The sequence below is a fragment of the Bos grunniens genome, chromosome 2 (genome assembly GCF_055505025.1).
Source record: "Bos grunniens cultivar Pamir isolate PY7600 chromosome 2, Bosgru_T2T1.0, whole genome shotgun sequence".
NCBI lineage: Eukaryota > Metazoa > Chordata > Mammalia > Artiodactyla > Bovidae > Bos > Bos grunniens.
The window spans coordinates 74,688,534-75,265,249 of NC_141166.1; the positions used below are offsets into that span (position 1 = coordinate 74,688,534).

Genomic DNA, 576,716 nt, shown 5'->3' on the forward strand with positions numbered 1-576,716 from the left:
TTGGCATCAGCCTACAAAAGTGGGCTCGCCTAACTCAAGAAATGCAAAATAAAGCTAGTTCGTATTCACATACATAACTTCTTTGCCAGCAGTGTTTCCCCTGGGAGCTTGTGATGTCTGACCCATGGTCATTGATAAATTCCCCAAGTGAAGGCTGACGTACAGCAGGGACCATTCCCAGGCTGAGCTTATCTGCTCAGGTAAGCAGCTGGACAGAAGACCCCTCCTTGGTCCCCACCCAGAGAGGACAGGACTTGGCACAGTCCCTGACTCGTTCTCTGGGGTCATGCTCCTCTTGGCCCCTCCCCAAGGCCAACCTCACTAGTTCCTGGAGGAGATCCTGATTCCGACTCAGAGGCACATGCCCTCCCCCCCACTTTCCAGCTAAGTGAGCCTCTCTAAGAAAAGTACATGTCTTCCCTAACAGGCTGAAAAAAAAGCTGAAATTTTTATTCCATGAAGAACCATGATAGAATGTTTGTTTTCTTCTTAAGTTTTGCAGATTTGTTTTCATCTTTGTTCCAGAACAGGTAAAGCGAATTACTTGTGAGGGAGATGTTTGCAGGCTGGGCTGGTTCGTGCTGGAGATGCTGTTAGTTGGGTTCAAAGCTGTTAAGTTTAGTGTCTGCAGTACATAGCAGGCTTGTGATAAAAACTATTTCCCAGAAGAGAAAAAGAATTCACCACTGTATTCATTTCCTAAGGTTGCAGTAACAGAGTATCGCAAACCGGATGATATTAAATGGCAGCAATTTATTGTCTCATGGTTCTGGAGGCTCCCAAGTCGGAAATTAGAATGTTGGCAGGACCATGCTCTCTGAAGCCTGTTGGGGAGGAGGCTCCTTGCCTTTTTCTGGCTTCTGGTGGTTGCTGGCATACTTGGTGATCCTTAGCTCCCAGCTGCAGCACTTTAGTCTCTGCCTTTGTGGTCACAAGGCAGTATATGCCTCCTACCCCCGTGCGTCTGTGTCTCTTTTTATGACACCAGCCACCCCACTCCAGTACAACCTCATCTGAACTAGCTACCTCTGCAGTGACCTTATTTCTGCACCAGGTCACAGAGATACTGGAGTTAGGACATCAGCATATCTTTTTTTCAAAGGGGGCTGAGGTCACAATTTCACCCATGAAAGCATTGCCCAAAAGCCATCCAGATGGACGAGGACTGCTCTAGTTACTGGTGAGCCCTGGGACCTGATGACAAAGGCAGGGGCCTGGCTCCAGAATGTTGGGTTCCAAACCTCTGCCTTCTCATCAGCCACAGACACTGAGCTGCTGCTGAACCTCCCCCTCCACTTAAGTGGAGACAAAGTACCCAACAGATTGTTACAAATATTCAACAAGATGATGTCTGAAAAGCACCCAGCATGGCTGGGTACTTAGGTACTAAGTGGCCTAGCTGTGGATGCTAGTGACTGCTTAGCTGTTGGCTACAAGTGGAGACACATCCAGTGTTCATAGAGATGACAAAACAAGAAGAGGGACCCTGAAATCTCTACCCGCTCGTCAGGTGGGTGGTTTTCTTTTGATTCCCTTCCCCTTCCTTGGCTCACAGGCTCCATGGAACAAGTTACTTAAGTGTAAAGGCCAAGTAGACACTGTCGAGGCAGATGGCTGGGGTGCGCAAGTTGGGGAGAGTCGTGCCCCATTCCAGGCCTCGGGCTCATCTGCGGAGGCCCCCATCCCTGGTGCCTGTGCGGCCAGAGTGGAGAGGGAAGCGGCGGCTGGTTCATGATCCTCACAGGCCCCACTGGGGAGTTTGGAGCTGATTGAGTGAGAGCAGAGAAGCTCTGGAAATTTTTCAGTGGAGTGACAGAGGTGCAAGCCTAGACTCAGACCCATCATAAACTGGTGATCACCACAGTGACCCCTGTGTGACGTGGTGGTGGCCTTGACCATGGTGGTGAGGCAGTGAGAGATTGAGCAAGCAACACCAGCAGGACTTGGAGAAGCCCGGGAAGGAGGCAGTGAGAGCCAGGGTGGGTCTGGATGTCTTGCTCTGACCCAAGGGCCCAGTTGCTTGGTTGGGAGAGGGGTTTGTGCCTTGTATCCAGCCTGGCACAGACACCTGCCCGCACAGCAGCCCCCAGCAAGGGCACTGCTCTGTGCGCCCCAGTGCGATCAGCACCCTGTCAGGTGACACAGGATGGGCTGCTGTCTCCTGAGGGATGCCCTGTGCTCACAGCGTCCAGGAGCCCCCGTCCCATCGCTGGCTGGTGATGGGTGGGAGCGTGCGACTTTTCCTTTGCCTGAGCGAGTGGCCTTCACTGCACATGGACTCTCTTGTGTCAAACACTTGTCAGGAAGGTGACCTGGGCTGCTGCTGGGGGCCAGTCAGACCTGTCTAATCAGCGATGGAGACATGGATCAGAACTTTTCTTAACTTCTTCAGCCATTTGATAGTTTGAGTAAATAATGACTTGTCAGTGCTATTTATTCCCATTCCTCTTTTTCAGCCCTATTTTTGGCCCAGAACACTCTTTATTTTTGTCTGTGTTACATAAGGAGGGAACAGCATTCTTAGTAACCCACTGTCACTCCTGTGTTATCTTGCCTACACGAAAAAAGGAAGTATTTTTAGAGAGTGAATTTCCCAAACGTTCTCAACTATTCTGGACTGGAGGGATAACGTCATGGTGGGAGGGCAGCGTGGGGAGAGGCCTGGCCGTCTTCTCTTTGGCTGGGGCTGACCCCTGCACCTCAGGAGCTGGCTGGACCTCCCGCCTACCTGATGCTGCCCTGGCCAAGAGGCAGGGGCTCCTCTCTGCACCGGTCTAACGTGTTCAGCTGGTTCTGGAGCCTAGGAATACCCTTAGTTGAGATTCTTCATTATGAAGGTTAGAGGGGGTACAAAACGAGTACAAGCAGTGAACCCCTCTTCTTCAGCATTCAAGTGACAGGCTGGATCCCCTTAGTGGGATGTCAAACCAGGGAAGCCAAAGTGCTCTGAATAAGTTTAAAAGGCTCCTTCCTGGCAGCCCTGGGAAGGCATATGTAGCTTAACTGGCTCTGGTGTCAGAAGGCAGCTTCCATGAAATGGGTGTGAGCCGGGCGAGCACAGTCCCAACAGGATGGGCTCAGCTGAACCGCAGAGTCTAAAAATAAACCTGTCCAAAGAGCCTGAGAGTTTCAGGTCTTGCCATCTGATTGGAGAGCTGGACATGTTTCCTTGCTGTGTTTATGAGGTTCCATAACAGTGTCCTGGTTGAAAACCACCCTCAAAGCTGGTGCACAGCCTCCTATGGGAAAAGCCTACTGCCCTCTAGGCACAGGGCTGCAGCTGGGAGGAGTCTGAGACGGACCTCCCGGGGTTGTCATGGGAAGCGTTCACCCAGTGAGTCCTGTGGGAGAGTCAGGATACTCAGGTGCTCCCACCCTGAGGAAGTGCGCCTGGGCCCATGGGTGCAGGTGTTCCCCTAGCCCTCCCCCTACCTCTGTGCAAGAGGAGGATTCTAGGTCTACCTGTGACCATCACGTGCCGCTCAGGTTTAGTGATGGGAGGAGCTGGGCAGGGTGCAGCGTGGCTAGACTGTGAGAGCTGACAGGCCTGGCCAGATGCACAGGAAGGCCAGAGGTTCAGCCATGCACATGTCTCAGGTGCAGCATATGCTGGCTGTGGCATGTGTCACTTGGCTGATACATGGGTTTGAGTCATGCCTAGAAGCAAGAAGGTTAGTGGGTGACTCTAGTTGACCACCCAGCATCAGCCTATCCCTCAGTGTTCATATAGGTTTCATATGAAAAAACTGGCCCTAGAAAGAAAGCAAGCTAGAGAAGAGATTTTAAGATTTTTATTTACTTTCGGCTGTGCTGGGTCTTCATTGCTGCATGTAGGCTTTCTCTAGTTACAGCTAGTGGGGGCTACTCATGGTGTGTAGGCTTCTCATTGCAGTGGCTTCTCTTGTTGCTGAGCATGGGCTCTAGAGCTCATGGGTGTCAATAGTTGGGGCTCGCAGGCTCTACAGCGTGAGGCTCAGTAGTTGGGCACACGGGACTGGCCACTTCTTGGCATTTTGGATCTTCCCAAACCGGGGATTGAACCCTTGCATTGCAGGGCAGTTTCTTAGACACTGGACCACCAGGGAAACCTGAGAGATTTAAATAAAAGGGTGACTGGATGTTTGTGTTCCCTTAGAATTCCTGTGTTGAAATCCTAATCCACAGTGTGATGGCATTAGGAGGTGGGGCCTTTGGAAGGTGATTAGGTCATGAAGTGGAACCTTAATGAATGGGGTTAGTGTTCTTACGAAGACACTCCAGAAAGCTCACTGTTCCTGCCACATGAGGACACAGCAGGAAGTCAGCAGGTGGCATCCCAAAAGAGGGTCTTCATAAGAGCTTGGCCATGCTGGCACCATGATCTCAGATTTCCAGCCTCCAGAACCATGAAAGATCGATTTCTTTTGCTGATTGGCCATACAGTTTATGTTATTTTGTTAAAGCAGCCCAAGCTGACTTAAGACCAGCTGGCTTTACAGAGTGGTTTTCAAATCTTTAGTTGGTTAGTGATATGGTTAAAACAAAATACAGCATTAATGGCCGAACTGTATAAATTACTTCAGGCTTATATTTACAAAATCATTAAGGATCATATATTTTTCAATTTCATGGGGAAAAGCATTGGTTAGTGGGATGCAGTTGGGTTCTTTTGCTGGTAAGAAATAAAGGATCCCCAGAGAGCAGTGAGGACCATGGAATGAAATTGAGCCACCACAGGCCTGACCATGGAGTCCAGAACCTGGGTTTTGGGATTTGGGTCAGCTCTAGAGAAACTCGGCAGTGGGAATTCGCAGCTTCTCCTCCTAGTGTTTGACTATGAAGGCAACTTGGCTCTGAGTAACGGTCTTTCTGTCCCAGTCCCAGCTGGCCTCCTCTTCTTGCCCACCTTGATCCCTCTGGGAATCAATGCATGGCAACTTTTTTGCCCTTTACATCACCACCTTTCAGTACCAGTTTCTGTTGATAACTAGCTTGATCATTCACTTTGCCAGTTCTATAGAGAAACACCCAATCAGTCCAGTTTACCTTTTCACCCCAGCCCCATTTGGGCATAATTTGTGGGTCACTCTCCAGCCTTGGGTTGTCCCTTCAGCTGTGGTGAGAAGTGTTCATGGATGTGACATGGTCACTGCTCCCTTAGGAGGGTCATGAAAAGGAAAAAGTCCTTTAGAAAACGGTGTGAAAAAAAAAAAAAAAAGACGGTGTGGCTGTAATTCCAGTGTGCTTGTGTTTATGACTTTAGTTATTCCTGAAGGTTTTTATTTAACTTTTTGTTTGGAAACTTAGAGAGTTGGAAGGATAGTACAAAGAAGTCCAGAACATCCTTTATCCAAATTCACCCATTGGCAATATTTTGCCATTTTAGTTTTCTAGGCCAAGTTTTTAATACATCTGTGTTAGATAGAAACTGTGACTCCTCCATCCCCCCTCTGTCCACCTTAACTTTTTTCCTCCCCACCATGTTCTGATGGAGAGAAATGACAAAAACTATGTTGGGTAGACTCTAAGGAAAGAACTTGTCAGAACAGTAATGGAGCTGATTTAGGAAACAGGTTTTCAAATTTGAATCCTCTTTACTAGATGTTGTGTTACATATCTAGTGATATTCTTATTGCACATGACAAAATCAGTGCAATTAAAGTTTAAGGAAGATAAAGAAAACAGCATCCTAGGTACTCTGAAAAAACCATAAGCAACTGAAATCCTGGTTAAATATTCAATGTCTTTTTAAACGTATACTATACAACAGGAGATCTTGCATTATGAGATAATAAGACATTATAATGTTACAATAATTAACACTGTTGACTCAGAGTAGTTCAACAGAACAGATAAGAGACCCAGACATAAAAGGAAACTTAAGTTCTGATAGAGAGAGTAAGACAGGTCAGTGGGGAAATAAGATATTCAATAAATAGTGCTTGGACAAGAGGTTAGCCTTGTATCTTAAGAGGGAAAAGAAATGAAATTTGACCCATACATCCATGCTAAAAAATAAATTTCTGGTGGATTAAAAACTTATGTAAAAGGAAAACACGAAATGTTTAGATTACTATGTGGGAAAGTAGCTTTAAATTTTTCAGGTAGTGAGGTCTTCTTAAATCTCTTCCATAAAGGAAAAGATTGATAAATTTGGGTACATTAATATTAAGGACTTCTGCTCAACAAACACCGTAAAGAATGAGAGACAAACTACAGACTGGAAGAAGATTTGTCACACTGAGAGACTATTTCACACTTACCAGATAGGCACAGATTTTAAAATCAGATGATACTCAGGTGTTGACAAGGATATCCAGCAACAGGCACTCTTATCCATTGCTGGCAAGAGTGCAGGTTGGTACAGCTTTGGAAAACAGTTTTTCATTCCCTGATAAAATCTGAACAAGTACATACCTTACAACCCAGTAACCTGCTCCTGAGCATGTGCTCTAGGGCGTGGCTCTCAAAGTATAGTCCCCAGGCCAGCAGCTCAGCATTTCCTAGGAACTTGCTGGAGATGCACGTTCTCCATCCCCTAGACCTGCTGAGCTAGATGCCTGGGGCTGAGGACAGTGGTTCTGTTTGTGGGAAATGGAAGACAATGTAACTGGGGGACAGCACAGGTGTTAAAGCCACTGAGGATGTTGGGTTTATTGCTGTTCATATGACTTTTAAAAAACAGTATACTCACTGGGAACTGAACGTTTCAGTCACATAAGATGTATGAGTGTATGCTGTGCGGTGTTCAGTTGTTTCTGACTCTGCAACCCTGTGGACTGTAGCCCGCCAGGCTCCTCTGTCCATGGAGATTCTCCAGGCCAGAAAACTGGAGTGGGCTGCCATGCCCCCTCCTCCAGGGGAACTTCCCAACCCAGGGATCGAATCGAATCCAGGTTTCCCACATTGCAGGTGGATTCTTTACCATCTGAGCCACCAGGAAAGCCCCAAAATACTGGATTGGGTAGCCTATCCCTTCTCCAGGGGATCTTCCCAACCCAGGAATCGAACCGGGGTCACCTGCATTGCAGGCAGATTGTTTACCAGCTGAGCTCGCAGGGAAGCCCTACCACGGCTGTGTGATTGAAAGGTAAATGAAATGACGAGCAAGCTGGCTCAGCTTGTGGGCCAGTTCTGGGGTCTCACTGCAAGAGCCAAACTGGTCCGTGAGGCAGTTTGATGCCAACTTGTGGAGGCTTACATATCTACCTTGGCTTAAGTGTGGATGAGGACAGTTGTGGATCTTATCTCTGGGTGGGACTTCAGACGGATTTGTAGAGAGGGTTGAGAAATGTGGACGCCTGCTCTTAGAGCCGCCTGCCATTTTGCCACCTGCCTCACCTGCCCCTCGGTGTCTCCTCTCACACAGGATGACACCTGTGGCTAAAGGCCATATGGTGTCTTATATGCGCCTTTTTATAGGTAGGGAACAACAACAAAAGGTTTTGGCTCTGAACAGTCATTTTTAAATTCTCTTAGTTAATTTACATGAGATATTTAGAAAGGTCATCTATCTTTATCCCCGAAACCCTTGTAACAAATATTTCCCTGCAATAATGAGAGATGGTAAGTAGGTCATTCAGCCACATGACAGAGGAGATTTAACCTCTTAGCAATAATACCCACCTATAGGAATGTCTTCCAGACAGAACTTGAAAGTGTAACACTGCCACCTCGTTGGTGAATTCGGTCTCTCTCAGTAATTATCTTGGACTAGATCACTGAGCAGAGAGAAAACTTGCTGTTTGTAACCGCATACTTCTTTGAGTTTGGATTCTTAAAACAGTTCTTGACTCCAGACAGAAGGGAAATAGCCTGGATGTGGCATCTGCTGGGTCCTGTTGGCCGCCCACGACTCAGCCCCATGTGCCGAATCCCATACCCAGTGGAAAAGTCCTCTCTTAGGTCAGTGGGTCAGGTGGTATTTCCCGAACAGTCAGAAGAGACTCTCATTGGGGAACAAACATGGATGGAACAAGGATCAGAGTGCAAGTCTGAATGACATTTTCAACACTTTAAAGACAGTGTCCACTAGTTGGGGGCCCTTTTGGGCTTTCCCCTCAGACTCTCTGGGAGTGAACTGTCCACTTTGCCCCATGAGGGGTACTCTGCTTGGGTAGAAAAGTTTACAACACATTTCATAAGGTAGGGAGTGAGAACTCACTAACATTTGTCCTGCGATTAGGCTTTTAGGCCAACGGATTGTGAGTGAGAATGAGGAGAAGGCAGGTGAGGGCCCAGCCCGCCTCCTTCCTTTCCCCACAGAACAGCCCAGAGGATGAATTCCAGTGGTGACGGGAGGAGTAGGAGAGGGTTGCCTGACTCACCCTGGGCTTTCAGCAGAGAATAAGCCTTGTTTTGTTAAGCTACTGTGTGTGTGTGCATGCTCAGTTACTAAGTCATGTCTCACTCTGCAGCCCCGTGGACTGTAGCCCAGCAGACCCTCTATCCCTGGGATTTTCCCAGGCAAGAATACTGGAGTGGGTTGTCATGCCCTTCTCCAGGAGATCTTCCCAACACAGGGATCAAACCCACCTCTCCTGTGTCTCCTGCATTGGAGGCAGGTTCTTCACCACTGAGCCACCTGTGAAGTGAAAGTCGCTCAGTCGTGACTAACTCTGCCACCCCATGGACCATACAGTCCATGGAATTCTCCAGGCCAGAATACTGGAGTGGGTAGCCTTTCCCTTCTTCAAGGGATCTTCCCAACCCAGGGATCAAACCCAGGTCTCCCACATTGCAGGCAGATTCTTTACCAGCTGAGCCACAAGGGAAGCCCAAGAATACTGGAGTGGGTAGTCTTTCCCTTCTCCAGTGGCTCTTCTTTACCCAGGAATTGAACCAGGGTCTCCTGCATTGCAGGCGGATTCTCTACCAGCTGAGCCACCTGGGAAGCCCACTTAGGATTGTTTTTTTGACAGGGCAGCTGGTGTGAGTATCCTAAAGTGATTAATAATGGAAAACAAGGGAACTGATCCCACTGATGTTTTATAACGACCGTCCTCAGTGGTCATGTGGAGGGGATCAGAGGAGGCAAGCCTGGAGATGTGGTCCTGGGAAGATATGCCCACTGTCCCTCTCCAGGTATGTGGATGCTACAAGTCCCTGAGTGTCAAAGGTAAGTGCCGCCAAAAACTTAGTGTTTTGGGTTGTTCCTCATGGAGACTTCTATTGTTTGTAGCTTAGGTTAAAACAGTGATGTATACAAAAGAGCTGAAGTCTCCCAGAGCTCAGGAGGGATGGCCTTCCTCCCAGGATACGTCCGTCCTTCAGGGACAACATCCAAGGCAAGTATTTTATGTGAGGACTGGGGTGGAAAGGACTGCATGAGCCCTTTCAGCGAACACCTTCCCTAACAGCCTTTTCCAGAGATCCTGTCATGGGGCTGCTGGCAGAGATCAGGATCTGAGGAACAAGTGAGGCATCTTGGCAGGAGGCTTCTCAGGGAAACGTCCACTAGGCATTCTTCCACAGAAGTGTCACATTTAACACCAGGAAAACGGTATGTAAGTTTCCCGAACTCAGACCTAGGATCAGGGTCAGGATGAGAAGGAGGCAGGCACCCAGGAGAGTGGAAGGAGCCCCTGGGCAGGCCCAGCACCTCCAGGTAGGCAAGCGCACTGATGCTCCTTAGAGATGCTTCTGTGCCACCAAGTATTTCTGAACAGGGTAAGCAGTCATTCAGCTGGCAAAATGAGGAGATGGTGTCTGCCTTTCGTTTGCCATAGCGTGCCTAACATTCGGGGCAGCTTTACAGCAAAGCTGTGCAATAGGTGAAGCCTATCTTAGATATCCTGCTGTTTGGGAACCCCACCCTTCTGTCTAGTCATCCAGCTCCCCAGCTGATCAGGTCCCTTCCTTATACACCCCATCCTGCAGGCCACCTCCAGTACATTTGCCCAGCTCTTCACAGCCTTATGCTAGTTAATCCAATGAGTTACCTCCTGCTAGTAGAGAGGAGGCCTGCTGTGACTGTCAGGACACGTTATACAACGAATAGAAAAGCTCTTTGATTCTGCTAGGTTGCAGAATCTTGAAGGGCATGGACCGTGTTTTACTTGTATCTTCCTTTAATCCATTGAACCTTTGCACTATATAGGACTATTCTGCTTTAAAAAAGAAAAAAAAAAAGTCGACAAAAAGTACATTTACTGTTATTTTTTTTATCTAAGCCAGGTACCATTTTTACTATGAACTAGTTCAGATTCCAAACATGTATATGTTAAAAAGCACAAAGGATGCTAATGATCACCTGTAACCTGAACCTGGTTTTAGAAGGAGAGCATTTTCCAACATTGAAAGGCTCCTGTTCCCCTCCTTGATCGCGTGCCCTTTCCTCCACCCCCCAAATGTAACCACTCTCTTTGAGTTTCCTGTGAGCTAGGCCTTGCTAGTCTTTCTACTTTCACCACATAGGAATGTGTTCCACAGTCTCAGTGTACTCCTCATCACGTTTTGTGTGTATAGCAAAAACTGTATAGTCTTCCTGATCTGCTTGGATTGTAGTTTCTTTTGTGAACCACTCTTACGTTGATGTGCATGACTGAAGTTCACTAATTTTCACAGCTGTGCACTATTTCGTTGTGGAATATTTCCAGTTTATGAAGTCTTCTGTTACAAATATTTGGGTGGTCCAAGAGGTTTTGCTACTGTAAACGGGGCTCTGTGAACATTCTGGGGACGACTACTCGTCCACACCTCGTTTCTCCAGTGTATGTACCTGGTGAGGGATGTGATTCATCAGCTTCATTAGAGGATGTCATGTTGTTTTCCAAAGTGGTTGAACTAACCTATACTCCCACTCGTTCTGAATGAGACTTCTTTTTTACTCCATATTCTTGCTAGCTCTCAGTACTGACAAAGATAATTTTTTTTATCAATTCAATTCATGTGAAATAGTATCTTATGGTTTTAACCTGCATTTACTGAGGTTTACCATCTTGGGTTCAGTTCAGTTCAGTTCAGTCGGTCAGTTGTGTCTGACTCTTTGCGACCCCATGAACCACAGCACGCCAGGCCTCCCTGTCCATCACCAACTCCCGGAGTTCACTCAGACTCATGTCCATCAAGTCGGTGATGCCATCCAGCCATCTCATCCTCTGTCGTCCCCTTCTCCTCCTGCCCCCAATCCCTCCCAGCATCAGAGTCTTTTCCAATGAGTCAACCCTTCGCATGAGGTGGCCAAAGTACTGGATGGAGTTTCAGCTTTAGCATCATTCCTTCCAAAGAAATGCCAGGGCTGATCTTCAGAATGGACTGGTTGGATCTCCTTGCAGTCCAAGGGACTCTCAAGAGTCTTCTCCAACACCACAGTTCAAAAGCATCAATTGTTCGGTGTTCAGCTTTCTTCACAGTCCAACTCTCACATCCACACATGACTACTGGAAAAACCATAGCCTTGACTAGACAGAACTTTGTTGGCAAAGTAATGTCTCTGCTTTTGAATATGCTATCTAGGTTGGTCATAACTTTTCTTCCAAGGAGTAAGCGTCTTTTGATTTCATGGCTGCAGTCACCATCTGCAGTGATTTTGGAGCCCCCAAAAATAAAGTCTGACACTGTTTCCATTGTTTCCCCATCTATTTCCCATGAAGTGATGGGACCAGATGCCATGATCTTCGTTTTCTGAATGTTGAGTTTTAAGCCGACTTTTTCACTCTCCTCTTTCACCTTCATCAAGAGGCTTTTTAGTTCCTCTTCACTTTCTGCCATAAGGGTGGTGTCATCTGCATATCTGAGGTTATTGATATTTCTCCCGGCAATCTTGATTCCAGCTTGTGCTTCTTCCAGCCCAGTGTTTCTCATGATGTACTCTGCATATAAGTTAAATAAGCAGGGTGACAATATACAGCCTTGATGTACTCCTTTTCCTATTTGGAACCAGTCTGTTGTTCCATGTCCAGTTCTAACTGTTGCTTCCTGGCCTGCATACAGATTTCTCAAGAGGCAGGTCAGGTGGTCTGGTATTCCCATCTCTTTCAGAATTTTCCACAGTCTATTGTGATCCACACAGTCAAAGGCTTTGGCATAGTCAATAGAGCAGAAATAGGTGTTTTTCTGGAACTCTCTTGCTTTTTTGATGATCCACCGGATGTTGGCAATTTGGTCTCTGGTTCCTCTGCCTTTTCTAAAACCAACTTGAACATCAGGAAGTTCACGGTTCACGTATTGCTGAAGCCTGGCTTGGAGAATTTTGAGCATTACTTGGGTTAGGTATCTTTTAAAAAAAAAAAACTAAAAAAAAAAAAAAAAAAAAGCTGAAGTTCTGTCTTGCTCATTCAGCAACATTATAAACAACTTTCTTTGAAGCAGCTGGGGTTCACAGGTCGATCCCCACAAACGGAGACAGATCTTCAGGGGTGTAAAGGGAAGCTGAGCTGCTACCATCATTGTTACTCAGAAGTGGTGGGCTCCTTGCTAGATTGAGTGTGAACATCTTGCTGCTTCTGAAATGGAAGGCAAGTCCCAGTGACTTGTGTAGACCCCAGCCCCTTCTGGAACCATTCACCCTGAAGATACAACTCATTCATGTCTCATTTTATTTTAGTCTTCCCTATTTTTTCCTTAGTTAGCTTAGCTAAAGAATGGTCAGTTTTGTTTATCTTTTTAAAAAACCAGTTACTTTTGTTGATCCTTTCTGATCTATATTTCATTAATATCTTTTCTGATTTTTTAATTCCTTCCTCCTGTTAATTTTTGGACTTAATTTGTTCTTTTTCTAGTTCTTGAGGTGTAAGTTTAGGTTGTTTATTTTAATCTCTTACTGTATGAATTTTTGCTGTAAGCTTTCCTCTGAGAACTGCTTTTGCTGCATCCTACAATATTCAGTATGTTGCATTTTCATTTCCAGTTTTGTTTCTTCTTTGACCCAGGGGTTGTTTAGAAGTGTGTTTTTAGTTTCCACACACGTGTAGATAGTCGCACTTCTCTCTTATTTTCTTGTTTCATTTTATTGTGTTCAGAAGAAACAGCTGGATGATCTGTCGTAAATCTGCCAGCACTTTTGTGTGTGTCGTCTATCTTGTGATCTAGCCTAGATGATGTTCCACATGCACTTGAGAAGGATGTGTATTCTGCTGCTGTTGGATAGAATGTTCTGTATATCTGTTAAGTCAGTTTGTCCCAACATGTGGTTCAGTTCCAACACTGCCTTTGATTTTCTGTGTGGATGATCTATCCATTGGTGAGAGAGAGGTATTGAAGTCCCCTACAATTACCGCATTGTTGTCTGTTTCTCCCTTAATGTCTCTTATTATTTGCTAATATATTTTGGTGTTTGGGAGTTGGGAGCCTATCTATTTACAATATTGTATTTTCTTTTTAAGTTATTTTATTGAAGTATAGTTAATTTTCAGTGTTGTTAGTGATTCAGCAAAATGTTTCAGTTATACATGCACTTTCTTAACATGTGCTGTGCTTAGTTGCTCAGTCGTGTCCAGCTCTGCGACCCCAAGGATTGCGGCCCGCCAGGCTCCTCTGTCCACGGGGATTCTCTAGGCAAGAACACTGGCGTGGGTTACCATGCCCTCCTCGGGGGATCTTCCCACCCCGGAATTGAACCGTGGTCTCGTGCAGTGCAGGTGGGTCCTTTACCAGCTGAGCTGCCAAGGAAGCCCATGTATTCTTAATACATGTTATATATATGCACAATATGTACACTTTCTCAGATTCTTTTCCATTAAGGTTGTTATGAGATACTAAATGTAGTTCCCTGTGCTATACAGCAGGTCCTTGCTGTTTACCTCTTTTGTATATAGCAGTGTGTATATGTTAATCCCAAACTCCTGGTTCATCTCCCCTCACTCCCACTGTCCCCTGTGGTGACCAGAAGTTTGTTTTCTGTGTCTGTGAGTCTACTTCTGTTTTGTAAATAAGTTCATTTGTATTATTTTTTTAAAATATTCCACAAATAAGTGATATCATGATATTTGTCTTTGTCTAACCTACTTCAGTTAACATGATAATCTCTATGTCAATCCATGTTGCTGCAGATAAAATTATTTTATTCCTTTTTGTGGCTAACAGTCTTTGTATATACATATTTACCACATCTTCTTTACCCATTCATTCATCTGTCAGTGGACATTTAGGTGGCCTACATGTCTTGGACACTGTAAATAGTGTTGCTGTGAACACCGAGGGATATGTATATTTTTCAAATTTTTGTCTTTTCCAGATGTATGTCCAGGAGTGGGTCTAGATATTACAGTAACTATTTTTAGTTTAAGGAGACTTCATACTGTTTTTCATAGGGGTTGTACTAATTACCTTACTCCTAACAGTGCAGGAGGGTCTTTTTCTCCTCACTCTCGTCAGCATTTATCATTCACTATTTGTAGACTGGTGATGGTCATTCTGACTGGTCTGAGGTGATGCCTCTTTGTAGTTTTGATTTCCATTTCTCTAATAATGAGCAATCTTGAGCATCTACCTTTTCGTATGCCTGTTGGCCATCTGTATATTTTCTTTGGAGAAATGTCTGTTTAGGTCTTCTGCCCATTTTTTGAATGTTTTTTTTTTCCACATTAAGCTATATTAGCTATTTGTCTGTTTTTGGAAATTAATCCCTTGCTGATCGCATTATTTGCAGATATTTTCTGCCAGCCTGTAGGTTGTCTTTTTGTTTTGTTTATGGCTCCCTTTGCTATGCAAATTCTAAAATTCATTTTAAAATTTTTATTGGAGTATAGATGCTTTAAAATGTTTCTGCTGTACAGCAAAGAGAACCAGCCATATGTATACACATATCACCCCATTTTAAAATTTTCTTCCCATTTAGGTCACCACAGAGCACTGAGTAGAGTTTCCTGTGCTGTATATGTTAATTATGTGTTTTATACATAGTAGTGTATATATGTCAATCCCAATTTCCCAGTTCACTCCACCATCGCCCCTCCCCACCGGCTACACCCCTCATAGCCATATATTCATAAATAAGAAAAAAATAATGCCATTTGCAACAACATGGATGGACTTAAATATCATACTAAGTGAAATAAAAGACATATCATATGATATCACTCTGTGGAATCTAATTAAAAAAATGATACAACTGAACTTATTTACAAAATAGAAACAGACTTACAGATATAAAAAACAAATTTATGGTTACCAAAAGGAAAATGTGGGAGCAGGGATAAATCAGGAGCTTGGGATTAACATATAGTATGTATAAGATTAACATACTACTATATATAAGATAGATAACCAAACAAGGACCTAGTGTCTATAGGACAGGGAACTCAGTGTTATGTGATAACCTATATAAGAATCTGAAAAAGAATGAACATATATATGTATAAAGGAATCACTTTGTTCTACATCTGAGACTAACAACATTGTAAATCAACTACAATCCAATAAAATTTAAAAAATAGACCCACCTACCTATGGTCAATTAATCTGTGACAAGCAGGGGAAGAATTTACATTGGAGAAAGCCTTTTCATTAAGTGGTGCTACAAAAACTACATGCAAGAGTGAAATTTGAGCCCACTAGAACACCATACACACAAAAAACTCAAAATGGACCAAAGACCTAAATGCAAGGCTAGATAGTATAAAATTCTTAGAGAAAACATAGAACAATTTTTTTTTTTTTACAGTTATATTAGGATATAAATTTTCTCTTTTTTTTTTCTAATTTTATTTTATTTTTAAACTTTACATAATTGTATTAGTTTTGCCAAATATCAAAATGAATCCGCCACAGGTATACATGTGTTCCCCATCCCGAACAACAATTTTTGATATAAATTGCAGCAGTATCTTTTTTGATCTACCTCCTAGCATAATAATTAAAAATAAAAATAGGACCTAATTAAACCTAAAATCTGTGCATAGCATAGGAAACCATAAAAAAAGGAAAAGACAACCCTCAGAATAGGAAAAAAATATTTGCAAATGAAGCAACTGACAAGGGATTAATCTCCAGGATATACACACAGCTCATGTAGCTTGATATCGAAAAAACAACCCAATCAAAAAAATGGGCAGAAAAATGGTATGTTTGTTCTACTTTCTCAAGATTGCTCTGGCTACTGGTTCCATACACATTTTAGGATTTTTTTTCTATTTCTTCGAAAATGCCACTGGAATTTTGATAGGGATTGCACTGAATCTAGAGATTGCTTCAGGTGGTATGGCTGTTTTAACAATATTAACTTTTCTGATCCAGGAACATGGGCTTTCTTCCATTTGTGTCGTCTTCAGTTTCTTTCACCAAAGACGTGTAGTTTCAGTGTACAAAGCTTTCATCTCCTTGGTTAAATATACCCTGAGTGAGTGAGTGAAAGTCACTCAGTTGTGTCCAACTCTTTGCAACCCTGTGTAGTTGTCCATGGAATTCTTCAGGCAAGAATACTGGACTGAGTTGCCATTTCCTTCTCTAGGAGATCGTCCTGATCCAAGGATTGAACCTAGGTCTCCTGCATTGTTGGCAGATTCTTTACCTTCCGAGCCACTAGGGAAGCCCTATTCGTAATTTTCTGATGCTCTTATAGCATTTTTAACTGGCATTTTGAAATCTGGCAAAGAGAGAAACGATCTTCATGGGTCATTTCACCTCCAACTCTCATATAGTTCCCACACTGAAAATTTTCTCCCTAGAATTACCACTTTAGTTTGATCTAAAGAGCAAGCTCCACTCAAGTCTGACCTACTTAGACCAATCTCACTTGCACGTATCTCATGCTGGAGGAAAAGTAGCATGCTGGCTTCTCAGCTCTCAACTGTGAGAGATCCTTGGTTACCCTGGCAATGAGGCAGAAAACTGCAAAGAGCCTGACCAGCAAAGCAGAAAGAAGGCCAAAGAAAGCCCAACTGATTTTAAAACTGAACGGTAAAATCTGATCTCATACAAGGGGCTTCCCTGGTGGTGCAGGTAAAAAACCTGCCTGCCAGTGCAGGAGGCGAAGAGACGTGGGTCAGGAGACGTTTGATCCCTGTGTCAGGCAAGCCCTGGGGAAAGGGAATGGCAACTTAATCCAGTATTCTTGCCTGAAAAATTCCATGGACAGAGGAGCCTGGCAGGCTACAGTCCACAGGGTCACAAAGAGTCAGACACGACTGAAAACACGCATTACATCATGTCAATGAAATATTATAAACTTAAAAAAAAAACTCTGGAAGATTAATGATTGTATAATATTTATACAAATATAAGTCCTCCATGTTGTGAAATACAAGCTACTAATTAAAACTAAAGAGTACTCAAACTAATGTTACATCCAAACAGTATTTGCAAACAGGGCTTTTGTGAATGTGGTTCTTCCTTGACCCTGTACTTTGTGAGTTTTGACGTATTGATTCTGATTCTCTCATGATTCTGACGTATTGCCAGATTATGTCTTGGTTTTCTTTCATCATCACTCTTTTATGTCTGAGTATCAATTACATTTTAATGTTACCCTTGCACTTTTTAAATATTTATCTCCATCTGATGATACTTTAGAAAAAGTGTTTTATCATCATCATCCCTTTTAAAAGAGATTTCAGGAATACCCTTTTAATAAAATAGGACTTCAAAACCAGAAAATGATAACCTTGAGACAAAGAATGCTTTAACAGTAAGTCTAGTTTTATGCATTAAGACAAATTAAAAACAAGTTTAAATGGCATTTTGATTTTTTTAAAACATGATTTAACAGTTACTTCAGCCAGAATCCCTGAATTGTCCACAAACACCATGGGTCTAATTAGGTTATTTTCAAAAGCATCTTTTCAATAAAGACAACTGGCTAAGAAATAAAAGGAAGACAACACTCAAAATATGCACCCTGGGTTCATTTTGGAGGCATTTAGTGAACAAGAATCTCTACTGCATACTAAGCAAGGAGGTCATGATTGGTCTAGAATTCCTGAATAATGATTTTGCCTACAAAATTTCCCTGATGTCTTTACAGTGTTGCATTTTTGCATATAGCAGTCCATGACCAACACTAACCCAGCAGCATTTTTCAAGTAATTGAGAGTATATTTTTCAAAAACAATCTATGCATAATACAGTGATTAAGGTATAGTCAGGGAAAATTGAAAGCTTAACAAAACCTTACTGAAATATAATGGATATCAAGAAGATCATAGAAATATCTAGTATTGCATTTCAGTTTGTTAAGTACTTTAAAAAAGTATTAACACTAAAAGCATTTAACATGAAAAGGAAAGATGAATTCTTGATTTGTGTTTTGAAATTTTCCACTTTTAAAATATTAGACAAGCACAAAAAAATTTTGGTGAATTCTCCACATATAAACCATATGTCATCCATTTAAAAATGTTTATGCTTCATTTCTTTACCAAAAATCGTGTGATGTCTGATCCATGCTTTGATGCTAGAGATTGTCTTCTCACCTGGCTTCTTTCCTTGGCTTGTTGGGCAGTTCTCTAAAAGTTAAAAAAAGTAAAGCATGTGTACATATGTTAGAATTAAAGTACCAGCTACAGCAACTCAAAAGCTCTGTGAATTCTGAAAAAAATATACATTATCACCACACTCGTGTACCAGTGCTTTGCCCTCAGTGGGGTTACTAAGCCAATAACTCTGAGGTTTAGGTGTGTGCAGGGCCCGCCCACCTCCTGTTCTCTGGGCTTAAAAGCCTTTCCCAACCTAACAGCCAAGCCAGTGCAAAAAACCAAAATGAGTAGAACAGAATTGGATTCTTTTGCTAATATAAATAACATTTTTCATGAGACTCTAAAAAGGTGATTACAGAAGAAGGCACAGCATTTTCTTTTGCTGTATCTTAATTTTCTTACAGATCTTGACTGTGCTAACAGTTTGCACAGTTGAGAAATCAGATGATCTTTTGCCCAACTGAAGTCCATGTATGTGTGAAGTTATCCAGGTAGAAGGGGTACGGAGAGGAAAACAAGGTTAAAACTAAAACAAAGCCCTTTTTATGACATGATCCTATTTATGTAAAAGTTATTTACATAGTTTTTACACAATAAAATTTGTGACTAAATTGAGGAATCTGAAATATTAAAAAGAGGCTAAGAAAGTGCTCATATGATATGAACACTGGCAAAGGATCTGAACAATTCTCACAATGTAGATACAGTTGATTAGCATTTTCATAAATATCAGGGTCTTTAAAATAAAGTAAAGCCTCTAGGTTAGCAATTTGAAAACAATAAAAAATATGTTTCTGAAAAAGATTTTTTTCCCCCCTTACCTAACCCATTTTGAAAAAATTACAAGTAAACAAAATAATTCTTTTTTCACCACAGCCGCAATACCAGTGCAATTAAACAGGCACTTTTCACCGCCAGGATCGAAGGAGCATATCTGAGTACAATCCTTTTGGAAAACAGCATGGAGGGAATTCATCTCCTGCAGTCTCAAAACTTGACTCAAAATCTTAAAACTTGACTCAATGATTTTACAACTGAGTATCTTAAGGAACAACCTCGAAATGTAAAAAATAGTTTGTATGCAAAAAACTGTGGTTGGCAGCATTGTGTATATGAACCAAAGAATGTATACAACTTCAGGTTCATCAGTATGGGAATGGCATAATTAACCACAGTAGAAGGCAATGGCACCCTACTCCAATACTGTTGCCTGGAAAATCCCATGGACGGAGGAGCCTGGTGGGCTGCAGTCCATGGGGTCGCACAGAGTCAGACACGACTGAAGCGACTTAGCAGCAGCAGCAGCAGCAGCAGCAGAGATGTACTCAATAGACTACTATGCAGCCATTTTAGATGATAAACACTGAATGCTTATCATGAGAACATGGGGAAATGCTTAAATTTTGCCATAAGTAGAAAAAAAGTTGGGTACAAAGTTGCACATTAAATGTATGCTGCTTTCTAAGATTATATCTTAACAGGTAGATCCTGGGACCTTTTGCTGAACTACCTGTTAAAAATTCATCCTAGTTGACAGACCATATTATGTTATTCTTTCCTTTCATTTTAGGCACTAGGTAATTGCTCCAAGATGTGCCAAGATTAATAGGTTTCATATTTAGGTCAACAGTGTAATGCCTGTATGTGGAGCTGAGTTGGTCCTAGAGATAATTTATTCATGTTCTCAGATATTTCAGGACATATTTAGTTGCAGATGCAAACATATGCCACTGTCCCAATTCACTGAACTTCTAGTTTGAGGGTCTGGGTCTTTTCAAAACTGTGCAATATGTAAGTTGTATTCATTTCCTTCTAGGTAGTGGTGAAAATTTCCTGGTCCTAGAATAAATCGAAAGGGAAGCAGTTTCTTTTTCATCTGTGAATGAGAACTTGCATGCTGCTGCTAAGTCACTTCAGTCATGTCTGACTCTGTGCGACCCCATAGACGGCAGCCCAGCAGGCTCCCCCGTCCCTGAGATTCTCCAGGCAAGAACACTGGAGTGGGTTGCCATTTCCTCCTCCAATGCATGAAAGTGAAAAGTGAAAGTGAAGTTGCTCAGTCGTGTCCGACTCTTAGCGACCCCATGGACTGCAGCCCACCAGGCTCCTCCATCCATGGGATTTTCCAGGCAAGAGTACTGGAGTGGGGTGCCATTGCCTTCTCTGGAGAACTTGCATAGACCTCAAGAAAAAACTCAAGTGGTAGGTAATGAAAAGAATAAAACACATCTCAGATCCCAGACAGGATAGAGATTCACCCTATAATCCTCCACACCTGTATGCACAATTTCCAATTGGCTGTCTTAGGATGGAGTCAGATGTGTCTGCGAGCATCACTGACCTCTCTGTGGCAGACTGTGCAGAGGGTCTGCAGGTTGTCCAGGGAGCACTGCCCTCCTCCACCAGACACGGGCTTGATGTGGTCCACCTGCCAGAAATGCCCTTCCCCTGGGCTTCTTATCATCTCATTAAGCTGTAATAAGAACACAGCATCAGCAGTTTTCAACACACACTGTGGGAACTGTTGGTTCTCAATTGTGCCGTCATGTTTACACAGCAAAATCACAGGGAAAAATACATTAGGGTGGTTTTTTATAGCTTTTATTGTGAGTAGGAAAAACCCTCTAGGTTAGCAATTTGAAAGCAATAAAAAAAAATGTCTCTGAAAAAGGTCCCCCCACCCAGCCCCCGCCCCACTTACCCAAACCCATTTTGAAAAAATTACAAGCAAGTATAAAATATCAAGCCTCCTTACAGACTGGGAAAAATCAGTTGCTTATGCACCTTTGAACTAGTTTATATAGTTACTAAAACAAAACTGATAAAAAGATTAGAAATGGAAAACTTCTGAGTATTACTGAACTCAAGTCTTTAATTGTTGACCTAAATGCATGTGTATTTGTACCAATGACAGTTTAATAGTGATCATCTAGAACTTTTGCAATTACCTGAGAACCTCCTAAGTTACATGGACTGGAATCAAATTTCTAGAACAAACTTCTGTAACTTGAATATTTAGAATAAACAAAGATATTCATTTAAAGTAGACATTACCTAGGCCAGTCCTTGTAGACACACTTTATATTTAACCAGTGATGATTGACGTTTAATTGGTATTATTTTAGCATTTGATATAAGGTCACAGCTCACAGCATAGCAGTGTAGATAGAGTTGTTTAAATGGGACAAAGATTAGTGTGAAAGTGGTTTTTATTTCCTTGGTCTTGAACAAGGAAGACTCTATAATCAACTTCATGGCTGCTGGCCATGGGAACCTGTGACACATCTCTGAAGTGCTTTAGGAAAGTTGTCAGGCCCACAGACAGCACAGGGACCTTAACAGTGTCTGGCCCAAGAGCACAGCCCTAGGAGGCAGCAAACTGGAGCAGTAAACGGTCTACCTGAACTCCACTGTAGATGGACTGACTTTCTCTCTTTTATACTGAACTTCCCAACTTCGGTTAGAAGATATATATTGATTTTTCTTTTTGAGGTTGGCATTGTTAGAGGCAATGTCATATGGCAGCCTTGTGCATAAAGCAAGTGGCATACTCTCAGGGAAAAAACATCCATTATGGTCGTCTCGTTTGTAACCAAATCTTTTGCCCTGAGCAGTCTCCACTGTGACATTTTGTGATCCAGAAGGTGCTTCTTTATTCTTCCCAAGAATTCTAGATCACTTGGGGCCAGCTTTCTACGTCCTAAACTTACCTCTGGAAAGAATCACCCCTTCTCCCCCTGGTCGTCCCCATCTGTACCCTAGGCCCTGCTTATTCCCTAAGCGCTCCTCTTCTAGACTTGTGCTACGTTACTTCTGTATTCTTGGACAGACTAGATGTCCATGCGTCATTTCTTTGTGTCTTTTGGAAGTCTCCACATGGAGGCAGCAGACAGTAACTGGAGTCTGGCTGATGTTTCTGGGATGGGTGTCACATGCTGCTCACCAACTAGACTAGATCTCTCAGGAGCTCTGGATAATGTTAGGGGAATAGTGTATTTCTCTAGCTCTGAAAGTCATGCTACTTCATCTTTGCAGAAATGCTTATTAGTTAATTCAGCAATACTAAGTAAATAAAATTGTAGGATTTTTGCTGGAATTTATCCAATATTTTTGTAGAGTCATTTTTTAAAATGAAGCATACTACAAATTTACACATTTTGCTCTAGTTTGAAGTTTAGAGGTGCTTGGATCACAACATTGGAAACCCAACTGAGTTTTGGGAGTCAAAGTGGATACTAAGAATACTGTGCTGAGAAGAGTATTTTATAATAAATTACATTTTACAATGGGATAAACAAATATAAGTTTCTTTCACATTGTAATGAACTACATTTTAGGGATTATCTATTTACCCCTTGTCACTCAATATTAACATCATGAAAAGTGGAATGACCAGACCCTAAGTGCCTCCTAATGCAAAGTGCCATCTGTTAAGATCTCTTCCCAAAATAATCTAATGAGAATCTAGTTAGGGACTTCCAGTGGTTCAGTGGTTAAGATTTTGTCTTCCAGTGCAGGGGGTACAAGTTCGATTCCTGGTGGGGGAGCTAAGAACCCACATGCCTTGAGGCCAAAGAACCAAAACATAAACGATACTGTAACAAATTCAGTAAAGACTTTAAAAAATAGTCACATTAAAAAATGTTGAAAAAAGAATCTAATTAAACTTCTAGATCGTATAACCATTATTCAGTAAGTCAGGAAGACAGAGAAACACGTCAAACGACATCATGAGGATACAGGTCCAAAATGTGGACCACACACAAATCCAGAATGTGGGAAATCCTACAGGCAAATGACCAGGTTTCTTCAACAATCAGTGGTGTAAAAAAAGGAAAGGGGTTATATTACAGATTAAATGAAACATAAGAGGTATAATGACCAAATGCAATGTGCAGGTCATATTTTGATCCTAATTTGAACAAAGCAATTGTAAAAAGGCATTTTTGAGATCATCTGGGAAACCAAACATGGCCTTATTGTAACTGGAATTATAATTATGTTGGGTGTGATCATGGATATTGGGCTATGGGTTTATATTTAAAAGAGAAAGACAAAGGGGAGGGAGAAAGAAAGTCTTCATCTGTGAAAGGTATATAATGAAAGTATCTAAGGGTGAAATGAAATGCTGTATGAGATCTACTTTAAAATAATTCCAGGAGAGAAGAAGAATCGAAGTGAGGGAAACATGAAATGAATAGCAAAATGTTGGTAAAGTCGGTTGACAGGTGTGTGGGTTCATTATTCTGCTTTTGTAAATGTTTCTGAGAATTCCCATATTAAAAAGGTTTTAAGAGGAAAATTAGTCAATATTCATCACTCAGTACAATGCTGTCTTTATCAGTCAGTGATTAAAACTTACCTGTTCTAATGGGAGCTTTGAGGTCCAGGTAGCATCCAGAAGACTCTTCCTCTGACTTTTAGGGGCATCTCTCAGACGTAAAAAGAGTTCTTGTGCATTCAGATTACACAGCTGACACACACCATGTTCAATTTCAAATACTTTGGCTCGCAGGTAACTATTATTAGATCGAATCCAAAACTCCTCCTGACATTTCAGAGAACAGAACCGTGAATCCCAAGCATCTGCTTTACGCTCTTGCTTAGTTTGGCAAGTGGGTTGCTGACAGCGAAGGCAAAGTGGATTTCCTTCGTTATCCACAGCCTGCAAATAGCCTTTGGATGTAGAAGCCTTCAGAATGAGATCACCTTGGGCTGTGCAGGGATTTAGAAATGGGACACGTTCTCCACCTTCAAGAAATTCTCTAGAAGGGGCAAAACATTGAATAGGTAATTAATTAAGGCTCACTCTATTTTAAATCGTTGTTACTTCATTTACAGGTCTTCAAAGTTTCTGTGCTGACAAACAGTAAACACAGGGCACGCAGATTCTGCGATCCACTGTGGAGACAAAATAGTAATAGCTATAGTCGGCACTCTGTTACACTCCAAGGAAAAGAGAGGATGGTGTGTTCAGAAAAATTAATTTGAATACAAATACGCTGCCTCTCTTTGGAACTTAGATGTCTTCAAGTTACACAGACTCTGAGGCGTCTGGAGAAGATGGAAAATGAAAAGTTAGAAAATCCTTCTTCAGTCTGGGAAAGACAGGCTGCCCTGCTCACTCAATGTGTTGGGTCACACACTTCATTAGGACCAGGAGGCCATTACCAAGATTTCCATGAACATCTATCTGAATATTGCTGGCCTTCAGGAGACAGACTGTTCACATCCATTCAGTGACAGAACCAGGGAACCAGCAGTGCTGACAGGAATTAGAACGGGAGACTTGCTACATGTGCCTCCTACAGGTAAACTCAGACAGAATTAAAATTAGAGATGAAACATGGCAGGACATAAGCTCACTTTGTTAAACTAAAGGAAAAGGTACATTACTCAAGAATGTTGTAAAGTCCTGCATGGGAATTACAATAGCTACTTTGCTGTTAGAAGTGTTAAAAGAAAAACTTTTTATGATAGAAAGAACTCAAGACTGGGGAGCAGAGCCCAGATTGGACCCCAGGACTAGTATCTGGTAGCCTGGGGCACGTCTTATAACCCACTTGGCCTCAGGTACCTTCTTGATCTCTAATTTCTAAGATAAGGGCATCAGGAGCCTCGCAGCGTTGCTAGGACAGAAGAGCTATTACATTGTGAAAGCTTTTAGTAACGTGTAAACTGGTCACACAGTGGTAAACTATTGTTATAGAAATTAATACATTCATTTAAAGAAAGAGTCTTAGTACCACTATGCCTGACAAGTAAAAAACCTCTTACTTTGTAGAAGGGTCCCCTGGCTTGGGCCCCTTTGTGATCAGTCGGACATGGCCCCCGTCATTCTTCACCTTGTCCATCGAGGCTGCAGCAACATCTTCTTTCGTTATATATCTGAAACAAATACACATGAAGTGGATGTCCTTTAAGAGTTTCTCTATTTCATGTTCACATTGCTCCTTGCAAAAGCAGTAGGAGAAAAAGGAATATATAAGTCTATTCACCGTGCTAATACTTAAATTAGGGAACAGGAGTTTCTTCCTCTACATTGGTCCCCATGTGTGCTAAACACATCTCTTTGTGCCAAATAAGTTTTCTGAAGATTTATTTTTCTAAGAAATTCAAGAGTCAGTCAATATCCTTTGGACCAATTTTCACTCACGGGAAAAAAGGAGTGGGTGTGGGAATAAGAAGTGATCAAATTCATGTACCACTGACAGCTGTAGGTAAACTGCTTGCCAAGCCATGCAGAGCATCTCCAACTGCATTTTTACCTCCTCTTGGCCTTCTCTTCAAGGCTCCTCATTCACCTTAATCAGTTATAACAGTGTAGCATCGTATTTGGATAAAGTTATTCTCTTTAATCAGGTTCAATCACATTGTGTATAATCTCAAGGTTGTTTCCATTATTATCAGCTCATACAGGGTTTATGGAATCCTCCACTGACATAAAGCCACTTTTGATGAGGGATTCAGAACCTTATTACACAACACTATCAATACCACATAATGGTTTAGGGACTGGAAGGAGAGAGGAAAGTTACTTCAATTACAGGTGATGGGGGATTTTAAGTAGGTGAAATGCAATTACCCAATTAATTCCTTCTAATTAGCATGCCCTAGTTTCTCGAGTGGTTTACAGTTTTCTTTAAAAATTGCAGTTTTCTTTAAAAATTACTCTAAACGTGCATTTCTTCATATTCTCAAATACTTCATTTGGTAACTTGACAATAATACCAAAGTTAAATCACAATGGAATTGTGCAGTTTATAGGTAAATTTTTTTAATTGCTTTTATATTGTTAAAGTATATTTAATAATTAACAGATTCCCTTTCTATAAAGTATGGTATTTTTGATTAGGTGATACAAATGCATATTTCAGGATTTTAAAGGCACACACTTCTGTATGTGGTGAATAATAAGCCTCCCTTCCATTCCCATCATTTTCTCCCCACTTCCCCAAACTACATCTTTTGCCAGCTTTCAATACATCCTTTTAGAAACAGTTCATTTTTTTTTTTTTTGTAAAGGTGTATAACTTTAATTTGGGGGCTTCCCTGATGGCTCAGTGGTAAAGAATCCACCTGCAATGCAGGAGACACAGGAGACATGGGTTTGATCCCGGGGTCGGGAAGATCCCCTGGAAGAGCAAATAGCAACTCACGCCAGTATTCTTGGAAAATCCCATGGACTGAGGAGTCTGGTAGGCTACAGTCCACGGGGTCACAAAGAGTTGAACACGACTGAGCACAGGAGCATGCATACCTTTCTTTCTTTGTATTTTTATGGTCATATAATTCACATATCATAAAATGTACCATTTTAAAGTTTACAATTCAGTGCATTTTAGTACATTCACAAGGCTGTAACATCATGATTATCTAATTACAGAACATTTTTATAACCCCAGAAAGAAACCCATAGTCATGAGCAGTCACTCTCCAGTATATTTTTTATTTTTAAAGACAAATAAATGGGACCTAATTAAACTCGAAAGCTTTTGCATGACAAAGGAAACCATAAACAAGATGAAAAGACAACCCTCAGAATCGGAGAAAATATTTGCAAACTAAGCAACCAACAAGGGGATTAATTTCCAAAATATACAAAGAGCTCGTGCAGCTCAGTATCAAAAAAACCACAAACAACCCAATCAAAAATGGGCATAAGATCTAAATAGGCATTTCTTCGAAGAAGACATACAGATGGCCAAGAGGCACATGAAAAGATGCTCAACATCACTAATAATTAGAGAAACGCAAATCAAAACTACAATGAGATACCATCTCACACTGATCAGAATGGTGTTTATCAAAAAATAATCTACAACAATAAATGCTGGAGAGGGTATGGAGAAAAGGGAACCCTCATACACTGTTGGTGGGAATGTGGAGAACAGTGTGGAGGCTCCTTTAAAAAAAATAAAAATAGAACTACCGTACGACCTTAGCAATCCCATTCTTGGACATATACCGGGAGAAAACCATAACTCCAAAAGATACATACATGCCAGTGTTTACTGCAGCACTATTTACAGCAGCCAGGACATGAAAGCAACCTTAATGTCCATCAGCAGAGGAATGGATAAGAGGATGTGGTACATACATACAATGGAGTATTACTTAACCATATAAAGGAAAAAACCTGCCATTTGCAGACACAGATGGACCGAGAGACTGTCATACAAAGTGAAATAAGTCAGAAAAAGAAATACCGTATATAAATGCATATAGGTGGAATCTAGGAAAATGGACAGATGAACCTATTTGCAAAGCAGAAAGAGAGACACAGATGTAGAGAACAAACATGGACACCAAGGGAGGGGGAGAAGGGGTGGGATAAATTGGGAGATTGGGATAGACATATATTTACTATTGGTACTGTGTATAATATAGATAACTAATGAGAACCTTCTGTATAGCAGAGAATTCTACTCAGTGCTCTGTGGTGACCTAACTGGGAAGGAAATCCAAAAAAGGCTATATGTATGTGTATTAATATAACTGATTGACTTTGCTGTACAGCAGAAACACAACATTGTAAAGTAGCTATACTCTAATAAAAATTAAAACGAAAACAAAAGATAGAATAATATACACTAATCTTCACCTTGCTCTTTTTGCCTAAAGATACATTCTTGGAGATCTTTCCATATTAGCACACATAAGATTGCTCTATACTTTTAATGGTTTCATGTTATTTCATTATCTAACTAGTCTCTGATTAATGCCCATTTAGGTTATTCTAGACTCTGCTATCCTAAATAATGCTGTAATAAACAGTCCTATCCCAAATATCCCTATTTTCTATACAAGAACTATCTGTAGTATAAATTCCCTGAAGCAGACTTGCTAAGTCAAAGATCTTGGGTGCTCTAAGTTTGGATAGATTTTGACACATTGTTCTCTTCTGGGATGGTACCAATTTATACAGTGCTCAGTTGTACTCTTGCCTGGAAAGTCCCATGGACAGAGGAGCCTGGTAGGCTGCAGTCCATGGGGTCGCGAAGAGTCAGACACTACTGAGCGACTTCACTTTCACTTTTCACTTTCATGCATTGGAGAAGGAAATGGCAACCCACTCCAGTACTCTTGCCTGGAGAATCCCAGGGACGGGGGAGCCTGGTGGGCTGCTGTCTATGGGGTTGCACAGAATCGGACACGACTGAAGTGACTTAGTGGCAGCAGCAGCAGAAGTTGTGCCTGACTCTTTGCGACCTCCTGAACTGTAGTCTGCCAGGCTCCTCTGACCTCTTGCCTCTAAAAATTCCCCTAAGGAGTTTTCCAAGCAAGAATACTGGCGTGGGTTGCCATGCCCTCCTCCAGGGGATCGTCTCGACCCAGGGACCTACATCTCCTGCACTGGCAGGTGGATCTTTTACCACTGGGAGGCCCTACCAATTTATAGACCCCACCAGCAGTGGAGGACAGTCCCTCACACTTTCACTAGCACAAGGGATAGCAGTTAAAACGTCTCTGCCAACAGTGACTGGTCTGCTGTTATAGCTTTAAATTTGAATTTCTCCTATTAAGAGGAACGATGACTATCTTTTCACGTTTGCATTTCTTTTGTGTGTCTTTCTTAAAGCAAAAAGAGATCAGAGTGAATTCTTTTAGTATTCTTTAACTTGCCCTTTTAGCTCCTAAATTCCCCCTACACACACACACACACACACACACACCCCATTTCTTCAATCATTTTGTTCGCTCCACAAAAGCATTTTGCTAAAGTATTCCAGCAGATTCTAAATGAACTTAAAAGCTTCCTAGCTTTGAGGGGCAATGAGATATTAAGCCTTGCCTTTGGTATTATTCAATGTTTAAAAGCTTAGAAACTTAATTCAGTAACTTTAAAAGATGCTGAGAAATTTATTCAGAGATTTAAGAACTAAAAATAACCTCTGGCTTTCCTACGAGACGTTTAAGTACAAATGTTTGGAAACTACAAGAAACAGATCAACCAGCCTCACAGTGGGTTTGTTGACAACTTTTCAAATGTAGTTGTGTTACCAGTATTTAATTTTCCATTGAGGTTTGCTCAGTTCATAAGCATACCAACTCTCAAACGGATTATGGTGAATCCCAATTTTGACAAATAGTGAAGGAAGATGTCTCCTGAAGGAATTCTGGGATGAGGACGGTCATGGAAGATGGACCACGGAAGTTTTGCAATGAGAGAGGAGTGAGTTGGAAAGCAGCCTGCACCAGTGAGAACGGTGCTGGGCTCAAGGCTGCCGACCTGACCAGCTATGGCTATATGGTAAAAAGTTGGTATTCTAAACCCACAGGTTTCCAACTGAATCACGCCTGCCCTCCAACAAGTGGGAACCCACTTAGGAACCTATACAATGGCTGGTGATACTGGCTTTTAGAGTGAGCCGCTCAAAAGCTGACTGCAACCTCTGAGCTTGGGTGTAGCCTGCAAACAAGTGGACAAATAATCACTCTGGGAGACCTAGTTATTGCTTTTGGGAGAATTCCCCCAAAGTAATATATCTTTGTCTTCATTCTGAGGCTAGTCCATCTTTTCAGAGATGACTCCTCTAATCTCCTGCCTATTCTAAAATATGGCTGTTGGTGTGGCAGCTGAGCCAATACAGGGATCTAGTGAGTGTAGTTTCTAGCGTAACACTTCTCTCTTTGTCTCCACTAAGCCTGATGTTTCCAAGACAGCTGCCTCTCTGGTATAGTTTCTCTGGAAAGAAAACTATATTTTCTTGGGCTCCAAAATCACTGTGGATGGGGACTGCAGCCACAAAATTAAAAGACGCTCTTTGGAAGAAAAGCTATGTCAAACCTAGATAGTGTATTAAAAAGCAGAGACATCACTTTGCCAACAAAGGTTTATATAGTCAAAGTTATGGTTTTTCTAGTCGTTATGAAGGGATGTGAGAGTTGGATTATAAAGAAGGCTGAGTGCCAAAGAATTGATGTTTTTGAACTGTGGTGTTGGACAAGACTCTTGAGAGTCCTTTGGTCTGCAGGGAGATCAAACCAGTCAATCGTAAAGGAAATCAACCCTGAATATTCATTGGAAGGACTGGTGCTGAAGCTGAAGCTCCAATACTTTAGTCACCTGATGTGAAGAGCCGCCTCACTGGAAAAAACTCTGATGCTGGGAAAGATTGAGGGCAAGAGGAGAAGAGGGCAACAGAGGATGAGAAGGTTGGATGGCATCACTGCCTCAATGGACAAAATTTGAGCAAACTCTGGGAGATAGTGAAGGACAGGGAAGCCTGGCCTGCTGCAGTCCATGGGGTTGCAAAGAGTCAGACACGACTTAGCAACTGAACAGCAACAGAAGGTAAACTGGCAGGACGGTGAGAGGGCGAGGCATCCAGCATCTGCCTGTTCCCCACACAGACTTCCATTCAGTGCTCTTGTGTTGCCCCTTTTACACCTGCTCTCAGGGAGACACACTTCAGTTCACTGCGACAAGGGTTCTGCAGCCAGAATCAGCATGCTTCCTCTGTCTTCACCCTCTGCGGAAGCATGTGTTTCATTTTCCTGGACATAAGTCCATGTCCCTGGAGCCCTCTCTCCCACCTCTCTCTCATTAGTGACCAAGGTCTTTGGCTCTGTCTCCTTAATACCTCTCCTCAATTCCCATTTCTAATGCCTCAGTATAAGCCCCTATCTTTTTTTCCCAGGTCAACTGTAATTTAAAGATATCTCTGTCTAGGAGTCCCATCTCCTGATACTCAATTGAACACTCACCCAGGTAATGTTGCAAAGGGATTTTGCAGATGTAATTAAGGTTACTAATCAGTTAACCTTAAGAAAGGGAGCAATTCCGCCCCCCCCCCCAAAAAAAAACCCAAAACAAAACAGAAAGGGATTAATTCCAAGCATGAGAAATATTTGACACATCATTGCTGATTCTGAGACACAGGGGCCTATGTGCTAGAACTAAAAAAAAAGCCTCTAGAAGCAGAGGGTGGCTCCCCTGTCAATAGTCAGCAAGGAAAACAAAGTCCCACAGCCAGAAGAAACTGAATTCAGTCAAAAACCTGAATAAGTGTGGAAATGTATCCTTCCCAGACTATCATTAAGAACCTAGCCAGCCAGTATCTTTTTTTTCAGTCTATAAAATCCAGAGCAGAGAAACAAGTAGGGTCATTTCAGACTCCTGACTTAAAAAATTGAGAGATAATAAATTCCTGTTATTTTAAGCTGCTAAATTTGGGGTGATTTGTTAGGGTGGCAACAGGAAGCTAATGCCACTCGTCTCCCACTTCAAGTCTTGCCCTTTCAATCTAATCTTCCAACTGGGGCCAGGGGGAGCTCTTACTAAATACAAATCTGACTACTTACTCCACTGCTTTTTAACACAGCTTTATCTTTAATATATCACCTACATATAATATTTATAAATAATACTGTGTATCTGACTTAGGCTTGTACTGATTTTATGACTTTTGCTTTTACACCCTGACCAGCTGTCTTTCTTAGGCGGTGCTTCCATGTCTGCTGGAGAAGAAATAACAGGATGTGTTAGAAGTGGCTGGAATGAGCTGTAAATTCAGTTAAGAAGGGAACTATGATTGTGTAAAGAGAAGACCATACTACTATGGTTACAAAAATGGAAAGAAGGAGAGGACTGGAAGAAGTATTGAGAAAAACAAAATAGGTATGTTTTTTGTTATATGTGTGTAGGTGTGTGTATATGTATATTTTTATATAAAGTAATACATAGTCATGGAAAAAGCCAACCAGTACAAAAGAGTTGAGGCAAGAGTCCAAAACAGGCAGCTCATGGATAAATACAACTAGTCGAAGGGCTTTACATGACTCATACAGTGTTTAATTTTTAAATCTAAATTTGTGTGACGTTATATAGGTTATTACTTTCTAATTTGCTATAGTTTTACCCCTACCCCATCCTTTTCTAGTTTTACACCTGACCTCATTCATTCGTGTATGGTTCCTTGTTTTATTTTTAGTCACATGAGTCTGTAATCCCAGCGGGAAGTATAAAGTCCCTACAATCTTCACAAATCCCCTAATCATATGGTCTAGAGTCAGATTTCGCAGCAGTGGCACCAGTGACATTGTGAAACAGGTTACTGTTTGGAAGAGTGGCCCTGTTCACTTCAGGATTTTTGGCAGTACCCCAGGTCTCAGCTGTATCCCCTAATCATGAAAATCTAAAAAATGACCCCTAAGATTGCAACCACAGAAGAAACTGCCTCCAGCTGAGGACCATGTGTTAGAAAAACCTCTGACACCAGTTCCTAAGCTATCTTCCCCAACGCTGTGTCGCTAATAGCAATTACATATATTTGTGTCTCCATCCTTTTTTTTTTTTTTTACAGGCCTCCCAAGTGGCACCAGTGGTAAAGAATCTGCCTGCCAATGCAGGAGATGTGGGAGATGTGAGTTCAACCCCTGGGTCGGGAAGATCCTCTGGAGGAGGGCATGGCAGCCTACTCCAGTATTCTTGCCTGGGAAATCCCATGGGCAGAGGAGCTTAATGAGCTTTGCAGTCCACGTGGCTGCAAAGAGTTAGACAAGACTGAGTAACTGAACACAACAACCTTTTTATACACTTATTTTTACCCTTAACGATTTTCCATGTTCTCACATATGATATTTTGAGACAGCAGAAGAGGTCTTCACAGTATAACGATTTAATGTACTTAACCAACTGTATTGGATACAGTTAATGGATTTCTGTCACTCATGTGCATAGAAAAAGCTAGAGATGATAAAAATGCTAGATGTGAGGATGAAGAGAGATTACAGGTATATGAAGAAAGCAAGAGCTAAAGAAAGGGCCTTTTCCTGCCAATAGTGCTGCTTGGTTTGGTGCTTTGTGATTCTTCCAAAACGAGAGCTGGGCTATAGAACAGCTGCCCGCTTTTCCTGAGTATCTTTGCTTCACGCTGACAAAGAGTCTACAGAGACTGGGGATTTCAGATCACACAAGGGGATGTCTCTGTGAGGCAAAGATGGTGCTGCTGTTGCTGCTGAGAAAGGAAACGGAGTGTGTACAGATTTGAAAGGCAAAGTACATCATGAGAAATGCTGGCCTGGAAGAAGCACAAGCGGGAATCAAGATTGCCGGGAGAAATATCAATAACCTCAGATATGCAGATGACACCACCCTTATGGCAGAAAGTGAAGAGGAACTCAAAAGCCTCTTGATGAAAGTGAAAGAGGAGAGTGAAAAAGTTGGCTTAAAGCTCAACATTCAGAAAACGAAGATCATGGCATCTGGTCCCATCACTTCATGGGAAATAGATGGGGAAACAGTGTCAGACTTTATTTTTTTGGGCTCCAAAATCACTGCAGATGGTGACTGCAGCCATGAAATTAAAAGACACTTACTCCTTGGAAGAAAAATTATGACCAACCTAGATAGCATATTGGAAAGCAGAGACATTACTTTGCCAACAAAGGTCCGTCTAGTCAAGGCTATGGTTTTTCCAGTGGTCATGTATGGATGTGAGAGTTGAACTGTGAAGAAAGCTGAGCGGCAAAGAATTGATGCTTTTGAACTGTGGTGTTGGGGAAGACTCTTGAGAATCCCTTAGACTGCAAGGAGATCCAACCAGTCCATTCTAAAGGAGATCGATCCTGGGTGTTCTTTGGAAGGAATGATGCTAAAGCTGAAACTCCAGTACTTTGGCCACCTTGTGCGAAGAGTTGACTCATTGGAAAAGACTCTGATGCTGGGAGGGATTGGGGGAAGGAGGAGAAGGGGACGACAGAGGGTGAGATGGCTAGATGGCATCACCGACTCGATGGACATGAGTTTGAGTGAACTCTGGGAGATGGTGATGGACAGGGAGGCCTGGCGTGCTGCGATTCATGGGGTCGCAAAGAGTTGGACACGACTGAGGACTGAACTGAACTGTCATGATGAAGGTGAAACAGTTACAAACCTGAGATATTCAACCTTTCTTATTACTTTGTTTCCAACCATGGGCATGATAATTGCCACCTTCCCCTAGTAGGGGCTTCCCAGGTGGCGCAGTGGTAAAGAACCTGCCTGCCAGTGCAGGAGACACAAGAGACACAGGTTCGATTCCTGGGTTGGGAAGATACCCTGGAGGAGGAAATGGCAACCCACTCCAGTATTCTTGCCTGGAAAATCCCATGGACAGAGGCGCCTGGTGGGCTACAGTCCGTGGGGTCACAAAGAGTTGGACGCAGCTGAGCACACATGCACAGCTTACTTGGGTGGTGGAATGTCAAACAGAAGCAGCTACCACGCTGTATCGCACCCAAGATTCACATCCCAAGGGCACGATCAACCTGTGAGTCTGGCCTCTCTCTTGATGAGCAGGACTCATAGTGAGTAAGATCCAGACACTTTGATTTTCCCCAGCAGATGTGACCAAATTCACAAAATATCTAATTATGTTGCTACAAAATACGCTGTCTTTTTATGTATTCTCTTAATCCATCAGAATTTTGTCAGTGGTTACATAAAATGTCTGACACTCCTGTGGAAATAACTATGACAAACAATAAAATACGAAATGAAGAAAGACAACTCATACCTCTTAGTACTGTTTTGTTTGGTTTGCTGCTTTGCGATCTCTTCCAGAGCCAGAACTGGGCTGCGGAACAGCTGCCCGCTTTTCTTGATTATCTTCTGCTTCATGGCAGTTAGACTACTCCATTCTCGAACAAACCTCAAGATCTGGCGGAAATTGAGATAATGAAAAGAGTGTACAGCTCGCCAGGCATCTTCCTTTGAAAGCGAGGCTACGTATAGCATCTGAAAACGGATGTTTTATCATAACCCCAAACAGGCTTTGAGTCTCACAGTTTAAGGTTTTCTTCAGTTTGATGCAGTTTTCCTACCTTTATTGTGAACCATCTACGGCCAGTTCTGCAGAGGTCACTTCCAAGCCATCAGCTGTCTATAGACACCATTTAGGACACTCAGCACATGTCCTTCACGCACAGAGACCAACAGCAATAACGTGCTCGCTGACACCAAAAGCGCACATACCCCAACGGTGGCCGAGGCAAAACTGGATTCTGGGGACAGTGGATCTTTGGTGGTGACAACGCAATATCTGGGCATCGTTTGTACCTGACTGCCTAAACTCTCACGGGAAAAAAGCCATCAATAATAAATCTGGGACATTTTATTAGGGCTACTGTTACTTATTAGTCAGTTATACATAATTGGCTATTTTCTGGTAATCTGAGCATCAGCATTAGATGACAGCAAAGAAAACAGCTCATAGCTACTTTTTCTTTTAAGATGGGTGTAGCCGACCATGGCCAATGTTTTCATTTCTGCTCAAATGCAAAAACATAATCACTGTATTCTTGTAAACAGCACCATGCTGCATGCTGGCTCAGCCCCCACACATGCTGACCCTCCTTAGCAGTGAAGATCAATCAGCACAGATCAGAACTAAGGCCTCCCCAGCAGGTACATGGCCTGTGGCTGCTTCCCATAAGGAATGAAGTCCCCCCACATGGTGTTATCCCTGCTCTCAGAGCTTGTCAGTGTTAGAACTTAACCTACAAAGATAAAGTGTGATTCTGTCAGACACCAACCTCACAGCTGCTAATCCTGTGAATGAGGAAATAAATGACGTGAGGATGAGTCTATCCACAGAAACAGCAACCTGAGGTGTGATCGTTCGCCAGGCTAACAGATTTCACATTTATCCTGGTAATTCATAGGCACTGCCTGGACTGATTAAAGTGCACCCAGTGATCTGACTGCAGCAGGCCACAAGCTGCTCTGCTTTTATCAAACTCAAAAATGGTCTTTAAAATTACTCAACAAATTTTCATTCAGAACAAATGTGCAGGATGGTTCTTACCAGGGAGCGATTTTGTTTCAGCTGAAAGCTTGCTGGTAAATCTTCCCACAGGTCTAATTTTATATCCAAAGGAATGAAATTACAGTTCATCTGGTTTCCATCCTGATTATAGATGAGGAAGGCAGTATTAATCCATTTTGTCTGTAGGCACTAATAATTATTTTAAAAGTAAAGAATGCTATTATTGCATTTCATGCCCAGTCTTCTAAACTGATAAACTGAGGCAGGTCATTCCAGACAAGATTCCACCCGTACTGCCCCCACTGAGAGGATACGGAGCCCAGGAAGGGGCCAGGCCCTCTGAGAGCCCCCACTACATTTGGTCTAAGGGTAAGCCATACCATGTAGAGAGGTGTCATCAGTCGAACATGAAGTATTTTTTTTATAAAGCGAAAGAAGAATCTCTGTATATAGAAATCTACTGTATAAACAAAAGTTGAACCCATATTCTGCCTAATTCTCTCAGCCAGAAAGAAACGTTACAGTTACCACAATCACTTTGGGGAAAGAAAAATACACAAAAAGTACTTACATAGTGATTAAAAGTTCAGATGTGTAATTGTTATTCTGGCTGGGGTTCTGGCTGAAGTGAACTCCCATTAGACATGGGGTTCTGGCTGAAGTGACAGTTTAGAGGTATACTACTAACATGACATAAGATGCTAAACATCTGTTACTGCTCTTCCTTTTAAAGAGTGTTCTTTTAGGCACTGAATGGGGGTTTTTATATGAATTTCTGTTTCTAGATTTTATTTCAGGTCTCCTAAGGTGAACAGAAAAGCTTTCTTCTGAACTCTCCTGTAGCTGTGAAAATCCCTGTTGACATTTGACCTGCTTAGTGTCTCCAGTTTGGAAACTTGATTGAATAATGTTTCATGGCAAGGGGATACATAAGTATTTAGAAGAGTGGTAAAAATGCACTCGAGACTGTTGAGAGAGGTCAGGAAGGTGGCTGAGCTATTTGCTTGGTGGCAGGCACATTGCTTTTCATACTGCTCAGGGGTTCTCGTAGGATGTGAATTGGACCATAAAGAAGGCTGAGCGCCGAAGAATTGATGCTTTCAAACTATGGGTTGGAGAAGACTCTTGACAGTCCCTGGGACAGCAAGGAGATCAAACCGGTCAATCGTGAAGGAAATCAACCCTGAATGTTCATTAGAAGGACTGGTGCTGAAGCTAAACCTCCAATACTTTGGCCACCTGATGCTAAGAGCCAACTCATTGGAAGACTCTGATGTTGGGAAAGATTGAGGGCAGGAAGAGAAGGGGGCACCAAAGGATTAGATGGTTGGATGGCATCACTGACGCAGTGGACCTGAGTTTGAGCAGAGTTCTGGGAGATGGTGAAGGACACGGAAGCCTGGTGTGCTGCAGTCCATGGGGTCACAAAGAGTAGGACACGACTTAGCAGCTGAACTACAACGAAGGCATGCTCTACCGTCTACCATTTGCAGCTTCTCTCCAGTCTCCAGCAGAGGAGGAAATACCCTGACATGATGATCCAGGATGCAGAGCCTTCACCGTGCACAGTAAGAAGTTTAAGGGCTTCTGAACTTGTGTGTGTGCTCTGCCTGGGGTCTGCCTTCCGGATTCTTGACCTTCTAGCCCCTGGGAGAGCCATTCTCTGTTGTTCTTAGGTGATGGTCTCACAAGGGGCAGGAGGTGGCTCAGACACTCAGACCTGTCTCTAGAGGAGCGGAGGGCTTCTTGGTGCTCCCCGAGTCAAAAGTTCCACATGGCAGACCAAGGCTGAAGCCTTTAAGGGAAACGTGTCCTGCCTATTTGCATTCTTGATGTTGCTCTTGGCAGTGGTCCCACAGTGGAGGCTGCTTGGAGCTTCTGGTATTCATGATCCTAGCCATCTCCTAATCTTCTAGCAGTATCTTCTAATATTCAGTTAGAACTAGAGATTATTACATGGTACAGCATCTATCTGTATCTAATAATTTGGTTTAGCAGAAAACCCATAATTGAGTTTGGGCAGGCCCAACCTAACTTATCTTTAAAATGACATTATTTCAATAGAATGGCCCATGTGTTTAAAAACTCACAAATCCTATTTTATGATACTTGTAAAGATTAGAAGTTTGAAACTGTAGGTCAAGCAAAAGTGTTCATAAATCTCAGTAATTTTTTTTTTCTCAAATACTTATACTAGTGAACCTTGGCCAAAGATTCTCACATGGTCTCCAAGACCCTTTCAGAAGATCCAGAGAGACATAAGTTTTATAATACTAGTGCAATACCATTTGCCTTTTCCACTGTTATTCTCTTAGGAATGTCCAGGGAAGTTTTCCACGCAGAGGCAGATCTGAGAATCCCACTGTCTTCTATTATGACTTCAGGAGAAACTGCTAAAGATGTAAAACAGCGCCACTCTTCTCACTAAACATTGTTTTGGAAATTATAATTATTTTTCACAGAGATATGCTTCTTATATCAGTATACAGTGGATTTATTATTGCTAGTTTGTTAATTACTGTTTATTCCTTTATTTTTGGTTGTGCTTGGTCTTCGCTGCTGTGCCAGGATTTTCTCTAGATGTTGGGAGCTGCTCTTACGGGCACAGGCTTCTCACTGTGGCGGCTCCTCCTGTGGCAGAGCACAGGCTCCAGGCGCATGGGGCTCAGTCGCTTCAGCGCGCGGGCTTGGCGGCTGACGCTCGCAGCCTCTAGAGCGCTTGTGGGCTCAGTAGTTGTGCAGCACAGGCTTAGCTGCCCCACGGCATGCGGGATCTTCCTGGCCCACGGATTGAACCCGTGTCCCCTGCATTGGCAGGCGGATTCTCATCCACTGCACCACCAGGTAAGCCCTGTTACTGCTAGTTTCACGTGGATAAATATTTTAAAGTGTTTCTATTTTAATTTCACAAGAGATATAACCCACATGGGGTTTCCCTGGTGGCTCAGTGGTAAAGAATCTATCTACCAATTCAGGAGACATGGGTTCCATCCCTAGGTTAGGAAGATTCCCTGGAGAAGGAAATGGTAACCCACTCCAGTATTCTTGCCTGTAAAATCCCATGGACCAGAAGCCTGGTGGGCTATGGCCCATGGGGTTGCAAAAGGTCTTTGGGTCCCCAACAAATTTTAGGAGTGCTAAGAGGTCCTGTGACTGAAAATTTTGAGCACTGCTAACTCAGGCCATGAGCAGTCATATTATTAAAGCTTCCTAGAGTTACTCAACCCACTCCAGTGTTCTTGCCTGGAGAATCCCAGGGAAGGCGGAGCCTGGTGGGCTGCTGTCTATGGGGTCACACAGAGTCGGACATGACTGAAGCGACTTAGCAGCAGTAGCAGAGTTACTCAGCATGTGTAGGCAGGCTTAGGCTTCTGTGAGAATCCTACTGCTGCTGTTGCTGCAGGATCAGTGCAGGAGGCGACTCGGAGTGAGAGTTCACCAGGGCCAGGCACTGTGCTAATGGCCTCCCAGGAGTTAGCTTATTTTGTCCTGGCAATGACCACTCCATATTTTACAGCTGAGGAAACAGGCACAAGATTCCACAGGCAGTAACAGATCTGAACCTAGGCACCCTGGCCCTAGAGTCTGCACTCTAACTACGAAGCTGTTTGCCACTCTTTGTCTTTAGATTTAACAGAGGAATCTGAGAATTAGCTTTAAGTAGGAAAAGAACTCACTACCCATCTCACTGCTAATAAAATTATCTCCATTGGAACATGAAAAAAGGAAGCCTTGGGTATGTTTCCAGAATCCACATGATGCCTACCTTAGTATAGATGTGAATCCGGTCAGTATTCTTACTTGCACAAAACATCAGGGTATCATACACTGGCCAGTTCTTCAACTGTTCTAATGAAGAAGATAAAAAAGAACCTGAAGGCATATCTACCCTCTACCCAGAACAGCTTACTTTAATCCTATGTGGGTTAGGATAATGAAAGAGTTTTATCAAATATATCAGCACACTGAACAAAGAACATGTACCTGGGCATGAAATAAACATGGCAGGTGATCTAAGAGCATACTGGTTTATATGGTAACCAGTTGCTTTGGAACTTTTGCTAATGACACAACAAGAAAAAAAAAAAAAACGAAATTCAGCATTTGCTTTATAAAAGATAAGCATTAGGCATAAGGGAGAATTTCTTACCCTGAAAGAGTCCCTATCAGTCTTGAAAGAGTCTAGAATCTATTCCTATTGCTACAGAGGGTTTAAGTTGAGACCGAATGAACACCATTTTGATTATCCGCAGCAAGACTACCATGTCGAGAGCTACTTAAATGACTGATGCCTTATGGCCTGGTGCCTCACATTCACAAAAGGAGATGAGTGAACAAGACGTCTTTCTCATCATCTCTGTTTATTTTTTTCTCAGTCCTACTGACCAATATATTCTGTGGAAAGGATAGGGTTATCCAAGCAGATCTAAATAATAATTAGTTAGCACTTATCAAGCACTAACAATGAGCCTGGTACTGGTCTAAGCCCTTATATTAACACCTCTCAGAAACAAGTTGTGCGTCTTACAGAGGAGGGAAGCAAGGCACATCAGTCTGCCCAAGGCCACTGGTAACAGAGCCCAGTAATCTGGCTCCAGAGCCTATGCTCTTAACTTCTGCCATGGTTCCTCAGTGACCCTTTCAAGTATTTTTCCAGATATACAAGTCTATGATTTATTTGCAGTATCATCTATTTGAATATTTCTAATCGAGACATCAGTCACTTTACAAACTTAGACTGTGGATTATCCCCATATTTCATAAATTCAAAAATGCATGCTTTCCCCACACTTGAATATCTCTGAAATTGGCATATCTTCCAGTCAACAGCCTTGGCATTTTACAACTATGCTTGGCCAGGTGACAGCTGTAAGGTAGTTTTCACTGCCTGGGCATGAGCTTAGTCATAACTACAACACCGTTTTCACTTCGACACTACGCTTGAGATATATGCATTGTCATTTCTGAGTGTTGATTTTGATTACCTTCAAAATGTCTTCAAAATGTTTTACTGTGGTTTGGGATTTAAATGAAAAGTTATCATGTACACCAAAAACTTGCATACAGGATGAGAAAGCATAAATTTGTTATTAAAGAAGCAAACATGCATCGCTGCAGGGATAACCAGTTACTGTGTCATAGCGAAACCGGCAGTTTGTTTCTTTATTTTGGCTGTGCGTCTTCATTGCTGAGCAAGCTTCTCTCTAGTTTTGGCAACTGGGGGCTACGTTCTAGTTGCAGTGCTCAGGCTTCTTATTGGGTTGACTTCTCCTGTGTGGAGCACAGGCTCTAGTCTATGGGCTCAATAGTTGTGGCACAAGGGCTTAGTTGCCCCAGGGCACGTGGAATATTCCCAGACTGGAGATTTAACTTGTGTCCTCTGCATTGGCAGGTGGATTGCTATCCACTACACCACCAGGGAAGTCCCATCTTTTTCTTTCTTAATGTACATAAAGTAAGTGCCTACCATAATCACTGTCTCCAGATTTGAAGAACTGTGGTTAATGCTTAAAGATCAGAAGTCACTCTTTGATAAAAAGCCTTATGAGAACAACTCCAAATCAGCTGATGTTTTTTGGTAACTACTAGTTACATCAGGGAATGTATTTTTCATTTTTTTCGTGTAGTATAATTTAATGGTTCCAAACACCAGATAGCATCTTATGAAGATACGGCCTTCCTTCCAGACCCTTAGAATTCCAGTTAGAATGAAGCTGCAATTCCACAGTGGTATACGTCACTCTGGTTCTAAAAGAGCATATGTGGGTAGAAGCATCTTACTACAATGTCCCTTCTCTTTCTTGTTTTTTAAGGAAATCCATGTCAGTGGGAAGATGTGAAGAATTACACTTTTGCAGCCCAGTGATCTGAGAAGTAAAGAGAGAAAAAAAGAAGAGGGAATAGGTGTAGGGGAAAACACCAGCATTGTTTACTGGATGAGGCCAATGCAAATTTCACCAGCAGAATAGAATTTCTAAAAGTCTGGTGATTTTCAAAAAGAATGTGTAGGTAAAGCTAACATACATCTTCATCAAGGGACCAATTTGTAACTAACAAGCATTTCCTTGCTGTAGATGGAGAGTCTCATGGCCCAGCTGACAACAATTGCCAGTCGCTGATTCTGGGTCTGATGTTTTGTTCACTGACCTGGACACTGTCCGAGAGCAATGGTTTCATCCTCAATGGGGGCACTGTCAGAGTACACACAAGGGAACTAGAGACAAGACGCCTGAGTCCAGATTGTCTACTTAAAGGCCGCTAAAATTAACAGACCTGAACAGAATCTATTGTGAGATAGTTTTGGGAAGACCTTGAGGAATTAGAGGAAAGGAAAGCTGAGCACAGAAGGAAGATGCCTAGAGTTTAGAAATACTTAATAAACATTTCATTTTAGAGCTATGAATTCAACATGGAATTATATCTATGTTTAACTTCCCTGGTGGCTCAGAGAGTAAAGAATCTGCCTGCCGATGGGAAGAGCCCTGGGGGAAGGGAATGGCACCCCACTCCAGTATTCTTGCCTGGAGAATTCCATGGACAGAGGAGCCTGGTGGGCTACAGTCCATGGGGTTGCAAAGAGTTGGATACGATTGAGTGACTAACACTTTTATCTTTTTAGAGCTATGAATCCAACTCTAAACTATATCTATGTTTAACAGCAACTAACTTAAAAACTTTGACAATCCATCCTGAACACTTTGGGGTTGTTATAATGAAACATCAACCTGTTGGTTACTATGGTCACAAACTGAGTAACAAAGAAAATAACCCCACAGTACTCACAATCTTTTGCCAGCTGGCCCATAAAGATTGTGATGGATGACATACAGGCTGGTATTTGCCAACCACTGCAGCCATAAATAATGAATGGAATCAAGGAAAGAAGTAAATAAACCTGAGACACTACATGGTTGGTTGGTCATGATTCACATAGTCTTGAAATTATGTTCCTTAAAAACATTTTACTTAAAAAAACAACAACCCTCAAAACTCAAAATATAAAATATGCTGATTAATTGTAGCCACTTAAAAGAAATTCATGTGTATGGGTTCATGGTGGTACAGTGGTTTAGAATCCGCCTGCTAGTACAGGGGACACAGGTTCGCTCCCTGGTCTGGGAAGATCCCAGATGCCGCAGAGCAATTAAGCCCGTGCACCACACTACTGAGCCTGTACCCTTGAGCCTGCACACTGCAACTACTGTGCCCATGTGTTACAGCCTGTTCTCCACAGCAAGAGAAGCCACCGCAATGAGAAGCCTGCACACCACAGTGGAGAGAGGCCCCAGCTTGCTGCAACTAGAGAAAGCCCACATGCACCAACAAAGACCCAGTGCAACCAAAAATAATAAAAAATAAAAGAAATTCACTTGTAAAGGATGAATGATCTCCTAAGTGGCTGTCAATCATCTGTCAATCTTAAAGCAATCCATGGTGTCCAAAAGAACCCCCAAATATCAAAACCATGCTCTCACTGCAAGAATGGGCCGAGCTTGGTGGAAGCTGGGCAACAGGCCGGAGACAGCACATGTAGCCCATATGAGTTTAGCTCTCTCTGTAACATCTGAATGCCAACAGCTCTGCTTTTCTAGCCATCTGGTGTTTATGTATGTAGTTACAAATGGTTGGTATTTTTAATATAAAAGGGAATACAAGGAACCTGGAACAAGGTAGTAATCGCAAACCTATTAACAGTGTTCCACGTCTAAGCATATGGTTATTACTTGGATCCTGGAAATGGAAAGACTTACCATCACCTGGCTGGGGGGTGAGTCTGTCTTCACTCTCAGTTGTTGAAATTTCTTCCTTGCTCTTAGCTAATGGTTCAGGTGTTGAATGTGCCAGGACTTGTTTCTCCCCGTCAGAACTAGTCTGAATTTTTTTGGAGGTGTCCTGAGAATCATCTTTCTCGTTTTTGTTTTTATTCTGGGTCTGGCTGAGGCTATCTATTTGTGGAACAAATTTGTACAACAAACAAAATAATTCATGAAAAACAAATAATTTACACTTATATTTAGCTAAAGTCGTTATGTACCCTAAAGCCAGTACAGAAAGTAGAGTTTAAAAATGTCACAGCTAAGTTGTACAAAAAGAAACAAAGTCAGCAACATCTGTTCATTCTTTCTAAATATTTATTGGGGATCACCAAGTACCACTCTAGGTGCTGGAAAGGCAGAGGGAACAAGTCAGAAAGGTCCCTGCTTCCTAGAGATTCCATTCCAAAGGCAGAGATAAACAGGCAAACAGATAGGATCTTTTTTGCTAAAGAGAATACGTGAGCTTTGTTAGCGCCATCTGCTCGCGGCGCCGCCTCCTGCTCCTCCCGCCGCCGCCCTGAGTCACTGCCTGCGCAGCTCGGGCCGCTCGGCTCCCCGCGCTCGCCACCGATATTTGGCATTTGTACAACATGGCAGACATCGACAACAAAGAACAGTCTGAACTTGATCAAGATTTGGATGATGTTGAAGAAGTAGAAGAAGAAGAAACTGGTGAAGAAACAAAAATCAAAGCGCGTCAGCTGACTGTTCAGATGATGCAAAATCCTCAGATTCTTGCAGCCCTTCAAGAAAGACTTGATGGTCTGGTAGAAACACCAACAGGATACATTGAAAGCTTGCCTAGGGTAGTTAAAAGACGAGTGAATGCTCTCAAAAACCTTCAAGTTAAATGTGCACAGATAGAAGCCAAATTCTATGAGGAAGTTCATGATCTTGAAAGAAAGTATGCTGTTCTTTATCAGCCTCTGTTTGATAAGCGATTTGAGATCATTAATGCCATTTATGAACCTACAGAAGAAGAGTGTGAATGGAAACCAGATGAGGAAGATGAAATTTCGGAGCAGCTAAAAGAAAAGGCCAAGGTCGAAGATGAGAAAAAGGATGAAGAAAAAGAAGATCCCAAGGGAATTCCTGAGTTTTGGTTGACCGTTTTTAAGAATGTTGACTTGCTCAGTGATATGGTTCAGGAACATGATGAGCCTATTCTGAAGCACTTGAAAGATATTAAAGTGAAGTTCTCAGATGCTGGTCAGCCTATGAGTTTTGTCTTAGAATTTCACTTTGAACCCAATGAATATTTCACAAATGAAGTGTTGACAAAGACATATAGGATGAGGTCAGAACCAGATGATTCTGATCCCTTTTCTTTTGATGGACCAGAAATTATGGGTTGTACAGGGTGCCAGATAGATTGGAAAAAAGGGAAGAATGTCACTTTGAAAACGATTAAGAAGAAACAGAAACACAAGGGACGTGGGACAGTTCGTACTGTGACCAAAACAGTTTCTAATGACTCTTTCTTTAATTTTTTTGCCCCTCCTGAAGTTCCTGAGAGTGGAGATCTGGATGATGATTCTGAAGCTATCCTCGCTGCAGACTTTGAAATTGGTCACTTTTTACGTGAGCGTATAATCCCAAGATCAGTGTTATACTTTACTGGAGAAGCTATTGAAGACGATGACGATGATTATGATGAAGAAGGTGAAGAAGCGGATGAGGGTTATCAGCTCTTTGAAGAAGTCAAAAGCTGCAGTAAACTTTTTCAACGTTGGCTGCAGTAAATCTTTTCAATAAAACCTGTCTGGATGTCTCAAAAAAAAAAAAAAAAAAGAGAATACGTGAGTTAGAGGATGGGGTGGGAGGCTCCCTGGAGCTGAGAGCTGCTCAGGGATCTGGGAAGCCTGGCCCCAGGGGGCCTGTATTCTTGACTTAGAGCCTTAGTGTCACTGGAAGCCATTAAAGGGTTGTAAGCACAGGAATGTAATGATCTAAGTTTTTAAAGGCTCCCTCCATCTGCTGTGGAGAGAAGGACCAGCCTCAGGGAGGCTTCAGAGAGATGCTGGTGGCTTCCAGTGTGATGGTAGCAATGAAGATGTAGTGACTGGAATCAAGGCACTTTGTAAAGGTTACACTAGCAGAACTTCATGAAGATGGGAGGACAAGGAAAAATCAAAGATGCTGCCTCCAGGTTTTTAGCACAATGTAGGGAAGACGGGGGAAGAGAAGCTTTGGTGTTAGATGTAGTGACTGTAAATCAAGAATTCCATTTTGGACATGTTAAACTTGAGGTACCCTTTAGACATCCAGGTGGAGATGTTATGTAGGTCACTGCATACATCCAGTCTGGAATTCAAATGAGAGATACAAATCTGGGAGTATGAAGTATAAGATGCAGAGGATAAGCAATAGATGTTAAGAACAAAGCACAAGAGAAATGTTACATACTGACAACTCTAGTGATCAATGCTTTTGAATCGTGGTGCTGGAGAAGACTCTTGAGAGTCCCTTGGCCAGCAAGGAGATGAAACTAGTAAATCCTAAAGGAAATCAACCCTGAATATTCATTGGAAGGACTGATGCTGAAGCTAAAGTTCCAATACTTTGGCCACCTGATGAGAAGAGCCAACTCACTGGAAAAGATCCTCATGCTGGGGAAGATCGAAGGCAAAAGGAGAAGGGGATGACAAAGGGTGAGATGGTTGGATGCCATCACTGACTCAATGGACATGAACCCGATCAAACTCTGGGAGACCATGAAGGACAGGGAAGCCTGGCATGCTGCAGTCCATGGGGTCACAAAGACTCAGGCATGACTTGGTGACTGAACAACAGCAAGTATTCAATGTAAGCAAATTAATGTACTAGCTAACGTACTAGAGACCACTAGTTAACAGCTTTATAAGACTTTCCAGTCCTGTATCCTAATATTGCTCGTTTAATGTTTTGAATTCACTGTTTCCTCAAAGTGTTATGTGGCAGGTATTGATTTTAAAATTTAGATGAATTGGAATTCTGCTTTTTAATACTTTGGGGATGCATCCAAATCAAGGTTGGAAATGATTATGTTAAACTGTAGTATTATTAATCTAATAATTATGACTACCAGATATGGTAATATCACTGTTACTTGGAATGTATTGTTCTTAAATCAGATTGTTTCATATTCACAAAAGGTGTTTTGTTTTTTTAGACTGCTTGACAGTTTGCTTATTAAATCATGGTTCTAGAAATCTTCATTGTTGCTCTTGGTATCATAAAGAAAAATCAGAACTTATAAAACCCTATTAAACCATGATTTTTATTGCTCAGTCATTCAATTTATAGACTTTGTGTGAACTAATATTATTTTGTAGTCATGAGATACTTTATTTTTATTGCCTGTAGCAGTTGGAAATTGAATGAGATAATGCAAATTGTGGGAGATATTATATGGGATAAGCTTGTGGCTCCAATTTAGTTCATAGACAACAGGTGTCCACGTTACAAATATAATCACCCAGATGGCAGACTTGTCAGTTTTGGGAGGAACACCCAGAATCAAAGGAGGAAAGACTCAGCTACTGATTACATTTTCTTTCAGATCAAAATTAAGGCAGAGGAGAGCAAGGCAAGCAGGAAGGAACTGCAGCATTAGAGCTTCTATCTTTGCTGAGACTCTGTTAATGTCAAGACTCTGGAGAATTCAGATATGATGGGAAAGTGTGTATAATCATTACACACTTTGATAAGATTTTATTTATAATTTCTTCTAGTTTCCAAAACCATACACTTGGCATTTTTAGTGACCATAAAAATGGTCTCTAAAACTGGAAAAAAAGGAATACTGATGATGATTTTCTTAAGACAACCACAGTTGTTAATAGTCACTTCAAAAATAAAACACCAGCAAGCATATCATATCACGCAAGCAAAACATACTCTGAGGTATGTTTATAATTTCTTTTAAATAGCATGTTTTAGAAAAGAATAAACTCATAAAACAGACGTGAGATTTGGTTTTTAAAAGAAGATCAAGAGAGGAATTTTTATGATTTTTCATGGGAGAAACATGGCACAATAAATATTTCAGTAGGCGAAGAAGCTACACTGGATTCATTCTGCTATTTAAACAAAATAATCTACAATTTCTTTAAAAACAAGTATATTCTACAGAGGAAAGAAAACAGCAGGTCTATGGCTATAAGGCATATTTGCTGCCATAGCAACAGAGCTTCTATTCCTGCCCACTGAATCCACGTCCTGCTGGCATTAATCAGAAATGTCCATTTGTGCCAAATTAATGCCATGTCACAGACGCCAGGGGATATATATTCTTGACAGAACTGGGAGCTTTTCACATTCCACAAGGGGATAAATTCACAGTCTTCACTGTGGAAGCTCTTCCTCCAGCTTAAACACTGAAGTTGGAACCCAGTCATGGATCTCTGATGACAGCAGTTGTCTCTAAACACACAGGTTATCTGAAGACACCACTGCTACTCGCCTCAAGGTCGCCCTCCATGTACTCACCAGCGCCGCCCCGTGGATTCTCACACATTTCACAGTAAGGTAACACTGAGTTATTGATGTAGGTGCAGAAAGCACACTGCCAGCCCTCACCACAAAAGGCTGGGGTAGTGGCCTGGGCCTTGGCCTTGCAGATCCCGAACGTGAGCAGAGCTTCGGCCTGCCCAGGCCGGCATGGCTGCTCCTCAGGGGGCCTGCAAGGGTCATCGATGGCGACCGATTTCAGTTTTTTAGCTTCAGGTTCAAGATCACTTTCATCACCTCTGGTGGCTGTTTTTACAGGGTCTGCTGGCACTATAGTATTTTTCTCCTGGGATACCCTTGATTCATCACAGGAGGTCTCCAACTGTCTTTTCTTAGCGTTTGGTAAAAAGAATGATCGAATATCACGCTGTTTTTCTTTTTCAAACTAGGAAAAAACAAAGTTATTAAATTAAGAGGCTATTGAGTGTGTTCTTCCTAAATGAAATAGCTTAACAAACTTGTCATTAACCATATTCCTCTATCTTTTGAATACCCTATTGGAAATGAATTCAACCCTGCGATGACTCTTCATATATACATACATGTAGAATACCACTATTGTCTCCATGTACTTTGTGTCTAACTTTTTTTTTAGCACTTACAACGTGTGAAGCATTTTATGTATATCAACTCATTTAATCTTCATGCTAGCTCTGTGAGGCAGGTAGTATTACTCTTCCCAAATTTCAAATGACAACACTAAAGCATTAGAGAAGTTAGGTCACTTGGCTATTGCTATTGCTAAGTCACTTCAGTCGTGTCCGACTCTGTGTGACCCCACAGACGGCAGCCCACCAGGCTTCCCCATCCCTGGGATTCTCCAGGCAAGAACACTGGAGTGGGTTGCCATTTCCTTCTCCAATGCAGGAAAGTGAAAGTGAAGTCGCTCAGTCATGTCCGACCCTCAGCGACCCCATGGACTGCAGCCTTCCAGGCTCCTCCAACCATGGGATTTTCCAGGCAAGAGTACTGGAGTGGGGTGCCATCGCCTTCTCCGCACTTGGCTATAGAAGTCATATAATAAAAATGTACTTTGGCCTCTAGATATATGTCAGGGAAAGGAAGCAATTATGTGTTTAAATATTTCAGGTCAATAAAGACTTGAAAAATGTTTTCATGCCCAAACTATAAACACAAACAATGTTCATAAACAATATATTTTTCATATTAAAATAGTTTCCTGACTAAGGAATATTTTCAAATAGCAGTAAAGATATGAATTAGAACAGTTTCTTTAATAGAGATAGTTTAATAATTATCTTGTTCCTAAGAAACAGATTTCTCTTTTCTAAAAGCAGCAACTTCATGATCTCATGTTTTCCATCTTCTTTTCAACATGTAAATTTCAACCTCCTAATTAAGAGAAAGGATAACAGCCATTTCCACAGCTGATTAGCCAGCAGTTAAGGTAAATTAAAGGAGTTAATTTTAGAGAAGTCCTGCTAAGGCCTGAACTGGGTACATGGTGGACACACGCTGTGGCAGACTGCACAAAAATGGCCAATTCTTATCCCGTTTAACACACTTGTCTCTCAATGTCACACTGACACACCTACATTTAGAGGTGGGGTCTGTGTTCCTTTCCCTAGAACCTGGGTGGACCTTTGTAACGGTGTCAGTCAGCAGAATGCCATGAAAGCATCGCTGTGTGACTTCTGAGGCTCAGTCATTGAGGCTGATAGGGCTTCTGGCACTCTCCCCTTCTCCTTATCTTTCGGGAGGGACACTAGCCTTTGGAACACAGCCACCGTGTTGTGGGGAAGCCCAGGCCACACTGGAGAAACCACGTATGGGCATTCAACTCTTCAGCCGCACATGGGCCCCCCAGTGACGGTCAGCATCAGCTGTCAGACATGTGAGTGAAGAAGCTTTCAGATTCCAGCTCCCAGTCTTGGGATCGATCAGCAAAGGCCCCACTTCTCAGGCAGCAGACATGTCATCTCCATTGTACCCAGGCTGGATTCTTTATCCACAGAAACCATGAGAAAAAATACACAGCTATTGTGGTTTCAAGGCACTAAGTTTTGGGGTAAATTGTTATGCCACAATAGATTACAGATACTATAGTGACATGCAAATGTTGCAAAGAGAAAGTTTACATAATAAATCTTATCTGTATTCTTTAGTAGTGCTGAATAAGAAAGATTTTAGCAAATTAATCAAGACAGAAGGAATAGTGGTTACTGGGAGCTGTGAGAAAGGGAAAAATAGAGTTATTGCTAAATGGTTATGGAGTCTCTGTATGGGGTTTGAAAATAGTGGTGTCAGTTGCACAACACCATTAATATAATACACGTCATTGAATTATACACTTAAAATAGTTACGATGGCAAACTTTATAATAATGTACATAATCACAAGTATTTTAATTTCTAAAAAAGGAAAAAAGGTAGGAAGAGAAGAAAGAATACTTATGTTGTTCCTATATTGGAATAATTAAAACATATATTTTAGGAAAAAAGTCCTCCTCAGTAACGTACAACTTTGATTTTGTATGACTACTATTTATATACTCATATACTATTGCAATGGCACCCCACTCCAGTACTCTTGCCTGGAAAATCCCATGGACGGAGGAGCCTGGTAGGCTGCAGTCCATGGGGTCGTTAAGAGTCAGACACGACTGAGCGACTTCACTTTCACTTTTCACTTTCATGCATTGGAGAAGGAAATGGCAACCCACTCCAGTGTTCTTGCCTGGAGAACCCCAGGGACGGTGGAGCCTGGTGGGCTGCCGTCTATGGGGTCGCACAGAGTCGGACACGACTGAAGCGACTTAGCAGCAGCATACTATTACAAAGTTATCTAGAAAGTTGTGGAAGTTACAGAATTTAGACAAAAATATAAAGAATGAAATCAACCATGAGACAAGATTTTTAAAACCACGCACAAGAGAAATTCTAAGAAAAGGGTGGAGGAAAGCAAGGAGATTATCAGACTCATGGAGTTTGGTGTTAAAAAGGTAACAAAGAAACAAATATAGTTATACATGTAAAGAGAATGTTCTATTTCATACAACAGCACTGCAGAGAACTCCTTGAACTTTGAAAATATTGGCAAATATTCAGCAAATGTGAACAAATTCTACCAGCTATTTCTAGTTAAACAACAATGATTTTACAAGAGAGGTTAACTTTCTGAGTCCTTGTACATGTCTCAAAATGACCTGATTTTGCCCTAACTCTTAGTAGTTTTGCTGGGCAAACAATTCTCAAAAATCTTTAAAGAAATTGCTTGATTTCTTCCAACATCTGATGATACTGACAATGTTCCTTTGTAGTTGCAAACTCTTTCTTCATTTTATAGAGGCTTTTGGAACCTTCTTTTCATCCCTGGTATTCTAAAATTTCACAATGACCTAAGTCTACATACTCTATCTGTGTCATCTGTATCTATATGATTTCTGCTCAGCACCTAGGATACCCTATTAATTTTGTATAGTATTGATCATCTCTAGTTCTTGGACATTTCTATTCTTTTTTGATAGTTTCTCCCTCTTCATTTTCTCACTTCTGCTTTTCTGGAATTCCTGTTAGCAGAATGTTGGACCTGGACATTTACGTCATCTTTTACTTTCATATTTTCCTTCTTTGTGTCTTTTTACCCTCTAAATGGGTTTAGCTATTTTATCTTTCAATGCTTCCATAAAACTAGTTTGGCAGTCATATTTTTAACATGTAAAATTTCCTTCTTGTTCCTTTTTCATAGTATTTTGATTTTATTTGTATGTGCAGTATCATCTCAAATCTGAAAATACAAATTAGTTTTTTAAAGTTATCTCCAGGATCAATTTTTGTACTAGTTTATTTTGTTCAGCTTTTCCACACCACAGATTTCCTTTTCAAATGTCCGATGACCTCACACAGAAGAACGATGGAATAGGAGGGCTGCCTGGGAAATCAGGACACATGGGCTACTGACTGAACGGGAGGGGTGCGGAAGATGGAAGGGACTGGAGTGCTCCTCAGACTCCTAAGTTTCTGACTTCTGACACTGTATGGATGACATTTTGAATTATCATAACAGAGAATATAGGAAGATAAATGGGCTTATTATTGTCTCATTATCTTAGAATAGAAGGCAAAAAGAGAAGAGATAAGGAAATAGAAGTTTACTTTTAGATATGTATGAGGACTGGTGGGTGCCAGGGTGGTGAATTCCAGGAAGCAGGTCCACAGTTGAAGGGAAAGAAACATCTGGATGCCTGTGTGGGAACCAGTGACAAGCAGAGGTGGTTCCAGTCAGAGGCCTGGATGTCACGAACAGAGGGAGGAGGAGGTAAGAAGTCATGGATGGAAAGCAGAGGGATGTTGAGAGTGGAATGAGGAGGAAGAGATACCAGGGAAGGAAACAGTAGGAACAGTAAGAGGGTGGAAAAGCCAGGGGATCAGTGGCTCCTGTGTTTTGGTTTCTACTCATGATCCCAAGCACCCAGAAAAACCCATGTCCTTCAGATATTTTTAATCAGATCTGGGAGATTTTCTTATATTTTTTTCCCTCTGTTTTTTATTTCTGGAATTTCTATTAGGGAAAATCTTCCGAACTGATCATTTGATTTTCTTTGCTTTTTCTCACATTTTTTTCCTACCTCTGTTGTTCTACTTTCTGTATGATTTCCTCATTATCTTCCTTTTAGTCCTTGTCAGATTATTATTTTCTGATGTTATAGTTTCACTTTCTAAGAGCTTTTCCTTGTTCTTTGATTATTCCCTTTCCTTATTCCTGTTTTGTGGGTACAATACTTTTACTTCTTGTGAACATGAATAGAAGGTTTTTTGTTTTCTTCAGTTTAGTTCAGTTCAGTCACTCAGTTCCAACCCCTGGAGGGTGAGTTGCTAATCTGAATTTTTTTCAGCCTGAGAACTTGGGACACAGTTCAGGGCTTGTGCTTCCCAGAGGTGTGCTTCTCTTGGGCCGTGTCTCCACCGGAAGCGAGCCCTGTAACCTTCTCTGCTGCTCACTTTGGGGTGAGAAGTAGGAAGTCCCATTATGGCCTTGGGTTTTGGCTGGTTTCTTTCATACACCTTTTTACCAAATTTTCCTGGGGTGCTTTCAGGCACTTACAGGTCTATTAATAAAGCCAGTTCCTTTTTATTCACAAGGCTATTACCAAATGGAAGTCCCCTTTGTCAGGGACTCCCAGCTGGAGTCTGGGGTACTGAACTCCACCCTGAACTCCTAACAGTGATAGTGGTAACCGAGAAAGAAAAACTGCAGACATTTCACAGGTAATATCATCACAGTGAGGCCTGGGAGGAACTTGGCAGCAGGTGCAGGAGAAGCAGAAGGAATTGAAGCGGGCATGTAAAGGAGATTCCATAACTAGAGGCATGCAAGTAGGTAAGGGCAGGACAAACGGAAGCCACAGGAAGTGATCCAGTTTAGTCTAAAACTGAAGAGTCCATAGCAGAGGTGTCTGTGTGTGTGCTCAGTCGCGTCTGACTTTTTATGACTCCACAGACTATAGCCCACCAGGCTCCTCTGTTGAAGCCTGGCTTGGAGAATTTTGAGCATTACTTTGCTAGCATGTGAGATGAGTTCAATTGTGCAGTAGTTTGAGCATTCTTTGGCATTGCCTTTCTTTGGGATTGGAATGAAAACTGACCTTTTCCAATCCTGTGGCCACTGCTGAGTTTTCCAGATTTGCTGGCACATTGAGTTTTCTTCAGCTCATTACAATGTTTCTGCTTCTTTTCTATCCTTTTTTTGTTTTACATACTAGTCCTCACATATTTTGGTTTCTGCTTTGCCTGTGAGAGGATTTCTTCCAAACCTGGTGACCTTCACTGTCTTTTCACAGTTTTTTTTAAACTTTTTATTTCATATTGGAGTATAGCTGATCAACAATGTTGTGATAGGTTCAGGTTGAAAGCAAAAGGATTCAGAAATACATATACATGTATCCATTCTCCCTCAAATCCCCTCTCATGCAAGCTGCCACTTAACACTGAACAGAGTTCCCTGTGCTATACAGTAGGTCCTTGCTGGTTACCCATTTTAAATATAGCAGTGTGTCAGTTTGGGATTGACATGTTCCCAACGGAGTTGTTTTTTTTTTTTTTTTAATAAATTAATTAATTTATTTTAGTTCAGTTCAGTTTAGTCATGTCCGACTCTTTGCGACCCCATGAACTGCAGCACGTCAGGCCTCCCTGTCCATCACCAACTCCCAGAGTTCACCCAAACCCATGCCCATTGAGTCAGTGATGCCATCCAACTATCTCATCCTCTGTCATCCCCTTCTCCTCCTGCCTTCAATTTTTCCCAGTGTCAGCGTCTTTTCCAATAAATCAGCTCTTTGCATCAGGTAGCCAAAATACTGGAGTTTCAGCTTCAACATCAGTCCTTTCAATGAACACCTGGGACTGATCTCCTTTAGGATGGACTGGTTGAATTGCTTGCTGTCCAAGGGACTCTCAAGAGTCTTCTCCAACACCACAGTTTCAAAAGCATCAGTTCTTTGGTGCTCAGCTTTCTTTATACTCCAACTCTCACATCCATACATGACTAATGGAAAAACCATAGCCTTGACTAGACAGACATTTGTTGACAAAGTAATGTCTCTGCTTTTTAATATGCTGTCTAGGTTGGTCATAACTTTCCTTCCAAGGAGTAAGTGTCTTTTAATTTCATGGCTGCAATCACCATCTGCAGTGATTCTGGAGCCCCCCAAAATAAAGTCAGCCAGTGTTTCCCCATCTGTTTGCCATGAAGTGATAGGAGGCTAATTACTTTACAATATTGAAGTGGTTTTGCCATACATTGACATGAATCAGCCATGGGTTGTACATGTGTTTCCCATCCTGAACCCCCCTCCCACCTTCCTCCCCATCCCATCCCTCAGGGTCACCCCAGTGCACCAGCCCTGAGCACCCTGTCTCATGCATCGAGCCTGGACTGACAATTTGCTTCACATATGATAATATACATGTTTCAATGCTATTCTCGCAAATCATCCCACCCTTGCATTTTCCCACTGAGTCCAAAAGACTGTTCTATACGTCTGTGTCTCTTTTGCTGTCTTGCATATCGGGTCATCATTACCATCTTTCTAAATTGCATATTTATGCGTTAGTACACTGTATTGGTGTTTTTCTTTCTGACTTACTTCACTCTTTATAATAGGCTCCTGTTTCATCCACCTCATTAGAATTGATTCAAATGCATTCTTTTTAATGGCTGAGTAATATTCCATTGTGTATATGTACCACAGCTTTCTTATCCATTCGTCTGCTGATGGACATCTAGGTTGCTTCCATGTCCTGGCTTGTCTATTCACATTTAAAAATAAGACATTAAAATGCCAATGTAAGCTCCAAGTGGGGGACCTCACTAAAGGTCATTGGTGACTGCTAGTCTGGGGATTCCTTTCAGGCTCCACAGCCTTTTCTTGGTCCGGTCAGTTTATCCAGAAAGGAGTCCTCCAATCTCCTGCCTGGAGGATACAGCACTAGCTAACCAGTGACCTGGAAGTTGATCAGAAGTGAAGTGATCAAGAACAGGGTGCTAAGGATTTCACCACTGATTAAGGAGTCTTCCAGTTAATGTGTTTGTTTTCAATTTACTGTCTTACCCCACTCCCTCAACTGGTTCTTCTCTTACATCTTAAAAGAGGAACAAATAAAATAGCTAAATAAATGAATAAAATGTCAAAAACAAAGACTACAAAAGATAAAATATACAAAGCAGGGCACTGTCATCTCCACTGAATAATGTTTAATAACACCAGCATCTTTTGTCTCCTTCTACATTTCAAAGAATTTGATTCCAGTTGTCTAAAACATTTTAAGCTCCCCACCAAAAGATAAAACAAAAGATTATTTCAGATTTGTTTATAAAAGAACAATACAAAACAGAAACGTAAGAAATCTTTCATTAAAAAGTATTCTCGGAGGCGGTCGTAAGATGTTGGAGGAATAGGACAGGGAGACCACTTTCTCCCCCACAAATTCATCAGAAGAACATTTAGACGCTGAGTAAATTCCACAAAACAACTTCTGAATGCCGGCAGAGGACATCAGGCACCCAGAAAAGCAGCCCATTGTCTTCAAAAGGAGGTAGGAAAAAATAGACAAAAAAAGAGACAAAAGAGGTAGGGACAGAGCTCCATCCTGGGAAGGGAGTCTTAAAAAGAGAGAAGTTTCCAAACACCAGGAAACACTCTCACTGTCGAGTCTGTGGCGAGCCTTGGAAGCACAGAGGGCAACATAACAGGGAGGAAAAATAAATAAATAACTAAAACCCAGGGATTACGTGCCCAATGGTAACTCCCCCAGTGGAGAAGCAGCACAGATGCCTGCACCTGCCACTAGCAAGCGGAGGCTGGACAGGGAGGTGTGGGCTGCATTGCTTAGAGTAAGGACCAGGCCTGAATGCCTGAGGGCAATCTGAGCGAACTAACTTGGGCTAGCAAACCAGACTGCAGGATAGCTACCACGCGCAAAGCCCTAACCTAAGACATCACCAGGCCTGTGCACAGAACTAAGGACTGAACAGAACTAGCCAGCTACAGACCATCCCCCTCTGGTGACAGGCAGCCAGAGCCGGAAAGGGGCAATCACAGCCCCAGAGAGACATTATCTACCAACCTGCAAGCAGGCTTCTTTGCTAACTAAGACTTCTTGTGGTTCTGGACATCTGCCTGCGAAGGTGCGCTGGTTGTACCCCCAGAAAACCGAGCAGCAGGGACTGGGGAGGCATTAAGTCACAGCGACCATGCTTGCCAAACACCTCATCACCTGAGCTGCTCGGACCTGGGAAGGGCACAAAACACAGCCCCAACTGAGTCTGCATCTCTGAGGACTACCCGAGCGCCTGGACCTGAGCAGCTTAGACCTGGGAGGTGCATGCAGCCCAGGGCCGGCCTCAGACGGTTCCCGGTGGAGCAACCTAGAGCCTGAGCAGTATGGGCAGGGAGGGCACAAGCGCCATGACGGGGGCAGGCCCAGTGTGACTGAGATACTGTGAGCACACGCCAGTGTTATTTGTTTGCAGTGTCCCTCCCTCCCCACAGTGTGACTGAACAAGTGAGCCTAAAAAAAAAAAAAAAAAGTGTCCACCACCACCCCCCTTGTGTCAGGGCAGGAATCAGACACTGAAGAGATCAGCAAATAGAAGAAGCTAAAACAGAGGAAACCGCCTTGGAAGTGACAGGTGCAATAGATTAAAACCCTGTAGTTAGTACTGACTACATAGGAAGGGGCCTATAGATCTTGAGAAATATAAGCTGGACCAAGGAACTATCCAAAAAAGAACTGACCCCACCCTGCCCACAACACCACCAGAGAAAGTCCTAGATATATTTTTACGATCATTTTTTTTTTAATTTTTAAGTCCTCTATTACTCTTTTAATTTTCATTTTTATAACCTACTATTACTTTGCAAAAAAAAAAGACCTTGTTTTTTAAAGCAAACTTCATATATATATATATTTATAATTTTTGTGACTTTTTTCTTTAATATTGTATTTTTGAAAATCCAACCTCTACTCTAGATTTTTAATCTTTGCTTTTTGTTATTTGTTATCAATTTTGTACCTTTAAGAACCCAATATTCAGTACCCATTTTTACTTGGGAGTGAGATTACTGGCTTGACTGCTCTCTCCCCCTTTGGACTCTCCTTTTTCTCCACCAGGTTGCCTCTGTCTCCTCTTTCCCCTTTCTCTTCTCTACCCAACTCTGTGAATCTCTGTGTGCTCCAGATGGTGGAGAACACTTAAGGAACTGATTACTGGCTGGATCTGTCTCTCTTCTTTTGATTCCCCCCTTTTATCCTCCTGGCCACCTCTGTCTCCTTCCTCCCTCTTCTCTTCTCTGTATAACTCTGTGAACATCTCTGAGCGGTCCAGACTGTGGAGTGCACATAAGGAAGTGATAACTGGCTAGCTTGCCCTCTCCTCTTTTGATTCCACCTCATCTCATTTGGGTCACCTCTAACTCCCTCCTCCCTCTTCTCCATGTAACTCTGTGAATCTCTCTGGGTGTCCCTCACTGTGGAGAAGCTTTTCATCTTTAACCTAGATGTTTTATCAACGGTGCTGTATAGAAGGAGAAGTCTTGAGACTACTGTAAAAATAAGACTGAAAACCAGAAGCAGGAGGCTTAAATCCAAATCCTGAGAATACCAGAGAACTGACTCCAGGGAACATTAATCAACAGGAGCTCATCAAACGCCTCCATACTTACATTGAAACCAAGCACCACCCAAGGGCCAACAAGTTCCAGAGCAAGACATACCACACAAATTCTCCAGCAACACAGGAACACAGCCCTGAGCTTCAATATACAGGCTGCCCAAAGTTACTCCAAACCCACTGACATCTCATAACACATTACTGGACACTTCATTGCACTCCAAAGAGAAGAAATCCAGCTCCACCACAAGCTTCCCTAACCAAGAAACCTTGACAAGCCACCCGTACAACCCCACCCACAGCGAGGAAACTCCACAATAAAGAGAACTCCACAAACTGCCAGAATACAGAAAGGCCACCCCAAACTCAGCAATATAAATAAGATGAAGAGATAGAGGAGTACCCAGCAGGTAAAAGAACGGGATTAATGCCCACCAAACCAAACAAAAGAGGAAGAGATAGGGAATCTACCTGATAAAGAATTCCAAATAATGATAGTGATAATGATCCAAAACCTTGAAATCAAAATGGAATCACAGATAAATAGCCTGGAGACAAGGATTGAGAAGATGCAAGAGAGGTTTAACAAGGACCTAGAAGAAATAAAAAAGAGTCAATATATAAAGTCAATATATAATATATAACGCATAATGCAATAAATGAGATCAAAAACACTCTGGAGGGAACAAATAGTAGAATAATGGAGGCAGAAGATAGGATTAGTGAAATAGAAGATAGAATGCTAGAAATAAATGAATCAGAGAAAAAAAGAAAAACAAATTAAAAGAAATGAGGACAATCTCAGAGACCTCCAGGATAGTGTTAAACGCCCCAACATTCGAATCATAGGAGTCCCAAAAAAGACGACAAGATCTTTTTTCATCTTTAACCTAGATGTTTTATCAACGGTGCTGTATAGAAGGCAAAGTCTTGAGACTACTGTAAAAATAAGACTGAAAACCAGAAGACTGAAAACCAGAAGACTGAAAACCAAAATCACAGGAGTCCCAAAAAAAGGCCATGAGAAAATACTTGAGGAGATAATAGTTGAAAACTTCCCTAAAATGGGGAAGGAAATAATCACCCAAGTCCAAGAAACCCAGAGAGTCCCAAACAGGATAAACCCAAGGTGAAACACCCCAAGACACATATTAATTAAATTAATAAAGATCAAACACAAAGAACAAATATTAAAAGCAGCAAGGGAAAAACAAATAACACACAAGGGGATTCCCATAAGGATAACAGCTGATCTTTCAATAGAAACTCTTCAGGCCAGGAGGGAATGGCAAGACATACTTAAAATGATGAAAGAAAATAACCTACAGCCCAGATTACTGTACCCAGAAAGGATCTCATTCAAATATGAAAGAGAAATCAAAAGCTTTACAGACAAGCAAAAGCTGAGACAATTCAGCACCACCAAACCAGCTCTCCAACAAATGCTAAAGGATATTCTCTAGACAAGAAACACAAAAAGGGTGTATAAACTCAAACCCCAAAACAATAAAGTAAATGGCAACGGGATCATACTTATCAATAATTACCTTAAATATAAATGGGTTGAATGCCCCAACCAAAAGACAAAGACTGGCTGAATGGATACAAAAACAAGACCTCTATATATGTTGTCTACAGGAGACCCACCTCAAAACAGGGGACACATACAGACTGAAAATGAAGGGCTGGAAAAAGATATTCCATGCAAATAGAGGCCAAAAGAAAGCAGGAGTAGCAATACTCATATCAGACAAAATAGACTTTAAAACAAAGGCTGTATGGAACAGTCTTATGGACTCTGTGGGAGAGGGAGAGGGTGGGAAGATTTGGGAGAATGGCATTGAAACATGTAAAATATCATGTATGAAACGAGATGCCAGTCCAGGTTCAATGCACGATACTGGATGCTTGGGGCTGGTGCACTGGGACGACCCAGAGGGATGGTATGGGGAGGGAGGAGGGAGGAGGGTTCAGGATGGGGAGCACATGTATACCTGTGATGGATTCATTTTTATATTTGGCAAAACTAATACAATTATGTAAAGTTTAAAAATAAAATAAAATTTTAAAAAAATGAAAAAAAAAAAAAAACAAAGGCTGTGAAAAGAGACAAAGAAGGACACTACATAATGATCAAAGGATCAATCCAAGAATATATAACATAAATATATATGCACCCAACATAGGAGCACCGCAATATGTAAGACAAATGCTAACAAGTATGAAAGGGGAAATTAACAATAACACAATAATAGTGGGAGACTTTAATACCCCACTCACACCTATGGATAGATCAACTAAACAGAAAATTAACAAGGAAACACAAACTTTAAATGATACAATAGACCAGTTAGACCTAATTGATATCTATAGCACATTTCACCCCAAAACAATGAATTTCACCTTTTTCTCAAGTGCACATGGAAACTTCTCCAGGATAGATCATATCCTGGGCCATAAATCTAGCCTTGGTAAATTCAAAAAAACTGAAATCATTCCAAGCATCTTTTCTGACCACAATGCAGTAAGATTAGATCTCAATTACAGGAGAAAAACTATTAAAAATTTCAACATATGGAGGCTGAACAACACGCTGCTGAATAACCAACAAATCACAGAAGAAATCAAAAAAGAAATCAAAATTTGCATAGAAACGAATGAAAATGAAAACACAACAACCCAAAACGTGTGGGACACTGTAAAAGCAGTGCCAAGGGGAAAGTTCATAGCAATACAGGCATACCTCAAGAAACAAGAAAAAAGTCAAATAAATGACCTAACTCTGCACCTAAAGCAACCAGAAAAGGAAGAAATGAAGAACCCCAAGGTTAGTAGAAGGAAAGAAATCTTAAAAATTAGGGCAGAAATAAATGCAAAAGAAACAAAAGAGACCATAGCAAAAATCAACAAAGCCAAAAGCTGGTTCTTTGAAAGGATAAATAAAATTGACAAACCATTAGCCAGACTCATCAAGAAACAAAAGGAGAAAAATCAAATCAATAAAATTAGAAATGATAATGGAGCGATCACAACAGACAACACAGAATACAAAGGATCATAAGAGACTACTATCAGCAATTATATGCCAATAAAATGGACAACGTGGAAGAAATGGACAAATTCTTAGAAAAGTACAACTTTCCAAAACTGGACCAGGAAGAAATAGAAAATCTTTACAGACCCATCACAAGCATGGAAATTGAAACTGTAATCAGAAATCTTCCAGCAAACAAAAGCCCAGGTCCAGATGGCTTCACAGCTGAATTCTATCAAAAATTTAGAGAAGAGCTAACACCTATCCTATTCAAACTCTTCCAGAAAATTGCAGAGGAAGGTAAACTTCCAAACTCATTCTATGAGGCCACCATCACCCTAATATCAAAACCTGACAAAGATGCCACAAAAAAAGAAAACTACAGGCCAATATCACTGATGAACATAGATGCAAAAATCCTTAACAAAATTCTAGCAATCAGAATCCAACAACACATTAAAAACATCATACACCATGACCAAGTGGGCTTTACCCCAGGGATGCAAGGATTCTTCAATATCTGCAAATCAATCAATGTAATACACCACATTAACAAATTGAAAAATAAAAGCCATATGATTATCTCAATAGATGCAGAGAAAGCCTTTGACAAAATTTAACATCCATTTATGATAAAAACTCTCCAGAAAGCAGGAATAGGAGGAACATACCTCAACATAATAAAAGCTACATATGACAAACCTACAGCAAACATTGTCCTCAATGGTGACAAATTGAAAGCATTTCCCCTAAAATCAGGAACAAGACAAGGGTGCCCACTTTCACCATTACTATTCAACATAGTTTTGGAAGTTTTGGCCACAGCAATCAGAGCAGAAAAAGAAATAAAAGGAATCCAAACTGGAAAAGAAGTAAAACTCTCACTGTTTGCAGATGACATGATCCTCTACATAGAAAACACTAAAGACTCCACCAGAAAATTACTAGAGCTAATCAATGAATATAGTAAAGTTGCAGGATATAAAATCAACACACAGAAATCCCCTGCATTCCTATACACTAATAATGAGAAAATAGAAAGAGAAATTAAGGAAAGAATTCCATTCACCATTGCGATGAAAAGAATAAAATACTTAGGAATATATCTACCTAAAGAAACTAAAGACCTATATATAGAAAACTATAAAACACTGGTGAAAGAAATCAAAGAGGACACTAATAGATGGAGAAATATACCATGCTCATGGATTGGAAGAATCAATATAGTGAAAATGAGTATACTACCCAAAGCAATCTATAGATTTAATGCAATCCCTATCAAGCTACCAACAGTATTCTTCACAGAGCTAGAACAAATAATTTCACAATTTGTATGGAAATACAAAAAACCTCGAATAGCCAAAGCAATCTTGAGAAAGAAGAATGGAACTGGAGGAATCAACCTGCCTGACTTCAGGCTCTACTATAAAGCCACAGTCATCAAGACAGTATGGTACTGGCACAAAGACAGAAATATAGATCAATGGAACAAAATAGAAAGCCCAGAGATAAATCCACACACATATGGACACCTTATCTTTGACAAAGGAGGCAAGAATATACAATGGAGGAAAGAATCTCTTTAACAAGTGGTGCTGGGAAAACTGGTCAACCACTTGTAAAAGAATGAAACTAGAACACTTTCTAACACCATACACAAAAATAAACTCAAAATGGATTAAAGATCTCAACGTAAGACCAGAAACTATAAAACTCCTAGAGGAGAACATAGGCGAAACACTCTCCGACATAAATCACAACAGGATCCTCTATGACCCATCTCCCAGAGTAATGGAAATAAAAGCAAAAATAAACAAATTGGACCTAATTAAACTTAAAAGCTTCTGCACAACAAAGGAAACTATAAGCAAGGTGAAAAGACAGCCTTCAGAATGGGAGAAAATAATAGCCAATGAAGCAACTGACAAAGAATTAATCTCAAAAATATACAAGCAACTCCTGCAGCTCAATTCCAGAAAAATAAACAACCCAATCAAAAAATGGGCCAAAGAACTAAATAGACATTTCTCCAAAGAAGACATACAGATGGCTAACAAACACATGAAAAGATGCTCAACATCACTCATTATCAGAGAAATGCAAATCAAAACCACTATAAGGTACCATTTCACGCCAGTCAGAATGGCTGCGATCCAAAAGTCTACAAGCAATAAATGCTGGAGAGGGTGTGGAGAAAAGGGAACCCTCTTACACTGTTGGTGGGAATGCAAACTAGCACAGCCACTATGGAGAACAGTGTGGAGATTCCTTAAAAAACTGGAAATAGAACTGCCTTATGATCCAGCAATCCCACTGCTGGGCATACACACTGAGGAAACCAGAAGGGAAAGAGACACGTGTACCCCAATGTTCATCGCAGCACTGTTTATAATAGCCAGGACATGGAAGCAACCTAGATGTCCATCAGCAGATGAATGGATAAGAAAGCTGTGGTACATATACACAATGGAGTATTACTCAGCCATTAAAAAGAATTCATTTGAATCAGTTCTAATGAGATGGATGAAACTGGAGCCTATTATACAGAGTGAAGTAAGCCAGAAAGAAAAACACCAATACAGTATACTAACACATATATATGGAATTTAGAAAGATGGTAACAATAACCCTGTATACGAGACAGCAAAAGAGACACTGATGTATAGATCAGTCTTATGGACTCTGTGGGAGAGGGAGAGGGTGGGAAGATTTGGGAGAATGGCATTGAAACATGTATAATATCACGTATGAAACGAGTCGCCAGTCCAGGTTCGATGCACGGTACTGGATGCTTGGGGCTGGTGCACTGGGACGACCCAGAGGGAGGGTATGGGGAGGGAGGAGGGAGGAGGGTTCAGGACGGGGAACACAGGTATACCTGTGGCGGATTCATTTCGATATTTGGCAAAACTAATACAATATTGTAAAGTTTAAAAAAAAAACAAAACACAATGAGGTACCATTTCACGCCAGTCAGAATGGCTGTAATCCAAAAGAATTTGTAGAATCCAAAAATTCTACCAGCAATAAATGCTGGAGAGGGTGTGAAGAAAAGGGAACCCTCTTACACTGTTGGTGGGAATGCAAACTAGTACAGCCACTATGGAGAACAGTGTGGAGATTCCTTAAAAAACTGGAAATAGAACTGCCTTATGATCCAGAAATCCCACTGCTGGTCTTACACACAGAGGAAACCAGAATTGAAAGAGACACATGTACCCCAATGTTCATCACAGCACTGTTTATAATAGCCAGGACATGGAAGCAACCTAGATGTCCATCAGCAGACGAATGGATAAGAAAGCCATGGTACATATACACAATGGAGTATTACTCAGCCATTAAAAAGAATACATTTGAATCAGTTCTAATGAATTGATGAAACTGGATACTATTATATAGAGTGAAGTAAGCCAGAAAGAAAAACACCAATACAGTATGCTAACACATACATATGGAATTTAGAAAGATGGTAACGATAACCCTGTATGCAAGACAGCAAAAGAGATGCAGATGTATAGAACAGTCTTTTGGACTCTGTGGGAGAGGGAGAGGGTGGGATGATTTGGGAGAATGGCATTGAAACATGTATAATATCATATAAGAAAAGAATCGCCAGTCCAGGTTCGATGCAGGATACAGGATGCTTGGGGCTGGTGCACTGGGATGACCCAGAGGGATGGTATGGGGAGGGAGGTGGGAGGGGGGTTCAGGATGGGGAACACATGTACACCCGTGGCAGATTCATTTTGATGTATGGCAAACCAATATAATATTGTAAAGTTAAAAATAAATAAATAAATAAAAATAAAATTAAATGTAAAAAAAAAAGTATTCTTAGAGCCTTGAAATATCAGCTTTTACAGTTGATATCTTTGTTGTTCAGTTGCTATGTCCTGTCTGACTGTTTGCAACCCCATGCACTGCAGCACATTAGGCTTCCTTGATGTGATCTTTTTTTTTTTTTTCTTGATGTGATCTTTAAAGATCATTAAAGCTGTTTTAAAAGAACTGCTTTTACTATGTAAGCAGTGACTAGAGTTTTGGAAACTAGCATTTGAGAAAGTCGCATGAATCAGAAGCAGGTTCACAGTAAAGGTTAGCAGTAACTGACAGCAAAAGGAAACTGATTGTGTATCTCTGCCGGGAGGAGGGTTAACTTACAGTGCCTGCGAGAAGTCAGCAGAGGGGCTATTTTGAAACCACTGCTGCTTGGGTAATAATAAAGAGACTGGAGAACATGAAATCCAGAAAAGGACTTGTGGGTGGAAAGAGAATCATTTTATATAATTTTGGGAACCAAAGGATACATTTGGGGTATAATTTTAGAAGAAGGACAGGACAAGACTTTAATGCTGTGATGGCTAAATTGGACAATGATGATTGTGGTTTCAGCTAGTGGACTGAAGGTCCAAGGTAGTGCCCTGGCCACAGGGCTGGCAGAAGTACAAGCTTTAACAGGAATAATCAAGACTTCATCTGAGATAATCAATTAGAAACCTGGTGCATATTATCAGTTATGTTTTCAGATTGAAGGCTTTGAACAATCAGGCATGAAGCTGGCTGGTGTGGTTTCTCTGAAAATAAGTGGCTATAACTGACAGAGAAACAGGTGAGAAGATCTCCTGGACACATCCTGATGATAATTACATGCATCAGAAGGTGAAGGGTTGAAGGTTTACTGAACATGAGTTAAGACTTAAGATCCACGGGCCTCTCACAAGACCTCGGATGACCTTCAGTGAGCCTGAGAAACCCCTGAAATTGTCCATAAAATGTTGTCTGTACTGTATGTGCATTTTTGGAGAGCAGTTCTTTACCTTCTCTATGGTCTCAAAGAGATTCAAGAGAAAAGTTAAGAGCCACTGGATTAGAAAATGCACGTGCAGTTTGATTAGCTCCATCTGTTTCTTAATTTTCTGTTGGAAAAAGAGATTGAGGGTTCATTTGTGAACGTACATTTGAGTGGTGAACAAACGCTTTTAAGTGGAAACAAATACGTAAGTTCTCTTAAATTCTTAATGAGAATCTCTCTCACATCTCTCAATACTTAAAAAAATGGATAATACCAGGGCTTCCCTGGTGGCTGGCTCAGTGGTAAAGAATCCACCTGTCAATGCAGGAGACACAGGTTTGATCCCTGATCCAGGAAGATCCCATCTGCCGCAAAGCAATTGAGCTTGCGCACCACAACTACTGAGTCTGTGCTCTAGAGCCCGGGCGCGGCAACTATTGAGCCCATGTGCTGCACCCACGGAAGCCCATATACCCTAGAGCCCATGCTCCGCAACGTGAGAAGCCACTTCAATGAGAAGCCTGCGTGCCTCAGCTAGAGAGTAGCCCCCGCTTATGGTAGCTAGAGAAAATCCGGTGGAGCAATGAAGACACAGAATAGCCAAACATAAAAAAATAAAATTATGTATTAAAGAAAAGCTGAATATTAAAGAATACCAAATGGAGTGACTTCTGTGCAGGCATGACACATCACTGAGCTCATTTATCTGTCCCTCTAACTGGACTCTGAATAGTAAGAGAGCAAATGACACGAGAGTCTCACACAGTCAAAAAAAAAAGAGAAATCACTGATGAGGTGAGAAAAAAGCACATGAATCATAATGACTGGGGAGTGATAGGAGACACTGCTGTGCTGGCAGGACTCAAAGGCGTAATGTCACATAGGTCAGCTTAAAACAAAACACACCCTCCGTGATGTTCTGAGACAAGGGTCTATCATCATCAGCTTTCTCATGGAGATCCCGGCAAGCATTTGGGACATGTCTGGTTAACAAGAAGGAAATGACCTTCAACAAGATTTGTAGACTCAAATATTAAACGTGAATGCAAAAGTCTTGCATTTTAGTAAGATGATGATATAATTACCTTTCTTTTGTCCTTTTTCTATTAATTTTCATAAAGTGAATGGTAGATCTACTGATTAAAGCATCTGAATAAAAGGGGATAAGAAATGATTGCAAACAAAATGTTCCCCACATAAGCATGTTTTCTAAAAAAAATTAAATTTATCAATAAATGACATGACTCCTTAGAGGGACAAACTTTATCAGGCTCACCAAAACAAACTAGAAGCCCCAAGTTACAACAGCCATACTGACAGTTATATACTCAGCACCCAGACTCTTGTGGCAGATTTATGATTGAAAAATTACCAACTTTGTTCATGTTATCAGCATTTCTCAGTGGTAAAGATATCAGGAACACAGAAAGACAATACTTTTATGACTTAGGAAAACTCTGTTACTTAATAGCAAGATTGAGCTAAGAAGTCTTTTGTCTTTTATAACTACATTCTAGCATTCAGAAGAGACAGTATAGGAACAAATTACTGACAAATGCTTTAACTCATCATGACTGTTCTTATAAAGAAATAACTATATTAAGTGACCCTTTTAAAATATGATAAAAAGGAACTTAAAAGTACATGTTTCTAAATAGGAAGAGTAGTCTAAGCTTATGGTAATTTTTATCACAAGGCTTTGGGGAAAATATAGTTAAGTCAACATGCCCGTGTAATAAGAAGTGTAGGAAAGAGAAGAACATATTCCTCTCCTCAGTTATAAAGCTGACACTGAGTTATTATGTTCCTGCCTTTTGTTCAATATTGTTTTTGAAAAGCAAAAGAAAAAATATTGCTTTTGGTGAGAAGCGCTGGGAACAAAACCTGCAAAATGCTTAAGGTGGCGAAATGTGTGTGTTTATTTGAAAGGTTCAGGGACCTAAGATGTTTGTTCCATTTTGCACCATGGTAAACAACTGCTTTTTAGAGACAAATCCCCTGCCATGATGACAGGATTAAAAGTTAGTTATTAGAACTGAAGGAAAGGAAAAGCAAATCTGGTAAAACTCATACAAAAAAACAATAAAGCACTTCAAAGCCTGGTGCCATTCCAGTGCAGCACACGCCACCAACAAAAGCCCTGGTGTCGGGGTTAATGGACTTTGATCAAAGGGCAGCTCTGGGAGAAAGCAGCACCGCCTCATGCCTGTCCTCTCCTGCTCCCCAAAGAGTGAACAAAACCATAGTTTACAAGTGGGCGACCATGATATCTTGCTGGTCTCCAGAACAGTGGATGATTGACGATTGGAACTGGAACTAAACAGCCAGTTCACTAACACTTATAAACAAGCCAGGCGATATTGAGTGAGAAAAGTAGAGTGGCAATCATCTGACTGAAGAAATGAATTTAAATTCTCCTTAAAAAGAAATGACTTTTTCAAATTTCGCACAACGTCCATTCCCATGTACTAATTAAAATTTTGGCAGTGAGCAGCACCTAGGCACAGCACGTTTTCTCAGTGGGCATAGAAGAAACCAACGAAATGCCTCACAGACATCAGCTAAGCTGTTCAGAGGTGCCTCAGACTCCGGAGGGGCTGAGTGGGTCTTCACCCTGTCCGCAGACCTGCTCACTTCCCACCATCACAGTCCTTGGCTCTTCCCTGTTTATCAAATTAACATGAAATCCTCTGTTAATGGGCTTCCCAGGTGGCACAGTGGTAAAGAATCTGCCTGCCAATTGCAGGAGACCCAGGAAGACATGGGTTTGAGATCCCCTAAGGGAGGAAATGGCAACCCATTTCAGTATTCCTGCCTGGAGAATCCCATGGACAGAGGAGCCTGGTGGGCTATAGTCTGTGGAGTCATAAAAAGTCAGACGCGACTGAGCGCACACACAGACACCTCTGCTATGGACTCTTCAGTTTTAGACTAAACTGGATCACTTCCTGTGGCTTCCGTTTGTCCTGCCCTTACCTACTTGCATGCCTCTAGTTATGGAATCTCCTTTACATGCCCGCTTCAATTCCTTCTGCTTCTCCTGCACCTGCTGCCAAGTTCCTCCCAGGCCTCACTGTGATGATATTACCTGTGAAATGTCTGCAGTTTTTCTTTCTCGGTTACCACTATCACTGTTAGGAGTTCAGGGTGGAGTTCAGTACCCCAGACTCCAGCTGGGAGTCCCTGACAAAGGGGACTTCCATTTGGTAATAGCCTTGTGAATAAAAAGGAACTGGCTTTATTAATAGACCTGTAAGTGCCTGAAAGCACCCCAGGAAAATTTGGTAAAAAGGTGTATGAAAGAAACCAGCCAAACCCAAGGCCATAATGGGACTTCCTACTTCTCACCCCAAAGTGAGCAGCAGAGAAGGTTACAGGGCTCGCTTCCGGTGGAGACACGGCCCAAGAGAAGCACACCTCTGGGAAGCACTAGCCCTGAACTGTGTCCCAAGTTCTCAGGCTGAAAAAAATTCAGATTAACAACTCACCCTCCAGGGGTTGGGGGAGGAAGCCCTCAGGATGGAGACAGAAAATCCCTTTACCACAGACTCAAACTGGATGGGAGGGAGGCAGAAGTAATCCATTCCCCAATTACCATTGCCTCTAAGAACCTCTGTCTCTTCTCCCTCCTGTTCATTTCCCACACTGCCATGAGGAGTATCTTTAGAAAACAAATCTGATCATGCTATTCATCTGCTTAAGAGGCTCTGATGACACTACACTACTTCTAGGATAAAGTCCAACTTCCTGGCAGGGCATGCATGGGCCCCCCTCCATCTGATCAGTGCCAAAGTTTCAGGCTTCCTCTACTTTGACTCACTTCTCATCATACGCTCACATTTGCACGGAATTCCCATTGTCAGGATGTCTGTTCCTATCACTAGGCTTTGGCACATGCTTTCAGTGTTTCTCTGCCTGAACCAGGACCCATTTCTTTATTATTATTTTTTTAAGTGAAGGAAATACACTTTATAAACAAGATGGGGGCCATCTTGGAAGGCAAGAGAGGCACCAGGGTATGGGACTGTCAGTTTTTATAGGGCTGGGTAATTTTATAAGCTAATGAGTTGGAGGAGTCTTCCAGCTATTTTGGGGAAGGTCTGGGGAATTCCAGGGATTGGGCATCACCCACTTTTTGACTCTTATGGTTGGCCTTGGAACTATCATGGTGCCTGTGGGTGTGTGGCTCCACTTTCTTTTGATCTCATCCTTCATAATCCAGCTCATATGCTTCCCACAGGTAGTTATTTATTCTATCCTATGTTCCCAGAGCCTGTTTTCACATTTATTACACTGCATTAAAATGATTCACTTACAATCATCTTTCCCAGTTAAAGAGTAAGCTCCAAAAGAAAGTTAGTTGTTTTCCTTATTTTTGCACCTAGGAGACAGTCTTTTTAAAACAACCGATGTAGTGAGATGTAATCTATTTATATACTATTACTAATTAACTCTTATAAAGTATCCAATTCAGTGCCTTTTAGTATAATTATATAACCATCACCACTCTTGTAAAATACTTCCATCACCCTCAAAAAGAAACCCCAAACCAAGTAAGCAGTCTCTTTCTTTCCCTCCCTCTCTCAAGGCCCTGGCAACTACTAATCTATTTTGTATCTCTATGGACTTGCCTATTCTGGCCACAAAATATAAATGGAACCAAATAATATATGGCCTTTTGTGTTTGTCTTCTTTCACTTAGTATAACATTTTCAGGGTTAAGCTATGTTATAGCATGCATCAGAACTTCACTCCTTTTTATGGCAGAATAAGATTCCATTGTATGGATGGATATATATATACACATATGTATAGGGCTTCCCTAGTGGCTAAGACAATAAAGAATCTTCCTGCAATGCAAGAGACCTGGGTTCGATCCCTGGGTTGGGAAGATCCCCTGGAGATGAGTATAGCTACCAACTCCAGTGTTCTTGCCTGAAGAATTCTATGAACAGATGTGCCTGGAGAACTACAGTTCATGGGATCACAAAGAGTTGGACAGGACTGAGCAATTAACACACACACACACGCCATATTTTGTTTATCTGTTAATCAACTGATAGACATTTGGACTGTTCTCAACATTTGGCTATAATGAGTCATGCTGCTATGACATTTACGTGTAAGTTTTTATGTGGATATATGTTTTTAATTCCCTTAGAAGTAGAATTGCTGGGTCATACATTAAATTTGTGTTTTCACACTTTAAGAAACTGTCAGGCTGTTTTTCAAAATGGCTACACCATTTTCCATTCCTAGCAACAGTGTATTAGTGTTCTAATTTTTCTACATCTATGCCAATATACATTGTTTCTCTTAATTTTAGTCATTCTAGTGGGTGTGAAGTGGTATTCGTGGTTTTTGATTTGCAATTCATATAAATTTTTTTAAATTAATTTTTATTGGGGTATGATTGATTTGTATATATTTATAGTATTAGTATTACTCTTGCCTGGAAAATCCCATGGACGGAGGAGCCTGGTAGGCTGCAGTCCACGGGGTCGCTAAGAGTCAGACATGACTTTCACTTTTCATTTTCATGCATTGGAGAAGGAAATGGCAACCCACTCCAGTGTTCTTGCCTGGAGAATCCCAGGGACAGGGGAGCCTGGTGGGCTGCCATCTATGGGGTCGCACAGAGTCGGACACGACTGAAGTGACTTAGCAGCAGCAGCATAGTATTAGGTTCTGCTGTACAGCAAAGTGAAACAGTTATATATAATAATCTTAATAAATGTTTATATAATGAATAATCTTTGAATGCCCTGTGGTAGGAGAGACAGGGTGGGACCTGGGACCCTTTGCTGCAGCCCTTGCAACTGGACAAATGGCTCCTTGAGCAACAAAATACAAAGAAACTACAAGGGACTAAAAATAACTGTGTGCACTGTGCAGTTGGGGCAGGATACAAAAAGATCAAACAACCCAACTGCTACTTCTGAAGACCAGGAGCAAAACCTGGGTGTTGGGAGCAAAAGCAGGGTATTGTGCATGCCCCCTGTACTCAGTACTACCTAGGAGCAAACTACCTAAGCCACCCCTCCAGCCAAACCTCTGGACACACCCCTGTTCTCACTCCAGCTTGCTCCTCCTGAATGGGAGAGCTAGCAAGGGAACCTGTTGCATATTCTTGCTCCCTTCTACTGCAGCAGGGGTCCCAGTAAAGCTTTGCCTGACTTTCTTATCTGGTCTCTGATCAATTTCTGTTGATTAAGGAGGCAAAAAACCCTGGTCCATAACAGTAGTACACATCCTATAAACACTGGTTAAAGAACAATTTCAGTTTTCTTTTCATTCCACAAATAATTGGGGATCCACAATGGGCTAATGCATTTGGTATAATTTGGCAAGGTTATGAAGGTATTAAAAGATGCTTACTCCTTGGAAGGAAAGTTATGACCAACCTAGACAGCATATTGAAAAGCAGAGACATTACTTTGTCAACAAAGGTCCGTCTAGTCAAGGCTATGGTTTTTCCAGTGGTCATGTATGGATGTGAGAGTTGGACTGTGAAGAAAGCTGAGTGCCGAAGAATTGATGCTTTTGAACTGTGGTGTTGGAGAAGACTCTTGAGAGTCCCCTGAACTGCAAGGAGATCCAACCAGTCCATTCTGAAGGAGATCAGTCCTGAATATTCTTGGAAGGACTGATGTTGAAGCTGAAACTCCAATATTTTGGCCACCTGATGCGAAGAGCTGACTTATTTGAAAAGACCCTGATGCTGTGAAAGATTGAGGGCAGGAGGAGAAGGGGACGACAGAGGATGAGATGGTTGGATGGCATCACCGGCTCAATGGGCATGGGTTTGGGTGGACTCCAGGAGTTGGTGATGGACAGGGAGGCCTGGCGTGCTGTGGTTCATGGGGTCACAAAGAGTTGGACACGACTGAGCCACTGAACTGAACTGAACTGATGAAGGTAGACTTTGTAGCTGAAAGCCCTGAGTTCAAATCCAAACTCTGCTACTTATTGGCTACATGAACTTAGGCAGGTAATCTTTAATCTTTCTGAGCTTTATTGGGGCAGGGTAATATTATCTGACTCTGGTACTGCCCTGAATGTTAAATAGTCTTGAGTTTTTAAGGGCTTGGAATACTGAGTACAGTACATGTTAATTATTATCACCGAGTGAACTGAAGTTACAAAGGCAAACAAGAAAAATGCCTAATAATAGCACTATGTGATGTAAGCTGTGACAGAGATATTTATATGTTTCCACAGTAATGAGGCTACCCTCTTGTCATTATTAGGCTATTATGCAAACTAATTACATCATGTTTACATAGTGGCTTGAATTCTAAAATACATACTAAATAAATATTCTGATTTAAGATGTGTTACCTTCAAGAAGATCCAACCAGTCCATTCTGAAGATCAGCCCTGGGATTTCTTTGGAAGGAATGATGCTAAAGCTGAAACTCCAGTACTTTGGCCACCTCATGTGAAGAGTTGACTCATTGGAAAAGACTCTGATGCTGGGAGGGATTGGGGGCAGGAGGAGAAGGGGACGACAGAGGATGAGATGGCTGGATGGCATCACTGACTCGATGGACGTGAGTCTCAGTGAACTCTGGGAGTTGGTGATGGACAGAGAGGCCTGGCGTGCTGCGATTCATGGGGTCGCAAAGTTGGACATGACTGAGCGACTGAACTGAACTGAACCTTCAAGAAAGTAGTGCTTTAGCATACTGAGAAACAAGAGATTTTTGGATAAGAATGATTTATACTTCATGAATAAAGAGCTCCTGTGATCAATTTTCTTTTTTGCTGTCACAATTTTTCTTCCAACTAGACAGTACGTGGGAAACAAAGTAATTTTTTATATGTATGACATGATTTCTTATTTGCAGTTCTTAGGTCAACAAAACAAACATTTTTTACAATGTTGGCATTTAATAAAAAACGTAAAGTTTGTTTTGAATTTGGAGTGCATATTTTTAAATTTCAGTGTGCTAAAGAGCTCTCCTTTTCAGTTCCATAGAATTTTTTATCAGCAGACTGGTAAGCATGCTATAGATTTTTAATGCAAATATGGGTGTTTTAATGCAAAGGTAAATTTGCCTTGGGTGAAGGCCATTCTAGATGGCCTTGAGGAGAGTGGACCAGGGGACTTGAAGACTATGACAGAGAAAAGGCAGGCTGTGAGCCAGGTCAATGATGAAGTTCTACGGCAAGGAAAGAAAGATGAGACAATCAAGGAGAGGCTCGTGAGGAGAAAGAATTAGGAGATGTTGAGCTAAAAGCCTTCAAAATGAAAACAATGGCTGAGGGAAAGCAGAGACTGCAGTGTGACTGAAACTGGAAACTGTCTGGAGATTTATTCCACAATGGAAAGAACTGCTGTCTGAAGTAATGAAATAGAAGCAGCTCTGGCTCAATGGGGCTTCCCCAGTGGCTCAGATGGTAAAGAATTCACCTGCAATGCAGGAGACCCGGGTTTGAGCCCTGGGTCAGGAAGATCCCCCTGGAGGAGGAAATGGCAACCCACTCAAGTATTCTTGCCTGGAGAAACCCATAGACAGAGGAGACTGGAGGGGCTAAAGTCCACGGGGTCACAAAAGAGTCAGACCTGACTGAGCATGCACATGCTGGCTTAGTGACAGGAGAAGAGAAGCCACGCCCAAAGAAGATTTATCCTAAGCAGGAGCTGGATTTGTCACCCATATGAAGTTAGAGTCCTTTCTTTTGCTTATCTGTGAATCTCTTATGCACCAAGTTTCTCTTCAGCTATTTTATTTTGTATACATATATAATGAATGAAAGGGACCTCAGAGCCATCTAGTGATCTAGGGACTTAAGTAGCTGGGCAAATGATGCTGCTGGCTCTTATGCATTAAGAGCCAAAAGAGGATGAGAAAAGAAGAGGTGAAGGGAAGGGCCCAATTTCCCACAGCTGTCGCTAAAGCAAGAGATACCCATGAGATGATGGCAGGAGAAAATGAAAATTATAGAGGCAGGCTTTTTATATGATTACTCCACTCATTCTATTTTATCCAGAAACAGCTTTTAATTACTTGGAAATGACAATATAGACTGCTATAGCCCATACCTTTCTCTCCTTCCATCTGGAGACGCCCTACTTTATCACTCCTTGGAAGCCAATGTAGGAAAATCGAAACACTGCAAAACCAAGAGAACTGAGAAGTCATGTATGTGGAAGAAGGTGTAGAAAGAAGGAAGAATCTTGAGAAAGTGGATCCTATCTGAGACAGTGACCTTGGTGATGGCCTCTAGAAGGAATTGGTTACTGAAGGGACAGCCAACTGGGCTGTGCAAAAAGTCACCCTGCTTCGTGGTGGTAGAAGTACTTCTTTTCGTTTGAGTTGGACTTCAACTTGAGCTTCATTTGGGTTAATAAATAATCTTTTTAAAATGTAAATATATCTAGGATGGGTAAAGAACTGTGACTCATACATTTATATGGATTAATTTTATGCAGGGTGTTATTTAAATACTTAATAACAGCTACAGCAGAGGTATTAACCAGAGTCCTTGAGGCCAAGGCTGTGAAGGATCACGGGAGGTCCAGGTGGTGGGTGAGGGAGTACAATGAAGGGATTGAAGACGTGGCTGTTTACTGTTACCAAATACTTAACATTTAACAGCCAGTACACTTATACCCATATACACTGGTATAGTGCTAGCCCTGGTTCCATACATTTTTAATAAGCTGAGTTCTGTGACAAAATATTCTGATTAAGAGAGGAGGGAGACAAAGATAATGCCAATGTCATTCTGAATGAACACCAGGGGAGAAAAAAGACAAGAAAGAACAAAATTAATATAAAAATTCTGTCCAGGAAAATATTCTTTCATTTTCCTCCTCTTCCCAATCACAGGTCTCCCTGTACCCAGGACCCATAATCATACTAATACTAGCTCTATATCAATCCACAGGGAACAAATTTGCCAAAAGCCCATATGCTAAAGACTAAGCCAAGGTGTCTTAGACAGTAAAGAATCTGATTGCAATTCAGAAGTCCCAGTTCAATTCTTTGGTCAGGAAAATCCCCTGGAGAAGGGAATGTCTACCCACTCCAGTATTCTTACCTGGAGAATTCCATGGACAGAGGAACCTGGCAGGTTACAGTCCATGGGGTCGCAAAGAGTCGGACATGAATGAGCAACTAACACTTTCACATGCTAAATGTCAGTCCACCTGAAACCCAAATCACTGGAGACCAATTTGTCAGATGCACCACATTCACTGGCTTTCTAAAAATCATTCTTAGAGTCCACAACGTTTTGAATGTGATGAACTGGAAGAGTTAAGATGACTGTGGCGAACCAGGGACCCAGGCTCCTTCCTGCCTGGGTTCATCCTCTCTCTGCCCTACAGGTTCTCTCTCTGCTCCTTGGAGCCTCCAAGTCTCCCTTACTCTAAAGCTGACAGCCTGGGCAAGTCTCACACTAACAAGCACAATCTATTCCTCTGGCCTTGGGAGGTCCTTCTTTGCCCTAACTCTAACCTCCAGATGCAGCAGCCACACGCTGGGACAGAGATAAAATGAACATTCCTTAAAATGCTGACACTACAGAAATATTCGTAAGCTATTAAAAACCATCCAATTAGAACTGTTATCAACATTTCAGTTAAACAAGTTTTTGATGACAGTGGGCAAAGTTAATTTGGCAAAGTTTAATCGGTAAAATTGGAAGTATCCTAAAAATGCTAAATGTAGGCAACTTTTTTTAAAAAGGCTTTAAAAAAGGATCTGAAAGACATCAGTATAAATAGAAAAATTCCCATAGGAAATGCTGAAATTTTGGCAGCACTCAGAAGAACGTGTTGGTTAAATTTCCTTAGGATTTCTCAACAAATTGAACATTTCTTAAGATGCATGAAGCTGGAGGGTATAAAGACAAAGGGATAAGCAGCTACCTCACCTAAGGTCCTTAAAGCACACTTCACACCTTGGCCAACAAACAAGGAAACAAATACAAAGCAAATCGAATAAAATGGTCTCTTCTCATTTTAAGATTCCCATCTATACAAAACCATCTGTGTAAAAGGCATGCATTGAGAAATCTGTGTGAGTTAACACTAACCTTTTGAAAGGTTAAACACCTAATTCAAGAAAAGCAAGATTTGCTAAGGGTGATAGGTGATTTTTTTTTTTTAACTTTCTATACAGATACATAATTTTCTTTGGAGACACCTAAAAACAATAAACATATATATATATACACACACACACATATGTGGGAACATGTGTTTCAAGTTCTTAATATTTATCTTGGGAAGGAACTCAGACATAGTTCAACAGGAAATTTTAGTGGAAAAACAGCTACAAATCATGGTTTTAGTTATATATTTTTAAAATACCTAGCATATCTATTGATTTTTATAGACCAAAATACAACATAATAAACACTACTAAAATAAAAGTACTTTTTAAAATAAGAGAAAAATATCTTGGAAATAATTCTTTTTTTTTTTTTTTTAAACAAATGTGACAGAATGGCATTCTGGTATCCTAGAAAAGAAAAATGTACTAGCCCTCCAAATAGCATACAAAAAAATGTAAGAAGGTTCCACATAAAAAACATTATATATTTTATGGAACTAAACTTGAGATTAAAATTTTAATTTTGCATTATGAGAAAATGTGTACAGACTTCAATTTCATTCCTATAATAGTGGATCAATTCTTTCAGAAATTACAATTAAACTTCCCATTAACTCTCATACCATTTTGAACCAGAAGAGCTAGGAAAAAGACAGTTTGAATGACTATATGCTCCTCTAATATATTATCTCTTATTCAGTTGCTATATGGCCTCCAAATAGCATTTGTGATTGTACAGACAATATAACAAATATCCATATACCCATCATTCAAAATTTACAGATACTAACATTTTAATATTTACTTCTGAACTTTTTTAAAATAAAATACTTCTGATAAAGCTGCTGCCACACTTTTAGTCTCCCTTAGACTCATTCTTCTCTTCTTTCAGAGGCAATAAGTTTAATATGTATTCTTCCAATCTATGTTTACATATCTTATTTTATATATATGTATTCACAAATACATAATATTATTTGTGTGTTTGTGTGTGCTGTGCATTAAAAAAATAACATCATGTTTTCAAAATATGGTCATGTTCATACATATAAACCTAAGTCATTCATGTTAACTTCTAAGTAGTATCTTGTGACAGTTGATTTAGCCATTGTCCTATTGATGGACATTTTGGTTGTTTCCAATTTTTTGCATTCCAAAAAGGATCACTGAGTACACATCTTTGTACATGTATCCTTACATATATGCAGAAGAATGTATTCCTTGCTATGAAACTATTTTAGTTGTAGGAATGAGGTATTACCTCATACCAGTCAGAACCACCATCATTAAAAAAGTCTACAAAAAATAAACCCTACTTTTTTTTGTAATTGTAATCCCACTCCTAGGCATGAAGGAGGAAACAGACAGAACAGGCTTCGTCTTGAAAGCAGGACTCCATCTTGGGCTGGATCATGGACTTTGATCTATACGCCCAGTATCTATGGAAACGACATACCAACTGGAAAACCAGACCCCCGCCCCCGCCCCCATGGAAGAGCCCCAGGGCTCATACCTAGGCTCTCGTCAACTAAAAGAATACCCTAATTATCTGTGTAACCGAATAGAATCATAAATTCTATTATGCTTATTGGGGTATGACCACAGGCCTATTGATAATTGTCCACTGTTAACTACCTAGACCTAAGGCATATGAATCACGGGTTATCTTTGACCGTATCTTTCTTTTCCTTTGTTCAGACTAGTTTCAGGGAATTTGGGGAGGTGGGTTTGGGCATGTACACTTAGGATATATAAGGTTTTCACAAAAACTGGTCGGGGTCCTTGGCTAAGAGGAGACTCTGACTTGGGCCCGCGGATGTAATAAACTGCACTCCACTATCTACATTGTCCTTCTGAGTGAGTTTGTTTCCCGGAACACGTGGCTACAACAGGCATGTATCTAGGAAAGAAGAAAACTCTACTAGAAAAGATACATGTACTCTAATGTATCGGCAGCACTATTTACAACAGCCAAGACATGGAAGCAACACAAATGTCCATCAACAGATGATTGGTTTAAGATGTGTCATACACAAACACACACACACAATGGAATACCTGTGTACTCAAGAATCTTCACAGCTTCTATTGGACATGTTCTCTTTTTAAGAATGAAGGAAAATTCTCCCATTTTTGAGCCATTCTTTTATGTCAATTCTACAAAACTGCATGCAACTTTACAAATATTTTTTAAAAGATATAGTTTTGTAAATATTTAATATCCTGCTAATTTGATTTTGAATTGTAAATGTCAAGAGTTCTGTTTGGGGTTTTTTTATGTTGTATTATGCTTTGTTAAAATGGAAAAATTATACATTTTTAGAATGTTTTTATGAGTAAATTTAACATACTGTAAAAACATTTTTTTAATGAAAAAAGAATGAAATAATGTCATTAGCAGCAACACAAATGAACCCGGAGATGATCATACTAAGTAAAGTAAGTCAGACAGAGAAAGACAAATATCAAATGATATCACTTATAGGTGGTATATATATATATATATATAAATAATAAATGGAAACTAAGGCACACAGAAGTTAAGTGACTTTCCAAGATCCCCAATCAGTGGTAGAGAAAGGATTTGAACCAGGCAGACCAGCAGCAGAGTCCTTGCTGTTAGTATTTTGCTCTACGAATTCTTTACATTGCCTTTTGACAGGGTCTGTGTGATACCCGTTGGGAACACTTGACAAAATATAGTTGATTTGGAAAAAGAAAGTTGTTCGTTTTTTTTGTCTCTTTGTTTGCTTTTGTTTTGCCCATTAGCTGAGTATTTACCAAGTATCAGAACTGGGGTAAGCTCTCTCTCATACAGTTCAGTTTAGTTCAGTTTAGTCGCTCAGTCGTGTCCGACTCTTTGAGACTGCATGAATCGCAGCATGCCAGGCCTCCCTGTCCATCACCAACTCCTGGAGTTCACTCAGACTCAAGTCCATCGAGTCAGTGATGCCATCCAGCCATCTTATCCTCTGTTGTCCCCTTCTCCTCCTGCCCCCAATCTCTCCCAGCATCAGAGTCTTTTCCAATGAGTCAACTCTTCGCATGAGGTGGCCAAAGTACTGGGGTTTCAGCTTTAGCATCATTCCCTCCAAAGAAATCCCAGGGCTGATCTCTTTTAGGATGGACTGGTTAGATCTCCTTGCAGTCCAAGGGACTCTCAAGAGTCTTCTCCAACACCACATTTCAAAAGCATCAATTCTTCGGTGCTCAGCCTTCTTCACAGTCCAACTCTCACATCCATACATGACCACAGGAAAAATCATAGCCTTGACTAGACAGACCTTTGTTGGCAAAGTAATGTCTCTGCTTTTGAATATGCTATCTAGGTTGGTCATAACTTTCCTTCCAAGGAGTAAGCGTCTTTTACTTTCATTGCTGCAGTCACCATCTGTAGTGATTTTGGAGCCCAGAAAAATAAAGTCTGACACTGTTTCCACTGTTTCCCCATCTACTTGCCATGAAGTGATGGGACCGGATGCCATGATCTTCGTTTTCTGAATGTTGAGCTTTAAGCCAACTTTTTCACTTTCCACTTTCACTTTCATCAAGAGGCTTTTTAGTTCCTCTTCACTTTCTGCCATAAGGGTGGTGTCATCTGCATATCTGAGGTTATTGATATTTTTCCCGGCAATCTTGATTCCATCTTGTGTTTCTTCCAGCCCAGCGTTTCTCATGATGTACTCTGCATATAAGTTAAATAAGCAGGGTGATAATATACAGCCTTGACGTACTCCTTTTCCTATTTGGAACCAGTCTGTTGTTCCATGTCCAGTTCTAACTGTTGCTTCCTGACCTGCATATAGGTTTCTCAAGAGGCAGGTCAGGTGGTCTGGTATTCCCTTCTCTTGAAGAATTTCCCACAGTTTATTGTGATCCACACAGTCAAAGGCTTTGGCATAGTCAATAAAGCAGAAATAGGTGTTTTTCTGGAACTCTCTTGCTTTTTCCATGATCCAGCAGATGTTGGCAATTTGATCTCATACTGTATCTGTCACTTAATACCGACAACCTATGAAGTAAGTAATATTCTAATCTGTGTATGTGAATCCAAGGCCCATAGCAGTTCCATAGCATGCTTAAGGTCTAACAAAGGAGTCTGCATGTCCAGCACAGATGTTTGGGCAAATGTACCAGGAAATGGATCCTGGTACAAAATAAAAATTGTTGGGTCCCATAAAAATGCTTGAGCTGCAGTGCAACATCACAAATTATTATAGAATACAAGTCAAAACCACAATGAAGTATCATCTCACAACCAGTCAGAATGGCCATCATCAAAAAGTCTACAAATAATAAATGCTGGAAAGGGTGTGGAGAAAACGGAACCCTTGTGCACTGTTGGTGGGAATGTAAATTGGTGTAGTCATAAGGAAAAATCAATATGGTGATTCCTCAAAAAACTAAAAATGGAGTTACCATATGATCCCAAATCTCACTTCAGGGCATACCTCTGGAGAAAACTCTAATTCTAAAAGATACATGCACCCAATGTTCATAGCAGCACTATTTACAATAGCCAAGACATGGAAGCAACCTGAATGTTCATCAACAGAGGAATGGATAAAGAAGCTGTGGTATAGATAGATATAAATAGGCTCATTGAAAAAGACTCTGATGCTTGGAGGGATTGAGGGCTGGTGGAGAAGGGGACGACAGAGGATGAGATGGCTGGATGGCATCACCGACTCAATGGACGTGAGTTTGAGTGAACTCTGGGAGATGGTGATGGACAGGGAGGCCTGGCATGCTGCGATTCATGGGGTCGCAAAGAGTCAGACGTGACTGAGTGACTGAACTGAACTGAACTGAACTGAAACATAGCAATACACCTCAGCCATAAAAAAGAATGGAATTATGCCATTTGCAGCGATGTGGATGAACCTATAGATTACCAAACAAAGTCAGAGAAAGACAAGTATCATATGCAAGCACTTATAAGGACTCTAAAATGTGATACAACTGAACTTACTTACAAAGCAGAAACAGACACACAGACAGAAAACAACCTTATGGTTATCAAAGGGGAAAGGGGGTGGAGAGGAATAAACTAGGAGTATGGGATAATTTTCACAGATATAAACTACTATACATAAAATAGATAAACATAAGGTCCTGCTGTATAGCACAGGGTTCTATATTCAATATCTTATAATAACCTATAATGGAAAATAATCTGAAAAAAACACATAACTGAATCACTTTGCAGTACATCTGAGACAAATTCAAATATTGTAAACCAACTATTCTTCAATAAAAATCCCAAACAACAACAAAAACCCAATAAAATAAAATAAAGGTGCTTCCTGCAGCCAGATCTTAAAAAAAAGGCCCAGATTATAACACACTAAATAATAAGAGAATCCCAAGTTCATAGTGATATTTTTTAAAAAGGAGGAAATCAGAAATTTTTCTCTACAGAAAAAATGCCAGCTAATGAAGAAGCAATGATGGAATTCAAAAAATCACTATTTCAAAACTGCTTCAGGCAAAGATCAATGAATGTTAAAACCAAGGCGTGAAAGGTTTTGGAAACAGTAATAGTCATGTGATCTCAAAGTATCACACCATAGATTACATACTAATGGTAAAGAGAAAAGGGTACCTTTATAAATTTGTCTTATTTTGGAGAAGCTAGTTTCTCTTCATGTTTTGTCTATTCAGGCCAGTCTCCTCTGACGCTCTCATTGTTTGCCTATTTTTTCTACTAGCTTGTTTGTTTTACTAACTGAATTGTATAAAGTTATATACTTTGAACACTGTAATGCAAAATATCTTTACTGAGTATGAGACTTGTGTATGTCACTTTTTGTGGCAAATTTAATATATCTTTCCCTACCCTCAGGGTCTCAGAGATAGTCTCCCATATTTTCTCCTGAAGGCAGGAATTCTACTTGGCTTGTTTTTATAAGGAGCTGAACAGTGAGCCCTGATCTATTACTGTTGAAAAATACAAACCACTCTTGCAGCCTCCTTATATCAAAGTCATCCTTTAGTTCTCAGAGCTTTTCCACCTTTACATGGAGACTCCTTTCAAAAGCATGAACAACTGAAAATTACTATTTAAAATAATATATGGTAAAGTCATAGTTTCACGGTATTAAAATAAATAGAAAAGAATATAATCTTACATGAGTGAACAACATTTCATCCCTGAGCTCTTCAGACCTTTCATTTGGAGTCCAAGCTTCAGCAAACTGCAGGAAATCCCATTTTTCTTTATCACCCTCCTCGGCCTGAAGTTTTTCCTTCCTCCCATTCAGTGTGCTTCCTGTAACCTGAGCCTGTAAGATGGAAAAGCATATAGATTTTACGACAGGTTGCCTTACAGATGACATTTACTAAGCAGTAACCTGGTTTTGCATTTGAGTCACAAGCAATCCAATAAAGAAAATCTTATTTTTTCAATATATCATGGGCTTTAGCAATCAAGAATCACTCAAGGTTCAAGAATGCTTTTGAGAAAGTGTATGTTCTCAGCTTACAAAAAGGACTTGGGGTTTGAAAATGTTTTGTTTCCTTACTAGCTCATCCTCCCCTGGCCTCTAAAATGGTAGAGAAGGACTTGGAAGACAATAGGAACACAAGTAAATTCATGTTGCTCTCTTATTACCAAGGACAGCAGGTAAAGTATTACCAACTGAAGCCTTTTCTGGACTTGGTCTCTATCAACATCAATATCTCAGTGTATGTATATATGCTTTGCCTGAAAACACCAAAACTCAGCCTCTTAACTCATACAAGCTATGGATAATAAGCTCTGAGTAAAAGTTGGTAACCTGGTTTAAATTCAAGTTTTACCTTACGATTCAACATTCCCCACATAAGGGTGTCTAGAGTCCCATTTGCAATAAGGTAGTGAATATTCACAGAACTGCACTGTCCAATCCGGTGAGCACGGTCTTCTGCTTGTTTTATATGTCCAGGGTCCCAGTACAACTCAGCAAACACAACATGAGTTGCAGCAGTAAATGTCAAACCCTAAGCAAAATAAAGTGAAGAAAAAAAGTGAAAAGTGAAAGTGTTAGACACTCAGTTGTGTCCGACTCTTTGAGACCCCCTGGACTGTAGCCTGCCAGGTTCCTCTGTCCATAGAGTTCTCTGGACTGAGTGGGTAGCCATTCCCTTCTTCAGAGGATCTTCCTGACCCAGGAATCAAACCTGGTCTCCTGCAGTGCAGTCACCCCGGAAGCCCAAAGTAAAGAAACTGAGATGCAAATAAACTGAGAATTTAACATAGAGCCATGTATAATAAAGTCTTTCTGAGTACGTTCACTGGACAAGAGAACACTGAAGGACTTAAAAACAAATCAGTCTTTCATTTTAAGTCAAATTAAGAAAATTTAATTCAGATAAATGAAGACTGCTTACTGCAAATTAGTCAGGTGAACTACAAAGTACATGTTTAAAAGGTATTTCAGTATTTCAAAAGTCAGTTTGACGGATGTATACATAAACAAAATCACTTTATCCTCTGATGTATACTGGGTTCACATTACCATTGGAAAATCTAATAAAATACATTATAAATGAGAATATAATTCTAACACATGGTATCCATAGCAACTAGGCAGAGAGCAATGACATCCTCTATTCATTTAATTTATTCTGTTTTATAAAGCAATAAAATCATGTCTACAGTCAAAACCTTTTCTATCTTTGGAATTTCTCATGTTGCATCCCAAAGACTGATGTTTACTGATTTGTATCTTGATGTATGCAATACAGTTGCATCTTTGTGCAACTGTATTTTATATCAGTTTGAAACAGTATGACATTAAAAGTATTAACTAGGTCTTGTTTTATAACTAATATATGAAATAATGCAAGTCTCTTTAAACTGTGTTAAAAAATGCATGACTTTAAAGTGGGTAGGTCAAGCGAAATGTGGACCATGCTTATTGCCACACAGTAGTGGGTGGTATTACGTGGTCAACAGGAACACCTACCATATTATGGTAGTGTTATCTAATCCATGGCTGTTGTTCACATGCCCTGGAACTTCTGTGAGTGACTTCCATGACTGCTGTGCTGCTCTGATGTTATTTTAACTTAAAATATTTTCATATCACATAACAACATCATATTAGCATTCATTAAACAGTGGCACTCATTCTCAAGCTGAAGATCAACCACTTTGGAACAGAACTTAGAAGTAATAAAAACATGGACAGAGTCAAATAAACACCATGTTAAACTGTGCTGCTATTTAGGATTTGAAAAGCTGCAAAATATCAGAGATAACGCAAGAAAATTAAGTAGCATTTAAAGTAAAAAGTATCATAGAAGTGTAAAAAGTATCATATGACCATACAAGAAAAAAGGGAAAATATGTTGGCAAGATCAAATCACTCAAAGATGCTATTAATACTAAACTACAATGGAAGATTCAGAAACCTCCAGGACAAAGCCCTTTCTACTTTCCTTCATTCTGATGAAGATTTTATTAATAGTATTCAAGGGTATTAAGTTTTGAATTATACAAGGCCTTCAGGAATACAGCCTTGAATAGAATGTGAGTGCCTTGTACAATCTTAATTTCAGAAAGTCTTTTATCAGGTCACTCCCAGACTCTCCTGCCCAGATTCTTCCTACTTATCTACTCCCAAGCTATTGGTACTCCATTTCTACTTTTAAGCTCTTTTTTATAATATTTTCTATGGCTGAAATATTCTAACAGATATAAAACTCAGACTACTAGAAATTCAATCCAACATGAAAGTGTTGAGACAACCATCTTTTTGATTAGAACTCCTAGTGAGTTCTACAACTTCTTCATCTTCATGGATTCTCTCTATATAGACAATTTTATATACATCAATTAGCTCACTAAAAGGAGAACTTTGGCCCTGGTCCAGATTCCAGAATCCACAGAAGTTGCCAGATTTGCCATATACCAGGTTGGATATTTAACAACAATATGCCCAATTGCTTTTCCCTCTGTTAAATATCCTGGCTTAGATATTTACATCAAAATATTCTAGAATGCTAGTAGGAAAAATGTTCAGAAGCGTCCCCTTCTACAGTGGGTAGTACAGACCAATATCTATTCTTTTCTTACCCCTTTGTAACATAACACTTGACCAATAAAGGCTACTGTTTCCAGTTTCATTTTAAGACAGTTGTGGCTCTGGGAATAACTGCAGGCCAGTGAGATGTAGCATGCCTTTCTCCACTCAGCTGCCTGGATCATAGATATCAGCTCTAGCAGAACTCTTAGATGAGATACCTGCTAAGAGTGGTAAACAGCCTTGGACTGTCTGTATCCAAGAGTGAAATTTTGTGTATTTAAGTCATTGTTAATTTGGATTTACATTTACTTGTAGCCAAACCTAATTCTAAGAAACAAACTAAGGGCATTCCACAAAAAACTCAGAAAGACAGGAGAGTTCTTTTTTCCTCAGGCCACCTTGCCTCACAGACTCTGATGAAAACAACCAAGTAAGATGAGTGCTGTAAGAAAGGGATGAGAAAATGCTATACAAAAGTTCATGGGAAAGCATTATAATGAAATTTAACTTTACTCTTTCAGGAAATTCTTTACTTGAAAATTCAGGAAGCTTATAATCAGAGGTGTTGAGGTCTCCTTCTGTTACACTTTCTAGCACTCTTCAAGGTGGAATGAGTATTTATCACACCAAATAGGAAGTTATAGTTAAGGTTAATGGCCTTTTTATTATCTCAACATTTCATTATCAAATTCAGACGTGAAACTTCTTACCTGACCAGCAGCCTGAATGCTGAGGATAGCCACACGAGTCTCAGGATCCTTTTGAAACTGATTAACCAGATGTATTCTTTCTGAAGATGGAACACTTCCATCTATCCTGATGTAACGAGTCTACCATCAACAACAAGGGAAATGGCAAAATTAGGACAAGCTCCATCTTATTATATACATGTTACAGCTTATTTTTATGTTCACACAATAAAACCGAAACTGGTGAAATGATTGGTTAGTAAATGTTGTATAAGACTCTTAACCAGATTTCTTAAACCTGATTATAAAAATTTCTTATTTTTAAATATTTTAAGCTACTTGAGAATGGTATCTAGTCTAATTCATCTTCATACCATCAATGCCAAGTGTGATGTCACAGGAGTGACAGATATAACAGGAGTTCCATAATCGTAACTGGATTATTGTCTTCAATAATGTTCTAGGTAAAGTGATATACAAACTTTAAAAGATGGATCAGACTAATTTTAAAGTTACAGGACCACTAATTCCAAAGTGAAAATAAAGTCAGACATGTGAGAAAAAGTGGATTCAGCCCATGTATTTGGGATTCAGGAACAGTAGTCCTGAAATGTTGCAACATTAACTGGGAAAACATCTTTTTTAAAGTAGCATTTGAGTCATCTTTTTCCCATTTTTAAATTTAAAAGAAATATGTGATTTGGTCATCTCCACTGAGGTAAGAACCAAGACACACAAACACATTTTTAAAAAAGAAGTAAATATTAAGTACTAAATTGAACCGTGCTGTCTTTTAGGAACAATATGAGTTTAGAAAATATAAGCAGTCAGTGTACGTCAGAATAGTTTTTAAAAACTTATTACTCAAATTTGTAAAAACAGGCATAAGCCCTGAATTTCAAACTGTCTCATTTTTATATGCACTTTTATGGAAAACATTGCCTTAAATACTTGAGACACAGTTTTATAAGTAAACCAGCAAATTAATGATTTAATAGAATGTCCCTTATCAACTTTTCTATGTCCTCATAAACAGATATAAATTGACCAGTGATCCATCAACAGAGACTATAAAATCTTCTGAGGGTCTTTCTAAAGAAAACATACTGTCAGGCAAAGGAGAGTTTGGGAGAAATTAACCTCCAACACCATGACTACCTACATTTTTAACTCTTAGTGGCATTAAACAGAATTCTAAACACACCAATAAAGTGGGAGTGGGAAGAAGAGACACATTTGGAATACATCCCAATAGTTTTAAGGTATAACGGAATCAGAATTAAACATCTAATATTGTTCAATCATTTCAAAAATTTCTAAGGCTAATTAATCCTTCCTCAGAGGATCTATCACAGATACTATATGATAATGAGAAAGCATCCCTTTAATATATAGTACTTTACTATGTTATATTATTATAAATCATTCTATGAAGGAAAGACTAGAATTATTTCTTTGGTAATGTTAATGACTATTAGCAAATACTTGAAAAAAGTACACAAAGTTTTAAAAAACATGGCTTTATTCCTCCCTTTAAAAAAGCTAACTGCACCAGCAAGTGGTTCTGATGTTACACGGATATTAAGCTCTTATAATTTGTCAGGAACTTCCTCTGGCTGATCCAGAGCATCTCAAGAAGGCCTTAGCACACACAGAGGGGTGACAGGTTTAAACTTGGAAAGAAAAAAACGGCAGATACTGTTCTGATAGTGCTGTTGGGGAACAAGGTGGACCTAAAGGCAGTGAAGCCAGCATGTTTCAGGGGGCTTACCTGGGTGTATGTTTCAGACTCACCCATACTAAATCTTAATATTCTATAAAGTAGGCTGCCTAGATGTTTAAAAAGTATGACTGCAGCTGGATAACAAAACTGTCTAAATTTATTCTTCCTTTCCCCTCAAAATCACCCACATTCTAGGCCACCATGTGGGTAAACAACAATTTTAACTGCCTATACCAATCTCAGGAGAAGGCAATGGCATCCCACTCCAGTACCCTTGCCCGGAAAATCCCATGGATGGAGGAGCCTGGTAGGCTGTAGTCCATGGGGTCGCTAAAAGTCAGACACGACTGAACGAGTTCACTTTCACTTTTCACTTTCCTGCATTGGAGAAGGAAATGGCAACCCACTCCAGTGTTCTTGCCTGGAGAATCCCAGGGACGGGGGGCCTGGTGGGCTGCCGTCTATGGGGTCGCACAGAGTTGGACACGACTGAAGTGACTTAGCTTAGCTTAGCTTAGCTTAGCTTAGCTTATACCAATCTCAGATGGTTTATCCAATAACAAAAACAGAATTCACATGATAGTCTATTAAGGCAGCAGAGTTTAATCCATGCATCCAATTTGATCAGTGGAGTATTATGACTGGTATAAAAGACAAATATTAGTAGTATATTATCAACACAGTGGAAATATAATATTAGTATATGTGTGCATGCTCGGTTGTGACCAACTCTGCGACCCCATGGACAGTAGCCCGCCAGGCTCCTCTGTTCATGGAACTTTCTAGGCAAGAATACTGGAGTAGGTTGCCATTTCCTACTGGGATCTTTCCAACACAGGGATCAAACCTGTGTCTCTTGCATCTCCCACATTGGCAGGATGATTCTTTACCACTGTGCCCCGTTGATCCCAATATTAGTACAATTTAAAAAATATATACATTTGTATAATTTGCAATAAAATATGTAATAATAATTTATATATATACATCCCACAATCTGAAGAAGGCAAAAAAAAATCCACCTCAATTATAAAAACTACAGTTGATGTTTAGCATATAAAAACTGCATCCTACGTAGTGTTTTATAAATAAAACCTACCTTGTTTTCTATAACGGCTTCTGTGCAAGCTTGGAGCATGCTTAAATGGTGAGCGAAAACCAGAAATTTAAGTGAATCATTCTGAAGCATCATCTTAATATAATCCTTTACAGCACCTGCCTAAATATAAAAAGTTAAACCTCATTAATGTCATAAGAATGTTTATAAGAAATCATGCCACTTTAATAACGCAAGGAAAGCCTGAAAATCAGTAAGTTTCTATGAACTTTAACTGTTTTGTCCTCAAGGCAGCCTATAGTAGAAGCCCACACCTAAAGCGACGCGTGAAACGAGAGGAACATGAGAGGGAAAAAACCGAGAAATAAAATAAAAACAAGATAAGAATTTAGATGGAAAACAACAACAACAAGATAGGGAAGGAGTCTCAAAGCAAAGTGGGCAGTCAAGCAAGCTGTGGTGAGGAAGCGGTTGGTGGTTTTGTTAAGAAAGTAATTTTCAAAAAAAAAGCTCATACAGAGGAGTACGTGGAACAGAGTGAAGGAGAAAATGGAAGATAAAAAGGCAAACAAATGGCACTGTGTGTGTGGGAGAGAAACTGAAAAAGAATAAGAAAACTGAGCTCAAGTTTAAGGGTTAAGGAAAGTTGTTTTTTCATTTCTTTTTAACTAAGAAACTAAGGTAGATTTACAAAAAGGCTGTTAAAGGTGTAGAAAGACTGAGAAAAATAAGAAATGAGGGGACTGTGCTTGTCTCCAGGATGGAGAAGGTTGCAGAACAGGCTGGCGTGATGGGATTAAGAGATCAGTAGGGAGGTGAGAGAGAACAGGGAGGGAGACAAAGAAATCCTGAGGCAGAAGGGAGAAAAATCATGAAAGCTCATACTGAATAGGCTTTTCTTAGCTAGCTAGAGGCCAGGTTACTGGTTAAGCATAAGAAATCAATATGAGATGAATTAAATAGGAGTTAAATTTAAAATGGATAGCCAGAATTAAATTTAAAACACGAATACAATATCTCTTAACTGTTAAAATAAATTAGTCAGACATTTTGGGAAAAGATAGCAGGCTGAATATATTTAACCTCCACTCCTCAGTGCTATATTTAAATGATAGAAAAATGTATAGAGAAAAAGAGGTTGGAGAGGGATCAATAGCCACAAAACCTTGCAAGTGAAAAAGCAGACAGACGCCTGGTAACTGATTAGCCAACCTGACAGTTCTTAAGCTGCCAGTATGGAGTGTTGAGAAGTACCTGGTTTAAAATGGCGTGATCAGAAAAGGATCAGGAAATGTCACCTCTGGAAGTGAGGATAGGGATGTGGCTAAAATAGGAAGACTGTTTGAAAAAATGTTTAAGTAGCTAAATATGTGCTGTGCTGATCCATTCTCTACCCATTCCACATAAGAGGTGATCTCCCAATCCATCCTGGAAGAAAACTATAAATTTATTTTCTGGAGAGGGCAAAACAGAGGTTATTCAGGTGGAGGAATCCTACACTGATGTTAGGTCATCCTGCAAAAAATCAAGGGGATTAGATGTAAGTTACATAACAAATGGTGAGATCTGACCCTCTCTCTCCACTTTTTTTATTCCCTAGGGTCCCCAAATAGAGACTGAGGCAAGGGAGAAGAATCGTGTAAAATGATTCTTTTTGGGAAAAGCAGACCACTAAAAAAAAGACTAAAGATACTGATATTGGGGTTCCTCAACAAGACATCCCAATCAGATCACTCAATTATTATCCTTCAATAAACATGGAAACTCTACATATCCATTCAGAGTTCCTAGTTAGTGTTTAAAATCTTGTAAATAAAAGCAAGCAAACAAACAGAAAAACCCACCAGACATTTGTGGAAAGCAACCTACGTGAATAGATCAACAGTGCAGAGAGAGAAAAAACCAAACTAGAACAGGACACTACAAAAAGAAGAAAAAAAAAAGAGTTGGGGGAGTGGGGCAGAATTCTCTTGGAAATTAAAACTATAATAGCAGAAATGAAAAATCTACTGGTTACTAAGCTGAGAAAATCTTCCAGGAAGTAGATGGAAATATAAAATAACAGAGAAAATATAAAATATAATCAGAGAACCAGACCATGAAAACAATATGTGAATAATAAAAGTTCTAGAAAACAACATAGAAAAAAATAGAAATTAAAAAAAAAAAAAAAGAATATTTTACAGAACTTAAAACTGGAAGTTCCCAAAATGGAAACTAGAAAATGCCCAATGAAGATCCTTCATAACAGACGAAAATGGACCCAGAGCAAGGTCCATAATCATGAAATCTTAGGACAATGGGAACAAAGAAAGAACTCTACAAGTCTCTAGAGAAGGGAGGAACAGATTTCACAGAAACAAAACAGAATAAAACATCTGAATGGCACTGGTTATCTCAACATTGATACTGAATGAGAGAAAACGATTTTTAACAATTCATATACAGCCAAATTAAAAATCAGATATAAAAGTAGAACAAAGGCATTTTCAGATATGCAGAGTTTCAAACAATTTACTGCCAACGTACCCCTTCTTGGGAGGCTACTGGAAAATGTACAGCAAAACAAGGGAATAAAAAAATAAAGAAAATTATATATATATATATATATATATATTTGAAAAAGAAGTAATTCAGTACAAGGGAGAAATAGATAAAAATCCCTGATAAGAGTTTCACAGCAAACCTAAAGAAAAACTGTCCAGACTGCAGTTGATCAAATGGTACAGGAGAAATTTCATTAAGTGGATAAAATTGATGTAATGCTAACATTTAAAGATATTGCAAGGAGTCTGGACAACTAAGGTAAGAGGCTGAATTAGTGAAAAATGAGTCATAAAAGAAAAAACATCCATAGTATATTGTATTGTTCATCTGTAAATTATAAACATGGTTCTAATACTGTACAAGTTGAATACTGATCAAGCCAAAATTAGTATAAATTTATATAAAATTTGTAAAACTGTAACTTTCTCCCTCTCTTCATCCATTTCTATCTATTGATCCATCAATCTATCAATCTGTCTATCTCCCTATCTATTGCTGTTTGAAGAATGGGAACAGGGGAAAGGTCTGGATGTGAGGGTGGGGCTGAAGACCAAAAGAGCTAAAATTTTATCTTACCTATAGAGAAACCAATTGATGATGCCTAAAATGACACTTGCTGCAAAGCAAGCAGTAATACCAACCAAGAAGTAAGATAAACCCATTGCTGAGGGATCTGAAGTAAATCCCTCAAAATCAGCTACAAGAAAAGAACGTGGTTGCCTCCAGGGAATAAATTTAGGAGACTGTTACTTTTTTCGAAATTTCTATTTCTCCTCATTAAATTATGATCATATGTAGCTTTGTAATAATTAAAAAAATTTTTTAATAGGAAACAGTTTAAAACATTTTAAAATTGAAAAATACCAATTTAAAATTCATGCATATGACTATCAAGTCACAAGATTGATTCTCTCCAAGCTACATTTTGTACGTCTATGTTTTCTAAAGACTAAAAATTCATACAATGAGATTGGAGGCTGTTAAGAACTTTAGCCTTGGATTTCAGTGCCTCAAAAGGTGGAAATGAAGCCCTCTCAAAATAAGGAGCTATAAATTCCAGATATGTTGCCATGGTAACTGAACCACTTTAATAAACTGCATGTTTGCCTAAAGAGCTATATTTACTGTGATAAGCCTTTCAGAAAGTACATGTCAAGTTGGAGTATTTTTAAGGTACATTCATTTTCCAACCACTGCAGACTTCAGACTAAATAACCACTGCAGCCCTAGTCTCAGATGCATTCCCCACTTCTCCACAAGCGAGCTGTTTCTACCAGTCTCCTCCACTCCCATCACCCCTCCTCAGTACAACCAGAAACTGCTGGTGCCAAGCGCTCAAGCCCCTTTCCATCTATTCCTCCCCATCACAGGTCCAGAAAGGCTTATGGTTACTATTAATATTATAAATTCAACTAGATAAAGTTCAATGGGCTAAACAATCTCTTGGGACTAACCTGTTATCTAGCATTGTGATGTTGCTTCTGAGGAGAAAATGTGTTTGCAGAACCAAAAAATCTACACAGCAAAGGGATTTTGGGATTCTCTTAGGTTCTTAGGTCGGGGACTGCACAGGTTTGCATTTTAAAATGAACTATACATGCATTTTCCCTGTTCTGATTCTAGTCTGATTAAAAGTCACTGCATTGTCATATTTTAAGTTATCTGAATAGAAGTTTGCTTTTGAAGTATCTTAAGTGCATTTTATATAGGTACGGCAGGTCCTGTTAACGATCAGTGATTTGGTCACACCGGTTCAGGTTTTATAGCAGCTATAGTACTCACAATTTCATTTCATTTTACTAAAATTGGTCTGTTAGTAATGTGCCTGTGAGCCAAAGTTCTAATTTAAATAATTAATGAAGACTACACACTATGTCTCATTTAAGGAGATGCAGAAATAATGAGAATATGTTATATGATTTATTTCTTAAATTTTTTTTTCAGTGAATAGGTACACATAATACTTTTTGAAGTAAAAGTAAAGAAAAACCTACATTGCATTAAAGGCCTGAGGAAAGTTACTTTAAGTTGTCAGTCTTTCATCAAATAATAAGAGGGGAAAAGAGCAAAAAAAACACCAAACTTGAGCTATGACAAAGAGTTTCTCCTTGTCAAACTTCAGTTACGTTCCTCTTAGCCCTCTTCTTAACTAGGCCTCAATTTTGGCCTTCCAAGTCTCTCTTGCCCTTTCCAGGTCCAATTTTAGCAAGAATCCTGCTAAGCCAATTTATCAAGAATGCCCCTACTCTTGATACCTGATTAACTCTTGATACCTGATCAAGTTCCTAATCCTCACTATTTACAGCTAATTTCTTGGCCTTCTTTTTGCAAGAATTCTGTTTTGACCTTGATTTTGATCTGATAAATGCACACATCCCTGCTGCAAGAAAGTCTAGAATTACCAGTTATCCAAGTAGAAGAGTGAGTGACCAAAGGAACCATAACCGATTTAATAAGCAATCCACAGTTTCACTGTACCAGCCTATGCACTTAGACATGCATAGTTTAATCTTTGAGACAAGCATGTGCTGCTGGCAGGAGCAATCAGTTTAGCAAAATCTCCCTACCTTGATGTCTCCTCTTACTAATTTTCTGACCACCGACCCCTTTACCCTGCTTGTTGGCTATAAATCCCCAGCTCTCTCTGCTGTGTTCAGAGTTGAGTGATCTCTCGCCTCAGTTGCAATAGAGTTGACTCCTATTGCAAACTCTAGTGAGATAGAGTCAACTCCTTGAATAAAGTCTTCCTTACTGTTTTAACAAGTATCAGAATAACTTTTTCTTTAGCACCTATAACTTGTAGCTAAGGGAGCATGAGCTAAAAAAAGCTTCTCCTTAAGTTTTGAAGTCCTCAACCCCAGACTAATGGCAGATCTATTTAGATATCTGGTGTGCGTGTGTGTGCTTAGTCATGTCCAACTCTTTGTGCCTAGATGGACTGTAGCCTGCCAGGTTTCTCTGTCCACGGAATTTTCCAGGCAAGAATACTGGAGTGGGTTGCCATTTCCTGCTCCAGGGGGGGTCTTCTTGACCCAGGGATCAAACCCATGTCTCTTGCGTCTCCTGCACTGGCAGGCAGATTCTTTACCACTGTACCACCAGGCACATGATTTAAGGACACCTCTTCAAGCCCATATTAGTCAAGAAGAGGTGAACTGTGATTGGTCTCAGCAAGTCTAGTACTTTCATTCCCCAATGATTCTGCCTTATAGGGAAAATGGGAAGTCTGCTGGAGGCTTCAAAAACAAAAACAAAATAATGCTCAGTGACAAACGGACATTACGGAAAACTTCCTTGCTTTGGATGTTACGACCTGCACTTGACACCAGGGCCTCCCTGGAAGCTCAGCTGGTAAAGAATCCGCCTGCAATGCGGGAGATTCCGGTTAGATTCTTGGGTCAGAAGTTCCCCTGGAAAAGAGATATGCTACCCACTCTAGGATTCTTGGGCTTCCGTGGTGGCTCAGATGGTTAAAGAATCTGAATGCAATGCAGGAGACCTGGGTTCAATCCCTGGGTTAGGAAGCTCCCCTGGGGGAGGGCAAGGCAACCCACTCCAGTATTCTTGCCTGGAGAATCCCCATGGACAGAGGAGCCTGGCAGGCTACATTCCATGGGGTCGCAAAGAGTCAGATATGACAGCACAGCACACTGCAGCAATTACCCTGGGGCTACTATGGAAGCTCTTGAGCAAAGTGGTGAACCACAGCAGCCAGAGTAGAAAGAAGAATCCAGATGCTTTAAAAAAAACAAAAACAACCCTTTATTGAGATATAATTCACACACCATAAGACTCACCCATTTAAAGATTACAATTCAACAGTTTTTAGAACATTTAGAGATGTGCATCCTTCACAATTTCAGAATATTTTCATTTCCCTAAAATCTTTCATCTCTTAGCAATCACTCCACCTCCACTGCAGGCCCCTGTATCAACCTAGCTCTAGGCAAACACTAATCTACTTTCTGTCTCTATGGACTGGACTGTTTTGACAGTTCATACAAATGGAATCACACAATATGTGGTCTTTTGTGACTGGCTTATTAGCACAATGCTTTCAATCCATGTTGTAGCATTTTTCAGTGTTTAACTCCTTTTTTTATTCCAAGTAACATTCCACTGTGAGGACATACCACATTATACTTGTCCATTCATCAGTTGACAGCCTCTCTGACTCTTGTTTCTATTCATTTATCTATTTCATCCTACAATGTTTCTTACTGATTTGTAAATTTATGATAGTTAATTCATCTTTTATCCTTTAAAACTATTTTAAATGAGGAAAGGAACATAATAAGTAAAAGAGAACATTGCTTATTTACCCCTCTAACATCCCTAGTGGCTCAAGATGGTAAAGAATCTGCCTGCAGTGTGGGAGACATGGGTTCGATCCCTGGGTTGGGAAGATCCCCTGGTGAAGAGAATGGCTATCTACGCCAGTATTCTCCCTGGAGAATTCCATGAGTCCATGGGGTCACAAAGAGTCAGACATGACTGAGTGACTTTCACTTCTCTTCACCTGCCCTGCAGACCACCACAAAGAAAGGCTAGGAATTTGTCTTCTGCTAGGGCACTAAGGCTGTCACCAGGTATACCAGCTCCAAGTAAATATAATATGCCTAGCTGCTGCTAACAGAGAAGGCAATGGCACCCCACTCCAGTACTCTTGCCTGGAAAATCCCATGGACGGAGGAGCCTGGTGGGCTGTAGTCCATGGGGTCGCTAAGAGTCGGACACAACTGAGCGACTTCACTTTCACTTTCACTCCCTTTCCCCCTGCCAATGGTTGTTAATTTAGAAACCATTTCATCAACCTGAAAAAACATTTTCAAATCTGGTAGAAGACAACTTTTTAGGGAAGAATGGTCACTCCATACTCTTGTCAGAACCCCATGCCAAAATTTTCCCACAGGAAACTTCCAAAGATAACTTGGGTGAATTATAAGAAGTGTGATTTTCTTATTGCTAGGCATGCTTATAAACACATCTGTAAATAGAAATCTAACATGTCTAATACAGCTAATCTTTTGACACTGACCAAGTTCTGCAAGCAGCCTATTTCACACCAAGAAGCAGAAGGGCTACAATACTGTATGTAAGAAGAGAGTAACCCAAATTTAATACCTTAACCAAGACAATTTTACAAAAGAACCTGGGATCCTAAACCTTTCCATAAAACTTTTTGGAACAAGATATTATTATAAAGCAATTGTTCAATCTAATCTATCTTTTTATCTATCAGGCAAAGATGGATGAGAGAGACTATTCCCATGAATAATCTACTCCACTGTGTTAACCAAATTTAGGCAAAGTTAGAAAGTAAAGGCAACATTACTATGGACTTTAAAAATATTTTTCATAAAAAGTTTATTTCATGTGAGTTTGATCATAAAAGTCATTGATCAAAAGAGCTAATCTAATTCTTTAAAAACTGAATCAATTCTGAAAAACATTCTCAATCTCTTTCTAAACTCCATCCATTGATCACATCAATAAGGTAACCAATTTTGTATGACTCAGCATGAATAAATCTTATTTGGGCGTTTAAAATGACAACACATAGAATGTATAGATTTTTAAATTCTATATCTTCTCTTGCCATACCTGAACAGAGATGCTAAAAAATCAGTAACAGGGAAACAGAAGTCACCTTAAACCCATGGTCACCAACAAATATTACAATTATTCTGCTACCTTAGGGGAATGATAGGCAAGTGTATGTACTTAGTAGCCAAACTGTGCACGTTCAAATCCTGCCTCACTCGTTTACAATCTGAGAGTCTCTGAGCAAGTCACTTAAATGCTGTACCTTGGTTTCCCCATAAAAGGGGATAAAAAGTACTTATTACACAAAGAGTAGTAGTAAAAATTAAACGAGTTAGTGAATAAAATATGCTGGGGACAGTTGGCACATGGTAAACACTGTAAGAGTGTTAGCTCATATTTTTACTATATTTCTCCGGTAAACAGCAAAAACAATTTAAAAAAATCAGAACCTATGTCTCTTAATTCTTAAACTTACCACTGCCCAGAGAAAATAGAATTCATCATTTGAGAATTCTGTTACTTTTCCTTACTTTTTTTTTTTTTACTCATTGTTCACTTCCTTTCCTTTCATACAAGAGACGTATTTCTTCTCTTCTTCCTCCACCTGTGGACTTAGCCATTCCTGCCACCTCAAAATGGATTCCCTGATAGCTCAGTTTGTAAAGAATCCGCCTGCAATGCAGGAGGTCCCAGTTTGATTCCTGGGTAGGGAAGATCCACTGGAGAAGGGATACGCTACCGATTCCAGAATTCTTGGGCTTCCCTTGTGGCTCAGCTGGTAAAGAATCTGCCTGCAATGAGAGAGACCTGGGCTAAACCACTCTTAGTTCTTGAGTGGATATCTTCACATCTTTACTAAAGCCTTCCTCCATTCCACATAGCCACATAACTAACATACCACCTTCCTCCTCTAAAAAGAAAATATTGTTTTATTTGTACTTTACTATTACTGACCATCTCCTTACTAATACAGGAACCCTACAGCACCTGGCTCAGGCAGGTTCTTTACCACTGAGCCACTAGTGAAGCCCTCAGAGCCAGAGACGCTTTCCTCAAAAAAAAAAAGAACTGGCTCAGGAAGAGGCACCCTAGTCTCACAATATCTCAGTCCCTGTGCAGCAGGGAACACTGCAGTGACCTCACTGAACCTCATTGCATGGTATAAGTAGGATTCCCCCTGTTTAGCAGACAGAAAATCCGCTTTGTGTTGAAAGTAATTTGCCTGTGCAAAGTTTTTAAAGCACTAAGAAATGCTGCCATCCCCACAGTGACAGGAAATTTAAAGTTATGGGTTGATTTCATCATTTTCTTAGGAAAAATAACTGGCATTTCTCTTAAAATGGTTTTCTCTAAAGAGATAAGATTGCAAGGTATCAGAAAATAACTGAGAGTTAGCTAACCACGCATACAACTTACATCTGTTTTATTTCTAGGACAGCATTAGGCTGATCTTAAATCTAAAGAATCTGTTCAAGACTTGTTGCTGAGAAGGAGGGAGAGGATGTGGGAGTGACGGATTGGGAGTTTGGGATTAGCAGGTGCAAACTATTACACAGAGACTGGATAAACAACTAGGTCCTACTGAATAGCATAGGGAACTACATTCAATGTCCTGTGGTAAACCATAATGGAAAATATACAAAGGAATGTATAAATATGTACAGCTGCATCACTGTGCTGTACAGCAGAAACTAATACAACATTCTCAATCAACTACAATTTAAAAAAAGAATCTGTTCATTTTCACCTGTTAATATTCTCAACAAATATCACAGAGGAATAAAAATAATGGTATAGAGAAAGAAAAGTAATTGTAATTACCTCAGATTCTTCAACAATTGACTTTGTACTAGCAACATTAATTATTTTATGGTCATTTCCTTGGTTAGCACTTATCATTATCACTTATGCTTACCATTATCATTATTAAATTTCTTGTTAAGAAGTATCTGAAAAAGAGATCTCAATATTATAAAAGCAAACATGTTAAAAACTTCTACAGAGACCTCCCTGGTCAGGGAATTGGATCCCACATGCTGCAATTAAGCATTTGTATGTCACAGCTAAAGATCCTGTACAGCCAAAAAATATTAAAAAACCAAAACTTATACAGCCTCTATCCCCCTAAGAAGTACAAGTATTTAAACTCAAATGGCAGAACAGCATAAATGTCTGTACAGCACATGGATGATATATGTCAACACCATTATATAGTACTGCATTGTATATATTAAAAATTATCATATTAATATGGCCTAATTTGCTGACATGACCTAATTGGAAGCACTGGAATTGTTATTCCCATCTGCTTAAGACATTGTTAAGGTGAAAATGAAAGTTGCTCAGTTGTATCCAACTCTTTGCAACCCCATTGACAGTAGCCTGCCAGGCTCCTTTGTCCATGGAATTCTCCAGGCAAGAATACTGGAGTGGGTATCTCCAGGGGATCTTCCCAACCCAGGGATCAAACTGGGGTCTCCTGCATTGTAGATTAATTCTTTAGCATCTGAGCTACCCGGAAAGCCCTCTAAGACATTGTAGGGTATGAAAAAAAGAGAGAAGGTGAGAAAGAAATCTATCCTGGAGGTTTATAAAAATAGGATAGATGGAGATCCATTTGTCTGGAAGACTTTACATGGTAACTCTGCCTGGAGTAAAGTAAGAGGCCAGATGGCCCGCAGAGGTCCTTTTGGGTCCATTGTTCCCTAACCACAATGAATAGAGAGTGTAAAAAGAGTGATATAAATGGACGTGGGAAGTACTTATTTCCCCAGAAGAGCTGACAAGGACAAGATTTTAGGCAGTAATTAAATATATGCCTCTAAAAATAGCATATCCTAGAGAATTCCCTGACAGTCTAGTGGCTAGGAGTCCATGTTTTCACTGCCAGGGGCCTGGGCTCACACCCTGGTCTGGGAACTAAGATCCCATAAGACTTGTGTCATGGCCAAAAAAAGAGAAAAAAGTAAATAAAATAAAATTGCATATCCTATAAATATACTTTTATACTTATATCCTATAAGACAGGGAAGCCTGGCATGCTGCAGTCCACGGGGTCACAAAGAGTTAGGCACGACTGAGCGACTGAACTGAACTAACAAGTATACTCACACAAATACATTTACTTGAAAACTCATTATTTTCTTCAAATTCCTTCTTTTTCTCATCAAGATTTTCAAATTTATATAAACTATCATTAGATAGTTATAATTATCTTTAAATTTCTCAACATAATTCTTCAAGTGATTCAATAAAAAGTAAAGCACTTCCAATATGATGCTCCAGAGTATAAAACAAACCTGTTACCTCATGGCTTGAGTCTTGCTGAATTTGGCACAGATCATACTTAACAGGGAACTGTGTTCACAAACATCAATCTAGTCAGCCAAGCAAAAAATCTAGATCCTACTTTTACCAAACTCTCCTCCACATTCAATCAATCACTAATGTCTTAATATATTTTGAATTATTCCTTTCTTTCAATTTAAGATGTGGTACAGCCACCACCCTTAGTTCAGATCATCTAGATTACCAGTGCAACATCCCTGCCTACAGGATTACTCCTTCCAGTGCATTCTTTACACACAGGCATACCTTGGAGATTCAATTGCAGATTCAACTCCAGATCACAGAAACAAAGAAAATATTTCAAGAAAGGGAGTCACATGAATTTTTGTTTCCCAGTGCATTCAAAACTTACATTTACACTATGCTGTAGTCTGTGAAGTGTGCAATAGCATAATGTCTAAAAGAACTATATACATACTCAACTGAGAAATACTTTGTTGCTGAAAAATGCTAAAAATCTGAGCCTTCAGCATGGTATAATCTTTTTGCTGATGAAGGGTCTTGCCTCAGTGCTGCTGGCTGCTGACTGGTCAGGGTGATGGTTGCTGAAGGTTGGGGTGTCTTTAGCAACATCTTAAATTAAGACAACACTGAAGTTGGCTGCATTAATTGACTCTTCTTTATGTGCACAATTTTCTTGTGCATGCAATGCTGTTTAATAGCATTTGACCCACAGCAGAACTTCTTTCAAACCTGGAATCAATCCTCTCAAGCTCTGTTGTGGCTTTTCCAACTAAATTTATGTCATATTCTAAATCCTTTGTCAGTTCAACAACTTTCACAGCATCTTCACCAGGAACAGGTTCCATCTCAATAAACCACTTTTTTACTCATCCACTGAAGTGACTGCTTCTAATGAAGAATTATCATGACTGTCTGCAAATCCCCACTGATGGCAATCTGTTCTGAGACTTAAGGGGCTGGGCCTGTGCTCTTAAAAGAAGTTCAGGCTTTATAAGGGCTCAAACAGAATGGACTCCAAAGGAATTGTGCCTATCCTGTCGAGACCCTAGTCCTAGCGCATCATCCCTCAGCAAGTTGAAAACAAGTGGTGTGGCTGCTCTGTCACAGTTTAGGCTCCTTGATTAATGGCTCTGAGGACACAGGCCATAAGAGGTGGCAGAAATGGTAAGTGCCCCAGATTTGGTTTATGCTTTTATTGTGGAATGGAAGAGTGCTTGTCACATAATAAATACAGTTTTATCATGAGATTGCAGCATTCAGTTACATCTTGAGGCTCCACTTCTAGTTCTCTTGCTATTTCTGCCACATCTGTAGTTACTTCCTTCTTTGAAGTTTTGAACACCTAAAAGTTATTCACGAGGGTTGGACTCAAGCTTCTTTCAAATTCTTGTTAATGTTGCTATTTAGACCTCTTCCCATGAATCACAAATGTTCTTAATGTCATCTAGAATGGTAAATCCTTTCCAGAAAATTTTCAACTGAATTTTTCCAGATCCAAATTAGGAATCACTATCTGTGGCAGCTACAGCTTTATGATATGTATTTCTTAAAGAAAAATGTTGAAAGTTGAAATTACTCCATGATTCATGGGGCTGAAAAACTGATATTGTATTAGCAGGTATAAAAACAACATGAAGCTCAACATACATCTCCATCACACCAGGTACTCTCAATGAGCAGTAGTATTTTGAAAGGAATCTTTTCTGGGCACTGTTCTCAACAGTGGGCTTAAAATATTCAGTCAATCATGATGTAAACAGATCTAGTCAACCAGGCTTCCTTGTTCCATCTGTAGAGCACAGGCAGAGAAGATTTAGCATAATTCTTAAGGGCCTTAGGGTATACAGAATGGTAAATGAGCACTCAATAGGTGAGAAAAGAGAAGCAAAAAGCAAAGGAGAAAAGGAAAGATATACCCATTTGAATGCCGAGTTCCAAAGAACAGCAAGGAGAGATAAGAAAGCCTTCCTCGATGATCAATGCAAAGAAATAGAGGAAAACAACAGAATGGCAAAGACTAGAGATCTCTTCAAGAAAATTAGAGATAACAAGGGAACATTTTGTGCAAAGATGGGCTCAATAAAGGACAGAAATGGGATGGACCTAACAGAAGCAGAAGATATTAAGAGGTGGCAAGAATACACAGAAGACCTATACAAAAAAAAATTTTCATGACCCAGATAACCACAAAGGTGTGATCTCTCACCTAGATTCAGACATCCTGGAATGCAGTCAAGTGGGCATTAGAAAGCATCACTAGGAACAAAGCTAGTGGAGGTGATGGAATTCCAGTTGAGCTATTCCAAATCCTGAAAGATGATGCTGTGAAAGTGCTGCACTCATTATGCCAGCCAATTTGGAAAACTCAGCAGTGGCCACAGGACTGGAAAAGGTCAGTTTTCATTCCAATCCCAAAGAAAGGCCATGCCAAAGAATGTTCAAACTACCACACAATTGCACTCATCTCACATGCTAGCAAAGTAATGCTCAAAATTCTCCAAGTCAGGCTTCAAGAGTATGTGAACCGTGAACTTCCTGATGTTCAAGCTGGATTTAGAAAAGGCAGAGGAACCAGAAATCAAATTGCCAACATCCGATGGATCACTGAAAAAGCAAGAGAATTCCAGAAAAGCATCTACTTCTGTTTTATTGACAAGCCATAGCCTTTGACTGTGTAGATCACAACAAACTGTGGAAAATTCTTCAAGAGAATGGAATACCAGACCATCTTACCTGCTTCCTGAGAAATCTGTATGCAGGTCAAGAAGCAACAGTTAGAACTTGACATGGAACAACAAACTGGTTCCAAATTGGGCAAGGAGTATGTCAAGGCTGTATATTGTCACCCTGCTATTTTACTTATATGCAGAGTACATCATGTGAAATGCCAGGCTGGATGAAGCACAAGCTGGAATCAAGATTGCTGGGAGGAATATCAATAACCTCAGATATGCAGATGACACCACCCTTACGGTAGAAAGCAAAGAAGAACTAAAGAGCCTCTTGATGAAAGTGAAAGAGGAGAGGGAAAAAGTTGGCTTATACTAATCCACATTCAAAAAACGAAGATAATGGCATCCGTTCCCATCACTTCATGGCAAATAGATGGGAAAACAATGGAAACAGTGATGGACTTTATTTTCTTGGGCTCCAAAATCACTGCAGGTGGTGACTGCAGCCATGAAATTAAAAGACATTTACTCCTTGGAAGAAAAGCTATGACCAACCTAGACAGCGTATTAAAAAGCAGGGACATTACTTTGCTGACAAGGGTCCATCTAGTCAAAGCTATGGTTTTTCCAGTAGTTATGTATGGATGTGAGAGTTGGACCATCAAGAAAGCTGAGCACTGAAGAACTGATGCTATTGAACTGTGGTGTTGGAGAAGACACTTGAGAATCCCTTGGACTGCCAGGAGATCCAACCAGTCAATCCTAAAGGAAATCAGTCCTGAATATTCATTGGAAGGACTGATGCTGAAGCTGAAACTCCAATACTTTGGCCACCTGATACAAAGAACTGACCCATTGGAAAAGACCCTGATGGTGGGCAAGGTTGAAAGCAGGAGGAGAAGGGGATGACAGAGGATGAGATGGTTAGCATTACCAACTCGATGGACATGAGTTTGAGCAAGCTCCAGGAGTTGGTGATGAACAGGGAAGCCTGGCATGCTGCAATCCATGGGGTCACAAAGAGTCAGACACAACTGAGCAACTGAACTGAACAACCTGAGCACTGGCTTCAACTTAAGTCACCATCCACATTAGCTCCTGTTTAGGAGAGTAAACCTGTCCCTTTAAGCTTTGAACACAGGCACTGACTTCTCCTATCTAACTGCATAAGTCCTAGATGGCATCTTTTTCCAATATAAGGCTGTTTCATCTACAGTGAAGATCTGTTGTTTAATGTAGCCACCTTCATTAATTATTTTAGCCAGATCTTCTGAATAACTTGCTACAGATTCTACATCAGCACTTGCTGCTTCATCTTGTATTTTTATGTTATAGAGATGACTTCTTTCCTTAAACTTCATGAACCAACCTCTGCTACCTTCAAACTATGCTTCTGTAGTTTCCTCATCTCTCTCAGTCTTCAAAGAATTGAAGAGAGGTAGGGCCTTGCTCTAGATGAGGCTTAGGCTTAAGGGAATGTTGTGACTGGTTTGATTGTCTTTCCAGACCACTAAAACTTTTCCCATATCATCAGTAAGACAGTTTTGTTCATTGGAGCAACACTTTTAATTTCCTGCAAGAACTCTTCCTTTGTGGTCACAACCTGGCTAACTCTTTGGTGCAAGAGGCCTAGCTCTCAGCCTACCTCAGTTTTCAACATGACTTCTTCACTAAGCTTAATCGTTCCTACTTTTGATGTAAAGAGACACATGTGCAGCTATTCCTTTCACTTGAACACTGCTGAGGCCATTATAGGGTCATTGACTGGCCTATTTCAGAATTGTTGTGTCTCAGAAAATAGGGAGGCCTAAGGAGAGAGAGAGAGAGAGACAGAGGAATAGCTGGCTGATGGAGCAGTCAGAACACAAACAACTATCTTAGTTAAGTTAACTGGCATATACGGACACTGTTCAAGGCACCCCCAAAGAATTACAAAAGATAACTGATCCCATCAGAGATCACCATAACAAACATAACAATAATCATGAAGTTTGAAATATTATGAGAATTGCCTAAATATGACACAGGGACATGAGTGAGTGAATGCCATTGGAAAAATAATGCCAAGAAGACTAGTTTGATGCACAGTTGCCACAAACTGAATTTGTAACAACAACAACAAAAATGTAATCTGCAAGGTGCAATAAAGCTAGGGTCAACAAAACGTGGTATACCTGTAGCCGCTGTTCTTTTTGTAAAGTGCAAATCATATCATTTTACTCTATTCCACGATATCTGATTGCTCAGAACCCTTAGGATAAATTACACATCTTACTTGTTCATTCCTTGGAATCTTGAACCTCAAGACTTGACCAAGTGTTTTCTCCCATGTCCCTCTTCAATATCCTGTTTTTCAGGCACTCAATATGCTCTATTGTAGTTGAACATTTATTTTTACTGTCTTCCCCAACAGACTCCAAATTCTTTGAGAGGTAGACACCAGGTCTTGTTCACCATGCCTCTCTCACACTAAGCATAATCCTTGCCACATAGTAGGCACTCAATAAATATCTGCTGAATTAGTTAGGAAAACACTTAGCCAAAGAAAGGAAGCTACATAACATGATTACCAATTTATAATGTGTGGTATTTTAAAAGTTCATTAACAGATAGATTTGGGAGAACTCTGAAACACATTTTCCCATAGAAACAATATTAAATGTAAGATACCTCCCTTCAATGTTACCTACAACTACAACGTAGGTAAACTGTATTATCTATAATTACTTTGGACTCTACTGCATACCAATAATATTTCTGGGGACAATACATTAAGAAATCCAATCTGGTAATGCTATGAACTAATTATTTCTGGTTATAGCACACGAATTGACATAACAGTTATAACTTCATAGGTGGCTGAGGACAGAGGTTCTAATAGGCAGGGAAAGTAAAAGGACTGAAAACTAGGAAGTCAGGGTAGCCTTCTGCTACCGATAATCTTTGGGAATATGTTCTAAGCTGGAACAACTAACTTTTTTTCATGTCTTTACTTTTCTTCAAGGATTCTAGGAATTAGGTGCAACTTCCTATTGACTATCAACACTTCTGACTTCCAACTAGGGTTTCTTACCATATGCAGGAAATTATCTAAACTGTTCTCATATATAAAGGCTTCTCCCAGCAGGAGACGTGGGAAGATCCCCTGAAGCAGGGCATGGCAACCCACTCCAGTATTCTTGCCTGGAGAATCCCAAGGACAGAGGAGCCTAGAGGGCTACAGTCCATAAGGTTGCAAAGAGTTGACACAACTGAAGCAACGTAGCATCCATACATATCAACACTTCTGACTTCCAACTGGGTTTCTTATCATATGCAGAACATTATCTAAAAGGGTCTCATGTATGTTTTCCCTGGTGGCTCAGACGGTAAAGCGTCTGCCTACAATGCTGGAGACCCGGGTCCAATCCCTGGGTTGGGAAGATGTCCTGGAGAAGGAAATGGCAACCCACTCCAGTATTCTTGCCTGGAAAATCCCATGGATGGAGGAGCCTGGTGGGCTACAGTCCACGGGGTCACAAAGAGTCAGACACAACTGAGAGACAAAGAGTCAACACAACCAAAGTGATGTAGCATCCATACACATCAACACTTCTGACTGCCAACTGGGTTTCTTATCATATGCAGGAAATTATCTAAAAGGTGCTCATGTATATTCTTTTCTTTTCAGCTGTATTCTACAGTTGGTACTAAGAACAAAGAAAGCTAAGTGAGCAAGCAAACAAATGAAAAACAAGATAGTTATCGACTTTAAGAAAAACAACAGTTGTCAAAGAAAAGAAATGTAATTATAGCTCATTTGTGAAGTGTTTAACAGAGTCATTATACTGTAAACAATGAACACTGATCAAACCAAAAATTATGATATGGGAAAATGGAACTGGGGGGACGTATTGCAAATATTCTCTTCCCATCTATATTTTGCATTTGCATTTTCAGTGCCGCAGTGTCTTTCATATGTAACACTTTGAAACACCGTAATTTTAAGGGTTTGAGTAACACTTTTAAACGACATAAACCGTAAGGGTTTGAGTCCCATTTGCTTTTCCTTTAAAGAATGTACTCTTTGTATCCTATCTAAAAAAAATGTTCCTATCCAAAGGATGGGATATTTTAAAATATGTACGCTACTAAAATTTTACAAATTAACTTTTATACATGTATGATTCGCTTCAAGTTAATTTTTATGCATGGTGTGAAATAATGATCAAGGCTCATTTTTTTTCCTTTTGTTTATCTAACTGCCCTAGTATGAGCTGTTGAAAAGACTATCATTTCCCTATTATCTTGTCCCCTTTCTTAAGATCAGTTGACAATCAATATGAATATCTCTAGCCTTTGACTGTGTGGATCACAACAAATTGTGGAAAACTCTTAAAGAGATGGAAATACCAGACCCCCTGACCTGCCTCCTGAGAAATCTGTATGTAGGTCAAGAAGCAACAGTTAGAACTGGACATGAAACAACAGACTGGTTCCAAATTGGGAAAGGAGTACATCAAGGCTGTATATTGTCACTCTGCTTATTTAACTTATATGCAGAGTGAAAGTGAAAGTGAAGTCGCTCAGTCGTGTCCGACTCTTTGCGACCCCGTGGACTGTAGCGCACCAGGCTCCTTCGTCCATGGGATTCTCCAGGCAAGAATACTGGGGTGGGTTGCCATTTCTCGACTGGATGAAGCACAAGCTGGAATCAAGACTGCCGGGAGAAATATCAATAACCTCAGATATGCAGATGACACCACACTTATGGCAGAAAGCAAAGAAGAATTGAAGAGCCTCTTGATGAAAGTGAAAGAGGAGAGGGAAAAAGTTGGCTTAGTATTCAACATTCAGAAAACTAAGATCATGGCGTCTGTTCCCATCACTTCACAGCAAATAGATGGGGAAACAATGAAAACAGTGACAGACTTTATTTTTTTGAGCTCCAAAATCACTGCAGATGGTGACTGCAGCCATGAAATTAAGACACTTGCTCCTTGGAATAAAAGTTAAGACCAACCCAGACAGCATATTAAAAAGCAGAGACATTACTTTGCTAACAAAGGTCCATCTAGTCAAAGGTGTGGTTTTTCCAGTAGTCATGTATGGATGTGAGAGTTGGACCATGAAGAAAGCTGAGTGCCGAAGAATTGATGCTTTTGAACTGTGGTGTTGGAGAAGACTCTTGAGAGTCCCTTGGACAGCAAGCAGATCCAACCAGTCCATCCTAACGGAAATCAGTCCTGAATATTCATTGGAAGGACTGATGCTGAAGCTGAAACTCCAATACTGTGGCCACCTAATACAAAGAACTGATCCTTTGGAAAAGACCCTGATGCTGGGCAAGATTGAAGGCAGAAGAAGAAGGGGACAACAGAGGATGAGATGGCTGGATTGCATCACCGACTCAATGGACATGAGTTTGAGTAAGCTCTGGGAGTTGGTGATGGACAGGGAAGCCTGGCTTGCTACAGTCCATGTGGTCACAAAGAGACGGAAACAACTGAGAGAATGAACTGAATTGAACTGATGAACATCTACTGCTAAGCTCTCTTTTCTGGTTCATTAGTTTAAATGTCTATTGCAATGTTATAGTAACTTTATTTTATATGGTGTGAGTCTTCCAACTTCATTCAGAATTATTTTGGCTACAGGAAGTGCTTTGTATTGGTTGCCACATAAATTTTACATTTAGTTTGTCAACCTGTATAAAAAATATTACAGGGATTTTGATTAGCATTATATTGAGTGTATAAATTAATTTATATACAAGAATGGACATCTTCACAATATCAAATCATCTGATTCATGAAAATGATCTATCTTGTCATTTAAGTTTGCTTTGTATTCTCTAAACAATGTTTTATACTTTTCAGTGAAATTTTTTTCTTGAATTTATTCCAAAATTAGCTCATACTTATTGATACTATCGTAAACTGTATTTTACAAATTTGAATTTCCAATTTTCCATTGCTAGTAATATAGAACTACAAATCCTTTTTGTATCTTGAACATGAATTCTGCAAACTTGATAAATCCACTCAGTTCTAGTAGGTTGAAGTGTTGTTTGTTTTTCAATGCAAAGAATCACGTTGTCCTTTTCAATCTGCACACATTTTCTTTCTTTTTCTAGCCTATTACCCAGCTATAGAAACAATGTTGAAGTAAACAGTGATGAAATGAATTGATAAGAGCAGACTCTTATTTTGTTTCTGATCTTAGGGAATAGTATTCAGTCTTTGAGCATTAACTATGATGTTGATAGTAAGTTTTCCAAAAATGCCTTTTATTGGGATGAGGAAATCCCTTTCTACTTCTAGTTTGCTGAGATGTTTTATCATGAATGATGTGGAAATCTATCAAACTGTCAGATTACATTAATTACATAATTAATGTAATCTCACCGGAGAAGGCAATGGCACCCCACTCCAGTACTCTTGCCTGGAAAATCCCATGGATGGAGAGGTCTGGTGGGCTGCAGTCCATGGGTCACTAAGAGTCGGACACACCTGAGCGACTTCCCTTTCACTTTTCATTTTCATGCATTGGAGAAGGAAATGGCAACCCACTCCAGTGTTCTTGCCTGGAGAATCCCAGGGGCGGGGGAGCCTGGTAGGCTACTGTCTATGGGGTCACACAGAGTCGGACACGACTGAAGCGACTTAGCAGCAGCATAGTGCAATTAAACACTAGAAAATTACATTGGAATAATGATATTTTCTATCACTGTAATTCTATCATATCATATAATTCTATCATTTTGAAAATGTAAAAATGGTGCCATGATGTATGTAAACTTTTGATACTGGCTTCTGTCACTTAGTACAATGTTCTTGAGATTCATCCAACTTGTTGCATTTGTCAACAGTTCATTCCTTTTAATTGAATATTCCATTATATTAAAGTACTACAATTTGTTTGAAGGGCATTTGGGTCGTTTCCAAGTTTTTGGTTATTATACATAAATTCCTGTAAAGATGTTTGTGTAAAACCTAAGTTTTCATTTCTCTAGGATAAACATCAAGGACACTTACCTTGCATAATTTTGTTACATTTTAGGTGTCTTCTTCTTACCCACTTTTATGGTAGCTACCTTCTTACTAACACTGCTCTGACAAAGGAAAACACTTTCTATGTCTCATCTCTCCTCTCAACAAACTACTAAAAGAAGGAAATTTTCTCAGCTTAAAAAAGAGCATCAATAAAAATCTTAAAGAAAACATTGGAATTAATGGCAAAAGGCTGAATGGTTTCATTCTAAGATTAGCAGCAAGGGAAAGTTATTTAACACTACCATTTCTGTTCAAAATTATACTTCTGTTCCTTCAATGTGATACGCAATAAAAATAAAAGGCATACAGATTACAGGGAAAAAATAAAAGTATCTTTATATGCAGACAAAATGATATCTATGCACAAAATCCCAAAGAACTTACCAAAATGTCATAAGAACTCATAAGTGAGTATAGCAAGATTACAAAGTAAAACGTCAATATATAATAATTAATAATCTATATTTAGCAGTGAAAAAGTAGAAATTTAAATTTAAAAATACTATCTACAACAGCATAAAAGACATGAAATAGCAAGAAAGAAATCTAACAAAATGTATTCAAGAAAATCAGAAAACATTGCTGGGAGAAATTTAAGACCTAAACCAAAGAAGAAAGAAACTCTTTTTATGGATCAGGAAATTCAATAATATTAAGAAAAGAATATTCAATACCATCTCACATCTGTTAGATTGGCTATTATCAAAAAAGGGAAGAAAAAAATGGTGCTGGGAAGAAAAAAATGGTGCTGGCAAGAATGCACAGAATGGGATCCCTTGTGCACTACTGGTAGAAATGAAGATTGGTACAGCTACTATGGAAAATATAAATTCCTTGGGATCTCACTTATATGTGGAATCTGAAAAAAACAAACCACCTTCCCTCCACCCCACCACGCTCACACTACAGGGAACAGACTGGTTGTTGACAGAGGCAAAACAAAGAGGGGCAGGTGAGTGAAAGAGGTAGAAGAGGTCAAAAGGTATAAACTTCCAGTTATAAAATAAATGGGTCATGGGATATAGCTACAGCATGGTGATAATAGTTAATAACACTACATTGAATGTTTGAAGGTTGCTAAAAGGGTGGCTCTTAAGGGTCTTCACCACAAGAAAAAAATTTTGTAAGTATATATGATGATGGATGTTAACTGAATTTCTTGTGATAATCAATTTGCAATAGACATAAACATCAAATAATTCCGTCATATACCTGAAACTAATAGAAACTGTGTTGACTATATCTCAATTTAAAGACAGTCAATTCTTACAAATTACAGATTCAAAATAATTCCAATGAAAATTGTACATATTAAACTAGCTAATTCTATAAATCATAAGGAAAAGCAGAAGACATATAAGAGACAGAACAATTTTGAAAAAGAATCAAGTAGAGGTGAACATTATGTGATTTCAAGCCTTATTATAAAGATAGAGTAAATCAAGCCAGTGTAGTATTCCTCTCAGGTCTGATGCATAGATTAATGAAACAGAACAGAGTTCAGAAACAGATTTATACATACATAACCAAGTGATTTTTTATGAAAGTACCAAGATAATTCAATAAGGGAGAAACTGACTTTCCAACTAAGGAGGCTGGAACAATATGAAAATCCATATGTAAGAAAAACAAAAAACCAACTGAACCTCCACCTTTACTTTACATCACACACACACAAATCATCTCAGGATCTCCCTGGTGGTCCAGTAGCTAAGACTCCTGCGCCCAGTGAAGGGGGTCTGGGTTCAATCCCTAGTCAGGAAGCTGGTTCTATATGCTGCAACTAAGGCCAGGTGCAGCCAAATAAATACACAAATATTTTTAAAAAATTGTCTCAAACTAGCTCACAGACTTACATATATAATGTAAGGTTATAGTACTTCTAGAAGAAAACATTGGAGAAAATCTTTTTGAATCTGGATTAAGCAAAAATCAATTAGGACTCAAAACGCATAAAATATAAAAAGAAAATTGAGGACTTCCATGTTGGTACAGTGGATATGAATCCACCTGACAATACAGGGGACATGAGTTCGATTCCTGGTCCGGAAAGATTCCACATGACACAGAACAACTAAGCTTGTGTGTAACACCTACTGAGTCTGCTCCCCAGAACCTATGTGCTCAACTACTGAAGCCCACGCAGTCTAGGGCTCATGAGCCACAGTTACTGAGCCCACATGCTGCAACTACTGAAGCCCATGCCCCTGCAGCCTGTGATCCACAATAAGAGAAGCAACCACAGTGAGAAGCCAGTGCACCGTAACAAAGAGCAGCCGTGGCTAGCCACAACTAGAGACTGCCCATGCACAGCAATGAAGACCTAGTGCAACTGAAAAAAAAGTAAGTAAATAATTTAGAGATCTCTAGTCTCCTCAAGAGACTAGAGATCTCTTCAAGAAAATTAGAGATACCAAGGGAACATTTCATGCAAAGATGGGCTCAAAAAAGGACAGAAATGGTATGGACCTAACAGAAGCAGAAGATATTAAGGAGAGGTGGCAAGAATACACAGAAGAACTGTACAAAAAAGACCTTCACGACCCAGATAATCACGATGGTGTGATCCCTCACCTAGAGCCAGACATCCTGGATGTGAAGTCAAGTGGGCCTTAGGAAGCATCACTACTAACAAAGCTAATGGAGGTGATGGAATACTAGTTGAGCTATTTCAAATCCTGAAAGATGATGCTGTGAAAGTGCTGCACTCAATATGCCAGCAAATTTGAAAAACTCAGCAGTGGCCACAGGACTGGAAGAGGTCAGTTTTCATTCCAATCCTAAGAAAGGCCATGCCAAAGAATGTTCAAACTACCACACAATTGCACTCATCTCACATGCTAGCAAAGTAATGCTCAAAATTCTCCAAGCCAGGATTCAACATACATGAACCATAAACTTCCAGATGTTCAAGCTGGATTTAGAAAAGGCAGAGGAACCAGAGATCAAATTGCCAACATCCGTTGGATCATCAAAAAAGCAAGAGAATTCTAGAAAAGCATCCACTTCTGCTTTATTGACTATGCTAAAGCCTTTGATTTTGTGGATCACAAAGAACTGTGGAAAATTCTTCAAGATATGGGACTATCAGACCACCTTACCTGCCTCTTGAGAAATCTGTATGCAGGTCAAGAAGTAACAGTTAGAACTTGACATGGAACAACAGACTGGTTTCAAAGTGGGAAAGGAGTATGTCAAGGCTATATATTGTCACCCTGCTTATTTAACTTATATGCAGAGTACATCATGAGAAATGCTAGGCTGGATGAAGTACAAGCTTGAATCAAGATTTCTGGGAGAAATATCAATAACCTCAGATATGCAGATGACACCACACTTATGGCAGAAAGTGAAGAGGAACTAAAGAGCCTCTTGATGAAAGTTATGACCAATCTAGACAGCATATTAAAAAGCAGAGACATTACTTTGCCAACAAAGGTCCGTCTAGTCAAAGGTGTGGTTTTTCCAGTAGTAATGTACGGATATGAGAGTTGGACCATGAAGAAAGCTGAGCACCAAAGAACTGATGCTTTTGAACTGTGGTGTTGGAGAAGACTCTTGAGAGTCCCTTGGACAGCAAGCAGATCCAACCAGTCCATCCTAAAGGAAATCAGTCCTGAATATTCATTGGAAGGACTGATGCTGAAGCTGAAACTCCAATACTGTGGCCACCTGATGCAAAGAAGTGACCCATTGAAAAGACCCTGATGCTGGGCAAGATTGAAGGCAGAAGGAGAAGGGGATGACAGAGGATGAGATGGTTGGATGGCGTCACTGACTCAAGGGACATGAGTTTGAGTAAGCTCTGGGAGTTAGTGATGGACAGAGAAGCCTGGCGTGCTGCAGTCCATGGGGTCGCAAAGAGTCAGACACGACTGAGAGACTGAACTGAACTGAAGATAAATAATTGATAAACATGATTGTTTCAAAACTTAAAATTTCTGTTCTTGAAACAGACAATGTTAAGAAAACAGAAATGGATCCACAGACTTGGAATAATTATTTGTAAATGACAGATATGTTAGAGAACTTGTTTCTAAGATATATCAAGGGCTCATATAACCCAGTATAAATATGGGCTTGATGTGAGCAGACACTTTACAAAAGAAAATGAATGGCTAAAAACTAAATGAAAATATGTTCGATATCATTAGACATTAAGAAAAGGTAAGTTAAAATAACCAGGAGACACCACCCATACCAAAAAGAATAACTAAAATTTTAAAAAAGATTGACAATACCAAGTGCTGACAAAGATGGAGGACACTGAAACTCTCCTATGTTGATACTTGGAATGCAAAATGCTATACCACTTTGAAAAACAATTTGGCAGCTTTTGATGAAGTTAAGTCTATGCTTTCCATATGACCCAGTAGTCTTTGTTCCAATTATTTACTCATGGCAAATGAAAATGTGTTCATATAAAGACTTGCACATGAATGATTATAATACGCATGTCCATAAAAGCACAAATTGAGAATACTCCAAATAACCACTAACTGGTAAAGGAAGTTCTAAAAATTGTTACATTAATATAGATATATAAATATTAATATATCCATATATTGAAATACTATTCAGCAATAAAAATGAAAAAACTAATTTAACATGCAAAAACATGGATGAATATTCAAAAATTTTATGCTAAGTGAAACAAGCCAGACACAAAGCTATATACTATGGGATTCCATTTTTGTGACATTCTGAAAAACACAAAACTATAGTGGTAGAATACTTTGGCCACCTGATGCAATGCCAATACTTTGGCCATCTGATGTGAAGAACTGACTCATTGGAAAGGACCCTGATGCTGGGAAAGATTGAAGGCAGGAGGAGAAGGGGACGACAGAGGATGAGATGTTGGATGGCATCACCGACTTGATGGACATGAGTTTGAGTGAGTTCCAGGAGTTGGTGATGAACAGGGAAGCCTGGCATGCTGCAGTCCATGGGGTTGCAAAGAGTCAGACACGACTGAGCTGAACTGAACTGAATAGTGATAGAAACCAGATCTGTGAGCACCAAAGTCTAGAGGGAGGTGTGAAGGAAACATCCACAAAGGTGCGTGAGGAAACTTGGGGATAATAGAAATGTTCTCTATCTTGATTGTACTGGTGATTAACTATATATGTTAAGTTTCATCAAACAGTATGTTTTAAAAAGAATTTCACTATATGTGAATTATACCTTAACAAACCTCTTTTTAAAAAGTTATGTTATAAAGGAAATCTCAGATTTGGAGAAAGATGACATATTAGCATGTATAAGTTCAATGATGCTGGTAAAAACAGCAACAAACAATGTGTGATGAATCTATTTGATAGTCATTGAGATTTAAAAACTAACTCTCTAACTTGCACCTTTGGACAAACAGAATGTAAACACAACTATATCTGGAGGAATGTAAAAACATAATACCAATTAAAAATGATTGACATATAAAAAAGATTACTAGTAGCCATTTTGTAGTAAGACCATGGCAAAAGCTGGCAAAAATGATGAATATATGTAAGTCCTTTCAATGAGAAAGCATAAAATATACTCCCTCATCAAAGTATACCCATCTAAAGAAAAGGATCAATATATGAACAGGTATAGGGGATTTCCCTGGTGATCCAGTGGTTAAGAATCTGCCTTGCAATGCAGGGTACACTGGTTTGATCCGTTTTTGGGAACTAAGATCCCACATGTTGCAGAGCAACTAAGCTCACACCACAACTTACTGAGCCCGCATGCCACCACTAGGCAGTCTGTGAGCCATAACGAGAGAGCCTGTGCCCCACTGTGAAAGACCCCCCATAACACAACAGAGATCCCACGTGCTGCAACTAAGACCTAATGCAGCCAAATAAATTAATAAGCACAATCCTACTCCACATTTATATATATGAATATGAATATATATATATAAGAAAACAGGTATAACAGTGCTCATTATACTGTTTACTTTGAATCTGTCTGAATTTTTCCATGATAAATACTTAAAAAAATTAAATGGCAAAGACATGATGCAGTATGCAACTAGGTCGCTTAATTTTAAAAATTAAATACATTAAATAATTTGTATCAACACAAACACAGGATGGTCAGGTAATGTGTACCTTGGCAATAGCAGTTTGTTTAAACATGCGAGTAATCAACCCCATGACAGTCTCGGTAGCACCTGAATATGGATCTCTCATTAATTTTTCCCACTCTTCAAAGCTGGAATTCAATTCCTATGTAGGAGAAAATAACAATGTTTAGAAATACAGTATAAAGATGACAGCAATTAATGTAATAATGAATCATGTCCTTCTTTTTTTATATATAAAAAATACATATATATATATAACTTCTCAAAGATACCAGTGTGTTCATTTAAAAACATCAGTGTGGAGGTAGGTCAGACACATGTTTGTGCTAATGACAGAAAGCGATGAATAGGTGTGGGAGAAAATCAAGCCCTTTGCTAACACCATAAATCAAACAATTGCAGCCTTCTCTTACAAAGGGACATTTAGTAAAGAAAAAAATAAAAATTTAAGAAAAAATTTAAATAAAATAAAAATTTTAAGTAAAAACAGAAACAATGCACAGTAGCAAAAATATATATGGTAGCAGAGCATTTAATTTAATGGTATGATTTTATTTAAATAAGCATAAAGACTTGGGGAATATTGTCACATAAAAATGTGATATGATATTGACACTTTTATGTTTCTTTTCTTAAAAAAATGGATACAGAAAATAAGACCATTTTTATTTTACTTATACTGCTCAGTGTTTTTTTTTAATATACAAAATGCTTATTTTAAGCTTTCAAGATAAAACAAGGCAATAAGTAGTATTTGCTGATAGTTATGTCCAGATGTGAAGAAATTTCAGAGATTACACAAACATCGTACTCCTCAAAAGTAAATGTAGATAAGGGCTGGGGAAAATACAATTTTGGTTTTCTAGCAAGTTGAACTTCACATTACAACATGGTCACGAAGTTTTAAGATTTCCAGAATTAGGGGATGCAACCAAATTATTCTAGAAGACAGTTACATGTACTTAAGAGTAAGAAACTGAACTTTTCTTGCTAATTACTGGGCTTCACACCCTACAAATACTTAGAATTCTTAGTACTAAGTCTATGCAGCAATTGAAGTGTTTTTTTCACCATTCAGCAGAAATATATTTTTTAAAGACTAAGATACTAAATCTTTTCACATTATTTGATGACTAAATTTAAATTCTTCCTGCTCTTTTCTTGAAATGATATAAGACAATTCATATGGCTTTTTAAATTAAACCTATTTTAAGACAGTGAATTTTTTCCTTCTGTGAAATATGAAATATGTGCAATCTTTCATAGTATAATTTCAAATGATTTCAGATAAGACTTTCAATCAAACATGGGTTCTCACCTTGGCTGCTGCTGATGGAAGATCAAATGGAATACGCTGTCTGATTTTAGGGGGCAGCTGGGTTAAAACTTCAGTCTTTAATCTTCTAATCATTATGTCACTTAATAGCTGATGAAGTTCATTAAGATTTGATGCCCCTCTGCAATCCCACTGAGATCTTCTACCAAAATATCTGTTAGTATGAAGAAAAAAAAAAATGTAGCAAAGCTGGATGCTAGAGTAAGAAAACAATTTATCCAATGTTTTCTTCCTTTTAAGATAAGGAGCGATGATACTGTTTTTAGTTTTATTACTGAATGCAAATTAGTTTCAAAAAACTCTTCTTTAGAAATAGTAATGAATAAGATTATACATTACTGTCAGCTATAGGAAATGTTAATGTTTAAGCATAGTGTTTATGTTTAGTTAATATAAGGCTGACTCATTGGAAAAGACCCTGATGCTGGGAAAGATGGAAGGCAGGAGGAGAAGGGGACAACAGAGTATGAGACAGCTGGATGGCATCACTGACTCAATGGACGTGAGTTTGAGCAAGCTCTGGGAGTTAGTGATGGACAGGGAAGCCTGGCGTGCTGCAGTCCCTTGGTTTGCAAACAGTCGGACATGACTGAGTGACTGAACTGAATATAAGGCTGAGCAAAACTGATAACCCTGAATACCACTGGCATTTTTGGTGACCTCACATAAGGCACTATGTTTAGCAGATCTAGCCCTAACTAAGCACTAACCACCAGAACACCAGTCAGGCTATGTAACAACCAAAACCACCTAAAACATTTTCTACAATTATAGGAGGCAATATTATCTCCCACTGAGCTTTTATGCCCAGCAGACAGATCACTTGGTGAGCTCTTCTTCCTTTGAACCACTGAAATGAGAGCAAAGGCAGGGAAAAAGGTACAAATGCCTTATGAACAAGAGATTGGGAAAGAAAACATCAGAGGATATTCAACAAACGTTTAGAAGTCAGACAAGCAGTAGATGACTTGACAAAAGAAAGCAAGTGACACCTCAAAAATGTTTGCAAAAGGGAACTTATCCTCTAGATCTTTGAGATCAGGAGTTGGAAGCACCAAGCACGGGGGGTAGGTATTACATTTGGTGGATGTACTGAACTTGGACATCAAGACAGCTAGCCTAACAGCATCCCTTTATCATTGTGACAACCCCCACACAAGTCCACAAAATTCACAATGGTCTTCTGGGCGCCAAAACTACTGAAAATAGCTACCAGAGAATAATTAACAAAGGAAAATTTCCTGTTGGGTTGCATTACAATTATTAATATTAACAATTAAATAGCTTCATTTTAGTGGGATTTGGTGGTATTTTAATACAGAGTGTTATTTTGAGAAACTTGTAAATTGCTGATACTGATTTTTTTTTTAGGTTTATGTATTTTTATAGCAAACATACAGGAATAGTACGCAAAACATTAAAAACATGTATTTGCATGTAGAACTGATTAGAAAAGTATAGTGAATGGATGAAACTTCTGTGTGATAAAATGACAGACACCATTTAGTTGTCATCAATAAGAAATTCTTGTTGTTTTTTTTTTTTTTAAAAAAAAACTAAGTGCTGGCATTGTAAAAAAAAATAAATTTAGTTATAACTGCTATAAGTTGAATTACTGAAATCTGTTTATTGAAGTATTTTGACTTCAATGCTTTATGTCTGCACATAATTAAAACTTTACACACTAATAACCCCAATGTTCAATGCAGCACTATTTGCAATAGCTAGAACATGGAAGCAACCTAGTTGTCCATTGGCAGCTGCATGGATAAAGAAGTTGTGGTACATACACACGGTGGAATATCACTCAGCTATAAAAGCAAATGCATTTGAGTCAGTTCTAATGAGATGGATGAACCTAGAGCCTATTATACAGAGTGAAATAAGTCAGAAAGAAGACACATACCATATATTAATGCATATATATGGGATCTGAAGATGGTACGTATGATCCTATGTACAGGGCAGCAAAGGAGACACAGATGTAAAGAACAGATTTTTGGACTCAGTGGGAGAGGGAGAGGACGGGATGATTTGAGAGAACAGCATTGAAACACACGCAGTACCATATGTAGAGCAGATAACCAGTGCCGAGTTTGCTGTATGAAGCAGGGCACCCAAAGACAGCACTCTGTGACAATCTGAAGAGGCAGGGTGGAGAGGGAGTTGGGCAGGGGGGTTTACGATGGAGGCGACACATGTATATCTATGGCCGATTCATATTGATGTATGGCTAAAAAACATCACGATATTGTAAAGTAATTGTTCTCCAATTAAAATAAATTCCTTTTTTTTTCAAAAATAGAAAAATATTTGCCATTACTCAATTCTGTCACAATCAAGATAATTACATTTTGACATTATGGTTAAAAAAAACTAATACCTGTCAAATGTATCTTAATAAAACTGAGAAAAAATAGAACAGGAAAAAAAATCTAATGTTTAGAATTCCATATAAGAGAAAAGATACTACTCAGTGCTAAAAAAGAATGAACTATGAAATCATGGAAAGCTGTGGAGGAAACTTAAATGCATATAACTAAGTGAAAGAAGCTAATAGGAAAAGGCTACACTGTATGATTCCAACCACCCGGTACAGTCAAGAAGGCAAACCTATGGAGACAATAAAAAGATAAATGGCTCCTAGGGACTACAGAGGAGGTAAGGATGATTGGGTGGAACACAGGGAATTTTCAGGGCAGTGGAACTATTCTATATGATACCACAATGGTGGATATATGCCATTGCACCTCTGGCAAAATCCATAGAATGTATAATACTGAGGGTGCACCCTAACATAACCTATGGACACAGGATGATAAGGATGTGTCAGTGGAGTAAAATGATTGTAAAAACGTGCATTATGTTGCAGAATTTCAGTGGTGGGGGAGGTTGTAGATTTCTGAGGACAGAGGGTATATCAGAACTCCCTGTACTTTTCACTCAATTTTGCTGTGAACCTACCTCTGCTCTTTAAAAATAAAGTTTATTAATATAAAAAAGTGTGGAGGATTTGCATTTCAGTCTCTGCCCTGAACATTTCCAGGATTCCCCTGTACCAGAGCCCACTAGAGAGAATGATCTTAGCAAAAGGTGCCTGAGCTGAGGTCAGACTGCTTTAAATCTTGGGCTAGGGGCTTTTTAAATGCCTAGGGCCTGTCTCATGCATGAGACAGGGTGCTCAGGGCTGGTGCACTGGGATGACCCTGAGAGACGGGATGCGGAGGGAGTTGGGAGAGGGGTTCAGGATGGGGAACACATGTACACACACCCATGGCTGATTCATGTCAGTGTATGGCAAAAACCACTACAATATTGTAAAGTAATTAGCCTACAATTAAATAAAGTAATAAAAAGAAATAGAGGTTTAAATATATTTAAAGCAATTAAGTAAGAAATAGAACTTAATGTACTATAATAAAAAATGCAAAGACGAGACCAGGGAAAGAAAAATGGAGGCTGATGTAATTAAACTAAGTTCTTATTGTTCAAAAAAAAAAAAAAATGCCTAGGGCCAAGGAATTTTCAAAGGCATGTGAGACTTTTTAAAAAGTATCAGAAATGAAGTAAAAAGAAAATTTTTGGCTCCAAAATGCCAAAACAAAGTGCAAACTTAATATGTATTTAAGAAATACCTACACAATTATAGCATTAAAGGCCATGGCAATAGCTTTAGTAAGGGTATTCCATGAAGTAATTCATTTAACTTTCAACAACACTAGAAGACAGCAAAAGTACCAGTTATCATCCCTATTTTATGAATGAGGAAACAGATGCAAAAAGAGGTTGAGGAATTTGTCCACAGTATCACAGATGGTAATGGTGGTAATGGAATTTGAGATTAGTAATGTGACTCCAAAGTCTGACTTGAATAAAACTCAACTTTCATATAAGAACACGAACATTATATTTAATGTTCTTGGGATTATTTTGATATGCTTGAGTTTGTGTGTGTGTTGGAGGGTGTGGTGTACAAAAACAGGAGATTCTAGGACTAAGAAACATTTCTGACTTTAGGTCTTAGCCTTCTCTTTCTTGATTCTATTGCTAAAATGTGTAAAATGAGAAGGTCCATTCTTTTGGGGGAATGGTTAAATAAAATGTCAATCAGTCAGTTCAGTCACTCAGTCGTGTCCAACTCTTTGCGACCCCATGAGTTGCAGCACACCAGGCCTCCCCGTCTAGCACCAACTCCCAGAGTTCACTCAGACTCACGTCCATCAAGTCAGTGATGCCATCCAGCCATCTCAACCTCTGTCATCCCCTTTTCCTCCTGCCCCCAATCCCTTCCAGCATCAGAGTCTTTTCCAATGAGTCAACTCTTCGCATGAGGTGGCCAAAGTATTAGAGTTTCAGCTTCAGCATCGGTCCTTCCAAAGAACACCCAGGACTGATCTCCTTTAGAATGGACTGGTTGGATCTCCTTGCAGTCCAAGGGACTCTCAAGAGTCTTCTCCAACACCACAGTTCAAAAGCATCAATTCTTCAGCGCTCAGCCTTCTTCACAGTCCAACTCTCACATCCATACGTGACCACAGGAAAAACCATAGCCTTGACTAGACGGACCTTTGTCGGCAAAGTAATGTCTCTGCTTTTGAATATGCTATCTAGGTTGGTCATAACTTTCCTTCCAAGGAGTTAGCGTCTTTTACTTTCATGGCTGCAGTCACCATCTGCAGTGATTTTGGAGCCCAGAAAAATAAAGTCTGACACTGTTTCCACTGTTTCCCCATCTATTTCCCAGGAAGTGATGGGACCAGATGCCATGATCTTCATTTTCTGAATGTTGAGCTTTAAGCCAACTTTTTCACTCTCCTCTTTCACTTTCATCAAGAGGCTTTTTAGTTCCTCTTCACTTTCTGCCATAAGGGTGGTGTCATTTGCATATCTGAAGTTATTGATATTTCTCCCGGCAATCTTGATTCCAGCTTGTGCTTCTTCCAGCCCAGCGTTTCTCATGATATACTCTGAATATAAATTGAATAAGCAAGGTGACAATATACAGCCTTGATGTACTCCTTTCCCAATGTGGAACCAATCTGCTGTTCCATATTTGGTTCTAACTGCTTTTTAATATGCTGTCTAGGTTGGTCATAGTTTTTCTTCCAAGGAGTAAATGTCTTTTAATTTCATGGCTTCAGTCACCATCTGCAGTGATTTTGGAGCCCAAGAAAATAAAGTCTGTCACTGTTTCCATTGTTTCCCCATCTGTTTGCCATGAAGTGATGGGAACGGATGCCATGATCTTAGCTTTTTCAATGCTGTGTTTTAAGCCAGCTTTTCCCCTCTCCTCTTTCACTTTCATCAAGAGGCTCTTTAGTTCTTCTTCACTTTCTGCCATAGGGTGGTGTCATCTGCATATCTGAGGTTATTGCTATTTCTCCCTGCAATGTTGATTCCAGCTTGTGCTTCATCCAGTCCAGCATTTCACATGATATACTCTGAACATAAATTAAATAAGCAAGGTGACAATATACAGCCTTGATGTACTCCTTTCCCAATGTGGAACCAATCTGCTGTTCCATATTCGGTTCTAACTGTTGCTTCTTGGCCTGCATACAGATTTCTCAGGAGGCAGGTCAGGAGGTCTGGTATTCCCATCTCTTTAAGAATTTTCCACAGTTTGTTGTGATCTACACAGTCAAAGGTTTTGGCATAGTCAATGAAACAGATGTTTTTCTGAAACTCTCTTACTTTTCTATGATCCAATGGATGTTGGCAATTTGATCTCTGGTTCTTCTGCCTTTTCTAAATCCAGCTTGAACATCTGGAAGTTCTCGGTTCATGTACTGTTGAAGCCTAGCTTGGAGAATTTTCAGCATTACTTTGCTAGCATGTGTGGCAATGAAATAAGGTGTATCCATGAAAGAGGAAACATATAAATGAATAAGAAAAAAAGGAGGTGGATGAAACTGGAGCCTATTATACAGAGTGAAGTAAGCCAGAAAGAAAAACACCAATACAGTATACTAACGCATATATATGGAATTTAGAAAGATGGTAACAATAACCCTGTATACGAGACAGCAAAAGAGACACTGATGTATAAAACAGTCTTATGGACTCTGTGGGAGAGGGAGAGGGTGGAAAGATTTGGGAGAATGGCATTGAAACATGTATAATATCATGTATGAAACGAGTCGCCAGTCCAGGTTCGATGCACGATACTGGATGCTTGGGGCTGGTGCACTGGGACGACCCAGAGGGATGGTATGGGGAGGGAGGAGGGAGGAGGGTTCAGGATGGGGAACACATGTATACCTGTGACGGATTCATTTCGATATTTGGCAAAACCAATACAATATTGTAAAGTTAAAAAATAAAATTAAATTAAAAAAAATTTTTTAAGGACAAAGTTGCAGTAGTTTGGCTTAGGGTAGAAATAAACATTTAAACATAAAGGAAATTCAATTCCTAACAACCTAAAATTAATAACAACAACAAAATTTCAAAGATTTCTAAAGAAGTAATGAAGCATGAATCTTTAAATTTCTTTTGGGATTAATACAGCCATTTCCTCATTCACATTTACAAGGTAAGTAAAAATTTGTTTCTCCTTTGCTCTCTCTCTCTCTCTTAGTGGCTAAGTCGTGTCCAACTCTTGCCACCCCATGGACTGTGGCCTGCCAGGCTCCTCTGTTCATAGGATTCTCCAGGCAAGAATACTGGAGTGGGTTGCCATTTCCTTCTCCAATTCTAAACAAGAATAAATAGAAACTTCTTTGTATCTTTCTTTTTCACCATGTATAATTTAAAAGAGGCATTTCTTAATAAGCACTTAATAGTAGCTTACAAGGGGTTTCCCAGGTGGCTCAGTGGTAATAGAATCCACTGGCCAATGCAGGAGACACGAGTTCAATCCCTGGGTCAGGAAGATCCCCTGGAGGACGAAATGGCAACTCACTCTAATGTTCTTGTCTGTAAAATCCCACCCATAGACAAGCCTGGCGGGCTGCAGTGCATAGCTACAAAAGAGACAAACATGACCGAGCACAATCAGCTTAACTGATAAAATAGGAAGCATGGTAAAGAACGTGTACACTTATCTTTGTTCCTGAAACATGTACACACAAGCATACATAGAGTCAACTTTGGAAAACACTTTCTGACTTTTTTTTTTCAAAGTTAACTTCTCTTTTGTCCTTTTGTAGCAATCCCTTTCTTCCACTCCCAGTTCCTGGGAAACACTGATCTGTTTTCTGCCCCTCGGTTTTGCACAGTCCAGAACGGTACATAAACAGAATCATACAGTATGCAGCCTTTAAATCGGATTTCTTTCACTTAGCACACTGTATTTAAAATTCATGTGTCCTGCTGGATATATTAGTAGTTCATTCCTTTTTATTGCTGAGTAATATATCCCACTGCATGGATATTTTATGATTTGTTTGTACATTTACCAGCTGAAGGACATCTGGATTGTTTCAAGTTTTAAGTGACTATTAAATAAAACTGCTGTAAACATTTGCATACATATTTTTGAATGAACATATGTTTTCATTTATCCCAACTAACTATTCAAAATGGGATTGCTGGATTGAATGTTAAGTGTATGTTTAACTTTATAAAAAATTGCCATACTTTTTTCCATAAGTTTATATGCCATTTTACATTCCCATCATTAATGTATGTGAATTCCAGTTCTTTGGCATCATGCACTAACATCATTTGGTATTTTCAGTTTGTAAAAGCTTTATCTATTCCAATGCATGTATTTCATTGCAGTTTTAACTAGCATTTCTCTAATGACTAATGTTGCATCTTTTCAAGTGCTTTTTTGATCTTATCTTTTTGATATCTTTTTGCTTTATAACTGAGTTTTGAGAGATCTGATATGTTCTTTTACATGTTTATTTTGTATATTTTAAAATACATGTATTTATACACATATATTAATTTATATACCCCTTTATCAAATATGTACTTTACAAATATTCTCTTCTTGTCTGTGTATTATCCATTCATTGTCTTACCAGTGTCTTTGGAAGAGACTTTTTCAATTTTTATAAAGAAAATTCATCACTTTTATCTTTCACAATACATGTTTTTTGCATCCTGTATAAAACTATTTGCCTAACCCTAAGTCACAATGTATTCCTTTGTTTTGAGTTTTATAGTTTCAGGTTTTACAATTTACTTTACAATCCATTTTAAATTGATTTTTTTATTTTTTAAATTGTGATCAATATACATAAAACTTACCATCTTGACCATTACTAAGTATGCCATTCAATGGTAATTAAATACATTCATAATGCTACATAACTATCACCACTGGTTATCTTCATAAATTTCATCTTGTAAAACCCAAACTATATACCCATTAAACATAACTCCTCATTCTCTCCTACTCGCACCCCATGGCAAGCACCATTCTACTTTCTGTCTCTATGATTTTGATTAGGTAGATCACATAAGTGGATTCACACAGCATTTGTCTGTTGGAGACTGGTTTATTGCACTTATCATAATGTCCTCAGGATTCATCCATGTTGTGGCTTATGTCAGAATTTCCTTCTTCTAAGACTGAATATTCCATTGGATGTATAAGCCACATTTTGCCTATCCATTCATTCATGGATACTTGATTTGCTTATTGTGAATAAGCTGTTTAACTTACTGTGAATAATGCTGCTATGAATAAGGGCACAAATATCTCTTCACTACCCTGCATTTAATTATTTTGGGAATATAGCTGGAAGTGAAACTGCTGAATTACATGGTATATCAGCTCACTGACTTCCGGCCTCCAAAATTTCTGATTAAGACATCAACTAATAATCATTCTAAGGATCCCTTCTACACACTGAGTTGGTTTGCCCTTGCTATCAAGATTCTCTTTGTCTTTACAAAGCTGGATTATAATGTATCTGGATATGGGCCACCTTTGGTTTATTTTACTCTAGAGTCCGTTGAACTTTCTGGACGTTTATAATGTCTTCCATCAAATTCGGGAAGTTTTCAGTCCTTATTTCTTCAAATAATCTCAGCCCCTTCCTTCTCATTTCTCTTGGGAATCCACAATGCACAGACATCCTATGGGTTCTGTTCACTTTTCCTCATTCTTCTTTCTTTCTTTTCCTCGGACTTGAAAATTTCCATTGTTTTATCTTCAAGTTCTCTGATTCTTTTTATCTTTTAATTTTTAAAAAAATATATATTTTATTGAAGTATAGTTGATTTACAATGTTTCAGGTACACAGCAAGGTGATTCAGTTATACAAATACACATATATGATTTTTGAAATTATTTTCCATCACAGGTTATTACAAGATATTGACTATAGTTCCCTATGCTATTCAGTAAACCTTTGCTGCTTGTTGTGTATCTATTTTTTAATTAGAAATCTAGCATTCTATTCATACTAAGTCAAACAAGTGGAATCAAAATGTCATAATCTTTTTAGTTATGCAAAAATTTGTAAGTTCTCTAAAATATAAATATTATACATATTTATATCAGATCAGATCAGTCGCTCAGTCGTGTCCGACTCTTTGTGACCCCATGAATCGCAGCACGCCAGGCCTCCCTGTCCATCACCAACTTCCGGAGTTCACTCAGACTCACATCCATCGAGTCAGTGATGCCATCGAGCCATCTCATCCTCTGTCGTCTCCTTCTCCTCTTGCCCCCAATCCCTCCCAGCATCAGAGTCTTTTCCAGTAAGTCAACTCTTCACATGAGGGGGCCAAAGTACTGGAGTTTCAGCTTCAGAATCACTCCTTCCAAAGAAATCCCAGGGCTGATCTCCTTCAGAATGGACTGCTTGGATCTCCTTGCAGTCCAAGGGACTCTCAAGAGTCTTCTCCAACACCACAGTTCAAAAGCATCAATTCTTCAGCGCTCAGCTTTCTTCACAGTCCAACTCTCACATCCATACATGACCGCAGGAAAAACCATAGCCTTGACTAGATGAACCTTTGTTGACAAAGTAATGTCTCTGCTTTTGAATATGCTATCTAGGTTAGACATAACTTTCCTTCCAAGGAGTAAGCGTCTTTTACTTTCATGGCTGCAGTCACCATCTGCAGTGATTTTGGAGCCCAGAAAAATAAAGTCTGACACTGTTTCCACTGTTTCCCCATCTATTTCCCAGGAAGTGATGGGACCAGATGCCATGATCTTCGTTTTCTGAATGTTGAGCTTTAAGCCAACTTTTCCACTCTCCTCTTTCACTTTCATCAAGAGGCTTTTTAGTTCCTCTTCACTTTCTGCCATAAGGGTGGTGTCATCTGCATATCTGAGGTTATTGATATTTCTCCCAGCAATCTTGATTTCAGCTTGTGTTTCTTCCAGTCCAGCGTTTCTCATGATGTACTCTGCATATAAGTTAAATAAGCAGGGTGACAATATACAGCCTTGATGTACTCCTTTTCCTATTTGGAACCAGTCTGTTGTTCCATGTCCAGTTCTAACTGTTGCTTCCTGACCTGCATACAGATTTCTCAAGAGGAAGGTCAGGTGGTCTGGTATTCCCATCTCTTTCAGAATTTCCCACAGTTTATTGTGATCCACACAGTCAAAGGCTTTGGCATAGTCAATAAAGCAGAAATACATGTTTTTCTGGAACTCTCTTGCTTTTTCGATGATCCAGAGGATGTTGGCAATTTGATCTCTGGTTCCTCTGCCTTTTCTAAAACCAGTTTGAACATTAGGAAGTTCACGGTTCACATATTGCTGAAGCCTGGCTTTGAGAATTTTGAGCATTACTTTACTAACATGTGAGATGAGTGCAATTGTGCGGTAGTTTGAGCATTCTTTGGCATTGTCTTTCTTTTGGATTGGAATGAAAACTGACCTTTTCCAGTCCTGTGGACACTGCTGAGTTTTCCAAATTTGCTGGCATATTGAGTGCAGCACTTTCACAGCATCATCTTTCAGGATTTGGAATAGCTCAACTGGAATTCCATCACCTCCACTAGCTTTGTTCGTAGTGATGCTTTCTAAGGCCCACTTGACTTCACATTCCAGGATGTCTGGCTCTAGGTCTGTGATCACACCATCATGATTATCTGGGTCATGAAGATCTTTTTTGTACAGTTCTTCTGTGTATTCTTGCCACCTCTTCTTAATATCTTCTGCTTCTGTTAGGTCCACACCATTTCTGTCCTTTATCGAGCTCATCTTTGCATGAAATGTTCCTTTGGTATCTCTGATTTTCTTGAAGAGATCCCTAGTCTTTCCCATTCTATTGTTTTCCTCTATTTCTTTGCATTGATCACTGAAGAAGGCTTTCTTATCTCTTCTTGCTATTCTTTGGAACTCTGCATTCAGATGTTTATATCTTTAAGCTTTTCTACTACACTTGATAAAGGCTTGAAAAAGAACATCAAAAAAAAAAAAAAAGAAGGGATGGAAAAATTGGAGACAAGTTCTGCCAGATCAAATCTGCTTTTGAATTCCTCTAGGGAATTTTTCTTTTCAGTTATTTTACTTTTAAGCTCTTCTTTTTAGAATTTTTAAAGTTTTCTCTTTATTAATATTTCCATTTTGTTCATTCATCATTTTCTAGACTTTCCCCACATCTTCCTTTAATTCTTTGAGAATATTTTTTTTTAATTAAGCACTATTTTTTTTTAAAAACCAAACCACTAGGAAAATATACCACAGCCTAGAAACAGCAGACAGACAGGCTATATTATCATTTCAAGCAATAAGTTGGTAAAAAGACAATAAGGTCCTTATCAAAATGATAAGACTGGGGTGAGAACAATGCATGTTATAAAGGCCCTGACACAAGTGGTATTTGGTAATGGAGGACTGTCCCTTTTTTTGCTCTAAAGGAGTCATATCTCACCCCTGAGTTGCTTACTTTTCCTCCCCTGACCTGTGTATTGCCAGAAGATTACCTCACTAGACCTCTGTTATTTTAAGGAGCAAAGTAAGCAATATTGGGTTTAGATTTTCTTTCAATTCTGGTTTATGAAAACCAGATTTTCCAAAGCCAATACTTCATATTGCTCTTACTTAAGCAGTTCTTTCACTGTTTCAATTCCTCTCTCACTGTTCATTCCTGATTCCTAGCATACAGCACAATCAAAGTGCCCTTTTCCTTCAAGGGTGAGTGTCACTGCAAGATTGTCTCGTCACCATGCTGACTCTGCTGCAGACAACCTCAGGGCCCATCATGGCTGCCAGCAAGAGGGAAGGTTTGCTTCCCCTATCAGTGTGGTATTGCTTCTCGTATTTTTGCAGGTGGAAAATATATAACGTGTGAGAATTTTAAGAAATGTGCATCCACATCTTGATGGCCAGAAATGAATATCCACAAGGACCCTTTCAAATTTTTTATCCAAACCACTTCTCCTAACTCTACATCTTAAATTAACTTTGTATCATTGTATATAAAACAAAACCAAGCAAAATGAAATTGCAGAAGCCCCATTTCCTTCTAAATTAGCAACCTTATGGATTTTGTTTTAATACACTTTGTGGAAAATGCTGTAGTGATCCTTCTGTTAAACAGGAGATTGACAACAAATAGAAACACCTCTCCTCACATTTCACCAGATCATAAGCAAGTTAGATGAACCTGCCAGCCTCTTGGTGTCTGTGTATTCAGAGAATCTGGTACCTTGGAGACTATGACTTGGTACAAGGGAGACTTCCTATTGCCAGATATGCACCTGCAGCGTGAAGAAGAAGTACATTTTTTTTTTAAATTCTCTTCCTTTTTCTATAATCAAAAGCATGTTAGCAATTTGATCTCTGCCTTTTCTAACTCCAGTTGGCATTGGGAAAGACTAGAGATCTCTTCAAGAAAATTACAGATACCAATGGAACATTTCATGCAAAGATGCGCACAATAAAGGACAGAAACAGACCTAACAGAAGCAGAAGGACCTAACAGAAGCAGAAGAAATTAAGAAGAGGTAGCAAGAATACACAGAAGAACTGTACAGAAAAGGTCTTAATGACCCAGATAACCACGATGGTATGGTCACTCACCTAGAGCCAGATATCCTGGAGTGTGAAGTCAAGTGGGCCTTAGGAAGCATTACTACAAACAAAGCTAGTGGAGTGATGGAATTCCAGTTGAGCTATTTCAGATCCTAAAAGATGATGCTGCTAAAGTGCTGCACTCAATATGTCAGCAAATTGGAAAACTCAGAAGTGGCCACAATTGGAAAAGTTCATTTTTCATTCTAATCACAAAGAAGGGCAATGCCAAACAATGTTCAAACTACCACACAATTGCACTCATCTCACATGCTCGCAAGGTAATGCTCAAAATCCTTCAAGTTAGGCTTCAACAGCATCTGAACTGAGAACTTCCAGATGTTCAAGGTGGATTTAGAAAAGGTGGAGGAACCAGAGATCAAATTCCCAGCATCCACTGGATCATAGAAAAAGCAAGAGAATTCCAGAAAAATATCTACTTCTGCTTCACTGACTAAGTTAAAGCCTTTGACTGTGTAGACTCCAACAAAGTGTGGAAAATTCTTCAAGAGGTGGGAATACCAGAGCACCTAACCTGCCTCCTGAGAAACCTGTATGCAGGTCAAGAAGCAACAGTTAGTACTAGACATGGAACAACAAACTGGTTCCAAATTGGGAAAGGAGTACATTAAGGCTGTATATTGTCACCCTGCTATTTTAACTTACATGCAGAGTACATCATGCCAAATGCTGGGCTGGATGATTCACAAGCTGGAATCAAGACTGCCAGGAGAAATATCAATAACCTCAGATATGCAGATAACACTATCCTAAAGACAGCAACAAAAGAGTCCGAAATGCAGTACTTGGATACAATCTCAAAAATGACAGAATGATCTCTGTTCGTTTCCAGGGCAAACCATTCAATATCACAGTAATCCAAGTCTATGCCCCAACCAGTAACACTGAAGAAGCTGAAGTTGAACGGTTCTATGAAGACCTACCAGACCTTTTAGAACTAACACCCAAAAAAGATGTGCTTTTCATTATAGGGGACTGGAATGCAAAAGTAGGAAGTCAAGAGATATCTGGAGTAACAGGCAAATTTGACCTTGGAATACGGAATGAAGCAGGGCAAAGACTAATAGAGTTTTGCCAAGAAAATGCACTGGTCATAGAAAACACCCTCTTCCAACAACACAAGAGAAGACTTTACACATGGACATCACCGAAATCAGACTGATTATATTCTTTGCAGCCAAAGATGGAGAAGCTCTATACAGTCAGCAAAAACAAGACCAGGAGCTGACTGTGGCTCAGATCATGAACTCCTTATTGCCAAATTCAGACTTAAATAAAAGAAAGTAGGGAAAACCACTAGACCATTCAGGTATGACCTAAATCAAATCCCTTATGATTATACAGTGGAAGTGAGAAATAGATTTAAGGGCCTAGATCTAATAGATAGAGTGCCTGATGAACTATGGACTGAGGTTCATGACATTGTACAGGAGACAGGGATCAAGACCATCCCCATGGAAAAGAAATGCAAAAAAGCAAAATGGCTGTCTGGGGAGGCCTTACAAATAGCTGTGAAAAGAAGAGAAGTGAAAAGCAAAGGAGAAAAGGAAAGATATACACATCTGAATGCAGACTTCCAAAGAATAGCAAGAAGAGATAAGAAAGCCTTCTTCAGTGATCAATGCAAAGAAATAGAGGAAAACAACAAAAGGGGAAAGACTAGAGATCTCTTCAAGAAAATTAGAGATACCAAGGGAACATTTCATGCAAAGATGAGCTCGATAAAGGACAGAAATGATGTGGACCTAACAGAAGCATAAGATATCAAGAAGAGGTGGCAAGAATACACAGAAGAACTGTGCAAAAAAGATCTTCACGACCCAGATAAGCACGATGGTGTGATCACTGACCTAGAGCCAGACATCCTGGAATGTGAAGTCAAGTGGGCCTTAGAAAGCATCACTACGAACAAAGCTAGTGGAGGTAAAGGAATTCCAGTTGAGCTATTTCAAATCCTGAAAGATGATGCTGTGAAAGTGCTGCACTCAATATGCCAGCAAATTTGGAAAACTCAGCAGTGGCCACAGGACTGGAAAAGGTCAGTTTTCATTCCAATCCCAAAGAAAGGCAATGCCAAAGAATGCTCAAACTACTGCACAATCGCACTCATCTCACATGTTAGTAAAGTAATGCTCAAAATTCTCGAAGCCAGGCTTCAGCAATATGTGAACCATGAACTTCCTGATGTTCAAGCTGGTTTTAGAAAAGGCAGAGGAACCACAGATCAAATTGCCAACATCTGTTGGATCATAGAAAAAGCAAGAGAGTTCCAGAAAAACATGTATTTCTGCTTTATTGACTATGCCAAAGCCTTTGACTGTGTGGATCACAATAAACTGTGGGAAATTCTGAAAGAGATGGGAATACCAGACCACCTGACCTTCCTCTTGAGAAATCTGTATGCAGGTCAGGAAGCAACAGTTAGAACTGGACATGGAACAACAGACTGGTCCCAAATAGGAAAAGGAGTACATCAAGGTTGTATATTGTCACCCTGCTTACTTAACTTATATGCAGAGTACATCATGAGAAACGCTGGACTGGAAGAAACACAAGCTGAAATCAAGATTGCTGGGAGAAATATCAATAACCTCAGATATGCAGATGACACCACCCTTATGGCAGAAAGTGAAGAGGAACTAAAAAGCCTCTTGATGAAAGTGAAAGTGGAGAGTGAAAAAGTTGGCTTAAAGCTCAACATTCAGAAAACAAAGACCATGGCATCTGGTCCCATCACTTCCTGGGAAATAGATGGGGAAACAGTGGAAACAGTGTCAGACTTTATTTTATGGGGCTCCAAAATTATTGCCAATGGTGACTGCAGCCATGAAATTAAAAGACGCTTACTCCTTGGAAGGAAAGTTATGTGTAACCTAGATAGCATATTCAAAAGCAGACATTACTTTGCCAACAAAGGTTCGTCTAGTCAAGGCTATGGTTTTTCCTGTGGTCATGTATGGATGTGAGAGTTGGACTGTGAAGAAGGCTGAGCGCCAAAGAATTGATGCTTTTGAACTGTGGTGTTGGAGAAGACTCTTGAGAGTCCCTTGGACTGCAAGGAGATCCAACCAGTCCATTCTGAAGGAGATCAGCCCTGGGATTTCTTTGGAAGGAATGATGCTAAAGCTGAAACTCCAGTACTTTGGCCACCTCATGTGAAGAGTTGACTCACTGGAAAAGACTCTGATGCTGGGAGGGATTGGGGGCAGGAGGAGAAGGGAATGACAGAGGTTGAGATGGCTGGATGGCATCACTGACTCGATGGACGTGAGTCTGAGTGAACTCCGGGAGTTGGTGATGGACAGGGAGGCCTGGCATGCTGCGATTCATGGGGTCGCAAAGAGTCGGACACGACTGAGTGACTGAACTGAACTGATCTGAAAAGCAGAAAGCAAAGAGGAACTAAAAAGCCTCTTGATGAAGGTGAAAGAGCAGAGTGAAAAAGCTGGCTTAAAACTCAACATTCAGAAAACGAAGATCATGGCATCCATCCCCATCACTTCATGGCAAATAGATGGGGGAAAAGTGGAAACAGTGGCAGACTGAATTTTCTTGGTCTTTAAAATCACTGCAGACAGTGACTGCAGCAATGAAAAGACGCTTGCTCTTTGGAAGAAAAGCTATGACAAACCTAGATAGTGTATTAAAAGTCAGAGACATTACTTTACCAACAAAGGTCCATAGAGTCACAGCTATGATTTTTTCAGTAGTCAAGTATGAATATGAGAGTTGGATCATAATGAAGGCTGAGCATTGAAGAACTGATGCTTTCAAACTGTGGTGCTGGAGAAGAGCTGCTTGGACTACAAAGAGATAAAACAAGTCAATCCTAAAGGAAATCAACCCTGAATGTTCATTGGAAGGACGGATGTGGAAGCTCCAATAATTTGGCCACATGATGCAAAGAGCCAATTCATTGGAAAAGACGCTGGTGCTGGGAAAGATCGAAGGCTGGAGGAGAATGGGTGACAGAGGACGAGATGATTGGATGGCATCACCAACTCTGTGAACATGAGTTTGAGCAAACTCCAGGAGACAGTGAAGGACAGGGAAGCCTGGTATCCTGCAGTCGCTGGGGTAGCAAAGAGTGGGACATGACTTCTTGACTGAACAACAACAAAGGCTATAAAAGGGAGTGACAGAGACACAAAGGGAGAAAACAAAATAAGAGAGATAAAAGGAGATAAAAGTGGGCAGCTGGGCTGCCATTACAGTCCTAGCTGGAGGCAGAAAGTATGGTATACTAAAATTTCCAGTGAGAATTATTCAATTATTGCATTGAATCTATATAACGATTTGAGGAAAATGGTTATTTAAAAAATATTGAGTGTTCTAGTCCATGAACACAGTGTTTCACTTCATTTATTTAAATCTTTCAGTTTTTTCCTTAATGTCTTATAGTTTATATTTATCTAATTTATAAGAAAATGTTTAGAAATGGGAATAATTTAATGTAAATAAACCAGAGGGAAAAAGTGAAGTAGGAAAGCTCTATTATAGGAAGATAGACTAAATAATGGGAACTATTCAGAGTGAAAAGACTAAGAGAGATTATAAGTAGAATTGATAAAGAGCAACAGTCTAGGTAAATAGAACATAAACTTGTTCCTCAAATCCTGAAATATTAGGATGCTCTGAAACTTAGGAAAAGTGTCACCATGAAAAGAACAAAATGCACATTACAATGTAATCAAGCTGCAGAAAAGAGGAACCATCAAATTGTGTTATTTTTTTCACCCTAAGGTGATGGCATAAAGGTATGGAAAATGCTGTTAGAAAACATGAAAAATTTATCTCTTCACTGCAGTCACACAATTGGCTTTGGAAATGTTTAACATTTAGTGAACTGACTTTAAGATGAAGGATTTTGCAAAGTCCAGTGTTCTGAAACAAAATAGGTGGCTCAGAACACCTTATATGTTTACCAGTATAACTGGACACTCGAGTGCTCTAAACTTGAAATTGAAGGAAAAAATATAAAAGGCTGCTGTATCAGTTAAGGGAGTATAGGGTTTCAGATGCAGCCAAGCCATGTGCATGGGACAGATGGCTTCTCAAGAGTGCACTCATTTCCTGTTAGTAAAGTTCCTTGAGCTCTGTAAAACAGGAGATTCTGAAGCGCTCGGAATCAATTCGGTGAAAAGGAGCTCAAATGTGTGGAAGAAATTCACATAAATGGAAGTAATGTTTTATGTTTCTTAAGCAGAGCCAATCTCCACATGTATGTGAAGTATCAAAGTAACCGTAATCAGGACAAAAAGCAGCTGAATAAGCTGAGGCAAACTACTCACCCAAAGTACTTCTGCAATTACAGAGATAAACAAATACGTGAATCCAAGAACTATTTTGCTGGCTATTTAGATAAATTTAGGAGCAAGTAAAAAAAACTACCTGGATAAATGAAAATATGTTATTTCAAGAAATAACTCAAGGTTATAACGTAATTTAACAGCAGCATGCAAACCTGAGTTTAGAATCATGAATACCCTGAGTGTAAGCTTCTTAATGGCAAGGACCATGTCTTATCTATCTTTGTATTCCTAGCACCTAGCATGGTGGCTACCATATAATAAGTAGCTTATGAATTAATGAACAAATGGATGAACTGACTAATGAATACACCACACAGTTATTGAGGAGAGCAATTCTTTAGCAAGCAAAAGCTAAAGCAACAACCAGAGTTTGGAAAGAGATGTGGTTAAACATAACAAACTAATCATATTTATCACTTGTTTCTATTATTATATCATGAAAGGAAAGGAATTTAAAAGCTATTACATAACAAGAACAACAAAGACAATGAGAGAAAAGAGAGAAAGGGGGAAAGAAATAGAAGTTGAGTATTTCATCCAATTTTTGGAAAATGGAAAGTAAATAGAGGAGATGTCTTGGTTAAAACATGGTGCACTGAACAAACAAGCATTCACCCTCAATCAAAATGAGTACAAAGAAATAAAAATACATGAGCCTACCAGGAAAAATGGAATGAAAATCATACAACAGCAAACAATGTTAACATATTTTTACAAGCAGGAAAAAAAAATGTGAAGACGCTAACAAACAGAGAAAGCTGAATATCAGGGACCTAAAGAGTGGTGTGCACAAAATTTTAGAGTGTGTCAGCAATGAAAAAGATCAGGTACTTTAGAAGGTGGGAATAAGTGTGACATGATAGCTAAAAATAGGAACATTGGCTCAATCTCTGGTCCAGGAGGATCGTACATGCTGAGAGCATCTAAACCCAAGTGCTACAGCTACTGAGACTGCACTCTACAGTCCATGAGGCACAAGTATTGAAAGACCGAGCACCCACAGCCCGTACTGTGCAATAAGACACCGCAATGAGAAGCCCGCACACAGCTGGAAAGCAGACCCTGCTCACTGCAACCAGTGAAAGCCTGAAGGCAACAAAGCCTCACTGCAGCCATAAATAGATAAAAATTTTATAAAGCCTTCATTGAACACTACTAGAGAATGCTAGCAAAACAACTTATTATTTTGAAAACTCACAAAGAGGAGAAACTAATCATTTTACCCTCCCTTTTACATTTTTTAATCTATTTAAAAAATTTTTATGTATTTATTTTTGGCTGTGTTAGGTCTTCGTTGCTTTATAGCTTTTCTCAATTTGCAGCAAATGAGGGCTACCCTCTAGTTGCGGTCCTCAGGCTTCTCACTGCAGTGGCTTCTCTTGTTGCGGAGCATAGACTCTAGGGTGCAGGCTTCAGTTGTTGCGGTATCCGGGTTCTAGAGCACAGACTCAATAGTTGTGGGGCATGGGCTTAGATGCTCTGTGACACGTGGGATCTTCCTGGATCAGGAATTGAACCCATGTCTCCTGCACTGGCTGACAGATTCTTTACCACTGAGCAGCCAGGGAAGCCCTATTCTCCGTTTTAAACAAACAGAACCACTGAATGTCTAAATAGTGGATGAGGTGTGGATCCTTTACAGAGGTATGTTAGCTAACAAATGAAGGAAGAGTATCCAAATATTACCATTTGCAATGTCTAGTGATTTAATACGGAGAAGGCAATGGCACCCCACTCCAGTACTTTTGCCTAGAAAATCCCATGGACGGAAGAGCCTGGAAGGCTGCAGTCCATGGGGTTGCGAAGAGTCGGACATAACTGAGCAACTTCACTTTCACTTTTCACTTTCATGCATTGGAGAAGGAAATGGCAACCCACTCCAGTGTTCTTGCCTGGAGAATCCCAGGAACGGGGAAGCCTGGTGGGCTGCCGTCTATGGGGTCGCACAGAGTCGGACACGACTGAAGCGACTTAGCAGCAACGGCAGCAGTGATTTAATAAACAGTGTACTGAATATTAACAGCTACTAAGATTACAAAAAGGAAGGCCTTAGATATCATAGGCCTTCTAATGGAAAAATACAACATCCTTAGAAAAGCAGAACTGCTAAAAAAATTAAAGTCTCTGCATCAAATACAGAGGACAGAGGAACATCTTAAACACCACCGTGGAGATGCAAACAGCAAAACCCAGATTACAGCAACAATATAGTTTTTTCAATAAATTAAAAGTAATCAAACTCAGAAATTGAGGAGAAATCTGAACACTAACAGAGACTTAGGACATCAAGAGTGGGATCTATGATTTGTAACATGTGAGCCTTATTTGAGTACTGACTCAAACAATGGGGGAAAAGCTTATGAAACTGTAAAATTCTGACATTCACAAAATAACTGAGTACTGAAATACTGATGAGGGTTTTAATGTTATTAAGGGATTATTATTAATTTTAATCTTTTTATGCATGATAATACTATAATACTTTTTTTCTTAAAAAGAGTCCTTACTCTCTAGATATATTTATTAAAATATTTTATGGATAAAATCTGATATCTAGGCTTTGCTTCAAAATAACATGGGGTGGTAGAGGTAAGAGGGTCAGGAAGATCCCCTGGAGAAGGGAATGGCTACCCACTGCAATATTCTTGCCTGGAGAATTCCACGGACAGAGGAACCTGGCGGGCCACAGTCCATGGGGTTACAAAGTTGGAAATGACTGAGTGACTAACACACTTTCACAGAGGTAAGTGAGAGTATAGCTTAACCAAGGCTGGCCATAAGCTGACAAAGGCTGATGCTCTTTGGGTACGTGAAAAGTACACGGGGGACTCTTTATTTTGTTCTCTCTACTTTTGTGTATACTGAATTTTTTCCATAATAAAACATTAAAAAGACCAGAAAATAAACTAAAAAAGAAAAGTCTTCGAATACAGAAATGCAAAAGAAAACTCAAAAGACAGCTTTGCACCATGCCTAAAGAAAAACCAATCCAGATTGGAGCAGAACAGAAGGCTATGGGAAGGAGGTCTCCAGGAAATAAAAAGGAAAAAAGGAAAAGATTATTTTATGTGCTTGTATGACCTTTTGGAAGTTGACAGATCTGTTAGAGTCTTTGAGTAAAAAAAAAAACCAAACCACTGATGGCAATATAAAAACCAAAAGATAGAATAAAAGAGAATAATTAAAGATAAAAAGTTGACCAAGAAAGGAACACTCAACTATTGGATTTACTAGAGAACATTAATTTAGTCTATTTATTCTATTTAGTCAACCATATAAACACGGATACTGAATTACCAAAAAATTCAAATATAGGAAAGAGAACAGAAGAAAAGTGGTGACAAAAAGTGTTTCAACTTCTCTTTCACCTTTTAGTTTTGTGATTTGGACAAGTTCCTTAACCTTTCTAATTTCAGTTTACTCCTCTGTAAAATGGACATATTATCATCAACCTTGTAGAATTGTTGAAAGAATTAAAGATAATATATCTAAAATACATGGCATTGTATCTTTTTTAAAAAATTATTTTGTTTATTTATTTTTAGCTGCATTGGATCTTCGTTGCTGTGCACAGACCTTCCCCAGTTGTGGGGGCAGGAGCTTCCCTTTGTTGCAGTGCATACGCTTCTCACTGCAGTGGCTTCTCTTGTGTGCAGGCTCTAGGCATGCGAGCTCAGTAGCTGTGGCATTTGGGCTGTAAGGCATGCAGGCTTTAGGGTAAGCAGGCTTCAGTACTTGTGCACACAAGCTCAGTAGTTGCGGCCATGGGCCCCAGAGCACTCAAGCTTCAGTAGTTGCAGAACCAGGCTCTGTAGTTGTGGCTTCTGGGCTCTAGCACACAGGTTCAGTAGCTGTGGTGCACTGGCTTAGCTGCTTTGCAGCCTGTGAAATTTTCCTGGACGAGAGACTGAAGCCATGTCTCCCATCTTGGCAAGCAGATTATTATCCACTGTGCCACCAGAGAACTCTGGCAGAGTATCTTATATATAAAATGTAATACCATGTAGCCAATAAAAATGATGTATTTTAGTTATTGATAAAGGATGACAATGTAAAATTGTACTCAATGAAAAAGCATATTACAGAAAAGTATGCATAATACGACCTTATCTACATAAAATTGCCTATCTATCCACCTGTCTCCCTACCCCCATGAATCTAATAGAAAGGCTACGTAGAGGGAAAGTTTAAAAATATTAATACATTAGGTACTGATTATCTCTGGACAGTGAGAGTTCAGTTGATTTGTTCTTATTTAAAAACACTTTTCTCTTTGTATTGTTAAAATAATTACAAACCATTTTCCCCAAAGTAATCAACTATCTTTATCTTTAAAGAATCTGCGTGCAATGCAGGAGACCCAGGTTCAATCCCTGGGTTAGGAAGATCCCCTGGAGAAGGGAATGGCTACCCACTCCAGTATTCTTGCCTGGAGAACCCCACGGACAGAGGAGCCTGGTGGCCTACGGTCCATGAGGTTGCAAAGAGTCAGCACAATTGAATGACTAACTCTTTCTTTCATCTTTACAGCAGTAAAAATAAAGAAAATAAAACAACTGATAAAGACAATGGGATAAGTGTTACACTAAGTGAAGTAGCAGATGATAGCATCAAATGTAGGCTATGTTAAAATTTTTTTATATATAAATTTATTAAATTGGAGGTTAATTACTTTACAATATGGTACTGGTTTTGCCATACATCAACATGAATCTGCCACAGGTATACACGTGTTCTCCATCCCAAACCCCCCTTCCAACTTCCCTCCCCATACCATCTCTCTGGGTCGTCCCAGTGCATCCAGCCCCAAGCATCCAGTATCATGCATCAAACCTGGACTGACAACTCGTTTCATATATGACATTATACATGTTTCAATGCTATTCTCCCAAATCATCCCACCCTCGCCCTCTCCCACAGAGTCCAAAAGACTGTTCTATACATCTGTGTCTCTTTTGCTGTCTTGCATACAGGGTTATCATTACCATCTTTCTAAATTCCATATATATGCGTTAGTATACTGTATTGGTGTTTTTCTTTCTGGCTTACTTCACTCTGTATAATAGGCTCCAGTTTCATCCACCTCATTAATTTAAAACTATATAAAATTATTAGATATACAGATAGGGGTAGAATTACAGGAAAAAAGAAAACAATTTACCTGTTAGTATAGTTGGGATTATGCTATTTTTCCATTCCATTTTTATTGTATAGTGTTATATATTTTATTGTCATATACACATGTATTGTTGTTGCATAGTCTCTAGGGTTAAAAGTGTTAGTTGCTCAGTAGTTTCTGACTCTTTGTGATCCCATGGACTGTAGCCTGACAGGATTATCTCTGTCCATGGAATTCTTCATGCAAGGATACTGTAGTGGGTTGCCATTCCTTTCTCCAGGGGAGCTTCCCGACCCAAGGATTGAACCCAGGTCTCCTGCACTGCAGGCAGATTCTTTACCGTCTGAGCCACCAGGGAAGCCCTGTTCAGTTGCTAAGTTGTGTTCAACTTTTTGTGACCTCATGGATTGCAGCAGGCCAGGCTTCCCTGTCTTTCACTATCTCCTGAAGTGTGCTCAAACTCATATTCATTGAGTCAGAGCTGCGATCCAACCGTCTCATATTCTGTTGCTCCCTTCTCCTACTGCCCTCAATCCTTCCCAGCATAAGGGTCTTTTCCATGAGTTGGAACTTGCATCAGGTGGTCAAAGTATTGGAGCTTCAGAATCCATCCTTCCAATGAATATTCAGGGTTGATTTCTTTTAGGATTGACTATTTGATCTCCTTCCTGTCCAAAGAACTCTCAGCACCACAATTCGAAAGCATCAATTCTTTGGCACTCAGCCTTCTTTATGGCCCAATTCTTACATCCACACATGACTACTGGGAAAACCATTTGTTGGTGTTATTCAGTAGCTTAGTTGTGTCTGACTTTTTGGAAACCCATGAAGGGCAGCATGCCAGGCTGCCCTGCCCTTCAGTATCTCCTGGAGTTTGCCCAAACTCATGTTCATTGAGTTGGTGATGCCATCCAACCATCTCATACTCTGTTGCCCTCCTCTCCTCCTGCCCTCAATCTTTCCCAGCATCAGGGTCTTTTCCAATGAGTTGGCTCTTTGCATTAGTCGGCCAAAGTATTGAAGGTTCAGCTTTACCATCAATCCATCCTTCCAATGAATATTCAGGACTGATTTCCTTTAGTATGGACTGGTTGGATCTCCTTGCAGTCCAAGGGACTCTCAAGAGTCTTCTCCAACATCACAGTTCAAAAGCGTCAATTCTTTGACATCAGCCTTCTTTATGGTCCAGCTCTTGCATCTGTACATTGTTACTGGAAAAAACCATAACTTTGACTATGAGGACCATCTTCGGCAGTGATGTCTCTGCTCTTTAATACACTGTCTAGCTCTGTCATAACTTTCCTTTGAAGGATCAAACTTCTTTTAATTTTGTAGCAGCAGTCACTATCCACAGCGATTTTGGAGTCCAAGAAAATAAAATCTTCCACTGTGTCCACTTTTTCCCCATCTATTTGTCACGTAGTTATGGAATCACATACCATGATCTTAGTTTTCTGAATGTTGAATTTTAAGCCAGCTTTTTCACACTCCTCTTTCACCCTCATCAAGAGGCTCATTAGTTCCTCTTGGCTTTCTGCCATTAGAGTGGTATCGTCTGCATCTCTGAGGTTGTTGATATTTCTCCTGGCAATCTTGATTCCAGCTTGTGATTCACCCAGCCTGGCATTTTGCATGATATAGTCTGAATAGAAGTTAAATAAGTAGGGTGACAATATACAGCCTTGACATACTCCTTTCCCAATCTGGAACTAGTTCATTGTTCCATGTCCAGTTTTAACTGTTGTTTCTTGACCTGCATACAGGTTTCTCAGGAGACAGGTAAGGTAGTCAGGTATTCCCATTTCTTTAAAAATTTTCCACAGCTTGTTGTGATCCACACAATGAAAGGCTTTAGCGTAGTCAATGAAGCAGAAGTAAATATACATATGCCTATTTTACAAGTTCTTGTATTAAGCCAACACCTACCTCCCCATTAAGTTTCATTCCTTGATAATAGTTTACTCTCTGAGGCCACAAAGCAAAAGTCTAATTCCTTTAAAACATGACAGATCTTTAAATATTTAAAGATTTGTTCCCTCTAGGTCTTTCTTTTTCAAATTTCTATAAGCTTCGTAAGTTCAAGCACTATGTCTTACTCATCTTTGTATTGCCAGCAGCTCTGAAATAATGCCTTAAATATACCAGGCAATCAATATTAGGCACTTGTAGAGATGAATATGAAATCCCCTCAGTATTCTGGTAACATTTTTCCAGATATGTTTTCATTTGTTAACATGCTTCTTAAAATATGACTTTTAGTTTTCTTTTATTTCCTTGTATTCCTTGTCTCTGGTGACCTTCTAAAATCCACTCCAATCATTCCACTCCTGTGGCTATAACCAATCCTGAAAAATAGCCCTACCTGGGAAATTCAGACCTTCCACTCTCCAGTACTCCCGTCCTTCTAGCCCACTTGTTCACTCACACCCAATGTAGCCTATCTCACCAGTACCTCTCAGTCAACTTTAACCATGTCCACAATATACTTCCTCACCTTGCTTTCATTTCTGAGTCTATACATTACTTTTGTTTTTAACAATATAGCATAATTTCCTTTGGCCGACAGTCCATGCATTGCAAGCTAGTATAAAAAATACCTTGGATGGCTCCAAGACTTTTCCAAGTCTCTACCCACAATGCTGGGAAGCCATACCTTACGGAAGACTGGTTCCATTACAAATCTTGAATTGCTGAGCTCAAATGGTTCCCCAGTGCCACACTGATTCTACCATGCTAATCTCATTATCTCATTCCCCCATTCACCAAAATCTCACACCACGTCAACATTCATCAAATTTTTAATCCCCAATTTTACCATTTCTCTGAACATGTAACTGTCACTCCACTTTCCTAGAAAAAATAAAAGTATACAAACTTCCTCAACTTCTTGCCAACCAGAAACCATGGATATTCTCAATAACAAAGCCACTAAAAAAAAAAAAAAAAAAAGCTAAAGGTATCTACATATACAAAGAAAGGACAAATGAGTACAAAACAATGTGTATGTCTGTAACAACCAGTGAAAAATAAAAATTTGTTTGAAAAAGCATACAATTTCTGTGGAAAGACTAAAAACCTGTACACAGTTGCCTAAAGTGAAGGAAACTGCAGTGAAAGGGAGATTTTTTCCAAGTATACACGCTTCTGTAGGTTTAGAATTCTGAATCATACGAAAACACTGTCTTAAAAAATAACAAAAAAAACTTGTGAACATAATCATGCATGTCCTTTCATGCTTTAAAGTCCCTAATGCAGTGCCTGGGGTGCGGGGTAGGGATGGGAAATTACTCCTTAATGAGCACAGAGTTTCAGTGCCCATTAAAGTTGTACAGATGGATGGTGGTGATAGCTGCACAGCAACATTAGTAAGTGTGAATGTACTTATTATCACTGAACTGTAAACTTTAAAAGGGTGAAAGTGAGAGATTTCCTCAAGCATATTTTACTGTAATTTAAAAAAAAACCCACAATAACTAAAAAACAACACAAAACACCCTCCAATGCCTTCTTACTGCTATTATGATGAATAACAAGACTGTATAATGATGACCCCTTGCCTAATTCCATCTTGTCTTGAGATCCTCTCAAGAGGATCAATTAGCTCAAGAATATTCAGCTGAACTGAACTGCTTTTAGTTCCTCAAAAGCATAGCCGTCTCTCTTGCTCTGGGCCTTACCATAGAAAATTCCTCTTCCTGGAATGTAGATGAGTATCACTTACTCACAGGATGCCTCTTCAGTCCTTTCTGACTTGCTTAGTTCATTTCCTTTACTTCCCTTTTATGATGCTCAATACAACTAAAATTATCTGGTTAGTGTTTGACTAGAAAATTCAATGAAGGCTGGGATAACTTGGGTTTCATTCTCTAATGCAGGGTTCCCCAACCTCCAGGATCTAATGCCTGATAATCTGAGATGGAGCTGATATAATAATAATAGAAATAAAGTGCACAATAAATGTAATGCATTTGAATCATCCTGAAACCATTCTGCTCTTCCTCCTTCCCCCAGGTCTGTGGGAAAACTCTCTTCCATGAAACCGATTCCTGATGCCAAAAATGTTGGGGACTGCTGCTCTAATGCACACTTGATACCTAGCATATAGCATCACAATAACAGGTACCCTATAAATATTTTTTGAATGAATGGATTAATTCAAAATTTAACCATACTCCAGCTGTGGTCTAATCAATGAGCAGAGTAGAACCATCCTATATACTGGATGTTATTCTGATTAGTGTGCCCTAACATTACTTTATTTTTATCAGTTATGATAGACACTTGACTTTCATTTAGCCTAGGGTTATTCAAAACCAGAAGTCTTTGTAAACTGAACTACTGATAATAGGTGAGGATTTCTCAAACGCTTTCATACAAAGCAGACATTCTAAGCACAAGTGCAGAATTTATCCTATTAGTTTTTAGCTACTTATTTTTCAAACTTATCTCTGCCATCCCGTATATTAAGTATTTTTCTCAGATTTGAGCTATTCGCAAGTGGAACAGACCTGATCTCTATGTAGCCACGGCTGAGAATATTGAGTTCAACGCTGCTGAGGACAAAGTACAGTGCATTTCCTCATAAGACATTTACTGATGTTGACATGACCTACTAATTAACACTTTTGTAGAAACGACCATGCTGCTGCTAAGCTGCTAAGGCGCTTCAGTCGTGTCCGACTCTGTGCGACCCCATAGACAACAGCCCACCCGCTCCCCATCCCTGGGATTTTCCAGGCAAGAACACTGGACTGGGTTGCCATTTCCTTCTCCAATGCATGAAAGTGAAAAGTGAAAGTGAAGTCGCTCAGTCGTGTCCAACTCTTAGCAACCCCATGGACTACAGCCCACCAGGCTCCTCCATTCATGGGATTTTCCAGGCAAGAGTACATGAGCGGGTGTAGAATGACCATGCTGCTGCTGCTGCTAAGTCGCTTCAGTCATGTCTGACTCTGTGCGACCCCACAGAGGGCAGCCCACGAGGCTCCCCCGTCCCCGGGATTCTCCAGGCAAGAACACTGGAGTGGGTTGCCATTTCCTTCTCCAATGTGAAGGAATGACCATACACATACCTTTAATATGTACTAATCACTCAGCATTTTTCCTGTCATAAAAATTTAGACAACTGATATATGGCAAAACCAATACAATATTGTAAAGTAAAAAAATTTTAAAAAAAATTTAGACAACTATTTCTTCTGAGAAGTGGAATGGGCACAAAATACGAGCTAGAAAGAAAGTTCATAAAATTTGATAAATTACTATAAAGATATTCTTAACCTTCAACCATGACATCAGGGAGGTGACTGCTGCTAACAGGATGCATGGTTGGACTATCTTGTGCCTTTTTTTCTTTATAAAAGAACATTTATTAAAGTTACCCTTGCCTAAGTCTTTCTTCGGAGAAGGCAACGGCACCCCACTCCAGTACTCTTGCCTGGAAAATCCCATGGATGGAGGAGCCTGGAAGGCTGCAGTCCATGGGGTGGCTAGGAATCGGACACGACTGAGCGACACTTCACTTTCACTTTCCACTTTCATACACTGGAGAAGGAAATGGCAACCCACTCCAGCGTTCTTGCCTGGAGAATCCCAGGGACGGAGGAGCCTGGTGGGCTGCCGTCTATGGGGTCGCACAGAGTCGGACATGACTGACGTGACTTAGCAGCAGCAGCAGCAAGTCTTTCTTACTGCCAGGAAAAGTGAAAAATAATGTAAGAGGAAGTCACACAGACGGCAAGCCATTTAACCTCACCAGGTATCTATAAGATGACAGAGGGGGACCACTTGATCATAAAGTCTTTCTAGCTCTAATGCGCTCCTGGTTGAAAATTGAATGTGCTGTCTTCTTCAAATCATATTTGAATTTATAGCTTCCTCTAAATATAACCCAGTGGTGTGAATGATGTAAGGAATCTTGAAAATGAGATGCTCTGATTCAGTAATACTTTCTCTGTACCTTTCAAAGCAAGCCAGCTAAGTAGTTACCTATACCTAGACTCTTGTCTCAAAATCACTTCACATAAGTATTATAACTGTTTGCCATCCTTTATGTATTTAATATGCTTTACAAAGGCAAAGTTCTGTTTTACCTCAAGCTTCATTTAACTTTATTTTTAATATAGTCATGACATTTCAAATATAAAATAAGGGTTTAGAACTGAATAACTCACCATAATTTGGTTTCTGCAGAATTATAGTGTGAAAATGACAACTTCATAGATTCAGAACATTACAGGAAAAAAAAAATTAACATTCTACAAACTAACTTAAAATTCCAGGAAATGCCTTGATCTGAAACAGAGTCTATGGAAACAGTGCTTCCAAGGTAAAGAAGTAAAGGAATAACTTGAAACTTATGAAATGGAATCTGAAAGAAAATGCCTTAAGAGGCATGATAACAGTCTTGAAATGACTTTCTCTAGTAAACATGAAGGGCTTCCCAGGTGGCACAGTGGTAAAGTATCTGCCTGCCAATTCAGGAGACACAAGAGATTTCGGTTCGATCCCTGTGTTGGGAAGATCTCCTAGAGAAGGAAATAGCAACTGACTCCAGTACTCTTGCCTAGAAAATTCCAGGGACAGAGGAGCCTGGCAGGGTAGAGTCCATGGATTGAAAGAGTCACAACACCACTGAGTGACTGAGCATACACACACAGTAAACAGGAAATAGAACACAATCTCCCCAGTCAAGCATTGCATACAGATAAACTTTTCTTTCAAATAGTGTCTACATTCAAAAGCAAGAAAAGGACAGGCTTCCACTTCAAACACTTATATTTTCACGTGGTAAGTCCTAATCAGAAAAGAAATGTATTCTGACCACTTAGGTTTTCCTAGTCCCCAAAAGGCAAATGTATTAATGTGTTAATGTGTTTGTTTTATGTAGGCAAATTTTTGGCATTTATAATCTGCAAGAACCATGATTAAGGACTCCCTAACAATATCCAGTATTGCATCTATTTGGTATTATATTTTAAAACTGTTTATTATCTGTATACAACTTTTTCTTTTTTTTTTTTTAATTTTATTTTATTTTTAAACTTTACAATATTGTATTGGTTCTGCCATACACTGAAATGAATCCGCCACAGGCATACATGTGTTCCCCATCCTGAACCCTCCTCCCTCCTCCCTCCCCATACCCTCCCTCTGGGTCTTCCCAGTGCACCAGTCCCAAGCATCCAGTATCGAGCATCAAACCTGGACTGGCGACTCGTTTCATATATGATATTATACATATTTCAATGCCATTCTCCCAAATCATCCCACCCTCTCCCTCTCCCACAGAGTCCAAAAGACTGTTCTATACATCAGTGTCTCTTTTGCTGTCTCGTATACAGGGTTATTGTTACCATCTTTCTAAATTCCATATATATGCATTAGTACACTGTATTGGTGTTTTTCTTTCTGGCTTACTTCACTCTGTATAATAGGCTCCAGTTTCATCCACCTCATTAGAACTGATTCAAATGTATTCTTTTTAATGGCTGAGTAATACTCCACTGTGTATATGTACCACAGCTTTCTTATCCATTCATCTGCTGATGGGCATCTAGGTTGCTTCCATGTCCTGGCTATTACAAACAGTGCTGCGATGAACATTGGGGTACACGTGTCTCTTTCCTTTCTGGTTTCCTCAGTGTGTATGCCCAGCAGTGGGATTGCTGGATCATAAGGCAGTTCTATTTCCAGCTTTTGTGCTAGGATACCTTAATGAAATCTCTCTGGTTTTGAACATTTTTCAGCTCATTATCTCAGGTCTTCTAAATAATGGTATCAGCAGCAAATAATGATAATTTTGCCTTTTTCTTTCTGAATTTTACCTCCTGCTTTTCTTTTGAGTAGTTAAACGAATATCCCCAGAATAAAGGTAAAGTGCAAAGACAATTAACCCCTCGCCTTGGTATTAGTGTTTCATGTGATGGTTGCTTTAGACTTAAAACACACACACACACATACACATAAAATATGTATTTACATTTATATAAATGACATACATGAAATGAATAACTTATATTCAAAACTTTAATCGAAGATAAATGCTGAACTTCATCAAATTATACCTCAACATAAATGGAGGAAATGAAATGAAGCTTTTCCTTTTCATTAGTAACATGGCTAATTATATTAACAAATTTCCTAATATTAAACAATGACTGCATTCCTGATATAAATTCCATTTCCATATGGTTAATGTATTAGGCTTTTTAATGAGTTTATGGTTTATATTAATACTGAATATTTCTCCATGTATAGTCTTAATCCGAGCTTTCACTGTCAAGGGCCCAGTTTCTATCCTTGATCAGGATTAGGGAACTAATCCTGCTACTGTGTGGCACTAGAATGGAATGGAATGGATCAGAACATCTCAACTGCATGGGGTTATCTCAGGGAACTGTAGAAAGGAAAAAATAAAATACACATACACACACATATATACTGAGAAAAAAGGTGGGATTCATATCAAATATCAGGAGCTGACTTCCACTATATATAAAGATTTCCAGTATATTATTAAGGTAAAAGAGCCAATAAACTTAGTGGAATGAAGGGCAAAGAATACAGACAACTGACAGGAAAAAAGTATAAATGACTCTACAAGTATGAAAAAATGTTAAGCTGCATTTAATAACATAAGAAGACTGATGTGCATTAAAACTGCTATCAGATCACATTGGCATGAGAAATAATTTCTCTCTGAATATGTTAGTAAGGTGTGAGGAAAGAGATAATCATGCTGCTGGTAGGAATATAAATTGGTATAAATTTTGAGAAGCACAATTTGCAAATGCTTAAAAAATATAAAAATGCAAATGCCCTTTGTATGAGCAATTCCATTTATAATAAATTTATGTTACAGACTTATTCCCATGTACTGAATATATAACACGGAACACTAAAATACCTAGTAATTATTGAGTGCTCACTATGTGCCAGTCACTATTCAAGACTTCATAATATAAGCTCATTTAAGTCACATAATAACTCAAAGGAGGGAATAATTATTCTCTTTTTTGAGCTGAAGAAATTGAGGGATAGAGAGGTAAAGTTACTTTCTTAAATGAAATACCTGGTAGGTATTGAATGTGAAAATAAAACACAGGTAGTCTAATTCTAATTTGCATGCTCTTTGCCACTATAATACACAGTAGATTGCATAAATAAATTACAGTGCATCCAAGCACTGAAATACACAGCAACATTTTAAAAGAATAGCAAAGCTTTTCTAGTAGCTGATATTCAAAGATCTCTAATATACAGTAGGTAAAGACAGCAAAGTGCAGAACAATGTGTACAGCATAATATTATACATGTAGAAATAAAATGAAAGAATATTATACATACATAACCATATGTGTTTTTCATGCATAGAGTACCTATAGAAAAATACATAAGAAATTGCCAACACTGGTTACCTGGGAAGGGAAATGGTTAACTGGAAGACATAAGCAAAATGGCCACTTACTTATCATTTCTGAACAATGTGCACATCCATCTGGTCGATACAAATAAATAATTTTAAAAATGAAAGGTAAAAAAGAAAGAAAGAAAAACTTCCATTATCTACTCCTTTTTTTCATTCTATATATGGGTCATTCACCCAAGATTTTACTTCAAATTGTTCCATAGCTACCATGACTTTATAAAACCCTGGAAAAAAAAATTTAAGAGAGCTTAATGTTCACGGTAAATAGGATTAAAACTTACAGAAAAGAGTTTTTCGTACCTGACATGTGCATTACAGTATCTTTTGGCATACTCAGTCCATGTTCCAAATTTTTGTGGAAAGAGAGCTTCAATCTGCATGAAAAGCTGTAACAATATAGGTATTCTCAATATGCTGTAATATTTTCAAGTTAATTGCTGTTATTGTAAGTCCAGTTAATGAAATAGTAAAAACAAAAATGCACCTCTTTTTCCTCAAGGCTCTTCCTTCCCCTCTACCTACCCATCCTGCCATCCTATTTTTCAGGACTAACTCCTATCTCTTTCTTCAATATATATTTATATGTTTTGTATGCCTATATATGCATCTTTATATATTCTCTTTTATTTACATGATCATATAACATACACAATTAGAATTTTTCCACCAAGCCTATTTTAGACATCATGAAAGTACATATACATCCATCAATCACCTATCCATCCATCCATCTCCCATCTGCATTTCTAATAGATGGGTTTATACAGTACATTTTTAGAAATTATGGCATGTTTTTAAAATTTTGATAGATGTTACCATGCTGCATTATAAAAGGATGATACCAATTTATACTCCCATCAATAGAATCATAAAATCTTTTAATTTTTATAACTTAAATAGGCTGTATACAGCATTTCACTGTTAATAAGCGTTTTAAAAAATGACTGTTTTATTGAGATATAAATTCATATACCACTTTTACTGTTCATTTTTAAAGTGTATATTTCAGTGGCTTTTAGTATATTCAAAATGTGCCTTGATCACCACTATCTAATTCTGGAACATTTTTATCACTCTGAAAATAAAATCTATACCCATTACTAGTCATTTTTTGTTTCCACTCTCTCCCAAACTTGGCAACCACTATTATATTTCCATCGCCTAGAATTTGCCTATTTTGGACATTTCATATAAATAGAATCCTAAAGTATGTAGTCTTTGTGTCTGGCTTTCCCTTAGCATAATGTCTTCAAGGTTCACCCATTTTGTAGAGTATGCTGCAACTGCTGCTCCTAAGTCACTTCAGTTGTGTCCGACTCTGTGTGACCCCATAGACGGCAGCCCACCAGGCTCCCCCGTCCCTGGGATTCTCCAGGCAAGAACACTGGAGTGGGTTGCCATTTCCTTCTCCAATGCAGGAAAGGGAAAAGTCAAAGTGAAGTCGCTCAGTCGTGTCCAACTCTCAGTGACCCCATGGACTGCAGCCCACCAGGCTCCTCCGTCCATGGGATTGTCCAGGCAAGAGTACTGGAGTGGGGTGCCATTGCCTTCTCCCTTTGTAGAGTATATTAGTATTTTACTCCTTTTTACAGCTGTATTTTGTTTATCCATTCAGCAGTTATAGACACTGGCTTTTTTCTACTTTTTGGATTTCATTATGATCAGCTATATATTCAGTTCTCTTGGGTATATACCTAGTAATGGGATTGCTAGGTACTATAGTAATTTGATTTTCAATTTATTAAGGAACTGCCGAAATGTTTTCCAAAGTGGCTTTGTTGCTTTGAAAATCGTGAAAGTGTTAGTCTCTCAGTTGTGTTCGACTCTTTGTGATCCCAGGGACTGTAGCCCATTAGGCTCATCTGTCCATGGCATTCTCCAAGCAAGAATACTGGAGTGGGTAGCCATTCCCTTCTCCAGGAGATCTTCCTGATACAGGTATTGGATCCGGGTCTCTTGCATTGCAGGCAGGCTAAGCCATCTTACCATCTAAGCATCCAGGAAAGCCTTTACATCCTTTTTATATGACAACATACTCCTAAGTAACAAATTGTCCAAAGAAGAAGAAACAAGGGAAATTAGAAATTAGACAAGACTTTGGAATAAATGAAGTTGAGACAATAACATACCAAAATTCAGATCCAATGAAAGCAGTGCTTAGAGTAAAATTATATCTGTATATGTTTATTATTAAAAAAGAAGAAAGTTCTCAAATTAATCATCTAACCTTTAACATTAAGACACTGGAAAAGAAGAGAAAACTATACCCAAAACAAACAGGAGGTATAATATAATTAAGACTAGAATGGAAATAAAATAAAGAAGGGAAAATACAGAAATAAATCAACAAAGCAAAAAGTTGGTTCTTAAAGAGATCAACAAAATTGACAAAATTTTAGCTATAACTGAGAAAAACAAGATGACTCAAATTACTAAAATTAAGAATGAAAGAGGGGACACTACTCTTAGCCGCACAGAAATAACGAAATATTAAAAGAGAGTTCTATGCACAAATGTATGCCAATATACTAGATAATTTAGATGAATGGACAAATTCCTAAAAAAGATACAATACCAAAACTGATTCTAAACTAAATAATCAATCTGAATAGACATTTGATCAGTGAAGAGAATGAGCTGTTAACCTAAATCCATCCACAAGGAAAAGTTTAGACCCAAATAGCTTAACCATCAAATTCACCAAATATTTTTAAAATACAATGTTTTGCAAAATCTTTCAAAATATAGTAGAGAAGAGAACATTTTCCACTTCATTCTTTGACACTAGTAATACTTTAATAACAAAACTGGACCAAGATACAATTTAAAAAAAACCCACTACAAATCAATCTCTCTAATGAATAGAGACACAATGATTGTCAACAAAATATTAACAGACTGAATCCAGCAGTACATGAAAGGATTATATATTATGACCAATGAGTTTTATCTTAGAATGCAAGGTTGGCTTAATATGTGAAAGTCAATTATTATACTATAGCCTATCAATAAAGGACAAAAACATATGAGTACCTCAATAATGAAGAAAAAGCATTTGACAAAGCTCAACATCCTTTCATGATTAAACACTCAGTAAACAAGGGGTAGAAAGGAACTTACTCAACCTGATAAAGGAAATCTTCAAAAACCCACCATTAACAAGGGTTTAGGAGGAACCAGAAATCAAACTGCTAACATTCTTGAGCTCATAGGGAAAGGAATGCAGTTTCAGAAAAACATCTACTTTTGCTTCATTGTCTGAGCTATCAGGGTTTCCCTGGTAGCTCAGACAGTAAAGAATCTGTCTGCACTGCAGGAGACTCGGATTCTATTCATGGTCCAGGAAGTTCCTCTGGAGAAGGGAATGGTAACCCACTCTAGTATTTTTGCCTGGATGGAGAATTCAGTGGAAGAGGAACTGGCAGGCTACATTCCATGGGGTCACAAAAGAGTCAGATACTACTAAGCAACTATCACTCTGCTTCATTGACTAAGCTAAAGGCTTTGACTGTGTGGATCACAGCAAAATTCTTAAAAAGATGGAAATACCAGACCACATTACCTGTCTCCTGAGAAAACTGTATGCAGGTCAAGAAGCAACATAACTGGACATGGAACAACGGACTGGTTCCAAATTGGGAAAGGAATACATTAAGGCTGTATACTGTCACCCTGCTTATTTAACTTATATGCAGACTACATCATATAAAACAACGGGCTGGATGATTAACAAGCTAGAATAAAGGTTGCCCGGAGAAATATCAACAACCTCAGATATGCAGATTATACCATTCTAATGGCAGAAAGTGAAGAAAAACCAAAGAGCATCTCGATGAGGGTGAAAGAGGAGAGTAAAAAAGCTGGCTTGAAACTCAACATTCCAAAAGCTAAGATCATGGCATCCACTTCCATCACTTCATGGCAAATAGAAGCAGAAAAAGTGGAAGCAGTGATAGATTTTCTATTTGGGGGCTCCAAAATCACCGTAGACAGTGACTGCAACCATAAAATTAAAAGATGCTTGCTCCTTGGAAGAAAAGCTGTGACCAACCTAGACAGCATATTAAAAAGCAGAGACATCACTTTGCCAACAAAGGTCCATATAGTCAAAACTAATAGTTTTTCCAGTAGTCATGTATGGATTTAAGACTTGGACCATAAAGAAGGCTGAGAGCTGAAGAATTGACAGTTTTGAATTGTGCTGTTAGAAAAGACTCTTGAGAGTCCCCTGGACAGCAAGGAGATGAAATCAGTCAATCCTAAAGGAAATCAACCCTGAATATTTACTGGAAGGACTGATGCTCAAGCTGAAGCTTCAATACCTTGCCCACTTGATGTGAAGACCTGACTCATTGGAAAAGGCCTTAATGTCGGGAAAGTTCAATTTAGTTCAGGTCGCTCAGTCGTGTCCAGCTCTTTGTGACCCCATGGACTGCAGCATGCCAGGCCTCCCTGTCCATCACCAACTCTCAGAGTTTACCCAAACTCAGGTCCATTGAGTCAATGATGCCATCCAACCATCTCATTCTCTGTCGTCCCCTTCTCCTCCCACCTTCAATCTTTCCCAGCATCAGGGTCTTTTCCAAGGAGTCAGTTCACATCAGGTGGCCAAAGTATTGGAGTTTTAGCTTCAACATCAGTCCTTCCAATGGATATTCAGGACTGATTTAGTTTAGCATGGACTGGTTGGATCTCCTTGCACTCTAAGGGACTCTCAAGAGTCTTCTCCAACACCACAGTTCAAAAGCATCAATTGTTTGGTGCTCAGCTTTATAATCCAACTCTCACATCCATACATGACTACTGGAAAAACCATAGCATTGACTAGACGGATCTTTGTTGGCAAAGTAATGTCTCTGCTTTGTAATATGCTAAGTTGGTCATAACTTTCCTTCCACGGAGTAAGTGTTTTCCTTCCATGGAGTAAGCATCTTTTAATTTCATGGCTGCAATCACCATCTGCAGTGATTTTGGAGCCCCCAAAAATAAAGTCTGTCATTGTTTCCACTGTTTCCCCATCTATTTGCCATGAAGTGATGGGACCAGATGCCATGATCTTAGTTTTCTGAATGTTGAGTTTTAAGCCAACTTTTTCACTCTCTTCTTTCACTTTTATCAAGAGGCTCTTTAGTTCTTCTTCACTTTCTGCCATAAGGGTAGTGTCATCTGCATATCTGAGGTTATTGATATTTCTCCTGGCAACCTTGATTCCAGCTTGTGCTTCCCTCAGCCCAGCGTTTCTCATGATGTACTCTGCATATAAGTTAAGTAAGCAGGGTGACAATATACAGCCTTGACATACTCCTTTTCCTATTTGGAACCAGTCTGTTGTTCCATGTCCAGTTCTAACTGTTGCTTCCTGACCTGCATACACATTTCTCAAGAGGCAGGTCAGGTGGTATGGTATTCCCATCTCTTTCAGAATTTTCCAAAGTTTACTGTGATCCGCAGTCAAAGGCTTTGGCATAGTCAATAAAGTCAATTCCAATCCCAAAGAAAGGCAATGCCAAAGAATGCTCAAACTTTCCCACAATTGCACTCATCTCACATGCTAGCAAAGTAATGCTCAAAATTCTCCAAGCCAGTCTTGAACAATATGTGAACCGTGAACTTCCAGATGTTCAAGCTGGTTGTAGAAAAGGCAGAGGAACCAGAGATCAAATTGCCAACATCTGCTGGATTATCAAAAAAGCAAGAGAGTTCCAGAAAAACATCTCTTTCTGCTTTATTGACTATGCTAAAGCCTTTGACTGTGTGGATCACCATAAACTGTGGAAAGTTCTGAAAGAGATGTTGGGAAAGATTGAAGGCAAAAGCAGAAGCAGGTGGCAGAGGATGAGATGGTTAAATAGCATCACTGACTCAATGGATGTGAATCTGAGCAAACTCTGGGAGATAGTGAAGGACAGGAAAGCCTGGCATGCTGCAGTCCTTGGTTTCACAAAGAGTCAGACGTGACTTAGTGACTGAAGAACAAAACAAGGGCAATACTTAAAGGTGAAAGACTGAATGCTTTCTCGTAAGATTAGGAACAAAATAAAGATGCCCACACTTGCCATTTCCATTCCAAACTGTACTGGAAATTCTAGCCAAGACAATTAGGCAATTTAAATACAATCTTGCATACAGAAAATCCTAAGCAGTCCACTGAAAACTATTAGAAGTAATGAATGAGTTCACCAAGGTTGCAGTATACATGATCAATATGCAATCAACTGTATTTCTACAAATGAAATTAATAAAACAATTCCACTGACAACAGCATCAAAAAGGATAAAATATTTAACAAAAGATGCAGAGGAGTTATCCTATTATAACTACAAAGCACTGTTAGAAATTTAAAACCTAAATAAATTAAAAGATATCCCAAGTTCATGGATTAGAAGACTTAATATTGTTAACATGGCAATACATTCCAAACTGATCTACAGGTCCTACACAATAACTATGAAGCTGGATTGTCTACAGAAGTCGCCAAGTTATTAAAAACAATTCTTAGGAAAATTCAAGGGACCTAGAATATTCAAAATCATCTTGAAAAAGAAAAACAGAGTTGCAAGACTCACACTAGTTTCAGAACTCCTAATTTAGAATTTATAATCTTCTACTTTTTTGGTGAAGAGTCCCAAACATCCCCAATTTGTATAATCATCATAATCTACAAAACCGGGATTTACCCTTGCTTGGAATAGCACCTATCCTGGGTGAGGCATGAAGGTACTGGCATGTAATTACATGCGACACAAGGACCACTACTGTATTGTCAGGGTTCTCTTTCTTATGGTAAGTAATCAATAAGTGATTAGTCATTTTACTATCATCATGCAGAATACACATATCTTTTACATACTCCCATTCTGAAATGATATATTTTGCATATTTTTATAAAGATATAATGAACCCCACAATCCAGGAACATAATTTTGGAACATAAGGAAATTACCTGGGGTCCACTCTTCTACTTCTAGTATTTACAGCAAAAATATAAAAGGTAAAATTGAGAATTTTACCATCATTATCTATGTACTTTTATGTGTCTTTCAGAAGACTTCCAGAGCAGAGAACAAATGTAGAGCCATGGTAATACTCGGAGAGATGTGACACCATAGCTGTCTCTCAGAGTTGGCTTATTACAAATGTATACTAAATGTAAAAATCTTATAATAAAGGTAAAAGACATTTATAAATATACCTATAAGCATGGCTAAGGTTCACACATACATAGATAAAAACAGTCATGGTAACAGATATATTTAGCCATAAATAGATGCCTAGAATTTTCCAATGTGCTCTTATGGCATTTGAAGCATCTAATTTAAAAATTATAAAAACAGTGATTGATGCCATTTTTTTTAAGCCCGAAATATAAGGAATTTAATACCTCTTCGGGTCTTCCCAATGCTGGAGTTCCTGTGAGCAGAATGGCTCGTTTGGCTTTCTGTACTACTGGCAATAAAATCCGGCTGCGAGTTGCACTTCTGGACTTCATGTAGTGTGATTCATCTACAATAACCACTTTGAAGTTCTGATTATTCAGTGCATCTATCAGAGTCTCCGCATCTGTGGTTAAAAGTCCATAACCCAGAACTGTCACTTTGCTGGTTGATATTCTCCTAGAAAACATAATCCATGTACTTAAAAAATATTTTGGTAACCAATGTATCATAGACAATACATTTCTTAGGGAAGAGATACAGAGGAGAAAGAAGAGGAAAAATAAGAAGAGATGATACAATGCTGAAACCCAGTGTCTCTTAATTTACCATCTTTAAATATGATAAATCAGAATCCAAATTTAAAATTTGGTTAAGAAAACGAAATTTATAGTTAAATGGTCTTTGGAATATTTTGACATCCAGGTCGCCACACTTTACTGGGATAATAAGAAAATTACTTTCTGGGAATATTTGCTTCAATGCATCTAGAATTCTTGTATATAAAGTAGGTAATTCGAAGATTAGTTGACTATTCAGTGAAGACTTCCCACCAACGGGATAGCGGTGTTTTTCATCTCAGGCACTACTGTGATTATAAGCAAGACGATAATGTTACAGGTATGTCCAGAGCACTGCAGGGCATTTCACATTTTGAACCCTCTCATTAAAGGCCAGTAGAGTCCCTATCACTGTGACAACAAAAGTGAGGCCCTGGCCCTGGGGTGATATAATTCATATATTTATAATATTCTTTACCACACTGTATGAAATTATTCATTTATATATTTATTTCCCTTATTCTATCATAAGATGGGTGAGGACAGGGAATGTGTCTTATTCTTATTTGTATATACAGTGTTGTGCTCCCCATGAGTCTGTAAAATGAGATAATTAGAAAAATATATTCATTAACAATAAAATGTATCACTTTTGCATTTTCTATATGACCAGTGAAAAACACAGGACAGTGTCAAGTCTTTTGCAGTTCTCTAGTCTCTAACAGAAAATTCAGATCTCCTAAAGAGCCTAATATGAGAAGGCAATGGCATCCCACTCCAGTACTCTTGCCTGGAAAATCCCATGGACGGAGGAGCCTGGTAGGCTGCAGTCCATGGGGTCGCTAAGAGTCGGGCCTGACTGAGCAACTTCACTTTCACTTTTCACTTTCATGCATTGAAGAAGGAAATGGCAACCCTCTCCAGTGTTCTTGCCTGGAGAATCCCAGCGACAGAGGAGCCTAGTGGGCTGCCGTCTATGGGGTCCCACAGAGTTGGACACGACTGAAGCGACTTAGCAGTAGCAGTTTCTAACAGAAAATTCAGATCTTCTAAAGAGCCTAATATGGGTACTAATATTAGTACTAATATGACAATTTTTGCTTTTTTTTTTTTCTGAAGGACAACCGCATTTATACCTTGGATAAATCTACTCAATAAAGGGACTTATGGCACCCCACCTTACATAGAGGTTGCCCAGCCTTACATAGAGGGGAAGGCAATGGCACCCCACTCCAGTACTCTTGCCTGGAAAATCCCATGGACGGAGATTTTCCCATGGTTGGACACGACTGAGCGACATAACTTTCATTTTTCACTTTCCTGCATTGGAGAAGGAAATGGCAACCCACTCCAGTGTTCTTGCTTGGAGAATCCCAGGGACAGGGGAGCGTGGTGGGCTGCCGTCTAGGGGTCGCACAGAGTCAGACACTACTGAAGCGACTCAGCAGCAGCAAGAGCAGCAAGACATTGGGTAAGTTTTTCTGCCCTTAGCTATCATCCTGCAGAAAAGTTACATGCTAGGGTTGAAGCACTATCTAACATATGCCAAATGTTATTCATTTAAAAATATTAGCCACTGTTTTAATTGCAAGAGTATAGTTCCAAAATAGTAATAAAAACTAGAAGGCTTAAATGCTATAAATATGATAGAGGAATATTTTAAGACTACTTCAATGTAAACTTTTTAATAAAGTATAGCTATAGAAAATGATTATAGAGGCTATAATAAATTCTACATTCTCTAAACTATTGTCTTAAATTTCATGCAGCTTTATTAAAAAAGAGGAAAATTTTCATAATTATTATCTACATTTTATTTTGTCCATACAAATATAGTGTCTAAATTTTCTGGGGCCCAAGAAGACATATTTTACTGAATTAGAATTCCAAGGCTGAAAGAGAAAAAGGCAGCTATCTATTTTGTCTGGTTCCTCTTTCTACATTCACAAAGGCCAACTTTATTTCTACAAATACATTTTATGTTAACAATCTTAGAGAATAAAATATAGAAGAATAATACCACACACAAAAGAATCTAACAAAAATCTATATATTTATTTCTAGTAGAAACATAACTTTATTTGTGACTCAGAAATGGTAATTTTGAACTTCTAGGAACATGACAATTTGTATAATTCACCTAGAAACTCAATGTAATAAACTATTAATATTCAAATTGATTGGTTTATTCCAATGGCTGGAAAACAAAATGAGAAAAAGACAGTAACTATACTATGATTTTAGAATAAGGACTTCAAACAGTGACAAAACAAATGTTTTCAATACAGAAAATATTAAAACTATAAATTGAAATAATAAAAAAGTAAAATTGCCTAACATTAATTTTGAGTTACACATAAAACTTGCATATAAAGTAACAACTTAGAAGGCAAAACCTGCCATAGTTGCTGATAATAAAACCTCACAAACTTCAAGTTAATCACTGAAAAGTTGGAAAATTTATTTTTCAACTTCAAAATAGTCAATTTAAAGTATATTTAAGGTATATACAAAGTAGGTATATTCATACGTTTTTAAAGCATGTATATTTTACATTAAAAAAAATACCATAAAGGAACATATAACATTAAATATATGGTTGGTTTTTAGATGGGTAATTCATATTTTAAAATGGAAAATAAAATTCTTTACATTACTTTCTTATGGAGAAACAATGGAAATAGTGACAGACTTTATTTTCTTGGGCTCCAAAATCACTGCAAATGGTGACTGCAGCCATGAAATGAAAAGACGTTTGCCCCTTGGAAGAAAAACTATGACCAACTTAGCATATTAAAAAGTAGACACATTACTTTGCCAACAAAGGTCTGTCTAGTCAAAACTATTGTTTTTCCAGTAGTCATGTATGGATGTGAGAGTTGGACCACAAAGAAGGCTGAGCACTGAAGCACTGATCCTTTTGAACTGTGGTGTCGGAGAAGACTCTTGAGAGTCCCTTGGACTGCAAGGAGATCCAACCAGTCAATCCTAAAGGAAATCAGTCCTGGATATTCATTGGAAGGACTGATGCTGAGGCTGAAACTCCAGTACTTTTGCCATTTGTTTCAAAGAGCCAACTCATTAGAAAAGACCCTGATGCTGGGAAAGATTGAAGGCAGGAAGAGAAGGGGATGACAGAGGATGAGATGGTTGGATGGCATCACTGACTCAATGAACATGAGTTTGAGCAAGCTCTGGGAGATGGTGAAGGACAGGGAAGCCTGGCATGCTGCAGTCCATGGGGTCACAAAGAGCTGGATATGACTGAGCAACTGAACAACAGCAACATTACTTTCTTAATTCTAAATTCTGCGATATTTCATTCCAAACACTGCTATACATTAATTATACACAGGAGGGCTTTTTTTCTTAAAGATTAAAAAAGTTGTTTTTACCCAACATCAGTTTTATTCTGGATAACATTGATTTCTTCAGGACTCAACTCCGGGATCCACTTCTCTATTTCTTCAGTCCAAGGATACCTCAGAGATGAAGGGACCACTATTAGAAGAGGCCATTCCTCCTTATAGAAATAAGCGATGCCAATTGCCTGAACTGTCTTTCCTAGACCCATCTAAATTAGAAACAAATAAATAATGTTCAAATATTAAACATTATTAAACAAATTTATTAAGCAAATTACTAAAAGTTTTCCAAGAGCAGTTATATTACTAGTTACCATTTCAAAGTTTTAAGGCATAACATTCAAGTACAGAGTCAAAAGTTTTCAAAGTTGAAACAAGATCCAGATGAAGATAAATTTTTTCTATCTTGTATTTTAACAACAAATAGAGGATAAGTTAGGCAGGACATGGGAACAGGTAAAGGTAACTTAGGAATGGACACACATGCATACACACACACACACAAAGCACAACCTACACATTTTACTATCAGATCAGATCAGATCAGTCGCTCAGTCGTGTCCGATTCTTTGCGACCCCATGAATCGCAGCACGCCAGGCCTCCCTGTCCATCACCAACTCCCAGAGTTCACTGAGACTCACGTCCATCGAGTCAGTGATGCCATCCAGCCATCTCATCCTCTGTCATCCCCTTCTCCTCCTGCCCCCAATCCCTCCCAGCATCAGAGTCTTTGCCAATGAGTCAACTCTTCGCATGAGGTGGCCAAAGTACTGGAGTTTCAGCTTTAGCATCATTCCTTCCAAAGAACACCCAGGGCTGATCTCCTTCAGAATGGACTGGTTTATCTTAATATTCTATACCTCCTTCCAAGAAATAGCACACAATCCAAACTTTAGCTCTACATAGTCGACCTAATGGTAAATTCTAGCTCTAAGAGAAAAGAACAAGCTTTTACAAAATTTACTTTTGTAAATCTGAACCAAAGAATGACTATGTACCATTAGATATGTTTCCTAGTCCTTGAAGCCTTCCAATCCTTAGAGCTGAAACCCACTTAAATTAGGTTCTGGGACCAACTTAGTTCCAAGACAGTAGAGATTTAAGATTTGAGAGATTCTTTAAATCTCTTAACAATTTAAGAGATTTAAGAATCATCACCTGGCTTGGGATCATTAATGTTGCTTCTTTCCTGCAACAACTCTGACCACGGGCACAGTTCCAGGAACTGAGTCATGGCCTTATTTTGTGTGTGTGGACCATACCACAAATCTGTGCCATAGTTGTGAGTTCCTGGTTTTGCTTCCTTTCAAGGTTTCATAACTCATTTTCTTAATCTCAGTTTCTCTAGATATAGGGCTCTCTTTTCTTCTGCAATATCTTAGGGAATAGAATGCTTTCTTTGGGACTCAGATTCTACCATCAGGTCCTTATATTTCGCTTGCTGCTAAATTTACATAGTATCAATGAGCTGCCTACCTGGACTTTGGTGCATTTCACTTAGTGTGATTAAGAGTGGTCTGTTTTGGCCTGCCAGGCATCAGCTGATGAACCAGTGTTTAAAATTTCCTAATACTGTCTGCTCCTGAGGTCAAGGATGTAGGTCTTCCCAGATACTGTAAAATGTAGAGGAAAACAGGCAGGACATTCTGAGATAAACAGGAGCAATATTTTTTTTCAATATATCTCCTGGAGTAATGGAAACAAAAGCAAAAATAAACAAAGAAGACCTAACTAAACTTAAAAGTTTTTGCACAGCAAAGGAAACCATAAACAAGAAGAAAAGACAATCTACAGAATGGGAGAAAACAGTTGTAAACAAAATGACTGACATGGGACTCATTTCCAACATACACAAAAACAACTCATGTTTCAATATCAAAAAGACAATCCAGTCAAAAAATGAATAGAAGATCTAAACAGACATGTCTCCAAGGAAGACAAACAGATGACCAACAGACATGAAAAGATGTTCAACATCACTAATATTAGAAAAATGTAAATCAAAACTGCAATTAGGTATCACCTCACACTACTCAGAATGGCCATCATGAAAAGGTTTACAACTAATAAATGCCGGAGAGGGTGTGGAGGAAAGAGGAACCCTTCTACACTGTTGGTAGGAAAACAAATTGGTGTAGCCACTATGGAAAAGAGTATGGAGGTTTCTTATGAAGCTAAAAATAGAGTAACCATATAACCCAGTAATACCACTCCTGGGCACATATCTGGAGAAAACTGATTTGAAAATATACACACACCCCAGTGTTTATAGCAGCACTAAACCCAATTAGGAGAAGGCAATGGCACCCCACTCCAGTACTCTTGCCTGGAGAATCCCATGGATGGAGGAGCCTGGTAGGCTGCAGTCCATGGGCTCGCTAAGAGTCGGACACGACTGAGCGGCTTTACTTTCACTTTTCACTTTCATGCATTGGAGAAGGAAACAGCAACCCACTCCAGTGTTCTTGCCTGGAGAATCCCAGGGACGGCAGAGCCTGGTGGGCTGCCGTCTATGGGGTCACACAGAGTCGGACACGACTGAAGCGACTTAGCAGCAGCAAACCCAATTAAAAACCAAATCAGTCTCATTTCCTTGGAGAGCAAAGGAAAGTCATGTCTTAATATATATCAATAAGGAGGCATTGTGATTTAAATGAAAAGTTTTCCTTGAGTTTTATAGCTTGAGCGAGAAATTTCAGAATCTAACTTGGAATCACCGAAAAGAACAAATTTCTGAATCTGCATAACTGATCAGGTATCTGAATTATCTGAAGATAATACCCTATCCTGGTTGGACAATTCACCTAAAAAGTGAGATTCCAGTCTGTTTTTATCTAGTTATCTTTCATGGAAACAACCCTAAATTCATCATCTCTTTGTTAAAGATCATTTAGTTAAATGAATAATGGTGATTTCGAGAAACTAGAAAGATTTACCTACACAAAGTAAAGCAAGCAAAGCAATCAGTTGTTAATGTTCTCAAGTATTTATTTTTTAGGTATTTGCTGTTGCTTGTTCCTTTTTTGGGAACCATCAGTACAAGATAGTTTAATAGGACAAATTCAAACAAAAGATGATTCCAAATTAAAAAATAAAAGTATATTAATGTAGTCTCATGTTCCCATTAAGGAAAGAAATGATCCATAGCATAGAATAGCTGTTTTTTAGATAAAATTTATCAAAAGGAAAATAACTGTATGAAACTATTTTTATTGGAGAAATAAACTTTCAAATTATGTACTTAGGTTTCAATACTTTGCAAATAAGTTTAAATAGCCTAACATTCAGTTATAAAAGCAATAACACACTTCAAGTAACTTAAGCATAAAGAAGTAACCCCATTCAAAAGGTGGTTTAAAGCTCTTGGCTTTAACTACCATAGCATTTGTTAAAGTAGAATAACACAATGTTTCAGAACAATTAAGCCTAAATCACCTATTTGGAACAAAATCCTTGACTCAATAATAATACAGCTGTTTAGGTAACTACCTAGGAAGAATTATATAAAGAATATACTAACTTCAAGAGAACATTTTATCAATATTTTCATAATAATCAATCATTGTTATACTAGGGAGAACAATTTTACATTTTCTAAATGTCTTTTTCCATAAAATTATTAAGATCAACTAAATAACAATGGTCCTGACATGCTAATGTCTGTTTCTTTCTTTCTTTTTTTTTTCATCATGATAACTTTTAGATAGCAACTATATACAGAAGATGCCTGGTGATTGAAAAATTTTTGAAACATAAAATTTTTGCTGATTTTCAAGTTATAAGCAGCTTGTAGCTTTTAGGGTTGAGATCTGGATTGTTTTTAGAATAGGTGGTCTATTTGTTCTAGAAGATACCCCTTTGGAGGACCCTTTTAGGTGTGTAGATTTAAAATTTTAATGAAGAACTGAATTAAAGAAATCCACATAGAAAAATTAAGAAGTATTAAATGCAGAAAACGCTTCCTCCTTTGCACCTAAAGGCAGGAAATAAATTCTCCTTCTGGCCACAGACTCTTATAACTCCAGGAAGGAACCAGACGAATCTACAAACAAACCTCATTAAACTAACCCTTATCTTCCTAGTTATATTTTCACCATATACCAGCCCTAGCCCAAACCCTGTTGCCTTGTCAATTTTTCACAAATTTACTGTTTCATTATCTAAAAGGTATACCAATTTCCTGTTCTGGTCACTTCAAGTCCTCATTTTCTTGTGATGGTTCTCAAGTACATGAAAAAATTCAGCATAATTTGCATATCTTCCTGTTATCCAATTTATCTTGGTCAGTTTAGTTTTCAGACCCAGCCAGAGACCCTAAGAGAGTCAAGGAAAACTCTTCATTTCTCTGCACTAACCACTTGGAAATGTAATAAAAGTAGGTCTTTGCCTCACCCCTCACTAGAAGACAATTTCCAGAAAGATCAAATATTTATGTACTAAGAAGGAACAAAGAAAGGTAATAGAAAAATATGTGTAGAAATAAAAACAGAGTAGACATTTTAATTCACTATACCAAATCCAAAAAACATAAAGGAAAATACAGTGAGAATTACATGGAAACAAAACAACAACAAAATGTAATACAAATGACAAAAGGCCAAGTTCCTCAATTTATGAAAAGCTTCTATCAAAAGGGGAAAGAAAAAAAAAAGACAAACAATCCAATGGAGAAAAGAACTGAATGACCAATTTATATATGTTAAGTACGCTTAACAACCATCAAAAAATGCCCAAGGTCACTCATACTTAGGGATGAAGAAACCAAAACCTTGAGAACCCATTTTTTCACCTATAGAATAAGATGAACAAAAACTAAAGATATGATAACAGTGTTGGAGAGAGTACGAAGAAATCTGCACTTATACACTGTTGCGGATCTAAACCAGTAATGTGGCCATCCAGCAAGTCCAGTCATTTCAGTTTATCCAGGGATATGCTTGCATAGTACACAAAATCACTAAAGAAGATATTGGTTAGAGAAATTATGGTACCTCCATATAATGAGACATTAGGTAATATTCTTATATGGAAAGACTGGAAAGCCATAGGATGCAAATACTGTACTGAAAGAAAAATAGAATGGTGAATATAATTCAGTTAGTACTGAGAAAGGAGAGAGAGAGAAGAGAAGACAGAGAGGGGAAGAAAGGGAAAGAGGAAAGAAAATAGGAAGGAAGGATAGGAACTATTGATAGCATAACCATTGGAGGGAGGGCTTGCAGGGGTAGGACTGGAAGGAAAATACTGACTTTGAGCTTGTATTGTCTTCCATGCAGTGTACTTATCCCCCTGAATAAATATTACTTGGAGGGGGCAGTAAAGAAGAGACAGAAAAGTTCTTTTAAAAATACGCAAGAGTGGGAAGGAGTCAAGATGGCAGAACAGGAGGACGTGGAATTCGTCTTTCCTCTTAAGTATATCAAGAATACATCTATAAATGGAACAACTGCGGAGGGAGAAATACTCCAAAACTCATTCTAAGAGGTCACCATGACCTGGATACCAAAACCAAACAACGATATCACAAAAAAAGAAAATTACAGACCAATATTACATTTGAACACAGCCGCAAAAATCCTCAACAAAATACTAGCAAACAGAATCCAACAACACATTAAAAGGATCATATACCATGATCAAGTAGGATTTATCTCAGGAATCCAAGGATTCTTCAATATATACAAATGAATCAATGTGATATATTAACAAATTAAAGAATAAAAAACAAATGATCTTCTCAATATATACAGAAAAAGCTTTTGGCAAAATTCAATATCCATTTATGATAAAAACTGCAGAAAGCAGCACAGTGGGAACCTACTTCAACATAATAAAGACCTTATATGACAAGTCTAGAGCAAACATCATTCTCAGTAGCGAAAAAGTGAAAGCATTTACTCAAAGATCAGGAAAAAGACAAGTATTCCCACTCTTTGCCACTCTTACTCAACATAATTTTGGAAGTCCTATCCACAGCAATCAGAGAAGAAGAAATAAAAGGAAAACAAACTCAAAAAGAAGTAAAACTGTCACTGTTTGCAGATGACATAATAGTATAAAAAGAAAATCCTAAAGATGCCACCAAAAAACTACTAGAGCAAATCAATGAATCTGATAAAGTTGTAGGATACAAAGTTAATGTACTTCTATACACTTACAACAAAAGATCAGAAAGAAAAATTAAGGAAACAATTTACCATTGCAACAAAAAGAATAAAACTACCTAAGGAGGCAAAAGATTGTACTCAGAAAACTATGAAACACTGATGAAAGTAATCAAAGATGACACCAACAGAGAGATATATCATGTTCTTAGATGGAAAGAATCAATATTGTGAAAAATGACTATACTACCCAAAGCAATCTACAGGCTCAATGAAATCCCTATCAAATTACCAATGACACTTTTCACAGAACTCAAACAAAAAATTGTACAATGTGTATGGAGACACAAAAGAACTTGAATAGCCAAAGCAATCTTGAGAAAGAAAAATGCAGCTGGAGGAATAAATCTTCCTGACTTCAGACTGTACTACACAGCTATGGTAATTAAGACATTATGGTACTAGCACAAAAACACAAATATAGATTAATGGGAAAAAATGGAAAGCCCAGACATAAACTCATACACCTATGGTGACTTCATCTATGACAAAGGAGGCAAGAATATACAGTGGATAAAAAAGTCTCTTCAATAAGTGGTGCTGGGAAAACTGAACAGCTACATGTAAAAGAATGAAACTAAAACACTCCCTAACACCATGCATAAAAATAAACTCAAAATGGATTAAAAACCTAAATGTAAGGTGAGCCAATATAAAACTCTTAGAGGAAAACTTAAAACACTCTATGACATACATCATAGCAAGATCTTTTTTGACCCACCTCCCAGAGTAATAAAAATAAAAATAAATAAATGGGACCCAATTAAAGTTAAAAGCTTTTGCTCAGCAAAGGTAACCATAAACAAAGCATAAAGACAACCCTCAGAATGGGAGAAAATGTTTGCAAACAAAGCAACATAGCATTAATTTCCAAATATATACAAATAGCTCATGAGGCCCAGTATAAAAAAAAAAAAAAATCAAAAAATGGGCAGAAGATTTAAATAGGCATCTCTCCAAAAACATACAGCTGGCCAAGGGGCACATGAAAAGATGCTTAACATCATTAATCATTAGAATGCAAAACAAAACTCCAATGGGGTATCACCTTACAGTGATCAGAATGGCCATCATGAAAAATCTACTAACAATAAATGCTGGAGAGGGTGTGGATAAAAGGGAATCTTCCTACACTGTTGGTGGGAATGTAAATTAATACCACCACTATGGAAAACAGTATGGAGGTTCCTTTAAAAACCAAAAATAGAACTACCATAGGACCCCAGCAATCCCACCTCTGGGCTTTTATCCAGAGAAAGCTCTAATTCAAAAACATACATCCACCACAATATTCATTGCAGCCCTACTTTCAATAGCCAGGACATGGAAGCAATCTAAATATCCAACAACAGATGAAAGGATAAAGAAGATGTGTATACATATACATGAGTCTGAGTGAACTCCGGGAGTTGGTGATAGACAGGGAGGCCTGGCGTGCTGCAATTCATGGGGTCGCAAAGAGTCGGACACGACTGAGCGACTGATCTGATCTGATCTGATACATATACAATGAAATATTACCCAGCCATAAAGAGGAAGAAAATTCTGTCATTTGCAGAGACATGCATGGCCCTAGACACTGACATACACAGTGAAGTAAATCAGAAATAGAAAAACAAATATCATACATTAATACAGAAATGGGGAATCTAGAAAAGTGGTATAGATGATCTTATTCACAAAGCAGAAATAGAGACACAATGTACATTAAAAAATGTATGTATACCAAGGGAGAAGGGTAGAGTGGAATGAATTGGGAGATTGGGATTAATATATATATAATACAATATATAAAACAGATAACTAATAAGAACTTACTATACAGCACAGGGAACTTCACTCAGAACTCTATGGTGACTCAAATGAGCAGGAAATCAAAAAAAGAGGGGATATCTATATCTATAAACATATATACATATATACTGACACAGCAGTGTACAGCAACCATATTCCAATTTTTTTTAAAGTAAATTAAAAAATATGCAAGAGACCATTTGAGAAGTAGCAAATTTCTGAGTATTGGTAATGTTTATGGCAACATCTGGGCATCTACTATGACTTTCTAAAAAAGTCACAGTATACTGAAGTACTGTAACTTTTAGCTGGAGTGGTAGGGTGGTGAAGGAGGGAAAAGGAAAGGGTAGAACGGGAGAGGAATGAGGAAAGGGAGAGATGTGAACTAAACACACGTATTTAAGTACAGAATGAAAAAAGTCCTTTTCCAAAAGAAATATTGGTTAAACCCACACTCAGGGAAAAACAAAGAAGCAAAACGAAGAAGTCCAGGGTGGCTTGTTTCATCCTATTTCTGCTGATGATTATTAGGTCTAGACTCAAGGTAAGTCACTTTTCCTTAATATGCTTGGATTTTCAATATGTAACAGTGTGGTGGCTATGTATTATAATACTCATTTCAAGGGAATAAGTGGGAAAATGTATAAGGAATAATTATTGTTTCCCAGGAAAAAAACGATTTAGGTCAATAAAAAAAACAATCATGATGTTTTGAACTACAAAACAGAATGAAAAACAATTAACATAGACTATAACATTTTAGAAGAATTTCAAGTTATAGTTGTATTCTGGGAAGCAATCTGTTCATACCATATTCAAAATCTTCACCACCCCAAAATAAGCCTCTTTGGAATAAGGATTATTTTGAGCTGTATTTTTGAGAAATAGCACACACAGGAGAAGCTTTGAAGTTGAAGTAAAAGCTACCCTTTTGAAAGGAAAATCTACATTTATAAAAGAGATCTCTATTTTTAAGGTATCTCCCTCTTAATATCTGGAATAGAGGGATCACTCTAAAATTACGACACTCTTAGCAATGGAGAAGGCACTGACTGAAATCCGCATAACAAATCATACCCTTGCTAACCATGGTTTTCTCGGAAACTTCCTATAACCCCTCTTCCCCATCCCTGGCCCCTGTCATATTTCCTTTGTGTTTAGCTGAACATGGTATTTAAGGTGGTGGCTTGAGTCATTTAAAGAATTTTACTCATTTTCTAGGTATCTCCCTTGTATATATGTTAATAGACTGATCTTTGTTTTTCTCTTGTTAATCTGTCTTTTATTGCAGGGAGTCTCAATCAAGAACTGAAAAAGGTAGAAGAAAAATTATATTTCCTCTCCTACATTCATATTTAATCTTGAAATGATCACAAATTAGTAAAAATGAGATAACTTTAATGTAAAATGCTCAAAAATGTATGTATTATCATTCAAACAGTAGTACTCCTAAGGTAAAATATGTATTACTAAAAGATCATGACAGAAAAATATAGGTTGGTAACACTAAGTAGTTCAGAAGTAGATATTTCATATATTTTTCCTATCTTTAAAAAACCTGCTTTGTAAAATCAAAATTAGGTGAGCAAACTCTAATAAGATTCTTTTCATTTTCCCCATATGTATTATAGGATTAGTGCCTTGGCAATTTCTAGAAAATGAGAGCTCAACACAACACAAAGAATACAATTACAGATGCTTAGAATAAAAAGAAAGAAAAGAAAAGGAGAAAGAGAAAAAGTGAACCAATCTTTTGTTAATGTTCTAGGTTCTTAAAATCTATTAAACTTATGAATGGCTTGTATACTAATTAAAAATTTAGACTTTGAGGCACCAAATTCCCAACCCTGACTTAAAAGAACTGGACTTCTAAAATAAGGACCCCTAAAAAAAAAAATAAGGAGCCCTAAAGTGATTCTCATACGGATGGCTCTCAGACTGCATTTTGAGATTAATTACTCTAAAGATTAAACACTGGAGAAAAATATCAGAGTGCTTTTGCCTAATTTTTTTGCCATATTCTTCTCAGAAAAAAAAAAAAAAAAGAGGAAACCAAAATTAACACTTTCAGGACTTCCCTGGTGGGTCTAGTGGTTACAAATCCACCTGCCAATGCAGGTGACATGGTTTCAGTTCTTGATCTGGGAAGATTCCACAGGCCATGGAGCAACTAAGCCCGTGGGCCACAACTGTTGAGCCCATGAGCCCTAGAGCTTGTGCTCCACAACAAAGAGAACCCACCACAAGGAGAAGCCTGCTCACCGCAACTACAGAGAAGCCCCCGCTAGCCACAATTAGCTAAAGCCCTCATGCAGCAACAAAGACCCAGTGCAGCCAAAATTAATAGTTTTTTTTTTTTAAATAAACACTTGCAGGATTTTATTCTTGAACTTCTTATTAATTTCTGGGGACTCTTGTTCCTTAACTGATTTTCAACTACATTTCTGAGGCAGTATAAACACAGTACTTTCTATTTCACGATAATATACTATACAGAGTAACTTTAAGAAACACAGAATTTGGCTACTAACTTCACAATCTATTTAGATTAATTTATTAAATCTATGATAAACTAACAATTTAATAGAAAAAAATTAATTTGAGCAGTTTAATACAGGCTTTGAGAAGGAATCTAATTTGTGTATTAATTTAATTATTTCAGGTAAACAAAGTGCTATATTTAAGTCAATATAAACAAAACTTAATTGTCTTTAACAGCTAGAGGAATAAATTAACTTACATCACTAAAATTTACATTTGTAATGAACAGAGAAATAAAAGTGCATTAAAGAAAAAAAGTATGAAAAATACAAAATTACCCATGTTCTATAATAATGCTGTGAATGCTGATCACAAAAGTAAATAATAAGGTCTCTCAAAAGCATATGAAAACAAAGACTAAGAAACAAAGGACAGACAGTGAATATCTACACTCAGCACACTTATTATTGCCAATAATGATCACAAATCAACTCAGCTAGATATTTGATAAAAGAAAAATTAGTAAATCCTTTGCCTGGGTAGTGTAAATAATTACAGCATGATGTTTTGTATCCTTTTTTTATGTGGCAAGACTATAATTAATTTGAAGACAAAGAACAAAGAACCTCATGTTGAAGTTCAGATAGTATATTAAAATAATATTTTCTTCAATTATATAATGGCATAGAAATCATGCTGGAAGTGAAGTAAATAAATAAGGTCACCACTTATTTCTGACAAGAAGGAAATTACTTTTGTTTTCAAATAAGAAATTAATGTAAATCAATCAAATGTTTCAGACAAAATTTTTACAAGGTTATTAGAATGCCTTCAGTTGAACAAGTACTTGTATTTTATCTGTCAATTCTTGTGTTGACACATACCAATCACTTTACAACCATTAGAATGAACCTGAAACTTCAACCCAGGAATTTTTGAAGTAATTTAAGCAATATCAGATTCACTACTCAGATTCAGAACTGAGACTCATTTAAAAATGGGTCTTTACATGTATTACAAAGGAAGTACACAGGAAGTCTTCCCAAGATAACATTTCACTCATTGGAAAAGACTGATGCTGGGAAAGATTGAGGTCAGGAGGAGAAGGGGGCGACAGAGGATGAGATGGTTGGATGGAATCACCAACTCAATGGACATGAGTTTGAGCAAACTCTGGAAGACAGTGAAGGACAGGGAAGCCTGGTGTGCTGCATTTCATGGGGTCACAAAGAGTTGGACATGACTTAGCAACTGAGCAACAACAACAAACAGGAAGGCTTTCTAAGATATTTGTTTTTTAATTTTTTTAAAGAAAAGTAAGAATAATAAGTGGTTACATAAAATGAAAAGAAAACAAGGAAAAAGAAAACAAAAGGCTAAACACATCTTCTACCAGTTGCCAAAATGCCACTAATGACTGAAGACAGAGCCCTAAGGAGTGAGGTAGATAGCCTTCAAAGGTTAAAAAATAAAGGACGATCACAAAAGCCCGAGGTTAGGCATTATTTGCTGGAAAGGAAACAAGAATGTGAATCATATAAGGCTGCAAAATCAATCTGTCATTCTAAGAAAAAGACACGAGATGTTACCAAAAATAAAAATTGCAGTTTAAACTGAGAGGCAGTAAAGAAAAACTCAGGACTCTTAAGGAATAAGACAGAAAATGATGAATGTTTTGAAAACATTAAATACTGAAAAATTAATTTTTGTTTGTGGCACCCCACTCTAGTACTCTTGCCTGGAAAATCCCATGGATGGAGGAGCCTGGTGGGCTGCAGTCCATGGGGTCCCTAAGAGTCGGACACGACTGAGTGTCTTCACTTTCACTTTTCACTTTCATGCATTGGAGAAGGAAATGGCAACCCACTCCAGTGTTCTTGCCTGGAGAATCCCAGGGACGGGGGCGCCTGGTGGGCTGCCGTCTATGGGGTCGCACAGAGTCGGACACGACTGAAGCAACTTAGCAGCAGCAGCAGCAGAGAATCTTTAAAGAGATGATTTGGGGGGCTAAAAATCAACCATACCACATTAAGGCAAAATTTCCTGGGTTCAAACCAGTTTTCTCCACTAGAGTAGAATCTGTATAGGTTGTTTCAGTGTTAGAGTTACAGTTTCCTACAATGTAATGTCACATGAACCCCAGGGAAGTATTACAGCAAGGAGAAATATTTTTGATTTCTGACATTTTTATTAGATAGGGATGCACCTTGTTTTCCCAATATAATTAAATATATTATTGGATCACTTCACTCTTCTTTCTCTTCTGTCTTCTGTTAGAACTAATAATGGCCCCAAATTTCTTAAATGAATCTATGTACAGAATATGCTCAAGAGTGTACAGCCTGTCAATTATTACTTAAGGAATTCAATTTTAATCTATAAAAAGAAATGAGATATGTCAAAATTATGATAATGGCATCATATCCGAGTCACAGTCCTCATTTATTAAATACTATTCATGTCAAAATAAAAAATTGACTCTGGTTTTATAGAACCAGTTGACTAGAGAAAATGTAATATATCTGAACTTCAGAAATTTTAAGGAAATGTTATCTAAGAAAATCTTCCAAGACACAAAGTCAAATTGGGTCTAGAATCAAAATAAATCCTACTTGCAAAGTACTAATAACTAACAATAAAAAATAAATAATAAAAGTTAATTTTAAAAGATTTATTTATTTTTAATTGAAGGAAATTTGGTTTACAGTATCGTATTTGTTTCTACCAAACATCAATATGATCAGCCAAAAGTTAATTCATATGGCAAAGTTACATATGTTAAGGAAAATTAAAATACAATGAAAATGTTGGAATAAAAAAAATAATACAGGAGTTCCCTGGTGGCTCAGTGGTGAAGGATGCACCTGCCAATGCAGGAGACATAAGTCTGATCCCTGGTCCAGGAAGATCCCATGAGCCATAGAGCAACTAAGCCCATGTGCCAGAACTACTGAGCCTGTGCTCTAGAGCCCAGGGGCCCCAACTACTGAGGCCATGTTCAGCAACTCCTGAAGCCCATGCACCCTAGAGCCTGTGCTCCACAACAAGAGGAGCCACCACAATGAGTAGCCAGAGCATCACAGAGAGTAGCTCCCACTCGCCGCCACTAGAGAAAGCCCATGCACAGTAACAAAAACCAAGAGCAGTAAAAAACAAAGAAAAAAATATTTTTAAGTAATACATGTTAGGAATTAATGGTAGAATTTTTAAAGTAAGATAAACTCAATTGATAAATTGATATATTATGAAATAACCTAAAATATAAGGATCCCTGGTAGCTCAGATGGTAAAGAATCTGCCTGTAATGCAGGAGACATGGATTTGATCCCTGGGTCAGAAAGATCCCCTGGAGAAGGAAATGGCAACCCACTCCAGTATTCTTGCCTGGAGAATTCCATGGACAGAGGAGCCTGGTGAGCTACAGTCCATGGGATCGCAAAGAGTCAGACACGACTGAGGGACTAACCTAGCCTAAAATATGGACTTTAAATAAAAGTATACTGAAAAGTGATGGAATAACTGATAATATTACTTCATCTATCTATTCTAATGTTATTTGTCATTAATACCCTCAGTACTAATACTAACAAAATATATAAAGAATCATTTCATTTTACATGTAAACTCACACAGGACAGGAAAGAAAAAGGTCTTGGAGCAGCAAAAGTGAAGAGTAAGGAGACACCTAACTTAGAACTGTGTACGAGATTTAAGTAAAGGGCCTAACTTGTCTCAGAGCTGATAATCTTGAGTAACTAAAAGCAGGTTAAACTATGCTTAGTGGCTCAGACAGTAGATTCTGTCCACAGCATGGGAGACCCATGTTCGATCCCCAGGTCGGGAAGATCCTCTGAAGAAGGGAATGGCTACCCACTGGAGAATCCCAGGGACGGGGGAGCCTGGTGGGCTGCCGTCTATGGGGTCGCACAGAGTTGGACACGACTGAAGTGACTTAGCAGCAGCAGCAGCAGCCAGTATTCCTGCCTGGAGAATTCCATGGACAGAGAGACTGGCAGTTACAGTCCATGGGGGCCCAAAGAGTTGGACACGACTGACAGAGTAACAGTCTCATGCTTAGTGTACAAAGTTTAAAGAAGCAGGAATATACAGAAAAAATTTGAAAAAAAAAAAACAAAAAAAACCTCTGTCTTTCAAATGTTATGACAAAAATAAAATTGAATACCTCACTGTCCTAAAAACTTTTACTCTAGAAATATGTCATTTAAGCTTAAATACTTAAAATTTTAAAAAGCAGGAAAATAATATCATTAAAAATATACTGAAGCAAATTCCCTGGTGGTCTGGTGGTTTAAGACTCAGTGCTTTCACTGCTGTGGCCCAAGTTCAATCTCTGGTTGGAGAACTAAGATTTCACAAGCCACATGCCATGGCCAAAAATATGCATATATGATATAATACGGGAGAAGGCAATGGCACCCTACTCCAGTACTCTTGCCTGGAAAATCCCATGGACGGAGGAGCCTGGTAGGCTACAGTCCATGGGGTCGCTAAGAGTCAGACACGACTGAGCGACTTCTTTCACTTTCCACTTTCATGCATTGGAGAAGGAAGTGGCAACCCACTCCAGTGTTCTCGCCTGGAGAATCCCATGGACAGAGAAGCCTGGTAGGCTGCAGTCCATGGGGTCGCACAGAGTCAGACACGACTGAAGTGACTTAGCAGTAGCAGCAGCATGATATAATACGGAGAAGGCAATGGCACCCCATTCCAGTACTCTTGCCTGGAAACTCCCAGGGACGGAGGAGCCTGGTGGGCTGCCGTCTGTGGGGTCGCACAGAGTCGGACACGACTGACGTGACTTAGCAGTAGCATGATATAATAATTTACACTAATATGTTATTAATATATGATATATACTTATAACATATATTAATAATATAGTGACATATTAATAATATAAATATTTATATATTATATATGATATAGTATGTATCAATATATATTAAATATTATATATTAAAATAAAATTTCTATTATATTTTATATATTTTAATATGCTTTATTATATATATAAATTAATATATATTTTTTTCTTTTTTTGTTAATGCCCTAAGTTTATTTAATTTTCCCTGGTGGTTCAGACAGTAAAGAATCTGCCTGCAATGCAGGAGACCTGAGTTTAGTCCCTGGATGGGAAAGATCCCCTGAAGATTCCCCTGAAGAAGGGAATGGTTACCCACTCCAGTATTCTTTTCTGGAGAGTTCATGGACAGAGGAGCCTGGTGAGTACAGTCCATGGGGTTGCAAAGAGTCAGACATGACTGAGTGACCAACACTTTCTTTCACTTTATTTACAAACATATCTAGTATGCTGAGTTTAAGACAGATCTTTTTTCAAAATGACGGCACCTCTTCATACATGTTTCATGGATTATTTTTTAAGCAGTTGGTGTCTTACTACAAAGAAAGGTACAGCAAATCCAGATTCAAAGTACAAAAGAATCGTAACTAGTAACTACCGCTTGTTTTCCACTAAAAATACTAACGCTTATTTTGGCCCTCCTCATGGTAGTTTCTACAGATCACAAGCATTGTGAGCCTCCCAACACAGCGCTGTCAAAAGCTCTGTGAAAGGCACAGACGCTGAAGGTGGAAGAAATGGCGGCAGCACTCCAAGCCTTCCTTTCCTCACAACCTTGTTCCCTGGTGTCTAGTTTAACTTTCTGAATCAACTTTATAGCTTGAGAGAAGGAGAATGTGATTAAAACTTGCAGAAAATGCCAGAGTGAATCATTCTATTGAAAACTTGTGGATCACTTATGAGTAAGCTTAGATAAAGGTTAAGAAAGATACACATTTCATATCACCAATACAGAACAAGATGCTAAGAATAGAGAAAAGCAGTTTTTAAACTTTTAAAAAAGCAATGTAAGCCATTTTCAAATAGAACATTATTACATAGAAAATCAACATTGATCAAGTAGAAAAAGTGAGGTAGCTGAAGTAAGGTAGAAACTTTGTAGGATCATACCCCAAGTCTCAACCTCAGTTCTGTGAAATACAACTCACAATCCATGGTAGGTTAATAAACTCATCAATTTTCTTTTTTCTGTTTTAATGCTGATTTTATACTTAACTTTTCTATAAGATCCACCTTAAATCTACCTCCTTCACAAAGCATTCTGACTTCCTCAAACTGGAATTAATGTTTCCTTCCACAAAAGTACCCAGAATTTACACTGTAAACTTAATTTCTAACATTCCCAGTATCCTACATTTTATATATAAAACATAGAGACACATACCAAACACTCATTTCCTGATTGAAAGCTTCTCTGAGAGTGGACGTGTTTTAATTCACATTCATAATAACTTGTCAAACAGAAGACCCTCAATAACAGATAGGAGTAAAAGGTAGGTTAATCAATGGCTTCCTACTTTTGCATTCCAGTCCCCTATAATGAAAAGGACATCTTTTTTGGGTGTTAGTTCTAAAAGGTCTGGTAGGTCTTCATAGAACCATTCAACTTCAGCTTCTTCAGCATTTCTGGTTGGGGCATAGACTTGGATTACTGTGAAACTGAATGGTTTGCCTTGGAAACGAACAGAGATCATTCTGTCATTTTTGAGATTGCATCTAAGGACTGCATTTCGGACTCTTCTGTTGACCATGATGGCTACTCCATTTCTTCTGAGGGATTCCTGTCCGCAGTAGTAGATATAATGGTCATCTGAGTTAAATTCCGGAGAAGGCAATGGCACCCCACTCCAGTACTCTTGCCTGGAAAATCCCATGGACGGAGGACCCTGGTGGGCCACAGTCCATGGGGTTGCTAAGAGTCAGACAGGACTGAGCGACTTCACTTTCACTTCTCACTTTTATGCACTGGAGAAAGAAATGGCAACCCACTCCAGTGTTCTTGCCTGGAGAATCCCAGGGACGGGGGAGCCTGGTGGGCTGCTGTCTATGGGGTCGCACAGAGTCGGACACGACTGAAGCGATTTAGCAGCAGCAGCAGCAGAGTTAAATTCACCCATTCCAGTCCATTTGAGTTCGCTAATTCCTAGAATGTTGACATTCATTCTTGCCATCTCTTGTTTGACCACTTCCAATTTGCTTGATTCATGGACCTGACATTCCAGGTTCCTATGCAATATTGCTCTTTACAGCATCGGACCTTGCTTCTATCACCAGTCACATCCACAGTTGGGTATTGTTTTTGCTTTGGCTCCATCCCTTCATTCTTTCTGGAGTTATTTCTCCACTGATCTCCAGTAGCATATTGGGTACCTACTGACCGGGGGAGTTCCTCTTTCAGTATCCTATCATTTTGCCTTTTCATACTGTTCATGGGGTTCTCAAGGCAAGAACACTGAAGTGGTTTGCCATTCCCTTCTCCAGTGGACCACATTCTGTCACATGGACATCACCAGATGGTCAACACCAAAATCAGATTGACTATGTTCTTTGTAGCCAAAGATGGAGAAGCTCTATACAGTCAACAAAAAAAAGACCGGGAGCTGACTGTGGCTCAGATCATGAACTCCTTATTGCCAAATTCAGACTTAAATAGAAGAAAGTAGGGAAAACCACTAGACCATTCAGGTATGACCTAAATCAAATCCCTTATGATTATACAGTGGAAGTGAGAAATAGATTTAAGGGCCTAGATCTGATAGATAGAGTGCCTGATGAACTATGGAATGAGGTTTGTGACATTGTACAGGAGACAAGGATCAAGACCATCCCCATGGAAAAGAAATGCAAAAAAACAAAATGGCTGTCTGGGGAGGGCTTACAAATAGCTGTGAAAAGAAGAGAAGTGAAAAGCAAAGGAGAAAAGGAAAGATATAAGCATCTGAATGCAGAGTTCCAAAGAATAGCAAGAAGAGATAAGAAAGCCTTCCTCAGCGATTAATGCAAAGAAATAGGGGAAAACAACAGAAGGGGAAAGACTAGAGATCTCGTCAAGAAAATTAGACATACCAAGGGAACATTTCATGCAAAGATGGGCTCGATAAAGGACAGAAAGGGTATGGACCTAACAGAAGCAGAAGATATCAAGAAGAGGTGGCAAGAATACACAGAAGAACTGTGCAAAAAAGATCTTCACGACCCAGATAAGCACGATGGTGTGATCACTGACCTAGAGCCAGACATCCTGGAATGTGAAGTCATGTGGGCCTTAGAAAGCATCACTACAAACAAAGCTAGTGGAGGTGATGGAATTCCAGTGGAGCTATTTCAAATCCTGAAAGATGATACTGTGAAAGTGCTGCACTCAATATGCCAGCAAATTTAGAAAACTCAGCAGTGGCCACAGGACTGGAAAAGGTCAGTTTTCATTCCAATCCCAAAGAAAGGCAATGCCAAAGAATGCTCAAACTACCGCACAATTGCACTCATCTCACATGCTAGTAAAGTAATGCTCAAAATTCTCCAAGCCAGGCTTCAGCAATATATGAACCATGAACTTCCTGATGTTCAAGCTGGTTTTAGAAAAGGCAGAGGAACCAGAGATCAAATTGCCAACACCCGCTGGATCATGGAAAAAGCAAGAGAGTTCCAGAAAAACACCTATTTCTGCTTTATTGACTATGCCAAAGCCTTTGACTGTGTGGATCACAGTAAACTGTGGAAAATTCTGAAAGCGATGGGAATACCAGACCATACCTGACCTGCCTCTTGAGAAATCTGTATGCAGGTCAGGAAGCAACAGTTAGAACTGGACATGGAACAACAGACTGGTTCCAAATAGGAACAGGAGTTTGTCAAGGCTATATATTGTCATCCTGCTTATTTAACTTATATGCAAGAGTACATCGTGAGAAACGCTGGACTGGAAGAAACACAAGCTGAAATCAAGATTGCTGGGAGAAATATCAATAACCTCAGATATGCAGATAACACCACCCTTACGGCAGAAAGTGAAGAGGAACTAAAAAGCCTCTTGATGAAAGTGAAAGAGGAGAGTGACAAAGTGGGCTTAAAGCTCAACATTCAGAAAACGAAGATCATGGCATCCGGTCCCATCACTTCACGGGAAATAGATGGGGAAACAGTGGAAACAGCGTCAGACTTTATTTTGGGGGGCTCTAAAATCACTGCAGATGGTGACTGCAGCCATGAAATTAAAAGACGCTTACTCCTTGGACGGAAAGTTATGACCAACCTAGACAGCATATTCAAAAGCAGAGACATCACTTTGCCAACAAAGGTCCATCTAGTCAAGGCTATGGTTTTTCCTGTGGTCATGTATGGATGTGAGAGTTGGACTGTGAAGAAGGCTGAGCGCCGAAGAATTGATGCTTTTGAACTGTGGTGTTGGAGAAGACTCTTGAGAGTCCCTTGGACTGCAAGGAGATCCAACCAGTCCATTCTGAAGGAGATCAGCCCTGGCATTTCTTTGGAAGGAATGATGCCAAAGCTGAAACTCCAGTACTTTGGCCACCTCATGCGAAGAGTTGACTTATTGGAAAAGACTCTGATGCTGGGAGGGGTTGGGGGCCGGAGGAGAAGGGGACGACAGAGGATGAGATGGCTGGATGGCATCACTGACTCGATGGACGTGAGTCTGAGTGAACTCCGGGTGTTGGTGATGGACAGGGAGGCCTGCTGTACTGCAATTCATGGGGTCGCAAAGAGTCGGAAACGACTGAGTGACTGAACTGAACTAATGTAAAGAAATAAGACTTGGATTGATAACAGTCCCTAACTGCTATATACCATAGGGCTGTAGCATTTATGTATATTCAGAATTGTCTAATTCTCCATGCAGTTGTGGCCCCTTTCAGCTGTTCAAGAGCTGTGGACACTTAAGTCCATTACTGTAAAAAAAAAACAAAACAAAAAAGGCAGATTATGGGATGATAATTAACTTTAACCTCCTCTCCAGATTTAAATAATTTCTATGCCATTAAGAACATTTCATTTAATAAAAATCGGAAAGGTAGGAACGTTTGTAGCATCCTCCTCACAATGGACTTGGGAGTATTAACGTGTAATAACCGTGCCTCAGGGTGAGATAATGGCATTAGTGCTTTGTGTCTTTCAGTGCGTGATATTCCAGGAAGATGCCTTGTGTCTAACTCTATCTGGGTTTGGTTTAACCTTCCTACCACTGCTGTCACCTCTGCATTTCATTTTGAATCTTATCCAAGACTACCAAGAGAACACTGTAATAACCCAGCTGTGCAAAACAGCAGGAGCCCTGAACAAAATTACATCCCCCTCAAAGAAGTCAGGGTAAACTTCTCAAAAATTGAAAATGCAATCAGTTGCATTCATACATTTCAAGTGTTCAAGAAGAAAAGAATTTCAGATGAACTGCAGAAAAACAAGACAACCCCTTGCTGGACATTTTTTTTTTTGGCCACACCATGTGGCATGTGGGATCGTAGTTCCCCGACTATGGATCAAACATGCGGTCCATGCATTGGAAGCGCAGAGTCTTAACCACTAAACTTCCAGGGAAGTTCCTGTGCTAGTCATTTTAATACAATTTTAAAACACTTAAAGGAATATTTTCTCCATTGACTCCATGCCAAGAATAACTGGAGGTGGGTAGTAGTGCATTGTGGACCTAATTTAAAGTACTGGTGACTGTAAATAAGATGTCCCTCTTGTTCAGATAAAGAGATATTTATCTGAGATGAGCCCAGAAGGTCTCAAGTCAACAACAATTAATGATACAAAAGTTCTGTTTTCTCTCTTCTTCACTCATTCAGAAGGCATTAACTGGAAATCTACTATTCCCTAGACACTGCTCAGTACACATGGTTTGAATCCTAGGAGTTCCAGTATTTGGGAGAGAACCAGATAATACAGCATAACATGATTCAATCTAAAGTAGAAGTAAGGGGACTTTCTTGATGGTCTAGGGGCTAAGACTCTCAGCTCCCAATGCAGGAGACTGGGGTTTGATCCCTGGTTGGGGAACTACATTCCACATGCCACAAATAAGAATTTGCATGCCCCAACTAAAAGATCCCACATGCCACAACTAAGACCCAGCACAGTCAAATAAATAAATAATAAAAATAAAATAAATAGAGTAGAAGTGAGAGCCATAGGAACCAAGAGGCTCAAAGACTGGTGATACAGATGTTGAAACAGAGGAAGTGATACCTGAAGAGATTCTGAATTAGGTTTTTGTTAGGTGAACTTAGGGAAAGAAGAGGACACAAAAGGAAAGGAATTAATCAGAAAAAGAACAGCATATATAAAGATAAAAAAGTGTAAAAAGTCATGGTGTTTGGACATTGAAAAGGGGAATGTCTGAGATATATTCCATCTGTTCCTTCCATAACTAATTTCATGAGACAAGTATTATTTCCAACTGTACCCAAAGAAACAAGGCTCAGAGAGGTTAACTGTGTAATCCAACCCTGGTAACAAGTGGTAGATTTTATAATAGGTAGGGAGATGGAAGTAACACCACAATTTATGCCAGAGAAGGGCAGAAGAGAATGGAAGACACGGGTAGCAATTACATTGTGAAGTACTTTATTCCATAGGCAACAGGAGGAAATGGAGAATTTGAGGAATATAACTCTAGCAGCAAAGGGTAGCTATTTTCATTTGACTCAGCTTTGACATTTGTAAAACAAGGGAAACACTTCCTAACTTATTCTACAAGGTCAACTTTATCTGAAACCAAAAACAATATTAAATTAAACACACACACGCACACACACAACAGATCAATACTCTGTAGGTACACAGATGTAAAAATCCTCAACAAAATATTAGCAAATCAACTCTAAGAACGTATAAAAAAGAATTATATACCATGACCAAGTAGAATTTATCCTACATATGCAAGACTGGTTCAACACTTAAATATGAATAAACATAATCCACTAAAGAAACAGACTAAAGAAGATAAAACCATATAACTTTATCAACTGATGCAAAACATGCAGTTGATAAAAATCAAATCCCAATCATGACAAAAGGTCTCAGAAAACTAGGAAGCCAAGGGACTATCCTCCACTTAATTCTTTAGAGTTATAAAGAGTTATCTACAAAATACCTACAGCAAACATCATACTTAATGGTAAGAAAACTGGACATTTTCCTCCTTAGGCTGAGAACAAGACAAGGATGTCCTGCTTTACCTCCTATTCAACACTGTGCTAGAAGAAAATAGGTAGTACAAAGATAAGAAAAGGATATAAAAGGTATCGTCCATGGGATTTTCCAGGCAAGAGTACTGGAGTGGCTTGCCATTGCCTTCTCCTATTATATATACAGAAAACCCAAAAGACTCCACGAGAAACTATGAGTGTTAATAAACACACCCAGTTAAGTTACAGAATACAAAATCAATACACAAAAATTTGTTGCATTTCTATTACACTAACAACAAATTACCAGAGAGAGAGATAGGGGGGAAACATCACTAATGACATCAAAATGAATAAAAAACCTTGGAGGTGAAAGACTTTTACTCTGAAAATTACTAGGACACTGATGGAAAAATAGAAGACACCAAAAAGAGGAAAGATATTTCATGCTCAAGGAGTGGAAAATTTAATATTGTTAAAATATCCATATTATCCAAAGCAATTTAAGATTCAGTGAAATCCTTATCAGAAGTACAATGGCATTTTTCACAAAATAGAAAATTTTCAAAAAATAGAAAAATTCACAAAAATTGTAAAATTTGTATAAAACCATAAAAGACCCTGAAAACCAATGCAAATCACGAGAGAGAACAAAGCTGTGGCATCATGCTCCCTGATTTTGATGGCATCTGGTCCCATTACTTCCTGGCAAATAGATGGGGCAAAAGTGGAATCAGTGACAGATTTTACTTTCGTAGGCTCCAAAATCAGCATGGATGGTGACCATAGCCACAAAACTAAATGATGCTTATTCCTTGGAAGAAAAGCTATGACAAAACTAGACAGAATATTAAAAAGGAGAGACATCACTTTGCTGACAAAGGTCCCTATCATCAAAGCTATAGATTTTCCAGTAGTCATGTGTGGATATGAGAGTTGGTCCATAAAGAAGGCTGATCTACAAAGAATTGATCCTTTAGAATTGTGGTACTGGAGAAGACTCTTGAGAGTCACTTGGACTACAAGGAGATCAAACCAGTCAATACTAAAGGAAATCAACCCTGAATATTCATCGCAAGGACTCATGCTGAAGCTAAAGTTCCAAATACTTTGGTCACATGATGAGACAAGCCAACTCATTGGAAAATACTCTGATGCTGGCAAAGATTGATGGCAAAAGGAGAAGGGGACTACAGAGGATGAGATGGTTGGATGGCATCACCAACTCAATGGACATGAGTTTGAGCGTGTCCAGAAGACAGTGAAGGACAGGGAAGCTTGGCATGTTGCAGTTCACGGAGCCGCAAAGAATGGGACAAGATTTAGTGACAAACAACAAAAAGTGATAGCAATCAAAGCACTGTCGTATTTGCATTAAAACAGACATATTGATCAATGGGACAGAATAGAGGCAAAAATAAACTCATGCCTATATGATCAACTAATTTGTAATAAAGAAACCAAGAATACACGGAGGGAAAGGATAGTCCTTTCAGTCAACAGTGTTGGAAAAAATGGACAGTTACTCACACGCAAAAAATTAGTTTTGACCACTATCTTACACTACACACCAAAGTTAAGTTAAAATGAATTAAAGACTTAAATGTAAGATTGGAAATCTTAAAACTCCTCGAAGAAAATGCAGGAGGATCAGTCTTGCCTATGATTTGGAATTTGACATCAAAAGCATAGGCAAAAAAAAAGCAAAACTTAACAAGTGGGATTACCTCAAACTAAAAAGCTTCTGCACAGCAAACAAAACCATCAACAAAATAAGAAAACAACCTATAGAATGGAAGAAAGGGCTTACAAATCACATATTTAATAAGAGGTTAATATCCAAAATATGCAAATGACTCCTACAGCTCCACAGGGGGTGGAGGGACCCACAAACAAAAACAAAAAGCCAATTAAAAAAGGGACAAAAAACCAAATAGATATTTATCCAAAGAAGACATACAGATGACCCACAAGTATGTGAAAAGATGATCAATATAACTAATCATCAGAGAAATGCAAATCAAAACCACAATGAGATAACACCTCTTACCTATTAGAGTTTGAGTGTATGTTCAGTCACTAAGTCATGTTTGACTTTTTGCAACCCCATGGACTGTAGCCTGCCAGTATTCTCTGTCCATGGAATTTTCCAGGCAAGAATACCAGAGTAGGTTGCCATTTCCTACTCCAACATATTAGAATAGGTATTATCAAAGTAAGAAATAACAAGTGTTGCTGAAGATGTGGAGAAAAAGGAACACTCCTACACTGCTGGTAGGAATAAAAATTGGTACAGCCACTGTAGGGGGTTGTTTCTCAAAAAATTGGAGGTAGAACTATCACATGATCCAGCAACTCTATTTCTGGGTATTCATCCAAAGAAAATGAAAACACTAACTCAAAAAGATACATGTATTCCCATTTTCATTGCAGCATTATTTACAATAGTGAAGACATGCAAATAACTTGTGTCCAACACACACATAAATAGAATATTATTCAGTCATTTGTCACAACATGGATGGACCTTGCAGGCATTATGCTAAGTGAAATAAGTCAAAGAAAGAAAGACAAGTATTGTATAATTCCATTTATGTGTGGAATCAAACAAACAAACAGAGTTCATAGATACAGAGGACAGACTGGTGGTTGCCAGAGGCGTGGGGTTGGGGTGGACGAAATGGATAAAGAGAGTCCGAAGGTACAAACTTCACATTATAAAATAAATAAGTCATGGGGATACAATGTATACCTTTATGTGACTGTAATTAATAATACTGTATTGTATATCTGAAAGCTGCTAAAAGGGCAGATCTTAAAAGTTCTCATCACAAGGAGAAAAATGAACAACTGGATAGCAACTGATGCCAATTAGACTTATTGTGGTGATCGTTTTGCAATACACGCAAATATCGAAACATTATGTTGTATACCTGAGACTAACTATAACAGTGTATGTCAACTAGACCTCACTAGAAAACAAAAAACGTACTAATGAGCAAAAAAAATCAAAGAATTCCTAAATAAATGGAGAGAGAGTCTGTGTTCCTCTGTAACAGAAAGGAAAGGGGCACGACACAACTTTTGAAAGAATAACATAGCCCAAGGACACAACATAAACCGATTAGAATCAATAGGGTCCAAGATGGCAGACAAGTCCACTTTGACTTCCCTTGTGGCTCAGACGGTAAAGTGCCTGCCTACAATGCGGGAAACCAGGGTTCGATCCCTGGGTCGGGAAAATCCTCTGAAGAAGGAAATGGCAACCCACTCCATTACTCTTGCCTGGAAATTCCCATGGATGGAGGAGCCTGGTAGGCTACAGTCCACGGGGCTGCAAAGAGTCGGACACGACTGAGTGACTTCACTTCACTTGATCCTCAATCAGCAAGCTAAATGACACACCCAAAGGGGCCATGACAGTTTGTTCAAAGGATTTGTTAACAAAATAAGCCACTCGTTATGTACAAATAAACAATACAGATATTTATTAGAGAATTATCTAGCTTACTTTTAATACACTAACATTAAAAGAAAAGAGAAATAGGAAGAGCAGAGGACACATCACTAAATTGGGTTCTAACATCCAGACTTAAACAGAGGTGGGAAGTTCCAAATCATAGCACATCTGGAGTCCCAGTTGGGAAAGAGTGCCAGGCAGCATATCCATTCTGGGTGAGACTTCAAAAGTTGCAGTTCGGGGTTCCTGCTTATAATTCCAGGACAGACTCAAATCGGTATCATCATCAATCTGTGACCAAATTGCAGCCCGGTTTTATGTTGTTTGTTTTCTCTTGTAAAACTCGGAATATTGCTAGGGTTTGGTTCGTCAGGCCCCTCAAGGGGCTCAAAAATCTCAAGATTCCTTCCTGATCTTATCTATGGTGCTGCAAGTCTTCCACTAACAGCAGGCAGTCACTCATAGTCACTCCCAGGAAGGGCAGTGTCCAGCCAGGTTAGAAGCAATGTCAGAGGCTGCTCTGCTTTGTCTCTGAAGCCTAAAAAGACTATTTACTTAATTTCCCTAACACAGTTCCAGTCAGTGTCCCACTCTTTGCAACAGGAGCTTGTTCAAATTCACATCCATCGAGTTGGTTATGCCATCCAACCATCTCATCCCCTGTTGCCTCTTCTCTTCCTGCCTTCAGTCTTTCCCAGCATCAGGGTCTTTGATTTCAAATGAGTCAGTTCTTCCCATCAGGTGGCCAAAGTATTGGAGTTTCAGCTTCAGCATCAGTCCTTCCAATAAGTATTCAGGACAGACTTGCTTTAGAATTGAGCAGTTTGATATCCTTGCAGTCCAAGCGACTTTTGAGTCTTCTCCAACAACACAGTTCAAAAGCATCAATTCTTCAGCGCTCAGCTTTCTTTATGGTCCAACTTTCACATCCATACATGACTACTGGAGAAACCACAGCTTTGCCTAGATGGACTTTTGTCAGGAAAGTAACGTCTCTGCTTTTTAACATGCAGTCTAGGTCTGTCATAGCTTTTCTTCCAAGAAACGAGCTTCTTTTAATTTCATGGCTGCAGTCACTATCTGCAGTGATTCTGGAGCCCAAGAAAATAAAGTCCATCACTGTTTCCATTGTTTCCCCATCTATTTGCCATGAAGTGATGGGACCAGATGCCGTCATCTTCACTTTTTGAATGTTAAGCCAGCTTTTTCACTCTCCTCTTTCACTTTCATCAAGTAGCTCTTTAGTTCCTCTTGCTTTCTACCATAAGGGTGGTGTCATCTGCATATCTGAGGTTGTTGACATTTATCCTGGCAATTTGATTCTAGTTGTGCTTCATCCATTCTGGCATTTCACAAGGGCTTCCCTTGTGGCTCAGCTGGTAGAGTCCACATGCAATGTGGGAGACTTGGGTTCGATCCCTGGATTGGGAAGATCGCCTGGAGAAGGGAAAGGCTACCCACTGTAGTATTCTGGCCTAGAGAATTCCATGAACCGTATAGTCCATGGGGTTGCAAAGAGTCAGACATGACTGATACACAGCCTTGACGTACTCCTTTTCCAATGTGGGACCAGTCTGTTGTTACATATCCAATTTTAACTGTTGTTTCTTGACCTGCAAATAGATTTCTCAGGAGGCAGGTAAGGTGGTCTGGTATTCCCAACTCTTGAAGAATTTTCCACAGTTGATTGTGATCCACACAGCCAAAGGCTTTGGCATAGTCAGTAAAGCAGAAATAGATGTTTTTCTGGAACTCTCTTGCTTTTTCGATGATCCAGCGGATGTTGGCAATTTGATCTCTGGTTCCTCTGTCTTTTCTAAAACTAGCTTGAACATCTGGAAGTTCTTGGTTCCCATACTGTTGAAGCCTGGCTTGGAGAATTTTGAGCATTACTTTACTAGTGTGTGAGGTGAGCGCAATTGTGTAGTAGTTTGAACATTCTTTGGCATGGCCTTTCTTTGGGATTGGAATGAAAATTGACCTTTTCCAGTCCTGTGGCCACTGCTGAGTTTTCCAAATTGGCTGGCATATTGAGTGCAGCATTTTCACAGCATCATCTTTCAGGATTTGAAATAGCTCAACTGGAATTCCATCACCACCACTAGCTTTATTCCTAGTGGTGAGTCCTAAGACCCACTTGACATCACATTCCAGGATGTCTAGCTCTAGGTGAGTGATCACACCATCATGGTTATCTGGGTCATGAGGATCTTTTTTGTATAGTTCTGTGTATTTTTGCCACTTCTTCTTAATATCTTCTGCTTCTGTTAGGTCCATACCATTTTGCCTTATTTGTGCCCATCTTTGCATGAAATGTTCCCTTGGTATCTCTAATTTTTTGAAGCAATCTCTAGTCTTTCCCACTTTATTGTTTTCCTCTATTTCTTTACATTGATCACTTAAGGAAGGCTTTCTTATCTTTCCTTGCCTTTTTTTGGAACTCTGCATTCAGATGGGTATATCTTTCCTTTTCTCCTTTGCTTTATGCTTCTCTTCTTTTCTCAGCTATATGTAAGGCTTCCTCAGACAACCTTTTTGCATTTTGCCTTTTTGCACTTCTTTTTCTTCATGATGGTTTTGATCAATGCCTTCTGTACAATGTTACAAACCTCTGTCCATAGTTCTTCAGGCATTCTGTATATCAGATCTAGTCCCTTAAATCTATTTCTCACTTCCACTGTATAATTGTAAGGGATTTGATTTAGGTCATACCTGAACGGTCTAGTGGTTTTTCCTAATTTCTTCCATTTAAGGCTGAATTTGGCAATAAGGAGTTCATGATCTGAGCCACAGTCAGCTGCTGGTCTTATTTTTGCCAACTGTATAGAGCTTTTCCATCTTTGGCTGCAAAGAATATAATCAGGTTGATTTCGGTATTGACCATCTGGTGATGTCCATGTGTAGAGTCATCTTTTGTGTTGTTGGAAGAGGGCATTTGCTATGAGCAGTGCATTCTCTTGGCAAAACTCTGTTAGCCTTTGCCCTGCTTCATTTTATACTCCAAGGTCAAACTTGCCTGTTACTCCAGTTATCTCTTGACTTCCTAGTTTGGCATTCCAGTCCCCTATGATGAAAAGGACATCTTTTGGGGTGTTAGTTCTAGAAGGTCTTGTAGGTCTTCATAGAACTGTTCAACTTCAGCTTCTTTGGCATTAGTGGTTGGGTCCTAGACTTGGATTGCTGTGACACTGAATGGTTTGCCTTGGAAACAAAAAAGAGATTACTGTTGTTTTTGAGATTGCACCCACGTATTGCATTTCTGACTCTTTTTTCTTTTTTTACCTATGAGGGCCACTCCATTTCTTCTAAAGGATTCTTGCCCACTGTAGTAGATATAATGGTCATCTGAATTAAATTTGCCCATTCTAGTCCATTTTAGTTCACTGATTCTTAAAACATCGATGTTCACTCTTGCCATCTCCTGTTTGACCACTTCCAATTTACCTTGATCATGGACCTAACATTCCAGGTTCCTATGCAATACTGTTCTTTACAGCCTCAAATTTTACTCCCATTACCAGTCATATCCACAACTGGGTGTCGTTTTTGCTTTGGCTCAGCCTCTTCATTCTTTTTGGGGCTATTCCTCCATTCTTTTTCTCTATTTCTCCATTCTTCTCCAATGGTATATTGGGAACCTATTGGCCTGGGGAGTTTATCTTTCAGTGTCATATCTTTTGGTCTTCTCATACTGTTCATCGGGTTCTCAAGGCAAGAGTACTGAAGTGGTTTGCCATTGCCTTCTCCAGTGGACCACGTTTTGTCAGAACTATCTACCATGATCTTAGGTGACCCTATACAGCATGGCTCATAGCTGCATTGAGTTAGACAAGGCTGTGATTCATGTGATCGGTTTGGTTAGTTTTCTGTAATTAAGGTTTTCATTCTGTCTTCCGTCTGATGGATAAGGATAAGAGGCTTGTGGAAGCTTCCTGATGGGAGGGACTGACTATGGGGGAATCTGGGTCTTGCTCTGATAGGCAGGGCTACACTCAGTAAATCTTTGATCCAAGTTTCTGTTCATGGTTGGGGCTGTGTTCTCTCCCTGTAGTTTGGCTAAACTATTCTAGGGGTAATGGTGGTAATGATGACCTCCTTCAAAAGGACTTATGCTAGCATGCCAGGGGCTCACAGGCACTGTCAGTTCCAATACACAGTCAAAAGACCAAGGAGTGGGCGGTGGCCCAATTCCTGGAAATCTCTACCCCTTTCCAAAATTAGTTGGAATAATCCTCCCACTCATTAGCATGTGAAATTACCCAGCCTATAAAAACTAACCATGCCACATTTCCCGGCCACACTTGCCCTCTGTGACAGTTCACACTCTGTAGAATGTGCTTCTCTCTGAATCTGAATAAATCCATTTCTTACATATCACTTTGTCTCTCACTGAATTCTTTCTGGGAAAAGACATCAAGAACCTGAGCCTCATTAGGCCCTAAAACCAGGTACTGTGGGTTTTGGCTGGGTTCAAGTCCCAGCCACATGGGTTGAAGTCCCAAGCAGGGTTTTGGTTGGGTGCGAGGCCCAGCCATGTGGGCTCAAGTTCTAAGCAGGGTTTTGGCTGGGTTCAAGTGCCTAACTGGGTGTAGCTGGGTTCAAGTCCCAATCTGAGGTAAACAGTTTCACATGGACTAAAGATTCACCTTGTTGAGGTTTCTTCCCAACTTGGTCTATAAATCTATAGATTTATAGATTCCACCCATCTTTATCTATAAATTCAATGTAATACCAATCAAAATCCCAGCAAGCTGTCTATGGAGACTGAGATACTGATTCTAAAATTTCAAGGATTATTATAAAGCTATAGTAATCAAGACAGTGTGGTATTGGCAAAAGAATAGACACAGGTCTTGGGAACAGAAGAGCACAGAAATAGACCCATAGAAATAAAGTCAACTGATCTTTGAAAAAGAAGCAAAAGTAATTTTTCCAACAAATGGTGCTGGAACAACTAGACATTGATATGCAAAAACAAAAAATATTCAAGGCACTAACTTTATAAAATCACTGCAGGTGGTGATTGCAGCCATGAAATTAAAAGACACTTACTCCTTGGAAGGAAAGTTATGACCAACCTAGATAGCATATTGAAAAGCAGAGACATTACTTTGCCAACAAAGGTCCGTCTAGTCAAGGCTATGGTTTTTCCTGTGGTCATGTATGGATGTGAGAGTTGGACTCTGAAGAAAGCTGAGCATCAAAGAATTGATGCTTTTGAACTGTGGTGCTGGAGAAGACCCTTGAGAGTTCCTTGGGCTGCAAGAAGATCCAACCAGTCCATCCTAAAGGAGATCAGTCCTGGGTGTTCGTTGGAAGGACTGATGCTGAAGCTGAAACTCCAATACTCTGGCCACCTCATGTGAAGAGTTGACTCATTGGAAAAGACCCTGATGCTGGGAGGGATAGGGGGCAGGAGGAGAAGGGGACAACAGAGGATGAGATGGCTGGATGGCATCACCGACTCAAGGGACATGAGTCTGGGTGAACTCCGGGAGTTGGTGATGGACAGGGAGGCCTGGCGTGCCGTGATTCATGGAGTCACAAAGAGTCGGACATGACTGAGTGACTGAACTGAACTGAACTTTATACCCAAAATCAATCGTAGACCAAAGTGTATTGTAACACTATAAAACTTCTAGAAGGTAACATAGGAGAAAATCTAGGTGGCTTGGGTTTGGCAATGAGAAATAAGACCAAAAGGGCAATCAATGAAAGAAACAGTTGATAGGTTGTATTTTATTAAAGGTAAAAACTTCTGCTCTGTGAAAGAAACTTTTAAAACAATGAAAAGATAAGTCAAAGTCATTGGAGAAAATACTTGCAAATCACATATCTGATAAAAGACTTGTACCTAAAATATACAAAGAACTCTTAGAACTCAATAGCAACAAAAATAATCTAATTAAAACATGGGCAAAAGAACTGAACAAAGACCATGCCAAAGAAGATTCATAGATGGCAAATAAACAAATGAAAGGGTGCTCAAAATCATTTGTTATTAGAGTACTGGAAATTAAAAGAACAATGAAATTCTACTATATGTAGTACAATGGCTAAAAAAAATTTTTTAATCTTTTTTAAATGGACATTACCAACTGCTGGTGAAAATGCAGGGGAAGGGGAATTCTCACTCACAACTAGTGGGAATGCCAAATGGTACAGCCATGTCTAAAGACAGTTTGACAGTTTTTGACAGAAGTGAACATATTCTCACCACACATTATGGGTTGAACTGTGTCTGCTCACCAAAAGATAGATTGAAGTCCTACCCAATCAGTATTTCAGGACATGACCTTTTTTGGATAAAGGGTTGTGCAGATGTAATTAGTGAAGAGAATGTCATATCACAGTAGGGTAAGCCATTAATCCAATCTGACTAACGTTCTTTCAAGAGGATTAGAGACAGACAGAAGGGGAGAATGCCTCATGAAAAGGGAGGTAGGGATTGAAGTGACACATCTACAACCCCAGAAATGCCAAAGCCTGCCGACCTACACCTGAAGCCAGGAGAAAGGCTTCAAAGAGATTTTCCTCAGAACCCTCGGAAAAAAAAAACAAACTTCCTGACACCTTGATTTCAGACTTCCAGCCTCTAGAACTGAGAGAGGATAAATTTCTATTGTTTTAAGCCACCAAGTTTGTGGTACTTTCTCATGGCACCCCTAGGAAACTAACACACCATATAATCTAGCAATTGCACTCCTAGATAGTTACTCAATTGATTATATCCACACAAACACTTACATAACTGTCAAAACTGGATACAACAAATACATCCCTTCATCTTGGTGAATGGAAAAACAAACCGTGGCACATCCATATCATGAAATTTTATTCAGTGATAAAAGAAAAGCTATCAAGCCACAAAAAGACATGGTTGACACTTAAATGCATAAGGCTAAGTGAAAAAAATCAGTCTGAAAAATCTATAAACTGTATGCTGCCAATCGTATGACATTCTGGAAAAGGCAAAGTGACAGCATCATTAAACATATCTTTGGTTGTTGGGGGTTTTGGTCTGAATGGAATTAAGTAAGTGAAGCATAGGGGATTATTTAGAGCAGTAAAATTATTCTGTATTATACTGTAATGGTGCCTAAAAGACATTAAGTACTTGTGAAAATCCATAGAACATTATAATACATTACAAAAAGTAAACTTTGATATATATACAAAATTTGAAAATAATTTAGGAGGTGAGAAGATCTCATGATGCAATGTAATGTGTGATACAATAATTGGACTGTATTATAAGTGTATGAAACAACTTCACTGGATCACAAAGAGAAATAATTCTGAAAATGAATGGAACCTATAAAAATAAAGGTAAAAGGAACTGTACAGAAGCACTGAACTCTAGTTAATAATTTTCTTTCCTGTGAGGGTACAGGTTAATAATACTGAAACCACCATGCCTGTATACTAGAAATACATAATTAATTAAAGAGATATCAGACGGTGGAAGCTAAGATTCTCACTGATGGAATGGGAAGTTACAGTTAAGCAAGGGGAAAAGATAGAATGATCCATATGGTAAAGGATTAGAGCTGGAGAAATCAAGAATTCATGTTTAGCTTAAATACAGATAACAGCTGGTTGCATTGATAAATATCTATAAATATGTACATACACACACATGACTCAGAGGTTAAAGCATCTGCCTGCAATGCGGGAGACTCGGGTTCGATCCCTGGGTCTGGAAGATCCCCTGGAGAAGGAAATGGCAACCCACTCCAGTATTCTTGCCTGGAGAATCCCGTGGAGGGAGGAACCTGGTGGGCTACAGTCCACAGGGTTGCAAAGAGTCGGAAACGACTGAGTGACTTCACTTTCACTTCTGTCAGCTGAGAGGATCTAGAAGAAATGACACCTCAGTAAAAATGAGTACACCTACCACCTAGATCTGATTTCAGTATCTTTCTCCAATAAGAAGAACCAGGATTTCCTGGAGAAACGGCTGATTCAAGGACTGTGGTAGGAAATATACAAGAGAACTCTGGAGCATCTTATAGTGCCAGAAAGTAAGAAAATACTGGAAAAAAAAAAACAACAAAGAAAACACAAAACCCCAAACAGAACAACCTATAGAGAAGCGGGCACGTCATGGAACACAGGAGTGAATTAAAAGACCTCCCAACGGCCAAAGCTGGAACCATTTGTGTAACACAATTTAAAAGTACTGATAATAACCCAAAATATAAGATGAATGTCCATGAGTCCTACCTATATAAATACACAGTAAAGTAAGTGAGTGAACAAATGAATTCCAAATAATTTATGTATTTGTTGTTGTTTAGTAGCTCAGTTATGTCCTACTCTTTTTGTGACCTAGATTGCCAGGTTCCTCTGTCCATGGAATATTCCAGGCAAGAATACTGGAGTTACTAGAGTGGTTTGCCATTTCCTTCTCCAGGGGATCTTCCTGGATTTTCTCCAGGGATTGAACCTGCGTCTCCTGTATTGGCCGGCAGATTCCTTACCACTGAGCCACCAGGATAGCCCAATTTATATATTTACTCTGCCTTTAAGGAAGTAGAACATAAATCCCCATTCCTTAAGTATGGGCTACATACAGTTATTTTCTTTTAAAAAACACAGTATGGGAAGGAACAACAACAATAAACCCAGTAATTTTACAGGGTAAAACCCTGACAAACATTACATCAAGCCAGGTAATCAAGGTTAACATCAATAGTGATAAGTTAAATTGATATTATGTACCCTTGCTATTACATGGTGACAATGGGACTTTACCTCTGTGGTCTTTTTGTCAAAACACATTACCCCAGTCTGATCATGAGAAAACCATCAGACAACATATCCCAATTAAGAGACATTTTACCAAATACTAAACCATTAATTCTCAAGACTGTAAAGGTCTTCAAAAACAAGGGAAGTCTGAGAAACTCACAACCAGGAGAAGCTATTGGTTAGTCATGTGGATGTGAGAGTTGGACCATAAAGAAGGCTGTGTACTGAAGAATTGATGTTTAGAACTGTGGTGCTGGAAAAGACTCTTGAGGTCCCTTGGACTGCAAAGAGATCAAACCAGTCAATCCTAAAGGAAATCAACCCTGAACATTCATTGGAAGGACTGATGCTGAAGCTGAAGCTCCAATACTCTGGTCACCTGTGCGAAGAGCCAACTCATTAGAAAAGACCCTGATGCTGGGGAAGATTGACGGCAAGAGTTAAAGGGGACAACAGAGGACAAGATGGTTGGATGGCATCACCAACTCAATCGACATGAGCTTGAGCAAGCTCTGGGAGATGGTGAAGGACAGGGAAGCCTGATGTGCTGCAATCCATGGGGTCACAGAGTTGAACATGACTGAGCGACTGAACAACAACAACCTGTCTATTTAAAACACATAATGGAGTTATATGTTATAAAACATGGATGGACTCCTGCAAAAGAAAAAGGACATCAGTAAAAACCACAGGATGTCTAAATAAAGTATGGTTTTCAGTTAACAGTACTAATATATGAATATTGGTTCATTAATTGAGACACATTACTATTAGTATAGTAAAGTAACTAATACTGGGGGACTAGCTTTGGGGCGTAAAAGAGTTCTCTGTACTATCTTCACAATAACTGTATAAAACTAAAAGTGTTACTGAACTTTCCTGGTGGGACAGACAGTGGATAACAATCTACCTGCCATCGGAGGGGTCACAGGTTCTATCCTGGTCCAGGAAGATTCCACATGCCACAGAGCAACTAAAGCCCGTTCACCACAACTACTGAGCCCATGCTCTAGAACCCATGAGCCACAACTACTAAAGCCCCCGTGCCCTGGAGCCTGCACCCCACAAATACAGAGTCAACCTGCTGCAATTACTGAAGCTCAATGCCTAGCGCCTATGCTCCACAACAAGAGAAACCCGCACAATGAGAAGCCCATGCACTGCAACAAAGAGTAGCCCCTGCTCTCCACAACTAGAGAAAGGCTGCGAGCAGCAACGAAGACCCAGTGCAACCAAAAAAATTAAAAAAAGACTATTCTAAAATGTAAAAGTTATTTTTAAGAAAGGACATTCAAAAAATAGTAAAGCTGGCCTTAGAAATGAGGAACAAGCAGGCAAATGATACCATTTTAGAGAACAGTCTCAACAGCACAAATGCTGTCACTTATCGTTCAGTTTCATCCATTTGAGCACTGTATCTTACAGAGTCTTCTGTATTTAAGAATCCTTTCAAAACAGAAAGTCTGGTGCCTGCAGACTTTGTACAGAACAGCAATAATGGACTTGGGAGCTGGATTATTTCAGATTCGATACCAGCTCCTAGCATGTGTTAACATACCTGTACTTCAGCTTTCTCATCTAAAAAATGATGGTGGTAGTAATAATCATAACATTCTATTGGGTTGTCCAGAGGTGAAATAAATGAATACATCTAAATCAGTAGAACAGAATCTGGCACATATGTGTTAATTAAGTATTAAGATTTTAATCAGTCTATTCACTCAACAAAAATGGACCACCACGCCAAAGGGGTTATGTTTCTGCTTATCAGAAACAGTAAAATCTCAGAGAGGATTCAATTCCACCAGGGTCTCGTAAAGGGAAAGAAGGATTTGTAGAAGCAAATGGAATAAAAACTATCATCTCAGCTCACTTTGTCAAACCAAGGTCGGCTTATGTAAAAGGAAAACTAAAATTCTTCACGTTTGGTTTAATGTTTTAGTCCTCAAACCTAAAATGTTGGCAGAGTCTATATCACAGTATCAATTTTAAGGTATTCTGCTCAGAAATAATCTTCTAAAGGGGGTTCTTTGGTGTTTTGAGACACCTACAGATTTCTGCCTGCAGAGAAAATCACAAGGCTTTTCAAACTTCAGCCTCCAGAAAAACTTCTGCAAGCATTCAACAGTTTCCACAGCCTTTCCCCTCCAAACTTCTCTTCCAGAGAAGCACCTTGACAAAAAAAAAAAAAAAAAGATTATCCATAATGATAAGTCTCTGGTCTCTGTTCCAAATATTTATCTATTAATCCCAAAATAGTCACAAAGTAAGCCAAGCCAAGTGGCTTAGCTTTGACAAACGGTTTCCTTTTCTTCTGAAAAAGGAAGGAAAGCAATACTTTATTTGGTATACCATCCCTCTGCCTCCAAATGTTTTCTCAAGTAACAGGAAGGAAACTTAGGGAAAAGTGTAGGGGGAGACGACTAAAGTAGAGTACTAACAAAAATATTACAAACGAGGAAAGTAGGAATTTTCTGACTCTGATAATAGATTCAATACACAGAGAAGACAGATCCATGTCCTGACAACATTTTGTCCATAGCTGCGAAATTATTAAGCTATTCATCTAAACCCAGGATGTTAATCTCATTTTCTTAAGTAAAAACAAACATCACAAAAATTTGTAAACACTAAGCTTCTACAAAAAATAATTGCCTTTAAATCCCTGAAAATAAGGTATTAAGTGTGTAGGTTTAATATTTTGCTCATGTGTATCCACTTAAATTACCTGGTATATGTTAATGTGAAGTTATTTTTCACATTTAAAATCTTTCTGTGAATAAACATTTTCAACAGAACAAAAACACAGTGGTTAAAAAACTATTAAGAAACAGCAAAGGTAATAGTGCAAGAGCCTGACTACAGACTGTGGCCCAAAATTCCATTATTAAGGGAACAGTACTTCAAAAGAGTTTCTGTATGTTTACTGTATAGCTCTTGAGACAACACTTAACTACGGTAAACCAAGAAAGGGAAACAGGAATTAAAAGAGCTTAAGCTAAGTCTGCAAAGTTAATTTTATTAAAAGTTGAATCTTTGTTGGTTATCTGAAACATAGTTTTATAATAAATACTCAAAGATCACACAATTAGACAAACAAATAAGTCACCATTCCAATTTTATACGTAATAGAGAGATTATATAATTCCACAAAGATTTGATACATTAGAAAAGACATTAGTAGAAAGATAGAAGAAGAGGATGCAGTTATACCAGTGAAGGAAGTCATTTGCTTCTAAAGCTAGGGAGGAAAGATTACAGCAGACAGTTAAATTATACAAGACTCCAAGTAGGTATTCAAGCATTTAAAAAAAAAATAAAAGAGGTTAATAATACAGATGTAAAATTGTTCTCCTAAAGCTCTATCTATTGATAAGTCAAAAATTCATTCATATCAAAATATATTTTTTAAATTTAAAATCAAAATTATAAGCTGCATTTCCTTCTCTGACTTCACTACTGTTTTGTGATAAGAGCAAGAGAAGGAGAACAGTATTAGAAAATAAAATGAAGGTCAAACCAGAGTTCATATAATTTACATATATACAAGTTCTTTCTATTTCAAGACTTTTAATTTACTCACTTTCATCCATATTAGCTCAATAAGACTCCACAGAAATGGCATTTCAATTCAATCAAAACACAGAGGATGTTATTATATTTTGAGCTGTGATCTTAGAATTTAATTTACAACACTATGCTATTTCTGTGACTACTTTTTGTACTTATATGTTAAACTGAGGATTTTTCCTTAATTAACCTTATTGATAGGGGATTCAACATAATGAACTTTGGAAAGTCAAATAAGTGTAAAAACTAAGAGTCTTTAAAATGCTGGTGAAAAGGGAGGAGATATGAGGGACACAAAAGGGGAATCTTCTTTTAAGTACTGAAATATTAAATGGTTCTTTTAAATTTATTAAATTAAAAAATAATAGTTTCAAAAGATTACCACAAATCCTTCAACATGTGACAAGTGTAACTGTAAATAATAGGTGATGAAAAGTGAAGAGTATAATGAAAAACTCTTGTTGGCTAAAGCATTCATCGTGAACTCATCGTGCACCATCCTTAGTCTAATGTTAACTGAGAAAACAGGGAAATATAAATGCTAAGCAGAGTTCAGGTGCTAATCAAATGTTTATTTCAATCCATGAATGATTCTGCACATTTAAGGCATATTCAAACCACTATAACACCAAATTGAGGAACAAGGTAGCAATGTCATAGCCAGTAAAATGTTCCCCATGAATCACTTGAGGAGATTACCAAATAATACTGCATGTTATATTGACTGTGAACATAAAACTGGTCTGTTTAAAAAATAATTTATACATACATCAATACATGCAGCACCGATTTATACGTTATATAAAATGGTTATACCTAGTTTTGAGGTTTTGAAGTATGAATTTATACTATTTGGTGAAAACATATTCAGGGACTAAAAACCTAAGCCTCTTTTAGTAATTTTGGACTCTCAAATCTATAAATTTATGTAGATTCTTTCGGAATTCATCTTGTTCCAAAATAGACATTTCTACTTTTTTTCCAAATGTCCATGTCCTGTCTCTTTAATTACACCATTGAACTTTTTCACAGGCAATGACTATGTTTCTAACTGTAACATTTAGTCTAAACAAATGTCTATAAAGAGTTCAAACTAAAAACTTCAGTAATTATAAGTCAGCATGAACCAAGAAGCCGTATATCAACCTTCTGCTTGGCATTCATTTGCATGTTATACTCTTATTTACTTTTTTCCTAGAGATACACCATTGGTGAGTCTACATGTAAATTAAATTAAAAAATAGCTAATTGGGAGAATTTTTTATGGTCTCACATATCTTTTTAAAAAATTCAGTATCCATTTTCTTCATCTCTGACATATTTTTAAATGTATATGTTTTGCTATTATCATTAAAGATATCATGAAAACATGTTTCAAAATGATATAAAAAATCAGAACTTTATTGACTTAAATTTACTTAGAATGCATGCAGAGTACTGCAGCTTATTTAGCAAGAGCTTCCCTTTCAGTGGAAAAATCTGAATATGAGTATATACAAGTACATGCCACTCAAAGGTATCAAATTGATTAGTGACAATAAAACACCATTTGAATAGTACATTTCACACTTATACAAAACAATTAAAAATAATCTTTAGAGCAAAATCTTAAAAGTCCAGGTTCTAAGAAAGCAGCATTTTGACAAGTAAAGAAGAGTTCAGCTTTGTTTGGGGTTGCATTCATTCTTCTGAGGCCACAAATACAGAATTTTTGGATCACTAATGTTAATACTAACATGTTCCAAATGCATGCCCTGCATGCATGCACACACAAACACACACGCACATTCTCTTTCCCATTCTTATTCTCTCTGCTGCTGCCCTGCCACCCTCCTCCAAGCCCTCCCCTTCTCCTCTCCATATGCAGATGCACAGTCACATGAGAGAGAGTACAGGGTAAATAGCAGACAATAAAAACTGGCTGGGGAACTTTATAAACCACATAAAAATCATGGAAACACTTACTTCATCAGCCACCATACACCTGGAAAAAAATAAAAATAAAACCAAATTAATGTCTTAATTACCAAAGTCAACCATTTAAAAAGTTTTGATTAAGCGTTGTTAAGTAGCTTGCCACAAAACAGTTTACACATTATAGCACTAAGCCAGAGAGAGGTGTTTATAAGTGTGCATAAGAATAAGGGCCTTTCCTGACTTACAAGACTCTCCAGCTGCCAACGGCATATGGTTATGTGGGACTGTTAGTTTCAGATACGCTGTTTCCCAATGCCCACCCATGACGATAGCTACAATGACCCTTCGAAAACGTGAGCAAAACAGCAAGTGATTGTACCAATGACTTCCCTCCTTACCAGTAAGTAAGGTTTACTGGTCTCCCCTAGAGATTAGACAGATGCTGTATTAAAGTGCATTAACATGTTTTACAAAAAATTATATTAATATATGCTATATTATACATGCTAGGCCACTTTCAAGCTGAATTTTGTATTCTACTATTATTTCACTAAATTTTCTCCTCCCTATTCTTTCTTATTAACCTACAGAAGTAAATTCTATCCACTGGAAATTGAGGAGAGGGGCATAAACTAAGGTCATAATTAGAAGAAAAAAGCAAAGAACAAAACAAAGGCTAGCAGATACGGTCCAGATCACGAGGGGTCCTTTAGAGACAGTGAGTACATCATAAGGGGAAAAACCAATCTCTTAACCAAGGTGATATCCAGGAAATTTGGAAAAAAAGAAAAACTGGAATATTATAAAAATCAGAAAGGAAAAAGTCCCTATTTGCATTTTTCTCATTCCTTTAATCCCAACGGCCTTGACATTATACTATATTACATGCTTTCTTTTAACATAAAACACAAATTAAGAATTTGGTAATAAATACATTATTAAGAAATAACCTACAGGTAAAATGGAATTTTGTTCTTAAAATGAAAAAAAGATGGTAGGTTATATATTAAGTTTTTATGGGAAAATAAAATATAAATAGTCTAACTGAAATTTAAAACATATGCAAGAGTAACAAGTTTATTACATTTTTTCCAAACAGGCTGGAAAAGTAGAAAACTAAAAAGCAATACTTTGAAAAATATGACTTATTTCCAGGAAGATTTACATGTATACCTACTTTTTCATTTTAACATCCAATTCAAATTTGATAAAGATGTCATTTGAAGTATATATTATTTATTGAGTGCCTGTTAAGTAACTCAATAGGGAAGAGAAGGGAGTAACAGAGGATGAGATGGTTGGATGGTATCACCGACTCAATGGACATGAGTTTGAACAAACTCTGGGACATAGGGGAGGACAGGGAAGCCTGGCTGCTGCAGTTCATGGGGTTGCAGAGTCATACCCAACTTAGTGACCGAACAACATTATGTGACTAGCACTACCATAAGTTTGTGTGCTCAATCGTGTTAGACTCTTTGCGACCCCATGGACTGTAGCCCGCCGGCCTCCTCTTCCATGGGATTTCCCTAGCAGCAATACTGGAGTCGGTTGCTATTTTCTCCTCCAAAGGATCTTCAAGACCCAGATCAAACCTGCGGCTCTTGCATTGGCAGGCAGATTCTTTACCACTGAGCCACCTGGGAAGCCCAAGTCCTAGGGATAGAGCATTTAAAGGTTTTTCCTCATACAGGGTGACTGGAAGAACTTCTGACAATGAACAAATAAATGGTCTTAGTGGTGATACGTGCCATTAAAAAAACTGAAACAAGGTAAGTGGAATAGGGAAGTAAGGGAGTTTCTACTTTATATAGTGGTCAGGAATAATCTTTACGATAAAGCAATTCAAACAGATCTGAATAAGTTGTCATAAATTTAATGCGGAAGGGAATCATGAGAAAATCTGGAGGAGGAGAACTCTAAACAAAGCAATGAGCAAATGCAAGAGCTCTGAGATAAGATGGTTATGATGTAGTTAAGCAAACGGAGGGAGTCTAATGTGATTAAAATGCACTGAGTCATGGCAAATGGTAGAAAATAAGGTTGGAAGCACCTTAGGTCCTGACCATGGACAGCCATAAGCAATGGCATGAAGTCTAGATTTCCTTAGAATCCTTTGGAAGTAAGCAACATTTAACTTTTTAAAAACATTACTCTGGCTTCTAGAGAATAAACTATAGAGGACAAGAGCAGAAACAGAGAGAGCAGATAGGAGGCACCTGAAGTAGAACAAGAGAGGAACTACAATATATGGATGCATGATAGAGACAGAGTTGGTGAAAAGTGGTCAGTTTAGACACATTTTGAAAGCACAGTCAATAGGATATGCTGAACAATTGGGATAGAGATATCATGGATATGAAACAGGGGAAAGAAGTCAAAAATGAATCTTAAGATACTGGCTTAAGCAATTAACTGTGAAAAAATGGTGGTAATGCATTCACTGAGAAGGGAAGGGTGGGGAGAACAGCAGGTTTGGAGGTCACAATCAAAAGTTCTGTTTGGGGGACTTCCCTGGTGGTCCAGTGGTTAGGACTCCATGCTTCCACTTCAGGGGGCAGAGTTCAATCCCTGGTTGGGGAGCTAAGATCCTGCAAGTTGCAGCAAGATTAAAAAAAAAAGGTTTGGATCTATAGCCTTTCTGGTATCCATTAGATACCCCAGTTGTACTGTTGGGTGGGGCACGGGATATGTGAGTCAGGGGAATAACAGGGACTGATATAATAAATCTGAGAGTCATTAGAATGTAAAGGCATTGGAATGAGAAAGGATCAAGGATAGTCTGTAATATAACACCTTGACTGTGGCTTATTTTCTATGCCCAACTCCAAGTTTCTTAACTTTCTAAAGTTAAGCAGCTACTGTGACCTGCAGGCTGCTAGATGAGGTTTATGACTCTAGTGAAGTAACATCAGAGCAAACTGTTAGGCAGCTAAATCACCCCATGGGTGGTTAACCGACTGAAAAATAGCATCAGAGCCCTGGGCAACAATTGACACGACTGATGGCTGCGGATCACTGCCTTGGCTTGGCTTTTAAGTATCTGAAGACCTCAGTTGTAAGATTGTCTTCCAGCCCTCTGGTTATGCTGGATTCTCCTAACATGAGACAGGTGGGTCTTCCAAACTTTGGAAACCAGGACAGTTCAAGTCCATCAAAGAGCACTGAGCTTCCTTCAGGTACTTCTAGTGGGGCTGACTGTCCTTCAAATTTAGGCACTATATCTGTCCCAACCTCTGGCAGTCCTGCTATTTACAATAGTTCAGCAACCAGACTTGATTTCCAATGAGCTGTCATAGAAACAGTCATCATTGAAGCTGAAGCTCCAAAACTTTGGCCACCTGATGTGGACAGCTGACTCATTGGGAAAGACCCTGGTGAAGACTGAAGACAGAAGGAGAAGAGCATGACAGAGGATGAGAGACAGTTGGATGGCATCACCGATTCAATGGACATGAACTTGGGCAAACTCCGGGAGATGATGAGGGACAGGGAAGCCTGGTGGGCTTCCATGGGGTCTCAAAGAGTCAGACACAACTTGGCGACTAAACAACAACAATAACAATCATAGAAAAATAACTGATCATGTGAGAGGCCCCATCATCTGAAAGAACAGAATACAAGTAAATAATCAGAATATATATCTAGTGAAATAGCAGTGCTAGAAAGACTAAACACCTGCACAAAAATTGTTATAGCACCTAAATAAATTCTAATGCAACAAACACACACACTCCCTTGCATGATTTCCAAACTAAATTGAATATATAAATTTTTAAAAAAGATGATTATTACTGACAGCTAAATCAGTAGACTATGAGATGAAGTGCAAAGAAAAAACACTTGAAGAACAGAACCTGAAAACTAATGTGAAAAATTGTTCAAAAGGAGAAAGGACACAATATACAAAGGAGAAGCAAAAATTAAAGAAATTTCTTTGGGCTAAAAAAAACACTTCTGATGGATAACTGAAATGGAGAACCTCATTTCAGGGTGAGCTGAAAAGAAAAGACAAATATCTACTCACATCCTCATAAAATTCATTAATCTTATGAATAAAAAGAAAACCTTGTAAGTATTTAGACTGAAAGAAAAATTATCAATAAAGGGAAAAAAAACAACTGCATTGCACTTTTATCATCAACATCAGAAAACTAAAAAACAACAGAAACTAATCTAGACTACTTGAAAGGAAAGCAGAACTCATGAATCTTATATCCAGTTGCTAAGTCACTTCAGTCGTGTCCGACTCTGTGCGACCCCAGAGACAGCAGCCTACCAGGCTCCTCTGTCCCTGGGATTCTCCAGGCAAGAACACTGGAGTGGGTGGGATGGCAAAGAGACATGCAGCTAATCAAGATCACCAAGATTATATCACTTAGGCAAACCATTTGAAGAAAAATATTTGAGAAAAATAATCAAACAACTGGGTTCCAAAATCACTGCAGGTGGTGACTGCAGCCATGAAATTAAAAGATGCTTACTCCTTGGAAGGAAAGTTATGACCAACCTAGATAGCATATTGAAAAGCAGAGACATTACTTTGCCAACAAAGGTTCGTCTAGGCAAGGCTGTGGTTTTTCCTGTGGTCATGTATGGATGTGAGAGTTGGACTGTGAAGAAGGCTGAGCACCGAAGAATTGATGCTTTTGAACTGTGGTGTTGGAGAAGACTCTTGAGAGTCCCTTGGACTGCAAGGAGATCCAACCTGTCCATTCTGAAGATCAGCCCTGGGATTTCTTTGGAAGGAATGATGCTAAAGCTGAAACTCCAGTACTTTGGCCACCTTATGCAAAGAGTTGACTCATTGGAAAAGACTCTGTTGCTGGGAGGGATAGGGGGCAGGAGGAGAAGGGGATGACAGAGGATGAGATGGCTGGATGGCATCACTGACTCGATGGACGTGAGTCTGAGTGAACTCTGGGAGTAGGTGATGGACAGGGAGGCCTGGCGTGCTGAGATTCATGGGGTCGCCAAGAGTCGGACACGACTGAGGGACTGAACTGAACTAACTGAATACAGATTCAAGATAGAAGACGAAAAGGAAATGTGATTGGCAATGAAACTATATATACATGAATTGAGTGGATGATGTATATTCTAAATGAAGACTCTGCAAGTGGAAGGACCTCATTCTGCAATCTGAAAGTGCAAAACTGAAGGGTGGTAACAACGGAGAGAGGCAGTACTAAAATTATTCTAAAGCAGAATACTAAATTTGTTCTTGTTGTTTAGTCACTAAGTTGTCTACAACTCTTCTGCAATCCCACGGACTAAGTAGCCCACCAGGCTCCTCTGTCTATGGGATTTTCCAGGCAAGAATACTGAAGTAAATTGCCATTTCCTTCTTCAGTGGATCTTCCTAATCCAGGGATCAAATCCACATCTCCTGTACTGGTAGGCAGATTCTTTACCACTGAGCCACCAGGGAAGCTCCAGAAAACCAAACTGGTGATATTTAAAGTCAGGAGACTAAATGGGATCACCTAGGAAGAAGAGAGCTACTTACAGAAAGCCCTGGAGCACTCCAACAATAAGAGGTCACAAAAGGGAGAAAGATCCAGCAAAGGAAACTGAGAAGGATCCAGTAATATAAAAAGATACAAGAAGAATGTAGTGACCTTGAGGCCAAGTTAAGAAACTGTTTTGGGACGGCGCTAATGAACAACTATGACAAATGCTGCTGACAAGTCTAGTGAAATTCGGTCTAAGAATTGATCATTTGATTTGGGAAGAGATCATTCACAGCCCTGACAAGAGCAACTTTGATAGAACAGTAGGGAACAAAAGCCTCACCTGAAAGGGTTCAGGAGACAATGGAAAGAGAAGAAGGGCAGAGACTGAGTAGAGATTACTGTCTAAAGGAATTATTCTGTACGGGGAACACATAAATATGGTAGTACTACTGCTCAAAAGAAAAGTAGGGAATAGAGAAGATATTTTAAAAAGACAAAATACTATACATAACCCAATCACTGACTCTATGAGCGTAACATCTGTGGATCAGACACTTGGCAATCAAGTTAAGACAACAAATAAAAATGGTCAAGTAGCTATGCATGAAGATGGTAACAGAAGAAGTAGAAGATGGTAACAGAAGAAGTAGAAAAGAATGGGGTTCTCCTGCAAAAACTGTAAAAAAAAAAAAAAAAAAAAGGAAGGAATTTTTTTCATGCCTACAACCTTGGGAACCACTCTTATTCTGAAAGCAAAGGGAAGGAACTAAAAATATTTATGGAGGTAGAGAACAAGGTTCAGGGACTAAGAAGTCCAGGGGATACACATTTCAAAACAGGGTAAATGGGTTAACAGTGTCAAATGCTGCAAAGGATGACTAAAAGGACACCATACTAAGCTCATATGTAAGCTCACTTGCAGTTCTCATTTGTTGAGAGGACTGTGGATAGTTTAAAAAAAAAAAAGGGAGGCAACAGATACAGAGTAATCAGAAAGGAATTTTGGTAGCAAAAAACAAGAGAAAAACTAAAAATAGGGAAGTAGCCATATAACATGTTGAAAACCTGAACAATGGGCACAGAGTCAACATTGAGAAGGAAAACAATAAAAATGACTGATGGAGACCATAATATAAAAAGTGAAAATACAGCTAATCCAATTTCTCACTTCATAGAAATTTTATATCATGTCTGAATGAAACTAAAGCCTAAACTTCATTTGTAAATGAAGGACTGCCCATTATCACATTATTACACAGAATTACATTATATCTATGGAAATATAAACAGTTTTTTTCTCCCACTGGGAAATAGCAAATACAATCCATATTATAGGGACTTTAACCTACAGCTAGAATGAAAACCTTCATTAAAGAATATGCATTTTATTTGTCAAACCTGGTTTGGTATGCCAGTAGCTATACAATTTTATCTGAATTTAACAAGCAGTTCAGTTTTCCGTTTTCATAAAAAAAAATAACATTTCTTTGTTCCAAATTCATTGTTAATTGCTTGAATCATAGCTTATCCAGCATGGCTGCAGACATCAAAAAAGCAACTTTCCATTTCACTGAGTTGTTTCCAAAACCTTGAGGCTCCTTACATTAATCACCACTTACAGTATCAAGACATATATATTCTGGTATTTGCAGCAGCCATATCTATGGATGTACATGTTCAGTGTTAGCTATTTTAAACCCCAATTCAAATACAGGTAGAAAAGAGAAAACTGAACAGCATTATACTTTCCTAACAATCACTCTACATACCAGCTAAATTTCTCTTCTAAGACTCATAGAACAAAATAATGTGTGTTTAACTGGAAGCTTTTCTCCAATTTCCTTATATTAAAAAAAAACAAAATACCTTTTCAATAATTAACACCCATATCTCTTTTGAATAAATCATGTCAAAAAGAAAATAGAAAAACTCTCCAAGAGAATATTTTGATGACATTCAGAACTTAATGCTCTAATTCTGTATGAAAAACCTAGTTGAAAAGCAGAGACATTACCTTGCTGACAAAGGTCCATTGAGTCAAAGCTACAGTTTTTCCAGTAGTCATGGATGGATATGAGTTCAACCATAAAGAAGGCTGAGCACCGAAGAACTGAGGCTTTAGAACTGTAGTGCTAGAGAAGACTCTTGAGAGTCACTTGGACAGCAAGGAGATCAAACCAGGCAATCCTGAGGGAAATCAATCCTGAATATTCCTTGGAAGGACTGATGCTGAAGCTGAAGTTCCAATACTTGGCCACCCGACTGATGCTGGGAAAAATTGAAGGCAGGAGGAGAATGGGACGACAGAGGATGATATGGTTGGATGGTATCACTGACTCAATGGACATGAGTTTAAGCCAACTCAAGGAGACATAGAAGGACAGGGAAGCCTGGTGAGCTGCAGTTCATAGGGCTGCAAAGAGTCAGACACAACTCAGTGACCGAACAACAAATTCTGTTTTGAATCAGAAGTACAGAATTCAGGACTCAGTACATGAAAACAGAATCTGCTTAATCAATTACCATGCATGCTGTGACCTCAGATGTGGGCTATTATCCCAGGAAGAATACTGACTTTTTGGATATTCATATGAAACCGTCCATAACAATTTAATATGGTTAATATACTACCATATCACCCTTTAGTATGGTATATTTGACCAATGCTAACTTAATGTTAGTCAACAAAGGTCTGTACAGTCAAAGCTATGGTTTTTCCAGTAGTCATGTACAGATGTGAGAGTTGTACCATAAAGATGGCTGAGACCAAAGAATTGATGCTTTCGAATTGTGGTGCTGGAGAAGACTCTTGAGAGTCCCTTGGATAGCAAGGAGTTCAAACCAGTCAATCCTAAAACCAGGTTAATCCTAACCCTGAATATTCATTGGAAGGACTGATGCTCAAGCTCCAGTACTCTGGTCACCTGACGGAAGAGCCAATTCATTAGAAAAGACTCTGATGTTGGGAAAGATTGAAGGCAGGAGAAGAAGGGGCAACAGAGGATGAGATGGCTGGATGATATCACTGACTCAATGGACATGAGTTTGAGCAAACTCTGGGAGATAGTGAAAGACAGGGAAACCTGGTGCACTACAGTCCATGGGGTGGCAAAGAGTTGGACATGACTTAGCAACGGAACAACAACTTAATGTTACTTTAATAAACCCACCCACTATTCCCTATAGACTAAGCCACAGGGCCAGGAGTTCAGAGAAGCAAGTCACAACAATTTTTCTAGCTAGAGCCGTATCTTAAAATCCCTTTCCCCATAACTATCAAAGTTCAACATGATAAAATGGCCTGTGTTTTATTTGTTTACTTTTAATATTATTTACTTGGGGATACATTATATCCACATGCTTTAAGAGGTACAAAAATAGAAAACCTTCCTCCAATCGCTATTCCTCAAGGGTGTTCCAGACATTGGCTGTAACCAATTTCTTGTGTAGTTTTCTGGAAACAGGCTCTGTGAATACAAGTTAATATACGTGTGTGCACGTGAATACAGTATGTACGTATGTGTGTGTGTGTGTGTATAGATATGTATGTGTGTCACAACTAATAACTTAAGATTTACACCTTTCCTAATCTTATGTAAAATCCCTAAAGTCCACAATATAATACTGTAACATGATATTAACATGCAACATAAAAGAGAAAGGCGGGGGGGGGGGGCGGAAATTGAGATTGAAAATTAGAAAAAAAAAATTTCTTGCTTTGACAAATGGTAAATATATGTGGTCAGGAAACCCTCTGCTTCAGCTCTCAACTAGCTTGATTTTTCATACTGTCTGCGGTAGAACAACATTTTCTGGAAAAGATCTCCTGGGCCTCCCAGCCACTCCTGATTCTCCTACTAGCTTTCATCTCTGCCCCATTTCCTGGTGCCTCCTCTGCTACTCCACTTCTTCTGTGTTCAATCTTCAGTCACATTCTCCTTGTGCTCCTCTTAAATTCCTAAAGCTGTCATTCATCCTCATAGTTTTAAGTACCACACATACACAAGTCCTAAATCTGCACCTAAGGCTTTTACAATATACTCCAGATAGATGCATATTTAAAACCGCTTTTTGGAACTTTTCCCTGAATATCCTGAAGTTATTATGGCATAGGATACATGTTTATATTTGAAACTGAAGCTAATTAAGCACTTGATTAAAACAAAAACAATCAAACCTCTAGAGGGATTATTTAAACAATGGATTTGAGTCTGTGACTCTTACCCTTGGGTTAGAAATTTCTGTTAAAAACAAAAGCTACAAAACAGAAGCATTTATTTTGTTTGTGAATCAAATTGGTCTGCCTCATATCTGTAAAAGCTTAAAGCAATGCTCTTATTTGCAAGCATATAGTTAAACATATCTTAGACCTCTATCGCCAGTTTCTTAAGTCTCATCTGTTTTATGAAATGACTAAGCCAAGTTTGATATCAAACCAGTTAATCCTAAAGGAAATCAACTCTGAAAATTCACTGGAAGGACTGATTCTGAAGTTGAAGCTCTAATACTTTGGCCACCTGATGTGAAGAGCTGACTCACTGGAAAAGACCCTGCAGCAGGTGAGAGAGGATGAGATGATTGGATGGCATCACAGACCCAATGGACATGAGTTTGAGAAAACTCTGGGAGATAGTGACAGACAGGGAAGTCATGAGTGCTGCAGTCCATGGGGTTGCAAAGAGTCCAACATGACTTAATGACTGAACAACAAGTCAAGTAAGCTATGCTGGGATAAAATGAGATAATACATTGTAAATAAAAAGATACCATAAAAACTTTAGTGCTGTTATGATGGTGATAATAAGTTCTGTTCAATAAACTCCAAATAACTATGTTCACTGTCAAAAAGTAAGTACTGGCAGTGAACAAAGGGAAGATACAAAGGACAATGGGCTTCCCTGGTGGCTCAGTGGCAAAAAATAAGCCTGCCAATACAGGAGACGTGGGTCCCATTCCTGGGTCAGGAAGATCCCCTGGAGAAGGAAGTGGCAAACCACACTAGTATTGTTGCCTTGAAAATTCCACAGACAGTGGAACCTGGTGGGCTAAGTCTGCTGCTGCTGCTAAGTCACTTCAGTTGTGTCTGACTCTGTGCGACCCCATAGACGGCAGCCCACCAGGCTCCGCTGTCCCTGGGTTGCTAAGTCTATGGGGTCTCAAAAGTGTAGGACATAACTTAGTGACTAGACAACAGAGGACAGTGGCTTCCAATTTAGCCGTTAAAAATGGAAGGAAATGTGACGACTTTAAAAACTGGTTTTATAAACACTGTTTTCATGAGGATGCAAGGAAAGAAACAACTCAAAATGGCTTAACCACTAAAGAGAATTAATATATCACATAATATATAATGAGAAATCCAGGGTGGGATGATTTCCAGGTGTAGTCTACTCATGTCATCGTTCTGCTGGTTCATCCTAAGTAGCTCCAGAGAACATAGCCTTACCCACCATGTTCAGAGACACATGGAAGGTACATCCAAAGAATTCTAGGCTCTGTTGACAGGGAAGGAGAGAAGAAAGATTTTACATGAAGCAACCCATATCTGCTGTACATGTTATGACTTTGAAAAACAGACTAAGATAACATTTAGTGATTTCTTTTGTGTCAGTTCTTTTTACCCATTATGAAACACCAATCACACACAGGAAGGACATAAAAGTCTGGTAATAATTTCAAGGTACATAAGAGATGTGGGGGAGTATAAACAAATCTGTGTGTATACCAACAACCCAATGAAGTTTCAAAAAGAATTGCTCTTCCTGTTCATGAGTTTTTTAAAAATTAAACTAACCCCTAATGCGTGATAATATCTTGAAAATATTATGCTTCATTAGTCTGACTTCATTAGCACAAAATTACCCTGTAACTTTCAAGAATAAAGAGCAAAACAGGAAATAGTGTCTGCATCCTCCTAGGGTTTAAAAAAATGGTGTATCTAAGCTATTTTGAGAGAATTATTATTGTTTTCAGGGTGTATAATAATTTCCCCTGGGCCATTATATCACATGTTAGTTTTCACACAATTATTTGTAACTATTTATACAACTGCAGGTCAAAAAAAGTTGAATATTCCTGCAATAATTAGTGGGAGAATTTTAAGGGATTAGACAATAACATTCATTAGAATATTTTGGAGTTAAAAACAAAAATATAGTTCATATAAAAAGCAAATAAGAAGTAATTCAGGTCTGCCTGATCTAGTCTAAAGTGACTTTGTGTGCTTAGTCACTCAGCTGTATCCAACTGTTTGTGACTCCATGGACTGTAGCCCGTCAGGCTCCTCTGTCCATGAGATTCTCCAGGCAAGGATACTTAACTGGAGTAGGTGGCCATTCCCTTACCAGGGATCTTCCCAACCCAGGTCTCCCTCATTGCAGGCAGATTCTTTACCAGCTGAGCCACCAGAGAAGCCCCATTTATAAGTAGTAAAAATTATTTACAGTAATAAAATTACTTAATAAAGACATGTACACCATTGATGGGGAAGCCCCCTTGTGGCTCAGACAGTAAAGATGCTTAAATATCGCTAGGTAGATGGAGAAATAAGTTAAATAGTTTTATTACAAACAGAATTCTCTCAAAACATGGAAATAAAATAATCTTTTGCTTACAAATTCCTTTTAGCCTATATTTTAGATTTATTGAATTATATATTAATAAAGCCTGAGCACTTTTATTACTGTCTCAAGCTTGTGGAGCTGTGAGGCTGAATTAGTGGAGTGAGTGAGTGAGTGAGTGAAGTTGCTCAGTCATGTCCGACTCTTTGTGACCCCATGGACTGTAACCCACCAGGCTCCTCCATCCATGGGATTCTCCAGGCAGAATACTGGAATGGATTGCCATTTCCTTCTCCATGGGATCTTCCCAACCCAGGGATCAAACCCAGGTCTCCCACATTACAGGCAGATGCTTTAACTTCTGAGCCACCAGGGAAGCACATATTAAATTAGTGGAAGGACATATTAAAAATTATTTTAAATTTCAATAACCACCAAGCACATGATATTCATTAATATTGATTTGGTCATTCACCAGATATACCTTTGAGCACCAGGCATAGTGCTAGGCCTTTTATCTGAGCAAGATGCAAATATATTAGCAATAAGTGTACCTGAAGTCCTTTCAAGGTCAAGACTAAGGCCAAAGACAGGAGTAGTCACTTCTATGTAAGTGTGCAATGAAAGTTACATTCAAAAGCATATGACGAAGCATTAAAATATTGACTGGGTTCAGAATGAATGCCTCAAGCAGGGCTTCATATTTGAGTAATCATCAAACTTATTTCAAAGGAAAATATTCTCCCAAAACCTTATTATTAATTAAAAAATTTATGTCAAATAAGTACAAACCCAAAACTAGGAACAAACTCCTTATACTTACAGACTTTAGAAAATATTTTAAAAATGAGAACACATTTACGAAATGAGGAATAAACCACAAAATAAAAACAATTCAATTTAACAATATTAATTTGATAGATGGTATCATTTTGCAGAAATAAAATTGATGCCTTGGGATTTTATGGTAAAAAAAAATAGACTTCCGTCTACTTAATATTTAAGCTGTATCATATCCTGTATTTACTTCTGTAATGAGAGGGAATTGACAACAGCCACACAAATAAAATGCCACAAAGTAATGACCAAAATAGATAGGACTATTTTCCCCATTACTTTGCCTCTCCTGCTACTTATCAGGAAGCTTGGAGTTAGTAGCACCTGCTAGAGCAGCAGCCAAGATGTCAAAGCCACACCTCTACAATCTTCTCATTCTTTCTTCCTAGTAGGCCATAAGGTAGCTGCTACAGTTCCAAGTTTGGCATCCTTGTTTGATGCAGGAAGAAAAGAAAAGGACAAAAGGGTACATCCCAACTGAGTTGACCCTATTTTAACAAGTTTTCCCAGAATCACTATCCAGAAACTTCTACTAATGTTTCATTGGCCACATTGTGTCACAGAACCACTCCTAGTTGAAATGGAGCTTAGAAAAGAGGAGTTTTGGCTGGGCATTTAGATTCCACCCCCCAGGGTTGAGTCAGTGAGGGTATAGGGAAGAGGGATTTGGGGAAAGTAACATCATTGTTGTTGTTGTTCAGTCACTCAGTCATGTCCCACTCTTTTTGACCCCAAAGACTGCAACACACCAGGCTTCCCTGTTCTTCACTATTTCTCAGAGTTCGCAAAAACTCATGTCCATTGAATTGGTGATGCCATCCAACAGGCTCCTCCATCCCTTTCTCCTGCCCTCAATCTTTCCCAGCATCAGGGTCTTTTCTAATGAGTTGGCTCTCTGCATCATGTGGCCAAAGAATTGGAGCTTCCTCTTCAGAATCAATGCTTCCAAAGAATAGTCAAAATTGATTTCATTTAGGATTGACTATTTTGATCACCTTGCAGTCCAAGGGACTCTCCAACACCACAGTTCAAAAACATCAGGTCTTTGGCATTCAGCCTTCTTTATGGTCCAACTCTCATATCCATACATGGCTACTAGAAAAACCATAGCTTTGATTAGATGGACCTTTGTCGGCAAAAGGATGTCTCTATTTTTTAATCTGCTATTTAGGTTTGTCATGGTATTTCTTTCAAGGAGCAAGCATCTTTTAATTTCATGGTGGTAGTCACCATCTGCAGTGATTTTGGAGATTAAGAAAATGAAGTCTGTCACTGTTTCCATTGTTTCCCCATCTATTTGCCATGAAGTGATGGGACTGGATACCATGATCTTTGTTTTTTGAATGTTGAGTGTTAAGCCAACATTTGCACTCTCCTCTTTCACTTTCATCAAGAGGCTCTTCAGTTCCTCTTCACATTCTGCCATAAGGATGGGACTGTCTACATATCCAAGGTTATTGATATTTCACCCTGCAATCTTGATTCCAGCTTGTGTTTCATCCAGCCCCGCATTTCTAATGATGTTCAGTTCAGTTACTCAGTCGTGTCTGACTCTCTGCAACCCGGTGGACTACAGCACTCTAGGCTTCCCTGTCCATCACCAACTCCTGGAATTTACTCAAACTCATGTCCATTGAGTCAGTGATGCCATCCAACCATCTCATCTTCTGTTGTCCCTTCTCCTCCTGTCTTCAATCTTTCCCAGCATCAGGGTCTTTTCAAATAAGTCAGTTCTTCGCATCAGGTGGCCAAAGTATTGGAATTTCAGCTTCAGCATCAGTTCTTCCAAAGAATATTCAGGATTGATTTCCTTTAGGATGGACTGGTTGGATCTCCTGGCAGTCCAAGGGACTCTCAAGACAGTACACTTCTCCAACATCACAGTTCAAAAGCATCAATTCTTTGGCATTCAGCTTTCTTTATAGTCCAACTCTCACATCCATACATGATTGTTTGAAAAACCATAGTTTTGACTAGATATATCACTTCATGGCAAATAGATGGGGAAACAGTGGAAACAGTGGCTGACTTTATTTTGGGGGGCTCCAAAATCACTGCAGATGGTGACTGCAGCCATGAAATTAAAAGACGCTTACTCCTTGGAAGGAAAGTTATGACCAACCTAGACAGCATTTTAAAAAGCAGAGGCATTATTTTGTCAACAAAGGTTTGTCTAGTCAAGGCTATGGTTTTTCCAGTGGTCATGTATGGATGTGAGAGTTCAACTATAAAGAAAGCTGAGTGCCAAAGAATTGATGCTTTTGAACTGTGGTGTTGAAGAAGACTCTTGAGAGTCCCTTGGACTGCAAGGAGATCCAACCAGTCCATCCTAAAGGAGATCAGTCCTGGGCGTTCATTACTGGGACTGATTTTGAAGGTGAAACTCTGATACTTTGGCCACCTGATGTGAAGAACTGACTCATTTGAAAAGACCCCGAAGCTGGGAAATATTGAGGGCAGGAGGAGAAGGGGACGACAGAGGATTAGATGGTTGGATGGCATCACCGACTCAATGGAAATGGGTTTGGGTGGACTCTGGGAGTTGGTGATGGACAGGGAGGCCTGACATGGTACGGTTCATGGGGTCGCAGAGTCGGACACGGCTGAGTGACTGAACTAAATTTAACCTTTGTTGGCAATGCAGTGTCTCTGCTTTTTACTATGCTGTCTAGGTTGGTCATAGCTTTTCTTCCAACCAGCAAGTGTTTTTTAATTTCATGGCTGCAGTCACCATCTGCAGTGATTTTGGAGTCCAAAACAAAGTCTGACACTGTTTCCACTGTTTCCCCATCTAATTCCCATGAAGTGATGGGACCGGATGTCATGATCTTCATTTTTTGAATGTTGAGTTTTAAGCCAACTTTTTCACTCTCCTCTTTCACTTTCATCAAGAAGCCTTTTAGTTCCTCTTCACTTTCTGCCATAAGGGTGGTGTCATCTGCATATCTGAGGTTATTAATATTTCTCTCGGCAATCTTGATTCCAGCTTGTGCTTCTTCCAGCCCACCATTTCTCATGATATACTCTGCATAGAAGTTAAATAAGCAGGGTGACAATATACAGCCTTGACGTACTCCTTTCCTATTTGGAACCAGTCTGTTGTTCCATGTCCAGTTCCAACTGTTGCTTCCTGACCTGCATACAGGTTTCTCAAGAGGCAGGTCAGGTGGTCTGGTATTCCCATCTCTTGAAGAATTTTCCACAGTTTGTTGTGATCCACACAGTCAAAGGCTTTGGCATAGTCAATAAAGCAGAAATAAATGTTTTTCTGGAACTCTCTTGTTTTTTTGATGATCCAACGGATGTCGGCAATTTGATCTCTGGTTCCTCTGCCTTTTCTAAAACCAGCTTGAACATCTGGAAGTTCTTGGTTCACATATTCTTGAAGCCTGGCTTGGAGAATTTTGAGCATTACTTTACCAGCGTGTGAGATGACAGCAATTGTGCAGTAGTTTGAGCATTCTTTGGCATTGCCTTTCTTTGGGATTGGAATGAAAACTAACCTTTTTCCAGTCCTATAGCCACTGCTGAGTATTCCAAATTGCTGGCATATTGAGTGCAGCATGTCAACAGCATCATCTGTTAGGATCTGAAATAGCTCAACTGGAATTCGATCACCTCCACTAGCTTTGTTTGTAGTGATGCTTCTTAAGGCCCACTTGACTTCACATTCCAGGATATCTGGCTCTGGGTGAGTGATCATTCCATCGTGATTACCTGGGTCGTGAAGATCTTTTTTGTATAGTTCTTCTGTGTATTCTTGCCACCTCTTCTTAATATTTTCTGCTTCTGTTAGTTCCATACCATTTCTCCCCTTTATTGTACCCATCTTTGCATGAAATGTTACCTTGGTATCTTTAATTTTTTTTGAAGAGATCTGTAGTCTTTCCCATTCTAATGTTTCGCTCTATTTATTTGCACTGATCATACCCAGGGTTTCTTATCATACCCAGGGTTTCTCATGATGTACTCTGCATATAAGTTAAGTAAGCAGGGTGACAATATACAGCCTTGACATACTCCTTTCCCAATTTGGAACCAGTCCATTGTTCTATGTCAGGTTCTAACTGTTGCATCTTGACCAGAATACAGATTTCTCAGGAGGCAGGTAAGGTGACCTGGTCTTCTCATCTCTTTAAGAATTTCCCACAGTTTGTTGTGACCCACACAGTCAAAGGCTTTAGCGTAGTCAAAGAAGCAGATGTTTTTCTGGAATTCTCTTGCTTTTTCTAGGATCCAATGGATGTTGGCAATTTGATCTCCTTTTGTAAATCCATCTTGAACATCTGGAAGTTCTCGGTTCACATACCACTGAAGTCTAGCTTGGAGAATATCATGGTCTACCACAAATTCCAAGGCTAAGTTTAAGAAGTGATTTGGAAACAATGTAGACACCTCTATCACATAAAGATCAAGTTTTCTCCAAGGTGCTACAGAAATCTATATCAAACAGATATATAACTATGCCTGTAATTCAGAGGAGAGAGTCTTCATCATAAGGACTATTATAATTACCAATATGTTAAAGTTTGGAAGCTAAAACAAAGCAATCAGTTCCATCACAAGTATAATGTTCTACATTGCATGTACCCCTATGTGCCAGGTGATAGCTCAATTAGTCCCCTTTTCTCTATTCTATCTTTCTTAAAAACAGTAAAATCCTTTCTTCATTCAGCATTGCAATAAGATCCATTTTGTATAGGTGTATGGGGGAGGAGAGATGCCTCATACAATCCTAAATGCAACTGGGAGCACCAAATATACACATCTGATTTTAAAGCAATTATTCAGATAATCCAGAATATTCTTATAGTACTGTTCTTTGGATTATATGCTACTAGAAAACTCAGCACCTAAAGAGAATTTTCACTCCCTTAAAAGAAGATTTTGCACATTAGTCTTCATCAGTCAAACCGAGCCTATCAATTTTTTAAAATAAAGTTTTATTGGAACACAGTCCTGTTCATTCATATAAATAGTATTAAATGGCTGCTCTTGTGCAACAAAAACAGAAATGAGTACTAGAGACTGTATGACACACAAACTCTAAAATATTTATTCTCTGGCCCTTTTAAGAAAAAGTTTGCAAATCTCTATCTTAGAATGCAACTGTGGTGACCTGAAGGTAATTTCTGGTACAGAGTCAATGGATTATGATTTTGGCTTGATACTTAAATCTTTCTATTAAGACTGGATGAAGAAAAAAAGAAATGTGGATTTATCAGAAGAGTGAACACACAGAGTGCATGCCAATAGATGTAATTTTATAAGTTAATTACAGAGCACTGTGCTTGAGTATATAAACAGAATTGTTATAAATTCATAATTGAAGAATACAAAATAATAGTTGAAAAATAAATAAGATCCCATAGATAGAAAGAGCTACAATGTTATGGAGATAGCCAGTTAGAGAAAAGTTATCTCAAACTGATAGAATCTTACAGTTTACTCCCTCTGACTAAATACTGAGATCTTTCTCTTTCAAAAGCATATTGTCAACATTCTTTACAAATAACACTCAATTATAAGTGAACAAAGAATATTAAGCAATGATTTATAATATCTTGACATCATAATCTTATGACTTAAAATATCTAAAAAAAAATCTTCTAATTTTGTATGCTTTTAAGAGCATATTGAAAGACTATAAAAGGCAATCTAGAAATTGAGGTGAGATACTCAACTAAAATTCATGTGTCTTCATTTTAATTCCTTCCTACTCCATAAACTTTGAATCTGTGGTCTTATTTCTCACAACAGGGTACATATTTTTAAAATCTGTGAATTTCAGTTGATGGCATACTTAATATGTCATCTGTTGAATGAACCCTTAAAGATCTAATGCTATCTGAGGTTGCTGTTTAAAAATACCATATTACTTTTCTTTCTTCCAGGTTTTTGAGGTATGACTTGCAAGTAAAAAAATGCATATGTTTAAGATATACAGTATGATATTTTAATATATGTATGAAGTGTGAAAGTGAAAGTCGCTCAGTCGTGTCTGACTCTTTGTCACCTCATGGACTATACAGTCCATGGAATTCTCCAGGCCAGAATACTGGAGAGGGTACCCTTCCCTTCTCCAGGGGATCTTCCCAACCCAGGGATGGAATCAAGGTCTCCTGCATTGCGGGCGGGTTCTTTACCAACTGAGCTATGAGGGAAGCCGCATTATATGTAAAACATCACAATCAAGTTAATTAACATAATCATCACCTCCCACAGTTACCATTTTTTGTGTGTATGTGGTGAGAACACTTGAGATCTACTCTCATAGCAAACTGCATGTATTTATTAACTATAGTCACCATGCTGTAAATGAGGTATCCAGAACCTATTTATCTTATAACTACAGTTTGTACCCTTTGACCAGTATCTCCCCTTCCTCCCACTCCCTAGCTCTTGCTAACCACCATTTTATTCTCTTTTATTATGAACTGGACTTTTGCTTTTTTAGATTCCACATATAAGTTAACCATGTAGTATTTGTCCTTTTGTGTCTAGCCTACAATACCTACCATGTGGGAGACCTGGGTTCAATCCCTGGGTCGGGAAGATCTCCTGGAGAAGAAAATGGCAACCCACTCCAGTATTCTTGCCTGGAAAACCCCATGGATGGTGGAACCTGTTAGGCTACAGTCCATGTGGTTGCAAAGAATCGGACACGACTGAGCGACTTCACTTTCACTTTATCTTATTTAGGATAATGCCCTTCATATCTATGTTGTCATAAATTAAAAGACTACCTTCATTTTTAAAGTTGAATAATACTCCATTATATATAGAAATAATATTTTCTTTATTTACTCATCCATCAATAGATATCTTATTTTAGTTACTGTGAATACTGCTACAATAAAGATGGAAGTGCAAATATCTCTACCAGACAGTGATTTCATTTTCTTTGGATATATATACCCAGAAATGACACAGCCTGATCATATGGTAATTTTATGTTTTCTTTCTTTTTTTTTTTTTTTTGGTAGTTCTATTTTTAATTTTTTGAGGAACCTCCATACAATTTCCCATAACGGGTATATCAATTTACATCGCCACTAATGGCACACAAAGACTCACTTTTTCTCCATATCCTTACCAGTATTTGTAATCTTTTGACATTTTGATAATAACAGTTCTAACAGGTATGAGGTGATATCTCATTGTGATTTTTATTTGTATTTCCTTGCAGATTAGTGAAGTTAAGCACCTTTTCATACACCTGTTGGCTACTTGTATGTCTTCTTTGGAAAAATGTCTATTCAAGAGCTTTGCCATTTTTAGATCATATTATTTTTTTTTGCTTTGGTGTTTGTTTTTTGTTTTTTTTTGCTATTGATTTTTATGTGTTCCTTATATATTTTGGATATTAACCCCTTAATGGATATATGGTTTGCAAATATTTTCTTCCATTTCATAGGTTGCCTTTTCATTTTGTTAATGATTTCCTTTGCTGTGCAGAACACTTTTTAGTCTGATGTAATTCCACCTACTTATTTTTTGCTTTTGTTGTTAAACTGAAACAACTCATTACCTTGACCAATATCCAGAAGCTTACCCACACGTTTTCTTTCAAGAGTGTTGCAGTTTCAGACCTTATGCTTAAGTCTTTAATACATTTCCAGTTGATTTTTGTATATGGTATAAGATAAAGATACAATTTTGTTCTTTTGCACATGGAAATCCAGTTTTCCCAACATCATTTATTGAAGAGACTGTCTTTTCCCCACTATATATTATGGGCATCTCCACTGAAGATTACTTGAATGCACCATGTATTGCTTTATTTCTGGGCTCTCTATTCTGTTCTACTGGTCTATATTTACGTTTTTATGCCAGCACCATAATTTCTGGATTATTATACCTTTGTAGTACTATTTGACACTTGAACAACATGGGCTCAAACTGTGTAGGTCCACTTATACATGGTTTTTGTTTTTTGTTTTTTCAGCAGTAAATACTACAGCAGGACACAATTCCAGGTTGGTTGAATCTGCAGATGTGGAGGAACAGTGGACGGGGAGGGCAAAGGATAAGTTATGCACTTTCAACTGTGTCTCCAACCTCTGCATCGTTCAAGGGTCAACTGTAATTTGAAATCAGTAAGTGTGATTCCTCCAGCTTTGTTCTTTTTCAAGATTATTTTAACTACTCAAGTTGTTTTGTGGTTGCACATGAATTTTAGGATTTTTCTTGTGAAAAATGCCATTGTAATATTGATAGAGATTTTCACTTAATCACTAGATTGCCTTGGGTAGTACAAACATTTTAATAATTTTTCCAACCTATGAACACAGAATATATTTACATTTATTTATATCTTTAATTTCTTTCATCGACATTTTATAGTTTTCAGTGTATAGATCTTTCACCTCCTTATATAAAATAATTATATGTTTTTGATGCTATTGTACATGGAATTTTCTTAATTTTATCTTTCTGAAAGTTTGTTAGCAGAGTATAGAAACACAGCTTAATTTTGTATGCTGATTTTGTATCCTACAACATTACTAACTTTCTTAGCTTTAACACTTTTATGACATAGTCCCTATGGTTTTTCATACCTAAGGTCATGTTATCTACATTTTATGTCACCTACATGTCAGAGGATTTTACTTTTTGGATTTGCGTGCCTCCTATTTCTCTTTTTAAAAATTTTACTTCATGTTGGAATATAGTTGACTAACAAATACTGGGTTAGTTTCAGGTATACAGCAAAATGATTCAGTTATACCATGTATATTTACCTATTCTTTTTCAAACTCTTTTCCTATTTAGGTTGTTATATAATATTGAGCAGAATTTCCTGTACTATATAGTATGTCCTTGTTGGTTATACATTTTTAAAAAATTATTTATTTGTTTGGCTGAACCAGGTCTTTTTGCTGCTTCACAGCATGTGAAATCTCCCTGGATCAGGGATCGAACTAGTGTCTCCTTCACTGGCAGGTGGATTCTTTACCACTGAGCCACCAGGGAAGATCCAGTTATCCATATTAAATATAAGAGTGTGTACATGTCGATCCCAAACTCCCTCACTATCCCTCCCCTCCACCCTTCCCCTCTGGTAACCATAAGTTTCTTTTCTAAGTCTGTGAGCCTGTTTTTGCTTTGTAAATAAGTTCGCTTGTATCTTTTTTCTTAGATTCTACCTATAAGGGATATCATACAGTATTTCTCCTCCTCTGTCTGACTTACTTCACTCAGCATGACAGTCTCTAGGTCCATCCATGTTGCTGCAAATGGCATTATTTCATTGTTTTTAATTTCTGAGTAGTATCCCATTGTATATATGTAACACATCTTCTTCATCCATTCCTTTGTTGATGAATATTTAGGTTGCTTCCACATCTTGGCTATTGTAAATAGTGCTGCAATGAACACTGGGGTACATGTATCCTTTCAAACCATGCTTTTCTCTGGATATATGCCCAGAATGGGATTGCAGGATCATGTGCTCAGTCACTCAGTTTTGTCTGACTCTTTGTGGCCCACCAGGCTTCCCTCTTCTGTCCATGGAATTTTCCAGACAAGAATACTGGAGAGGGTTGCTGCTTCCTACTCCAGGGGCTCTTCCAGACACAGGGATCGAGCCTAGATGTCCTGTGTCACCTGCACTGCCAGGTGATTCTTTACCACTAGCACCATCAGGGAAGCCCCCTGCAGGGTCATACGGTAGTTTTATTTTTAGTTTTTTAAAGAACCTCCATACTGTTCACAGTGGCTATACCAATTTACATTCCTACAAGAGTATAGGAGGATTCCCTTCTCACCACACCCTCTCAAGCATTTACTGTTGGTGGGTTTTTTGATGACAGCCATTCTGACTGACATGAGGTAATGCCTTATAGTTGTTTTGATTTGTATTTCTCTAATAATTAGAGATGCTGAACATCTTTTCATGTGCCTCTTGGCCATCTGTATGTCTTCTCTGGGGAAATGTCTAATTGCTTTGGCTAGGACTTCCAGTACTATGTTGAACAGAAGTGGCAAAAGAAAAAAAAAAACTCTGGTCTATGCATATGCACATAAGCAAAACAATTTAAAGCTCTCTAGAGGATGTAGGGGGAAAATGGTTCCAGGGACTACTTCTGAGAAGAAGAAATGGGAGCTTGGGGGCTCAGAGAGCAGGTGAAGGGGACAGGGAGACTTCACTGCATATTCTTTCGTGCCTTTTTAGTGTTGTTCCATGTACATGTATTACCATTAAAGTAAGTAACTATTTTTTAAACCTGTATCTTTTCCAGAATCATTTTCAAACCTAGGCATAGGCCCTTCTCAAACAGAAGATTTCCTCTGGAAATGAAACAATCAATCAATGCAATTTTAACAAGCCAAAGATGGTAATCAATATACCCAATGCCTTTGTTTTCACTACTTTAGAGGAAATACTTTTCATTGGTTAGTTAGGTCCATGAAAGCCATTTTACATAAAAGAAAAAAATCCAATAAGAAATGATCAGTAAAAGATATAACAAACTTAAGAGATTACTTTCTTTTTAAAAAGAAGAATATAGGTAAAAGGATGCAATAAAATACATAGCACAGAACTTGATACCCTTAACAGCAGAAAACAAGAATCAGAAATCAAAAGATTAAATTAAAAATAATCATGTAAAATATGCAGGGCAAATGGCCATGTTGTTTAACAGTGCAGCTCTCAAAAAATACCTGAAGTATTTATGTGCAAGACATGAAGAAATAGCCACTTCTGCTACATGTGAAAACAATGACTAAGTAGAAATGTGTTTGTTATTGTTGTTGGTTTTTGTGGGAGGGCAGGTAGGAAAAATGATTAAATGATAACTTCAGTATACTTTTGATCTAGGGCTGTAAAGCAACAGAGTATCATTCTGAGCAACCAGCACAATGCAAGAGTACAGCAGGGTACAGGGTACAGTCTAGGCAAGTCCACAATAGCCCACCTGTAATCACAGTTACTAAAGAAAACAATGATTTTAAGCATTAAAAAAAAAAAAAAGGTCAGATTAGCATTGGGTACTTGGCTGAAGAAATGACTGTTTAACAGCTAATAATATGAAAGAATTCAAAACACAAAACAGAAGCAAATTTAAGGAAACAGGACTATTTAAAAAGAAAAGAACTCAAGAAAAGTCATCATTAACATCCTCAGAGAATACATGTCAGCCATGAATCAAGAACAGAACACTTGTGTGAGGGTAGGGAGAGAATGCTAGTAAGAGGAAATATTCAAAGAACAAAAAAAAGGGATGTTGGTAATTAAAAACATAACAACAGATCAAAAGCTCAATGAAGGAACTAGAAGACAGAGTTGAGGAAAATTCTCACAAAGGAGGGAAAAAAGACAATGGATTGAAACATAGGAAAATAAGATTTTAAAAAATTAGAATACTGCCTCAGGCTCTCCAATATCTGAATAATCTAGGGGGAAAAAAAGAAAAGCAAAAAGAGTGTGAAGAAAACTGGAAGGATATAAATAATGCTAAACATTAATAATTCTTTTAAAATTCCTCAACTAAAAGGAAATGAGCTTCCACTTTCAATTGACCAGCCAGGGCCTGGCAAAAAGTATGAAAATAACCCAATGTCCCAAACTGGAAAATAAAAGTTGCAACATAAGCATATATTTTGAGATATATGAATAACTAAAGACTGAAAGAACTGACAGCGCTGCGGAACTGCAAACTGTGTAGAGGAAGGCTGACCAATACCAGCAGATGGCTGTTTCTTATAGAGCTGATGGTTTTTTAAATAATGGACACAGAAGGAAACTTAAAATTCAATCAAGATCTTTCCAGTGGGTAAAAACAAACAAGTGACAATGCAATTGTCCAGAGAGATTCATTTCTTGATCAAGAGAATCATGGCTCCTTAATGACATGAATATCCCCAGAACTACGTTTTTTCACTATGTTGAACTCAACTAATCTGCTTTAAGGACACTAGTAAACAATTATCCAGAGTTCAATTCAATTCAGTTCAACAAATATCTATTGAACTCCAATTTGTCATTAGCTCTGAATATAAAACAATATAGATGTCTCAAAATGAAAAGGTCTAGAGTTTACAGTTCAAGTTAAAATGTGTGAATATTTATTCAAATAAATATGTCCAAGCAGGCTTAGCCATGTCTGACTTTTTGTGACCCCAAGGACTGTAGACTGCCACCCTCCTCTGTCCATGGGATTTTCCAGGCAAGAACACTGGAGTGAGTTGCCATTTCCCCCACCAAGGGACCTTCCCAACCCAGGGATAGAATTCTCCTCTCCTGAATTGGCAGTTAGATTCTATACCACTGAGCCACCTGGGAAGTCCATCCAAAAAAATGAGGGAGTGTCATATAAAATAAGAAGTGGTCTTATTCTGAAGGGCATATACAGTATCAGTGGGAAGAAGCTACAGATAGAAAATCCTCAGCTAAATACCATTTTTCCTGTAATATGGATATACCAATTTCATGACTATACTACAGAGTTACAGTGATCAAAGCAATGTGGTATGTGCATAAGAATGTGTATGAATATACGTATGAATCAACAGGGGCTTCCCTAGTAGCTCAGTCGGTAAAGAATGCCTACAATGAGGGAGACTGGGGTTCAATCCCTGTGTCAGGAAGACCCCCTGGAGAAGGAAATGGCAACCCAATCCAGTATCCTGGTGGAAAATCCCATGGATAGAGAAGTCTGGCAGGCCACAGTCCATGGGGTCACAAGAGTCGAACATGACTTCGCAACTAAACCACCACCACGAATCAACAGAAAACAACGAAGTTAAGAAATAAACCCTTAGATACACAGTCAATTGACTTTTGACAAAGGTGTCAAGGGAAAAGAACAGTCTTTTCAATGCTAGAATAGTTGGACATGCATATGCAAAAGCAAAACAAAACTCTCAGCCTAAATACACCTCACACTATATATAAAGATTAAGTTTAAATGTATTATAGAACTATATATAAGAGCTAAAACTATTAAATTCGTGGAAGAAATCATAGGAAAAAATATCTTTGTGATCTGGGATGGATGTTTTCTTCAGTTCAGCTCAGTTCAGTCGCTCACTCGTGTCCAACTCTTTGCGACCCCATGAATAGCAGCACGCCAGGTCTCCCTGTCCATCACCATCTCCCAGAGTTCACTCAAACTCACATCCATCGAGTCAGTGATGCCATCCAGCCAGCTCAACCTCTGTCATCCCCTTCTCCTCCTGCCCTCAATTCCTCCCAGCATCAGAGTCTTTTCCAATGAGCCAACTCTTCGCATGAGGTGGCCAAAGTACTGGAGTTTCAGCTTAGCATCATTCCTTCCAAAGAACACCCAGGACTGATCTCCTTTAGGATGGACTGGTTGGATCTCCTTGCAGTCCAAGGGACTCTCAAGAGTCTTCTCCAACACCACAGTTCAAAAGCATCAATTCTTTGGCACTCAGCCTTCTTCACAGTCCAACTCTCACATCCATACACGACCACAGGAAAAACCATAGCCTTGACTAGACGAAACTTTGTTGGCAAAGTAATGTCTCTGCTTTTGAATATGCTATCTAGGTTGGTCATAACTTTCCTTCCAAGGAGTAAGCGTCTTTTAATTTCATGGCTGCAATCACCATCTGCAGTGATTTTGGAGCCCCAAAAAATAAAGTCTGACACTGTTTCCACTGTTTCCCCATCTATTTCCCATGAAGTGATGTTTTCTTAGATAAAACCAAAAAAAGCACAAAACTATTGAAAAATTGATAAATTGGACTTAATCAAAATTAACATCTGTTCTTCAAAAAGGCAAACCTAAGACAAGCCACAAGCTAGGAGAATATGTAATATCTAACAAAAGACTTGTATTCAGGATATATAAATGTCTCCTACAATTCAATTAGAAGATAACCCAATTTTTTAATGGGCAAACGATTTGAATAGACACTTCAACAAAAATATACAGATGGCCACTAGCAAACAAAAATGTGCTCAACATCATTAGTCATCTGAAAACTGCAAACTAAAACCACAATAAGAAATCATTACACACCTACTAAAATGGTTAACATGGAGAAGATGTATAATTCCAAATATTGGCAAGGATGCAGAGTGACTGGAACGCTCATATATTTGCTGGTGGGAATGGAAAATATACACCCACTTTAAAAACAGCACATTAGTCCCTTATAAAGTCAAACATATATTTACCATATGTCCAGCAATCCTACTCCTAAGTATTTACACAAGAAACAAAAACATATCCTATGCAGGGGACTTCCCTGGTGGTCCAGTGGCTAAGACTCTAAGCTCTCAATGCAGAGGGCTTGGGTTTGATCCCTAGTTGGGGAACTAGATGCAACTAAAGATCCCATGTGCCGAAACTAAGACATGGCACAGCCAAATAAATAAATATTAAAACAAAATCGATATCTCATACAAATATCTGCATATAAATGTTTACAATAGCTTTATTCATAAATATGAAAAACTATAAATAATCCAAAATGTCCATCACCAGGTAAACAGCTAAACAAATTTTGGTATACTCATACAATGGAATATTTCTAATTAAAAAGAAAAAAAAATGACACATTGAACAAAGAAGAATGAATCCCCAAGATAGAAATCAGAATTAAATGAGCAGTTGATCAACAGATGGGACACACCAGCTCCCTTTCAGAAAGCACACCATGTGGTGGAAGTTTAAAATTCTCAGACTCCAGTTAAAAATTCTAGACAGGAAATTCCCTGGCGGTTCAGTGGTTAGGACTTCAAGGTTCCACTGCAGGGGGCATGGTTTTGATCCCTGGCCAGGGAAATAAGACCCTGTAAGCTTCTCACCTACCCATCCCCCAGAAGAAACCACTACCACAACAAAAAGAACTCGAGATAAGTCTGGCAAGTAACAGCTTTTGGGTGGAAAATTGAGGCAGGTCAACGTCAGTAACGGCTGACCATAAGGAAAGGTTATTAAACCTCCAAACCTTGACAAATGGATGTAACTCCCTGTTTATTAATTTATGGAGATACTCTGGCAAGGGGAACAAAGTCTAATAGCTGCCCCTCCCCGCCCCCTTCCCCAACCCCCACTCCCGACAAAATGAAATAGGTTATTAGTAAACAAAGACAGAGGGCTTCCCTGGTGGCTCAGATGGTAAAGAATCTGCCTGCAATGCAGGAGACCTGCATTTGATCTCTGGGTCAGGAAGACCCCCTGGAAAAGGGAATGGCAACCCATTTCAGTATTCTTGCCTGAATAATTCTTTGGACAGAGGAGCCTGGAAGGCCGTAGGGTCCACGGGGTCACAAAGAGTCAGATATAACTGAGCGACTAACACTTCAAATTTTCATACAAAGAGTGAACGGTGCAAAGGCTTGAGAGGTAAATTAGAATACATGTAGGATTACATCTAAACAAAGCCAGAATTAGAGGGCATGTCCTAAAATACAGACTTGTGGGCAAGTGGAGAGGTTAGCATGCACACACAGGAACATATCCATCAGCTAATGATGCAACTGTACATTTTAAAAAATTTATTTATTTTGGCCACACAAAATGGCTTACAGGATCTCAGTTCCCCAAGCAGGGATCAAACCCATGCCCTCAGCAGTGAATGAAAGCAAGGAGTCAACCACTGGACCACCAGGGAATTCCTGGTACATCTTATTATACACAGGGCCAGAAGTGAATATTTTAAGGGATGGAATTTGTTTCATAGCTTAGGTATCAGGTTCAAACACTGTTATTCTTTACCCTTTGATTATTATCCCACACGCTACTGGGAACCTGAAGAGACATTAATTTATACATATCCAGAGCTTTACTCTCACCAGTCTTGTTTTGCCATTTAATACCAAGTATACTGCATAAGCCAAACTATGTATTTTTTCAAAAGGTGGAACAGAAATTGGTGCAAGCCTCACTATCCATTGTGAAGCTGTACAATAGAGGGATATACCACATATATATTCTTAAGACCACACACAAGACTTTTGTAAATGAAAAGCTAATTTCATGCTTATTCTTAAAATCATTTAAGGTCTGACTGTAATTGCCTTGGCAATAACTCCTAAACTTAAATTTCAGCCAAACCTACAAGAAGAGCTATGTACAAGAATGTTCATAATAGTATTCTTCACAATAGACTAAAACTGAAAACAGTATAAATACCTATCAACCAGGGAATGGATAAATAAATTGCAGCATATCCTTAAAATCTAATTCCACACGGCAATGAGGATGAGCAAACTAAAACCACACTATGTGACAGGATGAACGTCACAAACATAATGCTCAGTGAAAGCAGCCAAAGGTAAAGGAGTGTATAACGTACCAGTCTATTTATATAATGTTCAGAAACACAATGAAACAAAAATCTATAAAATGGTGTTCAAGGGCAAGACTGTGGTTAGAGAAGGAGAGGACAGTGACTGGAGACAGCATAACTGGGCTTTCTAGTGTCAGGCAAGAGAGTATTCTTGACCTGAATGCCGGCTACATAGGAGTGTTCCCTTTCTGAAAAGTTAAGATAAGGGCAGTTTTTGTATGTATGATATACTTTAGTAAAGTGTTCACTTTAAAAAATCAGTAAGAAACTTCTTAAAAGGATAGTCTTTAAAACTTTAGAATTATTTTTAATATGAAGACATCCTAATATGTCAATTTTATGAATGTAAAATTTCATCACATATTATTTCAAAATAAGAGATAATACTTTTATAACTATTAAACTTTTAAACCAAAATGTTCATTACCATAGTTTTTACTTTTAAAAAGAGCATTGTACCAACTGTCTCCACCTTCATCCCTCCTCGCCCCCTAGTCCCACTCCAACTCCCAAAAGGCAACCTTCATAATCTTAAAGTAATACACTTATTGTGCAATCTCAGTATTCATAAACTCCAGATGTTATCTATTAAAGTAATATACTTATCATGCAATCTAATTATTCATAAACTCCAGATACTCTCTATTAACTTCTGTGGAAACAAAATCATAAACTCACTCTTTAGCTTGACTGGAAAAGAATGTCTGAGGTCTGAGTACCAGGCTACAGTTAGTAATTATTAATGAAGAACTTTAAAAAACATGATACTGACTTTTGAATTTTCCCCAAGGAATTCCAATGCATTGCCAAGGTTGATAAAGCCTGAAGCAATTAGAGAAGAAAAGGTTGGAATGTATTTACATTCCTACTACTATTAAATTAAAAAAAGAAACATAATTATTTTGTACCTCAAATTCAGAAAGCTGAATTTCTGCTCAATTTGTTTGCTAAGAAAGACAAATTGACTTCATTGACATAATGAAAGTTTTGTTTATAAGGACTGTTAACACTATCAACACATAACATTGTGTCTAAAATGTTTGTCAGAAGAAATGGCATTTGTTAAAATCTTTTATAGAAAACTATTTTTAAAAAATATAGTTTACCACAGGAAGTTGATTTTAACATCCAGGTAAATAATTATTCATAATGACCTCACTGATCTAGCTCTAATTAATTGAAACTATTTATAAAAAGACAGTACAGATTTTAATAAAATTAGGAACATGACTAAAGGGACATTTCCTCTTTGCAAGTAAAACAAAATGATTACCAGACTAACTTGGAAACAAAATGAAGAATCTTTCTTTTTTCTTTTTTTCTGACCACCATGCAAGGCATGTAGGATCTTAGTTCCTCCACCAGGGACTGAACCCGGACTGCCTACCTTGGAAGCACAGAGTATTAACCACTGCACAGTCAGGGAAGTCCTAAATTGCAGAATTCTGACTCATCACCAAAGAATATTTGGCTTCCCTCTAAGGAATATCAGGCTCACTTCCAGCAGCCTCCTACCTCACCATTTCCTTCTCTGTCCAACAGTAATAGTTATAAGAAGGATTCTACTATTTATCACATTTATAACTTTAGAAAAATAAACTTCCAGCTTCTAGCTATAGTTCCATGAACTATAGACCACTGGTTCTCAAATTTGATTACACTCTGGAATCACTTGGCAAACTTAAGACAACAAACAAGCTGATGCCTAGTGATGTGGGTTTAACTGGTACGATGCAGTTTGATGTGGTGGGGGTATCAGTATTTTGAAAGCTTCCAAGATAATCACGATGGTATGATCACTCACCTAGAGCCAGACATCCTGGAATGTGAAGTCAAGTGGGCCTTAGAAAGCATCGCTACGAACAAAGCTAGTGGAGGTGATGGAATTCCAGCTGAGCTATTTCAAATCCTGAAAGATGATGCTGTGAAAGTGCTGCACTCCATATGCGAGCAAATTTGGAACACTCAGCAGTGGCCACAGGACTAGAAAAGGTCAGTTTTCATTCTAATCGCAAAGAAAGGAAATGCCAAAGAATGCTCAAACTACCGCAAAATTGCACTCATCTCACAAGCTAGTAAAGTGATGCTCAAAATTCTGCAAGCCAGGCTTCAGCAGTACGTGAACCATGAACTTCCTTTTCTAAAACCAGCTTGAATGTCTGGAAGAGGAACCAGAGATCAAATTGCCAACATCCACTGGATCATGGAAAAAACCAAGAGAGTTCCAGAAAAATATCCATTTCTGCTTTATTGACTATGCCAAAGCCTTTGACTGTGTGGATCACAATAAACTGTGGAAAATTCTGAAAGAGATGGGAATACCAGATCACCTGACCTGCCTCTTAGAAATCTATATGCAAGTCAGGAAGCAACAGTTAGAACTGGACATGGAACAACAGACTGGTTCCAAATAGGAACAGGAGTTCGTCAAGGCTGTATATTGTCACCCTGCTTATTTAACTTCTGTGTAGAGTACATCATGAGAAATGCTGGGCTGGAAGAAGCACAAGCTGGAATCAAGATTGCAGGGAGAAATATCAATAACCTCAGATAGGCAGATGACACCACCCTTATGGCAGAAAGTGAAGAGGAACTAAAAAGCCTCTTGATGAAAGTGAAAGAGGAGAGTGAAAAAGTTGGCTTAAAACTCAACATTCAGAAAACGAAGATCATGGCATCTGGTCCCATCACTTCATGGCAGATAGATGGGGAAACAGTGGAAACAGTGTCAGATTTTATTTTTCTGGGCTCCAAAATCACTGCAGATGGTGACTGCAGCCATGAAATTAAAAGACACTTACTCCTTGGAAGAAAAGTTATGACTAACCTAGATAGCATATACAAAAGCAGAGACATTACTTTGCCAACAAAGGTACATCTGGTCAAGGCTATGTTTTTTCCAGTAGTCATGTGTGGATGTGAGAGTTGGACTGTGAAGAAAGCTGAGCGCCGAAGAATTGATGCTTTTGAACTGTGGTGTTGGAGAAGATTCTTGAGAGTCCCTTGGACTGCAAGGAGATCCAACCAGTCCATTCTAAAGGAGATCAGTCCTGGGTGTTCATTGGAAGGTATGATGCTAAGCTGAAACTCCAGTTCTTTGGATACCTCATGTGAAAAGTTGATTCATTGGAAAAGACTCTGATGCTGGGAGGGACTGGGGGCAGGAGGGGAAGGGGATGACAGAGGATGAGATGGCTAGATGGCATCACTGACTCGATGGACGTGAGTTTGAGTAAACTCTGGTGTTGGTGACGGACAGGGAGGCCAGGCGTGCTGCGATTCATGGGGTCACAAAGAGTCGGACATGACTGAGCGACTGAACTGAACTGATGGTAATTTTAATATGCAACCAAGTTTGAGAACTGTTATACAGAATGAAGGTTTTAGTAGTAACTATCATTCCTGTCCTACCCACGTTCTGTAACATCTAATTTTTTTTTTAACATATCTTATGGTGATACAATAAAACTTAAGTTGCATTCTATAATTATGACTTTCACACTTTGGCTATAAAGCCAATTCTTTCTTTAAAAAATGAAAAACATTGTAATATATAGTAGAACTATATGTAACTTTGTTCTGTATTTTCCAGTTTAGTTCAGTTCAGTCAGTCTGTCATGTCCAACTCGCTGTGATCCCATGGACTGCAGCACACCAGGCTTCCCTGTCCATCACCAACTCCCGGAGTTCACTCAAACTCATGCCCATTCAGTCAGTAATGCCATCCAACCATCTCATCCTCTGTTGTCCCCTTTTCCTCCTGCCTTCAATCTTTCCCAGCATCAGGGTCTTTTCAAATGAGTTAGTTCTTTGCATCAGGTGACCAAAGTATTGGAGTTTCAGCTTCAACATCAGTCCTTCCAATGAATATTCAGGACTGATCTCCTTTAGAAAGGACTGGTTGGATCTCCTTGCAGTCCAAGGGACTCTCAAGAGTCTTCTCCAACACCACAGTTCAAGAACATCACTTCTTTGGCGCTCAGCTTTCTTCCCAGTCCAACTTTCACATCCATACATGACTACTAGAAAAACCATAGCGTTGACTAGACAGACCTTTGTTGGCAAAGTAATGTCTCTGCTTTTTAATATGCTGTCTAGGTTGGTCATAACTTTTCTTCCAAGGAGCAAGCGTCTTTTAATTTCATGGCTGCAGTCACCATCTGCAGTGATTTTGGAGCCTCCAAAAATAAAGTCTGCCACTGTTTCCACTGTTTCTCCATCTATTTGCCATGAAGTGATGGGACCAGATGCCATGATCTTAGTTTTCTGAATGTCGAATTTTAAGCCAACTTTATCCCTCTCCTCTTTCACTTTTATCAAGAGGCTCTTCAGTTCTTCTTTGCTTTCTGCCATAAGGGTGGTGTCATCTGCATATCTGAGGTTATTGATATTTCTCCCAGCAATCTTGATTCCAGCTTGTGCTTCATCTAGTCCAGCACTTCTCATGATGTATTTTCCAAGTCTCCTGTAAATGTGTTATCATACTTTCATAACTTAAAAAGTAAAAAAAAAAGAAAAAAAAAAAAAGAAAGGGAATTCTACTCAATGCTCTATGGTGACCTAAATGGCAAGAATATTCAAAACAGAGGGGACATAAGTATATGTATAGCTGATTCACTTTGCTATACAGCAGAAAACAAACACAACATTGTAAAACAACTATCCTCCAATAAAAATTAAATAAGCAAATAATAAAAAATGACAAACAATACACAACATAACCAATATCAGGGTTTATATGAACACTGCTTGGAGAAGAAAAAATCAGTATGCTCAGGACATGACCTTCTCTTCCATGCTAACACAAAGTCACAAGAAATCTCTTTTCTTCCATTCAATTAATTTTTCAAAATCATATTACTTTGAGCTTACCCAATATCTGGATGGTTACTTTCTTATCTAGTTATTTTCTTTCTATCTGAACTTTCCACCATCTTTCTTGTCTTGACTGAGATAACAAACTATTTTACTACAGTTCCAATATTATCCCGCCTCATATTAATTCTAATTTATCAACTTTTATTCCATTCTTCTTCAGTTCAGCCACTCAGTTGTGTCCGACTCTTTGCAACCCCCATGAATCGCAGCATGCCAGGCCTCCCTGTCCATCACCAACTCCCGGAGTTCACTCAGACTCATGTCCATCGAGTCAGTGATGCCATCCAGCCATCTCATCCTCTGTCATCCCCTTCTCCTCCTGCCCTCAATTCCTCCCAGCATCAGGGTCTTTTCCAGTGAGTCAACTCTTCACATGAGGTAGCCAAAGTACTGGAGTTTCAGCTTTAGCATCATTCCTTCCAAAGAACACCCAGGGCTGATCTCCTTCACAATGGACTGGTTGGATCTCCTTGCAGTTCAAGGGACTCTCAAGAGTCTTCTCCAACACCACAGTTCAAAAGCATCAATTCTTCGGCGCTCAGCTTTCTTCACAGTCCAACTCTCACATCTATACATGACCACTGGAAAAACCATATCTTCTTGGACACAACTAAATTCCTACTTTAATGTAATTGTTTTTCTTGACTGCTGAATGAACATCATCTGGAGCTTGGAACAATTGGATTTGGGGGTTTCACTGATTATTGTATCCTCTCTTGGTTATCATCCTTGTCTTGATAAACAAAATCCTCAACTCTTTTAAAGAGAAACATCATTTATCTCTTCATTTATCTTCAACATTTGCATGTGTGAAAACGACTGTATTTTGACCTCATATTTAAGATAGTTTGGGTATAGAATTCTAGGTTAATATTCCTTTTTCCTCAAAATGTTGGTAAAACAGTCCCGTTGTCTTATATCCATGCTGCATGGCCTTCTAGCACCGTATGTGCTAATTTGCAGACTTTCATTTCTTTTCTCTAAAAGCTTTTGGGATCTTCTTTACAACTGATGTTTTGAAATATCCCAAGAATGCGTTTCTTTCATTTTACTTATTACTCAGGGAGACCTTTTACTCTAAAAATTCATGCTTTTTTTCATCTTCACCTTTCCCTCTAAACATTGTATACAGTGCAAGCTTAAGTGCGGGGCTCTATTTTATGTTCTACGAGTAGTAATATATACTAAAAAAAAAAAAAAAAAAAAGTCTGCCCTCATGCAACTAACGGAGAAGGCGATGGCACCCCACTCCAGTACTCTTGCCTGGAAAACCGCATGGACGGATGAGCCTGGTGGGCTGCAGTCCATGGGGTCGCTGAGGGTCGGACACAACTGAGCAACTTCACTTTCACTTTTCAGTTTCATGCATTGGAGAAGGAAATGGCAACCCACCCCAGTGATCTTGCCTAGAGAATCCCAGGGACGGCAGAGCCTGGTGGGCTGCCGTCTATGGGGTCGCACAGAGTCGGACACGACTGAAGCGACTTAGCAGTAGCAGCATGCAACTAAACAGGGAAACAGTAAACGAAATTAATTAAATGTATAGTACATAAAATAGTAATAAGTGCTCAGGTTAAAATATAAAGCAAGACAGTAGAATAAGAAATAATGGGGCAGAGGCTTCCCTGGTGGCTCAGTGGTAAGGAATCCACCTGTAGGAGACAAAGGTTCGATCCCTGGGCTAGGAAGATCCCACATGCTGCACAGCAACTAAGCCCATGTGCTGCAACTATTGTGCCCGTGCTCTACAGGAGTCCCAACTACTAACTCCATGTGCCACAACTACTAAAGCCCAGGCAACCTAGAGCCTGTGCTCCACAACAAGGGAATCCACCGCAATGGGAAGCCTGTGCATCACAGTAGCCCCTGTTCGCTGCAACTAGAGAAAAGTCTGCACAGCAACCATGACTTGGTAAGGCCAAAAATAAATAATAAAGTGACTCAAAAAAAAAAAAAAAGAATGGGGCAGAACTTCTCTGGTGGTCCAGTGGCTAAGACTCCCAAAAAGGAGGCCGGTGTTTGATCCCTGGTCAGGGAACTAGATCCCACAAGCTGACACTAAGAGTTCACACGCCACAACTGAAATATCCTGCATGAATCAATGACGATCAAGGATCCTGCATGCCATAGCTAAGACCTGGCGCAGCCAAATAAGTAAAAGTTTTCAAAAAAAGAAATAATGGGGAAGAAGTCATAGAAATTTGGACAAGGTGGCCAAGGATGGCCTAATGCAGAAAGCCAATTTTGGATAAAGACCTAAAGCAAGGAAGGAAGCTAGGGCATGAGGAGAAGTGTGGTTAGGGGAGGCCCCTCCAGGAAAAGGGAAAATAAGTAAAATGGATCTGAGACAGATTCATGAGTGAAGGTCTGCGGGAGCAAAGTGAGCTGAGGGAGGGAGAGGAGGAGATTATGATGTTAGAAAGGTAAGGCGGAGCAAGATTCTGGAGGATGCAGTGAATTTTGGTAAGACTTTGGTCTTACTCTGAGTGCAATGAGAAACCCTTCATTAGGAGAATCTGAGCAGAGAAGTGAGAAGATCTCCCTGATATTAGACAGGATCATTCTGATGCTTTACTGAGAACATATTATAGGCGCAAAAGACCATTAGAAGAAAACAGTTGGAAACTTCATAATCTCAGGTAGAGATGCTTGTGGTTCAGATGGTAAAGGATCTGCCTGCAAAGCAGGAGACCCAGGTTCAATCCCTGGGTCAAGAAGATCCCGTGGAGAAGGGCATATCTACCTACTCCAGTATTCTTGCCTGGAGAATTCCATGAACAGAAGAGCCTGGTGGGCTAGAGTCCATAGGATGGCAAAGAGTCAGACACAACTGAGCAACTAATAGAGATGATGGTGGCTTGAAAGTGATGGTAGCCGTGAGAGTGGTGAGAAGAGGATCACATTCTGTGCCTATTTTGAAGGCAAAATTGGCAGGATATTTTGATGCGGTGGCCTTACAGCATGAAAGAAAGGAGTCATGAATCTACCAAGGGACTTCCTCAGTGACTCAGTGGTTAAGACTCTGGCTCCCAATGCAGGCAGCTCAGGTTCGATCCCTCGTCAGGGAACTAGGTTCCATATGCTGCAACCAAACATTCTGCAAGCCACAAGTAAAAGATCCCACATGCCACAACTAAGACCTGGCACAGTCCAAAAAAACGAACAGACCCAAAGTTATCAGCCTGACAAGGTAGAATAATGAAGACATGAATAACTGAGATAGGGTAGACTGAGGAAGAAGCCAGTTTCTGGCAGCACATATCAGGAGTTTGGTTAAGTTTGAGATGTCTATTAAACATCCAAGTAGGCTGTCATGTAGACAGGCAAATATACAAGTCTGGAGAGTAGGGAAGAACTTGGGTCAGGAGTTACAAACTTGGGAGCCACCAGCATACATATTAATATTTAAGGTGTTGAGGCTTGATAAAATATCCTAGGGAAGCCATTAAAAAGAGAGAGAGAGAGAAAAGGCCCAAGAACTATGCTGTAGGACCCTATCATTTAGGAGGAAACCATGAGTGACAACCCACAGGAGACTCTAAGAAGGAGCGATCAAGGAAGTAATATCTAGTTATGGTGGCGTGAAAAGGTCAGTGATTCCTCTCCACAAAAAAACAATAATTAAACTAGACAGAATTCTAAAGCAACCATTTCAGGGCTGTAGCCTGATGCAGAAAACAAATTGAGAACATTTATTCTTAAAATCAGACTGAAGCTTCAGGTAAGAATAGCGAAAGACTGTGGCCTTTTTGCCTGAGGCTGGCTACATGTGCACTGCCCTCCACTCTCCCAAATCGTTGGCAAGAACAGTAGTTTCTCTGTTTTTAATTTTTAACTGAGTAAACTTATAGCACAAAATTCCCCAACCTAAGTGTGACAGTTTAAGTGTACAGTGTTAATTATATTCTTACTGTTGGGCATCCAATCTCTAGAACTCTTCATCTTACAAAACAAGACACTCCATATATACCCATTAAACAAAAACTCTTCATTCCTCCTGTCCCTCTCATTTTACCTTCTGTCTCTGTGAAGTTGCACTCTCAGAACAGTAGTCAACCACTGATAGGCTGGCAGTGAAACCAGGAAGGGCTGAACTCCATTACACGTGGAGGACAAAACAACCCATGGCTTTGGCCTTTCAAAGTGGTAGACTTACAGTGTGGTTAAAGTTTGAAAAGCAACAGAAGGGGATATAAAATAACATACTAGAATAACATTTTAAAAGTGTTCACTGTGTAACAAATATACTGGAATTAGCATTAGATGCCAGCCTTGTTAACACTTCAGTAGGAACATGCTGGCACTCTGCCTTGAAAATATATTATCCTATTAATAAAAAACCACAAGTGGTAAAACTAGTAGTAGACTTAGATGAAAATGAAGAGGAAATCTGCAGCTCTACTCATCCCAGGCTGTAGTCCCAACTGGGAAAAGCAACAGACAAACCAAAAATTTCATTGGGAATTCTAGAAATGAGAGAGTTACGAAAGGACTGAGATAAGTTTCTGCCCACAGTTCCTGGCCGATGAGGAAACTACAGACACGCACACAGGAGAGATGTGAGAGCCTGGTGAAAAGTGAGAACCAAGGAAGGCTTGAGTACTGACTGCAGTTCTGAATGAGTACCTCAACCCACACACAAATTGATAGACAGAAGGTGGGAGGCATAAGGTTCAAAGCATTTAAACATAATCTCTACCCAAATCACTGGCTGATGACTATACTATACACACAAAGGAACAAGACCTAGGGATCTAGGCGAAAAACATAAAAATAAAATCATTGAGCAGAAATATCATTGTCTGCACATTGTGGGGAACAAAGAATATAAAAGAGAATCTGGATCTGCTACAGTATATTATCTAACATCTATAGTTTTAGGGAGTTCCCTGGGGGCCTAATGGTTAGGGTTTTGGGCTTTCACTGCTGTGGTATGGGTTCAATTCCTGGTCAGGAAACTGAGATTCCCACAAGCAGTGAAGTGCAGAAAAAGAAAAAGAAAAAAGTGCAGTTTTCAACCAAAAATTACTAGGCAACCAAATTAATGGAGCAAAAAAAAAAAAAAAATCACTTAATAAAAACTGAGTGGACCCAAATTCAGCAAAGTCAATGAACTTATTATAAATATGTTCAAAGAATTATAGGAAAATATGACATTATTCAATTAGGAAATATTAATAAAAATATAAAACATTTTAAAAATAACCAAACTGAAATTCTGAAACGGAAAAGTACAAAACAAAAGTAAAAATTTCTTCAAGGGGCTAATGGCAGGCAGAATTTTAAGATGGTCCCCAAAGACCTCCCTCTCACCCTCATATGCCTATCCTGTATAAACACAGAGGAGTGATCAAAGGGTTCCTACGCGAGAAAATCATGGTATTAGCCTAAAACAATATGGAGCTGGCACGCTGATGAAGAACTAGTGATTTACAAGTCTCAGCTGGCAGCTAGAAGAATGCCAATACAACTTGCCAGAAATAAGGTACTTTGGGTATGGACAAAACAGCTTACAGAAAAAGAACGTAGATGGAAAACTTCATAAATTGTGTGTGTTGGGGGTGGGAGGGCACCAACATTTTATGTAAAATGTTCATACACATGCACAGGGATAATAGCTTGCAGTGGTGAACTGTATCATCTAAAAATGACTGCATCAGTACCTCCCATTTCACACCTGTTCTTCTTTCAAGGTGATGTTGACTCTCCTCTTGAAATAAGGTTGGTTATGACCGCAGACAAAGGAACACTAGGAGACTTCTGAAGGTGTCACAAAAGCAGATACAGCTTCCACATCCAGTCCTCTTGGGATGCTAGTTCTTGGAATTCAGATACCACACTGTGAGGCAGTAGAGAGATCCCAGCCAAGAGCCTGAATCAACAGCTTGATATGTGACTAAGAAAGCTTTTGAGAAGACTGCAGCCCTGCCACTGTCTGATTGCAACCGCCTGAAAGACCCTGAGTGAAAACTACCTATCTGGGTCCAGAGACAATCATTAGAGACAATAAAACACTAACTGTTGGACTTCCACAGTGGCACAATGGATAGGAATCCACCTGCCAATGCAGGAGACATGGGTTCGATCTGTGGTCCAGGAGGATTCCATGTGCCACAAAGCAACTAAACCCATGCACCACAACTGCTAAGCCTGAACTTGAGAGCCTACAAGCTCATCTTCTGAGCCTGAGAGCTGCAACTACTGAAGTTTCATGTGCCTAGAGCCTGTGCTTTGCAACAAGAGAAGCCAACAAAATGAGAGGCCATTGAACCATATACGGAGTAGCCCTCGCTCTCTGCAACTAAAGAAAAATCCTCGCAGCAGTGAAGACCCAGCACAACCAAAAATAATTAGAAGCTCTTAAAAAAAAAAAAAAAAAAAAACCTAACTGCTGTTCTAAGCCACTAAACTTTGTGACAATTTATTATGTAGCAATAGATAATCAGAATATAACAATCAGAACATCTACTCTCTGCCAGGGACTGTGCCAAGTGCTTTACAATTATTTTATTTCATTCACACAAATATTTAATGAGTAGATGTGATTATTACCCATTTTTGGTAATGAGTAGAATGAGATTAAAAGAGATTAAATAAGGCCACAATAAGTGGTAGAGCTGATACTGAAACAAAGATCCCTCTCACTCCAAAGTCAGGGTTTTTGGCATTAGAAATTTTCTATGATAATAACACTGATAAGTCACGTATTCAGAGCTTATATGCAAGTCACTTTTTAAAGCATTTCACATGTACTATCTCTTTTAATCTTCATAAGCACAATGCTGGGAACCAAATTTGCCACACCAAAAATGTGTCTCTTAATTTAGGCTAATAATTTTTAAGAAACCTAAGACTCAAGAAGACTTTCACTTTACCCCCACCCCCCACCCCTTAGCTAAATAAAGACTTTACATAAAAGGCTCATTTCTGGAACAGAATGATCAGCAGAGATATTTGCAAAGAGCAAGTGCAAGATGTGAAGGGAGAAACTCCAACAGGGCCTGGAGTTCAGATCCACTCTATGTCCCATTGTCTCTGAGCAGCCCAGCAAACATTTGTTTATCAAACATTTGCTTTTTCATCTCCACGTGAATTGCCTTCCTGCCCTTTGAAGTCCTAAACCACTACCCCCAACATCCTTTTTGTCTTTAGCTGAAGATGGTAGTTAAGGTGAGGATTTCAACCATTTCGACAAGTTACTCAGTCTTCCAGGGTCTTTCCTATGTATACGTGTAATTCTCCAGGCAAGAACACTGGAGTGGGTTGCCATTTCCTTCTCCAGTGCAAGAAAGTGAAAAGTGAAAGTGAAGTCGCTCAGTCGTGTCCGACCCTCAGCGACCCCATGGACTGCAGCCTTCCAGGCTCCTCCATCCATGGGATTTTCCAGGCAAGAGTACTGGAGTGGGGTGCCATTGCCTTCTCCCAAACTTTTGTTTGATTTTCTCCTGTTAATCTATCTCATGTCAATTTAATTCTTAGACCAGCCAGAAGAACCTAGAGGGGTAGAGAAAATTTTCTTATTCACCAATAGACATATAATGTAAAAAAAAAAATTATTTTCCTTTTATTGACTAGAAAGTTAAGGCACAAAGAGCTTTGCCAACAAAGGTCCATCTAGTCAACGCTATGGTTTCTCCAGTAGTCATGTATGGATGTGAGAGTTGGACAATAAAGAAAGCTGAGCACCGAAGAATTGATGCTTTTGGACTGTGGTTTTGGTGAAGACTCTTGAGAGTCCCTTGGACTGCAAGGAGATCCAACCAGTCCATCCTAAAGGACATCAATCCTGAATAGTCATTGGAAGGACTGATGCTGAAGTTGAAACTCCAATACTTTGGCCACCTGATGCAAAGAATTGACTCCTCAGAAAAGACCCTGATGCTGGGAAAGACTGAAGGCAGGAGGAGAAGGGGACAACAAGCAAAGCAAAGCAACGAAGATCCAGGGTCGTCAAAAATAAATTAATAAATAAATTAATTTTTTAAATGATTTCTTAAAAAACCACTGATCAAGAGAGGCTAAGCCACCTGCTAAACCTAATCAACATCAGAACTAAAACTAGAACCCACATCTCTTAACAGTTTGTCTAACAGACATTATGGTTGAGATTTCTAATCTAGATTTATTGAATCTTCTTTTCACCAATGATGTCACACTTTATAATTTCCCTTTGAGTAACAACAACAACATAACCAAATGAAAGTTATGACAAACATATTCTCAGATTCTCACATTTCAGAGGATCATAGTACCATAATGATGGAACTGGTAGTCATATAAGGAATAATCATTCTGCTTTGTTAACTCCTTCTGCCTCATTCTTCTCTCAGTTAAAACCTAGGACTATTCTCATATACATGAGATATTTTGGGCTGCAATGCCATCAATGTGCTAATAAAACTTCTCTCTTCATTTCATTTTAATACATTTTCAGCTTATTCTAACCGACTGTGTTAGTGCCTCAATCTGTCCAGAGCAAAATTTAAAGCTCAAATCAAAAGAAAAAGAAAGAAGCATGCCCAGAGAAGAATGAATATTACCAGAAATTCCTATTTCAAATGTTCTATTATTATTCTGTTGAAGAGAGACCTTGAGAGAAGAAGCCAGGATCCTTTGCTTCACCAAGAAATTATGTTTATGCTTGATTAATTTTTAGAAAAACACATTACTTTACACTTCTACTTTCAAAATCTGAAAAAAAAATAAAGATCTTAAAAATAAACTGAATGAAGAAAAAATAGTTTTCATCCAATTTCAGAAGCATAACACATCTGGAAATTCTCCTAATGAATAAAACTTTTTTGCAACATAGTTCTCATTAGCTGGATCTATTATTTGCAATGATAACATAATTTTCTAGAGTACCAACTTTGGAAAACAACTAAGAAAAATTAATCAGCTGGCTAATTTATCTAATCTGACATAATTTATCTAATCGGACAGTGGCTGTGAAAAAAATTTAAGTTAAAAATAGAAAATGTTAAATAACATATATTTAGGTGATTCATTCCAAATATTAAAGTTTAAAACTATTTGAGATTTTAAAAATTGTCTTCCTGAAAATCCTCTGAAGGTCAAGGGGTTAGGACTCCAAGTTTGCACTGCAGGGGCACAGGTTCAATCCTTGGTTGGGGAACTAAGATCCCATGTGCCTCACAGTGTGGCCAAAAAAATAAAAAGTCCTTCTGATCTAAGATTTGCTGTTTCAAAATGATTTTATAAATATAGCCACAAGAAGTCCCTACTGCAATGATAATTTTTATTTTCTTGTCTATTGCTTCAAAAGCAAATAGACCAAAAGGCTAAGAACATGTGAACTTATAGTTTTCTACCCATCCAGAAGCATCATCATCAGTTAAATAATATTTCTAACTTCCTGGTTAGTAAGTTTTTACATAAAATAAATGGAAGTAAGTTTAATTCCAAAGATCTCTGGTATCTGAATAAGGGCAATTTCTCATTGGCTTCCAAGATATTAGGTGTTGAATTTAATAAATTATGCTCCTTGCTCCAATAAGGTTTCTCAAGATGAAATTCATTTAAGGACTCTACTTTTGCCTTAAAACACCTAAGAATTTTACAACACATAAGAATCATATCTAATACAAACTATAATCCCTTAGAGTTATGCTGTCCATTATGGTAGTCACTAGCCAAATTAAATTAAAATTAAATAAAACCTTACAATTCATCCCTTATGTCACACTAGCCACATTTTAAGTTCTTAAGCCATAAGAGCTAGCAGATACTATATTCAATAGCACAGATATACAGCATTTTCTTCATCACAGAAAGTTCTTATGTAGTGACATATTGTACAGGCTTGAAAACGATTGCTGAAGTTGATATGCCCATTAAAGATGCGTGTGTAAAACTTGTAATGATTACTTTCATCACTCCAGATAGTTGATGGATAAGAGACTCAAATTACACTACCAATAAGAATAGCAGGTTTGACCTTTGCAACCAAATAAGTGGTAAACAAAATACCTATAACTTAGCTTTGGTGACAAGTTCATAAAGCAGGTTTTTTTGTTATAAATAAATATAATCAGTATTAATATAATAGTAAATTATGTTGCAGAAGGGAATGGCAACCCACTCCAGTATTATTGCCTGGAGAATTCCAAGGACAGAGCAGCCTGGAGGGCTATAGTCTATGGGGTCCTAAAGAGCTGGACTGGTGAAGGTAATGGCAACCCACTCCAGTATTCTTGCCTGGAGAATCCCATGGACAGAGGAGCCTGGTAGGCTACAGTCCATGGGGTCTCAAGAGTTGGACATGACTGAGTGACTAAGCGCACGCAGCACAGCACAAATTATGTTAGTATAATATGGTACTAGAAGTATGGGTCTAAAGATGTGAGCTTATAAACCACAAATACTGCACTTGCACTGCTAGTACAAGTCTCAGTAGGCCCTTTGGTACTGGGGTATGATGAAAAGACATTATCTGATGTCAAACTAGGCAAATAGGAGTTCTGCCATTTTCTGGCTGAAAAACATCAAATTTACTGAGCTCAATTTACACGTTAACAAAACTTAGACAATAGTATATGTCGCAAAAAGAATGTTAGGATTAAATAACTTTACACCTGTAAATAATTTAGCAGAGTCTCCAGGCAAAGTAAGAACTCAAAAAACATTCCTAGCCTGGGAAAGACTGAATTCAATGTGAATTAAAATTAGAAAGCAAATGTAATTTAAGGTAGAAAAAACAAACGTTAATTATTTACTCAGTCTTCAGATAGATGCACTTGTATGTACATATAAATCAACTGCCACTAATAAACACAACTACTAGGCAAAAACATAAAAGCACCAATACAGTCTCCCCAATAAATCTTGCAAAGGCATTTTCATTACTTTAATTGATCACAAATATTACAAAGCCCCTACTTGCCTGTAAATGAGACCCCCCCTCAAGGTCGCATTAAAGACATGTTCTCAAAGGGTGCATCCAGTTATAGAAATAACCTCTCTGTATAACTAAGACAAGCACACACATATAACTATGCATAGCACTTAAAAGCCTGTGATTTGCTTTAAAAAAAATCCTGTGGGGGGGATTGGGCATGGGAGATCTACCTGGGTTATCACACATATACATACTTGAAAAGATTGACATAAACATTTTAAATAATTTTATGGGATGATGACGTAAGAAACTAGAAATTTTTACGGGGTCATTTGTAGTAGTCTTATCTTTCCAGAAACTGCATTAGGTCTTGCTTACGAATGCCAATTAACCCCCTTTTTCCTTCTATTTTCCCACAAAACTGTCAGAACATTTCTTTTTGACTGACATTAGAAATTGGCCACTGATACTGACTTTAGAGTTATAAGACTGGGAACTAAGTTTAATTCAGGCAATATCACTTTTACCTTGAAAGGAAAAGTTTCAAATCCATTCATTTATAAAATCATGAGTTTCTACATGTTAAAGTTTGCTGCATCTGTGAAAGATGCCGATATCCACAACTCTCATAATTTTAGGAAGCAAAAGAGATAAGAAAAGGGCTGAACTATTTTTATCTCAAAGATAATCTCAAAGATGTGCTACAGTCAATATCAACAAAGAAATAAGGTCAATTCTTGAAGACAAATTAAGCTGTTATTATTTTGACTTCAACTTATCCCAGAAAAGTGTTTCTCAGAGGAAAATGGGATTTTCTTTGCTTAACACTTTCCTTTTCAAAAAGTGTAAGATCTGACGTAATATAACTTAAGTAGGTTCTCACCTCCTTTTGTTCTTCTTTCTCCTACACAGCCCCAGACCTTCAGGTGTCTTCAGAGCAAGGGTAAAAATGGCAGTGGTAGCACTGTGGGCAATGTGAAGGTCTAAGATCCATGTCACATTCCTTAAAATAGAAGTGGCAACCTGGTGGCCAGGCCTACAGGAGGATTTGCTTCCACCCCTGGGTGCGTTTTGGAAATTCACATTAGTTGCTAACATACAAGAACCAGAGTGTCACACACACAATCTTTGAAAAACTGGGAAATCTGGCAATGTTAGATGAGTCCTCTGACATGACAACTGGCTGCACCCAGGTAGCTGCTGTCCCCCTGACATATGACTTAGCAATCAACTGACCACATTGGGATGTGTTACTTGCCTGGCCCTGCAAACTGGTTTTATGAAAACTTGAGGGGCAGTTCTGAAGGATCCAACGAAGAAAGTTAAGCAGTACATATGCTGATTTTACAGCCTGAATATGCCACTCATCTACCTTCTGTGGTTAGCAGAATCTTTCTACCACGTTAAAAGCTGATGACAGTTGCTAAAAAGGGTTTCCCAGATGGCTCAGTGGTAAAGAATCCGCCTGCAGTACAGAAGATGTGGATTCAATCTCTGGGTAGGGAAGATCCCCTGGAGAAGGAAATAGCAACCCATTTCAGTATTCTTGCCTGGGAAATCCCATGGACAGAGGAGCCCGGAGGGCTACAGTCCACGGGGTCGCAAAGAGTCAGACACTATTGAGCAGGCATATATGACAGCTGCTAAATGGGAGACTGTTTAGATGTGTTTGGACACTGGCTCTGCTTGAAAAGGAAGCTGTATCAATGACTTCAATACCGTTTAATTAAAGACTTTTGTAGTCTGGGCAGGCAAGATGAGCTCAGACAGCCCCAGCCTGAGTGCCAACTAGCACTAAGAAGAACTAAAGATGGCAGGGGTGTGGGGGTGTGGTGGGGAACTGAAATGAAGTTACTTCAGTCTATAGAAGAGCAGAAATAGAAGAGAATAAAAGAAGCTTAGGAGTGGATGGTGTCTTCCAGTTTGAGGTGCACAGTAGGTATGATGTAATGATTCCTGCATATACGGATCAGGTTCTTCTATTGATGAGGAAAATAATCCTAAGCTGATTTGTCACAGGGCACCCATGCGAATTTTTACATTCATAAATCTTTAGTTCTAGTTGCTTTTTAAAGTTTGTATATATATTTCTCCCTTAACTGGCAGTTACCTAATTCTGTCATCATCCTACCATCTGTCCCTATGAGCACTTAATGAAATCTATATCCAGGAGTACAAGTCTGAGTCATTAAACATTTATTTTCAACTTCACATAATCAGTTTCATGTTCTGCAAATTGATTCAATCCACCAACAGAAATAACTAGAATTTGGAAAAAACATTAAATGTCATTGCTGTATTTGTTGACCAAATTCCCTCTGGAATAGCCAGTCTGATTCCATCTGAGAAAAATGATGAACTGTCACTTGACCTAAACTTTTTAGATTTTAAAAGGTTTTTTTTTTTGTTTTGTTTTTATCATTTAGTGTTTATTTATTTTTTTAATTTTATTTTTAAACTTTACATAATTGTATTAATTTTGCCAAATATCAAAATGAATCCATCACAGGTATACATGTGCTCCCCATCCTGAACCCTCCTCCCTCCTCCCTCCCCATACCATCCCTCTGGGTCGTCCCAGTGCACTAGCCCCAAGCATCCAGTATTGTGCATTGAACCTGGACTGGCATCTCGTTTCATACATGATATTTTACATGTTTCAATGCCATTCTCCCAAATCTTCCCACCCTCTCCGTCTCCCACAGAGTCCATAAGACTGTTCAAAGATTCCTAAATGAGAAAAATTAAAGTTAGGATTAAAATTTTAAAAAGATGCCCTGATATAATTTTTCAATAAGGTAATTAGAATGTCAGTTAATAAGAAAATAGCATATTCACTTGGAAAGTATTTATCCTATGACATCATAAATATTAATTGGGTGGCAAAATAAAGTTGACTGCTTCATCTAACAGATATTTTGCAGACCAAAGTACTTCACAATCTAAATAAGACACTAGAAAAGAAATATCAATTAAATGCTGACAACGCAGAGGAGAGCGACTAGGATAGTAAAGAATTTGAAAACATAACACATGAAGACGGAGAAGGCAATGGCACCCACTCCAGTACTCCTGCCTGGAAAATCCCTTGGACGGAGGAGCCTGGTGGGCTGCAGTCCATGGGGTCGCTAAGAGTCGGACATGACTGAGCGACTTCACTTTCTCTTTTCACCTTCGTGCATTGGAGAAGGAAATGGCAACCCACTCCTGTGTTCTTGCCTGGAGAATCCCAGGGACGGGGGAGCCTGGTGGGCTGCCGTCTATACGGTTGCACAGAGTCAGACACGACTGAAGCGACTTAGCAGTAGCAGCAGCAACACATGAAGAATGGATGAATAAATTATTATAAAAGGAAAAATGTTTGGAGAGGTGAGGATCAGGTATGATAGCAATATTCACATGCACATAAGGGCCTTGCAAAAATAGTTTTAATAATGTGTTAAAATGGGAGACAGCATCCTGTGGAGAAAAGAACAGTAATTTGTGAGTTAGAAACCTGCAGTTCAAGTTTGGATCTTACTAGAAGCTGTGCTTCAGATCTTAGCTAACTGCTGTGGATGGGTCTCAGGTCTCGCTTCTATTAAATGGACAATAATAGTATACAAGGATCCCTCAGCTTTAGAATTCTATATCTGAAAAGTGAATGTATATAAAAGGAAAAAGCTCTTAGAAAAAGTTTAGATTCTTTAGATGTAATGCTATCACTATTGTTGCAGATAGGTTTTCACTTCCTTTAAAGTAGATGAATTGTAGGTGGCATGTCTCTTTTTGTCCAATTCCTCTTCCTATGGCTTACTTTGTATTTCTTGTTACATTTTCTTCTGGACTCAGCTTGAGACTGTGCTAAGTGGTTTAATTCTCCATATAAACAAATGAGCAGAGTATTACCTCATTTTCTCCCTTGTACTATGCAGTCACAGCTTCCCCCCTTAAAACTCCTCAATACAAACCCATTCTCTTCTGGGAGTAGTTAGACTCCCAGACGAGCACATCTAAACATATGTGGTTGTTCTTTCAGGTGTATCACAGAGACCAATTAAAGATGAAGTGCACAAGTAAAGCATCACTAAAGGCTGATACATGTGATATATTAACCACCTCTGAAACTAACTTCAGTTCATCTGTATCTGTACCATGATGCTCTTTCCTCCCTCTTAAGAGGGATGATGCCCTGTCTTACTTTCTCAGAAGTACTGACGATTATTTCTGTCATCCGTGCCTTCTGATTCTCTGTCTTGGCTGGATCATTTTTATTAGCTATCATTTACACATGATACACACTACCCACCTTAAAAATACACAAGAATGCCTCTGTGGTCCTTACTTTGTCACTCTAAATTCAAAGCCAAGCTTCCGGCCTCATTTTTTGCCTCTCTCACTCCCTCAGTACTCCAGATCAACTTACCCTCTGACAATTAAAAAAAAAAATGCACACATTTATTTATTTTTGGCTGTGCTGGGTCCTTGCTGCTTCGCAAGGGCTTTCTCTAGTTGTGGCGAGTGGGGGCTACTCTTCATTGTGATGCTCTGACTAGTCATTGTAGTGGCTTCTCTTGTCATGGAGCACAGGCTCTAGGGCCCATGGGCTCTAGAGCACAGGCTCAGAAGTTGTAATGCACAGGCTTAGCTGCCCTATAGCACGTGGGATCTTCCCTGAGCAGGGATTGAACCCGTGTACCCTGCACTGACAGGTGAACTCTTAACCACTAGACTACAGGGAAACCCTTTTTACAACTTCTTTAAGCATTGGCTCTGGAAACAAAATATATGCTGGCTCCTCCTTTTACACTAGTAAGTGTAAAAAATTACTTCACCTCTCTACCTTAGTTTTCTGGATTGTAAAGTGGAAATAATCATTTTCAAAGTGGGGACACCAGCTCAATATATATATGTGTTGAAAATTAAATCTTGTGCAGAATGTATACTTAAAAACTTTTTTTTTATGTCTGATCTTATTTATTTGTTACTCTTAGAACATCTAACACTATATACTTTAAATTTTCAGGGAACCATAACATGTGTGTGTTAGTCACTCAGTTGTGTCCAACTCTTCATGACTCCATGGACTATAGCCCACCAGGCTCCTCGGTCCATCTTGCCTCGGATTCTCCAGACAAGAATACTGGAGTGGGTTGCCATTCCCTTCTCCAGAGGATCTTCCCAACCCAGGGATCAAACCTGGGTTTTCTGCATTGCAGGCAGATGCTTTACCATCTGAGCCACCAGGGAAGCCTCGAAATATAATATAGTGATATATAAAAAGTCAGCAAATAATCCAAGCATCTTATCCTTCTGTCTCCCTCTTATTACCTGATGTCTCCTTGCTGTATCTTTCATTAGTGCCACCATTAATATTTAGCAACCATCACAGATGGTTGGAAACTTAGACCAGTGTAAGTACTATTTGATAAACACTCTAGTTACTGCAATGTTTCGCTTGATAAGCAAGAAAAAAACATATTTAAAATAATGTTCTGGAATAACAGTGGGCTCTTCTTCCTTATGATACTTCCTTAAGCACTTAGTTTGCTGAAACAATCCCATGAAAACTCTCTACCTATACTCCACTCAGGTAGTAAATGTGTATTTGTTCTTCAAAACCCAACTTAGTCCCCTGAGAGACATTCTCAGACAACCTCTGTTCTATGCTTCCATCTTCATTCCATATCCCCTATATACCTTGAACATCCTCCTACTGTGACATCCATCACAATGTAATAAAAATTCTGTATGTATGATCTGCTATTTAATACTAGGCGGTGGTATTGCTTGGAGATAAGACACTATTTTACTTATTTGTGCATTTCAAGGGCCTCTCTCAGTGCCCAGTGCAGAGCCATTCAATGAATATTTATCTGAAATGACTTCAGAAAATAAACAGGATAGTTGGACCCTGTTTGAGAAATAAAGTTCAGTTGTATGAAATGTCATTCCAACTGGGAATTTATACTGGAAAGTAGTGATTTCTTTGCCTTTATGTGATTTTTGTTTGTTTTTAAATTTTTTTGCTACTCTGGTAAAATAAATAAACATTAAGATTATGGTACATGTAGACAAAGCTCATTCTGCTTCTAAAAAAATTAGTCCTCATGGTTAGACTTTTGCTATCCTGATGTCCTTAAAACATAGTAACAGTCTACTCCTAAATCAGAGAATTAAAAATGGGTGAACAATAGCTGTAAATCAAAGAGTCAGAGCAAATCAAAGATGGCCGCTTGGATTTTCCTGGCTCCCTGACAAACCTTCCCTTGTGATTCAGCTGGTAAAGAATCTTCCTGCAGTGCAGGAGACCTGGGTTTGATCCCTGGGTTGGAAAGATCTCCTGGAGAAGGGAAAGGGGGCCCACTTCAGTATTCTGGCCTGGAGAATTCCATGAACTGTACAGTCCATGGGGTTGCAAAGAGTCGGATATGACTGAGCGACTTTCACTTCAATGGAAATTAGATTTTACCTCTGGAACTTACTTGTTTTAATTTAATTTAATTTTTTTTAAATTTTATTTTCTTTTTAAACTTTACAATATTGTATTACTTTTGCCAAATATCGAAATGAATCCGCCACAGGTATACATGTGTTCCCCATCCTGAACCCTCCTCCCTCCTCCCTCCCCATACCATCCCTCTGGGTCATCCCAGTGCACCAGCCCCAAGCATCCAGTATCGTGCACCGAACCTGGACTGGCAACTCATTTCATACATGATATTATACATGTTTCAATGCCGTTCTCCCAAATCATCCCACCCTCTCCCTCTCCAACAGAGTCCATAAGACTGTTCTATACATTAGTGTCTCTTTTGCTGTCTCGTACACCGGGTTATTGTTACCATCTTTCTAATTTCCATATATATGTGTTAGTATACTGCATTGGTGTTTTTCTTTCTGGCTTATTTCACTCTGTATAATAGGCTCCAGTTTCATCCACCTCATTAGAACTGATTCAAATGTATTCTTTTTAATGGCTGAGTAATACTCCATTGTGTATATGTACTATAGCTTTCTTATCCATTCATCTGCTGATGGACATCTAGGTTGCTTCCATGTCCCGGCTATTATAAACAGTGCTGCGATGAACATTGGGGTACATGTGTCTCTTTCCCTTCTGGTTTCCTCAGTGTGTTGTTATTTAATTGAAAGATAATCTGGAACTTATTTTTCATCATTAAGATAAAAAGACAAAATAAAAATTTTTTGTGAAAATAACAAACATATTTGCAAACACTGATTTTGTAGTGAGAATATCAGCTATCATAAACAACCTGAATCTGGTAACAATCAACATTGAGAAAATCATCAAGAATTAACTATCTCAACATATCTACCTGCATACAGTTACATCTAAATATGAGGAGTAACATCTAAAATGAGATCATAGAAATTAAAGTATAAATGATGAAACATACATAAATCCAAGGAATGATAACCACAGATACAAGTATAATTGATCATATTTAAAATTAAACCTTTATGGTTCCTGCTGACCAAATTAACTTTTCATTGACTAATTTTATCTAATGCACACAAAGATAAATGTATATACACATCTAATATATCTATATCATATCACAGAAATTGAAATTAATTAAAATAGTTTTGTACTTCCTCTTTACTAAAGCAAACAGCTCACAAAATAATATTGGTTATTTGATCACTATTTTGGCTACATGATTAGGTTTGAAGATTCTAGGATAAAACTATCTGACCATAAGGAGAGTTATTTTAATCATTATCAGATCAAGAAGATGATTAATAATTTTAAATTCATCTTAAACATATAACCATAATAATCATAATAGAAATCAGTTTGCATAGAATCTCAATTTGAGAGGATAAAAGTGACAAACTGCTTGTTTGGATTTCTTTAAAAATAAAGTCTGAGATGGGAATGCAATGCAATAGAAATCACATATATGCTACATCTGTAAGCAGCAGCAATACAACTCTCAAAAATAGATTTATGTACTAATGTAGATATATTATGGTTAAACAGAATAGAAATGGAGAACAGAGGTTTCATATAAGTTCAAACCCTAACTCTGTCATTAAGTCAGCAAGTTACTTAATATATCAAAGCCACAGCTTTCTCTTGAAAAAAACAAAAACAAAAAACTGGGTAACACCACCACCATTGTAGAGATCTTATAATAATTAAGGAACATAAACAAAAATGTTTTTTTAGAGGCTTGTTTTACAGCAACAGTTGCCCTTTCCCTATTTTCAAATGAAGTTAACATTCTTGTCAACAAAATAGAAACTTTTTTTAAGTATTGGTTGAGATTTTGAGTTTGGGCAAAGAATTTTTGGTAAAAGAGGAAAGACAATTCCATTAAAACAATAAGGCTAATTTAGCATGTGGTGAAAGAACCTGGAAAGTGAAAGTGTCTCACTCGTGTCCAACTCTTTGCGACTGTATACTCCATGGAATTCTCCAGGCCAGAATACAGGAGTGCATAGCCTTTCCCTTCTCCAGGAGATCTTCCCAACCCAGGGAACAAACCCAGGTCTACTGCACTGCAGGAGATCCTTTACCAGCTGAGCCACAAGGGCAGCCCAAGAATACTGGAGTGGGTAGCCTATCCCTTCTCCAGTGGATCTTCCCGACCCAGGAATTGAACCAGGGTCTCCTGCATTGCAGGCGGATTCTTTACCAACTGAGCTATGACGGAAGCCCCCATTCTTTAAAAATCAAACAACAAAACCTCCGTACAAGCAAGATATAATTTGTGGACTCCTATCCTCATGCAAAAGGCCAGGCTGGATGAAGCCCAAGCTTCAATCAAGATTGCCAGGAGAAATATACGCAGATGACACCACCCTTTTGGCAGAAAGTGAAGAGAAGCTAAAGAGCCTCTTGATGAAAGTGAAAGAAGACAGTGAAAAAGGCTGGCTTAAAACTCAACATTCAAAAAACAAAGATCACTGAATCCGGTCCCATCACTTGATGGGAAATAGATGGGGAAACAATGGAAACAGTGACAGACTTTATTTTCTTGGGCTCCAAAACCACTGCAGATGGTGACTGCACCCATGAAATTAAAAGATGCTTGCTCCTTGGAAGAAAAGCTATGACCAACCTAGACAGCATAGTAAAAAGCAGAGACATTACCTTGCTGACAAAGGTCCATATAATCGAAGTTATGGTTCTTCCAGCAGGCATGTATGGATGTGAGAGTTGGACTATAAAGAAAGCTGAGCACTGAAGAATTGATGCTTTTGAACTGTGGTCTTGGAGAAGACTCTTGAGAGTCCCTTGAAATGCAAGATCAAACCAGTCAATCCTAAAGGAAATAAGTCCTGAATATTTACTGGAAGGACTGATGCTAAAGCTGAAGCTCCAATACTTTGGTCACATGATGCAAAGAACTGACTCATTGGAAAAGACCCTGACACTGGGAAAGATTGAAGGCAGGAAGAGAAGGGGACAACAGAGAATGAGATGGTTGGATGGCATCACCGACTTGATGGACATGAGTTTGAGCAAGCTCTGGGAGTTGGTGATGGACAGGGAAGCCTGGCATGCTACAGTCCATGGGGTTGCAAAGAGTCAGACAGGACTGAGTGACTGAACTGAACTGATCCTGGTGGCTCAGATGGTAAGGAATCTGCTTGCAATGCAGGAGACCTGGCTTTGATCCCTGGGTCAGAAAGACTCCCTGGAGAAATGAATGCCTACCCAGTCCAGTATTCTTGCCTGGAGAATTCTATGGACAAAGGAGCCTGGTAAGCTACAGTCCACGGGCTTGCAAAGCGTTGGACACAACTAAGTAACTAACGTTTTCATTCAAACAACATTTTGATTAATATAACATATATAAGAATATTTAATGTTAAAAGTAAATAAAAATAAAACAATCTTATGACTAAAAAAATAATATTTAATATTACTACAAATCTACCATTCACTCTCCCAGTGTGCAGTTTTAACTGCTGCCAGTAACAGTTAACTACTGATCAATACAACATTCTTCTCTTTTTGTCACTATCAATAAAACAGCATAAGCTAGCTATTTATCAAGAACCAGAATACTACTTGTTAAAAGATATATAATTGTGTTTCTTTAGGATTTAGTAAATATTCTAAAACATTTCCAAAGTAGGTGTGTTTTATTGTCTTGATTTTAACTAACAAAAAAATACCCTCAAAATGAAACCAGCCCAGAGAAGTGAATTACTTCAAATACTGAATCAAACTTTTTGTCCAATGAACAATAATTTTGCAAATGATGAAAACAAAATGTCATTTCACTTTTTTTTTTAAACAGGAAGTTTGCACCAAGCCATGAAGGAAAGTATAGCAATTTCTTAATGAATACAGTTCCATTAAGCAGCCCACTGGAACACGGTGTAAAGAGAAATGGCACATATTGGCTTTTTCAAGTGTGGGTGTCCTGGTATTCTTGGGATTTTTCACCCACTCATATGAGTCAGCTTTATATAACACTGTAACATATAATTTCCCTCCTACTAACAACCCAACACTTCAGAGATAACATCTCACCATGAGTTATTTAAAGAATATGGTAACTAACAACATTTTAATATTTTATAAAATGTGCAAACAACCAAATTATTACTATGTCAGCAACAAGCTCCTTGGCTTCCAAATAAGCATCCCATAATATTTCAGTGTTGTAAGTGTTTGGGGGCACTTGTTAAGAAAAAATGTAAATTGTTTCTGCATAATCAGAAATATCATGTCATTTTAAAATCTAGGTATTTTACCAAATATCAGGCATTTTTGTACATAAAGGAAATCAACTAATTAGGTAGTGATTTAGCAATTACATTCTTTCTGGGAAATTATTTCCATAGCTACTAAGAATAGTTAAGTACTAGGGTTCAAGAGATGTAGGATTGAGTTTATGGTGTATCAAATGTTCCAGTTCTGAAGGGTAATTGGAAGGGAACATTTGTAAAATCAGATTACCACGAATAGAAATCCTTTTTTGTTGACAGAACTCCAGAACTCCAAATAGAAATCCAGATCCTTTTTTGTTGTTTATTCTAAAATGCTTGTGTTTATACTATTTTGGAAAACACTGATTCTATGACTAGAGTTTGAAAAATCCTAATTATACTGAGATATTTTCTATTAAATTATTTATCATGATGAGATAAGTTTCATTTTCTTTCATGAAAGGAATGCATCTGCCCAAGAAAAGCAGACAGCAATAAAAAATGCAATTTAAAATAGCAAACAGATTGCACAACAAAGGAAACTATAAGCGAGGTGAAAAGACAGCCTTTAGAATGGGAGAAAATAATAGCAAACAAAGCAACTGACAAAGAATCTCAAAAATATATAAGCAGCTCCTGCAGCTCAATTCCAGAAAAATAAATGACCCAATTAAAAAATGGGCCAAAGAACTAAACAGACATTTCTCCAAAGAAGACATATAGATGGCTAACACACACATGAAAAGATGCTCAACATCACTCATTATCAGAGAAATGCAAATCAAAACCACAATGAGGTACCATCTCAGGTCAGAATGGCTGCTATCCAAAAGTCTACAAACAATGCTGAAGAGGGTGCGGAGAAAAGGGAACCCTCTTACACTGCTGGTGGGAATGCAAACTAGTACAGCCACTATGGAGAACAGTGTGGAGATTCCTTAAAAAACTGCAAATAGAATTGCCTTATGACCCAACAATCCCACTGTTGGGAATACACACCGAGGAAACCAGAACTGAAAGGGACACGTGTACCCCAATGTTCATCACAGCATTGTTTACAATAGCTAGGACGTGGAAGGAACCTAGATGTCCATCAGCAAACAAACAGATAAGAAAACTGTGGTACATATACACAATGGAATATTACGCAGCTATTAAAAAGAATGCATTTGAATCACTTCTAATGAGGTGGGTGAAACTGGAGCCTATTACACAGAGTTAAGTAAGTCAGAAAGAAAAACACCAATACAGTATATTAACACACACACACATATATAACACATATATATATAGAATTTAGACGGTAACAATGACCCTATATGCAAGACAACAGAAAAGACAGAGGTGTAAAGAACAGACTTTTGGACTCTCTGGGAGAAGGCGAGAGTGGGATGATTTCAGAGAATAGCATTGAAACATGTATATTCAGTTCAGTCGCTCAGTCGGGTCCGACCCCGTGACCCCATGAACCGCAGTACACCAGCCATCCCTGTTCATCATCAACTCCTGGAGTTTACCCAAACTCATGTCCATTGAGTCAGTGATGCCATCCAACCATCTCATTCTCTGTTGTCCCCTTCTTCTCCTGCCCTCAATCTTTCCCAGCATCAGGGTCTTTTCAAATGAATCAGCTTTTTGCATCAGGTGGCCAAAACACTGGAGTTTCAGTTTCAACATCAGTCCTTCCAATGAATACTCAGAACTGATCTCCTTTAGGATGGACTGGTTGGATCTCCTTACAGTCCAAGGGACTCTCAAGAGTCTTCTCCAACACCACAGTTCAAAAGCATCAACTCTTCTGTGCTCAGCTTTCTTTATGGTCCAACTCTCACATCCGTACATGACTACTGGAAAAACCATAGCCTTGACTAGACAGACTTTTCTTGACAAAGTAATGTCTCTGCTTTTTAATATGCTGTTTAGGTTGGTCATAACTTTCCTTTCAAGGAGTAAGCGTCTTTTAATTTCATGGCTGCAGTCACCATCTGCAGCGATTTTGGAGCCCCAAAAAATAAAGTCAGCGACTGTATGTTACTATATGTGAAATACATCGCCAGTCCAGGTTTGATGCATGAGACAGGGTACTCAGAGCTGGTGCACTGGGATGACCATGAGAGATGGGATAGGGAGGGAAGTGGGAGGGGGGTTCAGGATGGAGGATGCATGTACATCCATGGCTGATTCATGTCAATGTATGGCAAAAACCACTACAATATTGTAATTACTTTCCAATTAAAATAAATAAATTTTTTAAAAATTAAAAAAAATAGCAAATAGAAAAAAATAAAATAGATAGAAGAATCTTTTCCCTTAGAGATTCATGGTATACTAAAGAGAAGCACCAACTTTATATCTGATGGGAAACTAATTTAAAATAAAAAATACTGTAGTTGATGACCTCATGGTACATGAGTCATTTCCACCATACACTACTCAAATTAGACATGAACTGCTTCAAGCCCACAGACATTACACACAGTTTGGGGCTATCTCAGGGTTCTTGCACTGCTGCTCTATGAGCTTTTTGTTTCCAGTCTGGAACCATAACATGTGAGAATCTACAGTATAACAGAATGCCACATCAGCTTTTTAACATGAAGCTGCAATATTCTCATAGAAGGCAAGGATATAGAATAGGAAGAGCACCTGCCCTAGAGACAAGCAGAAATAGGTCCAAGTCTCCGCTACATCTTTTACTGACTTTGGGGGAGACAGAGAGTGTGTGTGTCTGTGTGTGTGTGCACGCGTGTGTGTGCACGCTCCATCACTCAGTCATGTCTGACTCTTTGGGACCCATTGGACTGTAGCCCACCAAAATGCTCTGTCCATGGGACTCTCCAGGCAGGAATACGGGAATGTGTAGCCATGCCCTCCTCCAGGGGATCTTCACGACCCAGGGACTGAACCTGTGTCTCTTTTATCTTCCGCATTGGCAGGCAGATTATTTACCACTGTGCCACCTGGGAAGCCCTGTAAGTATTGTACTTCAGATAAATCATCCTGAGAGCTAAACAGTGCACTGTTCATAAATTTGTTACAAACAAACTTATCCAAGTTTTAGTTTCTTAATAGGTAGAAGAAAATTAGTAAAAAGTAAATACCTCATAGGATTCTAGACTTATACATGTAAAGTTTCTGGCACCTAACATGTGCTTTTCAAAATTAAGTTCATGTACCTACTCATTCCTATGCCCTAAGAAAGGGAAGCATTCAACACTAGTACACAGTAATACATTTGTGATTGTGGTAAAACATATAAAACTTCAAATTTACCATGTTAACCATGTTAACCATTAAGTGTATAATTCAGTGGCATTAAGCACAGTCACATTGTTGTGTAACCATTACCTGAACTTTTTCATCATCCAAAACTGGAACTCTGTGCCCATTAAACAATAACTCCCTATTCTCTCCCTCCTTTCACCAACTCCTGGCAATTCTTCTTCTACTTTCTTTCTCTATGAATTTGACTATTCTAGGTACTCCATCTAAGTGCAATAATACAGTTTTCATTCTTCAGTAATACATTTTAAAATATCAAATAATCCAATGGCACTATATTAAAAAAATCATCTTTCAGAAAAACATCTAAAATAAACAACTGCATTCATATCAACATTATAAAAATGTTTATATATGCTCAAAATATTTGGGCTCAGAAAAGGACATTCATTGACTAATCCATTTTGTGGTACAAATTGGAAACTATGACCAGTATCAAGGCTGTATATTGTCACCCTGCTTATTTACCTTATATGCAGAGTACATCATGAGAAACGCTGGGCTGGATGAAACACAAGCTGGAATCAAGATTGCCCGGAGAAATATCAATAACCTCAGATAGGCAGATGACACCACCCTTATGGCAGAAAGTGAAGAGGAACTAAAAAGCCTCCTGATGAAAGTGAAAGAGGAGAGTGAAAAAGTTGGCTTAAAGCGCAACATTCAGAAAACAAAGATCATGGCACCTGGTCCCATCACTTCATGGGAAATAGATGGGGCAACAGTGGAAACAGCGTCAGACTTTATCTTTTTGGGCTCCAAAATCACTGCAGATGGTGACTGCAGCCATGAAATTAAAAGATGCTTACTCCTTGGAAGAAAAGTTATGACCAACCTAGATAGCATATTGAAAAGCAGAGACATTACTTTGCCAACAAAGGTCCGTTTAGGAGAAGGCAATGGCACCCCACTCCAGTACTCTTGCCTGGAAAATCCCATGGACAGAGGAGCCTGGTGGGCTACAGTCCATGGGGTCACGAAGAGTCGGACACGACTGAGCGACTTCACTTTCCCTTTTCACTTTTAGGTATTGGAGAAGGAAATGGCAACCCACTCCAATGTTCTTGCCTGGAGAATCCCAGGGATGAGGGAGCCTGGTGGGCTGCCGCCTATGGGGTCGCACAGAGTCGGACACGACTGACACAACTTAGCAGCAGTAGCAGCAGCAGTCAAGGCTATGGTTTTTCCAGTGGTCATGTATGGATGTGAGAGTTGGACTGTGAAGAAAGCTGAGTGCCGAAGAATTGATGCTTTTGAACTGTGGTGTTGGAGAAGACTCTTGAGTCCCTTGGACTGCAACGAGATCCAACCAGTCCATTCTGAAGGAGATCAGCCCTGGGTGTTCCTTGGAAGGAATGATGCTAAAGCTGAAACTCCAGTACTTTGACCACCTCATGCGAAGAGTTGACTCAATGGAAAAGACTCTGATGCTGAGAGGTATTGGGGGCAGGAGGTGAAGGGGACGACAGAGGATGAGATGGCTGGATGGCATCACAGAATCGATGGACGTGAGTTTGAATGAACTCCAGGAGATGGTGATGGACAGAGAGGCCTGCCTGGCATGCTGTGATTCATGGGGTCGCAAAGAGTCGGACACGACTGAGTGACTGAACTGAACTGATGACCAGTATGCATAAAATACTGTTAATAAGTACTAAGCAGCAGAATACATATAAAAGGATCCAGGAAAACTACATTAACTTCGTCTCAAGATAGTAATATCCCCAAACACAGGGGGAAAGTCTAAGACAGCAAAAAAGGTAATATGGAAGTACCACATTCAATTTTTAAATGTTTTCATTACATAACATTATATCATATCACATCACTAGGTAAACCAACAGCATTATTTTCATGCCTACATACAGATAATAGTGTTTTGGTATGTGTCTTAAAAGAACCAAGGTCAGTATCAAAGATTTCTGGCTCTGACTATAACCCATGGCAGACTTTTATTAGCCCCCAGGTGGCAGTGTGACCCAGAGCAGTAGATAGCACTTTCTCAGCTCCAGATCTCCCAATACAAAACCACATCCTTTCAAAAAGGAATCTTACTTTACCCATAGACAAATGTACGTACAGGAACAAATCAAGAACAATTTCCTTCCAGTTTGAGTAAAAATGAATCCTTTGGATTCTGCCACATACTTCAGTTCAGTAGAGTTACTCAGTCATGTCTGACTTTGTGACCCCATGGACTGCAGCACGCCAGGCTTCCCTGTCCATCACCAACTCCCAGAGCCTACTCAAACTCATGTCCATCGTGTTAGTGATGCCATTCAACCATCTCATCCTCTGTGGTCCCCTTCTCCTCCTTCCTTCAATCTTTCCCAGCATCAGGGTCTTCTCCATTGAGTCAGTTCTTTGCATCACGTGGCCAGAGTATTGGAGTTTCAGCTTCAGAGCATCAGTCCTTCCAGTGAGTATTCAGGACTGATTTCCTTTAGGATGGACTGGTTGGATCTCCTTGCAGTCCAAAGGACTCTCAAGAGTCTTCTCCAACACCACAGTTCAAAAGCATCAATTCATTGGCACTGAGCTTTCTTCATAGTCCAACTCTCACATCGATACATGACTACTAGAAAAATCATATCTTTGACTAGACGGACCTTTGTTGGCAAAGTAATGTCTCTGCTTTGTAATATGCTGTCTAGATTGGTCATAACTTTTCTTCCAAGGAGCAAGCGTCTTGGTCACCGTCTGCAGTGATTCTGGAGCACAAGAAAAAGTCTGTCACTGTTTCTATTGTTTCCCCATCTATTTGCCATGAAGCAATGATCTTAGTTTTCTGAATGTTGAGTTTTGAGCCAACTTTTTCCCTCTCCTCTTTCACTTTCATCAAGAGGCTCTTTAGTTCTTCTTCGCTTTCTGCCATAAGGGTGATGTCATCTGTGTATCTGAGGTTATTGATATTTTTCCCAGCAATCTTGATTCCAAGTTTGTGCTTCATCCAGCCCAGCATTTTGCTTGATGTACTCTCCATATAAGTTAAATAAGCAGGGTGACAATATATAGCCTTGACACATATTTAACACAACCTAAGTTTAGCCCTGAATTTCCTCTTACAAGAAAATGGATGCTGAATTATTTTCAACAATACCTGTGGTTTGGTTTCTATATAGTTCAGTTACCATGATAAACAGAAAGTTAACCAACTAAATCTCAGACATTACTTGTTTTAAGATAGAAGTCTTAAAAAAAAGGGAGGTGGGAAAGGGGATGAATATATATATATATGCAAGGTATCACAGATCCAGAACTGAGATGCAACTCAAGAGGATCCAAATATACACCACCCACACCCTCCATTCACACACCAGGTTACAGAAGAAAATTGGCCATCTGCCTCTGCCTTCATGAGCAAATAGAAATGGTGGCATTTTTCTTCTGCAAACCAAAGGGCTGTTTTACTTTGCACTTCGTTTGGTGGTTTCTCCTCATGGAGAAGACTGAAATCAATCAGTTACTCTCTCAGTGACCAGTTTTAACTGAAGTCCAAAACAGTAACACTGATCAACGTAACATACTTCTCATTTTTGTCACTATTTTCACAAGTCTAGTTTTTCAGTAAAAAAAGATTTGTTACTGATAAAAATTCCCTGTTCCTCTCTGTACAACAGACTAATCAGGCCTATCCTTTGCGTCTATACTTAAACATGGAGTGTTCACTTAATTTTGGGATCTCACTTACTGTGCCTTCACTGGTAGAGTATGCTCTTCTGGCCCTCCATCTACTTTTCTGTCCACAGTCCTTCTGAAAGCCTGAGGCTTCCAGAGATAACTCATCTACTCATGCATATTTAAATAAGTAATTCATGATCATTAAATCAAATATTTTTGAGTACCTCTTTTGAACTGGGCTTCATATTATCATCCCCAACTTCAAAGAATTTTAAGAATATACCCATTATCATAATGGTAGAATGGGTGTAATAGACTGACCATGAGCCCAGCTATGACCAAAGAATATGCTGCTTCTGCTCCACTCCAGTGCTACTAAATGCGCAGGATCATAGTAGGCACTACAGAAATAATTTTTGGAAAAGCAGCCATTAAAGTATTACTTTATTCCATTAGGTTATTTTGAGGATTCATAAAAAAATACAAAAGTGCTGGTGAATATTTAAATTCATCATAGAATTTCTTATATTAAAAATAAACTGAAGGTCAACCAAGGAAAAATTTAAAAGGTTAATAATGCAAGTATACAAATGAAAACACTATAATATTCCTATGATTTGTTGATCTAAAAGTGAAAGAACCATGTGGCAGCCTGGATGGGAAGGGAGTTTGGGGGAGAAAATGGATACATGTGAATGTATGGCTGAGTCCCTCTGCTGTGCACCTGAAACCATCACAGCATTGTTAATCAGATACACCCCAACATAAAATAAAAAGTTAAAAAAAATAAAAGAGTCAACCAAGTGCAGTATATGGCCCTTGTCTAAAAACAATTCAAAACAAGCCAACAGTACAAAGAAATTTTATGATAAGTGGGGAAGGATATATATATATACAGAACTTCCTCAACTTATATTGCTGGAATTCAATCTCAATAAACTCATCTCAAATAAGTTGAAAATGCATTTGAAACACCTAAGCTACAAAATTAAACATGTTCAGAACACACGTTAGCCTTTATTGCAGCAAAATCAGTTAACACAAAGCCTAATTTATGATAAAGTACTCGATATCTCACACAATTTATTGAATACCCTACTGAAAACAGGAGGGTGTATAGGTACAGGTGGTTGGAAGTGCATCAGTTGAGTACCCCTGTGATTATGTGGCTGATTAGGAGCTGCATAGCTCAACTGGTAAAGAATCCGCCTGCAATGTGGGAGACCTGGGTTTGAACCCTGGGTTAGGAAGATCCCCTGGAGAAGGGAAAGGCTACCCACTCCAGTATTCTGGCCTGGAGAATTCCATGGACTGTATGTGTATAGTCCATGGGGTCGCAATGAGTTGGACAGACTTAGCAACTTTCACTTTCACTTTCAGGAGCTGCAGCAGCAATAGTCAGAGCCCAGCATTGCAGGAGAGTATGGTACAGCATATCACTAGCCTCAGACAAGATAAAAAATCAGATAAAATCTTCACACCATCGTAAAATTGAAAACATAAACTTAACCATCGAAAGTCAAGGAATATCTGTAATGAGGAATTAATTACCTTTAAGTTATTAGATGTGATAAAGACAATGTCTTTTTTAAGTCCTTATTTGTTAGAAATTAAACTGAAGTTTTTATGGGTACAATACAACATCTTATATTATAAAACATTATAGTACAATATCTTTTATATATATTATATAAATAGTTTCTTTAAAATACTCCAGAAAAAGAAAAGTATATTTGTAGGTATAGAAGGCAGAACAGAACAATCAATACCTGGCAAAATGTTCCTAATTATTAAAACTGGGTAATAACTACATGTTGCTGCTGCTGCTAAGTCGCTTCAGTCATGTCCGACTCTGTGCAACCCCATAGACGGCAGCCCACCAGGCCCCGCCATCCCTGGGATCCTCCAGGCAAGAACACTGGAGTGGGTTGCCATTTCCTTCTCCAATGCATGAAAGTGAAAAGTGAAAGTGAAGTCACTCAGTCGTGTCCGACCCTTAGCGACCCCATGGACTGCAGCCTACCAGGCTCCTCCGTCCATGGGATATTCTAGGCAAAAGTACTGGAGTGGGGTGCCATTGCCTTCTCCAAATAACTACATGTAAGTTCCTTAAAATACTCTCTCCGTTTTTTAATACATTTGAAAATTCCCATAATGTAATCTTTGGATAAAATAAAGTACAGTACTGCACCTTATAAACTTTCTAATATTGGTTTCCCATAACAGAAAACCCTGAATGAACTTTTTGGCTAACCCAATACAAAACTTAGGGTAACTGTGTTACAAAACTCAACTGAGAGAGAACCTGAAAATCCAACAAATACTTAGCCTTCATTGTCCCAATAACTTACATTTCTTTTATTGTTTTAAACTCTTACCATCATGTGCATGTGTGCATGCTCAGTCGCTTAGTAGCCTCTGACTCTTAGGGATCCTCTGTCGCCCACCAGGCTCCCCTGTCCAAGGGATTCTCCAGGCAAGAATACTGGAGTGGGTTGACACTGCCTCCTCCAGGAGATTTTTCCAATCCCAGGATCAAAAACCTGTGTCTCCTACATCTCCTGCACTACATGCAGATTCTTTACCACTGAGAATAAATCACTGTTTTTAATTAGTGATTTGAAATTTAGTGTTAATTTTCACTTTACTTGCTATGAAGTGTGTGTGCACATGCACAGAATGAGAGAGAGAAAGAGAGAGAGATGGATGAATGGATATGTATATGTAACATGAAAGTTACCCAAAATGGAACTTTAGAGGCAAAAGGTAAATAGAGATCAAAATATTATACTCTATACAACTTTTCCAGGAGTACTCCAAAGTCCAAAGTTGCACTGATTATGGGTGGGTTCACACAGAGTTTTGCCTATGGGGGTACCAGTTGGAGATAATGGGAACAGTTAAGTCTAGAAAGTCAAGAACAGAAAGTCTAGAAATGACTGGGTCCCTCCAGAACATCAGGTTCTGCCTGTGCCCCATCCCCCTTAGCTTCAGTGCTCACTGAGCTCCCATAATACTATCTTCTCCCTTTGTATTCTCAGACATGGGAGTGAGCATGACTGGCTGCTAACAATTTATTGCTGGTTTCTTAGGGGCTCAAACATATTGGTGGCTCTTTAACCTTACCACAACTCCTATGAGTCCCCTCATTAAAACCTCTTAAATTGAACCATTTGAGTAAAATTCCTTTTCATGCTAAATTTACCAGTGAAGTAGTACAGCCTTATTGCACTTCCCAGGTATGTGTGTGTATATATACACATATACATATGTATGATGTGATGATCTGATATATACATATATTTTGAAATGATTACCATAAGGTTAGTTAACATATCTATCATCATATACAGTTACCATTTTTGTATCTGTGCTGAGAATACTGGGACTACCCTGGTGGCTCAATTGGTAAAGAATCTTAAGATTCATTCTCTTAGCAATTTTCAAACATACAGTGTAGTACTGCTAACTGTAGACACCATGCTATACACTAGATTCCAGAATTTATTCATCTTACAACTGAAACCTTGTACCCTTTCACCAGCAACACCCATTATTACAACTTTACCCATTTATCTATTAACAGACACCTAGGTTGTTTATACATCTTGGCTACTGTGAATAATGTTGAAATGAACATGGGGTCACAAATATCTGTTCCAGGTAGTGATTTCATTTCCTTCAGATATATTCCAAGAAGTGGAACTGCTGGATCACATGGCAGTTCTATTTTTAATTTTCTTAGGAAATTCCATACTGTTTTCCACAATGGCTATAGCTATTTATATTCCCACGAACAGTGGACTAGGATTTCCTTTTCTCCATATTGTCACCAACACTTGTTATGTATTGTCTTTTTAATAAAACCCTTCCTAAAGGTAGAAAGTGATGGCTTATTGAGATTTTACATTTGTATTTCCCTAATGACTGGTGGAAGCAGTGTCAGACTTCATTTTTGGGGGCTCCAAAATCACTGCAGCCATGAAATTAAAAGACGCTTACTCCTTGGAAGAAAAGTTATGACCAACCTAGATAGCATATTCAAAAGCAGAGACATTACTTTGCCAACACAGGTCTGTCTAGTCATAGCTATGGTTTTTCCAGTGGTCATGTATGGATGTGAGAGTTAGACTGTGAAGAAAGCTGAGCGCTGAAGAATTGATGCTTTTGAACTGTGGTGTTGGAGAAGACTCTTGAGAGTCCCTTGGACTGCAAGGAGATCCAACCAGTCCATCCTGAAGGAGATCAGCCCTGGGATTACTTTGGAAGGAATGATGCTAAGGCTGAAACTCCAGTACTTTGGCCACCTCATGCGAAGAGTTGACTCATTAGAAAAGACTCTGATGCTGGGAGGGATTGGGGGCAGGAGGAGAAGGGGATGACAGAGGATGAGATGGCTGGATGGCATCACTGACTCGATGGACGTGAGTCTCAGTGAACTCCGGGAGTTGGTGATGGACAGGGAAGCCCGGCGTGCTACAATTCATGGGGTCGCAAAGAGTCGGACACGACTAAGCGACTGAACTGAACTGAACTGAATGACTGGTGATGCTGAGCATCTTTCCATGTACTTGTTCTCTATCTGTATGTCTTCAGAAAAATGTCTATTTGGGTCCTTTGACTACTTTTTTTAATGGGATTATTTATTTTTTGAGTTGTATGAATGTACATCATTGGAAATGCAGGGCTAGATGAAGCACAAGCTGGAATCAAGATTGCAGGGAGAAATATCAATAACCTCAGATATGCAGATGACACCACTCTTATAGCAGAAAGAAACAAGGAACTAAAGAGCCTCTTGATGAAGGTGAAAGAGGAGAGTGAAAAAGCTGGCTTAAAATAGCATTCAAAAAACAAAGATCATGGCATCTGGTCCCATAACTTCAAAGCAAATAGATGGGGAAACAAAGGAAATGGTGACAGACTTTATTTTCTTGGGCTCCAAAATCACTGCAGATGGTGATTGCAGCCATGAAATTAAAAGACGCTTGCTCCTTGGAAGAAAAGTTATGACCAATCTAGATAGCGTATTCAAAAGCAGAGACATTATATTGACAACAAAGGTCCATCTACTTAAAGCAATGGTTTTTCCAGTAGTCATGTATGGATGTGAGAGTTGCATGATAAAGAAAGTTGAGCACTGAAGAATTAATGCTTTTGAATTGTGGTGTTGGAGAAGACTCTTGAGAGTCCCTTGGGCTGCAAGGAGATCCAACTAGTCAATCCTAAAGGAAATCAATTCTGAATATTCATTGGAAGGAGTGATGCTGAAGTTGAAGCTCCAATACTCTGGCCACCTCATGCGAAGGGCTGACTCATTAGAAAAGACCTTGATGCTGGGAAAGATTCAAGGCAGGAGGAGAAGGGGATGACAGAGGATGAAATGGCTGGATGGCATCACTGACTCAAATGGACCTGAGTTCGAGCAAGCTCCAGGAGATGGTGAAGGATAGGGAAGCCTGTTGTGCTGCAGTCCATGGGTTGCAGAGTCAGACGTGACTGAGCGACTGAATAACAACAATGAATTCCTAATATTTTGGGGGTACTAACCCATATCTGATATATGATTTGTAAAAATTTATTCCCACTTGGTAAGTTGCTTTTTCATTTTGTTGATTGTTTCCTTTGCTGTATAAAAGCTTTTTACTTTAATGTAGTCTCATTTGTTTATTTCTGCTTATGCAAAAATGTATACCTGTTGATGTATGCAACAATAATGCTTTTTTTTTTTTAATTTTTATTTTATTTTTAAACTTTACATAATTGTATTAATTTTGCCAAATATCAAAATGAATCCACCACAGGTAATGCTTTTTTTAAATGTATTTATTTTTCATTGAAAGATAATTGGGCTTCTCTGATGGCTCAGTGGTAAAGAATCTGCCTGCAGTGTAGGAGACAAAGGAGATGTGGGTTCAGTCCCTGTGTTGGGAAGATCCCTTTGAGAAGGAAAAAAGGATAAATGCTTTACACTATTGTGTTGGGTCATAATGCTTTTTAACATAGTCAAGTTTCTCTATAGGTATTGTTATAGAGCCCTCATTGTTTGGGGAGGGAGCAAAACAATGAATGAAGTTATTCTACAACTCAAATTAATACTATTTAGAAGGTCAAAATTTCAATTCTCATGAATTAGATGACTCTGGTTGTATGAAAATAATAGGTAAATTTTTGTTACTTTTTTCTTCAGCATTTTATACCCATTCTTCAAAGTTCATTCAAACTTTCACCTACTTATCATATTGAGATGATAGGCATGGTGATATACCCTAATATTAAAATAATTTAACAAAGAAACTTCTTATAGTATAACCACCAGGTGTTTCAGTATTTTTGTTCACTGATGCAAAAATTCCATCTATATTCAGCCAAAGAAGAAGGGATTATAACACTACAAAAGCAGTATATCTAAACGGGTAATATAACAAAAAACTCTTCAACTTTAGCAAAGAAAACAATGAAAGAAATTACACTGTCAAGTGATACTTTTAAAGACTACAAATGACTACAAAATCATTTCTTATACTTTTAGTAAAAGCCTTAAATAACACAAAGTTTTCTCTTCCGCCATGCAGACAAATAATTAGAACAACTTGCTCTCCAGAATTTCCAGAAGAAATGAAACGCAGTTTATTTCAGAACACCATCTATACAAAGAGTATTAACTAATTATGAAGGTACCAATGATGGTGTACAATGCTAAGCCTAATAATTCATTCAGTGACAGATGTCTTACATCTCATCAGATGTGAATAAGTAAATGACATTTATAGCAAATCTTACTATTCAAGTATATACTAGAAATTTATTTATGTTTTGGCCACCACTGACCACCAGGGAAGTCCAAAATTTCATATATTAATAATTTTGTGGGGCTTCCCTGCTGGTGCAGTGGTTAAGCATCCACTTGCCAATGCAGGGCACAAAGGTTTGATTCCTGGTGAGGAAAGATCTCACATGCTATGAAATAACTAAGCCCATGCACCACAACGACTGAGACCAACTGCCACAACTACTAAAGCCCATGCACCCTAGACTGTACTCTGTAACAAGAGAAGCCACTACAATAAGAAGCCCCGAGCACCACAGCTAGACAGGAGCCCCACTCTCTACAACTAGAGGAAGCCCACATGTGGCAACAAAGACTTAGTACAGCCAAAACTAAAATATATTTAAAAATGTGTTTGTCAATTATTTTTAACCATGTATATACATTCTTAACCAGACAGAAATACATATATATATATAAATCACTTAATAATTACTTAAGCAATGTATATAACACTGAGTTCAGTGGAGCACAGATTCAAAAATTTAACACATGGTTATTAATCAATTTGAACACTAGGCAAAACAAAGATAACTGTGCTAAGTTCTTTAGTTGTGTCTGACTCTTTGCAACCCCAAGAACTGTAGCCTTCCACGCTCCTCTGTTCATGGTATTTCCCAGGCAAGAATACTGGAGTGGGTTACCACTTCCTCCTCCAAGGGATCTTCCTGACCCAGGGATCAAACCCTTGTCTCTTATATCTCCTGTATTGGCAGGTGGGTTCTTTACCACCAGTGCCCAACAAGATCTAAAGGAGTATATCTAGAAAAAACATTCTGGCTTCACATCTCAGGGAAACAAAAGAGTAGGATGAATTTCCAAGGTGAGGAGAACACTTGCATTACCAGGTCAAGAATCCCTTCTTTAAATCAACACAACCGGCTAGACAGACTGGCAGCCAGAATATCCCTGGGTCCAGTCTGGCTGCAAGGAGAAGCAGGGGAGGCGAGGCTCAATGATGAAACCCCAAATGGGAGAAGTAGAGAGAAGCTAGGAGAAGACTGAGAATCTCTACATCATTAGTTTCCCTGCCATGTGGATTTCTTCTGCTCAGGTAATACAACCAAAAGAAATGTTACATATAAAAGTAATGTCATAAACATGAAACCATAAAACTCCTAGAAGAGAAAAGAGGCAAACCAGTCTTTGACATTAATCATAGAAATAGTTTCTTGGACCAGTCTCCTAAGGCAAAATAAATAAAAGCAAAAAAAAGCAAAAAGGACCTAATTAAACTTAAAAGCTTTTTCACGGCAAAGGAAACCATTGACAAAACGAAAAGATAACCTATGAAAAGGGATAAAATATTTGCAAATGATGCATATGACAAAGGGTTAATATCCAAAACATACAAACAGCTCATACAACTCAATATCAAAAAACCAAACAATCCAAACAAAAAACTCCCAGAAAATTTGAATAGACATTTTCCCAAAGAAGACATGCAGATGGTTTACAGGCACACGAAAATATGTTCAGCACCAGTAATTATTAGAGAAACAGAGATCAAAACCCAAATTAGGTCTTCACCTCATACCTCACACACACTTTTTGACGACTATCATCAAAAAGTCTACAAACAGGGGACTCTCTAATGGTCCAGCAGCTAAGACTCCAAACTCCAATGCAGCAGTCCTGGGTTTTATCTCTGGTCAGGGAGCTCGATCTCGCAGGCTACAGCTGAAGATCCCACATATCATGAAGAAGATGGAAGATCCTGTCTGCTGCCACTAAGACCCAGCACAGACAAATAAATTAATAAATATTAACAATAAAAAAAGTCTGTAAGAAACAAGTGTTGGAGAGCAATGTGGAGAAAAGGGAAGCCTCTTATACTGCTGGTGGGAATGTAACTATGTCACTATGGAAAACAATATGGAGTTGCCTTAAAAAAACTAAAAATAGAACTACCATATGATCCACAAATTCCACAGAAAAGATACATGTACCCCAATGATCACAGCAGCAATATTTACAACAGCCAAAGACACAGAAGCAACTCAAGTGCCCATCGGTAGACAACTGGATTAAGAAAATGTGACACATGGAACTTCCCTGTTGGTCCAGTGGTTAAAAATCCACCTGTCAGTGCAGGGGACATGGATTTGAACCCTTGTCTGGGACGATCCCATGTGCCGTGAAGCAACTACGCCTGCATGCCACAACTACTGGGCCCAAGTGTCACAACTACTGAAGCCTGTGCTCCACAAGAAAAGCCACTTCAGTGAGATGCCTGTGCACTGTAACTAAAGAGTAGCGCCCACTTGCTGCAACTAGAGGAAGTCCACATGCCGCAACAAAGTCCCAGGGCAACCAGAACATAAAATAAAAAAACAGAAGATGTGATACATTACACACACACAAGCATACTCTCATAATGGAGTATTACTCAGCCATAGAGAAGGATGAAATACTACCATTTGCAGCAATGTGGATGGATCTAGAGAATATTATGCTCAGTGAAATGAGCCAGAAAGAGAAAGACAAATGCTATATATTACTTATATGTAAAAAAATAACACAAATGAATGTACTGTATATACAAAATGGACTCATAAATACCAATCTGTGAAAAACAAATCTGTAGTGACCAAAGGGGAGAGAGAAAGGTCGAGAGGGACAAATTAGGGATATGAGATTAATAGATAAAAACTACTATATACTAATGAGATAAGCAACAAGGATATACTATATAGCACAGGGAATTATACTCATTATCTTATAATAACTTATAATGGAATACAATCTGCAAATACACTAGACCATTATGCTATGTACCTAAAACACAATATTGTAAATCAACCATACATCAATAAAAATAAAATAATATTTTTTGTAGAAATAGTGTCATAAAGAGAATGGTATTAGTTTAGAACAATAAGCCTCTCTGAGGTGATCTTTTGCAAATAGTAGGCTTAAGAAAAATTTTCCTCATTGAATGATGAATAGTTATTTTTTTTTAAATCAATGTTACAAATATAAAGAAGAAAGAAAAATAGAAATCAAAAGGAAAAACACACATGAAAAAAAATACCCATGAAGCAGATGAAAATCATAGTTAAATAGTTAGCTATAAATTTAAATTTTAATTACCTCTGTGACACAAGACTGTGAAGAAAGCTGAGCACCAAAGAATTGATACTTTTGAATTGTGGTGTTGGAGAAGACTCTTGAGAGTCCCTTGGACTGCAAGGAGATCCAACCAGTCCATTCTGAAGGAGATCAGCCCTGGGATTTCTTTGGAAGGAATGATGCTAAAGCTGAAACTCCAGTACTTTGGCCACCTCATGCGAAGAGTTGACTCATTGGAAAAGACCCTGATGCTAGGAGGGATTGGGGGCAGGAGGAGAAGGGGACGACAGAGGATGAAATGGCTGGATGGCATCACTGATTCGGTGGACATGAGTCTGAGTGAACTCCGGGAGTTGGTGATGGACAGGTAGGCCTGGCGTGCTGCGATTCATGGGGTCGCAAAGAGTCGGACATGACTGAGCGACTGAACTGAACTGAACTGATGACACAAGACAAATAAAGCAGAGATACAGAAATTTAATGAAGCTATAGCAAAAAAAAAAAAAAAAAAAACGAAATTAAAGATGAATTGACAGGTCAGAGAACTAAAAGAAAAATAAACACCACTGAAATGAAGACCAAATGGAAGCAGAAATAAAAACAGGCACTGCTAAAAAATAAAGTACACACAGGACATGATTGAAAGAAAATTTTCAAAGGGAATGAACAGACCAAAAAAGTTTTTAGAGAAAAAAATAAATTATGAAAGAAAATGACAGAAAATACAAATGATAAAGATGGTAAGCCAAGATGAATCAACAAACATAAGCATACCTGGTGGTTTAATTTTAAAAAGTGAAAGAATTGAAAAACTGTTCTCCATATAATTCAAGTAAATTTTCCAGAAATGAAAAAAAAATGTAAACTAGAGATTAAAATAATATAGCACATCCAGGAAAAAGACATAGAAGCATCAACACTAAGACATATTCCAGTACTAGACGGCCAAAAGGGTAGTGAAACCAAAAAAAAATCAATCATCTCTAAGGAGAAAAAAAACCCAGAATATCTACAGCAAACAGTGAAGGAATGCCTAGAACATCAGCCAGAAAAGAAAGTGAGACTGAGGAATTTCTTACCCAGCCAATTTGTCATTTAGGATAAACTCTGTGTAAAGACATTTTTAAAATGTAAGAACCTAGGAAACTGGTTTCCCATGAGCTCTTCTAAAAATTTTTAAAAAGTTAACTTCAACCAAAGAATACTATACAGAAACAAGAGAAGGGAAGCAATGAAATTACTTAGTGTTTTAATAATCTGCATATAGAAGAGAAAGTAACAGCTATAGACAACAACAACACAGAAATTACATACCTATCAAGAGGTAAGAGAGGAAAAAGGCAAACCTCATTTAAAGTTGGAAAGGAAAATAATCTAAGTATATAGTAGGAATAAATTATAAGTATTTTTTAAAATCCAAAGGTGACATCAAGAAAAATAACCAATTACTATGATATATGCTGAGAAAGACGGTAGAAAGGGAGAAAAATGAACTACATCAACTATCACTACACTGGGAATTAGAAAATGTTGTCTAATAAAATAGAGATCCAAGTAATATAAGCTATAGTTATACATATTACCAGTGAATTCAAACTCTATACCTTTTGAATAACTAAAAACTCATTCTAAACAGGAAGAAAATGTAAATCACATGTTTATTAGCTCACACAAAGATTGTATAGTAACATATTTTTAGGAATAGAAATGATAACAAATACTATGATGACAGAATTAAGAGCAAACATAGCTCTAAAGTCAATGAATGAAAGTGAGCTTAATAATTCTTAAGAAAAAAGACAACTGATTCACAAAGTGAAATCTAAGACTTAAAAATTCATCTAAAGAAGTGTCTCAAAAATGGTGAAAATAGAAAGATAGTTAAAAAGTATGCTAAAAAAAAAAAAAATGTATGGTCTGAAAGAAATAGAGCTTCTCTGGTGGCTCAGAGGTAAGGAATCCACCTGCAATGCAGGAGACACAGGTGTCATCCCTGGGTTGGGAAGATCCCCTGGAGAGGGGAATGGTAACCCACTCCAGTATACTTGCCTGGAGAATTCCATGGACAGAGGAGCCTGGCCAGTTACAATCCATGGGGTTGCAAAGAGTCGGACATGACTAGTAACTTAGCATACATGCACACATAGCAGAAATTAATACAGCATTGTAAATGAACTGTACTTCAATAAAATAAATTTTTTAAATTTAATTAAAATTAAAGAAATAGTTGTTGGGATATTACACAGTTGTTGGATAATCACACAACTGTGGATAATCCCACAGTTGTTGGGATTAAATTTAGAGTATAAAGTGAAGTGAAGTCACTCAATCATGTCCGACTCTTTGCGATCCCATGGACTGCAGCCTACCAGGCTCCTCCATCCATGGAATTTTCCAGGCAATAATACTGGAGTGGGTTGCCATTTCTTTCTCCAGGGGATCTTCCCGACCCAGGGATCGAACCTGGGTCTCCCGTATAGCAGGCAGATGCTTTACCATCTGAGCCACCAGGGAAGATTGTCAAATTTAGAGTATAAAATGAAAGAATTAACTAATTTTATAATACAGATATTTTATAATGATAAAGAGTATAATACCAAATGAAGATTTAACAGTAAGATTAAGATTTATGCTCCCAGTACTATTGTGGTTTAGATATTCTAAAAACGCTTTCCTTTTCAAACACCTAAAAATAGTAATTCAGTGTACATCATGAGAAATGCCAGGATGGAAGAAGCACAAGCTGGAATCAAGATTGCAGGGAGAAATATCAATAATCTCAGATATGCAAATGACACCACCCTTATGGCAGAAAGTGAAGAAGAACTAAAGAGCCTTTTGATGAAAGTGAAAGAGGCGAGTGAAAAAGCTGGCTTAAAACTCAACATTCAGAAAACTAAGATCATGGCATCCAGTCCTATCACTTCATGGTAAATAGATGGGGAAACAGTGGAAACAGTGAGACTATTTTGGGGGGCTCCAAAATCACTGCAGATGGTGACTGCAGCCATGAAATTAAAAGGCTCTTGTTCCTTGGAAGAAAAGCCATAACCAACCTATGCTATGCTAAGTCACTTCAGTCGTGTCCGACTCTGTGCGACCCCATAGACGCCAGCCCACCAGGCTCCCCCGTCCCTGGGATTCTCCAGGCAAGAACACTGGAGTGGGCTGTCATTTCCTTCTCCAATGCATGAAAGTGAAAAGTGAAAGTGAAGTCACTCAGTTGTGTCCGACTCTTAGCAACCCCATGGATTGCAGCCTACCAGGCTCCTCTGTCCATGGGATTTTCCAAGCAAGAGTACTGGAGTGGGGTGCCATTGCCTTCTCCTACAGCATATTAAAAAGCAGAGACATTACTTTGTCAACAAAGGTCCATCTAGTCAAAGCAATGGTTTTTCCAGTAGTCATGTATGGATGTGAGAGTTGGACTATAAAGAGAGCTGAGTGCAGGAGAATTGACGCTTTTGAATTGTGGTGTTGGAGAAAACTCTTGAGAGTCCCTTCAACTGCAAGGAGATCAAACCAGTCCATCCTAAAGGAAATCAGTCCTGAATATTCACTTGAAGGACTGATGCTGAAGCTCAAACTCCAATACTTTGGCCACCTGATGTGAAGAACTGACCCATTGGAAAAGACCCTGATCCTGGAAAAGACAGAAGGCAGGAGGAGAAGCAGATGACAGAGAATGAGATGGTTGGATGGCATTACCAACTCGATGGACATGAGTTTGAGCAAGCTCTGGGAGTTGGCAATGGACAGGGAAGCCTGGCATGCTGCAGTCCATGGGATGGCAAAGACCTGGACATGACTGAGTGACTGAACTGAAAAATAATAACTAGATAAAATTCTATATTTTATTATAAAATGTAGAGCTGGCCTGAAGAAAAGTAAAAAAAACTTTACAATGACCAGAAACAAGAGAGAAAGTCAAACTCAGAGTAACAAGTTAGTGATAAGGCTACAGGCCACATTGAAGGAGCCTGCAGACACCACCAACAGGGAACCTGAAGACTTAATAGTCAAGCAGAGCAATAGATATATACACAGTGAACAGTGGAAGTGAGGATCCTAAACAAAACGTGAGCCTAAGAAAGCTACAACATAAGTGAAAATGGGGAAGGGGTGACAATAGAGACAGAGTTATAAGCAAAAGGAAACCAGTTGGGAAGTAAGTAGATTTATACATGTTTGGTCAATTGCTTTGCCACAAGGGCACAAAGGTAATTTATGGAAAAGAATATATAGAGACTTTTCTACAAACGGTGCTGAATAACTGGATATCAGAGTGAAAGAAATCTGAACCTAGAACTCTCATCTCACCCCATATAAAAAAATTAATTTGAGGTGAAAAATATATCAAAACACAAAAGCAAAAACTATAAAGCTTTCAGTACAAAACACAGGAGACCATATCTGTGATCTTGGGGTAAGAAAAGACTTATTGCTGACAACATAAAAAGCACTACAATAAACCTATTGTATAGCACAGGGAACTCTGCTTTTTTAATATGTAATATATCTATCCACTCTTTTTAGATTCTTTTCCCATATAGGTGGTCATTACAGTGTATTGAGTGGAGTACCCTGTGCTATAGGTAGATTTATTGTAGTGCTTTTTACGTTTTCAGCAGTAAGTCTTTTCTTGCCCCACAGATATGATCTCCTATGGTGGCTCAGATGGTAAAGAATCTGCCTGCAATGAAGGAAACTGGGTTTGACCCATGGGTTGTGAACCCCTAGAGAAAGGAATGGCTACACACTCCAGTCATCTTGCCTGAAAAATTCCATGGACAGAGGAACCTGGTGGGCTACAATCCATGAGGTTGCAAAGAGTCAGACACAACCAAGCAACTCACACACACACACAGACACACACGCATATAATGGAATCACTTTGCTGTACAGCAGAAACACAACACTGTAAATCAATCAACTATATTCCAATAAAAATTAATTTTAAAAAACCACTACAGTATAAGAACTGGATAAATTGGATTTTATCAAAATTAAAAACTTCTATTTATCAAGGGATATTTGGAAGGAAATTAAAAGGCATGGGTAGAGGACTTCCCTGGAGGTCCAGTGATTAAGACCATGCTTCCACTGCAGGGGGCGTGGCTTTGATCCCTGGTTGGGGAACTAAGATTCCACATGCTGTGCAGCACAGCCAAAAAGTAAAATAAAAGGCAAGGTACAGACTAGGAGAAAAGACTCATAACTCACATATCTGACAAAGGTCATTTATGCAGAATATGAAAAGAACTCCTTCAAATCAGTGATAAAAGTAAAACACAGGTAAAGCATTAGTATAAGATTTATCTATCTCATGTAGAGAGATAGACAGCAAATAAGCACAGGGAAAGATGTCAACATCATTAGCCATTAGGAAGACACAAATTAAAATACAATGAGCTTCTTCTTGAAGATCTATTAATTGTGAGTAGCTAAAATGATATAAGCTGACAACATCAAATGTTAGCAAAGACTTCAAGCATAAAGAACTCTCATATATTGCTGATGGGTTAGGAAAAAAGTTGGGCAGTTTGGCAGTTTTCCTACAAAGTTAAACAGACACCAACCCTAAAACCAAGCAAGAGAATTGAATGCATGTCCAAAAAAGGACTTGTAGCAATGTTAATACCTACCATCTTTATTATGACTCCTAAATTAGAAGCAACACACATGTCCATCATTAAGTTAATAAATACCTAACACTCATAGATCAAAAGAATGTATATGAATCTCAAAAACATGTTGAACAAGAGAAGTCAGATACATATAAACTGTATTCCACTCAAAACAAGTTCCAAAAGAAAGAAATGTAAGCTATGGTACTGAAAGGGATTAGAACCCATTCAATGTATATAGTATTCCATGGTCCCATTTTGAGGAGGGATGAATACAGCAGAGACAGAGAGAAAGAAGTTGTTGGGCAGAGGGAGGGCTCTTCCTTAGTGCCAAATGCCAGTCGATAAATCAACATTTTAACAACTATATGGCAAAAATTATTTTGAGCAACGATTATCTATGGATATTAAATCCAAGAGGAAAAAATGAATAAGAAATATATTTGTATGTCTTAACATTTCTTGTTAGCTGTTTGCTAAATAGGCAACAACTGAGAGAGGGGAAAATAATAACAATATATAGAGAAACTACAGCACTGACTAGCAATCAAAATTAATACTACCAGTGAGGGGTTGACAGATACAGTGTGTCTACAGAAGCAATATCCTGACAAGGACAGGACCTTGATCTCACATACTAATCCAGACAGGACTAATCTAAATCCTGTCATGAGAAAATATTAAAAGAAATTGAAACATTCTATAAAATAAACAGCCCTATATTCTTAAAAGGGGGCTTCCCGGGTAGCACTGCTGCTGCTGCTGCTAAGTCGCTTCAGTCGTGTCCGACTCTGTGCGACCCCATAGACGACAGGCCACCAGGCTCCCCCGTCGCTGGGATTCTCCAGGCAAGAACACTGGAGTGGGTTGCCATTTCCTTCTCCAATGCATGAAAGTGAAAGCGAAGTCGCTCAGTCATGTCCAACTCCTAGCGACCCCATGGACTGCAGCCTACCAGGCTCCTCCATCCATGGGATTTTCCAGGCAAGAGTACTGGAGTGGGGTGTCATTGCCTTCTCCCGGGTAGCACTAGTGGTAAAGAATCCACCTGTCAATGCAGGAGATGTAACAGATGCCGGTTCGATCCTTGGGTCAGGAAGATCCCCTGGAGGAGGGGATGGCAACCCACTCCAGTATTCTTGCCTGGAGAATCCCATGGACAGAAGAGCCTGGCAGGCCAGTCTACACTGTCACACAAAGTCAGACACGACTGAAGCAACTTAGCACGCATATTCTTAAACAAAACAAAACACTAGTGTCATGAAAGGCTGTGGAAATGTCCTACATTAAAGGAAAGAGATCATTAAATGCAAAAATTGATCTGGGACTGGATCTTGTGCTAAAAGAAAAACAATGCCATAAGGATATTACTAGAACCAGTGACAACTGATGTGTAGATTAAGGACTTCCCCAAATGGCTTAGCAGGTAAAGAATCTGCCTGCAGTGCAGTGGACACAGGAAATGCAGGTTCAATCACCGGGTCAGGAAGATCCCCTGGAGGAGGGTATGGCAACTCACTCCAGTATTCTTGCCTGATAAATCTAATGGACAGAGGAGCCTGGAGGGCTACAGTCCAAAGGGTTGCAAAGAGTTAGACATGACTGAATGACTAAGCACGCACACATGCATGCACACTTCCCCATGTAGATTAAAGAATTATATAGAACTTAAATTTCTTGAATTTGATAAATGTACTGTGGCTATGTTAGAGAATATCTGTGCACTTAAAAAATACATACTACACTGAAATATTCCATGTTAAAGGATCATGATATATGCAACCTACTTTCAAGTGATTCAGAAAAAAAAATAAATAAATAAACCCATGTATGTAGAGAGAGAAAGGGAAAGGGAGAGAGAAGTAAAAAAGTAAAACTTAAGTGCAAAATGTTTATAATTAAACTAGGTAAAAGGTATATGAAAGTTATTTCTATACTTTTCAGAATAACTTTTCTATAAATTAAAATTACTTCAAAATAAAATGTTAAAAAAAATTAAAAGAGAGCATCAAGTAACTATAAAAAAAGTACATTCTGGTAACAGAAATCAGATCACTGGTTGTCTAACTCAGGGGGAAGGTGTTGACTAAAAAGCAACCTATTCTGGAAAATGGAAGTATTTTATGTGCTGACTGACATGTCTGAAAAGAGAGGTATACATACATACGTATATATACATATGTATATATATATACATACATAGCATATATACACAGCAGCATCCACTGAACTGTATATTTAAAACCTGTGCATTTTATTAAATTTAATTATACCTAAATAATTTTAAAAGCCATTAAGGAGACGTAAGGCTTGGCATGGGGAGAAAATCAATGATCAAAACTTATAATCATCAGCCTACCTAAAAATGAATTAGATGCTGCCCATGTGACCTGGAAAATGCTAAACCAAATATTTAACTTTGTCAATTCTCCCTAAAAGAATTTACCCACCATTTAGGTTTCTTAAAGTTTCCAGAAATTAAGATTACCTGATTATTTAAAAATTTTTTCAACTAGCAAATAAGCTATCACAAACAACAATAACAACGAAAGGCAAAATGAGCCTCCAAAGGACTTCAGATAATGTAAGTCTGTTCTAGATATTTACAGAAATAAGAGATGGAATTAAAACATGGCAAGAAAAGGGATAGCAACAACATACCAGGCAGACAGAAATTGGATATACTATCTGACATTAGGAACAGAAAACAAAATGCTCCTATTCTTCAATTTCAAGAAAGGAAAGGACTGACTGTTCTTTGACATTAGTCAGCTAATCTCTATAAACTATACTCTGAAATTCAGCAAGTTCTTAAATAATCCTGCTTTTTAAAAGCCTACAGACTTCCCCCAAACCAGATACAATACCAACTTCTCGCTTTGTTTAGACAGCCAGTCTAAGAAGCAAAAGAAGTCTAAGAAGTCTAAGTCTTCCTTGCTTAGCAAGTAATAAATTCAGCTTCCTTGTTTTAGACATACTGCATGGGTTTTGGTTGCCAGTACTTTCAGTGATGTCTCTTCCTTAAGAGAAATCAATAGATTAACTTAACAGTGAAACATAACAAAAGTTAACAAAACTATGGCTAAACAAAAATATCCAACTGAAGCAGAGAAACTTAAGGTAAGAAAATACAAAAAAATGCAATAAGAGATATGTGAGACACTGAGAAAAGGTCCAGTGGATATAACTGGAGGCATGGAGAAGGAAATGGCAACCCACTCCAGTTTTCTTGGCTGGAAAATCCCATGGACAGAGGACCCTGGTAGGCTACAGTCCATGGGGTTACAAAGAGTGGGACACAACTGAGTGACTTCACTTTCACTTTTCACTTTCAAGGAGTATTAAGAAGGAGCAAAAATAGTAGTTGAAGAGATAATAACTGAGAATTATGCAGAGCTAATGAATGACATCAGTCCACAGATTAAGAAGCATAAATGCAAAGAAAACCACACATAGGCACATCATAGTCAAATTTTGGAGAGCTGAGCAAAGAAAAAACAAGAACAGCAAGGGGAGGAGAAAGACAACTTATAACAGCACCAAAAATATTAAACACCTAGGGGGAAAAGATAATTTATAGCAGCACCAAAAATATTAAGTACCTAGGAATAAATTTAATGATATATGTGAAAAATTATATACTGAAAACTATAAAATTTTATCAAGGGACTTCCCTGACAGTCCAGTGGTTAGGACGCCATGCTCTCACGGTCATGAAGTTTGACCCCTCACCCGGAAACTAAAATCCCAGAAGCCGTGCATAGTGTAGCCAATAAACAATAACACAACAATGAACAAAAGAACTCAAAATACTTTATTGAAACAGAAATTAAATAAGGGGAAGATGATATAATAATTGAGGTGAAAGTAAACAGATGGAAGAGATGGAAGAATAATTCACATTCATGGATTAAAATACTCTCTATTGTAAAGATATCAAATCTCTGCAAACTGACCTATATATGCAAAACAATCCTATTCATGATCCTAGCAACTTTTTTGTGAAAACTGAATAATGAGTTGTAGAATTTAAGGGCAATGCAGAAAGTCAACAATAGAAAAAGCAATTTTGAAAAAAGAACAGGGTTGAAAAACTTATACTAAAATATCTATTATAAAGTTATAGTAATTAAGAAGTATGGTACTGTCATGAAGATTGGCAATCGTTCAAACAGAAAAAAGAATCTACACCTACACAGTCCCATATGGTAGCCACTAAACATATGTAGCTATTTAAATAAATTAAAATTAGTTAAAATAAAAAATTCAGTCCTTTTGAGCACTTGCCATATTTCAACATCTCAGCAGCCAGCTATTAAATTGAATAGTACATATACTAACATTTCCATCATGGCAGAAAGTTCTATTCAACAGCACTTATAATAGAGAGATACACATAGAATTACTTGATTTATAACAAATGTGACACTCTAGTGCAGTGGGGGAAAGCTGGTCTTTTTAATAAATTGTGATAGTGCAATTTTATGTTCATATATAAAAAATTAAATAAATAAATGACCTATTAATCCACCATCACCTCTACCTTACACCTAGGGTCCCCAACCTCTGGGATTTAATGCCTATATGATCTGATGTGGAGTTGATGTAATAATAATAGAAATAAAGTGCACAACAAATGCAGAGCTCTTGAATCATCCCCAAATCATTCCCTTCCCCTACCACTATGTTCTGTGGAAAAACTGTCCTCCATGACACTGGTCCCTGGTGCCAAAAAAGGTTGGGGCCACTGCCTTACACCATATATAAAAATCAATTCCAAGTAGACTGCAGGGAATTCCCTGGCAGTCCAGTGATTGGGGCTCCGAGCTTTCATTGCCCAGGGCCTGGCTTCAATCCCTGGTCCAGGGATTGAAGCTCCCGCAAGTCAAGCAGCCAAGCAAACCAACAAAAAAACCAAGTAGATTGTCATTCTAAATGTAAAAACGTAAGACAAAGAAGTTTTTAGACGAAAACACAGGAAAGTATCTTCACAACCTTATAGTAGACAAAGATTTCTTAAATAGGACACAAAAAGTGTCAGCCATAAAACACAATACCAGTAAAGAATATTTAACAGGAAATTAAATTTGAGAATGTCTGCTTATCAAGGCATCATTAAGAGAGTGTAAAGGCAAGCCATAGCCTGAGAAAAATCATTTGCAACACAGATACCTGACAAAAGACTCATCCAGAATATAATCTGATAAGTCTCTACAAAACGGTAAGAAAAAGGCAGGCAGATAACCCAGTAGAAAAATGGATAAGACACGAACAAGCACTTAACAGAAGAGGATATCCAAACGGCTAATAAGCATTATGAAAAGCTGTCAAGCTTCGTTTACCATCAGAAAAATGTACATGAAAATTCAGTGGATATCACTATATTCCTACAAGAACCTAAAATGAAATTACAGGTAAGCAAAACGAGGTATTGGTGGTACAAATGGAACTCTTACACACTGGGGACACAAGTATAAATCGGTAAAACCACTTTGAAAAATGTATGGTCAAGTTATGGGTTGAACTGTAACCCCAAAATTCATATGTTGAAGTCTTAGCACCCAGTCCCCCAAAATGTGAACTGATTTGGAAACAGAGTCACTGCCTATGTAATCCGGTCATTTAAGGTGGGCCTGAATCCAATTACAACTGATGTCTTTATAAGATGGGAAATTTTTGACACAAATAGAAGGAAGATGATGTGAAAAGACATTGGAAGAAGACAGCCAACACAAAGCCAAGAAGAGAGACCTGAACAGATCTTCCTCTCACAGTTCTGAGAAGCAATCAACTCTGCCAACATCTTGATTTTGGAATTCTAGACTCAAGAACTGTGAAAATAGTAAGTTTCAGTTGTTTAACCATCCCCCAGCCCCAGTCAATACTTCATTTTGATAGTACTGACAGATTAACACAGGTGGCATCTACTTAGTGGAATATATGCATATTTATAACCCAATGATTCCTCTTCTTGGTATATGCACAATAAAAATGTGTATATATTTTTACCAATAGTCTAAGAATGTTCACAGCACTGTTATCTTTAAAAGCCTCAAACTAGAAACAACCCAAGTGCTCATCAACAGTACAATGAATAAATAAATTATGGTATATTTACCCAATGGAATTTTATATAGCAATGGGAATGAACCAATTACAACTACATGCAACAATACTGAAGGATCTTGCAGTGATGGTGAATGAGAAAAGTCAGACACAAAAGAGTACAAATTGATGATTCAGTCCAGTTCAGTTGCTCAGTCATGTCCGACTCTGCAACCTCATTGACTGCAGCACTCCAGGCCTCCCCGTCCATAGCCAACCCCCGGAGTTTACCCAAACTTATGTCCATTGGATGATTACAATAATACAGTTGAACGTGTAAAAGTAATGTGTGGCATAATAAGTCAGGATGGTGATTACATTTGGAAAGGAGGCAGCCAGTAGGGATTGTGAGAGGGCAAAAGGAAGGTTTCTGGGATGCGGGTAATGTTCTACTTTGTGATTTTGGTGAATGGGTATCTTCAAGTTGTATGTTTATGATCTGCACATGCTTTTCCATATACTTTATTCATCATTTAAAAAGTTTTTAAAAACTGAATATGTGAGTAAATAGATTAGAACAGTTCAGTCATATATATGAGAGATTTTTAAAAACAACCATAATGTAACACAGATAATGAGACATTAATGGAAGCATAGGACAAAGAGAAAAGGTCAAGTATAAGTCTAACTGGAGTAGCAGAAGAAGATACTGAAGAGAATGAGTAAGAATTGATATTTGAAGACTGAAAATTTCCCAGAATCAACATGACACAAATCCCACATTAAAAATGTAAAATACCAACCAGGATAAATAAAAAGCAAATCATATAGAATAAATTATAGTGCAACTGTAGTACTCCAAAGACAAAGAGAAAAATAAAATCAGATACAGATAAAAGACAGATGATTTATTAAGGCATGAAAAATACATCCATTTCTGTTTTTTGGACTTTTTTCTCATGTAAAAGTGAAAAAGAGTAATATGATGAACACACTATAATACCACTCAAATGTTCACAGTGTTAATATTTTGGCTGACCCCTCAGAGTTTCTCTAAACAAATACACGCCTTTCCTTTTTGGGAAAATGTAGAAGATAGGCTTTAGATAGCAGGATTCTTTATCCCCAGATTCTTTATCATGCATTTCTCAGGAACAAAAACATTATTCTGTTCAACTATAACACTATCACTGTATCTATAATTTGATAACATCACTCTAAGAGTCCAGTTGAAGTTTTCCCAGTTAACCCAAAAATGTCCTCTAAAGCTTTTGTTTCTACTTATTCAGGATCTAGCTATTATTTCATGATCCAGTAAAAAAAAAAAAAAAAAAAAAAAATCAAATCAATGGGAAGACAGACTGTGTATACACAAAAAATTTTTTTCATTGTTGTTTAGTCGCTCAGTCACATCTGACTCTTCGCTACTGAACAACAATGAAAAAATTATACACACACACATACACACACACATGACAGATTTATCATTTTACCATGTCTTGAAAAAAGTACTTACCTGCCATCTCTTCTCAGGGCAAAAGTGATGCCATCTTTCTGGAAAGGAAGTAGCTTTGCTCTTAGTTTGTCAGGCAAAAAATCCAGCTGTTTATAAGATTCACTTGTCGAACAAGAAATGTGAGGTGTAAGAGACTTTTTTATGTTATGACCTCTGGACATGATGATCCTAAAAACAAAACAAAACAAAAATCACAAGGGAAGGGGTGAAGGAAATAGATATTACTAAGTGTATTAGAAAATTAAAGATAAATAATAATAGTAAAGTACTTATTAGTAGTCTTGATATACCAGATATAAACTGGTTAAATCATGTTCTCAGAATAAGCAATTAAGAAAATACAAAGCACTGAATTCAAAAGCAATTACTTGTTCCACTGTCTAGGGACCAGCATTTTCTATTTCATTTATACTTCTATTAATAGTTGAGCCATAATGTAGCAATAACCCCTGTTATAAGCAATAAATGTATTACTGAAAAGTTATAAATCAACTAGAAATATATAATGAGATATATTACTTTTAAAATAAGGAATGAATTTGTTACAGAAATATGAAATTCCTTTTATAGTTGATCCTTTTATAGATACTCATCTTCACATTATACCAGATTTTCTAAGAATGAAGTCAAATTAAATTTTATCATTTATTTATTTATTTATTTGGGCCTACCATGTGGCTTGTGGCATCTTGGTTCCCTGATGGATGGAAGTTGGGCTCTCAGCGGTCAAAGTGGAGAGTTGTAACCACTGGACCCCCAGGGAATTTCCTAAATTGCACTTTAAAAATGGTAAGATACAAAGACACTAACCCCAAATTTATAATTATTAAATTAGCTCAATATTATTAAATGAGATTTATTTTTAATATTAAAATGAATTCTTTAACCACTTGAATCCACAGTATAAACACAGCCTGATTAGCACCTTTCTCACCAGTGGGTTTCCACAGATATAGTTTTAATTTTCTAACATAAAAATTTCATATATCTTCAAATTCTTAGAACTCTGCAAGAAAAAAATCCTATTAAATCACTGAACTATAAAGCTTCTTTAATATGACACTTTGTATTTAGATTGCAACTTTCATCTATTTATAACCTCATTTCATTTTAAAAACAAATTTGCTTTAATTATCAATTACTTGCAGACTTTTAAACTTTAGCCTCCCACTCCCCTAAAAAAGTAATTAATCTCTGTGTATAATGTTTAAGAATATCAAAAATTTGACAAATATATATTATTAACAAATAGGTACAACATGCCACAATCTAGAGAAGCAAGGATCACACCCCCACAGAGCTTACATTCTTGAGGGGTAGACTGAAATTAAACAAATAAACAAGGAGATTAATTACAGTATATAGTACCAGTATTCGGAGAAGGCAATGGCACCCCACTCCAGTCCTCTTGCCTGGAAAATCCCATGGGTGGAGTAGCCTGGTAGGCTGCAGTCCATGGGCTTGCTAAGAGTCGGACACGACTGAGAGACTTCACTTTCACTTTTCACTTTCATGCATTGGAGAAGGCAATGGCAACCCACTCCAGTGTTCTTGCCTGGAGAATCCCAGGGACGGGGGAGCCTGGTGGGCTGCCGTCTTTGGGGTCGCACAGAGTCGGACACAACTGAAGCGACTTAGCAGCAGCAGCAGTACCAGTATTATGAAGGACCTTAAGAGGGTAACAGCTATTTTAGGCAAGCTGACCGGGAAAGTCCACTCTTAGGTGATGCTTGCTCTACAGTCTAAAGGATGTGAAAGAACCAGTCAGGTTCAGAGTTGATAGAAGAGCACTCCAGGTGAACAGAATGAGTGAAACGACCCTAATTTGAGAAAGGGTTTAGTGATTTCTAGAAACAGAAAGCAGGCCAATGAGGTTAAACCAAGGGATAGAATGGCATGAGATGAAGCTATTGAGATAAGCAAATGTCAAATCACAGAAGGCTGTCATAAAGACTTTGGACTCCACTTTAAGAATGAAGGTAAGTCGATGGAGATGTGTTGCCAAATACACTATTAAGCAGATAAAGCTATTTAAATGTAATTAAAATAAAAAATTAAATTCTTCAGCTCCATCCACCATGTTTCAATTCTCAACAGCCACATATGGCTAGTGGCTATCATACTGAATGGTTCACATACACAGAACACTTATTCTTCACTGAAAGTTGTATTGGATAGCAATCACTGGAAAGTTTTAAGCAGGGCAGGAACACAATCTGACTTACAGTGCAAAAACTACCAGATGAGGATAAAGCTGTCAATAGAAAGGCAGGGAGAAATGTTCTTATTGGACTTGGCCAGTCCACAAAGCCCATACTGCCTGAATTTAGAGGTGATTTATAACTCAGACCTGTTCTCAGAAGCAACACTGAGTCAGTATCCCCAGTACCTTGTCAGCAATAATAACAAAACTCTGAATAAAGAATAGAAAAATGGCTCAAAAGGAGGGAAAGCATGAAGCTCTTTATCATGCTGCAAAGTACATGGCAAAAATATTCTTAACAATGGAACTATAGAGATTTAGGAAATCTCTTAGAGGTAAAGCTAATAGGACTTGCTGATGGAGTACATGGGGAGAATGAGGGAAATGTGAAATCAAGATGTATGTTTAGTGTAATGGAGTTAGGCTGCACAAGTTACTTAAAAGGCTAACGAACAAATAGATTGGGAAGAAAAAAATCAACAGATCTTTTAGGAATATATACAGTTAGAGATGATCACAAGATATGAAGTGGATATGTCAAACAGACTTGAAAATATATCAATCTGGAACTCTAGGGAGAGAATAAGGGTAGATACGTACTGGGAGTCAACTTGGGATAGTAAACCTGTATCATTTTTTGCAGCCACCCAATATCTGGGACCCCTGCTATATTTAGAAATTTCCTTACATTACATATATGAGTGGGAGTCAGGTATCACCTTCCAAAAATAAAGCTGGAAATTACAGATTCTTGCTCTCCCAGCTTGCCTTACACTTATAGATTTTGCTAATCAGATATACCCGTTTCAGTCTTTAACCTAGAAAGTAAAAATTCAAAAACATTGGAATTAAGTGAAATTTACTCTGGTAAGGGCAGTAGCAGCAGAAAGAGTCATGTCCACTTTCCAGAAGGAATAGGGGCTTAGAAACCTTTAGGGTAAGTGGCACAAGGGATACCATGTTTTAGTGACGGACACTGGCAAGAAGCTAAGAAAAATATACAAAAATCATTTTACTACCTATTATCTTTGCTTTTTAATATTGTAAAAAAAATTTAACAAATACTCCACGCAAAAAAAAATATCCACTATGTTGAGGTCACATTGCAACTTTTATGAGGACTGAATCAGGCACTGTAATTAGTAAAAATAAACAATGAAACTAAAATAATCTTAATAAAAAAACTGTTCTAATAGAGTAACAAGAGAAAAAATAATTATTCAATATGAAGATGGAAGAACTCTGAAACAGTACAGCAATGTTGAGAAAAAATTAAACTAAAATTATGAGCTGGCTCACTGATAATTCAAATAGGTACCTGAATGCATAAGGAACTTAAAAATGTAGCGGTACAATCTAATGAATAGAAAAGGAATGTTTACTTAATACTCAAAAGAAAAACACTTTTCGAAAGCCCTTTCCCATTTATACTATCTTTCTAAAAGAAGTACTTATACTTCTTGGTTGTAAAACTTACTATGAAACCACATAATGAAGTCAGTGTAGTACTAGCATAATGATAGACAGAACAATGGATTAGAATTCAGAGTCCATAATTAAACACTTAAGAGTCAACTGATTTTTGACAAGGGTATCAGAATAATTTAAGAGAAAATGAATAATCTTTTCAAGAAATAGTGCTGGGACAACTAGATGTTCATATTCACATATAAAAGTGAAACCAGACCCCTAACTCACACCATACACAATATAAGTAAAAATGATCAAGGGCTAAAACTAAAAAACTGTTAAAAGAAAGCATAAGAATAAATCTTGGTGACTGTGAGTTATGCAATGATTTCTTAGATACAATGCCAAAAATAAAAGCAAAAAAGATAAAATAGATTTCACCAAAATTTAAAACTTTGGTGTTGCAAATAATACCATCCAAAAAGTGAGGGCAATCCACAAAGGGAGAAACGATCTGCAAACTATATCTAACAAGGGACTTAAATCTAGAATATACAAAGAACAATTATAACTCAATGAAAAAAAAAGACAACCCAATTTTTAAATGGGCAAAAGATCTGAATAGACATTTCTCCAAAGAAGATATACAAATGGCCAATAAGCACACAGAACAACATTCAACATCATGAATATTAAGAAAATGGCAAATTAGAACCATAGCAAAACATCACTTTGTACTTATTAGGATGGCTAATTTAAAAAAGATAGATGACAAGAAGTTTGGCAAAGTGTGGAGAAAATTAGAACCCTCAAACACTGATTGTAGAAATGTATACAAGTGTAATCATTGTGAAAATCAATATAGCAGTTCATCAAATGTGAAACATAATTGCTATCAAACCTGCAAATTCTACCTCTAGGTATACACCCAAGATAAATGAAAATATACATCTACATAAAAATTCACATACAAACTTTCATAGCAGCATTATTCATGATAGTTAAAAAATAAAAACAACCTAAATGTTTAACAACTGATGAACTGATAAAGAAAATATAGTATATCCATGCAATGGAATATTATTTGACAGGAAAAAATGAGTAAAATATTAATACATGCTACAACATGGGATGAATCTTGAAAACATGCTAAGTGACAAAAGCCAGTCACAAAGAACCACATACTGTGTGATTCCATTTTTATGAAAAATCTAGAAGAAGCAAATCCATAGAGACAGAAAGTAAATGAGTGGTTACCTAGGGCAGGAGTCAGGGGAGTGTGAGGAGGGTAGGAATACAGGGTAGCAGAATAAAGAGCAACATCAAATGATTACTGGGTTTCTTTTTAGAGTGAAGAAAATGTTAAAAAATTAGATCATGATAATGGTCCTACAACTCTGAATATATCAAAACCCACAGAACTGTAAAATGAATGAATTTTGATTTTATTTTTGGGTGAATTTTATCTCAATTAGGCTGCTTTTTAAAAAAAAAAAAATTGTAAAAACCTCAATCAATGTAATTTTCAAGAATAAAAAAATAAAGAAAATTTATATGGTAATCTTAATGGTACAGGGAGAGAAGCATTTGATAAAATTAAAGATCTGTTCAGAGGAAAAGCTCCCTGACACAGGAAAAACAGAAGAAGACACTTCATATGATGAAAAGATTTTACCAAAAACCTTCAGTGAACATCTTAAGGTAAAATATTGACAGCTTTCCTTGCAAGGTCAGAAAAGTCACAAAAATGCTTACTATCTCAAGTTTTATTTAACAATGGAAATCAATTGAATAAGGCAAAAGAGGAGAAAAAAAATTGTTAATTCACACATGACATAGGATTATGCACAGAGAATAAAAATAAACTAGGAAATTTATAAGCAAATTTAGTGAAGTAGATGAATAGATGACCAATATACAGAATCCCTTATGTTTCTCTTCATAGGTAAAAATGAGAAAATAAAATGTTAAAATTGATACCATTCTTAAAAACATCAAGAAATTCAAAGATCAGAAATAAATCTAAAAAAAGGATGCACAAGCCCTGTGTATGGAAACTATAAAAGATTTCTTTAAAAGAATGTGTAAAACAAAGAACTGATAACCCTGTTACTAGATTGGAACTGATAAGAGTATCAACAAACTCTTCAGATGATGCTTATGCCACTGAAACAACACAAACAGTGAAAATAGGCCCTGGGGCTTCCCTGGTGGCTCAGAGGATAAAGCATCTGCCTGCAATGCAGGAGACCAGGGTTCGATCCCTGGGTTGGAAAGATCCCCTGGAGAAGGAAATGGCAACCCACTCCAGTATTCTTGCCTGGAGAATCCCATGGACAGAGGAGCCTGGTGGGCTACAGCCCACAAGGTCGCAAAGAGTTCGACACGTTGAGTGACTTCACTTCCTTTCTTTCTTTCTTTCTTTCTTTAATTCTGAAGGTGGGGAAAGAATATTTCTGGAGTGTCTGTTTTGTGCCAAGAACTTGAACATATGCTATCTCATGTAATTCTGCTAAGAACCCTATGAAATAAGTATAGTTCAGTTGGTAAAGAATCTGCCTGCAATGCAGGAGATCCAGGTTCAATTCTTGGGGTGGGAAGATCAGCTGGAGAAGGGACAGGCTACCCACTCCAGTATTCTTGGGCTTCCCTTGTGGCTCAGCTGGTAAAGAATCCACTTGCAATGTGGGAGACCTGGGCTCAATCCCTGGGTTGGGAAGATCCCCTGGAGAAGACAAAGGCTACCCACTCCAGTGTTCTGGCCTGGAGAATTCCATGGACTGTATAGTCCATGGGGTCACAAAGAGTCGGATTCGACTGAGTGACTTTCACTTTCATATTCACTAATGAGTAAACTATAACATGGTGGATAAGAAAGCCAGGATTCAAATACAAGTTTTAGTTCAGTTCAGTCACTCAGTTGTGTCCAACTCTTTGTGATCCCATGGATTGCAGCACGCCAGGCTTCCCTGTCTATCATTAACTCCTGGAGCTTGCTCAAATTCATGTCCATGAAGTCGGTGATGCCATCCAACCATCTCATCCTCTGTTGTCCCCTTTTCCTCCTGCCTTCAATCTTTCCCAGCATCAGGGTCTTTTCCAATGGGTCAGTTCTTCACACCAGGTAGCCAAAGTATTGGAGTTTCAGCTTCAACATCAGTCCTTCCAATGAATATTCAGGACTGATCTCCTTTAGGATGGACTGGTTGGAACTCCTTGCAATCCAAGGGACTCTCAAGAGTCTTCTCTAACACCACAGTTCAAAAACATCGATTCTTTGGCACTCAGCCTTTTTTATGGTCCAACTCTCACATGCATACATGACTACTGGAAAAACCATAGCTTTGACTAGATGGACCTTTGTTGGCAAAGTAATATCTCTGCTTTTTAATATGCTGTCTAGGTTTGTCATGGCTTTTCTTCTAAGGAGCAAGCATCTTTTAATTTTGTGGCTACAGTCACCATCTGCAGTGATTTTGGAGCCCAAGCAAATAAAGTCTGTCACTGTTTCCATTGTTTCCCCATCTATTTGCCATGAAGTGATAGGATTAGATGTTTGTATGGCTACAAAGCCTGAAATGAGGGAAAGTCTCATCCAAAGATTTAAAACACAAACAAAATCAATCTATCAAATAAGCAATTCTTGTCTTGATATATGCCTCAATGGAGTATATATACAGTCACTTAGAAAAATACTGATAATCTGATAATTTCTTCAATAACTATACATTCAACTATCATATGATTCAGCAACTGTACTCCTGGGCATTTACCCTAGAGGAAAAATGTCAAAACTTACGTCTACATAAAACTTACAACTATACCTAAATGTGAATGTTTACAGTAGCCTTAGTTATTATAGTCAAAACCTCAAACCAACCTAACTGGAATGGACCATTCTATGAGGTAAACGGTTAAACAAACTGGTACATACATATCATGAAATACTAGTCAGCCCAAAAAAAAAAAAAAAAAAAGGCACAACTAACACACACAACAATATGGAGGAATCTCCAGAGAACTGTGCTGCTGAGAAAGTCAATGTCAAAAGGTTACATTTCTTTGACTCCATTTATGTAACATTCTTCAAATGACAAAATTGTAGAAATGGAGAAGAGATTGGTAGTTGCCAAGGGTTAAGGTGGGGAAAAGAAAGAGCAGATTGTGACTCTAGAAAGGCAACATGAGGGACCCCTATGAGATGGAGATGTTCTCCATCTTGATGGTGTCAATATCCTGGTGGTGATACCGTGTTACAATTTTACAAGATATTACCATTTCAGGAAACTGGGTAAAGCACACAGGATTGTACCTCCATTATTTCTTTGCATTATTTCTCCCAACAGCTATGAATTTACAGACTTCAAAATTAAAACTTCAGTTTTAAAAGCTGGAAAGCAAACACACTGGCTTAACATGTAACGATTAATCTGAAAGTTTGGGATAATGACCAAAAAGATAAAACAGGATCATGTAGCTAACGGCTGAGGTAATACATCTGGGTCTTTACTCTCTTTTCAACACAAGAATGGTCCATCTCTGCCTCAGGGCTAAATCCAGGGGAAAATATCTATTTTAAATAGAATATTTGCTCTGTAAAGAATTACAGTTAAAAAATATTCACTTAATGAATTTCATTTTTTTATGTATTCAACAACAAAAAAATACTTGCATGTTTCTGTGGAGCAGACACTGCAGAAGGCTCTGGATATAACATAGAACACATGCAATTTTCAAGAAACACTACAGGGAACGTACCAGGCAGATGTTAGTGGAACATATAAGAGGGACAGTGTTCAGATTTGGGGTTTTGGAAGGCTTCTTAACAGATACACACATCAAGGCTGAGAGCTGAAGAACAAATACACAATAACCAGATAAGTTTATACAAAGGACTTTCTTGGTTCAGTGGCTAAGACTCCATGCTTCCAATTCAGGGGACCCAGGTTTGATCCACGGTCAGAGAATTAGATCTCGCATGCCACAACTTAGACCTGGTACAGTCAAATAAGTAAATAAAAATAAATATCTTTTAAAAAAAAGTATAAAGGAAATGAATTGGAAGTAAAAGGAAGAGAGAATGAAGGAATTCTCATTTCACATCTTAATATCAGTAAATCATTCCCCCTTCATTAAATCACTTTTTTTTTTCATTTAAATTCTGGAACACTGTTCTGAAATCAGACTGATTATATTCTTTGCAGCCAAAGATGGAGAAGCTCCATACAGTCAGCAAAACAAGACCGGGAGCTGACTGTGGCTCAGATCATGAACTCCTTATTGCCAAATTCAGACTTAAATTGAAGAAAGTAGGGAAAACCACTAGACCATTCAGGTATGACCTAAATCAAATCCCTTATGATTATACAGTGGAAGTGAGAAATAGATTTCAGGGACTAGATCTGATAGACAGAATGCCTGATGAACTATGGACGGAGGTTCATGACATTGTACAAGAGACAGGGATCAAGACCATCCCCATGGAAAAGAAATTCAAAAAAGCAAAATGGCTGTCTGAGGAGGCCTTACAAACAGCTGTGAAAAGAAGAGAAGTGAAAAGCAAAGGAGAAAAGGAAAGATATAAGCATCTGAATGCAGAGTTCCAAAGAATAGCAAGGAGAGATAAGAAAGCCTTCCTCAGTGATCAATGCAAAGAAATAGAAGAAAACAACAGAATGGGAAAGACTAGAGATCTCTTCAAGAAAATTAGAGATACCAAGGGAACATTGCATGCAAAGATGGGCTAGATAAAGGACAAAAATGGTATGGACCTAACAGAAGCAGAAGATATTAAGAAGAGGTGGCAAGAATACACAGAAGAACTGTACAAAAAAGATCTTCACGACTGAGAAAATCACGATGGTGTGATCACTACCTAGTGCCAGACATCCTGGAATGTGAAGTCAAGTGGGCCTTAGAAAGCATCACTACGAACAAAGCTAGCGGAGGTGATGGAATTCCAGTTCAGCTATTCCAAATCCTGAAAGATGATGCTGTGAAAGTGCTGCACTCAATATGCCAGCAAATTTGGCAACCTCACCAGTGGCCACAGGACTGGAAAAGGTCAGTTTTCATTCCAACCTCAAAGAAAGGCAATGCCAAAGAATGCTCAAACTACCACACAATTGCACTCATCTCACACGCTAGTAAAGTAATGCTCAAAATTCTCCAAGACAGGCTTCAGCAATATGTGAACCGTGAACTTGCAGATGTTCAAGCTGGTTTTAGAAAAGGCAGAGGAACCAGAGATCAAATTGCCAACATCCACTGGATCATGGAAAAAGCAAGAGAGTTCCAGAAAAACATCTATTTCTGCTTTATTGACTATGCCAAAGCCTTTGACTGTCTGGATCACAATAAACTGTGGAAGATTCTGAAAGAGATGGGAATACCACAGACCACCTGACCTGCCTCTTGAGAAACCTATATGCAGGTCAGGAAGCAACAGTTAGAACTGGACATGGAACAACAGACTGGTTCCAAATAGGAAAAGGAGTACGTCAAGGCTGTATATTGTCACTCTGCTTATTTAACTTCTATGCGGAGTACATCATGAGAAATGCTGGGCTGGAAAAAGCACAAGCTGTAATCAAGATTGCCTGGAGAAATATCAATAAGCTCAGATATGCAGATGACACCACCCTTATGGCAGAAAGTGAAGAGGAACTAAAAAGCCTCTTGATGAAAGTGAAAGAAGAGAGTGAACAAGTTGGCTTAAAGCTCAACATTCAGAAAACGAAGATCATGGCATCTGGTCCCATCACTTCATGGGAAACAGATGGGGAAACAGTGTCAGACTTTATTTTTGGGGGCTCCAAAATCACTGCAGATGGTGACTGCAGCCATGAAATTAAATGACGCTTACTCCTTGGAAGGAAAGTTATGACCAACCTAGATAGCATATTCAAAAGCAGAGACACTACTTTGCCGACAAAGGTTTGTCAAGGCTATGGTTTTTCCTGTGGTCATGTATGGATGCGAGAGTCGGACTGTGAAGAAGGCTGAGCACCGAAGAATTGATGCTTTTGAATTGTGGTGTTGGAGAAGACTCTTGAGAGTCCCTTGGACTGCAAGGAGATCCAACCAGTCCATTCTGAAGGAGATCAGCCCTGGGTGTTCTTTGGAAGGAATGATGCTAAAGCTGAAACTCCAGTACTTTGGCCACCTCATGTGAAGAGCTGACTCATTGGAAAAGACCCTGATGCTGGGAGGGATTGGGGGCAGGAGGAGAAGGGGACGACAGAGGATAAGATGGCTGGATGGCATCACCGACTCAATGGACATGAGTTTGAGTGAACTCCGGGAGTTGGTGATGGACAGGGAGGCCTGGTGTGCTACGATTCATGGGGTCGCAAAGAGTCGGACACGACAGAGCAACTGAACTGAACTGATACCCTCATGGATTTTATCATGTATCATTCCTTCTTGGTCTAAACTTTTCCCTTTTCCTCATCTTCCTGTCTTCTTAGAGAGTACCAGGGCTCAGGTTTTAGCATCTTCTGCTCTCTCCTTTAGAGATCTCATTAGTTTCATGGCTTTAAATACTATTTCTATGCCAATGACTCCCATATGCTATGCTATGCTATGCTATGCTAAGTCACTTCAGTCGTGTCCGACTCTGTGCGACCCCATAGACGGCAGCCCACTAGGTTCCCCCGTCCCTGGGATTCTCCAGGCAAGAACACTGGAGTAGGCTGCCATTTCCTTCTCCAATGCATGAAAGTGAAAAGTGAAAGTGAAGTCACTCAGTCGTGTCCGACTCTTAGCGACCCCATGGATTGCAGCCTAACAGCTCCTCTGTCCGTGGGATTTTCCAAGCAAGAGTACTGGAGTGGGGTGCCATTGCCTTCTCCGAATGACTCCCATAGGCATATGCAAAGATCAGACCTCTTCTTAACTTCAGATTTGTTTGCATATTCAACCAGACATATTTACCTAGAAGTCTAACAGACATCTCAAACTTACTCTGACCAAAATGAACTCTAGATCTTTCTCTCAAACCATACGCCATCAAGGGTCTTCCCCATCCCATCTTGCCAGTTACTCACACTAATTCCTAGACTTCAGGCTTTGCCTCACAGTGCACATCCAATCCACCACCATCTCCTGTTGGCTCTACATTCAAAACATATCCTGAATCCCACCATTTCGTACAACCTCCACATCTACTCGCCTGATCTGAGCCACCATCCTGTTACCTCTAAGCCTGAATTCTTGCAACAGCTTGATACTCCAGATGCCACTGTGCTCCTCTCAATTCAGCAGTCAGTGAAATAAATACTTTTACAAAGTAAATCTGATCACATTACTTCTCAGAACTCCTTGGTGACTCCTGATTTTACCTGGATAAAATCTGTGTTAATAGTTTACGAGCCCTTCTACACTCTGCACCCTTCTCCTATTACCTCCCACCTCACTTTTTCCTGTCAAACTTATGTTCTTACATGTTTCTGCTTTGGACTCCATACCAGCTGGTCCATCTGCCTATACCTCTCCTCATCCCCATCTCTCACTGCTTCCTCTTTGCATGGCTACTTCCCTTTTTGCCTTCTAGACTTTCCTAAAATGCCAATCTCTCAACGAACACTTAACTTGACCACCTTATTTAAAACTACAATGTTTCTGCTTGCTTAGGCAGCACATACAGTAAAATTAGAACAATACAGAGAACATTCACATGGCTCCTGCACAAGAAGGACACACAAATTCATAAAGTGTTACATATTTTTGAGAGAGAATTTTAAAGTAAATATGACAAAACATTAACAACATGTGATTCTGGGTCAAGAGCATATTTGTACCATTCTTGTGACTATATATCTTAAATTTTTTAAGACAAAAAAATTGAACTCCCTTTTATCTCTTACCTGCTCTAGTTTTTCTTTCTTGATAACACTCATCAACTTGTAAAACACTATATAATTTACATACTATGGGTTTTTTGTTTTGTTTTGTTTTTGTCTCTTTCCACTAGGCTATAAACTCTCCAAAGGGCATAGATTTTTGTCTGTTTTGCTTCTGGTGTATTCCATGCACCTAGACCAGTGCCCGGTACTATGCACTTGATATTATTTGTTGTATTAAAATTTCAGGAGCTTCCCTGATGGCTCAGTGGTAAAGAATCAGCCAGCCAATGCAGAGGACATGGGTTTGATCCCTGATCTGGGAAGATCCCACATACCTTAGAGCCACTAAGCCCATGGGCCACAACTACTGAGCCTGTGCTCTAGAGCTCAGAGGCCACAACCACTGAAGCCTGCTGTCCTTAACGCCCATGCTCTGCAACAAGAGAAGTCACTGCAATAAGCCCGCACACCGCAGCTAGAGAGTAGTCCCCCACTGTTTGCCACTAGAAAAGCCCGAGCAGCAACAAGAACACTGCAGCACAGCCAAAAAGAAATTAAAAAAAAAAAACTTCAAAGGACAGGGACCATGATTAAACAGTCTAGAGGTAGAATAATTCCTAGAGATGAGACAGTAGAAGATGGGACCACTGGAGTGCATAGCTGAACTAGTGTGAAAATAAAGTTCACCAGCAATATGGCAGTTGAGGAACTAAAAACCTAACATACCAGATTAGCTAAGGTGTGCATTCAAATGTAGAAGTCAGAGTGTAGGTAGACAGAAAGTAAACTAAGTTCAAGTTATAGCAGGGAAAATGACACAGTTTGCAAAGTGATTAAGATTAGAGAGGGGGTAGTTTATTAAATATGGATTAAATATGGCTTCATGTTAGAATATCAAGGTATTAGAAAATTCTAGGCTACATAGTATCAAGCAAATCTTCTGTTCAATTTAAAAACAAGTTCAGGGTTTTCCATGGTGGTCCAGTGGCCAATGCAGGGGGCCCTGGTTCAATCCCTGCTTAGGGATTTAGGTCCCATATGCCACAGCTAAGAGTCTGCATGCCAAATCTAAAGATTCTACATGTTGCAATTAAGACCCAGTACTGCCAAATAAGTAAAATTAAATGTAAACACAAGTTCAGTTAATCTAGGTAACTAAATTTTATAAATTCATCCCAAACAAAAATTGTTAGTGGAAATGGTCCTAATTACTACAGCAATTTGGTTACATGGACACAAATAAATGTAAAAATATTTTAAATAAATCTTGGGTGACCTATGACAAGCAATTTGATTACTCATTCCTCCTCTCCTTCCATCCACTGATAATAGGAAGCAGGTAGTCAAAGATGAGGGAGGAGGACTACAAGCTAGTAACACCAGTGCTTTCCCAAGTACAGAAATAAGCATGTATTAACAGAAATAATTCCAAGTTCCTTATTGGAAATACAAATTGAGCTAAAATAAATTGCTACTTCCCACAAATGGTGAATATGGAAGTCTACTGAACAACTCTGCTCTAAAGTACACAGATCCAGCAAACACAAGTTACCAAAACAAACTCGGGTCCACACGCTGACATGCAGTAAAGCCAATCTACTGACACCAGGCTGTGATGAAGGAAAGTGTAGTGCTCCAAAAGCCTGAAATCCGCAAAAGGTTTCAGCAAACCATTTTTAAAGGCAAGGAAAGGGAGGGGCATCCCAGGGCATGTGATCAGCTGTGCATAATTCTCTGACTGGTTGAAGGTGCGGTAACAGGGTGGTGTCACAGGGGTTAACATTATCAATCCTTAGGCACCTGTAGGCTGTAGGGGCTATGTACTCAAGGTCAACAATTAAGTAGTTAATTTCTTCCAGTTGGTGGGGGTTTTAGCAGCTGTAAAGAATCAAACAGTAAAGATCCTGCCTGCAATGCAGGAGATGTGGATTTGATCCCTGGGTCTGGAAGATCCCCTGGAGAAAGGGATGACTACCCACCCCAGTATTCTTGCCTGGAGAATTCCATGGACACAGGAGAGTCAGAAACGACTGAGCAATTAACACTTTCACTTTAGCCGCTGTAAAACCACTCAGGAAATGGGCATCAGAGACTATTATCTAGGTAACACAGAGGAGCTAAAGCAGAGGATATGACAGAGGGGTCTGTCCTGGGAAGGCCCTACAGGGTCCTGTTCAGTTACACACACGCTCACAAAAACAACAGCACTTTGAATATGAGTTTGAAAAGGCAGTCTATGAAGATGTCACTTACCTACTCAGATACTTTCAGTTATTACCCACAAAATCACATACTCAAATCTTAGAAACTCTTCAGATTTCATCAGAATTTATAAATGTACCTATTCCATATTTTACCATACTTCATAGTTTCATAATAAAGTAGATTCAGCTTTGTGTTTTATCTGAGATAGGTATATTTAAGGATTGTCAGTAAGTTACAAACTAAATTTAATAAATTAACATCACATTTTGTTAATAAAGGAGAAGGCAATGGCACCCCACTCCAGTACTCTTGCCTGGAAAATCCCATGGATGCAGGAGCCTGGTAGGCTGCAGTCCATGGGATCGCTAAGAGTCAAACACGACTGAGCGACTTCACTTTCACTTTTCACTTTCATGCATTGGAGAAGGAAATGGCAACCCACTCCAGTACTCTTGCCTGGAAAATCCCACAGATGGAGTAGCCTGGTGGGCTGCAGTCCGTGGGGTCGCTAAGAGTCAGACATGACTGAGCGACTTCACTTTCACTTTGTTAATAAAATTGAATTATATTCTAAAATGATAAAAGATCAAGTTCAGGAAACTATAAAATTACATATTTTTAAAATAACTGATGGGACTTTAATATTTCCATATCTAATGTCTAATTACTTTAAAAGCAAGGACACTACAATCTTTCATTCTACAGGGAACTGTTTTCAGAAAGACAAAACAACTCCCACTAATGAATGATCTCTTTCTGTCAGGCAGTACACTAGGAAAATTTAGAAAATCTATAATTCTCAAAACAACTCACAAAGATAAGTTATCATTATCCTCACATTAAGGACAAGAAAACTAAGGTTCAGAGATATTTAATCATTTATCACTAGTTAGTAAGTGGTGATATTAAGTCTAGAACTCTGATTGGTCTAATGTAAAGTCTGAATTTTGCTATTATGCAACACTGCCTCTTAAAATCATTCATTCAACAAATAATTGTTAAGTGTCTTTTATGTATTAGGCATTGCAGAGGGTGCCAGGTAAACAAAGATGACTTTGTGCCATTGGAGCCTTACACTCCAGCTAAATCTAAGACAGAAATAAGAGTTATAAACAAATAATTGCAACACAATGCAGTAAGTGCTATGAAAGAAATACATATAACAATACCACACATAAGTGGGAGTGTTGAACCATGTGAGGCAGCAAGCAATCAAAGAAGGCTTCACTTAGAAAAAATGCTTGGAATGCTGTACACCTTATTTAAATACTTGATGTAACTCAAAACTTGAAGAAGAGGGGAGTTTGCTGATGGAAAATCAAGGAAATTCTAGAGAGAAACAGGCCATATTTGCAAAACCATAAAGTTTCAGAGAATCTTAAGCAGTTTAGCATAGCTAAAAAATTAGATGCTTTGTGACAAGTGGTAAAGAAGTAAAAATAGGTCAGGTCAGGGAGGTTTCCTTATGCCATATTAAAAAAGGAGTTTAGGCTTTATTCTGTAAGAAATTGGGAGCCTTTCCTAGAGTTTAACCAAGTCACTACTTTACAAAGATTACCTTGTCAAATTTGGAAGAATGGATGTGGGGACAAGGACAATCTTTTAGAGGGGTACTACAAATAGTCTGGGTAATACATTATATAATCTCTTAGCTTCAGACTCCTACATCTAATTACCTGCCTTGGTCACCTTGGATGTCTCAAAGTGCTGGGCTGCACCCCACAGGCCTATAAGGCCTGCACTTTCCCAGTTTTAAGATAGAAGAAAGAGCCTGGAGTTAGCAACAGAGACAGCAGTTTAATGGATGAGGGCATTTACACATCTGAAAGCAGGGTCCTGGAGAGGTATCCCACCACATGCTGTTAACAGCAGGCAGGACAAGGCAGCAGCCTTTGCTCCCTGGGGTTAGGTGGGGAATTGATGTCTGGTGGGTGTATTAGTTACCTGGGAAACCAGGAGAGAAGCCCACCCTCAAGATCTCTTTGATAAAAGCAATCACTAGTTGGCCAGACGAAATATAAGCAGGAAGGTCAGTCAGGTAAGTAGGCTATAGGTGAAGTATATATATACTCACCTATATATTATACTTACCTATATATAGACTTACCTATATAGGGTATAGGTAAGTGGGTATAGGTGACTGGTGGAGCAGGCAGGGCGCAGAGCACAACAGAACAGCCATCTTGGCTGGTCTGACCACACATACAGACATCTCTAGCCTAAATGTCCAAAACCAAAGTCTTCTATTCTCTACCAAACTGTGTGCTCCCTGACCAACTCTCTCAGTAGTAGTGCGATCATGAAGTTACTCAAACCAGTAAATTGAGTTCATTCTTGATTTTTACTTCTTCTTTAACCACATTAAATTGATTAATTATTAACTATTCCCCAAACATATCACAAATCCATTCATTTCTTCCCACTCTGACAGACATCACCCACCCCAAGCCTGTGTGCAGTACTTCCCAGTAGGACTCTCCTACATTTACCTTAGTATCAGTTCACTTCCTTTATGCACTTCCTGTGATTGAAAATTATTTTCATTTGTTTTCTCTCTCATTAGACTGTCTTTATAAAGTCAAGGACCACAAACTTTTCATCCTGTTTTACTTCAGTACACTAGTATTGGGTTTCCCAGGTGGCACTAGTAGTAAGGAACACACCTGCCAAAGCAGAAGATATATGAGAAATGGGTTCAATCCCTGGGTCAGGAAGATCCCTGGAGGAGGGCAAGGTAAACTATTATTTATCCTTGTATTATTGCTAGGAGAATCCTATGGACAAATAAGCCTGGGAGGCTACAGTCAATAGGGTCGCAAAGAGTTGGACAAGACGGAAGTGACGAAGTAGGCACACACTCACTCTAGCATTGTGGTTCAGTCGCTAAGTTGTGTCTGACTATTTGCGACCCCATGGACAGCAACATGCTAGGCTTCGCTGTTCTTCATCATCTCCTGGAGCTTGTTCAAACTCATGTCAATTTTAAAACTACCATATCTAATATCTGCTATACCAATATGAGTCAGTGGTGCCATATCAATATGTGTCAGTGATACCATCCAACCATCTCCTTCGCTGTCGTTCCATTCTCCTCCTGCCTTAAATGTTTCCCAGCATCATTGTTTTTTCTAATGAGTTGGCTCTTCACATCTGGTGGCCAAAGTATTAGAGCTTCAGCATCAGTCCTTCCAATGAATATTCAGGATTGATTTCCTTTAGGAGTGACTGGTTTGATCTCCTTGCAGTTCAAGGGACTCTCAAGAGCCTTCTCCAACACCACAGTTAAAAGGCATTGGTTCTTTGGCGCTCAGACTTCTTTATGGTCCAACTCTCATATCCATACATGACTACTGGAAAAACCATAGCTTTGACTAGATGGACCTTTGTCGGCAAGGTAATGTCTCTGTTTTTCAATATGTTGTCTTGGTTTGCCATAGCTTTTCTTCCAAGCAGCAAGTGTCTTTCAATTTCATGGCTGCAGTTACCATCTGCAGTGATTTGGGAGCCCAAGAAAATAAAGTGTCACTGTTTCCATTGTGTCCCATCTATTTTCCATGAAGTAATCGGACCGGATGCCATGATGTTACTTTTCTGAATGTTGAATTTTAAGCCAGCCTTTTCACTCTCCTCCTTCATTTTCATCAAGAAGCTCTTTAGTTCCTCTTTGCTTGCTGCTATAAGGGTGCTATCATCTGTATATCTGAGGTTATTGATAATTCTCCCTGCAATCTTGATTCCAGCTTGTGCTTCATCCAGCCCTGCATTTCACATGATGTACTCAAATATAAGTTAAATAAGCTAGTGACAATACACAGCCTTGACAAACTCCTATCCCAATTTGGAAGCAGTCCATTGTTCCATGTCTGGTTCCATGTCCGGTCCTGTTGCTTCTTCACCTGCATACAGGTTTCTCAGGAGGCAGCTAAGGTGGTCTGGTATTCCCATCTCTTTACGCATTTTACAGTTTGTTGTGATCCACACAGTCAAAGGCTTTAACATAGTCAGTAAAGCAGATGCTTTTCTAGAATTGTCTTGCTTGTTCTATGATCCAATGGATGTTGGCAATTTGATCTCTGGTTCCTTTGCCTTTTCTAAATCCAGCTAGAACATCTGGAAGTTCTTGGTTCATGTACCGTTGAAGCTGGAGCCTAGCTTGGAGAATTTTCAGCATTACTTTGCTAGCATATGAAATGAGAGCAATTGTGTGGTAGTTTGAGCATCCTTTGGCATTGCCCTTCTTTGGGATTGGAATGAAAACTGAACTTTCCCAATCCTGTGGCCACGGCTGAGTTTTCCAAATTTGCTGGCATACTGAATGCAGCACATTAACAGCATCATCTTCTAGGATTTGAAATAGCTCAGCTGAATTCCATTACCTCCACTAGCTTTGTTCACAGTGATGATTCCAAGGCCCTCATATTGAACAAGAGAATCCGAAAAGCAGTACTTGGATGCAATTTCAAGAATGACAGGATGATCTCTGTTCGTTTCCAAGGAAAACCATACAATATGACAGTGATCCAAGTCTATGCCCCAACCACTAATGCCAAAAAAGCTGAAGTTGAATGGTTCTATGAAGACCTAACAAGACCTTCTATCAGTTCAGTTCAGTTCAGTCGCTCAGTTGCGTCCAACTCTTTGCGATCCCATGAATTGCAGCACGCCAGGCCTCCCTATCCATCACTAACTCCCGGAGTTCACTCAAACTTATATCCATCGAGTCGGTGATGCCATCCAGCCATCTCATCCTCTGTCATCCCCTTCTCCTCCTGCCCCCAATCCCTCCCAGCATCAAAGTCTTTTCCAAGGAGTCAACTCTTTGCATGAGGTGGCCAAAGTATTGGAGTTTCAGCTTCAGCATCAGTCCTTCCAATGAACACCCAAGACTGACCACCTTTAGGGTGAACTGGCAGGATCTCCTTGCAGTGCAAGGGACTCTCAAGAGTCTTCTCCACCACCACAGTTCAAAAGCATCAATTCTTTGGCACTCAGCTTTCTTCACAGTCCAACTCTCACATCCATACATGAGCACTGGAAAACCATAGCCTTGACTAGACAGACCTTTGTTGGCAAAGTAATATCTCTGGTTTTTAATATTCTATCTAGGTTGGTCATAACTTTCCTTCCAAGGAGTAAATATCTTTTAATTTCATGGCTGCAGTCACCATCTGTAGTGATTTTGGAACCCCAAAAATTAAAGTGACACTGTTTCCACTGTTTCCCCATCTATTTCCCATGAAGTGATGGGACAGGATGCCATGATCTTCGTTTTCTGAATGTTGAGCTTTAAGCCAACTTTTTCACTCTCCTCTTTCACTTTCATCAAGAGGCTTTTTAGTTCCTCTTCACTTTCTGCCATAAGGGAGGTGTCATCTGTATATCTGAGCTTATTGATATTTCTCCCGGCAATCTTGATTCCAGCTTGTGCTTCTTCTAGCCCAGCATTTCTCATGATGTACTCTGCATATACGTTAAATAAGCAGGGTGACAATATACAGCCTTGACGTACTCCTTTTCCTATTTGGAACCAGTCTGTTGTTCCACGTCCAGTTCTAACTGTTGCTTCCTGACCTGCATATAGGTTTCTCAAGAGTCAGGTCAGGTTGTCTGGTATTCCCATCTTTTTCAGAATTTTCCACAGTTTATTGTGTTCTTCTGTAACTAACACCAAAAAAGATGTCCTTTTCATCAAAGGGGAAGGGAATTCAAAAGTAGGAAGTCAAGAGATACCTGGAGTAACAGACAAGTTTGGCCTTGGAGTACAAAATGAAGCAGGACAAAGGCTAACAGAGTTTTGCTAAGAGAGCAAAACTTGGCAAACTTGTTTGGTCATAGCAAACACCCTCTTCCTACAAGAGATGATTCTACACATGGACATCACCAAACGGCCAATACAAAACCAGATTGATTATATTTTTTGCAGCCAAAGGTGGAGAAGCTCTATACAGTCGGCAAAAACAAGACCAGAGTTGACTGTGGCTCAGAACATGAACTCCTTATTGCAAAATTCAGACTTAAATTGAAAAAAGTAGGGAAAATCACTAGGCCACTCAGGTATGACCTAAATCAAATCCCTTAAGATTATACAGTGGAAGTGACAAATAGATTCTAAGCAACAGATCTGATAGACAGAGTGCCTGAAGAACTATGGATGGAAGTTCGTTAACAAGTACAGGAGGCGGTGATCAAAACCATCTCCAAGAAAAAGAAAGGCAAAATGGGTGTCGGAGGACGCCTTACAAAGAGCTGAGAAAAAAGAGAAGCTAACTTATATGCAGAGTACATCATGAGAAATGCTGGGCTGGAAGAAGCACAAGCTGGAATCAAGATTGCCGGGAGAAATATCAATAACCTCAGATATGCAGATGACACCACCCTTATGGCAGAAAGTGAAGAGGAACTAAAAAGCTTCTTGATGAAAGTGAAAGAGGAGAGTGAAAAAGTTGGCTTAAAGCTCAACATTCAGAAAACGAAGATCATGGCATCCTGTCCCATCACTTCATGGGAAATAGATGGGGAAACAGTGGAAACAGGGTCAGACTTTATTTTTGGGGGCTCCAAAATCACTGCAGATGGTGACTGCAGCCATGAAATTAAAAGACGCTTACTCCTTGGAAGGAAAGTTATGACCAACCTAGATAGCACATTCAAAAGCAGAGACATTACTTTGCCAACAAAGGTCCATCTAGTCAAGGCTATGGTTTTTCCAGCATGTATGGATGTGAGAGTTGGACTGTGAAGAAAGCTGAGCGCCAAAGAATTGATGCTTTTGAAGTGTGGTGTTGGAGAAGACTCTTGAGAGTCCCTTGGACTGCAAGGAGATCCAACCAGTCCATCCTAAAGGAGATCAGTCCTGGGTGTTCTTTGGAAGGACTGATGCTAAAGCTGAAATTCTTTGGCCACCTCATGCGAAGAGTTGACTCACTGGAAAAGACTTTGATGCTGGGAGGGATTGGGGGCAGGAGGAGAAGGGGACGACAGAGGATGAGATGGCTGGATGGCATCACTGACTCGATGGATGTGAGTTTGAGTGAAATCTGGGAGTTAGTGATGGACAGGGAGGCCTGGCGTGCTGCAATTCATGGGGATGCAAAGTTGGACACGACTGAGCGACTGAACTGAAATGAACTGAACTGAAAGGCAAAGGCGAAAACGAAAGCTATATCCATCTGAATGCAGAATTCCAAAGAAAAGCAAGGAGAGATAAGAAAACCTTCTGAAGTAAACAATGCAAAGAAATAAAGGAAAACAACCAAATGGGAAAGACTAGAGGTTGCTTCAAGAAAATTAGAGATACTAAGGAACTATTTCATGCCAAGATGGGCAGAATAAAGCACAAAAATGGTATAGACCTAACAGAAGCAGAAGATATTAAGAAGAGGTGGCAAGAACACACAGAAGAACTGTACAAAAAAAAATCTTAAGGACCCGGATAACCACAATTAATGATGTGATCACTCACCTAGATTCCAACATCCTGGAGTGTGAAGTCAAGGGGGCCTTAGGAAGCATCACTCTAGTATTAGCCCAGGTCAATAAAAATAATATTAACAAAATCCAGAACCCACTAAACACCAGGCATATATTAAATGTTTTACATATATTAAATCATTTTAGGTTAACAATGGCCTGCAATTTCCTTTGTCTCAGTTTTACAGATACGAAAACAATGGCACTGGATAGTTAAGTATTCTGCCAAAGGTCACTGAAGGAGTACAAGGAAGATCTCACAATCAAGCCTTCCCAGCCTGGAGCCCATCTTCTTGACCATTACCTAATACCTTTCATAAGAGATGCTCAATATTTCTTGACCAAATATACAATTGATATAGAGAGTAAAAAAGAAGATGAACACATTAAGGAGATAGGGTGAATGTGAGGTACTCTGAAAAGACACAGTAGAATAAGTAGTTACAAATAGAAATAAAAGCATTCAGAAGTGATCAGATCCTACAGAAAGCCCCTACAAAATATTAGCCTCTGTATAAAAAGTAAGTATATAAGTTTAAAAATTACATGTGCTCTTAAAGTATCACCATTTAGATCTAACTCTAATAAAAACATATTTTAACAAAGCACAGAATGCCCCAATTAACCTTGACTCTACAATGAAAAATTCTGTATTGTTAATATGAAATGAAATATGCCTTTAGGTAGTATTCTACATCTGTAAAAATGTCAAACTTGTATTTTGTTAAAATATAAAAGTACAGATATTGAGACTTCCTTGGCAGTCCAGTGTTTAAGACTCTGCCCTTTATCTCCAGGGTGAAAGGGTTCGGTTCTAAACTGGGAGCTAAGATCCTGCATGCTACACAGTGGAGCCAAAAAATAAAATGTGCAGATATTTGTTTTTAACTTGACAAAATGACACCAAAATCCACCTAATAAAAAGCAAGAAAATGTGAGAACGGCAAGAAAATATCTAAAGTAGTGAAAGCACACCATACCAGATACAAAAACATAAAGTTACAGAAATTAAGAAAATGGGTATGGTACGAGTCAAAGAAAAGACAGAACAATCAAAGAGAAGAGAACCCAAACAAAACCAAGTATATATAAATTGTGAAACTGAAACAGGTGGGAGGAGGGCAGGGCACAACCTTTAAAAGAAGAACATCGTCTGACGATATGACATAAACTTATTGGAACCAAATAGGTTCAAGACAGCACATATTTGACTTCCACTAGACCTTGAGCCTCAGTATATATTCATTGTAACATATCAACAAGCTAAATGATACATACACAGGCACCATGACAGTTCTAACGCTAACCATAAAGGACCAAAAAATGGGCAGTGGCCCAATTCCTAGAAATCCCCACTCCTTCCCCCAAATATTTGGAATACTCTTCCCACTCATTAGCCTATGAAATTACCTGATTTAGAAAAGGAAGAGGGACCAGGGATCAAATTGCTAACATCGGTTAGCTCATAGACAAAGCAAGACAATTCCAGAAAAACATCTACTTCTGCTTCATTGAAAAATATCCATGGTGGCTCAGATGGTAAAGGCGTCTGCTTGCAAGACGGGAGACCCGGGTTCAATCCTTGGGTGGGTAAGATCCCCTGGAGAAGGAAATGGCAACCCGCTCCAGTATTCTTGCCTGGAGAATCTTATGGACGGAGGAGCCTCGTAGGCTATATAACCCATGGGGTCACAAAGAGTCGAACACGACTGAGCAATGACTATGCTAAAGCCTTTGTGTAGATTACAAAAAACTGTGTAAAATTCTTATCAAGAGATGGGAATACTAGACCACCTTAGCTGCCTCCTGAGAAACCTGTATGCAGGTCAAGAAGTAACAGAACTGGATATGGAACAACGAACTGGTTCCAAATTGGGAAAGAAGTACGTCCAGGCTGCATATTGTCACCAGCTTATTTAACTTATATTTGAGTACATCATGTGAAATGCAGGGCTGGATGAAGTACAAGCTGGAATCAAGACTGCAGGGAAAAATATGAATAATCTCAGATATGCAGATGACAGCACCCTTATGGCAGAAAGAGAAGAGGAACTAAAGAGCCTCTTGATGAAAGTGAAAGAGGAGAGTAAAACAGCTGGCTTAAACTTCAACATTCAAAAAACAAAGATCACGGCATCGGTCCCGTCACTTCATGGCAAATGGGGAAACAATGGAAACAGTGACAGACTTTTTCTTGGACTCCAAAACCATTGCAGATGGTGACTGTAGCCATGAAATTAAAAGATGCTTGTTCCTTGGAAGAAAAGCTATAACCAGCCTAGACAGCATATTAAAAAGCAGAGACATTACTTTGCCAACAAGGGTCCATCTAGTCAAGGCTATGGTTTTTCCAGTAGTCATGTATGGATGTGAGAGTTGGACTATAAAGAAGGCTGAACGTCGAAGAATTGATGCTTTTGAACCGTGGTGTTGGAGAAGACTCCTTGAGAGTCCCTTGGACTGCAAGGAGATCAAACCAGTCATTCCTAAAGGAAATCAACCCTGAATATTCATTGGAAGGACTGATGCTAAAGCTGAATCTCCAATCCTTTGGCTACCTGATGCGAACAGCTGACTCATAAGAAAAAACCCTGATACTGGGAAACATTGAAGGCAGGGAAAGGGGACAAGAGAGGAGGAGATGCATCACTGACTCAATGGGCATGAGTTTGAGCAAGCTTGGGAGATGGTGAAGGACAGGGAAGCCTGGTGTCATGCAGTTTATGGGGTTGCAAAGAGTTGGAGACGAATGAGTGACTGAACAAAACATAAAAACAAATAGACTCAAAGGATTAGATCTGGTAGACAGTGACTGAAGAACTAAGGATGGAGGTTTATACCACTGTATAGGAGGTGGTAACCAAAACCATCCAAAAGAAAAAGAAATACAAGAAGTCAAAGTGGTTATCTAAGAAGGCCTTACAAATAGCTGAGAAAAGAAGAGAAGTAAAATGCAAAGGAGAAAGAGAAAGATATACCGAACTGAATGCAGAGTTGCAGGGAACAGTATGGAGAGATAAGAAAAAGTCTTTCTTTTTAAGTGAACAATGAAAAGAAATAGAGGAAAGCAACAGAATGGGAAGGACTGGAAATATCTTCAAGAAAGTTAGAGATAACAGGGGAATACTTCATGCAAAGATGGGCACAATAAAGGACAGAAACAGCAAGGATCTAAGAGAAGCAGAAGAGATTAAGAAGAGGTGGCAAGAATACAGAGAATAACTATACAAAAAAAAAGGTGGTAACAACTCAGATAACCAGACAGTGCGGTCACTCACCTAGAGCCAGACATCCAGGAGTGTGAAGTCAAGTAGGCCTTAGGAAGCATTACTACCAACAAAACTAGTGGAGTAATGGAATATCAGCTGAGCTATTTCAAATCCTAAATGATGATGCTGTGAAAGCACTGCACTCAATATGCCAGCAAATTTGGAAAACTCAGCACTGGCCACAGGACTGGAAAAAGTCAGTTTTCGTTCCAATCCCAAAGAAGGGCAATGTGGAAGAATGTTAAAAATGCATACAACTGCACTCATTTCACACACTAGCAAGGTAATGTTCAAAATCCTTTAAACTAGGCTTCACCAGTATGTGAACCAAGAACTTTCAGATGTACAAGTTGGATTTAGAAAAGGCAAAGGAACCAGAGATCAAATTGCCAGCATCCATTGGATCGCAGAAAAAGCAAGGGAACTCCAGAAAAACATCTACTTCTGATTCATTGACTACACTAAAGTCTTTGACTGAGTGGATCACAATAAACTGTGGAACATTCTTAAAGAAATAGGAATACCAGATCACCTTACCTGACTCCTAGGAAACCTGTATGCAGGACAAGAAGCAACAGTTAGAAATGGACATGGAAAAACAGACTGGTTCAAAATCAGAAAAGGAGTATGTCAAGGCTATATACTGTCACTGTACTTATTTAATTTATATGCAGAGTGCATCATGGGAAATGGAAGGCTAGATGAAGCACAAGCTGGGATCAAGATTGCCTGGGGAAATATCAACAACCTCAGATATGCAGATGTTACCATATATAGAAAGTGAAGAGGAACTAAAGAGCCTGTTGATGAAAATGAAAGAGGAGAGTAAAAAAGCTGGCTTAAAACTCAACATTCAAAAAACTAAGATTATGGTATCCGGTCCCATCACTTTGTGACAAACAGATGCAGGAAAAGTGGAAACAATGGCAGATTTTATTTTCTTGGGCTCCAAAATCACTGCAGTCACAAAATTAAAAGACACTTATTCTCTGGAAGAAAAGCTATGACAAACCTACACAGTGTATTAAAAAGCAGAGACATCACTTTGCTGACAAAGGTCCATATACTCCAAGCTATGGTTTCCAGTAGTCATGAATGGATGTGAGAGTTGGACCATAAACAATGCTGAGTGCCAAAGAAATGATGTTTTCAAATTGTGGTGTTGGAGCAGACTCTTGAGTCCCTTGTGCAGCAAGGAGATCAAAGCAATCAATACTGAAGGTTCATTGGAATGATTGATGCTTAAGCTGAAGACCCAATACTTGGGCCACCTGATGCAAAGAGCTGACTCATTAGAAAACACCCTGATGCTGGCAAAGATTAAGGGCAGGAGGAGAAGGGGTGACAGGATGAGGTTGTTGGATGGCATCACCGATTCAATGGACATGAGTCTGAGCAAACTGTGGAAAATAGTGAAGGACAGGGAAGCGTGGTGTACTGCAGTTTGTGGGGTCCAGAAGTGTCAGCCATGACTTAGCAACTAAACAACATAAAAACTGTCAACCCCACAGACTGTGGCCTCTGTCACCTTTTGAGATGGCCCACACTGCCTATGGACTGTGTTTCTCTCAAAATAAATCCATTTCTTGCCTATGGGTTTCTTTCTCATTCAATGCTTGCTGTGATAAGACATCAAGAACATGAGCTTTACTAATTCCTAAGATTATGTGTGCTCTCAGCTAAAAGTCTGTGGATTCAAGTCCCAGTCTGGGTTTTGGCTACGTCCAAGTCCCAACCCATGGGTTCAACTCCCAATCTGGTTACATGGTTTCAAAATCAAATGTAAAAACAAATAAAAATTGCATATACATATTATGTTTTATTATCTACTTTCTATTCATCATAAAGCTTTTTTAAGTATCACAAATAATCTAGAAACCATAAGGGAAAAGACATAAATTTCAACACTAAAATAATTTATACTATGTCATAGAAGAACAGAATTAAAAAGTCAAAAACATCAAATTCAAAATGAGAGTAAAAGCAAAATACATGATGAGTTAAAAACCTATGAAGTAATTTCTTTAAAATTACTAAGAGTCTATGAAAGATAACAGTCTACTCAAAAGAGATTAAACAACAATGGATAATGTACACATAAAAGATGCTCAACATCAACCAAATTCAACTATATAGAATTAAGTAAATGATGGATCACTTTTTACAATCAGACTGAATAGAATAAAAGATGGGAAACTGGTGCTCTGAAACACTGTTAATAGGAAAGAAAACAGGCATAATCTCTCTGAAAAGCAATTTAGGAATTACAGTTTTGTATTAGTAAATAAATAATTCAAAATCACACTATTCCTAAAAAGTTAGATTTAAGGGATAATCAGGAAAGCATAAAAAAATGATACTCATGATAGCACTGCTTTTAAAAATTAATAGTTGATCCCACTTCTGGGTGTAGCTATATACCCAGAAGTATACATATGTATATACATATATCCAAAAGAACACATATGTCCAAAAGAACTAAACAGAGGATCTTGAAGAGACATTAACATTTACTGAAGCATTATTCACAACAGCCAATAAGTGGAAGCAACATAAATGTTCACCGGCAGATGAATGGATAAATAAAATACTGATTATACAAGCAATGAAATATTAATTCAGCCTTAAAAAAAAAAAGAGAAATCCAGCCATATGCCACGACATGAACGAACCACGACAGCATGATGCTAAGTGAAATAAGCCAATCACAGAAGGACAAATACTTCATGATTTCACTTATATGAGGCATATAAAGTCAAACTCTTGCAAACAGTAAGTAGAATGGTGGTTGCCAAGGGCTGTGAGAGGCAGGAAAAGGAGTCAAGTTGTTCAGTAAGTAAAGAGTTTCAGTTTTGTAAGATGAAAATTTTCCACAGATCTGTTGCATGACAAGGTGCATATACTTAACACTACTGTACTGTACACTTACAAGTGGTTAAAATTGTAAAGTTTATATATTTTTTACAATTAAAAATAGTTAGGAAATGGTTGTTAGAAATATACAATCTAATTCTATATAGCCATCAAAAATGATAATACTGATCTTCAGTCATAGTCACAGACTACTTTTTGAGTCAAGAAAGCTTACAAAAGAGCAAAGTAGTCTCATACTATTCATTCACGTCTGTATCTATTAAGATAGAGATCTGAAAAGATACTCATCAAAATTTAATAGAAGTATCTTTGAGCAATAGGAATATTAATGAGCTTTACTTCCTTTTTTACATTTTCCTGTGTTTTTAAATACAATGAGTATGTATTATGTGATGCCAAAGGAAAACCAAAAGAGGAAGTGACTGCCACTATTGGTTCTAGAATCCTAGGATGAAATTTCACATTTCTCACTATATGCCTGGCACATATTGGGGAATTAATAAATAAGAGGCAGGGTGAGCAGTGGTTAAGAATTCAGGAATGAGACAGAGCTGGATGTGAATCTCAGCTCCAAAGTTTGCTGACCAAGGCCTTAAAGTCTTATTGAGGGTGAGGACAGATAAAGTGGGAGACTGGCATTAACATATGTGCTGTGCTGTGCTGTGCTGTGCTTAGTCGCTCAGTCATGTCTGACTCTTTGCAACCCCATGCACTGTAAGCCCTCCAGGCTCCTCTCTCCATGGAATTTTCCAGGCAGGAATACTGGAGTGGGATGCCATGCCTTCTTCCAGGGGATCTTCCCAACCCGTGAATTGAACCCAGGTCTCCCGCACTGCAGATGGCTTCTTTACCAGCTGAGTGACCTGGGAAGCCCATTGACAAATACACATTACTATACATAAAACAGGTAACTAATAAGGGCCTACTGTATAGCACAGAGAACTCTACTCAATACTCTGTAATGACCTAAAGGGGAAAATATTTACGAGTGGATATATGTACATACGTAACTGATTCACCTTGCTGTACAGGAGAAACTAACGCAACATTTGAAATCAACTAATACTCCAATAAAAAAAATTTTTAGTCTTCACTGAGCTCCAATTTCTTCACCGATAAAATGTCACAGAACAATCCTTGCAGATTGCTGAAGGAGACACTCTTGAAAGCACTTAACACCATTCCTGGCTCAGAGGAAATAGTCAATAAAATGAAAACCATCATTATTATTTATTGACTTGATTTATACTGGAAGCACTCATGACAAAAAAAAATCTAAGCATCTATAGAACTTTCTGCTAAATTATAAGAAATCCCCAATTAGCATTAAAAAGACAGAGGCAACACTCTGAAGGACTCAGAACACTGTTTGGCTGAAAAGTGAGATGACATTCCTGTATCTACCAGTATTACACTATAAAATTTATCATCTAGTTGATGTATAAACACCACTCATGAGTCTAGGAAACAAACCTATCAGTGTTTCAAGTGAAAAAAAAAAAAAAAAAGAACCCAGAGAAAATATGCTTAGTTTAGTCCACAGGTAGAATGAAAAAACTAGCAAAACATGACTAATGAAGATCTGACTTAGAGATACAACAAGTAACCCTACCATTAATTTTGTTTGGCTTCTGTCTTCCTCACTACTTTTGGATAAGGAGCCTGTCTTTTTGGCACTGCTATTCCTAAATCTGGCATAGTGCCTGGTTGGCCTGGGTTTAATTGCTCAGTCTAGCAATTAAACTAGACTCTTTGCAACCCCATGCACTGTAGCCCGCCAGGCTCCTCTGTCCATTGGATTCTCCAGGCAAGAATACAAGAGTGGGTAGCCTGTCCCTTCCTTCTCCAGCGGATCTTCCCAGCCCAGGCATGAAACCCAGGTTTCCCGCACTGCAGGCAGATTCTTTACAGTCTGCGCCACCAGGAAGGCAGCATAGTGCCTAACACAATATTAAATTCTCAATAAATATTTACAATATAACTTCTAAGACAAAGTCTCAGCGAAAGAAGAGAGAAAATTGAGTAAGAACTTATCGGAGAAAGTCTGTCAAAATGACGGTGAAAGCCATCAGGTTTGGGGAGGGAGTCCTGTTTTTGGAGGGGTTGGGGGGAAGAACTTGTCTTATACCACCTTCTGCATTTCCTTTGATCAATGAGTTATCCAAGGAACCTCAAAGGGAACGTTCAACGGTAAACACACACACACAACTTAGCACCCGGACAGGGGCACAAACAGGGCCTAGTGTGTTCAACTTTTTAGGCTTTTGGCTCCAACGCCTTTCTGATGATCTGTATTCATCGGGGTACTATAGTTGGCATCCTGTCGACCCTTGTTTAATGTCTGCTTTACTAAAAAAAAAGTAATGCGCTTATTCTCAAGTAGCAATCATGAGCCCTTCTGCAGTTTTTCTTCGAACCAGCCTTCAGTTGGTTTGTAAAAATGGGAAGACTTCGCTCAGAACTTCTGAGTCGCTTCCTTTTAGTCAAAGTGAAGACGTGAAGGTTTTAGAGGCACACTCCCCAAATTTATGCGTGCAATCTAATACTTGGCAAGTCAAAAGACAAGTGAGACTCCGGGAATGACAAGGAGGCTGGAGAACCGCATCTTGGACTTTGGAACTACCCCCATCCCATTTTACCCACTCTTTCTCAAAATGCAATTAAATTCTGTTCAACTTCCTATCACTCACGCAAGAAACTACCAACTACCCCGCCACGCCACTCCCGGACGACCACACCTGGTGTATCCGCTGCAGAATCTCCAACTCCCGCCACGGGTTTGGCCTGTGTCCGTCCCAAAGCGGAAGTGACTTCAAAGGGACAAACTGAAAGTAATAGAATGCAAATAGCAGGAATCTAAAACCCCTACCACGTTGCGAGAAAATACTCTTCCCCGACTCGCTTTTCTAACCCTTCTCGCTCTTCTATTAGGGTGGCGAAAAGGCTTCACCTCAGCCCTGGGGTTATTTCCCAGCCCCAAACTCCAAATCATTCAGAAATATATTCTTTTTCATTGGCCGATGAGGCGGCGTGGGTACCTCCCATGAACTACAATTCCCGTCAGACTCCGCGGGAAGCAAACTGAGGAAAGGATATGGGCGGGGACAAAGCACTTTGGGAGCTGTAGTCGGCTGCAAGCCGAAAAGGGCAATCACCCCGCCTTTTCCCATTGAGGCTGGAGAAACCAGGTGTTGGTCTTAGAGCCCGTTACCGCTGAGAGGAGGAGCCAAATCCTTCAGCAGCATTCCCCACCTCCAACCACATGGAGGACGAGAATTTTCCTTTCCTCCTATAAAACAGTATAAATACTCTTGAGGAAATATAGTTGTCTTTCCAATATATTCAGGTCAGTAAAAATTCCCAGAACTCCCCCAACCTCAGGTTCCAACTCGTGGGAAAAGGTGGCTCTTTCTCGAGTGGGCAAAATGGCTGTCCTCCTAGGTTTATTATTGGTTGTCCTCTGCGTCCTTCAAGGGCGGATACTTATAGCCGATTGGCTCTTTTTCCCTTGAGGGTGGAGAAAGATTTGGCACGGCTCTCCCGCGGCCCGGGAGGAGATGAAGGGGTGGAGAGAAGGCCGTTTGTTGAGGTGTGATTGGATACTCCTCCTGCCACTCCAAGGATGTACATCCTATGATTTGTCGACTGCTCTCAAAGAGAACGAGGAGGCGGGGCTAGTGCGTGGTGGGAAGGGGCGGGATTCTGCCAGCCGCGGCTGCCGCTGGAGCCGGTGTCCGGGCTGGTGATGGGGTTAATTCCCTTTCGTAAGACTCCTACTTGCACCCACCCAGCCCCGCCGTCGCCCCGCCGCGCCGCGCTCCAACCGCCGCCTCCTCCTCCTCAGTAACGCGGGTAAGAGATGCCCTCCCCTCCCCCCCTTCAGCTCCCCGGGAATAACGCGCCTCCCTCCCCTCCCCCGCCCGCCAGCCGGTAGCGCTAACGGAGAAGGAGGCAGTCAGGGGAGAGATGTGGTGTGTGAGAAGGTGGCCTTCCCCGCCGAGCGGTCGACGCTCCAGCCAGGGCCCCGCCGAGGTGCTGCTGCTGCCAGCCCCGCTGGGAGGTCGGGTTCTGAGGGAGCCCCGGCTCGTCTGGCCCGCCGCTGCGCCTGCAGTTGCATCTAGTACCTTGCGCCCACCGCCCCCACCCGGGGGCCATGTGAAAAGCAAACCCCTCGAGGCCTAGCGGAGGAGACGGGGGAAAGGTTCCCGAGTCCCTGCTATGGCTGCTGCTGCTGTTCTTGCACCCCCAGGGACTGGGGAACCAGCCACAGCAGGCCTGCCCGGAGCGGGTGCCTTGCGGGGCTCTGCTCTCCTGGGTGGCTGGCGCCCGTGCTCCAGGATCCTCGGCCCACCCCGCGGCCGCTGCCCCCTGGCCTTGCACCCTGAAAATTTTTAGGAAGGAAATAAGACATTCCGACTGGTTGATGAAATGTTAGTGGTACATTTTGCGTGTGGTAACAGAAAAAGCACAGTGGGAATATTGGAAAGAAAGTTGAATGACTGTCAATGCCACAGACCTCGGGGATCAGATTTACACCCATCAGGGTTGAGCCTTCGGCTCTGCCCCCCAGGTCCCTGTGTGTTTGAAGTTTTTTGTCGTTCTCTTTTTTTTGTTGTTAGGTGCAGAGGAGAGTGCCTCTGTTCTTTGAGCTTGCTTTTATGCAGAAACAAACTGTTGAGGCTCTCAAGGTCCCGTGTATAATTGGGATAGCAGGTCAACTAAGTAAAAGGCGAAGAGGTGTTTGCTCAAATAGGAAGGCTTAGTAAGTAGCAGATGGTTTTTATAATATGATTTTCCAGAGTAGAAAAAAAAGTGTGTGTGTGTGTATATATGGTTATATGTATATGAATATATATGCATGTATATGTAAGTATATATATCTCTCGAGATTATGGTTTGCATAACTGTAATCTGAAGAAACTGCTTTTAGCCTAAATGTCATTGATTACAAGAACTTTTGAATAACAAAAAGATGGTTCAAGTCGAACTCTGCAGCCCACCTACTTGTAATATTTGAAACAGTAAACTCTGTGCCATGTTTTAGTAGGATACCAGTATGACTAGGTTAATTGGACACACGACTTGACAAAATTTGGTACATTTGGCCGTACTTGAGAGGGATTTCTTTTTCCTCACATGTTGATTGAGTGCTCATCTTTTCAGTCCTTGCTTTTTTGTCTGGGTGAATATGTCCTTAAATACTGGATTCTGTAGTTTTTTGTGGACATGTTTGTAATCACAGGTGAAACCGTAGGCCCACTTCTGAGGCTTACTTGGAACCAGCATAAACTAGGGTTCTGAAGAAATACTTGAGTTTTGACTGTGTTGGACCATTTTCTTCAGGATCTGAGAAGACTCTACTGGCTTAATGATCTTCCATAATCCATAACTAATATACCTAGGTATAGAATTGACTTGTATTCATAGATTCAGTATCTGAAAGAAATTTGGTTGTGTGTTAGAATTAAGAAATGAACCATGTAACCCTGAAAGGTAAGTTCGCTCAGCTCCCCACAAAAAGTACCCAGAGCATACATTACTCAGCCCAGCATTTTCTAAAACTTGTTGGTTAATTGATAAATATATAATGCTTTCAGATCTCATGTGCCTTATGTACAGAAAGGGCCGATGAAAATATAGGCAGCTTCTTCTGTATTCTCTTACTAGCTACAGGACCCCTCTATGACCCTCATAGTTTCCTCATCTATAAAATGGGAATAGTTATGCTCAGCTCAAAGAGTTGTGAAGATTTTAGAGATGAAGTATTTAAAACCCCTAGTCACCTAACACTTAGTATGTATGTTAAACATTAACTGTTGTTACCGACAGGCATATTGAAAGAATGAGTTGGTTTCTCAAATGCCTATGGGTGTTGTTGGAGCCTCAGGACATGTTCTATTAGTGAGGAGTTCTGTGGAGGTTTTCATTTATATTGTAACTTAAAGTACAATTTTTAATTAGCCATTTTCAAAGTGGAAGATGTGAGAAATTGGTTATCAGGCACAGAAGAGTTATTATTTTATAGATGATTTTTTGATTTTGCATTAAAGTGTAGGTGTTGAGTTTCAAATGGATTATCTGGAGTAAAAGTATGTGTCAGGTTATTTAAGTGATAAATAATTATAATACCTCTAAAGTGTTATTGAGCTGTTATGTTTTCAAGATCAAGTTTATGTACTCGCTATCCATATTCACCCGGGGCAGGCAGCTATTGAACTTTTTATAGTGTTAGTAAGATTAAGTGAGGTATTTGAATTTGTTATGGCCATAGATTGACTACTGTTTTGTTGCTGCTTTGAATTCTCATTATTTATCAGTTCTTAAGTGTTTCTTTTCTGTGTAACAACATTCCAGACACACTGTTCCTTTCTCCTCCCAGGAACTTTTGAAAATGTACTGGGTCTTCACACATAATGGTGTCCTTGGAGTGTGTACAGTGAGACAAATTTAAGGTTAGCTTGAAAACAGTTTTTTTATGGAGTCTTCTGACAGTAGTGTCTGGCCAGGGTTCAGGGCAGCTCTACCTGATGCTGAATACGAGCTGAAGTATATAGTGTGACACGCCTGCCAGGTTATTGAACCCATACTGTTGGGTCCTCCTTTGAGGGACCTTACATGGCGGCAGCAGTAGAAAATATTCTAAAATTGAAATAAGCTTTTAAAAATACTATGCATAAGACAAGAATTGTTGAGTAACGAAAGATTCTCTAGTACTAGCACTTTAGAATACCTAATTATACCTATTTCAGTTAATGTTAAGTTCTAATTCCTCAAAAATAAAGAAGTACTAAGAGTTGATAGCAGGTTTTGTGGGTGTTTTTCCATTCTTGAAAATGTTACAGTAATAAACACTTTAAGACTGATGGGTTTATATTATATTGTTGCTGCTTGGATTAGAAAATCTCACAATTACCACTTTCATGGTCTATTATAAATATGTTCAGTAGTCCGTACGTCAAAAGAGGTGTGGTTACAAATGGTAGCGAACTTTTCAGATAGCACTTGCTGCTCCAAACCACAGAATCAGTACACTGTTTAGTCATATCCACATACAATGATGATACCTTACTGCTTATCACTTAAGATAAATAAACTAAGATGGTTATCATAAAGAGAAGGGAGTGTGTCCATTCTTCTCAGAATAATAGTCTTTTTCTAAAAAAGTAAAATCTTCCACTTGATCCATGTGAATTCTGATAATGTGTACTAATATTACAGACATGGGCAAAGAAATAATAAAATCAAACAATTTTATTAAGTTAACTTTGCTTTCCAAATAAGTATATGTTATATAATTAAACAGATTTGCTTATACCTGGTAAGCATGTGTATTTTTTTCAGGATTTATTTCAATTAGTTATTGACTGATGGTTGAACTAAGAGATGAGTTATTTAATCCTGGCTCAAGACTAGTTCTTTACCTTATTTTCCAAAAATTTGTTTTTTTGTTCCCAGATTTTATTCTTTATTGCCTCTTCTTTCTTCCATAGTTAACACATACTTATTAAGTTAAAATTTTTTTGTATGAGTTTTGCAAGCCTACACTTGATAATCTTTGTTATTCTCTCTTTGCCCTCTGAATTGTAGATTAGTGACTTTTTTCTTAGTTTCTACCTGTAAGCTCCTTTCTCCAAGCAAATTGTGAGGTTTTTGTTCCTCCTCTTTTCATAAATGCTAGCTCACATAACACGTTTAAATGATTGTTCTTGTAAGCCTGCTTGACTAATGTTTTCATCCACAACTCCCTAAAACTACTTTCTCTCCAAAAGAAATTAAATGTGGAGCATAAACTCCATTTGTTTTTAATTCTTGACATTTTTTTCTTAAAAGTCAATAATTTGATATTATTTGATATTGTCTTAAGAGTTTAAAGACTATAATTTGACTTCTGCCAACTTTAGCTTAATCAGTGACAGATATAAATTACTTTTGTGGACTAGATGTGCAGTTAATGTCACTAACCTGCCTTCTACATGAAAGAAGTTCCATGCTAGTATAAAATAACACGTTATAGTCTGAGTTAGAGGTCTAACTATCTGCAGATTTACTTTGTTGTTTTGGCCCTCACTGAAGAGGGAGGCTGTGGGATTTAATTTTTTTTTTTAAGGTTTAATGTTGGGGGGGAAATCTGTGTGTATGTGTGTGTGTGTATATATATATGCAAAGAAGCAGTTTAAATAACCATAAGGCCTTCATGTTAAAAATCCTCTTGGGTAAAAATAAGTATCTTTTTTACTGGAAACAACCCAGACACCCTTAAGTGAGTGAACGGTTAAACAACCAGTGCTGTCTCTATACCATGGAATGCTATGCAGCAATAAAAAGGAACAAACTGTTGTACACAGCAACTTGGATATATCTTAAAGGAATTATGCCAAATGAAAAACCAATCTTGAAATGGAACTACCATGTGGTTCCATATATATATATATATATGCTGCTGCTAAGTCACTTCAGTCGTGTCTGACTCTGGGCGACCCCGTAGACGGCAGCCCACCAGGCTCCCCTGTCCCTGGGATTCTCCAGGCAAGAACACTGGAGAGGGTTGCCATTTCCTTCTCCAGTGCATGAAAGTGAAAAGTGAAAGTGAAGTCGCTTAGTCATGTCCGACTCTTAGCAACCCCATGGACTGCAGCCCACCAGGCTCCTCCATCCATGGGATTCTCCAGGCAAAAATACTGGAGTGGGGTGCCATTGCCTTCTCCGATATATATATATATATATATATATTTTTTTTTTTTTCATGTATATATAGCATTTTCAAAGTGACGAAAGGTGGATGGGTTGGCAATTGCCAAGTATTGCTGGGTGGGAGGAGCAGGGTGATTGTGATTGTAAAGGGTTAACATGAGAGATCTTTGTGGTAATTGAACAGCTCTGTACCTTGATTGTGGTGGGGGTTATGTAAATCTATATACATGTGATAAAATTACATAAAAACACACAGTGTGTGTAAAATCATTAAAATCTGAATCAAATTGTGGATTATATCAGTGTCATTACCTGGTTTTGATATTGAACTACACTTACACAGTCATTCCTTGGTATCCACTGGGGATTGGTTCTAGGACTGCCCTTGAATACCGAAATTCACAGATGCTCAAGTCCCTTGTATTAAATGGAATAGTATTTGCATATAAACCTACATATATACTCCTATATACTTTAATCTACCTCTAAATTACTTATAATATCAAATACTTTGTAAGTTGTTGTAAATACAATACAAATACTATATAAATAGTTGCCAGTGCATGGCAAGTTCAAGTTTTACCTTTGGAACTTTCTGAAATTTTTTTCCTAAATGTTTTCTGTCTGAGGTTGGTTGGATCCAGAGATATGAAACATGTGGATAAGGAGGGCCAATTGTATAATGTTATCATTGGGAAAAACTGGATGAAGAAGAGTACATGGCTGGTTGCTGTACTATTTTTTTACGACTGAAGTTATCATCATTTTAAAATTATTAAGTCAATTACAAAAAATATCCAGTACTTATATATGTGTCCCTGTATAGTATTGGGAGGCAGAAGCATCTGTTTTTTAAAAGTTATTCTCTGCAGAATATCAATTCATATATTTCTTACTATTCATTTATTTATACTTTCTTGTTCACATGCATCTGCACGCAGTAGAAATACTTCTACATTAGACGTATCCAACATGTAGTTTCTGTTTTCATTTTATATGCTTTGTTTTCCGTAAATGCCAGTTCATTCTTCTTTTTAAATTTTTTATTTTTTAGGCTGTGCTTTGTGGCATGAAGGATCTTAGCACCCACAGTAAGATGAGTGGGATTGACTAAGGGATTGACCCTTGCCTCCTGCATTGGGAGCATGGAGTCTTTTAAACTTTTCTTTCTTTCTTTATGGCTGTGCTGGGTCTTGCTGTGCGCTGGCTTTCTCTAGTTGCGGTGAGCAGGGGCTGCTGTTTGTTGCAGTGCACAGGCTTCTCAGTGCTGGGGCTTCTCTTGTTGTGGAGCACAGGCTCTAGGCGCGTGGGTTCAGTAGTTGTGGCGCAAAGACTTAGTTGCTCGACTGCATGTGAGATGTTTCTGGAACAGGGATCAAACCCATGTTGCCTGTATTGGTAGGCATATTCTTCACCACTAGACCACCAGGGACGTCCCCATTTTTCTTTTTTTCAGGCTTGCTGCACTTTTTCTTTCCAACCTTGCTTCATATAAACTGGAAGGAATCTGATATTGGTCATCTATATTATTTTGTTCATTTTCCAGTTGCTATAAAAGAATTTTGGTTTTGTCAAGAGAGGCTGTACATTCATTATTCAACTGCTAAGTCACCTCAGTCGTGTCCGACTCTGTGTGACCCCATAGACGGCAGCCCACCAGGCTTCCCCGTCCCTGGGATTCTCCAGGCAAGAACACTGGAGTGGGTTGCCATTTCCTTTTCCAATGCATGAAAGTGAAGTCGCTCAGTCGTGTCCAACTCTTAGCGGCCCCATGGACTGCAGCCTACCAGGCTCCTCTGTCCATGGGATTTTCCAGGCAAGAGTACTGGAGTGGGGTGCCATTGCCTTCTAGATAGTTGCATTTTGAGTTGTTGAAATCTGTAAAACAAGAGATTTTGTTCCTTGTAAAGACAACAAATGAGATATAATTTGAGGGAAGAAAGTTATATTTAGTTACACTGTGTTTATTGTGTGACCATGAACCTTTTAGTACAAAAGTATTAAATGTTTTAAAGCAATGCAGGAGGAATGTGAGGAGGTCAAAAATAAAAGTCATAGGTCACCAACTTGGAGAGGATACACTTTGTGTGATATGCATGATCTTGATCCATTTTGAGTTAATTGTTGTGTATGGTGTGAGGAAGAGATCCAAATGCATTCTTCTACATGTGGATATCCTTTTTTTTTTTTTTGTCTCAGCATTATTTGTTGTTCTTTCCCCATTGAATTGTCTTAACACATTTGTTGACCATAAATGTAGGAGACTTGTTCTCATTTCTATTCCATTGATTTATTTGTCTGTCATTATTCTAGTAGTCCCACACTGTAGCTTTGGAAAAAGTTTCTAAATTAGAACATGTGAGTCCTCTAACTCTGTTATTCTTTTCCAGGATTGCTTTGGCTATTCTGAATGCTGACCACTTTCTTTGAAGAAACCAGCTTGATTTTGATAAGATTGTATCAAATAGGTCAATTTGGGGAGTATTGTCATGTTAACAATATTGAGAGGATTTCTTTAATATTTAGTGATTCATTTTAAAAGGATAATAAGTTTATTGCTTGTAATATAAATACAGTTGAACCTCCATATCTGCTGGACTGCATACATAGGTCAGCCGGCAGTGGATTGAAAACTAGTGCTTAAAAAAAAATCCAGAAAGTTCCAAAAATGAAATAGTTTGCCATGTTTGGATGACTATATAGCATTTATATTATATTTATGATGGTTTACATAGTATTTGCTTTGCATTAGGTATTGTAAGTAATCTAGAGATGATTTCAAGTTTAGGGAAGGATGTGCAAAGGTTATATGCAAATACTGTGCCATTATATATGAGGGACTTGAGCATTTGTGGATTTGGGAACCAGAGGGTGACTCTGGAACAAATACCCCATGGATATTGAGAGACAGCTGTAATGTATTTTGTTAAAAATATATTTGCAAAATAAAAATGAGAAGAAAGGCATTGTTCTACTTTTTTGCAAAACTCCATAACGTATGGCTTATAAGAAAATATCTATTCTCGTATCTATTTTTCCATTCACTCTGACATTATATGTGATTTTGATAGAAGTATAAGACATGGCCTCATACAGATATGTAGAGGAAAGGGGACGGATCTCATGAACGCTTTGAAAGCATCTTGATCTGCAGTGGTCATTGGACCACACTTTAAGAATAGCTTGTCCAGTGGAAAGAAGTATCTTTGGAGACTCAGAAACTTGGTTGAAAATCACCAGTCTGCCACTTAACAGCTCATGTGGTTTTTGAGCAAGTTACTTAGCCTCTCAGTCTTCCTTCACCTTTTTTTTTTTCCCCTTCACCTTTTAAATGAGGGTTTTTATAAGGAGGAAACATGATCATGCCTGTAAATTTGTGTATGTGTTAGTTGTTCTGCAACTCCATGGACTGCAGCTCACCAATCTCCTCTGTCCATGGGGATTCTCCAGGCAAAAATTCTGGAGTGTGTTGCCATGCCCTCCCCCAGGGGATCTTCCCAACCCAGGGATCGAACCCAGGTCTCCCACATTACAGGAGGATTCTTTACCATCTGAGCCACCAGGGAAGCCTAACTTTTGGGTGTATAAAAACCACCAAAGGCTTGAGGCTTGTCTTTTTTCATTTATATTTGTCAACCTCTGCTATATAGGATTGGCTTCCCTGGTGGCTCAGAGGGTAAAGCGTCTGCCTGCAATGCAGGAGACCTGGGTTCCATCCCTGGGTCAGGAAGATCCCCTGGAGAAGGAAATGGCAACCCACTCCAGTATTCTTGCCTGGAGAATCCCATGGACGGAGGAGCCTGGTAGGCTACAGTCCAGGGGGTCGCAAAGAGTTGGACACAACTGAGCAACTTCACTTTCTTTTTCTTTCTTTTCCCAGGTGGCTCTGGTAAATAATCCGCCTGTCAGTGCAGGATACGCAGGAAACACTGGGTGGGGAAGAACCCCTGGAGTAGGAAATGGCAACACGCTGCAGTATTCTTGCCTGAAAAATTCCACAGACAGAGGAGCCTGGAGGGTTATAGTCCATAGGGTTGCAAAGAGTCGAACATGACTGAATGACTGAGCACACTCATACACGCACATTCTATAGGATTGGCTAATTTTTTTTCCCACTGAAAGTGTACATACCATAGCATGGTAACTTTCATGTAAATTTGGTTCATTGTAATAGTAGTATTTATTTTAAAAGCTGAACTTTGTTCATATAATTTTCTACTTAACTACAAATTACAATGGCAAACAAGTAAGGATGAGAAAGGGCCAACAAAAGTAAAGAAATTATTCAGAAATCAGGGTAAACTGATGTCTCCTTTAAGGCAGTTTGTTACCTTACTCCAATCCTGCTATTAACTTTTGGAAGACAGAAGGAAATTGCAAAAATTCTGCCTTAGAGAATGGTTCTTTAGCGTGTATTTTCCCAGTAAAAATTAATTAGGTTAAAATATAAGTGATCCTCAGTGATTGTATAAATACTGAACCAAATATCCAATCGACATTGCTGCAGTTTTGTGTTTTTTTTTTCAACAAAGCAGGTTGAAAAACAGAATGAGATGTGGGGTCCAATTTGGATATGGTGGTCAGAAGGCCTCTTGACATAACTGATAATGTGAGGGAAGAACATTCTAAGTAGGAGGAACAGAAAGTACAAGGGCCATGGCATGGGGGCATACTTGGGTGGAGATGGAAATTGCACTTATTTACTGAAGTTCAGCGGTGTTCTCTCAAATTCAGGATTTAAAGGAGCAAGAACATTGGAACACTTTGAAGTGTGGCTCTGGGGCTGTCATCTACGCGTATTTATTAGCTAAGTGAATCATTTCCTCTGTCAGATCAGATCAGATCAGATCAGTCGCTCAGTCATGTCCGACTCTTTGCGACCCCATGAATCGCAGCACGCCAGGCCTCCCTGTCCATCACCAGCTCCCAGAGTTCACTGAGACTTACATCCATCGAGTCAGTGATGCCATCCAGCCATCTCATCCTCTGTCGTCCCCTTCTCCTCTTGCCCCCAATCCCTCCCAGCATCAGAGTCTTTTCCAGTGAATTTTAAGGGACATTTTTAAAGCCTAAACCCAAGTCTTTAATCTGTACTTGTTAAAGGTTTCTTGTCTTTTCGGTGCTAAAACAAGAGATCTGGTAGTTTTTCTTAGAATTACCTACATTTACATACTGTTTGAGCCGCTCAGTTGCTACGTTGTGGCCAACTCTTTTGAGACCCTATGGACTGTAGCCTACCAGGCTCTTCTGTCCATGGAATTTTCCAGGCAAGAATACTGGAGCGGGTTGCCATTTCCACCTCCAGGAGATTTTTCCAACCCAGAGATTGAACCCATGGCTCCTGTTTGGCCAGCAGGTTCTTTACCACTGAGCCACCTGGGAAGCTTCACAAGATAAATTGTTCTCTCGGGATGTTGAGAAGTCATCTGGTCCAACCTTAGTAGTTCTCAAGGACTGGTCCAGTTACCTAAATAGCTTTTCATAGTTAGCTGCTTTTCCTTACTTTCTTCTTTCAAAGGATATTAGAATTGAGGAGATAGCCGACTCATGCCTTTTTGAGCAGGCTTTTGTGGGGAACGTACATGAGAGGGAAATCAAGCAGATAGTGATTTAGCCTTTTCTGGAACTATTCTAATGACAGGAGTGCATTCTCAAGGGACTTGTCTCTTCTACATATAGAGTATGTGTATAGGGGGTGGTGTAGGAAAGGAAGGCATAGTCAGAGGAGAGAAGATTCAACTGGTCCCAAACACAATCGAAAAGTTACCATAAAGGTGTCTCAGTGTCAATGACACCAGTCGCCTCTCTCCATCCCCCACATCCTCAGAGAGTAAAAATGTTGGCAGGGATGAGAGACTTATTTGCTCAGGCATAAGACCCTCTTGTTTGGCCCTGTTGTCTAAAATGAGAGAAATGGTGGAGGACTAATCCTACAGATGTCCTGAGTACGTACTTGGCTCCTTTGTATTCCCCCTGGCTGTTTAGCACCATCCTTAGACTTGCTGGGTTATAGTCCTTGTTGTTACTGGCGGAGGAGCTCCAGCTAGTCCTCAGAGCTCATTAGATCTTGTCAGAGAACCAGGCACCTAGACCATGATGGTGTCTTTATGATGTTAGGTTTTGTTTTATTCAAGATGGTATGATCACAGGAAATGAAAGTCTTAGAGACAGTTTTTACATCTATTTTTAGAACATTCTGGTAACAGTCAAGTCGATTTGAGAAAAATGATGCTCACTTCTAAATGTTTTTACACAGGTAATATTGCCAACATCTGTTCAAATCAAAAACATTTCATGTCTATTCAGTACACTCAACAGATTGTAAACTAGTTAAACTTTAAAAGAATCAAAACAATGTAAACACAAAAAAATCAAACAGTAAAGTGGATCTATAATTGATTATCATGCCTTTGTCTACTGTTATCAGAATTGATGAGTCCCTTGAAGACACTTCATTTCAGTCGCTCAGTCATGTCCGACTCTTTGCGACCCCATGAACTGCAGCACGCCAGGCCTCCCTGTCCATTACCAACTCCCGGAGTTTACCCAAACTCATGTCCATTGAGTCGGTGATGCCATCCAACCATCTTATCCTCTGTCGTCCCCTTCTCCTCCTGCCTTCAATCTTTCCCAGCATCAGGGTTTTTTCAAATGAGTTAGCTTTTCGCATCAGGTGGCCAAAGTATTGGAGTTTCAGCTTCAACATCGGTCCTTCCAATGAACACCCAGGACTGATCTCCTTTAGGATGGATTGGTTGGATCTCCTTGCAGTCCAAGGGACTCCAGAGTCTTCTCCAACACCGCAGTTCAAAAGCATCAATTCTTCTGCACTCAGCTTTCTTTATAGTCCAACTCTCACATCCATACATGACCACTGGAAAAACCACAGCCTTGACTAGACGGACCTTTTTTGGCAAAGTAACATCTCTGCTTTTGAATATGCTATCTAGGTTGGTCATAACTTTCCTTCCAAGGAGTAAGCGTCTTTTAATTTCATGGCTGCAGTCACCATCTGCAGTGATTTTTGGAGCCCAAAAAACTAAAGTCAGCCACTGTTTCCACAAGTAGAATGTTATAAGCATCAAAAGTCAAATAGATTTTTTTTTAAACTTCCATCAATTTGTCAGTATCATGCAAGTTTGTTTTGTTACACATTAAAGGCGTAGATTTCCTTAAAAATATTTTTTCCAGTTTTCCTGAGGTTTCTAATTTTCCTTTTTTTCTGATGAACAAATAATAATGTACCATCACTTTATCCTCAGTGTTATTCAATGTCTGTTTCATGGAGGCCTCTCTCAGATTTTGTCTTGCATTCTGTGTCCTGCTCTCAGCCTAGGACTTGCCTTCACTGCCTTCTTAGCTTGAATCAACTGTTTGCTGGATCCTGTAAATCCTTCCTCTCTCTTGATTTTCACACTCATTTTACTAGACAGGAGCCTGAAGTGTTTTCTCAAGAAAGATTGCTTAGAAAGTAAAGCTGTCTGGCCCTTATATGGCTGAAGTCTCTATCCTGCCATCATACCTGATTGGCAGTATAGAATGAGAAGTTCAAAGTCATTTCTCTCTTGTACTTAGACATATCACTAGTGTCTTCTATACTGATGAAATTTTCTAAGCATACAAAAATTTGATGGATGACTCACTTAATAACTACAGTTATTAACATTTCGTTCCTTTAACTTTATCCTGTATCAATCTGTCTTATTTTTTGATGCATTTCAAAATACATTGCAAGGATCGGTATACTTCAGTCTTGAACACTTGGGCATGCATATGGGTAACTAGAGTTCAGTGTTCAGTTACTCTTTTTTTTTTTTTTGACCGCCATGCTTTTTATGAGTGTTAATTTTCTTGTTAGTGAATGCTAATTTTGAAATTTAATTCAAGTTATAAAAGCGTAAAGTGGTTTTTAAGCATAATATTCAAGCTCTATTTTACATGTGAAAATTATTTCGTGGTTTTTCTGAAAGCACAACTTTTCAGTTGTGTTTACCTTACTACTAAAATGGAAAACCCAATGATAAAACAAGCGAGTTTAAGAGGATTGACGTAAATCCTGCATTGTAGGCAGACACTTTACTGTCTGAGCCACCAGGGAAGTCCTATATCTACTTTACTCGCATCTAATACTGATAATTTTAGAAAGGACCTATTTATCTTTGCTCATGTCATTTTTTTTTGTTTGTTTTGATGTATGTGGCATTTGTCATTAAGCTTACAGAAATGCTAGTAAGGGATAATTGATGTTCTTATTAAACTAAGATCACAGAAAGGGCTATAATTGAATTGCTTTTGTCCTTAAAGACATATCTTTGAAAAGCTCATGATTTATCAGGAATCCACCTGAATCAAAATTTCCATATTGTAAATGGCTGCTGCTTCCATTCCTTTTTCTCCTTATCCTACTTGCCCTTCTCTTCTTTCCCCTAGTCTTTGGACAGGTTAAAGAGAGAGAGGATTACTGGAACTATGATAAAGTAGGAACAGTGGTGTCTGGTGGTCTTTTCCAAGGATTATGTGAGATTGACACCTTCTAAATGCAAAATAGAGAACCAAGTGAAAGTTGGTGGTCAGATAACCATTAATTGAATTGCTTTTACATATCCTGTTGTAAAATTGGAATACATGCATTTTTGTCCTGCCCTCATTTCTCTTACAGCTTTTCGCCTGGCATCCTATATTTCAGACATACAAAATTATTTACCCAAAATTAACATGGCCCAGCCAGGACTCTACTGCAAGTTCAGCTTTATACTGTATCAAGTATAAAGGAATTAATAGGTCAATTAATGTGCCTATTTTTTAGCCCCAGAGTAGTATAAGGGCATTTATTGGGGAAGATTTCAAAATAGATAGCTAGCTTGTCAGAATTATTGCTATCAAACTCCATACTTTGTTGTTCTAGACTTTATGTTACTCCTAGAATTGCCAGTTGCTTAAAACCACTTACTTACATACTTAGAAGACCTTCTGTCTTGACTCAAATGCTGGTATTATAACTAGCACTTGAAAATATTTTTCCAGTTTTCCTGGGGTTTCTAATTTTCATTTTTTTCTGATGAACAAATAATAATGTACCATCAATATATCTTCAGTGTTATTCAGCGTCTGTTTCATGGAGGCCTCTCAGATTCTTTCTTGAATTCTGTTTCGTGCTCTCAGCCTGGGACTTGCCTTCACTGCCTTCCTAGCTTGAATCAAGTGTTTACTGGATCCTTTAGGTCCTTCCTTTCTTGATTTTCACACTCATTTTACTAGACAGTAGCCTGAAGTGTTTTCTCAAGAAAGATTCCTCAGGAAGTAAAGCTGTCTAGCCCTTACATGCCTAAAGTCTCTAGCCTACCATCGTACCTGATTGGTAGTATAGAATACAAAGTTACTGTATTATATTGTAATTATTGTTTTATATTGTAAGTGACCCTGAGCTACTCAGAGTGTGCTAATTATAAATTGAAATGTTAGCATAAGTTGTCCATGTAATAACAAAAATAATTTTATTTAGTAAAGAGGTTTTTTTTTGTTTCTACCCTGCAGGAGTTTTTCCTTTCAGCATTAAATGAGATTTAATGGTAAGGAAATAGACCCTATAATAAATATGAAAGTGTACCTGCATTTCTTTTTAACTTGATAACTTGTTCTAACCCCAAATTTTCATTCTTCACACAGTAGACAAAGTCAGTGAGTCATAGTTAAGTAATGTCCTACTTATTTTGTAAACCAGGATGTATTTGTTAAATAAAGTACGTTTTGTGAAGTAGAATATTTTCATAGCTACTTTGTTGTTAACATTGCTTGGTATTCATTCCATGAGTAATTTTCTTTGTTATCTAGGTTGTTTTTGTTTATACCTGAAATAGTCTTTCTGAACTAAAATTTAGCCAAACTGGAGGAAATTCAGTATATGTCATATTGAAGTGAAGTATTAAGATTTGTCATATTTAGGATCACAGCAAATTTGTTCTGACAGTAGCCAGACATCAGTCATTTGCGTGAATTTTCCACTAATCTAGGTTAGCAATATTTACAAATCATCACCATGATAGGAGGAGTAGGTAAGAATTGATATGAACAGCGTTTGCAGAAATTGAAGCTTGAGGAACATCAGAATGTGGCTCTACAGGTGTATTATGATCCTAAAGGTAATGAGTTTGACTTGGCTTTCATGAGCCAGACTTTGAATTCAGGTCAGTCAGATGCTTTTGATGAAGCAGTGTTAACAAATTTATACAAAAAAAAAAAAACATTTATACAAAAAAATTTGAAAATGTGGTGTGGGCTCTTTAAAGAGTTAATATAAAACCTGGCATATAAATCACATTGAAATTTATTGGCCAATGTTGACTTTTTTATACTGATATTTTAAAGTAACTTTATTGAAATACAGTTCACAAACCATAAAATCCACTGACTTAAAATTTACAGTTCACTGAGTTCAAAAAGTTATGCAACTATCACCATAATCTAGTTTTAGAACATTATCATCACTTCATAAAGAAACCCCATATCCATTAGCAATCATTCTCCTAGCCCCAGACAACCATTAATCTATTTTCCGTCTCTATAGATTTGCCTCTTCTGGAAATTTCATATACATGAAATCATACAGTATGTCATTTTTTGTGACTGTCTTTCACTTAAGCATAAAGTTTTTAAGGTCCATCCATGTGGTAGTAAGAATCAGTATTTTGTTCCTTTTTGTGGCTGAATAATATGCCACAATATGAGTAATACCACATTTTTTTAAATCAGTTCATCAGTTAAGGGCCATTTGAGTTGTTTCTACTTCTGGGCAATTATAAATCAGATCAGATCAGTCGCTCAGTTGTGTCCGACTCTTTGTGACCCCATGAATCACAGCACGCCAGGCCTCCCTGTCCATCACCAACTCCCGGAGTTCACTCAGACTCATGTCCGTCCAGTCAGTGATGCCATCCAGCCATCTCATCCTCTGTTGTCCCCTTCTCCTCTTGCCCCCAATCCCTCCCAGCATCAGAGTCTTTTCCAACGAGTCAACTCTTCGAATCAGGTGGCCAAAGTACTGGAGTTTCAGCTTTAGCATCATTCCTTCCAAAGAACACCCAGGGCTGATCTCCTTCAGAATGGACTGGTTGGATCTCCTTGCAGTCCAAGGGACTCTCAAGAGTCTTCTCCAACACTACAGTTCAAAAGCATCAATTCTTCGGTGCTCAGCCTTCTTCACAGTCCAATTCTCACATCCATACATGACCACAGGAAAAACCATAGCCTTGACTAGACGAACCTTTGTTGGCAAAGTAATGTCTCTGCTTTTGAATATGCTATCTAGGTTGGTCATAATTTTCCTTCCAAAGGAGTAAGCGTCTTTTAATTTCACTGCTATAAACATTCTTGTCCAAGTGTTTGTGTAGACATATGTTTTCATTTCCCTTGGGTGTGTGCCCACCAGTGGAATTGCTGGGTCAGATAGTAATTCTTAAACCATTTGAGGAACTGATCAACCGTTTTCCAAAGTAGCTGTAGCATTTTGCATTCCCAGCAGCAATATAAAAGGATTTCTATCTTTTCCACATGCTCACCAGTTCTTACTATTGTCTGTCTTTTTGATCATAGCCATCCTAGTAGATGTGAAGTAGATTTTTCATTGTGTTTTAGATCTGCATTTCTCTAAGGATTAAAGGTGTTGAGAATTTTCTCATGTGCTTATTATGTGCTTTAATTTTATGTAAACTTTGATATCTAAATGTTTGTGTAGCTCTTATGTGCTCTACTGTTGATGAGTACTTAGGTTCCATATTCCATATGAAATACCAGTATGTGTACAAACACATTAAAGGCTTAGCTCTAAGACATTGGAGGATTGAAATGATACTGATTCTTGAGTGTTTTCCAAACTTAACTGATAAATAGGTAGTTACCAGTTTGCCTGGGACAGTCCCAGTTTATGCCTGTTGTCTGACTTAATTGTAAAAGTGCCATCTTTCACTCGGAAGTATGCCCTGTCTTGGACAATAAATCATATGGCCAACCTACTGACAGTTACCTTAGAGTGTTTCGGAGTGGGTAGCCATTCCCTACTCCAGAGGATCTTCTGACCCAAGGATCGAACCTGGGTCTCCTGCATTGCAGGCATATTCTTTACTGTCTGAGCCTCCAGGGAAGCCCAAATATACACTTGCTGTCTACTAAGTTAGAATCTCCATAAAGGGGGCCTAGAAGTATGTTTTTAGCAATTTCAAGGTCAAGCACAGTTGTAATGTATTATTCTAGCACAATGCTTGTGTTGCTGTATGACCCCTAGCCCGTTATCTTTATTTTAGTGAGATAGTGAGTCCCAAGTTAAAATTCAAGAAAAATAATCTAATCTGATAGCCTACTACCACCCATCTATTTAAAGTGGTGATAGGGGAGGAGTATTAACATACACATTGGACTGTCTTGTAGGGGCAAGAGAGTATAGGACAGTAAGTAAAGTGAAATAATTTACTGGAAATAGGATGATCTCAGGACTGAGCTCCAGCAAGAGGCAATGAGCAAGGCTCAGCTTCTCAATAGTATTTTCCTTTGAGTTCAGTTCAGTTCAGTTGCTCACTTCTGTCCAACTCTTTGCAACCCCGTGAACCACAGCACGCCAGACCTCCCTGTCCTTCACCAACTCCCAGAGTCCATCCAAACCCATGTCCATTGAGTTGGTGATGCCATCCAACCATCTCATCCTCTGTCGTCCCCTTCTTCTCCTGCCCTCAATCTTTCCCAGCATCAGGGTCTTTTCAAATGAGCCAGGTCTTCGCATCAGGTGGCCAAAGTATCGGAGTTTCAGCTTCAACATCAGTCCTTCCAACGAACACCCAGGACTGATCTCCTTTGGAATGGACTGGTTGGATCTCCTTGCAGTCCAAGGGACTCTCAAGAGTCTTCTCCAATACCACAGTTCAAAAGCATCAATTCTTCTGCGCTCAGCTTTCTTTATAGTCCAATTCTCACATCCATACATGACTACTGGAAAAACCATAGCCTTGACTAGACGGACCTTTGTTGGCAAAGTAATGTCTGCTTTTTAATATGCTGTCTAGGTTTGTCATAACTTTCCTTCCAAGGAGTAAGCGTCTTTTAATTTCATGGCTGCAGTCAACTATCTGCAGTGATTTTGGAGCCCCAAAAAATAAAGTCTGCCACTGTTTCCACTGTTTCCCCATCTATTTGCCATGAAGTGATAGGACTGGATGCCATGATCTTAGTTTTCTGAATGTTGAGCTTTAAAAGCCAATCTTTTCACTCTCCTCTTTCACTTTCATCAAGAGGCTCTTTAGTTCTTCTTCACTTTCTGCCATAAGGGTGGTGTCATCTGCCTATCTGAGGTTGTTGATATTTCTCCCGGCAATCTTAATTCCAGCCTGTGCTTCTTCCAGCCCAGCGTTTCTTATAATGTACTCTGCATATAAGTTAAATAATCAGGGTGACAATATACATCCTTGACGTACTCCTTTTCCTATTTGGAACCAGTCTGTTGTTCCATGTCCAGTTCTAACTATTGCTTTCTGACCTGCATACAGGTTTCTCAAGAGACAGGTCTGGTGATCTGGTATTTCCATGTCTTTCAGAATTTTCCACAGTTTATTGTGATCAACACAGTCAAAGGCTTTGGCATAGTCAATAGTTAGGTGAGAGTAAGAGAATTCATGAAGTTGTTCTTCGTACCTGAGAACTAACAGCAAGAATTAATGGGGATAGAGGGAGGCAGAAGTACTTTCAGACTTTGAGGCCATGTTAGAGGGAAGATAGAATGTGATACTGTTCGTTTATTTATTTGCGTGTCAGTAGAATTTGATAATATTTGCACATAAGGTTGTTTGTAAGTTAGGCACTTCTAAGATATCTACATAACAGGTGACAGAGATGGCCCTCTGGGTTTTAAGATAAATATTGTTTGTTAACTGTATAGTATTTGTCTTCAAGGTGAGAGTTAACACACTTGACTCAAATTAAAGCACATTCACCTTAAGAATGGGCTTCCTTGGTAGCTCAGCAGGTAAAGAATCCATCTGCAATGCAGGAGACCCCGGTTTGATTCCAAACATCCACTGTAGAAGGGATAGGCTACCCATTCCAGTATTCTTGGGCTTCTCTGGTGGCTCTGCTGGTAAAGAATCCTCCTGCAACGCGGGAGACCTGGGTTCAATCCCTGGTTTGGGAAGATCCCTTGGAGAACGGAAAGGCTACCCACTCCAGTATTCTGGCCAGGAGAATTCCATGGACTGTATAGTCCTTAGGGTTACAAAGAGTCAGACACGACTGAGCGACTTTCACTTTCAGCTTAAGAATATCTCCCCCACCCCACCCCCCTTTTTGCAGGAGGGGGAATGTCAAAGATTTTGAGATTTAGAGATTATAAATGTAGAGTGAGGGTAAAATGAGAAGAGTACTTTCCTATTTTCATCTCATTGTTTGCTTTCTTAATTCAGATATACAAATGAAAATACTGTGCTTAAAATACGGAGAAATACACATAAACAGTTCAAGCCAAATTCATAACTCTAAGAGATGGTATGAAAATCTAATAATATACTTTTTTCAATCTAATAAATCATTACAAATCCACTTGATAAGTTTGTTTAAAAAAAAAAAAACAAAAACACCCCAGCAGGGTACTCTCCCATTGTTCTCCCATGCACTGTATATATATGTATATATATGTGTGTGGGTGTTATTTTCATATCAGTTATTGCTTGTACTTGGTACTATGTGTAATTCACCACGTACTCAACCCTCACCTCCTCTACCACCTGCTGTCCCCCTACACCCGGTCATAGACACTGCCTCAGTTTAAAATTACCTTTATCAGCTTGATTATAATACCTTGTATGCAGTTGAACTTTATAAATGTTTGTATCAATAGATTTAAATATAATTAGGTATCTTAAATTGATTTGAGATAATTATACTTACAGTGCAAGAAAAGTTATTCAGAGAAAGATTTAGAAAAATAAACTTTGTTTTCAAAAAATTCAGATGTATTCTACTTCAAGTTAAAATTCTATCAAAACTTTGACTTGAATAAAATTTCTTTCCTTTATGTCTCAGATGAGAAGTGATGACAGTCTGATAGCTGAGAGATAACTTTATGAAATGAACTGATGACTCAATCCTGATGTCTGTGTCCCAGTGAATACCAAATCCCAGTCTCAGCACTGGCATCAGCTGATTTGATCGTTAGCACTGAACTGTCCTCATCCTTCTTGATACTCTCTCATATTTTTCCTGTAGGCGGAGGCATGTCTTAAGAACTATTTAAGGAACTTGTGTTTCTACTAAAACTTGTGTTTAACTAGAACTTGTGTTTCTAGTTAAGAGAATTGGTTTTCAAAGCTATGCTAATTAACATTTTCCTGTTTTGAATTCTACCGTAGAAGGAACTGGTAGTGTAATTTCTATGGATAAAGAATGTTGGTTTAGTCGCTAAGCTGTTTCGGAGCCCGTCAGGCTCCTGTGTCCGTGGAATTTTCCAGGCAAGAATACTGGGGGGGGTTGCCATTTCCTTCTCCAGGGGATCTTCTGGACCCAGGAATTGAAGCCAGGTCTCTTGCATTGCAGGTGGATTCCTTAGGGAAGACCTAAGGATAAAGAATATTAACCCCCCCAAAAATGTTTTGTAGTATGCTCTTGTTTTATCAAGCCTTATTAAATTACCTCACGGAAGAACTTTTTCACAGAGCTTGCCATCTTCTCACCCATTTTGTTTCACAGTAAATGCATCACGCTCTCTTACTTCACAGAGGCCAGTGTCCTGACCTTAGTTTCTAGATCACCCACATGGTCTCATTTTTATGCTTTTTCTGATATGTGGGGGTGGTTAAAAGAAGATGTAGAACTAAGCATGTTTAACCTTTTTAAAAACTTAAAAGTTTTTTAAAACCTTAAAAACCTTTTAAAATCTTTTTAATCAATTCCTGTTTTGACTTGGTGATTGTAATCCTTGTATAACTATCTTTTGTATGTCTAGACTTGAATTTACAATTGGCTTTTCTCCTTTCTCTTTAAGCCCCTTGCTATCTCCTGCCCTTATTTTCATAAATGATTTTTTCTCCTATCTTTGTGAAGATATTGAGGCTATTTATAACAGTTGGAGGGTCACTGATTTATCCATGGGTAATTTAAAAACCTCTCCGAGTACTCACTCTTTTTGTCTTCTACCAGTCTCAAGTGAAGGAATGTCCCTCCCTTTTGTTCAAACCTAGTCCATTTCTCTTTAGAATGTGTTGATCCCTAACTGTATACCAGGGACTGTGATAGGATTTCTAGGGGACACAGTAGTGACTAAGAATTCTTACTTGCCCTAAAACTTACTGACCTGTGCTTGTGATCCCAGTTCCTGCCCCTTCCATTATTCTTATCCTTGTCATTTGTGCATTTTTCTTTATATTTCTAGCATTAGAGAAATTTTAAGTGGAAAGGGAGAAGATTGCTTTCCCTCAAGGAGATAAGAAGAGGGAGAGTCATTCAAATTATACCTTTTCTTTCTTCCCATTTGGGAAGATTTCAGAAAGGAGTATGTTAACCTCTCTCAGGCCGTCAGGTATGTGGTGGCAGGAAAAGAGGCTGAAGCTGTCTGTGGTAAGGATTCTTGTATCTGATTTATTAATCCCAACCTCTCAACAAGTTTAAATCCAGTAATTCCTTATTTCATTTGTATGAGCTATATATGGGTGTGAAGTTTACATATATTTCTACTCCATTTATATACCAATACATTCCTCTTGAAATCTGATACTAATGTATAGTTTAAAGTGCTGTTTACTTTTATGAGTTTGTGTGTTCAGTCCTAAATTTAGGGCAAAAACCAGCTTGATCCTGTTGGTGGGTGAAAAGTGGTTTTTATTGTAGTAAAAAAAACACATAACACAAAATTTACCATCTTAACCACTTTTGTGTACAGTTCAGTGATGTTAAGTATGTTCACATTGTGAAACCAGTGTCCAGAACTCTGGCAGAACCAAAGCTGTATAATTAAATACTCTCCATTCCCTTCTTCCCCAGATTTTGGCAGTAAGCATTCTGTTTTGTCTCTATGAATTTGATTATGCTAGGTATCTCATCAGAGAAGGCAATGGCACCCCACTCCAGTACTCTTGCCTGGAAAACCCCTTGGGCGTAGGAACCTGGTAGGCGTCAGTCCATGGGGTTGCGAAGAGTAGGACACGACTGAGTGACTTCCCTTTCACTTTTTACTTTCATGCACTGGAGAAGGAAATGGCAACCCACTCCAGTACTCTTGCCTGGAAAATCCCATGGACGGAGGAGCCTGGTAGGCTTCAGTCCATGGGGTTGCAAAGAGTCGGACATGACTGAGCGACTTCACTTTCACTTTTCACTTTCATGCATTGGAGAAGGAAATGGCAACCCACTCCAGTGTTCTTGCCTGGAGAATCCCAGGGACGGGGGAGCCTGGTGGGCTGCCGTCTATAGGGTCACACAGAGTCAGACATGACTGAAGCGATGCAGCAGCAGCAGGTATCTCAGTATTTTTCTCTTTGTGACTGGCTTATTTCACTTAGCATAAGGTCCTCAAGGTTTATCCTATTTTAGCACGTGTCAGAATTTGCTTTTTTACGGCTAAACAATAATATGTTTTCTCTATATACCACATTTTGTTTACTTGTTCATCTCTTGATGGGCATTTGGGTTGTTTCCCTCCTTTGGCTGTTGTGAATAATACTGCTGTGAACATGGGTGTACAAATGTCTATTTTCAGACCTCGATTTCAGTTCTTTTGGGTGTGTGACCTAGAAGTGGAATTACTAGATTATATAGTACAGACATACCTTGCTTTATTGCACTTCACAGACACAGCGTTTTGTTTTTTGTTTTTTTACAAATTGAAGGTTTGCAACAACCCTTCATCAGGTGAGTCTGCCAGCACCATTTTTCCAACATTTGCTCATTTTGTGTCATATTCTGGTAATTTTCCAAATATTTCAAACTTTTTCATTATTATGTTACAGTGATCTTTGAAGTTACTACTACAACTGGGTAAAGGGTCAGATGAGAGTTGGCATGTTTTAGCAGCAAATGATCTTTTAATTAAGATATATACATGGTTTTTTAGACCTAATGCTATTGCACACTTAATTGACTATTTGTGACTTTTATTGTTTTAGTTGCTAAGTTGTGTCTGACTCTTATGGGACTCTCTGAACTGTAGCCTGGTAGGCTCCTCTGTCCATGGGTTTTTCTGGCAAGAATACTGGAGTGGCTTGCCATTTCCTTCCACAAGGGATCTTGCCTACTCAGGTATCCAACCTGCATCTCCTGCCTTGCAGGCAGAAACTTTACTACTGAGCCACTGGCAAAGTCCTTCTAGACTCTGGTATAGTGTAAATATGACTTGTGTTCTAGGTGACCAAAAGGTCTTTTTGACTCGCTTTGTTGTAGTTGTATGGATCTGAAACTGCAGATATGCATGTAATTAAATTCTTAAGTTTTTGTGGAATAACCGTACTATAAATTAGGTGCCTGTACCATTTTACATTTCCACCAATGATGCACAGGGGTTCTAGTTTCTCCACATTCTCACCAACTCTGTTATTTTCTGCTGTCTTAATAGTAAGAATCATAATAAATGTTGGATGTTATCTCTTTCTTGTTTGTATTTGTATTTTCCTTGGGATCATCAAGGCCGAGCATCTTTGCATGTGCTTCTTTAGCCATTTGTGTATTTAATTTGGAGAAATTTCTGATCCTTTTCCCATTTTTTAGCACAGTTGTTTGGTTTTTTGATTGTTGTGTTAAAGGTGTGTTTTTTAATCATGGCTTTCTTGGGCTTCAGTTTTAAATAATTATTTTTGAAAATGAGACTTTATTGTTATTTAATGACACAAAATGTATTAAAATGTGCTGTACATGTAGCTAGAAGCCTAAATATTGGGCCCTTCATAAAGTAATAATATAATGAGGCATATTAGTATTTTTTTTCTTAGCACAATTGAAGCTCTTTATCATAGTAAAATTAAATACTGTGTAGCTTCAAGCTGTTTCCAGAAGTTTACATTGGATATGAAAAAATACACATTATATGTAGTTTTCAGATTAGCTAATGTTCAGTCAGTTCTTAATAAATCAATCTAAGAGTGTAATTACAAGGTTTTTTATTCTCAGTTAAAATTCTGCCTTAATAGATATTTAAGAAGCATTATAAACTTTTATAATTTGAACTTTTTAAGTTTACCACTCAGTCATATTAAGGTTAAAATGTAAAGCATGGGGAGGGCGGTGGAGGGGGGTTCAGGATGGGGAACACGTGTACACCCGTGGCAGATTCATGTTGATGTATGGCAAAACCAATACAATATTGTAAAGTAAAAAATAAATAAATAAATGGAAAAAAAAGTAAAGCATCTAAGAAATGCTGATACTGAAATTTAGATACCTGTGTCAGTTGGCTATTTTATAATTATCTAAGTTTGTACATCTGGGATAAATTCAGTATTTTTAAAAAACCGTTTTAAATTTTGTTTCTGGCCTTCAAAACTTTGTCTTTAACATGCCATATGTTAAGCTTTTGTAGTTGAGAAAAATTAATTTTCACCAGCATACAATGGGCTTCCCTGGGCTTCCCACGCTCAGATGGTAAAGCGTCTGCTTGCAGTACAGGAGACCTAGGTTCGATCCCTGGGTTGGCAGGATCTCCTGGAGAAGGGAATGGCAACCCACTCCAGTATTCTTGCCTGGAGAATTCTGTGGACAGAGGAGCCCGGCCGGCTGTAGTCCATGGGGTCGCAAAGTCAGACATGACTGAGCAACTAACACTTTCAACGTACAATGAGAAGTAAGGCAGATGAAAAAGTTGAAAGCTGATGAACTGCCAATAACTTCTGAAATACAGAGATAACTTTTTTTTTTTTAAAGAAAACCTCTACTTATTGTATTAGCTTCCTTTGATTGCATGGACAGGAACAGTTTATGAACCAAGCCCGGTGATCACAATAAAGATCCCAGGCTTCTATTATTACTGGAAAATGTTCATAGCAATACCAGTAGAAATCATAGCCATGGAAAAGACATTTTGACAGAGCAAGATTTATTTTTAAAGAATCTAAAATGTTAGATTCTTTAAGACCTTTCCTCCAACATCATTTTTTTTAATAATTTTAAAAATTTATTTATTTTTGGCTGTGCTGGGTCTTCATTGCTGCACAGACGTTCCTCTAGTTGCAGCAAGTGGGTCTACTCTTCATTGCATTGCACAGGCTTACTGCAGTGGCCTCTTCTTTGTGGACCACAGGCTCGAGGGCACTGAGCTTCAGTAGTTGCGGCACATGGGCTCAACAGTTGCAGTTCCCTGGCTCTAGAGCACAGGCTCAGTAGTTGTGGCCAGTGGACTGAGTTGCTCCGTGGCATGTGGGATCTTCCTGGATCAGGGATCGAACTTGAGTCTCCTGCATTGTTGAGCAGATTCTTTACCACTGAGCCTCCAGGGAAGCCCCCAACATCACCTCTTTTAAGTCATAAATTCTTACAATATTATTATGGGATGAATTGTGCCCTCCTCCCCCCCAAAAAGAAGCTTAAGTTGACATCTTACCCCCAGTACCTCAGAACGTAACCTTACTTGTAAATAGGGTCATTGCAGATATCATTAGTTAAGATGAGGTCATGCTAGATTAGAGTGAGCCCTTAATTCAGTATAACTAGTGCGCCTATAAAAAGAGGCAATTTGGAGAGCCATCTGTAAGCCAAGGAGAGAGGTCTGGACCAGACCCTCTTGGGGAACCAAACCTGCCCTGTTTATGTCAGTCCCAACGTCCCAGTTTATCCCTCCCTTTCCTGTCCCCTGGTAACCACAAGTTTGTTTTCTACATCCGTGATTCTGTTTTGTAAATAAATTCATTTGTACCATTTTTTTTTATATTTCACATATAAGCAATATTCTGTGATAATTGTCTTTTTCTGTCTTACTTATTTCATTCAGCCTTTTTTCTTTCTTAATCAGTGACTTAAGCCCTGACTTGACTCTAATTTAGAGACACAGGGCTAGGAGTCTAGGACAAGTGCCCTTTGGTCCCCCTGTTCTACTGTAGTAATTATCAATACAGTTATCTTAAGATAATATTTTGTTGTTGAGTTTGCTTCTTTCTTTGTTTTTGGGTTTTTTTGCATTTACTTTTCTAATGGGGAAATTATGCAGTCTATTTCTTGTAGTAATTACCGTTTTTAACCATGCATCTTCATTTTATTCTCCTTCCCAGACAGTTCCAAGGATCTCTACACTCTGATCTTTCATTAGTCTTCCCTTGTTCCTTTAATTATAAGCAGTAGAAATCTAGAACATACTAACTCAACAAAAGTAGAACTTCCTAACTCATATGCGAGGTCCAGACCTCAAATGGTATAATCTGACTCTTAAGGTCCTCTCTGCAGGCGTTCTGTGGACAGCTTCATCCATGTTGCCAGGAAAAATTCCTTGCCTGTAAATCCTGGCTTAGTTAATCTTTAGATTTCTTTATCTCTATAGGAATGAGCTGGTGATTGGTAACAAGGAAGATCTTATGGCACATTTCTGAATGACTCACCTTAAGTCACAAGTTCAACCCTGAAAATGTCCAATATGGGTTGTGATGTATGTAGTATATGCCTACGTCATATATTCACCCCTGGGGCTGTAAGTGGAGGTTGAGTCAGGTACAGGGCAAGGCCACTGGTGTGTGATACCAACACCAGAAGAAATATAGGAACTGGGCCTTCAATAGACAGAAATAACAGCAGCCAGTATGTATATAGTCGTCATTCACTGAATAAAATAATGGACCCATAAATGAAGGAATGGGCTTCCCTCATAGCTCAGCAGTAAAGAATTGGCCTATAGTGCAGAAAATGCTCTTTGGATCCCTGAGCTGGAAAGATCCCCTGGAGAAAGGAATGGCTGCCCACTCCAGTATTCTTGTCTGGAGTATTCCTTGGACAGAGGAGTCTGGCAGACTACAGTCCAACAGTCTATGGGGTTGCAGAAAAGTCAGACACGACTTAGTGGATAAAAACAACAAAACAGTCTTAAATTTTGATATAAGCTTTTAAAATACATTAGCACTATATTTCTTCAAATTGAAGCCTGGAGTCTAAAGTGCTGGCGAGATAACACATTTTAAGAGATTCAGTGTGGTAGATGTCAATAATGATAATAAGTTGGGGTGGAGAGGAATAACAAAACACTGGAAATATTGAATTGTAGGTTAATTGGTTCACATATAATGCCAATTCTCTAAGCACGCATTGCTTTTCACATACAAGAAAGGAATACTGTGTAGTGACTAAGATTGCAGACAGATCAGTAGTATCCAGTAGAACTTTGTACAACAGTGGAAATGTTCCCTATCTGCACTGCCCAGCATGGTAGCCCCTAGACACATGTAGCTGCTGAGCTCTTGAGATGTGGCCATGTAACTGAAAAACTGAATTTTATTTAATATTAATTAAATTTAAATAGCTACATGGACTACTAGCTATCTTATTAGGCAGCACAGCTCACTAGTCTTGAAATACCTTGAATAGTATCCTACCCCCTCTTATTTGGTAGCTTTAAGGCATTAGGCATTTTGCAAAACCCTCCTTGCCTTTATTTCCCCCATCTGTATAATGGGGGAAATATATACCTAGCTCAATGGGCTCTTTTGAGATTAAATGACTTCATTTATGTGTGTTTGGCACTCATTATTTTAGTTTGAGCTGCTACAACAAAATAACATAGGCTATAAAAAGTGAAAGTCACTCAGTTGTGTCCAACTCTTTGTGACCCCTTGGACTGTAAACCACCAGGCTCCTCTGTCCATAGAATTCTCCAGGCAAAAATATTGAAGTGGGTAGCCTATCCCTTCTCCAGAGAATCTTCCCAACCCAGGGATCGAACCCACGTCTCCTACATTACGGGTGGATTCTTTACCATCCGAGCTACCTGGGAAGCCTATAGACTGGTGACTTGTAAATAGCAGAAATGTATCGCTCACAGATTTGGAGATTAGAGTACAAGATCTGAGAGCCAGCATGATTGGGTTCTGGTGAAGGCTGTCTTCTGGGTTGCAGGTTGCGGACTTCTTGCAGGGAAGAAGGACTGAGGGGTTTCTGAGGGGTTTCTGATTTATAAAAGCTCCATTTCCATTCATGAGGGCTCCGTGAATTAATGACCTTATGGCCTAAGCACCTTCCAAAGGCCCTACCTCCTAACACCATCACATCAGATTCAGATTTCAACGTAAGGATTGAGGGGAACTAAACATTTAGACCATAGCACCTGGCATGCCATGCTCAAGTGTTAGTCATTATCGTCTTTATGGTCCCCATCCTTTCACCACCCTTGAAATGGACGCCAAAGAAATTAAGGGCCAGTAGTCCCAGCAATTAAAATTTCTCATTGAAGGTCTTTTAGCTGTAATACTTGGGCTATTTATTCATAATGTATACGTTATTGTTCACTAAGTACAGAAAATGAAGTTACAGTGTAGCTTGGGGACATTTCAGGAAGAACATTTCGATACTAAGTATTGTGAATTGGAATTGGTTCTTGGAATTGGTTGCCAAGAGAGATAGGGAATTTTTAATTTTTATCAACCGAGGGTCCCTGGACATGCTTCATGGTGTTTTGGTTGGTATTTTTCATTTTTAAGGTAAATAAATGTATTTAAAAATCTTTAAAATGATAATCATGTTTTTAAATATTTTCAAGTTATTTGCCAGTAATACCTATGGCCTTCCTACTAGACATGTTTAGCAGAATTTTTCTTTAAGGATATCCTTCCTCTAAATGCCAAAATACAATTCCACAAAACTTAGAGGTTACTACTTTTTAATCTACTTCCATTTTAAAGTCATTTGTTCAATGAAACTTGAAAACCAAAGCGTCTATCACGGGTGTTGACGATTTTACAGAGTATGTTAGTTGTCATCCTTCTTTTCATCCCTTGGTATCAGTTTATATTTTGTCCCCTACAGTGTTTTCAGATATTGAAAAAATCACTGGGTTCATTTTTCATTTCTTCAGATTTCTTTGATATTTGTAATTTTTTCCCGATCAACTCTGCAATTTAATATTTTAAACAACTGTTTTGTTTTTTATTATTTTTTCATTATGTCTTATTAATAATAATTTGAAAGATTTATTCCAATTAATACTTGTAGTATGCCCTGACAGAACCCTTTAATCCTTTTTAAATGTGCAGCTGAAATCATTTTCAGGTTTTTAGCTTTCTCATGGTAATATTGGTCAATTTTGTTTCGTTTAAATATTTCCGTGCATCCTCTTACTTAATTTCTCATACTTTCTGCCTCATTTTTGCATATTGACAGTTGATTATTAATATTTTATGAATTGCAATCCTATTTTTTGTGATTTGCTTGTGAGCTGTAGACTCTTAAACTTGTTTTTCTGTCTTCCTAGTATAACAGCATATTCTGGTACAGTTAAACTGGTTTTGAACTGGAAACTAATTTTATCAAGCTTGGTGAGTTTGTATAAATGAAGTCTTACCATGTAATACAACATTCACTTGCTAGATTAAAGGGAAAACAGCTACTCTAATTTATGTCTTTTAGTATGCCCAGTAGATATGGCTAAACAATCTGTAAAATATTTCACTATCATCATGTATAATTTAGCTTGCAGCTGTTTCATACTGACTAAATCAATTCAATGAGAAGTGTTGAGATTTTGAAATGACCAAATTAACCAAGTTTTCCCTCAGTGATGGCATAGAACTTACTTTATTCTCATTTACAAAGTTGGTACACGTATATATTTTTCTGCAAGACCTATCAATTCTTCTGTTCCAATCATGTAATGTTTAAAATTTCAGGTTGTTATGATTCATTAGTACCATTGAAGCATGCTAAAATGTGAAATCTAGGCAAACTGAAGGAATTTAATCTACACATGCTACATATGATATTTAGTTTCCTTTGTTTTACTTCTAACTCAAATATAAAGCATTTTTGCTCTACCACCAGCTGTGATATTTTGAAACATTTCTTTCTAAATCAATTTTAAAAGCATTTCATTATGATATGTACTAAAAATGAAAATTACAGTTGAAATATTTAGAATCATAGAATCTCGGAGTTAGAATAAAATAATACAAGCGGTGGTGGAGACTTATGATGCTTTCCCATGTTGGTATTCTTCTGCTCCCTTGGGTATCTGGATCAGTACATTTCCCAGCCCTGTTGCAGTTGGTGGTGCTGCATAACTCATTCTGGAGCGTGACCAGAAGAGACCATGGTGGAGACTACTTGTTGAGATGGCAGAGCTATAGAGAAGGAAGGAGCCATGAGGTGGAAGTAGCCAAATCTCTGAATCACTGCATAAAAGGCAGATGATGTTTTATGTGGCTTTGCAAATAACGTACCATTTCTGTCACATGTTCTTTTGTTGTGTTTTATATTGTTTTCACAAATCTTTAAAATGAAAAAGCCATTTATAGCTGAAAGGACATATGAAAACAAGCTGTGGGCCCCAGTTTACTGTCTACTAGAGAGTCACCTGACTGGTATCAAACATGTGGTGCCAGACAAAAAGTTTGTATTAACCCAGTAAGTTGTAGGTGCTAATTATCACAGCATGCCTGACTAATACACCTGTGATCTCATCCAGCTCCCTAACCACACCAGATTCCTGAAGAATGCTTCTGATGTCAGAAGTCTGTATACTACACTCTATGAAATGGCCTATTCCACTCTTGAACAATTCCATGTGTAAGAAACTATTCTCTTTTTAGTGAGCCAGAGTCCTGATTCCATTTTATCTGTTGATTCCCCTTCTACCTATGGATAAATTTACACTTTATGGCTGCTTTTTATTATCTGAAGATAGGTCTCCCCTGGTCTGTTAAGTTAGAAGAAAACAGAATAGTATATTAAGCAATAAAAAAAGAAATAGACTCAAAATAATAAAAGTAATGTAAACTATTGTGTTGGCCAAAAGGATCACTTTTTAATACATGCATTTTAAGTACTTACTCCAAAAAGTGAATGTTTGCTTTGCATTTGATCTTTCAAGCCAGCATTTTCCTGTGTGTGTTTGAGCATGAATCTCAAAGCTTCCATAGAATATTTGTTTGGCCAGTAACTTATTTGAAATCGTAACTCATAGAGTCTGCAGTATATTAACTATTTAGTAACTCTGTCAAAAAAGATACACAGTTCAGTATTACATGATTTACTCTGTCTGTGCTAGTTCATAGTAGTTAGTTATCTTTTTCTAAATTACCTTCTATTGGAGTAAAGTTTAGTTGCTTTACAATGTTGTGTTAGTTTCTACCGTGTAGCAAAGTAGAGCAGCTATACATATACATTGTTGCTGCTGTTAGTCACTTAGTCTTGCCAGAGTCCTTGTGTCCCCTACTGTAGCCTGCCAGGCTCCTCTGTCCATGAAATTTCCCAGGCAAGAATACCGGAGTGGGTTGCCATTTCCTACCTCTCCTCTTTTCTGGATTTCTTCCCAGAGGGAGTAGAGCTCCCTCTGCTATACAGTAGGTTCTTATTTGTTGTCAGGTTTTATAAAATTGTAATAAGTGATTATGTATTTTTTAATTGCTTTTTTTGTAATAATTTTCTTGGGGAATGATACCACTTTTACCAGTCCTTAACATCATTTGTTGAAAATTGGGAGAGCTCTTATCAATACCTAAACTTTTGAAAATTTTTATCGTCCCAGTGTTATAAAACTTTTCATTTCTGATTTATTTACAGTTTCAGGTTCATGAAAACCTGAACAGTTGAACTAATTTTAAGTTGGCTAGGTGCTGTTGTTTAGTCGCTCAGTCAGTCTGACTCTTTGCGACCCCATGGACTGTAGCCTGCCAGGCTCCTCTCTGTCCATGGGATTTCCCAGGAAAGAATACTGGAGTGGGTAGCCATTTCTTGGTTAGGTGCATTCATTTTCTTATCCCTGCCTTATTCCTGTACTTTCAACAGGTAATTTTAAACCCAACTGTTGTGAATAAACTAACCTTGTTTCCCCAGGACAGACTCAACTATAGGAAAGGTACACGTCCTGTTTCAACTTCAGTAGGTGTTCATGTTCATTTCACTTAATTTCTGGTGGAAATAAATGAACTATTCCTTCTTTTACTTCCTACCTTTACTGTTTGCTGTTAGGTTGATAACCAGGGTGACCACATACACCAATTTACACCTGTTGCATAACAAAATAACATACCCCCTTTTACTCTGCCCAGTTTGGAGAAAAAAAATTATATGATTATCTTATTGATCATTGACTTTTGACAGTGATTGTCAGAAATTTCTTGTATTAAAGTGTTCCATTTTGTTTGGCTGATAGCAACCTGATTCCTTCATTTATCTCTTACAATAGCAAGTAGTCTATGAGATGATATTTGGACATTCTGAAATCCTTAAGATGGGGAATAATTCATGAATGTGTGTGTCATCCTTGTGCAAGGGCCATATAATCTAATTTTTGCTTATAAGCTGCAAAAGCAAATACAAGAATTACCTTTTAAAGAAACATTCTCTCTGTTCTTAAAGATTTGGTACATTTTCTCATTTTCTGAGAATGAGAACTGCATACCTGTTTCCCTTTTGCCTTTCCTGCTATAACACTCACACCCAAATATGTTGGTCAGTCAAGTATCTCTGGTAGCTGTTTTGATGGTTAGTGTCTGCCTTCCTTTTAGTGAGAGTGATTTTATAATGTGTATACTCTTTGGTTCTTTGTTAACAATCATAAGTTTTGGGCAAGGTATTTGATAATAAAATCATAACAGGTACCTTTTCAGCACTCAATAAATGTCAGTCATTACTGTTTTTGAGGCTGAGTGGGGAAAGTCCCCAAAGCCCAGTGGAATACTTTTGAAACCCTGATACAGAGGAGAAAAGACCGATCATTAAAAATAAGCTAGCCACACAATATTAGCCTTAAAGTAATTTGTAGTACTTACTACAAATTGGGCTCTTTATTCTGTATTATCCTGTGTATTTTGTATTTCTACGTTGGCAGTTAGTTGTGAGCAGTTGCTTACTTACTATGTGCAGTCTTAGAAAAGAGAGCTGTAAGATAGACATGAGAGTCACATTTCCCTAAGTATAAATCTGAGCACATAGATTTTTGTTGATATTTTTATAAATAAATACATAATATACATCCACAGAAGACAAATAAGAAAATATAAACAAAACTATGAAAACTAGCCACGAGTAAGTTACTATCACCCAGAGAAAGTAAGTCATTCTTTTTTTTTTTTTTTTTTTTCTTTTACAAATAAACCAGATCATATTGTATGTACATACTGTTTCAGGAACTAGTTTTTTTTCTTTTACCTGAAATTTCATCATCTTGGCTGCCAACAAATGAGTTTCTGCAACTTACTGAATGTATTTTCATTTAGTTAGCCAGTCCTGTAGTGTTCCAAATTTTTCACTTTTACACAGCACCATCATTTACGCTCTAACTCTTTCTTTGGATTAAAATCATCCCAATGGTCTTAACTGGATCAAAGGTGAGGCTTTTGATGATAAATACTGCTAAATTGGCCTCCAAAGAGTTTGGGCCATTTTTCACTCCCACAAACAGTGTATAAGAATGCCATTCACTCGGCAGAGGCGGAGTTCTCTTGTATCATTGCTAGTGGAAAGTGCTGTTTTTTAAAAATTGCTTTTCTTTAATCAAAAAATCTTTAATTTCTTTTCTGTGAAGTACCTATTTATTTCTTAAGCTGTTTTTCACAGGTATGTTCATCTTTTTCTTTATTGCAAAATAACAAATAACCTTTAATAATAATCGTTACTACACAGAGCTAACTGAAGATTCTTTACAGCCTCAGTAATAATAATTGGCTAAATTACCACCTTGTGCAGTAACAAATATTTTTGCAACTTAAATGCAGATATATATTTAATAAAATTTAAACTTTCCTTTTTTATTGAGGTATAATTTGCATACTACATTATATTATACATAATGATTACATACAATCATTATATAGAACACAATGATTCAGTATTTGTAAAATGATCACCACAGTGAGTCTAATTAACATCCATCACCATGCGTGCTTAGTCACTCAGTCTTGTCCAAGTCTTTGCGACCCCATGGACTGTAGCCTGCTGGGTTCCTTTGTCCATGGATTTCCCAGGCAAGAATACTGGAGTGGGTTGCCATTTCCTCCTCCAGGGGATCTTTCCAACCCAGGGATCAAACTCGCAGTTCCTACACTGGTAGTCGGATTCTCCTACACTAAGCCACCAAGGAAACCCTGATCACCATACATATTTACAAAAAACTTTTATATTTTGAAGAGAACTTTTAAGATTTTACTCTCAGCAATTTTCAAATATAGAGTATTAGTAACTATAGTCACCCAGCTGTACATTATGTCCCCATGACATGCTTACTTTATAACTGGAGTTTTGTCACTTTTAATTCCCTTCACTCATCACCACCACCACCACCACTCCGGCAACTACCAAATCTGTTAGTTATATCTATGGTCTTAGCTTTTGTTTTGAGTTTGGTTATAGATTTTTGCATATTATTTAAATGAGATTATGCAGTGCAGTAGTTCCCTCTTACCTTTTGAGTTCTCTCTTTCCTGGTTGTAATTACCTGCAGTCAACCAGCATCTGAAAGCATTAAATGGAAAGTTCCAGAAGTAAACAATTCATAAGTTTTTAAATTGTGTGCCGTTCTTAGTAGAGAGATGAAATATTGTCTTGTCTTCCTCCGTCTCACTCTGGATGTGAATCAGCCCTTTGGCCAGTGTATCCCACCCGTTAGTCACTTAGTTTCTGTCTTGGTTATCAAATCCACTTGCCCAGCATCACAGTGCTTATGTTCAAGTAACCCTTATTTTACTTAATCATGCCCTCAAAGCACAAGAGTAGTGTTGCTGGCAATTTGGATTTGCAAAAAAGTACTTCCTTTAAGGGAAAACGGTAAAAGTTCTTGACTTGAAAGGAAAAAGAAACCAAACTGTAGGTTTGCTAAGGTTTGCTAAACTGTAGGTTTGTCTGAGGTTGCTAAGGTCTACAGTAAGGATGAACCTTCAATCTGTGAAGTCGCAAAGTAGGGAAGAGAAATTTGTGCTAGTTTTGCTATCACACCTCAGACTGAAAAATTATGGCCACATGATAAGTGCTTAGTTAAGATGGAAAAGACGTTGAATTTTGGGGTGAGAGGTGATTGACAGCAGTGTGTTGTGCCAGAAAGCATTGAGCTTATAGGAATACTTCAGCAAGGGAAATGAGTGAACCGCATCATTTACTGCAAGTTAGGGAGAAGGCGATGGCACCCCACTCCAGTACTCTTGCCTGGAAAATCCCATGGACAGAGGAGCCTGGTGGGCTGCAGTCCATGGGGTCGCTGAGAGTCGGACACGACTGAGCGACTTCACTTTCACTTTTCACTTTCATGCACTGGAGAAGAAGTGGCAACCCACTCCAGTGTTCTTGCCTGGAGAACCCCAGGGACGGGGGAGCCTGATGGGCTGCTGTCTATGGGGTCGCACAGAGTCGGACACGACTGAAGCAACTTAGCAGCAGCAGCAGGGAGGTTACACAGATTCTGGAATGGGTTTGGACTGAAAAATGAAGTTACTGGAGAGTCTGTCTGCTGCAAAGAAGCTACTACTGCTTTTCAGCAGAGGTGAAGTTAATTAAGGAGAAAAACCACAGTCACATAAATTTTATTACAGTGTATTATTTTAATTGTTCTATTATTAGTTATGGTTGTTAATCTCTTACTGTCTCTATAAATTAAACTTTGTCAAAGGTATGTATGTATGTATTGGAAAAAAGATAGTGTATATAAAGTTTGCTTCTGTCTACTGTTTCAGACATCCCCTAGAGGCCCTGGAATGTATCTCCCATGAGTAAGAGGGGACTACTGTATTTGTCTTGCTCTCTCTGACTTATTTAACTTAGCTTAATACCGTCAAGGTTCATCCATGTGGTTGCAAATGGCAAGACTGCATTTTTTTTAATGGCTAAATTATACCCTATTGTATAGGTATGTCACAGCTTTTTTATCTGTTCATCCATCAATAGACACTTGGGCTGTTTCCATATCTTGGCTATTATACATAGTGCTGCAATGAGTTAAACCTTTATTAACTAATTTGGGATTCGCGTATCACTCTTGCATCTTATTTTATCCGAAATGCTCTCTTGTACAACTTCTACTCGCCCTGAGCTAGACATTTGTTATTTAAGTTAATAGAACACTAGATTTTCTTTCTTTGTAAACTCAGCCATTTCTTTGGAATACTGATCTAGGATATGTGTGTAACTCTTTGTTATTTTACGTGTTCCCAATATTAGAAAAAGGATGAGTTAGATGTAAGAGTGGCACTGTCCCGAGACCTCACAGCACATTTTTGTCAATGGCTTTGCACAGCTCTAGTGTTTAGGAGACCTCAGTTTTGAAAACCCAAGAGTTTGTTTTTATAGGCTCACATAAAGTAAAGCAAATACTCAGGGCATATATGTTAATGAAGTTTATGGAGACTGAATATGTGAATGTTGGTTACTGTGAGAGTTGAGTACTGCTTGTGTCAGCATGAATAGTGTATTCTCTTCAGGTTAATCTGCATGGACTAGGCCGGTTGTAATTAGAAGGCTGTTGGTTAAGCAGGGCTTCAGATTAAGGTGAGTTTGGTTGGATAGACGGTGTGCTAGGAAGATACCTGTCACAGGCAAGGAAATGGTCAAATCTGTAGGCCTGGGCAGAATGTTTTCTCTGTTACTGAGATTGGCACAATGGGCACTACTGCTTGCCTCCAAGGTTAGGTTCTCAACTTTCCCAGTTGTTAAAAAACTTTCTTATTAAGTTCAAAAAAGATCAGTAATAGTGCTTTGGATGTAGGTGGATGTAAGAGTCCTTTGCTATAACTCAGCAGTACCTTAGCAGTTTGCAGCCCATAGTCTGGTAATCCATGCTGCAGCCTAACAATCCTGCTTCTCTTTGTAGACTTGGTCCAGTTAGGGCTCACTATAATTAATTAGTATTCACTGCTTTAGATTATACACCCAGGTTCTTTGGATACTATTGAACTCTGGAATCATGTTTACAGATTTATTCTTAAGCATGGATAATTGCATCATGTGTGTGCACAAGGACATACACATAAGCTTTACTTCTCACTTCCAAAGTGTAGTCTTTACCACTGCTGGTAAAAAGCCCCTGGAGAGGGCCAGGGGCTCCCTGTTTGCTTGAAATGCTGCCACATTTGATGTATACCAATAGGGTGACTATCCCAGAGTAGATCAAGATGCAGCTATTATATCTTTCTTTTGGGGAAAAAAAGGAAAGTTAGCTCTTCTTACTTTTAATTAAGTGTCTAAATTGGCATGGTATGCATAACAGCTTCTTCTCGTTGAAAGGCTAAACCATGCCCAAGAATCATCAACTGGTCTCATTTCTGGTTTATTTCTGGATGGAGTTTTCCTGTGTTTTTCTTTTTTTTTCTTTGAAATGTAGTTCGGTGTTGATGTAAGTTTAACAGTTAAAAATAATTTTTTGTTGTTGTTGTTGTTACATCAAGTCTTAGTTGTGGTGCATGGGTTTAGTTGCCCCATGGCATATGGGATCTTAGTTTCCTGACCAGGGATCAAACCAGCATCCCCTGCATTGGAAGGCAGATTCCTTACCACTGGACCACCAGGGAAGTCCCAACAGTAATTCTTAAATTTACTTTTTTCACTAAAAGGAACCCTATTCAAAGGGATTATTGGTGACCTGTTAGAGAGGAAGGAGGTTAAGGAGTTATCACTTGGCTGCTAAGGGAACAGTTTGCATATAGGGAACCAGCTCAGGGAGATTAGAGGTCTAACCACTGAGTCCTGGGGTGTCTTTGCCCTCCAAAGCCAAAGAATGTACAAGGAAACAGCAAAGGGAAGACTTCCCATTCCTCTACCTCCTCCCCAGGAGTCCTGATCTTAACAAAGTTCACCTCTGTACACTCAGTTGCACAAGCCAGAAACTTGAGCATTGTATTTTCTCTATCCCCTAATCTGATCATTCCCAAGTCCTGTCGATTTTACTATGGATGCTAGTTTTTAAATTTCTGCTGGCTTGATATTCTTGAGTTTATGGACCAGGCTTGCTCTACTCTGTACCACAGGAAGGAGCAAGTAAGAATAGGTGGTAATGTCTGTTAGCTAAACTAATTCAGAATGTGGAAGACGTTTTAAATATTATACAATCAGAAATAGGTGATATGTCAAAGTGATTAAGCTCATGAACTCTAGAGCCAGACTGCTTACTTCACATTCTTCTCTGCAGCTCACTAGTTGTGTACCCTTGGGCAAGTTACTTAATCTACCTCTATCTCCATTTTCTCAATTCTGAAATAAGGATACTTAATACTATTTGCCTCACAGGAAATGCTTCAGTTCAGTTTAGTTAAGATCAGTTGCTCAGTCATGTCCGACTCTTTGGGACCCCATGAATTGCAGCACGCCAGGCCTCCCTATCCATCACCATCTCCCGGAGTTCACTCAAACTCATGTCCATCGAGTCGGTGATGCCATCCAGCCATCTTATCCTCTGTCATCCCCTTTTCCTTCTGCCCCCAATCCCTCCCAGCATCAGAGTCTTTTCCAATGAGTCAACTCTTCGCATGAGGTGGCCAAAGTACTGGAGTTTCACCTTTAGCATCATTCCTTCTAAAGAAATCCCAGGGCTCATCTCCTTTAGAATGGACTGGTTGGATCTCCTTGCAGTCCAAGGGACTCTCAAGAGTCTTCTCCAACACCACAGTTCAAAAGCATCAATTCTTTGGCGCTCAGCTTTGTTCACAGTCCAACTCTCGCATCCATACATGACCACTGGAAAAACCATAGCCTTGACTAGACGAACCTTTGTTGGCAAAATAATGTCTCTGCTTTTCAATATGCTGTCTAGGTTGGTCATAACTTTCCTTCCAAGGAGTAAATGTCTTTTAATTTCATGGCTGCATCACCATCTACAGTGATTTTGGAGCCCCAAAAAATAAAGTCTGACACTGTTTCCCCATCTATTTGCCATGAAGTGATGGGACCAGATGCCATGATCTTAGTTTTCTGAATGTTGAGCTTAGAACCTACCTATCACATAGTAAAGTGTTAGCTTTTGGTCCTTTTGTTGTTTTTGTTCAAGAATGAAAAGAATCTGTTCCTCAGCTGATGAAGTTGATTCTAACTGTTAATTGTTAACAGCTCTTTTACTCAATAGGGTATTTCAGATGAGTCATTTTAAGATATAGCAATTAAATTATCCTTATTATCCTTACCCTTTTCCATTCAAGTTTGTATTCCACCATTTGATTCTGGATTAATTCTGTGTTTGTTAATGAGTTAAGTGAGCTGAATGTTATATAGGATCATAAAGCATTTTCTAAAGTGTTACTTTGCATACATGATGCTGTCTGTGATGCTGCCTTGGCAAAGAATTATCTTTTGTTTGTAGTTAGTGATTAGATGACTGCATCATCGTTGGTTACCTTCTGCCCCTCAGAAGTCTATTTGGTGTAATTTGGGTCTTCTGCACTGCAGCCAGATTCTTTACTGCCTGAGCCACCAGGGAAGCCCCAATTATCAGCTAAGAAGGGAGTGATCAGCACTGGGAAAGTTAGTTCATATAACCTAATGGAGAGAAAACTTTGGGGCATTGGGGAGGGGTGTGGTTATTAATTACATTATGCATCCCACACCTACTCTAAGAATAAGAATCAATTTCCCTTTACAGCTCTGTGGTTCTCCCAGAGTTGTAGAAAGGAGCATGAGAAGAAAGAAATTAAGTAATTCTCAGAGACTGTTGTATAATAAAGCTTTTTGCCAGCATTGCCAGAGGCCTTGTTGCTCTTACATGATATCAGATGTGTATTTTCATTATTCTAAATCCCCTGGCTTTTGATTCCACTTTATTTTCTCATTTTCAGAACTTTTTTTTATAAATTTATTTAAACACCTGTGGTGTGCTGTGCTTAGTTGCTCAGTTCTGTCCAACTCTTTGGGACCCCATGGACTGTAGCCTGCCAGGCCCCTCTGTCCATGGGATTCTCCAGGCAAGAATACTGGAGTGGATTTCCATGCCCTCCTCCAGGGGATCTTCCGAACCCAGGGATCAAACCCAGGTCTCCTGCATTGCAGGTGAAGTCTTTGCCGTTAAAACTATTTTTGACATATATGTCCTTTGAGAAAACTCATTTAGGCAATGACTTTATCAAAAACTACCTCTCTACCCCTCAAAAAAAAGTCTGTGTATACTTTATTAGCATTCTTTGATTCATTTCTTTTGAGCCCAAAGATGACTATACATTGTTCTTTAAAACATATTCATACTACCAGAATTTCTAGAATCAGTATGTATTTTTAAGTTAATCAGTAGTATAAAATGTTTTTTGGAAATTGTTTCTCGAATATAGATAAATTACACTTCATCAAATTTAAAAGTTTTGTATTTCAAAGGACAGCACTAAGAATGGAAAAGAAAAAACCTAGAAAGGGAGAAAATATTTGGAGTATTTATCTGGTAAGGGATTTATATACAGAAAATACATAAAAAATTCTCTTAACAACTCAGTAGTTAAAGACACATAATTTTAAAATAGGTAAATGATCTGAATGAATAGAGGTTTCCAAAGAAGATACGCATACAGACAATAAGTAAATGGGAAAATACTCAACATCATTAGCCATCAATTGAAATATAAATCAAAAACACAGAGAAGTACCACTTCATACTCACTAGGATGATTGTAATTGAAAAGACAACAATAAATACTATCAGGGATATAGAAAATGGGAGCCCTCACACACTCGTGGTGGGCATTTAAATTGTACATCCACACAGTTACTGTTTTACCCAACAATTTGACTCTTAGGTATATAATCAAGAAAAGTGAAAACATATGTCCACACAAAAATTCATGATGAATGTTCATAGCATATTCATAGTAGCTAAAAGAAATAACCCAGATGTCCATCACCTGGACACCTGGAAAATTGGTTCATAAAACCAAATGGATAGAAAACTTTGGGGCACCGGGGAGGGGTGTAGTTATTAATTACATTATGCAGTTAGGCAATTACTTTATCAAAAACTACATCTTGCAGAATAGGGAAATCTATAGAAACAGTAGATTAGGGATTGTCCAGGGGTAGGTGGTGGATGGAGAGATTAGGAGATGAAAACTAAATAGTACAGGTTTTCCTTATGGGACGACTTTTACATTCTGAAATTGATTGTGGTTATAATTACACAACTCTGTGAATATACTAAAAGTTATTGAATTGTATATTTAAATAGGCAAATTATATGATATGTGAATTATATCTATTACCAAACTAAAGCTGTTACCAAATATAAACGTCAAGGACTTCCAGATAACTGAAGACAGTGATGGTCTTCTAGCTACTGCTTCCAAGTTTTTCTTCAAAAAATAGAACAGTAAAAAGAAAAATTTAAAGACATAGCATAATTTGAGAGAATTTAAAACTTCAAAGTAACTTGAAACAAACCAACAGAAATTCACCAAATTCTACATGTGATCTCTCACACTCTTACTCCATTCCTGCCTGCCATAAAACTGTGGCAAGCAAAGGCTAAAAAAAAAAGTGGGGGTGGGGTGGCTCAGCTGGTAAAGAACCTGCCTGCCATTGCAGGAGACACAAGAGACTCAGGTTCAATCCCTGGGTCAGGAAGATCCCCTGGAGAAGGGAATGGCAACCTGCTTCAGTATTCTTGCCTGGAAAATTGCCATGAACAGAGGAGCCAGGCGACCTATAGATCATGGAGTCAAAGGGTCAGACACGACAGAGCACACACACATACAGTCATAAAAAAGACTGAAATTCTGTCATTTGCAACAGCATAGATGGACCTAGTGAGTATTATGCTTTGTTACATAAGTCTGACAGGGAAAGATAAAGAATCTCTTATCAGTTGTTTGGAATCTAAAAGATAAAGCAAACCAGATGTATGTAAAAACCAGACTCACAGATGTAGAAACAAATGGTTGTAACCATTGGGGAGAGGAAAGGGGGGTGATAATGGGACAAGAGATTGAGAGATATAAACTACTATATATAAAATAAATAAGCAACAAAGATACACTGTACAATACAGGAAAATGTAGCCATTAATAACTTTAAATGGAGTATAATCTATTAAAATATTGAATCAATAGTTGTACACCTGAAAATAATATAATATTGTAAATCAGCTATACTTCAATTGAAAAAAAGGAGGCATCAAAACAGCGGGAAGCTAAGCTTGAACACTCAGCCAGAAGGACTAAGTTTACCTTGAAAAATTCTAGAAGAAAAAAAAAATCTAGATTGGAACAGGAATTCTAGGGAAGGGACTTAAAAACACATGCAGTTCGAAGTGGCAGCCTTCAAAATACATAGCTTCTAGAGGAGACAAAAAGGCACATAATAAAGAGAGAAGTACCCTTCAGCAGGTGAAGGGAGAATAAAGCAAAGGGAGAGAATTCATAATGCAGCAAGACAGAGAACCACAAAATTGTGGATTCATAACCAACTTCTCCCCTCAGAATAAAACAACTGGCTGAAATAATCTGGACTTTGCAATATTGACAGAAGAGGGCACCATTAAAATAGGACTCTGTAAAACATCCCGATAAAGTAGTGTGCAAATGAAAAATTCATAGCAATAAGCAGATTTATCTGTAAAGATGAAAATAAGTGAGGTACATTTCTAGCTCAAAACAAAATCTAGGAAAACAACAACAAAGTAAACCTAAACAGAGTACAAGGAAGGAAATAATAAAGATAGAAAGTAGGAAGTAATGTAGAGAATAGAAAACCAGTAGACCTAATTAATCTATACTATGTTTTTTAAAATGATCAAATTAGACAAATCACTAGCTACCTTGATCATGTAAAGGAAGAAAGCGCAAATATGCAAAGTAAGATAACAAGGTTGAAAATGGTTATTGAAAACAATTTTTTATTTTAAAAAGTCACAAGATAGGGAATTCCCCAACAGTCCAGTGGTTAGGACTCCGCTCTTTGACTGCCAAGGGCCCTGGTTCAGTCTCTAGTCGGACATCTAAGAAGAGACCATACGACTGCTAAAAGAAAACATGGGTTTTTTTCTTTAACCTTAGTTTAGGAAAAGACTTTCTCACTGTGACTCTTAAAGACACCCTTGCATATGCACAAGTTTATTCATTTGGGGAATGTTTGTAATTGCAAAATATTGAAAATAACCTAAATGCTCATACAGGAGAATGACTGCATAAATTATGGTACAGCCACACAGTGAAGGATTATGCAGTTATAAGGAAATGAGGAAGTCTGCACTGTTAAGGTGCAATTAAGAGAAAAGAGTAAATTACAAATAGTATCTGTAGCAGGCTACTCTTCATGTAAAAAGGGAGATATATCAATATATACATGTATCTGCTTATTCCTGCAAAATAATGCAAGAATGATAAACCAGAAACTAATAAAATTGCTTTCCTATAGGTAAGGGGGTCAAAATGGAGTAGAAAGATCAGCAATAGTAGAAACAAGACACTGGGGAGGAAGGGGAACAACATTTTTTTGTGTAGTTCTGACTCTTAGAACTCTTAATTTTTCACATATCCTCCAAAATAAGTAAAAGTCATTCTGGATGTGTGTTTGGTAGGTGGTGATTCTGAAATGGAATATAAGCACTAACAAGTGAACCTCACTGTATTACGAATGAATAACAAAATCACTAACCTGAGTGGGGAAGAAAGGAACTAAGTAACTTTGGAAAACAGGGTTTTGATTATATACTAGAGGGCCAAAGACTGAAAGAACAAATGTTGTATTCTGTGTGATAAAAGTGTTTCTCACAGAAGTATTGTTTAGGAATTCTCAAACTGTTTCTGAGTTTGAACAAATAAGTGAATATATTGTGTCAACAGATAATGAATGTACAGTTTTTCTATGTTGGATAAGGAAGCTACAGATAAGGAAATAAGCATTATGAACTCTGTTTTCTTTGGAGTTAGAGATATCCATAGGAACCCATGATTTTTCATATATATGCAGATGCAGAATTCAGAAATAAATATAGACATGTGAATATGTATGTTAGTACACATATGTACATGTCTTGGTTCTGTCCTGAGAGAGGCAAAAAGCAGTGAGATCCTAGTAACAGGAAACATGTTAGTGCCTAGATCTTCTCTAAATAGCTTTCTCCAGAAAAAGGAACAGTGGTTCCTGGGAGAAACGGTTGAGTCTGAGGCTGGGGTAGGGAAAATAACAAGATAAGGCTGGAACATCATATGGTACCAGAAAATCATTTAAAAATGAGACTATTGGATTTTAACCCACAACAAAATACATTTCTCATACATAAAAATAAATAGATAAATTGGGAGAAGGGACAGTACTTTATTACAGGGGAATTCCAGAGAAATTAAAATAACCAGTAGGCAAACAGCACTGTAGTAATTATTGCATGCAAGAACTTTCAATGGATGCTAAAATTAGAGAAATTATAATGAGAAACAAGATATTTCAAAGTCATAAAATACCTCCCCACAAGATGCTTATTAATTACAAAGGAGAAAATAGTAACTTTAGGAAAAACATGGCAGACACCACTTTAACCAAGTAATCAAAGTAAAAATCATCAGTTATTAAGATTTATCAACATCATGTATACCCTCATTATGATGCACTGAGGGTAGTTGTACTTCTGTGATGTTGTTGCCAAAAATGTGTGAGCTCAGTCTAGTCTAATCATGAGAAAATACAAGGTAAGCCTAAATTGACAGTCATTCTAGAGAATAACTGACCAATGCTCTTGAAAAGAATAAAGGTGATGAAAGACAAAGACTGATGTGAGGAACCTTCACGGGCTGGAGGAGAGTAAGCAGACTGACAGTGCAGCATGAGATCCCAGATTGCATCCTCCATCAGGAAGAAGACATTGGTGGGAAACTGAAGAATTCTTTGGCTTAAGGAATTTAAGTAAGATCTGTACATTAGTTAACAGTTCTTGCCCTGCTGAGCTTCTTACCATGCACCAAATTCACTCCTCCTCTGCCTTTGGCTCTCACTCATATTGTTGCTTCTCCCCCAAATACTTTTCTCTTGCTTCGTTATCTGGCAGATTCCTTCAAAAGATAGCTTAAATGTCACTTCCTCCACAAAACATTCTCTGCCTCTCCAGAACTAGTCTTCAATGCTTGAATGCTTCTTCCCCTGTCCTAGCATTTACCACACTGATACAATAATGTTTGTGTCTTTCTCTAGACCATCTGTGGTGTAAAGAATAAATTAGAAAGGGGCAAGACCATTTTAATAGGGCTTCCCAGGTGGTACAAGTGGTAAAGAATCTGCCTGCCAATGCAGGAGATGCAAGAGATGCAGGTTTGATCTCCAGGTTGAGAAGATCCCTTAGAGGAGGAAATGGCAACCTACTCCAGTACTCCTGCCTGAAAAATTCCATAGACAGAAGAGCCTGGTGGATTGTTGTCCCATGGGGTCACAAAGAGGTGGACACAACTGAGCGACTGAACATGTTAAGACTGTTTAAAAGGTTAGAGACCAGTAAGAAGCCTCATGGGGAAATCCAAGCAGGAAATAACGTTTGCCTATATTAGGATATTGCCTGTGAAGGTAGAATTCAAAGATACTTAGAAAGTTTGGAAGATCCTTGAGGGCAGTTTGTCCTGTTTGCCACTAGATTCATAGCAGGGAAATTCTCACAAATCCTGCCTTATAAGCATGACTCCCAATTCCTGCCCATGGAATATTTCACTTTATTCTTAACTGTCTTGAGGCCTTATTTCTGTAATTATCTTTGGAGGTCTATGAGGCTGGCACTTTGGGTATTCCACTGGTTATGAAAGGTTGACTCTGTTCTTCTAACTTGGGAATATTTCAGTTCCTCCTTACCATTCTTGAATCTTCTGTGACATGTTAAGTAAAGAGGATAACTGAGTTTATATATTTGTTTACTTGCTTGTTTGCTTTTGGTGAGTGGTAGCCAAGAATAGAGATGTGGGTTCGATCTCTAAGTTGGGATGATCCCTGGAGGAGGGAATGGCAACCCACTGCAGTTTTCTTGCCTGGAGAATCCCATGGATGGAGGAGCCTGGCAGCCTTCAGGCCGTAGGGTCGCAAAGAGCTGAACACGACTGAAGCGACTGAGCATCCAGCCAAGAGTAGATGAGAAACTAATGGTTTTTTTCTGCCTCTAGACCAGTTTCCCATGGTAGATACCTTTATGGTTCTTTCATAACATTCTTTCAGTTACCCAGTTTTTAAGTGTTTGGATTATCCTTGACTTAGCCCTCTCTTTGATGAGTCATTCATGATTAGCCAAATTTTGCTTTGAGGTGTCTCTCCACTATCTTTGTTTTACCCCAACCATGGTCATCTTATATGTAGATTATTCTAAGAATCTCCTAGTTTACATTCTTAACTTCTCTGCCTTATTATCTTTAACTTAGATTTGCAAGAATTATGTTGATGCTAATCTTTGATATTGAATTATCTCAGTAGATTGAATTTCCCCCTGAATTGAAAGTATTAAAGGAGATAATAGTTGAGTGCTTTATAAGTATATATCCCCTAGCTCTTGTTGTATTTCTTCCTTTTAAAAATCTTTTCATTTAAACTATAATGTTTGATTTTAAAGGTCTTTCATAATTGAGCCAATATTTGTTTATCCTTAATTTCTACAGAGAGAGGAAACAGTGTACCAAGTGTACCAATTAAGAGTAAAGGCTGTAGAATATAAAGTCAGCCTCACAACTTGGGTCTAACATTACACAGGAGAAATCACTTGATCCATTTATATCTCTGTCTTTTCAACTTTAAAATTGGGGGTATGGGGCAATGTTTCTTTAACAGTTTTTGTCATGAGGAATACCTCATATTTGCAAACCACTTCTTGGCATACTACAGGATATCACATTTTATGTTACTGGTAGAAAATAAAAGTATATTAATATTCATCTTAGGTGATCAGTTCTGAAGCATTTAATATATGTTATATATTTTTAATGTTAACTGCACATGTATTCGGAGAAGGCGATGGCACCCCACTCCAGTACTCTTGCCTGGAGAATCCCATGGACAGAGGAGCCTGGTAGGCTACAGTCCATGGGGTCGCCAAGAGTCGGAAACGACTAAGCGACTTCACTTTGAATTTTCACTTTCATGCAATGGAGAAGGAAATGGCAACCCACTCCAGTGTTCTTGCCTGGAGAATCCCAGGGACAAAGGAGCCTGTTGGGCTGCAGTCTGTGGGGTCGCACAGAGTCAGATATGACTGACTCGACTTAGCAGCAGCAGCAGCACATGTGTTATGGAGAAGGCATTGGCACCCCACTCCAGCACTCTTGCCTGGAAAATCCCATGGATGGAGGAGCCTGGTGGGCCGCAGTCCTTGGGGTCGCTAAGAGTCTGACAAGACTCAGCAACTTCACTTTCACTTTTCACTTTCCTGCATTGGAGAAGGAAATGGCAACCCACTCCAGTGTTATTGCCTGGAGAATCCCAGGGACAGGGGAGCCTTGTGGGCTGCCGTCTATGGGGTCGCACAGAGTCAGACACGACTGAAGCGACTTAGCAGCAGCAGCAGCAGCACGTGTATTAACAGACAGGAAACATTTAAATCATGAAATACTTTCACTTGGGGAAAATCTCAGGTGCAGTGAGTGTTAAAAATGCTTGCATGACTTCTAAATATAGGTAATAAGATCACGAGACTCATTACTACTGTGGAGAAAGCAGTCCAGGAGTGAACTTCATGCTTTATGAAATGAAAGGAGTCCATTCCATGAGGGACACAATCCCTTTATGTTTATATTATCCACCTTTACAATTAATCAGATCCAGTAAGAGCTCACAAGGCAACAGGTTAGATAAGGTTAATGTTTGGCTACTTCCAAGTAACGTGATAGAAACTTGCTGTAGTATCTAATTAGCTGTTTTACATTAAGACTACTATCCTAATGAATAAAAAAATGCTAGAGAAAAGGAGGACTGCTGGAAAAGGTTGTACAGAGAAGTTAAAGATGGTGTTGTGAATGTCCAGATAGCCTTCTGGCTTTACCAGTTTAAACATTTCACCTCACTCGCTCATATTTTTATCACACTCCCATAATTTAACATTGATAATATTATTAGCTAATATACCAGCCACATTCATGCTGCCCCAGTTATTAGTTAATATCCTTTATAACTTTTTGAAAAATCCTGAAACCACTCAGAAATCCTCAAACCACTTTATATTTGTTACATCTCTCTGGTCTTTTATAATTTTGCCTATTTTTCCTTTTATAATATTGATATCTGAAGACTTCAAGCTAGCTGTCTTGTAGAATGGTTCACAGTCTACATTTATTTGTTTTATCATGACAGATTCCATTTAAATATTTTCAGATGAGTACTACGTGAGTGTTGTTTTTTTTTTTTTGTCCCCAATTATATTAGCCTGTCCTATTATTGGTGATGTTAAAGTTGCTCACTTGAGTAAGGTAGAGTCTGCTGGTTTAACTTTTACTCTTTGAAATTAAAAGTTAACGGTATCTTATGATAAACATATTCATCTAAGACTAAAAAAAGTTAACAGTAATCAAAGACTATCTTGGTTCAATAACGATCTTTCATCTGATAGGTTTTTGTCATTTGTTCCTAGTCTTTGCTGGAATCAGCTATTACATTGGAGATTGCAAAATACTGATTTGCCACTTCTAAGAAAATGTTAAATTTCTTAAAAAGTTGGCTCCCATAAGGTGTCTCCTGTTATGGTAGTCATTATTCTTTTTATTCAAAATGTCTTAGGCAATATATGGGAGATTTAGGTTCAAATGTTATTTTCACCTTTAAAGGTCAAGCACTTAAAAGTCACCTCTTAAGAGCTCAGGCACCAAAAAATTAAGAAAGTTTATCAGCAGTGTCAGTAATTAGATTTAGAAAATTAAATTTCTGTTATTAGTCCCATAGTTGCCCCAGTTCCTTTAATTCGGTTGGGAATTTAGTTTTTACGTTATAACTATAGTTAAACACTGTTAATAGAGTCAGTATGCTTATGCTTTTGCAGAGGAAGTTGTTGAGCGTTCAGAAATGTACAGAATGAAACTTGAGATGCAAGCAAAAAATTAAATCTTACTAATTCATATTCCTTTTTTTTTTTAAGATGTATTTATTTATTGGCTATGGTTGGTCTTCACTGCTGTGTCCAGGCTTTTTCTAGTTGAGGCGAGCAGGGGCTGCTCTTCGTTGCGGTGCATGGACTTGTTGCGGTGGCTTCTCGTTCTGGGCACAGGCCACAGTAGTGTGGCACGTGAACTTCGTTGCCCTAGGACATGTGGGATCTTCCTGGACCAGCATGACTGAACCAGTGTCCCTCATGTTGCAAGACGGATTCTTAACTCCTGGACCACCAGGGAACCCCCTAACTCATATTGTTTTTATTGAGGATTTATTCTTTGAAAGTTTCCTTTGTTACCTGATCTTGGTACCATGTTTTAAGCACAGTTCCAAGGTATTACAAGAAACCTTTTTTAACCTGTTTCACTATTATTTGTATTGAACATTTATAGGGTACAACAAAGCTAATTTGTGTAATTAATGATATAGTATCCAAAGAAAATATTGAAGATTTTGTGTCTTACTAGCACGTTATAGGTTGCTCTTAAATTAGGAGTTCACTATTGATAGAATTCACTATTGACAGCTAAGTTCTTTCAGAGTTAGAGGGAGACCTCTACCTGACAGTAATGAAACTACATTTTAAAATATTCTTTATTATGATTTTTCATTAATTCAGAGTTACTTGAATTTATAAGACCTTACAGTTTCCAAGGGCTTCTCTGGTGGCTCAGTGGTAAAGAACCCACTTGCCAGTGCAGGAGACGCAGGTTTGATCCCTGTATCTACAAGATATCCTCAAGAAGAAAATGGCAACCCACTCCAGTATTCTTGCCTGGGGAATTCCCCGGACAGAGAAACCTGGTGGGCCACAGTCCATGGGGTCGAAAAAAAAGTCAGATACAGCCTAGCGACTAACAACAACAATTTCCAAAGCTCAAAGATAAATAGAATCATTTGAAATAGCATGCATATATACAAGTGGTTTTATCCTGACCTTTCTGACTAGTAGAAATATTCAGTTTAATTTTGCTACAGTGAAGTTGGGTTCCTTCGTTATTCTGCATTTCAGTTTGTTTTCCTGTTTCATAACAAGGGCTTTTTTTAGGATTTTTAAGGAATGTTGCCTTGAATTTATATCTCTCAAAAGTAACAAAGTTTTATCTGAGAAAATATCACTTGTACGTTTTAATGAAAGCAGTAGCCATTTGGGGAAAAGCTAGAGACTTGGATATATGTGTTTTGGTACCCAGACTGGTACTTCGCTTTTACCTCTTACATGCAGATGAGTAGCAAAAAGTATATGACATGGTAAAGGATTGTACACTGAGGAAATAGGTATTTTGGGAAACTTTAAGTAAATTAATGCAAAACATCTCAGACAACAATCACTGTCTTAACACCTTTGAATAGTCAGGAAAGGTTTTGTGGATTTATATATATTACAAACTTAAATCTATATATGTAAGTCTGAAATATAGCCTGTTGAAAGCAATAACATAGTTACAGTGCCTTTCATTTTGCCATTTCCTAAGCTGGTATACGGCTTCCCAGGTCTCTCACTAGTAAAGAATCCACCTGCCAAGCTGGAGACTCAGATTCGTTCCCTGGGTTGGGAAGATCCCCGGAGAAGGAAATGGCAACCCACTCCAGTATTCTTGCCTGAGAAATCCCATCGACAGAGGAGCCAGACAGGCTACAATCCATGGGGTTGCAGAAAAGTTGGACATAATTGAACATGTAAGCAGCAGCAGCAGCAAGCTTGTATACAGAGCACTGCTGATACGTTAAACTCTGTAAGACTTAACCATTTTAGTGGCAGAGAAAAGTATTTTTGGTTAGTGGTATACGTTTTTTTCTTCAAATAGTACAGGTAATAAATGTCTGGTAGGATCCTTGCAGTACCCCCGTATGTTTATGGAAAGTATTTTGTTTTTCTTAGTTCTTAAACGATGTTTTCAGTTCATTCTTTAAGTCTACCACTTGAGCTAATATAGACAACAGACATCTGACACAAGGCAGAATTGTCTTCTGATCGCAGTTCTATTGCTGTCTCCATCTGTTGGTGTGAAGAAGTAATGTTCTTGCCAGAAGAAGCCAGCTCGTTTAAATTTTAGCAGAAACAAGAAATAAGGAATTATGCTCTTAATGCATTTTGTTTCTTTGTGACAGTTAAATCAGTTGAAGATGAGAAACCATCATGGGATGTCAGCTTTTGTAGGCAGATTGTCTTTGAGTTTTTTTTAAAGGCTTTTTGTTAGTGACATTAGAAGTGTTAAAGAGCATTATGAAAAACCTGATGTATTAACTGCCTAGATTTCATACATTTTGTTCTTAAGGGAATTCTGGAAAATATAATAATCTCAACTTTTCTCATCAGCGTGCAACAAAAATTTAATAGCGAGAAATCTCAAAAAATCCTGATAGTCTTAGCGCATTCACAGTTTCATAGACTTTTGCATCATTGCTTCTGAATTGCTAATGAAGAGCTCAGTATAGCTTCCGATCCATTTCAGATATTCTGGGTGGTGACTGGCTAGAGTGTTACTGACATCACAACATACAGCTGTTGACTTTCTATTGTCTGAGTCCTCTGCAAGTGCTGTAGACCGCTCCCGCAGCACTCTCCCAATGCCTGACTAATCAGCCGGCTGTGTGTGCACTGAGCTCTGTAGAGGAGCAATGCAGAGCATCAGTTTACAGATGATACTATGGCAAGTACATCTTCATTCACTCTGTGTGATGAAGCAAATACCAATGCGATGAAGGTATGTGACTCTTAATTCATTTAATAATGTGTACAAAAGGTAAATCAGATGAATGAAGAGTTATTCGTCTTCACTTAGTACCCTAATTTTGCTAGGGGCTTATGATAAAATCCAACACAAGAGCTTGTTTTTAAAATGGTTTTTATTTCTTTTTGTAAAGATATGTTTGTTAAGGTTGGTAGAATGAGGAGTAGGATTCATTTGCTTCTCAGTAATAGTAGAAATTTTTCTCCCCTAACCCCCAAATTTGTGGTACTCTTTGTACCTTGTTGATAGAATGGTTTACCTGAGTGCTCATTGATATTTGTGTGTAACAGAATAGTTTGTCAGTCAGGAAGATGTCTTCTCCTTCAGGTTCATCTCAAAATAGACATGCTGAGTGGCTTTTTCATTTAAAATTTTTCATTGTGTAACCAGTACAGTGTGGATGAGACTTTGGAAATTATAAAACAAAGAACCTTAACTTTCAAACCCGATGTAAATTTTTGTATTCCTTTTTGGGAGAAGAGGTAGAATAGTTTTTAAAGTGCTTATAACAGGAAAACATAGATTTGTCATTGCTCTGATTAGCGTAATCAATTATCACATTGCAAAAGAGAACAAATGCTAACCAAGCTGTAATTTTTGAGAACTGATTTCTAATCATACCAATTAAAAACTTTGACATTTATCTTGATATGTTATGATTCTTCAAAACTGAAATCCCACCATATGGGCAATACTGAATAACTGAAATATGTCCATTAGTATATAATTGACTTGTTTGGAAGATTTTTGAGTTTTGCTTGCTTGTTTCCTGGATTTAGCCAAAATGTTAACAGTTTTTGGAATTGCTGTATTGTTTCCACCCCCCCCCCCATAAGAATCAATTATTTTGATCTTGAGAAATAACTCATCTTTTTTTAGAGGAGACAGGAGAAAACTCACTAAATGGCCTTTTTTCGTTGCTGAATATCATTATTCCTTTTTCTTTTGTTTCTTTCTGATTCCCAATTGTGTAAGTAATTAGAATTGTGAAAGTATTAATAGCTGTTATTAAAATTAGGGAGTTTTATTAGGTACATTATTTCAATCTAATGCCAGGAGAATTTCAATCACCATTTCTTTTTTATGCTCAGATTTTAAATTTTATGTTGAACAACAAAAGAAAAAAAATGAAAATTAACAGCTCATACTCTGAGTTCTTACCTACAACTGCTTTTATCCATCTTTGTTGCATTCTGCTTTTCCCTTTTTAATTGTCTTTACCCCTTTTCATTTATTGTGTTCTTTAGGTTTCCTTTTGTCTCTCTGCTCCCTGCCCGCCGTGTGTGAGTGTGTGTGTGTGTGTGTGTGTGTGTGTGAGAGAGACTTTCTGAGTGTGTGTGTGTGTGAGTGTGTGTGTGTGTGTGCGCGCGCGCGCGTGCATGTGAGTGACTTTCTGAGTGTTTGGCTCTTCTCTGTCTCTCTCCTTTCCCTCTGTCTCCCTCCACTGGCCTGTTAGTCTTTCTCACTTTGTCTCAGTCTGTCTCCCTCTCTGTGCATTTCTACCTGGTGTCTCAGAGTCCCTCTCTGTGTGTCTGTCAGTCTTTCCTTTCCTTTCTGCTCACCTGAGGCACCCTGTCTCTGGTGCCTCCGTCTCTCTGTGAGTGTCTCTCTCCCTGCCCCCACTGTCTCTCCCTTTTCCTCTGTTTGCCTCTGTCCCTCCCTCTCCCTCTCTGTTACTGTTGTCTACTTTTCTGCCTTTGTGCCTGGCGTGCCGTGCTCTGGGCCCCTTGCTCCAGCTTTCTGGCTGTCCCCCGCCCCTTCTCTTACTCTTCCGTGCCTGACTTTCTTCCTGCCTCTCTGTCCCTGTTTGCGTCTCCCGTGTCCTTGACACTGTCCTGTTAGTCTTTCTGCCTCCATTTCTCTCTCCCTCTTAGCGTTTTGCTTCCTTCTCTACTCTATCTCCCGGTCTTTCTCCTTCCTGTCCAACCTTCACTCATACACATACACTCTCCAAATTTTCATTGTCCAGGTTTTCAATTTTCATTGGAACCAAATCTGCACTTGACTTTAAATGTTCTTTGGTCATTTAATAGCAGTGACTGGCGACACTTTATGTTAAACTCTGCACTTAATAAAAAAGAAACTATTGAGTAATAGTTAAATATATTTTAAATAAATAAGTTTTACCCTTCAATTTCTTTAATTTTTAAAAATTGATGTTTCAGGCCTTATAAGTGGATTGAAATGATCACATATTGAAATTGTCATCTAAAATATTTTGTCTTCCAAAGATACACATTTTAGACTGTTAAAGGGAATTCTTTTTCTCTCAAATGATTTTTCTATTTTCCTATTTTTCTTAGAAAGCACCTTTAAAATTTTCACATTTCAAGATAACTTAACACAATACCTACTTCATAATTGTGTTCCAAGTCATATTTTTTAATATACCATTCTGTATTTTTCCAAATGTCGTACAGTGGATGTACAATGGGATTTTTAGCTTTTTATTTTGAAATAATTGTAGAGTCACAGAAAATAGCAAAATACTAGAGAAGTCTCATGTGTTTAAAGATTTTTAACATTTAAAAAATTTTTTTCAAGATTTTGTGCCTTATATCTTCGTATTTAAAATGGTCTGAGGAATAGAAATTCACTTAACATTTACATGTGTACATAGTAACAAACCTAGCAACTGTCATCATACTGTTTTTATTTTGCTTTGTAAAACAGATTAAGATAGCAAGTTGATTAAGGCATAGTTGTCTTAATGGCACTGTGGTTTTGTGATAACTCAGAGCTATCAGGGAAGATGCTTAAATTTTCGGCTAACAAGTTATATGTGTTTAAGACAAAGTAAGATGTATAAAATAAAAATGTTTTCAGAGCTGAGTTAAATGTCATCTTCATGTATAACTCTCCCTTCTGTGAAATCATGTAACATTTCTCTTGGTGCCTCTGCTGATTGTCATAGTTCTCTTCTCTGCGATATAATTAGATTCTTGGTCATGTGGGACATGGGGTAGGAGTGAAATAGAACCCCCCAAAAAATCATCATCTCTGAAAATCTTCTTGTCACACCTCCCTAGCTGAGGAACCCCCATTCTAATTGATAGATGTCTTTAATAGAGTTAATAGTTGTTTTTTTTCTCAATCAAGTTCTTCTAAGCCCTAGACTTCCTCAGATGTACTTTAGTAACTAGATAAATGGTTGAAGCCCAGTTAATATCTTTCTTTTTTTTTCTTTTTTTATTTTCCAGTTAATATCTTTCAACCCAGCCCCACCTTCTCACTTGAAATTTACGGGTTTGTGTACAATCTGCGTGTATATATGTATACATGTGCATGTGTGGATATATGTGTGTATTTCTCCCAAGCCTATACTTGAATGTTAATTAACAATCTTGTTTTATATTTCATATAAAACACACATACAAAACATTGTATAACATGCATATATAAAATATAAAACAAGAGATGCCAACTAGGATTTATGTATGTGCTTCTAAATAACCTAAAACCACATGGAAAATGTCCATGAACCTACTCATGTCTGAGTGCTGCATCCCTGCAGAGTTTAATAAGCTTCTCAAGCCGGATCCGTTTATGGTCTAAAAATAATTAAGAGTTACTGCTTTATCGTGTCTGTAAATCATTATTCAATCTACTATGCTGGTTTGACATCTTCTCTCTTTTCTGTTATTTTCAAATACTTAGAAGGGTATATGGTTTCTATCTTCCGCAGAAGGCACTTCCACAGAAATCACGTGCCTTTTCTATTTTTTTTTTCAAGTAGTTTGAACATATGCAGTGCTGATTACCAAGCATATCTAATGTCACGCCGTAATACAGGATCACTAGAGAGAGACAGTAGAACATTTTATCATCTCAGTATTTTCAAAGTGCTAGCTAAACCACAACTTCTTTTAACAGGTAGGAAATCAATGATATCAGAAATTGTAGACTGAATGCCCCATTGAATTTCAGTGACAATTGTAAAGAAAGCAACAGAAACTTATAAACTATTAATAACTACTAAAACAATTTGATGTAGTGGGTATAGTTCAAGGAATAATGAAAGAAAGTCATTAATAAATCCAATCTGAAACGTATTAGACTGGATTTATTCATTTTGTGCACAGCCATAGGAAATTGAACTAATTAAATTGGACAGAACCTTAGGCACTTTAAACAGAAGCTATATCTGCTCATTCTACAAATGTAGGGGATAGTGTGAATTTCTGGAGACCAGGAGGTTCTCAGTGGTGTTCACACATGCCTAGCAGCAGCATCTTCAAGCTATAATAGTATTTGCACTTTGTTGTGCACATCCTTTTATAGAGTATGACTGTAGATGGTGGCCATTGAAAGACAACACCTGTTCTACCTCAAGCTGTTTTTAAGCTATTTTTACTGACCATGAAATGCTCTTTGACTGAAAAGAAATAAAACATGTTTGAGCCTTTTTTCCCCTGAACATAATCCCTAGGTGCTTTCTTGAAAGAGGGTTGTGATCCTTTGTTGGAAAGAATGTAGTTGGCAGTTCAAGAAGTGAAGGGTGGCACATTAATAGTTATAAAACAGAATGTCTGCCAATTGTAACCTAAATTAAAATCTTGTAAAGGAAACACTTTTTGTCATAAGGAGGAAATGGGTCATGTTAAACCTACTGATTCAAATGCTAGAGAAAATGAAGTTTCACATGTTGATGAAATACATAAGCCATCAAAGAACCTTTGGATAGATTAGATAAATGTGCCAGTAGCTCAGTGTGAATTTTGCTGAGACTCTTTGATGACAGAGCTTAATACCTTTAAGGCCTTCAAAGAACTTCCATTGTGATCCAGTGATAAGAATGAAATGCTAGCCATGGATAAAAAGTACATTAGAGATAAATTCATTTAGTTATATTAGTAGTACAGCGGGGGGAAAAATCAAGTGAAAGAGTTCTGAAGGAGTAAAGGGATACCACATTAGAGTCTAGCTTAAATACCATAAAGACTGAAGGCTTCTGATAGCATGGCCTAGCATGCCATATAAAGATATGCCTTTTCATTGATGGCATTAAGAATGGATGAATAAACTGGGATTATGTTCACAATATTCACTTTTATTCATGAACGGTAAACTACAGGTATTATCATGCTGTGAACCTAGCACAAACCACATTAGTAAGAATGTAATGAATGAGACTAGACTATGCAAAAGGTTGATAACTGCAATGGCTCATGACACTGAGTAACCCAGCATGAGACCAAGCTTCGCAGGTTAAGGCATGGTCCTCTGTAAGTCTACCCTCACTTCTAATCAGCCAGCTACAGATTTGAAGGTTCCCTTTACCCCCTCAGGTTTTAAAAATTCACTAAAATGACTTCTAGAACTCAGGAAAGTGCCTAACTTCCATTACAGCTTTATTGTAACAGATACAAAAGATTTGGGAGGGGGCCAAATGCAAAGCTTCCCTCGTCATCTCTGTGGAATGAGCTAGGATGTGTTACCCTTCTGGTACAGGTATGTGACTGAATACTACAGTTTGGGGAAGCTCACCCAAGCTTCAGTTTTTAGTAGTGTTTCATGACATCAGCATGATTGACTGAATCATTGTCCCATCGATTGAGTTCAGTCTCTCACCTTCCCTTTCCCTTCCCAGAGGTCATGCTGATATTGCATTGGCTCAGAGCCCCAACTTTATAATCCTGTTAATCATTCAGGTGTGGCCAGTCCACATCTTGAGTCATCTTCTTCACATCAGTTCTGTAGGGCCTCCGCCATGAGTTACCTCAGTAACATAAACAATCAGTACCCTGTATTCCTATCACTTCCAAGAATTTAAATTTATTTTTTGGTCTTGCCATGTGGCTTTTGGGATCTTAGTTCCTTGACCGGGGATTGAACTCAGGCCATGGCAGTGAAAGCACCAAGTCCTTACCACTGAACTGCTGGGGAATTCCCCCGAATTCCAAGATTTTAGATGCTACCTCCCAGGAACTAGAGACAAAGGCCAGCCAAATTCTTTACTACACAATATTTTATTCTCTTAAATATTGATAGTGTCTTTGGTGTTCTGTATTAGGGTAATAATTTACTTTTCTGGCTGTCATTATTCCAAGAGATAAGTCAAGGTTGAATAAACAGATGTTTTTCCGTTTAAATAGTTCCCTTTAGCAGGTTCCATTGCTTAAAAGCATCTCTCAGTAGATAATATACTATGTAAAGAATGAATTAAAATCAATTCAAACTCAGTATGGAACAAAAAATCTATACTCTCTCTTCTTACACGCCCATTATCGTAATTTCTCCTCTCACATCCTTCTTATCTGTGCTCAAGTTTCCAAGAATCTAAACCTTCAAATGTTCTTTATTTCCCAAAACATGATCAAATGATAAGACCAGTCTTTTTTCTTCCATGTGGTCTTTAAAGGGGATCTTACTATGTGCCAAGAGATCTTATTATAACCTGGTATGTTTATGTCAGTCCTGCATTTAACACATACGTAGGGAGCATCTCTCATGAGCTCATGAACAGCCCTTTCATGCTCTTTGAGTTTTTGTCCTTCTCTGGCCCACTGCCACTTTTGCTAGTGCTTGCTATGAATTTGCTAATATTCCTGCCTAAAGTTCTGTCTCCTAGAGCTTCTGATAAAGTTAGTCTTCAGGGCACCATATTCTCTAGAATCTTCTGTACTGGCCATGATCCCTTATATACCTTGAACTGTTTGTCTTCCCCTTTTTCTCTCCTGCGTTGGTTCTCTAATGGGAAACACATTCTTTAGCCTCTGCATCAGCTCAAACTAGGAACCCCACTACATAGAAATATAGAAAGACTTCTTTTAGTACTCTAGCATTCCTAGCCTCCAGCTTTTTGCCTTTTGATTGGCATTGTTAGGCTTCTTAAGCAATGTACCATATAATGTTATAATGGTAGATCTGGAAATGGCTGTTCGATAACACCTGAGTCATTTCATTTACTCCCATTGCAATGACTTCAGTTAAACAATCTCAGAAACCTGTAGTCTTGATATCTATAGACTTCCTCTCAGAAGGACTATGCCTAGACAGTTCTGGATGTTGGAGTCAGCTGTAATGAGCCTCCCACTAGAGACTCACTCCAATATTTATCCTCACCCATCATTCTTCGAAGAGTCCAAAGCTATCCCAACTTCCTCATTTTTAGCACATAATGTCCTAGGTTTGAAATAGAGAAAAGTGTTTATTAGATATGAATTCCCTCGGCTTCTTGTCACATTATCTTCATTTTTCTGAGAATGGTAAGTACTTGTAAGGCTTGTCCTTTGATTTGTTCTTCTGACTCCAATTCTTCATTTCTTTCTACTTCAGATTTTCCTTCTCATTCTCATCCTTTTTTCCTTTTCAAGACTCCAATTTCCCTCCGTCCTTTCTCTGCTTTCTATCCTGACAGCCTTCCCCTAGCCTTGCATCTCATGCTAACCTTGTTACCAGATCCAGCAGACTCTTTGTTTCTCCACCTTCCTGCCCATCTCCTAAGGATTTGGTATTCCCCGGGAATCCTTTCCTAAGTCCACTTCTTTTCTTACTCAGTGCCTTCTCAGCAACTGCATCTAGGTTGATAATTCAGAACTTCTATCTGTTCAGCACTTCTACCCAGTCAACAGTAGCAGCCTTTCCTTCTCTGCTTAACACCTGATGGTACAACTCCTGATTAGATTTCTCCCCCTGAATGTCCTGAAGGCACCTTGAACATACTGTATACAAAACTGAAGTGAGATTGTTCTACACCAAATCCTCTTTTCCCCCCTCTTATGTTTCCTCCATCCTAAAGGAGATCAGTCCTGAGTGTTCATTGTAGGACTGATTTTGAAGCTGAAACTCAATACTTTGGTCACCTGATGCAAAGAGCTGACTCACTTGAAAAGACCCTGATACTGGGAAAGATTGAGGGCAGGAAGAGAAGGGGACGACAGAGGATGAGATGGTTGGATGGCATCACTGACTCAATGGATATGGGTTTGGGTGGACTCCGGGAGTTGGTGATGGACTGGGAGGCCTTGCGTGCTGCGGTTCATGGGGTGGCAAAGAGTCAGACACGACTGAGTGACTGAACTGAACTGATGTTTCCTCTCTTAGTGGGTAGCAAGCGTTACCTGCACAGTCATGTGTATCCTGTCATAACTATCACATTCCTAACCTGTATCTGTCGGAGAAGGCAATGGCACCCCACTCCAGTACTCTTGCCTGGCAAATCCCATGGATGGAGGAACTTGGTAGGCTGCAGTCCATGGGGTCACGAAGAGTTGGACACGACTGAGCGACTTCACTTTCACCTTTCTCTTTCATGCATTGGAAAAGGAAATGGCAACCCACTCCAGTGTTCTTGCCTGGAGAATCCCAGGGATGGCGGAGCCTGGCGGGCTGCTGTCTATGGGGTCACACAGAGTTGGACATGACTGAAGTGACTTAGCAGCAGCAGCAGCAACCTGTATCTGTATCAACCTCTGTATCTAGTTGGTCTCCCCAGTTAATTACTTTCTGTTCTATTAGCATCCTTGTTTCTAGCGGCAGTATATATAGGCAGTGGCTAACAGCAAGGGCTCTGAAGCCAGACTACCTGAATTCAAATTCTAACTCTGCCACTTAGTAGTCATGCAACCTTGAGTAAACTGCCTGGTCTTTCTCTGCCTCCGCTTCCTCACTTGTAAAATGGAGACATTCAGAACTCCTTAGGGTTGTTAGGTGGATTAAATGAATTAATAAAATGTCAGAACCAAAAAAAAAAAAAAGCATTATAACAAAATGTTCAGTACTTACTACTCAGAATTAGCAAATTGTTAACCTTTTGTTGTTTGCTACAGATCTTTTTCTTTAAAAAATAAAATAATAAAGACGTGCTAAAAATTCCTGTGCTTCTCACCAGAAACTTCCAGAGAGAATTACTAACACGAAATAGATGTGTATCCTTCCAATTCATGATTGTGTCATTTTAAAATTTTTCCATAAGTTGCATTGTATTAAAACAATTCAGTGAGTATTTTTGTAGTCTCCTCATGTACATATATGAGTCTCTTCGGTGTATAGATCCAGAAGTGTAAATGTTGGGCATAGGATAGGACAAATTTAAACTTCATATGTTATCACAGATTACTAACATAAACTCATAGTATTTGAGAGTTTTCATTCCCCGTGCCCTTGCCAACTCTAGCTATCGTCACATTTCTTGTCTTTAGCCTCAGTTCATATACTCTGTTCCCATTAAATGAACTTCTTTTTCCTTTGGCATCTTTGTATGCAGCAGATTCATGTAACACCTTACCTCCCCATTAAGTTTTTTAATAAAAGTAATTTGTCTCAGAATCTGATGGTTGTTTAGTCACAAAGTTGTGTCCTATTCTTTTGTGACCTCATGGACTATAAGACTCCACTAATCTGTTATTCCCTCTCATTCTTTAATTTACCAAACCTTTTTACTTTTCTTTTTTTTAATTATTTTCTCTTTTTTAAAGTTTTTTTCTTTTTATCTTTTTTCCTCTTTTTAATATCATCTTAAAATATTTTATGTGTTTATTGATAAATGTCATTATTAACCTCCTCGTTTGGGTTTAGCAAACTCTTTGCATCAAGGTAGTTCTTTCTCTTCTGTTCATTTTTAATAATATAGCTAATACTTGCTGCAGCTTCCTGAGGTCACTCCATACCTTTTGTTGGATGACAGCAACTGTTTATAAATCACATAGGCAGTTAGCATTTTGAAATGTTGCTGCTTGTATTCTTTTTCAAGTAAATGACAAGTGATTGACTCTGAGAATGTATATTTCCACTATTTCTAAATATAGCATAAACCATGGATAGTTGTGGGCTTTTTTTTTTTTTTGGCTTTTCCAAGTAGAGGCCTTTGGCCAATGGTTTGTGTCTGTCTTTAACCTTAGGAGAAGTTATATGTTGTTCTTGTGCATTTGGCTTATTTAATAAGTGTGCCTGCCCGATTACATTTCTTCTCTAAGGGAAAAAATACAGCATTGTGTCTATCTAATAAAGTGACATTGCAGTGCCAAATTCTATTCCGATAACTTAAATAATGTAACTCCTCCCCCCCCCCAATATTTATGTGAAAAAAAAATTTTTTTTAACCTGTGTGGCCACATTTCTTTCCCACAACAAAATTATAATTATTTGGGGGATGGGGGTGAGCCATGGGCTTGTGGGATCTTAGTTCCCTGACTGAGGATTTACCCAGGCCCCCCGCAGGGGAAGTGCAGAATCCTAAACACTGAATCATCAGGGGATTCCCTTAAATAACTTTTTGATGTTTTATCTAGAAAAAACTGGTTTTCAGTGTGTGAAATTAGAATATTTATTTTTCTGATTATGTAACTTTTCAGTTCTTTGTGCTATATAAACACATAGGCTTCTCTGGTAGCTCAGACAATAAAGAATCTGCTTGCAGAGCAGAAGACTCGGCTTGATCCCTGAGTCAGGAAGATCCCCTTGAGAAGGGACTGGCTACCCACTCCAGTATACTTGCCGGGAGAATTCCATGGACAAGACAGTCTGGTGGACCACAGTCTATGTGTTAGCCAAGAGTCAGCCATGACTGAGCACTTAACATACTCATAGAACCACATACATTAGGCTCTACGCAGAATAAGGTGATCCTTTGAATTAGCAGTGGTTAATTTTTATTGCTGAAAATTCTGTCTGAAATCTTCACTGGAGAAATTGTTCATTCATGGACTGCATATGCTTTCAAAATGTTGATCCTAATTCTGCCCTGCTTTGTTACCCTGAGAAAGGTAGCTAACTATGCATATTTATCATTGGTAAGCTCCTTGGCTTCATGTTGTTCCTTCACCACAAACTGAATCCTTGTTACCAGCCAGGTTTACATAGTTTAATACTTAAGATCACAAGAGATAGGGAAATTAAGAGAAACTGGATGATTACCTGACAGTTCTGCTAATTTAGTAGCAATTAGCCTGACTAACCATAAATAAAAAGAGGATCTCTGTACTATTATGTACTATCTACGTGAAAAGGGTAAGTCTACTACTTTCTTTCTTGAACACAGTGTTACCAAGTTACTACACATTTTAAGTATTTTTTGAAATAAATATGCTCTATAAACCCAAATTGTCTCTCTTCTTGGTACATATTAATGATGATACAGCATTTTGGGTAAGAGCTTAGAGAGGAGCATCTGTCTGCCCCGGTTCATATCCTGCTTCATATCCCACTCTTAGCATCTGTGTGACCATGGACAAAGCAATTTATCTGTGCCTTAGTTTCCTAATCTGTAAAATGGGGATGTTGATACAGCCTACTTCCTAGAATTGTTAGGAGCTTTTTTTTTTTTTTTTAGTTCTACCAGTTTATTGCTACCAACCCATCTCCCTCCACCCTCATTCATGCATGCTCAGCCATGTAACCCCATGGATTGCAGCCCGCCAGGCTCCTCTGTACATGGACTTTCCAGGCAAGAATATTGGATTGCTTTGCCATTTCCTTCTCCATGTTATGAGTTTTAAATGAGTTAATTATGAAAGGTATTAGAACAGTACCTGCACTGGTAGGCTGTTTATGAGTAGTTTTTGGTGCTAGTTACTTGTATTTCTTTTATAAATTTCTGGTTCCCATTTCTCTCCTTTTCTCTTTGGTTTTTAAGACCTTTTTTTACTTTAAAGATTTTGGCCCTTTTGTATTGAAAATATTTTTGTTACATGATTTGCCTTTTAATCTCTTACATTTTTGTCATACAAAAATATATTGAAACTTTATTGTAAATTTTGTTAATATTTTTCTTTGATAGCTTCTAAATTTTTACATCATTCTTGGGAAGGACTCTCACAAAATAATTATAAAATATTTCCTATATTCGTATGCTTTTATAGTTTAACTTTTTTAGGTTATAAAAATTTACTTTTCCCTCTAATGCCCGTTTGCATATGGTGTTGGGTGGATGCCAGCCTTTCTGTGCATAAGATTCTGAAGATTCTATTATGTATAATACATACATGTGGCCATTTCTCTTTTGTTGGCTACCTGGTAGCTTAGAAATTGTGTATAATCAAATCTCTGTTGTTTAGTTGCTCAGTCCTGTACAACTCTTTTGTGACCCTGTGGACTATAACCCACGGGGCTATGGAATTTTCCTCTGTCCGTGGGTTTCCCAGCCAAGAACCCTGGAGTGGGTTGCCATTTCCTTCTCCAGGGGATCTTCCCAACCCAGGGATCGAACCCACATCTGCACTGGCAGGCATATTCTTTACAGCTGACCACCAGGGAAGCAATCAAATCTCTGATATATCCCTAATAAATAACATTACTGGCTGGAAGAATGTATTTTCAAAGACGAGTTTGAATGTTGAGTGCATATATACATCTTTTTTTTTTATGTTTTGTTGCAACAAATAAAATTTGTTTTATGTTGGAACAAATTCTCAGAAGCTCAGTTTTTAAATATCAGTAACAGTAGGTACTCAGATGTATGCATTTAATAGATGTCAATATTATTTTTCCTTTTCTTTCTATTGTAGAAACCTACCCAATTCATTTAAGTTCCTTAATCATGTTGACTTACTGTATAGCTATCTATTACATAAGGAAGGTGCATTTAATTGACTCCTGAGTGTTGTGGCAGAGATATAATCTGCCACTTCTGTCTGTGGCTTCCTGTACTTGACACCTACACATCCACATAGCCTTAGGTAATCCTAGAAATACAGGCTTTGTGCCACAATAAAAGTAATTTTGTTGTAGTAAGTACCAAGAAGCTGGAATCTCTCTTTTACTTGAAGATTTAGAGAGGAAAACATTTGTATTTAAAATAAATACATTATTACTTTTGAGAAGTAAAGTTGATGTGAATTTTTAATGTTTAATGGCAAAGCTCTAATGAGAGCCCAGTGAGGCTGTACACTGAGGCAAGTACCCTCCTCCCCAACATAGGCACATTCAAACAAACTCCAGTCATTCTCTCCTGTTGAGCTTTGTAGGATTCATGCATAAGAAAAGTTGAGGTATACAAGGCCACTGTGCACCCTATGTGGGCCTCGGTCAGTCTGCTATCATGCAGGGTGCAGCCAGGACACAACAGATAAAGCTTCAACCAACTGCTGGCCTAAGGTGATTCTGACCATGAAAGAAAGCTATTATAACATTTTTGGAGTGCCCACTCTGTGAGAGATACTGTAGCAAGTGCTTGACCTTTAAGCCATTCAAATCTTCTAACCATTTATCAGTTAAATATTTTTTTCCCTACAGTCTGCTGCTGCTGCTGTTGCTAAGTCGCTTCAGTCGTGTCCGACTCTATGCGACCCCCACAGACGCAGCCCATCAGGCTCCTCTGTCCCTGGGATTCTCCAGGCAAGAATCCTGGAGTGGGTTGCTATTTCCTTGTCCAATGCATGCATGCATGCTAAGTTGCTTCAGTCGTGTCCGACTCCCCTACAGTCTGTAGGATTGAAAAGAGTCAGACCTGACTGAGCACACACACACTAATGCTAATGCATTGAGTTTGCTGTTATACTACTACTTCCTTTCCAGGCAATAACTGGCCAGTTGGTTCAGCAGCACTCATTAATTTGTTGTCAAGTAGTGTGGCTTATTAGCAAGTATTGGTCATATAAATTGGTTGTATGACTTTGGATAAGTCATTTTACTTCTGGGCACTGATAACTTGCATGTTTATCATACAGTTGGATTTGGTGGTCCCTAAGATTCCTTGGGTCCTTAGAAGATCTTCTGATCCTTGTTCACCTCTTCACATTGTGCCTCCTCCTCATTATCCCTTGCAGCTTTTCCTTTCGTGATACCTTACTCACTTCTTAAGTGAACTGCAACCATGCTCTCTTAGAGTTTTGAATGTAAAAAAGTCAAAATTAAATCACAAAATTTCTGCAAGAACGCAAAGAATTTTGCTGCTTAGTGAGTGCTGCCATCTTGTGTCTACCATTTTATGAGAGAAAAAATTTTAAATGAGAAAAATAATATATTTAAGTATTTTTTGGTTTGTTTCAGGTGGATTTTTTTTCTTAAGCCTAGTCATTATATTTAGTGGCCCAGCAACCTTGGTCATATTGAAATGACGATGTCAATTAGAAAACAGTTTAACACTTGTTTGTAATACATCCTTTTCTGTTATCCTGTAGTCAAACACAGTGTAATTGAGATATGAAAACTAATATGAATCTGTGTTGGGGTTCAAAATAATTCCATTTCAAAGTCGTTTTTAAAGAATTAGTATAAGATGTGAATTCTTCTGTGATGTATGCTCAGCAGTATTAGTATTACATCTCTTGGTGGTTAGACCCCATTATGTGCAGTTGTTCACCTTAAAACTGTGCTGTCCTATTTATTGACAACAGATTGTCAAAGGAAGATGGAAGAGCGACACAAAGTATTTTTTGCTGTGATGTAGTCACTTGTACCAAAAAAAAAGAGAAAACTTCAAATGAAACTGACTATAAAAACAGATGACACTGAGAGAATTTTGGCATTAATCTTTCAGATGTCTTTAAAAATAGTCTGTCACCCTTTATAGACATTTGCTTTTAACAGACAATGTGTGTTTCTTTGAACGTGTTAAATGGCTTATTACAGCTTTTGTTCTTTTAAAAACCTAGAATGTGATTATTTTTAAAAATTACTGTTTTATATCCATGGAGTTGTAGCTTTGGAAGAAAACTAAAAATCATAGTTCTTGGAGGCAAGAATTCCCTGGTTCTGATACTGGGCACACTTTTAAAATGAAAATCATCATCTCCCTTACAACACTGACCATATACTCTGTTCTTATTATATATCTATTCCCTTGCTTTCTTCTTCCTTCTGCTTTTACAGCAGAAGAGTCTAGGTGGCTTCATGACTTACTCAGGCTCACAAGACCAGTGTATGTCAGAATTGTGTAGAACTAAGTGTTCTGGCCCTCGTTTAGGACAAGAAAACAGTAAAGTCACCAAGAGTAGTATTTTTAATTTCCAAATTACTGTGTAGTATTTAATTTCCCTTGGCTATTTTGTTAAAATATTTTGTTTTAATTTTAGGCCGCTGAGAGATATGATATATTTGATCCAAGACAGTCCATTTCAGTCCAGGAATCTACAGTGGTGACAAGGACATGGGACTCCTCCTGCCAGATTCCAAATGGGTCAAGACAATTGACATCCTGGCTGACAACTGTGAAAAAGAACCTTGGATTATTTTATTTTATTTTTGTGGAACACCACAATCCCAAATCCATAGGACACATCAGGTAACCTAACCTCTCTTATCATTTAAGAAAAATTAGAGATTTTTATTTCAAAATCGTAGGCAATCAGAGTACTTTAAATAACTTCTTCCCCCTTACTAACTTTACTGTTTTGAGAATGAATCACTTAACTTTGGTATGAATATAATTAAGGAAGACTTTTTTTTTTTTTTTTAAGCTTTTCAGATGTATTTATGGATTCCTAAGATAGGTTTAGGTATTTCATTGCAAAACATTCTTTTAGGAAAAGAAATCTTGAATTTTCCATGTAGAAAAAACAAGGTCTACTGGATTTTTCCCTTCTCAAGATTTAATTATGAAATTTTGAGAAACACAGAGAAGTTGAAGGAATTTTACAGTGAAACCATTTAACCACCCCTGCATTCTACCATCAACATTTTATTATACTTGCTTTAACCTGCATCTGTCCATCTGTACCCATCCCTCTACCTATTCAGTTTATCTTCATTTTTTTGATGCATTTTGAAATAGATTGTCCTTACCACACACACACAAATTTAATTATGTGAGGTGATGGATTGCATTACCTGGAGCAGTGGCCACAGGACTGGAAAAGATCAGTTTTCATTCCAATCCCAAAGAAAGGCAATGCCAAAGAATGCTCACACTACCGCACAATTGCACTCATCTCACATGCTAGTAAAGTAATGCTCAAAATTCTCCAAGCCAGGCTTCAGCAATATGTGAACCGTGAACTTCCTGATGTTCAACCTGGTTTTAGAAAAGGCAGAGGAACCAGAGATCAAATTGCCAACATCCGCTGGATCATAGAAAAAGCAAGAGAGTTCCAAAAAAACATCTATTTCTGCTTTATTGACTATGCCAAAGCCTTTGACTGTGTGGATCACAATAAACTGTGGAAGATTCTGAAAGAGATGGGAATACCAGACCACCTGACCTGCCTCTTGAGAAATTTGTATGCAGGTCAGGAAGCAACAGTTAGAACTTGACATGGAACAGCAGACTGGTTCCAAATAGGAAAAGGAGTTCATCAAGGCTGTATATTGTCACCCTGTTTATTTAACTTATATGCAGAGTACATCATGAGAAACGCTGGACTGGAAGAAACACAAGCTGGAATCAAGATTGCGAGGAGAAATATCAATAACCTCAGATATGCAGATGACACCACCCTTACGGCACAAAGTGAAGAGGAATTAAAAAGCCTCTTGATGAAAGTGAAAGTAGAGTGAAAAAGCTGGCTTAAAGCTCAACATTCAGAAAACGAAGATCATGGCATCCTGTCCCATCACTTCATGGGAAATAGATGGGGAAAACAGTGGAAATAGTGTCAGACTGTATTTTTCTGGGCTCCAGAATCACTGCAGATGGTGACTGTAGCCATGAAATTAAAAGACGCTTACTCCTTGGAAGGAAAGTTATGACCAACCTAGATAGCATATTGAAAAGCACAGACATTACTTTGCCAACAAAGGTTCGTCTAGTCAAGGCTATGGTTTTTCCTGTGGTCATGTATGGATGTGAGAGTTGGACTGTGAAGAAGGCTGAGCGCCGAAGAATTGATGCTTTTGAAGTGTGGTGTTGAAGAAGACTCTTGAGAGTCCCTTGGACTGCAAGGAGATCCAACCAGTCCATTGTGAAGGAGATCAGCCCTGGGATTTCTTTGGAAGGAATGATGCTAAAGCTGAAACTCCAGTACTTTGGCCACCTCGTGCAAAGAGTTGACTCATTGGAAAAGACTCTCATGCTGGGAGGGATTGGAGGCAAGAGGAGAAGGGGACGACAGAGGATGAGATGGCTGGATGGCATCACTGACTCGATGGACGTGAGTCTGAGTGAACTCCGGGAGTTGGTGATGGACAGGGAGGCCTGGCGTGCTGCGATTCATGGGGTTGCAAAGAATCGGACATGACTGAGCGACTGATCTGATCTGATCTGATCAAATAATCATATTGTACACCTTAGGCTTATATGTTATTATATATCAGTTATATCTCAATAAGTCTAGAAAAAAATAGCAAGTGGTTTATAACTTCTGCTCTTCAGGTTCACGTATTTCATATGTCCTAAAATGAGAGCTCTATCTGATAGGTTCCTATTTGATATTCAGTGTAAAGTTCCCATTGTTGTCTTAAACTCACTGAAGATATGAAATATATTGGCTTCTTTTGTATTTGATCTCCTTTGAAGTACTAAAGCATCTGGTAATGTATGTTGTTTGGCCCTGAGTCATGTAAATCAGGAGAGTTTTCAATGCTTGATTCATAATGCTGGACAGTTAGTGCAAATTCACAACTGTATTTTGTATAGAATGTCACTATTTTTTAAGTTATTTCCTTTTGGAATTGCAAGTTAATTTAAGAAATTAGAAATTTTAGGAATGCTAAATGAAAGCTCTGAAGCTATGACAGGAAGATTTTGTCCCTATGACAGGGACAATACTCGTAATATCCCTTCAGATAAAAAGGTTTCTGATGTCAGCCCAGTACATATCTATAACTCTCCATCCATTACCTTTCATCTGGATAGGACTTATTCCTTAATGTTTCTTATGAACTTTCACAGTGGTGTGCACATCAAAATCACCTCATACCCTTTATATCCCTTATCTCATTGTCTCATGATTTTTTTTTAATTTGGATATATTTGCCACTAAACTGTATGCTCTTTGGAAGCAGGAATTTTGCATTTATCCATGTATATTTGACATTATTCCTGGAACATAGAAGATACTTAGTCAGTGTTGTGCACTAACTGAATGTAAGGGATGTTTCAAACTGAATTAAAATTTTTTTCTTGCTTGCTAAGGCTTCAAGTTCCCTGTAGAATTCTAAAATAACCTTTGCTAATGAGGATGTCTGATACTGTTACTATAAAAAATGATACTGAAACAATGAAGGATTTGGAGGCAGAAGTGAAAGATACAACTGGAGTTGAAAATCTTACCAAATCAGAAAACTATGGGAAGATTCTGGCAGAGAAGAATGAACGTTGTATTGACAACAATATTGATTTGCAGGTAAACAAGATTTTTTCCTCTGGCTACAAGTATTAAATATTCAATACATAATTATACTTTTCATACAACACTCACTTTCAGAATTGTATAAGGGTAAGATGACCCGTTGTGACATGTCTATCAGCTGCTTTGTGTGGTCACCTGGATTAGCTTGTTGAATCTAGCTCTTTGATTTGCTTGTATCACCTATTTCTTTTTATTCGTATGTGGCTAATATTGTTTTTTCTAGTGGCTTTATACTTTTTCATTCCGTTTTACACCTATCAGTGTTGTGAGAGTTCAAAATAACCTAAGATTAGAAGAGATTAGAATAGAGAGATTGTAACTGCAGGAGTTCTGTTGGCAAAAACAGCCCTGGGGAAGCAATTGATAACTGTGACTGAGGGGAAAAAAGAGATTGATGAAGAAAAAAGGTCACTTGAGGCTTTTGATGATACACGTGTATGATGACCTAGCACTAACCACTGAGAAGGCTTTTAATTCCAGGCATAGATGACAATTGATGATGGTCCACAGATTCAAGGTAGGTAAAAATTGTGTCAAGTAGTACTTAACAATGCTTACTTATAAGTGTTCTTGTTATTTGTTGCTATACAATGGATAATCACAAAATAAGGGCTTGCAATTTTCAAATAACATTTTCTTTTTTAATATCTCGTGGTTTGTGTGTCGGGAAATGGAGCAATGGCTTGACTGAATGAATCTTGTCCATACAAGGCATCAAAAGAGATCCCTCACTGATATTTAAATGTCAGGTGGCCTGGCCCAAAAGGTCCATAACTGTTTTGCTCACTTATCTGGCTTGTTGGTGGCAATAGCTGGAATGTAAGCTGAGCTGGAACTAGGATAACATACCTGGACTGCCTCCAACACAATTGGCCCAGGTAATCAGACTCATTATGGGCAGCTCAGGGGTTCCAGAAAGTGTTTCAAGAGCCAAACAAAGCTGCAAGCATCCTTGTGACCTAGGCTTAGAACTCCCAGAATGTCACTTCCACTGTTGTCTGTTGATAACACTTGTTAGTAAAGCCAGCCCAGATTCAAGGGGAGAGGGCATTTGACCCTGTCTCTCAGTAGGAAAAACCTTTAATCTACCATAAGCTGTTAATTTAAAATACTATCTGATACTTCTGTTTTAGTTAGCCCTATACTTCTAAGTCACTTCAGTTGTGTCAGACTCATCGTGACCCTATGGACTATAGCCCACCAGGCCCCTCTGTCCATGGGATCCTCTAGGCAAGAATGTTGGAGTGGGTTGCCATTTCCTTCTCCAGGGGATCATCCCGACCCAGAGATGGAACCTGTGTCTCTTATGTCTCCTACATTGGCAGGTGGGTTCTTTACCACTAGCACCATCAGGGAAGCCCATAAACTGTTAAATTAAAATACTATGTCTTAAACTTTTGTTTTAGTTAGCATTTGGGGAGAAAAATACTCTTATCATTCTTTCTGCATCCTAAAGACCTTGAAGGCTATGTGCCAAAACTTATACTTTATTCTTTTAGAATAAATTAAGAAGGTTCTTTTAAAGGTTGTTTTATTCTTTCATTCACTCAAAAACTGTATTCTTCATTATGTGCCAGAAATGTGTTAGAAAATGATATCAACTCATACAGCAGTTAAAAAGCATTTAGATCCCACTGCTTAAGTAAAGTCAGGTGGCTATTATCTAAGAAATTTGGAGGAATAACACAAATTTGGAGGAATAACAGTTTTTCTAGTCATTTTTAGAAATAGCACTTTTTAAAACAAAAGATTGTCATGCCTGCCATCAGTACACCCAGTGATGGCAGAAAGTCAGTATCCTGATTGGATCAGAGAAAATGCTTAAATTCTCTTGCATTTGTGATTGAAATGGTAAAAGATATCTTTCTAGTCTCTTTTCGGCACCAAAGGTTCACTCTTCCAGGTCATGTTTCTCAACAGGCTATTAACTTGGATTATGGCATACACTGCATACATTTCCAGACCACTGCAGTAAAGCAAATACCACATTAAAGCGAGTCACACAGATTTTTTGGTTTCCCAGCACGTGTAAAAACACTATACTGTAGTCTGTTAAGGATGCAGTAGCATTATATATAAAAAAAATAGTCAGACCTTAATTAAAAATACCTTATTGCTAAAGATGCTAACCATCATCTGAACCTTTGACAGATCATAATCTTTTTGCCGTTGGAGTGTTTTGCCTTGATGTTGGTGGCTATTGACTGATCAGAGTGGTGGTTGCTAAAGGTCACTGGCAATGTCTTAAAATAAGGCATTGAAATTTGCTGCATCAATTTGCACTTCCTCTTATGTCCAGTTTCTCTGTAGCATGCAATGATGTATTTTACTTTCAGTAGAACTTCTTTCAAAATTGAAGTCAGTCCTCTCAGACTCTGTCGATGCTTCCTCAGTGAAGTTTATGTAATATTCTAAATCCGTTGTCATTTCAGTAATGTTCACAGCATCTTTACTAGGAGTAGATGCCATCTCAAGAAACCACTTTGCTCACTAGGCACAGGAAGCAACTCCTCATCTATTAAAGGTTTATAGCGAAATTGCAACAGTTCAGCTACATCTTCAGGCCCTACTTTTTTTTTTTTTTTTTTTTAAGGATAGTGTTTTTCATTGTCTCTCTCTTTTTTTTTTTTTTTAATGTTTATCTATTTATTTTTGGCTGTGTCAGGTTTAGTGGCGGCATGCAGGATCTTTGTTGAGCTGCATAGGCTTCTCTCTAGTTGTGGTATGTGGACTCAGTAGTTCTGGCACATGGGCCTAGTTACCTGTGGCTGGGATATTAGTTCCCCAACCAGGGATTGAACTCATGTCCCCTGCATTGCAAGGCAGATTCTTAAACACTGGACCATCAGGAAAGTCCCCAGGCCCCACTTCTAATTCTAGTTCTCTTTCTGTTTCCACTCCATATGCAGCTACTTCCTCCACTGAAGTCTTGAACCCCTTAAAGTCATCCATGAGGGTTGGAATCAAATTCTTCCAAACTCCTATTAATGTTACTATTCTGACCTCTTCCCATGAATCACCAGTGGCATCTAGAATGGTGAATCTTTCCAGAGGCTTTCTGGGCTTTGCCCAGATTCATCAGAAGAATCACTATCTGTGGTAGCTATAGCCTTACAGAATGTATTTCTTAAGTAATAAGACTTAAGAAATTGAAAGAACTTGAAAGTTGAAATTACTTATTGATCCATGGGCTGCAGAATGATGTTGTGTTGTTAACAGGCATAAAAACAATATGAATCTAGTTGTACATCTCCATCAGAGCTCTTGGTGACCAGGTGTATTGTCAATGAGCAGTAGTATTCTGAAAGGAATCCTTTTTCTGAGCAGTAGGTCTCAACAATGCACTTAAAATATTCAGTTATGCATGTTGTAAATAAATGTGCTATCATCTAGGCTTTGTTGTTCCATTGATAGAGCACAGGCAAAATAGGTTTAATATAATTCTTAAGGGCCATAGGATTTTCAGAGTGGTAAATGACCACTGACTTCAACTTAAAGTCACCAGCTGCGTTAATCCCTAATAAGAAAATCAGCCTGTTCTTTGAAGCTTTGAAGCCAGTCATTGACTTCACCTCCCTAGCTATGGGAGTCCTAGATGGCATCTTTTTCCAATAGAAGGCTGTTAGATCTGGCTAACTTGCTGCAGCTTCTACATGAGCACTTGGTATTTCACCTTGCATTTTTATGCTGTGGAGATGGCTTCTTTCCTTAAAATCTGTGAACCAACTTCTGCTGGCTTTAAACTTCTACATCTTCCTCACCTCACTCCACCTTCATAGAACTGAAGAGAGTTGGGGCTTTGCTCTAAATTAGGCTTTGGCTTAAGGGAATGTTGTTGCTGGTTTGATTTTCTATCCAGACCACTAAAACTTTCTCCATATCAGCAGTAAGGAAGTTTCACTTTCTTATCGTTCATGTTTTCCCCTGGTGTAACACTTTTAATTTCCTTTAAGAACTTTTCCTTTGTACTCACAACTTGACTAATTGTTTGGCAAACAGGCCTAGCTTTCAGCCTATCTCAGCTTTCAGCATACCTTCCTCACTATGCTTAATTTCTAGCTTTCAATTTAAACTGAGAAAGATGTGACTCTTACCTTCTCTTGAAGACTTGCTGCTGCTGCTGCTAAGTCTCTTCAGTCATGTCCGACTCTGTGCAACCCCATAGATGGCAGCCCAGCAGGCTCCCTCGTCCCTGGGATTCTCCAGGCAAGAACACTGGAGTGGGTTGTCATTTCCTTCTTCAATGCATGAAAGTGAAAAGTGAAAGGGAAGTCGCTCAGTCGTGTCCAACTCTTCGAGACCCCATGGACTGCAGCCCACCAGGCTCCTCTGTCCATGGGATTTTCCAGGCAAGAGTACTGGAGTGGGGTGCCATTGCCTTCTCCCCTTGAAGACTTAGATGTAGGATTATTAACTGGCCTGATTTCAACATCGTTGTGTTTCAGGGAATAGGGGTCCCTGGGGAGAGGGAGAAACTGGAAATGACTGTCTAGTTGGCAGAGCAGTCAGAACACACACCACATTTATTGGTTAAGCTTGCCATCTTACAAGGGTGTGGTTTGAGGCGCCCAAAATAATTGCAGTGGTAACATCAGACGTCACTGATGACAGATCACCATGACAAACAAAATAATAATGACAAAGTTTGAATAGTTGTGATAATTGCCAAAACATGACAGACACAAAGAGAGCAAACGCTGTTGGAAAAATGGTGCTACTTGAAGCAGGGTTGCAACAAACCTTCAATTTGTAAAAGCACAGTATCTGCCAAGCACAGTGAAACGAGGTGTGCTTGTATTACATTTTCTGCCATGTCTCTTGTGTTGCTCTTGGTGGTAAACACAAAAACGTTCTGATGACCACTATTGAATCATGGCTCAGTGGTTCATACTGCAGGAGAATTTCATGCAGTCCGCAAACACTTGCTGAAAACATATTCCATGGCAAGGAAATAGTGTAATAAGGAAAAATGGGCTTGGTCTCTCATATCACGTTCCATATAGCATGGTGAGTATAAAGACTGGGAAGAGGAAAAAAGAGAATACGAGAGTTCGTTTTATGTTAATCCACTGAAATGCTGTATTCCTTGTTTATTCAAATGTTTTTTAAGATTTTACTTTTACATGGATATATTTACTCTGCTTGGAGATTTTGAGGTTCAACATGCCTCTATACAAGGTATCTGGCAAGGGGTTTACAGTCGAAATAATGTACACAGAGATTTTAGGAATGGAAGTAGACAAAATTAGAAAAATTTTTTTGTTTTAATATAAATAAGTCAACTGTTTTAAGAATGAAAAGGGAATAGTGTCTTGTTAAAAAAAAAAATCTGTTTTATATAGTTACCTCTTAATATGGAGTTACCTATTACAAAATGCCTTTTTTTCTAAGATACTAGTAGACATTTCATCTTCTTTTTCTACCTCTAAGATACTTCCTGAAGGTTTCATTTTAAACAGCAACTATTATTTTTACTCAAATTTACATGTATGTGCTGATTAAAAGTGACTTAGGAAAATGGAAATGTTTTCTTAAGAAAGCAAACTTTTCATCTGTTTCCAAGTCTTAATTTCCTGACCATCCTTTTAGTATTTTATTGAGGAAAACTAATTTTTGAATGAAGGGATGTCATAGTATAAAATTAATATAAAGAACTCTTATGATTTTCTACTATTTGTTAAAGATATTTTTATATAAACTGTTCTTTTATCCATTTGTTCACTGATATGTGATCCAAACTTAGATGATTCCCTGGTGTCAGAGATTGCATGGATCTATAAAACAGAGATAAGCACTACTGAGTATCTTGGGAATGGACTCAGACTGTGCCATGTGATGCTACCTTAAAGTTAGAATAACCTTCATCATAGCTGGAATAAACTTTAAATTATTGTACCTTTTTTGATTTTCTTATCTGGGTGCTCTCCTGTCAGGCCTCATCTTTTTTCATTTTATTTTTTGTTTACCTCCATCCATTCATTCATGTGCTCACTTGAGAAGACATAAGTTCTATCTTCAGAGAATAAATGGTTCTGGAAACTGTAAAGTACAAGAGGACAGTTGCCCAAGGTGCCTTTTTTTTTTTTTTTAATGGAGCATGTGTATTATGTGGCCAGTTTCTTCATTCTAACTTGGTTATGAGACTGAAACCATTCCTCACTCTGCTTTATCATGCTGAAGAATTCATCTGAGGGGGAGGGAGATGGATGCTGAGTTGTCACATCAAAGGAAGCAGCATTATTCTAGCAGTATCCATCCTTGTTTAAACCGTCCCCTGTTAGAGGTTTGAGGTTACATGATATGCTTCATGTTCATAACTGATGTGCTGGAGAATTGGTGTTGAATTTATAGCAGCAGCAGTACAGAAAATGTGATGTATTTTATCCATGTCAATAAAGGAATGACCTGGTCTTGTTCTACAGAGAGTGGAAATTGGAAGTCAAACACCCTTTGTATTCTAAAACAGGGTCTCAAACATTTTGTAATTTTTATGTATATATTGTTAGGAGTCTTGGTGCTGTTAGTTAATCTGTCTTTGAATACAGTGTTTAATATAGCACTCAATAAATGATGCCAGTTGTCAGTGGATGAGTAATCAACTAATAGCTCTGCTAGTAATTGATTTTTTCTTCAATAAAGCTACATAAGCCATGATAATAATAACAATAATATCATCAAGCTGGAGAGAGGCCAGCAGACATTAGACATCCATCTCCTTGAATGTTTCCAAGCAGATATTATCTTAATTAATAGAAAGCTCTTTGACCACTTCTTGTATAAATAATTTCACTTGTATGACAGTGTTGATTGTGTTTTTTATTCAGTTTTATTAGGGACTATAATCTTTTAAGAATTTTTATGACTACATTTAGAGTTAATTCAAGCAATCTGTCACATTAATCTCAAGAAGTTCACTTTCCCACATAATTGCTATGGAGTTCTGAATTGTTGGTATGGTCCCAAATAATTATGCAAAGAGTTTTTGATTAGCATTGTTTCTATTGCCACACACACACTATTCCTATAAATGAATTCAAGTAAAGTAGCAGAACACAAAGTCAGCACACAAAAATCAGTTGGATTTTTATATGTAAACAGTGAACAATCTGAAAAGGAAATTGCAAAAGCAGTTCGATATGCAGAAGGATTAAACAGAATAAAATACTTAGGAATTAACTTAATCAAGGGGGTGAAAGATTTGTTCAGTGAAAACTACAAAACAATGCTGAAAGAAATTACAGATGACATAATTAAATTGAAGTATATTCATTGTCTTGAATTGGAGACATCAGTATTGTTAAAGTGTTAATACTGCCCAAAGTGATCTACAGATTAGTGCAATTCCCATCAAAATCAAATGTCATTTTTGCAAAAATAGAAAATCCCATTCTAAAATTCATGTGGGACTTCAAAGGACCTGGAATAGTCAAAACATTCTTGAAAAAGAACAAAACTGGAGGGGTCAGTTCATGACTTCAAAACTTACTACACAGCTACAGTAATCAAAGCAGTCTGGTGCTGGCATAAAGACAGACATATAAACCAGTGGAATAGACTAGAGAGCCCAGAAATAAATTCTTGGATATATGATTGGATGATTCTTGATAGGAGTGCTAAGGCAATGAAGAAAGGATAGTCTTTTTTTAAATGGTGCTGGGAAAACTAGATGTCCACAGGCAAAAGAATGAGCTTGGACTCTTACCTAAGACCATATATAGAAATTAACACAAAATGAATCAAAGACCTCTAAGAGCTGTAAAACTCTAAAATTCTTAGAAGAAAACACTGGAGGAAAGCTTCGTGACTTGGTTTTGGTGATGACTTCTTAGACATAACACCAAAGGGGCCAGCCAAGAGAGCTTTCTTAGTCCCCAGGCCTGCCTCTAAGACATTCCGCTGCCCAAGATGCCTGTTATAAACTGCACACCCAAGAGGAAAGGGACCATAGTGCCAGAGCTGCTGGACCCATTTATAAAGTCAACAACTTTAAGAAGGGCAAAGGCTGAAGACTGCAAAACCACAAAAGAGACTGAAGGAGGTGTGGGGTGAGACTGCCAAGATTCTGCATCTCAGCAAGCTCCCAGGTGATGCCAGTATTACCCATTTACAGGTCTGTGGGCAGTACGTTGAACAGCACTGATACAAGAAAACAACTGTTAAGCTGTGGAAGATTCTCCTATCAAATGATTAGTGAAGCCATATACCCTGCCCCTTGGCATCTTCCAGGATCACAGGCCCTGTGTGATGCCCACAGCAAAAACCTACATTGCAGAGAAGACATGCTGATCTTGTCCCCACAGAGTGGGAGGAAAGTTGCTGGAACAGCTCACTTTTACCAGAGAGAGAATGGTATTTCTAAGAAAAAAGTCAGTGCTCAGGTCTAGGGCAAAAGTGTTTATTGATGGCCTCAGGGTGGCTGGGTTTCCATTTGAAAACTGCACACCTTTGTGAAAGTTACCTTTACCACCACCATCCTTCATGAACCTGAGGAAGAAATACCAGAGGAACAATGCCCTCTGATGACATTTCTTCCAAAAAGGATCCTGAATTGGCTAGAGGAGCTCAAGGTTATGACCAGCCATTTTGGCATTAGAGTCACAGAACTCAAGAGTCGCAACTCAGAATTGAGCCCCACAAACCCGTTTTTCAGAAGCTTATTTCAATGAATTGCCAGTGTCACCTGGAGATCCAGTGGCACAGGCAGGACTCAACCCTAGCCTTCTACCTTTGTGTACTTCTGGAGCACCATGCTGCCCCATTCATGATCTTTCCCAACCTTGTTTGGGCCTAACTCCCCTAAAACTAGCATCTGTGTTTAGTGCATTTTACAGTGAACTCAGACTTTTTGAATCTTGTATAAGTTTCAACATTTGCTGAAATGAGGACACTCCAAAGGGCCACCCTTGGAATGGGACTTGCTTTTAATTTTTTGAGACTTCACTGATGAGAGCCAGATAAGACACCAGATTGATTTTAAGTTGGTTGGATTTGAAAGGGTTAAGTAAAGTGTTTCTCCGCCACCCCCCACCCCCCCCCACACACACACAAATAAACCACCAGTTGGTTCAGTAAGTGCTCAGTGTCTTTATCAAGCTGGTAAGGGGTGAAGACTCGGGACATGTGAATCTTACTTTATCTTGATTCATGCCACAAGAAGCTTTCTTTAGCTGAAAGCTGTTGCGGAGACATTCCAGGATGGCTAACGGAGCTTTATTAAGCAGTATATCAACCATGAGTTTTACAGAAGTGTCGAAAGTGTTCTGAAGACCATCTTGCAGTTTGCCCCGAGCCACCCAACTTTCTTTGCTGAGAGGTTGTACTATTCTGTGAAAGATGCTGGCACAGACGACTTCATGCTGGTCAGGATTGTGGTCCCTTGAAGTGATATTGATCATGTAACATGTATTGGGTTGGCCAAAAAGTTGGTTTAGGTTTATGCATATGTTATAGAAATGCCCTAAGGAACTTTTTGCCCAACCCAATACAAGAGATGTTCAGTCAAATGTATCAGAAGACTCTGGACCCAGTAGTTTCAAATGACATGAGAGGAGATCATCAAAGACTACTTCTGACCATTGTGGGCCAGTAAGAGGGATCTTTTTAATGAAGCCATTCAAACCTAATCCTTTAAGAGAAGACTGACCCACATACAACAATATTAACCATCACCTAAGGAAAAAGCTTTTTACTGAAGACTATGTCAGGGTAATGTATTTGGTTTGCACATGTGGTTATTGCCTTAACTCCAGTGTTATTTTTTCTCTATGTACAATCAATGTGAAGCTGTATCACAGTATTTTAGTAATAATTCAGTGTTTATTCTTACTGATCTCATGTTCTTACTCTAATCAGTATCAAAATTTGGTACTCTTGATTAGCATAATGAAGCATGATTCACATTGTTCTTTTTCTAATCAGAGTACCAAATTGGAAAAAAAAAAATCACAATCTCTTAAGAAGAAGTGGGGGGAAACATAGGACAAAAGCTTTACAACATTGAATTTGGCAGTGATTTCCTGGCTGTCACAGCACAAGCTGGCAATTTGGACTTAATGAGAATTTAAAATTTTTTTTACAGCAAAAGACTATAAATAGAGTAAAAAGACAATCCATAGACAAAGAGAAAATATTTGCAAATCATTTGTCTGAGAAGATATTATAACCATAATATATAGAGAACTCCTAAAACACAACAACAAAACCCCAAACAACCCAATTCAAAAATGGAGAAAGGATTTAAATATACACATTTTTAAAGAAGTTATACAAATGGCCAGTAAGTACATGAATAGATACTTAGCATCACTAATCACTATGGAAATGCAGATCAGAAATATGAGATACTATGTTATACCATTAGGAGGGCTACTATCAAAAAGTAGAAAAACAAGTGTTGGCAAGGATGTGGGGAAATTAGAACTCTTGTACACTGTTGTTGGGAATTTAAAATGATACAGACATTATGGGAAACAGAATGGCAGTTCTTAAAAAAATTGAAAATGGAGTTAGTGTGTGATCCAGCAATTACACTTCGGGATATACACCAGAAGAATTGAAAGCAGAATCTTGAAGAGATATTTGTACACCCGTGTTCATAGCAGCATTAATCACAATAGTTAAACATGGAGTCAAGCCAAATGCATTTATCTTCAGATAAAGAGATAAGCAAAATATGGAATATGCATACAATGAAATAACATGTAGCCTTAAAAAAGAAAGAAATTATGTGATATGCTGCAACATGGATAAACTCGGGGGTTATTATACTAACTGTCAGTCATTAAAAGATAAGCACTTTGTGATTCCACTAACATGAGGTACTTTGATTCAAAATCAGAGACGGAAAGTAGAATGGTAGTCACCAGGGGTTAGAATGAGAGAAGATGGGGAGTAATGTTTAATGGCTACAAGATGAAAAGAGTTACAGATATGCAGTGTGTGGATGGTGACAACATTTTGAATATATTTAAACTGAACTGCACACTTAAAAATGATTAAAATGGTAAATTTTATATGTACTTCTCCACAGTAAAAAAAAAAAAAAAATTGAGAAAGAGGCTTGGCTTGGGCTGAGCTAAAATATGCAAATATATGTAGGCCACATGGAGGGTGGAGGGGTGGAGCGGAATGGGGGTGGAAAAGTGAAAGACATGCTTTAAATAATAAAATCCACTTTAGAAATAATTCATTCTTATTTAAAACCAAACTTCTTTTCTCTGTTGTGTTTGCATGTATGTATGTGGCAGATTTTCTGGTATTTATTATGTAATTAGGATCTTTTATCATTTGATATGAAATAAGTGATTTTTATTGAATAATGCCACTTTGGCAGTTTATGCTTTACTTATGTAGTAGCTTTCTATTGCTGCATAACATACCACCACAAACTTAGAGGATTAAAACAATGTCCAGTTGTCAACTCATAGTTATGTAAGTTGGGAGTTCAGTTGAGCTCAACTGAGTTCTCTGCTTAGGGTTTCTCAAGGCTAAAAGCAGAGGTGTTGGCCAGGCTGGGGGCCCTTAATCTGAAGACTCTGGAGAAGAGTTTGTGTTCACACTCATACCAATAACAGCAGCGCCTTAGTGTTTGGCAGCTGGAGGTCTGAGGTCCGTGTTTCCTGGCTGACTTTTGGCCACAGGCCACTCTGTGCCCCGGGAAGCTGCCTGTAGCCCTCTTCTGTCCCCTCTGTCTTCAAAGCCAGCAGTGCAGTGTCAGGTCCTTCTCACCCTTTGCATCTGACCTGCCGCCTCCCTCCCAACCAAAGAAATTTTAAAGGGCTTGCTTGTTTGGGTGAGACCCAGCTGAATTATCTCTATCTTAAGAGCAACTGACTTGGTACTTTAATTACATATGCAAAATTCTTTCACAACCTTATTTAGATTAGCATTTCATTAATTTACCAGAGGTGGGCAATGTTAGAAGGCTATCTTGAGAATTCTATCAATCACAAATAGTATTTGACTCACAAGAAGGTTTTGTTTATAGGTGTGATATAAAGTGCACGGGACTAAGATTCTGAAGATCTTAGGTTCTGTTTGACTGTTTAGTAACACTGATACTGGACTGTAAGGCTCTTGAGACCAACATCTGTGTCTTATTCATCTTTATAAGCCTACTATGTGGCACAGAGTCTGGCATGTAGCAGGAACTTAGAACATGTTAAGTCACATTGAGATAATTTTACGTCTCTGTGGTTTAAACTTCCTTCATCAAAGAACTCTTATGAGTTAAAACTGAGACGGTTAAAGCATGTGTAAATCTATGAAAATTCTAAACCATTACTATAGGGACAGTGTACAACCTCCCCAGAGCCCTTTTCTTTTTTCTTTTTTGAAAATATTTTTTTATATTTATTTGGTTGCACCAGGTCTTACTTGCAGCATGTGCAATTTAGTTCCCTGACCAACGATCAAACTGGGTCCCCTGCATTGGGGGCGGAGTCCTAACCACTAGACCACCAGGGAAGTCCCTCATTTTTTAAATCTATCATTTTACTGAACTTTTTCAAGAACTTTGAGAATTAATACAAGTAGTGTGAACGTTTATACAAGGGAAGTAAACTGACATAACTTGACTAGGATCACCTACTCATAAGCAAAACTAGAAATTTGAATCCAGTCCAGCATATGAATGCAGTTTTTACTTGCCAGTTAATGATTTTTTTCATTAAAAAATAAAATTTTAAGAGAAAATGAAGTGCCATTGATACTTAGTTTAGAACTGTAAGGGATTAAATCAGAAGACTGAAATAAATCATAAATTGTTTTCCTTAGAGCTTATTTAGTCATGTATATTTTGCTCATATTCATCTATTTATTTTTCTCCTGTTTTTTTCTGTAAACCCTTACTTTATGTAACATAGCCTCTTTTAAGTCCATGTGTAGTGGTAACAGAAACCCTCTTGAATAAATTAAAGAAGTGAGTAAACAGAAGACAGAACCAACATGGAGTTCTCTCAGCCAGTGCTGTCGTGTGCATTTGTGCGTGCCTCCGTACCATTTCTTCTCTTGAAGAAACAAAGTCATTTCTATTTTTTTCTTCCGTTTTTCTTTTGTTGTTGGTACTGCTGATTTTTACTGTTGAATAAATCCAGGGTCAAAATCCCAAGAGTACAGTGCTTCTTATTTCAAGTACTTTGACTTCAAAATGGGAGACAGACCACACTGGTGCTATAGATTATTGTTTCTGTTGGTTCTACAAGGAAGGCCTTTTTGGATTCTGGAATGAAATGGTGGCTTTTTTTCATATGTGAAGCATACTAATCTAGGTATTAAAGATGTTGTTTTATGACTGGTATCAAATTGGCTCCTTGGTTTTAATGAGTTTAAGTGATAGATACGTAAGCCTTGTACCGTTTCGGTTTGGGGTTAGAGAGGTAGATTAGAAGGAGATGGAAGCAAAGAAAATCTTCCAGAGTCCAGTTCACAAGCCCTTCAGCTGTTTTCTCAGGCCAAAGCCTGGTATCACAGACCAGAGCCACTCACCCGAGCGGGTTCCCCAATTGTGTGATTGAGGATCTGATGGTTAAGCTGAACATGCATATTGGAACTTTGCTCACTTTTCTTCATTTCTACTTCATTCTCTTACCCTTGACCAAACAAATAGGATTCCGACTGATAAACTGGGGTTGTACTGTGAAGTACAACCAAGACTACCAATAAGTCTAAGGCTTGGTGCAGTGATTTCTCTCTGGAAAAACTTAGAGATCATATAGTTAACCGAGAATATGGCTTCAGGGGAATTTTTAAGTTATTATGGAAAAGTTGTATTTAAGTAGTACTTCCAGTTAATGTAATTGCGATGAAATTTGCCCTTTTGATTTTGGCTTTTAGCACGGTGAAGTACAGTGCTAAAAAGGCTCAGTAGAGAAGTGGTGGTACTCTGATTCAATGAGCATTTGAAACATTGTCTTCAGTATCATAAGTTTGGAACTTTGCTAGGCACAGCTACTTAAAATTCCTCAAGGTTTCTTGTGGGTACCCCCCCCCAACTTTCACTAAAGTGTAATATGTTACAGAATACAAACAATGTGTATTTTATTTTGCTACTAAGACATTACCTTATAATTCAGTTTAGCTCAATCAACACAGAAATTATGGCTGTTTGCTCATTTAAAGAACATGGCCAACTCACAGAAGGATTTTAGAAAATCTTCTATAAGTGTGCTTTTGGGAGGAATCAATATTTCTTTACTTGAAACCAGCTCTGATTTCCTCATTTTCCGTTCTCTGTGCAGTTAGTTTCTCTGTGGCTTAGGATTATGAACTAAGAAACAATTTTTCTGTTTCAGTATGAAATTTAATGCAAATCTTTCTTGTGTATTCAGCGGCCATTGCAGTCATTTGGACAGACAGGAAAAAGGTCTAAGGTATAGTAAATATTTTGTGCTGGCATGCCAAGGGCCTTCCCTCATGCTTGATGAATCTTTGTTTTCATACAGCGCTGCATTCAGTTTAGTTTTGTCACATTTCGTTTGGGGCAGAAAGCTTATTTTGTTTTATTTGGGGTTTTTGTCTTGCCTAGTCGCTTTTGTGCATTGCTTTTATATCTTTAATGGTTCTTTATCTGTAGAGAAAATGGCTCTCATCATTCTTTGGGTTTTGAAATTGAAGTTACTCCCATTCTTGCTATTGCTATTATTTTTAAAACTGCAGTTATTGTTTTCCCTCATAACAAAGAGTTTTAATGGTATTTAATGATATATTTAACTTGCACATTTCACCTACATCTATACACAGCAGAAACTATTATAAAGAAATTTAAACTCTAGCCCTAGATTTATGAAATGTAGCGTTAATTTTAAATACTTTTCTTCAGTCAAGCTCAAAGTTAAAGCTAGTTCGGAGCCTTGCAGTGTGTGAAGAATCTCCACCACCCCCTACAGCAGAGATATCACAGGAGAACCAGGTAAAAAAAAAAAAAACCAAAACACCAAAACAATAAACAAAGCAAAGCAATTATTATTCACAGATACAATGGAAAAGCCTGCTTCCTGGAGAATATTTTTTCATAATGTTAAATAAAAGTTGTATGTGCATGTACATGTGTTGTATATGTTTTTACTGAGTAAACTACCAGTAAGTCTAAGGCTTATAGTTAACTGAGAATATGGCTTCAGGGGAATTTTAAGTTATTATGGAAAAGTTATATTTCAGTAGTACTTCCAGTTAATGTAATTGCGAGGAAATTTTCCCTTTTGATTTTGGCTTTTAAAAATTTGTCAAACACCTCTTGAGTGTGAAGTGGAGACTACCCAAGACTTCTGCTTGATATGTATCATTATGCTTAACCTGAATGCATGGTGAAGCCAGTCTTCATAATAGCTTGGCTCTAATAGTTGTCTAATATTTCTTATTCCATTGTTTATAAAGTATAGAACTACTGAGGCTCAACAAATAGTTTGGTTTTTTGCTTTTTATATATTTTTTTAATGCTATGACTTTACTTTTCTATTAATCTTAGCTACAGATTGATCTTTGTCTTATGTTACACTTGTACATTTACATATAATTATTTTCGGACCCCCTTAACGATGTTTATTAGTGTGACAACTTTGGCTGTTTGTGGCTTGTTCTGCTTTAAGAGTTTAAATAACCCGAAGTCCCCCTGTATCCTAAAAATTAGTTTCCAAAGAATTGAGGCAATATTTTGGTTAAGAGAGATGATTGAATAAAGGAGAAAGAGAAAAAAGAGCTATGACAGATTGTATACCCCCCTTTTTTTAATGCCAGTTGTATGTTTGTTGATTCAAGCAGAGACTGTTGATGCTTTGCCTTGATGTAGAAGACGATGCCATCAAACATATCTATAAATACTGAAGGTAGTTGTCACATGTTTAGAATGTGTTATGTTTTTAAAAAGCACTATGTGCTTTTATTTTATATAAGAAGATTTTTTAATAGATTATTGACAAAGTGTCAAGGAACATAGAGATCAAAATTTACTTTTGATTTATATTTAAAATCTTACACAAATAGAAGATAGTTGTATGTATTCTATAAAAACAGATATTTTTAAGCAATAAAAAATAAACTTCCAAAAAAATAGAAATATGCTCAAAATATTTTACTAAGAACGATTGCCTGGAGAACATTTTCAGATGTTAACTTGGCTTTTGCATGCTTGTTGATGAGGCTGAAGAGTTATTTATACACTCTGAAAAAAATTCAATACAATTGTGTTTTAAAAAGTTTTAAAAAGCAGTTTTACAAGTTCTTTTGTACATGTCAGAGTAACAAATACACCTGTTCAGGGTTGAGCAGTAGGCAGTGTAATGGGGTTTTTTTGAAAATTAATTTCTTCATTTTGTTGACCAAAATGTTACACCATCAGCCCCATAGAATAACTTGTCCAAGGAGATTGAGGAAATGAGAAGAGTCGGACATTCATAAGACTGTTAATCCAGAAAAAGTGTCTTCTTTTTGAGAAAAACTGTAACAAACATGATCTTTGGTTTGATGTGGTACATTTCACCTATCTGAAAATTATTATAGGAGGTAGAAGGGAGGTGGGGGTTCTTATAGTACTACATAAATTTGTCTAGTGAAAATTTATGTAAGAAATAAATTAGTACAAGGAGAATATGTTGTATACTGATGTATATATTATTCAAAAAAGCTGACTTGCAGCATATGGATAATGAATAAGCTGGTTATACCAAAATTCAGTTGTTCCACATAATATATTATTTCTCAATTTTTCTTGGATACAGTTAAATTTTTCTTTTGGGATAACAACCTATTATTACCTTCTCTGAACAAAAGATACTCTTTTTAATAGAAAGTCTTTTTCCAAGCGTTGAGTTAACTAAATTGCACCTAAATGGGAATTGAAAAATAAATTATTTCTCATAAAATGTACTAGCATCTAATCCTTGACAGCAGACACTTTCCAGCTAATAACGCTTGATTCAGAATGTGATTTTTGAGGAATTAATCTGGAATAAAACTCATTATTTGAAAGGTTGAGAGGCAATTAAAAAAGAGATGTCACTCGAGTCTGATGAGAGCTTATGAGAAGGAAATGACCTCAATAACTGATGTCAGTGACAGAGTGAAGAGTAAAGAAATTACGGCTGCCCATGGAGATAGTGCTATCATTTCAGTTATTTGTAGTCAAGAGAGTTTATGTATAAGGGCTTAGGCTTTTAAAATTAAAATATGTCTTGTTTATTTGCTACTGAAAACAAGGCCTCAGTACCAACTGAAGACAAGCCTAGATACATTATATCTGCTAGATTTTTAAATACAGTTCACCTTGATAAAATAGTTTAATATCTGTCTAAATGTGGAATCTTTTCTTCCAACATTGATTTCATAGATTATCCTTGAGTAACAGGATAGAAGTTATAAGTTAGGGAAACTTCTAAATATTCTACTTCTGAAACAATTCTGGGATTCATTTTTAAGTTAAAAATATAAGGAAAGTAGACTAGAAAGTGAGTCATAATGAGAAAAATGACTGACGAATACATGAAGTTGATTAACGCATGAGATTTGGTAAATAAGACAAAGGAGGGCATAAAGCAGATGTTTTGTCATTTTAGTGGAATTTGCCAGTGCCTCACTTTTGTCCTATATTCTGAGCACAACTTTGAACTAAGATGAAATAGGAATCAGAACTGAGAAAAGATAAAAATAGCAGTCAGAAACCCAATGGGGAGGGATATATATATACATATATATGTATATGTATTAGATCTGAAACTCTTCTGCCAAATACTATTTTAAATATATATATATGGGGAGAAAAATGTTTAATAGAAATCATGGTGGCTGCAAGTTTCAGAATCTTGAAATTTATATCCTTTCAGTATTGACTTACTGTACCTACTGCCACCACCAACCGTCACCCAGAAAAGCGAAGTCATTTACTAATATTTCCCATCACTAAAGAACAACTGTATACAGCAACTTAGCCTACATCTAGATAGGCTACACCTTTATCTTTAGTAGAAATGTTCTGGAAGTTTGTCTGTCTTAATAACTTTGCGTGAATAATCAAAGCCTTGTGATTTTTAACCTATTTCAGCTGTATTTCTAGTAATTCCTTTCTGTTCTGAAATTGCATGTCATGACATTGTTTTAAAAATGTAAAATTAGTTCTCCTTTTCAGTCTTAGACAATGGTTACTTTACAAGTAAATGTTACGTATCACTAAGGGAAACAATCTTGTCTGAAATCTTTCTAAAACAACTTTGTGGCACTTAGAGGAGGAACAGTGATAGTAGACTCAAACAGGAAATAATCAAAGTTGGGATTTGGTTTTGAAGTTTTTACTTACAGTTTTATATGATAAGAAAATGAAGGAATATGAATTTAAAGTGGATACTTAAGAAAATTAGTTTTTGGTAAGTGTTAACCTGACACTCATATGTTCCTATTGTCATGATTGATGAAAATTATCATACTTTTGTTTGATGTGGTATCTCCATTGCAAAAATAGGTTAAAAAGACCTTTCTCCTGATCCTCCAAGGGTTTTAAGTAGATTCATTGAAACTATTATAAAAAACATTTATTTTCTCTAAGATAATTTTTAATTGATATTTTCAGTGGATATGTTTCAATTGATATATTCAGCTCAAAAAATTAATTTTAACTTTTTTTATCAAGAGTTTGATTAACATGGTAAAGCTACTGTATTTTCTTACTTGAAGAATCTGGTTGGATAAAATAAAAACCTTTTTTTTCCTCCATGCAGTTTTGTTAATCAGCAATACAAATGTGGGGTATTAACTGAATCACTTTTATATTTTCACTTAATAACTGATTTTACCTTCCAACAGGAGAAAATTCAGATCCAGTTAACACAATCATTTGAAAAAGAGGAGAAGCCCCCAAAAGATGAAGCAGAAAAAGAAAAAGCCAGTGATAAGTTGCCCAGAAAAATGTTATCAAGAGGTTTGCAATTTATTTCTGTATTTTTTAAACAAAGGTTTTATTTCACCATTAATCCACCCTTTACCCCTTGAATAATTTTTATATAGTATATTTCTAATAAAAGGAGTCCAGAACAGACTGAAGGGATGATATAGTTCTGGGCAAAATGGCATGACACAGTTCTAAACATCAGATAATTTAGCCAAAAAACTGTACCTCATGTCAAAGTCACCAAGGAAGATAACTCATGATCATTTATTGGTCTGTCTTTTGTATCAAAATAATGGAATCACTATAATTTAAATACTGATTCCATTAAAAAGATGTATTTTTAATTCCTTACAATACAAAGAACTAATGCCAAAATGTTTAGTATGCAGTAAGAATATTCTTGGAAACCCAAGATGTTTATCTTTCAGAGTGAATGTTAAAGGACTATATCATATCATTACAAGCCTATAAAAATGCTTTTTACATTTATAGACACGGTTATGTTGACCAGTTTTATAAACAGCATAAGGATATTACATTTAAGGAGAAGAAATAAATGTGAATATTTGTTAAAAAAAAATTTTTTTTTGAAAGCAAATTTTTTATGATACTCTTTCAGAGCTAAAGTTCCTGCATATCTCCAAATTACTAACTCCTTATATTTGCAACTGAACTAAGCAGACTCAGTTTGCTGTCTGAATCAGTTTTTTGTTGTTGTTGTTAAATGAGGCATTTTTAAATAGAATTGTGGTGAGTATATAAAAGGATCTGTAAGAATTCAGAGTAAATTAAAGTGGCACATATGAGAGAAATTTTCTTTTTAAGAAGGTATATAAACATGCAGTTACATAAATCCATGTTCATTATATAGGAGTAGCAAAATTGTGGTCATCTGAATTCATCATAAATTCCATTTTCCTACTTCGTCAGTTTTCATTGTGGGTCATCTCATTTTATTTGCTATGCATCATGTGTGAAGGGAAAGGAATTTGTTTCAAACAACTTTATACTGGGTTTTTGTGTTGTTGTTTTTTAGATTCCAGTCAAGAATACACTGATTCAACTGGCATAGATCTACATGAATTTTTAGTAAATACATTAAAAAACAATCCCAGGTAAAAATTAAATTTATAAGGTTTACATTGCTTCTAGAGTACCATAATTTTGTTATATATGTTTTCATTACTGAGTTAGAATAAGATTAGAATATTTGAAGTACACCAGAAACATTTCAGTTTCTTAGGGCTAAGATGTTGCTGGCCTCTATATACACATGTGTAAATACCTTTTTTGCATTATATATATCATGATATAAAGATAATTCATACTCTTTGTAGGAATTTTGGGAAATGAATCATTAAGATATTCTGGGTCTTAACTGAGATTAAAGAGTTATCATTAATCATGAAATATGAGAGAAATATACCTCATGATAAAGCACTCAGCCAAATTACTCAGTATATTCACTTATAACAAGTTTCTGGACTTAACTGAATACAGAATTTTTGTTTCTTCTTGCTTAGCTTATGAACCTCCAACCCAAAGATTTTTAAGGTGCTTGTTTGAGTCACTAACTAATTGTGAAATCCTTTGTTTTGCCAGGGTACTAGATACATAGATTTTAACTTTTTGACAGGTCATCGATCCCATTGAGGCATTCTTCCCAGAAAAAGGTTTATTCACAAAATATCTGGCCAACCCATTCTTGGACTAGAAGCTTTGAAGGTTAAGAACCCCTCCTCTAGATGTTAGCTCCCCAGAATGGTAGTTAAAATTTGTGAAATTTTTAGTTCATTGGGTCGGCACATGTTATAAAAAAACATGAACAAGTCTCTTCAGTATTGCTGAGGCTTGTCTCATGTCTTGCTTCAAGATACACCTTTAATTTTGTTCAGGATTTATTGTTTCAGTACCATCTTGATGTTCTATTTCACATTTAACTTTAATCCCAAATGGAGAACCACTAAAATGGAAAATAGTCTCCTTATAGTAGGAAGTGTAAGTGTGAAGTCAGTCAACTCTGCATGACTTTTTTTCAGTTCAAGTTGATTCCTCAGTGGTCCCAACTGAAATTAATCCATTGAACAGGTATTCGTTGGGTATCTATCATGTGCTAAGCATTGTGCTAAACATTGTAGATATAAAAGTGAGCAAAATATAATCTCTGACCCTAAAATATTCACTTTCTATGTGCTAGGGAAAAAAGAAAACTCCATGATATATAATTAAAATAGAATAAATGTAAAAGAAGTTTTTCAGGGTGCTATAAAAGCACAGTGATGGGATCCCACCTCTGAGAGGATCTGGAAAGGCTGCACTGAAAAGATAATGCCTGAGCTGAATTTTGAATTCACAGTGCTTTAAATGGGAGCATGAGAACCTGAGAGGGACAAGAGCATTTCTAGGCCACAGCAGTGTGAGAGGGAGGTGGTATACCCAGGCAGACAAGATTGCACACTGGCTCTGGCAGGAAGGCATGTAGCAAGTAATTCCAGAAAGTGATGGGGAGGTTGTTGGTAAGGTATGAAGACAGACTCTTCAGTTGTCCTCAACCTAGATCAGTACCAACACGCTGGGGTGGTTACTGAGCAAGAAGTGCTGATGGGAAGCCGGGGATATGATGAACAATTAAAAATCATCTTCGCTGAGTTGTGGTAGTGCACCATTTGAGAAATACTGAGTAGGGCATGCTCTGTGGAGAAGTCATGACAGAATTTTGAATAGGGTAATACCAGAATGAGATGTGCATTTTAGGAAGATTACTTCATCAGTGAGGGGCCGAGAATCATGAGCAGGGAGCGTGGGTAGGAGAACATAGAGAAGAACAGAGAGGAAAGGGCTTATTCGGAAGATGTTGAAGAATTAATCCCGTGGCAGGACTTGGTGATTATTTGGATATGGAAGAGTAGTGGTTTGTTAGAACAGCTGTTAGGTTTCCAGCTGGACTGATGGTTAATCCCATTAACAGGGGAAGTAATAAGGACAAGCCTGAATGAAGTAAGGCGTGTTCTGTTATAAATAAATATAGTTTGAGGTGTCTGATGAAACGCTGTGGCAAGATGAAGTGTATAGCTCTGATTTTCAAGTACATGAGCCTGGATGCTCTTACAGATTAGGAGTCATCAGTAGAGGTGACCCTTGCTTTGTGAGTTTGGCCAGCAAGATGCAATAAATGACAAGGATGAAACTCTATGGAAAAACACTATCTTAAAGGTAGAGGATAAGTAAGAGACACTGGGTCCTAAAGATTGCAGAAGAATCATGAGAACATTTGTCTTAGAAATCAGCCAAAGGGCAACAGTTTCATTAAAGGTAAAATGAAGCAACCCATTAGATTAAGGAACTAGGAAGTTGTTGGCTACTTTAACAAGGCATTTCATTTGCTGTAGACTGGTGGAAATGAGAACTCAGTAGGTTAAGGGGAAGGTAGAAAATACATAGCTAGTTTGTGTAAAGAAAGATAAGATCCTAAACAGGTAGGATTTTTCTTTCTTCTGAACCCGTAACAGGTTCAGAAGAAATTCTAAAATATTCTTCTTTTGTGCAGTTTTCTGTTTTCCTCTACAAATGCAAAAGTTTTTACGTTATCTGCATATGTGTTTTTGAAGTGTACGACTTAATGATTTTTAGTATATTCACAGATTTCATGCTACCATCATTACAGTCAATTTATGAGCCTTTTCATCAACCTCCAAAAGAAATCCTTAACCATTTTGCTCTCACCTCCTTATGCCCTGAACCCTAATCTAGCTTGTCTCTACAGATTTCCCTTTTTTGGGTATCATCATATGAATGAAATCATATGTATGTGGTCTCTTGTGATTGGCTTCATTCACTTAACATAATATTTTCAAGGGTCATCCATGTCATGCAGCATGTATCAGAACATTAATCCTTCAGTGTTTGCATTTTTATTCATAAAAATATGTAACAGAACCATTCATATAATGGCTAATGAGTAAATACTAATGTCAGTGTGGTTTACATAGTTGTAGCTAATGTTAAATTTTGTGAGAAAAACGATTTGCCTGATGGCTCTGTGTTCTCTCAATGAAACACACCATTAATTGCCAGACATAGGTGGCACAAAATTAGTAATAAGTCTGGCAAATTTCCACTAGAACTTCAGAGCATTCTAGATGTTAAGCAGATTTATTTTGAATCATACTAAAATCTAGTCTACATTTTATTTCAAAATTTTCCTTCAGGTCCTTAAATCTTGTTCTCATCCCAATGAATAAACTTAACTTCAGGTATTAAATAACCGTTTATCTGTAATTCCTGTTTTAAGAAATACTTTCAAAAATTGTAATAAATAGTCATTACTAGATTAGAACCCAGGAACCTGCAGTTGCCCAAGATAGAGATTACATTCACTGACATGGTTTTTATACGTGTTTTTGTATTGATTTTATAACCATTTTCTGTAAATTCTACAATATACTGAAGAAATATGGACAGTACAGGCAACTGTGTCACTAATGGAGGGGAGCAGCCCCATGGATCAATTCTAAGAGTATATGTTTTTAAGTAAGCAGTTTTGTTCTGGGGAACATCATGCAATTGTTCTGTGCTTGAAATATTTTCTGAGTTTACTTTTATTAGAGGTAATGTTTAAATCATCATACTTCTTGCCTGTTGCAGATATTTGACCCCGTTCATATAGAACACTGGGAAGGGGATGGTCAAAGCAAGCATTCTTGTTTTCTTCTTTTATTTGCCACTTGTGTACCAGCACATACTTTCTCAAAAGTCAGTTCTGGTATAATGATTAGAACACTAATAACTAAAAGATTATTGTCCCTTCATTTTAACTTCAGGTAGTTTATTGGTCAATTTGATTGAGATCTTTGTTTTTCTTATATATTTCTTTAATAACAGATAGCATGTATTGGTTTCTTTTAAAGATTATACAATGACAAGTTCTATGTGTGCCTATAAGTTCATGTGCTAATAAACCTATGCCATATGAAAATTAATTTATGGATCTGTTAGTTTGAGTACTGTATGTAATGATTCTGTAAAGGATTATTAATTTTTGACTTATGGCCATTATCAAGATATCTAACCTTGATGACAGATTTGAAAATTTGGAAACTTGGACTAAGCTGTAGCAGATACAAGGCAGGAAGTGTAAATCTTGAGAACTTAGGAAGGCTATTTTTCTAACAAGTTTTACTTTTTGCTAACTAAAAATTTAGTAAACTAAGTAGGGGAACTTAATTTAATAGTATGTAGTCCAGGTAATAATAGAAAATCCTCTGCAACCCATAAATCTACATATAAAAGGGGGAAAAGCCTGAATTTGTGTCAATTACTAATAAAATTGTTAGGTTTTTGTTTTCTTTCATGGAGACAACAGAAATTTCTTTAGAATATTTCACATATTGTAGGCTTGCTGTTTAGCTCAAACAGAGGAACCAAATTAAATGCACGGTTTCGTGAATGCTTATTAAGTTGCCTGCCTCCGATTCCTTTTTTCCCCCTACAATAAGTGTATAAAATACATTAGAAAATTTTACCATGTCAAGACAAATTGACCCCCAAAAACATTAGAAGAAAAGAGTCTTAACATTAAGTAAGTCTTTTTCAGCGAAAACCTTATGAAGTAAATAAAAATTTCCCATCCTCCCCTAAAATGTTAAGGAAAAACATTAAAAGACATTGGTAAAATAATCTGATTAATTTATTCCACTCAGATTTGTTGAGCTCCTCACTATAGCACAAACAACTATATATAAGTAATTGTGATAAATACTCTTAAAAGGTATGAAAGAAACAGGTTCTAAAAAAGAATGTAAGAAGCTGTGCTAGGGACTTCCCTGATGGTCCAGTAACTGAGACTGTGCTCCCAATGCAGGCAGCTTGGGTTCCCTCCCTGGTCAGGGAACTAGATCCCACATGCTGCAACTAAGACCTGGTGCAGCCAAATAAATAAATGTTTTTAAAAAAAAGGTACTGGGCAAAGGAAACAGCATGTTCGAGGAACCTGTGAAAGGAAGGAGCTTGGGAACTATAGCGATAAGCCAAAATGATGAAGGTTTGGGGAGAAAGGGGCAGGAGATGAGGCTAAAGAGATAGTTGAAGGTCATACCTGCCTTGTAAGGCACATTGAATTAGTGTGTGTGGGTGCTCAGTTGTGTCTGACTCCCTGTGACCCGATGCACTGTAGCCTGTCCAGCTCTGTCCATGTGATTCTCCAGGCAAGAATACTGGAGTGGGTTGCCATGCCTTCCTCCAGGGGATCTTCCTGACCCAGGGATTGAACTCGTATCTCCTGCATTGGCAGGCAGATTCTCTACCACCAAGCCACCAAGGAAGCCCCATGGGCCATGTTACAAAAGATGTTCATTTCTAACCTAAGAGCAATGGGAAACCTGTGATAAATATTTATCACACACCATGACATGTCTTCACATTTGTGTTTTTAAAAGATTGTTATGGATGTTCCAGGTAAAACAGATTTGGAGGGAACAAGGGAAGATACAGGGAGATAATATACTACTATCATAGAGGTCAAGTCACAATCCTGAATACTTGGATCCAGGGTATTGGCAGTGGAAAGAAGAAAAATAGATCAAATATAGATAAAATTTGCAGTTGTAATTAACTGCATGGGAGGATTTGGAAAAGCATAGTAATAGGCAAAAAAAGGTACTTCTAGTACAGTATGCTGAGTGAAAGGTGGTGCCACTTGCTGAGGTGAAGTATACTGAAGGAAAAAAATTGAATGTTGCTGAAATTTGTATTAAAATGTAATCCTGTTCCACTTCGGGTTTAAAATCACCACTTACGCATGTTATTCTCTTGATTTTTTTCAATTGATATAAAAACATGTATGGTTAATATTAGTCAGCTTTATAAGACTACTTTTGCAACATAGATCAAACTCAGGGCTGATGTATAGACTTTCAGGCGACTTAAGCAGGGGAAATAGAGGACATACTTTCCCCTTAGAATCTGAGAGGGATCCACTATGTAGTGTTTATTTGAGAAGGAAACATTAACCTCTTGGCCTAGTTTTCTTGATTTATAAAATTTCAGAAACAGAAAGCTGCTTCTGTAAAGCTGCTTCTAGCTCTGAGGTTCTTGAGGTTTGTTTTTGTTTTGTTTTTCCCACACGCACATGAAATTTAGTGACCACAGGAATACTCTCTTGAGCTGTGTTCTTGGTGTGTGAGCAAGGAGGTCCTTCGGGGAGTGGTACCAGCAACTTGTTTTGTAAGTGCACTAAATAGGACCCTAGTGGTCTGAAGGAGCACGTGCAGGTGCTCCCTAGTGTCCTTATTTATTTTAATATTGGAGATATTTGGTTCACTTTGGTATTTTATCAAAAAAATTCCCCAAATCTTAAAAATGTATTATAGTGATTTTTAGAATAATTTGAAGTCTTCTTCCTCTGAGTTAGGATTAGTAATATAGTTCATACTTCTCTGCTGTAGTTCCATTTATATACTAGCATTGGATTCCCACTGGAGTATTCCTATTGTTACTGGCATTGCATGTTCTTTAGAGTACTGTTTCTATGGAGTTGAGCATGGTAACAAAGTCATGAGCCTACCTAAAGATGTCTGTTTTCTTGCTGCTTCTTACTTTACTGAGTAAGGGATAAAGACTAATATTCTGTTATAATCCATGTATTTGTGAAACAGAATCTAATATAATACAGTAGTACTTAACAGATCAAGATAATATAATGATAATTTTGAAATTGGATGGTATTCTCTCTACATTTGTGTATGTGTGAAATTTTCCATAAATTTTTTTAAAAAGTCATCTTTATTCTTTTAAAATATTACTTTTTTAGAAAGCATATATCAAGTGTGTAATGTTCTTCAGTGTACAGGTTTTATAAAAATATATATAGCCCTGTAAATTAAACATTTATGATTATTTCAGTGTTAAGTTTTATGATTTTTCATATTTTGTTTCAGGGACAGAATGATGCTGTTGAAATTGGAACAAGAAATTTTAGATTTCATTGGTAATAATGAGTAAGTCCTGACCTTTAACAAGAAAATAAATTGTCATCACAGTTATTCAATATCTGCTAAATTAGTCTTTCTTCTAATTCTAGGTCTCCCCGTAAAAAATTTCCCCCAATGACATCTTACCATAGGATGCTCTTGCACAGAGTCGCCGCTTACTTTGGATTAGACCACAATGTTGATCAGAGTGGGAAGGCTGTCATAGTAAACAAAACTAGCAATACAAGAATGTAAGTATCAAGAAAGGTTGTTATATGTGTGTGTGATAATTCTTTATCTTTCTATAACATCTTTTATCTCAGGTTTTCCACGTATTTTAGCAGCCTGCTTCAGCTTTGTGATGTATCGCCTTATGTGACAGGTCTAAAAAATACACTCTGCTCACGAGATGTAAAATGCACCAGTCTGGACTGAAATAAGACAGGTGACTGAAATGAGACAGGTGAATGAGGATTGCTTTTTTAAAAAGAAAGTAGGAAAACCCTCAAAAGTCATGAAGTCAGTGATGTTTAATAACTGTTTTCTTATGGATTTTAAATTAGTACAATTTAAATAGCTACGGCCAACTTCAGGCAAATTTAAAAGGAAAAAGCAAACTTATATTTTCACTAATTTTCTATCATTTCACTGTCTTTTCCACCTCTATTTTTGGTTCTTTTCTTCCACAGATCTCAGGACAGTGGGACTATTGGTTGGTTAATCCAATATTATCCATAATATTGTGTACCCTTCTGGGCTATGTATGACTTAGTGAGCAAAAAATTTTAAGAAGTAAAGAGGAATCATTTGCTTTAAAAAGTGTTAGCTTTGTAGTATGGTAAAATAGATAATCAGTGCTGATATTTGGGAGCAAAAGGCACAATGCAGAGGCACCTAAAGTTATATGTTCACAATACCTCTTTTGTCTATTAGTAAAACTAATCCTAAAGCAACCTGTTGAGTTCAGCTAAAATTCTTCATGGTGATCTATCAAAAGAATTTTCCATATTAATTTCATATGTGACAGCAGTGGATCTGTGAGCAGCAGTCAGCTTCAGATGCCATAAATAATGCTTTTCAGTTCATAATTTTTCTTCCTTCCTTGAAGCTAGACTTCTCAAGGTTCTGTCTATTATGAACCATTTGGTTTGTACAATTATATTTAATTCATTTATTTCTCTTTTGGTATAATGGTCTTTACCCTTGTAGCTATCATATTTGTTTGCTTGAACTAAGTTGGTTTTCTTCCATTTCAAATAGTATTTTGTCCAAAAGGTATATTTATTGGTGGAAACTTGTATTTTTTAAATGATTGTTACTACAACTAAAATTAAATTAATGAAGACAGCTGTCTTTGAAAAGGATCCTGTGTTTCTTCAGGGATTAAGTTTTACCTGCAAATGTGAATCTGATTTAATTGTCTACTGCCTATCTTTTAGTCTTTTTTAAATATCTTTTAGCTTTTTCCTAGTTAGTTATATCATGACTAAGGTGGGACAGTAACTGTAAGCTATGAGCTGGACTGAAGGTGAATAGAAATCTACTTCATTTAACCAATACCTTTCAACATTACTCAGAGCTGCTGGATACCCAAGCACATGTTCATTAGCAGGCATTTTGACTAACATTTCGACTGGTGACTCTCTAAGGTTTTCAATGCAGTGTAACCTCAGTTATTTGAATGCTACACATGATATCAGGGTTCTCTTTATCCAGGTAGTCAAGAGTTTAGTTAAACACAGATGTTTATAATGTATTGATACCTAAAGAAGAATGGATCAATAGCATAATTATAACTAGACATTTCAGATCATTGAAGTTACACTGTATTTTTATTTTTTTCTTCTGGAATATGAAGAAGGATGTAAATCAGAAAACCTTAGAGAACTGCTCCACATTGAATAAAAACAAACTTGCCTTTTCCTCATAGGCAGATTACCCGCTCCAGCCTTGAACCAGTGGTGTTGTGGATGTCAACAACCCGGTGTCCACTGGGGTGTCTCATTGGAGCGGGAAGTTGGCGATTGCAGGGCAGTAAATTCAGGCATCTATAAAAGACAGAGGTAAGACAGTCTTAAGGTTAGCTGAAATGCCTGCTAATGCTATTTGGTGTGGGAATCCAGCTGCTCTTAGAAAAGTTGCCAGGCTCTTGGTTAAATCTTACAGTCATATTGGAATAACATCTCTCACCCAAGTACAAACCGCTTGAAAAAGAAAACGTGATTTTGAACAGCTGCAAAAATAGTTGATATAAACCAGTGGGGCAATCATGTGACAAATAACAGTATAGTGCCATTGTCAGGATTAAATAGATAATCTTTCCAATTCCTTAAGAAAGCAGTCTTTTTCTCATCAGTTTGGCCATGGAATTTTTCTTTTTTTTTACTCTTTATTTTTCTCTTTAGTTCTGTGTATAGCTCTATGTGGAGATATGTTTGTTTCACATATCTAAATATATTTTAAAATAAAGATTTCTTCAGCTTACTTAGATAATTCTCATTTAAAATCTTTGCATCATTTGACAGGCTGTAGATACAGTACTCTTAAAAATTCATTAAGTTAAAACAAATATTCAGAAGTGTTACTTAATTACTATGTATAATGAAATATCTTACAAAGTTTGCTGAAGATATCCTTACTCAGGTTTATCTGGTTTAGAAATTTATTTAAGGTACCCATAATAAATTATGTGACTACATAATATATATTTTAAGTATATATAAAAAATTGCTTAGTTCAGTTAGCCTTTCTTTATTGCCTATAAATATATTTTTTATAGATCACATATTTCAGTTTTATAATAGAATGATATTAAGTCTCAGGAGTGTTGAATGAATTAATTTATTGTAGCTGAGAATATATATCAGAAAATGAAATCTTATATGATTATAATTTTCCAAGAGCAACAGCATTCCATCTGTTTTCTGGATCCCGGTAGAACTTGCAGCATTTCCATAGAGGAAAAACCAATCAGCCAGGAAATACGTTGTTAAGAGTTCATAATCATTACTTTAAGTCATAACATGAACCTTCAAAAAACCTCTTTTTAACCTGTTTCAGTTAATACAAAACAAAGATGTATCCCGCTATAATTAAGAATACTTGGTAACTTGGTAGCATTTTGAAGTAGTCTCTTAAGTTTTATTAAATTCAACCACAACATATTTGGTTATGTAACATCAGAGCAGGTACTGTAAGAGTGTAACATAAGATACTGTGCTATACTTTTTCCTTTGTTCCAGAACTGTTTCTTTGAGTTAGAGGAGGCAATGCAAAGAGAAGAGACAGGCTTACATACCAGGGCTCCAACTATGGCTCAGTCATTTCCTTGCCCCCTAATCTTGGACAGTTGCTTTAGTCATTTGATCCTCAGTTTTGTCAGTAGTATTTATAATAATAACAAACGTCTACTGTTTACTGTTTTAAGTCCTGGTCATCTATTAATTCATCTTCAGAACAACCTTATGAAGTAGGTAGACTGTAATGAGGAAAGTAGGGAAAAGAAAGGTTAATAAGTAACTAAAGCAACTAAATGTTAAAGCTGAGTATTTGAACCTAAGCAGTCAGATTCCAGAGCCCACAGTGTATTTCGTATATCCTTTCAGTCATGACGTGGGATAGTTAATGTTTTCTTATAAAATTATTTTTGAGGAATAACTGAGATAACATAAGTATCTATAAAAGCACCAGTGAGTGAGAACATATTATTTTTACCACTTTTCATAAAATGTAATATTTAACTGTTTTATGTTTTGTTCCCTTGGTTTTTGGTTTATTTTTTAGACCCGATCAGAAATTTACTGAACATATTAAGGATGATAAAGGTGAAGACTTTCAGAAACGATATATCCTCAAGAGAGATAACTCTAGCTTTGACAAGGATGATAACCAGGTAACCTAGCACATTTGGAGCATTTTTATAGATGCTGGACTTATCCTGGCAGATCATTTCCCCAAGATTAATTGTTCTCTTTTCTTTAGATGAGAATACGTTTGAAAGATGACAGACGAAGCAAATCTATAGAAGAAAGAGAAGAAGAGTACCAGAGAGCTAGAGACCGGATATTTTCCCAAGATGTATGTACTGACTTATATTTAGGTCTTCATGTTTAAATATATGCTAATTGCCTATTCACTCCTCCCTTAATCTATTGATCATATTTACTTTCAGCTACATTTGTTATAGTCTTTCCTATTCATGTTAATGATTTAATAGTTTGTAAAATACTATATTGCTCCAGTTATGTGTACTTTTCAAAAGTTGGAAGCAGATCAACTAAGAAGTAGTACTTTGGACTGAGTATATAGTTTATATATTTATATAGTATTTTTTTCCTCTCACAGAATGGAGATTTTTGTAATATTGGTCACTATCTACAAAATCATGTGCCCTAAATCCTACTTGCTAGTGGGCTTTTCTTGATAAATAACTTGTTTCTTTTAAAGTAAAGCTAATTGATTTTTTAAATTAATATTTACTTTCCACTTTTATGTGATTATATGGATCTTTTAAGTGGCTGCTTATTTTACACATAGATTCAAGAAGAGAATCAGTTTGGTTTTACTAGTATCTGCTCTATGCAGTACTAGGGACTAGTCAAGGATATAAGAATATATGTAATTTGTGTTAATACTTTCAGAGATAGAAATTTTCTCTGTATTAAAAAAAAGGAAATGACACTAAAGTCTAGACTGTCAGTTAAAAGTTTATAATATTCAACAAATCTTATTGATCACCTGTAGTAGGTACTTTGCTGGGCACTAGATAAATGTATCCATGCACATTTACAATAAATTATCTCCCAAACAGCCCTATATGCAGTATCACTGTTTATATTCACAGATGAGGAAACTGAGGCTCCAGAAGTCTAAGTAAAATAGACAAAGATCATCTAGCTAGAAAATGACAAGATTCACCCTAGGTCTTCTCAGGGCCTAACCTAGATCTGTTTTCCTCTGTAATTGTAAGATGAATGAGGTCTCTACCCATGATGAGTATTGAGATAATGACAATACAGTGTGTAATTGGTATAGAAACATGAAGGTGAAATAGGGAACACAGTAGAGATGCACCAAAAACCAGAACTCTGGAGTGAGAGGAAGAGTTAGCTTCTAAGAGGAGACCTGAAGGATTGAAGTGTTCCATGTCCAGGGTCAGCATCTGCAGGGGCCAGAGATAAAGGAGAGCTAGACTCATGAGGAACTGAAGAATTCATAATCCACCTGGATTATGGCCTAGGGGGCAGGAAATGAGGGACGTTTCAATTGGAGAATTAGTAGGAATCTTATTTCAGCTTGATCCTGAAATCTAGTGCAGGGAGTTGAGTTTTTAGCTAGAGCAGGGTTCAGCAGACTTTTTCTCACGGCGCAAATAATGAGTATTTTAGGCTTTCCTACTATATAGCCTTCATTGCAACAACTCAAAACTCCCATTATTAATACAAAAGCAACCATAGACAATATGTGAATGAATGGACATGGCTGTGCTCCAGTGAATCTTTATTTAGAAAAACAGATAGCTGACTGTAGTTTGCTGACCCCTGTGCTAGAAGATTCGGCTTCCCTGGTGGCTCAGAAGGTAAAGAATCTGCCTGCAATGCAAAAGGCCTGGGTTCAGTCCCTGGGTTGGGAAGATTCCATGGAGAAGGAAATGGCAACCCACTCTGGAATTCTTGCCTGGAGAATTCCATGGACAGAGGAGCCTGGCAGGCTACAGTCCATGGGATTGCAAAGAGTCATAGACAACTGAGCAATTAATACTAAATACTAGAAGATCAGTGAGCTATTAAGGAGTGGAAAGACATGATCAGAGAGGTTTCTATGGCTTTTGCTGTTTAAATTGGATGAAAGGAGCAAAACTGATAGCTGGTAAACTAGAAGACTTGTAATTAATACAAGATGCAAAAATGATGGCTATCTGAGTCAGGTTGTTAGCACTGGGAGGCTTTTGGGTGTAAGCTACATTGAGGCATAGCTGCTTGTTCACTGCTACAGCTGCTGCCAAAGCAGAACTGATCAAGATATTTGTTGAGTGAATAAGATGGAATCTACAGACGTGTATTTATCTTGAATATTTAACAGTGAAAATGGGTTTACTTGTTGGAAACAATATTTGAATTTTAAGTTACTTTGTACAACAGAAATGCATTGTTTCAAAAACATGTGTCTGTTAAAAGTAAGCATAGTATCTCCAAGCCAAAAAGATTTTTCATTATCATTTATTTGTGTACCTTACCACCATGTTTGATTTGAGGACCGGGAGTAACTATTGTTATTTTAATTAATACACATGATTTTTGTTGTCATCATTGGTTTACAGATGGCATTATTTGACAAATGCTCAACTTTTTATATCTGTTCTTTCTTTCTAGTCCCTGTGTTCCCAAGAGAATTATATTATTGACAAAAGGTGAGGAATTTAACATTTGTTTTGGTAAGTGTCTGACTGACGCTAATAAAAGTAAAAATGTTTTATTAAAATGCCAACAGAATCCAAGACGAGGATGCTAATAGCACTCAGCAGAGGCGCCAGATATTTAGGTATTGGAAGCATGTTTTCATGCAGTACAGTATTGAAAATTGAGAGCTTTTTTTTTTCCTTCATAATTTTCCTTTTTGTCTCTATTGGCTTTTCAAAGTTTTATTTCTAAATTACAGAGTTAATAAAGATGCTTCAGGAAGATCAACAAATAGCCATCAAAGCAGCACTGAGAATGATTTGAAGTACTCTGAACCACGGCCCTGGAGTAGCACAGATTCAGACAGCTCTCTCCGAAACTTCAAGCCTGCTGTAACCAAAGCCAGCAGCTTCAGTGGAATTTCAGTTCTGACAAGAGGTGATAGTTCTGGAAGCAGCAAAAGCATAGGCAGGCTTTCAAAAACAGGTACAAATATCTGTTTAGAACTGTGCAGTCAAACATTAGTTTCCATAATGTTGGCTTGGCATTTATCATATGGCTTCTGTAATTATCCTTAAATAAAAGATTCTTATCAGCAGTACATTGAGCACCTCCAAAGTACTTATAAGGTAATATGTGTATTGACATTAGGATTTATTCTCTGTGAGACAGATTCACAGACATCAGTTAAAATAAGAATCCTCCACTGTGATGTAAACTTAAATCAGGTTGGTTAATGAAATGTCATCTCTTGTTTAAGTGCCTTAGGTGATTGGAAATCCTTCAGTGCTTAGTTATAGTTAGAAGCTGTGGTTTCTCACGTAGGATTAGTTAACATTGATTGCATTTTTAGCTAATACCATTATTAGCTGAAATTCAACAACTACTATCATATTATTGTTTGCATTTCATGATAAAGTTCACTTGCTGTTCAAAAAATGTATAAAATTGCTGAGACTTTTTGAGAAATTGTCAAACTAAAGAAATGTAATACAGTATAATTATTATAGATGAGTAGAAATTTCAGTAACATTTTCATTCTAAAGCTTCTTTATTTTAGATTATATAACTTTTAGGCTCATAGCATTTACTCTTTTCACTTTCACTAACTGGCTTCAATACTAAAGAAGTTTATGTCTCTTTTAGGATCCTCATGGATCTTTATTTTTATCCCAAAATAATCAGGAAAATCAGAAATGGCACTCTCCTTATCCTTTTGGGTACAGCCTAGACATACAGTTTTACAGATAACAGTTGAAGGGAGAGGTGTAAATTTGAAGGTGACAGTATTTTTTAATCTCTGACTATATAACTGAGTGCTTTAAATTCTTAAGGTTTTTGAATTGCACTTGTCATCTTTTTAACATATAATGTGGATGTTTAAAATGTCTTAGTGTATATGATATATCACCAAAGAAAGGTAAGTTTTATTAATGTAAGAAATATGCATATGTACCAAATATGCATTTATTTGATAAATGGTCACTTAGTCATCAAGTCGTCATAATAAAACTACTCATGTGTCCTGAGAAAGTCATTTAGACATACAGCCAAATCAAAACATTTTAAGAACATGTTCTATTTATAATCTATATTATCTTCAGAGATGAAAATAAGTATATTTATTTTTCATATAGTTATTGGAAACAGTTATTTTGGCACAATGTAAAATAGAAGTTATCCTTCAGAGAAATCTATATAGTGTATCATATTTGTTTACTTCTTTCATGAAAAATTAATTCTCATAGACTCAATTCTGTTTTTTAAAACCTAATTAACCTAATTCATCAAAATCTTTCCGTTTCTTCATTGTTTCATTGTCTCCCTTTAGCCATTATACATCAAATTAGTTTATTACGTATAGTAAAAAAATTTAAGCTAGTGTTACAGGGGAGCCTGGTGGGCTTCTGTCTGTGGGGTCGCGCAGAGTTGGACACGACTGAAGCGACTTAGCAGCAGCAGCAGCAATATAATTACTTGGAATATTTTTATTCTATCTTTGTCCCTTGCTGTGATAAAAATTAAAAGTTGACTGTACATTGTAGGAAGATGCTATGATTATGAGCTGAAAATGAAAGTATGCAATGAAACTTGGCAGTTGTTTCTCTTGGTATTTGGTAGAGAATTTACTGTTTTTGTTATTTCCTACACTACTCTTAAATCTTTCTGTGTTCTTATAGATGAGGGGTTTCTGATATAAGAGGTTTGGGCATTTGGCTGTGCTAAGTTGTTTGTCCTGGGGGAATATTATAATCTATATATTCCTAGGTGTTAATCTAAAGGTAAAAATGTATATAACTTTGTCCTTTTGGGAATGTCGGTAATGTGTTTTTTGTGGCTGTCTGTGCCTGATATTATTATAGACTTGCTTAAGTTGCATGCTTTGGCTTTGACTTACCTGACAACTTAATGTGATAAGTCTTGGTGTATTAAACTTATTTTTGGTGGGGAGGGGAGGCAAAGTTGTACAGTAAATCAAAAATAATTCATGCTTTTATGTGTTAACTGCATGTTATGCAGTGTGAATTTTATTGTTATGTATTTAAAGCCTGCATCTTTATATAAGGTTTTAAAAACTCCCTTTTTTATTACTCCTCCCTAGGTTCTGAGTCTTCTGGTAGTGTAGGGTCATCCACGGGCTCGCTGTCACACATCCAGCAGCCTCTTCCAGGTACAGCTCTTAGCCAGTCTTCTCACGGTGCACCTGTCGTCTATCCAGCTGTCAGCACTCATAGTTCTCTTTCCTTTGATGGTGGCCTAAATGGGCAAGTTGCATCTCCTAGCACAAGCTTCTTTTTGCTTCCCTTGGAAGCAGCAGGCATACCACCTGGCAGTATTCTGATCAACCCTCAAACAGGTTGGTATCCAGAAAAAGGTTTATTTCAGTTGAGATGTCAGGAGTTATCTGAAAATTAAAGAATGTATATTAAATGTATTATCTGTATATATGTTGTCAGCTTTTTATTTTTCATGAGTGATTAGCATTTTCCCTAGAACTTTATTAAAAACAGTTTATGCTAGAGAATGTTAAAAGACATATTTATATCAGAAAATATTTTTCTCCTTGTGACATTGGTGACGTTGTCTTTTAGGTCAAATCATGAAACAGTTCATTTCCTAGAAGTGCAACCACCACCTTTGAAAGAGCTTTATTCAAAAGAATTTTATCCTGGGGAAAATAGTATACATTTCATGAAAAAGGAGAACATTAACAGCTCTTACTTCTTTTATAATGTAGTGAAAAGACCTATAAGTAATTGTCCTTATGAATATGGTAATTGCTTTCTACTGAGGAAAAGCTATTATAAGCTACATCTTACTATTAATGAAAAAGTAGTCATTGTTAATTAATATTGACAACACATTGTTTGCAGTTAGGAGGTAGTACTTTGTGTTTATTGAGTGTTTACTCTGTGCCATATATTGTGTTGTGCTTTATGCCATATACTGTGTTGTGCTTTAAATACGTTACATATAATAATCCTGTTAGGTGAAATCTACTTTTACAGATAAAGAAACTGAACCTCAGAGAGATTAAGAAACTGCAGCCATTATATATGTTAATTTTTTTTCTTAAGTCAAGAGAAGTCTTGGTTTATAATCAAAACAACATAGCCCAATCATATAGTTAGATAATAAAAACAACCTTAAACCATTTGTTAACCTTCCTTAAATATTCACAGATTTAGCTGATGTGGTCAGACTAGCATGGTAGTTGTTGGTCAAGGTAGATCCAGATAGAGGGTCAGGGTCTCGGAGTGTTCCTGAAACTTTCCTTTTGTTTGTTGTAGAAAAAACCTTGGCTTGGAATATGTTACCTTCAGATCTCATTTGTATCTTTTGTTTCTAAGAAACAAATTAAATTAGCATAGGAAACTGACTCCTAAGAAATTCAGTTTTGGTTTATAATGGTTATCTTTTGATATTTTAGGTCTGTTATGTAACTAAACTGCCTATTTTCCTGGAGCAGGATACAAGATGATTTAATATTTTACTATTTTCTATTGTTTTTCATTCCAAACATTAGTTAATATGTTTTTGGAAACATGAAAGTGTAAATTGAGTAGGAAATTATAAAGTGAGAAACTAATCAACCTGAAATTGAATTGTATACTTAATTTTAAATTAGTCCAAAAGTGACCTTTTTTTGAGAAAAGCATTACAACACATCCAGCTTTTTTCAAGCAGTCCTTAAATTATGCTGAAACATACTTTCATTCAAGTCTAATCTACCATTGTTTTAAAAATTAATAAACAATCCACAAATTCCCAGCATGATTTCGCTTTAGTTCTCTATATCCATCATATAAATTGTCAGGATATTAACTGATGAAAATAATTTGACTTTGGAGAACTTTTCCCACTTGATCGCAATGGAACAATATATTCTTCTCTCCCAAATATTATCTTATTAAATGTCACAAACTTATTTTTAAAAAAAAAGAGAGAATGTTTGGGGGGCTATTTAAGACACTATTATTCAGTCAAATTTCTCTTATTTTATATTTTTCCTATCCTAAAAGGGTATCATAATCAATGATCTCTTTATTTCATAATTGTTTTAACAGTACAGTTTTTTTTTTTTTAGTCATTCAGTGTATAGTATGGAAAAATACTAATCTTTGAATCTGTATGTGCATTGAGAAAAAGGTCTGGAAGAAGGTATCCAAATTAACTGTAAGGTTATGGGGAATTTATTTTCCTTTTGATCTATATTTGTTGGTTATTTTCCCACAATAAAAATATTACTTCGTGTAATAAAAAGTTGTTTAGAATCTATGTGTAGAGAGTTACTTAAAATATTCCTTCAGTAATTGATAACCAATAAGCCTCAAAATCAATACTGAAGTATCCTCTCATTTTATTTTTTGCCTATGAATAAAGCTCACTGAAATCAAAAGGAAGTTATTTTAGGTAATTATTTAGTTTTAGATTATTTTCTAATTTTAACAAGTTAGAATCTATGAAATTAGGACACTGCCATCAAAGCCACAATTTGAAATTTGAAGTTATCAGCCATTTAATTTTCATCAGGTTTTAATCTTACTAGTTAAATATATGCAATGTGACCTATATGTTAAATATTTCCCATCTAACAGGCTAATTAATGGATTTCCAGTATCCCAAAGTCAAGTTTTGTTTTGTTTTTTCCCTTCAAAACTGAGATGTTACATAATCCTGTAACTCAATTCCTTGAGCAAGGGGTGTTTGAGAATTAAATTTTTTGGAAAATACTGTGTACTATAATATAATCTGAGTGGATTCTGGAGTGACAGCACCACAGTGAAACACTGCAGCAAAGTTTTTGAATATTTACTCTTAAGTGGGAGATACAAAGACTAGAAATAGCCTCATGTAAAATCAAACTTTGCTTTCCAGGCTAAGAAGAAAAAGCTTTGGTTTTCAGAAACTTGAGGCCTTTGGAATTGTGAATAAGGATTGAACATGTTATAAGTTGTTTGTAGAATGACCTATATTCAGTCTCCATTGTAAGTGATTTTTTTCCTTCGTTCTTAAAATTTTCAGGTCAGCCCTTCATAAACCCAGATGGGAGTCCAGTTGTGTATAATCCTCCAATGACGCAACAACCAGTTAGAACCCAAGTGCCTGGACCTCCACAGCCACCTCTGCCACCCCCACCACCTCAACAACAAGCAGCTAATCACATTTTCTCACAGGTGCACATATCCACAATTACATAATGCTAAGTTCATCTACCTTTGCATATTTGGGGCTAACTTCACTAATTATAACTGCCATGGCCCAAGTAAGTATCTCTTAGAACTTTAATGTTCTCCACCAATGATGTCCCACTCACTGCTCCTAGGGAGAAGTTAACTTCAAGGGCTTTTCTGCTAAGGGAAATTTTTATCTCATGATCCTGTGTGGTGAGTATTTTATCCCTGTTTCACAGTAGCAGGAAATGGACAAGAGGAATCAAAACTAAGATTATACATTATTCCAGTGAACAAAGTGAGTTGTTTTAAAATTCAACAAATCAATCACTTATAAGAAACTGAGTTGTTGCTTCAAGGTACTCTCCATCCCACCTACCCTATGAAAAATAAAGACAAAGATACTTGAGTCAGAATTATCAAAAGCACTTTTAATAATACTTTGAATTTGTATAAATGTTTAGAGTTTCCACATATATTTTCACATTCAGGCTTTTCTTCTAGAGATGTGTTACTCGTTCTTACTGGACTTGATTATTCCAGTGTAAACTCATACTTTCATTCTGTCTTTTAAAAGGTTGTATAGCATGTCAAAGACAGTTTGCACAGTTATTTGCACCTCTTTTTCTCTGGAAGACAATCTTAAGTATTCCACTAGTGAGAACATGGAGAATATTTTGTGACAGAAGTACAGTGGTAAAGTTGAACTGGAGAAGTTTTATTAGTTTTGTTCACAGCTTAAATTGTTTGTATTACAGGAGTGAAAAATGTATGAGCAGTTTGATGAAGTTATCACATATTTTTTAACTAAATAATTACTGCTCTGGCAATTAAGACTCCTTATTAGGCAAGGCAGTTTCCCTAAAGTTGGACTTGTAGGTTTTTTAACTTCCCAACCTCATTTGATTACATGCACTCAGGTAGATATTAGACAGAATAAAACTCCCTCACTGTCCTTTTCTGTCTTGGTTTCATTCAACTTGGTCTTGAAGTGTTTCTCTTTAATCTGCCATCACATGGTCATCTTACAGTGCTATATATTTCATCAGGAGTTTTACAGGGCAGATTTTCATTTGATTTAATTCAGTGGAAATAGTCTGGCAGCTTCAGAAAAAAATCCTAAGGTTTGATCTACAGTTATATTTTCAGATTATTATCTCTTAGAAATAGCTTTGTCTGATTTAGTTTCAAGAGACAGTCCTAAAAGATACAGGCAGCTTACTTTAGAAACGATGTCTTAGACTATAATTTGAAATCTTGGGGTATATATCAAACTCCATGGCTGTTCTTCCTGGCGTTACTTCAAGTGCTTCTGGTAATTTTTCACTGAATACAAGAATAGAGAATTGATGAACAAATGATACTCACTAACGATCTTTTGCACTGAGATAATCCATCCATGAAATTTCAGCTAACCAAACAAAATAATGCCATGATTTCCAAAGCCTTCAGATGGGCCACATTCTTGAAACCAGTCACTTTAAGTGAATGCTGTTTTGCAGCCAGTTGCAACTGAAGTAGAAAAAAAGGACATTCTAAGGCTTTTTCTTTTCTAAGAGTTGTCAGAGTTTCACTTTAATCAGCCAGTCTCCCAGCCCACATTTTTCTCATTACCACTTGACACTCTGGCAGACATAAAATCATACCCTTGGTGTTCATATTACTCCTCTTTCTCTTATTCCCCAGCAGACTAAAGCTTTTGTTTCATCTGACACTTACATAGTAGGTTAAGTTGTCTGGAAGAAAGTTGTGTCTTTATGGTTGTCTGACTTAATAACACATTGAAGAGCTTGTACTTTGTAGTTTTAAAGCTACTGCACCTCATTTGGTGTGATACATGCTGTCATCCATTAGGAAGCTTGCTAATTTCTTCTCACTAACCTCTTGAAGGTTACTCTTTAGATCTTTAAACTTTTGCTTTATTTTAGTACTTTAACTGTAGATTTTTTGTGTTTTGTGTATGTGTGTAATTCTAAACTACTCTAAGCCATTCATGTTTTAGAAACTTGATTTTGTGGTGGAAGGGCAGCTCAGCATTATATGTCTTAATCATAGGAATTTCTTCTTGTCTAGTTTATTCCTTGAGTAACCCTATTTGGTTAATTTTGCATTTCTAAAGTATATTCCATGTACTGTAGCCTACCAGCCTCCTCTGTCCATGGGATTCTCCAGGCAAGAATACTGGAGTGGGTTGCCATTTCCTTCTCCAGGAGATCTTCCCAACCCAGGGATTGAACTCGGGTCTCCCGCATTGTAGGCAGATTCTTTACAATTGTAGTCAGACGTCTGAGCCACGAGAGAAGTTGTTAAAGTATACTCTTCAAAAGTATTGTCCAGAGAGAGATTCAAATGTTAAATGACGGTATGCAGGTGACTTAAACAGATTGTCACCTGTATGCTGGATTATGATAGTTATTAAACCAATATGTATATTAGTTCTTTGTAACAAACTACATAAAGGTAAGATTGGGAAACTAATTTGCCTGTCAGTAGCCAGGTGTATTCCCTAAAATTTAAATATGATTGAAACTTCTTTCATTTTTTAATAATACCTGTGAGTACCCTTGGGAAACGTAAAACTTGATTTTTTTTTTCCTGATATGCAGGAGTATTTTGTTAGTAAAATTTCAAAGAACTTCAGTGGATCTTTGTACAAGTTTGAACTGCAAGGATCTGCTTATACACATTTTTTTGTTTTTCCTAGCACGTACATACTACAGTATACATGATCTATGATTATTTGGATCCATGGACTGGAATCTGCAGATGTAGGGCCAGCCATGTTATACCCAGATTTTTGACCCTGCAGAGAGTCAGCGTCCCTAAGCCCTGAGTTGTTCAAAGGCCCAGTATAGTTTCTCAACTTCTAATATTCTTTCAATAAAAATTTTTGTTAGAAGAAAACTGTATGTATCTTCCTTATATAGAAGAGATCTATTTGTGTGTGTGTTTTCTTTAGGCTATTTGTAATGGTACCTACAGTATATTTTCCTTGAAAAATTGCTAAAGTTTAGGCACTTTGGTCCCAAAAGAGTAATCATGCCTTGTCAAATAGAATACTCGACATAGATATTATGTTTGTTATACTGTTTGATAATAAGAATAGAAGAAAAATTCTATTGCTTAATGTTTATAGAGCAGCCCCTTCATCAAGTAGAGCAGCCCCTTCATCAAACCAGGAAGAAAGAATAAAGGGGTTTGCTTTTACTGACCTAACCCAAGGGTCTTGTAGGATAATAACATTTGAAATATCTAAATTACCTGTTGTAGTGAATCAAATATTTTTATGAAAAAATTATTTTCTAATTATGTTTTAAATTTAAATGTATGTTCTCAGAAATTTTCTATGTAGAGTTTCTTCACTTACTATTGTTTTTATTGTTTCCTATATTGTTTTTAAGATGACTTTGTAGTTTTAAGCTATTGCCAAAAAACTGTAACTTTCCATTTTATGTAATTCTTCTCTAACATTTTATTCTGACATTAACATTGTTTGCCAACCTGTTATTCCTTAGCCTATTCGTCCTCTGCAGCCCTCTTCACAGCCTGTTCAGTACTCTACAGCCCCTTACCCATCCCCGCTCCTGCCAGTCTCACCCACTCAGCAATACTCCGTGGTACTATATCTCTATTCACGTCCTGCGTTGTTTCTATGGGTATATGTGTGATAAATCCTTGTGAATGTGATTAATGTGATATGTTCTTTTGTGATTTTCTGAAGTCAGGGATACATATATTTTGAAAAAGCATTTTTTTTAAGCTGTATTAGAAATAATTTATTCTGTTCCATAAAATATTTGTTATATTGGCTTATTTTGGCAATTATGTAAAGCCTAACATTTTCCTTGTTTTTCATACTGAAATAATCTTCAGGTCCTAAGATGTTTTAACTACTCTTCTTATTGAGGCTGGTGTAGATCTGTGTAGTCCTGGGGTGGCAGCTTTCATCTGGGTTTAGACTTTCTTTCCCCACCAGGTCCGAAAAAACTTAGTCATTGGGGTGAATTGGAGCTTCCAGTTTCATAAGACATCAAAATCTCTAGATATTTAATCTATGACTATAAAGTAGTGGTACTTCCTTTAATCCAAAGCATGCCCCAAGTTATACCTTTCAGTAAGAGCTCAGTAATGACCATCTCTAGTTAGTGAACATATGGGACCACAATATAAAGTACCTCCTGCATAGTGCCTAAAATGAAATAGATATTCAGTAAATGTTAATTTCCTTCCATTAAGTTGAATCTACCTAATCACCTGTACTTTTTCCCAGTGATGCTGTTACTTTTCAGACTGTACGGTCATCACATTTTGAAATTGCATCCAAGTTAAATTATAAGACGTCTCTTAAAATCACTCAACACTTTTTTTAAATGTTTTGTTTTGTTGAGGGTGTTTTTGTTTTGAGCTACAGGGCAACCTTATTTACCAGCCTTGGCTCTGAATGATTTTCAAAGATCACTTTCAGTCTGAGAAAATGAAATTGCCAGCATTGAGAAGGTTGAGAACATTTTAAAAAATAACATAAAAGCCTCAAAAATGTTTTGAAAAATGGCAGATGGTTGGAGTAAGAAAACGACTTTTTCACCAAGATGACTGTAATGATGGGATATATCAATCATTATGGTATTTCTTTTTAAAATATTTGGACATACATTTTCATTACAGCTGGTAAGCATTTTTAGGTATATTTTCCTCTTCTGAAGTTATTCATTGAATTAGGTGAGTAGTGCTGGACTAAATCAGAACAACCATTTGAGAAGGGTTTTCAGTCACTAAGTCAGGTTTCCTTTTTTCCAATCCTTTATCATCTCCATAGCCTTAATTTACTTTGCAAAAACAAGCAGATTATAGAAATTGTAGACATGTCAACTTTGACAACTCAGTTGCCACAATTTTTTAAGTAATTTTCCTTTTTTCAAATTTTTCCTCTCAGCAAAATGTGATGCACGTTATTGCCAATCTGGCTCCTTGACAACAAGGGAATGCTATTTTAACCCCCTTGTAGTCATTTCAGTTGATACTATGTAGACAAGTCAGAATTGGTCCTTACTTTGTTGAGTCAGATAATATAAATTGTAGCCTTTTCTTGACACCACTGCCTGTTCTCCAAGTAGCAAAAGCAATAGGAAACTGTCACCTGGTTTACCTTTGCCTAGCATCTGATTTAAGGAGTAGACCAAAAAACACCAAGGAAAAATAGAATTGATAACCAAATTATTTTTGAGATTAGAAGATCAGAGAGGGTAGATTTTATATATTTCATTTCTGCTACTGTATTTGATCGATAGGTATGGGAGGAACTACAGAAATGCATAGAACCTGACTCTTCTTACCTTCTGGGAAGAAGGGTATTAAAGAGTAATTAGTACCATGCCTGGCTAGACTCCTGGTCTTTGAAGTCTTTTCAGAAAATGTTAGTTGCCTAATATAAAAGTGTGCCTTTAATCTTCATTTTAAATAAGTGTCTTCATTTTTTTATTGTGAAATGTTGTTATACCCTACTCTTTTCTGCATGCTATACATTTCCATGAGATATATTTTATAAGTAATTTGAGTTGACAGCATTGTAATATTGCTACCTTCCTGCCTCAGAATTACAGTTTTCTTGAAGCTGTTCTTCTATTAAATCATGCTTGTTATAGATATAGAATTTCCATGATATTAATATATACTACTGCAACTCTTCTTAAAATACATGAAGTATTTTTCTTTGATAAGATCGGTCTGTGTATGGAAAGCTTGCTGATTTCTGGTCTCTCCCTTTTTTAGCAGGACAACCTTGGGTCTCAGTTTAGCCACATGAGTCTTGCCCGCCAACCATCAGCAGATGGTTCTGACCCTCATGCCACCATGTTCCAGTCCACTGTTGTTCTTCAGTCCCCACAGCAGTCTGGTTATATCATGACAGCAGCCCCTCCACCACCGCCACCGCCACCGCCGCCACCTCCTCCCCTACCGCCTGGGCAGCCAGTCCCTGCTCCGGGCTATTCTGCCTCTGGTCATCCTGTCAGCCAGCCAGTGCTCCAGCAGCAGGGGTATATTCAGCAGCCCTCTCCACAGGTACATTGCTTTTTCATCTTCTGACTTTAGAGAACTTAATTTTGCACGGAGAAACCTTGTGAGAACGTGTGACCAAAACTTGTCAGCCATCTTCCCTTTTGGAGACTCTAGAATGCATTCTAGACAACCACATGACTGATAGATACTTCAGTTGGAGGGTTAAACTATGTAATCTTTGAGTTCCCTTCTGACTCTTAGAGGTTTGTTTTGTTTTAACTAGCTTAAGAGAAACACAGTAAAGTAAATGCACTATGAAAATAAAACGGTACATTTTAAGAAGAAACAGATCAGTTTGGGGAGAACTAGCGTCTTAACACTGTTGAATGGCCTATGCAAAAATATGTTACCTCTCTCCATTTATTTAGATCTTCCGTAATTTTTTTGTCAATCGTATTTTGTGGTTTTCATTACACAAGTATTACATATAGTTTTTAAAATATATCCTAAATATTGAATGTTTAAAGTGATAATTCTAAAGGATATTATTTTAAAATTTTATTTTTTATTTTTATTATTTATTTTTGTTAACTGCTAATATGTAGAAATAAAATTGTCTTTTGTATATTGATCTTTTTATCCTGTGGACTTTCTAAATTTGATTGTTCTACATACATTATTCTTTCCAATCTCTTTGCCTTTTGTTTCTCTTTTGCGTTATTGCATTAGCTAAGTGCGCCACTGTTGAATATACTCACAGGAGAGGGAAGTAAAATCTCTAGAATCCATGTATTAACTTAAATATGTTTTGAAGTACCTATGCTTACATTGTTCCCAGTGTTAGGGGTAAGCTTTCAGTCTTCCAACGTTAACTGTGAAATTATCTGTGGATTTTTTTTGTACATTTCTCTTATATTCCTAGTTTGTTGAGAGTCTTTACCATGAATGGATATTAACTTATAAAAAAAAATTTTTTTTCTGCCTCTATTGAGGTGATCGATCATGTGGGGTTTTATTCCCCTTTATTAATACAGTGAATTACTCTGACTTTTGAATGTTAAACTGCCTTTCATTTCTGGAACATACCTTATGATATATATGTATCATGATATAGTTATCTTTTTTGTATATCACTGGGTTTGATTTGTCAGTATTCTCTTACAGAGTTTTGCATGTATTTTCATGAAGGATACTGACCTGTAGTTACCTTATAAGCCCTTTTTCAGGTTGTAGTGCCCAGGGTGGTACTGATTTCAAAATGAGTTGGATAGAATTCCCTCCTTTATTTCCTAAAGGAGTTTATGGGTTTAGCTCCTATATATAGGTCATTTATTTTGAGTTCGATTTTGTATATGGTATGAGATAAGGTTCTAGCTTCATTCTTTTGCATGTGTATATCTCTTTATTCCAGCATTACTTGTTGAAGATACTATTCTTATTTTTTTTTGCACTGGGTCTTTGTTGCTGCGTGCAGGCTTTCTCTAGTTGCAGCGAGTGGAGGGTCCCTCTCTAGTTGCAGTGCACGGGCTTCTCATTGCAGTGGCCTCTCCCGGTATGGAGCACATGCTGTACGCGCACAGCCTTCAGTAGCTGTGTCACACAGGCTCAGTAGTTGTGGCGCACGCGGTTAGTTGCTCTGGTACGTATGGCATCTTCCCAAACCTGGGATCAAATCTATGTCCCCTGCATTGGCAGGGGGACTCTTACCCACTGTATCTCCAGGGAAGTCCAAAGATATTATTCTTTTCCCACTAAATAATCTTGGTACCCTTGTTGAATATCAGTTGGATCATAAATGTAACAGTTTATTTCTGAACTCTCACTTTTACACTGTCTTATTCTATATCTTTATGTCAGTACTACACTGTTTTTGTTACTGTACCTTTCTAGTAAGTTTTTTTTTTTTTTTTTTTTTTCTAGTAAGTTTTAAAATCAGGAAGTGTGAGTCCTCCAAGTTTATTCTTCTTTTTCAAGATTGTTTTGGCTATTTAGCTTACTTGCGGTTCTACATGAACTTGAGGATGGCTTCTCCATTTCTGAAAAAGAGGCCTTGGAATTTTGATAGGGATTGCATTGAATCTGTAAATGGTTCTGTGTTGTATTGTCATTTTAACTGTTACATGTTCCGGTCTTAACGAGCATAAGATATCTTTCCATGTCCTTAGGTCATCTTTAATTTCTCTCATATTGTTTTTGCATTTAGTATACGCTCAGTGAAGGCAATGGCAACCCACTCCAGTACTCTTGGCTGGAAAATCCCGTGGACAGAGGAGCCTGGTAGGCTGCAGTCCATGGGGTCGCTAAGAGTTAGGCACGACTGAGCGACTTCACTTTCACTTTTCACTTTCCTGCATTGGAGAAGGAAATGGCAACCCACTCCAGTATTCTTGCCTGGAGAATCCCAGGGGCAGAGGAGCCTAGTGGGCTGCTGTCTATGGGGTTGCACAGAGTCAGACACAACTGAAGTGAGTTAGCAGCAGCAGTATCAACTGAGTATATGTGTTTGATACTTTTGGATCTTCTACATCCTTATTTAATTTTTGTCTAATTCTATCAATAGATGATAGTGGTTTTGTCTGTTTCTAAATTCTATCATATTGTATTATAGTATTTGAATGTATAATCTTCCCAATGTATTGACTCATACTATTATGAAATGTTTTTCTCTGTCTCTAGTACTGTTGCTTGTCTTGAAACATACTGTAATGTGACTTTAATATGGTGAATTAAGCATCCTTTTTAAAAATAAAAACAAAAAACTTTTATATTGGAGTATAGCTGATTAACAGTGGTGTGATAGTTTCAGGTAGAGAGCAAAGGGACTCAGCCATACATATGCATGTATCCATTCTCCCCCAAACTCCCCTCCCATCCGGGCTGCCACATAACACTGAGCAGAATCCTCTGTGCTATAAGGTAGGACCTTGTTGGTTATCCATTTTAAGTATAGCAGTCAATACCAAATTTGATTGTAAAAGTGTTAATGCATTCTTTTGATTAGCACTTAGATAATAGGTCTTATTCCATTCTCCTATATGCACCATTTATACTTAAAGTGTGTCATTCAAATTCAGTATATAATTGATATTTGCTGATTTATTCAGTCTGATTGGAGTGTTTAGTCCTCTTATCTTTAAATATCAATTGACATTGTTAGATGCAGATATATCTGTTACTTCCTGATACCTCCAGGAAAAATTAAGGAATCACATGTGTATTATGTCTATAATGTTTCAAAAACAAATATTACAGAAAATTTAGAAGATTCTTGGCTTATAACTGATTCAGGAATTCTGTGCTTGTCTGGTTTCCAGACAAAATGGGCTCTCTGTAAGATCGCCACAGAGCTCTGTTCTTTTAGAAGTAGCCCAATCAGAAGAGCAGAACTTGAGAGCCTATGAACCTAATGAAGTTAACTCTCCACATACTTCCATATCAGTAGATTAATTGTTTATTCTTCACCCCAAACCAGATCAGATTACGTTTAGAGAAATTCACAACTGATACAAATAGCTTTGGGTGGAAAACTAAATCAGGCTAGTCTTATTGGCATTTTTTCCAGCTTTATTAAAGTATAATTGACAAATAAAATGTGTATTGACATTTTAATTTGCATTAGAAATATGAGAAAAATTAAAGAATGAAATCAGTGCTAATGTGAATGTGTAGGAAAGGATAAACTGACTTACATATGTGGTGATAGCAGCTCAGCAGGTAAATTTGAATGAGCTCCCGATACATGCTTTAACCAAAATGAGTCTCAAAAATAATGTTAATTGCAAAATAAGCTGCATGAAGTTATATGAATGAGTGCATGAAAGTTGCTCAGTCATGTCCGACTCTTTGCGACCCCATAGACTATACAGTTTGTGGAATTCTCCAGGCCAGAATACTGCAGTGGATAGCTTTTCCCTTCTCCAGGGAATCTTCCCAACCCAGGGATCTAACCTAGGTGCAGATTCACCAGCTGAGCCACCAGGAAAGCCCATGAAGTTTATGTAGAATAACGATAAATGTGCATTTTAAAAATTCTCAACAAGTCTATAGTAGATTACATAGATGATTGATAATATGTTACACACACACACAGACTCTAGAAGTTTAAAAACATTTATGGGAATGATATACACCATCTATAAGATAATGATGCTTTTTCTATGGCATGTAGAGCAAAGGAATGTTGGAAGTGAGCCTTTAAGTATTTCAGTAGTATTTGGTTTTGTAACAGAGAGAAAAATCTGAAACAAATGTGACCAAAAAAGTTAAATCTACTAAATCTAATTTAGCGGGGAAATTGGTATATATCTTTTGTTATGTATACTACATGTTTGAAATTTTTAAATTTTTTTTCAGGTAAACTTAAAGCAAAGGAAAATCAGTTTTCAGATGATTAGTGATGGGGAGAATTATTACTCATTATACTCTGATATTTCTGACAGGGAAATAAAGATTTCTACTCCAAATAAAAATAATTATTTTTCCCTCAATCCTTATTCTAGATGCCAGCCTGTTACTGTGCTCCAGGCCACTACCACTCTAATCAGCCTCAGTATCGCCCAGTCCCTTCGGTCCATTACAATTCACATCTAAACCAACCACTGCCACAGCCTGCACAGCAGACAGGTGAGTAGAATTCATGAGGTTAGGAATTCTTAGCTTTGAGTATTGATGATTTTTTCATCCTGGTTTATTTCCATCTTACTATTAAGGTACTGCCAAGGTACTACTACACTCAGTCAGTCAGGGATTTCAAATAGGTGAATACAGGTGAATATGCAAACCAGTGAGAGGAAAAGAGTAGGCAGATCTTAGATGAAAAGAGCAGGCACCGTCCAGAGAATACCACACTGTCAGGTTTCCATGCTAAAGACTTGGGAGCCATAATGAGAAGACTGTACCAGGTGAGCAGCTTCTCAGTGCTGACTGCCCCTGTAGCTGCAGCATTCACTGCATCAAGACCTACAGACAAGGCGAGTTAAGATGTCTGCTGAACAGGTAACCCAAAACAAGGCCCAAAATGACCTAACTTGGGTTGAGAGCTCTAGCCTAGTGAAGCTATTTTGGTGTCTTTGTCTCTGTAGGAATGCCTTGAAAGGAATGATGTCCTTACACATTTTTTTGTGTTTTGTTTTTCAGTTTTCTGGTTGTGTAGTGAAAGGTATATTTAAACTGAATGCAGTCTAATCCTAAACATATCAAATGTATTAAAACTGAAGATTGTTTTTCTTTTGCCCCTTTCAAATTTTCTCTAAGCCTTCCATGAAAACAACTATGATCTCAGTGTAAAAGCTATCTCACTAATTTTGCTGACTTCATTTCTCTCTGTGCTTCCCACCTAGATGTGTACTTCTGCCCCAGATGTTTAATAAGGTATTCTTTTCAGCCTTTTATATAACTCTAGGTATTGAAAGAGAATTTTTATTGGTTTCTTTGAAGCCTTTTTAGCTGCTTGTCACCATTTGAAGGTGCTCAGACTATGTCAGCATGATTGCTGAGGCCACATAACCCTGCATCTGTAGTGGACAGTTTCTTGCTCTTGATAATGTTTGTAGCCTTTGATGGGTTCCACAATTTCAGGAAAAAGACATCTGCCCTGCGTGGTCTGATGAGAGGAGTGTTCTTGCCTCTCCTCACTTGTGCAGTCCTCACTCATCATCAGCTTTACCAGATAAGACTCTTACTTATCACCTCAGCAGGGAAACTTCCAGGGCCTCAATCTGTTGCTCTCAGGAGCTGTCTTGTACTTAATGTGTAGGTTTTTCCCGTTTTTGTGTTGCTGGCCTTGTATTGTATGTGTGACAAACGTTCTTCCAAAGGATGTTGAGTACATACAGTGGTCATTTTGGCCAACTTAGAATTTGTCCTCTGTCTCAAAATTGACTCCCTTTAATTTCAGGGTTTCCTGAGGTTTAGTAATACATTCCACTTCAGCTGGTATATGCTCTAATTTTGAAAGGCATCAGAAGCTCTCCCTTACACCTGGAGACATTGGTCATGACACTGCTCACTAACTAAATACATTGTTGTTTTATTCTAATAGAAATGGTTTCCTAAGTTTCCTGGACCTCCTTGACTGACTTTTCATATCATAATTATAATAGTTTTTTTTATTTTTTTATATCCATAATTATAGTCTTAAAAAACATTATATTTATAATTTTTATTATTGTTTTTATATTTATTATTTATAATACAGATTATTTTATTTTTTTAAACATTTATAATTTTTATTGTTTAACTTATTACATTTTAATGTTTAATCATTTTATAAAACAAATTATAATACATATTACAGCTAATGTTATGATACTAAAAAAAGAAATTGGCCTTTTCTTTCCCCATTCAAATACCTTGCATGTGACTAATTAACTTATTAGTTCATTAGTATACCCAGTTAATGAAGCAAGCAAAGAAACTTTGTTTTGTATTTGTGTGAGCTTCCAGTTGTGTTCTTCTTCATGGCTAAATTTTATTCCTCTCCATTGTCAAAGTGCCTGCAAAATTAAAACTTTCAATCACAGTTTGGACCAATGTGTTCATGCAAATGCTTCTCTACCAAAACTATTCCCACTTACTGGAAAACAACTATAAATGCCACACCTCCCAATTCAGGGCCAGAATATCTACATAACAGATGACATGTGTTCATTATCAGTGATATTTTAATTGTTGGATTTTTCTTAATGCTGGTGGTTGTGGTGAAAAGGAAAGAAACAATAAGTCAGATTGCATCTGGACAGTGCAGGCACAGAAAAGTGTATGTGTCTGAATGACTCTGCCATTGTGTTTGACTCTTAAAAGAGTCAGTTATAATATTAATATAACACTTTATAACTAGAGTTGGTTCCTCCAGTTACTTTATGTAATAATATCTTCTCAACTCAAACTTAAGGTTCATGTCATTCAGTTTGAAGAATAGAAGAGAAATAAATCCTCAAAGCACCCTTATCTGAAAGGGAAAAAAATATTGTTATGCTAATAGGTAGGAAAGAAACTTTCCCTTTAAAGGAAATTTCAGTCATGCCAGTCCCACTTACTTTGTTGGTCATTATATTGAACCTTTGTATGGAATTTGTAGGAGTTGGATGATTAATATGTATAATCTAAAGACTTTTGTGATTAGCCAGTGATTATTTTTTATGTCTAAGCTTACAGAAAAAAAAGTGCATTTGGGACTTCCCTGGTGGTCCAGTGGTTAAGAATCCGCCTTGCAGTGCATGGAACATGGGTTCAAATCCTTGTCGGGAAGCTAAGATCCCATATGCTGCAGAGCAGCTAAGCCCAAGCACTGCAACTAGAGTCTGTGCACCACAACCAAGAGCCCATGCGCCGCAGCTAAGCCCCAATGTATTCGAATAAACACATTTAAAAAACAAAAAAATGTGCATTTATGTTTGTATGTCTCCTGACAGAAAAGCAAAATCCACTGGGAAATGAACACAGTAGCTTTTTGGTTCTGATTTTCTTTTTACAGATTTAAAGCAATTTATTTCTCAGTAATTTCCATTTTTGTATGTAAACATTATACTTTCTGGTTTTCTTTTTTTTTTTTCCTTATATTTTTCTATATTCCACCATCCCCATCTGATTAAAATTAGAAATAATTTGTTATATCCCTTAGATAGACTTGGAACAATTTATTTCCACTGAGGCACAAATAAATAATTTTTAAATGTTTGTAAATGAATCTGAAGAAAATTTTGCTCTAAATTAACAAACCCAGTTGAATCAGATATTCTCAGATCAGTAGGGTATGAGCAATATAAACAGGATATTCTATTATTTTCCCTTTTGAGTGCAGGAAGGAAGTTGGGGAAATATCTCAAGGATTGATCTTCCATCCACATGCCAGAGGACTGCTATAGTTATTGATCTCCTAAACCCATCTATTATGGGAACTGAATTGAAATCAGTACTAACATAACTGCTGGGGAATGAACGTACCAATCTTCCGTTACGAATGTGAAACTACTATGGTCATTAAAACAAGGTTGAAAGGTTGAGTCAACCCCTGTCAACAGAAACAGAAGAAATTCTGTCTACATAAGGCCTTTTGGACAATGTATTGTATAACATAAAAGAAAACAAAATAGGAGTCAAATCCTAACAGCCCTTACTTGTATTTAACTGGTATTAGGTATATTATTTAAAGCCTCTAGGTTTCAGTTTACTCACTTGCAAAGTAAGGGAGTTTTGCTAATATGTCTGTTGAAGCCTCTGTGTACCCTACAATTCCATGATTCTGTGTGTCTGTCTTAGATAAATCATTTCTAGTTTAGAAGGGCAGAATATTGGAAGATTGGTTTGCAATAGCTTAGTGCCTACTGCCATAACAGGAGCCATACAAGCAAAGATTTTAAAAGATCTGGTTACTTGCCAGCTGCAGTAGTAAGAATTTGTTATCTTAACCCTTTACCATAAAATGTACAGCTTGAATACTATGAAGTATATGATAAAGAAACTTCCTGCAGGTAGTAATTACAGCAAAGATTTTAGGTTTATGAGGCCTGGCTGTTCTTTGTTTAGCTGCTTTCATTCTTAGGACTCTTTTGAAAAGTTCGCAGCTTCACCATATATGTTTAATATTTTGCAATAATTGGCCTTATTCCTGAGCTGTTGGATTCGGGGCCGTAGCACTGTCTGAGAGGTTTACATTTCTCACAGTGAACCGGTCTCTTTTTCAGCTGCTTCCTGGCTTCTTTTTACTCAGGTTTCCACTGCTTTCTTTTCTTTTTTCCCTTCTTTCTTTTAATGCTATATTAAAATGTTAACATTTGCTTATATTTTCCATTAATTGTAATGCCTTTTAATCATGCTTCATACTCAGAAATAGGGATTTGAATTTAAATGACAACCTTGGCTTAATATAATTTACCTTTTAAAAATTCATGAAAGCTGTTGCTTTAATTTATTTTCCAAGGAAGAATTGAATGGCAGATTGCTTTTGATTGGAGCTTTTCTTAAAAGTTTAATGTCCTAAGCATGCCAGATTCATTAATGAAAGTCAAATACATCTTTTGCCCTATTACTAAATAGCTTTTTAGGAATATTATTATGCATGCCATTAAATGGACTTAAGACACATAAAAGCATTTGAAGGTATTTGAAGGGATATAATTTAATTTTTTTTCCAAACTGTGATATTGTATGCATGTGGGAAGCAAAAATGACTCCATAAAGCTAAATATCATTTTAGTTTTGCAACCTCTGGTAAATTCAAAGATTATCAATGCATTATACCTGTAATCTTAGCTTTCCAATCAGCAGACTACAGTAGGGTCCTATTGACCACAACCACAGGAGAAACATTTTGGGTTAAACAGGCTGTAAGATGCCCAAGAATAATGGCAGCTTTGCAGGGCACAAATTTAAAAGTAACCAGGATATGAAAGACAGGCAAGGAAGAAAGGATCCTATTGGATAAGCAGAGGAGGGGTGATACTTATAACAGATAAGTTATGTCAAATAGGGACTCTAGCTACAAAGTCATTTACTGACAACTATTGACTTGAGTTATAGGAATTTTGTATTTATATTACTAGGTGGTAGTCCTGGCTACCCTTGTTTTATCATTGATTCCGTAAGCATTTCTTAGTATTGCGTGACCAGCACAGACTCAAACATTGTATATTACCTACAAATCCACGTATTTCCCTTTTCCCTTCTTCATTAACCTGCCGCCACTGGAGCCAAACGTATCTGGTAAGTACCCATAGATTTCCTTGAGTTGTATACCCTCTTCCATAGGACGGTCATTTAAATAGCTTTGACCTATAACCTGTATGAACCTGTTTTTATTAGATTAATATTTTATGTTTGTAATTTTGTTAATTTAAGGCACAGGAGTAGGAGAGCAGAGGGTGATAGAAGATAAAGAACAGCGACCGTGTACTGGTGTTAGGTGGATGTGTATTCCACATTCACCTAACAGACTTATCCTTAGTTGAATTTTGCCTGCTCACTAAAATAATGCTACAGACATAATACAGATTAGATTACAAACTTGAGATTTTGATGATTTGGAAATGGTTTTCATAAATTATCTTGTAGATACCTGGTTACAGTTAAATTTAGAGTTGGCAAAACGGCTCACCCAAGAAAGAAAAAAATCTACCCTGACAGCAGTGCTTCTGCTGTGCAAATTCAGCCTTGAAAAAATACAATAATACCGTTAAATGAAATAACCTTACATTTATGACTATTCTGACTAAGCACTTCTTCAGTTTCTTTTCTTATCTTTCTGATTATGTCTAATCCGTATTATTAAGATTGCTTTCCTTTAGCACAAATGATAGTTCAGGTCACCTATATAAAATAAAACTAGCCTGTTAAAGCCTGTGCAATACTTTTCTGCTGAGCACTGTGTTTCCTTCTTGCTCTTTTCCCTGCTGAAGTGAAAGAGAGTTAAAAATAGAATATTCTTTGGAGCCCTCCGGGGAAGAGCCTGAGCCATCAGTTTGTATTGTCCTAGTTCTCTCAGCTTGCAGAATTAATTGTGGTTTCCTCTGAAAGTGCTGGAAGAAATGGGATAATATTGCACAACTGCAATCTTTTAACAAAGGAGAATGTCAGTGTTAAATAACACTTACACTGAAATCTGGGTGTTTATTCTGTTGTTTGATATCACATATAGTGGCATTGCTTGCTTTACAAAATAGATGCTTTCCTACAATATTCAGAAATTTCTACAAGAGATAGTCTATTTTCCTCATATACCCAGTTTAAATCCAGATTTGTCACAGGAAGGATTTTTTTAAATTAGATGTACTGAAACACTTTATTGACAAAAGAATAATTTAGGTAGTGGCCAAATTGGGGATGTATTGAGCCTCAGAATACTGGAAATACTCTTGTAGTATTTTTAAAACATAGCAATACTTTTCATTCTCGAGAGTCTACTTTACCCTTCCTAATCTTCACCCTTCTCCCTCTTTTCCAGATCGTTGGATTTTTTTTTCTCATATTTGACAGTCTTCAAACTATACTTTTGAACATATCAGAGCTATGTCCCTCCCCTCCTTCGGCCTGAATTAGATAATGAACTTGAACCACAGTGCCACTTCTCTAATAAATGCCACTCTGTAACAGTGATGCTGTGAAACCTGACTGTTTAAACACAGGTTTAAAACAACACTTCTTTAAGACGTAAATTTTATTAAGCAGGTGTGAATAAAGTGAGGCATGTCTGTTATTACATGGTTCTTTATGTTACTAACACACTATTGTGGTTTTGTCTTACATAAACAATAGTAAGGTTCTTACCTTTAATAGTAGAATGATGGGTGTTTCTTTCTTTCTTTTTTTAGTGCTTTCTGACTGAATATTTCTAATTTTACTTGTGATTATAGTAACTTTAACCAACATATATCCCATGGTCTTATGTCATTTGAAAAAGTCCAATAATCTTTTTGCAGCATTTAATATCATGTTCTTTAGAGAGTATACTCTAAAATTATATACTTTTTAACTAGTTACTGGACTGTTTAAGTATTGGAATGAATGGTCAAACACCTTATCATGACTTCTGGAAAAAGTCGTTCAGGCACCTTACTTAATGTTGTAGAATTTCCTTCCTGGGATACCAGCCATGCAACGTACCAAATGTTAAATAAGGCTTTTTTTTTTCTTCTTCTTTTTAAGCTAGAAAGATTTCTAAGGTCCTGATAGCTTTCTGTTCATTATGGTTCACACCTGGTAGATTTCCCCTCCTCTAATATAAAAGTAATGTAAAACTTATTCAGTATATAGAAAAGAGCCATTCCTTCACAGGAACTTCAAGGCTTCACCCCTGTTACAGGACATGCCCCCTTATATACATGGTATCCAGGTTAAAGTTGGCATTGCCCCACTGAGTAAAGGCTCACTTCTTGGCTCAGGAACTCAACATTGTGGAGAGGGGAGCCAAATTCATGAAAATTCTGCTAGAGAAATCTGTGTATTCATCTGGAATGTGGCAGTAGAGTATACATCTTGAGCAAAGGCAGCCTTTGAAGCAAAATAGCAAGGCTAAAATCCAGAGGAACATTGGAGATTGACACAAAATACTGAGAGGCACAGACCAGGGGACATAGAAGCTGAAATATGACACCATTTGAGCCTCTTTTTCCCCTTCCCAGTTGCTTTCTGTCCATGTGAAATCATATTATACTGAGGCAAAGAAGTGTAACCTTGCAGTTAGAGGGCACAACCCATACATCTTGGGAGTAGTGGGCAAAACAAGTGAAGGAGAGAGGACATTATGGACTGATTGAATAAACTCTGTGACATTTGATTTGGCCTTGTTTCAGCCGTAAGTTCTTTTACCTACAATCTGGACTAACTGCTTAATAGCCTTTCATCGTGATTCCTGTTTTGGATAACACTTAATACTCACAAATATTGACCATTTACAATAATTCTTTGTTTTCCTGTAATTAAATTGCTGTTGAGACTCAGGTATGTGAAACTGTAGTAAAAATCTTCATTAGCCAAAATGCTCAGACAGTCGAAGGTCAGGCATTTCATGTTCTGCTTACTGGAGCAGTATTACTGTAATACTCTGTCTGTGTCAACATCTGTCCCTGAGAAAAGTAAAGTTTAGCATCAGGCTACTATGTGCAAATCCAGCTACAACACTTAACAGCTGTTAACCTTACGCAAAGTGTGAGCTTCTGTATGCTTTTGTTTTTTCATCTGAAAAATGGGGATAGTAAGATTGAAGGCAAGAAGAGAAGGGGATGACAGAGGATGAGATGGCTGGATGGCATCACCAGTTCTACGGACATGAGTTTGAGTAAGCTCTGGCAGGTGGTGATGGACAAGGAAGCGTGGCATGCTGCAGTCCATGGGGTCGCAGAGTCAGACACGACTGAGCAATGAACTGAACTGAAGATTTCATAAGATTGAAGATTGGGAGCATGGAAAAACTTCACACATGAAAGTGCTTAGAGTAGTACCTAGAACCTAATAAATGTCATGTAAATATTAGCTACTAGTAGTACCTTGTGCTATCAAATAAATGATAATTATTTAGTATTCTAAATGAAAACACATGGGGGTTTGGGTTTCGTTTGTGTTTGGGCTGGATTCCACAATGGAAACCAAAAGCTGATTTATTGTTCTGAAATACTTAGTCTTTTTGTCTTGTTCGCTTCTTGACATGTGCCTTCTTCCTAAAAGGCAATGGAAAGTTCAGAGTCTTTTTCTCATCCTTTGATCATTAACTTGAGGTAGGTCTAAATATGTTCTAAGAAAATTTCCTTAAATACTTCCTTCCCATAGCTTTGTAAAATCCCTGTTGTTTAGCTGTGGAAACATTGCTTGGGGAAAGGTTTTGAAACAATGTGTCGTATGGCCCATTTCTATAAATAATGAAAGTGGGAATGTATGTTGCTGTCTGTGTAGAAAATACAAGGCTAGCCATAAATACAACATGTGAATAATATTATCTGCAAGTTATTGTTTTACAAAAATGGTTTTTCCACCCTGGCTTTTTCTCTTTGTTGTATTTTCCAAGTTTTCTTTGATGAAAACCTATTTTTTAGTCAAATAAACCTTTTTCAAGGGTATTTTTAATGTCCCTTCATTCCCCCCAGCATTGTTTAAATTAAACCTTCATTTCAAGCTTTACATATTAGATATGAGCTAAAACAGTTCTGTTTTTCCTTATCAAGTACACACTGAGGTGGCCATGCATTTTTTAAGGGAAGACTTAATGAGTAATTCATGAATTCTGGACTGAGGTTAATTTCTGTTTATGGGATCAAGTTTTATTTTAATGAGAATGCAAATATGTTTAACCTTACTATAGACATGTTACCATAAAACTTAAGTACGACTTTTGCTGTCAAAAGCCATTCACTAAACGTGAACAGTGAGCCTGTCAGCACATAGGGAGCTCCTGGTTTTTGTATAGAAACATCAGTTCAGTTCAGTCGCTCAGTTGTGTCCGACTCTTTGCCACCCCATGGACTGCAGCACACGAGGCCTCCCTGTCCATCACCAACTCCCAGAGTTTACTCAAACTCATGTCAATTGAGTTGGTGATGCCATCCAACCATCTCATCCTCTGTCGTCCCCTTCTCCTCCTGCCGTCAGTCTTTCCCAGCATCAGGGTCTTTTCAAATGAGTCAGTTCTTTGCATCAGGTGGCCAAAGTATTGGAATATAGAAACATATATTGATTCTGTTCTGTTAAGAATATATTTTTCCTCACTATTTATTTGGTAAATATAAATGAGTGTCCACTTCCTTGGCTTATTTGCTTAATAGCTGGTATTGATATTTGGGGTTTTTTTTTTCCTTTAACAGGGTGGATAACCCTGCCCTTAGAAAGCACACCATTTCAGTTTTGTTGTTTTTAAGGTATATACAAGCCATGAGAAAACAGTTAACAGGAACAATTTTATATTACCTGTCGAGTTTTAAGAAATATGGATTAAGGCAATAAAAATTATGGGAAGATTAATAGAGCTTCTTGGGAAAATATTTTCTTTTAAAGTGTTTGGCATTCTTATTTTTAATAGTTCCACTGTTCCCAGAACATGTTCCCAGTTTATTTTTTCTAGTTTTGAATGAAGTAGTAATATTAGTTATTTTTCTACTTTCACAGTCTTTAAAATCTGGAACTTCTTAATGGTTCTCACTGCTCTACTACTTGTAAAGTCTTTGATTCTCTACCAATATTCTACCTTCATCTTCCACTTTTCACTCCATATGCAATGTTTAAATTAAACCACTCCTTACTAGTCTCTGTTCCTCAAACATGTTACTCACTTTTTTACTTTTTTCAGACCTTTTCTTTAAGTCCAGGCTCAAATGTTAGTACCTCTGTGGATATCAGCCAGGATTAATTTCTCCCTCTTAATTTCATAATACCCTACGTATTCTGCTATTCTGATATGGTGTCAGGGCTAAGAATGCCTGATTTCAAATATAGGGACTGTGTTTTACTTAACTTTTATCACCCTCCAGGCACATCTTGAGCTCACAGAACTTTATACTACCCTGTGTAACAAATGAGGTGCTGGAATCAGATGTTTTGAATTTTATGATGTCACATTTTCAAAATGTGATGTTTGTGTGCAGATAAATATATCCATTAGTAGGCGTGAACATTAGTGGAGATAAGGTTGCATTAAAGAATAAAAATACCACTGGAAATTTATTAGTGCAAATTCCAAGCGGCCCTACATTAGACCACTGTGTCATGGTATCTGGAGCTACTGATTGAAGCTTTCTGTATCAGATTTTTTTTCATAAGAGGAAATTGCAGGCAGGAAGCAAATGGTGAATCTCCAAATACTGACGTATTTAGATAAAGGAAATCAGAACCTCATTTGCACATAAATTGGCTTTTTTTCCCAAAGTTTTCTTTCGAGGCAACCTATAACTCTGAATATATTTTGAATAAAATACAAAAATGTTGTGAAAAACATTTGAGTTTCATAGGGCACGTGACAATTTAAGTCAAATTATGTTACAGTGAATTCTGCTAGGTGTTCAGATTTTTCTTTTTAATTTAGTGAACTGTGATTCTGACAAGTTCATTGTAAGAAGTTACTTTCCCCGTGTATAAAGAGCTATGCCTAAATTATGACACTGCAGTAGAGGCTGTGTGGGTGTTCAGAGGTGACATTTCCAACACAAGAAGGGGTCTTCACATCCCTTTTCCATTCCTGCCCTTTATTTTCCTAGGAGTGGAAATGTGTCTGTGTATGTTTTGATGGTATTTGGACTTTAGAGTGTAAATTTGAAATGCTTGTCATTTCATAAACTGAAAGTAGAGTTGAATGTCAAGTATTAGACTAAGGAGCAAGAAAGAAGTTTATTTGTCTGCAAATTTGAGTATTAATAGGAATTTCACAGGGAGGGATATTTAGGAAATAGCATGTTTATAGTCACTTTATTACCCATAAAGACCATAATACACATTTTTTGGGAAAGGTTGACTGGTGAGAAGTCATTTGAAACATGGCATTAAAGCACTGTTGCCATAGAAATAGCATCATTTTATAAAACCCTTCATTATTAAAGGATTGATTGTATCTGTATTTTTACTTTGTTGTTAATATGTTGCTTAGTTACCAAATATGTTTTATATTCATGTCTTTAGAAAAGGGTGATGCTAAATTTATTCAATTATTTTAGTCATTGAGAAGAATCATTGAGACTTCAGGCAAGTACGCTGATATTATTGTCAAAATCAACACCTGAGATGGGATCTTTGCCATTCCTGTTGTTTTAGGAATTAATGAGGATAGAAATAAAAACTGGTATTTATAAGGTAGCAAAATAGATCTATGGTATTAGAGAAATCATTTAGCTTACCTTTAGTTGTAGAAGTTTGTATAGGCAATGCCATCATTTGGTTTATCTTTGTAAAACCTTTTTAGATTCCCTGGCTGGAAGGTTGGTTGTTTATTTTAATCTGGTTTCTTTTTTTATAAAGAAAGAAGAATTTGTGGTAGTTTCTAGTAATTTACATATGTCTTGAGCTAATTACTTAAGGAAATCCTTTTAGGGTCAAGAGACACATAAAATTCATACTCATTACTCAAACCTTATTGTGGAGTCATTTAAATAACTAATAAATTCACTTAATAAAAGTATATTTATACTCTTAACTTAGTAAAGTTACCAGCAGTGTCTCAAGTTTAAGAACTGTCCCTTTGGTGTTTGATTTATGAACTTCAGGCAGATTGCTTAACCTCTCTAATGATCAGTTTCTTTGTTAAGTAACCTTAATAATAAGAAGATAATCTTAAAAGTTGCTAGATAACTCCATTTTCCCTTGTGCCCTGAAGACATTCCTAATATAAGGATTCATATCTTAGTCTGAATTTTCAAACATACAGCTCTTCTATAAACATACAGCTCTTCTATAAAAGTCATCCCACCTTCCATTATTTCCAGTCTCCAAAAGAATTAGTTCTGCCAATACCACCTCAAAACTCTGCATTTTTTAACCAGAGGCCCTGCATTTTGCTTTTGCACTGGGCCCCACAAATTATGTAGACAGACCTGGTCCACAGAAAGTTATTTTTAATATCAAATTATAACATATGCCAAATAGTAATTGTGTATATAAACCAAGTCTTTGGCCCTATAAATTTCCTCAAGTACAAAGGAAATCTTTGAAGACAAATTTAATTTGAATGTTTTGGAGTAGGGAAGTGCTGACTGACTTGGGTTACCTACATAGCAAACCTTTTAAATGTTGGCTGTCATAATAGAGGGCTTTTGAGATTTGCTGTTTAAACAAATTCTGTGATTTTAGAACTTGCTTAAAATACAAAAACATACTGCTAGTGAAACAAATTCAAAGCAGGATTTAACTCACTGTGCCATTACAGGTTATCAAGTTATGCCCAACCAGCAGCAAAACTACCAAGGGATAGTTGGAGTTCAGCAACCCCAGAGCCAGAGTCTCGTTGGTGGCCAGCCCAACGGCATTGGAAATCAGATTCAGGGCGTGGTCATCCCCTATCCTTCAGTGCCATCATATCAGGTACGTGGTCCCTCTCTTACCTGCACTGGCTAGAGGTGATTTTCAATAAATAAAATGTGGGCTACTTCTCCGTTTAATCTGGGGAAAGGCTTCTGTAATATGTAACTTTATAGTCTTAAAAGAGTTTTATTAGTTGTTGCAATTTTGTTCTATCCTGATTTTATTGCATTCATTCACTTCATTAATTTTTTGAAAAATATCTGAACCATATTAATATTGTGAAGTAAATTTTTCTGGCACTGTTTGTGTTTCCAACTACCTACATATATGAGCAAATATCTTATTCTATTCTTCAGCTCCTTACAAAGTCTCTTGAGGAGAGAGTGGAACAGGAGGGAAAAGTAAAGGTATAAGTAGGTGTATGAAATAGAGTAGATTATAAATTAGTGTTTATTGAATAAAGAATGTGCGATTTCCCAATCTAGAATTGATATCCACCCCCCCGCCCCCAACTCAATGAAGAAAAGAAATAGTATGTCTTGTATTGAAAATGTCATGCATTTTAATTCATAATTCTCAAGTAGAAATACCTAGTGTTTCATTAATATGTCAGATTTCTTTAGCCCATACTGTGTCACATTTTCAGACATTTATTTTATCTTCCTTTACCTTTCTGGAATGGCTTCCCTGGTGGCTCAGATGGTAAAGCGTCTGCCTACAATGAGGGAGACCTGGGTTCGATCCCTGGGTCGGGAAGATCCCCTGGAGAAGGAAATGGCAACCCACTCCAGTATTCTTGCCTGGAAAATCCCATGGACTGAGGAGCCTGGTAGACTACAGTCCATGGGGTCGCAAAGAGTCGGACATGACTGAGCTACTTCACTTCACCTTTCTGGAATAATCTGCAAGTGAGTTTGTTTTCTTAGCCTCACAGTTTCCCGTAGTTGAGTCTAATGTTAAGAAATCCAGAGGCTATTTTGATTCAGTCCCACAATGTAAAAATAATCAAGTTGGGAAGGTAAATGTACATGTATTTCATCTAAGGACAAGTCAACAAACTGGTTATAATCTACAGACCAGTAACTGAAGGAATTATGAAACACAGCCATGAATAGTTGGGGACTTAATACAGAAGAAAAAGATATAAACCTTTAATTAGCTCTTAAAATTAGAAAATTATGGACATAAATTAATTAAGACATTCTGAGAATAGGGCAGGATATGAGCAAAGGAGGTAGCATATTCTGTGAAATTCCAGAAAATGAAAGTCGTAATTAAAATGTGAAATCGTCGAGGACTTTTTGAGCACTAAGAATATGTCTAGTTTTGAAGCCCTTTGATAATAGAAAGCAAAACATTATGGGAACTGATTTTGCATCTTCTCTCACATCCTCTTTTTACTCTGGTTCTCCCTGCTTAAGGGGCTTCCCTCTTAGCTCAGTTTGTAAAGAATCTGCCTGCAGTACAGGAGACCTGGGTTTGATCCCTGGGTCTGGAAGATCTCCTGGAGAAGGAAATGGCAATCCACTCCAGTATTCTTGCCTGGAAGATCCCACAGACAGAGGAGCCTGGTGGGCTACAGTCCATGGAGTCGCACGAGTCAGACACAACTTGCAACTAAACCACCACCATCCCTGCTTAAGTTAGAGGCCCATGAGACTGCCCATTCCCCACTTCCTCTGTAGCTAATCATTAGACAGGATCACTACCAAGCCAAGAACTCTCCCTTCTCAAGACCCTGTTCGTGTTACCTACCTAATCTAGTCTGTCTAGCATCTATCAGATACCCAGGCACTATGTAAATAAGATCAGCCTTGAAATATAAGTTTAAAATAAATTATCTCCTTGTTATTATAGTTTTTAAAAATGGAGCTAGATACTGAAAGTGTTTCAAAGCTGAGACGGTTGTTATAACTTCTATAGCATACTTTTTTACAAGGTACATTTTCTCATGGTATTTCACATAATCCTTACATTGGGTGAATGATTGTGAGAAATATTGCTCTGACAAGTGATGAATGATAGCCTGCTTCATTTTTCCTACCACATTTGGTTAGAGAAGCTAGGTGGTGATAAACTTATCTAAATAATAAGCCAAAGGGAATTCCATGGCAGTCCAGTGACTAGGACTCCTTACTTTCACTGCCAAGAGCCTGGGTTTAACCCCTGATCCTGCAAGCCTCATGACTCAGCTGAAAAAATTAAAATAAATTTTTTAAATAAAAAATAAGCCTGAGAAGTTATCTATTTAGTAGAGTGTTTCTACATCTATACCTTCTCAAGTACCATTTCCTCTCCTTTGGTACTTCATGTGTTTTCTTTACCACTAGTTAAAAATTTAATCTGTAGCTTAAATCATCTAGATTGAGCTGTGTCATTTTTCTTAGATCTACCTAGCATATACACTAACTTAAAAACAATCAAAAATAACAATAGAATGTTGCACTGCTTCAGTAGACAAAAAGACTGAAATATATTTTGTTATACAAAATTAAGTAAATCAAACCATCAACATATCTTTCCCTTTGAGCCAAATTGAAAGTAATTCAGAGCTTACTGTGTATTTTGAAGGGACTATAGGAAAAACCTATAGAACCAGAAAGAATGAAGGGATGGAGCCAAAGCAAAAACAATACCCAGTTATGGATGTGACTGGTGATAGAAGCAAGATCCAATGCTGTAAAGAGCAATATTCTATAGGAACCTGTAACGTCAGGTCCATGAATCAAGGCAAATTGGAAGTGGTCAAAGAGGAGATGGCAAGAGTGAATGCTGACATTCTAGGAATCAGCGAACTAAAATGGACTGGAATGGGTGAATTTAACTCAGATGACCATTATATCTACTACTGTGGGCAGGAATCCCTCAGAAGAAATGGAGTAGCCATCATGGTCAACAAAAGAGTCCAAAATGCAGTACTTGGATGCAGTCTCAAAACCGACAGAATGATCTCTGTTCGTTTCCAAGGCAAACTATTCAGTATCAACAGTAATCCAAGTCTGTGCCCCAACCAGTAACTCTGAAGAAGCGAAAGTTGAACAGTTCTATGAAGAGCTACAAGACCTTTTAGAACTAACACCCCAAAAAGGTGTCCTTTTCATTATAGGGGACTGGAATGCAAAAGTAGAAAGTCAAGTAACATCTGGGGTAACAGGCAAATTTGGCCTTGGAATACAGAATGAAGCAGGGCAAAGGCTAATAGAGTTTTGCCAAGTGAACACACTGGTCATAGCAAATACCCTCTTCCAACAACACAAGAGAAGACTCTACACATGGACAGTACCAGATGGTCAACACTGAAAACAGATTGATTATATTCTTTGCAGCCAAAGATGGAGAAGCTCTATACAGTCCACAAAAGCAAGACCAGGAGCTGACTGTGGCTCAGATCATGAGCTCCTTATTGCCAAATTCAGACTTACTGAAGAAAGTAGGGAAAACCACTAGACCATTCAGGTATGACCTAAATCAAATCCCTTATGATTATACAGTGGAAGTGAGAAATAGATTTAAGGGACTAGATCTGATAGAGTGCCTGATGAACTATGGACATTGTACAGGAGACAGGGATCAAGACCATCCCTATGGAAAAGAAATGCAAAAAAGCAAAATGGCTGTCTGGGGAGGCCTTACAAATAGCTGTGAAAAGAAGAGAAGGAAAAAAGCAAAGGAGAAAAGGAAAAATATAAGCATCTGAATGCAGAGTTCCAAAGAATAGCAAAAAGAGATAAGAAAGCCTTCCTCAGCGATCAATGCAAAGAAATAGAGGAAAACAACAGAATGGGAAAGACTAGAGATCTCTTTAAGAAAATTAGAGATACCAAGGGAACATTTCATGCAAAGATGGGCTCGATAAAAGACAGAAATGGTATGGACCTAACAGAAGCAGAAGATATTAAGAAGAGGTGGCAAGAATACACAGAAGAACTGTACAAAAAAGATCTTCATGACCAAGATAATCACGATGGTGTGATCACTGACCTAGAGCCAGACATCCTGGAATGTGAAGTCAAGTTGGCCTTAGAAAGCATCGCTACAAACAAAGCTAGTAGAGGTGATGGAATTCCAGTTGAGCTATTTCAAATCCTGAAAGATGATGCTGTGAAAGTGCTACACTCAATATGCCAGCCAATTTGGAAAACTCAGCAGTGGCCACAGGACTGGAAAAGGTCAGTTTTCATTCCAGTCCCAAAGAAAGGCAATGCTAAAGAATGCTCAAACTACCACACAATTGCACTCACCTCACACGCTACTAAAGTAATGCTCAAAATTCTGCAAGACAGGCTTCAGAAATACGTGAGCCGTTAACTTCCAGATGTTCAAGCTGGTTTTAGAAAAGGCAGAGGAACCAGAGATCAAATTGCCAACATCCGCTGGATCATGGAAAAAGCAAGAGAGTTCCAGAAAAACATCTATTTCTGCTTTATTGACTATGCCAAAGCCTTTGACTGTGTGGATCACAATAAACTGTGGAAAATTCTGAAAGAGATGGGAATACCAGACCACCTGACCTGCCTCTTGAGAAACCTATATGTAGGTCAAGAAGCAACAGTTAGAACTGGACATGGAACAACAGACTGGTTCCAAATAGGAAAAGGAGTACATCACGGCTGTATACTGTCACCCTGCTTATTTAACTTATATGCAGAGTACATCATGAGAAACACTGGGCTGGGAGAAGCACAGCTGGAATCAAGATTGCCGGGAGAAATATCAAAACCTCAGATATGCAGAGACACCACCCTTATGGCAGAAAGTGAAGAGGAACCAAAAAGCCCCTTGATGAAAGTGAAAGAGGAGAGTGAAAAAGTTGGCTTAAAGCTCAACATTCAGAAAATGAAGACCATGGCATCTGGTCCCATCACTTCATGGGAAATAGATGGGGAAACAGTGGAAACAGTGTCAGACTTTATTTTGGGGGGCTCCAAAATCACTGCAGACAGTGACTGCAGCCATGAAATTAAAAGACGCTTACTCCTTGGAAGGAAAGTTATGACCAACCTAGATAGCATATTGAAAAGCAGAGACATTACTTTGCCAACAAAGGTCCGTCTTGTCAAGGCTATGGTTTTTCAGTGGTCATGTATGAATGTGAGAGTTGGACTGTGAAGAAAGCTGAGCACCGAAGAATTGATGCTTTTGAATTGTGGTGTTGGAGAAGACTCTTGAGAGTCCCTTGGACTGCAAGGACATCCAACCAGTCCATTCTAAAGGAGATCAGTCCTGGGTGTTCTTTGGAAGGAATGATGCTAAAGCTGAAACTCCAGTACTTTGGCCACCTCATGCGAAGAGTTGACTCATTGGAAAAGACTCTGATGCTGGGAGGGATTGGGGGCAGGAGAAGAAGGGGATGACAGAGGATGAGATGGCTGGATGGCATCACTGACTCTATGGACGTGAGTTTGAGTGAACTCCAGGAGTTGGTGATGGACAGGGAGGCCTGGCGTGCTGCAGTTCATGGGGTTGCAAAGAGTCGGACACGACTAAGCGACTGAACTGAACTGAACTAATAGGAAAAACCTAAAAGTTAATCATTAACTTAGAAATCACAGAGCCCAGATACAGAGAATGATGAAATGATTGAAGAACTGCGGCTCTGGAGCCAGTGGGCATGGGTTCAAACACTGACTTCTCTTCTTGATAGCTGTACAACACTGAGCAAGGTTTTAACTCCTTCTATAAAACAGGGATGATAAAAATACCTTCTTAGGGTTGTTAGGAAGACTTGATGTAATAATATACACAAAGTTCTTGGAACAGAACTTGAACATGGTAGTAAGTACTCAATAATGTCAACCTTAACTGTCATCACCATTAACTACTGTTACTGTCATCGACCCTACTGTTGTTGATATCAGCATCAACAGAAGCTTTTACTGACCAAAATCACTGTAATGTGGCACACTTGTAAATTACAAAACCCTTATGCCTTTGTGGGTTTTATTTTAGATAACTATGGAAACTGGAGAAATGAATCCATTATGTTCATATGGTTTCTATGTAGATACTGTAGAAAACAGAATTGAAAGATCTGCTGTTCCTCAAATACCTTCTGTACTAGATCCTGGAAATAGAAATTATAATAGCCCTCCTGAGGTGAAAGAGACATACCATTTTTGCAAATAATGAACTCTGGGGCCTCAGAAGAGTTAAGTTATTTGCCCAGTGTCACATGTACAGTAAAGTTGATGGATCATTATTACATCTAGGTATCTTAAGCTCCGAAGCTCATACTTCCTGATCCAGTGTATCTCACCAGTACTCTTACCTGAGTTTTACTTAGCTCTACCTGAGGTAAATATTATTATTCTTTCCATGTCAAATGGTTATCCATATGGAAACAGTTTCTTTTTTTAAATAACTTCTACTTTGGAACACAACTCCTAGCCTCCTGTGCTTTTGATAAATGCTAGCCAAAAACAATAACTGGCTTTAAAAACATAAAAATAAAGCGGTAATGCCGTAACTAAATTATCAAGACAGCCTATGGCAGTTTTAGCTTATTCCTAACTGCTCATATTTGAAAAGCTTAGGGAGGCTGGAGACCTTGACTTTTGCAAGGTTTTAAAAACCTTTTTCCCTTTAAAATGTCTTTCAAATTTTAGGTTTCACTGCCTCAAGGTTCTCAAGGAATTGCCCATCACACTTATCAACAGCCTGTTATGTTCCCTAATCAGTCTAATCAAGGATCTATGCCTGCAGCAGGAATGCCAGTTTACTATAGCGTCATTCCTCCTGGCCAACAAAATAATTTAAGGTGAGTGAATAAAAAGCCTAATCTTATAGCTCCTCATTTTTAATATGGAATACTTCATGCATTTGCATGTCATCCTTACACAAGTTGCCATAACCTAGTAATGTTTTACACATTTGCAAGAAAATCACAGTGTCTCTTATTGCTCATTAGTAAACTCTAAGCTGTAGTCCTGAGCCAAACACTCATGTTTTTACTAAAATATAACCAGATTATGAGGTTTCTATAAGAACACTAATGAGCCTATGTTCTGAAAAATGTCTTCCTTAGCTTGAGTTGCTTAGCAGTCCATTTTCTTCTGGAAGCTCCTTATGCAGAAAAGTAGAATTTGAATTATCTTTACTTTCAACTCAACCAATCAGTTATCACTGAGGCAATTTTGTATTTGATTGTGTTGGTACATGTACTATGACGATTTAACATAGCCTGATTCAGATCATGCGTGTTGTCCCTTTCAGCAAACCATGTACCAGTCACAGAAACTAGTTTTACAACTAATCGTGGTACTTCTTTCAGTCAATGATGTAAATAATCTCAAAAAATAATCTCAAAAAAGTTAATAATTTCATTCCTGTAATCTGCAAAAGTGGCAAGCTAATTGGATAATATCTTCAAACTGCCTCTATTTGAGTGTTGGGTTTTTTTTCTTCCTATTTTACCATTTATTTTCCCATTTTTATCTTGAAACTCAAAAGGAGAATATACTTTTGTCTTTGATCTGCAGTCTCAAAAGCTAGCATACAGAGAGGGGAACTTGAAGAGACTGTAACCTTTATTTTTCAGAACTTTGTTAAAAAGATGCTTCACAGAATCTTTATGAAACATGAGAAAAGAAAATCTACTTTTAAGTTTTGTTCTTTTCATCATCTGCATAGTCTGTGTTTCCTCATCTTTGTAAACTAGTATTCCTCTAGTGTCCCCTTTGTCCTATTTCTGGTATTGTCTTAGATTCATTTTTTTTCTCCTAAATGCCTCGTTTTGCATTTTTGGGTTTTTGTTTGCCACAGTCATCCTTTGAAATTATTGTCAGTAACAAAGTCTCAATCTGAACCACATCTTTTAGTGAAATTTTACTTCTGTTATTAAAAGAGAAGTTGTTAACACAGCCTGGAGAAATAAAATGTAATAAGAAAGTTACTTTTGGTGCTAAAACATTTCCTTTTCAGAGTATTTATTTTCTCTCCATTGGATATAGCAGCTGTTATGGTAAGCATGTGTTTATCAGAAAAGTTAATTAGTAACTTATACTGACAAAAATAATGTTAAAGGGAAAGAGAGTGCTTATAGCTATTTCATTTCTTGTGAACTCCCCAAAAATTAGTGATATAATAAATATTTTAGATTAATAATTTTTAAATAGATACCTTTAAAGAATGGGGAGGAAAGGTAATATCTCATGCAAAAATCTTTTCATTTTTCAGTCTCTCACTGAGTTTCTATTGAGAAAAACATTTCTCATACATCTTGGATTTTGTCCATTAAAAGAGCATTTTCTGTATTTAACTTGTTTGGGTCTTTCTGATTATACATATAATACATAGTCATTATAGAAAACTTGAAAATACAAAAAATTTCAAGCTGTAAAAAAAGATGAAAAAGCAAATCAGCCACAAACACCATTCAAGAGATGATAGCTGTTAAATTTTGATGTCTTCATTCAGGTCATTTTTCAGTGTACACATAATATGTTAACTCTGTTAGGAATCACACATTCTAACCATTATATTTTCTATATTTTTAATTACATTATTCATAATCTTTGATTTAAAAATTAAACCACGTAAAAACACATGGAGTAAGGGAATTCCCTGGTGTTCCAGTGGTTAGGACTTGGCGCTTCCACTGATGTGACCCGGGTTTAATCCCTGTTGGGGGAACTAAGATCCCTGCTCAGAACAGCCAAGAAACTGCCCTTCATGCAAAGCAGTTACTGTTCATTGACCAAAGTGATCACTGTTTAGAGTTTGTCATTTATCTTTCTAACACTTTTTCTACTTTTAAGTAGATAGATGAAAAACTTTATGGTTTGAGGAGGGAGGTTTGGTGTTTCTGTTTTGAAGTAGATTAGGGATATTTTCATTTGTGTTTCAAAATTCATTTGTCACTGAATTTTTCTGCATGTGTGGAATTATTTTTATGAATATTTTGTTTGTCATCTGGCCTTTTTCTTTGAATTTGTTAGCCTTGAACATCTTTTCCACAGAGTACCTGAATTTATCTGTATTTTAGACTCCTGATATTATCATGGGTTTGTGATTTCTGAAATATGAAATTGATATGGTAAAGCTTATCTTTTTGAAAAAAAAATAAGCTCAGTAGCAGTCATTAAGAAGGATTTGAATTGGGCGGAGACCACAAGGAGAAGTGTTATAATTTAAGCACGTTACGTGACAGATTGCTCAAATGCAGTGGTACCAGTAGGAAGGGAGGAACTTTGAAAGAAGAAATGAATATTTGGTGATAATATAAATGAGAATTAAAGGAAAATTTGAGATACCTTGGTGGAAAATATCCCACTTGGAACTGTAGAGAATCAGAGTTGGAAATTAGTGTCATTGTAATTTGGATTTGTTTACTTAAAAGTACTTACTAGATCTAGGGTCAGCACACTATTTTGTAACAGACCAGACAGGAAATATTTCAGACTTCATAGGCTAAAGTATCAAATTATGGGTACTATTTAAGTATTTATGTAACAAAAGAGAACATAAATTTCCAAAAAAATTTTATTGACAGAATTCAGAATGAGGTAATTGAGCACAAATTTTTTTCATACAGTCCTACTAATGAGAAGAATGGAATTACTTTAGGTGAGGGACCGTTCTTACATTGCAAGCCATTAGAGAGCCCCCTGGTCCTGGACTTTTGAATTATTTGTTAGATTTTTACAACTTTCTTCCTGAAGTAAATTTTAAGCTTTTCAAATTGTTTCTTAAAATCCATCCTTTCTTCACAGCCCAAGAATTTGACTGGCTTGCCATTTTATTTGATATTTCTCGAGGCCATAGGTAACCTAGATAACAAACAATCCCCTGAGATAGGCCAAGTTTAGGAAAGTTTTGTGTTAGAATTACCCCCTCTGGCGTATTTTATATATTTTATTTTGTGAATAATTTCTGTGCCTTGCCTTGAGAGTGTGCTGATGTCTGTGTTTTACTAATTAATGTTAGGGCAGTATCAGGCATGTTGATGAAAGGATGCTAAAAACCGACATCCTCTTGATTTCCATTTTCAGCCATGATAGAGTAGTAGGGACCAAATTTAAAATCTGCCTTGAAAACTAAAGAAACATATGAAACAACAGTTTTCATTAGGCAGTTAGGGACAGTAAAACTTGAGAGAGGGAAAACAGTCTTAACCATTACCCCAACTTCCTGCCTGCAAGACCCTTACGTTAACAAGATGGAATTCAAAGTCCAAGGAAGCCACTGTGGCTTAGAGTTTACAGGGCAGGATACTGAAGAGAAGAGAGTTTCAAAGAGGTTGCTCTGGCCATCTAAGTGGGGCCCTTTTGAGTCTGAGTTGATTGCTGACTGGTACGTGTATGTACAAAACCTACCCATTACCAGGGAAAAAACCCCTCAAAAGAAACAAGCAGAACAATCCCTGAACCTCATACAAGGGCAGGAATAGTTTATATTCCTACCAGCCCACATGTCAAAACCTTGTAATACAAGAGGCAGTGAGTAGAGGACTTAAAAGAATACTGTGTCAGTAGTGGAGGACAGTTAGCCTTAGATGAAAAGCTGCTCTGGTCCTGCCTTAAACAAGCAGGACCCAAAAAGATTAAATTGTCTCCATTTAACTGTGGCTCAGAACAAAGCTCAAAAATATTATTAAAAATTCAAGGATGTCCAGCACTCAACAAGGTTAGATTCATAATGGCTGGGATCCAGTCCAAAATTGTCAAGTATGCAAAGAAGTAAGAAACAAAGGCTAATAATGGGGGGAAAGAATCAGTCAATTGAACCTGACTGAAACAACGCCAGTATAAAATTCAGACACAGAAAACGGACTGGGAAAAAAATGAACAGAGCATCAGTACTTTTTGGCCTAATGCATGTGCAATTGGCATCCTCAAGAGAGGAAAAGGGAGGATAAAAAAATATATTTGAATAATGCTGAAATGTTTCAAAACTTATGAAGATTATAAACCTACAGATCCAGAAATTTCAACAAACTTCAAGCAAAAGAAATACAGAGGAAATTTCTTAAAACTTAAAGGGAAAATTATAAAAGTAGCCAGAGAAAAAATAACATTACATATAGAAGAACAAAGATAAGAATTCGGTAGACTTCTTGTTAGAAACAGTACTATTTCAGACGTGCAAAACTGAAAGAATTAATCACCAGCTCACCTGCACTGCAAGAAATTCTAAAGGAAATCTTTGAGACAGGAAGAAAATTATACCAGATGGAAGCTGGCTCCACAAGAGAATAAAAATGAAAAGCCAAGCACTATACTGACTGGGAAATCATATATTTGAAAAAGTTCTTAGAGAGTATATCAAGAATCCTCAAACCTCAATAATTTAAAAAAAAAACCTTCAGAAACAATTTGTTTAAAATGTTAAACAAACCATATGGAGCACTATTACGCAACAGTTAGAATTAATGGTGAGGGAGGTGTGGAGACTTGGTATTCTTAATCCAAATGGAGGTTACATAGTTTTATATCATACAGTTCTGTAAGATTCTTCATATTTCTGGGTATACTTAATTACGGGGGGAAGACTTTAAGAGCTAAAAGCCAAGAGAATGGGAGGACAGGAATCGGAGGCAGTAGATAGAGACAACTTTTGAGAATTGCATCCCTAAGCAGAAGCATTGAATTTCAGCAGTATATGGGAGGGGAAAATAAGGTTAAGAGAGTAGTCTGTTCTTAATTGAAAAAAGAGGTCTTTATATGCTGAAATTGAAAGACAGCAGAAAGAGTTATGTTGCTATAGCAGAGAGGGAAGAGCAGTAAGGTCCCCAGGAAGGGTGAGAGTAAACAACGCAAATGGAAGTCAGGACGCCATATGTAAGATGTAGAGGGCTCATACGTGGTAAATGGAAAAAAGCAGAGTGCCTGGGTACAGGTATCATTACATAGATGGGTGTGGTGAAGAGCTCGTGAAAATACTTAATTGCTTTGCTTTTCTCACTGATATAAGATTCAAAATAGGCATTATCAAAGAGTAGATCAGTGTTTTAAAGGTTGCTTTAATATAAAGATTCAGCACAGTTACATCAAGACAGATTTTTAAAAAGAAAGCGTTAAGATATGGGTAAATGTGACAGATGTCTGATAAAAGCTTAAAAGCATTTTTATCACCTCTGTATGTTCTAGGATGATTATATTGCAACTCTACAAATAAACAATTCATGGAAATAAGTAGTTTACCCACTTGGCAAAAACTAGTGATAAATTATCACATAAGAAAATATTCACTCTCACCAGCTATCTTAAAAAATGAGAATTAACACACCCTTAAGCCCAAAAGGACAAAACACTTAGCTATACTAAGATACTAAGCAAAGAGACAAACATTGCTGGATTCTGGGCATATGAAGCCCATTTTGTCCATAATTCAGTCTGATGACATTTAACAAAACACAGAACTCCTGTCCTTTTTTATTCTGTATTTCTGCCTCAGAGTTTTGCCACAATTATTATCCCACCCCCCAAAATTAAAACTGCTCCAAACAAGTTGTAAAAAAGTGTTGTTACTTACAGGAAAATCCAACAAAAATCATCCAAAAGAAATACAGAGTAATTCTGTTTTAAATGTTTTAAACTTTCATTTATCTCTCCCTCTTTTTTTTCCTGCTAGACTGATTAAGTTTGGTTTAAATTTGGTTGGAATTTACTCAGGTTATTGAACTTCTCTGGTGGCTCAGACGGTAAAGCGTCTGCCTACAATGCAGGAGACCCAGGTTCAATCCCAGGGTTGGGATGATCTAGAGAAGGAAATGGCAAACCACTCCAGTATTCTTGCCTGGAAAATCCCATGGACGGAGGAACTTGGTAGGCTATAGTCCATGGGGTTGCAAAGAGTTGGACATGACTGAGTGACTTCACTTTCTTTCTTTTACTCAGGTTGTCACAGGTGGTGAATCAGTTATTGGGACCATTGAGATTCAGGTGCTTGTTCTTTGTTAACTGCTTCATTCTTTTTATTATTAATGAATTAAATGTTGTGATACTCAGACTGCATCTTCAGGGAACACAGCACATGTCTGCTAAGTAATGTTCAGGAAGCCTTGTTTGCCTATCATTGGCAGTAAGGTGTCAAATGGTTTAAAAAGGCAGAAAACCAAATGACTTCTTTCTTTTTGTTGTTGTTGTTGTTTTTGCATTATTTTTTATTTTTCTTTCCTTCAAATGACTTCTTAGAACACATTTTCTTGCCATCTGTTCTTGGATTTTCAAAGATATCTTTCATAGCTGGTAAAAGCTGTAGATATGTGGGGCTTGCTTTTCAGGTAAACTAATTATTAAGAATACATTGGGTCCTTTTCTCCCATCAAAAAAATAGTAATTTAAAATAACAATCATAATATTTGCAAAACCATAAAGAGAAGAGAGGAATTATGACAGTAACATTTTTCAATTTTGGTACCTTTTATTTCATTTTCTTGCCTCATTGCCCTGGCTAGAACCTTAGTGTTACATTCAGTACACATTGAGAGAGCTGACATCCTTGTCTTCATGACTGGAGAGCATTCAGTCTTCCACCTTAAGTATAATGTTAGTTGTGGATTTCTTTTTTGGGGGGGGATATATTAATATTTTAATTCATATATATAAAGATAAAGTTAAGGCTCTTCATTGCAACAAAAAGTTAGAAACATGGTATATTTATACCATACATTCTCAACAGGGGCAATGTTGATAGCTTACGGTGAACAGTGTTGGATTCTTGATCTCCGAAGAAGATGATTTAGCTTCGGGACCAGGGACCAGGCTTGATCACTCAAGAGCTTTTGTAGAGTTTTAGTAAAGTATGAAAAGGGGCAGAGAAAGCTTCTGACATAGACATCAGAAGGGGAATGGAGAGTGCCCCAGTTGTGGATTTTCTGTAGGTACTCTGTATCATGTTGAGAAAAAATAGATATTACATTAATTGATTTTCAGATATTAAATGACCCGGGCAATCCTGGGATTAATCACATTCAGTCAGATTTTCGCATTTATAGTCATAAGAGATACTCGTCTGTTGTCTTGTGGTGCCTTGGTCTGCTTTTAGTTTTAGGGTAATATAGAATGAGTTGGGAAGTATTGTTTTCTGTTTTGAAAAAAAAGTTTATGAAGAATTATTGTTAACTTTTCTCTAAGTGTGATAAAGTGATGAAGCCTTGTATGCCAGGGGGTGTGTGTGTGTGAGTTGTTTTATGATTACAACTTCAATCTCTTCATTTGTTATAGGTCCACTCTGATTATCTGTTTATATCTGATTATCAGTTTCTACTTGAGTTTGTATTGGCAGTTTGTATGTTTCTAGGAACTTGATCTATTTTCATGGTAGACAGTTTTTTATACTATTTCATTATCCTTTTTATTTCTGTAGTCTGTAGTAATCTCCCTTCTTTGTTTCTGATTCTAGTAATTTGAGTTTTCCTTCCTTTTTTCTTGGTCAGCTAAACAAAAAGTTGCCATTATTGATCTCTTCAATGATCCAGCTCTTGGTTTCTATTGATTTTCTCTTTTCTGTTCTTTGTTTTGTTTATTCCCATTGTAATCTTTCTTCTTTACTTCCCTTGGCTTGCTTTAAGCTTGGTGATCTCTCCCCCAGTGTCTTAACATGAAAATGAAGGTTATTGATCTGAGATTTTTTTTTTTTTTTTTTTTTTTTACTTATTTTTGGTTTTACTGGGTCTTCATTGCTGCATGCAGACTTTCTCTAGTTGTGGCAGGCAGAGCATAGCCCCCACTCTCCATTTGTGGCGCATGAAGTTCTCATTTTCTGTGCCTTCTCGTTACGGAGCATGGACTCTGTGGGATACAGGCTTCAATAGTTGTGGCACACAAGCTTGTTGGTAGCAGCACATGGACTCCAGAGTGCATGGGCTTACGTAGTTGTGGCTCACAGCCTTAGTTGTCCCATGGCGTGTGGAATCTTCCCAGACCAGGGATTGAACCCATGTCCCCTGCATTGGTAGGTGGATTCTTTACTACTGCACCACTAATGAAGTCCTTTCTTCTTTTTTAATATTGGCATTTACAGATATAATTTTCCCTCTAAACTCTTGCTGTATCAGCATTCCATAAGGTTTGGTGTGTTATGTTTTCATTCATCCCAAAGTATTTTCTTGTTTCTGTTTTGATTTCTGTTTTTACCTATTGGTAGCTTAGTATTGTAATGTTTAATTTCTACTTACATGTGTGTGTCCCAACTTTATCCTACTATTGATTTCTAATTTTATTTCTTTGTTGTTGGAGAGTTTACTTTGTATTATTTCTATCCTTTTAACATTATTGAAGTTCACTTTATCACCTAGCATATGGTCTGTCCCAGAGAATATTCCATGTATACTTGAAAAGATTGTAAATTCTGTTATTGTTGGATAGAGTGTTCTGTAGATGTCTTTTAGGTCTAATTAGTTTGTAGTGTTGTCCAGGGTTTCTGTTCTTTGTTGATCTTCTGTATTGTTGATCTGTTCCTTACTGAAAGTGTAGTATTGAGAATTCCCTGGCAGTCCGGTGTTTAGGACTCCACACTTTGACTGCCTTGCACCTGGGTTCAATCCTTGGTTGGGGGATTAAGATCCAGCAAGCTGTTGAGTTAAGAAAATGTTATAATGAAGTCTGCACTACTATCATTGAAGAGTATGTTTCTCCTTTCATTTTTCAGTGTATGTTTCATGTTTTGCTCCTGTAGTAGGAGCTGATAAGTTTATAACTGTTACATATTCCTGATCTTTTGTTCATTATGAAGTGCTTTGTCTCGTACAGTTTTTGCCTCAAAGTCTGGTTTGTGTGATATTAATATAGACATACCAGCTTTCTTGGTTACAGTTTGTTTGATGTATCTTTTACTGTCCTTTTATTTTCAGGCTTCATGTCTCCTATAGACGGCATATATTAATAGTTGGATCATTTTTTACCCTTCTGACATCTGTCTTTTGATTGAATTGTTTAATGCATTCACATTTAATGTTATTACTGATGTACTTGCCTAATGTCTGCCATTTTGCTTTTATTATTTATCTCCTCTGTCTAGAGGGGTTTTTTTTTTTCCAGTGTTTTTTCTAGGGTTTATCATATGTGTCTTAACTTATCCAATCAGCTTCTGATTTATGCTAGCTTAATTCTAGTGAAATAGAGAAAAGTTACTCCTACATAACTGCTCTTTTCCCCCACTTCTCCTGATATTCTTGTTATTCATATTATATTAATGTTACAAACACAGTACACTGTTATAATGATAATTACCTTACCACCATCAGTAGGCATTTTCTTAGCCCATACAGCTTTGTTCCTATCCACATCCTTTGTGCTATTATTGGCACATATGTTACATTTCTATATGTTATAGGTCTGACATTACATTATGTACATATTATTTTATACATTTGCTTCTTAAATCAGAAAAAAGGGAAAATGTCCATTTCTGCTGTCTTTCCAATTACATAAATACCTGTACTTGGTTGTGTTAGTTTGTTCAAGCGGCCACAATGAAATGTCATAGACTGGGTGGCATAAACAACAGAAATTTATTTTCTCATTGTTCTGGATACTGGAAATCTAAGATCAAGGTACCAGAAGGGTTGATACATGCTGAAGGCTCTTCCCTTGGTTTGCAGATGGCCACTTTCTCATTGTGAGCTCATTTGGCATTTCTTCAGTGTGTTCAAGCAGAAAGACAGCAAGCCCCCTGATGTCTTTTCTTATAAGAGCACTAATCCCATTGGACCAGGGCCCTACCCACATGACCTCCTCTAATCCTAGTTACCTCTCCATGGCCCCATTTCCAAATACCATTGGATTAGGTTAGGGCTTCAACATATGAATCTGGGAGGGATGCAAGCATTAAGACCATAATACTGTACTCTCTGTTCATTCTAGTTAGTGCCTACTGTAAGGTGTGCCAGCAACAAACTCTCAGTTTTTACTTACAGAGGAAAGTCTTTGTTTTGCCTTCATTTTGGAAAATAGCTTTACTGAATTTAAGAGTCTTTGCTGACAGGTATTCTTCCTTGACCATTTTGAGTATGTTATCCCACTGCCTTCTGACTTTCATTGTGTCTGCTTAGAAGTCAGCTGTAAATCTTACTGGGGTTATATTATAAATAACTAATCATTTTTCTTATACTGCTTGTCTTTGACTTTCAGTATTTTTACTATGGTATCTCTTTGGGTCTCTGCATTTATTCTGCTAAAAGCTTTTTCAGGTTCCTGGATGAATAGGTCATTGTTTTGTTTTGTTTTTTTTCAATAAATTTGAGCTGTTTTCAGCCATTTTTTTCTTGGAATATCTTTTCTGTTCTCCTCTCTGATAATCCCCATTATATGTGTGTTAGTTTGTTTAACAAAGCACCACATTTCTCTGGAGCTTTTTTTTCTGTGTCCCTTTTTCTCTTTGTTCTTTAGCTTGTGTAATCTTTCAGTCTGCCTTCATTTATTCTTTCTTCTGCCAGTTAACATCTGCTGCTGGGCCTTTCTAGTGAATTTTATATTTTAGCAGTTTTTTAACTCCATAATTTCCATTTGGTACTTTTTAATATAATTTCCCTTTTATTAATGTCTTATTAAATAAATAAATAATGTTTTATTTATTTCTCTATTTGTTAATGCAACCTTGTCACCATTCCATCTTTACTTCCTTAATCATGATTTCCTTTGTTTCTGTGAATGTGTCTATAATGGCTACACTATGGTATTTCTGATAAATGTGAAAAATCTTTCTCTTGGGCAGTTTCTGTTCCCTGCTTGTGTCCAAAGTAGGGGTTACACTCTCCAGTTTATTTGCATACCTTGTAATTTTTTTAATTGGATATCATAAATAATGTAGCCAGTCTGGTTATTGTTGTTCACTTGTTAATTTGTTCCCTGACTGACTGGATTACTTTAGTGAAGTCTATTTAAGCGTCCCAGGACACCAAATGTTCAGCCTCTGATGTTGTTCCTCAAGCAGGGAAAGCTACTTTGGGTATTCTCACAGTCATCCTAGAATCACAGTGGTTTTGGTAGGACTCCATTTCTCTTTTTCCTTGACAGTATCCACTAACTGCCAGCTGATTACTCTGTTGCTTCCAATAATGCTCTGACTCACAGATTGCTCTACAAAATAATTCAATCGAAATCTGGCTCCTTTGAAGGAAAAGTTTTTGTGGTCAGTATTTGGTTTTTATTCTGCCCTAAGAAAGGATCATTCCTGCTGTATTTTTGCCTATTTCCTTCCTGCAAACTAGCAGGCCTACAATTTAGCCTGAATCTTATATCTCCTCCCAGTTGTCTTTATCACACCCACTCCTGTTGTTGAAGGGAACAACTGCCCACTCCAGTATTCTTGTCTGGAGAATTCCATGGACAGAGGAGCCTGGCAGGCACAAAGCTGAGCCATTTTCACTTTTCACTGCTCTTGAAAGCACCTGTAGGCGGGAACGTCTTCCCTCTCTGTTACAATTGAAGACCATTCTTTTGAGAAAACATGAGATGCTATCTGTTTTATGACCTGTTTTCTCCCCAGAAATCTCTGAGCCAGGGCTCAGAAGCTGGGGGTATGGACAGTGATTAGCTTTTCTTGAAATAACACCCTACCCTATAAGCTGATCACTTGGTGGAGGGTGAGGAGACCACAGCCTAGGATCACTGGCATGAAATCACCTCTTCATGAGATGGGGCAAGGGTGATCTGACCAGAACCCCAGTATTCTCAGCACACCACACCCACAGTAGACCCTCTGTCCTATATGGATTGTGAAGGAAAAGGAGTTCCCGTCTCTCACCTTCATTCACTCAGGATTTAGCTTCAGCAGCAGGTACCTGGGAGCAGGATGAGAAAGCTGACAAACATCTCCTAGAAAGAAACCCTCCCTCTGGGTGTTGTGGGGAGAGGCAGCTCTGTGTTCTTTGCTGCAGTGGTCTTGAGTAGGCTGTATTTCACTGAGAGAGGCAGGAGGGAGCGATATTGTTTCAAATACCAGACTCATCTTTCTTACCAGCTTTTCATAGATGTTCTTGAATAGATGTTTTCTATTTTGCTTTTCATCCTTAGGATCATTTCTATCACCTTTAATAGCTTTCATCAGTCTCAGTGGGGAGATACGGTGAGTACACTCAAGCTGTTGTGCTAGAAGTCATTCTCTAATAGGTGAAATTTGGTTCAAAAAATAAGAAATTATATTATTTGGCCTCCTATCTTTTGAAATTATTTTAAAAGATTTTATGAAGCTGTTTGAGAAATGGGATGCCTCTTCTCCAGCTATATCACACAGCAGGTGTACAAGCATCATCCTAAGTGCCAGCGGCAATGTTACAGTCTCACTGTAGGAGCAGACTTAATAAGTAGCTAAGGTATTGTCAAAAAGAGCACCTTAGGACCAGCTGTACTAAAACTAAAATTACTGTTTGGTGAATGTTTTCTGCCACTTCAGTAGGCTAATAAAGTGATATATCCATAGGTCCACTAACACAGGTGCTTGAGGAGAACCAGTTTATACTAGTGGGTTGGTTAGAATATGGCCCATTTCAAACTCAGTCATTCACCCAGAAGCATCATAGATATTTTTGTGTTTGATTGTGTTGATAATAGCTGCCCATAAATTTCTCAAACCAAAGGCATCTTTTATGTAAAGTGTACAGTGCAGACCCTCTGGTCTCATTCAAGTACTTGAAAAATACAAGTTTGTTTTTAAGGAAAACATTAGCCCTTATTGCAAGTACTTCTGCATCCCATCTATTTTTCAAAGGGAAGTAATACTCTCTTTGGGCAAGATTTCCCTTTTATCCTCTCAGTTGCCCAGTAAAATATGAACTGTGTTTCATATCTTCTGTCAAAGGACTACATTCCTCTATAATTAACTACTTGCTTTAAATTCATCATAGAATACAATTATGATATGTCTGTAATCCAGCACCTGCCAAAGGCTTACATACTTGCTTCCTGTATCATCCTGGCAGAGTCTTATAATTCTCTGGATTCAACAATTTGTCTTAGCTGCCAGGATACAAAGTAGATTCAGTTCTCAGTGAAAGCAACAATCTTATCCTAGATGTCCCTACACCTTTTTTGTTTTGTGTCTGATATATTAATATTTTCTCTGTTTTTTAGTCTACGTAGTTTTGTTTTTTCCACTGTTTCAGATTGAAAATAGGTGAGCTATAAATGAAATACATTTAGGAATAGAAGCATTTAACCAGAAAACCTAAAAAAATCGACCATTTGCATTTAAGGGAAAACTCCAGATATTGGACAACAGAAGTTTTACTTGACATTCATTTTCATTAATTGAGCATATCAGTTTGGTCAAATTCAAATTGGTTGAGGGCTTATTTATATTGTCCTAAATAGATACCCTCATCATAAAAAATAAATAAAGTGGAAATCCCTTTGAATTGCAAAAGGCTTTTATGGCAGAAAGCTAATATTTTCTTCCAGAGAGAGCAAACCTGACTGAGGTCTGTCCTTCAGATGAATTGAAGGTGGTTTATATTTCAGAAAATCACAGGCCATACTGTGACTTCTGAAGAAGATTCAGATTATTAATTGATACTAAATCCCTGATACAACATTTAAAAGTAGAACCTTTCAAGCAGTTTTCATAGGGTATTTTTAGTGATTATAAAATGCATGTGTTTTTGAAAAATGCAAAAGCAAGTCTAAAGTATCAGAAATCAGCAAATATATCTACAACCCTAAGGTGACTTCTGTTGTCATATTCATATCACATTCTCTTAATCTTTCTTCTCATTGTGTGTAGTTTTAGGGCTTCCCTGATAGCTCAGTTGCTAAAGAATCCGCCTGCAATGTGGGAGGCCCCAGTTCAATTCCTGGGTGGGTAAGATCTGCTGGAGAAGGGTTAGGCGACCCACTCCAGTATTGTCGGGCTTCCCTTGTGGCTTAGCTGGTAAAGAATCTGCCTGCAGTGCGGGAGACCTGGGTACGATCCCTGGGTAGGGAAGATCCCCTGGAGAAGGGAAAGGCTATCCACTCCAGTATTATGGCCTAGAGAATTCCCTGAACTGTATAGTCCATAGGGTCGCAAAGAGTCAGACATGACTGAGCAACTTTCACTTTCATGTAGTTTTAACATAGTTAAGATCCTATTGGATTTTTATCCCAATGAAGGAAGAAGAAGAACCTAAAAATCCTTCTATCCTATGGTGTAGCTTTCTATTCTGCCCAGTCCAGTACATTTTATAAACTTTATGCCTGAGTGGTATTATTTCTATAGGTGGCTAATACTCATAACGCATTCTGATCGTAATTAACATCAGTTTTAGAAAGTACTACTTTTCCATTTTGTCATATGGCCCAAAATCACTTTTTATGAATTCGTCCCTTTACATTCCTTTCTTGCTGTTATTGAACTACACTGAATTACTGCCACAGAAAACAGTAAAACTTTACTAATTATTATTAATTGGAGAATTGTCAGCCTGAGTTAGAGAATCATTTATAAACTTTTCATTACAGACATTTTTAAATACACATTAATGTAAATAAAAGTGCACTGAAGCCCCATGTACCATCACTTAGTTTCTGCATTTATCAATTAATAACTAATCTGTTTTCATTTAAACTTCTACTTCGTCCTCCTCTCACGTTATTTTAAAATAGACCGAAGTATTATATTATTTCATTTATGAGTATTTCATTATAGGTATCTCTAAAAGGTTTTTTTTAAACCTACCTAGCTTAAGAGTACTATTGCACATTCTAAAAAATTTAACAATTAATTTCTTAATTATATCAAATACCCAATTGGTCTTTGTATTATCAACTACCCCACAAATACTGCTTATGTTTTCACACATTTGTCTTGTAGAGTGTCCCAGAGCCTGAATTTGACTAATGGTGTCATCATGGTGTTAACATGTCTCCCTGTATTCTTTGTAATTCAGTCATTGGCTCGAATGTGTATTTTTGATGCAGCTATGTGAGATGTAAATGCAGAAAGTGGTTAAAACTATATTAAGAAATAAAATACTATGTAAAGAAAGTTGACTTAAATGATGAAAAAAGGATGGTAACAGGGTTCAGTATTCTCAGAATTCACAGTATTGCTCTATGATTTTCACTCTTTTCCTGAAAAGTTGCTAAACAGGGAAAACCTTAAAGACATTTTACAATAACAGCCTTTTATTTTTGTCAGTATTTGTATTAGAATGTCAGAATGATGTTGTAGTGTTTATTTTATTCCTTATATATTTTTTAAGGAATAAAACGTTTTTTCTGTCTCATTATCCAACTGCATATTTTCTTTTCTAAAATATAGCTTAGTGAGATTCAAATAAAGTACTTTTTTATTTTGTAAAATTAGTGAGTTTTTTATTTTTAAAAAAATTATTTGAACAGTACAAAAACCCTATTTAGAATAAGTTTTAAAAGAATAAGAGCAATGAAATCAGCAGGGGTTTTTTTTTATATCTGTGTTATTGTCAAAAACAAAGTGATTTTTATTCAAAAAGTAATTACATATAACTCACAATTTATAAAAGAGTTAATTTGACTTGTACTAAGCTTACTACTTGAAAAATAATTTTTTTTAAGTAAATTTACAGGACTGTTCATTCAAAGAATCTTTACAGTCATCTCCATCTCATTGTGCTGTGTTTTTGTATTTGTTTTATTTTTTCCCCATAGCTCATCAGTAGGTTACTTGCAACATCCAGGATCAGAACAAGTACAGTTTCCTCGAACTACTTCACCATGCAATTCCCAGCAGCTCCAAGGCCACCAGTGTGCAGGTATGAATAGATAATTGGGGCCGGCGGGTAGGTGGCAGGGATGGTTTGTCCATTTGAGAAATAGGTTCCTTGGACATTTCTAGGAAAAAGATTTTCAACTTGTTAGGTGCTGAGATATGCCCAGGGTATTCAGGGCACATGAGAAGTCAGATTTAACAGGCTCAGTCCACTTCTTCCTTTTCCTCTGCTACCAGTACCCCTGCTCTCTCTTTCTCCTCAGGCTCTCCTTCCTGCCTGCCTCATTACTACTGATATTCTCTAGGATACTTTCTTTCATTACTCTTTGGGTTCTTCCTCGGAAATTCAGCCACTTCCCAAGCTTCAACCTTGGCTTTTCACCACTGTCTCCCAAATTTGTTTCTGCCACGGCAAGACCACATAGCCAACTGCCTATTGGACATTTCCTAACCAGGAATATGTCAAAGGCACTTTAGATTTAATATTTCTCCCTTTTCATCCCTTTCTTCACCTTCCATATTGGGACCAATACAGATTTCAAAATCCTAACTCTCTTCTGTTCTCCTCTTTCACACTTAGGCTGTCACCATTTCCTCAAATCTGTTACCTTCTTTCCTTCTTCACTGCTTCTATTTTGCTTCTTTTATGTTGTCCCCATACCCAGCCTTCCTCCTCCCCAACACATACACACATACATACATAGTTCAAGAATTATCATCCTGAAACAGATGTCTCTTCATGTCATTCCTCTGAATTAAAAATTTGCAGACTCTCCATTTCCACTCCCTGGCAATTAAGCCTCAGAACTCTATTTCTAGAATGCACTATGCTTTTTCATGCCAAAGATACTTTTGTACCTGTTCTTTCCTCCCCCCTGGTGTGCCGGTCTAGCATCCAATTGCCAAATCCTGCGTATCTTTAAAATTTGATTCAGAAATCATGTCTTCTGCAAAGTCTTGCTCAGTCCTTAAAACTGAGTTTGTTGCTTTGTTTTCTCTGCTTCCTTTGTTTCTTAAACAATCCTTTATCATAAGACCATATTTTATTGTAATGATCTGTTGACATATGTAATCTCTCGAAGAAACAATAGATAATTATCAAATATATGACTAATAATGGCTGCATCAATATCGGCTGCTGTGGCCAAGGAGAACCCTGAGATACTCCCAAGCAGTCAGCCTTCTGTGGTGTGCCTAGCCAGGTCAGGTTGGTGCTATTTCTGGGGAACTGGAAACTACCAATACGATTACTAAAGTGCAAACAGTGGTCCTGGAGGCAGGCCCCAGGATACCTTACCTTACACTGAAATGGTGAGTGGCAGTTACATTCCTAATACTGGTAGTGCTGCAGTACTGATGCCACAACAGGAATAAATCAGCTATCAGTGGTTGTTCATGTGATTATTTCAGCTCTTTTGAAGTCAGCCAGAGTGGTTTTCCTAGCCATTTTCAAATGAGAAAATACAATAAAAGAGGGTAAATAGTTTTCTCTGAGTCATAGGACATTTCAGAGCACTGAAATTATGCTTTCGGAATCCCATATGCCAAACTTTTTCCTACCACATGAAACTGAGTCACTCAAAAGATGTCTTTTTTACCATATATCGAAATTTCTGTAGGGTACTTCTTTTCCCAGTTTTCCTTTATGTATTTAGAATAATGCTTATTTGAAAATAAATTTATTTTAAAAATTAAGCACTTTTATAGGTCATATCACAATTGTGGTATTCTAGAGAGGTCTTTTAGATAATTGGACGTTCCTGACCTATTATGTTTAGGATAAGTGAGATATTTAGGTCTAGGGAGTCAATTTCAATGTTTTTTTAAAACACACAACACTTGTATGAAGCATCAGAGCTTAAATCTGGATTACATAAATAAAAATAAAATTTTGGTCAGAGATATAGAAGTATCGTCATTATCTTGGTGTTTAAAGAAACTAGCCATTTGCTAAAGTGTGCTAACTGCTGGGTCCTAATTCTGATTCTCAGTAGCGCCACCTCCACCTGGTGGCGGAATGGTGATGATGCAGCTCAGCGTACCAAACAATCCACAGTCTCGTGCCCATTCACCCCCACAGTGGAAGCAAAACAAATATTACTGTGATCACCAGAGAGGACAGAAGTGTGTGGAATTTAGTAGTGTTGACAATATTGTTCAGGTAAGATGCTGCTTTTGTCTATTATAATTTTAAAACTTTCAACACTTAGTCACATAAGATTGACCAACCTATAAGACTTGATGCTGAATTTAAAATCTTCTCAAACAGATTAGTAAAGAAGTTTGGACATTCTCTATAGCCAAATAATTTAAATACTGTTTCTGAATGTTTGCATAATTAAACATTTTTTAATTTAGAAATTAAGATAAACTAGATCTGAATTTTATTAAAGAAAATGAATTAAGTTGCTATCTTGCTTTTCCCATATGAACTGTATTTTACTGTAACCAGAAGGTTGATGAGGGAAGACTCTTCATCATAGAAGAAATGCAATCAATAAATCTAAAAACACTGATAGAATTTCAAAAGCGATATTTTGGAATCCTATTAAAGTAATGAACAAGGAAACATCAAAAACATCAGGAAACGATTTATGAGAAGCTTTCAAATAGGTAGATTAGGCAGACAACACTTGAAGCAACTGATCGATTGTAGTGTCAATTAAAGTGGGTCCAGGTTCCATCTCTGATCAAGAAACTAAGGAATCCATAAGCCATGCCTGGACGGCCAAAGAAAATAGTACCTGAATCTAATCAAGCCTCTCTGAGTCTAGCTATTAATTTACAGAAAATACAGGAAGAAAATAAAAAACAGTTTATAGGTACCACAGATATTTTATTGGACAAATTGCCTATTTCTTTAACAAATAAATGGCATTTTGAATTGAAGGATGAATCTATTATAAATTTAAAGACTCAAGAGTTCTAACAATCAGATGCAATGTATGGGGATCTTCCTTGAATACCAGTCAAAAGACATTTGGGGGCAAAAAGTGAATAAATATATTCAAAGTGCTAAACTGTCAACCAAGAATTTTATATCTAGTAAAATTGTTCTTTAGAAGTGAGGGAGAAATTAAAAATTTCTAGATAAACAAAATTTGAGACCTGCTCTACTAGAAATTTTCAAAGGAGCCACTGCAAAGGGAAATGAAAGTATAATACTAAACAGTAATATGAAGCTATACTAGGGGAAAAAACTCTCAGTTAAGTACATGGGCAATTTTAAAAGCTAGTAAAATTCTACCAGTATGGTGTATAGTATATATTTTCTAATGGAAAAATATCTGCAATACTATTTTAAAAGTACAAAAGTAAAATTCAAAAATAGGATGTATAGTCTGTTTCCATTTTTATGAAGCAGATATATGGATACATATACATAGAAACAGTGTTACTAGTGTTTATCCTTGGGAATTGAAAATTATAAATTTTTCTGTACTGTTTTAATTTCTTAAATAACAAGTACCTATTATAATGTAATGTGTACATACTTGTAATCAGAAAGAATAAAAATTTCTGTCCAAAAGGAGCTCTTCAAAAACCCTGACTAAAATGTTGACCTGTTTTCTTGATATAATTGCAGCACAGTCCTCAACTCAGTAGTCCCATTATTTCACCAGCTCAGTCACCAGCACCAGCTCAGCTGTCTACCCTGAAAACTGTCCGTCCCTCTGGACCACCCCTTGCCATCATACCCCAGTTTTCTAGACCTTTTGTCTCTGGGCAAGGTAAGTGCAGAAAGCTAGTCACAGCCTCAGAGAATTTTAAGACATCCATTCACTCCCCATCAATTTGTAATTTACCTGGTGCTGCTACCTTCCCTTTTCCAAAGGACTGCATTTTCACCTTCCTCGGGCATTTTCATTTGTTACCATTTTCTCTCCTAACCTAATGTTTCATCACCAATAATTAATTAATGCTACTTACCTGGCAGTACACTGGTTAAGACTCTACACTTCCGCTGCAGGCATCACAGGTTTGATTCCTAGTTGGGGAAATAAGATCCCAAATGTCACAACTAAGCCCTGGCACAGCCAAGTAAATATATAAGTAAATATTTAAAAAATAATGTCTTAAAGAATCATTAAAAAGGAAAGTAGTATCTGAATTTTTAAGAACAAGTTATATGGTAATTTCAAAAAGGAAGACAAACAGATGTCCATTAAGCCCTTGAAAAGGTGCTCAACATCATTCATTAAGGAAGGGAGTATTAAAATCTCAATGAAATACCACTTCACTCCATCTTCATGCTTAAAATTGTGTCTCTGGTCTCAGTGCTAAACCTTCATGTTGTATCTGCCTTTCAGCTAGTGTTTAGGAAGGAGCAAGTATGTCGTGGGTGTGTTCTACCAGGGAGCTGCCCAAGCACCCCGACAGTGTTCATCAGAAAAGAGCTCCACACAGTAGCAAGAGGCTCACGCCTTGCTTGTCTCTGTTAGGAAACTATCAGGAGAAGCACTGTATGATTTTCTGAAGATGCTCTCTTAGCACCCACCCATAACCCTCCTCCAGACACTGAATGTGCTACATTTGGGGACTTACAGTTAAAATGAGACTACAACAAATGAAAACATTACAGACAAAACTTTTGCAGTCAGCATGTGTGAAGCGCTTTCCATGGGATGACTCTAGGCACTAAGGTGTGAAAGAAAATATATTTATAGTAATTAATAATGATTTGGGGGAGATAGAGAGCTTCATGTTTTTCCAAGGTTTCTTTTGTCCCCTGAATGTATGTTCTGTTCACTTTTAACCATCAGAGAAAATGTGGATTTTAGTATCTCAGACGGGTGGAATGAGTTCTTATAGTTCCTTTGGAGGATTTCACATAGAATGTTAAGGTTTACCAAGAAGTTTCTCTCCATGCTAACTTGTCTGCCAGCTCTCCCACTTAACCTCCTTCATAACTGTTGTTATTAGTCCCTAGTGCTTGCAGAAGTTTACCCCAGTTCTTTGAAGGATATGTGGAGGCTTTTAATTTTTTTAAAAAAAGATATCAGTACCTCCACTTTTTTATTCTATTTGGTAGAATATGTTCCCTCTCTCGTCCTGAGACAACTGAGAAAACTGTGAAGTACTTTGTACCCGAATAAAGGAAAATGTGAAAGTGATGTTTTATTAACTTTCAGGAGATGCCAGATACCCATTACTTGGCCAGACCCTGCAGTACAACCCTCCTGCTGTTCTGCACGGACACATTCCAGCCCAACAGGTGTGAGAGCTGCTGTCTGACTTCCTGGGCTTTGTTGGCAGAGCATTGTACTTCTGCTGGTGAGAGTGGGGCGTCCTGGCCCTACCGAGAGCAGAGTGAGGGAGAAGGTGGTAGGAGCATCAGTTCCCAGCACAGTCCAGATATGAGGGGTGGGGGGCGGGCGGCAGGAGGCATTGGGTGCCGTTACTTAGAAAAGACTGTCAGCAAGTGATGGGCCGAAGTTCTACTGCCACTGAGGCAGAATTCAGAAGGCCTAGAGGTGGGGGTTTTTTTCTTCTAAAGTACAAACCCCAGACTCAGTGCAGTTAGTTGTTAAGTGGTCAAACACTGCAATTACATTTTGTAGCAGCATCAACTTATTTCTCATGTTTGTGGATTTTCAGGGTCAATCTGGCAACAGGCATGGCAACCGAGGAAGGAAACAAGCCAAAAAAGCTGCATCCACCGACCTGGGTGCAGGAGAGGCAGGTGTGTCCCCAAGAGGCATCCGGATGTGCTTCTATAAACTGTTGGCCTGAGAGTCTAAAACTGCCACACCACAGAAGTGGGTTTTCCTTGTCTAGAATCCTACACAAAGTCTTAGACAGTTATGCTGTCTATAAGGCAGGCTTCTTGAATGTTCTTTTAATTCTGTCTCATTTCGGATTTGGGAGTACTGAAACAAAGGTGGGTTTAAGAGGAGGGCAGGCACCAAAGGGATTCGAAAGAGATGTGAGAGAGGAATAGGCAGAATGAAATGCATTGCCTCTGTGTTCTTTGAGAAAGGAAGTATTCTTTATACCCTTCAGGCAGTATAGTCTGAAGAACAAATACATTGCCTTTCTGTGGCAGAGGGCTTTCAAGTCTGTACCTTAACTTTCTATTCAATAGCCTTGGGTTTGTTAGGGCAAGTGCTGTTTTAAAGATAACATACAGAATACTTCCCTTGTGGTCCAGTGGTTAAGGCTGCACTTCCAATGAAGGGGGCATGGGTTCCATCCCCCATCAGGGAACTAAGATCCCACGTGCCTCACGACACAGCCAAAAAATAAAAATTGAAGATACGTATAATTTGACAATGGGAATTTGAAGTTCAGGAAACTGTACCAGGATCACACACCTAGTTTGAAGAAGCCACTGCACAGGCTGCATTTTGTATGTGAGGCTGCGAGTGTGGCCGGTGGCAAGGGCCTCTCTGCACCCCTTGCTTGGGGGTAAGAAATATTTAGAAGATGGCCATACCAAGTATAACTGTGGATTTGAATGGTTTTAGAAAATTATGTTCATTTCTTGTGTCATTTGAGTCTGCAGTACATTCTGCCCACCTCTTGGTAACAGGGATTAATTCTTTACCTTTTCCATTCTAGTTGTTGGGAAGGTCTTGGAAATTACTGAACTACCAGATGGAATAACTCGCATGGAAGCCGAGAAGCTCTTTGGGGAACTCTTTAAAATTGGCGCCAAGATCCGGTGGCTCCGGGACCCTCAGTCCCAGCCCCAAATGCGTCGCCACCCGCTCTGCTGTGGCAGTGGCGACAGCACTGTCAACCCCGAACGCTCGAAACCCAGTGACTTGGCCTCCACGTACACCGTCCTAGCCACATTCCCCTCCATCTCCGCTGCGCAGAATGCATTGAAGAAACAAATTAACTCGGTTAACAAGTTTAAGCTGAGAACAAGCAAGAAGCACTATGACTTTCACATTTTGGAAAGGGCAAGTTCTCAGTAACAGCCACCTCAGACCCTTGGCCTTTTGTGATCCCCCCATCGTCACCCATCTTTAACTGGCTTGGTATCGGGAGCTTCTGTTAACATGATAGAGACTCCTAGGATGTGTGGTCATGGCGTTACAACTTCTGAAGACAGGCCAGTGATCCAGCAAAGAGGGGAAAAATGCATATTTCACCCCAAATGACTGTAGGAATCCACATCAGAATGATACAGAGTTAGCAGCTTTTTCTGAGGAAATGCTGTTCAAATGCCTCCTAACTTTTATAGTTATTTTGTTTTATATTTCTGAATTCTTGTATCAGATCCAAAGCTCGATTGTACAGCAAATTATTCTTCAAAATGAGTACCACCAGTTGCAACCTGTATTTCTTTTTTGCAGCCAGCAGCACAGTGTGACCTGACATAGAATTTGGGGGAATAAGAATGCAGGAGTGGAGTAGCCAAGTTAAAACTACATACTGTCTTTTGGGGGGCCCAGTAGGTGACTAAGGAGAGCTCACAAACAAAAGATTACTCTTCCCCTGTATCTCTAAACACAAACAGTTTCCAGAAAATAAAGAATTCCCTTATAGGGTCCTTTCCTTATTCACTTAGGTCATATGAACACTGTCAAGTAAATTATGTTCTTAACACCTCTTAATCAAACCACTTAGATTCAAAAGGGAATAGGAATCATTCTAGGCAGGAAAATACTTCCACTTTTTTTTTTTTTTTTTTAAGTCTCCCTCCGATAACTAAATGCCACTTATTTGCTTTCCCTTCCTTGTGGATTTTTTTTTTTTTTTTTTTTTTTTGGTCACCTGAGGAAATGCATTTGATGAGTGCTGGAAACTTCTTAAGTGGTTAAAAATGTGTTTTCATTGTTTGCAGCGGATCACTGGACATCAAAGATTCATTGCACTTATGAACAAGGAACCTTTTTTTCAATTTGCAAGGCTGTACAATGTGTGCTGATGCAAGCCTTTTTCAGTTCAAAAGAATAAATGTTTACAAATATATACCCACTTTGTCTTTTTGTAAATTAAAATCACCTTTTTAAATGAGAGTCAGTCCTGAAGACTTAACCTATCTTGAAGATTTCATTTTCAGACTTAGGGAAGATGAAAGACATGAAATCCCCCCACTTTACAAATATTCTACAAAGCATCAGTTTCTCTATGGGAGTGTTTCTTGTGGGTGTAACTCATGTCATTTGTCCTCTCATAAGTTAATACCAGTCAGTTGTAGACAGTTGTGAGTATGAATGAATATATAGTGAGACAGCTGAAAACAGAACATTATGATCGTTTAAAGAATTTGTGGTCTTAGCTGATGTTTTGAGCACCCAGTTGTCCAGTTTAGCTCAAGTTCTTTATAGAAAGCTTTCCCCACTTGTTGGCCCAGCAGAATCAAACTGCTAGGAAACCCAAAATGGGGGCTAGGGGAAGGGGATTCTGCTATCTGCAGCTTGCCTGGAGCCTGGCTGGCTTCCAGCCCAGACTGCGGGTTTACTTTTTGCAGCTCAAGAGCAATAGGTGTTACCAGGCTCTGGTGCAGATGTTCTCTCCCTCTAGAGCATCTGCAAAGCCCTACTTTGTCCCAGGGGATCCCAACCCACCCCCACCCGTCGCCCCCTGCACACACAAGCTGGTGTGTTGCGATTATGGATATTGTGCTCCTGAAAGCAGGTGCGAGCTGCCTCCCAAATGAGTCAGATTAAGGAGCCAGACACAGAGAAAGAAGTAGGAAGGAGCACTGTGAAAATCACTCACTCCCAAGGACTGTGGAATTTTTAAGTGTTTGACTGTAGAATGTCACAGATGGAGAGGATACATAATTAGGGCCAATACTGCAGCAGGAATTACTTAATCATGGGGGTGGAGACAAAACTACAATCCTACGATTTATTTCAGTTCTCTGAATATTCTCTTTTGCTGTAGAAATCCTGGTAAAGTGAGGGGTTATTTTAATTGAGATACAATTGACATGTATTCATTTCAGACATACGACATAACAATCTGATATATATATTGCAAGATGTTAATCACAATAAGTCTAGTTAACATTCATCACATGGTTATAATTTTTTTTCTTGTGATGAGAACTTCTAAGATCTGTTTAGCAACTTTTAAATATACAAAACAGTATTAAAGACTGAGGTCACCATGCTGTACATTAAATCTAAAGTTTTGCTCTAGACATTTGATTTACCCTGTAGGAGTTGAAGACTGCCCAGAGGAAGGCAGAGCTGAAGCTGTTGTGAAGTCAGCTCTGAACCTTCACCACCACCATCTCCCCACCCCTGTCCCCAGACAATCACGGGTCCCTGAAACCAAGGAGCCTGCCGTTAAAAAACAACTGTAATGATTAGCTTTAAAATTGGCCTTTAAACTTTAATGTGAACATATTTTAAGTGACCTGTTGATGAGAGTCAACTAAATGAACACCATTTCTAATATAAGAGCAAATAGCAAAAAAAAAAAAAGAGCAAATAGCACATAGTTTTCATAATCGTTCTCAATTGTGTTCAAAGGTACTGAATTCTTTTCACAAGCTTAATACTTGCTTCTTTAGAATTTTTTAAATATACTTAGATGTATTAAATCCTCATGTGCTTTTAAAAAAATATATATCCAAATTGCCACCCCCTACATACACATTACAAAAATACACATGCATTCCCTCGACTATATTCTCCTGTTCTTTTTGATCTAGAATCTAACTTCATCTGTAGAAAAATGCTGGGAGGAGGAAGCATCAAAGGAGGCATTTAAAGATGTGATTTGGTCCAGACTTTAAACCTTCCTAAGGACAGCTTCCGTGCACCACAGTCCTGGCTGTGGATTCTCCCAGAGCACTGACCGTATTTAGGGGCAGACAATACTTTTACCAATAAAATGAGTTATTCTTACCTGTATCAATATTGGCAGCTCCAGCAGCCCCTTTGGGAATGATGGAGGGCATCTGATAACTTTGTGGGCACTTCTACCTTATGTATTAGGAAGCTGAGAGTAAAGGCTTACAGGTTTTAAGCCCTTGGTCCACAAAGAATGTGAATAGATGTGCTTGTGAATCGAGTACAAAGTGTGTTTGCCAACAGTAATTTAAAAGAATTAGCTTGTCACCTAAACTAACAAAGTAGGTATCTGAACTCCCACACACTAAGAAATTGGTTTTTCTGATCCCACCAGGGAAGGACCTATGACCTGTGAATAGTGCAAAAACCTACAGGTCTCAGTAGAGCCCACAGTGCCAGAATAGCTTGGGAAGAGGCAATCCTCAGCTACCGCGGGAAGCAAAGAGTTGCGTGCTCCGTGTGTCATCAACAACTGAAAAAATGTGAATGTTAAGTCCAGCAGAGGGCAGCCAAGGGCCTGTGTGAAGGTGGCCAGGGCCCCGCTGACCCAGTCTCCTGCCTGCACAGCATGTAATGAGACCTGGTATGTATTGTCAGACACAACTGAGTGATTAAACAACAGTATATTGTGTGTTGTCTTCAGAGATGGAGAGTACTAATTTCAGCCTCTTCTAGAGACCAGTGTCCACGTATGATGGTGGCAGGATTCAAAACTGGTCCTGTGTTGCTTGGAAATCGTCAAGCCTTTATGAAGTGAAGTTGTTCAGTCGTGTCCGACTCTTTGTGACCCCATGGCTTGTAGCCTACCAGGCTTCTCCGTCCATGGGATTTTCCAGGCAAGAATACTGGAGTGGGTTGCCATTTCCTTTTCCAGGGGATCTTCCTGACCCAGGGATTGAACCTAGGTCTCCCGCATTGTAGGCAGACACTTTACCCTCTGAGCCACCAGGGAAGCCCAAGCCTTTATGAGCTGATGCTAAAAAAAAACCAGAGACTCACATCCATTCAGCTGGTAGCCCTCACCAGCCCAAGAAACAGATAGGATACAGGTGCTATTTATTCCCCCATGGCCACATGTGCTCAGGTTGTGTTTTGAATATTTGTTCTTCACTTTTCCCCTTTCATGTCTCCACTCTGGATTTGATTTCACCAACGTAAGAATATTGGAGGAGTGGAAGGAAGAGACTGTAGGAACTTCTAATCAGAAAACTGAAGATGTTGGTTCTTTGAAGGGGGAGAGAGAATCATTGAAATAGACAAATCATTAGCTACATTACCTCCCCCACCCCCCAAAAAAGCACATTTTCAATTCTTTCTTGCTGCTTAACAGACCACCCACATTTAGTGGTTTACAGCACTAATTCTGTGGGTCAGGAATTTGGGCAAGGCTTAAAGAGGACAGCTTGGCTCTTCTCCACCTGATATCAGCTGCACTCAGCTGAGCTGGGCTGGAAGTTCCAAACTGAACTCATGACTGTTGTTCAGTTGCTAAGTTGTGTCCGACTCTTGGTGACCCCATAGACTGCAGCATGCCAGGCTTATCCTGTCCTTCACCATCTCCCCGAGTTTGCTCAAACTCATGTCCATTGAGTCAGTAATGCCATCCAACCATCCTGTCCTCTGTCATCCCCTTCACCTCCTACCTTCAATCTTTCCCAGCATCAGGGTCTTTTCCAAAGCGTCTCCGCATCTGGTGGCCAAGGTACTAGAGCTTCAGCATCAGACTTTCCAATGAATATTCAGGATTGATTTCCTTTAGGATTGACTGGTTTGATCTCCTTGCAGTCCAAAGGACTCTCAAGAGTCTTCTCTAGCAACACAATTCGAAAGTATTAGATGCATTTTTGATACTAGAGAAGCTATTTTTGATCTAAGCCTGGTCTCAGTGCTTGCTATTGAACAGGTCTCAGTAATAATGACCTTAAGGGAACAATAGAACAAGCTTGTTATCAGGCAAGGAAAGTAACAATAGCAAAGTTAATAAATCAGTTGTAAAGACTCACAGTTCTGTTTCAATGGTAAAGATTAGCTCGAAGCACTTTGTTGAACTGTTTTAGAGAATTTCAAACCCTCTCCAGCATTCAGCCACCAGAACAACTAGAACCTAAAAGACGATGATGTTGACCTTTTCTAACCCTCATGACTTTGGTCAACTAAAGCTTGGACTCAGTAAACTCTGCTCAAGGTCTAAGCTGAATTCTTTGTTCAAGCCCTTTAATGAATATGCATGTAGCCTTAGCTTAAATCTTCCCCAATGTGCTGTTTGGGGAGACACTGCTTTGGGAAAGATCCCTGGTGTTTTCCTTACTTGCTACAAGTAATAAATAAATCCTTCCCTCTCCTGATCTTTGGCTTGGTTGTGTCTTTTGGCTGGACACCCACCAAGATGGAAACCCATTTTGGGGGTAACAATATTGAAGTCCCAGATGTCATTTCTATTGCATTCTGTTGGCTAAAAAGAAAAACTCATAGGGTTCACTCACAGCAGAGGCAATAACCCTACCTCTTGATGAGAAAAGCAGCAAAAAGCCATGTAGGATGGAAGAGAATGGTTACAGTCATCTTTGGAGATAATTTACCACAAGCACAGATACCCAATAAAAGTCCCCACGGACTCTGCCTCCAAATCACATCCTGAAGTTTCTCTTAGGATACTAGGATTCGTCTTCATCACTACTGCCCTGGACCAAGCTGTCATCTTCCTATAATGAATAGAAATGGCCTTCCTAAGACTCTTGAGAGTCCCTTAGACAGCAAAGAGATTAAATCAGTCAATCCTAAAGGAAATCAACCCTGAATACTCATTGAAAGGACTGATGCTGAAGTTGAAGTTCCAATACTTTGGCCACCTGATACGAAGAGCTGACTCATTGGAAATGACCCTGATACTGGGAAAGATTGAGGGCAGGAGGAGAAGGGGACCACAGAGAATGAGATGGATAGTCGGGATGGATGGCATCACTGACTCCATAGACATGAGTATGAGCAAACTCAAGGAGACAGTGAAGGACAAGGAAGCTTGGTGTGCTGCAGTCCATGGGGGTCACAAAGAGTCAGACATGACTTAGTGACTGAACAACAAACTGGTCTTCCAGCCTCCGCTCTTGTTCCCACATCTTTATAGAGCCAGAATGATGTAAAAGGTAATCAGCTTATGTCATTTCCTCCTGCCCCAAATCCCTCAATAACTTCCTCAATCCTGGTTTACAAAACTCAGTGTAGCATACATCTCTGATCTGTTCTTCCCCTCTACCTGGAATGTTTTGCTCCTGACCAACTCCTTTATCTTTCATAGAAATGACATTTCATGGAGAAGGAAATGGCAACCCACTCCAGTAATCTTGCCTGGGAAATCCCATGGACAGAGGAGCCTGGTGGGCAAAGAGTCAGACATGACTGAGGGAGGGGCAGGCGCTCGCTAGAGGCCCCAGAGCTTTTGATGGCAGAGCCAGCACTGTGGCTGAGGATTCCCGGCTCCCAGGCCTCTCTCACAAGATAGGAGCGTGGAAAACTAGTCTAAAATACGCCTGAGGGCTTTCCTGGCGGCTCAGTGGTAAAGAATCGCCCCCCTGCCAAAGCAGGGGACGCGAGTTCCACCCCTGGTCTGGGAAGACCACACGTGGCAGAGCAGCTGAGCCCATGCATCACAGCCACTGGGCCGGGGCTCTCGAGCCTGGGAGCTGCAGAACTGAGGTCTGTGGGCACCAGAGCCCATGCTCCGCAACAAGAGGAGCCACAGCTAGAGAAAAGCCCACGCAGCATGAAGACCGTGCACAACCATAAATAAAATCATTAAAAAACAACAACAAAAAAGAAGTGTCATTTCAGCAGAGAAGTCTTTATGAGCCACCCAGTTTCATGTCGCCACCCAAACACAATCACTTTATCTCAATTTTATGCCTATCATCCCTATCAGATCTTTTGTTTTGTTTCTACAACTAGAATATGAATTCCATGAGATCAAAGACCTTACCTTACTTATACCTTTATTTCCAAGCACCCATTAATTGTCAACAAATATTTTTCAACTGTTTAAAAGGCTCAGGAGAACCCTGGCTATTTCTCTGGTCTGGAGATCTCCCACTGAGTGATGTCAGGGGATGGGAAGGAGCTGGAGGATAAGCATAATTCACATCTCTGGTTGTCTTGGCACTGAATTCCTTAATGGCTGAGGTAAGGTAGGGGCTAGTTTCCAAAAGCCAACAAAATACTCATATTTTGGCTCCTGCAATGTCACATCAATACAAATGTCCTTGAGTTACTCCTCCTTGGTTGCTGTCTACATTATTCCAACATTTCACTTTTGTGGTCATCTGTCAAATTTAAACCTTTTAAATACCCTTCCTGTATTTGGGAAAATCTCACATATACAAATCTTTCTACCCCAAAATAACAGCTAGGATGACTCAATTCTCAGCTTTTCTTTTGCTCAGAAAAGCTACACCGCAACATGACTGTGTTCTGAACATGGGATCTGGGGCTCCACCAGCCACATTCATATCCAGAAAAATCTAATCAGGAAGAGAACAGGGGAGGAGGCAGGCTGTACATAGAATTCCTCATTGTAGTTGGATTGTTTCTGTGTGCAATCCCAGGAGATTTCAAAGCTGCTCAGTCTTAGCCTCCTGAGGGTTTGTAAGCAGATACTCTTGAATTAATTACTTTTCTGTTTAAACTGGCTATTGTGGATTCTTCAGTCTGCACCACTGTTATCTTCTACCTACCAGGACATAGCGTTTGGGATTTCTGTTTCCTTGAATCCTAGGCATGCTTCACCCATAAAGACTTAGGTGGTTACTCAAGTCCACTGAGATAAAAATGACATCTGATGCTTATTGAACACTTGTATGTAGACACTGTTCTGTTTATAGCACTTAAATTTATAAAAAAAAAAAAAAAACCCAATTCAAGGTAGTTGAAGTAACCAAGGGAATTTATTGGCTCAGGTATGGCTGGATCCAGGGACTCTGCAATATCATCAGCATAGACTGTCTTCATCCACCGGCTCGTCTATCCTGCAATATAACAAGTGTGACTTATTTGGTTTTGATTATATACTATCAAGTATTGTTGGTTATCTTCTCATGTAAACATTTGATCCCAATTCCTGGAGCTGTGCTATCCAGAATGGTAACTGCACACCACATGTAGATAGTAAATTTAATTAAATTATTGAATAAATTAACTAAAATTAAATAAAATAGAAATTCAGTTCCTCAGTTGCACTAGCCACATTTCAAATGTTCAATGGTCACATGACTTTTCACTCTCCAAAATCTTTTATCACCTCCCAGGTCTTGAATGCTCTGACCCTTGCCTGTCTACATCTCTAGACTTACCTGGCACTGGCCCTCTCCTTTGCCAGGTTCTATTCACACTGGACTTCCCTAAATTCCTCAAACATACTATATTCTCTTGTCTCTGGGTTCTGTAAAGTGGTGATCTTCTGCTAGATACTGGGATACTCCCCATTTGTGGTTAGTTTTTCAGCAAACTGTGGCAGGAGGTGTATGTCTCTTTTTTGCCGGCATGTGCCAGACTAGGTTTTCCAGCCCCCTGCACCAAGATGCACCATGATTCTGAATTTTGACCAATGAAATTTAAGTAGAAATGATGCATGCCTTTCTGTGCTGGACCTCTTCAGTTCAGTCATTCAGTCATGTCTGACTCTTTGCAACCCCATGGACTGCACACGCCAGGCTTCCGTGTCCATCACCAACTCCCAGAGCTTGCTCAAACTTATGTCCATCGCATCGGTGATGCCATCCAACCATCTCATCCTCTGTCGTCCCGTTTTCCCCCTGTCTTCAATCTTTCCCAGCATCAGGGTCTTTTCCAAGAAGTCAGTTCTTCGCATCAGGTGACCAAAGTATTGGAGTTTCAACTTAATGAATGTTCAGGACTGATTTCCTTTAGGATGGACTGGTTGGATCTCAGTCCAAGGGACTCTCAAGAGTCTTTTCCAACACCACAGTTCAAAAGCATCAATTCTTTGGTACTCAGCTTTCTTTATGGTCCAACTCTCATATCCATACATGACTACTGGAAAAACCATAGCTTTAACTAGATGGACCTTTGTTAGCAAAGTAATGTCTTTGCTATTTAATATGCTATGGAGAAGGCAATGCCAACCCACTCCAGTACTCTTGCCTGGAGAATTCCATGGACAGAGAAGCCTGGTAGGCTGCAGTCTATGGGGTCGCTAAGAGTCGGACACGACTGAGCGACTTCACCTTCCCTTTTCACTTTCATGCATTGGAGAAGAAAATGGCAACCCACTCCAGTGTTCTTGCCTGGAGAATCCCAGGGACAGGTGAGACTGGTGGGCTGCCGTCCATAGGGTCGCACAGAGTTGGACACAACTGAAGCGACTTAGCAGCAGCAGCAGCAAGGTTGTCTAATACCTTCTATATGTATATATATATTAGACATATATATATATATTCTAATATATATGTTGTCTAATACCATCTAAGAGATTCTTCCTGCTCTGGCTAATCAGAGTGGGGGCTAGAAACCATCAATTATCAGTATCACCAGAAAGCTTGATACAAATGCAGAACCTTAGGACTTCCCCAGAGGTCCAGTGGCTAGGACTCCACGCTCCCAATGCAGGGGACCTGGGTTCCATCCCTGGTCTGGGAAGTATATCCTGCATATGGCAACCAAGGATCCTGTGTGCCCCAGTTGAGATGGGGCACAGCCTAAATAAATATGTAGTATTTTTTAAAACAAAATTAAAAAAAATGCAGAATCTTATATCTAATCCCAGGCCAACTTGAATCAGAAACTACATTGGTTTGCTTTTCATAAAATTTCATTTACTTATTTACTTATTTGTTTTCATCTGTGCTGGGTCTTCATTGCTGCATGGGGCTTTTCTCTAGTCACCGTGAGTGAGGGCTACTCTCCAGTGGTAATACATGGGTTTCTCATTATGGCGGCTTCGCTTGTTGCAGAGCCTGGGCTATAGGGCATGTGGTCTTCTTGCAGCATGTTGGCTCAGTAGTTGCAGTTCCCAGGATCAGAGCACAGGCTCAGTTGTTATGGCATGCAGACTTAGTTTCTCTGTGGCATGTAGAATTCTAACCAGGGATTGAAACTGTGACTCCTCCTACATTGGCAGGCAGATTCTTTACCACTAAGTCACCTGGGAAGCCTCAGAATCTACATTTTTAACCTGATTTCCAGGTGATCCGTAACCTTTAAATTTTGCATGTTGGCTGCATATAGAGGGTATCATAAAGACCTCTGAGATGCCAGGGAAAGGGAGAGCCACTGATGGGAGAATTCAGGAGTTCCTGAAAGAGTGCATGGAGCAAAGCCCTGTACACAACCACCCCCTTCTACCTCTGACTAACATTCGTCATGAAGTCAATGAGAAATAACACTGAAATAACTGAAACCTGTAAGTTATACAAGTTATCCATAAATAACCTGTGGATTGTTTTTGTCCCACATGTAATTTCCCTTCTGCCTGGAACATTTATTCTTCCCACCCTACCCTCCACCTTCTGTTCACTTGTACTCACAGTTCACATCCCACCTCAAATATTTCTTCCTTCAGATAGCCTGCTCTTCCTCCAGAGGTCCTTAATTCTGTCCTCCAGACAGTCACTTCTGCCAGTAATAGCTTTAATAATATCCTATGCTTCCTCTTCAAAGCATTAATCACAATAGTAATTGTGTAATTGGCCAATTAGTTCCTTAATGTTTTCTATCCATCAATATGTAATCTTCAGGGCAGGAAAAACATCTATGGCTTTGTTACTAATACATCCCTGGCCCCCACCAGTGCCTTTCTCAGTAAATATTTGTCTTATGATTAAATGAAGAAATGAGCTGAGGAGTCAAAAGCCTTGAATCCTGAAAGGCATGTATATGTATTTTTCTCAAGCATGTTTTTGGCAGGCAGGCAGAAATAATAGCTAACATTTGTAAAGCAGTTAATTACTATGTGCCAACTACTTGCTAAGCACTTATAAAGGTTCTTATTTAATCATCACAATAGCCCTAAATGGTAAGTTCTATTATTACCTCAGTTTACAGTGAGGTAACTGAAATGTCAGAGGTGAGGAAATTTGCCCAAGGTCACAGAGCTAGTGAGTATTAGCTGTATACCTCAATCAGACAGCTGACTCTGGAGTTCATGGGATTAACCACTTAAATTACTGCCTTAAGCCTTGTGAATGTAATGACTGCCATTAAATTTTTTTTTTTTTTTACTGAACTATAAATGATTTAAAATGTTGTGTTAATTTCTGCCGGACAGCAAAATGATTCAGTTATACATATCAGTTCAGTTCAGTCGCTCAGTCGTGTCTGACTCTTTGTGACCCCATGAATTGCAACACGCCAGGCCTCCCTGTCCATCACCAACTCCCGGAGTTCACTCAGACTCAAGTCCATCGAGTCAGTGATGCCATCCAGCCATCTCATCCTCTGTCGTCCCCTTCTCCTCTTGCCCCCAATCCCTCCCAGCATCAGAGTCTTTTCCAATGAGTCAACTCTTCACATGAGGTTGCCAAAGTACTGGAGTTTCAGCTTCAGCATCATTCCCTCCAAAGAAATCCCAGGGCTGATCTCCTTCAGAATAGACTGGTTGGATCTCCTTGCAGTCCAAGGGACTCTCAAGAGTCTTCTCCAACACCACAGTTCAAAAGCATCAATTCTTCGGTGCTCAGCTTTCTTCACAGTCCAATTCTCACATCCATACATGGCCACTGGAAAAACCATAGCCTTGACTAGACGGACCTTTGTTGGCAAAGTAATGTCTCTGCTTTTCAATATGCTGTCTAGGTTGGTCATAACTTTTCTTCCAAGGAGTAAGCATCTTTTAATTTCATGGCTGCAGTCACTATCTGCAGTGATTTTGGAGCCCCAAAAAATAAAGTCTGACACTGTTTCCACTGTAACCCCATCTATTTCCCATGAAGTGATGGGACCAGATGCCATGATCTTAGTTTTCTGAATGTTGAGCTTTAAGCCAACTTTTTCATTCTCCACTTTCACTTTCATCAAGAGGCTTTTTAGTTCCTCTTCACTTTCTGCCATAAGGGTGGTGTCATCTGCATATCTGAGATTATTGATATCTCTCCCGGCAATCTTGATTCCAGCTGAGGCTTCATCCAGCCCAGCATTTCTCATGATATACTCTGCATATAAGTTGTTAAATAAGCAGGGTGACAATATACATCCTTGACATACTCCTTTCCCAATTTTGAACAGTCTATTTTTCTATGTCCGGTTCTAACTGTTGCTTCTTGACCTGCATACAAGTTTTTCAGGAGGAACGTAAGGTGGTCTGGTATTCCCATCTCTTTAAGAATTTTCCACAGTTTGTTGTGATCCACACAAAGGTTTTAGCGTGATCAATGAAGCCAAACTACATGTTTTTCTGGAATTCTCTTGCTTTTTCTTGGATCCAGTGGATGTTGCAAATTTTATTTCTGGTCTGTAGATGAATGATTATGCTTTCCATAAGCATTTTACTTTTTTACACTTCCCCTTTTCACTCATGAAAAAGCAAGGACAGAGGCTGTTTTTTACCTTTATATGGTTTTTTTTCCAGTTTTGTTTTAATATAAATAGCTTTGCAACATGAAGTCATACAGCCTCCCCTAGTGGTAAACAAGTGAACATTTCTATGGAACAAATATCCTTTTTTTTTAAAGCATGGTGTGGGATTTTATAGTTCAAGCTTCAGTAAGAAATACACTTTGGTGTTTTTTTCCCCAAGCAATCATAAAGGACTGGCACCTTTATACTTTCTTATGAATATCCAAATATACTTGAGTGGCCAGAGTTAAGAATTCAGTTTGTGATGGGTTTTTATCTGTGCAATTTGAAATAAAAAACCTTGTAGTGGGGAACTTTTGGCCTCATGACACTAATAACTTATTTAATCTGCAAAGAACATAAGGCACTGTGAGGGATAGAAAATTAGGTTGAGTTGCTCCTTTGCATCTTTTGGAGAAAAAAAAACACATAAACCCAGTAATTTAAATATATATGAAATAAAATGTTCACAAGATAAAATGGCCATGAGAAACTACACTCTTCTTCCAGCTGTGCCACCTTCTCTGACCAATTGTCTTTCAGTTTCTTAACTGGAAGCTGGTCTGAGCAGGTTGGTGAAACAGCAGCCAAGGTGGTTTGTTCATGCATGCCTGCACACATTTTGATGCCAACTCAATGTGTATAGTCGGCAAACTCAGGTATCTGTATGCCAGCGAGGAAGTAAATGAGTGGGAGGGGCTGTGGCAAACTAAAATGCACATGACTTTTATAAAACTTTGTGCAAGCACAATAATATTGGGACACCAGTATAGTCCATGAGCTCTAGCACAAGTGCAGGACTGAAGCATTCCAGGATCCCACGCTATCAAGACATGAAGAAAGTCAGTGGTCCTGTGCTGGGTAAAGGGCTGTGGGAACTGTTGGCAAATCTGAAGCAGCAGGTAGTGATACATCACAGAGGAGAGCCAACAGATTCAAGAAGTGGAAGGTGAGAGGATTTACGGTCAGCCAACTGGGAAGGGTCCCCATCTCGGCCCAGAATCACTGTGAACCACCTCTATATCTTTGATGGCTTGAAGACGGACTTTGAGAATTCACACTGGAGTCAAGTGTTTGGTCAAGCTGTCATGGGGGGGAGGTTCTTCCAATGGTCGGAGACCCACCAACTGAAACCTAGCCTTCCTCCTCACTGTCTCTGGACACGGGAACGGGCCTGGTATCTACGATCCCTCAGAGAGGAGCTCATTGCAATAAAACCCACTCTTTTTGCACCAAAGAAGCCCGTAAATCCTTGGAGTCAAGAATGATGTGGGGTGTTGGGAAGGAAAACAAGATATAACTCATTTCATAGTTTGCCTGCTGTACACCAATAAACTTCTGTTTTATGGGTCTGATTGTAAAACTGAGTTGCAGCTTTTCATCAGCAATTCAGGTTCATTTGAAAAATAGGGCTGTTGCCATTTCCTCCAAAAGACCATCCCTGTTCTTCCCTTCCTCTCGATAATACCCTAGACATTGTTCTTTCATTTTACCCAAATCAACACATTATATGTTTATTTATGTTTCTTCCAGTGGCTAGACTTTAAGCTTTTTGAGAACAAAAATAGTATCTGTCATCAGTCAACAAATAGTTCTATTCCAAGCACCAGGCTTCCAGTCTGTCCCATGTGGGCGCTCAAATACGTGTTGACTGAGAGAAAGAGAATTCCATGCAAGAGGAATCAATGAATAAAAACAGAGATTGCCAGGAACATGTCCTGGACGGTGGATACAATGCTCTGGTTGGCCCAGGGAACTCAGGTGGGGAAATGGAAGAATGAAGGTTGAAAAAGAAGGTTGGAGCCAAATCGTAGAGGATTTTGAACATAGAGCTACAGAATTTGTACTTTATTTTTAGAGGTATTACAGAGCCAGTAAAGTTGTTTTCCATTTTTGTTTTGTCGTGCTGTACAGCTTGTGGGATCCTAGTTCCCTGACCTGGGGATCAAACTGGTGCCTCCTGCAGTGGAAGCATGCCTGTAAAGATTTTTAAGCTGAACAAAAATGCTAAAAATAATTTTGGGGAAAGTTGGCTATGACATCACTGTGTAGGATGGACTGAAGAGAAGTCAGAAAGAGCAGTGAAGAAAGTTGTATGAATCTTTCAAGCAACTGGGGTTCTGTCTTGTGGGGGTTCACAGACTGAGAGAAGATCTGCTTCCAGGAAGTTTATTAGGGAGTAAATTACATCTGTAATAACGTTGGTAGAATGCAGAGGTAACTGAGGCTTAGGATGATCCCAGGGGATATTACAAGCAACAATATCCAACTTACAGAGTAGCCTAATCTAGGAGGACAGTTATTCTCTCACAAGATAAGACTTGAGTCATCATAGATGTGAGTGCTTTCCATATTCCACTCTATCAATCTCAGAGTGTCAGCAACATCATTCCTCTGGCTATAGCAGACTGGGCATTGTTCGCACACAACCATATCTAGCAAAGAAGGGTTGTACTTTCTTCCGTGTAGCTCTTTTTTTAAGGAAAATTTCTCCTAGAACTACCCCCTGCCCATGCCCCTGCTACTTTCCATGAGGTCCTAACTAGCTCCAAGCGGAGGCTGAAAAAACAAATATCTAGCAGGTCCCCTCTCAATGGGGAAACTCTGCCAGCAAAGAACAATGGGGAGCGTGGTAGAAGCATGATTGTTGGGTGAGCTATCAGTAGAATTTGCCATATATTTCATATTCCCTCCCATCTTTCTGGGCTTCCCTGGTGGCTCAGACAATAAAGAGCCTGCCTGCAATGCAGGAGACCTGGGTTCATTCCCTGGATCAGGAAGATCCCCTGATCTTCCTGAAGGGAGAAGGGAATGGAAACCCACTCCAGTATTCTTGCCTGAAGAATTCCAAGGACAAAGGAGCCTGATAGGGCTACAGTCTGTGGAGTCACAAAGAGTCAGATACAACTAAGCGACTAACACTTTCACTTTCATTTCCCCATCTTCCTAGGGTCCTCCCTCTTTACTGTGTATTCAGTCTTTCCAAGACTAGCTCCTTTCCATTAATAATTGTGTACAGGTCTCTCCAATCTTTAACAACAACAAAAAAAAACCTGTCTTTTTCGGTCCACATCTCTGTCCAGATAATTGTCCTTTCTTCTTCCTTCTCTTCACATTTACTGACACCCCCCTTCTCTAGCTCCCTTCACTCTTCAACCCACTGCCATCTGGCTTCCACACAGAAGAACCCATCGAAACACCTCTCTCTAAGCTGATAATCACTTCCACATTGCTAAAAGCAGTGGATATTTGAAAGTCTTATTTAACTGGACACAACAGCAGCCTTTAATACAATGGCGTCTCACTCCCTTCTCAAAACTCACTCTACCCTGGGTTTCTGTGGTATCATATTCCCCCACCCCACCCCCACACACACCCCTGCCTCTCCTGAGTCTCGGTTACTGGTTTATACTTTCCTACACAACCCTCAATCTGTTTTTTGTTTGTTTGGGTTTCTTTTTTCCTTGCTGCAACGAGCGGCTTGTGGGATTTTACTTCCCTGACCAGGGATTGAGCCCAGGGCCTTTGGTAGTGAGTGTATGGAGTGCTAACCACTGGACTGCTAGGGAATTCCCAAGACCTCAGTCATAACTCTTGTCTTTCCTCATTTTATGCAGTCTGTGAGGATCTCCTGCAGAGCCTCAATTATCCCGTGCCTGCTTAACACCCCGACTTGCTATCTCTCCAGCACTCCCAGTACATGCCTAATATTGAACTCACATCTTCATGCCCACCTCCCCACCTACCTGCTCTTCCTTCAGTGGTCCCTATCAATCACAACCTTCTATATGATTTCTCAAGACAGAAACCCAAGATCTCTTGACTCCTCCTTCCTCAAATTCCATAGCTAAAACCTATTGAGTCTACCTCCAAAAACCTCGAAGGTATCCACTTCTCCATCTTCCTTATACATGGACAGTGGGTTCTTAACCAGTTTCTTCACATTCACCCATTCCACTTCCACTGCAATCCACTTGAACTGCAGCATACCTGCAGATTGAAAACACAAATCTTTTATCTAACTCCTCTGTTTAAAATTCTTCAACAGTTTTCTACAATTCTTAGGAAAATGTCTGCAATCCTTAACATGATGCCCAAGGCCCTGGATGAGTTATCCTTTCTATCTGTCAGCCTCATTCACACCATACATCTCTTTGTATGTTCTAGTCACGCTGAACATTTTTCAGGGCTTCAAGGGTACTATTCTTATTTGCTTCAGAGCTTTCACACTGCTGTTTCCTCTCTCTGGAATAGTCTTCTCCTTCACAGAGCTAGACTTCTCCTCACATGTCATTTCCTCAGGAAGGCCTTTTCTAACCCTGCTATCCATGTTTGGGCTTCCCTTGTGGCTCAGCTGGTAAAGAATCTGCCTGCAATGCAGGAGACCTGGGTTCAATTCCTAGGTTGAGAAGATCCCCTGGAGAATGGAAAGGCTACCCACTCCCGTATTCTGGCCTGGAGAATTCCATGGACTATACAGCCCATGGGGCCACAAAGAGTCGGACACAACTGAGCAACTTTCACATCCATGTTGAGTCACATCGTTACATTTCTGAAGCACTCAGAATTCCCTCTTGTGGTATTTATCATAGTTACTTACTCAATGCCTATCTTCCTTTTCCAGCTGTGCAGTCACAAAGGCAGGGGCTTTGTCTGACTGTCTCACCTCCTTATCACTGCCAGGTATAATGCTTAGTTCATAGCAGATGTGCAATAAATATTTGATGAGTGAGAGGCTGTGAACGATTCTTCTAATATTTAATCCTAACATTCAGTTCAGTTCAGCTCAGTTCAGTCGCTCAGTCATGTCCGACTCTTCGTGACCCCATGAATCGCAGCACGCCAGGCCTCCCTGTCCATCACCAACTCCCGGAGTTCACTCAGACTCACGTCCATCGAGTCAGTGATGCCATCCAGCCATCTCATCCTCTGTCGTCCCCTTCTCCTCCTGCCCCCAATCCCTCCCAGCATCTGAGTCTTTTCCAATGAGTCACATTAGAAATAATTAAAGATATTATTCTACTGAAAGGGTATATATGTTGATCAAATTTTAAGGAAACTATTTAAAGTTGATGTTGAAATCAACTCTTAATTCTTCCTGAGGAATGATATCCTCTGTAAATAGCAATTGTCTGTAATCAGCATTATGTTTCAGTTTATAAGAACACTACATAAGAGGCCTGATTGGAAAAAAGCAAATAAAAATCAGAATGCAATCTCCTAGCTATTTTTAGGTTAAATACTTGTAGGAAAGGGGTATTTTCAGATGTAGCCCCTCCTTAATCCTTCAAAGATTGTCAAATGCCTGTGCTGCTAGAGGAGAAATTAAGTGATGTAGGATGTACAATATAATAGCCTATGCAACTTTAAATAAACCATAGAAACCTTTAGCCAATAGCTATTAGAGACCGTGTAATTTCATGAAGGTATTAAATTTGGGTCAGTTTTCATTTTAATGGCAACCAACCACAAAGTGCTATATCTTGATAATAGTACTTTGTCATATATCATGGTAAACAAAATTATTTATTCACTTTTGCATTACCATGAAAAGTAGCTGGAAAAGAAATCATTATCTATTCTCTGCTTCTGATTTTTTTTTTCTTTTTACAAAAGTTTATTCTTAAATGTACAATAGGTTTCAAGACAACACTTCATTCTAGCTATAGGTCGCAACAGGTATTATGGCAGGGAATCCAGGTGTTTAAACAGGAATGGAACTAAGGGTCATCATTGCCTCAGGCACAAGGAACAGCTTACTTTTTGCCAGATTTCTTAATTCCACCAGTGGCCAGGGGGCCTTTCCCCACGGCCTTTGCTTTTAGCTCCTCTAGTTTCTTCTGCTCCTCCTTCTGCTTCTGCTTGAATGCCTTATCTTCCTCGTCCATCTCCTTGGCTTGGTTCTTGGGCTGCTTCAGGGGCTTCTTGCCATCTTCGGGGCCCTACGTGGCACCTGCCGCCCCTTCCCCAGGCTCTTCCACCGGAAGCCCTGACTTAACTTTTGAAACCAGCTGTAGCAACAGCATAGCTAAGTGTTTTAAGGTTTGTAATGATCTCTAACCAATGACCTTACTCAAGGTCTGCGTTCAACCATAAACTCCTCTCAGGTACACGGGCTGTATGGTATTACACAATGTGACTGTTGTTATTTCTTTTCTTCAAGGTCGAGCTGATAAATTAAGTTCAATAGAAATCAAAGCCTTGTAGTAAATCCCTACAAACCCCATTAAGTTTCATACCGAGAGACACCCATCCACAATAGCCACTAATCATAATAGAGAATTACATCGTCGCACTAGGCAGAGTTCCATCCGGGTGGAGGATGATTTCCTCTTATTTAAGGTCTCCAAAAGAAGAGCATCTTCCAATGGGTAGCACCATTTCTCCTTGTCTTTATAGACTGTGAAGCGGCTCTCACAGTTGCCCCCTTAGCCTTATCCGGCAAACCACAATTAACATTTCCTACAATATTAACATTGTCAGACTTTATTTTGGGGGGCTCCAAAATCACTGCAGATGGTGACTGCAGCCATGAAATTAAAAGACGCTTACTCCTTGGAAGGAAAGTTATGACCAACCTAGATAGCATATTGAAAAGCAGAGACATTACTTTGCCAACAAAGGTCCGTCTAGTCAAGGCTATGGTTTTTCCAGTGGTCATGTATGGATGTGAGAGTTGGACTGTGAAGAAAGCTGAGGGCTGAAGAATTGATGCTTTTGAACTGTGGTGTTGGAGAAGACTCTTGAGAAGACTCTTAAGAGTCCCTTGGACTGCAAGGAGATCCAAGCAGTCCATTCTAAAGGAGATCAGTCCTGAGTGTTCTTTGGAAGGAATGATGCTAAAGCTGAAACTCCAGTACTTTGGCCACCTCATGCGAAGATTGACTCATTGGAAAAGACTCTGATGCTGGGAGGGATTGGGGGCAGGAGGAGAAGGGGACGACAGAGGATGAGATGGCTGGATGGCATCACTGACTCAATGGACGTGAGTTTGAGTGAACTCCGGGAGTTGGTAATGGACAGGGAGGCCTGGCGTGCTGCGGTTCACGGGGTAGCAAAGAGTCGGACACGACTGAGCTACTGAACTGAACTGAACTAAACAATAATAAAGGGACCAAGCCAAGACTACAATTCCCGTCATGCATCGGGAAGACGCCACCGACGCCATTTAGCGATTAGTCATTCTTCCCTACGCCTCCTTCTATTTCTGTGACTGCAGCGCCTTGCGGCCTCGCGTGCGCGCGCACACTCCGACTTGCCAACGAGACAAGGCACGGGGGCGCGGCGCTTACGCCGACGTGTGGCGTCACGTGTCTCGGGGTGCGCCTCGCCTGCGCGCTTACGCCCGTCCAGTGGGCCGCTGACGGGTTTGCGCGCCTGTGCGGAGCCGGAGGCGGGGTGCTGACCGGCTGGGGCTGCGGGGGCCGCGGAGCCAGGCGACGGAGAGGGCGGGGCCAATTCCGGGACCGCGGCGACAATACACCGAGCGAGCGCCTCGGCCCGAGGGCAGCGATGCTGTGGTTCCAGGGCGCCATTCCGGCCGCCATCGCGTCGGCCAAGAGGAGTGGCGCGGTCTTCGTGGTGTTCGTGGCAGGTGAAGGAGGCGAGGGCCCGAGATGTGGCACGGACACCCCCTCCGGCCTACCTCCAACCCCAGGGGCCCCCAGCCTTTCCTCCGGGCCCCAAGAGGCCCGGCTGCCAGTCCCTGGCGTCTCAGCGCCTGCCCCGGCCTTTTGGAGTACACCTGGCCTGACCCCCACCGCTCGCTTTTCCCGGCCCCCTTGCGGGAGGCACGGTCCCGGCCTCGCCCCCCAAACGCGCCGAGCCCTGCCGTCTCCCCAGTGCGGGGCGAGGGGACGGGTAGAGCAGGCCCTAGCCGCCCTGCTCGCGGTCGAGCCTGACTCCGCGCCGCCTGCGGAGTTGGCACCCGCAGACCCCACCGTCGCCTCCTGGCGCCCCCGACGGAGTGCTCCACTTGGAGAGACTTTAACTCCCGTATAGTTAGTGTGTAGGTGAGGAGAGAGACGGGCCCTAAGGCCGTTTTGCTTGTAATTAGTTGTGGACTTTGAGGAAGAAAGCTGTGTCATCGGTAATCAACAAAGAGAAACCACCTGATGTTCACTGTTACTGGCTTTCGTGTGTTCCTGAAACGTAAACTTCTGAGGTCTATATAAATCGTATTTTTTTTTAATGCCATAGGAGTGGAGAATCTAATATGAAATAATTTGCAAGTGGATTGTTACTTAACCGTTTGTTTCGAAGTAGACACACAAGCATTGATTCTTTTTATTGTCTTCCTAGCTTAGCAGCAATAGCAGCAGCAGTATCATAGATACAGTTTTAGAATGTGTACTAACTCATCTATTCTGTGTTGCTCTGGGTTATTTTGCTCCGTATTTTATTACTGCAGTCTTCTAGATTTGCAGTACACTTGTGCCTCTGTGAAGTTTTGCTGCTCCTCATTACCTGAACCGAATTAGTATTTGCGACTACCGTTAATTTGAGGTGCACTATTTCAACTATTTGTGTTTAATAACGGTCTGTTCATTATTAACTGTGGCTTGGAAGGCTCGGTAATCTGTAGCTTTATGCACTGTAGTGAAGAGCAAGTTGCTGAAATATGAGTTTCACAACATTAAATTTGAAATTTTGAATTGTTTTAAATTATGGTAAAATTTTAACTCATTGATGTTAATTAGAAGAGCTGGAGTAGTTCAGATTCTTTTATGCTGTTTTTTTAGAGTTATATTTCACATAATAACTAACTGCTGTAAACCTGTAAGAAAATAAGTGGATTAAAAATGAAAGGAAGGGCTTCTCAGGTGGCTCAGTGGTAGAGAATCTGCCTGCCAATGCAGGAGACACAAGTTCAGTCCTTGATAGTGGAAGATCCCACATGTCCCGGAGCAGTTAAGCCCACGGGCCACAACTACTGAGCACACTCCCCGCAGCTACTGAAGCCCCCCGCCTAGAGCCCGTGCTGCGCAATAAGAGAAGTCACCCAATGAGAAGCTTGGGCATTGCAACTAGAGAGCCGCGTCCACTCTCCAGGAAAAGAAAAGAAGCCTAAGCCCGGAGCAGCAAGGAAAACTCAGCACTGCCGTAGATAAATAAAATCATAAGAAAAGGGAAAGGAAAACTAATGATACTGAATATGCTCATTAAGAGTGCAATAATAGTTGTAACACCATTTTAAGTTGTGTTTTTCGCATATACTCAATTGATCCTGGACGTTGGTAATACAGGGTATATCATGCCCATTTTATCAATGAGGAAACTTAGGTCCACAGCGGCTAAGTGACGTACACCAGTGTCACAAAAAGAATATGTATCTTTTCTTGACAGATTTTTTTTTTATCAGCTTCCAAAAAAGTGTCTTTTTTGTTTCTCCAGAGGAAAAAAAAACCATTGTACAGACAGACGTTAGGTAGTTATACAACAGATCTTAGGTAGTTAACTGAAATTGGTGTAGAAATCAGGAAATCTTTTGTAGAGTTTGTTACAACCTTTCTGTTTTGTGACCAGGGGTGGAGCCCTCACCTCCTGCATTGGAAGAGGACAGGAGGAACTTTTCACCGCTTGCCTGCCAGGGATGTCCCCAGTAGTCATATTTTTAAACAGAAATCACATTTGATCAGTGTCCAAAGGTTCCTTGAAGGCACTCTTGGACTAACCTGTTAATTTGAAAGAAATGCTAGGTTTAATTAAGAAACATTTAGAAACCCATTTGGAAACAGTAGCGCTAATTAGTACAATAGAAAAATAAAGTCATAGGTCTTTGGGGCTTTGTGTCTATATATAATATATACCTTCTTCAATTTAAGTTTTTCTGATGAGCATGTATCATGTAACATATGCTTTTAGAATATGGGTGACTGTTGAATGTTTGCAGGAGGACTGTTAGCAGTCTGTGGAAGGAGTTGCTTCCACATCACTTGACCCATTCAAATACCGTTAGTTTTTCTAGAGTTTTAGGAAGTTAGTCTCCAACACTGGCTGGAGTGTGTAGACAGTGCAGTCATGAAATTGCAACACTTATAAGTTGCTTAGACCTTTATTCTTTTTTTTTTTTTTTTTTAATGTATTTATTTAGTTGTGGCATGCAGATTTTTTAGTTGCGGTATGTGGGATCTAGTTCCCTGATCAGGGATCGAACCTGGGCCCCCTGGATTGGGAACATGGAGTCTTAGCCACTGGACCACCAGGGAATTCCCTAGACCTTTATTCTTGACTTTGAAGAATATAGTCAGAACTCATGATTTTCTTAGATCTGAGACCTTGACAGTAATGTGCCAACTCACTGGAAAATTAAAAAGATAGCTTTATAGTTGGAAGGAAGTGGTTCATATAGCCACTCAAGTGGGAAACATTTTAGGCAGATTGTTTATGTTTTAGTGAAATTTTCATGGATCAATTAAAGAATATGTGGAATTACTGTTAAGAGACTGGAGAGGTTACTACTAGTTAAGTCAAACAAGTATTTTCAAATTATTGTAGGTGTGTAAATTGAAAGAAACAAACAGGTTTTGATTCTTGGGAATGTACAATAATTTGACAGGCATTCTGAAGCAGAGGTGTCTTGTCACTGGCTAGACAACTAAACACTGGTCATTGACTGATGGTTCTAGTTGGCTAAAATCTCCTTGACCAATGCTATTTAATGCCTTTTTTTTTTTTTTTTTTTTGATTAAAATAGACTAAAAAGCCATTTGGGTTTAGACCAGCTGAGTTTTTCTCTGTTGAAATTCTTGGTTGTAGGGTCTGCAACTGCTTCCAAGTTTGTATTGCTCTTTTTAAGTGGCTTTACTTTGGGATACTGCTAACACCACCAGGAATGTAATGTTTTCTCCTGAAATCTTTGGCCCATCTAACTCCACAGCATAGTTCATAATTTGATTAAAAATAAGAAAGTAAAGATACCAAAGTTGGCAGTTAAAAATCTCACCCAGTAGAGCTAAGGTAACTCTTGTTATGTAATTCCATTCAGTCTCTTACATCTCTGTTGGTCAGGCAGCTGTTGTTGCCCTCCACTGAGTCATGAGCAGACATTGCTAGTGGAGATGGAGCCCTTGAGAAGCTGTCTGCATCGAACAGCCTAGGTGAAGGAGTGAGGAACATCAGCCTCAGGAGTGGCAGGTCCATCCTTCCAGCTGCCTACTTGACATCCCCATTTGGATGCCTCACAGGACTCTCAAGCCTGAAAGTATTACTGCTTGAATCTGTTCCCCACCCCCTGGTACTCTACTGCTAAGTAAATGGCACCACCTTATATCCAGTTGGATAAACCCAAGCATGGGAGTCATCTTTGGACTCAACTCTTCAGTCTCATCTTGTTCCCTGGTACCTAGTGTTCACAACACTCCTAACCATACAGCCCTTTCCCTCCACAGAAATTCCTTCTGCTTAGTGAACTTTTCTGGCCTGTGGCATGGTTTACCTCTTTCATCCTTTAGGTCTTACCTTAAATATCACCTCAGAGAGGGCTTCCCTGACCAATCTAAAGGGGTCTGTTTTTTCAGAGCATTTCTTACCATAATTATAGTTTACCAAACAAGTACTTTTTTTAGATTTTAAGCTCCACTGAGGGCATATAGTATCTCATTTGTTTTATATTTAGTTATAGTTAGCACAGTGCCTAGCACAATATAAATGTGAAGTAAAATAGTGAATGTATGAAAGAAAGAATGAATAAAAATAACCCCTTACACCTCACAGCCTTCTCTAAGTGTATTAAGGATGTTCCTTTGTAACTATTTTCTAGGTTGATAATCTTGTCATTTACTTGGAATCTTGCAGCTCTCGTCACCCCATAGTGTCTGAAGACATGCTCAGAATGATCTCATGGCAAATGATAGTTTTCCTGTCTGCTGCTTCAACATCTAGGCGTCTGCTAATGGGCATTGTTTTGGTCTTGGTCTGTGCATGCATTCTATCCCTGTCTACTTTTCCATGGCCATATTTCTCAAGCCCCTTATTACTGAATAGTCCTGAATCTCATTTCAGAAAAGATGTTTTCAGCCATGTAGCATTAGTCAAGTTTTGTAGGCATGCCAAGATTCTATACAAGAAATTTAGTTATTCGTTCTACAAAACACTTATTGAGAGCCTGCTGTACTCTAACTATTTATTATATACTAGATTCTGTTGTAGATGTTTGAGTTATAACAGTAAATAAGAAGGAAAACAGTTCTTGCCCTCATGGAGCATGAGTTCTAGTGGAAGGAAACAGACAACAAACAGTGAACATGATAAGGAAAACAAGTCGCCTGTTAGAAGGTTATAGTATTATAGAAAAGAAATGAGGGAAATGGGAAATGAGGAAGCTTTGGAAATATGTGAAGTGTGTCATTTTATTTTTGCTGTGCTTTGTGGCTTGTGGGATTTTAGTTCCCAACCAGGGCTCAAACCTGTGCCCCTGCAGTAAAAGTGCCGAGTCCTAACTATTGGACCCCCAGGGAATTCCCTGATCTGACTTTTTAAAAGAGGATGCTGCGTTAAGAGTAGACTGAGCGGGGAGACCAGTTAGGAGGCTATTGTAATCATTATGTCAGAATATGATATTCCAGATACATTCCAAATATTCCAGATATATTTTGGAGATAACATCAACTGAAGGCAAAAATAAGTAAACTTTGGTCTGAGAACTGAAAGGATGGTGTTATCAATATCAGATAACTGAGATGGAGAAGACTAAGGGTAGATTAAAATGAGGAAGGGGAACACACATGGGAAGAAAACAACTTACAAAAGAGTAGGTATAGAAAGCTCGCATTTTTGTAAAGCAAAAAGTGTGATCTGAAAACATAGCTCTGCTAACCTTAGAAATATTTTTCAGTGACTTAACTCTGGTAAGTTTCCCTTTGCCCATCAATAAATGGTTATGCCAAAATCTAGATGTTACAGGTCTAAAATGGAAATAATCTCTTAATGGGTGTAATTTTTAAAATATTTTGTCATTGAGGTATTGCATACAGTATATTAAGTAAAATATATTTAGTGAACAGCTAGATGAATTTTTATAGATGAATACACTTGCGTAAGATCAACATTTCCTATCATATGACATTGCTTATGCAGAATCTAAAAAAAAATGACACAAATGAATTTAATTACAAAATAGAAATGAACAGAAAATGAATTTATGGTAACCCAGGGTGGGGCAGGGGGAAGGGTGGGTAGGGATAGATTGGGATTGACATGTATATACACTACTGTTTTTAAAATAGACAACCAATAAGAATCTACTGTATAGCACAGGGAACTCCGCTCAGTTTTCAAGAGTATGGGAAAATGGGAAAAGAATTTGAAAAAGAATAGGTACGGGTATATGTATAATTGAAAAACTTTGCTGTACACCTGAAACTGACACAGCATTGTTAGTCATATATATATATAAACATTTCCAAGACCCTGGAGGCTCCTTCATCCTCTTTCCCAATCAGTAGTACCTCCACCAAGGTAGCATGCATGCATGCTCAATTCTGTCACCATAGATTAGTTTTGGATCAGCATACCTTTTATAACTGGCATACCTCTAACAAAAGGCAGGTGCAAAACTGCAAACAGAATCACACCCGGCTTCTGTCTACCTTGGAGGGATTCTGGAGAATAAGTGGTGTGTGTGCGGAGGACATTAAACTCAACAGAAAGATATTACGTATAGGAAAAGTATTGTACCTTTGTTTTCTAAAATCATATGTACAAAAGCCAAAATAGACACATTTCTGCCCATGATTTGCATCATAATTTGGATGTCTTCATTTAGAAACACTTTGTATAACCTAAATACCAGTATTTTCTTTTTCATTACTTTTTATTAATGTTAACAGTCACTTCATTTATGGAAAAATTCAGTTTTCAAATTTGGTAGAAAATAGTATTTGTGGGTTTGTATTTTATTTGAAGTTCCAGATTACAGGGAAAAGAATCAGCAGATACTGGCCTTATGCTATAAGAATGCTTGAAATGTTTTACAGGTGATGATGAGCAGTCTACACAGATGGCTGCAAGTTGGGAAGATGAGAAAGTGACAGAAGCATCTTCAAACAGTTTTGTTGCTATTAAAATCGATACCAAAAGGTTTGCTTATGTTTTGCTTATGTTTACTCTTGCAATTTAAAACAAAATTTTTAACCATTGTCTCTGGTTGTGATTTATGATTTATACTCTTGAACTATAAGAATGTTGATTTTTGTCTAAGGTGTTCTGAGGGCTTATATTCTGATTGCCATTTTTCAAATTTCTTCTTATATCATTGAAAAACTGATAAATTCTTGGTCTGCCAAGCAGCTATGTGACATACACCAGTAATGCAAAGGAACTGTGATCCTCAGATTCTAAAAACTTGGAAGTAATCATAAACAATATATTAAATATCTCTAAAAGGTTATAACCACTCTTTTGGATCCTGTTTTTGAAAATGGAGTCATTTAATTCAGTAAAAATAAGAGCATTTATAGGCACATCATAGTTCCTGATAACCACAAGTCTGTTTCATTTGTGAATATATCCCTCTTCCCCCATTAAAATTTGTGTGTGTGTGATGGAAAATTTCAGGCATACACAGCAGTGTTTGAGTAGTGTAATGAACCCTGCCCCCCCACCTTGTCAACTACTTAGACAGCTGTCACCTCTTGGTTAGTCTTGTTTCATCTTTTCCCCCACCCATTTGAACCCATCCCATATAATTTTGAAATAAATCTCAGTCATCATATCATTTCATCTATCAATATTTTGCTATGTCTCTAGAAGATAAGAATTCTTAATTTTTTAACAATACTTCAAAAATTAATTTAATTTCTTAATATCAAATACCTACCAAGTGTTTACATTTTCAGTAGTTTCATCAGTCAGGTTTTGTTATTTATTACAGTTTGTTTGGTTCAGGATCCATAAAGATCTACACATTGTGATGCGCTGGTCTCTGTCAGGCTCTTTACTCTGGAGGCTTCGCCTCTGGATCTCCCTCTCTGTCTTTTTCTTTGCAGTCTATTTTTTTGAGAATCCAGGTGATTGTTACATAGTTTCCTGCAGTGTAGGCTTTGTTCATTGTAGTCCTGTCAGTGTCATTTAGTTTATTACTCTGTCCTCCATTTTCTGTAAATTGACATTTGGATTCAGGTTTCTTTCCCCCACTTAAGACGACTTCTTAGATGGTGGTATGTCTTCCATTCTTCTGCGACAGGGTGCATAATGCTCTGTTGTTTGTCTTTATGATGTTAGCCACAGCCATCAGTGATGAATGCCTGGAAAAATTTTAAAGTGGGCTTTCTGTTCTTTTGGTATGAATAGTATCAAAATGAAAATTACTATCAACATTAAAATAGAAATTTACCTGTAATTTTGTAAACTTTTTATTAAAAATTTTTTCTTCATTAATAAAACATGAAGCAAATCATAGTACAGTCTGCTTCACAGTAGTTACTGAACATTTATTTATTGAGCTATAATTGTGTTTTTTTTTCTTTTTTCTTTTAAAGAGTCTATCATATCATTGATACTGTCCATTCTCTTCCAGAAGCACCTTTTAGAGTCAGTAATGGCAGGAGAAATGTAGGGGTTTGTTGGGAATGTGGAAGAAATGACAATTTCAGAATTGTTGTGATTTATATACAGACTGATGTATCTAGCATTTTTAAAAACAAATTTCTATTAGCAGATGCAGGAGTACTTGTGTATAGTGTTGGTTGACGGTTGTTTCATTATGGACAGCTCGATGAGATCTAGTATGTTTTTTAAATTATGAAAAGTAAATTTATTATATAATAATAAAGCTAACGTTCTAGGAACATGTTAGTATATTCTTATTTATGGAGGTATCTTGCATTGAAAATAGATTGTTAGAAAATGTATCAAAAGTTTACAGTGGTTATAGCTGAGAAAGTAGGATTCTTGATAATATTTTTCTTTATAGTTTTCTTTTACATTTTCAGATGTTTTTATTATAATCATGTCTCAGATTCGGAAAAAGACAAAGCAAATTTCTGGTTCTTTGAAGCATTGATTTGGTTCTTGGAATTACTCATCTACATTTATCAATGTCTTTTATTACTGTTATAAAGTCTCTCTCTCCCATCCCTGTCCCTAACCACTCTTTGGAAGAAACCAAATCAAGAGAATACCATTGTTTTCCTCTCCCTTTTTTTTACAAAAATGATAGTAGTTTGACATACTTTTTTTTCTTTTCCCTCTTTATAATTGCATGATTCATCAATTTTTAACTGGTGGATATTTAGGTTGTTTTGAGTCCTTTCGTATTACAGAGTATTGCATTATCACTTGCACAAGTAATTCATAGGTATTAATATCTTCTTATTACAAGCTACAATATTGTATTCAGAAACACATGCTGCTGAGGAAGCAACATGGCAGATACTAAGGTGATTTTTAGGTGTCACATCTGACCACTAGTTTGTGGTTTGCAAGAGCAAGTATCTCTCTAATTTGAAAATTATAAAACAAACCCAAAATGGTCTGTGAGATAAGGAATACATTTTTCTCCTTTCAGTTGATAGCTATGAAAGGAACTTGTAGTTTCAGAAAAATACTTGTAATTGGTACAGTACATTTTTATAAAAACAACTCAGTATTTGGGAAATACTTATATTCATCTAGTGATTTGTTGTTTGATTTTGTTTTGCAGTGAAGCCTGCCTACAATTTTCACAGATCTGTATCCTTTACATGAAGAATCAGTTGTATATATATGAATATTGCTTGAGGATTTACCTTTCTTTTGGTTGATGCATAACAATTAGAAATCATTTGTTTTTATTTAAGAACTGATGAATTCTTGTTTATGGAAACTTTATATTGCTGATTGTCCTTTCAGACAGTGCACTGTATCAAATGGGGTCATGGGGAGTTTGTTGTTTTTTGCCTGTGAGGTGCAGCATATGGGATCCTGCAACCAGGGATCCCAGGGATGGAATCCATGCCCTCTGGAGTGGGAGTACAGAGTCTTAACCACTGGATTGCCAAGGAAGGCCCCTTGGGGAGCTTTTTAAAATTGCGATTACGATAGCTGGAAAGCAATATGATGCAGTTGGAATGTTATTTAATAGAAGTAGCTGGCAAGAGATAAGATAGATGTAAAAGTCATGATAGAAGGGAATGTAATGAGTGTTTTCCACTTACATATATGCGATAGAAATAAATCAATTCATGTATCACATAGTGATAAACTAGTTGAAATTATTTTGTAAACAGGTTAGCTTATTGTGAAATTCACAAAGATTATTTTGTTTCTTTTAATCAGTAGTGTTTAATAAAATTATTCCCTTGTTTCTCATGAGTTGTTAGACTTGATAACACTGTGCAGATCCTGTAGTGTGTGTTCCCTCCAGTTTTTTTATTGGAGACAGTGGAATTCCTTTGGAAGTAATAGCAGGAAGTATTTCTGCAGATGAACTTGTTACCAGAATCCACAAAGTCCGGCAGGTGAGAAGGAACAGAATTGGTTCTTTGTATAAACATTGGAAAATGATCTGTCAAGAACTTGACATTGGAATATTTTTGGAGTCACTCTAAATATTCAGGAACTAGCCATGCTATTAAACTTAAAAGGTAGTTAATACTGTCTTTCTGGACTGATTTTCAAAACCACTTTATGAAGTTAGAGGTGCCTATACATGAGTGACTTCTTATTCTCCCTTCCCTTTTCCTCTGTCACCCAACCACACAATGTAGTCACTATTACTTTATTGCAAGAGAGTATTGCTCTCACATTAAGGTCCTTAATAGTATATTACTTGACTTGTTTTATAGATCTTACTCAATTTCTCACTTCCATCCACTTTGGGCATATGGCTAATACAGCTTGTAACCTTTTTCCTTGAATTCTCATTTTAAGAAAAATCAACAGTGTGGTTTAAAAATCTTTTAATGCTCTTGTCACCTTGCTGTTGAATTCCATAGTTTGATTATGTCATGTTTAGGACTATACATTTTAGATTGATTTACTTGGGAGGTTCAGTACTTCTCACTTCTGTGGAGTATAGATTGACTTCCTCATTTTTTGGTCTCATATACCATGGTAAATTTAGATTCTTACCTGTAATTAAAATCAGTGTTTTTTTTCCTCCTTAGATGCATTCATTAAAAGGTGAAGCATCATTGGCAAATGGTAGCCAATCAGAAGGTTCAGTCTCTACTCCATCTGCCTCATTTGAACATAACAACACTTCTGAAAACTGTCAGTCCAGAAATGTAGAGCTCTGTGAGACGCCATCCACTTCTGATACAAAATCAGATTCTGCAACAGGTAATTTTTAGTGTACCCTTTTGGGTACACTAAACACTTTACTTCATTTTGAAGACTGGATTAATGTTTTTAAAAATGAAAATACTGTATTTTTCCCCTTCACATTCACTTAATTTAAGGAAATGGCAACCCACTCCAGTATTCTTGCCTGGAGAATCCCATGGACAGAGGAGCCTGGTAGGCTGCAGTCCATGGGGTTGCAAAGAGTCAGATACAACTGAGTGATTTCACTTGTATGGGGAGGGAGATGGGAGGAGGGTTCAGGATGGGGAACACATGTATACCTGTGGTGGATTCATTTTGATATTTGGCAAAACTAATAAAATTATGTAAAGTTTAAAAATAAAATAAAATTTAAAAAAAAAACATGAAAAAAAAGTTAATTGTAAAATAGAGCTTGTAGCAATAAGAGTTGTGACTGCAGAGAGGTTGATAGAAAAGGCAGAGAGAAATTCTATACAATATTTTAAAGATCATGTACAATCACTTGTTTTGTATAATATAGCTTTGTATCAGGCAATGTAGGGTTAGATACAAAGCGAGAATATTATTTTTTTTATTCTATTTATTTTTGGCTGTACTGGGTCTTCATTGCTGCTCACAGGCTTTCTCTAGTTGTGGTGAGCCGGGGCTGCTCTTTAGTTTTAGCGCACAGGCTGCTTATTGCAGTGGCTTCTCTTACTGCAGAGCATGGGCTCTAGGGCATATGGACTTCAGCAGTTGCAGCTTATGGGCTCTAGAGCGCAGGTGCACAGTTCCTAGTTGCTCCAAGGCATGTGGAATCTTCCCGGAGCAGGGATCCAACCTGTGTCTCCTGCATTGGCATGTGGGTTCTTAACCGCTGGACCACCAGGCAAGTCCAAGAAGTACTTTTAGATTAGTATCTTAAAAGGTGATCCTGCTCTAGCTCCTGTATAGATAATCGTCAGGCCTGTATTTGAATATATTTAATGAGAGGAAGCTCATTACCTTGCTAGGAATCTTGTTCTGTTGTTGAACCCCTTAGGCTTTAGCAAAATTCTTCCCCATATTCGATGTTCTATAATTTCCCATTAACTTTAGTACTACTTAAAGAGTTACACATAACACTCTGGATTCTGTTATATTCCCACAAAGAGCATTCTTGTGTTTGGTTTAATAGGTAAATAACTTGCTTAGGCTCAGACTGTTATACTCTCTTATCTGAGGTGAGTAGCAACTCTAATCTTAGTTCTTTGTAGTTTTTTTGTTTGTTTATTTAGCTTCATTATGGAAAATTTTAAACATACAGAAGTAGAGAAGATAGTATAAGAAATCTCATGAACCCATTGCCTATCTTCCATCTGTTTTTAACTCATGGCCAATATTGTTTCATCTGTGCTTCCTTTCCGTATCTCCTTGCCACTTATTATTAGGATACACTTAGGCATTATATCATTTCATCTTTAAAAATGTTGATATTGGGACTTCCCTGAAGGTCCAGTGATTAGGACCTCTCCCATGTTCTCACTGCCAAGGGCCCAGGGAACTGAAATCCCATAAGCTGAGCAGCGTCACAAAAAAAAAATATCTTAAAAAGCATTTTAGAAAATGTAAATAGAATGTGATTATCTCTTATGAATCCTGGAAAGTTTAACATTGATTCTTTTTTATCATTAATTAGGCAATATTTATATTTACACTAAATTTTCCAGCTTTGAGTTGGAGTCCAATATATCATTATTAGTCAGTGATTTTCATAGATTCCCACTGTCATCAGTGGTTTTTTTCTATAGTTTCCCACAGTCTGGATTTGGTACATCCCTATGATAATTTGTAAAAATTCCTCTAAATTGGAAGTAATACTACAGGCTGGTTTTAGTTGTTGAAGTCAGGTTTATTCTTTTTTGTCACGACTACTTTATGGGTGTTGCTGTGCATTTTTATCAGGAGATAAGTTATGCATGATAATCCAGTTGTCTTTAAACCTAAAGACAGAACTTCCTCTAGTAATTTTACTGTGTTTGGATTTTTATCAATTGTTTTAGCTGATTGCCATCCATTTTTCTTTGTTTATGAGTCATAGATCCACCTCACTAATTGTTATACACAACACTTTTTTTCAGCTTGTTCACAGGTTATTTTCAGAAGTTTTCTTAAATATTTTTTGCTAACATCTAATGACCTTGACATTCATTTTACTTACTAAAGAAAACATTAATTTCCTATAGAACACACACTGGCTGCTAGAGATTACCATTTCTTACTCAAGGGTTGCATTCATGATATGCTAGTAGATATTTAACAAAAGTTTTTTGTAGCGAGGGAGAAAAGCCCTCATTTGTAGTGTTTACTAATTTCCGAAGTGTAAATAATCCTTCTGTGGCTGATTTCAAGTTATGTAGGTGATGCACTGAATGTCAGGGTAGGAGTACATGCATACATACCATTGATTCTATTTAGTAATTCTAATATTTCTATTACTGCTGTAATAACTGAATCACTTAGTGCCAGTCCTAGTACAACTTTCAGTCTTGTGCTTCTGTAGCACGTATTTCTCCTAACAAGTCTATGCAGTTTTTTATAGGTAAGGTAGTGAGATTGAATAACTTACTCAAGTGACAGAACAAGGTTTAACCCAGACTTTGTTGCTCTGCAGTCCATACTGTTTCAAAGATCAAACATATAAGGAATAATGAAGTTGTTAGTGAGTGGTAAGGAAGGAAATAGCAGAGGTTTTGAAAGGGAGTACCAGACCATAGCTATCCTCTACTGCAGACCAGGACAAAATTCTGTCCTTCAAGAAATCCTTAAAAGAATATTAGTGTATGAAATATTCGGTATGAAAAGCTTCTCTAGGAATCATTGTGGTCTGAAGAAGCAGATCCCATGGGTCATCATAACGTTAGTAATACCCAGTATCATACTTGGCCTCTAGAGCTTCGCGGCCCCCCCCCCTTTTTTTTTTTTTGCCGTGAGGCTTGTGGGACCAGGAATCTAACCTGTTCCCCCTCCAGTGGGACTGCAGAGTCCTAATCACTGAATCACCAGGAAATTCCCTAGAACTCTTCAATACCATAACCACAGCCACATGTAGCATTTTTAATTAAAATTAAATACAGTTGAAAAAGTCTCTGACCTGCACTAGTTTATTACAAGTGCTCAGTAGCCACACGTGACTGACTAGTGGCTGCCCTAATGGATACCAAAGATACTGGACCCTGCTGCTTTCGAGCAGAACCTGCCCCTGGCTAGGGCATGCTATTCTGCTTTTGTTATATTCCCTCCTGCCAGATTAATATTTCTGCGTGTTTTATTTTGGTGGCTTTCAGCTGAGTAACTGCCTTATTTCCTACTTATATACTGTTATTCCAGGTTCAAACTTGCAGAGTTAGTAATAGTTTATTTCTTATCACCTACTCCATCCCTAGGGAAAATATGTTTAAGAAACAAGATTGTTAACAGATGTTGTAACCCAAAAGATATATGTCTTTTTAAAAATTGGCATTCTTCTTTTTTTTTTTCTTTTATTATTTAAGGAGGAGAAAGTTCAGGCCAGACCACTGTGTCTCAAGAGCCTAGTGGATGTTCAAATCAGAGACCTACTGAAGACCTCACCGTCAGAGTGGAAAGGTTTGCTTTTATTTTTAGACACAGTGTTTTGTTATTAATAGACGGTGGTTTTCAGTTACTTCATTAATTAGAATTTGGGTTACTTCATTAATTTGAATTTAGGCTAAAATTACAAAAAATTTTAAAATTCTAGGTTGAAATTTTTTACTTCTTGACCAGCTTATTTGTATCCATAGAAAATATATTCTAGAAGTAAGAACTTGTGTATATCTCTGAAGTCATTGGTCAGCTTTAGGTCTGATAATTTTAACAGTCCCTCTTTCACTAGTATTTTGGTATATGTGTTTCCATCTGTCACTTCTGCTTTTATCTCTCTGTGTCACAGGATAAGTTCCAGATGGGCAGCCAATTTTATGACTATGCACTGAGTCTGGGTTCTGCATATGTGGCTGTCTATTAAGTATCACGTGCTGTTAGTCTGATAATCAAATTTCTGACTTTTTGTGGCTTCTAGTTTAGTACTTTCTAATATTACAGTAGTTATCAAATCATAATCTTATACTATGATTCTTAAAAGGTACTTGAGTTAATGGTGAATGGATAAGCAGGAATATTTTAAAATCTTGACTTAAAAATCACTTAGTGTTATATGGAAATTAAGAAAAACTACTTAGACTTGATATTTTCTTGTTGACGTAGATATTATGGGGAACCAAGATTCATGATTGCTGTCATTGAGTTTTTGGGTTAGTTCATGGACGGTTCAGTATAAATGAGCTTCATTTTAGCAAAACCTCCCTTGATTCTGATTGTTCTTTATGAGTGTGGCAGGGCCAGGATCTGGTGGTGCACGGCAGGATAGACCTCTCACAGTGGAGAGAAATGGTGTGTGTCTGGAAGAAGAGCAGTAGGGAACGAGAGTTTCAGAGGCTCTTCCTCCTCTGTTTCTCTCTACTTTACTAACACCACATCCCTCACCATGCACCCTTACTTGTATCACCTTGGGATCCTAGAGTGAAGTGAGAACGAAAACTCAGGAAAGGATTTCGAGAATTGGAGGGAATATGAAGAAACACAATAAAGGTAGCCCTTTATTGTGAGGTGGGATCAAGTGCTATTTAATTGCTGTGGGAAAGGGGAGCTTCTGTTATTTAATAGTTTCCATTCTGTTTTTTTTTTTTTTTTAAACACCAAATGAGTTGTGGGATCTTAGTTTTCCCCTATTAGGGATTGAACTCAGACCCTTGGCAGTGAGAGCTAAGAGTACTAACTAGTCGACTCCCAGAGAATTCCCCCAAATAGTTTCCATTCTTACATAAAGGGATGTCTACTAGTGTCTGCCTATATGGTTCTGCAAGTAGAATATAATAAGCCATTTTTAATTACAAAATAACAATATGTACACATACTGGTGTGTATGTGTTACATAGGATAATGAACCCCAGAAGATATTTGAAGACATGCACAAAATGCTTATACTAGTATCTGTGAAACTGGAATTAGATGTTTCTTTGTTTTGGCCCATTTTCTTCATTGAACATTATTACTTTTATAGTTAGCCTGGTCAGGACAGAGTGGTTTTAGAGTTGTTTGAGATTCCTTAACTGGAAAAAAAATTTCAAAGTGCTCTTAGAAGATACATACACCCAATTTTTAAAAAAGCTTTTAAAAAGGAATTCTAATATTTAAATTAGGTAAAATGTTGAAAAGATCTTAATAATGAAACAGTTTTCACTGGGAAGTAACTATTAGCTGCTTGACGTTTCAAAAATTTGAGCCATGATCACATAATTAAATCATATAAGCACTTCAAATTGTTGCTCATAACTGTATAGCTGTAGTGACTGTGTATTGATTATACCATGATTTATTTATCTATTCTACTGATGATGGATGTTTGAATTATTTTCAGTTTGAGTTGGTTATGAATAGGATTGCTGTGAACATTCTTTTATTACATGTCTTGGTGAATGTATCTTTCGGGTATGTTTTCAGGAGTGGGAATTTCTGGGTTGTAGATGCTGGCTGAACAGTTTCCCAAAGTGGTTATTCAAGTTTATAATTTCCCTTAGTAGTAAGATGTTTCATGGGTCCTTTTTTTTCCCCTCTTAAAAGTGTTTCAGTTCATTTCTCTCGTAACTTTTTTTAGTGCACAGAATACTCTAGATTTATAGCAGAACCCCTTCATGTTGGGTCTTAAGTCCTTCTGACATCCTTTTTATGAAGAAGAAACCTGTGGACATTTGCTGAATTTTTCCTCTGGTGTTGCTGCGTTCTAGCGCACCATTCATTTTTCTCACCATCTGCACCTAAGCCTCATCATCTCTTTGGGGTTCTAAACCATCATCTTTGAACATCCCTTAGATTTCTGGCTGAGCTCTTCAGCTGAGTTTTAACAAATGCATGTGCCTGTGCAACCCAAACCCCTCTGAGAAAAAGTGCCATTAGTTTTTAAAAACTGAGATAAAATTCACATACCATAAAATGCAAAATGTATGCAGATTGGGTGGGTTTTTATATATTCACAAGGTTGTGGAACCATTACCACTGTCTGCTTTCAGAATCATTAGTTTTTAATTGATGAATTTCTCACAGTTCAAAATCAATTTTGGTGTTACTGGTCTTTATAAATGTTAGCCTTCAGCTTTTTGCTTTTATCAATTCTGTGCTATATTCCTCTTCTATGTAAGAGGTAAAGCATTTTTAAGTCATTGATTTATATATATATATATTTTAAGACATTTTAAAATCAATATCTGATTCTCTGGTGGGCCACTGGATTGGACTCTGTGCTTTTTCTGCCAAGGCCTCAGGTTTGATCCCTCATTGGGGAACTAAGACCCCAAAAGCCACATGGTGTAGCCAAAAAAAAAAAAACAGTATCCGATAAATCAGGTGAGGAAAGGGAACTCTAGTGGTATGTAGGAGGTAAGGCCCTTAGAGCTGGAGGGAGGCTTCTTATGGCTCCCCCTGATTCTTGTGGATTTTTTTCAGGGCCAGGGGCTAGGTAGAGAATTTGTTGCTTAGCCTTTAGGAGCTTTTTCTGTTTGCCTCCACATTTCCCCAGTTTTTAGCTAAAGAAATCTTCTAAATGTAATTTATTTCAATATAATGTATCTCAGTTAATGCATTTTTTTAAACTTTCTTAATGTATTTTTAAAACTTTTAAAATACAGACTAACCAAAAAACTTGAAGAAAGAAGAGAAGAGAAAAGGAAAGAGGAAGAACAGGTAAATTGATATGCCTAGTATTTTTTCCTCTTGCTTTCCATGAGGGAATGTTTGATTTCTTATTTAGCTTGGCACATGGGATGACTCCCTGGTCCTGTAGTTCAACGTTGCAGCACAGTAAGGGGCATTACCAGTCTTCTGTCGTAAAGTCACAGTATACACTTTGTTGTGATATTTGGAAATGGCTAGGAATAAATTAGACCATCTTTTCTCCCTTTGCAGTGAATCTTTTACACTGAGAATAAAGGGACTTGAATTAAAATTGATTTGATGCAGATCAAAGTTTTAGTTCCTTTTTGTGAAAAAGAAATGGGTAGACATTTTGCTGAATATTTCCTCTGGTGGTGTTGTATTCTAGTTCACCATTCATTTTTATTACACTGTGCACCTAAACTTCATCATCTCTTTGGGGTTCTAATATATGAAGGTTATATCTTCAGGCCAAATAAATGACTACTTTGTTGTCCTTGGAGGGACAACCTGTAATTCTGTTGGTTTTTTTTTTTTTTTTCCCAAATTACATTGACCACATGATAATCTTTACAAAACCACTGGCAAAGACTTATAAATTGATAGGATTTGACCACTGACCCACGCTATTAATACATTCTACTAGACTCTTACATTTTGTGAAGTTGTTCTGTTCCTTTAGCTGTAGCCTACACCCTGTGTACAAAATGGTATTCACAGAGGATTATTAATTTTTGTTTCTGGTTCATAAAACTTAGTTTTTCTTTAATTCAGAGAGAGATTAAGAAGGAAATTGAGAGGAGGAAAACTGGAAAAGAAATGTTGGATTATAAAAGAAAGCAAGAAGAAGAATTAACAAAAAGAATGTTAGAGGAAAGAAACAGAGAAAAGGCAGAAGATAGGGCAGCTCGAGAGCGTATAAAACAGCAGATTGCTCTGGTGAGTGTTGTTTATTTTTAATGCTTGACTCTAGAACGTTGGTGAAATTGTTTTCCCAGGCACAGTGGTTTTGGTTTGCTACCAGACAGGGTACACAGAAATAGTGGATTTTAGTGACTCAGAGAGTACTAATTCTCAGTTTTCTTTTACTAGAAATTGTCTAATTAAAATACAGTTAAGATTAAAACTGAGATAATCTTTTGAAGTAATTTTTCTCCATGTTATGTTATGAATTTTATCAGTAGTCAAAGATAGTTTTCAAGATTCCCAGGGAAGAAGCCAAGAATTTGCTCCCTCACAGTCTCCTCTAGTGCTAAGCATTCTTTTTTAGGACATTCAAAGGATTTAGGCACATGAAGCTTAGGATGGTTTTGCATCAGTTGGTTTTAGAATTAAGCATTTGTAATACATATGAAAACCTCCTTTCTTAATATTGTTTGTTCATGTATTCATTCAGTAAATATTATCTACTGACCTTGTTCCAGGCTTGAGAGATAGTGACCAAAATCAAGTCCTTGTTTGTTTAACAATAACTGTGGTTCCTGACAGTTGATAAAACTAAAAAATGCCAGATCCAGCGTGATGAAGTTCATGTATGGTCTTAAGGAATTCATGCATATCTGTGTTCCATATGTTGGAAATGTGTAACTAGATCTTTCTGGCAGTGAAAGATAATTAATATCTAACAACTGTTTTCAAGGACCGTGCGGAGAGAGCTGCTCGGTTTGCAAAGACAAAGGAGGAAGTAGAAGCTGCTAAAGCTGCCGCCCTGCTGGCCAAACAGGCAGAGATGGAAATCAAGAGAGAGACTTCCACAAAAGAAAGAAGGTACTTTATTTCTTGCTAAAGTGTATGGATGTATGTGGCGGCTAAGGAGAAAAGCAGTTGTGGGCTTCTCTTTAAAACTGATTTATTCTGTGGCTTAATAAATAGTTTCAGAAGAATATACTGATAAGTTGGCACCTGCCAATGGTATTTGTCATTGAATGTGAATGTACAAACTTACAGTACTAAATACATGATGTTTTAAAGAAAGCCGAAATCTCTTTCAAAAGACAGAAAGCACGTTCATCAAAATGGTTACAGTGATGATCTCACAGAGGATATAAAGTGGTTGGATGGAATCACCAACTCAGTGGACATGAGTCTGAGCAAACTCTGGGAAACAGTGAAGGACAGGGAAGCCTGGTGTGCTGCAGTCGATGGGGTTGCAAAGAGTCGGACATGACTTAGAGATTGAACAACAGTGACATGTGTACGGAATTCTTCAGTTGTCAGAATATCAAGTCAAACAGGATTAAACAAAAGAGGGAATGCCCTGGCTCTGCACCTGGGAGTTACAGTGATAGATTTGGTTAGGCATCGCTAGATCCAGGAACCTAAAGGGTATCATCAGACTTTTTCTGTCTCTTTTTAGTCTCCTGGTTTCTGTTTTAGCTTTATTCTCAGAGAAACTCTTCAGATATTGTCAGGAAAGCCTAGGGCCTCCTGGCACCTTCTTGATCTTGAGCTTCTGATCCTAGAGAGGAAAGAAGTGAATTCTCATTCACTGAGAATTCTGATTGGCCCTGCTTGGGTCACATGGGCCATCTTAGTACCAATCACTTTGTCACATGTATGGGCTAGCTGATTGGGATAGTAGACATGCCCACTCCTATGGTGAAGGAGATACGAGAAATATTACTGATAATCATACCAGAATGGGTGACATATTGGAGGGATAAGGCAGTTCCTCAAACAGAAGTATGTTGCAAAGACAGAAATTCAGATTTCTAGTACATACTGCTAGTAGGATTACTATTAATACTTATTTTCTTCTCTGTACTTTTCTGTATTTTCCATATCAGAAAATTAACAAGCATTACTTTTGTAATCAGAAAAATTACTCTAACAATGTTTGTTGATTCGTTTATTTTGGCTGTGATGGATCTTAATTGCTGCACATGGCCTTTCTCTAGTTGTGGTGAGCAGAGGCTACTCTTTGGTTGTGGTGAGCAGGCTTCTCATTGCAGTGGCTTCTCGTGGCAGAGCAGGGGCTCCAGAGCACAGGCTTCAGTAGTTGTAGCACATGGGCTTAAGTGCCCCAGGGCATGTGGGGGCTTCCTAGACCAGGACTCAAATGTCTCCTGCATTGGCAGGCAGATTCTTAACCACTAGACCACCAGGGAAGCCCAGAAAAATGGCTTTTTAAGAACTATTTTCCAAAACAAATCAAATACCTAAGAATATATTTAACAGAAGTGTAAAATTTATACACTGAGAACTAGAAAACATAATTGAAATAGTTAAAGAAGACCTAACTAAATACACGGAAAGATACTTTGTTTTCATAGATCAGAAGACTTCATATTGTTAAGGTGGCAATTTACCCCCAAGCTGATTTACAGATTCAGCACAGTCCCTATCAAAATCCCAGTTGGGTTTTTTTTGCCAAAATTTTTGCGGGAATCGGATTCTAAAATTTATATGGAAATGCAAGGCACCCAGAACAGTCTGGAAAAAGAACAAAGTTCTCAGACTTCCTGATTTTAAATCTTAACTACAAAGGTACATCAACCAAGATGTCGTGGTGTTGGCATAAGAATGGACATACAGATTGATGTACAGGCATACCTGGTTTGTTGTGCTAATGCTTTATAGCAGTTTTTTACAAATCCAAAGTTGTGTGGCAAACCTGTGTTGTCAGTTGATCACATTTTGTGCAATAAAGTATTTTTATTAAGGTATGTACATGGTTTTTCTAGACACATGCTATTGTACACTTATTGGACTATAGTATAGTATAAGTATAGCTTTTATGTGCACTGGGAAACCAAAAATTCCATGTGACTTCCTTTATTGTGATAACTTAATTGTAGTGATGTGGAATCAACATCTCTGAGGTATGCCTATAAGAGGACTTTGAGTCTCTAGAAATAAACCTATATCTTTATGATCAGTTGATTTTTGAAAAGGATACCAAGACCATTCAATGGGGGAGAGAATGGTCTCTTCAACAAATGCTTCTTGGGCAAGTGGATATCCAGGTGTAAAATAATAAACTTGAACCATTATCTCACACACCATATGGATCATCTACCTAAGTGTGAAAGTTAAAAAGTATAAACTCTTGTTGGGGGCAGGAAATAAGGACTTCTTGTGATCTTGGACTAGGCAGTCCTCTTAGACAGCAAAAGCACAAGTGACAAAAGAAACCAACAGAGAAGGTGGACTTCACCGAGATTAAAAACGTTTGTGCCTCAAAAGATATCAAGAAAGGGAAAAGAAACCCACACAATTGGAGGGACTTCCCTAGTGCTCCAGTGGTTACAACTCCATGCTTCCATTGGAGGGTCATGGGTTCGATCCCTGGTCAGGGAACTGAGATCCCACGTGCCACGTGGTGCAATTAAAAAAAAAAAAGAATTGGAGAAAATATTTAATTTTCTCCAATATTTAATTATATGGCTTAATATATTTAAGCCATATATTTGATAAGGGACTGGTAACTGGAATATAAAAAGAAGACTTGAAGTCAACAACAAAAAGCAAACAACCCAATTTGAATATGGAGAAAGGATTTAAAGAGATGTTTTTCCAGGGAAGATATACAAATAGTCAATAAGCACATGAAAAGATGCTCCACATTATTAGTCACTAGGAAAATCAAATCAAAACCACACTTTCTAGGATGCGTCAATTTAAGGTGATCTCCAAGTCTTGGCAAGAATGTGGAGATTTTGGAAGCTTCCTGCATTACTAATGGGATTATAAAATGGTACAACCACTTTGGGAAAAACAACCTGGCAGTTTCTCAAAATGCTAAGCAATTCTCCTCTTAAGTATACATCCGAGAGAGTTGAAAACAGTCTGCACACAAAAACCTGTATGTGAGTATTCATAGCAGCATTCTTCATAATAGCCAAAATGTGCTAATAACTAAAATGTCCGTCAACTGAAGAATGGATATATATCCCATACAATGGAATATTATTCACCAAAAAAAAGAATGAAGTATTTTCACATGGTGCAACATGTATGAACCTGAAAACAAAATGCTGTATGACAAAACCCAGAAGCCACCCATCTTACGATTCCATTATATGGAATGCCAGAAACAGACAAATCCAGAAGGACAGAGCAGATGAGTGGGATGCCAGGGGCAGGGAGAGGAGGAATGGGACTAACTGCTGATGGGCTTTCGTTCTTTCTAAAGGATAAGGATATTCTGGAATCAATGATGGTTGCACAGCTCTGACTATATTAAGAACCACTGAATTGTATATTTTAAAAGGATGAATTTTATGTGAATTATATTTCAAAATAACTTGCTAAAAATAATGAGATTTTACTGTAAAAGTTTTTTTTCTAATTGGAGAAATATTTGACATAATCACTGAATAAGTTTAAGGAATACAGCATGATGGTTTGATTTACATATATTTTGAAGTGATTGATACAACATGTTCAGCTAACATCCATCTTCTCATATACACTTGGCCCTTGAATGATGCAAGAGTTGGGGTTGCATCCACGGTTGCGCCACCCTTGTCTAGTCAGAAATCCACGTATAACTTTACAGTTGGCCCGCCATATCTGTGGTTCTGCATCTGTGGATTGAATCAGCCATGGATAGTGCAGTTTATTGAAAAAAATTTCACCTACACACGGACCCGTGCATTTCAGACCCCTGTTGTACAAGGGCCACAGGGAGATACAATATAAAGAAGAAAAAGCCTTTCCTTGTGGTGAGAGCTCTTAGGATTTACTCTCAGCAGCTTTCCCTACACCACACAGCAGTGTTAGCTGAGTCACCCTATTGTACATTACATCCCCAGTACTTATTTGCCTTAAACTGGAAGTATGTACCTTTTGACCACCTTTCTCCAATTCCCCTCCCTCACTCTCCATAAATTCCTGTTTTCATTACACAGTTTTACTTCCATCTTCTCCTAGTTTTACAGTTTGAGAACTTGTAGAGGTAAAGATGCTGACTTTTAATTTTCATTTTCTTACAGCACTGTTGCGAGAATTCAGTTCCGTCTTCCAGATGGTTCTTCCTTTACAAATCAATTCCCTTCTGATGCTCCTCTAGAAGAAGCTAGACAGTTTGCTGCACAGGTAAATTTATGTCATGAATTGTAATGAAGGTCGATGAATGGGTTATTAAGTGTAAGAGGGAAAAATTTCCAGGCAGAATTGGAAGAGTATGAGTAAGTCATGACTTATCCCCAGGAGGGAGGCACAAGATGTCTCTGGGATGTTGTGGAGCTTCCGTCATGTATGAGTGCCATATGGGAACAGCATATCTGCTTGTTCTATGAAAAGAGGGATTTGCTGACACCGTATAATAGACTCTGGAAACTTTTCTCACTGCTCAGTACATTCAGCTGGAGGAATGAAAAGCAAGTGATTTTCCAGAAGTCTAAAGGAGCTGTCCTCAATAAAAGATGCAGTTTTTCTTGGTTCTCTGCAAATTTTCTGCAAGTTGCTTAGAATGCTGTGGGACTGGCAATCTTCCCACCATCTGCTGATTGGTCAAACTAAAGATCAATAATCAATCTGTTTTTGGCAACAAGTATCTTCCTCAGGAATTTACTTCCAGAATTTAGCCTTGTTCAAAATCTGAACAAAATGGGTGTGAAATAAACATCTTAGAAAATAAGATATGAGTACTTTCCAATTACTTTTTATTCTGATAGATTATGTATTCAAAATGAGGCTTGTACCAGTATTTCATGTATCACTTCAAGATTGAAATTAGGTTTCAGACTTTTCTGCTAGATCTCTTCTGCATTTAGTCGGCTATGTCACTTAATAGGTCCCAGGAAAAGGATACCTAAAAAGCTTCTTCCACTGGTGAGCTTGGCTGGACAATAAACTTATTTTATTAACTGTTTTCACCAAGCTTAATAGTAGGATCCACTCCACATAGCCTTTTTCATTCCACTTTTGCCTTGGGGCCCCACTTGGGGCCTCCTCAAATGGCCTGCCCTGGCCTGAGTCTTTTGCTTCTGCCACAGGTAAGTGAGGCAATCACAGGAGTAAAGAGAGATCTCTGATTGCATCAGTCCTGTTAGAACTTCACCTCAGTACAGTGATCTAATTTAGTGACCTGATGTTAAGTGAGAACAGTCAGGGGGTGCGGGGGGTGGTGGTGTGTGTGTCTGTGTGTGTATATATATGTGTGTATATGTATATATATGACCTAGAGTAAAATATTACAAAAAACAAAAGTTACATTCTCCCTTTGAAAGATTTTACAAGTATAGGTGACTTAACAGCGTGAAGGTGATTGTGTTGCTTGCCCACTGTAAATTCCTAGGACTGGATTATGTGTGTAATATGGGTTGATTATGGACCATTTACTCTTTGAGTCAAGGAAGAGGCAAAAACTCATGCCATACGAGGGAAATTCTGATCTGTTCCAGAATTTTTAATTTTAGTTTTTCATTTTAGAATTTTTTCATGTTTTTAATATGAAATACCTATAACCTAAATGGGTATTTGTGAGATACTAAGTTCGACAAACAACAGTGGAAATTCTTAATTGCAAACTGTAGTCATAGTTAAGATATGTAATTGTTCATTTTTATTCATCTTATTTAGTCTTGCTATTAGAAAACATATTCTTGATATTTTGTGGTCATTTTGTTATGAAAGCTCTTAAGTACTATTTGTATTTGATAGCCTTCAGCTGTTTTTTAAAGCACAGAGTTTTTATGAATGTTTTGATTTTATATTTAAGTGAACTTTTAAATCAGTCATTTTGAATGTGTATGAGTTTGTAATATCTTAGTTTAAAAAGGCTCAACTGTAAGGTTTTAAAACTTATTTTTATATTACAGACTGTTGGCAACACTTACGGTAACTTTTCATTAGCAACAATGTTTCCCAGGAGGGAATTTACCAAAGAAGATTATAAAAAGAAGTTATTGGATTTGGAACTTGCCCCAAGTGCTTCAGTGGTACTGTTGCCAGTATGTATATGCATGTATATTTTTTCTATTCTTACAGGTCTGTCTGTTCTGCTGTTGATTTTTTCTTATAATTAGAGGAAGGGAAAGTGAAAAAATATACTGTGGATAATTAGAATCCAAAGTATCCAAAAATATTAGATTAATTTATTGTTCCATTATCCTGGGCTTTATATTTGTAACGTTAGTAAAAGACTAAACACACTAAACACATTTTCAACTTCTTCCCTCATCTGTCTAATCTGCTGACTTGGTGTCATTGTATTTATGTATGATTGCAGTTTATCAATTAAAAAAAAATGTTTTAACATAAAAATCACATTAAGTTTTAAACATACTAATCCTAACAACATTTTAATCTCTGATATTAAAAAAAAAGAGGCCCAGAAAATTTAAATGTGCCACCTTAAGTGCCAGAGCTGGGATGAGAGCCTGGGTCTTCCATAGCTTGGTTAGCGTATGGTTGTGCCCCCAAGGGAGAAGGCAGTGTCACCCCACTCCAGTACTCTTGCCTGTAAAATCCCATGGACAGAGGAGCCTGGTAGGCTGCAGTCCATGGGGTTGCGAAGAGTTGGACACGACTGAGCAACTTCACTTTCACTTTTCATGCACTGGAGAAGGAAATGGCAACCCACTCCAGTGTTCTTGCCTGGGGAATCCCAGGGACGGGGGAGCCTGGTGGGCTGCCGTCTGTGGGGTCGCAGAGAGTCGGACACAACTGAAGCGACTTAGCAGCAGCAGTGCCCCCAAATCTGCCCCTTCTCTTTCCCTGCTTTCAATTACTTAGGGGCAACTGCACTTTGAAAGTATTACATGGAAAATTCTAAAAATAATTCGTAAGTTTTAAATTTCGGACCGTTGTGATAGTGTGAGGAAATCATGTCCCATTTGGGACATGAATCATTCCTTTGTCCAGCATATCCATACTGTATATGCTACCTGCTCATTAGTCACCTTGCAGCCCTCTTGGCTATCCGATAAGACTGATGAAATACTGCAGTGCTTGTGTTCAGGTAACTCTGATTTTATATAATAATAGCCCCAAAGCTCAATACTGGTGATCCTGGCAATTTTGATAGTCCCTTGTTGTGCCTAATTTATAAATTAAATTTTATCACAGGTATGTATGTAAAGGAAAAAAAGTAGTATATATGGGGTTTGGTATGATCCATGGTTTCAGGCATCCACTGGGGGTCCTGGCAAGTATCCCCTGAGATAAGGGTGGATGACTATAGTTTACCCCAACTGAAAGCAGGGCCTCAAACCTAAAACAGTCCTCCAGTACTCAGGATTTTGTGGAGTCATTGATATTTGAAACCTTTCTCTTTTTTAAAATCATATAGACTTTTAAAATCAGAGTTGTTAACTTCATTACAAAAGTTTAGTTGTCTTCAAAGTAATTGTTTCATTTCATTGAGAACTACTTTCTGGTTTCTATGTTGTGATTACTCCTTAAAAGGAAAAGAATTCCAGGAGTTCCTTGAAGTTTATATACACTTGAAAAATAGCAAAAGATGGCAATTTTACTTTATTGCAGTAAAGTAAAATCCATAGGACTTTCCCAGATAAAAAGTTTATCTAGAACCTTGTGTGTGATGTGGTTGGGCTGATGTAGTCTATTTTGGTTTCTTTCTTCGTTTTTAGGCAGGAAGACCAACTACATCCATGGTACATTCTTCCAGTGGAGACTTTTGGACATTGTTGGGGACAGTGCTTTACCCATTCCTTGCCATCTGGAGACTGATAAGCAACTTCTTATTTAGTAATCCTCCTCCTGCACAGACCTCGGTGAGAGCAGCAAGTTTGGAAACCTCAAACCTTGCATCGTCTAGCAACTCAGAAAAAAGGTATTTGTGTTTTCCCCATTTGCAAAATATATTAGTAATGCCCAATGCCTTATTCAAACTGAAAAAAAAAATTTATAGATACTTTGCCTTTTTTCTATGTAAAGGGGAAAACCCAGCATGTTCTGAAGCTTTATTGTATCACCTGGGAAACTCCTTACCTAAGTTTTCTCAGCCCTCTTTCTATAAAATTTATTCCATGCTAAGCAGCTTCACTGCTACTGATTTTATTATTTCATTTATTGGATTCTCTTATTCCATAATAAAAGATATACTTTTTTCAGGTCTAAATAGCAGTATCTTTCTTGTTAGCCATATCTTGTCTGACAAGATACTTCATTCCATTAATTTCTTACAGTCATCGCACATGATTACTTTTAGAGGGATCATTGTGCTCTAGATAATTTAACTGCCTTCTCTGGGTCATTTAGAGAAGACCAAAATGAGGAAAGTGTATATTCACTTGAAAATGGTGTCTCTTTCAGTTACTTTGGACTGGTTCCTTAACCAAGAGTCCTTACTTTTATTGCACATGGCCATGGTTAGAATGGTAATACTAGTAGACAGCACTAATGGTCTTAGCTCACACCTCTGTTAAAATTCTAAATTTTTGAAAGAGGTTAACAGGAAGTATTTTCTTAAAATTTAAGATTATACCCCCTTCTAATAATTAATAGCATAATTTATTACACCATATACCTATTGCTGTTCAATACTTTATTGGGCCATTAATAGCAAATCCTCACACCAATCTTTGATAATTAAAGAAAACCCTTGCCTTTGTCAGTTGTGAGTGGTAAGTTAATTCAGTCATGTCTGACTTTTTGCAACCCCATGGACCATAGCCCACCAGGCTCCTCTCTCCATGGGGTTCTCCAGGCAGGAATATTGGAGTGGGTTGCCATTTTCTCCTCCAGGGGATTTTCCCAACCCAGGGATTGAACTCAGGTGTCTCATGTCTCTTGCATTGGCAGGTGGGTTCTTTGCCCTAGCACCACCTGGGAAGCCCTGTCTGCTCTAAGGAGATCCCTGATTTTGTGTCCTGCTGACTGTCTAAATGAAGATTTGAGTGAATATTGTTGCTGGGCTGATACAGTCTTTATCTTGATGTCCTTCTTAACTATTATGCAAGAAGACCAGTTATATCCTTAGTACATTACTCAAGTGAGGAGGACACAGAAATTCTTCTCTTCTTACAGAGCAGCATTCAAACTAGGTCTTGTTAGGTCTGAATTTTAGAACTCCTACTGAGCATGAGTGGAAGCATTTCATCCTGAAAGAGCTTGCTGAATGGGTCTTAAAAACTTACTTCAAATAAGGGAAAAGGTCTTGCATTGGGGCAAAGAATGGGACAAATGTTTGAGTGGGGAGCTTTGTGTTCCATTATCGCTTTTTTTCCCTCTCTAGTATTGGAGGATGTATTAGTTTAAATTTCACCTGTTTCCTTCCCATTTTTAGATGAAGAAGGTTTGTTCTTAATTGTCCATGTAGAAATAAATCACTCTTAAAGATTTTAAAAGAGTTAAGAATTGCTAACTGACCATTTCCATATATTAAGCTATGAATGGAGTTTGTGATAACCACTAGGGTGCCGTGTAAATTATAAATATTTTAGTAGATATATCAACTTGCATAAATAATAAAGGAGCAATTTAGTTGGCAGACAGTCCCACTGTTCTAAAACTTAGTAAGTCATCAAAAAATACATGGACATGGGAAGCATTTGACTGGTTTGGCTTAGAGAACAGGTGGAGTTAAAAAGCACCAAATTCAAGTCAGCGTTCGTAGATACAGTGATCTCCCATGGACTTTCCTTAAACTATAGTTGTCTTTGTACTAATGGCAGTTTAAAGGAGAAGACTTTGTGTTACTGCTGTTTTCATTTTTTATCATTTTCCTTTTTCTCCCTCTTCTGTTTTATCAGGGAACCAGTCAGAAAAAGAGTGCCGGAGAAACGGGGGGAAGACTTTAAAAAGGAAGGCAAGATATATAGATTGAGGACTCAAGACGATGGTGAAGATGAAAACAACACCTGGAATGGGAATTCCACTCAACAGATGTAGTGCGACAAGTACAATATGTGCAAAAATCATTGTTTCTCTTATGATTTAATTCAACTAAAATTCTGCTGGAGAAGTGGGACTGCTTTATGTGTTCCAGCTCATCTACAAAGTGTCTCTCTATTCCTGCTTAGTGGGTTCAAGTTGTTTAACTCAGACAAGAGGTCAGATAACTGGCTGCTGGGTCCTTGTATATGGTAACCAACTGCTAGAAGCCTAAAAAAAAAATCAAAAAGTCTGTAACAGCCTCCCTTTATCAGCTTTCTTATTCAGTATTTCATAGGCCCATTTTAGCCCTATGCTCTCAGATGATACATTTGTTCAGGGCTGTTTTGCTCTGAATCCCTAAGCCAACACAAGGTAACTGTTATGTCACTGAGTAATCTGACTCTGAGAGCATTTTAACTAGCCAGCCAGATGATAATTCTTGCTCATCAGCTGCAAGCAAAATCTTGTAGTTTTTAATCTTACTTAAACACTGAATAAAAAAAAACTTTTCCAAATATCAGAATGATCTTATCTTTGCTCTAAGTTTTGTTATTCTAGCATCTCTGTATTGCACAGGGCTCTGTGGAGGTCATGTGTCTCTGAATCCCCCCACCCATCTGTACTGCCTGGAGCTTTCCCAAGAAAGGAGGGACCACTTTACCATAAATATCACTGCAGAAAGAAGTTTTTTGACACACACTGATGCTATGTTAGTGTCTCTCCTAAGCAGGGAGGCATCATTTTGTTTGCATAATGTAGTGGCCTTTGTTCTCATTAGATGCAAAACAACTGCCGGTCTACAGCTGGTTCTCACCTTTATACTGGAGTTTTGCCCTCAGTGATAGTCACTCTTCAAAGAAATAAAGAACCTGTACTGTTGGGCATGAAGTAGGGAGTTAAGATTTGCCTCTTGCTCATTTGGTTATTATTAAGAATTTTAGATTCTTAATCTGATTTACATACTGTGATATGTTTATGTCGGTGAAGACACTAAGAATGTCTGGAAAAGGGGGTAATTTTGACTGTTCCTCTCTAACCTTTTGTGTTTAGATTGGAAGATACTTAACGTTGTAGAAGGACTCTGAGTTTATTTTGTAATGAGAGGAGGAAGTTTTCTCAGAGCAAATTTTGTTTCACCTATGAAGTAACAATGGTAATAGTGTTGGCAAGGAAACAGACCAGGGGTGGTGTTGGTAGGAGTGAAAACTAGTATAATTTTTCTGAAAAAACATTAGCAGAAGCCGTAAAAATTTCATGCTTTTTGATCTAAAAAGTTTTTCTAAGGAATGATCATAAATACAGGCAAAATTTAGGTATAAACCTGTTAAGTTTTATTTATTTAACCTCAGAAACCCAACTACATGCCTTCTGCAGAATTAACTTTTGCTAAGGAAAAATGGGACAATACTAATTCAGCAATTTGATTTAACATATTTATTGACTGTTTGTTGTGTGTTCAGGGGAAAAAGCAGGATACCGAGCTGCAGGTACAGTATGATCTCAACTTTATAAACACATCATATATAGTATATTTAGCATAATGTAAAGAAAGAAAAACCAACAGCAGTAAGAGTGATTTATATTATGATTTTAGTTCATTTTCATCCTTATATGTCTTCTCAGTTTTCTGTAATGAAATTACTTTCATAATTTAAGGAAAGAGTTTGAAATAGATACATCTCCAGCAAGCATCTCATTTAAGTAAAGGTCTCTCATCTTGAAAAATACAGTAATATGTGAATAAAAAATCAATTTTCCCTTGAAAAAAATGCAGATCTTAGAGAAACATACATAAAAGAATGATTCACAATCTTTGAATACGAGGATCCTGCCTCAATTTCATATTTTAAAAAGTATAATGGTAAATTCAAAACAGTATGGAAGGCTGTAAAATGATGTCTTCCTCTTGGCATCACACACTAATCTAGTCTTGTGGATTAGTCTTCTAATCTAGAAGACTTCTAGTCTCCAGAAGTAATCTCTCTCAAGTTTCTCTTGTAGTCTTCAGAAAATTTTTACGTGTACATAGGCAAATATGTAATCTTTATTTTTTAAATAAATGGGATCGTATTATATGTATACTACTCTGCATCTTGCCTTTTAACATACACGGTCTTGAAGATCTTTCCCCATTAACACATAGCTACCTCATTCTTACTAGTGCCTGCAGAGCATTTTACTTGGTAAACTACCTATTCTCTTACTGCTTTCATTGGTTATTACAGTTTATGTGCTTGTTTCTGTTTTTCTGTTACAAACGTCACTACAGTGAACATAGCTTTGGGAAGTTTCTTAGCTGTGGAAATACACCTGTAAGTCACTGAGTCAAAGGGTATTTGCAGTTTGGATTATAAAAAATGCTGCCAAATTGCCTCCTCTAAAGGCTCTGTGAATTTACAGCCCTACTGACAGGTAGGAGAACATGGATGCTTGCCAACACGGTATTATACTTTTTCATCTTTATCCACCTGATAGATGAAAAATTGTGTGCATTTTATATGCATCGTGTTGATTGTGAATGAAGGTGAACATCTTTTAATATTATTGGTTATTTTATTTTCTGAGAACTGCCTGTGTTTTCTTTGCCAATTTTCATTTGTGTTTATCTCTCTTACTGATTTACAACAGATTTCATGTATATTAAGAAAGTTAGCTGTTTGTCTGGCATATGCTATAAATATTTTCTCCCTGTTCATCTTTTGATGAGTATGTTGATGGTAATTTCTTGCCATAATTTCTATGTGGTCCTGTTTATCAGTGTTTTTATTTATGACCTCCAGGTCGTAAGTCTTGAATATAAAATACTTTTCCCACTTCAAAAAGTAATTTAAAAAACCTCACCTGTCTGTCCTAGCACTCTCATGGGTTTCTGACATTCTCATGGGTTTCATTTTTCTACATTTAAATCTTATATCCTGGTAAGGAATGTGGCTCCCTTCCCGCACCTGTGACTAACATCCTTAGAACTGGCCTGTGGCCCACCTCCATTTATATAAGGACTGGTCCATCATCGCCCCTTCTACCGCCCCGCCATTTGGCAGGTCACCTCTGGCGTGCACCCTGTCCCTGGTATGCAGCTGGGTCTGTGTCTAGGCTCTGTCTTCCTTTGTTGATCTTTCTGTTCACTCCGTTTCAAAACAGTAACTAGCTTTATATTTTTTTCTCCAACCCCCCCCCCAGATTTATCCTGGCTCTTTTTACAAGTGAGTTTTATGTGCAACTTTATATTATTTTTTTCCATTTCCTGCCCTACCCCTGCAGAAAAGGTATACTGACTTTTGAAGATTAATCTACATAAAATTGACAGCTTATAAAAATCTCTTATAGCAGTTTTAGAACCATCTTCACCCCATCTGATCAACTTTTCCTGTCTATTGGTGGAAGAAAATGCCTGTGCCCCACAATCTTGACTGCCAGGTTGGGACCCACAGCAGTGGGACACTGTGGTAGGAATTTTCTATAGATACAATTCAGGTAGGAACGCTTACCAGAAGCAACGTCTTGAGCATGATCAACCTTTTAAAACCAATTGAAAACTATTTTAAAAAAAAGAATATCTCCTAGATATCTAGAAAGAATATATAGGTTAAATAAGTTAGAGTCTTCCATTCTGTGATTGTCTCATGAGCACATTTGAGTGGAAGTGATAGACTCACCCACTTCTCTGAATGTTTTGTGAATAAACATACAGATGTAGTGGGTGTGCTTCCCTCTGTCCTGTCTCCAAAAATGTACTTGCCGGAGACACTGAGACATGGTCCTCTGGCCTCCGGAAGCCAATAGCAGAGGATTAATGTGGTGAAGCTGTGAACGGGGATGTTCATAACTGCTATGGAACCCGTCTTCTGAGGAGAAGCACCCGTAGGAGACAGGACACCATTAAGAGCATCTTTTTCAGGTTCTGAGAAACAGAAGGTAAGAGAGGCTAGGAGGGAACTTAAAGAAAGCAGGAGATGACCTAGTGGTTATCTTTTCATGAAAAGGATTGCTATGGTTTTTACTAATGTTTCCACCTTTAAAAATCTCTGAAAATTAAAACAGTTCAGTTAAATGACTCACAGAACCTAGTAGTTGAGTTCAGTAACTGCATATTTCCACAGGAGCCACTCGCAGGGTCTTCCAATGCCCAGATGAATTCCTGATATGGGGGCAAGGTGGGGATACTTCCATTTTAATCAGGGACTTGAAATCCTTCAAATTTAGTGTCTTAAGAGTGCAGAGATTTTTATAAAGTCTATTATAGACAGAGTATTAGATCCTCAGTGGTCCTGGGGGTGGCAAAGACTTGCAGAGAAACTAGGAGGAGAACTGGAGGAGGTGGTAACTTCTGGGTCAGAATGAAGACCTGTGGCTCAATTCCTGTTCACCTGGTTGTGTGTGCTTTTGCTTGGAGCGCTTAAAATACTTGTAGGACAGAAGTGCAACACAACAGACTCCAAGAAGCATGAAAGCAAAGAGCACATTAAGCGCTGTCTGGGCTTGCGTCGTACTCAGCCTGAGGCCCAGGAACTGAATGTTCTGTCTCACGGGGCTGGCGGTGGGCTCAGCATCTAGGAGAGGACACAGGCGATATGGAGTTATTGGATCATGTTGACCTAGATTATTAAGCGCAAGCCAGATCCTTGCTGGAGAGAAGCTACCCTGTATCCAAGGTCAGCACATCACGGAGGTGACTGTGCACATCCTTTTCGTGAGTTATGAGAGAAGTCATGCAGTTTTAAGCATCTTTCAGCAATTAGAGTAAAACCTATACTGGATAATTGTCTCAATTTGTATAGTAATTTATACTTTGTCAGTCATTCAGCAAATCTTGGGCACCTTACAATGCCAGGCACAATATTTTAGTCACTCTTTGATCCTGGCCTCGGCGCAGCATTTGACTCATTTCTTGCCTAAGGTTACATAACAAGTTAATGGTAGGGCTGGGGAAAGAATCTAAAATTGCTGTTTCCAGGCCAGGGCCTAGTTTCTAGATGTAACTTTAGCCCTTAATTCCTTTGTTCCATCCTGAAATGTCTGGAGCATTCAAAGAAAAAATACTGGTTGAATGAATGAAGGGGATGGAGAGGCAGAGAGGGCTGGCAATAAACTAGAAGAAAACGGACTGAGAAAGGCCCATTTGCCCTTCCTCCTCTGGCTTTGTCCATCCCAGAACCACAGCTCACCTTCTTGCTGAAGACAAGGATGTGGCCCTGCAGCAGGGTCGGGGAAGCCACTGCACCGGATTATGGAGGCGTAGACCTTGGCTGACTCTCTGGGGATCCTTGGCAGAGCAGGGTCAGTATAGTTCACAAAATGCAAACCAAACTTATCTGAGAAGCCGGTGGCCCACTCGAAGTTGTCCATCAGAGTCCAAACCGTGTATCCTCGAAGGTCCACCTTATCCTGCATAGCTGCTCAAAGACAGAGGCCCCAGCATGAGCTGCTCTGATGGGCTAAGCCCCTCTCCACCGGGCCCGGGCCTGCCCACAGTGCTCCCACAGTCCCCACTTGCAGGTCAAGGGAGCTTTTTTCAGCTCTTGGAGAGAGCAGCCCACCCTGCACAAAGGAATCATTAGCTGGTCCCCTGTGGGTGTTACCACAGAGCCATCTGCATTTTTCTAGACAGGCTCAACCCTGATCGGGAGCCAGGAACATGTGTAGACTAAATTAACCCTGCTGGGTCAGCTATCATCGTCTTCACATCTTAGGATACTGGTCTTGGGCAGAGTCTCAAGGGACCCTTGGGAAAGATTTTATCTGGAATAAGATTTTCTACTTGTTTCTCTTTGCTGCTGCATTGCTCACTTTCTTTTACTCAGCATTACTTACATTCCCCTGTCATAGTCCCATCCCTGGTGGTTCTGCTGAGCTGTAAGGGTCTCAGACTTCTGCTTGGGGAACAAAAGATCATACAATCTCTCCAGCCCATTCCTCCTGGGCCCTGCCCAGACTGTCCACAAGAGGGCGCTGCTTTTCAGGGACATGGACACCGGAGGCTCAGACAGAGAAAAGGGCAAGCCAGGAACTCGGGTGCAGCTGCATCAGGCAACTGGGTTTTGCTTGCTGAGCTTTAAGAAGGAAAAATCTTAGTGTGCAGCCCCCCAAAAAGGCTTAAACCCAAAAGGAGGTAGAAGGCTCATCTTTCTCATCTGAGACTCGTGGGTGTGCTATCGGCTGCAGACGTTAGACGTTTCCAACAATAAAAGGTGCACACAGAGGAAGGGGTAGGCCCGTCATACCTTTGAGCGCCTCGTTGATGTAGCTGCGGAGGTAGTAGATCCTTGCAGTGTCATTGAGGTTTGCTTCTCCCCGATGGGAGACTCCGTTCTCTGTGACATAGATCGGGGGGTTGTTGTATTCCTCCTTCAACCAGTTCAGGATCCTCCTGAAGCCAAAAGGGGTCATCTTCAGCCAGAAGGAGCCGGAGTCTGGCCAGGAGCGGTCTGTGATGGAGGCCACTCCCCTGCAAATTCAAACACTAGGGATTAGGTGTCAGTTTATAAATCCCAAGAGACCCTCTGCACAAAGCATGAACAAGATTTTTACTAAAAAACAACCTTTTGACTCTTCAGTTCAGTCGCTCAGTCGTGTCTGACTCTTTGCAACCGCATGGATTGCAGCATGCCAGGCTTCTGTGTCCCATCACCAACTCTGGAGCTTACTCAAACTCATGTCCACAGAATTGCTGTTGCCATTCAACCATCTCATCCTCTGTTGTCCCCTTCTCCTCCTGCCTTCAATCTTTCCCAACATCGGGGTCTTTTCCAACGAGTCAGTTCTTCACATTAGGTGGCCAAAGTATTGGAGTTTCAGCTTCAGCATCAGTCCTCCAATGAATATTCAGGACTGATTTCCTTTAGGACTGACTGGTTGGATCTCCTTGCAGTCCAAGGGACTCTCAAGAGGTTTCTCCAACACCACAGTTCAAAAGCATCAATTCTTCAGTGCTAAGCTTTTATGGTCCAACTCACACTACACACATGACTACTGGAAAAACCATAGCTCTGACTAGACAGACCTTTGTTGACAAAGTAATGTCTCTACTTTTTAATATGCTGTCTAGGTTGGTCATAGAGCAAGCATCTTAATTTCATGACTGCACTTACCATCAGTGATCTTGGAGCCCCCTAAAATAGTCTCTCACTGTTTCCATTGTTTCCCCATCTATTAGCTTTGAAGTGATGGGACCAGATGCCATGATCTTGATTTTCTGAATGTTGAGTTTTAAGCCAACTTTCTCACTCTCCTCTTTCACATCAAAGTGAAAGTTCTTCTTCACTTTCTGCCATAAGGGTGGTGTCATCTACATATCTGAGGTTATTGATATTTCCCCCAGCAATGTTGATTCCAGCTTGTGCTTCTTCCAGCCCAGCGTTTCTCATGATGTACTCTGCATATAAGTTAAATAAGCAGGGTGACAATATACAGCCTTGACGTACTTCTTTCCTGATTTGGAACCAGTCTGTTGTTCCATGTCCAGTTCTAACTGTTGCTTCTTGACCTGCATACAGATTTCTCAGGAGGCAGGTCAGGTGGTCTGGTGTTCCCATCTCTTGAAGAATTTTCTACAGTTTGTTGTGATCCACAAAATCAAAGGCTTTGACATAGTCAATAAAGTAGATGTTTTGCTGGAACTCTCTTGTTTTTTCAATGATCCAGCAGATGTTGGCAATTTGATCTCTGGTTCCTCTGCCTTTTCTAAATCCAGCTTGAACATGTGGAAGTTCATGGTTCACGTACTGTTGAAGTCTGGCTTGGAGAATTCTGAGCATTACTTTGCTTTTCTCTTTTCACTGGTTGTAGTGACATCAATCAGTGCTGGTGTAACTTTGGATAGGCCACCTAAACTCTCTGGTCTAGCTTTCCACCAGTACACAGGAATGGACTTGCTCATGGACCTCACTCTCCAAGCCACTCGGTAACAGGCCACACCTCACACTAGACGTGGAAGGGTGCTGGTACTCCCACAGAGTGCGAGTGCTAGGTCTTCAGAAAGGGGCTCCCTTGAGTCACCTATGTGTGGTCAACAGGTGGTACACCCACAGGAACGAATATTTGGGCCCCCATTAGTGTGATGATGGGGTAGATACGCTAGGACCTGCCTTAAGTGTCCAAGACCCTATTTCTCTCTCCAGTGATGGGCAAAGAGAGGGTATCACATTGTGCCAAAGGTGTGCCACCAGGGGAGGCACAGGCTCATGCATTTCATTATAAGGACCAGCCATTTAGATATTTAACATTCACGGTCCTTCAATTAAAAAAAAAAAAACTTTTACCAGCAGCTGGATTTATCTTGTTCAGCTGAACTGAACGTGGGACATTTCATAAGCTGAGCACAGGCGCCTGGGAAGACAGTCCCAGGACCGGTGAGGTAGCAGTCGAGTGGGTGCGGGAACCAGCAGGGCGCCACCTCAGCCCCTCTCGGCAAGCCTGACTCTGCTGGTTGGAGGATGAATGGGGATGTCGGCAGTTGTTTCCAGAGATTCCGGACAGATTCACAGCTACTGATGTGGAAAGGTGCTTGTCACAAAAGGAACAAAAGGGACTTCCCTGGCAGTCCAGTGGCTAGGACTCCGCACTTCCACTGCAGGGGGAACTAAGATCCTGCATGCCGCGTGGCACAGCCAAACAAAGCAAAAACAAAACCCGACCAAAAAAGCTTTCTTAATCTAATAAGGAATGTCTACAGGAGAAAAAAAAAACCCTACAGAAGACAATGAATGTTGGAATACTAAACCTTTCTGCCGGGAGCCATCTCCGGGCATATTGCATATTGAGTGCAGCACTTTCACAGCATAATCTTTCAGGATCTGGAATAGCTCAACTGGAATTCTATCACTGCCAGGAGCCAGCGTGAGGAACTCCGCCCGTGGCAAAGGTCGTGAGGAAGGAGGCTCGGCGTACGAAAAGGCGGGATCGAGCCTCAGGAGTTCCCCCTGGAAATTCTTGAGCATCTACCCCCAAACCAGAGTCTGCCTACTTTCTGCTTTGTGCTCTCACCTACACCTCTGACTTTATGGGGGGGGGGGGACTGTCCCCCACTACCTCTCTCTGAAAAAAGAGTTGACTTATAGCTCCAGTTAATAAAGTTCCTGGGTGTGATAGTGTTTCAACCTACAAACTCCTTCGGAAGTCCTCTAGCCTGCCTGAATAGGTTTTTCCGGCCACATGTGATTGTTCAGAGCCTCCCAACTGTGAGAGGCATGAGATGTTCTAAACTGTCTAAATACAGATTCCTTTGAGCAGTTAAAAGATTGATTAGAAATTGTATTGGTGAAGGGTTTTTCACTTGTTGGGCCAATGTTTGCTGCTAAGTCTCCATATCCCTTACCTGCTGTGTCCCTGGCAGTGTATTGATTAATATAATTGGTGTAAGTAGTAGCTTTAATGTTTGTAACCTTGGACCCTTGTGTTAATTCTTTTTCTTGTTACAGCCCACCACACTTTTGCCCTATAGGAATGCAACTTTAATGCTTTTGGAGGGTGGCGCCTGACTAATCACCTTTAGAAAAAAATACATTTTCTGAAGAAAGGGTCTTAAAATGTTAACAGGCCTCCAGGCCAGAAGATGATGCAAATCACCTAAACTTTGCATATGATAAAGTTTGCAGGAAGAAAGCCTGGCTTACTGCATGACTCTACCCCTTCCCCCATTATCCTCTATGCATAACTTAAGGTATAAAAACTACTTTGAAAAATAAAGTGCGGGCCTTGTTCACCGAAACTTGGTCTCCCCATGTCGTTCTTTCTCTCACCTTCTGGCTGAATTATTCAGCCTCTTTTCTCCACTGAATTTCCTCACTGAGCTATCCTTATTTCAGCCTCTTTTTTCCACTGAATTTCCTCACTGAGCTATCCTTATTCTATTACTCTATATCCTTAATTAACGTTTAATTAAGCAGTTGTTTCCTGATCCTCGCCGACGCCGTCCCCGCTTCGAATTCCCTGGATCCACCGGGGCTGGACCCAGGCACCTTTCCTCTTGAGATGGGGAATAAAATAACAATGTCTTTGTAAGTATTAGATGTTATTAAATAAAATAACAATGTCTTTGTAAATGTCTCAATATTAGATATTTAGAAATTTTTTAAAAAGGAACAGATACTGTGCATAAGTGTAATCCTGTTTTTCTGTAATATATTCCTGTATGAAATTTCTGACATACTATATAAACTATGTATAATATATATATCATATATAGAGAGAGGTAGTATACCTATACACATATATACACTTCTGAAATGACAAGAATTTTCTCTTCTTGCTTTCTAATGTTTCTACTGTGAACATACATTATTGTAATAGAGAAATAGTTTAACTTTTACCCTCAAAGGGAAAAAAGAAAATTATTTTAACTGAAATACATCTGATAAGTGAGAAAAATCTGATGAAAAAACATATATATAAAAAAGACGCTTACCCCTTGGAAGGAAAGTTATGACCAACCTAGATAGCATATTAAAAAGCAGAGACACTATGGTTTTTCCAGTGGTCATGTATGGATGTGAGAGTTGGACTGTGAAGAAAGCTGAGCGCTGAAGAATTGATGCTTTTGAACTGTGGTGTTGGAGAAGACTCTTGAGAGCCCCTTGGACTGCAAGGAGATCCAACCAGTCCATTCTAAAGGAGATCAGTCCTGGGTGTTCTTTGGAAGGAATGATACTAAAGGTGAAACTCCAGTACTTTGGCCACCTCATGCGAAGAGTTGACTCATTGGAAAAGACTCTGATGCTGGGAGGGATTGGGGGCAGGAGGAGAAGGGGACGACAGAGGATGAGATGGCTGGATGGCATCACTGACTCGATGGACATGAGTTTGAGTGAACTCCGGGAGTTGGTGATGGACAGGGAGGCCTGGTGTGCCGAGATTTATGGGATCTCAAAGAGTCGGACACAACTGAGCGACTGAACTGAACTGAAAATCTTAGTTATTTTTAAAAACTCTAAGCCTGTCTGCTTTAATGAAAAGCATCTTGGAAATCCTAGCCTGTATAACTGTCTGACTGATAGAGGTATATATCAGGAGTTGGGGCTTGTCTTGCAAACCCCAGGATACATAGCATCAGGAGGCGGTTTCAGAGGCTGTACAGGCCTCTAAGTAAGAGGGCATTTTGCTATCTTTCCCGAAGATTGTTCCAGCTGCCCTTCCTTACCTGTCTGCATCGAAGGAAGAGATCCAAGAGGCATAGTTTAAATTGTAGGCCAGGACAGTGGTGTAGTGATTGAACCCAAAAAAGTCGTAGGTGCCGTTGATCCTCCTCTTCTCACTCTCCGTGAACTCAGGGAGCCTGGGCGGGAGGAGTCATTAAAGGCGTGGGGCTTTGGGAAGAGACTCTTAGGGCAGGGCCGGTGGAGGGCTCTAAACTCAGGTACCTGAGGTGCCCACGGGCAGCTGACCAGGAGCCAGGAGAGCCCTTCCCAGGTGCTGCCGAAAGCGCCTGAGCCTCCTTCCACCAGAACACAGACCTCACCTCCCTCACAGACCCTCTCTTCTGATTTTAAGTTTTTACTGTGGTTTGTTTAGACATGCTTCTTTTCTCCAAAGTCTGTCCTTACAAGTAGGGGAAATGCTTTTACAAATTGACCTTTTGAGATCTGGACTTTTCTGCTCTCATGATTTTACTGCCCTTTCTTTTTAAACATCTAGGGGAACATTTTCCATATATATTTTTAAAAATTGAAATATAGGTGATTTACAATGTTGTGCCAGTCTCTGCTGTGACTTATTTCTATACATATTTACATTTTTTCCATGTATTCTTAGACTTTTCTGTGTGATGTGATTAACATGCCCTTGTGTGCAGCACTTAGAGGTTCCCCTCTCCCAGATCCTGACCACATGCTGCTGGTTTAGGGTTGCTGAGAGAATGCCCTGCTTAGGCCCTGACACTTCATTTTGACCTTCCTGCTACCATTAACCTAGGAAAGAACCTTACTTCCTGGAGTTTCTGAAATACTGGGGCAAAACTAAGGCCCAAGTTCCCCACCCCACCCCTGCCATACCTTTTACTTCCTTGCTCAGGAGCCAGCAAGGGCTTCTCAGATCCTGTGGCTTCAAGACTGAGCACCTGTGCCAGCCTCCAGTCGCTCTGCCACGTGGCCTTGGCTCTCCCTGCTGCTGGGCCAGTGTCCTCAATTGCAGCATTCCACTCACTCCTACCTCTAGGCCGGTGCTCACACCCTTTCCCTTGGATCGAAAGCCTTCTGCTTTCCCCAGTGCTGTTTATTGTCAAGGCCCAGTCAGCCGATATCCTGTCTTGTCCAGGGGGTCTCCTGGGTCGACCCAGCCTGCCCTGATCTCATCTGAGTCTTCAACACATGAAGAAATTGGGGAATAGAATTCCCTGGAGTGATGAAGGTCACTGTCTTTCCAGCTGGTGTGTCAGCACCTGAGGAAGCCATACTTAGAATCCCCTCTATGTGGACCCTGCTGGGCCTGGCACCGGCCTTGGTACACAGTAGGTGCTTCAGCACGGTTGTGTTGAGGAACTGGAGCACTCGCTTGCTGGTTGGAGACCAGGGTCGACAGATCAGACCTTTTGGCTCAGCAGGACTTCCCTAACCAGGCCAGCACATGCATGATGTAAGGGTTGGGGTGGATTACTTAATCCTCACAGCTGGGCTATAGGAGGCTCAAAGAGGGAGCCAGTGGGTCACTAAGAAGTGGGTGCCCCAGATGGCCTGCCTATTCTAAAGAATAACAAGAGCAACTGCCTTTGTCAGAGCTGTGCCTGTCCGGGGCTGAGAGCTCCACATACACACTCGTGTTGTCTTTCCAGCATGCATGGAAGCTCAGACAGTAACTTGCCTAAGACACTCCTCTCCAACCCCAACAGCACCTGTGCCAGCCACCCAGGAGCCTCAGTGGCTGAGGGCGTGGCACCAAGACCTACCGAGACTTGTTGAGGCCTTCCGCTAAGCTCCTGTCACGGATCCGCGTCTTCATCACCTCAGGGTAATCCCCATTCTTGAATATCGGATGTGCGAACCAGCCTCCCATGAACTGCAGTAGGGGTTGGAGGGACAGTCAGCGTTGGCATTAACAGGTAGGCCCACAGGAGACAGCAGGCTCCCTGCCCAGGAGTCACTGACCTCAGGCCTCCTTCTCCCCACCCAGTCTTAAACTTGCCCTTCTTCTAAGTCTGTTCCCATGTTGCAGTTTAAATGCCCGTGGGTCTTGTCACCATGCTGGGAGTTCACTATGGGCAGGGCTGTGTTCCTACCCACTGCAGCTGGAGGGATGTGAACTGAACTGAGCTCTGGGCCTGCTAGATGCTGCCTGGCTGCCCTTAGGAGGGCCGGGCCCAAGACAGGGAGAGACTCCAAGCCTCCAGGCCCTGATTCCCTCACTGACCACAGGGGAGGTCTAAGGCTGAAGGACCCATCAGAACCTTCTAGGGCGAGCAGAGATGCGAGGCTCTCCTGGTTACCCAGGCAAAGGGCAGTTCTTCATGGGCTTTGGACTTGCAGCCCTAAAATGGGAACTTTCCTGTTTGTTTTCTTAAGTAAGGTTCAGGCCACCCTTAACCCTCACAGGGTATACATGGCACTTCAGTGCTGTGATGCTGTGGGTCCTGAGAGGCTTTTCTCCTCACATCCTCCCTGCAACTGCTGGCTGCTGCCTGGAATGTGGAGTGAGAGCAGCCTTCCACTTTCAGCCAAAGATGAGGGTTAGAAGATACTCGCTCCAGTAAAAGAAGCTTCAGTTCACTGGGAGGTGAGGAATTGGGTTTCTGCGGAAGCTGAATTCATGAGGGGGTGTGCAGATCACTGTCCTGGGCTGCAGGATCACAGCTCACTGACAGACTGATGATGAGACTACAGCGTGACATTTCTGCAGGTTTGTTTTTGATTTCCGAAAATGAATTATAGCTCTAATTCATCAGTTCTGTGCATCTGAAATGAGGGAATACCTTAATTTTGGTCCTAGGCTTCCCCCACGCCCCACAAGCTGACTACCAAATGGGGACATTAAATTCTCGTTTGCACTTAATTCATTTGACCACTTTTGTCAAGTTCCTTTGTGAAGGATTTGGCAAACCAAGGCCATTGGTGTACTTTCAGAAATGCCAGGCTGCATGGTCTCCTCAGGGCCAAACGTGGGAGCAGTCTGGAGAGAGAGATGCTTGCCTTTCTTTCCTGATCCTGAAACACGAAGAGGGCACCTTCCAACCTTTCAGAGACAGTAGCAGGAGCCAGGGACAAGCTATGCCTGAAGAGGGCTGTTCTCTCTTTCTCCTTTCAGGGACCCAGACTGAAATAAGGCGGGCCATGTTGGCACCTGCTTACTTGTGTCTCTACTTCCTAAGAGCAAAATTCCATGACCAAAAGATGCAAGTCTTTATATTAAACTCATGGAATTAGAAAATTAGGGGCGCTGATGAGTTTCACAGAATTCCAATTTAAGGAAGTCTTAGGCAGAGTAAGTAAAATCAGACAGTGACACCTAGAGGTGAAGTGTGACGTTGCAGCCCTGTCCTATAGTCAAACCACAGACTGAAGAGGCTGAATTTCTATATTTTAGTCTCAAGCCAATGTTGCATCCAGTAAGAGTTGCATGTATAACTGATTTTTTAAGACTTGAAAGAAAACTCAACCCCAAAGAACTTTCATTCCAGCAAAGCTGTGGGGTAGTTAGGTCACGTCTATTTTAAAGACAAGAAAACTAAGATATTAAAAGGTTAGATGATTTTCCCAAGTGCACAAAATAAGGTAATAGCAAAACAAAGCCTAGATCCTTAATCTTTGTTTCACAGTCTAATTCTGTTTTCATTAGATCATGACAGGAGGGGAAAAGAGAAGGAGCAAAAACAACACCCAGAGGAAAATCTGACCTGAACGTATCTCTTGGCTGCCTCCACATCCTCCTGGTTGGAGGGGTCTCTGGGCTCAGCCCAGTCGCTGCTGATGGTGATGGAGATGACGCCACCTTGCCGGGCACGGTACACGTCATTGTACAGATGCCAGGCCTCAGCGTGAGCCTTTATCAGGTTGTGGCCAACAATGTAGGGGGCAGTGCCGGGCCTAAAGGAGATCCCTGGAAATGCAGACATAGACGTCAGTGAAGAATAAATGTGGCCAGGACTTCCCTGGTGGTCCAGTGGTTGGGAGTCCACTTGCCAATGCAGGGGACATGGGTTTGACCCCCAGTCCAGGAAGATCGCATGTGCCTCAGAGCAACTAAGCCTGTGCGCCATAACTCCTGAGCCCATGCACCTAGAGCTGAGAGCTACAAGGGAAGCCACTGCAATGAGAGTCCCACGTACCCCAACTAGAGAGTAGCCCTCAATCTGCAACTACAGCAATGAAGACCCAGCACAAGAATAAATGTGGCTAAGAATATCACTTTCTGCCGATAGATGGCCTCTTGGTGTTTGGGAGAAAGACTAGATTTTTTCTTGAGGAAGAATGGAATTCAGATCTTGGCTCCACTTCTTCCTGGCTGACCATGTAACTTTGGGTGAGTAATTCAGCCTTTCTGTTTCTTCCTCTACAAAATGAGCAATACAGACTTCTTGTGAATAGCGTGTGTGTGAAGCGCCCAGAAGCACTGTGTCTGGCAAAGAGAAGGCACTTGCTGTTGGTTTCTATACCCCTCACCCACAGAGTGGCTCACATGGCTCGGGCAGAGTACCTGGAAGAGTGTGTGCCTCAAGGGCTGGCATCCTGACTCTCTTCGGGGACCCACTGTGAAAGAGCTGGAGCATATAGTTGGTGGAAGCTGCTGACACAGATTCCTCGAGAGCAAACATTATGAGAGAGGCAGCCTCTCATGTGTTGGAGGAACAAAAAACCAAAACGTCAACCAAGGACCAACGGCTGATGCATCTGATAATGAGTCGAAGCAGATCTCCCCATGGCTCTTCCCAGCTGGGACACATAATCCCAAGAAATCACAGAAATGAACACGAATTTACTCTCTAAGGCTCAGAGTTAGAGAAAAGGAAAATCAGAGGGTTCTCAAGGGACAATGACAGGTCCACAATTCCTTATTTAAAAGTCTTAGGAATACAACATTGTAAGTCAATTATACTTCTGTTAAAAAAAAAAAAAAACAACTCAGAGTTTGATATATTTAGAAATTAAAAGGTTTCTGTGTCTTAGAAAAGTAATAAGTTGCATATAACATATTTACATATGACCCCAGCAGGGTTCAGGACAGCTCTCCATAATTAAAGACATTGATACATCTGCAGCAGAATTTTTTGAAATTTCACACTAAGTGGGATGCCAACATCAGGTTATGCCCAGGTCAGCCAAATCAAATACTGGGGACTTTGGCATTTGGGGAGTTGCCAAAACAAAACAAAACCAAACCCCACTGTGGGTCTGTACAGTCTGATATACTATCCTTTCCTGTATCAATTAGTTTGCACCCTTGATCTCAGGGAGCTTCCTATCAGAGGCAGATCAGATGCACAGAGCAAAGAAGCCATTTGGTGGTTTGAGATGTGAGGTTCATGTTCAGCAGAAGTGGTGTCAGAATGGGGCGGTGGGGGAGGCAGGAATTCTGAGGCATTGCCTTGGGGCTTTACTGGCCACCTCCTCCAGGGCCACCTGGATTTCATGTCAGTGGTGCTGAGAAAACCACCCTCCAATTGCCGACCAGTGGGATCTGAGACTTTTACCTGGAGCTGCCGTCCCGTAGCCGTAGCCCTGGTAAGCAACGACATAGGGCTCGTTCAGTGTGATCCAAAACTTCACCTTGTCCCCCAGCCTCTGGAACAGCACCTCTGCATACTCCTTAAACCGCTGTACAATTGTCTCATTCTCCCAGCCCCCAACATCCTGGAGTGCCTGGGGCAGGTCCCAGTGGTAAATAGTCACCTGTGAAAACGCAAGACCAGCATTTCAACCAACCTACTTTTCATGGGAGCCCACTGATGCTCTATGCGCCAACATAAATGTCTGTTGCTAAGAATGAGGATGAATGATGAGACAAACAAGCTTCAAAGTTTCTTCGGCGGGAAGGATAGGACAGTAGAGCTGAAGTGCGAGAAAAGTTCATACATCTGGATCAGAGAAGCCTGGGTTTGAGTCTCAGCTCTGCCAACTACCAGGCAGTAAGACCTCCATGTCCCAGAATCACTGTGAGGCCTAATTCACACAGCAGAGGACAGGAAAAGTGACCGACATCCTGCCAGCTCTTCGGCAAACGTTAGCTATGACTGTAATCAAGGATCAGAAATGCTAGAGCTTCAGAACCTCCTGGATAGAATGCTCTGACGGTTTCAGGAGGGAGGCATTTTGCTTGTCAAGGGGCATCCCCAAGGACTTCTAATGTGTCTGGAGGCTCTTCCTTGGAGTGGGAGCCCTTTGCTGGAGACGGGCCCCTCTGGCCACACCCATGTGGTGGCCTTTCTTCCCCTGGGTCTCCCCTTGATGCTCCTGACGTACCCCCATGCCGGGGTCTCCACTGAGTTGTCAACCGTCTTCAGCTCAGACCCAGTCTTTCCCTTTCCCTGAAGTGCCCTTTCCCTGCCTATGCACCCACCCAAATTCTCTTCTTTTTTTAAGATCCACACCTCGTCGAAGGTTTTTATGGCCATATTACTTTTCTGCCTTGTCTCAATGTCCTTAAGAACTACAGGGAATTCCTTGATGGTTCAGTGGTTAGGACTCTGAGCTTTCATTGCCCAGGGCCCAGATTCATTCCCTGGTTAGGGAACTAAGATCCCACAAGCCATGTGATGCAACCAAAAATAAATAAAAGTTTAAGATCTATAAATAAATAAAAGCTTAAACCCTATTTAAAAAAATAAGAACCACAAAATAATTTAGCCCTGAGTTGTGTTCTCTCTGAATTGTGTGTAATGGATATAAATTCCCCCTGATCTTGGGGTCCTACAGGACAGCCACTGGCCCTCCCATCTCCATCACAGCTGGCACTCACACGCACTGTAATAAAGCTGCATGACTAATTTATTCCTGCAGTGTTAGCAGTGTGAGGAGTCCAGGTAGCACTCTTTGAAATTAAATATCTATTTTTATTTATTTATTTGGCTGCACTGGGAATTCAGGTATGCCATGTGGGATCTAGTTCCGTGACCAGGGATTGAACCCAGGCCCCCTGCATTGGGAGCTCGGGTCTTAGCCACTGGACCACCAGGGAAGTCACCCAGGTAGCACTTTGATTTGTTAAAGTCTCTGCTTCGTGGGGTGGGAAGAAGGGGGTTATAATTCGGAGACTATACTCTGGCTGCCGTACGTAATCTCCAATCACTACCGCGGAGGACACACCAGTACCGTGGAGCTAGTGCCCTCTGGCCCTTTATCATAAATGGCCCAGGAGAAAAGGCAAAGAGTTCTTAGGCTCCCAGGTAAAATGTAAAAGATCTGGTGGCAGCAAAGGAGGCCCCCATATGAGCTTTATTATTCATAAGAACTCAAGGCTTAAAAGCACACGAACTTTTGCCTCAGCAGTTCTTCTCCTAGGACCATGTCCTATAAACGTCTATCCTAGCGTAATTATGTAACTGCAGTTACACAGACAGAGGAGCCTGGTGGGCCGAAGTCCATAGGGTTGCGAAGGGTTGGACACGACTGAAGCAGCTTAGCATGCATACACACTCATTGCAGTGCTGGTTACAAAGGAAGAAGAGTGAAAACAGGGAAGAGTGTCCATTTATAGGGAAGTGACTAGAGAAGTGAGGTACAGTTTCCACATAACTAAAAAGACAGGACAAATGAGGAAAACACATAGGGATATGGAAATACCTGTAAGAACTATTGGTAAATAAAAAGTATCAAACTATGTGTATCGTACCGTTAGGAAAAAGGAGGGTAATAAGCATACACACACACACACACATATTGCCCACTGGTCAGATACCCAAAAGGACGTGAAGACTCAGCAGCCCTGGTCACCTGTAAGGAGGGGAATAGATAGCTGGGAGGGGGTGGTCAGGGACAGAAGGAAAATCTTTACAGACAACTCAAAAATTAAACTTGGCAAGAGCACTGATTTTTCCCAGGAGATGTGCTCCCCAGCCCAGCCGGCTCCCTCTCGTGGACTTGGCCCAGGCCTGCTCAGGGCCCCTCACCTGGGGCTGGATGTTGGCGGCCAGCAGCGTGTCGATGAGCCGCACGTAGTAGTCCAGGCCCGCCTCGTTGACGTGCTTGTTGGTCCCGTCGGGGAGGATGCGAGTCCAAGAGATGGAAAAGCGATAGTGGGTCACGCCCAGGGTCTGCAGGGCGGCCAGGTCCTCGGCGATCTTGTGGTAACTGTCACAGGCCACGTCTCCTGTGTCATTGTTCTCAACCTTCAGGGGTGTGTGAGAAAACGTGTCCCAGATACTGAGTCCTTTGCCGTCTGCTCTCCATGCACCTTCGATCTTAAGAGGACAAGACATGGTCAAGTCAGTCATGTAGTCAAGCCCTTCCTGTCAGTGGGGGGTCCTGAGTCAGGACGTAAGTCAGCATCACCTTCTCTGCTCCCCCCGATTTCTGAACTCCTGCAGCTTCCTGTACACACTTTCTGAACGTCATGGGACTATCACACTGCACTGAGCAGTTATGTGTCTGCTGACTGGCTTCCCTCCAGCAAGACTAGGAAGACTAGACGTGGCATCTGTCACCTTGGTGGCCCGGCTGTCAGTGCAGCAATGTCTGGTGTACGGCGGGTGCTCATTAAATGTTTCGATGAACAATCTGATGTGCCTTAACCCCAAGCACAGTCAGACAAATCCCAGTGATGCCAGACGTGGAGGCAGAGTTTCTAATCAGGATGGGTATCACTGTTTCTGTGCTTCCTTTTCCTCCTTTCACCTAATCTACAGGCAAACTGACCACAAGCCACTGGGCAAATGCCTACCCATGGGCTTAGGTAGTCCAAGATGTGTAGTGTCTATAAATCACTATAAAACACTTGGACGGGTATGGTGTGAAACTCCGTGACTGGCTGCGGCTAAGCAGTGTGGCGCTTTAACCAAGAATGCTCATCCAGGCTTGGCCTGCACGGCCCCTGTGAGAGTGGCAGGGCGTTGGAGCAGCGGGAAGGCGCTAGCTGCTGTCCATCTGAGTGGAGGAGATGGCTTGGTGGTTGGGAGACTAGTTAATGCAGGGCGACTAAGACAGTAAGTGACTATGTTGAGGATATTAGGAGTTAGATTTCTCATCATTGGAGAAAAGAGAGATGAATATGAAAAGCGGGAAGGCGAGCATTAACCTTGTGGAGTAGGATTGGACCTGGAGGTATCAAGGTGTTTTTTTAACATACATAAAGATGTGGGTGCATGTAGAAGTAGATATATGTGTGTGTGCACACATGTATTTCCTCGCTCTGTCCACTTCTAGAGGGCCTAGAAGTAATGACCCGTGAGTACACCAAGGACCTAGATCTTGATTTCTAGATGCCCTTATCCAATAAAAGAAACCAGGGCTCATTAGAGAAATGGCTGATTACAGGGCTGGGGCAGAAAGTACAGAAGATGCTTGGAACATCTTGTTGTACCGGAAAGAATTAGGAAAGTGCTCAAAGAACGATGGGCCACGTCAAAAGGACACAGGCTCTGGCTAAAGGACCATCCACCTGGCAAAATGTGGGACGATTTAAGTATCTCCATACTGATGATGACAAAAGTATAACCCACCAAACAAAATAGAATTTCATGAGGCCATACTTTTGATACATATCAATATGTATTTATATGTAAATAAAACATAAAACCGACAAAACTCGACCTTTCTGTTGAATGCCACCTAATAAATATAAAAGCAATGATGGACTGAGAAAAATCACCGTTCATCAACTGTCACAGTGATACCTGATTCAGGACTGCAGCCCGTGCCCTAGAATAAGACCCTTTCCCTGGACCTAGAATAAGTCCAGCTAGAAACCCATGGCCTATTCTCACCCAGGGACTATTTGTCCCCGAGGAGACACTTAGCAATGTCTGGAGACATTGCTGGTTGTTACAGCTGGAGAGGAGTCTACGGGCATCTAGTGGGCAGAGACCAGGTTTGCTGCTAAACATCCCACAGTGCACGGGACAGGCCACGGTGCACGGGACGGGCCCACGGTGCACAGGATGGAGCCATAGTGCATAGGACGGGCCACAGTGCACAGGACGGGCCCACGGTGCACAGGATGGGCCCACGGTGCACAGGATGGAGCCATAGTGCACAGGACGGGCCCACGGTGCATAGGACAGAGCCATAGTGCACAGGACGGGCCCACGGTGCACAGGATGGAGCCATAGTGCACAGGACGGGCCCACGGTGCACGGGACGGGCCCATGGTGCACAGGATGGAGCCATAGTGCATAGGATGGGCCCACGGTGCACGGGACGGACCATGGTGCACGGGACGGGCCCACGGTGCACGGGACGGACCACGGTGCACGGGACGGGCCCACGGTGCACGGGACGGACCATGGTGCACGGGACGGACCATGGTGCACGGGACGGGCCCACGGTGCACGGGACGGACCATGGTGCACGGGACGGGCCCACGGTGCACGGGACGGGCCCACGGTGCATGGGACGGGCCCACGGTGCACGGGACGGGCCCACGGTTCACGGGACGGACCACGGTGCACAGGATGGGCCCACAGCAGAGTTCTCCAGCCCCAAATGTCAGTTGGCCCAGCTGGAGAAACCTTTCTACAGAGAATTCTGTCTGCCTCAAGTAAGAGTAACAGGATTCTGTCTCTGAAATCTTGGCATTTCCTCCAATGAACCTTTCATGTTCAGTGTTGACCAGAGCTCCAAAGAGGACTAAGAACTGCGGTTTCTTCCAGGCAGTGGAATAAGACACATGAATAGTTTCTATGTTTGTGTGCTTAGCTAACGTACGTCTGGACACTGCAAAATTTGGTCTGAGATGTCACTATATCATGGTAGTCTGGTCATCTGGTGGGGCTACCCTCACCTTTCTTGGAAACAGTTTCAGCAGCTATGGTCACTTAGAAAAAACTCAAGGGCTGAGCAACCCAGAGTCAGGTCAGCTCAGACCACTGACCCTGCCCAGGTTCCACATTGAGAATACAGAGCCCCCACTCCTGGATCAAAGGAAATGAAAGGAGGCAGGAGATGTAAAGCAGGGTCCCACCCTTAGCTGCCTAGGCAAGTCACACTTCACTTTGTAGCTTTCATTTCTCTGAGGAAAAGTGAACCCTCGTATTTTCTGTATTAGTGAGCTTCATTTAGCGTGAATAAGGTAAAGGCATGTTATTAGGACGTCAGAAAAAGCCCGGGTCCGCATGATAGTCATTTTGATCAAACTGTCTGCTTGGAAGATACTAGGTAAGAAATGAAGGCATCCAGCTGAGAATCTTCTTATTTGCACATCTTTGCCTAAGGGTTTCTGCGTGGTTCCACCTGCTCCATCTGGCCTGCTAACACCTATCCCAGCCTGGCCCTTCTAACTGTACTTGTCCACCTGAATTTGGGGATGTGAAGAAGCCAGACTGTCTGGGAAGAGGGCCTCCCAGATGCCCCTTTATCCCTACCCTGCAGTACCTGTACCTCCTGCCCACAGGTCTGTGAAAATCCACTGCTCCTGTCTGCCCTCTGCAGCCCTGACAGAGCCTGGCACATAGTAGATCTAATGTAGATGGTTAACTCCTCACCTGATATGAGGCGGTAGCTGCACTCCAGATGAAGTCCTTGGGGAACTGTCCGTATAGGAACTCATCCTCTTTGGACAGCGGCATGCCATTGTTGGTGATGACCTCTGTGTAGTACCTGGCTGAGGCTCTTGCTGTGCGAGACCTGTTCACGTCATCAAAATCAACATGGTACAGTCCAAACTTGACCGTGTAGCCATTCAGCCACTCAAAGCTGTCCATCAGGGACCAGGCAGCATATCCTCGAAGGTTGACACCATCAAGTCTGTAGGCTGGGGACATTGCACAGAGGGCAGAGGACAGCTTTATACCAGGAGGGTCAGGGCCCAAGAAGCGCAGCCACGTACTGGCTCCTCACTTCAGGCGGTCTTCAACCACCAACTTGTACACACAAGTAATGTGTCCCATAATAGATCATCTTTTTGTTAATACTGATAACCCCATAACAAGTATTAATGGCTGATCTTTGCAAAATCAAATTCTTTTGTTGGACTAAAGGGACATGTCTGAAATTCAAGAGTCTTAGCCCACTTTAGAGGTTATTCCTCTAGGGTACATGGAACCTGAAAGTCAGTGCTAGTCACTCAGTTGTGTCTGACTCTTGGAGACCCCATGAACTGTAGCGCACCAGGCTCCTCTGTCCATGGAATTATCCAGGCAATACTGGATTGGATTGCCATTCCCTTCTCCAGGGGATCTTTGTGACCCAGGGACAGAACCTGGGGCTCCTGCATTGCAGGCAGATTCTTCCCATCTGAGCCACCAGAGAAGCCTGACAAATGGAATCTACCAGAATATAATAAGTTCCTTGTCAGCATAAAGGTGTTTGTTTTGTTCCCTGCTGTGTCCCCAGCACTTAGAATAGTACTTGTCACACACTAGTTGGTCAATAATGAAAATACTCTTGTGGGACTCTGTGTGCACATTTGGGGCGATGATCATTGCTTTTTTTTCAGATTCCAGAGGGATATGTATCCTCAGACAGGGAAAGAGTTAAAGGACCAGGGTATAAAAGAGAGACCTGTTGATGGTTTGTACTCCATTCTGCCAAGGCTCCTGACATACGGATGTTGGGAGACTCTAAGGGGAACATGAACCCTCACATACCTTTCAAAGCTTCATTGATATAGGTTTTGTGGTAAAATATCCTGTCGGTGTCTTCCAGTTTGGGGTCTGTCAGCCCCACTCCGTTCTCAGTGATGTAAACGGGGATGTCCCCATACTCTTCCTTGATCCAGTTGAGCAGTCTCCGCATCCCCCAGGCGGCAGCCCTGTTCATGGCTGTGGCAGGCCAGGAAGTGTCCTCCCACTCCAGCAGCTCCTGGTCACTTGTGTAGGAGGGTGGGTTTAACCTGGGTGTCGTGTGTTGCACAATCCTGGAGGAGTAAGTGTTGAGGCAGAACACGTCGGCGGTAGCTGCGATGTACTGCTTCTCCTCCTCCGTGAAGCTGGGCAGGCGGGAGGTGGCCAAGTGCTGCAGTTCACTCCTGTTCCCCACCTTCCACTTCATGGCATCGGGGTAGTCTCCGTTTCGGAAGATGGGGTGGGCAAACCAACCCAAGGAGAACTGCAGCATCCGGTCAGCTGCCTCCACGTCCCTGGGGACCAGCGACTGGGGCTCTGCCCAGTGGGAACTGAGGCTCAAGGAGATGACCCCCTTCTGCTCTTGCCTGTACTTCTCGTCGTATGTGTGATAGACTCTGGCATGAGCTTTGATGATTGCATGGCCAATCCTGTAAGGTCCACTGCCTGAGTCATTCACATTTGGGGGAAATTCCCCTGAGCCATATCCCAACCAGGCCTGGTACGTGGGCTCATTAAAAGTCATCCAGAACTTGACTCTGTCACCAAAGGTCTGAAAGCAGAAGTCTGCATAGCTGTTGAACAAGTCAACCACGAAAGGATTCTCCCAGCCTCCGATGTCCTGCAGGGCCTGGGGCAGGTCCCAGTGGAACAGGGTCACCATGGGAGAGATGTTGTTTTCCACCAAGCCGTTGATCAGCTTGTTGTAATAATCCACACCATGTGCGTTGACAGAAGTGTTTCTCCCAGTTGGGAAAATCCGAGACCAGGAGATGGAGAAGCGATAAGCCTTCACCTTCAATGCTTGGAGCATGTTCAGGTCGGCATCCAGGTGGTTATAGCTGTCACAGGCCACGTCTCCAGTGGCATTGTCTTTCACGTTGCTCCCTGGTGTGTGGGTAAAGTTGTCCCAGATGCTGGGGCCTTTGCCGTCAGCGTCCCAAGCTCCTTCAATCTGATAGGCTGACGAGGACACGCCCCACAGAAAGTCATCGTGGAATGTGCCGTGGTAGAATAGATCTCTCTCAAACTTGGGTTGGTTGGAGAACTTCTCCCAGACCACTTTTGCCTTGGAGGGCACCTCGGATGGAAAAGAGAAGGCTCTGATTTTCCGGGGGATGTTTGCTATGCTGGGTGGTGACTGTCTTTTTACTACCTTGTTGAGGAAACCATTTTTTTCGATCATGCTGGTGAAAAAATAGGCAGATTTCCTGGCAGTCCTTGGCCTGCTGCTGTCATCGAAGTTGACGTGGTACAGCCCAAACCTCTGGCTATACCCAGAAGGGCCTTCAAAGCCATCAATGAAGGAGCGAGCGATGTAAGACTGAACAACCACCGAGTCTTCTTTGATAGCTGTGGAGAAAAACAAAATTGGGACTGCTTTAAAGTCTCTGTTTCTGATTGTTCTAAAGTCTCTGCTATTATTTTTCAAATAGAGGTGTTTATTTGGGGTTTCTCAGCACTGCAGCCATGCTCCTTGGAAGAAAAGCTATGACCAAACTACACAGAATATTAAAAAGCAGAGACATTACTTTGCCAACAAGGGTCTGTCTAGTCAAAGCCATGGTTTTTCCAGTAGTCATGTATGGATGTGAGAGTTGGACTATAAAGAAAGTCGAGCAGTGAAGAATTGATGTTTTTGAACTGGGATGTTGGAGAAAACTCTTGAGAGTCCCTTGGACTGCAAGGAGATCAAATCAGTCAATCCTAAAGGAAATCAGTCCTGAATATTCATTGGAAGGACTGATGTTGAAGCTGAAAGTCCAATACTTTGGCCACCTGATGTGAAGAACTGACCCAGAAAAGACCCTGATGCTGGGAAAGATTGAAGGCAGGAGGAGAAGGGGACGACAGAGGATGAGATAGTTGGATGGCATCACTGGCTCAATGGACATGAGTTTGAGCAAGCTTCAGGAGTTGGTGATGGACAGGGAAGCCTGGCATGCTGTAGTCCATGTGGTCACAAAGAGTCGGACACGACTGAGCGACTGGATTGAACTGAGCACTGCAGCCCAGAAGGCATCGATTTAAGAAGCACTTGAATTGTGTTCTGCTATAAAATAGGGGAGGCTTATAAAGGCAAAGCCTGTAAGGTTACATAAATTGTTTATCTAGAATTAGGATTGGAGGGGACTTCCCTGGTGGTCCAGTGGTTAAGACTCCATGCTCCCAATTCAAGGGGCATGAGTTTGATCCTTGGTCAGAGATCTAAGATCCTGCAAGCCACATGCTGTGAACAACAACAAAAAGATGAGGAGGCTTGATGAATCGTTAGGACTCAGATGGGCAGAGCATAGAAGGAGCACTGTAGGGACTAAGAATATAAAAGCAAAGACTTAAGGCCTTTGGGGAGAGAGTTAGGAGGCTGATATGAATGAAGAGCTGACTATTACTACAAACACTACTTTCTGGCTTCATTTCCATGGGAGACCGTTTTTTGTCCCATAAAACAAAACTCTGAAGACTTAATGAAGTACCACCCATGCTCAATCACCAGCATATCCATGTTCTTACCCTTGAGCACCTCATTGATATACTGGTTGAAGTAGTCGACTCTCAGGGAATCATCGATGAGGTTTTCACTCTCCCCTGTGGGCATGCCGTTCCCAGCTAGGTAGATTGGAACTTTGCCTTTTGTGTATTCCAAGGATACAAAGTTCAACAGCCTCCTTATGCCCCAGGGCACCACACGAATCCAAGGGGATGCGGTCTGGGGCCATGTGGGGTCCACATGCTGGGAGAAGCCTCCGATGGTATCATAGCTGGGGATGCAGGTATCTCCTCGGGCCTTGCTGATGAGGCGGGAAGTGTAATGGGACAGACCCAGAAAATCAGCAGAGCCTTTCAAGAGCTGTTTCTCTGCCTCGGTGAACTCAGGGAGCTGGGCCACAGGACTGGGGCACTGCTTGTTCATCTGTTGAATCTGGGCCCTCAGGGCAGCCGGGTAGTCCCCATCCACAAAGATGGGGTGTGCAAACCAGCCCAGCATGAAGTGCAGGAAGCGTTCGGCGGCTCTCAGGTCCTCAGGCCTCTCCGGGGACAGGGGTTCTGCCCAGTCCGAGTTCAGCACGATGCCCACACGCCCCTGCTGCTGTGGGCGGTGGTGGCTGTTGTAGTGGTGCCAAGCCCTGGCGTGCGCCTTGAGGACCATGTGGGCCACCTTGTGAGGAAGAAGGAAGGAAATACAGGACTTAGTGACAGCTGCACCACCCACAAGTCAGCAACAAGTCAATGAGAACAATGTTAGCAAGTTAACACCGAGGTGAATGATGGTAGCAAGTTAATAAAAGCAGTAAGACTGACGATGTCAACATCAATATATCAACATTGATGTCAACAATGTCATCAAGTCATCGACAAGTTAACACCTACGTCACACTGGCAACAAATCAACAAAACATCACGTCAACAGCACCGAGAAGACTGATGCTAACAATGTAAAGGAGGCTGGGCCATGGACAATGTTGACAACACCACCGTGCCAGCAACATCAGCAACATGGACAATAGCCTCACAGGCCAACAGCAACGATGTCCACAAGTGTTGACAAGCAGTCAACACCACCGTCAGATCATCAGCAATAGCACCGCAACCACACTGACAAGGGTTAATGGCTTCTCTCGTGTGATCCTCACTTGTTTGACAAGTACAAATACTATTTCTACAACACAGGTGAGGAACGCAGATCCAGAGAAGGGGTAGACGCAGGCCGTCCCGCCTCGGGCTTGTACCGTCACTCACAGTGCTGTGCTGCCTCTGTGCTCAGTAAGGGCTTAGGGACTAGCGAGCCGACAACTAGTTGGAAGTGGGGACCATTTTAGTTAACACAAAGGAGGGGAAAAGTCTTTCTAGCCTGCCTGATCTCCTTTCTACTTAATGAAACCTAGGAAGAGAAACCACCACCAGGACCTGTTCATAAACTCAACTCATGGTCTTACAAAAGTCAGCATTGTTCCTTGGTGGAGCGCTGTGAGAAACTGGGCAAAGGAGGGGTGTGTGGAGCATAACAAGCCTACATTTAAATCGACTCTGTCACATGCTCAGGAAACTCAAACCATCTTCTCTCTCGACTTCAGCTTGGTCTGCAGGAAGTGGGTCATTCTGGATCCTCCCTGAAGGACTCAGGGCAGCTGTGTGAGCAGAGCACAGAGCAGAGACTGGGGTGCCGGAAGGGGTTTGTTATTACTGAGAGCCTCTTCTTTTCGTCATGTGAAGAGGATGACACCTGTGTTTGAAGAATGTTATACCAAAACATGGCTCTATGAAGAGGAGCTCCTGACTGCTTGTAGTGTACCAAATATTAGTCCTTAACTGGGCCCTGACCTCCAGCAGCAAACTGTGCTCCTCTCTTAAAAGCAGGAATGCTTCCCTTCTAAGCTTGCTGGTGTCAGGGCAAAACATGGGAACAACCGAAATGTCCATTGACAGAGGGATGAATAAACAAGATGTGGCACATATATACACTGGGATACTACTCAGCCATGAAAAATGAAATAACCCCATCTGCAGCAACATGGATGCAACCAAAAATCACCATACCAAGCGAAATACGTCAGAAAGAGAAAGACAAGCAGCATATGATATTATATGGGGAATCTAAATACGGCAGAAATGAACCTGTCTACAAAACAGAAACAGACTCACAGACGTAGGGAATTGACTTGTGGTTGCCAAGGGGGAAACGGGGAGGGAGAGGGATGGAGTTTGGGGTTGGTAGACGCTAACTATCATATATGGGATAGATAAACACCATATATAATAGTATATACAGTACATACTATACTGCTGTATAGTACAGGGAATTATATCCAATCTCCTGGGGTAAATCATAATGAAAAAGAGTATTTAAAAAGGTATATATGTATATAACTGAGCTGCTCTGATATGCAGCAGAGATTGGCACAACACTGTAAATTAACTACACTTCAATAAAAACAACAACAAAAAAACCAAAGGTACGAAGCTGAGGGTACACTACACTGTGAGTGCAAGGAAACTGTGACTGGAATGAAATACTGGTAAGATGATGAGAGAGATGAAATTTTTCCTTACTGGTATCATAATGTTTTATAAATAAAAGGAAGAATCGAGAGAGAAAAGTGAGGTGGACTTTCTCATCAAAGTCTCTATAGGAAAATCTCAGGAGACATAGCTGTAGGGATAAGAAGCCTAAGGAGAAAAGGTTAGGATGAGCTTCACAATAAAAACACAGAAAGGTCCAAACCTTCTGCTTTCAGTAGAGTTCTCTTTCTCCGTGGGTGTGGTGAACAAGAGCAGAAGGGAAGCCTTGACTTCAGTGCTATGTTCCGGCATTATACTGAGTCGCTTACTCACAGAGCTCACTCTGTGCATATTTTGAATTGCTCTCTAATTTTCTGATGTGTGTTAGTATCATTTCCCCACCAAAGGTTTTAATGTCTTGGTGACACTTATCTAGCCTGGGGCACAATGAATACTCCTGTCTCAGAGCAGTTTGTGCGTGTTAGTCACTCAGTCATGCCCTGCTCTTTGTGACCCCACGGACTGTAGGCCGCCAGGCTCCTCTGTCCATGGACTTCTCCAGGCAAGAATACTGGAGTGGGTTGCCATGCCCTTTTCCAGGTGATCTTCCTGACCCAGGGATTGAACTTGTGTCTCCCTTATTGCAGGCAGATTCTTTACCATATGAGCCACCAGGGAAGCCCATTTCAGAACAGAACCCAAAGTGTGGCAGGGGAAAGCCAGACTAATGTGCTTATCCTGAAGAATGTTGCCAGTGAAGCTAGTAGATTTTCTGGGAGATTAAAAAAAAAAAAGGAAGACGATGCTTGGGACCCATATGAAGATATTTAAAATTTTGTCTCCAGGGACTTCCCTGGTTAAGACTCTGCACCTCTACTGAAAGGGGCATTGGTTCAATCCCTGATTGGGGAACTAAGATCCCACATGCCACATGTGGCCAAAAAAAGAAAAAATATATATTTTGTTTTCAAGATATACATCCCCTTCTTGTTGAAGTGATACTCTGATTGCCCCCTGGAAAGATCACCTTCCTCCGTCCCCACCTCCCCATCTCTCAGCCAGTACTGAGGGGTAGAGCTGGGATCTGCACTGAGCTTCACAGCCCCCTAGCCTAGACCCAGTGACTGGTTCAGTGATGAGCATGTGACCCACACGGAGACCATGAGCACAGGAGACCTCTGCCAGAACAGTGATAAGCAATCTTTCCTGTTTTCTACTTATGTTGAAATATCAGAGAAGGATTGCAGCCATCTGGCTACCGGGAAGCCTAAGAATAAAGCCAATGAGGGGAACAAGAGAAAAAGAAAAACTGAGTCCTGGTAACGTCATCAGTAGTCCAAACAACTCTACTCTGATCAGCTAAAACTAGGACTTTCTAGTTTCCTGAACTCAGAAATTCCCTCCTTGCTTTAAAGTCAGTTTAGGTTGGGTTTTCTGTCACTTGCAGTTAAGTCCTGGCTGACATGGAACACTTGCTTTGGAGTCAAGTAGATTTGGGCTCAAAATGTTGGCTTCACACTGCTAACCCACTAGCAATGTCATCACAACCAAATTGCTTCTCCTCCTGAACCCCAATTCCCTCGTCCATCAGAGCCGTTCTGAGGACGCAGTAACAATGTTTAAAGCACCAGAACAGCGTTTGGTACTTTTAACAATTTTAACAGCTCCTTCCCTCCCTCCAATTTCCTCTAAAGAAGAAAAAGGAAAGACTTGCTGATGGGAAGGTGAAAGAGTGTTTTTCCAACCAAGTGCCCTTCCTCTTCCAACAAGTAGGCACTGCAAGGATGGGAAGTACCTTAAAAGAGGCCACCCCTGGGTCGGAGATGCCCGGTGCGTGCTGGCCGGTGCCGTAGCCCGCGTAGCTCATCACCCACGGCTCGTGGAAGGTCACCCATAGCTTCACACGGTCCCCAAACGTGGAGAAGCAGAAGGCTGCATAGTCCAGGAAGGCGTCCACCACATCTTCACTCTGCCACCCACCGCGATCCTGCAGGGCCTGGGGCAGGTCCCAGTGGAACAGGGTGGCCATGGGCTTGATGTGCGAGTCCAGCAGGCTGTCAATCAGTTTGTTGTAGTAGGCAACACCCCGGGGGTTGGGGTTACGCCCCTGCCCAGTGGGGAAGATGCGGGACCAGGAGATGGAGAACTTGTAGACCTGGGCCTGGAGGCCACGGAGCAGGGCAACGTCAGTGTCTGCCTTGTGGTAACTGTCGCTGGCCACCTCTGGCGTTGCTTGGCCCTTGTTGGTGTTCTGGTGCCCAACTCTGTCCCAGATGCTCGGCCCTCTTCCATCCTCGGCCCAGCCTCCTTCCACGTTAAAAGCTCCCGTGGAGACACCCCAGAGGAAGCCTTCAGGAAAAACATCCTGCAGGAAAGCATCCCGTTCTGCCTTGGACTGGTTGGCAAACGCTTCCCAGACCCTCTGATAGGCTGAGCGGGGCGGCCAGGCGTATACTGCTGTGTCTGGGCCCAGCTGCGGGGCAGTCTGGAGGGTCAGGCTGTCACTCAGAGAACAAGACCAGCTGAGGGAATGAAGTGACATGAAGGGACATAATAAGTAATGACTCTAATTTATAGGTGACCTGAGACTGATGTAAAGTAAAGATTCCAATAACACTGACTCCAAGTGATGGGCAGGAAGTGACTGGGAGATGGGAAATTATTATTATTACCCCTTCTTAGGCAAGTTAGGATGAGATGGTTGGATGGCATCACCTACTCAGTGGGCATGAGTTTGAGTAAACTCCGGGAGTTGGTGATGGACAGGGAGGCCTGGCATGCTGCAGTCCATGGGGTCACAAAGAGTTGGACATGACTGAGTGAACTGAACTTAGGCAAGTTATCACTACTCCTGCATGACTGAAAATACTGTGCTAATGCTACTAGTCTCTGTATTAGAACACCCTTGAATACCGTCTTCAGTTCTGATGAAATTTTTCTTCTTATAATGTACATTTATAAAACACAACTAAAGATAATGACTTCAGTTATTGAGTCTTTTGCTTCTGTATTGGCCACTGTGATAAAAATGTATGTACATTAATTACCTCATTTAAATTTCAAAATAAGTGTATGAGGTAGGCACATTATTTATCTTCTTCCTACAGAGAAGGAAACTGAGACTTAAAGAAGTGAGTAATTTCTGGGCATCAGGGGTCAGCAGCTATTTACCAGCTGGTACAGAAATATTTCAGTAATTGAACTACCAGTACAGCTCTACTGATGGGTACCACTTAAATATCAGCCCCAGCTACAACCTCCTTTCTTGTTCATGTTGCCTGGGTTATGGTCATAATGGCAGGCGCTCAAGCATCCATCTAGGACCATGAGGTAGAAGTTTTGATAAGGATGACAAAACAACAAGAGAGGAGCCTGGACTTCTGATGATTTTACCCACTCTATAGACTGTCCATCTCTGGGCTTCATTTATGTCAATAAACTTTTATCTTTTTTTAAAATGAGAACTCCTTGATTAGACAGCTTGCGAATGATAGAGCTCAGAGTCTGTGCTTTTAACCACATATCACTATATATATGCGTAGATGTGTGGACATTATATGCACATTTGTGTTATGTTTTATGAACATAAATATTTATTCAGAAATAAATATATCTGAAATAAACATAGCTGAAATAAAACATAACATGAAATGCTATTTGGGGGGCTTCCCTGGTGGCTCAGTGGTAAAGAATCCACCTGCTAATGCAGAAGACATGAGTTTGATCCCTGGTTCAGGGAGATCCCACATGCCTCAGAGCAACTAGGCCTGTGCACCACAGCTACTGAGTCTGTACTCTAGAGCCTGGGAGCCGCAACTATCGAGCACTTGTGCAGCAACTAACTACTGAAGCCTGAGCGCCCTAGAGCCCATGTTCTGCAACAAGAGAAGCCACTGCAATGAGAAGCCTGCACGCTGCAATGAAAAGTAGCAGCACCCCATCGCTCCCGCTCTCTTCAACTAGAGAAAAGCCCATGCAGCAATGAAAACCCAGCTGAGTCAAAAATAAATAAAATTATTTTTAAAGAGCTATTTTCATACACAACAAAGTCTGATATATTCTGTTTAATTCTAGTCTGTTTTCCTTCTCTCTCCCTCCTCCCTCCCTCCCTCCTTGAGTCCTGTCGTTTGGGCTGGAGACCAGTGCCTGAGAACATGCAGCAGTTTCACCAGCAGAGGGCAGCCTTGAGGAAGCTTTGGTAGAGGTGGGTGTGTTCAGCCCGGAGGAGAGAACACACAGGGGGAGAGGCAGTGAAGGACAAGAGCAACTCCCTGTCCTAGGGCTCTCGTGTGGAGAGGGGCTGGCATTTTACAAGCCTGGCCCAGAGCGCAGAACTGGTACAGGGACCCTGCAGAAAGATCTCTCCCATGGACTGGGGCCTGAGCCTTACAAATTTGTGTGTGTTAAATCCCTTCAGTCATGTCCAACTCTGTGCGACCCTATGGACTGTAGCCCACTAGGCTCCTCTGTCCATGGGGTTCTCCAGGCAAGAATACTGGAGTGGGTTGCCATGCCCTTCTCCAGGGTTCAAACTTAAGCTCCTTCTGTTTTATGAAGCATCAACTCTGCATTTGGTAGAAAAGTGGTGACGGGAAATGATGGCCTACAGCTGTGGATTATCCAAAACAGATGCATGAGTCTGAGCACACCAGGGACATGGAGGGGTGCCCACTCAGCTCTTCCGACCCAACCCTTCTGATCATGATTGTCCTGGCTTGCGTGAAAAGAGGTTTTCAAGAAATAAACTGCACCTGGATAAAACAGAACTTGCCATACAGGCCTTGGAGCCTGGGTTTGCCTCAGTTGGGTAGAGATTTAGCTCAAGAAGTCCGTATGCCCAGCCTTCCAGGTGTCCCTCCTTCAGCTGTCCCTCACCTTCTACTCTAACCCCTCAGAGCATCCCGGTAATGCTCTCATCCTCTCCTCTGGGGAGCAGTGCTGTATCTCCTGCCACACTCTCTGCTAGAGTCACTGGTGCGCCTGTCTCATTTCTGAGTCTAAAACACTCCAATGAGAAAATGATGTCTGTCCTCCCAAAACCCCCTTCCACCTGCCCCACACCTGCAGGTTCTCCATAAACACTCACCCACTCACATGTTATCCAACATTGGACCTTCCCTTCAGGGGAAGTAGCGAGAAATCAAGGTGTTAGAAAGAGAACCCTGGAACTGATGTCTCATGTCACCTTGTGATTTTATAAGCACTGCTTTCTCAGACTGCCCCTTTTATTATGACCTCTTCAGTTTTATTTTCCAAAAAACACAGCCCAGCACTCCTCAGCTGATTCCAAATATAAACGGAGAGCAGTTCTGACCTGCTTGCTCATGCAGTATAACTGCAATATACTTCTCACACTCTGAGCACAAAGCCTGACATGTCGCTGCTTAGGGTCTGGTGATGTGAACTGCTGATTTGAAGTGAGTTGAGAGGATTGAACAGTAGAGGGAGACATGGCTGACGACAGCCAAGTGCTGGGAGAAAAAAAGGTACAAAGAGGTAACGCACTGAAGCTTATGATCTTGGACAGAGCTATGCTAGAAATGTCTGCAGCGAGCTTTGGCTGAAGGTCTGGGAAGCTAATGGTTGCCCCTAGTCCTTCCTTGACACAGGGCACGAGACATTCCATTGTGCAACATACTCCTGTGGAGTGCTGAGGGTTCTGGGAAACTCCCTGCACTGGCTTCCACACCAAGATTTCTCACTCAAGAAATGCATTGGAATGTAAGTGCATGCACGAGTGGGTGCCAAGTCCCTTCAGTCATGTCCAACTCTTTGCAACCCAATGGACTGTAACCCACCAGGTTCTTCTGTCCATGGGATTCTCCAGACAAGAATGCTGGAGTGGGTTGCCATGCCTTTCTCCAGGTAAGTGCAGGAGACTGACATAATTATGGAGATAATTGCAGATCTGCTCTAATTTTTTTTTAGTATGTGTCTTACCAATTTTGTACTTCATGTGCTAAGAAATTATTTGCAATCCCACAATATTTTAAAACATTTGTCCTGAGAAACCATTGAATTAGGCTTCTGCCCGGTGCACGGCTGACTTTCCCATTTATGCTGTCTCCTTGCAGGTAATATGCTTCAAATTTCATGAGAGAAAATGGTACAGAGAACTCACTTTCCTCAGACCACATAACTTCAGGGATGGGCAGGTCTATCATTAACCCAGCCTGCTCTTCATCATCTAACAATGCCTCCAAAAAGATCTAAACTAGAAGGCAGGGCTTCAAACACCAGCTCTGTTAGTTGTGTGCACTTGGTGAACTAGAGGAGGCTGAATGATTGGTGAGAATGTCAGAACTGCATGGGGCCTAGAGACACTGCTCCCAGCCTTCCCCTCTGAGTCTCCATCTTTCATGTCCAGAACGGCCGCAGAGGACTCACTAATCCAAAGGCACATAACAGTCCCGGGAGTTTACACAGGTGAAGAACAGCAGAGCATTCTGCAAACATCAGTTGTTGATAGTTCAACAGGAAATCTAACATTACCTTTTCTTGGAACTCGATGAACAGCTCAGGAATGTACTAATATCAAACCCAATGACGAGCATTTGGTCTTCATTTATGGCTGAAAGAGAAGAAGTTTAATTCACTCCACCTGAAGCCCACCCAGCTATGCATGACTGCCATCAACAGTTCTCCTCACTCATATACCACAGCCAAACTCCAAGCAATGGTTCCAAGCCCCTCTGGAAAATTCCAAGGCCATGATTTAAGGAGGTCACATGTGATTTTTTTTTCCTACTAAGAACAGCAGTTCTCAAACTTCCATGTGCATCGGCATCACCTGTGGAGCCTGTTCAATGCAGATTGCTGGGCCCAACTCCCAGGTTTCTGCTCAGAGCTTTCTGATCTGAGGTGGGCTCTGGAATGTGAATATCTAACAAGTTTCCAGTGATGCTGATGCTGCTTTTCTAGAGACCAAATGCAGAGCACAACTGACTCAGAAGACCTCAAACATTAGGAGAGGGTGGAATCTTTTTTGCAAGAAGCACCCCACTCCAGTACTCTTGCCTGGAAAATCCCATGGACAGAGGAGCCTGGTGGGCTGCAGTCCATGGGGTCGCAAAGAGTCGGACACAACTGAGCACCTTCACTTTCACTTTTCACTTTCATGCACTGGAGAAGGAAATGGCAACCCACTCCAGTGTTCTTGCCTGGAGAATCCCAGGGACAGGGGAGCCTGGTGGGCTGCCATCTATGGGGTCGCACAGAGTCGGACACGACTGAAGTGACTTAGCAGCAGCAGCAGCATAAACATAAGATTGCCTATTTCAACCATTTAGAAAGGGATGGGATTTAAGAACAGGAAATCATTACTCCAAAGTGAGTTAGGGTGAGAGTTATGTGGCATTCATAGATATGGTTCATGAAGTCTGTGAAGCCAGCTCAGCACTGGTTACAAGTGGTAAAAAGGGCACGACCAACATCTCCCATATTCTGACCTTACAGGGAGACTGAACTGGATATCAGGCACCCAGGGGCCTGCCCCTGGCCCCTTCTGGCAGAGTGTCTAGTGGTCCTCAGCCCCTGATGCCTTAATGGACACTGCTTTCCCTTGACCAGACTGGACCAGGACAATCTTCTTCTGAATAATCATTTTAACAATTTTTATCAAATGTAATGTTAACCTTTTTTATATGCTGTACAGCATGCAGGATCCTAGTTCCCTGACCAGGGATCGAACCTGCAGCCCCAGCATTGGAAGCATGGAGTCTTAACCACTGGACCACCAAGGGAAGTCCCAGGAGAAGTCTTCTGATGCATGGCCCACCCATCAGATTCACTCTCAAGAATTTGAAATAAGAGACATTTTGGAGATGGTCCATGAGTTGTGGGGTCCTGTAACTAAAGATGCTGATCAAGCAATGGGGAAATGAACAAAAGTAAAAGTGTCTGGGGTGGGCAGAGAGCAGTCCTGCAAAGGGGGGCACAGATGAGAGACCCTGGAGGGAGGAGCAGTTGAAACAGACAGATGGGCACAGGGCTGTTGCCATGCTTACACCTGACATCTCTGGCCCGATGGTCTTTATCTCCATGAGACCCTGGCATCCTTCACGTGCTGTACAGAACTTCTCTTCTTTCTTGGGTCAGTGGGAACTAAGTGACCAACAGTAAGAAGGCAAGGACTCTACACGCATCTAGGGCAGGCTCTCAGACCATACCTTCTTCTTCTCCTGTCGGAACCCCAGACTCTCAAGATTGCTACCCTACAAGCCAACGTGCCAAACGTCACTGCAAACCTCTCCGATGATGGCCCACTCACCTTTGAGCAGGCTGAAGAGCAGATGGGCTACGTTGTTCCTGGTGGAGAGGCAGTTCTGGAGTTTCAGGCTGAAGACGAAAACTTTCACTTTTGGTTCAGTGGTCTGAAAATGATATAGGCCAGCAAGGGAACCGAAGTTGCTGAGAGTTGTTAGTTAACAGGGACAGGTGTTCAAGATGTGAAGCCACAACACTCAGTGTGGTTTTGGAAATGACCTCTAGCCGTGTCAGTTAATAAAGGGAGCTGACTCCAGACTCGAGGGAGGAAAAAACTACACTTTTCTATAACAGAGGCCATTCTCTATACAGACCCCCACCAAAGACAAGGGTTCATCTATCCTATCACCTCAGGCCACAAGGAACCTCCTAGAACTAGTCTCTGTATTAGGACCAGGAACAAGGTCATCTGCCCATGTCAGCGGCCTGAGCTACTACAAGAAGCTCCATCAGGAGCTGCCATCATGATGTTTATAATGTCGAGGCTTTGCTTCAGAGCAATCTGGCTTGGGGAGGGGCGAGGCAGAGTATAAAGGAAACAAGATCAACCCCGAGTCGACAGCCTCTGAACCTGGAGATGGCTTCTTTATGTTTTTCTTTCTACCATTGGATATGTCTGACATTTTCCATAAAGAAATTGAAAAGAAACTATCTCCATTAAAATTGGAGCAGGTGTCATTTTTCTCCCATTTCTAGCCATTTCAGTATCAAAAGGAACATCTTTGGGCTGACAAGTTGTTTGACCTCATTTTAAGTTACTTTTTCTTGGGTTTGGTCATTTTTCCCACACTATCTTCCCCTCCTCTGAATAGTTAACAGCCACTGAGAAATACCAACAGCAACTACTCAAACAGGAGGCTGGCAGGTTCTTTATTTTCTCAGAGCCACCAGTAACAATGAGGTGACTTAAGCTCTGAGAAACAGATTAACTTGCTCAGAACCAGTTAGTGGGGCTGTGGCTCACATAGCTGTGTTCCTCCCCTGTGCCGGGTCAATGTGGTAAAGTCAAATTACTAAGGGAATAGAGGGTTTTCTCCTTCCTGAAAGACCCATGCACAGTAGGGTGGCCTGTGATGTCACAGGGCTGGAGAGCTGGAGGAGCCATCTGCTGAATGAGGAATTCCCTGGTGAGCAGGGTTTCTTCTGAGAAGGGAATGCAGGACCTCCACACACAGCTCTTGCAGCACTCAGAACCTGTGGACATGCGATGGGTCCCCGGGCCCTAAGACACCTGTGTGCTGGCAGGGAGCAGCAGCTAAGGCTCAGAGAGGGGCGTACAGGTTCTTTGGGGGGAGTGGACAGTGAGGGTTGGCTTGTTAAGGCAAATATTTCCATGACCACATCTACAAAATGTCTTTTTCAATCTCAGAATGAACACTGGAATTCTGATTCTCAATAGCTTTCTACATGAGAGAGCAGAGGATCCAGGTAAATACTTACCTTAACAAGCCAACTCTCTTTATCCTTTCCAGGGAAGACTATCTAACCTCCAGAGGTTCTCTAAGGAAATTTCCTCAGACAAGACTGCATGTATGAAAGAAAGTGAAAGTGAAGTCGCTCAGTCATGTCTGACTTTTCGCGACCCCATGGACTGTAGCCTACCACACTCCTCCGTCCATGGGATTTTCCAGGCAAGAGTACTGGAGTGGGTTGCCATTGCCTTCTCCAGAGGATCTTCCCAACCCGGGGATTGAACCTGGGTCTCCTGCATTGTAGGTAGATGCTTTACCATCTGAGCCACCAGGGAAGTCTGCTTGTATATGGATTCTTTTTTTGGTGGGGGGGCTGTGCTGCAAGGCTTGTGGGAACTTTGTTCCTTAACTAGGTATTGAACTCAGGCCTTTGGCAGAGATGAAAGCATGGAGTCCTAACCACTGGACCACCAGTTTATGCATCAGCTGAAGCATTAAATGACTAGTATGCTCTCAGGAACCTTTGCCATTCATCATCAATATGGAAAATAGCTTAAGTTACCTGCAGTTCACTCAACGTCTGTGGTAAATCTGCCTCACTGTGGCATTCATAAGATAAATCAAGAGAGATGAAGTCAACTGCATCCTGGAAATAAGCAAACAGAATCTTTAGAACATAAGCAATTTCAAGATGAAGAACTAGCTCAGAACTATTTTTTTTGTTTCTCTCGTTACTAAATGGAATACTCCAAAGCAGGATTTTCCAAGGAAAAAGCAGGATGAGGAAAAGCTGGGGACGAGGTGAGAATGTGTATGGGGTTTGCCTCTGTGTTGTGAGGAATGCATCATGTATGCACTCAGCAAAGTGCTTGGCACACAGGAAGGGCTCAATAAATGTGTACGATGGAATGAGTAAGTGAGTGAATAAAAGAAGTACTGCGGGCCAGAAAGGGTGGGTTTCCACCGAGTGAGTGAACTCTAAGAAAAGGGGTCAAAGGCCAGAGCTGCCCTGGGTGGCACCCTTCTCATGGCCCTTCCACTCTGCAGGACAGAGGCAATGGAGATTCAGCCACCCACGGTCCACTTAGTAATCTCTGCAGACCCTACCGGAGCTTGGAGTTTTAATTGTAGGCTATCGTCACTGGCTACTTTCAAACCACAGCTTAAAGTCCACTCCCATTGGCCCTAGCCTGGCCCATACTATAATCCAGGAACAGAGCTCTCATGGTCTGTGGACACTCCTATTTGTGCTCCAGTTAAGGACATACATCTCCACCCTGTCTCTGTCTGCACATACTTTAAGAACTACAGATCCAGAGTCTCCACCCTTTTCAGTGAGCCATTTCTCTCCTGGCCACGACCAGATTGTCGCCTGTGCTCCCCCTTTGTCCTCTCCTGGGACAGAGACAGTGGGTGATGGCATCTGGGAACAACCCAGTGCACTTGACCTTAGATAACTGACTCTCCACTGCTCCCTATGGTTTTCCCAATCAAGTTGTTGCCATGTTTGCTCAATAGTCCACAGGCTTGCTCCCCACTGGCAAGCTCCATTGGAACATTCTTGGCCCTCTCAGCCCTTGCTTTGTCTACCAGCTCCAGGCAGCATGTGATCATCGACTTCAAACTCTTGAAAGTCACTGTGCTGGGTTTAAAGATGAGTAGGAGCCACAGAAACTTACAACTTGATAGAGAGAGTTAGTAAATGTACTGACCACATGAAGAACAGGCAGAAAGTTCTAAGTGATATAAGAAAAGTCCACACCTCAAATCTTGGTGGGGATTAGACTCACCTGGGAATGTGGGAAGGCTATGAAAGCCCAGGGCGTCCCTCCACACTAAGTTTTGTACTTTAGTAGCTCTCCAGGTCGGAGAAGGCAATGGCACCCCACTCCAGTACTCTTGCCTGGAAAATCCCATGGACGGAGGAGCTTGGTAGGCTGCAGTCCATGGGGTCGCGAAGAGTTGGACACGACTGAGTGACTTCCCTTTCACTTCTCACTTTCATGCTTTGGAGAAGGAAATGGCAATCCACTCCACTGTTCTTTCCTGGAGAATCCCAGGGACGGGGGAGCCTGGTGGGCTGCTGTCTATGGGTCGTACAGAATTGAACACAACTGAAGCGACTTAGCAGCAGTAGCAGCAGCAGCAGCTCTCCAGGTGATTCTGATACCAAAATTTGAGAACTGCTGATCTAACAAATGGCTAAAATATTCCAAGCAGGGAGAGACCACATCAGGTTTAGTGGGGAAGTATTATTAACAGAAGCCTCTTTATGGTGGGCACATTGACACTGATGTTAATAATGGGTAGAATTTTATTGGAAGAGATTTGAGGAAGGGAAGGAGGATAAGACTTCGGGTAGCGAATGCCGCAGGGCTGGTGGAGTGACAGCATGCACACCGGGGAAAAGGCGAGGGCAGAAAGCCGGCAAGAGGGCCCTGGTGAGCCGCATTCTGGAAGGCTCTGAGGACCTTCACCGTTTCAGGGGAACGTAGCTTCTCAGCAGGGAATTCAGCAAAAGATGTATTGCAGGGGGGAAATGGGGGCAGAGAGACCAGTTCAAAGACTACTTCTTGACAAGCATTTTCTGATCAGCACTTTGGTCTCCTGAGCTCATAACTGATAGCAGTTATCGCCCCTTATAAAAGAATTTAGATATTCTGGTTTTCTGGTCATACTATCAGTCTTGGACCTGGTCATTTCAGAACCTTATCATGTCTGGTTTTTAAACCCCTGAGCTTGTAAATCTGAAGTTGGACCTTGGCACATGGGGCCTCCATCGCAGCACAGACACGGTGCAGCAACTACAGGAATCAGTTGTTTTCTCAGAGGGTTTTCCACGCTGCCCAGCAGTCAACGTTACAAGGGCCAAGGCTGTTAAATTCTCAAATGTTTTAACGTTCATTATTAAAATTATAGTTAAAAGTTGTTTTTAGAGGAGGTAGAAAACAGGATGGGCACTCTAGGGACCACATTATTAATGTTATTAAAAAAAAAAAAAAACCTCTTACCCTAGTGTCTGTTTTGCTAAAAAAACAAACAAATGAAAAATACAAAACTGACCTCTCTTTTGATAAGCTCTTTTTAAGGAGGAGCAAGACCAGAGGCATTTGACGTCTTTGTGTAGGCAAAAGCTGACACTTGACCAAGTGAAAGCTGGGGCTACAACAAATAAGATTTTGTTTTAAAGTAATTATAAATCTAGAGAATGCATAACACTCAGAAGAGGCATTTGTAAGAATGTCAAGCAAACCATTATATGTAGGATGGATAAACAACAAGGTCCTTCTGTATAGCAGAGGGAAGTATATTTAATATCCTGTGATAAACCATAATGGAAAAGAATGTGACAAAGAATGTATATGTATATAAAATATATATAACTGAATCATTTTGCTGTACAGTAGAAATTAACACAGCATTGTAGGTTAAATACACGTCAATAAGATAAATTTAAAAAGAAAGGATGTCAAGTCGACAAAAATTTCTATTGTTTTTTTAAAACTAAACTTGCAACTTTTCTCAGAAGTTACAGATTCTATTTCTTTGGGCTGTCATTACCTTGACAAGTGTAGACATAGATGGTTCTAGCAGGAGCTTGGAGAGCGTCTCAGCTCGCAGGACCACAGAGAGTTTTCCACCTGAAACCAACCAGATGAGGGGATGTAGGTGAGAGAGGAAGGAGGCTGTGACCCCAGAAGCCACTGGTGAACTCGTTTTCTGTTGGCCTTTCTAGTCCACATTCACCAACTTTAAAAAAGATTTCTGCAGAAATCACTCACATGATTTTACTCAAGCTGAAAGACTTTAGAAAACAAGGTAGCTTTTTAAGAAATGTCCCTTTAGAGACTGTTTCATATAAATCAGAACAGTGACGTGCAGGACACTTGTAAAGTCTTTTGCAAGAATCAAAACAGTTCCTTTCCCTAACCCCACACAACGTAAAAGGCAGATGGAGAGAGCTGCGTCTCAGTTCCTAATAAACCTTGGCCTCTGCGTGCTTTACAAGCGCTCCAGGTGATTCCGACACCTGCTAAAGCTTGGGAACTGTTGGTCTAAACAACAGTTTAGACTTCCAAGTGGAGAGACTTTGGAGAGGTAGGGTGCTCTCAGGGGACTGCTGTTACCTGTCCTTATTCACTGTGCCAAGTCCATCCAACCCTTACTGTGCATTGAGGAGAATATGAAGGAAACATAGACCAGTGCAGCTTGAACCCTCTCGCTTTGACATTTGATCACCTAACAGTGGTGTTGAAGCTTACGTACATCAGAATCACCTGTCCTTCTTGTCAGCCAACTGGGGTGGACCCAGGAATGAGAGCCTTTTAACAAGCTTCCTGGGTGCTTCAGATACAGTGGTGCTCAGACCAGTTTGAAACACGCTGCTGTGGGCATCTCAGGTGGCTTAGTGGCAAAGAATCCACCTGCCAATGCAGGAGATGCAGGAGATGCGGGTTTCATCCCTGGGTGGGGAAGATCCCCTTGAAGAGGAAATGGCAACCCACTCCAGTATTGTTTCCTGGAAAATCCAATGGACAGAGGAGCCTGGCAGGCTGCAGTCCAAGGTGTTGCAAAGAGTCGGACATGACTGAGAATGCACCCATTCATGTGGTGGACTTGGGATGCCTCAGTTGTCAGAAGCACCATCTAACTCCTTGATGCACAAAAGTCTTTATCTCCTGCTGAGACTGTGTGCTCCCTGAGGAGCAAGCTTCGACATTTCTCGAGTCTCTCCAAATAGCAAGCTTAGGATGGGTGCATAGGCAAGTGCTCAGACCTGTGCTTTGGAAACAGTAAACAAAATGGCCTAAAGCCAGCGTTTGAGACTTAAATGACAAGCTTATATGCCTGACCTCTCTCCTACATTCAAATTCTGTACAGGAGAAAGATCTCCCCAGTCATTGAAACCACTATTAATAACCAACCGCTGCCAACTACCAAAGTGCTTATTTTGATAGGCATAATGGAACTTTGAAATCCTCTGAGCTAGGAATATCACTCAGAGAGAGACATTTGGTCCTCCTTCTGATAAGATAATGCTATTTTCCAGTTATTCAGTGATTGTGCCCCATGGAGCCATTTCACCTTCCACAGATTTTCCACACTTCAGTCTATCATCACATCAGCACACGTAGAACATATGTTCTCAGCCTGTGCTGAACATTTTTAAATGTCCAATTTAGTATTATCTCTGGATCAATGACATGACACAGGAGGACAGTTAATCCCTAAGTGCAACTGACTCATACATCACTCCTATTTGACTTAACAAGCTGTTTTTAGACTCAGAGTGAACAAACGTACCTGAGGTTCCAGAAAGTCTCATATCATACAAAATAAAATTTCTGATATTATTCCTAACTGGTTCCTAGTGCAAGCACAAACTATACTTCTTAAAATAACATAAAATGCAGGTTACTCAAAACTGGAACCTCATTCTAAGCTGGCAGTTCATGTTTCTTCGGGACTGAAGTGGGGGGTAATTGCACTGGTTTAAGATAATTTATCTTGTAATTTTTGCTGGATATGGTTAAAGGTCAGTGTTCTTGTCTACAGAACTCAAAATCAGTATTTGATGGGGGTTGAGTATTAACTGTTTCAAGCCCATGTAGGAAATTACTGCATGGCAATGTGTGAGTTTATGTCCCTCACAGGTATTACTAGATTTTGTTTAAGGATAAGCTCAGTTCTGTTTCCATCACAAAAGTATGTCATTCCTCTAAAACCCATTGCTATTGTTCATACAAAACAGCCCCTTTTTGTTTGCTCCTCTCCCTTTTGCCCCAAATGTTTAAATAGAAGTAATCAATCAGGCCAGTATTGAACTGCCAGGATCAATGCTTCAGGAGGAGGGTGGGAGTCCCCAGCGTTGCCCTAGATTGTGTTCCGGTGTCGGCAGGTGGGAGGCGCGGTGTGCAACTCTGCTCTTCCTGTGAGAGATGTGTTCATGCTCCTGCTGGTCTGCCAAGAATCTTTTCATATCCTTCCAACGGTAGGACGTTGAAAACACGAGCAGGAAGTTTATAACAACACACAGTCATTAGAAAAGAACTCAAAATTGCGGTAAAAATACATAACATAAAATTCACCATTAAATTTTTTTAAAGTGGCTTTGTTCTGCAACTGTCACCACCATCCACCTCCCCAGATTTCCATCATTTCAAACAGAAACTCTGGGTCCATGAGTTCTTCCCCATTCCCTCCTCCACCCAGTCTCTGGTAATCATTATTCTACTTTCTGTCTCTGTGAGTTTGATCATTCTAGGTCCTTCATATAGGTGGAGTCATACAATATTTGTCCTTTCGTGTCTGGCTTATTTCACTTAGTGTAGTGTACCCAAGGTTCATCCATGCTGTAGCATGTGTCAGAATTTCATTTCTTTTGAAGGCTGAATAACATTCAATTGTATGTATCTAGCATGTTTTATTTATCCATTCATCCTTGTATGGGCATATGGATTGTTTTCATCTTTTGATTGTTTTGAATAACGCCATGAAAATGGGTGTGCAAATATCTGTTCAAGCTCCTGCTTTCAGTTCTTTTGGGTGTATTCCCGCAAGTGCTAGATCGTATGGCAATTGCAGGCTCCATTTCTTGAGGAACTGTCATACAGCTTTCCATAGTGGCTACACCATTATATCCCGGCCACCAAAGCACAGGGCTGTAACTTCTCTCACAGCTCAGAGGAGCCTACAGAGATACGACAACTAAATATAATGTGGTACCTTGGAAGAGATCCCAGAGTAGAAAAAGGACATGCAGGAGAAATTAAGGAAATCTGAACAAAACATGGACTTTAGTTAGTAACAGCGTATCAACCTTGGTTCTTTAATTGCAACAAATGTCCCATAATAATGTAAGATGTTTATGTTAGGGGAAACTGGTTTCAGGGACAGGGACATATAGAAACTCTGTACTATCTGCTCAAATTTTCTATAAATCTAAAACTGTTCTAAAAAGTAGTATTATTGTAGGATGTATGCAATCTTGAAGCAAGTCACTACCTCAGTTATTTCAATAAGTTACTAGGATACTTCAAATTTTGGATTCAAGTGAATTTAGGTAAAGCAAAGTACTTTTTAAAATAGCCAAATAAATTCAAATCACCAACTCAATCTG

The 576,716-nt window shown here is 39.0% G+C and overlaps 4 protein-coding genes, 2 long non-coding RNA genes, 1 other non-coding gene and 2 pseudogenes across 61 annotated transcripts; 6 read left to right on the plus strand and 3 right to left on the minus strand.

Annotated features, from left to right (window-relative positions):
* Positions 1-8,900: 8,900 nt before the first annotated feature.
* Positions 8,901-11,119, plus strand: LOC147378244 (uncharacterized). Its single transcript, XR_015145587.1, has 2 exons — positions 8,901-9,063; positions 9,161-11,119. It is a non-coding gene; the product is annotated as an uncharacterized LOC147378244 (long non-coding RNA).
* A 1,026-nt stretch (positions 11,120-12,145) lies between these two features.
* LOC147378245 (uncharacterized) lies at positions 12,146-34,831 on the plus strand. 3 transcript variants are annotated; one of them, XR_015145586.1, is made up of 4 exons: positions 13,431-13,559; positions 30,977-31,047; positions 31,766-31,956; positions 32,642-34,831. It is a non-coding gene; the product is annotated as an uncharacterized LOC147378245 (long non-coding RNA). The 3 variants fall into 3 exon arrangements; XR_015145584.1 differs by lacking the exon at positions 30,977-31,047 and having other exon boundaries at positions 12,146-13,559; XR_015145585.1 differs by lacking the exon at positions 13,431-13,559 and having other exon boundaries at positions 29,433-31,047.
* ZRANB3 (zinc finger RANBP2-type containing 3) lies at positions 17,536-319,107 on the minus strand. Of its 16 annotated transcripts, none has more exons than XR_015145498.1 (22): positions 302,040-302,239; positions 288,700-288,806; positions 288,029-288,196; positions 202,550-202,568; positions 162,361-162,539; positions 158,633-158,864; positions 151,552-151,637; positions 118,412-118,583; positions 117,119-117,235; positions 89,948-90,067; positions 87,147-87,266; positions 84,227-84,406; positions 83,557-83,709; positions 48,373-48,778; positions 43,837-44,031; positions 39,852-39,934; positions 35,142-36,226; positions 34,835-34,977; positions 25,110-25,220; positions 23,695-24,097; positions 20,674-20,805; positions 17,536-18,362 (listed from the first exon to the last, which is right to left on the minus strand). XR_015145498.1 is itself a non-coding variant. In XM_086350700.1 (22 exons), the coding sequence occupies exons 2-22, from the start codon at positions 288,033-288,035 to the stop codon at positions 18,264-18,266; spliced, it is 3,180 nt and encodes a 1,059-aa protein (XP_086206826.1). In that variant the 5' UTR covers positions 288,036-288,196; positions 319,044-319,107; the 3' UTR covers positions 17,536-18,263. The 16 variants fall into 16 exon arrangements, 14 of the variants coding, with proteins under 14 accessions (XP_086206826.1, XP_086206829.1, XP_086206799.1 ...); XM_086350700.1 differs by lacking the exons at positions 288,700-288,806; positions 302,040-302,239 and adding exons at positions 199,066-199,186; positions 319,044-319,107 and having other exon boundaries at positions 36,125-36,226; XM_086350703.1 differs by lacking the exons at positions 288,700-288,806; positions 302,040-302,239 and adding exons at positions 209,972-210,225; positions 319,044-319,107 and having other exon boundaries at positions 36,125-36,226.
* On the plus strand, positions 44,202-47,180 carry LOC147378247 (nucleosome assembly protein 1-like 1 pseudogene; annotated as a pseudogene). The gene has a single exon (XR_015145573.1). The product of XR_015145573.1 is annotated as a nucleosome assembly protein 1-like 1 pseudogene (transcript).
* On the plus strand, positions 300,264-300,370 carry LOC147378248 (U6 spliceosomal RNA). The gene has a single exon (XR_015153557.1). It is a non-coding gene; the product is annotated as a U6 spliceosomal RNA (small nuclear RNA).
* A 67,774-nt stretch (positions 319,108-386,881) lies between the features above and the next one.
* R3HDM1 (R3H domain containing 1) lies at positions 386,882-482,891 on the plus strand. 33 transcript variants are annotated; one of them, XM_086350983.1, is made up of 26 exons: positions 386,882-387,021; positions 389,809-390,019; positions 404,353-404,394; positions 404,844-404,933; positions 408,812-408,926; positions 409,933-410,011; positions 416,831-416,890; positions 416,974-417,114; positions 420,647-420,755; positions 420,845-420,940; positions 423,235-423,272; positions 423,353-423,403; positions 423,521-423,747; positions 425,864-426,118; positions 428,788-428,939; positions 432,452-432,553; positions 434,706-434,996; positions 439,433-439,556; positions 452,266-452,420; positions 458,966-459,117; positions 474,908-475,011; positions 476,960-477,129; positions 478,555-478,699; positions 480,101-480,183; positions 480,567-480,727; positions 481,530-482,891. In XM_086350983.1, exons 2-25 carry the CDS (start codon positions 389,849-389,851, stop codon positions 480,699-480,701), a joined length of 3,087 nt encoding a protein of 1,028 aa, XP_086207109.1. In that variant the 5' UTR covers positions 386,882-387,021; positions 389,809-389,848; the 3' UTR covers positions 480,702-480,727; positions 481,530-482,891. The 33 variants fall into 33 exon arrangements, with proteins under 33 accessions (XP_086207109.1, XP_086206907.1, XP_086206917.1 ...); XM_086350781.1 differs by having other exon boundaries at positions 480,567-480,651; XM_086350791.1 differs by having other exon boundaries at positions 476,963-477,129; positions 480,567-480,651.
* Positions 482,892-499,880: 16,989 nt separating this feature from the next.
* On the minus strand, positions 499,881-501,455 carry LOC147378250 (translation machinery-associated protein 7 pseudogene; annotated as a pseudogene).
* Positions 501,456-501,749: 294 nt separating this feature from the next.
* Positions 501,750-531,582, plus strand: UBXN4 (UBX domain protein 4). Of its 2 annotated transcripts, none has more exons than XM_086351241.1 (13): positions 501,750-502,451; positions 508,264-508,366; positions 510,930-510,958; positions 511,607-511,725; positions 512,374-512,548; positions 516,046-516,139; positions 519,256-519,310; positions 520,055-520,219; positions 520,920-521,047; positions 525,217-525,319; positions 527,047-527,178; positions 528,820-529,022; positions 530,944-531,582. In XM_086351241.1, exons 2-13 carry the CDS (start codon positions 508,287-508,289, stop codon positions 531,080-531,082), a joined length of 1,422 nt encoding a protein of 473 aa, XP_086207367.1. In that variant the 5' UTR covers positions 501,750-502,451; positions 508,264-508,286; the 3' UTR covers positions 531,083-531,582. The 2 variants fall into 2 exon arrangements, with proteins under 2 accessions (XP_086207367.1, XP_086207357.1); XM_086351231.1 differs by having other exon boundaries at positions 501,750-501,881.
* Positions 531,258-573,585, minus strand: LCT (lactase). 4 transcript variants are annotated; one of them, XM_086351197.1, is made up of 18 exons: positions 573,379-573,584; positions 573,158-573,237; positions 572,660-572,758; positions 570,159-570,242; positions 568,189-568,291; positions 566,412-566,490; positions 561,715-562,441; positions 557,433-558,078; positions 554,724-556,271; positions 553,620-553,888; positions 550,092-550,382; positions 547,677-547,875; positions 545,883-546,085; positions 543,942-544,051; positions 542,202-542,336; positions 537,289-537,512; positions 536,233-536,460; positions 531,258-535,617 (listed from the first exon to the last, which is right to left on the minus strand). In XM_086351197.1, the coding sequence occupies exons 6-18, from the start codon at positions 566,471-566,473 to the stop codon at positions 535,400-535,402; spliced, it is 4,860 nt and encodes a 1,619-aa protein (XP_086207323.1). In that variant the 5' UTR covers positions 566,474-566,490; positions 568,189-568,291; positions 570,159-570,242; positions 572,660-572,758; positions 573,158-573,237; positions 573,379-573,584; the 3' UTR covers positions 531,258-535,399. The 4 variants fall into 4 exon arrangements, with proteins under 4 accessions (XP_086207323.1, XP_086207313.1, XP_086207334.1 ...); XM_086351187.1 differs by lacking the exon at positions 572,660-572,758; XM_086351208.1 differs by lacking the exons at positions 572,660-572,758; positions 573,158-573,237; positions 573,379-573,584 and adding an exon at positions 571,387-571,704.
* Between the last annotated feature and the right edge of the window lie 3,131 nt (positions 573,586-576,716).

Coding starts and splice junctions, on each gene's coding strand:
- R3HDM1 (XM_086350781.1), top strand. CDS start 389,849: ATGAGGATGTCTGATACTGTTACTATAAAAAATGATACTGAAACAATG. Junction 439,557..452,265: donor ACAGCCTGCACAGCAGACAG/GTGAGTAGAATT, acceptor GTGCCATTACAG/GTTATCAAGTTATGCCCAAC. Junction 475,012..476,959: donor CCAAGGCCACCAGTGTGCAG/GTATGAATAGAT, acceptor TCTGATTCTCAG/TAGCGCCACCTCCACCTGGT.
- LCT (XM_086351187.1), bottom strand. Junction 550,383..553,619: donor CAGCTACCGCCTCATATCAG/GTGAGGAGTTAA, acceptor TGTCCTCTTAAG/ATCGAAGGTGCATGGAGAGC. Junction 537,513..542,201: donor TCTTCCTTCGATGCAGACAG/GTAAGGAAGGGC, acceptor TTGAATTTGCAG/GGGAGTGGCCTCCATCACAG.
- UBXN4 (XM_086351231.1), top strand. CDS start 501,800: ATGCTGTGGTTCCAGGGCGCCATTCCGGCCGCCATCGCGTCGGCCAAG. Junction 510,959..511,606: donor CCTACAATTTTCACAGATCT/GTATCCTTTACA, acceptor AACACTGTGCAG/ATCCTGTAGTGTGTGTTCCC. Junction 520,220..520,919: donor TAAAACAGCAGATTGCTCTG/GTGAGTGTTGTT, acceptor ACTGTTTTCAAG/GACCGTGCGGAGAGAGCTGC.
- ZRANB3 (XM_086350663.1), bottom strand. CDS start 302,189: ATGCCCCTCCCTTTCCTTGCCTTTAAAAATGGTTTGCTGAAACCTTTT. Junction 34,978..36,124: donor TGAAACAAAATCGCTCCCTG/GTAAGAACCATC, acceptor AATTTCCGCCAG/ATCTTGAGGTTTGTTCGAGA. Junction 18,363..20,673: donor GCACAGTCTGCCACAGAGAG/GTCAGTGATGCT, acceptor TTTAACTTTTAG/AGAACTGCCCAACAAGCCAA.